Source organism: Rhinatrema bivittatum, chromosome 1 (genome assembly GCF_901001135.1).
Source record: "Rhinatrema bivittatum chromosome 1, aRhiBiv1.1, whole genome shotgun sequence".
NCBI classification, from domain to species: domain Eukaryota; kingdom Metazoa; phylum Chordata; class Amphibia; order Gymnophiona; family Rhinatrematidae; genus Rhinatrema; species Rhinatrema bivittatum.
Window position 1 is genome coordinate 59,564,651 of NC_042615.1, and position 576,716 is coordinate 60,141,366.

Consider the following 576,716-nt stretch of genomic DNA (forward strand, 5'->3'; position numbering starts at 1 on the left):
CAGGCAGGTGTTGTGTCTTTCAACCCAATTTCTTGTAATCTAGTTATCAGGGCTTCATGATTAACAGTATCAAACGCCGCTGAGATGTCCAATAGGATTAGTAAGTACGATTTATGCTGATCAAATCCTCTTTGAATCGTATCCGTCAAGGAAATTAATAATGTCGCTGTATTGTGGGATTTCCGAAATCCAAACTGTGAAGGGAAAAGCAGTTGATTTTCCTCAAGGTACTCCATCAACTCTCGATTTACAACTTTCTCTAATAATTTGGCCACGAAAGGCAGTATTGAAATGGGACGATAATTTGCCATAACTATGGGGTCAAGTTGTTTTTTTTTTCAATATAGGTTTTACTATAGCACATTTTAGAAGATCTGGAAATATTCCCTCTTCTAATGATAAGTTAATAAGATCTGCTAATGGTTTAGCTATAATGTCTGGGACTGTTTTGAGGGACTTTGTCGGGATGGCATCCAGTGGATGGTTGGCTGGATTGGTCTTTTTTAACAAATTGCTTACTTCTAAGGAGGATACCGTTTCAAATGAGGACCAAACAACTGATGGGTTACATGGGAGTGATATGGTTTGGTTAGATGGATTTCTTAGCTCCTTCACTATATTCTTAACTTTGTGTATGAAAAAGGAGGCAAATTCATTAGCTTTTCCCTTTTAATTTTCAAAAGAATAGATGTTTCCTTTGGGTTTACTAAGATCCGAAACATACGCAAATAGAATCCTAGGATTGAATTGAAATTTATGTATCTTCTCAGAGTAGAAATTTCGTTTGGCCGTATTAATCTCCCTACTATACTCATGAAGAGCAGATCTATATTTTGATAATGAATTAATGTTTCGCTTTTTTCACCAAATTTTTTCTAATTTACGCAAACCTTGTTTCAAAGTTTTAAATGAGGTGAAAACCATGGAGCTTTGTGTTTGTTAGCGGGAGCTATCCACTTCTTTATAATAGGGCAGATTTTGTTAGCTTCCTCTGATGTAGCTTCCATCCATGAATTAATTGCATTGGATGTATTAGAACAATCTAATTTCCCCATTACCTCTGGTAAGTTATTTATAAGATCCTCTGAACTGCAAGGTTTTTTATATTCTATTTCTATTGGGGGCACGAACAGAATAGAAATTGTTGTTGCCAGAGGGATCTTAAATGTGATCGAGGCTGTAATCAGATAATGATCTGACTATGGCACCGGAACACTCAAAGGTTGAACTTTGCTCTGCAAGGCCTCATTTAAGAATAGCAAATCCAACGTATGACCTGCTTTGTGTGTTGGGGTTTTCATGACTTGCGTAAATCCTAGGGCTTCCAATGACTTTAAAAATAACTCACAACTAGGTGATAGTGGTAACTTATCAATGTGTAAATTAAAATCCCCTAATAAAATAGTGGGGATTGTTAAATCCACAGAAGTGGCTAGAAATTCAATAATCTGTGAACAATTGTGATCTAAAAGGCCGGGGGGTGGGGGGGGGGGGGGGGATAAATCAAAATTACCTGTAATACCCCAGACTTAAAAAAAGTCAATTTATAGCGGGCTGGAAATTTCACATTTTGTTGGATTCACTGATAATTCTTATTAGCTAACAACATTAATCCTCCTCCTTTTTTGTCCACTCTAGGTATGAAAAAAATGTCATAGTCCGAATGTGGCAGCTGATTAATCGCTACCAGATCTGATGTCTTTAGCCAGGTCTCAGTTATTGCACAAATATCCGGCTTGAAATCTCTCAAGTGATCAACTACCACTGGAATCTTTCTTCCTAAAGCCTGCACATTGAAAAGGGATAATGATAATACAGTAAATGCTAACACTTTAGCCTTATTCATTATCGGAATACGTGCTTCCGTGTTTTTTCTTGTTTAATCCGTTTTCTGTAGCTACTGATTATACTAGGAATCACAAATTCCTCCATGATAGTTGAAACTCAAGGTTGGTGCTAAGCCTCTGGGAATATACGATCATTTCGGCCCACGGGTGAGGCACAAAGGGGGAGCACTAAGGGGGATGATCCCCTTAGGTGCACCCTGTTGGCGCGCGACGCCGACCTGGTCAGCGTCTTATGTAGGTGCCGCGCTTAAGGATGATGTCAACCGGGTTGTTGTCTCAATCTAATTCCCCTTTTCCCCCTGTCGTAAAAGCACTGAGTAAGAATGGAGTTGCATCAACAGTATGAAAACATATTGCTTAGTAACTGCCTCACCAGCAAGTTACCCCCATGCACTCTTTTCTTCATTTCCATTTCAGGATCCACAGTATTTATCCCATGCCCCCCATTGAAATCTTTTACCATTTTTGTCTTCATCACGTCCTCCAGAAGGGCATTCCAAGAAGAAATATGAAGAAATATTTCCTGATGTTGGTTCTGAGTCATCCTCCCTAGACTTTCAATATGTGACCCCTAGTTCTACTGATTTCTTTCCAACAGAAAAGGTTTGTTGATTCTGCATCATTAAAACCTTTCAGGTATCTGAAAGTCTGTATCATATCTCCCCTGCACCTCCTCTCCTCCAGGGAATACATATTCAGATCCTTCAGCCTCTCCTCATCAGTTGATGGAAACATCCCTCCATTTTGGTCACCTTTCTCTGGACCGCCTCCATCCTGACTCTAGAACTGAACACAATACTCCAGGTGAGGCCTCACCAAGGACCTGTACAAGGGGATTATCACTTCCTTTTTCTTACAATGTCAGGAAATATTTCTTTATGGAAAGGGTAGTGGATGAATGGAATGCCCTTTCAGAAGAGGTAGGGAAGAAATGAAATGGAATTCAAAAAGGCATGGGATAAGCACAGAGGATCTCTAGTGGCTAGAGAATGGAAATGAAGAAATCAGGCAAACTGTTAATTTTAGGTGTAACATTGCTGCATGGGAGACACCTGCTTGATACAGCAATAACAACACTTAATAAAATGCATGAGGAGGGAGGGGAACCTGAACAGAGCGACAGTTACTACTCTAAGCATCCTGCTGGGCAGACTAGATGGATCATTTGAATCTTCATCTACAATCACTATGCTCCATCACGGCCCCATAGGCTACTCTTTCTTCAGCCCCACCAGCCTTTCTGGTGAGGGGGAGGGGGCTGGAACCGCAAAGCTGTGTGCACGCAGGCAGCTAAAAGGGGAAACAGCCACAGCCTTTCTTCAGTTTTGGCCACCGGCGAGTTGAGCTCCACCAGTGGCACACCTCTCTGCAAACTTTTCTTGTTTTCAGCTGCTGGTGAATTGAGCTTCGCCGCTTCTCCTGCTGCCGCCACCGGCAAGTTGAGCTCCACCAGCAGCCTCACGGCCTCTCCTGCAGCCATTGCCTGTGCCCAGCCAGTGCCGCTGGGCCTGGTGGCAATAGATCCTTGAAACAGATTATTTTGAAAAGTGGATCTGTGTTGGGAAATGAAGCAACAGGATTGAGAAGTAGTTGCAGAACACTATAACACGAAGGCTATAACTGGCTGATAAGTAGTATTTTAATTGCATATTAAAAAAAACCAAAAAAAAATCAAACCTGAACTGAAGGGCAGCTGGTGATTATATGGATGCACCAAAGCACAAGTCAGAGTGAGCTGTAGTCCTATACAATGCATTCAGAAAATATTCAGACCCTGTCACTTTTTTTGCATTTTGTTACTTTACAGCCTTATTCTAAAATGGATAATATGCATTTTCCCCTTCTTAATCTACACCCAATACCCCATCATGACAAAGCGAAATCAGGTTTGTAGAAATTTTTGCTCATTTATTTAAAAAAAACAAACCCCAAAACAAAACAAAACCAAAAAAAGCTGTGTTACAGCTTTGTGAAGCTCCAGGGCCTGAACGGACAGCCCAGAACAGCATGGCTGATTCAGCCCTATCGACAGGGGAAAAAAAAAAAAAAAGTCTTCACACCCTGTCCATTTTTCACATTTTGTCGTCTTAAACCGCACAAATCAAAATGCATTAAAGTAGGTGTTTGTTTCACTAATCTACACAATATGTTCTACACTTTCAGTGTGAAAGAACAATTATAGACATATTCCAAGAGTAATTAAGAATACAAAACCAAAAATCAATTGCATACATCTTCACAATTTTGTTTGCCAAATTAGCGCCAGTTCCGTATATTGTCTTAACAAGGCCCATACGTTAGAGCCCACCTGTGTCTAATCACAGTAGCTTGAGCTGATTTGAAAACTCTTGGAGGAGTATTCTATTGGGATCTATAGCTTTCCCTACTTGCAGTTTTACAGGTAGGGCAATTGCTTCTTCCTCTCAACAGGCTGGTGATTTCAAATCATTTATGCCTCTATTTCCTGCCTTAGCATTGAGCAAGAGCATTTGTTTACCCCCCTTTTGGTTTTTCTCTTTCCTTGTATATCCAAAGGTTTTACCACCTCCTTTTATTGATTATGCCTTTGCTCATCTAACTGCCTTTCCTATCTCCATTTGTTTTGTCTCACAATTCTACCTTCTTTTTTGTATTTTCTAAATGCTAACTTCTTTGCTCTTCCCATTTCTTCCGTCTCCTCAGAACCATCTCCAATTTTCTTTGTTACACATTAGTCTTCAAAAACATTCCCTTTTACAGTTCCTCTGTTCCCTTCAGATCCTAAATTCCTGATAGTGTTGAGGAAGCCTTAGTACTTCAGGCTTCCTGGAGTCCAGGAACCTGGTGCTACTATGGTTCAGTTCTAAGTCAAATGCTGAACCACACAATATGATGATCACTAGGCCCCTAAATTTTCCCTTCCAGTGAAGTCAATGACAGTGTCTCCATTTGTCAGTAGAAGATCTTGTCTTTTCTGGAGTACACTATTCAGTTACCTAAGGAATGGTCATTTGTAGAGCATCCAAGACTTCTTCACTCCTAATGCTGCAGGTCGTACGCTCCAGTCCACATCTGGAAGAGTGAAGCTTACAAGCAAAACCTCTTCTTATTCACCATCTTCATATAGCTCATCATGTCTGAATCCACTTCTTCCCCCCTGCTGGAGGTGTGAATATTACTCCTGCATACACAGATGTCTTCTTAGGTTTTTTCCAATGTAACCTATGGAAATTCAGCTGCTCCCTGTCTTGCAATGGCTACTATTGTTCTCACAGAGTTGCTCCTCCTTTTTACCTATTTTGTGTCTTCTGGAAAATGCCTTAAATTATTGTTCCCACCAACCTGCACAGGGAATTCCAATCCCCGTTCAACTGGTCCAGCCATCTCATGGTTTGAACCGCATTGGGCCCTGTAGTTTCATGGGATCTGCTGGATCCACATGACAAACTATGAGATGGCTGGACTGGTGCTAGCCAGTTGGGCAGTGGGCTCTGCATAGGTTAGTAATAATGTTGGCTGGGATGAGCATTTCACAATCCCGGAGCTCACTTTTGGAGGCCTGCGTTCAAGTGGTACTAAATGAAATGGAGCTGAAGTTGATTTTTTAATCTGCTCTAAATGAGTCTTAAGTCTGGCAACCAAGAGCAAAACCCAGGTGGGATACCATTGAAGCTGCCATCATTTCTTTGAATGCAGCAGCCCCAGAGACACAACACTGTTCCCTTCATCTTTTAGCTATGCCCAGAATTAGGCACAGGCAACTGACTCTGGCACTCATTTTTTTTTTTTTTTTTTTTAATAAGTGCCCGAGAGTTGCCACCTCTGCTGGGCTGGCACCAGCCCCACAGCAGCAACCAGAGAAATTTAGCATAGGGCCATCTGTAGCACCCTGCCCCCCACACAGACTTCCATCATAATAGGAAGCCCCTGCATGTAGTAGCGGCATGATGCCACAGGTCCTATAGCACGACTGCAAGAGGCCTGATGCTGAATTTGTCCAGTTGCTGCTGTGGGGACCGTGCCGGGGCTTAATTGGTGAGGAAGAGAAAAGGGGTGCCCACCCTGAAAGGGGAAGATAGGAGGCAGAGGGTAGGCGAGATAACAACCCCCATCCATTACCTATGGGCACACAACTTAAATCCAGCCCTGTCCTCAACTTACTGTAAGTTAAATGCCCAAAAATTACTATGACAGCAGGGACAGATTTTCTCAAATGAGCAACCAACCAGAAGCTTCTGCACCTACTCATCTCTTAAAATCAGAGATCAGGTTCTATAGAAGAACAAGAACACGTAAGGGTAGGAAAAAGGAAAGAGCTAACAGGAAAGCAGTTTACGTACAGAAGCAGACACAAAGATATACAATGAATTCTAAGCAAGTGATTTTTTTTAAAAGACTCAGAAAGCAGAGAAGTTCTAATTCTCATAGAAAACAGGAAACAAAGTGAGCTTTAAAACAGAATAATAATATTTCCTGCATAAAATATAGGCAGCATCCATCATCAATCTTCCCTTCCATAAATTTCTTTAATGAAAAAATATAAGAGGGTTTAGGGAGCAATGGCAGCGTTGAGCAAGTTACCAACTCCAGCTTCTCAGGCTGCCAAGGGCCAGAAACACCAGGGAGATAGCATTCACAGCCCACAGGAGAAAGGGAGTCCTATCCATTGTTTAACCCTCACTGGCTGGCTCCTGAGTATTCCTGTGCTGGGCTCGAGAGGGGACAGTGGTCTGCATTTCTCAACAAAAAGTCTGTCGCTGCAATGTTTGGGCAATTCCAAAGCATGAGAAAACAAAAGTTACTACAGCTGCCAATGGTGCCATAGCCCCAGCCGAGGCAGGTTCTGACTGAGCTGAAAGAACAAAAAGAAGCTGCAGGAAGCTGACAGGCATCAACTAAAAATAGTTTTTAAAAAACTGCATAGGATTTCCATTTAAAAACAAAAAACAAAAAAAAAAGGTGAATTTTAAAAGCCCAGCCTGCACAAAACCGGGAGATATGCACACAAGTCGGGCCGGTCATGTGCCAAGCAGAATTTAAAAAGCCGCCCGCCACTGCATGCACAAATGAAAAGTTCCAAAAAGGGACAGGGCGTGGTCTGGGAGTTCCTGGATTTTAACTTGAAATTAGTGCGTACATATCTAAGCACACATGGCATGCACCGGAGTTCCCTGCCACATAACTTTACTTCTACTATGGATGACATGTAAGTTGTAAAACAAAACATTCAAGGCAGATCAACAGGGTTTTAAAGGTCGGGGTTAACAGGGGAGAAAGAAGGCTATTAAAATACAAGGGTTTGAAAATCTTATTCCTTACCTGGGCGAATTGAGAAGTCCTATTCCTTACCTGCACCATGGTCAGGCTATTTTATAACATGCACGCATATACACTTATAAAATGGCCACATGTTTACAAATGTGCGAGTGCGCCCATGCGCCAGTTTAAAAAAGTTACCGTCAAAGTGAAGGTAGCCTATTGTACACGTTCATGAGGAAGGTCCCCAGGAAATAAAGAGTAGGATTAAATGGTCTGTTTTCACAGTGGACAAAGGTAAACAAACAGTGGAGTGCATCAGGCATCTGTACTTGGACCGGTGCTTTTTAATATATTTATAAATGATCTGAAAAGGGGTACAATGAGTGAGGTGTTCAAATTTGCAGATGACAATTATTCACAGTAGTTAAGTCACAAGCGGATTGTGATAAATTGCAGAATGATCTTGCGAGACTGGAAGATTGGGCATCCAAATAGCAGATGGAATATAATGTGGACAAGTACAAGGTGATGCATGTAGGGAAAAATAACCCATGCTGCAGTTATGGGCGTCATAATGGATATTACATTGAAATAGTCAGCTCAGTGTGCTGTGGTGGTCCAAAAAGCAAACAATGTTAGGAATTATTATATGAAGGGAATGGCAAACAAAATGTAGGATGTCATAATGCCTCTGTATCGCTCCATGGTGAGACTGAACCTAGCATACTGTGTGCAATTTTGGTAGCTGCATTTTGAAAAAAAAGATATTATTGTACTGGAAAAAATGCAGAAAAGGGCAACCAAATTGCTAAAAGACATGGAACTGCTCCCCTATGAGGAAAGGCTGAAGAGGTTAAGGCTGTTCAGCTTGGAGAAGAAATGGATGAGGGGGCTATGATAGAGGTTTACAAAATCATGAAAGATATTGAATGGGTAAATGTGAATCGGTTATTTCCTCTTTCGAATAATACAAGGACTAGGGGGCACTCCATGAAGTTAGCAAGTAGCAAACTTAAAACATATCGGAGAAAATTATTTTTCATTCAACGCACAATTAAGCTCTGGAATTTGTTGCCAGATGATGTGGTTAAGGCAATTAGTGTAGCTGGGTTTAAAAAAAAGTTTGAATAAGTTCCTGGAGAAGTCCATAAACTGCTATTAATCAATAGGGAATAGCCACTGCTTGCTGCAGGTATTAGTCACATTGGATCTATTTAATATTTGGGAACTTGCCAGGTACTTGTGACTTGGATTGGCCACTGTTGGAAGCAGGATGCTAGGCTTGATGGACCCTTGGTCTGAGCCAATATGGCATTTCTTGTGTTATGATGTTCGAGTCCCACATTAGGTCTTTTGCAGCATTCACAGCCTCTGGAGAGCAGGCAACTGCAATCATCCACATGGTTGAAGTCTGTCTTGCTAGAGCTGATAATACATGCTCTGGAAGGTGTCCTAGTGCATGGCTCCTGGCTTTGGGACTGCTGCTGTAATGAGCAGACTAGGAAGCATGAAGAATATTAAAACAGGGGAAAAATCTCCAGCTGGTTGCGAATGCAGGCTCATGGTATTGGATCCCAGCAAAGGTTCCAAACGATTTGGAAGGCGGAGAAAGGAGGAACTACCAGGCTCCCTCAAAACAAGTGTTTTAAAAGGGTATATTGCCAAAAACAGTCCTTGTACTGTAATGAGAATCTTACATAAGGCTTAGAGGGGGGGGGGGGGGGGGGGCGGAAAGCCTTTCAGATTAATTACAGATTTCCAAAAATACATTTATCTTAAATGTATAAGTTCCTAATGTGCATTACTGATAAACACTTTGTTCTGTTTGCTGCGATTATACATTTATCCTTTTCTTTCTTCAATGTACACTTAAAAGTTGGTGCCCTATGCAATAATTGAAAAAGTGCGGACAATACAATAATAGAATGTAGATTTAAATAACTTGATCTAAATGGGTCCATACTGATTTGGATGTCAAATAACATAGTACATGATCTAATCACATAGTGTTCCATATCTTGACCAAACACCCCAGTTACAGATGACAGTCTAACACCCTGACTCTGTTCTAGGGCTTTTGCCAAAGTCAGGATTTAGCAGATAATGATCCCACTGGAAATATCTGATATATAAAAGGGGAAAATAGTTTTAGAAGATAAGTTATCATGATCAGATAAACTCAACCCAGAAAAATAAATAAATACAAAGAAAAGAGGGCTTTGGATTCAGAATTTCTGGCATGATCTAAATGCAGGTACTCCACAACAGGTGACCTTAAAAGCAAGCCTCTGGTGAAAAAAAGCCAGTTTGGCTGACAAGACCATTTCAGTTGCTTATATCAGACTCTTGTCCGACTTGTGGGCCATATCTGCTCAGCTCAATGGGTAAAATTAATTGTTCATGGTTTACACATTCAGTGACTGCGAGTCTTGAGCTGACAGCCAATTTATTCCTGAGAACCATCCAAAAATCACACTGCAATTAATTTCAAAGCTACGGGGCCACCTTAAGAATTTCACTTTCAAAATCATCAAAGCAAATATTACCATATACACTTTGCAAATGTGTACAGTGCATGGCGGGCATTTTTTTCTTTTACTGCATTCCAATTTGATTACAAGCAGCAAAAATAAAGTAATGCACCATTTAAAGTTTATTCAAGTCATTAAAATCAATATTTTCTTCTTTCATTATGAATTTTCTTTGGTTAGAGAAGTAGCAACATTAAAAAGATCAGTAGGCATGGAAAAACTAAGTTAGTTACTTAAATAAAACATCAAATGCAACATTAAAACTTAAAAGGCTCCCGTATCATAATTAACTTTGCAGATTCCCAGAATACACAATGTAATTGCAACATGCAAACATGTTAATTTTACAAGAATTGGAGAGAAGACATAAAGGAGAAGGGTTGTGGTTTCTTTGGGTAAACACCAAACTTTACTTTTCATTTAAGTAAAACTGGAGTACTTTTTGTCTGCCATAAATTCAGCTAATTAAAAGAAAAATCAGCAAGTCGCTAGCCAGAGATGTCTTGCTAAGGATACTTCAGGGTGCAAACTTCCAGGACTCCCAAAGACAATGTTTGAAGGGATCTTCTGTCATCCTGAAAGCTTGCATCTTGAAATATTTGTTGCCTTTTATAAGGTTAGCCTCCCTACCCACCTACCTTGTTGGATTGTTCTCTTTCCAATGCAACTTGGAATGTCAAACGTTTTGTAACCAAACTCCATAAGATAAATAAAATGGTACTTAAAGAAACAGTAGTACTGATGGTTTTTTATTCCCATTTTCTGTCTTATTCCAAAGTCACCTCTTTTTTTTTTTTTTGTCCCAATGTATTTATGTTTTTGTTCCTCCCCCTTGTAGTATGGGTGCACTTCTATTTTAAAAATCTCTCATGTCCACTCTTCAGGCACCTCTACTATATTCATACTTTACCTGCAACGTGATGTCTTCGAGTCATCAGCCCAGCACACCCTAAATTCTTAATAATGATGGTGGCTATATAGGAGGAGATGTCAAATTATTTTAAACATTTACCAGGAGTGAAATAAAATGAAAGGGTACCTTAATGAGATGAAGAGCCAAACTGAATAATTTACAAAAGTGTCAGTACTTTAAAAGATAGATCCTTTGTTATCTGCAGGAATGTAACAGAGCAAAACTATGGTTACAATTTAAAATCAACAGCTGTATCTCATCTGAAGGAGCATGGGGACTTGCACAGCAGTGAAATGATACGGTGTAATTCAAAACAAATTACAAGGACTTGCAGTGGATCCTTACTGTACAGCGATTCCCTCTACAACAGAGCTTGGATTTGAATTACTTCATTTTTATTTCCATACTAATCTATGCAATTAAAAAAACCCAACAACAACAAAAAAACAAAAAACACAAACATCAGAGGTTAGATACCAATCGGATACAAAGAATGCCAACATTACATGGAGCATGCTGAGACACCCTGTCTAGAACAAGATATCCCTCGCTCTGAATTAGAGCACATAAAACTAAAACATCAGTGCTAGTAAAATCAACACAAATCCATGTACAATGTGCTAAATGTGGGCAAGTTTCAGACAAGCAGAAAAGCATTACAAATATGTAAGATTACATCTACAAGCCCAAGTACTTTACCTGGTGAAAGTTATTATTAATTTAATATAGAAAATAATGCACAAAGTTTAACATCTCAAATGCAGATACTGCATATTCTACCATACTTTGTCTATACAAGTTTTTATCAACCACAAGGTTCAGATATCAAAAGGACTCAAGATATCCTCAATTTAAATCTTTATATACAAATGGTCATTTAAATAAATGAAGCCAACTATATTTTTTGTCTTTCAACACTTTGGTGCATGTCAGTAGTACTATTTTTATTTAGATACTTTTCTAAATTCCACACAACTTTTATTATTTTTATATATATATATATATATATATATATATTATTAGTGTTCTTAACCATACTAAGCATAAACACAAGAAGCCCAGGAAAACAGAAAGGAATTTGGGAATTTTCATTTGCTTACTGCAACATTCAAGTCTCTCTTGAAATAATACGATTCAAAGTAGTAATGGAAAGTGGATATTTTTTATATATTTTTCCTGGGCTTCTTGTGCTTATGCTTAGTAAGGCAACCCCTTACTAAATGAAGGCCTTTATTAGAAAATGCTGATAAAATGATGAAATGTAACACAAATGACCTGCAATTTGCTAAATGGAGATCCAGTTATACTCTGCGATCTCTATTTTGAAGAAAAATAAACACCTCATGAAGTGGCACATGACCTAGCCACGTAGGAATGATATGGACTACTCAAATGTAAGGCTACCCTTGAAAATCCCACAATAGATCCTCATTAAAAGAAGTTTAAGAATAAGAGTATTCTCCACTTTTTTTTTTTATTCCACTTTTCAGCACTTCAAAGCGGATTACATTCGGGTACTGTAAGTGTTTCCCTGTCCCAGAAGGCTCACAATCTGAATTTGTACCTGAAGCAATGGAGAGAGGAAGTGGCTTGTCCAAGGTCACAAGGAATGGCAGAGGGATTTGAACCCTGGTTTCCCTGGTTCGTAGCGAGCTACTTCTACTCCTCGCCTTCAATGACTATGTATGCTGCACCTCAACCCTTCAATTTCTTTGTAATATACCAGTTTCCTGCATTTGAAGACTATTTATGTAATACCTTAAACCTCAATCTTACTGTAATCTCGCTGTTATCCACCTTAGAGCAACTCTCTAAGCACACTGTAATCTCCTTTGAAGCAGCTGACCAGCCTTAAAAAGCGGAATAGAAAGCATTTAAGACTGTAGTTCAGTAATAAAAATAATTATGCAAACCAAAGTAAATGAATATATGTATTAATGTTTTTAATGGGTTCAATACAGCAACAAACAGGACACTTGGGAAAATGTGATTTTTTATTGGACCATTATACAGAGATAAACTTAGGGGATAATTGTCAAAAGGACTTACATGTGTAAGCATAACTACTATCACAGCAATTTTCAAAAGTCATTTACTTGAATAAAGTGCACTTACGTGAGTAAATCCTATGGACAATTCAATGGTATATATTGCAGCAATTTTCCAAAGCCCACTTACTCGAGTAAAATGCATTTACTTAAGTAAAACCCAGTTTTACTGGAGTAAATGCTTTTTAAAATCAAGTCCTTTGATTGTAAAACCTCTGGGAACAGGAAAATACCTACTGTACCCGAAGGTAACTCACCTTGAGCTACCAATGAAAGGGCATGAGCTAAACACATTATTTATGTTTTCAATGCTTGTAAAAAAAAAAAACAGATTAGGCTCTGGAAACCAGTATATAGTAATAACAAAATACTGTGAATAAAGCAAAAAAAAGACTACTATATCAACCAGGATTCATGTGGTAATATTTAATTCCAAATTACTCTTCGAAACTGTCAAAATCTTAATCAAGGACCTATCTTCCTCCAACTTGAGTACATACAACTTCTCAAAGAATGCCTGCAATGAATATGCCACCTCCTTGTTAGATAAAATAAATAGGTTAAAAACACAACTCCCCACTTGCGCATGAACAAATGAACCTGAAGAAAAACATGGAAGGCCTGCGTGGTACACATTCAACATAGTAACCAAATGCAAAATAAATGAAATCATTACCAAAATTAAGCCTGCTTTCCACCCACTAAACCCAATTCTAGCACGTTCCCTGAAAATAGTACACAACCATAATCAACAACTCGCTCTCAGAAGGACTGGTCCCACTTGGGGCAAAACAAGCTGTGATCAGACCAGTCTTAAAAAATAAAACTGGCAGAATTGACGATTGGGACAATTATAGACCAATATCCAACTTGCCATTTATCGCAAAAGTTCTAGAAAAAGCAGCATTATCACAATTGGAAAATCACTTGGAAGACAATGATATTCTATACCCAAACTAATTCGGATTCAGAAAAGATCGCTCAACAGAAAACTTTACTTATACTTTTAAGGGACCCTGTGCCACAGGGGTTTGACAATGATGAATCTTACATCTTGGTACTAATAATTTAACAGCGGCATTCGACACTGTGGACCACACCCCGCTATGCCATCAGATGAAAAAAAAATTGGAATAGACGAAGTGTACTCAAATGATTCTCCTCTTTCCTAGCCGACAGAACATTCCAAGTCAAACTGGGTAATCACTTCCCTGACATCTTTTCAATCTATACAGGGGTCTGCCAAGGTTCTGCACCCTCAGCCACACTTTTCAACATTCATATGCTTCCTCTAAGTAAATTACTAGCGGAACTAGGAATCAACTTCTTCTTATACGCTGTTGACATCCAGTTCTACATTCCTATTGCCAAATCAATTGAAAATACAGCATCTACACTCTCAACATACATGAAGGCAATACACTAAAAACTCTCTCAGCTTAAACTAACACTAAATACAAAAATAACTGAAATCGTGTGGCTAAGGAGAAACCATTCTATAGTTAAACTGCCACCCCCTAGACCTGGGTAATTTTCACATTACACCCTCTGAACAAGTACGAGACCTAGGAATACAGATCGATGAGAACACCACAATGAAAAAGCACATAAACAAATTAATTAAAACAGGATACTCCAAGCTGCAAATATTACATTGGTTGAAATCTTTACTAACATTCCAGGACTTCCGTACTGTTTTACAAACTCTAATATTCTCAATCATAGATTACTACAACTCCCTATTACTAAACCTACCTTCAGGACTAGTAAAACCATTACAACTACTACAAAATGCCTCAGCAAGATTTATTAGGACAAGGAAATTTGACCACATCACCCCCTCACTGGTAGACCTAGGCTGGCTGCCAGAACAATCTAAAATCCACTATAAAGTACTAACACTAATTTTCAACATCATCAATGACAAACTCCTGCTTATTAGGCGCGACTCGCCAACCATACACACCACAGCGAAGAGAAACAGGCCGATGCAGTATCGGTGCATAGAAAGCAGATGCTCAACGCTGAGCGCCTGCTTTCTTAACGCGTGCCCAATCACCTCTCCCAGGGACCCGATGTAATATTCAAATGACCGGCTGCGCTAGGGGAAAATGCGCGTCCCTAGCACCTCGGGTGCCTAGGAGACATGACTGGGAGCCCTGTCTGACCTGCCCTAAGCTCCTTCCCCCCCAAGGTCTGGCCTCCGATTGTTCCTTTCCACTGATATTTGACAGTGAAAAGGACCAATCCGCTTTCAGGACAGCCTTCTAATAGGTGATTGGTCCTTTCATTGACATGTGACAGTGAAGGGACCAATCATCAATAAATTAATTTCTGAGGGTACAAATGTGCAGATTGGGCACACATTTTTTTCTGCATTGAGGGGAATACATAATAGCACTCATCAACATGAATTTACATGTGATGAGCGCTATTATATACGCGGGTGGGTGGGTGTGCATTTTGGATGCGCTAACCCCTGTTTTGCATCGAAGGATATGGCCGTATGTCCAAAATGCACATCCAACCGCGTGTTGAGCCGTGCGCTGCGGCCAGTGCACCATACTACATCAACCTGAAAAATTGCAAAACAAAGGACTATTAACAGTACCTACAACGCAGAATACTCATCTAACGCAAACAAGAGATCAAATGTTTTCTACAGCGGGCCCCATGTTATGGAATTCTCTACCAGAGTCTTTACGTCTGATAACAGAAAGAAAGAGCTTCAAATGTGAGCTGAAAACATGGCTCTTCAAAAATGAGATGATGTAACATAAAATAACTTGCAGAAAATTACAATACTAAATACATAGATACCGTTAGATGAACGAGCGATAATTAATGAGAGACATGAAGAGTGTTAAGACAACTCACTGACTACTTTGTGAAGGCTATTGAAAAGGAACTTATTTATCACAAATTACTATTTTAACAATCTAGTTAACTTGTTATGATGTTGTGCTGATCTATAATGTGAATGTTGCTTTTGTAAACTATTGTGATCTTCTTTTGGAATGACAGTATATAAAATGCCTACATAAACAATGTATACTGTAATCAAAAGCTCTGATAATGACTAGGTTATTTTTATATTTCTCCATGGTAGAGCAACAAAGACGAACAAATGGAAGGAACAGGAGTAGCTTGTCTAGCACTACTAATACTAAAATTAAATAATAACAGAGTGGCAAACCAAGGAAAGCAAAAACACCTTAAGATTTATATCAGAAACCATGAACAAAAGTAATACGCTTCAAAAATAAAAAGAAACTCTTCTGCAAAGAATCAACACAAGCAGTACATTTTTAGAGAGGAAGAAAGCTGCAAATTCCATTGGGCAAATGTGCATTATGAGTTACCTCTTAGCTTACTTTTAAATCTCCCACTTGCTAAATCATATACCCTAAAAAGATTAACCTTGTCACTCACTTATAGCTGCTAAACCATCAACTGCAAAAACTTGAAAGAACCAAAAAAAAATCTTCCATCGATGGAATATTAGCTGAAACAAACATGGGAAACATTAACCAGGGAAAAAGGTTACTTGCCTGAGATCCGATCCAGCTACCAAATTTCACAAAGAAAGTTTCCATTTATATGCATTAATGAACGAGATGCCCACAGTACCTGCATGTAATCTGCTTTGAACTGGCTTAAAAGGCACAGTATAAATCAAATAAATACTAGGAAATACTAAATACTATAATAAATCTTGCTATCTGTACAACACTCCACATCTGAGAATTTTCTATTCATTTTAACCAGGAAAATGATCTTTAAAAACTACTTCAATAATCATGTATAAGTCAAGACTAATTTCTTATTTTAAGAAAATTTTGTAGCACCTTATGTTGGTGACTGATCATGCAATCAAACATAGTGCTTGTCACGACTGACATTATTACTCTTCTACATGAGACAAGTTTTAATACAGTAGATGTAAACAAGGCCCATTTGACACACAGTCTGCCCACTATCACAAAACAACATATTGCTCCAGTTTCCTTTGGGTTGACGTTGCATTCTCTTCTTGCAAGCCTGATGCAACCATACTGCCGTTTTGTCGACTTGTCTTCTCCTGTATTTGGACCTCCTGTGTTCTATTTAACTGAGCGAGCGCTCATATTCTGCCCTTCCCCCCCATTCCTTACTGGTGTGCTCTGTGTCTGCCCCAAGCCACCTCTGCTGGCCAGCTATTCAGGCATCTATTACCCACTCAGTATTTCCTCTGACCACTGTTTATGGAAAACCTCCTTCCACTCTGCTGAAAACTGCTAAATATTTGAATGTTTATCACATCGCACCTTTCCATTCTGTCTTCAAGTAAGTTCTTTAAACTTCTTTTAGTAGGGCTTACAGTGTCCCATTTTTATATTTATTTATTTATACACCACCCATCAGCATTACTAAGTGCTTTCTACTAAAACAATTATAAAATGTACAAAAAAAATTCAATAGTTCTAAAATATACTACAAATTGTAAAAATAGATAAACATAAGAACATAAGAAATTGCCATGCTGGGTCAGACCAAGGGTCCATCAAGCCCAGCATCCTGTTTCCAACAGAGGCCAAACCAGGCCACAAGAACCTGGCAATTACCCAAACACTAAGAAGATCCCTTGCTACTGATGCAATTAATAGCAGTGGCTATTTTCTAAGTCAATTAATAGCAGTTAATGGACTTCTCCTCCACGAACTTATTCAAACCTTTTTTGAACCCAGCTACACTAACTGCACTAACCACATCCTCTGGAGCACAAAACAGGTGGGCCAGAGTAGTGGCACCAGGAGCAGAAGAGGTGTCTGCAGGGCAAAGACAGCATTACTGTATCAACAGTGTGAGGGAGCTTCAGAAAAGGGAGACAGGAAGAAGCTGGTTTTACATAAGCAACCCTATTGGCAAGAGTCACAAATTACATCACACACACACTGCATAAAACTACATCTCATGCAGTGATATCTGAACTAGAACAACTCTTCTGGTCATGGCTTGATTTGATCCAATCTTCATCCATCACCAGTCCAAAAACAGAGAGACATGTCACAAATACATTTTGACTGGAAAAGAGTTGTAACAAAATTAATTTTGTAAAAAAAAAAAAAAAAAAAGTTCTTAAATGAAAACAAATCTGTGTGTTTAAAGAAACCAAAAAGACCTCATACCCAGATAATGTCTAATAGCTCAGTCTATGTTGGTTTAGGAGCCTTACTTTTGGTATAATCATAGGTCTTGGTTCCATGATAATTTGGGTGTGTATAAGTGTACTAAATAAATTGTGAACAAAAAAAAGAAGCATGTCATTTATCTTAATATGGGTTGAACATGTGCTGTCCTGCAATATTTTAGTCCAAAAAAAGTTCACGTTTCAAAAGTGCAATTTTCCTCAGGGGGGTTGCCTCTGTCATACAGTCAGTTACAAAGCCACTTCCATCCCTAAATCAACCAGGTTAGCAGAGTCCAAGACCTATGATTACACCAAAAGTAAAGCTCCTAAACCAACATGGACTGAGCTATTAGGAGTGATCTGGGTATGAGGTCTTTTTGGTTCCTTTAAACAAATAAATTAAAGATATAGATAAATAAAATGGGTATTTTTTTTACAAAATAATTTTGTTAATTGGGAAAAAGCTGATTCAACCTTCAACAGTGTTTATAATCTATGGATTATTTTTGCTAAGAATGTAAAGTTTTATCACTAGATTACAATAAATGTCTTCAGCAGACTCACAAATATTGCTACCCACCAAACAGACCTCATGTCTCTTTAGGAGCAAAAGGGAAAAGGGGCCCCAAGCAATGCTTTCAAAGTGTTCATTTTATTACAATAAAAAAAATAAATAAATAAAAGTATTAAGTGCACAGTTTTCTGTTAGAAGTTTGATTAGAAGGTACAGCCAGGAGAATAAACTGCAGGGCAAACAGCATGTCCTGATGCTTTATCTGGGGAGGGATATTCTGCATTCCTTGCCCTGTGTGTACCCCCTGTGCCTGCAAACTGTAAAGAAACCTATCAACTGAAAGCTACAGAACTTTGCCACGCCTCAGGATCATCTTTTTTTTTTTTTTTTAAATACATTTACATGTGCTGTATTGGAATTACAACACTAGAAAACTCTTGAAATATTCAGTTATTCAGGTAACACTGTGTATGAAATTCTCAAGGTCTGCTAGAGAATTGTGGTGCGTGCTGCTCATTTGTTGACTTCTGAGAAACCTTCTCAGGGTGTCTAAAGCACTCATTGCCTCAGCTTTTGATGGCAACGGCAACTCCGTCCCTGGCAACCCGTCACCATCATCTTCCTCTTCGTCATCAGTCACAGCTGCAGATCCATCCTTGGCCAAACAGGATCTGTTAGCTGCAGGCATTTCACATGTCAGCAAGTCATCATCCAAGGCTGTGTAGTCCTCCAGCGACAAACCATCCGGAAATTCAACCCCTGCAGCTAGGGCATAAGCAATCAGATCCAGACCACTTTCCATTTCTAAGCTGGTTTCATTGCTTTCTCCGTTTTTCAGCTGGAAGCCCGCCTCTCTATAGCTCTTCACTATGGTCTGTGAGGTTACGCTTCTCCAGCACCCGTGCAGCATATCTACTGCATCCAGCAGAGACAACGTGAACTCTCGGCTGCCTTCCATGCAGTCCACAAAGCGCTTCACTAGATGACGCCTGTACTTGATTTTGAGACTCTGGATGACCCCATGTTTCATGGCTCCAAACTTTGTAGACGAGCACGAAGGAAAGAACACCAGCTCGATGGACTTGAGATTCTTTACTACTGGGTGAACAGGGAAAGGGTCAACAAAAATGACCACCCGCCGGTGCTGTGCCTGAAATCTCTCATCGAGTGCGTGCATCCATTTTTCAAACACTTCACTGGTCATCCATGCCATGTTGTTTGCCTCATAATCAACTGGCAGCGATCTGACATCTCGAAAGCAGTGTGGCGTTTTGTTTTTACCAATAACAAGTAAAGGAAGTTTTTCTGACCCATCCAAGTTGGCACCAACTGTTACAGTTATTCTGTCTTTGCTCAGTTTGCCAATGGAACAGGTTTCCCCTTTAAATGCAAAAGTATTATTAGGCAGCATGCGATAAAACAGTCCAGTTTCCTTAAAGTTGAACACATTTTTAGGTTGGAAATCATTTAAATAATAAGGGAGCACATTTTCGTACCACAAGGTAGTAGTGTCCAGAGAACCAGCAGCAGTTTCTACAGGTTGAGATCGAAATACTAAGCCATATCTTGATTTAAAACGGTCAAGCCAGCCATTACTGCACTTAAAATCACTGTGCCCAAGCTCCTGTGCAAAATCGTTGGCTTTCAGGCGCAACATTGGACCATTAACTGGCACATTTAGGCACTGAGCAACTCTATACCACCTCATCAATGCTTCCTCCAGATCTGTATAAAATGCTGTCCTTAGTCTTTTTCTTTTAGGATCAAAACGTAAAGATTCATAGGCTTCCAGAATTTTATCTTTGTTCTTCATAATGGACGACAATGAGTTTTTCTTTATTCCATATTTTGCTGCAATATCTGCCTTTTTCTTACCACTTTCCACTGCACTTATGATATTAATTTTCTCCTCAATAGACAGACTTTTCTTTTTCCTTATTACAGGTATAGGTAAAGGTCTCATCGATAGTTCTGCCATCTTGCTAAACTGTTAAGGCAGAGTTCTCGTACATAATTTTCTATACCAAAAAAATCAAATTAAAAACCAAGCAGGGCTTCTACAACAGTTGACGGCAGACAACACGTTTTGTAAAGGTTGCCAACAATAATTATCACTCAGCTTTATCAAAGGAAGTAGAAACTCAGGCGGGCTGATAAAGCGCGCAATCCCTCTGCAAACCTTGAAGGTCGACTTTCTACTGTTATCTGTTCACACCGCGCTAGCGGAAGGACGGATTTCATCTTTTGCCGGTTCGCTTTGTTAACGTTGTGAATTCCCGGACGGGGGCGACGCAACCCCCGTTTGCACCACAGCAGATTCAGGGAGCAGCGGCCGAGACCATTCCTGCACCCCTCTCCGGCAGCTGAAATCCACAAAAGCCAAAAAAACAAACAAAAAAAAACAGAGAGACAGATCGTCAGCACCTCGGCCCCGCAATCCTTCAGCACCGGAGATGTCTAGGGGGAAAGTTTCCCAGAACTGAAGTAGAGGCTCCGAGCAGCCAAATAAAGCGAGAGATGGCAGGGAGGGAGGCGGTACCTCAAGTCACATATTCCGCAAGCTCGTGCACACGAAGCCCAAGGGATCCTCTCCCGAGCACCGGCCCAAGCCGCAGGGCCAGGAGGAAAGACCTCCCCCGCCTCTTCCCTTGCCGGCCGACGGACCACGACCGATACTCACCGTAACTCTCGGACAGGGGAAGGAAAGCGGATTAGAAATGAAATGAAATAATAACCCGGGGGGGGGGGAGCGATACAACCCACACTGACCCGGTGCCTCGCGCTTGCCGCGTGAGGAGGCGCGCGCACCTCAGCAGCCACCGGAAATCACAAGCCGGGGCGCGAGGCCGCCATCTGCTGGCGTTGGCCGTCGCTAAAGGAAATGACGGAGCGCTGCTGCCCACCAGGAGGCCAGCGCTTGGGTCCCTGTGCATTCCCTTTGCTCAGAGCCATACTAAGGGGGTCCATTGCCGCCGCTAGGAAAGTCCTGCGGCTGCGCGGAACAGTGACGCGGCGGGGGAAGGCCCGCCAGCAACAGCAAGGACCTGCAGCGGTGGCAGAGAGGCCAGCAGCGCTGCCGGCATTTTCTGGAGCCGGCGGCAACTTCTTTGCCGCTGACGCTCCCAGAGCCCGGCAGCCGATGAAGGGAGAGACTGGCCCTGTGAGAGTAAGTGCCGGTGTGTGCCTGTGTATGAGGCGCTGAGTGTATAGAAGTGTGCCTGTGGGTGCGTATGTGTATGAGGTTGCCTGTGTGCAGGGGTGCGAGAGAGGAAGCATGTTTGTATGTGCGTGAGTGAGACAGGAATCGTGTGTGAGAGATACAGAGGAAGCGTGTATGTGAGAGAGAGACGGGGAACTCGTGTGTGTGTCCCAGCAAGCCCAGCATCCTGTGGGAAACAGGATGCTGGGCTTGTTGGACCCTTGGTCTGACCCAGTATGGCATTTTCTTATGTTCTGTCTCTTTCACACACACACACACACACACACACACACTTTGATTATGTCTGTGTGTGTACCCCCAGCTCACGACAATCTCAGGGTGACAGGTATGGAGAGTGGGGGATTTTTTAAATCCTTATTAGATTTAATTACTGTGTGTTATTTGATGTCTGGTGTTTTGAAATCTTTTATCAGTTTAGGAAATTTAAAAAAAATTGTACAGGTGTTTCTAATTATTGAATATTCTATTCATCAGCTGTTTTGAAATGTATATGTTGCAAGGCAGTAGTTAACATCACTGAACGTTCCTGGGACATCTAAGTGTTGTTATCCCGAGTACCGAAAGTATTACCAGAGAAAACCTTATAAACAGTTTCTCTCTTATTGTCAGCAATCTTACCAACAACCACAGATGCAACCTCAGTCGACACAGCCTAGAGATCATCCTCATGATCACAGGTAGCAAAGCCTGCACAATCCTTTTGAGCATGGAACAGCTACAGCCTATCCCTCCAGTTGGGGGCCGACAACATCACTTTTACCCGGAATGAGAGAAGATAACATCCGACCAATGGGTTCTCAGTATTATCAGTCAAGGATATTGTCTGGATTTCAGAAACTACCCCAAGCTCCCTCACCCTACCAATCTCCACCAGCACCAGGCGCTATAGGAGGAGATTCATAATTTATTGGTCCAGAAAGCTATCTATCAGATACCTGAGTGGAACATCAGTGCAAGGTTTAACGCCCATTACTTTCTCATACCAAAGCTTTCTGGGGGTCTACGTCCCATACTGGACCTCAGGTCTCTCAACAAACATCTTCAAAGAGAGAAATTCAAAATGACCTCCCTAAAGTAAATTCTATCCTTCAACCAGCCGAGTGATTGGATGTGTTCACGGGATATGATGGATGCTTATACTCACATTGCGATCCACCCCTCTTGCTGGCAGTACTTCTACTTCCAGATGAGCACAGTACATTATCAATACATAGTACTCCCCTTTAGTGTCTCTCCTCTGCCCCCAGAGTTTTCAGAGAATGCCTAGCAGTGGCGTCACCAAGGAATTTGGCTATTTCCTTATCTGGATGAATGGCTCATAGTTTCCCTTGACCCGTCATCTCTACAGATCGACCTACAGGAAATTATACAGTACTTGGAAACCTTGGGGTTTCTGATCAACTACGAAAAGTCAACTCTCAAGCCTTCTCAGGCCCTCCAGTTCACTGGAGCAAGAATATACACCATCCAAATGAGAGTTTTCTTGCCAGGGGACAGGATTCAAAGGATTTGTCACCTGGGATTATCACTACTACAGATATCGTCAGTGTCGGCATGTCAGGTATTAACCCTGTTAGGCCACATGGCAGTAGCCATCCATGTTGTTTCCCACAGTCTGCTCCATATGAGAAGACTACAGCGGGGGCTTAAAGGTCAATGATCTCAGTATTTCCAACTGCTGTCGTTCAAACTCATGACAACATCCATGAAGAAAGACATAATGTGGTGGCTGCAACAGAACAGCTTAACAGAAGGAGAAAATCTTTGACCTCTTCTTCATCAGATGATTTTAACGACCGATACGTCCACCCAGGTTGGGGGGGCACATCTGCTACAATACAAGATGCAAGGTCTGTGCTCACAGGAGGAGACCACCCTCCAAATAAATTTGCTAGAACTCAAATCTATAAAGAACGCTCTCGTCGCATTCAGCCAGAGTACCACCCTCCAAAAAAGTAGCTCAGAACTTGGGGCTCTAATGGACCTTTCCAATATGAACTGTTCAAGATGCATAGAATCCAAAAAAGGTCCATTAGAGCCCCAAATTCTGAGCTACTTTTGGAGGGTGGTACTCTGTACAATTGTTCTTACCAGCACAGGGGGAACTGGAGGTGGGGTACACTGGTTTGGAATCAAAGAAACTCCTGAGCCAGGTTTAAAAAACGATAGTCGGGGCGCACTACTGTATGGGAGGGAATAGCTAATCTGATCGTTTACATCTCATATACATGCCGCGGGCAGAAAGGGTTACCCGTTGAGTTAAAGAGGCGGTAAGGATGGGTTAAAGGGGATAGTGAATCGCTGGTTGGGCTACCGCGGGTTAGAAGCAGGGTAACCGCGGCCGCACTTTACTGTATTGGCCTGTAGGAGAGAGAGCTCCGCATGGTGTGCTGTCAGATGACGTCACCCAAACACAACTCCATCCTCTCCTCCCCACACACATTATCACCCCCATAAAGCTTTCCTATTTAATGACTCTTTTCTGTCTATCCTTGATGCCTGCCTTATGTTTAAGGACCTTGGTTTTCAGCTTTTATTTTATTTTTCCTGCAAATTTAATGGCCTTGATTTAGAACAAGAACCACAATTTTACATATCTAGAAAAATGGAGAATCTTTTTTTCCCCACCGATTCTTTGTTTTTATGTGTGTTGTAATAAACATTGACAAATTAACAGACAAAATAAAAACTGAAAATGAAGATCCCTGCTTATGTTATGCATCTACATCCTGTACCTATCTCAGCCTCGCTCTCTAATCTATCAAGCAGACCGGTGATTTTATCACATGTTCGACTACGTCCCAGACAACTACGTTAATCTACCTCATATCTCTACTCATATACATGTATCAGCTTTTCCTCATGGTCAGTGCTCCTGTGCTAATTGCAAATTGTGACACAACTATATTTGTAGTTCCAGTTTTAATTTTGATTGTAATCTACCTTGAAACTATTTTAGGAAAAGGTCAAATATCAAATGTTTATAAATAAATCCTTCTATACATCTATACTGGAAAGCATTCCCAAAGTCGTGCGTCTGCATGCTTGCTTTTGTTTTAGGAAGAGGTTAAAAGCCTGGCATTCTGACTTAGCCTTTAAATAGCCATTCTGTTGTGAAATATTTGAAGCATGGTTTACAACTGCCTAATTCCTGTAGGAATGGTGGAGACAAGGACAGTAACAAAATTTGAGAAACAATGGGACAAGTACAGAGGATTTCTGCGAGAGAGTAAGGGGCTATAAAGCTGAGCAGAAGATGTGGAAGGACAGAAGTTTCCTCTGTTCATTTTGAGCCTGCCTCCCTTCCTCCAGCTTCATAAGAACATAAGATTTGCATTACTGGGTCACCTTCCCTTCATTTCACCTTGCTCTTGAGCTTTTCATTCTTTAGAAAATGCTAACTTTTGGTACCTTGTTGAAGCTTGGTAAATATTTTAATGTTTCTGTTATATTCTCATTTACTCTTGCTACCTCAACAACAGACCTTGACAGATTTTCTTTGAATATAGGAGCCAGCCCCAAAATGTAGGTGCCAGCAGCTTCTGAGTTGGAGTGTGTGTGTGTGTGTGTTCCCTCTCCAATACTGAGTTTCCCTTCTGAGGTCTGCCGCAGCTCTTTTCTTTAATGCACCATTGTGCAGCACCCTATAACCACAGCCTAGGACCCCCCTTACCCCCCCCCCCCCCAAGCACTTTCCCTCTCGCTTAACATCCCTCCCCAATTAAGTTCCCTCTCTCTCAGCTCCCCCATCCCTCTCAAAGGAATCTCTTACATTTATCGTGCTGTCCTCTGGCCCAGTCAGTAACATACAGCTTCTTTCAAGCCTACACGTGCCATGTCACTCACAACACCTTCTCTTTGGCCCCTGATGATATTGTTTCCTACTGGCCTGCTCCACTTTGGCCCTTGTGGGACTGCTGATGTTGCTGCCTCGCATTGGCCTGCTGGCCCGTCTCTCTTCAGCCCTGTATTTATTTATTGTATATTTGTTTTTTATTTAGCTTATGGCGAGTTACATTCAGGTATAATGGGCTTCATTTACTAAGCATTTTTCCCCATAGACACAGAATGGGAAGAAAAGCCTTGTAAATCAGGGCCTGAGTTTGTACCTGTGGCGAAGGAGAGTGAAGTGATTTGTCTAAGGTCACAAGGAGCGTGGCTGCCTCTGCCATTTCCAGCCTACATGGTTTCTGGTCTTCCTCAGGTCATCTATGCCATGGATAAATTTCAGGTCATCATGGCAACCTGTGTGCCCAGTGTTTGTGGAAGGCCTGTTGTAGAGTGTATAATCTTTCTTTAAAAATATTTGAATACTGCATATCCAACAAAATTGTTCTTAATGGATTACAAAGTAAAACATGCATAATCGTTACAGACATCACATAAACAACATCAAATAAAACATTAACAACAAAAATGTGTGCATATTGTATATTTTTTATGTAAAGGTTTGCTTGCATATTTAAGAATGTTTTAATTTGGAATCCACACTGATTAGATTTGTGGAATAGAAGATTGGAAATAAAAAATATTAAAACCCTCAAATCCTCTGGGGAGTAATTCTTGAAAAGTGTTATTAAAAAAAAATATTCAATTATCTGAGCCAGTGAGCCATTAACATTTTCCTAAATGCCAAGTAGTTGACTTCTGAGAGAGATCACATGGGACAGGAGGGAGTTTTACAACACAGGCCCTGCAATTGAAAAAGTCTGTTCCATGTCTCTTGCAGCCCAGTTTCCTTTACAACGGGAAAAGGAGAAGTGGTTTAATGGAACAAAGTCAGCATGGCTTTACCCAGGGCAAGTCTTGCCTCACAAATCGTTTCACTTTTTTGAAGGAGTTAATAAACATGTGGATAAAGGTGAACCGGTAGATATAGTGTACTTGGATTTTCAGAAGGCGTTTGACAAAGTTCCTCATGAGAGGCTTCTAGGAAAAGTAAAAAGTCATGGGATAGGTGGTGATGTCCTTTCATGGATTGCAAACTGGCTAAAAGACAGGAAACAGAGTAGGATTAAATGGACAATTTTCTCAGTTGGAAGGGAGTGGGCAGTGGAGTGCCTCAGGGATCTGTATTGGGACCCTTACTTTTCAATATATTTATAAATGATCTGGAAAGAAATACGATGCGTGAGATAATCAAATTTGCAGATGATACAAAATTGTTCAGAGTAGTTAAATCACAAGCAGATTGTGATAAATTGCAAGAAGACCTTGTGAGACTGGAAAATTGGGCATCAAGATGGCAGTTGAAATTTAATATGGATAAGTGCAAGGTGATGCATATAGGGAAAAATAACCCATGCTATAGTTACACAATGTTAGGTTCCATATTAGGTGCTACAACCCAAGAAAGAAATCTAGGTGTCATAGTGGATAACACATTGAAATCGTCGGTTCAGTGTGCTGCGGCAGTCAAAAAAGCAAACAATGTTGGGAATTATTAGAAAGGGAATGGTGAATAAAACAGAAAATGTCATAATGCCTCTGTATCACTCCATGATGAGACTGCACCTTGAATACTGTGTACAATTCTGGTCGCCGCATCTCAAAAAAGATATAATTGCGATGGAGAAGGTACAGAGAAGGGCTACCAAAATGATAAAGGGAATGGAACAACTCCCCTATGAGGGAAGACTAAAGAGGTTAGGACTTTTCAGCTTGGAGAAGAGACGGCTGAGGTGGGATATGATAGAGGTGTTTAAAATCATGAGAGGTCTAGAATGGGTAGATGTGAATCGGTTATTTATTCTTTCGGATAATAGAAAGACTAGGGGGCGCTCCATGAAGTTAGCATGTGGCACATTTAAAATTAATCGCACAATTAAACTCTGGAATTTGTTGCCAGAGGATGTGGTTAGTGCAGTTAGTATAGCTGTGTTTAAAAAAGGATTGGATAAGTTCTTGGAGGACAAGTCCATTACCTGCTATTAATTAAGTTGACTTAGAAAATAGCCACTGCCATTAGCAATGGTAACATGGAATACTTAGTTTTTGGGTACTTGCCAGGTTCTTATAGCCTGGATTGGCCATTTTGGAAACAGGATGCTGGGCTTGATGGACCCTTGGTCTGACCCAGTATGGCATGTTCTTATGAGAGAGCGATACCTGTGGTGGTGAGCTGGTGTGGTGGAGTTCCCGGGTTCCCCTTATTCACCTGACTCTGATGTCATCTCAGGGCGTCCATCCCCTAGTTCAACGAGGGTCCAGCAGCGTGCAGCCCCTGGCACACGCACCAAAAGGGCGTGCTGCTTTGTATTTTTTCCCCCTTTGGCTATATGGGGAGAAAAAGGAAAGGGGAAACCTGCATTTATTTCTTTGACTCCAAAGCCCTTATCCAACCCTATGGATGCTGATGTTCAACATCTATCCCTGGTAGTCTCGGGGAATGTGAGCGGATAGGGCTCAGGAGTTTCCTTGAGTCCAGACCAGTGTACCCCACCTCCAGTTCCCCCTGTGCTGGTAAGAACAATTCCAGCATTTGGGGGTTATAATCTTCAGCCTGCAGTTTCATCTAAGTAGCTCCCAAGACTGAAACTGTTCCGGTACCGGTGGTGGATTTTCCTCCTATGTCTTGGCAGGAAGGTGTACAGTGTGAAGCATTGGCAGATCCAGTGGACAACCCGACTATGGAAGATAGTTACACATACTGAGAGTACGTTAATGCAGACTTTGTCACAGCTCTGTGAGTTCTCTAAAGGATCACAAGCGGATTGTGATACATTACAGGAGGACATTGCAAGACTGGAAGATTGGGCATCCAAATGGCAGATGAATTTTAATGTGGACAAGTGCAAGGTGTTGCATATAGGGAAAAATAACCCTTGCTGTAGTTACACGAAGTTAGGTTCCATATTAGGAGCTACCAACCAGGAAAAAGATCTAGGCATCATAGTGGATAATACTTTAAAATCATCGGCTCAGTGTGCTGCAGCAGTCAAAAAAGCAAACAGAATGTTAGGAATTATTAGGGAGGGAATGGTTAATAAAACGGAAAATGTCATAATGCCTCTATATCGCTCCATGAATTCTGTGTTCAATTCTGGTCGCCGCATCTCAAAAAAGATATAGTTGTGATGCTGAAGGTTCAGAGAAGAGCAGCCAAAATGATAAATGGGATGGAACAGCTCCCCTATGAGGAAAGGCTGAAGAAGTGAGGGCTGTTCAGCTTGGAGAAGAGACGGCTGAGGGGGGATATGATAGAGGTCTTTAAGATCATGAGAGGTCTTGAATGAGAAGATGTGAATCGGTTATTTACACTTTCGAATAATAGGAGGACTAGGGGGCATTCCATGAAGTTAGCAAGTAGCACATTTAAGACTAATCGGAGAAAATTCTTTTTCACTCAAAACACAATAAAGCTCTGGAATTTGTTGCCAGAGGATGTGGTTAGTGCAGTTAGTATAGCTGGGTTCAAAAATGTTTGGATACGTTCTTGGAGGAGAAGTCCATTAACTGCTATTAATCAAGTTGACTCAGGGAATAGCCACTGCTATTAATTGCATCAGTAGCATGGGATCTTCTTAGTATTTGGGTAATTGCCAGGTTCTTGTAGCCTGGTTTGGCCTCTGTTGGAAACAGGATGCTGGGCTTGATGGACCCTTGATCTGACCCAGCATGGCAATTTCTTATGTTCTTATGATCAGTATCTAAATTGACTGAATAGGAGAAAGGGTGGGGAAAAACAAGTTTGCTTACCGTAAACGTTGTTTCCGTAGATAGCAGAATGAATTAGCCATGCTGTCCTGGGATCTGTCAATCAGGTCCGGGAGGCGGAGCTTGACAAAGCAGAGGTTAGCTTTTTTGTTCCTCTGCGGCTGCGCGTGGGTTCCCGCGCAGGAAGTACAGATTCTCCTCAGTCTGTGATTAAGCATTAATGGTTGAATAATATTGGTGATTGCCAGGGAGGAGGGTGGGTCAGCATGGCTAATTCATTCTGCTATCTACGGAAACAACGTTTACGGTAAGCAAACTTGTTTTTTCCCGTCGACAGCAGGAATGAATTAGCCATGCTGTCCTGGGAGTCACAAGCTCCCATCACGTTTAATTTATTTGTTCTGTTAACGTGTATTAGGTAGTGGCAATCACTTGGTGTCAGCTGATGTGGACTGTAGGATTGTTTGACCTAGCTGCGTGTCCGTTGAGACTTGCTGATCCAAGCAGTAATGTGCTGTAAACGTATGTAGGGAAGTCCATGTTGCCGCTTTGCATATGTCTATGGGCTGAACATGTTTGAGGTGTGCCCAGGAGGTGGAAAGGGCACGTGTCTGATGTGCCTTTGGCTTTTGAAGTAGAGGTATGTTCTGCTTGGTATAGCAGAACTGGATGCATTGTACTATCCAACTTGCTATAGTCCGTTTTGTGACCGGTATACCTGGTCTGTTGGAATCAAAGGACAGAAACAGTTGCGACGGTCGTGAAGAGTTCGACGTTCTATTCTGTAATACGCTAGCGCTCGTTTGCAATCCAGGGTATGCAGTAATGCCTCGCGGTTATTGGCGTGTGGCTTTGGAAAAAAAGTTGGCAGGTCTAGTTGATTAATATGAAACTGGGAGATGACCTTAGGTAGGAAGGATGGATGTGTTCTCAAGACTACCTTTTGATGGAAGAATTGTAGGTACGGTTCGTAGTGTACTAGTGCCTGAAGTTCACTAACACGTCTCGCTGACGTGATTGCGACCAGAAATACCACTTTCCAGGTTAGGTATTTAATATGTGCTAATTCCATGGGTTCGAATGGGGAATGCATCAATTGTTCCAAGACTATATTGATGTTCCATGGAACCGCTGGTTTCTTGGTAGGTGGTCTGATGTGTAACATCCCTTTCAAGAAGCGAGCGAGAAGAGGATGAGCTGCTATTGTGACATTATTATAAGGTGTATGGTAGGCCGCAATAGCGCTCAAATGGACGCGAATAGAAGCTGTCGCTAAACCCGCCTCATAGAGGGTATGTAGATAGTCCAGCAATTGGTGAGGTGTACAATCCACCGAGAGATGTGATTTAATGTACACCAGTGGTATATCTTTCCACTTATAACTGTAGTTCAATCTAGTGGAGGGTTTTCTGGATTCTAGAAGTATAAGTTGTGACTTATGGGATACTTTCTGTTGTGTTAGTAACCACCTGTCAGTCTCCAGGCTGTCAAGTGGAGGGAAGAGTGTAGCGGATGAAGTAGGGTCCCCTGATCCTGAAATAGAAGGTCCGAACGGGACGGGAGCCGGATCGGATCTTCTTTGGAGAGGCGAAGGAGGTAACTGTACCATGGTTGACGTGGCCAGGCCGGGGCGATAAGTATCATTTGTGCCCTGTCGGCTATGCATTTTTGAATAGTTCTGGTGATGAGGGGAATGGTGGAAGGCATAAAGAAGGCCATGTGACCACGGAATCAGAAAGGCATCTTGCGCTGTTCTGATTGAACTTGGATGATCGAACAAAACTGGGGAAGTTGTGTGTTGTGTTCTGTAGAACAGGTCGATTGTTGGCGTTCCCCATTTGTTGAATATTTGTACCGTACTTCTGCGTTCAGGGTCCACTCGTGGGGATGAAATTCGACTTAATCTGTCCGCTCTTGTATTTACTATGCCGGGTAGATATGTCTTGTAGGCATGCTCTGCTGATGGCTAGCTGGAAAATCTGCAATGTTTCCTTGCATAGTGACCAGGATCCCGAGCCCCCTGCTTGTTGATGTAGAACATCGCCACTTGATTGTCCGTATACACCATAACTCTGCGACCGCGCAAGAATGTCTGGAATGCTTGTAAGGCTAGGCGAATAGCTCGAAGTTCTAGCAGGTTGATCTGTAGAGTTTGTTCTGGTATCGTCCACAGGCCCTGCGTTTCGTAGACCTCCAGATGTGCCCCCCATCCTTTCCGGGAAGCATCTGTCGTTAGGACTGCGTTGTGAATGGGTGGTTGAAATAGAGCTCCTTTCACCAGTGTTGACGGCAGGAGCCACCAAGAGATGTCTCTTTTCATATCCTTGGTCAGGTTGATTGGTTGCGAGAAAGGTTGCGAGTGTTGTTTCCACTGTCGTTTGAGTCCCCACTGTAACCTTCTTATGTGTAATTTGGTATTGGGGACTAAGAAATTGGCGGCTGCCATGTGGCCGAGGATACTAGCACCTGGTGCCGTGTTACTTTTTCGTCCGTAAACTCTGTAAGAGCTGTCGTAACTGCATTGTCTGTCGTGCGGCAGATATGCCCTGGCTTGTATAGTGTCCAGGTTGCTCCTATAAATTGGAGTTGCTGCTGCGTCGGTTGGAGTTGAGATTTCTGAAAATTGACTACTAGTCCTAATGCTGCAGGCATTGAAGGATCTGTTGTAGATGGGATAGTAGTAGTTCCCTGGTCTGAGCCACTACTAACCAATCGTCCAGATATGGGAATATAGTCATCCCCTGTTTTCGGAGATGTGCCACCACCACTACCATACATTTGGTGAACACTCTGGGTGCCGCTGACAACCCAAAGGGGAGTACCCTGTATTGGTAATGTCTGTGTTTGTAACGAAAACATAGGTACCGCCAAGAAGTAGGGTGAATTGGAATGTGAGTATAAGCATCTTTCAGGTCGATGGAACACATCCAATCGTTGGGTTGTAATAGTGGAAGGATTGATTTCAGCGATACCATCTTGAATTTCTCCTTTACTAGAAATTTGTTGAGCTCTCTGAGATCTAAGATGGGTCGCAGGCCCCCCGACTTCTTGGGAATCAGGAAATAAGGTGAATAGAATCCCTGATTGTGGTGGATCCTGGAGAGGAGCGCAATGGCACTTGATTGGCAAAGATTGGTTATCTCCTGTTGGAGGTGTGGGTGAGCCCTCGTATTTCCTGTAGATGCGAATTGGGGTAGGGTTGGTTTTGTTTGGAAGTGTAAACGATACCCCTGGCTTACAATGTCCAGAACCCATTGATCCGATGTTATGTGGTTCCACATATGTAGACAAGACTGGATCCTCCCTGGCGGTGGTGACGGTTGTGGTAGTGGCATTAGGTTCAAAAAGATGTGCCGGCTTGGCGGCCGCAGGCTGTTGTTGGGTTTGCTGGCGTTGTGCCCGTGGTTTGCCTCTACGTGGCAGTTGAGGCTTTTGATGTTGTGTTTGTTGTCTTTGATAATTAGGATAGGTTTGAGGGCGATATCCCTGGTACGACCTATATGATCTTCGTCCATATGAGGATCTACGAGGGTACTGGTAGAAGCGCCTTGAGGTTTGGTACGTCGGATGGAACTGCAACGACTGTATTGCCAAAGCTTCTTCCTTCAGTTTCCCCACCGTTTCTTGTAGTTTAGTACCGAATCGATGCTCTCCCGTGCAAAGAAGATTGGCTAGTTTCTCATGGACGTCTTCTCTTATAGAGCTTGAACGAGGCCACGCCGTCCTACGTGCTGCTTTGCAGTTGCTGAAGCTCTTGATGATGTTTCCATGCCCTCGTATACTGAACGGAGGAGGTGCCTAGAGCATTCCTCCATATCATGTAGTTTCTGGGGCATTTGTTCACGCGTTGTGGCTAGTAAGCCCTTTGTGGCCTGGATACACTCGTACATGTATTGCACCATATAAAATTGGTGGTGCATAATACGTGTAGTCAGCATGGCGTTTTGATAAATTTTTCTACCCATCTCATCTAGGAATTTATGATCCTTATTGGGGGGGGTGGCATGAAGTTTTGATTTTTTAAATCTTTGCATTGCGGATTCCACTATTACTGATTCGTGCTGCAATTGTGGAAGCGCATAAGGGGTTTCCTTTTTGATGCGGAATTTGATGTCAGATTTCCGTGACACTGGTTGTATTGACTGTGGAGTCTCCCATGACTTAAGTAAAAGGCGATGTAGGAGATCATGGGGAGGAAGCATGGTGGGTTCCCCCGGAACATCGAATATTTTTTTAATAACCCAAGGGTTTCAGCCCTGGGGTCGGGTTCCTTTTGGAATTGTAATTGGAGTATATTACCCATTTTCTCTAAAAAGCGAGGGTAAGATAGGTCCTCAGGTGGCGAATAAGGCTCTTGTTGACCTTCTGGCACGTCGGAGGGAAATCCTGTTGAAGAGTTGGGTGAATCAGTAATGGAGTCATATGGTTCCGGCACGGTGGAACGTGCTGGGGAGGGTTGTGGAGTTATCCCCTCAGGCGAGGTTGGTGCGTCTTCTGTTCGGTCTTCGGAGGAGGAGACTTTGGCTGTGTTTCAGTATCAGAGGGTGCTTTCCTAACGCAAAGGATGATTCCAACGTGCTATAAAAACCAGCCAAGGATTGCGATAGTTGCCAAAAGGCATCTTTAGAAGCTTGTGGCAAATCTGGCTTTTGTTGTTTCTTAGCTGGTTTGGACCAATGTGTTCCCTCGTCCGAAGGTTTTGACGGGGAAGATGCTTGAGAAGATGTCACATAATTTGGAGATTGTGTCTCTCGTGATTGGGATCTCCAGGACGATCTGGAAGTGTCTGGGCTATCTTTTGTCCCATCATGGTGTCTATGATGAGATTTATGCCCATGTACCTGGTGTTTTGATCTTGACTGGTGTGACTTCCGTGACTTCTGATGAGAGCAAGATGATCGTCTATCTCTGGAGTCTCTAGATGAGGAGCTTCGTTTTCGCTTGCGAGAATGTTCACTGAGTTGTTCTTTGCCTGACAAAGAGTATAACTCTGGTCTTCTTCCCGTAGGTTCACAGATGAAAGCCCCTTTTGGGGGTGTTAAATTTGATTTTGAGGTATGTCTGTTAGACGTCTCAGATGACCTTGTGGTTGAACGCACCGTAGACAGTTCAATTGATTCCAATTGAGATGGTATTTTTGTTGGTTTTTGTTTTTCTTTGGAACTTTGGTGTTTTTGCGTCTGCTTTGGTGCCAAAGGTTTTGACTGCTTCTTTGACGATGGCTCCTGCGCCAAAGTCGGTCTCGTGTCATAGGAGGCGCCGTTGATTGAGGCGCTTTACTCGGCGGCGATGGGTCCGGCGCCGATGGCTGTCGCACCTTACTCTGCGCCGATGGCTGCCGCGCCGTACTCGGCTCCAATGGCTGCCGCGCCGTACTCGGCTCCGATGGCTGTCGCGCCTTGCTCGGCGCCGTAGGCTCCTGCGCCGTACTCGGCGTCACTGGCGTTTGGTCCGTACCCGGCGTCAGATGCTTCCGCGCCGTACTCGGCGCCGCTGGCTTTTGGATCCTTTCCCGTGCCGGTGATTGTTCCTTCGGCGCCGTATGGTCCTTTTCCCCCCTACGGTGGGAAGACTTTTGCGCCGTAGAAGACGTCTGCGGCGCATGGCGCAATGTTTCATGGCGCCGTGGTTTCCCTGGTCTATGTGACCTAGATATTTTTGTCTGCGCCTTGTCACGGCCTAAGACTTCCGGCGCCATTTTTTCCCTATTTGGCAGTTGGTCTCGGCTAGAAGGGGCTAGAAGTTCGGGACGTACAGCGCCCTGTTTCCCTTGTACCTGCTGAGCCGGATCCGACACTGCTGATCGTGGGGTCGAATATTTTAGTTTCTTCACCGGTCCCGGTGAAGAGTGGACATCTGAGGGTTCCGAGGTGCTCAAGAGCTCTTGGAGCCGATAGGCCCTTTGTCTTTTGGCTCTCGGAGACATTTTCGCACAAAATTGACAATTCGGGACGTCATGACTGCTGCCGAGGCAGCGGTAACATCGGTCATGGTTATCCGTGACCGACATCACCTTTCCACAGCAGCAGCGTTTGAAGCCCGATTTCGACATGAGGAGAGAATAGCTCCGCTTGCAATCCCGCGCGCGGAAAGAACAGACTGAGGAGAATCTGTACTTCCTGCGCGGGAACCCACGCGCAGCCGCAGAGGAACAAAAAAGCTAACCTCTGCTTTGTCAAGCTCCGCCTCCCGGACCTGATTGACAGATCCCAGGACAGCATGGCTAATTCATTCCTGCTATCGATGGGAAATGTAGAGGTTGAAATTGCACTTCTTAGGGAGCACTCTTCTACACTTCAGGGTTCTTTTGGTGCCAGTATTAAAGATAGTTTAGTTCTTCATAATAAAGTAGAGTCTTTGGAAAATTTGGTCAAAGCCAAAAATTTGTGTCTCTTGAATTTCCCCACAACAATTTTTTTTTTGGCCCCAATTGAACTTTTTAAGAAATATGTTTATGAAGTTCTTCAAATAGCATGAGACAAGAAACTCCCTTTGTCTCAGTGCTATTATGTTCCTGAGGCTAATCGTGTGATTTAATAAACAAGAAGGAGAGTTAGATTTTATTTCAACCAGAGCTACTTTACTTATTTATTTTGCCCTAGCTGCTGACATAGAATTGCTCTTTAAACAATATTTTAAGTATAAGCAGTTGCTGTTTTGTGGACAGAAGGGGCAATTTTTTCCTGATATTTTCCGCCCTACTCACCTTCAAAGGAAATTTTTTCTTCAGATTAAACAAAGAGTGATTGATTTAGGAGCATCTTTTATTTGAAGTGCCCCTGTAAATGTGAAAGGAACAAATGTATGTTTTTGGATTCTGTGCATCTTGAACAGTTCATATTGGAAAGGTCCATTAGAGCCCCAAGTTCTGAGCTACTTTTGGAGGGTGGTACTCTGTACAATGTTTTGTTTCCACGTTGCTTAAGAGATTTATATTCTATTATAAAACTCTCCCAACCTCCCATGATGTGGACTTGTAATGAGTGTTTTTCCTATATTTTTTATTCATGCAAACTTGATGTTTAAATTGCCTGTAGTAATCATTTGTTTTTTCTTTTTGCTTGGATTCATGTATTTGAATTAAAGTTCTATAAAAATATATGAAGAAAAAAGGGAACACAGATAAGGTCTTTCCCAGTGAAACTCATGGGTTGAGTAGTAACCTTAAAATGTCATGGCTTTGTTAAATAGTGGGGATCCTCACCATAAATGGCTTTGTGAATAAATACAAGAATCTTAAATTGGATCCACTGAAGCACAAGTAACCAGTGGAGGTCTTTTAATCGAGGAGTGAGCCTATCACAGTCAAGCATCTGGAATAAATCCAAGCTGCTGCATTTTCATGAGCTGTAACAATGATTTAGGGAGGCTCCAATACACAGAATTGCAATAAACCAACAATGCATAATACTGGCACTTGCACAACTGTTCAAAAATCTGTGACAGCAAGTGAAGTGTAAAGGAGTGTATGTTGACTCCTTTAAAAGACCAGGATCAGTTATTTAGTCTATCCACCTTAAGGACAGTCCACAAGGAAATCCTGGTTGCAGGGTGTTCCCCTGAGGAGCGGCATAAGAAGTCAGGTGCCAGAGGGAATAGGATTGCCCCCAGACTAGAGAAGAAGGAAGTAGGAGTTTGTGAAAACTGCTTACTCTGTGAATAACTGTATTTTTCTTTCTGGCATTGATGAAGGTAAGCAGGCTCTTGTTTGTTTGATTTATGCAAACAATAAAGTTTGCAGAACAGCTGGAGTCCAGTTTGCTTTGTCCTCAGGCAAGCCTAAGACTGTTCGTACTCTTATTACACAAAGTTTATAAAAGTAGATTTTGCAATAGCTTTAATCTGGCTTTTGAGAATCAGTCTGAAGTCAAGGTGAATCCCGAGTTACTATGCCTCAGCTAACAAGAGGCAAGATGAAATTACCAATGCTTATGTGAGGTTATCTGGGGGCAATGTCCTACCTAGCAGAGTTTTCTGGAGGATTGGTACTAGTTGGTTGGAGAACATCCAGGAGTTCCGTACATTTAGTGAGCAGGGCAAAGGAAGAGCCCGTGCTTGGGTCACAGTAGGCACTTATGCTGAATATCAGCTGCATACATTCTACAACATACGTCTTTAGCTTATTAAGTCCCCATGAGACTTTGATAATGAAAGTCATGCCCTATTTTGGGACCCTCTTTACATCATCTCCGTCTTTTTCAATGTCCTTTTGTAAACACAGTCTCCAGAACCAGACAATTCCTAAAGAAGGGGCCTTGTCAGGGATAATATTTCCGCTTTCTTCCTATTACTGATTAATTAGCTTTACCCTCTGCTTTGTGATCTTCAGGTCCCTTTTCTTTTTAGTGACCCCAAGTCTTCCCCACCAAAGTGGTATGGAGTTTCTGCATACCAACTGGCATGATTCTGCATTTATAGATCAAGACAACTACCAAACTCTTGCCTGTTCTTCCAGATTTTTAAATATTTCATCATTCCCCTTGGCATGTTTATTGTGCTATGGATTTTCATGTTCTCTGTTCTTGTCCTTTCACAATGTCACACGTAAAGAGAGAGAAGAAAAATGGGTTTAGCACCGCACTGGATTCCTTGATCGCTCTTCACTAAAGTACCGTGGCCTATGCATTTCTGCACGGCAGAAGGAGGAGGAAATCAGTCGGCCCATGGGCCAGAGGAGAAGGCTGCTAGCTCTGCAGGCAGCCGAAGGTGGCTGCTATAGTTGGTGGGTTTGGGGGAAGGGGTGGGAGTGAGTAAATGAGCATGGTAATTAGTGTTTTAATTTGTACATTGCTTAGGCCATATGTTGAGCGATTAATACATTTTGATAAATGTACATGCGGGAGGGAGAGGAGTGCATGTGCAAGTGTGTGTAGAAGAGGAAGAGAAGTGAGTGAGTGAGCATCTGTGAGTGTGTGGGAGAATGAGAGGAGTAAGAGTATAAGTGAGCATATGTGTGAGAGAAAATGTACGGGAATGAAAATGTGAGTGTATAAAGTCTAGCCTCCTCATCCCCCCTATTAATCTATGATGATTTCAGGATGACTGGAAATGAAAAGTTCCCAGGTATATTTATACCTAGTCTCACGTTAGTGTCGCATTTGGATGGAATGATTTGTTCTATCATCAATCTCATCACTGGCTACACAGGTCGGATTTGTTTTCTTTCGTCTGCATTGTACTTGCATCCCTGAATTCCCTCCAGTCACAACCTTTCCAGTTTCAGATAGCCTAGCATTCACATCTCCTCACGCTTATACCTGAGTAAGTTCCACAGACACACTATTGATTTAGAATTCATATCCAGTTTAGGACAGAAACCTCTTTTTTAAAAGGTTTTCAACGCCAAATACAATTCAACCCTGGATTGTGAGATTTCTGAAACTTCAGTCTATATTCCCTTGGGAATCCTACTAAGTTTAATTCTCTCTTTTAGTTAAACACCATCCAGATAAATGTAATATTTCCTGGAAGAGTGTTTTTTTTTCTACACCCGAATACGCTAATCAAGTTACCCTCAAAGTTTTGCAGCTTTCATAGCCCCTGTTTAAAACTGAACAGGAAATAACTGTCTTTTTTTTTCTGTTTCCATAAGGAAACATAGAATGTGCTCATAAACCATATGTAATAAGTATCACATTCAAATAAAGCATCAATAACTATTCCCTTAAGTGAAACTTACTTTAAAGCAAGTCTGCAACAGGATTTTGAAATCCCATTAAAAATCACAGGGAATTTCAAAACAGGAGCTTCTAAACGAGCCCTCATTCAGCTCTCTAACTCATTTCTGGGTTGAATCTGGGCTGTTTTCAGGTTTTAACTCCTGTTTTAGTGTGGATTTTTTGGTCCTAACCTAACCCTGGTATGTAACACGAGTTCTAGTGCTGGAAAAAAAAAAGCAAGTTTGCTTACCATAAACGGTGTTTTCCATAGATAGCAGATGAATTAGCCTTGCTGTCTGGGTACATCCTCCGTGCCACTAGGTGGCGGAGCTCTCTAAGATCACCAAAGTATTTCAGTGAGGTGCTCCCTCGTGTATCTTCCCGCGTTTGCCTGAGGCTCCTCAGTCTGTGTCAAAGCAAATTAGTAGGCCATGTCAGAACTGTCCGGGGAGGCAAGCGGGTCAGCATGGCTAATTCATCTGCTATCTATGGAAAACACCATTTACGGTAAGCAAACTTGCTTTTTTCACATAGATAAGCAGCTGAATTAGCCATGCTGCCTGGAAGTCCACAGTTGTCGTATTGAGCTTATTATTATGAGAATGTTTGTCTCTCTTTTTTTTTGCTCCATACGGTGATGTAGAGGCTGACAGTTCTTATGAAGGTGTTTTATTTATTGTGTATGTGACTTTCTGCAGAATAGTCCGCCCCATGCGTGCATCATCTGCAGCTGTTTGTCCAAACAGTAATGGATGTGAAAGTATGTAGTGATGACCACGTGGTTGCCTTACATATGAGAGGCACCTCATGGAGGTGGGCAACTGAAGCAAGCCATTGCACGGATTTGATGCGCTTTGGGCGTCGCAGATAGTTGTTCCAAATGCTTTTGATAGCAGAATTGTATGCAGTTGATATCCAGGAGGATAACGTTCTTTTTGATACTGGACGTCCTGGCGCGTTTGGATTGAAGGAGAGAAAAGAGTTGTGAGGCTCTGTTGGCAGAATGGGTGCGTTTTTTGTAATAGGCAAGTGCACGCTTACAATCCAGGGTATGAAGCTTTCGTTCATTGTCATTTGTGTGAGGTTTTGGATGGAAAATGGGTAAAGTGATGGTTTGGTTAATGTGAAAAACTGAAACCACCTTCGGCAGAAAATTGGGGTGTGTACGTAGTGTAACTTTGTCATGGTAAAATTGTAGATAAGGAAGGTAGTGAACCAAGGCTTGTAATTCACTGACATGTCTTGCTAATGTGAGGGCAGTCAAGAAGAGTACTTTCCAAGAGAGGTATCATAAATGACAAGTGTCCAATGGTTCGAAAGTTGGTAGCATGAGCTGTTCTAGGACTATGTTGATATCCCACGGCACTGGCGGTTTCCTTGTCGGGGACGTAAGCGCAAGACTCCTTTCATGAACCAGGAAACGAGAGAATGACATGATATGGGTTCCCTGTTCAGGGGATTATGGTAAGCTGCTATGGCACTTAAATGTATTCGGAGTGAGGCAGTGGCTAGCCTTTGCTGTAGAGCAGATGGAGGTAGGCCAGAAGGCGTTCTGGTGGGCAGATGAGTGGATCCATATCTATAGTTGAGCACCAGGAAGCGTAACATGACCACTTTCGTTGGTAGTTGACTCTAGTTGATGGTTTTCTGGAGGAGATTAGTATGTCCTGAAGAGGAGGAGCGATGTTCAAGTTTTGGAAAACGAGCCTTTCAATCTCCATGCCATGAGGTGCAGTGATGAATGAAGTGGATGAAGTAGTGATCCGTTCTCCTGGGTAAGCAACTGAGGGTTGTTGCTTAGGGGAATTGGATTGTGTATCAGGTAACTGTACCATGGTTGTCTTGGCCACGCTGGCACAATGAGAATCAAATCTGCCTCATCCTTGATGCATCTTTGGACTGTGCGAGAGATGAGTGGTATTGGAGGAAACGTGTACAGAAGACCCCGAGATCAGTTTATGAGGAACACGTCCTGAGCTATCTGGTGTGGGCTTGGATACATTGAGCAAAACTTCTTTACCTTCTTGTTGTGTTCTGTTGCGAAAAGGTCGATGCAGGGAAGACCCCAAGTGGAGAAATTGTGATGTGCTACCTCCTGATGTAGTTCCCATTCATGGGGATGAAATATTCTGCTCAGTTTGTCTGCTCTGGAATTGCTGATTCCGGATAAGTAAGTTGCTTGTAGGAAGATAGACCTGTTGTGAGCCCATTCCAGGATCTGGATTGATCCTTGCAGAGGCTCCAAGAACCTGACCTTCCTTCCTTGTTTATGTAAAACATTGTCACTTGGTTGTCTGTGTGAATCATCACCGTTTTTCCTTGCAGAGATTCTTCGAAGGCTCGAAGGGCGTTCCATACAGTCTGAAGTTCCAGAAGGTTTATGTGTTGATTGCGTTCCATTTTGGACCATAGTCCCTGAGTTTGAAGGTTGTTTAGGTGAGCCCCCCATCCTTTGGGTGAGGCATTCGTGGTGAAGTATTATTTGATATTGAGGGGTTCGTAGAGGTGACGGGATCACCTAAACAACCTTCAACAAGGATGGGGGGGCTCACCTAAACAACCTTCAAACTCAGGGACTATGGTCCAAAATGGAATGCATTCATGTTGATGTTGATGGGTTTAGCCACCATTGCAGGTCTTTTTTCATGCTGATTGTCAGAGTGATGGGAGTCGACAGTGGATGGAGGAACTGGGTCCACTGATTTTTCAGACCCCATTGTAAACGACGCATGTGTAGTTGCATATGTGGCACAAAATAAATAGATGCTGCCATGTGTCCTAGAATAGTCAGGATTTGGCGGGCTGGAACAGTTGTACTGTATAGTAGGACTGAAGACAATGTGGAGAGAGCAAGTGCTCGTGGGCTTGGTAGGAATGCCTTGTCTTGATTGGTGTCTATATAGGCCCCGATGAATTGTAAGGTTTGTGTTGGCTGTAGATTTGACTTCTCGTAGTTGATTAGTAGACATAGATTGTCTAGGCAAGAAATCCTGCAAAGTAGATTGTCCCGTAGGAGAGACCCCCTGTCGACGGAAATGTGCCACCGCTACTGCTAGACATTTGGTGAAGACTCTGGGGGCAGAGAAGAGGCCAAATGGAAGTACTTTGTATTGGAAGTGTTTGTTGTCCATCTGGAAACACAGGTAACACCAGGATTTGGGATGTATTGGTATGTGGGCATATGCATCTTTCAAATCCAGTGAACACATCCAATTGTTGGGTCGAAGGAAGGGGAGAATGGACTTGAGAGAAGTCATTTGAATTTCTCTCTCTGAAGGTACTTGTTGAGTGAGCGTAGGTCCAAGATTGGACGTAGCCCTCCTGACTTCTTGGGAATGAGGAAATATTGTGAATAAAATCCCTGATGAAGCTGTGGGGAAGTTAATTTCCGAATGCACTTTTGTTGTAGGAGTATTTTGATTTCCCGATGTGCAGTCTGGTGTTTACGGGAAACTAAGTGGGGTAGGGTTGGAAAGGATATGAAATTGAGGGAATAGCCCTTTATTATAGTTAGGACCCATTGGTCGGATGTAATGTTGTCCCAGGCTGGGAGAAACCGGGACAACCTGCCCCCTACCATAGATGTCTGAGCTGGTGGCGAGAGTAACCCTAAAAACATTGTTGGTTCTTTGGGGGTTGAGGATCAGTTTGTTGATGGGACTGGCGAGGGGCTCTGGGGCGCTTTTGCAGTCCTTGCTGCTGGTAAGGTTGCTGTCTGCTAGGTTGATAGAGTGGAGGCCTGTAAAAAGTGTAAGGCCTATACGTTTTTGGATAGCTGGTTTTCCTGTATGACGAATACTGTTGCCTAGATGATGCAGGCTGGTGAGGAGAGGTCAGTGATAGTACCGCTGTGTTTTGTTACCGTTTCTGTGAATTTATCTCCGAATAAATTGTCAGGACGGCATGGAAGATTGGCCAACTTGTTATGGACGTTGTCCCTAATGGCACTGGATCTAAGTCATGCGAGCCTCCTCACTGCTATTGCATTCACAGAAGTTTTTGAGGAAATCTCAAACCCCTCATAAACTGAACAAAGAAGGTGTCTGAGACCCTCCTCCATATTATAATATTCTGGAGGCAAGTTGGTCTCTGAGGATCCTTGTTGTAAATGGGGCTTTAAAGCCTGTAGATTTTCAAACAAATATTGTGCCATGAAAAATTGATGATTTTGAATCTTAGCGTTTAGCATGCTGGACTGAAATGCTTTCTTTGTGAAATCATCCAGAGATTTTGCATCTGGAGCTGGTGGTGTGTTCGAGTGTAGTCATGACTTTTTGCTTTCTGCATTGCAGATTCAACTAGTATAGAAGTATGTGGGAGTTGAACTGCTGAGTAAAAGGGGGGAGTCCCTCATCTGGTATTTGAGGTCTATTTTCCTCAATATTGGTGGAGTAGAGAGAGGGGTATCCCACGTCTTTTCCATTACTGTATTTAGCACCGAATGTTGTGGAAGTGCTATGGGCTCAATGGTACTGTCAAAGATTTTTAGGATCCCTAACCTTTTAACCAAGACGGGGGTCTGGTATTTTCCTTGTTTCTATATTGAGCATTAAACCTACTTTTTCCAAGAATTGGAAGTAGGTAAGGTCTTCTGGTGGAGAGACGGGTTCCGGCGGGACTTCAGCTAGGTCTGACGGATAGCCAGTTGATGAGTCTGTTGTGGAAGATGTGTCTAGGAAATCTTCTACTGGTGATGAAGGCCTTTGTGGTTGGTCCTTTGGGGCTGGTTCTGGCATAGAGGGGTCTTCTGGAACCACTGGTATTGTAGGTGAAATATGTGGTGGCGGCTGATGGCTTTGTTCAACCGATTGTAAGAATTGTGACAATATTGTGGTGATTTGGGAAATAGCTTGTGAAGCTATACCTGAAGTAGAAGAAGTTGGCATTGGGGGTCTTTCAGGCGGTAGGGTGGTCAGTAATATATCAGTGTCTGGGCCCCTGGGATGCGTTATGATTGCTGGAGGTTGGGTGACTTTCCGAGAAAGAGGGTCTTGGAGACCAGAATCGCTACTGCATAGAGAGACCGTGGAAAGCCCCGAAAGCACTTCTGATGAAGATGATGAGCTGCCGGAGATCCTTGGCGGAGAGATTTCATTGTCTGAATCTACTACTAGTAGAGGCGATGGTTCTCTAGGTCTTTTATGACCTGTTGTATGTTTCTTAGGAAGTATAGGCATCGGCTGCGTCGGTAGAGTCGGCAGCGTCGAGCTAATAGAGTCTGCACTGATGTGCGTCGGCAGGATGTGAGTACAATGCTATTATCTCCTTGAGTTGGTGCACCGATGCTTCTTATGGGAGCTGTGACAATGTTCTTCATGTGCGTCGGTGAGTCGGTGTTACCGATGTATCCCCTGCGCCCTGCGTCTATTTTTGACAGGGCTTCAGCGGTGTGTGTTTTAACCCCGGGGGGTCTGCAGACTAGGCCCGTCGACGAGATAGGGACTTCTTCTTTCTTTTTGGGCCTGGAGAGGATCTTGTTGAGTACTTTATTGGTGCAGAGACGTTCCAGGTAAATTTACCTGGAACGTCTCTGCACCAATAAAGTATTGAAAAAGATTAAGGCATCTATTCCTTTTGTGTTCACCTGACGGGTACCATAGATCGCCTACCTCTTTGTTTTCTTGGAGGATCTTGTTGAGGACATAAGAGCCCGATGGTCCTCCTTTTAAGTGTTGGATCCAGGCAGCTCGCTGGCGCTGTGCCCTTGGGGACATATGGCTGCAGCCCCCACAGTTTGCCTGGTCATGGTCAGGACCAAGGCAAATATAACAAGATTTGTGGCCATCAGTGACCGACATAATCTTACCACAGGCACAGAATTTACATCCTGGACAAGGCATCCTGAATGGAATAGCTTTTCCCTGTGGTTTTGTTTTTACCTCACAAACTAAGATTTCTCTCAAGAGAGGAGAGCTCCGTGTGCGATCAATTGCGCAGAAAAAAATGGACTGAGGAGCCTCAGGCAAATGCGGGAAGATACAAGAGGGAGCACCTCAATGAAAGACTTTGGTGATCTTAGAGAGCTCCGCCACCTAGTGGCACGGAGGAAGTACCCAGAAAGCATGGCTAATTCAGCTGCTTATCTACATGAAAAACAGTGCTACAAACCTGCAGCAAGATTAGCACATCTGGTGCAGATTACAGTATAATAAGCCTTATTAGCTATTACCTTGTAATGCAAGAAGGCACATTAGTGGGGAGTCTGTCTAGTGCGTCTCCTTTTACTGTGCCAGAGGAGATAAGCTCTTCCTCTGCTGGGGTTGTGGTGGGATTAGGAGAGTTCTGTAGGGCACAATTTTTACATTTTTAAGGTGAGAAGGAGGGGACTGGGAGGAGGACGACCTACCCGACCAACCGGATCCTACCCTACCCTGAGTGGCTGGCTTCTTTTTAAGTTGAAGAGGGTGGGGGAAGGGAGGACATGCCAGCTCACTTGGGAAGTTGGGGAAGCTGTTTTAGTTATTTATTTATTTATTTATTTATTTATTTATAGCATGGATTGGCATGCAAATGGACCGTGCGTCAAAACAAAAGTGCATTATTTCACTTCAGTATACTTGTTTTTAGTCCTGATTCATTTTGCATGTCAGCTTCCAGCATCCCTCAGGAATCACATATTTTAATGCATGTGTTGAAAATAAAACCCATGCTAAAATCTAACTCTGATTTTAAAGCGGGGTTTATTACATTGGCCTTTACATGAGCAAAGGACACATCATGCTCCTGCAGTCCTTGATTGCCCAGCATGGGCCTGATGTAATAAAATGAATACTCTCATGGTAAAAATTGAGTTAATTCCAATTGTAAGGGCTGATGTAATAATATGAGCATTCGAACTGTGCTAAAAAAAAAAAAAAAAGATTTAACTCCCAATGCAATAAGCTACTGTTATGCTAATGCATCAGGAGCTATTTTAGATTTAATTCTTAGTGGGATGCAGGATTTGCTGAGAGAGGTAACTGTGGTGGAGCTACTGGGCAATAGTGATCATAATATGATCAAATTTGAACTAATAACTGGAAGGGGGACTATGTAAATCTACAACTCTAACACTAAATTTTCAAAAGGGAACTTTGATAAAATGAGGAAAATAGAAAAAACCTGAAAGGTGTAGCTGCAAAAGGTTAAAAGTGTTAAACAGGCATGGACATTGTTTACAAATACAATCTTAGACGCTCAGTCCAGATGTATTCCATGCATTAAGAAAGATGGAAGGAAGGCAAAACATTTTCCGGCATGGTTAAAAGGTGAGGTGAAAGAGGCTATTTCAACCAAAAAAACATCCATCAAAAATTGGAAGAAGGATCCATCTGAAGAAAACAGGAAAAAGTATAAGCATTGCCAAATTAAGTGTAAAACATTGATAAGACAGGCAAAGAGAGAATTTGAAATGAAGTTGGCCGTAGAGGCAAAAACTCATAATAAAAAATTGTTTAAATTATATCCAAAGCAAGAACCCTGTGAGGGAGTTGGTTGGACCGTTAGATGACCGAGGAGTTAAAGGGGCTCTTAGAGAAGATAAGGCCATTGCAGAAAGACTAAATGAATTCTTTGCTTCTGTGTTTATTAAGGAGGGTGTTGAGGAGATATCAGTTCCGGAGATGGTTTTCAAGGGTGATGAGTCAGACGAATTGAACCAAATCACTGAACCTGGAAGATGTAGTAAGCCAGAATGACAAACTAAAGAGTAGCAAATCACCTGGACCAGATGGTAGGCATCCTAGGGTACTGAAGGAACTAAAAAATGAAATTTCAGATCTATAAGTTAAAATTTGTAACCTATCATTAAAGTCATCCATTGTACCTGAAGACTGGAGGGTGGCCAATGTAACGCCAATATTTAAAAAGGACTCCAGGGGTGATCCAGGAAACTATAGACCAGTGAGCCTGACTTCACTGTCGGAGAAAAATAGTGGAAACAATTCTAAAGATCAAAATCACAGAGCATATAGAAAAACATGGTTTAATGGAACACATTCAACATGGATTTTCCCTAGGGAAGTCTTGCTTCACAAATCTGCTTCATTTTTTTAAGGAGTTAATAAACATGTGGATAAAGGTGACCCGGTAGATGTGGAGTATTTGGATTTTCAGAAGGGGTTTGAAAAAGTCCCTCATGAGAGGCTTCTAAGAAAACTAAAAAGTCATGGGATAGGAGGTGATGTCCTTTTGTGGATTACAAATTGGTTAAAAATGGTCACTTTTCTCAGTGGAAAAGGGTAAACAGTGGAGTGCCTCAGGGATCTGTACTTGGACCGGTGCTTCTCAATATATTTATAAATGATTTGGAAAGGAATACGATGAGTGAGGTTATCAAATTTGCAGATGATACAAAATTATTCAGCGTAGTTAAATCACAAGCGGATTGTGATAAATTGTAGGAGGACCTTGTGAGACTGGAAGATTGGGCATCTAAATGGCAGATGAAATTTAATGTGGACAAGTGCAAGGTGGTGCATATAGGGAAAAATAACCCATGTAGTAGTTACATGATGTTAGGTTCCATATTAGGAGTTACCACCCAGGAAAAAGATCTAGGCATCATAGTGGATAATACATTGAAATTGTCGGCTCAGTGTGCTGCAGCAGTCAAAAAAGCAAACAGAATGTTAGGAATTATTAGGAAGAGTATGGTGAATAAAACGGAAAATGTCATAATGCTACTAGATCGCTCCATGGTGAGGCCGCAACTTGAGTACTGTGTACAGCTCTGGTCATCGCTTCTCAAAAAAAGATATAGTTGCACTGGAGAAGGTACAGAGAAGGGCAACCAAAATGATAAAGGGAATGGAACAGCTCCCTTATGAGGAAAGGCTAAAGAGGTTAGGGCTGTTCAGCTTGGAGAAGATATCACTGAGGGGGGGATATGATAGAGGTCTTTAAAATCATGAGAGGTCTTGAACGAGTAGATGTGAATCAGTTATTTACACTTTCGGATAATAGAAGGACTAGGAGGCACTCCATAAAGTTAGCAAGTAACATATTTAAGACTAATTGGAGAAAATTCTTTTTTCGCGCAATGCACAATTAAACTCTGGAATTTGTTGCCAGAGAATGTGGTTAGTGCTGTTAGTGTAGCTGCGTTTAAAAAATGTTTGGATAAGTTCTTGGAGAAGTCCATTTACTGCTATTAATCAAGTTGACTTAGGGAATAGCTACTGCTATTAATTGCATTGGTAGCATGGGCTCTTCTTAGTGTTTGGGTAATTGCCAGGTTCTTATGGCCTGGATTGGCCACTGTTGGAAACAGGATGCTGGGCTTGATGGACCCTTGGTCTGACCCAGCATGGCATCCGTAAAGATAGACTTTTATTGCTAGCAAGATGCAGCTAAGACAAAGGCTCAGAACAACTGCATACCACGCCCCCTCAGGAGCAAACTTTTATGCACTTTACAATTCTTATCTTTTGCACATGCGTTCTGGTTTTGCTGAACAATCATTTTACAAACTGCTGAACAAGCAATAGCTAGCGTGGTCTCTAGTAGGTGTAGCTTATGATCAGACTATTGTTTCGTCATTTAATTGACGGGTTAGACATTTGCGACGGCGTTCGTATTAATACAATACAAAATATGAATCCAAAATGGAGTCACGTTCACTAAACGTTAGTGCGTAAGTACGTCATTACGTGTTAGGGTTCGTTTGCGTTGCAAATGTTAGTAAATCAAGATGGCTGTGCGTTTCACTGCAGCATGATTAGACATAGTTCTTCCGATCTTCTCGTACAGCGATAGTCCATAAAATTGAACTCCTTCATTCCCCCCTTTGATACTTCAACTTCGATAAGAAGGCGTAAGTATCACCTTCATATGTGAAGTAACTGAAATGACAAGAAAATAATTAGTACCATAATACTGAGTAGGGCCCTAAATTGTTAGTCAGGTCGATGGTGTCTTCACCGGTTTGAGACGGATGGGCCCTATTGGCTCCACCCCCCTTTGTAGCCGGACTTCACCTGAGCAAACAAGGTGGCCGTATGTTTTTAAATTAAAAATTAGTGTCATAGTAAACTGAAGATTCATCTTCTGAGTCTGAAGAATCACTGAAGGGTAGCGAAGAAATTGAAGCGTACTGGTTCAGCATCATAATTTGGGCTGCTGCTCGTCGATCAGCGATCTTCTCCATCATAGACGAAAGGCTCCTGAGGAAAAGAGGGAAACACATAGGGAGGAGTGCACAGGATAGTAAGAAAAATAATAAAGGGAATAAAAGTTCTCTGAACCCAGGAATCGATGTAAGCCAGGAAGGTAATGAAGCTGTCCAATCCAAGGCTCCGGACCAGGATTGTACCGGAACATGAGCCAACCGCACCATACGGTCTGTGATTTCTTCGATGACTTTACTCTTATCATCGATCTGCAAACAACAATTGGAAAGGTTTAAATTTCCCACATACACCACCTTCCTGAGCAAGGAGGTAATCCAGGGCTAATCGATTCTGGTATACAGCAGTAATTAATTTGGTATTCTGTTTGGCAAGAATGTTAAGGGCTAGAGCGGAATCATTGGTGAGGAACTCGAGAACAGCTTGAAGTCTGATGATACGGTTGTTCATGTATACAGGCGTTCTGTATCCAAAAGAACCATCCTCTGCCCATGTTCCTGGACCATAATATTCGATAATCCGTTCGGGTGGCCATTCTTGATCGGACCAGTCTCCGATAGAGACCTTATGTCTTCGTCGCCTACTTGGCTTCATTGGACTATAGACAGGCACCCCTAGCGTTTCTCCTGCTGTGACTGGTAGCAAGAAGAAGCTAGGGCGGATAGTAGCTAGGAAGCAGGTACCGTACCATTGAGGAGGTAGTTGTTCATAAGCACGTCGTCCACATACGAAGTAATAGCCGTCTGGGGCTATGAACGACGTGGTTAATTGGCCAGCTTCTTTCCACGTAGCGTTTAAGGTAGGCTCAGTCCAGAATGGTGTGGGTATGGTCTGGTTTTCTGTTTGCCACCATGATTGAGTGTTGCTGGCAACTGTGAGAACTCCTGTGCATGGTGAGTTGCCGACGGGCACTTTGTACGACTTGGAGAAGTGCCGTGACAAACATTGTCTTCCGATGACATCCGTCTGTAGAGCCCATTCATAAGGATTGTGATTTCGATTATACGTGATGGATGTGTTCATAGTGTTCAAATCAGCTTGAAAAATCTCCCTGGCCTCCCATGGCCATTGTTCTCCAATATTGGTGCCACCACATACAAAGCAATTTTGTATTTTCAGAGATAAAGCTATGTTCTCAGCTAAATTGATGAACATATTTTTTGCTTGGTTGGAGATAGCATGCTTTTTCAACTCCTCATTGATTTGAGAAATTTCATCGAAGAAGGACTGATAGCCCACCACAGTGGTTTGATGAATGATAGGGAGCGGCTTTTCTCGTCGCTGAGTGATGGTAAGGTATGTCATGGGATCTCCTCCTGTGCCATCAATTCCAAAACCCCAAGTATCTTGCCATGGGGATCCCTCAGACCGGACTGGCCATTCTAGAGTAATTAGGTTTCCCGCTCCCTTACTTAGTCGACCCATTCCAGGGCATCCTGAATATCCTCCTCCAGTATAGTCACAGACCAGTTTCCATCCGGAAAGTTCTTTATCCCCGGCACACGGTAGCCACCGGGAGGGATTACTGGAACGGTCATAAGGGCAGAGATATTTGTGATTGAAAGTGTAGGCTCTCTTCCATGCTGGAGAACCACAATGTACTGCACTTGGATGTTTGTCGATGGCATCACAGGCATTAAAGTCAATGGAGACAATGGGTGGTCCTCCAATTAGGACCTTTGTTGAATTGATGTAGTATAGAATTCCTTTTCCAGCTGGTACGATGTCAGAAGTATAAGCTTTTGGCAATCCGGTGGTGAGCGTTATATTGTAGTACTTGGGTGTGGTAGGCGAATGACAGATGAGCTTGCCGTTAAGGATACATCGATGGAAAGACTGTTGTCCTTGAGTGGTGTTTAAGGCACAAGCAGGCTTTTTTATACATAATGGTGGTGGCTGAGATTGATGAATGATTGTGAATACCAACTGGTACCCGTCTTCAGTTGTAGTGCGGACTTGCTTGATGCATTCTGTACAGTTTTGGCTGAGCGAAGATTGAACTGATGTTGGTACTATAGCTATTAGGATCATTAGTAGCCATAGGATTCTCGGATTATGGCAAAGATGAGCCATAGTTGAGCAGAAATGATGATATAGATGATGCTGATGAACCATTTCCAATCGCTGCTAGAAGGGCATATGATAGTTAGAGCGGTTACCAGGATGGTACTGATAACCCACTTCCAGAGCATTGAGATCATATGCTTTTGATGCCTGCGAGAAAGAAAGAAACAAACAGATTATTAGTATTTCTGTGACTGCATTAGTTTCTATAGTAGGTTGACCTTTGCTGTATTTCTAGTAAAGCGCAGGGTGCTGTCACCGGTCTTGGAGATCTGCCAAGTTTCGGTGGCTGGTTTGACTCGTGTCCAGTGGATCCAGGTGGGACAACCGGATACTTTGAGAGCGGTGGGTGTGGTTAACAGCACAGTGAATGGTCCCTTCCATCGAGGTTTAAGGAAGTCTGATTCGTCCCATTCCTTGATCCACACAGAGTCGTCCACCTGGAATTTATGGATAGGATTGATTAAGATTAATGGCTCTGTCTCACAGGTATATTTGCGAATTGCTTCCACAGTATTGTAGAGTCCTTTCATTTGGTTGCTGAGTGACATTTCCCCTTGGACTTGTAAGGATTCGGGGAAAGAGGGCAACGGTGGCGGTCTTGCGTACATCATTTCATAAGGGGTTAGTCCTGATTGTCGTGGAGTGCATCTGATGTTAAGCAATGCCAATGGTAGCATTTTGGGCCATTTGGTTCTTGTTTCTTGACATAGCTTAGCTAATTGACTTTTCAAAGTTCTGTTAGCTCGTTCAACAGTCCCACTACTTTGAGGTCTCCATGTGCAATGGAGATGCCATTTGAGGCCCAAAATTTTGGTGAGGTGTTGAGTTGCTTCGCTGGTAAAAGCTGGGCCGTTGTCTGAGTTGATCTGCCTCGGTAAGCCATATCGTGGTAAGATTTGGTTCAATAAGAGGGAAACGACTTCCTTTGCAGTTTCTGTTCGCGTAGGCACAGCTTCAATCCATCCGGTTTGTAGGTGCATACTGCTACCAACATGGCTTTGTAACCTTGTGCAGGGGTCATGTGGGTGAAATCAATTTGACAGACTTGAAATGGTATAGTTCCCCTGAGAACGTTGTCCCGGTGCAGGACCAGGTCCATTACGAGGATTATTTCTTGCACACGTAACACATTGATTAATTGCATGTTTAGTCAATTGTGTGATTCGGTTTATATAGTATGTTTTTGCCAGTAGTTTTGCCAATGAATCACGTCCCAGGTGTGTATGACAGTGTGCTTCTCTTACTATTGTCCACGCAATAGTATCAGGTATCCATATCCGTCCGTCTGATATGATCCACCACCCATTCTGTTGATGGAAATTTTCAGCTTTTGCCCAGTCGTTTTCTTCGGCTGAGTAGGTGGGTACTTCAGTTGGAAACTGCAAGAGGGGACATATGGTCATTTTTGTTTGATAAGGGTCTTGGGCTCCTGCTTTGGCGGCAGAATCAGCTTTCTGGTTTCCTCCGAGCGATAGGATCAGATTTTCCAGTGTGTGCTTTGCAATGCATTACGGCCACTTTGTGTGGTAGCCATACGGACTTTAACAGTTCATGGATCTCTGGCGCATTTGCCAATTGTTTTCCTTCGGCATTGAGAAACCCTCGTTCCTTGTACAATGCTCCGTTGTACTTGGATGGTTAAGAAGGCATATTTAGAGTCTGTATAAATATTTACAGTTTTCCCTTCTGCCAACTGAAGAGCTCGAGTAAGGGCAATTAATTCAGCTTTTTGTGCAGACGTTCCTGAAGGCAAGGGTCCAGCTTCAATGATATCATCTTCAGTTACTACTGCATAGCCAGCCACTCGTACTCCATCTTTTACCTGACTACTTCCATCTGTAAATAAGGTCCATGCGCCTTGCCAAGGCTGATCTCTTAAGTCAGGTCGACTGGAGTGTACTGTAGCCATGACTTCTTCACAATCATGGCTTACTGGTTCAGGTGCTGGCATTAGAGTGGCTGGGTTTAAGTTTTTTACTGTCTTGTATTTGAATTTCAGGAGTTTCACATAGTAAGGCTTGGTACTTTACAAGACGTGAGTTGGTCATCCACTTTGGTCCATGTGTTTCGAGCAGTCCCTGAATAGTATGAGGAGTTGTTACTTGCAAAGTTTGTCCAAATGTCAACTTGACTGCTTCTGGAATTAGTATGCATGCAGCCGCGATGCTTCGAAGACAACCCGGCCATCCTTTGGCAACATTGTCCATTCCTTTTGACAGATAGGCAACAGGTCTCTCCCATGATCCGAAGGTTTGAGTTAGGACCCCAATGGCCATTCCTTTTTTCTCATCTACAAACAGATGAAACGGTTTAGTTACGTCAGGTAGCCCCAGGGCAGGGGGTGAGATCAGGGCTTCTTTTAGTTGTTGTAAGTGTACCAGTTCATGTCCTTCCCACTGGAAGGGTTGAGATTCTGCTTCTTTACCCCGCAGCTTGTCGTATAGGGGTTGGGCAATAACTGCATAGTTAGCAATCCAAAGCCGGCAGTATCCAGTAGCTCCCAGAAATGCTCGCAGTTCTTTTTTGCAGGTTGGTGTAGGCTGATGTCTTATCGAATTTGTACGAGAGATTCCAAGGCATCGAGTGCCTTCACGGATTCGGAAACCCAAGTACTCTACTTCTAATTCACAGATTTGGGCTTTCTTTTTGCTTGCCCGGTACCCTTTTGAATACAATGTCTGTAACAGGTGAAGGGTAGCTTTCGCACAGTCAAGATATGTGTCTCTGAACAACAGTAAGTCATCAACGTATTGTATTACTGGCCCATATTTTTTCTGGTAAGTTTTCAAATCTTTTGCCAGCTGTTCCCCGAAAAGCGTGGGAGAATGTTTGAATCCTTGAGGCAACCGAGTCCAGGTGTACTGTTGTTTTATTCCAGTGTGTGCATTTTCCCATGTGAAGGCAAAGATCTTCTGACATTCTTCTGCTACCGGAACGGAGAGAAGAAAGCATCCTTGAGATCAATTACACTGTACCACTTTGATGTGGGGTTGACTTGAGCTAGAATGGAGTAAGGGTTGGGGTACCAGGGCCACCAAGTCCGCCACTTGGCTATTTACCTTTCGTAGATCTTGTACAGGTCGATAGTCATTAGTACCAGGTTTCTTTACTGGTAGCAAGGGAGTGTTCCAGGCAGACCGGACTTGTCGCAGGATACCCAAGTCAAATAGTCTTTGTAGATGTACTTGTATTCCCTGCCTGGCCACGTAGGGAATAGGATATTGGGCTTGGTTAATGACTTGTGCATTCTCTTTCAGTTCTATCCAGACTGGGTCAGCCTCGGTTGCCAGTCCTCCTGGATTGTTTTTCAGACCATACTGAAGGTACGCTATCCATCAGGTACCTTCGTTTTACATTGAGAGGGGTATCTTCCTCATATCGGTGCTCGATGGTTCGTTCGACTATGGGAAGATGTAGTCTCCATTCCTCCTGGAGAGGGCAAATAAGGGAAACAGGGTTGTCTGCAAAGGAAGCTTGATTTCACCATTTGATTCAAACTGTAGAGTGGCCCTTAATTTGCAAAGGAGATCTCTACCAATTAGTGGGACTGGACATCCAGGGACATAGAGGAATCGGTGGGATACTAATTGTCCTCCCACTCGAACCTGTCGATTCTGAAGAATAGGGGCTGCCAGTGGTTTCCCGGAGGCCCCCTACAATGGAGATGCTTTGTGCTGTGGGAATAGCGATTTGCAGTAGTCATGACAGATCGTTGTGCTCCAGAATCTAGTAATCCTTTGAAGGTTTTAGACCCAACCTTTATTTCCACCAACGGATCGGAGGGCAGGGCTTCCTTGTTTAGTCATGAGTTTCGTCCGATATCGTCACTAGACTCATCTGACAATTCGTCCAACGCCATTTGCCATTCAGTTTCTTGAGATTTTGAGGGTTTTGAACCGTTCCCTCCTTCGTCCTCCCGTGGTTTCTCAGGGCACTCAGCCTTCCAATGTCCTTCTGTTTACAATATGCACATTGATTGACCCCTATAGGCGCTCTTCCTCCTCTGAACGATCCGCCCCTTCCTGATCTTCCTCTCTGCCATGCCTTATGTGGCGGGTTGCCTCTTCCTCTCTGCCCAGGGTATCCTCGATACTTCCTGGCTTGCTCTCCGAAATTAGTTTCCTTCCATTGCTGCCGCTAACAAGTTAACACTTTCTCTCATCCTTCTGCTACTTTCTTTTTCTCCTTTTTCTCATCTTCCAGCTCTCTATTTCCATAGACTTTGTCTGCCATGATTTGAGCTGGCTGATGTTCATTCCTTCAAATCCCTCTGTTTTCTGGATTTTTCGGCGTATATCGGGGCATGACTGTCCTACGAAAACTCATGACTATTATGGGGTGGTTCTTTTGATCTTCTGGATCAAAAGGGCTGTATCTGCGATACGCATCCATTAATCGTTCAAGGAAGTCTCCCGGAGTTTCGTCCTTTTTTTGTACTATATCCGGATTTAGTCATGTTCATAATTTTCCTTTTTCCCTTCCTTAAGGCTTCTAGGAAGGCTCTCTGATAAGCCGCGATGCGGTCTCGTCCACTGGAAGTTTGGTAGTCCCAGTGAGGGTCTGTTGGAGCAAGTTCCCTTGCGGCCAGCATCAGGATCACCGTCTGACCCGGCTCCACTTCTGGCTGCTTCTTCCATGTTTTGTTGTATTTGTCTCCGCTGCTCAGTGGTGAACAGGAAAGAAGCCAGATGGCGGATGTCAGCCCAGTTGGGATTATGTGAGGAGAAAATTCCGTTTTAAAAAATCAATCATTTGATCTGGTTTTTCAGCGTAGGAAGGGCCGAGCTGTTTCCAGTTAAAAGATCGCTTGATGAAAAAGGGACATAGGTATATAGTCTAATAGTCTGTGCAGTTTGGAAAGCATTTTCCTCACTTGGGACCGCAGGTACGACAGTTGCAGTTTCTCTGATTGGGAGTTGGAGACTGGCAGCCGCTTGTGTTTCTCCGACGAGTGTGGGCTGAGACAGGAGGTTCCGGTTCGTCCTCTGCCCTTACCGATTCTAACTCTCTTTTCGTTTCCTGTGAAGTACTAGGCAAGGGCTCAGCTTGTTCATAAGAAGGAATCGGTGGCAGATTAAGTAGCGGTGGGGTAAAGTGGGATGTAAGGCGGCGGTGTGCTAGAACTTCTGGTTCATCAATTAATATGGTCTCCGCTGCCGGCAGTGGTTTAATTTTTTTTTCTGTAGTTTCTTCGTCCTTTTGGACTACCAATATGGCCGCCTCCGGTGACGTCATGCCGTCTGCGTCCAATATGGCCGACTTCTCCTTTCTTTTCCGGTTTGGTGACTTCCGGTGGCCCGCCTTCTGCATATGCGCCACCATGATGAGGGCAGCTCCCTCTACTAACTTTTGTGCCCAGGAAGGGGGGTTTGAGAATAACTTCGATCCAGGCATTAATATATGGGACATCTTCAGGAAAACCTGGCTGATCTTCTTTTGTGACTACTATTCGGACTCTAGAGGCCGTAACAAATCGAAAGTTCCTTTCGGGGGCCAGTTGACGCACAAGCTCGGCCACCGATAGGCACAGCGTTGGATCATACCAGGTTTAGTACAGGTATGTTTGTCCAAACACTTCGCTAAAGTGCTCAGTCATAACTTTTAACGGGGTAGACCCTCCCCCACCCATTTAGGATAGAGGCACAGACAAGAGGGGAAGGGATAGCAGATAGGTAAGGGGTCCGTATCTGCCAGACACAAAAGGGTCACACTTGCCCCGACTAGAACGCGGTCGCCCGGTCTAGAACTGCGAGGCCATTCACTCTCTTTCACACAACAAGAAACCTATTCCCAAGATTTCTTTCTGATTTCCCAAAATTCAAAAATTTCCGAAATTCCAATTCAGGTTTTCAGTAACGAGGGTCTTCGGAGGGGGAGCCCCTACTAACCACGCTGTGGGGTTGATCAACGCCCCCTCGATCCATTTTTCAGGATCGGCTGGTAATTTAGCTGTATCTGGTTTCTAATTCAGGTTCCCACTGGTTCTTATTCCCGTGCAGATAAAAGTATACTTGCCTGAAACGTTCTCTCGATCGCGAAGAAAGCCTTCTTTTCGAATCACCAGCCCAGAGGTCTCAAGAAGTTCCTTGTGGAACGGTCCCCTCAGAAACCTGATCGCTGAACTCAGCGGTGGCCACTCACCAAGTAAGTCTGGGGGATCGCTCCGCCACCAAACCACCGGACCAGCTGGGGGGCTAAAATAGCGTCCCCGGCACCTCCTGGCTGGCTCGCCAATGTAACCGTCTGTTTTTAATCAGTAAGGAGGTCCAGACAACTGATCCGTAAAGATAGACTTTTATTGCTAGCAAGATGCAGCTAAGACAAAGGCTCAGTACAACTGCATACACGCCCCCTCAGGAGCAAACTTTTATGCACTTTACAATTCTTATCTTTTGCACATGCGTTCTGGTTTTGCTGAACAATCATTTTACAAACTGCTGAACAAGCAATAGCTAGCGTGGTCTCTAGTAGGTGTAGCTTATGATCAGACTATTGTTTCGTCATTTAATTGACGGGTTAGACATTTGCGACGGCGTTCGTATTAATACAATACAAAATATGAATCCAAAATGGAGTCACGTTCACTAAACGTTAGTGCGTAAGTACGTCATTACGTGTTAGGGTTCGTTTGCGTTGCAAATGTTAGTAAATCAAGATGGCTGTGCGTTTCACTGCAGCATGATTAGACATAGTTCTTCCGATCTTCTCGTACAGCGATAGTCCATAAAATTGAACTCCTTCAGAAACAGGATGCTGGGCTTGATGGACCCTTGGTCTGACCCAGCATGGCATCCGTAAAGATAGACTTTTATTGCTAGCAAGATGCAGCTAAGACAAAGGCTCAGAACAACTGCATACCACGCCCCCTCAGGAGCAAACTTTTTATGCACTTTACAATTCTTATCTTTTGCACATGCGTTCTGGTTTTGCTGAACAATCATTTTACAAACTGCTGAACAAGCAATAGCTAGCGTGGTCTCTAGTAGGTGTAGCTTATGATCAGACTATTGTTTCGTCATTTAATTGACGGGTTAGACATTTGCGACGGCGTTCGTATTAATACAATACAAATATGAATCCAAAATGGAGTCACGTTCACTAAACGTTAGTGCGTAAGTACGTCATTACGTGTTAGGGTTCGTTTGCGTTGCAAATGTTAGTAAATCAAGATGGCTGTGCGTTTCACTGCAGCATGATTAGACATAGTTCTTCCGATCTTCTCGTACAGCGATAGTCCATAAAATTGAACTCCTTCATTCCCCCCTTTGATACTTCAACTTCGATAAGAAGGCGTAAGTATCACCTTCATATGTGAAGTAACTGAAATGACAAGAAAATAATTAGTACCATAATACTGAGTAGGGCCCTAAATTGTTAGTCAGGTCGATGGTGTCTTCACCGGTTTGAGACGGATGGGCCCTATTGGCTCCACCCCCCTTTGTAGCCGGACTTCACCTGAGCAAACAAGGTGGCCGTATGTTTTAAATTAAAAATTAGTGTCATAGTAAACTGAAGATTCATCTTCTGAGTCTGAAGAATCACTGAAGGGTAGCGAAGAAATTGAAGCGTACTGGTTCAGCATCATAATTTGGGCTGCTGCTCGTCGATCAGCGATCTTCTCCATCATAGACGAAAGGCTCCTGAGGAAAAGAGGGAAACACATAGGGAGGAGTGCACAGGATAGTAAGAAAAATAATAAAGGGAATAAAAGTTCTCTGAACCCAGGAATCGATGTAAGCCAGGAAGGTAATGAAGCTGTCCAATCCAAGGCTCCGGACCAGGATTGTACCGGAACATGAGCCAACCGCACCATACGGTCTGTGATTTCTTCGATGACTTTACTCTTATCATCGATCTGCAAACAACAATTGGAAAGGTTAAATTTCCCACATACACCACCTTCCTGAGCAAGGAGGTAATCCAGGGCTAATCGATTCTGGTATACAGCAGTAATTAATTTGGTATTCTGTTTGGCAAGAATGTTAAGGGCTAGAGCGGAATCATTGGTGAGGAACTCGAGAACAGCTTGAAGTCTGATGATACGGTTGTTCATGTATACAGGCGTTCTGTATCCAAAAGAACCATCCTCTGCCCATGTTCCTGGACCATAATATTCGATAATTCCGTTCGGGTGGCCATTCTTGATCGGACCAGTCTCCGATAGAGACCTTATGTCTTCGTCGCCTACTTGGCTTCATTGGACTATAGACAGGCACCCCTAGCGTTTCTCCTGCTGTGACTGGTAGCAAGAAGAAGCTAGGGCGGATAGTAGCTAGGAAGCAGGTACCGTACCATTGAGGAGGTAGTTGTTCATAAGCACGTCGTCCACATACGAAGTAATAGCCGTCTGGGGCTATGAACGACGTGGTTAATTGGCCAGCTTCTTTCCACGTAGCGTTTAAGGTAGGCTCAGTCCAGAATGGTGTGGGTATGGTCTGGTTTTCTGTTTGCCACCATGATTGAGTGTTGCTGGCAACTGTGAGAACTCCTGTGCATGGTGAGTTGCCGACGGGCACTTTGTACGACTTGGAGAAGTGCCGTGACAAACATTGGTCTTCCGATGACATCCGTCTGTAGAGCCCATTCATAAGGATTGTGATTTCGATTATACGTGATGGATGTGTTCATAGTGTTCAAATCAGCTTGAAAAATCTCCCTGGCCTCCCATGGCCATTGTTCTCCAATATTGGTGCCACCACATACAAAGCAATTTGTATTTTCAGAGATAAAGCTATGTTCTCAGCTAAATTGATGAACATATTTTTGCTTGGTTGGAGATAGCATGCTTTTTCAACTCCTCATTGATTTGAGAAATTTCATCGAAGAAGGACTGATAGCCCACCACAGTGGTTTGATGAATGATAGGGAGCGGCTTTTCTCGTCGCTGAGTGGATGGTAAGGTATGTCATGGGATCTCCTCCTGTGCCATCAATTCCAAAACCCCAAGTATCTTGCCATGGGGATCCCTCAGACCGGACTGGCCATTCTAGAGTAATTAGGTTTCCCGCTCCCTTACTTAGTCGACCCATTCCAGGGCATCCTGAATATCCTCCTCCAGTATAGTCACAGACCAGTTTCCATCCGGAAAGTTCTTTATCCCCGGCACACGGTAGCCACCGGGAGGGATTACTGGAACGGTCATAAGGGCAGAGATATTTGTGATTGAAAGTGTAGGCTCTCTTCCATGCTGGAGAACCACAATGTACTGCACTTGGATGTTTGTCGATGGCATCACAGGCATTAAAGTCAATGGAGACAATGGGTGGTCCTCCAATTAGGACCTTTGTTGAATTGATGTAGTATAGAATTCCTTTTCCAGCTGGTACGATGTCAGAAGTATAAGCTTTTGGCAATCCGGTGGTGAGCGTTATATTGTAGTACTTGGGTGTGGTAGGCGAATGACAGATGAGCTTGCCGTTAAGGATACATCGATGGAAAGACTGTTGTCCTTGAGTGGTGTTTAAGGCACAAGCAGGCTTTTTTATACATAATGGTGGTGGCTGAGATTGATGAATGATTGTGAATACCAACTGGTACCCGTCTTCAGTTGTAGTGCGGACTTGCTTGATGCATTCTGTACAGTTTTGGCTGAGCGAAGATTGAACTGATGTTGGTACTATAGCTATTAGGATCATTAGTAGCCATAGGATTCTCGGATTATGGCAAAGATGAGCCATAGTTGAGCAGAAATGATGATATAGATGATGCTGATGAACCATTTCCAATCGCTGCTAGAAGGGCATATGATAGTTAGAGCGGTTACCAGGATGGTACTGATAACCCACTTCCAGAGCATTGAGATCATATGCTTTTGATGCCTGCGAGAAAAGAAAGAAACAAACAGATTATTAGTATTTCTGTGACTGCATTAGTTTCTATAGTAGGTTGACCTTTGCTGTATTTCTAGTAAAGCGCAGGGGTGCTGTCACCGGTCTTGGAGATCTGCCAAGTTTCGGTGGCTGGTTTGACTCGTGTCCAGTGGATCCAGGTGGGACAACCGGATACTTTGAGAGCGGTGGGTGTGGTTAACAGCACAGTGAATGGTCCCTTCCATCGAGGTTTAGGAAGTCTGATTCGTCCCATTCCTTGATCCACACAGAGTCGTCCACCTGGAATTTATGGATAGGATTGATTAAGATTAATGGCTCTGTCTCACAAGGTATATTTGCGAATTGCTTCCACAGTATTGTAGAGTCCTTTCATTTGGTTGCTGAGTGACCATTTCCCCTTGGACTTGTAAGGATTCGGGGAAAGAGGGCAACGGTGGCGGTCTTGCGTACATCATTTCATAAGGGGTTAGTCCTGATTGTCGTGGAGTGCATCTGATGTTAAGCAATGCCAATGGTAGCATTTTGGGCCATTTGGTTCTTGTTTCTTGACATAGCTTAGCTAATTGACTTTTCAAAGTTCTGTTAGCTCGTTCAACAGTCCCACTACTTTGAGGTCTCCATGTGCAATGGAGATGCCATTTGAGGCCCAAAATTTTGGTGAGGTGTTGAGTTGCTTCGCTGGTAAAAGCTGGGCCGTTGTCTGAGTTGATCTGCCTCGGTAAGCCATATCGTGGTAAGATTTGGTTCAATAAGAGGGAAACGACTTCCTTTGCAGTTTCTGTTCGCGTAGGCACAGCTTCAATCCATCCGGTGTAGGTGCATACTGCTACCAACATGGCTTTGTAACCTTGTGCAGGGGTCATGTGGGTGAAATCAATTTGACAGACTTGAAATGGTATAGTTCCCCTGAGAACGTGTCCCGGTGCAGGACCAGGTCCATTACGAGGATTATTTCTTGCACACGTAACACATTGATTAATTGCATGTTTAGTCAATTGTGTGATTCGGTTTATATAGTATGTTTTTGCCAGTAGTTTTGCCAATGAATCACGTCCCAGGTGTGTATGACAGTGTGCTTCTCTTACTATTGTCCACGCAATAGTATCAGGTATCCATATCCGTCCGTCTGATATGATCCACCACCCATTCTGTTGATGGAAATTTTCAGCTTTTGCCCAGTCGTTTTCTTCGGCTGAGTAGGTGGGTACTTCAGTTGGAAACTGCAAGAGGGGACATATGGTCATTTTTGTTTGATAAGGGTCTTGGGCTCCTGCTTTGGCGGCAGAATCAGCTTTCTGGTTTCCCCGAGCGATAGGATCAGATTTTCCAGTGTGTGCTTTGCAATGCATTACGGCCACTTTGTGTGGTAGCCATACGGACTTTAACAGTTCATGGATCTCTGGCGCATTTGCCAATTGTTTTCCTTCGGCATTGAGAAACCCTCGTTCCTTGTACAATGCTCCGTGTACTTGGATGGTTAAGAAGGCATATTTAGAGTCTGTATAAATATTTACAGTTTTCCCTTCTGCCAACTGAAGAGCTCGAGTAAGGGCAATTAATTCAGCTTTTTGTGCAGACGTTCCTGAAGGCAAGGGTCCAGCTTCAATGATATCATCTTCAGTTACTACTGCATAGCCAGCCACTCGTACTCCATCTTTTACCTGACTACTTCCATCTGTAAATAAGGTCCATGCGCCTTGCCAAGGCTGATCTCTTAAGTCAGGTCGACTGGAGTGTACTGTAGCCATGACTTCTTCACAATCATGGCTTACTGGTTCAGGTGCTGGCATTAGAGTGGCTGGGTTTAAGTTTTTACTGTCTTGTATTTGAATTTCAGGAGTTTCACATAGTAAGGCTTGGTACTTTACAAGACGTGAGTTGGTCATCCACTTTGGTCCATGTGTTTCGAGCAGTCCCTGAATAGTATGAGGAGTTGTTACTTGCAAAGTTTGTCCAAATGTCAACTTGACTGCTTCTGGAATTAGTATGCATGCAGCCGCGATGCTTCGAAGACAACCCGGCCATCCTTTGGCAACATTGTCCATTCCTTTTGACAGATAGGCAACAGGTCTCTCCCATGATCCGAAGGTTTGAGTTAGGACCCCAATGGCCATTCCTTTTTTTCTCATCTACAAACAGATGAAACGGTTTAGTTACGTCAGGTAGCCCCAGGGCAGGGGGTGAGATCAGGGCTTCTTTTAGTTGTTGTAAGTGTACCAGTTCATGTCCTTCCCACTGGAAGGGTTGAGATTCTGCTTCTTTACCCCGCAGCTTGTCGTATAGGGGTTGGGCAATAACTGCATAGTTAGCAATCCAAAGCCGGCAGTATCCAGTAGCTCCCAGAAATGCTCGCAGTTCTTTTTTGCAGGTTGGTGTAGGCTGATGTCTTATCGAATTTGTACGAGAGATTCCAAGGCATCGAGTGCCTTCACGGATTCGGAAACCCAAGTACTCTACTTCTAATTCACAGATTTGGGCTTTCTTTTTGCTTGCCCGGTACCCTTTTGAATACAATGTCTGTAACAGGTGAAGGGTAGCTTTCGCACAGTCAAGATATGTGTCTCTGAACAACAGTAAGTCATCAACGTATTGTATTACTGGCCCATATTTTTTCTGGTAAGTTTTCAAATCTTTTGCCAGCTGTTCCCCCGAAAAGCGTGGGAGAATGTTTGAAATCCTTGAGGCAACCGAGTCCAGGTGTACTGTTGTTTTATTCCAGTGTGTGCATTTTCCCATGTGAAGGCAAAGATCTTCTGACATTCTTCTGCTACCGGAACGGAGAAGAAAGCATCCTTGAGATCAATTACACTGTACCACTTTGATGTGGGGTTGACTTGAGCTAGAATGGAGTAAGGGTTGGGTACCAGGGCCACCAAGTCCGCCACTTGGCTATTTACCTTTCGTAGATCTTGTACAGGTCGATAGTCATTAGTACCAGGTTTTCTTTACTGGTAGCAAGGGAGTGTTCCAGGCAGACCGGACTTGTCGCAGGATACCCAAGTCAAATAGTCTTTGTAGATGTACTTGTATTCCCTGCCTGGCCACGTAGGGAATAGGATATTGGGCTTGGTTAATGACTTGTGCATTCTCTTTCAGTTCTATCCAGACTGGGTCAGCCTCGGTTGCCAGTCCTCCTGGATTGTTTTCAGACCATACTGAAGGTACGCTATCCATCAGGTACCTTCGTTTTACATTGAGAGGGGTATCTTCCTCATATCGGTGCTCGATGGTTCGTTCGACTATGGGAAGATGTAGTCTCCATTCCTCCTGGAGAGGGCAAATAAGGGAAACAGGGTTGTCTGCAAAGGAAGCTTTGATTTCACCATTTGATTCAAACTGTAGAGTGGCCCTTAATTTGCAAAGGAGATCTCTACCAATTAGTGGGACTGGACATCCAGGGACATAGAGGAATCGGTGGGATACTAATTGTCCTCCCACTCGAACCTGTCGATTCTGAAGAATAGGGGCTGCCAGTGGTTTCCCGGAGGCCCCTACAATGGAGATGCTTTGTGCTGTGGGAATAGCGATTGCAGTAGTCATGACAGATCGTTGTGCTCCAGAATCTAGTAATCCTTTGAAGGTTTTAGACCCAACCTTTATTTCCACCAACGGATCGGAGGGCAGGGCTTCCTTGTTTAGTCATGAGTTTCGTCCGATATCGTCACTAGACTCATCTGACAATTCGTCCAACGCCATTTGCCATTCAGTTTCTTGAGATTTTGAGGGTTTTGAACCGTTCCCTCCTTCGTCCTCCCGTGGTTTCTCAGGGCACTCAGCCTTCCAATGTCCTTCTTGTTTACAATATGCACATTGATTGACCCCTATAGGCGCTCTTCCTCCTCTGAACGATCCGCCCCTTCCTGATCTTCCTCTCTGCCATGCCTTATGTGGCGGGTTGCCTCTTCCTCTCTGCCCAGGGTATCCTCGATACTTCCTGGCTTGCTCTCCGAAATTAGTTTCTTCCATTGCTGCCGCTAACAAGTTAACACTTTCTCTCATCCTTCTGCTACTTTCTTTTTTCTCCTTTTTCTCATCTTCCAGCTCTCTATTTCCATAGACTTTGTCTGCCATGATTTTGAGCTGGCTGATGTTCATTCCTTCAAATCCCTCTGTTTTCTGGATTTTTCGGCGTATATCGGGGCATGACTGTCCTACGAAACTCATGACTATTATGGGGTGGTTCTTTTGATCTTCTGGATCAAAAGGGCTGTATCTGCGATACGCATCCATTAATCGTTCAAGGAAGTCTCCCGGAGTTTCGTCCTTTTTTTGTACTATATCCTGGATTTTAGTCATGTTCATAATTTTCCTTTTTCCCTTCCTTAAGGCTTCTAGGAAGGCTCTCTGATAAGCCGCGATGCGGTCTCGTCCACTGGAAGTTTGGTAGTCCCAGTGAGGGTCTGTTGGAGCAAGTTCCCTTGCGGCAGCATCAGGATCACCGTCTGACCCGGCTCCACTTCTGGCTGCTTCTTCCATGTTTTGTTGTATTTGTCTCCGCTGCTCAGTGGTGAACAGGAAAGAAGCCAGATGGCGGATGTCAGCCCAGTTGGGATTATGTGAGGAGAAAATTCCGTTTAAAAAATCAATCATTTGATCTGGTTTTTCAGCGTAGGAAGGGCCGAGCTGTTTCCAGTTAAAAAGATCGCTTGATGAAAAAGGGACATAGGTATATAGTCTAATAGTCTGTGCAGTTTGGAAAGCATTTTCCTCACTTGGGACCGCAGGTACGACAGTTGCAGTTTCTCTGATTGGGAGTTGGAGACTGGCAGCCGCTTGTGTTCTCCGACGAGTGTGGGCTGAGACAGGAGGTTCCGGTTCGTCCTCTGCCCTTACCGATTCTAACTCTCTTTTCGTTTCCTGTGAAGTACTAGGCAAGGGCTCAGCTTGTTCATAAGAAGGAATCGGTGGCAGATTAAGTAGCGGTGGGTAAAGTGGGATGTAAGGCGGCGGTGCTAGAACTTCTGGTTCATCAATTAATATGGTCTCCGCTGCCGGCAGTGGTTTAATTTTTTTTTCTGTAGTTTCTTCGTCCTTTTGGACTACCAATATGGCCGCCTCCGGTGACGTCATGCCGTCTGCGTCCAATATGGCCGACTTCTCCTTTCTTTTCCGGTTTGGTGACTTCCGGTGGCCCGCCTTCTGCATATGCGCCACCATGATGAGGGCAGCTCCCTCTACTAACTTTTGTGCCCAGGACGGGGGATTGAGAATAACTTCGATCCAGGCATTAATATATGGGACATCTTCAGGAAAACCTGGCTGATCTTCTTTTGTGACTACTATTCGGACTCTAGAGGCCGTAACAAAATCGAAAGTTCCTTTCGGGGGCCAGTTGACGCACAAGCTCGGCCACCGATAGGCACAGCGTTGGATCATACCAGGTTTAGTACAGGTATGTTTGTCAAACACTTCGCTAAAGTGCTCAGTCATAACTTTTAACGGGGTAGACCCTCCCCCACCCATTTAGGATAGAGGCACAGACAAAGAGGGGAAGGGATAGCAGATAGGTAAGGGGTCCGTATCTGCCAGACACAAAAGGGTCACACTTGCCCCGACTAGAACGCGGTCGCCCGGTCTAGAACTGCGAGGCCATTCACTCTCTTTCACACAACAAGAAACCTATTCCCAAGATTTCTTTCTGATTCCCAAAATTCAAAAATTTCCGAAATTCCAATTCAGGTTTTCAGTAACGAGGTCTTCGGAGGGGGAGCCCCTACTAACCACGCTGTGGGGTTTGATCAACGCCCCCTCGATCCATTTTTCAGGATCGGCTGGTAATTTAGCTGTATCTGGTTTCTAATTCAGGTTCCCACTGGTTCTTATTCCCGTGCAGATAAAAGTATACTTGCCTGAAACGTTCTCTCGATCGCGAAGAAAGCCTTCTTTTCGAATCACCAGCCCAGAGGTCTCAAGAAGTTCCTTGTGGAACGGTCCCCTCAGAAACCTGATCGCTGAACTCAGCGGTGGCCACTCACCAAGTAAGTCTGGGGGATCGCTCCGCCACCAAACCACCGGACCAGCTGGGGGGCTAAAATAGCGTCCCCGGCACCTCCTGGCTGGCTCGCCAAATGTAACCGTCTGTTTTTAATCAGTAAGGAGGTCCAGACAACTGATCCGTAAAGATAGACTTTTATTGCTAGCAAGATGCAGCTAAGACAAAGGCTCAGTACAACTGCATACCACGCCCCCTCAGGAGCAAACTTTTATGCACTTTACAATTCTTATCTTTTGCACATGCGTTCTGGTTTTGCTGAACAATCATTTTACAAACTGCTGAACAAGCAATAGCTAGCGTGGTCTCTAGTAGGTGTAGCTTATGATCAGACTATTGTTTCGTCATTTAATTGACGGGTTAGACATTTGCGACGGCGTTCGTATTAATACAATACAAAATATGAATCCAAAATGGAGTCACGTTCACTAAACGTTAGTGCGTAAGTACGTCATTACGTGTTAGGGTTCGTTTGCGTTGCAAATGTTAGTAAATCAAGATGGCTGTGCGTTTCACTGCAGCATGATTAGACATAGTTCTTCCGATCTTCTCGTACAGCGATAGTCCATAAAATTGAACTCCTTCAGAAACAGGATGCTGGGCTTGATGGACCCTTGGTCTGACCCAGCATGGCAATTTCTTATATTCTTATGTTCTTAAACTACTGATACTGGTGCATCAGGTGATGAGAGGAAATAACCCAATCATTTTATAGAGTAAACTACATTGTTAAAGGCTGAGGGAAGAACACTGGTTAAGCCAAGCTGTATTAGTGGGGGGTCCATCACAATCAGTCCGATGCAATATAGTGCGCTTAGCCGCAGTGCTTTACACATGCTTGGATGCACATCCAAACCAGCGCATAGCTAATAGTGCTCATAAATGTGTGCATGACATGCACATTTGTACTCAACAAAAGTTAACACCCACCCCGGAGCAGACATTAATTCTTGAGGAGCCCCTAAAATTAACAGAAAAGCAGAAAATACTGCTTTTCTGTTGTTTCTCCGACTTAATATCGTGGCTATATTAAGTCGGAGGAATCGAATAAAGGAGTAAGTGAAAAGAAATGTCGCTGTCAGGTTAGGAAAAAGGACACTCAATTAATGACCTCCATTTTTCTAACCCACTCTGAGCCACTTTTCCTGAGCACCCGATGCTGAGGTGCTAGGGCCGCACCGTTTCCCTTAGTGCCTCCTTTTTACTGTGGCAGCTCATTTAAATATTAAATCAGGCGCCCTGGAGAGGTAGATCAATGTGTGGTAGAAGAGTGGTGCTCAATCATGAGCGCCCATTTTACGCCTGCAGATATTGCATGGGCCTGAGTGAGAGGTGAAGAAGCCCGCTAAAGCAAGGGCTTTTTTTAACATTTGGTCTAGCCACCCCTGCCTGCATTGTGGAACAGTTTAATTGGGTTATGTAACTTTAGGGAAAATGCATGCTTATTATTTCCTAAGCTTTGATATGGTAGTGGAGTGGTAGTTTCTCAGTATTGTTGTGCAGAGAAACGTATTAAATAGTATCAAAGTGGGGGGTGGCGGGGGTGCAAATGAATATTAAGACATGGAAGTGGTCATAAAAGGAAATTGTAAAAGAGTGGATCCTCGTAAATGCCTGGTAAAATTCAGTGCACAATTTTTACTCACGTTTTATTATATCGGACTCCCATATATTATATTTCCAGTTTTAAATCAATATGAATTATGCCTTCAGCCCATTAATGCTCCCCCCCCGTGCATTGGGGAGTAATAGGTATTAACTAGCTAATGCCTACACAGATAAGAGCATTGACATGCAGGAGCCTTAATTTGTGTGCATATTTTTACTACTGTTAGCTAAAATCCTTAAATGTGTGTTAACATAGGTCACCTTAATATGAGCCTCCGTTCGCACAAACAGAAAAAAACAGCCCTGTACTGTAAATAGGGTCCTTCTCCCCTTGAGCCACTGTCTACCTCTAAGCCCCGCAGTCCTTTTCATCCACTGCTATGCACTCGTATAGGGAAATAGCAACACCCATTTTCCTTGAGGACACTTTCCCGCAGCATCGCCCAGACACCATTGCCCCCCCCCCCGGAGGATAAATAGTGCTACACCATGCACTGCCGCAGCTCCGTCCTGAAACAGCCTTTTAATTTTTACTGTGCCGTGGAGGTTTCTAAAACGGCCCGAGATAAAATAAAAACATGAATTGTCTCCTGAAAGAGACACACATTTTTGTAAACTATGTAAAAGAAAAAACAAATTAACTTTTTTTTCGATTTACATAAAAAGTTTAACGTCAGGCTCAGGGGTACAATCCGACCCGCTCTCACCGGGCAGGGTACAGGTAGAAAACAGGGTACCCGGAAGTTGTCCCTCCGGCTGTAGCTGGGAGGCGGGGCCACGCTGGCGGGAGCCAGAGAGAGGAGAGCCGGCTGGGGGGCGGGACTGTAGATTCCGTCTGTGTACGCCAGCCAGGTCCTCTACTTCCGGGTGTGCTGGAGTCGGTGTAGGGATCCTTCAGCTGCCACCGGGCCCAGCTTATTTCTCACCGGCCGAAGGGGCTCCTCGCTGGCGAGCAGTAGCGCCCCCTTCCCTCCCTGGGACAGCGCGACCCCGAGCAGGTACAGTGCGACCCCTCCCCCCCCCCCCCCGCCTCTTGTCCGGGTTTCCTCTTTGGTTTTGAAGGCGGTGGGGGAAGAAGGAGATGGAATGAATAAGACACGCACAGACGAAAAAAAGGGAGCCGATATCAGGGTGACAACTTTGCTGCCGCTCCGTGAGCCAGTCCCCCCTCCCAGCGGGCTTCTATCGGACTGAGAGTGATGGAGAAGGCGATGCGTGTACACACGGCCGCGGAACTTTCCTCTCCCTCCCTCCCGCCTTCCTTCCCAGCACGATCCGCTCGCTTCTCCAGGGCCGAATGTCAGCAGCCCATCACCCTTTTCTCTGTTTTTTACAAAAGCAGCAGCCAGCCTGCCTGAAGGGCGGGGGCAGTTTAACTTGTGTGTGCCCCCGGGGGCTCAGCGGCTCGCTGCAGTCTGTGCCGAGCTTTTTTTTTTTTTTTTTTTAAGTTTTGGAGGGGCAGAGAGTTTGCAGGCTCGGTCTCCGGGTGAAGGGCAGCATTGTGCCGCCGCCTCTGACCGGTTTGCGAGAGCACGGAAGAGGTGTGGGGATGGAGAATCCCGGCTCCGGGGCCCTGCGTCCTTCCCCCCCCCCCCCCTTCTTCCTCACTACCGTTTACGTGGCCCGCAGCCGCGTGGCGGCAGAGGGAGAGCCCGGCCACGCCCCTTCCCTTCCTGCTTTCGCCGCTGCTCCGTCGTGGGATTTGGGTATTTTCCTGCAGCGGTCGTGCGCTCCCAGTATGAGGGAAGTGAGGTCCATCAGCTCTGTGTTTTTTTTTTTTACATGTGTACTCCAAACGAATTACAACCTTGCTAGGTTTTAATTCACTTTTTCTATTAAGTTGCCTCAGAATATGCTTTATCTACACTCTGATGCTTGTGAACACCTTTTTTTTTTTTTTCGCGTTATCGGTTTCTTTCATCTTCAGCAGTGTGCAGTAGTGGTTGGCACAGAGATGTACACCTGAAGTCGCCTATTGGTTTCTGTTGTTGATGATGATCTGAAGGCATTTGCTTGCTCTCTGTTTAACCTTAGATTGTAATCTCTTTGGAATAGTAACTAGAACATCATTGGTTATGCAGGGTATCATTAGGGATTCTTTTTTGTTTTTATTTTTACTGGGAATTTCAGTGTTTTAACAGAAAAAAAGACAGGAAAAATAAGGAAGACAGAATTTGAAAAGAAGCTTGCAGTGGAAGCAAAAACTCATAACTTTTTCAGGTACATTTGAAGTAAAAGCCTGTGAGTTGGACCATTAGATGGTCAGGGGATCATAGGGGCACTTAGGCATGACAAAAGCCATAGTAGAGAGATTAAATGAATTCTTTGGTTCTGTCTTCACTGAAGAAGATGTAAGATAAACCCATGCCAGAAATTATATTCAAAGGTGATGATTATGCAGAACTGAAACAAATCTCAGTGAGCTGGAAGATGTAATAGGGCAAATCAACAAACTAAAGAGTAGCAAATCACCTGGACCAGATGATATACATCTTATACACCTGGACCAGATGATATACATCTTAGTGTGAAAGAACTGAAAAATGAAAGTGTGGACTTGCTATCAGATGATTTTAATGATAGTTTACAAATTACTATGGTACCTGGTGACTGGAGAGGTGCCAGTGTAACACCAATTTTTTAAAAAGTGCTTAAGGAGTGATCCAGGAAACTACAGACCAGTGAATCTGACATCCTGTGCCAGGCAAAATGGTGGAAACTATCATAAAGAATAAAATTGGTGAACATATAGATAGGTATAGTTTAATGAGACAAAGCCAACAATCTCCTGTAAATACTCCCACACAGAGTTTATTTATTTATATCTTGATGATCAAGTTACTATTGTTCTACCTATTCTCTGCCTAGCCTTCCTCCACTATCCTATCTACCTTCTAGTATTATAACTTTCTACTCATTGCCATTATTGTTCAACCAGTTATTTTGTTTAATGTAACTTCTATTCCATTTCCTCCTCCTCTATCCGTTCATTGTAAACCAATGTGATGTACATACAAACTTCGGTATACAAAAATGTTAAATAAGTTTAGCCTCTCCAGTCTGCTACATTATTTTGAGGGTGTAAATAAACACATAGATAAAAGGGAGCCATTTGATATCGCATATCTGGATTTCCATAAAGCATTTGACAAAGTCCCTTATTAGAGACTTTTTAGGAAATTAAAAAGTTATGGTATGGGGCAGTATCCTATTGTGTATTGGGAACTAGTTAAAAGCTAGAAAACAGCATAGGGCTAAGTGGCACATTTTTCCCAATGGAGAAAGGGCAATAGTGGAGTGCCCCAGAGATCTATTTTGGGACCACTGTTTTTTAATATATTTATATACGTTCTGGAAATGGGAGCAACGAGTGAGGTGATCAAGCTTGCCGATGACACAGAATTATTCAAAGTAGTTAAATGACAAGAGGATTGTGAGAATTTGCAAGAGGACATTGCAAAACTGGGAGACTGGGCATGCAAATGGGAAATTTTAAATGTAATGTAGAAAAGTGCAAAGTGATGCACTTAGGAAAAGTAACCCAGATTACAGATACACAATACAAAGTTCCACATTAAGAGTCACCATTCAGGAAAAGGATCAAGGCATCCTTGATAATATGTTGAAATCTTCTGCTCAGTGTGCAGCAGCAGCCAGGAATTATTAGGAAAGGAATGGAGAATGAAACAAAGAATATCATAATGCTCGTACCACTCCCTGGTGCAAGCTTATCTTGAGTACCGTGTGCAGTTCTGGTCGCTACATCTCAAGAAAGATATAGCAGAATTAGAAAAGATTCAGAGAAGGGCAATGAAAATGATAACGGGATGGAATGATTCCCCTTTGAGGAAAGACTAAAGAGATTAGGACTCTTCAGCTAGGAGAAAAGATGGCTGAGGGGAGATATGATGAAGGTCTATAAAATGAGTGGAATGGAAGATTGGGCGTCCATATGGCAGATGAAATATAATGTGGACAAGAGCAAGGTGCTACATATAGGGGAAAAATAACCCATGCTATAGCTACTCAATGTTAGGTTCCATTTTAGGAGTTAACAGCTAGAAAAAAGATCTGGGTGACCTAGTTGATATTACATTGAAATTGTCTCAGTGTGCTGTGGTGGTCAAAAAAGCAAACAGAACGTTTGAAATTATTAGGGATGGCAAATAAAACAGAGGACGTCATAATGCCTCTGTATTGCCAAGTGGTTAGACCGCACCTTGAATGCTGTGACCAGTTCTGGTCGCTGCATCTCAAAAACGATATTTGTACAGAGAAGGGCAACCAAATTGATAAAGGGCATGGAACAGTTCCCCTATGAGGAAAGGCTAAAGAGGTTAGGGCTGTTCAGCTTAGAGAAGAGACGGCTGAAGGGGGATGTGCTAGGGGTCTGCAAAATCATGAGAGTTCTAGAACAGGTAAATGTGAATCGGTTATTTACTCTTTCAGATAATAGAAGGACTAGGGGGCACTCCATGAAGTTAGCATGAGGCACATTTAAAACAAATCAGAGAAAATTCTTTTTCAGTCAACACACAATTTAAGCTTTGGAATTCATTGCCAGAGGATGTGGTTAAGGCAGTTAAGTGTAACTGGACTTAAAAAAGATTTGGATAAGTTCCTGTAGGAGTAGTCCATAAACTGCTATTAATCAATAGGGAATAGCCACTGCTTGTTGCTGACATTAGTAGCTTGTGATCTGTCTAATGTTTGGGTACTTGAGACATGGATTGGCTGCAGTTGGAGACTGGATACTAAGCTTGATGGACCCTTGGCCTGACCCAGTATGGCAAGCCTTATGTTCTTATAATGAGTTATAATTGGTTGTCTACTCTTTCAAAGAGTACAATGACTGGGGGCACACAATGAAATTACTAGGTGATACATTTAAAACAAAAAAGAAGACTTTTTTTCCTCAGTGCATAATTAAGCTCTGGATTTTGTTGCCAGAGGATGTGGTGAAAGCTATTAGTGTAGTTGCATTTAAAAAAGGTTTGGACAGGTTTCTAGAGGAAAAGTCCATAAACAATTATCAAGGTGTGCATGGGGAAATCCACTGCTTGTTCATGATAAGCAGCTTGGGATCCTGCCCTGGCTTGGCCACTGTTGGAAACAGGATACTGGGCCTGCTGGACCTTTTGCTTTGACTCAGTATGGCAAGGCTTGTGTTTTCAATTTTTATTTTCTTATGACTTTGTTATAACAAATAGAAAAGTGAGAGAGGTAATTTTTTCTTTTTTTTTTCTTTTTTTTACATTGAAATTCTTAAGGCAAGTAAAAACTGAAAACGAAGGTAATTTGTTTCATATATATTAGTACTGTGTAAACATCACTAGTATTTCATTTCCTACAGAGTTAATCTACTTCTGCTGCTTTCTAAGTTTTGTCTGCTAGTCTTTCCCTCTCACCATCCTAAACTTGCAACAGAAAAACAGGAATATAGATCAGTAATTCTTAAATGATTTTTCTTCTAAACACATTTACATTTTGCTGTTCCACCCTCTTCTTTACAAACTTCATCTAAACTTCCAGTGATGATCCTGTCCATAATTGCTCCTTCAGAAAGGTATCTTGTTAACCTCTCTGACCACGTCAGTTTCTAAACATCTTAGAATTGATTTGACCATTGAAATATTTATGATCTTATGCTCACTTATCCCTCTGCATGGCACTTACCCAGTATCAGCCTTGTGGATTACTGCTGTAATCATTTTGCTGAAGCAAGTAACCAAAAGTCACTTGCCTTGACCTTTTTCTGATTGCTCGCGTTTAACTCCTTGATCTTCCAGTTAAAAACATGCAGAGGCTTTTTAGAAATTATAGCTCACATTTCCTTTGGCAGTTCAAGAGTGGGTACTACGGTACGTTTGGAAATTCTGTGGCAATTAGATGGCATATTTGCATGCTTTACAAATTAATATTATTTGATATGCACTTTATAAAAAAAAATACAGTACTGTTATTTTTTGTGTCTGGTTAATTTAGTTCTTTTCAAGGAAGAGGAGAGGTTGATAAAGAATGGGGGCAGGGCATCTGGGAGATGAAGGGGGGTATACTGTGGCTGTATTGGGGAGGAGAAAAGGGGTTTTAAGTGCAGAGGGAGGGGAAGAAGGATCATTGGTAGAGAATGAAAGGGAATTGAGGGGGATCCATTTAAATGTCCGATTGTCTTGTCTCCACATGCAGTTTTTCTCTTTGTTCACCGATGTCCTGCTTCCACAGTAGCCTTTCTGTTGCTCTTCCTGATGCTGCTGTTCATGCCTTATTCTGCACACAAAGTTGCTTACTGTTATATTGGCAACTGGTGGTCAGCCTTCATGTTCACAGCGGTGTTTAGTGCAGCTGGCTCTAAAGGGTTAACATCGGATTTGGAAGCAGGGGTTCCTAGGTAATTTGCTTCTGTGTTTCAGTCAAATCTGGCCAGCCTTGCAGAATTATCCTCGTTTTACCTGTCTCTGTTTCTGTGACCCAGATTATGCTAGTTGTCTCCAGTTTAATGTACAGTAAGTCTGTTATCTGTTTTTGCCTGTTAGCAGAATTTGGCATTGACGATGTGGCCTCCTCTGTTTGCAAATAAAGACCAAATTAAGCTGTTTTAAGTTGCACATAGAGTCCGTGATGGAGACAAACTAATGTCGCTCGCTCACATTCCTCCCTGCACGTCCTCCCATCCTGGCTTGGAATTAGCAGGATGACAGGAACATCTCAGACCTCCTCCTCTGCTCCTTAGGCTTGCTTGCTTGTATTTTGAACCATGCAGCATTATGGGGGGCCTGTGTAGTTAAAAGTGCAATGCTAGTCCTGGTCAATAAAGGTAGATGAAGCAGCCCAAGATGCTCCTGGCTTCCTCCTAGCCCCAAGCTAGGCTAGGAGGGGAGAGATGCGCTGCCACCGGTGCCGTCGTCTTTCTCCTAGTGCCCAGTTTCCTGTGGTAACTTTACGCTAAGGGCCAGATTTTTGTGGAGCCTACCATGTCCCTGGAATCATGGGAAATCAGGGATTCTGCTAGAGATTTAATACTTCTGTGCTACATTTTAACTGAGCCAGTGGGCAAGCATTCAACTGATTATTACATCCCCAGTTTCAAAATTGACTAGCTCTGATCTGTCGCCTGATATTTCATACTCTCTTTTTCAGCTTTCTCAGAATTTTCAAGATCGTGCAGTATCTACCTAGTACCTGAACTTTAATCTGCTTTGAAGTGCCAAAAAGTGGAATATAAATCAAAATAAGTAACTTTAAAATCTCTTGTGTTCGGATAGTTAATACTCCTGTTTCTGTAGGCTGGCTGTTCTTGTCCATATTCCTTATCACCTAAGAGCTACAGTGCTGCAGTGGATTATAAATGTTCACATTATAGGACATTTCTTTTCACTAGTTCCTTTATGAATGCCCTCTGCTTTTGTAGTTTTTCTTTCTCGTATAGACACCACTTTATTTTAACCCAGCAATGTACTGTTGTAGTTAAGATTTTAATCTCTCTAATGTTTGCTTGTTTAGTCTGGGCATTGTATAGTTTGTAACTTAACTGTGGGTTGGTTTTTTTTTTTATTATGTATGTAATTCTTGTTACCTGCTAAGATCTGTGGATTAGCGGGCTACAAATTTGTAAACTGAATAAATGCGCCTGCTCTTTTGGGCTTCCAGCTTAGTCGGAACGAGGGCTGGGAGTCTGGCGCCATGATTACCCCTCACATCTCGCTTTAGCCCATTCATTGACGTGACGGCCCTCTGCCGGGGTGCCACGCACCAGGGCTGCTTCCAAAATCCTGCGCTTACGGGCCCCAGATCCAGCCACTAGGTGTCTCCATCGTGCAAGGGCATGATTTCTCCCCCTTCCGCAGCATTCCCAGCACTGGCTGCCCTGGGGAATCAAACTTGGGTCCCTATGGACACCGCCTTTTGTAGTCTTATCAGCTGTCTTTTCCGCAATGTACCTCGCTTTGATGGTGCTTAGTAGTTGCTCTTTCTTTAGTGTCTGTTTGTCTCCAGATTCTTCCTCAGAGAAAGTAATTCATGGTTTCTTGTAGGTTTTCTTTAGCACAGTGTCCTAGAAAAGGAAGGCCTCCAATGGGTAGCTCCGAGCCTGAGCTCGCCTCTGACTTACTTATCCGTACCTTTTTCTTTTGTTGAGTTCAGGGTGAGTAGGATTAGTCGATCCAGGCTTTTCCTTTGAATAGAAACTTGATTGTCCAATAGCACAGTTACTGTGTAAATAGCTGAATTGATTTATCATTCTCCAATGAAGTGTCTGTAAATCTGGGAATATTTTACTCTGATGTTCTTGCATAGCAGTGCCAGATTCATGGCGGGTGGTGTGTTTTTACTTATGTTCAATTAGTTTAATCGTGCTGCAGAAACATTTTGCCACACTTTCTACTTTTCTGATTTTTTTTTTTTTGTTCTTTCCTCTTGACCTTGGCGCTCTCTCTTCTTTTCTTGGTCTGTTATGTTTTTTTGTCTTCAGATTCTTTTATTTCCCCCCTTATTGCCTTTTATTCCTGTTGTGTCTGTTATCTGCCCTCCTTTTCGCATTGTCCCTTCCTTCCAGGGCAGGTGCAGAGCTGTAATGATCTTGTTAGGGCTGAGGGAGCCCCAGGGTGGGAACTTGCAGTAAGCTCTGGACAGCCAGGCTGCTCTTGCCTGTGATGCATCCTAAAGTTGTTTCCTAGCATGTAGACAGATGGACTCAGGACCCAGTGGGTTATGCATCTCTGCCAGAAGATGGAGACGGCGCGCACTGACATACTCCTGCAGTGACATCAGCCTGCCAGTATTCTCCGTCTTCAGCAGATGGTGGATGTGCATTTCCCTACTGGGGATTGCTGCAAATTTAGAGGACAATTAATTGTAAATTTGATTTGCCTCACTCTCCTGCGGTAATATTTAATGGTCCCGCCCGCAGTTGAGAATTCCTGAGGTGATTTCCGTGGTCCCTCAGATGAGAAACTTGGTCCGGTAGCTGTTTAAGGCCGGCGTGGACTTAGCTGTTTTAAGCAGCTGAAAGGCAGCAGGTGCAGGAAGCAGAGTGCGGCAGTGATGTATATGCTCTCTCCCCCCCCCCGCAGTCAGAGACCGTCTGTGTACTCGGCTGGGAAGGCTGAGCTCAAGTAAGTTTAAAAAAAAAAAAAAAAAGAGAGAGAGAGAGACAGAGTGGAGGGTTTATGTAGGAATTCCTCTGGTCTCCATGCTCAGCACGCCGTCCCGACGTTTGTTCCCGCTCCCGTGGGGTTTAGGGGAACTTGGCAGCCTGGCGGGTTGAGCAGCCCCGGTGGGCTAGGCCCCACTGTTAAGTTTCTTTTTGTGCCCCTTTTCATAGGGTTTAGTGTTTGAGTATTAGCATTTTTCTGAGGGCCACCCCACACATAACATGTTACAATAGTGATATTTTTACTTCAGAAGACTGTATTTTGAATATGCTTTTTAACCTAAAATCTGTTATAAATGCATATTTTTAAATTCTGTGTGGGAAGGATGGGACTGGTCAAGGCGGTAAGGTTTGCATATGGTGCCTAATAACCTTGCACCAGGCCTGGGCTCCACATGGGAAAGCAGGCTTCCCTCCGGGGCTGTGCTGCTCTGGGGGTCAGTGGCCGTCCCCTGGCTCAGCCGGGGCTTTGCAGTTCTTAAACCGAGGAAACAGCATGGAGCATACCTGGTCCCCCTCCTCCGCAGAGTAGGTAAGGAAAGCAAAGCCTGGGGAGCCATAAAAGCAGCAGACCGTGCGCTGGAATAGCAGGGGGAGGTGGCGGCAGCAGGCACAGGGAGGGGAGGGGGTGAGTCCCCGGAGTAAGTGCCTGTGCAGTGTTTGGGGAGGCTTCTGTCTGAGGTGGCTGGGGCGAGGGGGGGTCTCTCGCTCACAGTCACTCGTGCTCGAGAAGTGGGTACTGCAGCTCTACGTAACTGAGATGTAGAGCTCACCCCCTGGTCTTGAGGGTGCTCTTTTTTTTTTAGTCATTTAGGGACATTGTGAAATTTTAGTTTGGAGATTTTTGTGGCCCAGTTCTGACACTCCAGGTCACGTGATGGACTTCTAAAGTGTCAGCTTAGTGTGTCTTTGGGAGCTGTTGAAGCACATGTTGCAGGGGAAAACCCATGATGGAATCGGACATATACCCTGTGTGCCAGTTATGAAAAATCCCCTGGGCTGATATTTTCCTGCAGTCCGCCCCTGTCTGGCACAGCTGCTTTTCTAAGAGAGCTGCTCCACTGGGCACTTAAATCAAGATTTTTTATTTTTTTTTTATAGTTGATGGCGGTATGTCTTTTTATTTCATTTTCAAGTTATACGTAAACAAGTTAAACTTGTAAAAAGCAACATAGGTGCAGTATTAATACCAAAAATGAAAACCACTACTCACTTCTAGAGTTTGCATCACCATTACACCACAAACCAAATACGTGGTAGAGGCGAAAAAAGACAGGGAGATATCAAGGAAAGGTAAGAAGAAAAAGCGTTGAGGAATAAGCCAAGCATAAATTACCTTATTTCCTGCAACTTAGAAGCCAGTAGGACCATTCATGAATCTTTTTTGCATCAAGGAAATATCTAAGCTGATCCGAGGCAAAATATACCTAATCAACATCACAGTATTTGGAAGGAAATCGTAAAGGAAATCTTAAAAGGAAAGTAGCCCAAGAGCTGTAGACTCCCTGGCGCGTAGTAAGAAAAAACTTTCTGCATTCTTGCGTTGTCCTAGCCAAATCCAGATAACCCCGTATCCTCTGCCCTATCAACAAGGCCTGAGCATTTTTTTTTTTTCTGGAGAAAATATGCTTCTGCCTGGCCTGCGGAAGAGTAAAACATACCCTTGCACAAGTGGGAAGTAGGCCCAGTCTGGAACGGAGAGCTCCCTAGTCATCTTCACAGAACGGAGCTGGAAAGCAGACCACAAACAGGTCTGGTCTTCATGGTAACTAAAATATGAAAATAAACCCACTGTGTGCAAATACGTGCTGAATATTCAGGGCTTACATCTGAAAACTGGGCAGTATGTGGCCTTTAGAGGGCTCAGATTTAGAAACTCCATGCCAAGGCATAGATTTATTTATTTATTTATTTATTTATTTTGTTTTATATACCGACAACCGTTTGCACATCGTGCTGGTTTACAGATAACTTACAACCAAAGGATATATAGGCAAAGCCTTTACAAGGAACAGTGTGTAACATAAACGCAGTAACAGGGCAATTAACTAGATAAATAAGGGAGGGAGGGGTAGGGGTAGATGAGACAGAGGAGGGGGCGGGGGGAGGGTGAAAATGGATACATAAGGAGAAGCTATGTACAGGGGCAAACTCTGGGCTTATCCGTGTAACCAAGCGTGCAGATGTACCCGGCTCTTAGACCAAGTATGCGTTGCGATATCTTAATAACTTTTTTTCATTGTGGATAGCTGAAAGCTGGACCCATTTACAGCCCTGGAGGGACCAGAGTTGGTCATTCTGCTCTAAGGAAAAGAAATGTGCTTTCACCTAAGATCTTCTATATGTAGATAGGTTCTAGTAACCTTTCTTCTGAGTTGGGGAGGCTTATTGGTGAGCTTGTTTTGGGCTCCTCTCTGCTGAGTTCTCACAGGCAAACTGTGCAATTAAAACCTTTGCTAGCTGTTAACTTGTTTATACTCTTAACGGCAGTTTACAGGGTTTCAAACGAGAACTGCCCACTCTCCTGAGGCGAGCGCATGTTCTCGGCCGCTGGGCCCAGGAGTTGGGGAAGGTGACTGAAGGCCCTGGTGGGGGGGAGGGGGGGGGCAGGCACAGGAGATGGGTGTGAAAGGAGGACACAGAAGCATCTTCCAGGCATGGGTGTCGCGGAAGGATCTGGGAAAGAGGAGAGAGGGCGATCTAGTGGGTGAGGCAGGAGGAGGGAGAGGGACTGGGGAATATGGAGTGGAGGAAGAGAACGGCAAGGCTATATTGGGGTGGGGGTGCACTTGGATAACAGGAGTATATGGCAAGTGCATTTTGTTCTCATCAAGTAAGTCCTGGAGGAATTGTACAATCCCAGGCACTTTAAAATAAGCTAAATTACCTGCCACTATAGCTATTTCCTGTTGGTCTGGATTGTGTATGTGTGTGCCTTTGCAATTAAGAACATAAGAAATTGCCATGCTAGGTCAGACCAAGGGTCCATCGAGCCCTAGTATCTTGTTTCCAACAGAGGCCAAACCAGGCCACAAGTACCTGGCAAGTACCCAAATATTAAATAGATCCCATGCTACTGAAACCGGTAATAAGCGGCTGTTTCCTCAGACAACATGATTGATAGCAGTTTATGGACTTCTCCCCAAGGAGCTTATCCTAACTTTTTTTTTTAACTCAGCTACTTGGACTCCCTTAACCACATCCTCTGGAAATGAATTCCAGAGCTTAATTGTGTGTTGAGTGAAAGAATTTTCTCTGATTTTGTTTTAAATGTGCTGCTTGCTAACTTCATGGAGTGCCACTTAGTCTTTGTATAATCTGAAAGAGTAAAATAACTGATTCATATTTACCTGTTCTAGACCTCTATCATATGCCCCCTCAGCCGTCTCTACTCCAAGCTGAACAGCCCTAACCTCTTTAGCCTTTCCTCATAGGGGAGCTGTTCCATCCCCTTTATCATTTTGGTAGCCCTTCTCTGTACTTTCTCCAGTGCAACTATATCTTTTTTGAGATGCGGTGACCAGAATAGTACACAGTATTCAAGGTGCGGTCTCACCATGGAGCGATACGGAGGCATTATAGCATCCACCATTTTATTCACTATTCCCTTCCTAATAATTCCTAAAATTGTTTGCTTTTTTTCACTGCTAAATCACACCGAGCCAACAATTTCAACGTATTAGTCACTATGATGCCTAGATCTTTTAGCTGGGTATTAATTCCCAATATGGAACCTAACATTGTGTAACTACAGCAAGGGTTATTTTTCCCTATATGCATCACCTTGCACTTGTCCACATTAAATTTCATCTGCCATTTGGATGCCCAATTTTCCAGTCTTGCAAGGTCCTCCTACAATTTATCACAATCTGCTTGTGATTTAACTACTCTGAATAATTTTGTATCATCTGCAGATTTGATCACCTTGCTCATTGTACTCCTTTCCAGATCATTTATAAATAGACCATTTAATCTTGCTCTCTGTTTCTTGTCTTAACCAGTTTGTAATCCACGAAAGGGCATCGCCTCCTATCCCATGACCTTTTAGTTTTCTTAGAAGCCTTCTTTGAACGCCTTCTGAAAATCCAAATACACCACATCTACCGGTTCACCTTATCCACAGGTTTATTAACCCCTTCAAAAAAATGTAGCAGACTTGAGAGCTAAGACTTCCCTTGGGTAAATCCATGCTGTTGTGTCCCATTAAACCTTGTCTATATATTCTGTGATTTTTATCTTTAGAATAGTTTCCATGATTTTTCCCAGCACTGAAGTCACTTACCAGTCTGACCACTATAAACACAATTATGATATCCTGCGTGTGCCAGTACTTTGAGGAGGTGTGTTGCTTTCTTGCATTCAAATTCCAGAGTTTTTCCTAAATTTCTGAACCCCCCCCCCCCGCCAAACAAATCCCAAATATGCATAGTGCATCCTGAAAACATTTTGTGATTTATTCAAAAGTTCTTGTGCCATGGGGCTTGAGTCTGAATACATGGTCTAACTGTTTTTCTATGTTCGGTATGGCATTTTCATGCTCATCCCCCGCCGAGCACCCATGGCACAGAGAAGAGAATATGGAAGAAATGTATGTTAGGGTTTCTAGACATTTTTAGCCTGATTTTTTTTTTTTTTTTTTTTAAATATACTTTACAGCAAAAAAATAAATGTCTGAAGTATATTTCTTGTTTTGTCCTTCCTCTGTGGCCTAGTTTCCATGCATCGAAGATGGATGGAAAATTCTCCCTAACTCTAGAAAAGCTATACCATTTCTGCCTCTTATGTTCTTACAGTAATAGTTTCGGAACTCCCTGTGCCCAAAATCTAATACTGCGAGTCATGGTTTTCCTCAGGTTTTTTTGCAGTGTAGGATTTAAGGTAGACGACCTAACTCGGTGATCATCAGCTGATAACCCTTGAAAGTGGCTCTGATACATTGCAGCAAACCCTGTGCTTCAGTGCTTTTCTTAAATGGACTTCTAAGAGGTCTCACTCAGAGTTGTCTTTCCTCATTTAATTGCATCTGCTTTAATTCTTCCTAACCATGGCCTCAGGTTTTTGTTTTCTTTTAACTGTAAGCCTCTAATTTTTTTTTCTTCCTTACTCTTGACTAGATTGTAAGCTCCAAGTAGTTTGACTGTCCATTATGTCTGTTTGGCACGCACTATACAAATGATGATGATGAGTGGCAAAAAGGGGGAATAGGTGACGTTTAGGTTTTAAAACCATGAGGACTACAAGTCACAAGGGTGTTTGTGGCTGTGGCTCGAAATCTGTGGCTTACAATAAACCGACTAAGTGGGATGAGCCTGTTCCATCTGCTTTATCATTTTGGTTACCCTAATGTAGAGAAATGTCTTCAGACGAGGTTGTGGGTGCACAGAACAACCTCCTAGTGGAGGGTAGTGAAGGCCAAAATAGTAACAGAACTGAGGAAAATGAGAGGAGCGCTGAGGATCATTGGACGTGAGGCTGAAGCCCGGGATCAGGCAGGTTGTGCAGTAGTTCATGAGGAATGGGCAGATTAGATGGGCCAATTTTTCTCTGCTTCTGTTCCAAGCAGATACAGGCTTTTGTTGTAGGGCTCAGCAGGAGTAAGTTTAGGCAGCTGGGTATAATAATAATAATAAAGCTGTCTGTGTTAAAGGCATCTGGTGGGAGGGGGTTCTTGCATCATCTGACTATAAAAAATGGACTGCGCTTACGTGTTCCCGAAAGGCCCAAGATGTCCCCTGTTCGTTGCTGCCAAAATGTAATCTGATACACATGGAAACATTCTTCCAGATACAATGTTTTTTTTGTTTTAATAAGGGTAGACCGCAATGTCCATGTTTGTTGTAGCCATGCGCCATATTTTTTAGAAAACATAATGTTTTGTTGAATAATTTACTGACTCCCTTGAGGGAATAGCCGACTGGGTGGAAGGCAGATTTACCTTTGGTTGGTTTGAGAGAGAAGCTGTATTGGTTACAATTTTGTGCTAATATGTTCCTGTTTTGAAAGTCGGGTGTGCGAGGGGGTGGTGTCTGAGCACCCACAAACTAGAGCAGGGGTGTCAAAATACAATCCCAGAGGGCTGCAAACTGGGCAGGCTTTCCTGCTCTCCCTAGTGAGTGTGCATGAGCTCTAATTGCATGCCCTGCCTCTATTGAATGCAGATTGATCCCATGCATATTAGGGATATCCTGAAAAGCAGACTGATTTCCTGCCCTCCAGGATTGCAGTTTGACACCTCCTGCTCTATACGATCCTCATCCCTTCCCCGGCACGTGCACACATTCTGCCGGCCTCGTCATTTGCTCTGTATCTGCAAAAGTGAGAAGGTTCCCCATTCGTAACTTCTGTTTTTTTCTGATGCACTATTTTAGTTATTAGACCCCTTGGGATCTCCACTAGAAGGCCCTAGCCTAAGCCCAGGGTTAGGAGTGGGGCCTGCCTTTTTCTAAGTAGCACTCCTGTGAGTGCTGAGATGAGGAGCCCCTGGCGCAAAAGTGCAGATGGGTGTAGAGCATGGTAAGGCAGTTTTGAGTTGGTTTTTGGAGAAGAAGGAGGAGTTTTTTGGGTTCTCCTGTCTGTCTCTAGGTCTCATGGTCAGAGGCATAGTAAAGGGAAAAAGCATATACGGTATCTGTCCAGCCGATATGAAAAACAAGAACTGGAGTGGTCCCAGTCATCACAATACAAAACCCAAAAGAGGGACTTGCAGCTCAGCAAGATTTAGAAGAAGCAACTCTTATCAATTAAACCGAGGTTTTAATGAGATGTCGGCAAGCCTGTCTGTGTTCCTATAAATAACAGGTCTCCCGGTCTTCTCTTTCTTTCACCTTGTATACCTAAAGATTATTTTATGGAAATGTTTTTGTTGCATATAAAACTTTATAAAAAGTATCTTAGTCTTTGTAACACTTCTAATAGTAAAGCTCAAGTCCTCTGAAACTCATGTAATATTAAGCCCAAGCGCAAATTAATGCAAAACATTAGCCAATTGCTTCATCAGGGGCAGAAAACATCAATGTAGCAACTTTTACTTATTTGAAAATTGAAGAACTCATTGTGAGAAAATATGGGACCTCTGGTATTTTTTTTTTGGGAAGGGAGACCCATTGCTAGCTAAGGGACCTCCATTTCGTACTAGAAGTCATACTTACAAAACCTAGGAGGAGTGGCCATCTTAGTGCCAGCCACCCTGAGGGACGCTACCCAGGGCAAGCAGGATCGAGACTGGACAAATTATGAATGGATCAGTGAGAGAATGTGTTTGGTGCCAGATGATAACCACTGAAGACTTGCTAAAGTAAACATTTATTTTTGGAACACATCATTCAAGTGTCCAGCATGATTATTGGCATAGGGATAGAGAATTCCCCCAAAAGACTGGAATCTTCTCTATGGAGGTACTCACACCCAGTCAAGTGGAGAATCTACGCCCTGCGTTGTTTTGGACTTGTGTGCAGGGACTTAGCTGTGGGCTTTAGTACGTTTCTGCCTTCTTGGAAACTAACAGAGCAAGGGCTACGTGTTGTTAGTGGAATTCTGCATTGCTGTCTGTGCCAGATGCTTACAGCTGGATGCAATTTTCTGGTACTGTAGTAGCTGTTCTGGTCCTGGGGAAACCTGTAATCTTTGCAGGCTGTGATGAAACCTTCATGCTGAAGAGGAGAGCTGTATGGCCTCACAAGCTCCTGTATAGCCATCTTTCTGTGTAATTCTTTTAGTGGTCCAATAAAAAGCATAATAATAATCTGCAGTCTTTGACCGGTTAGAGCTCAGTACTGTGACATTACCAGGCTGTCATCTCTTGCATTTTAGATAGACTGTAGCTGTTCAAATGTCAAGGTTTGTTGATTGATTGACATAAATATCACACTCTGGGAAAATGTGCCAAAACCCCCCAAACTCTGGCTACATAAAAAGGAATACATTTAGCTCAAGCTACTTAGAATTGCTCTCCAGAGTGGCGAGTGTATTCCTATTAGGGAAATACCTTGCTTGCATAATTCTCGGAAGTGTGAAATATCTACTGAGGGTGAGGTCAGTCTGAGAGAATAAATCATTTGGACTGTTTTATATAGTATTTAATTTTCTAGTTGGGCCCGTGCTAAAAGAGAAACTATACTTGTAGAGTGCGTTTTCTCTTTGGGGCCGATGCAATATTGTGTGCTCAGCCTAGTGCACAGCTTGATGTGCGTTTTGGACGCGCTAGGATTACTCCCAATACAATAATGGGATTAGCACATCCAAAACGCACATCTAAACGGGTGTGTAGCTAATAGTGCTCGCCACGTAGATGAGGCTATTAGCTGTTACTCCTGATTAAAAAAAATTCACCATGTGCCCGATGCTCACTTCTTAACACGGAAAATTTTATGCCTGCCCCAGAGCACAGGCGTAAAGTCTTGCAACGTGTCAGGTGCTCAACTTAAAAATGAAAATATTGCTTTTCTGCGGTTCCTCCTACTTAGCCTCGTCGCAATACTAAGTAGGAGGAATAGTAGAAAGCAGCACCATGCAAAATTTGAAAAGGCTTGCCTGAAGAAAAAAACATTTCTGGGCGCACAGTTTATAACGCACACATTTCTTTCACAGAAATCCAGCTGAATCTAAGGACCTAACGGGTGCCAAAAACCTAAAACCTTGTTAACTTTTTAATAGGATTGAATCATTTAACCCATTGGCTTGCTAATCCGAAAAGGTCTGACATGTGGTGCCAGAGGGCTACAGGGTTTATGGCTTCAGAGATGTTGAAACTAGAATTTAAACTCTTAATATCCAATGTAATGTCCTAACTTGTAAAATATATCTGCCCTTGAACATTAACTGCTAATCACAGGACTTCTTAGCCAATCGGAGACCAGGAAATGGTCAGCTCAGCTCAAAACTATTCCATTTATTTGCTTCAGTCAGGCATCAGCTACTGGTCTTTTTCCTCTTCCTTTTGCCGTTTTGTGTGGGTTGCTGTCATTCTGCCATTTTAATCTTTTATCGGCTCCTTTGCAGTCAGGTCAGTGATGCTCAACCTTTACCGTATTGAGCCTCCCCCAATAGCTTCATATGGGTTCCCTCTTCTGTCCCTGCCCTTGCTGCCCTTTGTTTAGCAAATTGTAATAACTTATTTCATGGACCCTAATTAATTACCTTACCCACTGAAGGAGGCACAGGGCACTGATGTAGAACATTCGTTACCCCCTCTTCTCTCCTTCAGCGACCTGTGAGGCAAGTGGTTTACCTCTACCTGCGCTTTGCTTCAGAGGTGGGAGGCTGGGGGGTGGAGGCTCCCGATTCCTCGCTGCTTGGGCAGGCAGGGAGAATGCAGACGGCTCTGTTTGTCCTTGGCTTTTCATTGGGCGGGGAGGAACAGAATAAAGACTGAGAGCTGCCGTCCATGGGGATGATGCCAAGACCCTGCTGGTTACCTCATGCGAACCAATAACTTAGACTGAAACATCCGACAGCATCCAAAACCAGCAGCACACCATTAATTTAGGTCCTGTTACGGAGCTGATTTAAAATGATGCCCTATGGGAAGGGTTCTCGGCAGAACAGTACATTAGATGGCCCTATTTGCTCAAGTTCCAGTTTAGTGGCGTACACTGTTCTTCTTTGTGTGCTTTCTTGCTGGGTCTATACTATTGTCAGTGAGCCTCATGAGGAATTCAAGGTGTAGGATTTAAAAACTACTGCTGAGCAGAGCCACATTATAAGACCCAGCATACATCTCTTTCCCCTTTTCATGTCCTCCCTTAGAAATCCACATAGGTTGCAGAAATCCATTTTGTGAAACCATATTTCACTTGCTTGGGAGCTTGATTGATACTGCCCCTAGGGTGTCATGGAGCTGACTGGGTATTGTGGTGATGAGGTCCCATTGTTGGGGTTGTAGCAGGAGTTAATTGTAAAATGGTATCAAGACATGGGAAATCAGACTGCAGTCACTTTTTAAAAAAATGAATCCTAGTTAGCTGATTGTGTCCTGCACTCGCTTCAGTGTCTGCTCTTTGCTTGGGAGCAGAAGTGGTTATAGCACAGAGCAGGAGTGTAATAAAGTGCTTTCAAAGTTCATTTGGGATGATAAGATTTTGGGTGGAGTTTGAGAAGGAAAGTGTTAACCTCAGCTGTATGAAATAGAGAAGCATGATTACAGAAGAAGACCGTATGGCCCATCCAGTTTTCCCATCCATCCAATTAATTTAGTATTATAATTCCCATCACTTCCTTAGAAATCCCCTATATTTATCCCATGCTACCTTGAATTCAGATACTATTTTTGTCAAAACCAACTCTACTGGGAGGCTGTTCCACGTATCCACCACCCTCTCGGTAAAAAATATTTCCTAAGATTACTCCTGAGTCTACTCCCCTTTCAATCTCATCTCATGACCCTCTTGTTCTAAAGTCTCCTTTCCTTCGAAAGAGGCCCCATCTCCTGTATATGAAAACCTCTATCTTGCCTTTCCTCCAAGTTGTACGCTTAGATCCTTTTTTTTTTTAACTTTATTTTTATCCAGCATTATTTATAACAAAGCACACACTCTTTGCACAGAAACATGAATGGAAAAAAGAGAAGCACATAAGTATAGAAATTAACAAACAAAGCATCTAGATGGGAACTGGCAAAGATGTTAAAGTTCTTCTGCCATCTAAAAAGGAATTAAGTTGTTAAGGAATCATAGAAACAACGGCAGAAAAGAACAAAGGGTCCATCCAGTCTGCCCAGCAAGCTTATGATAGTTTCTGCTCTTATCAGTTTCCCAGATGGTCAAGTTCAGGGCCCTTGTTGGTTTCTGTTTGAATCCAGTTCCTTGTTACCTCCTTCTGTTGGAGCAGAGATTAATGCTGAAGTTGCATCAAGAGTTTCATGCTTATTGGTTAAGGGTAGTAACAGCTGTATCAGCAAGTTACTCCTATGCTTATTTGCTTTCCCTGACCGCAAACTTCAATGTCCTTGTTGTTTGCCGTCTAAATCTACTTCCCCTTTTCCTCTTTTCCCCCTGCTGTTGTAGCATCAACAATATTTATTTATTTATTTATTTAACAGTTTTTTATACCGACCTTCATAGTAAATTACCATATCGGATCGGTTTACAGATTAACAAAAGGGAAAAACAACAAGAGTAACAAATCCACGTAAACGAAAGATAACAATAAGTAGGAATAAGTCAAAAATTACAATCAACAAGGGGAGAGAACTTGGAAGCTTGCAACAAGCTGGAAGGAAGATAGGCCGGTAAAAGAAATTTTACCATAGAAAGTACAAGTTAAAAACTTAGACGGTGTTTTAACCTTAATGACTCAGAGTCCATTTATTCCTTCATTGAAAAATGGAGTGCCAGACCGAGTAGCAATGAAGGCCAACTATTGAAGGTTTATTGGTTAAGGGTAGTAACCGCCACACCAGCAAGGTATCCCCATGCACTCATTTCTACATTTCCATCCTCCTAGCCTTTAGGGTTCCACAGTGTTTGAATTCTTTCACTATTTTTGCCTTCACCACTTACCTCCGGAAGGGCATTCCAGGCATCCACTACTCTCTCTCCATGAATAAATATTTCCTGATGTTGGTTCTGAGTCGTCCTTCCTGGAGTTTCTTTTCATGATCCCTAGTTCTATTGAGTTCTTTCCAATGGAAAAGTTTTGTTGTTTGTGCATCATTAAAACTTTTCAGGTATCTGAAGATCTGTATCATATCTTCTCTGCCCTTATCTGAACAAAATTAAACAAAACGTTTACAGGGATATCACAAGATGAAAGAGACTACAAGAGCCAAAATATCCTGCCTAAGTGCAAGAAACCCTCTCCTGGGTGATCCTTGATAAATCTGGATATAATTTTACAGCCTGGCCATTAAAATTGACAGAAGCGGCGGCTGTCAGCGGGTTTGACAGCCGACGCTCAATTTTACCGCTGACAGCCACGGGTTCGGGAAAATGGACGCCGGCAAAATTGAGCGTCCGTCTTCCAACCTGCGGCCAGATTTTAAATTTTTTTTTTTTACTTTTGGGGCCTCCGACTTAATATCGCCATGATATTAAGTCAGAGGGTGTACAGAAAAGCAGTTTTTACTGCTTTTCTGTACACTTCCCCAGCGCCAGCAGAAATTAATGCCAGCCTTTGGCAGGCGTTAATTTCTGAAAGTAAAATGTGCGGCTTGGCTGATACATATTTTGGTATTGTTGGCAAAAAGATAAACTTTTCCTGACAATTCTTCCATTATGCCACTCACAAAAATGTTGAAAAGGACCAGTCTTTGAGGAACCCCCACTATTAACGCCCCCAACCTCAGAGAAATCTCCATTGATCATTACCTTTTGTCGCCACCCTGTCAGTCACTCTAGGATCCATACCAAGTGTGCTCAATTTATTTATAAGTCTTCTGTGCAGAACCGTGCCAAACACCTTACTGAATCCAAGTGCACTACATTTAGCACTCTCCCTTGATCCAGCTCCCTGGTCACCCCATCAAAGAAATTGATCATATTCGTCTGACAAGATTTACCTGTGGTAAAACTATGCTGCCTCGGATCTTGTAATCCATTGGATTAAAAACATTGCATTATACTCTGTTTTAACAGCAATTCTATTAGTTTGCTCATCACAGAGATCAGACTAACTGGCCTGTAGTTCTTAGTCTCCTCCTTACGTCCACTAATATGAATAGGAACTACATCTGCTCTTTTCCTGTCCTCTGGGACTACTCCAGACTCTAAAGAAGCATTGAAAGCATCAGCCATCAGAGCTGCCAGATTATCTCTAAGTTCCCTTAGTTCTCTCTGATGTATCCCATCTGGCCCCATCACCTTATCAACTTTCAGGCCAATGCAGTATTGGTGCGGGGAAAACGCGCACTCATGATTGAATGCCTGCTTTCCTAACAGCAGGCGCCAGTTGACACCTCCGGAGGGCCTAATGCAATATGCAAATGGCTGCCGCGGTAAAAAGGTGGTTCTAGGAGAAATTGTGCGTCCCCAGCACCTCGAGAGGTGGCTGTCAGTGGGTTAGGAAAACAGATGCTCAGTTTTACGAGCGCCCCTTTTCCTAATCTGACTGTTGGCACACTTTTTAAAACAAAAAAAAATTTAATATCGTGGCGATATTAAGTCAGAGGAAGTACAGAATCACAGTATTTTCCGCTTTTCTGTACACTTTTTGGGCCCCGCAAAAATTATCACCTGCTCTAGGGCAGGAGTTAAGTTTTGAGGCTAAAAATTGGTGCGTCGGGCGCACATCTATTTTTTTTTTTTTTTTTGCATCAGGGGAAATAGCTAATAGGCTCATCGACATGAATTTACATGTGATGAGTGCTATTAGCTGTGCAATCTAATAGATGCACCTTTTAGACTTGCTAACCCCCATTTTGCATCGGGGGTTAAAAATGCACGACAAATTGCGTGTTAAGCCATGCACTGTGGGCAGCGCCCTGTATTGCATCGTCCTGAATAAGTTTAGTTAGCTCCTCACGAGCTACTTCACTTCCAGTCTTATTTGTGTTTATTTTATGTGGTCCTGCTCCTGGCCCTTCCACAGCGAACACTGATCAGAAATATTTAAGCAATTTTGTTTTTTCCTCATCAGCCTCTGCATATTCCTCCCGTTCACATCTGAGTCTCACGATGCCTCTTTCTCATTTCCTTGTGTCACTAACACATCTAAAAAAAGAAAAGTGTTGTCCCCTTGTTTTACTGTATTTGCTATTTTTTCTTCTGTTTGAATTTTTGCATGCCTGACTACTTTTCCAGCTTCTCTTTCTTTTTCCAGATGTTCCTCTTTTTGTGATCTCGTATAGTTCATGAATGCTAACCTTTTCTCCCTTATCTTTTCAGCAGCTATTTTAGAAAACCATAACTGCCTATGTTTTTTCTTCCCTTTATTTACATTCCTGACAAAAAGATTAGTTGCTCTTATATAGTGTTTCCTTTTAGTTTTGCCTTCTCTGTCCTCCATATTTTCCCATTTAGTCAATGACTCCTTGAGGTACTTCCCCATTTTTTTTCCTGAAGTCTAGGACCCTCACCTTAGAATGAACCTTTCATCTCTTGTGCCCTGATATTGAACCATTCCCATCCAGTGGTCACTGGATCCCAGATGATCATCCACTACAACCTCAGAAATCCTGTTCCTGTTGATGAGCACCAGGTCCAGTATCTCTCCCCTCCCGTGTGAGTTCTGTTACCAGTTTACAGAACAGAGCATCCAGGATCTCCCTGCTTTTAGAAGATGCTGCAGCTGCGATGTCCCAATCGACATCTGGCAGACTGAAATCCCCTAGCAGTAGTACCTCCCCTTTCGCAGCAGTCCTGTGAATATCCTCTATTAAATCTCTATCCGTCTCCTCTGTCTGTGATGGAGGTCTGTATATTACACCAATATAAACAGATGTTCCATTCCCTCTTTCCAGAATAACCCACAGTGCCGCCTCCTTCCTCGTAATCCCAGCAGTGTTGTTGCTTTAGTATTGCCACTCCTCCTACCTTCCTTCCAACCTTGCCCTTCCTGAACAGATTGTAGCCGAGTATAACTATATCCCAGTCATTGTTTTCCAAGTATCAGGTCTCCGTGTCAGCTCCTATATCTAAATCAGCTTCTTCCATGACTGCCTCCAGATCTGGGACTTTATTCCCCATCCTATGAGCATTTCATAGCTTTCCAAATAAAGCCCTTTATTTCCCATGTCTATGAGTGTTTCTTTTACCCATCCTAGATGACTCTAGTTTAAAGCCCTCCTCAGTAGTTTGCCATTCTGTGTTTAAAGATGCTGAGCTCCTTCTTGGACAAGTGGATCCCATCTCTGCTCACCAATCGTTGAGATGGTGTCTCTGACATACCAGCAGGTGGCTGAAGAAATAGTTGAGATGGAATTTTATTTTTGTGGCTGATCCAAAGCCTTGTGAAGAGGCCATTAGTAATGGACAGTAGTAGTTATATAATACAATGCCATCCATATTTAGAATACAGTTTGTACAGTTACAATAAGCATTCCTCCCAGAGTAGTCTAAAGTCTTATTGTCGGCATAGGAAGGTAAAATGATTTGCTTAAAGCCCCAGAGCAAATGGTGGACAGGGCAGTCAGTGTGGGTGTAGGGCTTCTCACCATTTCACATGAAAACCTACAGTGTAGCAGTTGGTTTACATTGCAGATTAGCATGTTTGCTTACCTGAGGGAAATCCTGTTTTCAGTGCATCAAGATTTCTGTTTCAAAATTGCTCTTTGTAGTGCTTGTTTATCTAATCTCTCACTTTTGCTTAAGCTTACACACTCTGTGGCTGTGCTCTGATGTCCTCCTGGACATTTTTACTAACTTATTTGCTTGCTAGAGCTCTTACAACATTTCTCATATTCATGGGTGTCCTCTTCTTCCCCAAGAGTTCAGTTTTGGAGAGGAGAAGTAGAGGATTATGAGCAGCACTAGTATGGAGCCCACATTACAAAAATGAACTTCTCATTTTGACAGCAGAGTTTTAGGCCATGGAGCCCATCCCTCTTGTGAGCCTCATTAGTGCCAGCAAATTATGAACACAGTGGCTGGTAGGAGGAGCAGGGAGTGTGCAGGCCTACCCTTGTGCTTCCCTTCATGAGACGCTGGAGATTGGAGATCCTCTAAGACTAGAGGATTGCTGTGAAAAATTCCTCACAACTTAACTGTCTAATGTAGTGATTTTAAATTTTTATGAGTTTTAAAGCAAATGATTTTTAACTTTTGTTGTTTTTTCCTCCCCTTGTAGATTTCATCCTTCAGACCATATTGGGAGCTGTCTCCATTTTGTGAACTCAAAAGAGCGTGAGAGCTAGTGCTGAAGTCACCATAGTACGATCAATCGTGTTGTGCAAGCTTCTTTCTATTAGGCCTTCTGTAATCCCCACCCTGCCTTGTGTGGCGACCCAACCCAACACCTGTCCTCTGCCGTCAGAGGCACAAACCAGGTTTGTACTTTTAGTTTGGTTTATGTTAAATGCATTTCTGCTGCTGCTCATCAAATTCTTCCATTCCAGCTCTTTTCTTGACTAAACTGGTTTTCTGTTTGAGGGTCCTAAAAACAGAATATGAAGGCAGGTAATGATCACAAGGCCCTTCTAATCTGCCCAATATCATTCCTGATGCAATGCCACAAATTCCAGTTGATCTCTGGCTTTCCTTGCACATCTTCCCAGCTAGGGATCTTCTGTGCTTATCCAATAATTTCTTGAATTTTGTGGTCAGTGACCTGCTTTTGAATTCTGTTAGAGGGTCTTACTGGAGCATTGTAAGAGAAGGAATAGCACCTTATTGGTTAGAACAGCGGTTTGAGAACAGCAAAGCCAGGGTTCAAATGCTGCTTCTCCCACTGATGCTCTTCGTAACCTTGGACAAGTCACCTTGCCCTCCATGGCCTTTGATAGCAACTTAGATTGTGAGCTCTCTTGCACAAGAGACATTCATACAGTAGTGACCGTACCTCGCTTTGAACTCTGATTTGTAAAGTCAAGTAACTAAATAAAAAAAAATCCCAAGATGGAGTGTATGAGTTGCCATCTGTAAGGAATTTGAAAGTGTGTACTCTGTTAATAGAATGAGTTGGTTATAGGTTTAGTGTTGCCGTTCAGCATACTGATAAAACTCGTAACTGTGATTTATTATTGCCATTTTTATTTTATATTTAGACTTATATTCCACTTTTTGCACTTTTTTTCAGCACTTCAAAGTGGATTATATTCAGATACTGTAGGTATTTCTCTATCCCCAGAGGGCTTACAATCTAAGGTTGTACCTGAGGCAATGGAGGGTAAAGTGACTTGCCCAATGCACAAGGAGCGACAGCGGGTCACGGACGCTGGTCTCCTGGTTCATAGCCCACTAACCACTAGGCTACTCCTCCATTGAAAGAGAGAATGCACAACATATTAACCATTTACAAATGGTGGTAATTTTATTTGCCTAAAATGAACGAAAGATTGCGTCAACTGTACCAAGTTTTGATCTGTAAACCTCCAGGATTTCACAGCTGTTCCAGACAGACAATGAAACCAATCTTCTGATGCTCAGTCCCTCTGTATTTGCAAATATTAGATGAAAAATGTGGACTTTCCCAAGGGAAGGGGATGTGACCACTTGTGTACATACATATTTACATCTCTTAATTGTGTTCACTGTGTCACATGACTTTTGAAAAGCATATTACAATACTCATTCTTTCCGAACACCCCACACCCTTTGTGACTGACTGTTTCTAGTCCAGCCACATTTCTGGGAGGAAAATGATTTTTTTTTTCCTCTTCTTTGTACAAGAGATCTTGAGTTTACTTTTTGCCTCATCAATAAAGCATGTAAATACTAGCTACAGAAATGCTGTTGGCTTTAGTGAGGAAATATTGTTTCCCTGTTCCCCTGCTAGACCAGCCCATGCAAGTGGGATTTATCTGCCTACTAGCTGATGGACAAAAAATCTATTGTCCATTTTCTTTTTTTCAAATTCAATGATATGAAATATAATCACTTTTATTTAAATTTTTTTAAAAAATTCAACACAAAAGAAAAATTTTTTAGATGTGCGGTGGTTGTTTCGTAAGTGAGCACAGACCCATCTAGGTTAACACGACTTAGTTTTAATCATGAACGCCACCATCCATCCATTTTTTATCTCTTTATTCAAAAATATTCAAAAAATCTTTTTTAAAAAGTTTCAAAACATCATCCTTTGAAAATATTTGAACTGGACAGCTCACCGCCAATTAACTTCAAACATACTGTTCTATGGCCAGTGGCACAAAATTATTTTTTTATATTAAACACAACTTGAAAGGCAATGCTTGGTGATGTAAAATCTAGAAAAATGACAACGTGAAAGAGCCCTTGGCTTTAGTAACCAGGAGCGCTTGAACCCGACATGGCCAAGTTTCGAAAATTCTTTCTTACTGAGGGGTCCCCGCTCACCCACATGCCGTCTTCATTAAACTGCCATCTTCGTTAAGCAAACTATCAAGTCTTAGTCCATAAATCTCAGTCCATACAGGGAACAACATTGGATATATAAATTAAAAACGGAGCATCCTGTTGGATTGAACGACTCAATTGATCGGCCATCTCTTTTGTAATTTGGTCTTGTTTGAATGATTTTCAGCTTGCTTATTGACTAAGTATTTTAGCGCCAGGTATGATCACATGATCTGACCCCTTTAAAAAGAAGATGCCTAGAATGGCAGCTCAGGTTTACCATTTTGGATTTTACCTTCGGAGGCAGCACTTTTCGAGTGAGCCATATAAGTATATGGATTGAGATTTATGGACTAAGATTTGGCAGTTTGCTTAACGAAGATGGTAGTTTAATGAAGACGGCATGTGGGTGAGCGGGGACCCCTGAGGAAGAAAGAATTTTCGAAACTTGGCCATGTCGGGTTCAAGCGCTCCTGGTTACTAAAGCTTAAGTGCTCTTGAGGACAGAGCAATATTTAAAGTAGATGATGGCGGAAAGCTGAGTGTCATTCAGGAGCGCATGGGTTGGAATGATTTATCTTTGAAGGAAGATGCCACAGGGATGTGAGGGCTTCCCAATAGAGAGGTTGCAATAAATGCGAAAGTGGCCCAGGTGCTGTTAAGTAATGAGCAGATAGAGTTGAAAGATTCCAAATTACCCCTCTCAACAGATAAGCAGATACTAGAAGTCTAAAAAGTAAGATGGGAGAGAGAGAATGTATAGCACTGAATGAAGAGGTAGATATAATTGGCTTCTCAGAGACGTGATAGGAGAATAACCAATGGTCTGTGATACCAGGGTGCAAGTTATATCACAATATAATATATATAGCGCCACCCCTCAAACTGGTGGAGGGGTGGCGCTATATATAAAAGAAGGCATAAATGTTCTGCAGGAAGGGGGACGTTATCCAGTGGCTAGCCAAGATGGACATGTGATCTCGACTCCTCGCCCCGAGCACTCAATCCTATAGTTAAATCTGCCTCGCCCTGACTTTCTGCTAATTTTGGTCATTACATTGCTGACTAAGATTACTGGGATGGAGCCAGATGCAAAGCCGTTGCTTTAAAACAATTTGTCTTCAGCAAACAAACATCTGATTCCTCTCACGAGGATAGCACACTCTCGGTTTGACAGTAAAAGCACGGAGACGCGTCTGAAATGCATTTTTAATTGTAATGATCCGGTTTTAAACAACCCTGGTTACAGGCAGAATTTGGCGCGCAAACACAGGTTTGTTTGTTTTTTGTTTTTTAAAAAGGCTTTGAAAAGGAGGCACGCCTACAGCACACATTGGCCTGACAGTGAAGGTTGAACAATAGTAACAGCCCCTGAAGCAGCTCAGAATTGAGCAAAACTCGGCCTGAGGCGGGCATTGATCTCAATAAAGTTCACTTGGTGTTTACCGTTCCTCTTTGTTTGGTCGCTACTTGCAATATTGGATCGTTTCCGGTTTGTTTATTTGGACCTTCTCTCTCACAGAAGACTCTGGCAATTCCTTGCTGAAAAATGCCTTGCTGGGTTTCTCTACTGACCTATGTTCTGCTGATCTTCCAACCAGGAATGAGATTAGGAGCTGGTTTTTAGAGCTCAGGGTGGATTTAAAATGACATAAAGAGGATCTCCTAGCCTCCATCTTATAGGTGAGGGAGGACCTGATAGGTTTGAGCTACCCTGTCGAAGAGCTGGATACTAAGGTTGAAGGTCATGCGGTCTCGCTTAATGATTTAACGGCCCAACAGCAACTCATGCAGAAAGAGTCCACATCTCTGGAGGAAAAACTTGAAGATCTCGAGAACCACTCACGGCGCTGCAACTTGAGGATCCGAGGGGTGCAAATTTCCTTTTTTTTGTTTGTTTCTCACTGCAAATTCTGCTGATGGAGCCACTAACAACGACACCGCCTCCACTGTGAAAGTTGAGCGAGCCCATAGAGTGCTAAGTCCGAGACACGATAATCGGGCTAGGGATATTGTTTTGTGTTTGCACAGCTTCCAGCAGGAAACCTGCATTTACGAAGCTGTGAGGAAACAAGCTGAGTGGCAATGGGAAGGCCTATCGCTATTTATAAAGATTTTGCCTCTGCCATGCTCCATAAGTGCTTCGAGATGTGCGAAGTCATCCGGGCGCTCTGCACTATATATATACGAGGAGTGAGGTTATCAAATTTGCGGATGATACAAAATTATTCAGAGTAGTTAAATCACAAGTGGATTGTGATACATTACAGGAGGACCTTGTAAGACTGGAAGATTGGGCATCCAAATGGCAGATGAAATTTAATGTGGACAAGTGCAAGGTGATGCATATAGGGAAAAATAACCCTGGCTGTAGTTAAACTATGTTAGGTTCCATATTAGGAGCTACCACCCAGGAAAAAGATCTAGGCATCATAGTGGATAATACTTTAAAATCGTAGGCTCAGTGTGCTGCAGCAGTCAAAAAATAAAGCAAACAAAATGTTAAGAATTATTAGGAAGGGAATGGTTAATAAAACGGAAAATGTCATAATGCTTCTATATCGCTCCATGGTGAGACCGCACCTTGAATACTGTGTACAATTCTGTAACTGGATGGATCTCATTGGCTTGTGTCTGGTCTAGGATTACTTGTATTAAACCTTTGTGGGTTTTGCTTTTTGTGAAATATTGCTAGATACTTCAAGTATTTCATTTTCTGTAGCAAGAACCGCTCCATATTTACACAAATTTTTCATCAATGTTTTGGAACCAGTCAGGATTTCATGATTCTTTTTTTTGTGAAATATTCAGCGAGGTATGGAATAGACCCCAGCAGAGTGGATACTTGATGAAATTCCAGGAAGCTCATCTGTCTTTGAAAGCCAAAGATTGTCATGCATGGGTTTTCCATGTGCTAGTGTTGCTGTCACTTTCCGCTAGCAAAGGGGCGTGAACCAGATTAAACATGATAGACAGCAGCACTCAGCTAGTGAAACCAAGTGCTAAATCTTTGCTTCCTGCACTTAATATGTTGGGAAAGGTGAGATCTGTATCCTCACCTGTGAAGGCAGCATTGCCAGAGAAGTAACACTGTGGCCTAAATTACTGACACAAGCTTTGCTCGGTGTGGTGATTTTATTTTTTTTTATAGTGTTGGCTCCCCCAAGGGCATGTTGTACCGAGTCTTCCAACAAAAATAAGTCTAAAAGCAGGACTCTGGGGTTTAGATATTTGAGTGAGGGAGAATCTTAAACAAGGAAAATAACTTGATATTTGCAGTCTCTTCTGATCTTTCCAGTTTGTTTTTTTCTTGATGCAAAGCAAAATTGAATGAGCAATTAAGTTGCTGGATTGGATCCTGCTGAGTTTGTGAAGCAAACCAGGGTGGACTGAATTAATAAGACGCTGAGTGCTCTTTCAACTCTTAATTGTCCCCACACAGAAAAAAGAGAATTGTACATATGTATATAGTTATAATATAACCAGAAAGCAAATTTGGCAGTATGTTGATCTCAGGTTTTACCAGTACTGTACTATCTCTTTTCTCCTTAGCTGAAGTCGGGATGAATGTTAAGAAGACAACTTAAAAAAAAAATATTCAGTAGCTTTGCTCGCTAGCCCTTTCCTGGGTTATTCAAGTCTACGGTTAGCTCCTGTTTTCTGTACAGAATTCAGTGTTGGGGAAAATTAGGCTGGCATGGTGTGGCGACTGTGTTTCAGACCAGGGTTTGAATCTCACATTGGTGGAGAGAGGCAACCTTCATCCTGGCCATCATGCAAGAATGACACCCTCTGGCTTGAAGAGAGCGCTCACGCCGAATCCCAGAGGGGGCGCTATGGTCCCGGCTCTAAACCAGGGCACCGTCTCTGCACTGGTTAGCATAGATGGAATCAAAGTGGAGCAGAGGTCCAGTTTACATGTAAGCGAAGGCTGGTCCTGTATTATCAGTTTGGCCAGGGGCCCCCCAAAAAAGCGGGAAGAAGTTGCTAGGTACAGAAGAAAGCACCCAGACCTTGCTGTAGTGCTGCATACTACAGTGTGGGATCCCTGATAAAATAGATTTTTCTTGCCTGCCTGCTTTGGTCAGGCATTTCTTCTCCCCCCATACAGTGAGTTTGTGATGTTGTAATTGGGGGGGGGGGGGGGAAGCAAAGGTCTCTTATTGAAATAATAAAATATTAAAAAAAATTACTGTGAAAATTCAGGATATATTAAAGCAGTTTCCTCCTGTTAATATAAGCATTTCATTAAAGAATTTGGATTCTCTTAAACAGACTTTCTAAAAAAAAAGAAGGGAAAATATTAGTAATGCAACAGGCAAAAAAACATTCGCCTGAGATTTTTCTGTCATTGGTTTAAAAAAAAAGCCTTTAAATATTTGTAATTTTTTCACTGTAAGCAGTGCCCTCTGTTTCCTGCACTAAATCTTTCAAGAGTTAACAACATTTGTGGCAGAGTTTTCAAAGGTCAGTAGCATTTGTGGCTGATTGTTATATATTTACATTTTAATGTACATTTTTGTCTTTATGAAGTATCTTTTTCTGACCATTCTGTATGCAGTTATTTATTTTTTGGGGGGAAAAGGGATCTTATTGATGGTACTGGGGAGGGAGGAGTGGGATCTGGGGGATGGCCAGGAGAGAGAGCATCTCGGAGAAGGACAATGGAGAAGGAATCTTGGACAGGAGGGATAGAAGGGTACAGGGGGAACGGAACCACAGGATGAGGGGAGGATAGGGGAATCAGGGATCAGAGGAAAAGGGAATGAGTAGAGGGAGAGGTAAAGGGGAAGATCAAGGGGAGGGAGGAGAAACAGGGGATCCTGAATTGGATAAAGGGATCTAGGAGAGGGTGAGAGGTATGATTTTTTTCACGTGGATGTTACCCCCCTTCACAGCCCCTCCAATCACTTTGCACTTCCTTTTTCTATCCCTTCCCCTGATCGCCCTCTCATTCTTGCTACATCCCCTCTTTTAATGTCTTGCTCCTTATGCTTTTTCACTGTACCTCCCTCCCACTTCTTGTAATTCACTCTTGTCCCCCTACCCCATCCATTCACCTCTTTTCAGCCCCCCCCCCCCAAGAGGAGGAGGAGAGCAATGTAAGTACATCAGGCTGCTTCCTTCTCTCTTGCTGGCCAGGCTTGAGCTGAACACAGTCACGCAGTTGCAACCTGCAGTTGGGCCCAGGCGGCAAGAGACAAGGAAGCAGCCTGACGTGCTGCTGGATCAGGGTGGGGGAAGGAGGGACTTAGAATTCATTGTCAGCAGGGTCTCGATCTCCCACGGCAATTCTGCAGGGATGGGCTGCGGAATAGTTGGGAGACTGATAGCCCCGACTATAAGTGAACATGTTTAGTGGAAAAACAAAATTCTTTTAAACTTCAATTATTCATAATAACCTCAAATGTGAACACTTATCTTTTTAAAAGAAGATTCTCATGAATTTGAAAGGCAGATGATAAATGGGTGTATCTAACTTCCCGCTGACAGTGAAGATGTAGCTTTTCATGTTCTGGAGCCAACATCCTTCTTCCAAAGTCAGTTGTTAAAAATGAGAAGTCTGTTGCATTTTGCTAATGTAACTATATACAGATATTCCATAGCGGGGGAACTTCGGTGCCCACGTCTTAAAAAAAAAAAAAAAAAAGCATGGGGGCAATATACCATTTATGTTGTTGTGCCCAAGAAGAAGGGCTCCTTTCATCTCATCTTGGATCTTAGCTAGAATTACCGAAAGATCCACTGCCAAAATAAGGCAGAATCATAATATTTGTAAAAGAAAGAACTTTGCAGTAGATGCACTAAAAGATCTGAATGCCCTAGAACAAATTGCCCCTTTAAAAAAAATGTGTTCCTGAATGGTCTTATAGAGCCCCTTAGTTCGGTAAAGAAATGATTGGGAAAAAAAAAAACCAGTTTAGAGCCATAGAATGCCGTAGGAGAAAATCTAAATCCAGTATCAATTGATTAGCCTACTTGGCCTAAACTTGATTATCAAAATGAATCTAATCAGTTGAAATGCCAAATGTTTTCCAAACAAATCCAATCTGTTCCAAACCAACCACGTGAACTTTGTTGCATTGTAAAAACTTTGACATCCAGATCCTCTCTTTATGATACTCAGACCGATTTAAGTGCACAAGAATTTGGTCATTTTTTTAAATAAAAGGATTGAGAATATCACTTCTTCATTTCCCAAAACCTCTACCTTAGACATGTGTGAATCAGATATTCTCTGGGATACTTTTTCAAGTACAGGATCACTTGAGGTTTCAATGATAAGTAAATTAAAACCAAACTTTTGCAGCTTATCCAAATGCTCTAAGTCATTGTTTAAGTGCCTCAGTAGGGAGTTGCCTTATTTTTGAGAGACTTAATTGTTCGTTACAAGAAGAATCCTTGCCTAAAATATTAAAATTAGCAGTGGTTAAATTGGTATTGAAGAAGCCTACATCGGACCCAAATAACTTAAACTACTATCGTCCAATTAGTAATCTATCTTTTCTTGCTAAATTATTAGAAAAAAAGTAGTGTTGAATCAATTTCAAGATTTGTTTAGATGCTCACCATGTTCTTGATGACCAGCAATATGGCTTTTGTCCTAATTATAATACTGAAACACTCTTTTCTCTTTTTAATTGTGGATTTGAATGTGGTACTGGGTTTTTCCTTGTCTTTTTAGATTTGACTGCGGCTTTTGATACCGTTGATCACTCTGTTGTTCTTAATCGTCTAATATAGGAATAGGAAACATTGTCTTAAAAATGGTTTTCTTCCTTTTTGAGCAATTGTTCCCAATCAGTATATGTTTCCGGTCATTGGTCTGACAAATTTGCCTTAGACACTGGAGTTCCTCAGGGGTCAGCTGTTTTGGCAGTATTGTTTTATGTATAGATTGCCCCAATTTGCAAAGTATTATCTTAACTTGATGTTGGCTATCATCTGTTTGCTGATGATATTCTCCCTGTTGATATGTACTTTCCAAGCCTTTCAGTTGATATGTGAACCGGTATGATGTCCCCACTAATACCGGTATATAAAAGTTTCTAAATAAAATAAATAAATTCAGTTTTTTGTGCCCATCTCTTAATCATTTGAACGTTCGTTAAAGAAGACTTTTCATTGTTTAAAATTCCTTAAAGATTGGTTGACAAACTATTTTTAAATATGTCTGACAAAAATGTTATATTTAGCAAAATACCCTGACAAGAGGGTACCGAAATCTTTTACTTTAGATGGGGTCGAAATTGCAATGGTGGCGGAGGCAAGGAACCTTGGCTTTATTATGGATTCCACCTTATCTTAAAGCCTCAAATTTCAAGAGTTGTGAAAGGGGTGTTTTTCAAACTTCACATGCTCTGTAGACTAAAGCTGTTCTTAAGCATGTCCATCTTAAGAACTGTCACCCAATCCCTTGCTCTTTCCTCTCTGGACTACTGTAATGCCTTGTATTTGGGACTCCCCCCAAAATCTTTGAAGGCATTGCAGTATGTACAAAATTCTGCTGCTAGAATAATTACTGGAACACCGATGTGTGACCACATTTCACCCATTCTAAAGAGTTTACATTGGCACCTTGTTAAATGAAGGATCTCATTTGATATTAATGCTAGTTTTTAAAGATTTGAATGGCCTTGTTCCTGCAAGTTTTAATGCAGCATTGAAACTATACTGTTCGCCACGAACCTTAAGATCTGCGAGCCAAATGCTTTTGAAAGTTCCTTCTCCTAGGATCGTCTGCCTCGATGAATCTCGTGAGAGATTATTCTATGTATAGGGCCCTGTAATGTGGAATTTCCTCCCTCTATATCTGAAGGAAGAGGCCTCCCTATTAAAATTTAGAAAACTTCTAACCACCTTTCTTTTTTATCCAGGCCCATCCTTAAATTGAACTTAAATAGGCAGCAAATTTGATATGCACTGATGTTTATGAACAGAAGGCCAGAACAGACTATGAATTAAAATCTGTTAATGTATTCAGCTTATGTCATGCTATTTTATGTCTTAAATGTGTTTATCTGTGTGTTAATTACATTTTATGAATGTTTATTTTATTGTAAACCAACTAGAAATTGATTCGTGGTATATGTTTTAAATAAATAAACCATCACTTGAAGGTGACTCGTTTTCGAATGGAAACATTATGCCCTAATAATGGTGGTGCAGTTGGAATTTCTGACCTCCTTGGATCTGTCAGAGGCTTATCTTCATATTCCCATCCAATTGGAACACCAATGCTTTCTAAGTTTTGCGGTGTTGCGGCGCCATTATCAGTTTTGGGCGCTGCCTTTTGGTCTAGCCACTGCTCCCAGTACATTTTCCAAGATTATGGTGGCAATAGTGGCAGCTTTGCAAAAAGAAGGAATCCTGGCGCATCCGTATTTGGACGACTGGCTGATTCGAGCCAAGTCTCAGGAAGAGAGCTGCCTGCGACATACAAGGTGATCTCCTTATTGCAGGAGCTCGGTTGGGTGGTGAACCTGACCAAGAGCAATCTTCAAAAATCCCAGTTGTAGGAGTATCTGGGTGTCTGGTTTGACATGGGACATGAAGGTTTTCCTACTAGAAGTTCGGATCCAGAGATTGATGTCTCAAGTGCGTCAGTTGATGAACACCATATGCCCGACAGTGTGGTCCTACCCACAGGTACTTAGTTTGGCAGTTACCCTGGAAGTAGTGCCATGGGCAAGGGCACATATGCATTCTCCAGTGCTTTCTGCTATCTCGTTGGAACCCACAGTCTCAGGATTATGCGGTTTGGCTCCACTTGCCAGTGGAAATCTGCTCCCACCTCCAATGGTGGTTGCAGAAGGATCATCGGAGAAAGGGAGTTCCCTTATTCTCTCTGGCCTGGTTGGTACTCACAACAGATGCGAGTCTCCATGGTTGGGGGGGGCTCACTATCTGGAGTTAGCGGCTCAGGGGCGCTAGGATGCTGAAAAGTCCCGCCGGAACATCAGTCGCCTGGAGGCCCGGGTTGGCATGCTTGTAGTTCAGCCACAGGCTGCGGAATCAGTCGGTTCAAGTGATGTCAGACAACTTGACAGTAGTCTATATCAATCGCCAGGGAGGAACAAAGAACCAGCAAGTGTCACAGGAAATAGACAAGCTGACAGAATGGGCAGAAGGTCATCGGCAGATGATCTCGGCCTCTCACATTGCAGAAAAAGATAACGTAAGAGCGGGCTTTCTCAGAAGGGAGCGTCTTTACCCAGAAGAGTGGGTGTTGTCGGCTGAGGCATTTCATCTGATTGTGGATCACTGGGTCCTTCCTTTCCTAGACCTGCTTGCGACTTTTCGAAATGCGAAGGTTCCTCGCTTCTACAGTCGCTGGAGACATCCATTGTCCCTGGGAATAGACGCTGTCATACAGGTCTGGCCAGAAGAGATTGCTTTATGCCTTTCCTCCATGGTCCTTGCTGTGCAGGATAATTTGCAAGTATGAAGGCCACAGAGGGCTAATACTCCTCGTGGTGCCGGATTGGCTCAGGCATCCGTGGTATGCAGGTTTGCAATGACTCCTGGTGGAGGCCTCCTTTGTCTTCCGCCACGCATGGATCTGCTTCAGAAGGGACCAGTTCTTCATGAGCATCCGATTCGATTCTGTCTTATGGTTTGGCCCTTGAGAGGGCTTGCCTGTTAAAGCGTGGCTATTCCTCTGCGGTGATTGCCACTTTATTCTGCTCTTGCAAGTTCTCCACTTCCTTGGTTTATGTGTGGGTTTGGAGAGTTTTTGAGGCTTTGTGTGAGGAGCAGGGTGTTCTTCCTCCTTCAGTTAAGATCCCTCTTATTCTGGATTTTTTGCAGGATGGATTGAATAAAGGCTTGTCCCTTGATTCCTTGAAGATGCAGGTTGCAGCTCTTGCCTGTTTCAGAGGCCTGGTGAATGGTTTTGCCTGGTCTCATCCTGCTGTGGCCCGTTATTTTTTGAAGGGAGTGAAGCACCTTAGGCCTTCCTTGAGGTTCCATTGTGGAGTCTTAATTTGGTGCTGGACTTTCTGGCGGGTCTTTCCTTACAGTTTTTGACTTTGAAGACTGTGTGTTTCTGGTGGCGTCTGATTTCTGAGCTGTAGGCCTGGTCTTGCCGGAAGCCGTTTCTTCGGGTGACTCCGGGGGCATTACAACTGCGTACTGTTCCATCCCTCTTGCCTAAGGTTGTCTCGGACTTTCATTTGAATCAGTCTATCTCCTTACTATCCCTGGATAAGGTCAGGGATGAGGAGAAGTTTTGCCTTTTGCACTCTTTGGATGTTAAGTGTCTTGTCATGCGGTATCTGGAGGTCTCTGAGTCTTTTTGAAAGAGGGATCGCCTGTTCTCCATGGCGGGAGTAAGCAGGGGGCTCCAGCTTCGAGGGCTACCATAGCTTGTTGGATTAAGGTGGTGGTCACGGCCGTATATGTGGATACTGGAAAGCCGTTGCCTACTCCAGGTTAGGTCTCATTCCACTAGGGCCCTGGCAGTGTCATGGGCGGGGGTTAGTCTGTTGCCTCCCATCAATATCTGCCGAGCTGCGAAGTGGTTCTCCTTACACACTTTTTCCAGGTTTTATCATCTGGATGTGCAGGCCTTTGCACGTGTGGTGTTGATTGGACCGCGGGCAGCCTCCCACCCTGTTGGGGAGTAGCTTTGGCACATCCCACTGGTCCTGAGTCCATCTGTCTACACTCTAGGAAATGGAGAAATTACCTGATAAATTTGTTTTCCTTAGTGTAGACAGACAGACTTAGCTTCCTGCCCTCAGCTGCCACATGAGTGTGTCAAGAGTCCTGTGGCACTCTGGGTCCCAAGGGATTACTGGTAAGTGTTCATCCAGTCCCCCTAGCTTGGGGTGCCTAGAATCCTATGTGAGTTCAGTGTTTTATAGTGTTGAGTACAGTTATGGTTTTGTTTTTAATCATTTTTTAATGAAGTTTTTTGCTAGTCTGTCCATAGTTGCTTTTCAAGAGAATACTGGCAGGCTGGAGTCACTATAGGGCTATATATACTGTGACATCAGCTTGCTCCGTCTCCATCTGCTGGCATTGGAGCATAAACCCATTGGTCCTGAGTCCATCTCTCTACACTAAGGAAAACGAAATTATCAGGTAAGTAATTTCTCCAATATTGTGCCATTCAATAGAACAGTTCATTCCTGAAAGTGTTGGTTTTAAATAGCTGGGGGGGGGGGAGGGGGCTGTAGGCAACTCCGGTCCTTGAGTGCTGTAAACAATTTGATCTTCAGGATATTCACAATGAATAGGAATGAGGTGTAATTGCATACAATGGAGGTCGCGTGTGCAAATCTCTCTTACACCATGTTCATTGTGAATATCTGAAGACCAGGCCTGTTTGCTGCACTTGAGAACTGGAGTTGCCTACCCTGTGTTAGAAGATTGGTCTTGACCACCTCCTCCTCCTCATAGGTCTTTGAGTAACTGTTCAATCACAAAACAGCTACAGTCTTGAAAGAATGATGAAACTGTAAGCAATATTTAGCAATGGAAGCTTCAAGTATCCTGTTTTGTTTTTCCAGTATGTTTTATGTTCAAACAATCTTGTTTCAAGCATTCTCGTTTTTCCAATGTAAAGAAGTTTATAAGGACTTTGAATAATAGATAGCAAAAGTGGATTGACAGAAAAAATTGTGCAGTTTGATCTGTTCAAATGCTTTCTTTTGTAATGTGGTTGAACCAAAACTACACTGCCCACGTTTACAAGGTCCAGCGGCTTTAGATCCATCAATAGGACCCGCAGAGCCTTTCCAAGAAGGGAAAGCAGAAGAAACCAGAAAATCTGTACATTGCTGCAAAACATTTTGTGTGAAGACAAAATGTTCAGCTTGACTGCCTGTGGACAAAATATTGGAATGATGAAGCACACAAATAAGATCTTGATTGATCAACGTTTTTTTTTTTTTCCAAGGCAATAGGTGAATTTATTATCTGAGTGTAATACTTTTTTTGAAGGACTAACATACTGGAGCATTGGGTTAGCCACGCTGTAAAACTCTGACTGCCAGATCTTTTGATCTCATTTTTAAGTCCTGTACCTTCTGAACAAATTGTTCTGTAATGTAAGAGTTGGGGGAAAAAAGAGAGTATTTTTAAGTTAAAATAAATAAATAAAAAGCTAAACTCAAATATGAATTGCAGTCATTTGATTTATGAACTAAAGATGTCAAAAATCAGGAACTTGATGTGTCCTTAGGACTTGTTTCTAAAGTTTTCTCTTAATCCTGTTTTATATTATGTAATGGATTTAAACATAATGACAAAAATTCAATAAATTAAACTAAACTCTGGGAACACCCGAATGTTCTCAGCAATTTCAGAACTCAGAGACCAACCAGAGTCCTTGTACCTTGTTCTTGGACTCATTTCCTGCATTGAAATGAAAATTTACTGGGTACTCAGGTCCTGGCCCAGCTTTATGCAATGGTTTGTTTATTTTTATAATTAGATATTCTGCCTTATTCTAATTGTTTGCAAATATGTTCTTGTTTGCAGCATAACTGCAGAGGCCTCTGGCCTGACCTAGCGGCACAGTGCCATTCTAGTTCTGCTGTGGGGTATTCAGTCTGAAGCTGGGAAGCGGGAGGGATGAGAAATCTGATGCCTGCCGATTGTTTGGCTGTTTTGTATTGCTGTAGGAAGGTTGTAATGGCTATCCTCCTCAGAGTAGAATATTGCATTATTAAACGCTTGTGGCAAAAGAGGTTTTGACATAATTAAGCACGTAACTATTTAATAGCTGCCTTACCATCTGTTTATATTTGCAGGACAGAAATTTTCAAGCATTTTGCAGCTTTGGTCTTGAATTTAGAATAGAATAAAATAGACTGATTGATGTGTTAAGCTCCAGGGATATATAGAAATGAAGATTTTGACAATACCTTTTTTTTTTTTATTGGACTAAATAAATTTGTGATTAGGTTTTAAGAATTGTGCTGTGTTTGGATTAGAACAAAATAAGCCAATGATGATGATACCTGAATTCTCTCTGTGTAATTACCTAGTATTTGTGTGTCCATCACTCTGTCAGTCGCACTGAAACTTGCTTATTTTGTGGAGATTTGGGGGGGCAGAGAACAGCTGTTGCTGGATTCCAGATCCTTAGGCTGCCCTTATGATTTTATGACCGACACCAGATCATGGTTTGAGAGATTGATGATGACTTTTGTGGGATTATCATGTTTCGAACAGCACTAGCCAGCAAACGGTGCTCTTTGAAGTCCTGCAGTGTGTGGGGATCTGTCATAGCGTACACTGTGTCCCGGTAACCCGTGCTGACTGCCTAGAATTGTGCGCTTCCAGAGCCTACTGTGTGCCAAGTGCCGGTTGCGGTGCTCTCACAGATTGACAAATGACAAGCCCATATTGCACACAGCATGCAGGAAAGGATGATGGAGAGGGGACATGCCACCAAGTGCCAGCTGATGCGAATTGCCATTAAATTGGGTCTTTTGGCCCGAACTACAGAGGCTCGTGTATTAGAAATCATCGGTGTGCGATCCAGAGTGGGTGTTTATGGGCAGTAATGAGGGGGTGTTGTGTTAGAGCTCGTGTTTGACAGCGAGCAGGAGTGTGTGCATGAAAGGGAGACAGGCTTGTACTATCTCTTTTTTTTTTTTTTTTTTGAGTCCATTTTAGATGTTTCATTTCAGCTAGTATAAAAATAAATCGTAGACTGGATTACAATCGAGGTGTGTGTTTGAATTTAGAATTGGAAAGTGAATCATTGCCGTGTTCTTCGTTGGATACATCTCTCACATCCTTACAGGCCAATGCCGTACCGGCGCAGGTTAAACAGGAGTTCATGATTGAGCGCCTGCTATCCTAATGTGCGCCGAACCACCTCTCCCGGGTGCCCAGTTTTACTCTTAAAATTAACTGCTGTGGTAAAAAGGAGGTGCTGGGGAAATTGTGCCTCCTCGGCAGCAGGCGTGCAGGAAAGAAGGATGTCAGTGAGGGTTAGGAAACGAGCATCTGTGTTCTCCCACTACCAGCACATTATACACCCACAATAATCACGGCCTGGACTGTGTATATGTTTTGCCAATATATAAAACTTAAACCCCTCCTCTACTTCTCGGACTTCAGGCTCGTACTGCAATCCATCATACTATCAAAGCTCGACTATTGCAACTCCCTTCTGCTAGGTCTACCCTTCAACACCATCAAACCATTACAGATGGTACAGAATTCCGCTGCTAGAATCCTCACAAGTTCTAACAAAAAAGACCATATCACCCCAATCCTTCGTAACTTACATTGGCTTCCCATCAAATATAGGATACTCTATAAGATACTCACAATAGTACACAAAGCAATATACAATCTGGCTCCTATCATGCTAAGCACTCAACTTCAACCGCATACATCTTCCAGACCAATTAGAAGCGCATACAAAGGAACACTGCATGTCCCACAAGTAAAATCAGCATTGAGCAAACGAGCATTATCTTCAGCTGGACCCCACCAGTGGAACGCTCTCCCCCCAGATCTAAGACTAGAACCCAGTCATCAAGAGTTCAAAAAAAGACTGAAGACCTGGCTTTTCCAGCAAGCCTTCCCAGATTCTCAATGATACTTAGACAAGAGGACTTCCTAAATAATAGTATCCCTAAATTATCGACATCTCACCAATTCCTACTATCAGGACTCCACAACTGCTCAATCAATTTTTGAATCCATAAGTTCACTATATTACTCTTATTGTATCTATATGGTAGATTTGACAGGTCATCTCTACTACATTAAATAGTTAAATTGTATGTACATATTATATTATATTATATTTATTATTACTATGTTAAATTGACATCCGGTTTTATTGTTCCTTATGTTCTACAGTTCTATGTAAAGCCCCCATCCGCTGTTGGGCAGTTCATCGTTTTTTGTAAACCGGAGTGATTTGTAATTCCCACAAGAACTTCGGTATATAAAAATTAAAAATAAATAAATAAATATATATATATATATATATTTTTTTTTTAACTGATTCCTCTTTCTGTGGTCCCTCCTACCGAGACGATACTAGTAGGAGGGACCACAGAAAGCAGGAATTTTGTTTTTTTGACAATGAGCCCTTGAGCTCAGCAGACCTTTATGCCAGCCCTGGGCTTGGATAAAATTTGCCATGGTGCATTGGCCACGCAGGAAATGTTTTGCATTGTGGGGATTAGCTAATAGCCTCATCTCCCTGTACTTTACATGTGATGAGCGTTATTAGCTATGCGCTCAATTGGACGTACGTTTTGGATGCACTAATCCCCGTTTTGCATCGGAGTGGGGGGAGGGGGTTATGGATGAGCGTCCAAAACGCGCATCCAATCACGAATTGAGCCGTATGCCTTCCACAGCGCACGGTATTGCATTGGCCTGTTAGTGTTAATCTTTATAGTAACACGTCTGTTGAAACATGATGAGCACTGCAAATATGATGATTTTGGGAGCTTTCTTTGCATTTTACTAGTTGATAAATGTATTTTATTTAATTTTATTTAAAACGTTTCTATACCGTCGTTAAGTTAATTCACCATCACAACGGTTTACAGAAAGGCACAATAAGGAAAAACTATAATTGGTATAGATTACAAATTATACATGTGCCAACATAAAACGGTAACATATTTTAATAAGAGAAACTATGTGTTTGTTTAAGGCTTATATGCCGGTTGAGAAACTGTCAAGCGGTTCAAATCTAGCGTTAATATGCAATTGGAGATATTAAAGGGAAAAAAAAACTGATTACTTGATGCGTCCTGATCTTTCAACTGTTTTCCTCCTTCTCTTTGTCGTTATAAAAAGCTTGTTTAAAAAGCCAGGTTTTCAGACTAGTTTTGAAAGTGTTTGTGCAGCACCACAAGCACTGATTTATTTATTTGTGAGTTTTTCTATACCGAAGTTTGGTACAAGCCTTCACTCCGGTTTCCAATTGCACTGATGAACTTGAATTTGTCTTTTTGAGCTGTATTATTCAATAATTTTAGCATCTCTGTATTCTAAGGACCATTCTGCAGACCTAACCTGCTTGGGCTGCGCAGGAGTCCATATTGATGATAGATTGTTCAGTGCAGGCCTCGATCCCTTTTTTGCTCATGACATCCGATGATGCTAAGAGCCTAGAGCTCCTGGCTTGGGTTTCACGGCCCATTGTTGCTGAGCAGTAACTGAGAGGGCAGGCGAGCCAGTCTAACTAGAAAACTGAGCAGAGGTGGCTTCCTTGTGTCTCTCTCTCTCTCGCGTGGAGACGGCACTAAAGGCTTGTAAATTATTTGTGAATGGAAAATACCCGTTCTTTAATCTGTGTATTTATCTATTATGTTTGTGGTTTGCACAGTAAACAAACTTGCTGTAAATTTACTGTAGAAGTCATCACCAATTTCTGTCCTGTATGGGCTTTTTAACGTAGTTGAATTCGTAACTATGTAAACTTCTCGATGGGAGTCTGCAGATGGGACTCCATTGTTCTGATTGTGCAAAAATCAGTCTTGTAGTGAGAATTGGTCAGTGGGGAGGACATGGGCCAAGGTGGAAAATGTGTGTAGCAGTTCATAATAAAGCCTAAAATTGCAGTACGGAAGTGGTGACAGGCCTCGTGCTTTGTGCCACGCATTGCCTTCTACTTCTGGAAAGCTTTCATGCGTGGGAATGGCTTCTTTGCAAGCGATTGCCGAACGCCTGGGTAGCCTGTTGGCGTAAAAGGAAGCAAGTGTTGTATGAAAGGGACGCACAGAGTTGAAAAGGGAACGTCCATTGATTTGTTTGCTCTTTATATTTTGTGTATCTTATTGTAAGGCATGTTGAGCAGGGGACCATTATAAAATGATTTCTTAACAAACAGATGAACTCTGATGTTGCAAAGAGGAAAAAAAAATTGCTCTTGGAGCAAAAGGAAAGGGAGGCTGCGAGTTAATCTGTTTTATCAAAAATTGAATGATTTATATAAACTGGCAACCTTGCTTTAAAAGCAAGTTGGATTTGGCCCTGGCTAATAATAGCAATTAAAAGAGAGCAGGCATTGGGGAATTGCTACAGCTGTTTGCTCAGAATAATTAGTAGCTGTGCAATTATTGATCGAGGCTAGATTGCAGCCCAAGTTTTAAGTTCAGCGCTGAGAAGCTATGAAGTGCTCCCTGGAGTCGCATATAGCCTGCATCAACAACTTACTGCTTCTGTGGAGCAGAGATCAGTATATTCCACTAGGATCCTAATCCAGCAGTGAATCATTTTGGGATAGCACTGAAGCAGTTCTTAACAACCAGTTCTGTGGCGTTTGGAGTTGCTATGGGGTGTGAGAAGTTCAAATGCAGTGGTATTTCGAGAAAGCAATGGATGGATGTTTTGTTTGATGTGCGGACTTTTGAGGTCTTTACCCTTAGCAACAGTGTTTGATGCTTATAGGGTTTGACTTTGATCGCAGGACTCCATCCGGGGCCACTCTCCAATATCCAATATACACGGTACAGAATTGAGGCACTTCAAGCTTTTACTGTGGGAACTTCACCACCACTCGCACACAAATCGGCACAGGAAAGTGTGTGTTATTTTTTTTTCTTTTGGTTGCTGCATTCATTTTGTATTCTGGTAAAATGACAGCCATTTCAAACTGTCTCCTGTTTGGAAAGTCTGCACTGATCAAGAGACATTGGATAGTGTACATACGGATCACCACTATCAGGTGGTTTTTCTTTCTTTCTCTTTTTCACTGCACCGTGCATTGTTATGAACGTAAAGCTGGTAGGAATGAACATGTGATTATAGCATGGAGAATACCAATAGCTATTTAACTTTCATAAAGAAGCAGTCTCTGAGCTGAGAGAGCTTTCCATGCAGTGATGTCGCCCGTGTAAGTTAGAAAGACGGGAAGTGAGAGAGTATTCTGGAGAAAGATCAATGAAATGAAGTACTTCAAATGTATTAAGCTGCTGTGTTAACTGCTTGAAAATCTGCATAGAAGGGCAGCAAACGGCAGCATCTTTGTATCTCCTGGCCAAGGAAATGGAGCCCAAGATGACCATTGCGCTCTGATGCTGGGAGGACACTTTTTTTTTTTTTTCTGGGTGCAAGACTGTCTTTAATTTCCCAAATGATGAAACAAAAACTAAACCAAGGGGTTTTCCCTCTGAAGATATTTATTACATTTCAGCAGTATCTGTCAAATCCTGTGCTGGGATTGGTCTTCAGGAGCTGCAGACTGCATCATCTCGGTGTCAGAAGCTGACTGGACTCTCATCCCTGATTTATGCTGCGGCTCCTGAAAGTTGCGTGAGAATCTTTTGCAATCGGAGAACGAGTCCTAATGGGAGGAGCATTGCCCCCTTCCTAGATAGAGGTTGCTTGTGATCTTTCCTTCTACTGTAATCTGCCTGGGACTTGGAAAGCCTGGGTAAAAGCAGAATATAAATGTCCATTCAGATTAGATTAGGCAGTGTCAGAGGAAAGTGGAGCAGTCCATGTTGACAGCGTATGGAGGTGGTAAGGCTGGTGGCGTTGGACTAGTTGGAACACCAGCTGCTGAGGGGAATTCGGTAGTCAGTGGAGAGCCCATGCTTATACTCGGGTAGCATTCCTTTCTTTCCAGTGATGACTTTTCTACTACGTGGGAAGGAGTATGGCCTGGAGATCTGTTTGATCTAGGATATGTCCTGTGCTCTGTCTGGTTCCTCTATCAGATCTGGAAAGGGATTTGACCTTTTCTGGAGAAGGACAGTTAGGAGAGGAGATTTTTAAAATAATTCCTGCAGAGTGTTGCGATTCCATCTGCTGCACAGCCTCATTTTACCTCCACTACGATGCCTCACCACCTGCAGAGGCCTCTGGTGAGCTCTGCTTTTAGCCATCAAAGCCATCTTCTCACAGGCCGATCAGCTCAGCCTGTAGTGCTGCCTCCTAGTACCACCAGCAGTCTTTGGCGAACCAGGTCTCCAGGCTTGCTAAGTTCTTCCTTCTTGCCTGCGCCACACCCAAGCCTCAGACCTACATAACCCTGCCTTGCCAAACCCCAGATGCCTTTGCATGGAGTCACCCTGGCTCCTTGTCCTGGCCACCCTTTGTCTTGCCTTGTGGCTTAAGGGCTTTCATGCCCCTTTTGCTTGTTTTGAAGAAGTCTATCCATGCTTTCCTTTGCTCTGTGGCCTATCTACCTTTCTTGGCCTTGCCCTCTGGGGCCTCTTGCTTAGTGGCCTTTTGGCCTTTAGCCTTGCTGTGTTTGGGCTTTCATGTTCCTTATTCTGTGTTGTCTGTTCCAGTCTGTCAAGCGTAGTTCTTTCCCTGTCTTGTCTGTATCTGCCCGAGTCCTTGTCCTGTCTCTGTCCTTGGATAGAGTCCTTAACTGCACTCAGTTCCAGGTCCAGCTTCAGCCTTTACCTGCACTCTGTTCCTGTTTAAGCTCCAGCCTATCTAAGCCTTGCTCCAGCATAGCCTGCCTGTCCAAAGCCTTGCTCCAGACTCTCCATGTTATACAGCTGCAGCAGAGACCTACTGACCCCCAGAACCCAAGGGCTCAACCTGCGGGGGAGAGGACTGGTTAGACGGAAGACCGACCCAAGCCTTGCCCTGCAGTCTTGCGCCACTCCAATGGTAGAATTCCCTACATCCAGCCAGGACCCGAGTCATGTCAGTCGCCCAGAGCATAGTACCGGTAACCTATTAGAGGTTGATAGTTGGTCATTTTTAGCTCATACTGACTCTCAGTAAATTCAGCTTTAGAGTCCTAAGATATTTCTTGCAAGGTTGATGATGATAGAAATGAGAGGTATGAAAGAGATTTTTACATCAGCAGGCCCTCCCTGATATTCTTACTAAGGAAAATGCACTTGTAGGAAGTTAGAGAGTGTGGAAAATCTTATTAAATCTTGGATTATCTAATAATTTAGAATTGGTCTTTTCTTAAGAGAGATTTGATTTGATTGTGATTGTAAGGTACTACAAGAGGCATTGCCACCTATTTGAAAAACTTATGATCTTCAACAATGTTTGTAACATTACTCCTTGATGTGAGAGAGAACATTTCTCAGTAGCATTTAATAAACATACGATGTTGAACATTGATAGCTCTTGGGATTGTGAACAGCTTGTTTTCTCCAAGGCTGCTTCTTACTTTTTGCTTTTGAATCTGACAGATATTAGACTTTAAAGATGTCTCCAATGAACAGAGACAAGACAGTTTTAGTTTCTAGGTACAAGATTTACCCAGATGACTCGCTAAATATACAGGCCTGGAGGAGGGAATTTTTGACTTTTTGGCAAGACTTAGATCGGATTGATACTATGTTTTCAATGAAGTATCAATGTAAATTTAGAATTGCCTATAACAGTTGTATTTTCAACCTGATCAATTTGCTCCTATTTCTGGGAAATTTTATGTTTGAGTTAGAATCGGAGCTGGCGTAAGGGTATTAGGTATCCTAGGCAACCTTCACTCATGCACCCCACATCCCTGACACTTACCTACTGGCTGCAGCTCCTGCACGCTTCAGCTGCCAATGGGATGGGTTCTGCTAGCGGCCCCCAACTGCCTCCTGTACTCTTTGGCTGCTGACAGAAGGAGCTCCACTGGTTGCCAGGGACCTGGCACTGGTGGAATTTTGTCATTCCCTAAGGTGTGGCGTTCTAGTGACTGCCTAGGTTGCTTTTCGGAAGAACCATCCTTGGTTAGCACCAATTTCTGGTTCCTTGTCTGTGATTTCTCTCTGCCTGAGGTTTAGAGTCTGTTCCTATTTGTTTTTTGTTTAAAAAAAAAAACAAAAAAAAACACTTTTAGTAAAGCAATCCTTCCTGTACCTCTTCAGCAGGATATATTTTTTCTGATCTGTGAGAATGCTGTATTGTGCGCTCAACGTGTTTGTTTCATTTTCAGGTATGTCTGAACACAACTTCGATTCCAGAACTATTGATGCATCTACCTCAGCTGCAGAAGAGATTGAGTCTGACCATGAGGTGATTGGATGATAATTTTAATAATCAGAAAAAAATCAGCCAATCCCAACAATCAGGCCATCACAAAATTTGCATGAATTGTGCTAATTCCAATTGATTTTATATTCATTTAAAATTTAAGGTGGTGGTGTTCGGTTTTGGTGATGGGGGAGTTAATTTTTTTTTTTTCCTTCTCCTCCTTTATCTTTCAACATTCTCTGGCTAGCTCTCATTCCATCCCATCCATCCTCCATGCAAGCTGCCTTGGTGACTCTTTCCGAACTGCACTAGGTGCACTGAGGAGGCACCATGCAGATGGTTGTCCTTCAACTCTGGTAACAGCAAGGGTAACCAGTGTTCTCCTAGGACAAGCAGGATGGTGTTCCTCGCACATGGGTGACATCATCCGATGGAGCCTGGCACGGAAAAAATATCAGTTTCTAGAGTTTTGACTAGGCACATTGAGCATGCCCAGCATGCCCTAATTCACGCAGCCATGTGGGGTCCCTCTACAGTCTTTTTTTTTTTTTTTTTTTTTTTTTCACGAAGTGTTCACATTGTGTGTTTTGAGCTTGTGCTTTTAAGCTAAAAATGTGTTTGTGGAAAATTTGCATGATTCATCGGTGTTTTTTCACGTGTTTTCTCGATCCAGGTCCTTCTTCAGTTTCCCTCGTTTCCCAGTCAGGTTTTTTAAAGAAACAAACTGGAAACCGATCCAGTTTTGCAAATAGCGACCAAATGTAGAAGATCGGTAAAACACCAAGGATTCTTTATTAGCACAAACCATCATTAAAAAGCCTGACTCAGGCCTGGTGTTTTACCGATCTTCTACTTTTGGTCAGTCAGGTTTTTTGCCAGTTTGGTAAGTTTTTCTTCGCTTTGTTCCTCCTTGACGGCAGTGCCTTGGTGCCCATTGGCGTTAGTAGCCTGCCGCCACCATGTCATTTTTCACCCCTCTTAGTTCATGTCATCATGGTCTCAGGTTTTCGCCAGTGCCGCCTCCAGTGCCCATAATGGACCCGCACAAAGTATGCATCTTCTGCCAAGGTGCATCTCACGACATTCGGGGGTGCCACATGTGTGACCAAATGACCCCGAAGGGACATTGAGCTTGCCTCAATAAAATGGAGAAGCTCTTTGGAGCAAGCAAATCCAAGACATCGACATCTGTATCAGTGGCATTGATACCAAAGGACCAAGCAGTTGCACTGAGCTCTCGACACTGTTGGGGCCCTCCGTTCCATCAGTGACGTCATTGGATAGGGCACCGGGGACAGACTGCTGTCTGTCTCCTCCAGGTCAAGGACGTCAGGTTCATCATCAACCTCTGCATCAGGGAAAGAATGAGCCGAGCACAGAGGGAAGCCAAGAAAGCATCGGCAATGGTTGCCTTTGATGCATGGAGCCAGGCTCCGGTTGGCACCGGTGCTTGCCGTGATGCACCCGAAGCGACTCTGTGGGGAGGAGTGCCAATCCTCCATCGATGCTGACAGTCTCCATCAGGCCAGGTGTTAGTCACCGATCCACCTCGAGGCTCCCAGGAAGATCTGGCCAACCATCCTACCTCCCAATCCATTTTGGTATCTGTAACCTTCGAGGAGGAATTAGAGTTTAGAGTTCAGCTGGCAGTAGATCAGGCGCTATGGAGCATCGAGCCGGTGGCACCAATGGTATTTGTGCTCAGGCTCTTCCTGCTGGAACCGCTGCTGGGGTGCCTCAATGTGCTTATCAATGTCTTACCGACCCAGCTGGTGTCTGTCCTTGGGCAGCCATCTGTGCCCAGGAGGGTACCGATGCTTCCACCAACCAATGCGGTGAATGTCGCTTGTTCCTCTGAGGAGGAGGCCCAGTCAGTGCCAGTGACACTACATGGGCCTGCAGCCCCCTGTCCAGCTTTGCCAGGGTCGGCACATGTACCATCCCACCTGCAGGGTGGACGCATCTGTGGTAAGGACAATTTGGGTAGGGGGACCCTGAAATGAAATGCCCTGCACCAAATTTGAAAGAACCCGCTACCAGGATAAAGAGTTCCGGAGGGACAGAGTGATGCGGATCTGATCCCGAAGGTCCTGCATGACCTTAGGGTCCATTGGGTTCTGAGCATGTGTAAATGTGCCAAGGGAGTGACATGGATGGTTGCGGCAAGCTTGGAACCTGTTGGCTCTGAGTCACCGTCGCCATGGATGCTAGAGTGACCACCCTGGAACATGGCAAGAAGGCCTTGGCCTGAGCCGTGTCTAGCAGGGCTCCTATAAAGTCCAACTGAGGTGACTGGCTGAGGTGAGACTTCGGATAGTTGATGACTAACCCCAGTGACTCCATCATCCAGATGGTCAAGTGCAAGGACCAGTCCACACCTGCTGAGAGGTGTTCTTGACCAGTCAGTCGTCCAAATAAGGGAAAACATGCACTCCCAGTCTGCGGAGGTGTGCCCCCACCGTGGCCATACACTTTGTAAAGATTTATTTATTTATTTATTTATTTATTTAAATTCTTTTAATATACCGATGCTCAAGACGCGGTCTTATCGTACCGGTTTACAGTGAAACTAGGGGAAAACCAATTAATAAGTTGAAGGTAAAAAGTTACATCGAACAGGGGGCAAAAACATGGGCTTTTGAAGAAAGGAAAGATTTCAAATTAATACAACTGGAGATTACCAAAATGGTAACGAAATAGATGAAAATTAACATAAGGTTGCTGAATTCGGCTGGAGAGTTGTCTCAGGTACATGGGGCCCGATGCTAGCCCGAATAGCAACACTCTGTACTGGAAGTGCTGTTCTCCCACCACAAATCTGAGATATTCCCTGTGACCTGGAAAGATCTCGATGCAAGCATACGAGTCCTTCAAATCGAGGGAGCATAGCCAGTCCCCTTTTTGCAGGAGGGGAATCAGAGTGCCCAGGGAAACCATCTTGAACTTTTCTCTTTTGAGAAATCTGTTCAAACCCCTTAGGTCTAGAATGGGACATAGTCCCCCCTGTTCTCTTTGGAATTAGGAAGTACCAGGAGTAGAATCCCTGCCCTCTTTGTTTTGGTAGGAAAGGCTCGACCACTCTGGCCGTTAAGGCAGAGAGCTCCCAAAGTAGTACTTCCTCATGCACTATCAGCCCCCAAGACGGGCCTGGAGAAGAATTTGGAGGGATACCCAATAGGTTTAGTTGGTACCCCTGGCAGACGATGGACAAAACCCACTGGTCTGAAGTTACACTGGGCTACTGGTTCATGAAGAACCGTAACCTGACCCGACTGGGGGGGGTCCAGTGTCTCGGGTATGGGTGTTAAGCAAGGACAGAGAGGACCGAAAAGGGGGAGGAGCAGCTCTTTATGTCAAAAAAAAAAATATCCAAGCAACTGAACTGCAAGGAAGATGGGGTAGAGAAGCATTATGGGCTGTCCTAAAAAAAAAAAAAAAAAAAAAAGATGCATCCATTGTTACTGGAGTGGTTTACGGGCCTCTGATTCAAACGGAAGACCTAGACAGAGATCTGATTGAAGACATCCAAAAGGTGGGAAAGAAGGGAGAAGTATTGATATCTGGAGATTTTAATCTGACACACAGACTGGAGTATCCCTTCTGCAACTCTATCAGAAGTAGAGGGATAGTGGATGCTCTGCAAGGGGCTTTTTTCAAACAAATGATAATGGAACAGTGGGTGCCGACCTCAGCACCAGTGATCATCAGATGGTATGGTTTGATATTGCAAATAGGATCCAGAGAAGTCACACAAAGACCAGAGTTTTGAACTTCAGAAATACAGACTTTGTGGAAATGGGGAAGCATCTGGAGGCAGAACTTGAAGACTGGGAGGAAATGAGAGAGGTGGAACAACAGTGTTCCAAACTAAAAGGAGCATTTACTAAGGTAACTAATCTATATGTTAAAAAAAGTAAACAAAAGCAAGAGAAATAAGAAACCGATCTGGTTCTCAAAGGAGGTGGCTGATTATAATAAAAGAAAAAGAATAGAGTTCAAGAAATATAAAGGATCCCAAAAAGATGAACACAAGAGAGAATATCTGGTGAAACTAAGAGAGACGGAGAGACGAAGAAAGCAATCAAGAAAGCAAAAAGTCAGGCGGAAGAAAGGATAGCCAAAGAGGTAACGAGTGGGGACAAATAATTTTTTAGATACAACAGAGAAATTAGAATGCTCCAAAGCGGTATAGTGAAACTGAAAGATCACCAGGATCAATGTGTGGAGAGAGACAAAGAAAAGGAAGAAATATTAAACAATTACTTCAGTTATGTGTTTACTAAAGAAAACCCTGGAGAGGGACCGTTGCTAATTAACAAGACATCAGAGCAGGGTGGAGTAGATGAAACTCAGTTTACAGAAGAGATTGTATAGGAAGAGCTAGGTAATCTGAATGTGGACAAAGCCATGGGGCCTAATGAGATTCATCCCAAGATACTGAGCTGTGCTAGCTGGTCCGCTGCAAGACCTGTTCAGTAGATCCCTGGAAACGGGAGTGGGTGCCGCAAGATTGGAGAAGAGCAGTGGGGGTCCCGCTTCACAGGAGTGGGAGCAGAGAAGAGTCTGGAAACTACAGACTGGTTAGCCTCACCTCAGTGGTGGGAACATTTAATGGAGACTCTGCTGAAGGAAATGATAGTGAAGTATCTACAATCCAGTGGGTTGCTCAACCTGAGGCAGCATGGATTCACCTGGGGAAGATCCTATCAGATCTGATTGATTTTTTTTTTTGATTGGGCGACTAAAGAATTGGATCGAGAGAGTGCGTGATGTGATCTACTTGATTTCAGCAAAGCTTTTGATACGGTCCCGCACAGGAGGCTTATAAATAAAATGAGAAGCTTTGGAGTAAGCGCAACAGTGTTGGAATGGATTACAAACTGGTTGACAGATAGAAGGCAGTGTGTGATGGTAAATGGAACTTACTTTGAAGAAAGAATGGTGTTAAGTGGAGAGCCATATCTTTGTGAGCAACATTGCAGAAGGGACAGAAGGTAAAGTTTGTCTATTTGTGGATGATGCTATGTGTAACAGAGTGGACAACGCCGGAAGGAGTAGAAAGAATGAGACGTGATTTAAGGAAGCTTGAACGGTGGTCGAAGACATGGCAACTGGGATTCAATGCCAAGAAGTTCAGAGTCATTACCACACCCCAGAAGTGCACCCATCTGGGGTGTGGTAATCCAAAAGAGATGTATGTGATGGGGCGTGAAAGGCTGTTGTGCACGGAGCAAGAGAATGGACCTTGGGGTGATAGTGTCTAGCGATCTGAAGATGGCGAAGCAATGTGACAAAGTGATAGCTAAAGCCAGAAGAATGCTGGACTGTATAGAGAAAGGAATAACTAGTAAGAAAAAGGAGGTGATAATGCCCTTGTACAAGTCCTTGGTGAGACCTCACCTGGAGTATTGTGTTCAGTTCTGGAGACCGTATCTCAAAAGGAACAGAGACAGGATGGAGGCTGTCCAGAGAAGGGTGAAAAAAATGGTGGAGGGATCTCCATCAAATCACTTATGAGGAGAGGTTGAAAGACCTAAATATGTATACCTTGGAGGAGAGGAAGTGCAGGGGAGATATGATACAGATCTTTAGGTACCTGAAAGGTCTTAATGATGCACAATCAACAAACTTTCTCTGTTGGAAAGATATTAGTAGAACTAGGGGTCACAAAATGAAGCTCCAGGGAGGAAGACTCAAAACCAGCATCAGGAAATATTTCTTCATGAAGAGAGTGTTGGATGCCTGGAATGCCCTTCCACAAAGAGGTGGTAAAGATAAAAACAGTGAAAGATTTCAAAGGGGCATGGGATAAATACTGTGGATCCCTAGGGACTAAAGGATGGAAATGAAAAGGGAAGTGCATAGGGGTAACTTGCTGTGTGGCGGTTGCTACCCTTGGCTGGTGGGACTTCACGCTATTGGTGCAACTCCAATATTGCTCTTTGCTTTAATGGTAGGGGGGGGGAAGAGGGGTAATCGGACTGACAGTAGCCAACGAGGACACTGGATTTTGAGGTCTGGGATAACAAATAGGAGTGGGGGTAACTTGCTGATGTGGCTGTTGATGCCCTTGACCAATAAGCCTGATACTTTTGATGCTACCATGAGCTTGCTGGGCAGACTGGATGGACCATTTGGTCCTTTTCTGCCATCATTTCTATGTTTCATTTCTATGATAGGGATTTGGATCTGGATGAGGCTGTTTTTTGGAGGATTCTCCAGAGACCTCAGTATCCAGAAGGAGTGAATTGGAGGTAGGTAAATTCCCTCTGGAAAGGGATTCCATTTCTTCCATGGTCCATCTTATTCATAGAGAAGAGTTGTCTTCACTAATTTCTCAGGCGTTGGACTCTGAATATTGCTGAGGAAGATAAGGAGGAACCCTCTACTTCAGAGGATCCCATTATGATCAGTTTATGAAAGCCATCCAAATCTTTTCTACTGCACAAGGTAGTGGAAGACTTGATTAATCTGTTGTGGGTTTCCCTAGAGGCAAATTTTAAAGGAGGATGTTCCTTAAGTGGGTTATATTCTTTAGAGATAGTGGAAAAAGAGAGGGTTAAATTTTCAAGAGTGGGTGCTCTTTGTTCTGTCACAAAGCAGAAAACTATCCTAGTCAAGGGAGGGACAGCCTTAAAGATTGCAGAGGAGAGGAAGATTGAGTCCATCCTAAAGCAGACCTTTTGAAGCTACTGTTATGGTGCTGCAAATAGCAGCTTGTGGCTTTGTAGCAAGACCGGAGTTGTGTTTGTGTCAGTATGCTCAGGAAGATAAGTTGTGCATGTGTGGGGAGGTCCTTGAAGACATCTTGCACTTGGAGCGGTTTATCTAGCTGGTGCCTCTCTTGACCTGGTGCGTACTTCGGCCAGGAGTATAACTTCTATAGTAGCAGCGTGAAGGCCATTAGGGTTGCGGAATTGGTCAGCTGACATAATTTCTAATACCAGTTTGATAAGCTTCCCTTTATGGTAGTTTGCTGTTTGGCAAAGATCTAGAGAAGATGGCCAACATTTGGGTTGATTCCAATGATCCGAGACTCTTCAAAGGTAGGCCTAAGGGTGGTGCACAATCAGCTCCAGTCTTGAGTTGCTTTCACATTGCTAGGAGGCCTAAACAGGGACATTCTCCTAGTTGCCAAAGATCTTGATCCTTTGGGAGATTTCGGCTCTTTCTTACAGCAAAGTGAGGCAATAAGGATGCTTCTTCAGGGTCCATGGGATTCTCCAGGACTTCACAATGAAGACTTGAAAATCCAATCTCTGGTTCTGGAAGTAGGTGAACGCCTGTTTCGTTTCTATCAGAGTGGGTTTTAGAGATACTTTAAAACGGTTATGCATTAGAATTCTCCTGGCCCATTGCAGGTTCTTTTATAGTTTCCCCTTGTCATTCTGGCAGAAAGCAAAAAGCTGTGAGGGCTACACTCTGTCATCTCTTCAACCCAAGAGCAGTGGTTCCTGTTCCCAGGGCAGGGGTATTATTATATTTACTTAGTAATTCTCAAGAAGGAGGGTTCTTTTTGGCCCATTCTGGATCTGAAGCATGTGAATTGCTTTCCTAGTCTCACGTTTCAGAATGGGAACATTAAAATCAATAATGGCAGTAAGGCAAAGGGAGTTTTTAATCTCCCTGGATCTTATGGAAGCTTATCTGCACATTTTAATTCAAGAGTGTTGTCAGCAATTTCTTCATTTTGTGATTCTGTGAAACAGAGCAAAGTTGGAGTGAGAGAGTACTCTGGCCACCAGCAGAGTGGTGTAGTTGTTGCAATAGTTGGAATGGGTTGTGAACTTCTTCAAGAGCAAGTTGGAACTTTCTCAAATTCTGGAATATCTGAGAGCTGTATTCAACCTGAAGTTTGGGATTTGTGCATTTGACAGCAGCGTGCTCAGAAATTGCACCAACAAGTTCAGGTGTTAGCTGTCCCACATTTCAACAATGTGCAATTATCTTCAGCTCTTCGGTCCATGGCAGCAGCACTGGATCTTATCCCCTGGGCATGGGCACACATGCGTTCTCTTCAGAGAGCCACGTCTTTTCTGGGATATTCAGTTATAAGATTACTTCTGAAAACTTCCAGTTTAGGTCAAGAAGTCTGAAATGGTGGCTGAGTTCCATCAGTCTGAGGACTGGATGACAGTGACAATGGATGCCAACTTGTTAGGTTGAAGGTTGCATAGTTAAGGTCATATGGCTCAGGATTTGTGGACAGTAAAGGAGTTTCACTGGTCCATCAGTCATTTGGAAACCAGAGTGATTCTTTAGCTCTCCTGAAATTTGTGTCTCTGGTCAAGGCGCAAGCAGTATGTATAATGTCCAACAATGTGATAATCCAAAATGCCAATAGTATGTCACAATCTAAAAAGACGCTTAGAAGTATTAATGACCTGTCATAATAGGCTTCACCCTATGCATAAATATGCTGGATGAGTGGCCTTATATTTAATCATAGGTCAAAGTCCAATTTTTTTATATATTTTTTCTTATGCAATGTGCAAAGCATGCAATTTGTATAGATTCGACAACTTGGCTTCAGCGAAGTTCTTAAGTTAAGGACAGTAAACATGCCTGACATGGAACCATGTTTCGAACTCCCGTTGTTCTTTCTCAAGGGCTTAGTTCAGCGTTGTATTTGTAGTTCGTCTTGATTTGAGATTTAAACCATGGCGAACCATGATTCCCTATGAGGAAAAGCTAAAGAGATTAGGACTCTTCAGCCTGGGGAAGAGATAGTTGAGGGGAGATATGATAGAGGTCTATAAAATGAGTGGCGTGGAATGAGTTAACATGAATCTGTTTATTCTTTCAAAACGTACAAAGGGTAGGGAACACACAATGAAGTTACTAAGTTGTACATTTAAAACTAATAAGAGAAAATATTTTTTTACTTAACATATAATTAAGCTCTGGAATTCGTTGCCTGAGGATGTGGTGAAAGCTGTTAGTATAGCTGTGTTTAAAAAAAAAAAAAAAAGGGGGGGGAGGAAAAGTCCATAAACCATTATTAAGGTAGAGTTGCAGAAATCCACTACTTATCCCTGGGATAAGTAGCATGGAATCTCTCTGCCCCTTGGGATCCTGCCAGTGACCTGGATTAGCCACTGTTGAAAACAGGATATTGGGATTGATGGACCTTTGGTCTCACCCAGTATGGCAGGTTTTATATTAAGCTAAAGTGAAAGTTGCTTACCTGTAACAGGTGTTCTCCAAGGCAGCAAGATGCAAGTTCTCACAGAACCCACTCATTGAAGTTGGATCCTATATTATTTTTTGTAGCGATTTTAAGAACTGAAGGAGCCTCAAGCCACATCCATTACGTGGGATGGTATACACAAGCTCAGTAGAGCACTCCAAAGCTCTTAGCTTTGACATAATCTTCACCAGCTGGACTCCACCTGCTACATGTGAAGTTTTTGCGTTATCTGCTGTTGTGTTCTATGTTTATTTAAAAACTGATTACTATCAAGGCAAATTTAGATTTCAAAGTAAAGATATGATGTGTATATAAGAAAATCCAGCAGGTTTATTTTTTGGAAATAGAAACGATAGGTTGTCTTGGAGCTGATCAGAAGTTTTGACTTGCAGAAGGAATAAAAATGCTATTTGAGCAATAGTATAAAAGTCAGGAGGAGAGTTCCTTTTTAGTTTTTAAAGTAGTCACTTTGTATAAGAGAAATGGAATTTAACAATAATCCAGATGCCCCAATGTCTGGGTTAAAAATATCAGGTCCTACCTGCTTTGCTGATCCCGAGTCTAATCAGAGTGTAGCTAATAGAGCAAAGACTTGTTTATTAATTGCCCCTGAAGGGGACGACTACGGAAGAAGAAATAATTGAGCAAGAATAATATGGCAAAGTATTTATTTATTCATAGCTTTCAGGAGTGTGTTGGGCCATGTGGACATGCTAACATTTCATCACAACCAAACTTTCCAACTACGGTACTGGTCTATTAATGTGCAAAACATTTTGACTGCCAGTGTTCATGAAAGGATTTGAGGGCCAGTTGACCTCAATGTGCCTTCTAAATCATTTAGCTTTGAACTTTTCTCTTGGAAGTGACATTTTAGTGTCTGCAACCTCAGAAGTTAGCTAACGTGAAAATATATTTTTTAAAAATATATATTTTGAAACTTCCTGAAAAATGGTTGCAGAATGTTATTTCTAACCACTCATTTGTTGAGTGGCGTGTTCTTATCATAAATTTAATAACGATATTTACAAAAAAAAAAAAATATATATATATATATATATATTTTACTTTGTATTTTCAGGGCTTGTTCCAGGTGCTGCACTGCTACCTTCTTTTTACTGTATCCCACCCAGATATTTTTCCATGGCACGGGTTATTAGTTTATTAAATACATAATCCCTTGCTGGCTCCTATTGAGCAAATCTTAGAGTTAGGGCAGTGTTTCCCAACCAGTGTGTCCTCCGACCTGATCAGGTGGGACATAGAAAAGTCACCGCCTTGACTCTGCTCTTAGCACCTGGCAGCGCCAAGAGGCACCAGTGATGGCTTAAATGTGCAGGAGAATCCTTTCCCAGTGCATGTGTGGTCGCACATGCTTCTCCTTCCTAGCTTATAGCATGAACCCCAAAATGTGGGAATCAACAGGCAGCATGCAGAGGGCATGATGGCCTGGCCCTGCTTTGTGCAGCGCATACATTACACACAGCACCTCTTCTGTTTTCCCTCCTGAGCATCCTTCTCTGAGTCTTTCCAGCCTTTGTCTGATCCCCAGGTTGAGTGAGATGAGGAGAGCGTGTACAGAGTAGCAGACATGACTCACTCTGAGGGGTTGGTAGCAGCAGAGGTGGATGAGCTCCGGCAGCCACCGTGCTGCCGAGATTTCTGCTTTTTCCTGCTTATGGAGGGAACTAGCGTCTGTTCATGGCAAGGAATTAAAGAGATGGGATAGTGAGAGGAGTCCGTGTGTAGGGAGCAGGGGGGGGGGGGGGGGTCCAACCCAAAACCGGAATTCAATTTTATTTTTTCCTGCATTGGAGCTGAACCTTAAACCAGTATTTGAACATCTCTGTGGAACCCAAACCAGAACCAAGCCAGGAAAAAAAAAATATTGGTTTCCAGTTCAGAAGAAAGTCAGATGCTGAGGTCCACTGTAGAAATCGGACTTTACCTTGGGAAGAAAGGGAACACGGCCCTACTGGCGATGTGGGTCCTCAGTCAGAAGGGGGCACTCCTGCTATTGCTGTGCACAGCGGCAGATTCCCGAGGATGACCGGCCCGGGTATTCGCCGCCCAGGACACATCACGTGGTCTGCCGAGCGCAGCTCTGTCACGGCCGCGCACGGCAGACCACGTGACTGGAGCGACCGGCCCACCGGGGGATGCCCGATCCCTCGATAGGCCAATCTGCCTCTGGCTGTCCAGCAGCAGAGGGAAAGGAATCCTTCCCAAGGCCGGATTCTCTACCGCTTGCTGCATCTGTCTCCTTTTCTCATGTTATCCTCTGGGTGCTGAAAGAGGAAGGTGCCAGAATTAAAGTTCAAGTGAGTAGGGGACATCTCCAGGGAGCCGAGAACACTGGGAAGGGGATAGCGTTAGGGAGTTTAGCTCAATGAATTTGAGGAGCAAGCAAGCAAGCAAGCAAGGGAGATTTAGGAGGGAGGCAGTGAACAGAAGAGGCTCCGTGACAGGGACTTCCTGGAGGGGTGGAAGAAGCAGCCGGGGAATTGGGGAGAGCTATTTTGTTAAACATTTCAAGAGAAATTTGAAGAAAATGATGTTTGAGGGAACACAGAATGAATTACATTGGGTGAATTACTCAAAATTACCATAGGTCAGGAAAGAAAATGAAAGGTCAGGTCAATTGATGGAACCATCTGAGCAGGGAGTCCTTCAAGCTGTAAAGTGTGTGGCAAGGGAAGAGGTGCTTGAATGAATTTAGAAACGGCAGAGGCTGTATGGTCTTTGTCTGCCATCTAGTCTGCCCTTCCACACCAATTATTCATCATTACAATCCCTGTCACTCCCTCAGAGATTCCCTATGCTTTCTTCAGTTCAGATATTATTTATTTTATTTATTTATTTTAGATTTATATTCTGCTTTTTGCACTGTTTTCAGCAGAGTGGATTACATTCAGGTACTGTAGGTATTTCCTTATCCCCAGAGGGCTTACAGTCTAACAGGCCGATACAGTAAAAATCGCGGGAGAGCAGGTAAGCGCCCGCTTTCCTGGCGCGCGCACAGGACACTCTCCTGTGTGCGCGATACAGTAAATTAATGTATTTAAATTAGGGTCCGCGGCAAAAAGAGGCGCTAGGGAGACTAGCGCATCCCTAGTGCCTCTTTTTTGACAGGAGCGGCAGCTGTCAGCGGGTTTGAAAGCCGACGCTCAATTTTGCCGGCGTTGGTTCTCAAACCTGCTCACAGCCACAGGTTCGGAAACTGGACGCCGGCAAAATTGAGCGTCCGGTTTTCGAGCCGCGGGCCCATTAAAAATGTTTTTACTTTTTTTTTTAACTTTTGGGGCCTCTGACTTAATATCGCCATGATATTAAGTCGGAGGGTGCACAGAAAAGCAGTTTTTACTGCTTTTCTGTGCACTTCCCTGGCGCCGGCAGAAATTAACGTCTATCTTTGGGTAGGCGCTAATTTCTTAAAGTAAAATGTGCGGCTTGGCTGCACATTTTACTTTCTGTATTGCGCGGGAATACCTAATAGGGCCATCAACATGTATTTGCATGTTGCAGGCGCTATTAGGTTCAGTGGGGTTGGATGCACATTTTCGATGCACTATTACCCCTTACTGAATAAGGAGTAAAGCTAGTGCGTTGAAAACGCACGTCCAATAGCGGGTTAACAGTACTGTATCGGCCTGCAAGTTTGTACCTGTTTTTTGCCTCCAGTAGTAGGCTGTTCCATTCATCCTCTACCCTCACTGTAAAGAAATATTTGCTTAGATTACTCCTGAGACTGCCTCCTTTCCCCCTCCTCCCATGACCCTTCATTCCAGAGCCTCCTTTCTGTTGAAAGAGGCCTGCCTCTCATGCATGGAAACCTTGGAGGTATTGAAATGTCTCCCTAATCTGCCTTTCCTCTGGTGTATACATGTTCAGACTTTTAATCTTTCCCCATATGCTTTAGAACAAGGACCACTGACCAGTTTAGAAGCCACGTTCTGGACAGACTCCAACCAGTTTGTATCCTTTTGAAGGTGCAGTCTCCAGAGCCGTACGCATTTACTCCAAACGAGGTCTCGCCAGGGACCTGTACAGAGGCAATATCGCCTCCTTTGTAAAAACATAGAAACGTGACTGCAGAAAGAGCATATGGGCTGCTCTAGGCAAAACGCAAATGTTTTCCAGGACAGGAGGGCTAGTACCCAGGGGTGTTTAGTTCTCCCTCTGCATCTACTTATGCTCTTTCCTTCTGCTTACAGTTTGAAGTTGTATTTTTCCTTTTTGGTATGGAGAGAGATTCAAGTCACTCTTGAAAGAAGACTTTTTAAGTTTGATTCAACTATAAAGTACATAGTTTTTTGTTTTGTTTTTTTTTTTAATACCTGGATGAAGCCTATGGAATGGAGCTTAAAATTATAAACAATACAGCAGAATCGTACATTACCACTGATCCTGCCACGATCCTCTTCCTTGTAATATCTACATTTCAAAACTTGCTTTAATTCTTTTTAGGCTTTTAGACTGTCCAATTTAATTAAAAGTACTCCTGGTACACTCCTAGCTGAGTGATGATCTCAGCCTCACAGGGGATCAGTGTCCTTGGTAGATATGCACATTCTGCCTAACTACACAGAAAAGTGTCCATGCATATATTGGACACGTGGTAACAGAGACACAAAGGGGTTGAAGTAGCACACATCTGAAACTTGTGAGCAGTAGTGCCAGTAGTCAAAACCTTTTCTTTTTTTTTATTGGCTGTCATGGGAACTGAACTGGGAACTACTTTGGTGAAGCTGAAGCAGAATATTTAAAGGTTTGATGCCCTGATGGTGAGGACTGGAGGGTAGGGAAGGAGCTGGAGTGCCTAAGCAGTGAGGAGCAGATGAAACGGAAGCATCTGTAGGAGCAGGTGGGCCATGTGACTGTTAAGCCAGCAGAGAAGGGAGAAAGTGTAGGAGACTTCTCTGTGCACAGCAACGGGGCCAAATTGTGACTGAAACCCAAGAAAATGTTACTGAAAAATGTGCTGAAGCTGTGGATAATGCACAAATGCAACTGGGTCTTTGTCCTCCAATGCTAGAGAAGCAATGGAAATGTTTGTGTGTGTGTTAGTGTGTTAGTTATGGGAGTTAATGAGTAATGACTGCAGGAATAAATTCTGCAACAAATAAGTCTTCTCCATGTCCACCCTACCTCCTCTGCAGAGGCTGCTGTGCCACACAACATTTGTGTTAATGTAGGTGCACCTTGGATTTGAAAAGGTTGGGGACCAAGGCACCCTGGTGAGGCCCAGTAGAGGGTATAAAATTTCTAGTCAGTCTTATCTTTCCAAACGCACCCATGTACATATATTACATATAAAAATGGAGCTGCATATATATATTTTACAGGAAAGTTGTTCCTGGTTAGGCAGTACACTATCCATATGCTAAGATTTTCTGGAGATGTACATCAGTCTAAAAGCCTAAATGAAATTAGCTAAATTTAGAAATAAATGTAGGAAAGGAATGGGGTTGGTGGCTGGATCTGGTGCAATGTGTGATTCTTCTGTAGTTTTGCAATATTAGCGAGTCCACTTCCCAGTTATCAAAAGACTTTTCTTGAACCCCTTTTTGTCCCTCCCCCAGGTAATAGCATCATGCAGCAAATCTTTTCCCTGTTGGTAGCTGAATTTCCTAGCCCTTAAAAACTCAGAGCCAGCATGCTCAGTCCAGCAAGAAATGGGTGAACGCTGGTTCTCTGAGGGGCAAGCAGGATGGCAGCCCCTTTTAAGTGGGTGACGACAGGTGGAGCGGGGCATGACACGTTTCTCTTTAAAGTTTCTAGAACATTAGGCGTGTGCAGCATGCCACGCTGTCATGTATCCACTTGGGGGCGTTAGTCTCATCTTTTCTATGGAGCTCACCTGTCATGGATCGGTGTCCTATGGAGGCTGGAATGGTTCATTGAGGGGTGCCACACTCTTTATTCTCCCTTCTTTGTATCCTTAGGTAGATTTCTTTTTTAATCATTTTGTATTTGTCTGTTCTTTTTTCGGACATTTGCATGGTATACTGGCATTGACTTTTTATCGATCATAGAGTTATTTGATTAAAAGTAAGTTTAAACTTATTTTTTATGTAATCGCAGTTGAAAAAAAAAAACAGATATTTTTTTCTGTGTGACTGAGTCCTGGTTATTGAACTCTTGTCTGTCATTTTAAATCAAATCTGTCCACCTAACTATTCTTGGTTTTCTCAACTGAGAAAAAAGGGCAAGGAGAGGGGGTTAACTCATCATTTTTAAAGAAATTTGGAAACCCAATTTTGAAGATCTGGGTAGGGAGTCATTTTGTGCATCTCCCCTGCTCTTTACTTCTTGTTTTTCAATCTGTTTAACCTATTGTCCACTTAAAGTTTTATCTACTAACATCTCTATTTTTATGAGCAACTAATGATGTCTAAAATCAACATTAATAATTTGGTTATTTTAAGGGATTTTAACTTAACCATTAATAGTTCCTCTCCTGTTCCTTATGCTAGTCTTTTTTTTTTTTTTTTTTTTGTGGGGGTTGGGTGTTTTTTGTTTGTTGTTTTTGTTTTTAGAAATTTTAGAATCTCTAGATTGGCATCAACTAATCCAGAAAGGTACTCATTGATGGAGTCATATTTTTGAATCTATCAAAGCCCATAGTTGAGACAATTACTGTACAAAATGTTGCGTGGTCTGACCATTCTTTACTTAAATTTTCAGTTCTTCCTCATTTCATCTTGAAGTCTGAATTCTTAATCGGTCTTTCTCTGGTACGTTGTGGCTTTATTGATAGTGCACAATTTGCTGATTCCTTCTCATCTCATACCACCTCTACGCTTCCTGATACCTTAGACAATTTAGGCTGTTTCTGGAACAATACTGTCACTACTATACTTGATGATATAGCTCCATTTAAACCTATGAAACCCTTACAAAGGAAAACACAACCTTGGCTCTCTTCTCATCTGCTTTTATTTCGATGTGCCTTGAGGAAATGCGAACGGCTGTGGCATAAATCACCCCGTCTGAATCTGCGAACAAGTATAGGTTGTTGCTCACTCAATATCAATCTAAAACCTTAGAAGCTAAAAAGAATTTGTTCTAACAAAATCAGGAAAATTGACTACGATCCAAAAATTCTTTTTCAGGTTGCTAAAAATCTTACTTATAATAACACACCAGACTGTCTGATTAACAACTCTTTTCCTGAGATTCTTTAAATTAAAAGTCAAAAAGCTTTGCTTTAATTTTGCAAATGTACCTATAAGGTACTCCTTACCCAGTTCCCAAACTGTGACCACTTGTCATCTTTTTCTTAGATTTCTCAGATTGAGGTAGGAAGCATCTCTACTATGAACACTGTTTTTTGTCCATTAAGCAACTGTTCTGTTGCCTTATTTAAAGCCACGAAAGAGTCTCTAATTCCAACTCTAACCTGTATTGTCAAGCTTATTTTAAAAAAACATAACTTGATAGATTGGACCTAAGTTTCTTTACTGTTTGTCTCTCTAAAGTAATCGAGAATGCTATCCTGGTTCCGCTAACTGAACATCTTGAAGAATGAGATTTTAGTTCCCCATCAATTTGTTTTTAGGAAATCTATGAGCATAGAGTTGCTGTTACTTTCTCTTAAGGATTCTTTTGGAAGGGGTCTTGATAGTGGCTGTGAATATCTTCTTGTGTCCCTCTATCTCCTCTGCCTTTGATACAGTTGACCATGATATACTTTTATTTCACCTTCAAGAATGTGGCATTTCTGAAAAAGTATTGGATTGGTTTACTTCGTTCATAAGAAATCGATCATTACAAGTAAAATGCAATAATGAATATCCACAAATGACTACTATGAACACTGGGGTACCACAGGGTTCTGCTTTATCAGCAGTTCTGTTTAATGTCTATTTGACTCTGATCTCCAAACTGCTTATAAGCATCTGTGATGGCTACAAAATGTATGCTGATGATTTACAATTTTTCATTCATCTACGTGCTACTTAAAATGAGTCTAGGGAACATCTACACATCTGGATATCTTTTATTAGACAATGGTTACACCATAACAGATTATCTCTGAACATGTCCAAAACAGAATTTTTGGTGATTAAAAGATCACATTCTTCTAAACGCTATTCTCCCATATCCTTTGGAAATTCTTCATTCAGTATTTCGGACTCCATTAAAAGTCTAGGAATATTGATGGATTCCCATCTTTCTTTCAAACCTCAGATTAAATTTGGTTAAATCTGGTTTCTTTAAGCTTCAGGATGTTGCTGGTTTAAAACACTTATTTGCTTCTGATTTTCGAACGGTTGTACAAGCAGTTATCTTGCATGTTGCCACTCATTTAATCTCAAATACTAAGTGTCATCAACATATAACGCTTGCTCTTGTAAGTTTAAAATGGCTTCCAATTGAGCAATGAATTGCCTGTAAAGTGGGCATGATTGTATCTAAGCTGCTAAATCCAAACATATTACTCCTGGGGGAATTCTGCGCTACTGCAGAATGCAGAATTTGCGCAAAATTCCTCTTCCTGCAGATTTCCTCCCTCGTCGCCCTTCCTGCAGATTTCCTCCCTCGCCAGAAGAGGATTCAAAACTGGAAGCGCATGGACAGCGGCCATCGCGAGAGTGGGGGCATTGCAGCACGGCAGAAAATAGCAAAGGAGACCCTGACATGCCGCGAACGGAGCGCGTCCTGCAGCACACGGGACGCGTTCCGTTCGCAGCGAAGAAGAAGGTCCGGCGCGCCGTTTGTGGCGAAAAGGGAAGGGCCCCGTATGCCGCAAACGGCGCCCCCGGCCCTTCATCTTCGCTGCGAACGGAGCACGTCCCACGACATGCCGATGAGAGAGAATGTGTGTGTGAGAGAAGAGGGGGTGTGGGGGACAGCTTGGTTGGTAAGAGGGGGAGTGAGGGGGATGCTTGAGGGTTTCAGAAAGGGAGCCTATGTGAGGCTCCCTTTCTGAAACCCTATGTGGGAGAAGGGAGGGTGACAGCAGGAGGGTGAAAGAGAGTATGGGAGGTAAAAGAGGGGGGCTGGAGGTTTCAGAGAGAGAGGGAGCCTATATGAGGAGATTGTGAAGGAGTGTGTATGTGTGTGAGAGATTGGGAGCTCGTGTGTATGAAAAAGGGGTCGTGTGTATGTGAGGGTGCTAGTCTGTGTGAAGGGATTGTGTATGTGAGGGAGCCTGTATGAGGATGTGTGTATGTGTATTGGAGGGAGGGACAGAGGGAGCCTGTGTGAGGGCCAGTACTGAGAACAGGGTCAAACTCTGGGACTGGCGATAGAGTGGAAGGGGTTGAGTCTAGAGGTGGGGGGGAGAGATACTGGCAGGTGGAGGAGTTGGGGCCTGAGAGGGCAAAGTGGCCAGGGGAGTAGGGAGAGAGAGTGGAAGGGACACTCTTACAGTGAATTTCTAGGGAAATTCTGCTCAAAATATGTAAAATTCTGCAACTTTAACAACTTTTTTCTGTAATAATTTAAAATGTAATTACTTAGACTGTCATGTAAATTATGTTATTTTGACCAATATAAAGTTTGCCGAATTTTCAGTTTTTGTGCGCAGAATTCCCCCGGGAGTAACATATGCCCCTGGGCCAATGCTTTGTTGAAAGTTTATCAACCATCTCGTCAACTGTGTTCATCCCAGCAAGGGTTGCTTGACGATCTGCTCACTTATCTACAAGCGAGGCTGCCTTTTCTGTGGCAGCACCTTCCCTGTGGAACTCTCTTCCGGTTGACTTAAGGCTAAATCTCTGTAGTAAATCATTTAGAACTGCACTTAAGGCTTTTCTTTTTACTCCTGGGAGAATTCTGCAAAAAAATTTAAAATTCTGCAAACTTTATATTGGTCAAAATAACACAATTTTCATGACAGTCTCTAATTACATTTTAAATTAATACAGAAAATAGTATTAGTTAACTCCTTCTAGCTGCAGCACCTTTGTTGCAAATTGTTACTCTTGTTGCTCCCCTTTCCCCCTCCCTGTTTTTTGTATTTTCCACCTTTTGTTCAGATGTAAACCGATATGATGTGCCCTCTAATGTCGGTATAAAAAAGCTGTTAAATATTTTAAATATTTTGAGCAGAATTTCCCTAGAAATTCACTGTAAGATTGTCCCTTCCACTCTCTCTCCCTACTCCCCTGGCTACTTTGCCCTCTCAGGCCCCAACTCTTCCACCTGCCAGTATCTCTCCCCTCCACCTCTAGGCTCAACCCCTTCCACTCTACTGTCAGTCCCAGAGTTTGACCCCATTCTCAGTACTGGCCCTCACACAGGCTCCCTCTGTCCCTCCCTCTCTCTAATACACATACACACACCCTCATACAGACTCTCTCACACACACATCCCCTCATACAGGGCCCTCTCTTTTGCATGCACACCCAAACAAGCTCCCTTTCTCTCTCTCATACATCCTCACACAGGCTACCTATGACTCTCTCTTACACACCCCTTCACATAGGCTGTGTCACACACACACACACACACACAATCCCTTCACACAAGCTAGCATCCTCACATACACACGACCCCTTTTTCATACACATGAGCTCCCAATCTCTCTCACACATACACACTCCTTCACAATCTCCTCATATAGGCTTTCTCTCTCTGAAACCCACACTCAAGCATCCTCCCCTTCTCTTACCTCCCATGCTATCTCTCACACCCTCCTGCTCCCTTTCTGAAACCCACACTCAAGCATCCCCCTGCTCTCTTACTTCCCATGGTCTCTCTCACTCTCCCCTCTCCTCTCTCACACACACATTCTCTCTCACCGGGCCTTCCATCTTCGCCGTGAATGGAGTGCGTCCTGCAGCACACGCAGGACGAGCTCCGTTTACAGCATGCCGGGGTCTCCTCTGCTATTTTCTGTGCAGGGGGGGAATTCTGCGCAAATTCTGTGCTCCGCAGAAGGGCAGAATTCCCCCAGGACCCACCACAAGTCTCCTCCATCATCCTGTGTCTCACTAGTCCTTCTGTTATCTCTTTGTTTATGACTCTTCCTGCAGAGCTTGGCATTCAAGGTTTTCTGGTATTCAAGCAGAAATAACATCAGTATATTAACGGTAGACAAACCGGGAATTGAACCCGGGGCATAATCATCACCTTGCAGTATCATCGACCAGCTGATTAGATTTCCATCTTAATCTATGATGTTAATGCCGGAAGTTGTCGCGTGTCTCTTGATTAGAGTGTATTTATGTATATGTTTTATTTATTTTAGTTATTTATGTGTTTGTATTATTGTATTTTATGCATGTTTTATTGTTTATCACTTCGGCCCTTATTGTGAAGCGATTTAATAAATTTTATTAAATGAAATTATTTTGCATTGCTGGCTTTTGTTCAGTTCCTCAAATGGAGAAGTCTGCCAGCGGCTTGTGCGACGTAGCATGATTGATGCCCTGTGCCTGGGGGCCAGCCATTATGGGGTTGTCAGCTTTGTGCAGTCATGATTCCTGGGGTGTAGCTTCTGGCTTGACCTGTTGGAAAAGCACTTTGAGAACTCCCAAGTCCAGTTCATTGCCATTGAAGGCATCAACGTTGATGGAAACAGGAGCTGCATTGAACACTGGCAGTAAATTGACATTGAGAGGACATCGAATTCCTTTGATATACTTTCCGACAATTCATTTGTGAATGGTCAGTAGCAATGGTTGGAGCCTTGATGATTGGCACTTGGTTTATAAGTTTGAAACCCGTAATTCTATCCCTTTGAATATATTACGGTATGAAACATTTAAGTTGTTTAACATTGCTGGTTTTCTAGTCTCCTTGGTCGAAATGCTAATTTGTAACTAGTTCGTATTTAGTGTTTGTTTGGGATAGCGTTAGTGGGAAGTGCAGAGAAGGAGGGAGAGAGAGGACCTCAGCTGGATGGGGGAGGAGGCCGCTCAGAAGTGGAAGAAATGCCATCCTCCTGTACAATTTATTGGGGAGAGAGGGTGAGTGCATTTTGTCCCTAGTGAGAAAGTCCTGGAAGAGTTTTCTTTTCTAATCCTTGATCATGACTTCTGAGCCTTCTCTGAGCTATGGAAGTTTGAGTACCACTTGAGGAGTTGTGGATGGAGTTGTATCAGTTCCTGTGCTTTTGGAAGAAGAAGGGAAGAAGTGGGAACCTGAAGCTTATAAGCTGTTTATTTTGTGGGGGTTTTTTTTTTTTTTTTGTTTTGTGCATATGACCACTGTTGAAAAGTGGGATTGAGCAGTGTAAGTGTGAGCATGGTTATTGTATGTGGAGCTGGTAGTTACTCTCATTAGCCCTGGACGGAATAAATGGTGGCAGCCTTTGCTGTGGGGAGGGTGAAGAAGAAGATCTTACATGGCATGTCATGCTTTCAGCGTGCATATAGATGAGTCCGTTAGATTCCCTGAAGGTGATGGGTGCCAGGCAGCGAGTTGAAAACATTGCTTGTGGCGTTGTGAGCATTAGAAATGCCTGCAGTAGCAGTAAGCCTTTGAGTTGAGATGAAGATTTACTTAATGCTTGTCCAAATTCTGTTTGGTAGATGCCAGACAAAATCATTTTCTTGCAGACTGTAATTGACTTTTGAAAACCTGCTTTGTTTTTCATGAGCATGATGTTCTGTGGTGTTGCAAGCAGTTTGGAAACTCATTCACATCCTGTCAAGGCTGCAACAGCTGTTGGATGCCTCTGTGTGTATCTTGGCCTAAGGTCTTGGAACCACGTATACTAAAGGGTTTTCCTATTGTGTATCTATGGGGAAAAATGCATAGAACATCTGGCCCTTCATTTTCAAATGTGTGCAGTATTAATTTAGACAGCAAAGCCTCGTTTTGGAAACTATGTGCTGTATGAACAAATCTTTCATATTTGTTCTGTTTACCAAACTGACATTGATATTGATTTGCTTTTCCCAAAAGATCCATTGACTTCTTATGTATTGGAATGTGGGTTTTATCCATGGCACTTGCTGTATCACATTTTATACCTTTTTTCTATCAATGAATCACCACAGCTTGAGTTTAATTACTTGCCTTTTGTAAATCTGAGCTTAAAGTGGGTTTACAAATTCAGGTACATATTCATCTATGGAACCATTCATAACTCTATGGACTAAAAGGTAAGAAAAAAAGTAGTGTACCTGATTACCTTCTGACAACATAGACAAATAAATTGCTTGTATTACTTCCTTTGCATGCTCTAGAGTGTAAAGTCCCAGATACTAACGCACAGCACGCTACCAGTCTCTTTACACCTCATAACACCCCTTAATACAGTTTTAAAGGCTCTTTATTTAATGGTTTTGTTTCTCTTATATTGTTGGCATTCTTTCGTTTCTTCCGCCCCCTGTCGACTCGTTCTTTAATTTTATCCTGGTTAATATCTCCCTGTTTGTTTGTATTTCCAACTTTCGGTTATATGTAAACCGATGCGATATGATTTTTCATGAACGTCGGTATATAAAAGATTATAAATAAATAAATAAATGTAGGTCTCTTGCAAAAATCTTGAATCACCTTCAGGGAGTGGAAAATCTTGCAGCCCATTTTTATTATTTGAACGTGACTGCAGAGACCACATTAGATGGTCCTATGTGATTTGCACTGGCTCCTGGTCTCTCCCCTTAGGCTTACTTTAAGGCCATGTGTATCACCTTTTAAATCATTGAATTATTATTAGGGCCATGATACCTAAAAGCCCATCTCTGCCACTATAATCCCACCTGTTCCTTAAGGTCAGAAAATGAAAGGCTTCTCTGAGTTCCAGCCCTTAAGGCAGGGCTTCCCACACTTGTAGCCAGTGTGACCCCATTTAAGCACTTGAAAATGCACACGACCCCAGAGGACAAACAAAGCTAATTAGGGAGGTCCTCCAACAATCACTTCTCTCTCACCTACACTTCCCCTGAACCTCTTTTCAGCCTCCACCACCTTCAGTGGGACCCTTCTTGCATACCCAGCCCCTCTCACTTCCCCAGCCAACCCTTTCTTTCACCCTTTGGTACATTTTTGTATCTCTCCCCCCCCCCCCCTCCCCCACTCCCCAGCTGATCCTGTCTCATCACCAAGCTCTTTTCATAACCCCCAACTGATCCTTTATCATCCCCTCACTCCATTCATAAGAACATAAGAAACACCATGCTGGGTCTAATCAAAGTCCAGCATCCTGTCTCAGACAGTGACTAGTCCGGGATTCCCGCCTCATTTTATCCCCTAGCCCCTCTCTATCACATCACAACCTTGTCACCTCCTCTCCAGTCCTTTTCTCACATCTCCCCCCCCACCCCCCTTCCAGTCAGTCCTTTAGTTCCCTCACTCACCCTTTACAGCCAATCCAACCCCCAAGCTCCTGCATCTTCTCTAAATATTGCCTTGGGCCAAAGCCAGAGGCAACAATTTCCTTTTGGGTCTTAGACCAAAGATAGATGACATCTGGTGAAAAGAGAGGGCAGGCTGCTGACAGGGCAGCATTTGTCTCAGTGTTTAGTGGTGGATGAGGAGAGAGGATCCATGGCCATCTTTACCAGCCCACGTACATTCAGCCCTCCCCTCCCTCCATGGCTGGCCCAAAGCCAGACTGTGATCTGCAAGTGGAAACAGCATTAGTAATGAAAGATAGCAGGGGGCTTGTGAGCCAGTGCAAACTCACAGGCCCAGCAGTGGGCCCCAAGCCTTCCTCCTACAGGGCTTTCTTCTACCCCAGAAACTCTTGTAAGGGCGGGGCCTGTGAGCGCATGCAGACTCGCAGGCCCCGCACTGCCTTACGTTACTGATACGGCTGCCTCAAGAACACTATCATTTGAGGCACTTCTGACCCCATGTGAGCTCCCAGCCCACAGTTTGGGAAGTCTTGTCTTAAGGAATCCAGACTAGTCAGAACCTGCAACCAAGCCTTTATTTATTTATTTATTTATTTATTTCTTTGATTCCTAGGCTCTGAAAATTCTCTCTTGAAGGAGGTGTGAGGTTCTCTAACCTTAAGGCCTCCCGCTGCCTGGCGTTTGTCTGCTAATTGCTAGGCTGCTGTTTTGCTATTAGGCCTATTTGATTTCTGGCCACTCTACTGGAAGGCTGTTCAAGCAATTTTAGGCATTCAGCTCTATCATTTGGGAATTTGTTGGGCCTTTTCTCCATCAACTTTTTTTTCTTGTTTAAAATTAGCTCTGCTAAAAAGGGCTGTATATAAACCACCTGGGTGCTGTGGCCTAGTTGTTTAGACTGTGGCCATTCACTTATATTAGGTTTGATCTCTTCATCTGTTTTGGAACAGTTCATCTTCTGACTTGCTTGTCTGGTTCTATGGTACTGTCTGCCTCATTTTACAATTGATGTGATGTATTTTAGCTGACATAATTGGTCATTTGTCACACTTGTTTGGTACCATGATGTGCATATAATACAGGGTGGCCCATGGAAAAGTAGCCTGCCTCCAATACCAGTAACACGCAGGCAGGCTACTTTTCCATGGGCCACCCTGTATTTTATGTATTGATTATTGTAACTATGTTTTGTTTGATTTGTTTTCATTTGTTTTTTGGTACCTTGCTTTGAGCACTCTGTAGTGGGGCAAGTCACAAATTGGGTTAATAAATTTGTGTGATTTAGTAAGCTCCTTGCCATGCGTATTAAGTGAAGTTCCACGGAGCTCTGTTTTGGGACCATTTATGTTCAATATCTTTGTGAGCAACATTGCGGACGGGATAGAAGGTAAAGTTTGTCTATTTGCAGATGATACTAAGATCTGCAACAGAGTGGACATACTTGAAGGAGTAGAGAATGAAAAGTGATGTAAGAAAGCTTGAAGAGGGGTCAAAGATTTTTCAGCTGGGATTTAATGCCAAGAAGTGCTGAGTCATCCATTTGGGGTGCGGTAATCAAAAGAACTGTATGTGATGGGGGGTGGGGGGATCAGAGTGAAAAACCAAGAGAGGGATCTTGGGGTAATAGTGTCGGGAGATTTAAAGATAATGAAGCAATGTGACAAGGTGATAGCTAAAGCCAGAAGAATGCTGGGCTGCATAGCGAGAGGAATAACCAGTAAGAAAAAGGAGGTGATAATGCTTGGTGAGGCCTCACTTGGAGTACTGTGTCCAGTTCTGGAGACCATATCTCAAAAGGGATAGAGACAGAATGGAGGTGGTCCAGAGAAGGGCGACCAAAATGGTGTGGAGTCTGCATCAGAAGACCTAGGAGGAGAGGCTGAAGGATCTGAATATGTATACTGTGGAATCAAGAGGTGCAGGAGTGATATGATACAGACCTTCAGCTACCTTTCCGTTGCAAAGAAAATGTTAGAACTAGGGGTCACGAATTGAAACTCCAGGGGGGGATGACTTAGAACAAATGTCAGGAAATATTTCTTCACGGAGAGGGTGGTGGATGCCCTTCCAGAGGAGGTGGTGAAGACAAAAACAGACCAAGAATTCAAAAGGGGCATGGGATAAACACAGTGGATCTTTAAAGGCTAGAGGATGGTAATGTGAAAAAAGTACAGAGGGGTATCTTGCTGGTGTGGCGATTTCTATCCTTAACAAACGGCATGGAGATTGCTACCCTTAACCAATATGTCTCAATGATTCTAATGCAACTGCAGCGTTGCTCCCCACTTCAGCGGCAGGGGAAAGGGGGAATAGGATACAAAAACCAACCAAGAAGGCCCGACTTCTACGGTCTGCTTACTGATATGCAGACATAAGGGAAAAAGCACAGGAATGCTTCTAGGGCCAAGTCTATAAGCAAAGCACGTCAAGCAACACTGAATTTTTAAGAAGGCTCATCACCCAGTAAAAAAATGTTGCTTGCTTCAATTTGTATTGGTACCATAAGGCTTGGGGATAATTGCACAGAGCGACAGTTACTACCCTTAAGAGAAACATGGGAGTAACCTGCACGGAGTGGCAGTTACTACCTTAAAAAGATTGCTGGACAGACTGGATGGACTATTTAGTCCTTTTCTGCAGTTATATGTTTCAAAAGTTCTATCAAAATGCTGACAAGTAGGTAGGTTAAATGTTTGGTAAAACAAAATTACACAGAAGGTGGGAGGAGATTTTAACAGCAAAAAGAGAGCAATTATTTAACTGCACTATTCTGTTGACCCACAGAACTGAAATGTTTTGTAGAAAAGGTACATTCATAAACTCCCCAGTATATCTGATCTATTTATTGAATAATATTGTCATCTCTACCCCTATTTTGTGAGAGTCAATTTTTTGATGTTCATACCAAACAAAATAATTTTTTTTGGAAAAAGGTGGTAGTTTCATATATTTTAAAGCGGGCACCATCCAGGTCACCTCACCATGTCTTTTTATATAATCATGAACAAACCACCTCCATCCTATTTTTTATTCGTGGTGCAAACTCAAACAAAATTTGTTTTTAACATATTATTATATATTGATGTTCTCATTACGTGCAATATTGCATCATAAAGACCGCCAAAAAATACTTGGCTTGTGATTTGAGGTTTTTTTTTAATGTCCAATATTCCTTTGTACAAGTAAAAGTCCCCGACCTGTACAAGTTTCGGTCTGACACCTTCCTCAGGGGTTGTTCTTCCCGGAAAAATATGCCATAGAATATTTTACCATTATCGCAAGTATTCTCTGTAATTTCATGTCCATACGGTGCTTAGAGCCTCCTTGTACGCGTCCAAATGATGGTTAAAGGGCTTGCCCTTTCTAATTCGCTATTTATGGTCATCAGGGAATCATGAAAGAACCTATCAGCATTTCTTACGTTAAAGACATCCAGTCTAATTGGTCATTTAGACCTGCTGGTTGTTCAGTCCCTGTCTGAAAATCCATAATTGTTCACGATAATTAAGGGTGGCTAAAATGTTACTTCTTTGACCCACACTATCGATGACAGTCCATTTTAATTGGTCAAAAGTATGTTTAAGATGGACCAAGGGGGCACGATGGGAGCTGACATGGTGACTGTTGAAACGGGAACGATATTCTATAATCCTTTGCCTAATGACCCTGGTTGTCCTGCCCACATATACATTAGAGCATGGGCACATTATAATATAAATCACCGCTTTAGAAGAACAATCCGATTCGTTTTCTCCACCATTTGTCACCTGTCAAAGGATGCACCCAAAATGTGCCCTCAATCGTGTTGTCACATACTGAACATTGACCACACTTCCTATGTGCGCCGACTTTTACTTGTATGAAGAAATATTGGACATTGGGAAAAAAAGACTCATATCACTTTTTGGCGGTCTTTATGATGTGATATTGCACGTAATGAGAACATCAATATATAATATGTTAAAAACAAATTTTATTGTTTGAGTTTGCACCACGTATAAAAAATAGGATGGAGGTGGTTTGTTCATGATTATATAAAAAGACATGGTGAGGCGACCTGGATGGTGCCCACTTGAAAATACATGAAACTACCACCTTTTTCAAAAAAAAAAAAATTGATTTTGTTCAGAAAATGAAAGAGAAAAATAAAGGAACATTCATTGACTTTGTGTAAGACAAGAATAAGGTCAGTGCTGGTAAACTGTAAACAAACCTATACAATTTTTGCATGCAAAAATATTGTTTTGTTACTTTTCGTAATAACTGCTATGACCTGGGGGACAGGGGTCATGCTGTATTCATACAAGCACCTGAATTTACTTTCTGACACTACATGAGTTCGGCCACAAGAGGGTGCTGTGGGGTTGCCTATCTTTAATCTGATTGCAGACAGTACACAAAGATTTGGATTGTGTGGTTTGCTTTCATTCTGAGACCTGCTTCTTCCTTATGGTTTCTTGCAGCATACTAATGTCAAATCCAGCGTTGCATAGTGCTGAACTGAGTAGCTTTCTTGTTTTACCTCCAAAGATTAGAAGTTTACTTTTAAATTAGCATTTATAACCTGCCATTCTTCAGCACTTGCTGATGCAAAGTGGCTTAGCACAGTAAGTAAAAACTGCATGCAGTTAAAATATAAAATACATACTTACTATGACAAGGTTTGAGACCAACTTGTATGGCCATGTTGTCCTGAGTGCACCAGATCTTGGAAGCTAGACAGGGTCAGGCCTGGTTAGTATTTGGATGGGAGACTGCCTGGAAATAACTGATGCTTGCAATATTTTCTGGATGATGAGTTTCCTTTTCTCTTAAAGTTTGAAAACCAGTGAACACGTTTTTAACAGATATGATTGTTGATTTTATAATCGGTGTAATTATTGACCTTATTTTATTTCACATATTTTGAACCAGATGCAGGCCTATGGGTTTGCCCATAGGTAGACTAGGCCTGTGCCGGGGGCAGGAAAAATTTGGGGGCAGGCTGGCTGAAGACTTGCTGCCTTCAGCTGGACTGAATGTTGCTTGCTTCCTGATCCAGCTGCAGGCAGGAAATGTGGGGGAAGGGGTGAGCCTGGAGCAGACAGCAAAGTGGGATCATTTTGGAGAGGTTAGAGGGGGCTGGGAGATGAGAGAGGATGAGTGGGTATGTGTATGAGAGGGGTGTGTGTGTGTGTGTGTATGTATATATATATATATATATACATACACACACACACACCAGACTGAGTGGGAGGTTAGAGAGCATGCAAAGGGGGCAGCACTGAAACACATAAGGCACTCCTCCCTCCATCCCATGATCTCAGATTCTGGATCCCCCTTTCTTCTTACCTCTCCCTTCTCCCAGATCCCTCTAAACCCCAATCCCCGTTGCCTGGCCTGGGGGGGGGGGTAGATATAGCACCAGTAGTGCCAAGGGATAGCAAAAACCTAAATCCGTCACAGACTCGTTGGCCTAATATGATCTAGCTGCAGCTGTGCCAACACTGCCTCTTTGATGGGCCCTCAGAGAACAGAGCTGGCCTCTCTTCCTTTCTAGGCGCAATGCAGTGAGGGCAGTGAGAAAGCTTTTCCTCGCTGCCACTCTTCCCTCGGGTGGCAGCTATCCTTCCTTCGCTCTCTCCCCAGGATCAAGCTCGTGATCGCTATATTGCCCCTATCCTTTGCTGCTCCCATTGGAGGGGAGAGTTCACACTCAAGTCTCCTGTGTTCACAGCCACAGAACCAACCCAGCCCAACAGCTTGCCTCTCTTATCCCCTGCCTTCTCACTCTTTCTTCAGCTTTTGCTGGAAAAGTCAGGATTAAGATGTTACAACCTTACCAGCATCTATGCCACCTGTATGATAATTCGTAAGCTGGTTCTTTTATCGGAGCAGCAAGAAGCTCTAGAAGAAAGCCCCAAATCTCACTCAGTCTTCTGCTGTTTTTAATTCCTGGCCTGCATCCTAGGCTTACTTTTCTCCCTTGTGGCTAGGCCTGCACTGTGCATTTTATGTAAGGCAGGGCTTCCCAAACCTGTCCCAGGGATATCCACAATGAATATGCATGAGAAAAATGTGCATATCATGGAGACTCAGTACATGCAAATTTATCTCATGCATATTTATTGTGGATATGCTGAAAACTCAACTGACTGTGGGGTCCCTGGGACAGGTTTGGGAAACCCTGATGTCAGGCAGTGTACGACTTGGTGAGGAGTTATTAAAATTTGTGGGCTCCAGGTACAAGAGAAAATTTGGGTTGCTGAGGTGTTCTAAAACTTCCTTCTTACTCTCGGGCCAATGTAATATGGTGCGCCAAGCCGAGCGCAGTGTTAACGAGCAGTTGGACGCGGGTAAAATAGGTGCTAATCAATCCTCTAATGCAATAAGGGGATTAGCGCCTATTTAACGCGCGTCTAACGCGGAGTGAATGCAATAGCGCGCTTCACATGCAAATGTATGTTAATGAGGCTATTAGGCATTCACGCCCGATGCAAAAAGAAAAATGTGTGTCTCTGACACACATTTAACTGTCATCTATTAACGCCTGCCAGGAGCAGGCGTTAATAGATGTGTGCATCGAAAAAAGAAGAAAAAGAAATGAAAGAAAAAAGTTTGACGATCGGGCCCATCACAAAAACAGACGCCAAGTTTAATGGCGTCGGTTTTTGTTACCGGCGGACAGCCACGAAAACAGACGCCGATAAACCCGACATTTGGTTTTCATGACTGGGTCGCTGAAAACCAATGCTGAGTTTATCAGCGTCTGTTTTCGTGGCTGTCCACCGCTAAGGAAAACAGATGCTGATTAAAAACCAATGCCGAACCAAATCCCCCTACCAACCCCAACAAAAAAAAAAAAATCTCTCTCAGGTCGAATGCAGCACCATGGAGCAGCCGAATCCAGGGCGAGGAGCGGAACCTTCCCTGCCGAACTGCCCACAGCCCCGCCCACACGTCACCTCAGCAGCGGCCCGCACCTATCAGCAAGCACCCACCACGAGAGGTCCCTGATACCGCGCCGCTGCCGCTCTTCCCTTCCGCTTTCCGTTTTATTTTAAAGGCGATTTGCGGTGGGTTTTGCTTGGGTGAGGGGGGGGGAGGCGGGAGATCAGAATTCACATGTCGGCTCTTCCCGGGCAGCGTCTGCTGCGGCCTCCCCCCCCCCCCCCCCCCCCCCCCCCCCAGACACCGCCCTCCGGCATCTGTTTCCCTTACTGCCGTAGGCTGGTCACGAAAACCAACGCCGATAAACCCAGTGACCCTAGCGCATCCTTGCTAACGCGACCCCCCCTAATTTAAATATTGCATGGCACACCCCCCCCTTTGGGTCGCCATGCGCGCGTTAAGAGAGCAGGCGCTGACTGTTCGGCGCCCGCTTTCTTACACGCCTTTATTGCATTGGGCCCCTAAGAGAGCAAAACGCTTGCCTCTTGTACATTTAAGGCTTAGCGAGATTGTCAGGTCTCCAATACTTGCCCTCGCCCCCTCCTCTAGGATATTCGTCTTAGGGCCTTCGTTCCCTAGGGCTGTTGGTGCAGACTCTGCGCCACTACTGCAGCAGCCTTTTCTGGATCTGTGTGTTCTGTCCCTCTCGTTTTGGAGCTATGGCCTCCAGAGCAGTGTGCAGCGCTCCACAGAAGATCTGAGCAGCGACTTGTACCTTATTCTCGTTGGCATCCCTTCTTTGCTTTCCCCTCTCCTCCCTTTTCCTGTTTTTCCTTCCCCTTCCTTTGTTTCTCTCGTGCTCTGTTCCTCCCCCATGTCCATCGTTTGTTTTCTATCCCTTCTCCAGAGCCATTGCTCTGGTATGCTGCTGGCATTTTCTGGCAGTCGGGATTTGGCAGTACAAACAGCTAGCACGCCAGCCAGGCTAGCATCCCCAAACTAAACTCATGAGCCACCTAAGGAGAAATCTAACACCCGAGAAAATCAAATACAGAATAAAAAATATCCAAAGCTGTGAAAAGTTTGTTTTCCATTGCAGTTAATGGCATTTATTAACCTGCTTCATGGTTATATCATTCTTTTAATGTGACCGAAATTTTACGGTATTGAGCCCCATATTTTGCTCCTAACCAGGCACTCAATGTATTTCAATTCTGGAAATTTCTCATTTTAAACTTTGAACATGACATGGACCGGCTCGAGGTGCAGAGTCTGAACTTGATCACCTGTCTCTGACTTCTGCTTCGTGAGGTGGCTGGAGACTCTGCAGAGGAAGCGGTCACGGCCATTGGGAGAATTTCCGAAAGTCTCTGCCGTCGCTCAGTGGCGACATCTGGTGGATATATTCAGGGCTGCAGAGGAAGCCAAGGTCTGTGGCTCCTGGGCAGGGAACCTCACTTTAGCTGAGCCTAGGTGAGTTATGAAAATAGGGGAAAAAACCCTGGTTGGGTTCGAATGAAGTTTCCTGGTGCCAGTTCTGATTGAACTTGAATGTCCATAGGAGGAGGAAAATGCTAGGCCAAAAAGTAAATTAAAGAAGAAAAAAAGGCCTGCTTAAGATTACTGGTTTCCAAATATAGCTGGCAAATGAAAAATGCATTTTGCCTTTTTTTTTTTTTTTTTTTTAAACACTGCAGCTGGATTTTCTTCTGTCCTATGCCCATGGCACATAACAGAAACAGCAAGTCTCTCCTTGTCTGTAGCAAACAAAAGCATGGCTTTTACGCAATTATATTCCTAGCGAGTTAAATTTTTTTTTTTTAACTAGCATAATCTACCTTCAAATTTATTATATTTATCCTTTTGGCTTAGCCCTGGGCTCAGATTTATTCGGCTTGTGTTTCTGTACTTTTTTTTTTTAATGATTTTTTTTTTAAGTGTTCTTTGGCAGCCCAGAAGGCTGAGCTGGAGCAAGGAAGGCGAGCTCGGTAAGGCACGATACCTCCGCATCACCCCCCCTCCCGGGAGCAGTCTTCACAGACACACGTAGCCCATCAGCGAGTGAACTTAACTAACACGGAATTCTCAGGATGACCGGATTACGGGCTTCAAAGAGGTCATTCCTTGGACCGTTTCCGCTGTGAGCTGATTCTTCAGGAAGCAGCCCAAGTAGTTATAACTCCAGCGTTGCAAAGCATTCAGGGATGTTGTTCCTGGGCTTAATGTGCGCTCAGCCCATGACGGGTGGAAACTGGAAGGGTATAACAGTGGGTAGACAACGCCACATGGGCCGTCTTTAATCTGCTTTCTGCAAGTATCCTCCACTTAGCTTCATCTAACACTGGATGCTGGGCTACCCCTCAGCCTTTGTCCTGACTCAGTTTCATAATTCTGATGTTCTTTAACCACCTACTGAAAACAAGATTCTCAGGTTGTAAAGCGGTTCATGACTGAAGCAGCACTTTAAAAGCAAAGTGACAATTAGTGATGATCCTGTGCCGTAGAAGCAGGATCTCAGCCACAAAGGATTTTGTTTGATGCTTTACACGCATGTAAATTCTGAATCTGTCAGACTGGCCCATTAGTTGTTTGCAGCTCAAAGCCCTGTTTTGTGTGAGGATTTCTGTCTGGAGCAGATTCCAAGGATCCGCTTCCATTTTAGATTTTTTATTGCTATAGATAAGAATGAAATGATTCATCCATCTCTGCATCACCCTGTGGCTTCTGGAGGGCTACAAACACCAGATCTCGCTCTGCATTCCAGTCAGACCTGTCTCGTAATGTTAGAGAGAGCCATTGACAGAAAATAAGAGGAAGCATCAGGAAAGAAACGAAACGGTCACGACTTACTACCATTTTTCCTAATGAAACAAATTCACTCAAATTGCTCAAGAAAACGAAAAGCACCGACCAGAAATCTCTCCATGGAAGTATGGTTGTAGTGCAAGCTGCGGATTTCCAGTGGTGTGCATGCGTGATAAGGTGCGAGCGGTCTGTGGCTTTGTAAGGGTGCTGGAGGACTCTGGCCTTTTCTCCATAGAATCAGCTTTATTATCTATATCATAACGGGAAGGAAAGGTCTGGTTACCCTAAGTAGTTCTAGAAATGACGGCAGAAGAAGACCAAACGGCCCATCCAGTCTGCCCAGCAAGCCTCACACATTTTTTCTCTCATACTTATCTGTTTCTCTTAGCTCTTGGTTCTATTTCCCTTCCACCCCCACCATTAATGTAGAGAGCAGTGATGGAGCTGCATCCAAGTGAAATGTCTAGCTTGATTAGTTAGGGGTAGTAGGGGTAGTAACCGCCGCAATAAGCAAGCTACACCCATGCTTATTTGTTTTACCCAGACTATGATGTACAGCCCTTATTGGTTTTTTTTCTTTTCCCCTGCTGTTGAAGCAGAGAGCTATGCTGGAAATGCGTGATGTATCAGTCTTTCTCCCATGCCGTTGAAGCAGAGAGCCATGCTGGATATGCATCAAAAGTGAAGTATCAGGCACATTTGGTTTGGGGTAGTAACCGCCGTAACAAGCCAGCTACTCCCCGCTTTGTGAGTGCGAACCCTTTTTTCTTCTCCCCTGCCGTTGAAGCAGAGAGCTCTGCTGGATGTGTGAAGTATCAGTTTTTCTTCAGCCCTGCCGTTGAAGCAGAGAACTATGCTGGATATGCATCAAAAGTGAAGTATCAGGCTTATTTGGTTTGGGGTAGTAACCGCCGTAACAAGCCAGCTACTCCCCTCTTTGTGAGTGCAAATCCTTTTTTTCCATATTTCCTCTTGCTGTTGAAGCTTAGAGTGATGTTGGAGTCACAGTAACCATGTATATGTTTATTGAATAAGGGTATTGTTTCCAGGCAGTAGCCATCATTCTGGCGAGTCCCCCACTCTTCATTGGTGGCCTCTTGAATTTATGGATCCACAGTGTTTATCCCACGCCCCTTTGAAGTCCTTCACAGTTCTGGTCTTCACCACTTCCTCCGGAAGGGCATTCCAGGCATCCACCACCCTCTCCGTGAAGAAATACTTCCTGACGTTGGTTCTGAATCTTCCTCCCTGGAGCTTCAAATCGTGACCCCTGGTTCTGCTGATTTTTTTCCTACGGAAAAGGTTTGTCGTTGTCTTTGGATCATTAAAACCTTTCAAGTATCTGAAAGTCTGTATCATATCACCTCTGCTCCTCCTTTCCTCCAGGGAGTACATATTTAGATTCTTCAATCTCTCCTCGTACGTCATCCGATGAAGATCCTCCACCTTCCTGGTCGCCCTTCTCTGTACCGCTTCCATCTTGTCTTTGTCTTTTTGTAGATACGGTCTCCAGAACTGAACACAGTACTCCAGGTGAGGCCTCACCAAGGACCTGTACAAGGGAATAATCACTTCCCTTTTCTTACTCTAAAACAATAATTACAGCAATTAGACAGTTTTGCCATAGGAGCTGCCCACTCCTCATCCCCAGGGTCTCCTTTTCCCTTCCTAGGCCTGCTCTCGTATTCCCCTGCTTAGGGAAATGCCCTGGGACTAGAGTTCCTTTCTGGGCTGTGCCTTAAGGTGGACCAGGCTAAATATGGTCCTAGTCTTTTAAGGGGGTCCTGATGTTACACTCCTTTACAGCATGTTTTGGTTTTTTCCTGTATCATTTTTACGTTTTAGTATTCTCTAAAATTACTTAGTGCTTGCTAATGTGCAGAAACGATGAAACATTTTTTTTGTGCCGTCTTAGATGGGAAACAATACAAAATAAAACAAATGATCTTGTGATTTCCCTGTCACTTAAAAATGACTGCACATCCTTATTTCAAGGGCCCTTATTGCAATTGTCCATCTGGTGGGCATGAAATGTAACAGAAGTTGACCTGGGGATATCAGAACTGTGCTTAGCCCGGTTGAACCTCTCCTGGGCTGTAACCCGCAAGCTGAGCATGCGTGAGCTGTACGTCCAGGAACAGCTTCACGTGTTTATGTAGAATATTGAACTGATTCACATTAACCTTAGCTCAGCAGAAGAGCACTTTCCCGCCACCTCCTGAAGGCAGCTGGGGATTCAGAGCGCGACCGAGATCCTGCTCGGAGCCTCCAGTGTTGGTATCAAGTGGCACGCTGCTGCCGAGCCTCAGTGGCCAGGAGTACTAATGCCTTCCAAGATCGTGATTTCTGCAGGGGACTCGGGGCTTTGGAACAGCTCACAATTCTACTCTTTCCACTATTTTCTGCTGTATGACAGTGAACAAGTTTTCCTAGGCACAAACCGAGATTTTCACAGGGAAGGCCTTGTAGTTAGATTAACTGATCTGTGTAGCCCTGATCTCTGTTTATTTGTCTTCCTCTTTGCTTGTGTCCTCCCGTCTCTTCTTTGTCTTTCTGTCCCAATTCCTTGTGGTGTTTTTCTCTGAACTCCCATATCCCATTTCTGCCCGGTTTATACTTGCTCTGCCAGTTCTCTGTTGTTCTGTCCAGACTTAAGCACATACAGTGTGTCTCGAGTTGTCGCTTGTCCCTTTCTCCTCCGACCTCGTTTCATTTTTTTCTCGTCTCCCTGGCTGTTGTGGTAGCCCCAGCAGTGGGGCTTGTAGCCGGTGAAGCCAGGGCCCACAAAAGTGCGTAATACTTTGAACCGGGTCATGAAGGAATCTCATGGCCTCCCAACCTGAAACAGACGTGGGCTGTGCTTTTTCTAGCAGGAAATGGATAAAACAGAGGACGAACGTATGTAATAGCGCATCTTCAGTCAGAGCAATATATGTTCTCTCAGAGCTGCTTTCATCCTGTAATTAGCTTTACTTTCACGATGCTGTGCTTGTTAATGTGTTCAGTCATAGATGAGGGCATTGTATCTCCCTTTCCTCTATCTTGTCAGCATACTCATCTGTTCAACAAAATCCAAGCATGGCATTTTAATAATGAGATGCAATTAATCATCTTGCTTTTTGATCTTTGCTTCAAACAACTGGAGCAGTGCTTGTTGCGGTAGGAAAAAAGTCTCGGGTCGTGTGCTTGCGTAATATTTTGCTATATTTAAGGATATATAATGGCTCTGTCCGCAGACTGTGACTTGTAGGCTTTATTTCCCTAAAAGGAATAGAACGAAAAAACCCGTAACTTGGATCGGAGCAGTGTCAGACACAAAGGACTTCCCCCAACGAAGCCCTTCGGTCCTGTGTTGACGTGCACCTCACTGGCATGAAAGCGTGCTGCACCGGAATGAGGTGGTTTTGTTTGTGTGATTTTTTTTTTTTTTTTAAGTGTACATCAGAGTTATAAGTGTCGGGAGCTTGTGTTTCTCTGCCAGATGGTATTGCAGTACCCTGCTGGTCTCTTGAGTTGTCCATTGTGCTGGAACAGGACTAATCTCTCGTCTGGTCCCTAGAGGAGGGCTGGAAGATGATTGACAGCATAGACTGGCTTGGGACCCCCATAGCCAGTTGGGTTCTCAGGATATCCACAAGGAATATGCAAGAGATAAATTTGCATATCAAAGGAGACTATTTGTATGCAAATCAATCTCACATATTCATTGTGGATATCCTGAAAACCCAATTGGCTGTGGGGTCCTCAGGACAAATTTGGGAAGCCCTGGATTAGGGGCAAGCCCCCAAACTACATTCTTGCAAAGTAAAAGTAGTAAAGTATTTCCCGACTCCATATGTGTGTGGGGACTCTTTCTGTCTAGCTGACATTTGGTAGATATAATTAAAGTACTGTTTAATGAACACTAGTTTTATAATTATCCCTTGTAACCAAACTGAAGAGAGCATGAAATAAAACAATCGTTTTACTCATAGAAACACGAGGCAGAAAAAGACCATATGACACATCTAGTCTGCCTACCCGTCCAGTTTATAAGAACATAAGAACGTGCCATACTGGGCTTGCTGGACCATACTGGTCCAGCAAGCCCAGCATCCTGTGGCCAACCAAGTCACAAGTAGCTGGCAAGTAACCAAACATTAAATGAATAGATCCCAAACTAATAATCCTCAATGATTAGTAGCAGTTAATGGGCCTCTGCTCTAGGAACCTATCCAAACCTTTTTTAAACCCAGCTACACTAACTGCACTAACCACATCCTCTGGCAATGAATTCCAAAGCTTAATTATGCATGGAGTGAAAAAGAATTTTCTCTAATTTGTTTTAAATGAGCTCCTTGCTAACTTCATGGCATGCTCCCTAGTCCTTGTATTATCCGAAAGAGAACCAATTCACATTTACCTGTTCAAGCCCTTTCATGATTTTGTAGACTTCTCATATCCCCCCTCAGCTGTCTCTTCTCCAAGCTGAACAGCCCTAACCTCTTTAGACTTTCCTCATAGGGGAGCTGTTCCATCCCCCTTATCATTTAGGTCGCCCTTCTCTGTACTTTCTCCAGTGCAACTATATCTTTTTTGAGATACAATGACCAGAACTGCACTCAGTATTCAAGTTATGGTCTCACCATGGAGCATACCAGAGGCATTATGACATCCATCATTTTATTAGCCATTCCCTTCCTAATAATTCGTAACATTCTGTTTGCTTTTTTGACTGCCGCAGCACACTGAACCAATGATTTCAATATATTTTTCACTATGACGCCTAGATCTCTTTCTTGAGTGGTAACTCCTAATGTGGAACCTAACATCGTGTAACTACAGCAAGGGTTATTTTTCCTTATATGCATCACCTTGCACTTGTCCATGTTAAATTTCATCTGCCATTGGGATGCCCAATATTCCAGTCTCACATGGTTTTCCTGCAATTTATCACAATCCACTTGAGATTTATCTTACTCAGCATAATTTTGTGTCATCACCAGATTTAAGCACCTCGTCGTGCCCCTTTCCAGATCAATTATAAATATATTAAAAAGCACCAGTCTTAGTACAGATCTCTGAGGCACTCCACTGTTTACCTTTTTCCACTGAGAAAATTTTTCCACTGAGAAAATTGACCATTTAATCCTACACTGTTTCCTGTCTTTTAACCAGTTTGCAATCCACAAAAGGACATCGCCTCCTATCCCATGACTTTTAGTTTTCTTAGAAGCCTCTCATGCGGGACTTTGTCGAACACCTTCTGAAAATCCAAATACTCCACATCTACTGGTTCGCCTTTGTCCACATATTTATTCACCCCTTCATAAAAATGTATGAGATTTGTGAGGCAAGACTTCCCTTGGGTAAATCCATGCTGGCTGTGTCCCATTAAACCATGTCTATCTAAATGTTTTGTGATTTTATTCATTATAGTAGTTTCCATGATATTTCCCGGTACTGAAGTCAGGCTCACCAGTGTATAGTTTCCCGGATCTTCCCTGGAGCCCTTTTTAAATATTGGGATTACATTGGCCACCCTCCAGTCTTCAGGAGATTGGATGATTTTAATGATAGATTACAAATGTTTACTAATAGGTCTGAAATTTCATTTTTTGAGTTATTTCAGAACCCTGGGGTATATACTATCTCCAGTCCAGACAATTTAATACTCTTAAGTTTGTCAATCTGGCCTACTACATCTTCCAGGTTCACCATAATTTAGTTCAGTTCATCTGAATCATCACCCTTGAAAACCACCTCCAGAACTGGTGTCTCCCCAACATCCTTTTCAGTAAACACCAAGGCAAAACATTTGTTTAGTCTTTCCTCAATGGCCTTATCTTCCCTAAGTGCCCCTCTAATCCCTGGATCATCTAATAGTCCAACAGACTCCCTCATAGGCTTTCTGCTTTGGATATATTTTAAAAAGTGTTTATTATGAATTTTTGCCTCTACGGCCAACTTCTTTTCAAATTCTCTCTAAGCCTGTCTAATCAATGTCTTCCATTTAACTTGCCAGTGCTTTTAGTTTATCCTATTTTCCTCTGATGGATCCTTCTACCAGTTTTTGAATGAAGATCTTTTGGCTAAAATAGCCTCTTTCACCTTACTTTTTAACCATGTTGGCAATTGTTTGGCCTTCCTTCCACCTTTCTTATCTAGCATTACAATTCCTGTCACTGCCTCAGAGATCCTCCCATGCTTTCTTGAATTCATATACCATGTTCATCTCTACCACTTTCCATTGTGAGGCTGTTCATGCATCCACTACTCTGTCCATAAAGAAATATTTCTTAAAATTAGTCCTGAGTCTACCCCTTTTCACTTTCACTCCACCCCTTATTCTAGATCCTCCTTTCTGTTGAGAGGCTCACCACCTGTGCATGGAAACCTTTGAGATATATTTAAATGTCTCTATCATATCTCCCTCATCTTGCCTTTCCTCTAGGGTACATATATTTAGATCTTTGTCTAAACCCATACACTTTAGAATGAATACCACTGACCATCTTAGTAGTCACCCTCAGGCCAACGCCATCCTATTTTATATCCTTTTGAAGTTGCATCTCCAGAATTGTGCACAGTCTCACCAGGGACCTATACAGGGGCAATATCGCCTCCCTTTTTCTGCTGATCATTCCTCTCCCTATGCAGTCAAGCATCTTTCTGGCTTTTGCCGTCGCTTTATCCATGTGTTTCATCACCTTAAAATCATCAGATACCATCATCCCCAGATCACACTCTTCTTTTGTGCTTAGAAGAATTTCACCTCCGGTAGTACACCTCTCCTGCAGCTGAAATGTGAAATACTATATAATTTTTTTTTTTTTTTTTTTTTTGAATCAGCAGATGGACATGGTGCTCAGTTGTGCAAATTACATTTGGTGCAATAGAAACTGGATTAACACCTACCCTGATTAATATTTTTTCCTTTTTGTAAGAATATTTAATTACTAAAATAGGGAATTGGGCCTATCCTACCAGCTCAGGCCATAACATTATGTGCAATGGCATGTGGAGCTGGGTTTGCATGCCTCATCTGTCATCTTGGGCCTGGGCATACTGCAGAGGTGTGGCACACTCGGGCTTGTGGAGAGAGAGGGTACATGGTTGCCACTATTATGGTGGCTCCTGACAGCCAGTGAGTGGCACAGAACATGCACATCAGAGGAGGAGACAACCATTATCCCAGTGAAGGCTGGATCTCCGGAGCATTCTGTCTGGCGGGGAAAGCATCAGAGGTTTCTGGGAAGAAAAAGGGGTAAAATGGGAGAAAAAAAAAAAACAGGATACCTGCATGGTTTGATCATGTATGGGGGAAAAAAATCCTTAATTTTGTATAGAAAAGACCCAATTTTTGTATACTTACTGACTTAAAATAATGCAGAACTCTACAGTAATGCTAAATGCTTTAGTAAAGTATATAGAAGAATCTGTTTTCAAATGAAGCTTGGAGAGAGTTTGACATGAGAACAATTGATGAATAATGAGTAAAGATAGAGTGAGTTCAGAGGAGGAAAGAAACAAGAGTTCTTCCATTATATTTTATATGTTGGTAGATAAAGCCCCCAGGACCCAATCTAGTGTGGACATTTCCCGTTCTACTGCAATAACCCGTGGGCAATTTTTTTTCCCTCCAGTTTTACTGCTCATTTGATCTTATTCCATGCTTTAAGTTCTGGTATCATTTTTGCTCCATCACATCCGCTATGCGTTCAGCACCCTTTGCGCTGTGAAGAAATGCCATCCTTGCAGCCACCATGTCGTGCTCCTTGTTCTAGAACTTTCTTTCCAGTGAAACATGCCTGCTGCTTGTGTGTCGTCGCTGTTCCCTTTTCCTCCGAGTCTCACCTTATAGGGATGCAGATGCCTTTGAAGTTGGGCAGAGAAGGAGCTCGCTGCTGTAAATGGGGGAAGGGAGCCCAGCCTGTTCTCCGACGCTGTGCTTGAAAATGGGATGCGCTTGAAGTGAGATTTGGGCAGAGAATGAGGTGGGGGGGGTGGGGAGGGTGGGCCTTGGCATATCAAAAAGTTAGTTTGCCTGATGGCTAATCGGCAACTAGGTGTAGAGGGGTGCATAAGTACAACAGAACCTGAAGGAATGGTATTCATTCTTCCAAGGCAAAGTGTCTTATTGTCCATCTAGATGCACATATCCATCCATCTTCTTGTTTGGAAATTAAGTGTAGCTCATAATCTACTCTCAAAATTTAACAGGGAGTGAGTTCCCTTCTGCAAATTTGTATTCCTCCCTGCCCTGAAGTGTAGGAAGGGTGTGCAGACTGCGAATTCGGTTTAAATAAACTGAACTTGGATTCATCTGTTTCATGCTACAGCAAAGCAGTGCTATTTGCGTGTCCTGTATCGTATGAAATTTCCAGCAGCAGTAGGAATTTTTTTTTTTTTTAAAGTAAGATTGACCCGCAACCTTGTTGGATTGGTAGCTTTGACCAGCCAGGCAAGGCAGTATCACATTTGTGAACAATAAATCACCTTTATCTAGTGCAAAAGTGGAAGTCAATGGGATGTCAGAAGTACAGGGAGAGAGGAAATAGCCAGCGGTTGACTGCATGACCGATCTGCCTGGAGGAGGCATCCGTTAGGCGGCAGAAAGGTGAGGAAGCAATCCAGTCTTACATTGCAGATGGTTATTTATGGTGCACAGGTGAGTGTGCCAAGTTTAGGGATGACGCTACCTCAAATGCCTAAATGAGCGGCTTAGAAAATAAGTTTCATGTCTTTAAAGATAGTAATCATCCCTTCAGGTTCATATTTCAAAACATTTTAGTGCACAGATAAGTTATATAAGGCCAGCTTCTTCTTACGCACACAAAAAGAAATGCCAGGGTTCTTTTCTTAACGGGGAAGGGAGAGGATAACACTGCAAAGGCCCTCCGGTGAATTTTAGTTTCCTTAGACTTCAGTTCACTTTCCAAAATAACACACCGTACGAAGGAGGGGTGCATCCCAAAGTAGCAAGGAAAAGCTTTTTACAACCCAACAGTCTGGGGGGGGGTTTCTGTTCCTTTTAACTTAAAGGACCTTTCCAAGCCAAGAATGCCTGAATAATCTGTTGCAGGCAATCTCTATCCCAGGCCTAAGATACTTATTGATCCTGCATTGGATACATCTAAAATTTGATGCAGTTTGCTCCAAGGACAGCCCTCATGGCAGGGGGGGGGACGGACCTCTGCAGGGGTTACTGATAAAATAAAACTGCTCATCTCCTCTCTCTCCCTCTCTTCTTCAGGCTTGAGGTAAATATTATTATACGAACTGGATCTATCCCAGAACTAGGGGGTTGGAGCTCGTCCTCAGCTAGCTTAACGTAAACTGGAAGGGCTAAACTTTCTGGGACGAAGACCTCCACCAACTCCTTCATCTGCTTCTGGAAGATGAACTCTCTCTTTGCTAGGACTGTACTTAAGGTCTACGGGTCTCCTTTTAAAGCCGGGGAAGAATCGGGCCAAGGCGCTCTCTCTCCTTGAGGGCTTAAAACCCGCGCGCCCCTCTCCATTGCTTCAGAGGAGCTTCCAGTTTTGCCATCTCTGTATCTTTTTGTATTCCCCTCTCTTACCTAACCGTTCCCTTTCAGGATGGGCTGTACCATGATGAGTCACCCTTTCTCCTAAGCCTGTCTCCGCTCCCTTTACCCGCAGAAACCACATCCCTGCCCTCCCGAAGGGGAAAGGCGCAGAACTAGAATGTTCTCTACAGCAAGGAATGTATTTACCCTTTACCACATTAACGTGCTCTGTAGTAAGGCCAAAGGTACGTCCTGCTGCACTGTAATCGGCAAACAGGTTATCACAAGGGAAAATGTATAATTGTGTAAAAATAGAATTGCGTTCCAGAATTTGAAAAGGGTCTCCCTTCCTTGTGGGAAACATAAAGGGTTTTCCTGAGTGCTACAAGAATGGGAACGGATGATCAAATAGGCTATCGGACATCCTTGAGGATTTAGGAGAAGTCGATAACAGAAAGCACTTACATCAGTTTTTGCCGAGTTGCTCGTTACTCTGGAGAGCATTCGGACGCGTTCCCAGTCAAATTCGTGCAAGTGGCCAGCTGGCTAACAGTTCTGGGGCCAGCCTGTATAGATCAGAGCCCGGCTTGTTCTCCTCTGCCGTTGTAAAGTACTGAAATGCTCCCCCTGTTTGAGACAAAAAGATGATTAATGTGCATTTGTACTGTGGCTTTTCTCTCATACCTGATCAGAGCACGTTATCTTTCTTTCTTCATAAACTTTCAAGCTTACTACCGTCTGGCTAATTTCTGGAGGCTGTTTTCTTTAGAATGGGTTTAGTTTACAACAGCCTTCAGTTTTTCCCAGTTTATTTTCACACATGGAAATGCAATTAGTCTTACAGCAAAGATGTAAGGATTAATTGCTGGGAAGCGACAGTAAGTGACTTTACAAATCTAGTTTTCTAAGCAACTTTTATCCTACTCTATGCAAAGAGCTTTACTCCTTAAATACTGTACTATGCCTGTATATATATATATGTGTGTGTGTGAAATAAATAAATATATGTGATAGAGAGAGAGGCCTCTGCTTGTATGTGAAGTTGCAGTCTGATTATGAACCTTTATCTCCAAATGTGCAGCTCCTTCGGGTAGCTCAGTGTGGTATATGCAGAATCAGTAATTCACAGATTAATTGGAGTATGAGGTAACTTTGATTTCCTTTTTCTGGCCTGTTTTAGGAGCTCATGATGGATCAAGACTCACCAAAAAATGCAGCAGCTGAAATTTCTGTGACCAGCAATGGAGAGCTTGATGATTCGCTTGAGCACAGTTTTAACAGGGTATGAGAATTTATTTATTTATTTATAGAGTCTTCTATACCGATATTAGTGGAGACGACATATCGGTTTACAGCGAACTTGTAGAATGGAAATTACAATAAACAGGGGAAGGGGAAGAGGATACATAGAACCAGAGAAAAGCGAGGAAATGTTTACTCAAAGGAACCAACATAACATGTTTGGAAATCTTCTCCCATGAAGGGAAAACCTAGTGAAAGAGGACATCCTGAAACAAACCCAACTGCCAGTAAAGGTTCATTTCCCTCCCCCCGATTAATTGCAATATATATTTCTTTGGAGAATTGAATGTCATTCATGGCATCAAAGTAGACGGCCCTCAAGAATATTACCTGCAAAACGTGTGAGGTATGCTTGCATTGTAAATGCATCTGCCCCTAGCCCGCTGCCAGCTGATCCACGCTCTCCCAGAGCTGCGTGGGCACAACTGAAGGATAGAACTGGCTGCAGCGTTTCACTGTGCACGGGACTGTGTGAGAGCTGGCCCATGCTCAGTCCCTGCAGCAGCCCTGCCCCCTTCTCTTAGGTTTCCTGTTTAAGGAGGACGTGAGCGTCCAAGGGGGCAGAGCCAACGAGAGGGGACTGTCGGCACGGACCAGCGCGCGCACAGTCCTGTGCTATTCCTCCCAGCAGTACCCTGCTCACCTATGATGGGGCAAGGATCCGCGGGTCAAAATGATGGAGGAGAGTAGGCAGGTGAGTAAACGTTATCGTCAGCCAATAGGTTTCGTGTGTCATTCGCAAGGTTAACAGTAGACAGAATTGTAAGTACAGGAAAAGATGCATTGACTCTTGGTTTTGTGGTGGGAGGGGTGTTACAGACGACGAAAACCTTTCCCGGAAGCTGTTCTGCATTTTTCTCTTTTTACAGTCCAAACTGACACTACACGGGGTAAGCACTAAAGCGTGATAAGAGGCCGATGACCCCTCACTAACTTTACCTTATAAATCTGTTAGGGTGTAGTCACAGAAAAAAAAATTGACTTTGAAAGGCAATAGCTAGAGATTTTTTGTGTATTACCAGTTCTACTACTAAACATGTCTATAGCAGTACAACACCTATGGCAGTCCCTTCTCAGTAGAGCTTACAGTCTAATCAAGGCATTTAGAAAATACCATTCTCAAAGTCTCTCTTGCTCTATATGTTTGTCTTGATTAGATAGTGCTGCTTGTACAACACTGCATTTGGCGAGCACTGCTGTAGATCAGTGCCGCTCAACCCAGTCCTCTGGACAGGCCTAGCCAGTTAGGGTTTCAGGATATCCACAATGAATATGCATGAGAGAGATTTCCATGCCCTGCTTCCATTGTATGAAAATCTCTTTCATGCATATTCATTGTGGATATCCTAAAAGCTGACTGGCAAGGTGTGCCCGGAGGACTGGGCTGACAAGCACTGCTCTAAAAGTGATAAGTGCTGGTAAACAAAAGAAGAAAACCTCAGGTTATTGCCTTTTAATACAATTTAGATCTAGCAGAAGTTCTCAGGTTTGCAGCAGTGTATTAAACCTCTCCTCTGTGGCTTGATGGCTGAGCACGTAGCACAGTGCTCCTGAGGAATGGGTTAGTTAACGCTTTTGCGTTTTGGAGTGTGTGTTCCTTTATTTTAGCGAAAATTGATTGTAATTCAGTAGATTTCCTTCAATCCCATGACTTGTGTCACTTAATATAGCATTTGAAAATTTTCCAATGCCTTGGAGATTAGACTGGGGATAGAATTTTGGAAGAAACCTCCCCGTAGAAACCTGTGAGATTTTTCTATTAATATTCTACTTCTCTGTTCTCAGCGCCTGTAGAATAGTAGGCCTCGGCTTACAGTGTTCTCGTGGTGTAGCACATGCTGAAATGTCTGATTTAAAATACAGTAAAAGCCCCATTATCCGGCTTGTGTGGGGAGTAGTCTGTAACGGTTAATTGAATATAGAGGTTATATGAGAGTTTCTTATCAAGTGCTTTTCATGAAGGAAAAACGAAGTCCATTTTTATTTATTTATTTTTAGAGTTTTATGCAATATTTATTTAAATTCAACAAATAATGGAATAAGAACACCAAGATCACTCGGTGGTCATCCCCACATACCTTTTATAGAAACATGATTGCAGAAAAAGACCACATGGCCTATCCAGTCTGCCCATCTGTCCAGTTAATTTAGCATTATAATTCTCATCACTTCCTTAGAGATTCCCTGTATTTATCCCATGCTTTCTTGAATTCAGATACTGTTTTTGTCTCCACCACCTCCACTGGGAGGCTGTTCCATGCATCCACCACCCTCCCTGTAAAGAAATATTTCCTAAGATTACTCCTGAGTCTACCCCCTTTCAACCTCAGCGCATGACCCTTCATTTTAGAGTCTCCTTTCCGTTGAAAGAGGCTCACCCCTCCTGTGCATGGAAACCTTATCCCCACTCCCCCACAACACTGCTCACCCGCTTGTATTGTTGTAGCATCATATAAATATCTTTACATGTTGATGGTTTTGAAATCCTTGACACGAGCTTGAGAAGCTTTTTGAAGCAGCTTGTGAATGGATATCTGCCTGCCTGCAGATCGGTTGCCTTTTCTCAGGAACTGGTTGTGAACAGTGACATTTCATCACCTCCTCAACTGAAAGCGACTGCTCAGCTTATTTCAAGTACGGGTCGAGGCTTTGTGCGGCAGTAGTTCGAGTCACTTTAGTTTCTTTGCTGTGACCTCCTTCAGAGTCTTCATTAGATACACTGGAACTCTCCAGATGCACAATCTTTTGTACAATGTCAACATCAGTAAGGTTTGGTGTAACATCAAAGTTTTGATCTTGTTAACCCACTCTTCAATTTTAGTGACAGGGTTTGTGAGGTCAGCATTTAGAAGAACATCAAGAATCTTTTAGTGAAATTTTTTTCTCTCGCACATTGAAACCTTCAAATCATTTTTACATTGGAAGATCCTGCCGCAAAGTTCATGCTATCCACAATTTTGGGCAAGGCTGAAGACCAGACAAACGCCACATTGCAAGCTGCATCTTTAATGGTGTACTGTGACTGAAATTGTTAATATGGGCCTTCTTAATTGAGTTTCTTCCTCATAAAATCCTTGCTGTAGATGGCTTTATGTTTGCTATAATTCCTTGATCCGTTGGCTGTATGAGTGAAGTTACCAGTACATTTATCGTCCTGATGTCATCTGAGAAGCTGTCTACTTCTTGGAGTTGATCTGCTAAATGATCATCACAGGAGCTATAAAGTTTCAAGTAGGTGAGATGTTACCAGTGGATCATTAGTATCTCTAAAATTAAGGCTAAATCCATAACCCAAGGAGTTAATGAGCACACTCGGTAGATTTAGTGCCAGACAAAAAAGGAGGGGTTACAGGGAATCTCCCTGAAATGTTCCTTGCTGGATCTTGATATTAGGAATGACAAATTGTCTGACTTCATAATTCAGATGGCATGTAGTCTACCACGTTTTCATAGTGAATCCAGGGTTTACACTGGACATTTCAAGTCAATTTGTTATCCAAGAGCGTGGAATTCTATCAAAAGCTTTCTTATAGACAAACCATGCCATATTGAGGTTTTGACTTTATTTACAGCTGGCCATGATGGCTTTTCCAGTATCAATTGGTCTTTTGTCCCATCGGCTCCTCTTTTGTTGCCCTTTTGTTCCTTCTGCAGGATGTTGTTAAAGTCTATATGATCACATAGACTTTATCTGCATCCATTACATAGAAAAACTTTGTATATTGTAGGTAAGCAAGCTATTGGTCAGTAGTTTTGGGGATGTTACTTAGGTCTCCCTATGGAAGCAAAAGTGTTCTTCCTGATGTTGTGGTTTTTAGTTCTGTCTATCCGAGTGAATTTTGTAGTTTGCCAGGTCTTGATGAAGAAAAATAGTTGTTTGAGTCTGGAGTTGGACATTCCATCAGTTTGGGGCTCTCTTTAATCTGGTTTCTAGCACTTTCATTGTTACTTCGTTAGTCCATAGATCTCCTATGTTTGTCCTGGGTTACAGAGTTTTGTGGCTACATTTTTTTTTTTTTTTGCCTCTCACTCATTCTGCACAGAAACATTTTTTTTTTGTTTCTCCTGAGTCCGCCCCCTTGGAATCTCACATCAGGATCTCTAGTTCTAGAACATCCTTTCCCCTGAAAAAATGTTTTTGCTTGTACATTTTTTATACCGTTTGAGGTATTTGTATGCCTCTGTCTTACCCCCTCTCCTCTCCTCTTGTGTATTAGTATTTGTGCTAGGCCGCTGTTGAGCGTTTTACATTGCTACTAGTGAGGGAGGAATTGTATTTATGACTGTAATCCTAATGTATAAGGTCCATCATGGTAAGGAATCAAGCAGGTAAAAAAAAGGGTCCAGGAAGAAGATGATCTCAGAGGTAGGGCCCGAACGCTGGAGCTCTGTGCTATTAGACTGGAGGCCAACTATTTGGGTTCCAGTGTTTTAATTAGGGTAATCTTGTGACTGTATTGTGTTTGTTATTCTGTGGTGTTGTAAACCGCCGTGGTCAGCTTGCTATTAGTGTGGTATAAAAGTGTAAAAAAAAAATAAAATCAATCTATACATTTAGTTCCTAGGGTCCTATGTCATACAGACTTGCTGAACCATTTTAGTAGGCTTTCTCTGAACTGCCGTTTACTTTATATCCTTTTAAAGATATGGTGCTCTGGATAAAGTCCCAGTAATGATTCATAGAGAGGCATCATCACTGCTTTTATTTACTGGTGATTATTATTCTTCTGTAACCTCTCATTTGGTTCCTACCATTCTCTTGTCTCGCTGTTTTGCAACCTTGATATCATAAGGTACGAGCACTCTGTGATCTCTCTCGTGTTTGGAGCACATTGGTGTCTTCCCCTCCTTATACTGAAGACAACCTGATCTACCATCGCTAATTCCTGCAAGATTTGCCAATCACTACAGAAGACCTGAGGCTCCCCTGGCCAATTCCCCCCCCCCCCCCCCCCCCACCTTCCCATGCTGTTCGGTAGCAGTAAGAGGAGAGCAGCGGCAAAACCTTGGGCTCCGTCATTCTCTTCCTACCACCTGGGATCTGATTGCTGCCTTGAGCATCCGGTAGTAAAGTGACCTGCGAGGTCCTGAGCGGTAATCGGACCCCCAGGCAGCAGGGGAAGAGGATGTGGCCTAGGGAGCCACTGCTGCTCTCTTCCTTTCCAGCACAGGAAGAGGAAGGGATGATTGGTGGTGAGGCAGTCTGAAAGAGGGGTTCAGGGGTGTGTGAGAGAGATAAGCTGGGAGATGGATGAGTTGTTTAAGAGGCACTAGGAGGTTGTATGAATTAGAGGGGCTGGTGGAATGAGTCTGTGTGAAAGAGAGGCTGCACGATCTGGGGATGTGTGAAAGGAGGAGCTAGGGAGAAGGTGAATGCCTCCATCTTTATACATTGGCACATGGGGCAAGAGAAAGCACTTCGAAAGGGGGGAAAAAGAAGACGAAGATAGAGATGTGAGGGGGGAGAGAGAGAGAGGGCTGGGCAGGCTTGGATTGCCAATAGGCACACTAGGCCTATTGCCTAGGGAGGCAAAAAATTTGGGGGCCAGCAGAACAGCTAAAGATTTTCTGCCTCCCGACGGTGCTGAATCTCCCGCAGCAGAGATCTGCTTCCTGCTCTGCCCTCTCCCCACCCAGTGCCAAGAATATGGGGGGGAGAAACTGCTCTGCTCCCTATTCCAGTCCCTCCCCTCCTGTTCTGTGCAGGGAACGGAAGGAGAGGGGCGAGTCCAAAGCACCCGGCAGGGAGCAAAGACCAAGTCACGCTGCTCTCTAATTCAACCCCCTTCCTCCAGACGTTCAGGGACACAGAGTAATTTTCAAAGGAAATTGTAACATTGCTATCATAGCAATTTTCAAAAGCCTGTATTAAGTACACTTAACGTGGGTAAAACCTGTTGACAATTCGGTTGCATATATTGTAGCAAATTTTTTTTTTTGTCTGAGCTTCCACATAGCCTTGTGTTCTTTCTCATTTTTACTTATTTTTTTCAACTTTTCTGAAGCTTTTGCTTCAGCCAACTCATTCTCAAGTTGCCTTGCTGCCTTGGCAGACCTTCAGCAGTGCTTTTCAGTGCTACTCTAAAAATAAATAAGAATTTAAAAAGTCTTAATTCAGGATGGCCACCTCCAATGGCTTCAAGGGCTGTGTTCGTGGCCCTCGGGATATCCATCTCAGGCAGTCCATGATATCTGTTACAGATGACTTGATCCTGACAACAATGCAGCTTAACTGCTCTGATTGTGGTCAGCTGTCACCGAGAAGAGAAGATGGAGGGACGGAGGAGGTCGGTGAAAGGTCAAAATTGTTCCTTCTCCCAGAGCGGGGCCTCGTTCAGCTCGATCCTCGCGAAGTCAAGCAAGAGGTCCTTGGGGTAAATCTCCCTCAGCTGTGGTGCTGGGGTTCAGCAAGATGTGAAAAGCCGAGCACAGGAACCAGCAGCCTCCTTAGGGCACTTAAGGCTGGATTTTCCCCTCTTTGCAAGGCTCAGTGCGGAAGAAAAATAAGCACCATTCATCGGAGCCAGCAGTGCAGTCAGCACCACGTAAACAGAAATCAACACTGAAGAATGCATTATCGACGCACCAACGGGCTTCAGTGATGTCGACATGCCATTCCTCAGCGCCATCCATGCACTTGACACACTTGATGCAAGAACGGGCATTGGAGGAGACGACTTGCCATTACCTTCCTCCATATTGGTGCCTTTATCTCTGTCTCACCTCCTCAGTCCGGATCCCAGATCTTCTGGAGGAAATCCTCTTCCATCCGATCTTGGGCTTCTTTTGGAGACTCTGGATCCAATGTGCTCCATTGTGCCTCTGGTCTCTCTGCGACCATGAGTGCAGTTAACCCAGGAGAGAGCCTCTTCCTGGATTCCAGTACGTGCTGCTCAGGAGGATGAGTTTCAGAAGAGGATGTCTGTTCCTTCACCGTGGGTCAAAGGACACAACAGTCCATAGACCAGGTGGCTGAATGGGTGACAACAAGGAGGGTGCCCTTCAATCTTTCCTGGCCAGAATGTTGGGTTTGTTCCTGCAAGTGCGAGTCCTTCCCATCTTCACCCCTCGGGAGAATTGGGATAATTCGGCCTCTTGCCCCCCACTTGTAGCCGGGAAACAGGATCTTAAGTAGAGTCCAACAATCTCCGGGGTTTGGGGCGATTCATCTACTGCACCAGTCGGTTGTGGTTGAGTTGCGATTAAAATGCCTTTCTGAGATCTGTGTACTTTGTTGTGGGGTTTTTTTGTGCAGTAGTTCCTCTTCTTTTTTCTTCCAGCTCAACTCAAAACAAGTGCTGGGATTCTGGCACATGAGCCTTCATTTGTAACCACCCAAGAATTTTCTCTTATTTTTTAATAGATCCTCCCACCGTTCAGTCTGGTCATTACAGCGACCATCCTGAGGCTGGAGAACCATGCACCAGGGCTCCTTCTGAAACCCTGTACCTTGGCCTCTCAATCCGGATGCCACTGTCGCTCTTAACAATGACTTGACTTCCCCCCCCCCCCCCCTCCTCCGCGGCATCGAGGCTTAATCTGGGAATTGAAGCGAGGACTCTCCTCTGCACGGCAGCGCTGTCACTGAGCCAGCAGGCCAGACCCCTTGTACCTTTTTTTCTGTTGGAGTCTGTTTGGCCTAACTCCTTTTTAACTGCCTCGTCAGATAACCATACTGGTTTCTTTTTCCTCTGTCTTTTTTTTTATTTTGCCTAAAGTTTATTGCCTTTACAATAGCCCACTGTTTTCCCTCACAAAGGCTTTGGTACCCTGTCAGCATCTTCTCAAGTTAGTTTCCATGTTTAATGAATGAAATACAGGGCTGTGACTTTTGCAGGACCCCTCGTTGCCTTTGCTCTTACCGTACATTAAATCGCTATTCTCTGTTCATATAGCCATAGAAGATGAAGATAATAATATGTACTATACATGAGCAAGTATGTGCTCTCACATTTATGGTGACAGCAAAGAATATGTTCAAATTTTCAGTTTACTTTTTATTTTATTATTTAGTTTATCTATTTGTTTATTTAGCATATTTTTTTTCTCATGTTGATTTTAAATTATTTCCTTCATTCAGTTTGTCCCCATAACATTTTCAGTAAATGGTGATTTTAAGACATAGGCCTTTGGATAAAACCAATGACTGCAAGAGCCTTTGTCTCCCAGTCCTTCTGCAGGAAATTTCCTGCCTTCTTTCTGCCTCTGCCTGGCTACCTCTTTCCTTCCCTTTATTACTCTACTCAAGTCAGAGGTGTATAATTAATTTATTTGGATATTCTCTCTGTAGGGATTGCAGATAATTTATTTCCTATACCTGTTTTTAATTTAAATTTTCACCAGTTATCCACCAAATAATTGACAGGATGCAAAATAAAATGCCTGACAAGTTAAATGTACCTCTCCCTAATTGTAGAAAAGTAATGCAACATGGCAATGGATAATATATGATCTCTCTTCTGAATAGGAAAATGCATTCATGCATACTTTGTAACAAACTTTGTGCCTGACTCGTGACTTAACTGTCATTTTGCAACTTTCAAGAGCAAAGGAATTCCTGGGGCAATAAAGACATCATTGATAAGGAGATAGATTTTTAAGCCAAAATGAAGAAAATTTGCCTTTAATTATTGGGATGTCTTTTTTGGGTTTGACACCTACATGCTTCTTAATGCTGAAAAAATATCTAGGTTTTCTGGCCTTGTAGCTTTGCTCTGAGCCGCTGTTTTGTTGTACCATCCATTAGAGGGCACTGTGGCTCAAGGGAAAGTTATCCTTTTGGACACTTCTGCTTGGTCAGTGTACAGGAGTCGTAGGCATCTTTCTGAAGCATTAAGTTAGACTTCACCCTTTAGAATAAAGTAGTGACCCACAGGGCACTTCAGTCTCGTTTTCCTAAAATACTATATTCGTATAGATTGATTCTGCATCTCTTAATGCAGAACTATAAGCATGAGAAGCATTAAAATTTGAGTGCATTTAGTAGTCACAGTATTAGAGAGAAACACAGTAAGGGAAACCTCTGAAGATGCTGTTAGCAAGAACTCAGGAGCATTCCCATATCAGTACTGGAGAGAGTTTCTGAGTTTCTGGTTGCCCTATTCCTGGGTCTAACCTTTTTTATGGGTGCTAAGAAACATCACAGAAATGTTAAGCTAGAAAATATAAAAATAAGGGATAAAAATAGAATTGGCATACCTTGCTTTTAGCAGTCTTCAGCCAAATGGTCACCCTAAAGGGAGTTCTTAGAGAGGAATCTGAAATTTAGAATGTGAATGACAGATTAGGGAACGATTGAAAAATAAGTAAGAGATGCACATTGAACCCAGTACCTGCATTTTGCAGACTTGCTTGGCATGCGAACTTTGGGAATAAGATAAATTATGGGCGTGTAACATTTAAAAAGTTTATTTGCATTACGGTATCTTGAGGTGGGCTAGAGCTCATATAGCATCATCACGGGTCATTGGGTAATGCAGAGGTTAAGATTGTCCATTACATCTGTTTGTTTATCAGTTCATAAAGTCTGTACTGAATTCTGTGACTTGTTGCTTTTGTTAACCAAAGCAGTCTGAGCACTAAGTCATGATTTCTAGATCCCTGCTTCTCAGCTAGCGTGTAGCCCCAGTGTGATCCGTGCTCTCCAGTTCCTCCAGCCAGCAGGAATGTGACGCTCAATATGCATCGTAACTTAGCCGACTAAGTTGTTTGCACAGCCAGGTTTGAATATCTACTCCTTTAAATTTTAGGAATGATAAGAAAATAAAATGGAAAAAAATGTGGCCTCTGTATCGTGCCATGGTAAGACCGCGCCTTGAGCGTTGTGTGCAGTTCTGGTCGCCCCCATCTCAAGAATTACACAGCAGAAATAGAAAAGGTGCAGAGGAGGGAGACAAAATTGATAAACGGGATGGGCCATCTCTATGATGAAAGGTTCCGCAGTTTACAGCCCCTCAGCCTGGAGAAGAGACGGCTGAGAGGGGACATGATAGAAGCTTATAAAATCATGAGCGGGATGGAACAGGTAAATAAAGGATGGTTATTTATCCTTTCAAATAATACTAAAACAAGGGGACACTGCTTGAAACAAACAATCAGCAGATTAAAAACAAATCATTGAAAGTACTTTTTCACTCTGTGCATTATCTGTTGCCAGAAGACTGATCAAGGTGATTAGCATAATGAAGTTTAAGAGAGGTTTGGACAAGTTCCTGGAGGAAAAGTCCATAATGAGTTTAGTCAGGTAGACTAAAGAAAGCTCTTGCTATCCTTGAAGCAACTAACAGGAATTAGATCTGTATGAGGGAGGCTAAAAACTCCCTCGGGGACTGGGCACAGCTGTCTCGCCCGGTTTTCCTTCAGATCCAGACCCCGAGGAGCACCTTCACCCGAGTACAAGAACTGAGGGCCTAGAAGGGTTAGACAGGCCCCGAGGAGCAGGCAGAAAGGCCTATGCTAAAACCTGCTACATTTCACGAGTATACGACATGAACTTAAGTTGAGCTACATTTTGTGTGTTGATTTACTTTGCACTGTAAATGAATTGCACATAAAGGAAACAGCCCGAGTCTGCCTCAATATTCCTCCGGACTGTTTCCCAGGCCGCTCTTGTCCAAGTTACCGCAGTCTGCTTTATGGGATCTGCCAGGTACCTGTGACCTGGATTGGCCACTGTCAGAGATAGTATGCTGGGCTCGATGGACCTTGGTCTGACCCATCATGGCAATTTTCATGTTCTTATGACAGAGGATCATACAGGGGCAGATAGGAATGAGAGAATTGTATGAAATGTTGGTTCTGTGTGCTGTGAAGATTGACCAAAATATGCTGTAAAATAAAAAGTTGAGAAGCACTGCCTTAGACCACTGCTTCTCAACCTTTCATGACTATTGTACCCCTTTCATTTATTTTGATATATAAGTTGTTTATTCCCAAAATTGCAAAACATTTTACCACAAAAACTCCTCTCCTGCTCCTTTCACGCTGCTCCTTGGGGGAGATGCCACAGGTGAACCGAGAGGAAGTGCAGATTAGTGCTGGCAAAATGTTCTCTTTTTGTGGCAGTGGTAGGTGATTTGTCTCCTGCATTTCATTTCCCAATTTCCTGAGCAGCAGTGGTGGTCTGACTTTGTACTCCTTAACAGGGGTACATGTATCTCTGGTTGAGAACCACTGGTCTAGAGCAGTCTCTCTCGTCATCTCATCCCTTTACCTCAATAGAGCAGAGTTGCTTACTTTTAACAGGAAGTCAGTCCTCACACATGGGTGACATCATCAGATGGAGCCCAGCATGGAAATTTGATTTCAAAGTTTCTAGAAAGTTTGAGCATGCCCTATTGCAGTATTTCCCAATCTTTTCAATCCAAGGCACATTTACGTTTACAAAAATGTGTGGTACACCAACCTTCACAGGGTAGGGAATGTGAACACAGGGAGAACTCCCATGGTCAAAAGAAAAGTTCCTCTTCTAAATTTTAAAACAGAAGGGAGAGAGAAGACAGAGACAATTATCAGCTCCTCACAATGGGTCAGTTCCCCTTATATACAAGTGCAGGAAAACTAGATAAGTGAGTGTGGTGCAGGCAGCCGGCTCAGGGACCTTGGCTGCCGAATGTGGTTTCCAGAGCTCCTCCATTGCTGCTGCTGCTGCTCCTCACACAGAATGAGTCACATCTGTTGCTCAGTAGATGCTCTTTCTGTCTCATTCAACCTGGGGATAAGACAAAAGCTGGAAGAGAACTCAAAGGAGTTAGGTCATGAGATGCTGTGTGCGCCACACTCCATGTCTCATGGCTAAATACAAAAATGACCAGGTGAATTACACATCACTCTCAACAATAACTATATATGTAACACAATGAGAGACGTTAGAGTAATCTATCACAAAAATATAAATAAATCATGTTTTGTTTGAATAATTTCATCAAAATACTGTAGAAATGCATGTATATACAGTGACTTAATTTATATAACTAATGTTTAAATGTACAATATACACTACATAGTGGTTTTTATTGAGGCAATGACATTTTGTATTTGAGGGCATTTGGAAACTAAGAACTAACCTCAATCACACCAAACATACTATCACATAGCTCAATCATTCTCCTTTTATTCTACCTAAAAATATTTTTTCCAACAACATGAAATATCATCAAGCTTATGTTTCCAATATTGCCAATCTTATACTTATTATAGTTACAGTCTTCATTACCAATGGTTTTATACTCTGTTAATACATTTCTCAATGACTATTAGTTATTCCCTCGTTACCAATACTTTTATACACTGTTGTCAACAAGTTTTTCAATGCTGATTGATTGTTCCCCGACAAGGGACCCTCGTTTCACCTAACTGGGCTTCCTCAAGGGGCAATTATTATTATTTATTTTTAAATCAAAAACACTCTTATGGCATATAAATATTCTTCAAAATTCACATGCTTCTTTGTGTACCACGGCAACTCCACTAGAACAGCCTTTAATCATGCCTCATATTGTCTCCCTTCTTTTCCATGCATCTCGTCTTATATGTATCTTCACACCACTCTAAGATTAAAGCTGCTCCATACATTATTTCACCCGGCAAACCACCACTAAACGCTAATGTAGCGGAGGAAACAAAGTCTGTCTCGGCCAAAAGGGCACCCAGATGGAGGTAAAGGGATAGATGTCCAGTTCTATATCTATGCTGATCCCTCATGGAACACCACCTCTAAGCTCCGTCTCTACCATTAGACAATGGCTTATGCATAATAAGCTGGCTCTAATTCTGTCTAAAACAGAAGTGTTAGTTCTGCAGCATGGAAGACCAAGAGATATCCTTTCAGTTTTTCAATTGAAAACACCAGTTTAGAAATTGCACATTCAGTACATAGTTTAGGTGTAGTACTAGATCTCGGCTTTTTCCTTTCAAGCTCAAATTAAGTCTGTTGTCAGATTGGGTTTCTACAAACTGCGCCTAGTGCATAACTTGAAGCCACTGCTTTCTCCTAGTAATTTTCATTCTGATGCTCAGGCCCTTATTTTACCGTTACTAGACTACTGTAATTGCTTGTACATTGGGTTACCAAAATCAGCACTTCACTCTCTTCAGATAATTCAAAATGCCGCAGCACGATTAATAAGAGAACGTATCACTCCGGTCTTAAGACTTCCACTGGTTACCTGTTGTGTCCAAAATTCGGTATAAAGTTTTGATACTTGTACAGAAACTATTGGCACTGAATTCCTTTCCTTAGACAGATGCCCTCTTGTACCTCTGCGCTTCGTCCCATGTTTTGAGATCCTTGCAGCGGGACCTGCTGGATGCACTGTCTATTCGTAAGGCCAGGTTTGCAGATATGCGAGAGCGTGCTTTTTCTGTGGCCGCGACTGATGCACTGCACAAAGACATTTAAGGTGATGTTAAAGACTTATCTTTTCAGGCTAGCAAACTAATAGTTCTGAGTTGCTCTTTGATTTGGTTTTTGCTTCTCTTTATTTTTGTTGTTTTATTTGTGTTCTATTTTTTACTGTGGATGTTTTATTGTTCACCACCTAGGTATTGTCAGTATACAAATCAATGATATGATAAGCAATTCTAATTTTTTTGAGTATGAAACACAACTGAAATGAATGTCATCTTTGACTTTTGATCTAGTAGAAAAGTCTATATCAACAATTTAAAGCACTAGGTGACATAGGTCACATCAATGCAGCCTCCATTACTACCTGTGAAAATGTGCTGGGTTAGAATGCTGTTAATCTTTGTTTTTTTGGTTTTTTTTTAAATCAACATTGTTTACTATATGGTTAGCTTTTCATTTCCAGTCATTCATTCTTAACTGGAAATAAGATGAAATGAGGAATTTTTGGTATATTTGCCCAAATATATTTTGAGTGTGCCATTAAGATCCTTAAATCTGATGGAAAACGTATTTGATAGTATTTGTGCTCAGTTTTACCTTTTGGAGTTTTATAATATAAAGGTAGCTTGATGAAGGTTTATTTTAAACTCCAATTTCTTCAGAGTATTTATTTTTGTTTTTCAGTTTAACTCTCCTTTCTCAATATGGCTCAAGGTGGGGTACAATAAAAATAAACACAATACATCATAGCTGACAATTTAAAACGAAGACTAAAGGCACATCATAACTAACAACCATAATTAAAAACCGCAGGACAGAAGCACAGAATAACACAAGTTTAAAAACGCTATCTGCTGCCAGTTCACACACACCAATTAAACCTAATCCCTTGACTATCCAAAAGCATGCACAAATGGCCATGCATTCAGATTTTTACAAATCCATAGACAGCATGATTCTAAACGAATATTAGATGGTAAAATCTTCCAGGAACCAAGTGCTCATTGACTAATGCATGTCAGCCTTGCAAAAGTCAGAGGGAACCAATTACAAACCCTGCTTGGGAGGACCTGAGCATAGCATGATGATAAATCTGCTTGATATGCTGGCTTAACCATATGAAGACAAAAATAATTGATAATATCTTCACACGTCACCTGGACCTTCACTGGCAACCCTTGGAGATCTTTCAAAATGGGAGCAAAATGCAACGAAAGTGGGCGACCTTTTAAAAGCCAAACTGCAAGTTTGGTGTCCGGGTGTTGTATGTGTGATTGTAGCATAGTAAAAGAGGAAAAGTTTGGTTTACTTTGATTCTTACCCTTGCTATACCCCATTGACATTTAGCAATGGGGTTAAGAAAATCATGGGCTCTGAGTATATAGTTGTCCACCTTCAAAAACAGATATATTATGAACGTCGCCATAAATATCCATCCTCTTAATCACAGAGAACCATTGCTAAGAGTTGTATATCAAATGAAACAAGAAATAACAGATTATGCTAGACATCCTTGGTGTGTATTCCTGTAGAGAGGAAATAAATTGTTGATTTGGGGAAGCACTTACTTTGAGATCCAGATCTCAGTTGACATCCAGTCTAAAAACCTTTTAATAAAGAGACCAATATCTACCTTAAACTTCCCATCACCTAAGAATCCAATGATAAATTAGTTTAGAAAATAGAATGAAGTAGAAAATGTTCACTAGTCACCTTAGATAAGCCATCGTGTGTCTCCCCTATGGTTAGTTAGGGTGGACTAGGGATGTAATCATTTGCTGAAGCCAAATGCTCTTGTATTTTTTCAGAAAGGATTTTTAGATGTTTCTTTTAATAATAAGCTGATCTAATTTAACAAAACTTAATTTTTCTCTTCTTTAAATATGACATTTTGATTCAGCCTTATAAAACAATTTGAAGGTTTTTGTTCGGCAATATGCTATTCAAATCTTCAAGAAAAAGATGGGAAACCCAGGTGTCAAGGACATCGTAATATTTAACTGGAAGTATACCTGGACTCATTCTCTCACATTTTTATGAAGCTTTGTGCTTTGCTTTCTAGCTCTGATGGCCTAGGAAGCTTCACTTTTCAGTGTGTTCATCAGAAAACATCTACGTATATTCTCGTGTATAAGTCGAGGGTATGTTTTGGGCCCCATAATTAAGATTTATCCATCACCTGTGGATAAGTCGAGGGTAAAACCTAGGGGAGCTTATGAAATGGTGAAATCATACTAAGAAACAAACCAATAACTTAAGAAAATCGCTTTTATTTATTTTTTTAAAAGTAGAATAGTGTCTGATAAACATCATTTAACAAGTTAAGAAAATGTCCCTGCTGTTTGAATCTTTGCCTCCCTCCTCCAAGGCTGTCCATGCTGTTTTGAATAAAAGAGGATTCAATCCTTCCAAGTCCGATTCTTCATTTTCAGAATGTTCAAATAAATCGTGGAATTGTTCTTTGGTACCATCAGCATAAATGTTGTCTTCGCTATCTCCATCTGTTGAATCATTATCCGATGCTGATTCATCTTTGTCTTCCTAGATGGTGTCAACTTCCGATCCATCAATAGCATTGCTAATGCCGTGCTTCAGGAATGACTTCTTGACCATTTCTGGTGGAATTGACTTCCAGGCATCCTTTACCCATTTCGCTTCCAAATCAATGTCTGCTTTCATCAGATTCCCTCCTTTTGTTAACTTTACTTGACCAGAAGACATCCATTGTTGTCGCATATGCCACAATTGGTCCTTGAAAGGCTTGTTGAGACAAACATCTAACAGCTGGAACATTGATGTTAGACCTCCTGGAATCACTGCTAATGTGATCGCCATTTTCTTTGCATCATCCTTCACATCCTCTGTTATATGTGTGCGGAACATATCCCACACCAATGGTGACTGTCGTTTTCTTAGCCCCACACTTGGTTGCCTACCCCACACATCGCACAGCCACCATTTCGTTCCCTCCTCATCCATCCAGCCTTTAGGGTGAACCCGAACAGTTATGCCTGCTGGAATTTTTAGGTTCTTCGGCATCGTTTTCCTCTTGAATATTACCACTGGATGCAGTTTTGTGCCATCTGCCAGGCAAGACAGGACCACCGTGAAATGGGTCTATTCATGACCAGTTGTTTTTTCAAGCATGGTCTTCTCACCAATACGATTGCCAGGCATATCAAATGTCATCAGCATTTCAGCCATATTACCAATGTTGTTCATATCGAAATGATTCTTTATTCTCTGCAGAATAATGAATTTGTGGAACGAACAGATCTTTTCATCAAGCTCTTTAGGCAGTTTCTGTGAAATCTTTGTGCACGGATGAAGGCACAATCTATATCTGATCATGAACCGCGAACACCAACCAGACGATGCTTTGAATTCTTTGAGAATATCGGTCGCTGAATATTTTTCTTTTGCCATTTGAAGGGTACAAATCCTAATGCTTGACCAAGTCACAATGTGGCCATTCTGACTGCACTCTATTACCCAGTCATTCAAATCATTTTCTATTCCTTCAAAAGGCCTAATTTTGAAATGTAAGGCTTTCTTTGACTTTGGCATTTCTAGCAGCTTTTCTTCATTTTTTCACCAATCTGACGAGTTTTTCACTAATGTCAAATTCTCTTGCAACTATACAATTATTGTCCTCCTTTGCACAATCTATAACCCTCAGTTTCAGTGATGTGGTGTAAGATGCTCTCTTTCTTCCCAGCACTCATTTTCCTGAGGGTAAGGTGTCATTATTCTAATGACTGTCCCTGCTGTTTGAATCCTTCCTTCCTGCTGTTTGAATCCTTCCTTCCCTCCCTCATGTCTGTCCCTCCTGCCTGAATCCTTCCCTTCCTCCCTCCCCCATGGCTGCTCCTCCTGTTTGAATCCTTCTCCACTCCCGTTCCTTAACTCACCCACTGCTATCTGGACAATGGTGGCACTTGCATTTGCTCAGGAATGTCCCTCCTGCCCTGCAATCTCCCAGTAAAGCGGTAGGACAACTTCTCCCCACATCTCCTCCGGATCCCTCGCTGCTGCTATGAGGACAATGATGAACTTGTGGTCATTCACGTACATCCTCCCTCCTCCCCCATGGATCCCAGTGGTGCTTTGAACCATGTGGTTCTAAGTGTGCCAATCAGGCCCTGGTTTGGGAGGGGGGAGAACACACCTGCGCAACCACAAGTGCTGTCGTACCGGCACTATGTAGATTGACCTGTGGATAAGACTGATTTTTAAGGACCGTTTTTGAGGGTAACATTTTTTTACTTATACACAAGGGTATACGGTATTATTAGAGGCATAGCTTGAATTTTTTTTATTGTAGATTTATTTTGATCCTAGGTTTTAATTCAAGAAAGTTATTTCATACATGTTCTATATTTTTTGTCTCCTTAATTGCCATAACTATAAATTTTCGTAATTTGTATTTTAGTATAAATTACTTTTTGAAGGACAAATAAGGTATGGTCATAAGAATATGTGACTTGCCAAACTATGTCAGACCAAAGAACCATCAAGGTCAATATTTTGAATCAGCAGTGATTTCTTAGATGAAATGTTTAAGAAACAAGGTAAGTACGCTATGGTTCAAAGAAACAGAGAATATGATGGCAGATAAGGACTGTGCAGTGCATCAGGATGGTGGCCAAAGCCAAAAGAATGCTCAGGGAGAACAGGGAAAGATAACTAGAAGAAAAAAGGAAGTGAGTATGGTTACCATACAAGTCATTAGCAAGATCTGTAGGCCATACTGCTGAAAGGATATGGACAGAGAAGGGCTATCAAAATGATGAGGGTTCTGCACCTGAAGATGATTGAGGGATCTAAATATGTATACCCTAGAGCAGTGGTTCTCAACCTTTTTTTGGCCGGGACACACCTGACAAATGGTTCTCATATGCGTGACACACTGAACATGTGACCATCACGGGGCTAAGTGTAAAAATGCACTCTGCATCCACAGGAATTTCCTCAACCCTCAGCAATGAGTGCAGAGCAGATCTAGGGCATAACCCGTACAACTCACCATACAAAAAAAAAGATATTCTGGTTCTGATGACATCTCAGTAAAAGCAAAACAAACTCCCTTTACTACCAGGCACAATAGCCTTCCTTATGAAAAGACAGTAATTTACCACTAATGCATATCCTATTGAGAAAACACATCAAATAAGATTGATACAAATGCCTACATGCTAGTAAAATACCTCACCTCGGTCACACACCCAGAACTGACCTTCACCAAGTACAGAAAAAACACAAATTATAAATATGGAGACAGAAACTGGAACGGAAAACCAAAAAAGCCACTCTGCATACAGTGCGAACCTGGAGAAATGGAAAGAGAAATATAGCACCTAACAGACTCAGGATTTGCAATAATGCACACAAACTAACCTGCACAAAGTTACACCTGTATTACGGAACACACGCAAACAGTAACAACCCTATCTAAGAAATACAACTATTAAACCAGGCCCTAAACACTAAAACATTTCCTATTGGGAAAACAGAATAAGCCAAGCTGCTACAGAGCCCCACACTGAAATCATTGTAAAGTTATACCAAAAATGTTACAAAGCAGCTGCTGAACAAAATAATATTCAATTAAATACTCATAAAAATTATTAAAACATGTCCAAATATCAATAAAATATTTCAAAACAGCAGACATCGCATAATACCCAATAATTAAAATGGCAGTCAATCAAGAAAAATAAATTTAAAAAGCCACCTTTACTTACCTTCTCCAGCCAGGCCAATAGCACTAACCAGAAGCAGCAAGGGCTGCTGAAGCTCTGTCCTCAATCTTCTTCCTTAGCACCCACAACCAGTCACTCACAACACACACACCCCCAATTAGACCCCACGACCAGTCTCGGTCTCTTTCACACCAGTCATCTTCCTGACCAGTTTCTCTCTCTCACACAGAAACACATCACCTCCCTGACCAGTCTCGCTCTCTCAATCACACTCATGTTCTCTTATATACAAGCTCTCAATCACACACAAAAGCTCTTACACCCATTCACACCAGCTCTCACCCAGGCTTCCATTCACACCCCTACACACAAGCTCTCACCCAAGCACCCATTCACACCCAATGACACAAGCTCTCACCCAAGCACCCATTCACACCCACAGACACAAGCTCTCCCCCAGGCACCCATTCACACCCACAGACACAAGCTCTCACCCAGGCATCCATTCACACCCTCAGACACAAGCTCTCACCCAGACATCCATTCACACCCACAGACACAAGCTCTCACCCAGACATCCATTCACACCCACAGACACAAGCTCTCACCCAGACATCCATTCACACCCACAGACACAAGCTCTCACCCAGACATCCATTCACACCCACAGACACAAGCTCTCACCCAGACATCCATTCACACCCACAGACACAAGCTCTCACCCAGACATCCATTCACACCCACAGACACAAGCTCTCACCCAGACATCCATTCACACCCACAGACACAAGCTCTCACCCAGACATCCATTCACACCCACAGACACAAGCTCTCACCCAGACATCCATTCACACCCACAGACACAAGCTCTCACCCAGACATCCATTCACACCCACAGACACAAGCTCTCACCCAGACATCCATTCACACCCACAGACACAAGCTCTCACCCAGACATCCATTCACACCCACAGACACAAGCTCTCACCCAGACATCCATTCACACCCACAGACACAAGCTCTCACCAAAAATAACTTTTTCCTTCATTGCAGGGATGGGCTCCGGTTCCGCCGTTGCTTTAATCCGGCGGGCCTTCTTTTTTCGGCGCCACAGGGATGGGCGCCTCAGTCAGAGGTCGGGTTTTCCTCTTCACCGCTACGGGGCTGGGCTCCCGTAGCGGCCTTGCACCGTCGGGGTCGGGTTTTCCTCTTCACCGCTACGGGGCTGGGCTCCCGTAGCGGCCTTGCGCCGTCGGGGTCGGGTTTCTCTTCACCGCTACGGGGCTGGGCTCCCGTAGCAGCCTTGCACCGTCGGGGTCGGGTTTTCCTCTTCACCGCTACGGGGATGGGCTCCCGTAGCGGCCTTGCACCGTCGGGGTCAGGTTTTCCTCTTCACCGCTACGGGGATGGGCTCCCGTAGCGGCCTTGCACCGTCGGGGTCGGGTTTTCTCTTCACCGCTACGGGGCTGGGCTCCCGTAGCGGCCTTGCACCGTCGGGGTCGGGTTTTTTCTTCACCGCTACGGGGTTGGGCTCCCGTAGCGGCCTTGCACCGTCGGGGTCGGGTTTTCTCTTCACCGCTACGGGGTTGGGCTCCCGTAGCGGCCTTGCACGGTCGGGTTTTCCTCTTCACCGCTACGGGGATGGGCTCCCGTAGCGGCCTTGCTTCGTCGGGGTCCTACACTGCTATTCCTCCCACCCCACTCCCGGGCAGTGCCATGCCTGCCTCACCGGCCAATCAAAGGCTTCCTCCCTTCTTCCTACTCCCACTGGCAGGTGGCAGGGAGGAGGCTTCCGATTGGCCTGCGCGGGGGAAGGCAATATGAAGGAGGCTTCCCATTGGGCAGTGGGGGTAGGAAGAAAGGAGGCTTTCAATTGGACCGCGGGGGCTGGAAAAAGGGAGAAGGAAAGTACAATGGGGCAGTGGGACACCAGGAGACGCGACACACCTGCCGGTGTTTGGCGACACACTAGTGTGTCGCGACACACCGGTTGAGAAGCCCTGCCCTAGAGAGGTGAGACACGGGAGATGTAATAGAGACATTCAGATACCTGAAAAGTCTTACATATGCACAAGTACCAAACCTTTTTCTGTGGAAAGGAAGCTTTAGAACTAGAGGTCATGATATGATTTGAAGAGGTAGATTTAGGAGCATATCAAGAAATATATTTTCATGGAGAAGGTGGATGCATGGAATTCTCTTCTGGAGTGGGTTTTAGAGGCTAAAACAGCAATGGACTTCCAAGAAGGTTTTAGATAAGATCAAACAATCATAAGTTGCAAAAACAAGTGAAGTGATAGCAGAAGAATGAATTAGTGGCTGGGTCTTTCTATTTGTAAAAAGCATATGTCCCTGTGCACAAGTAACTGAGTCAGTTTGCTAGGCATAGGAGGAGGGTGGAGTGTTCAACAGGCATGGACATTGTTTAAAAATACAATCCTAGATGTGCAGTCCAGATGTATTCCATGCATTAAGAAATGTGGAAGGAAGGCAAAACGATTAACATCATGGTTAAAAGGTGAGGTGAAAGAGGCTACTTTAGCCAAAAAAAAATCCTTCAAAAATTGGAAGAAGGATCCATCTGAAGAAAATAGGATAAAACATAAGCATTGTCAAGTTAAGTGTAAAACATTGATAAGACAGGCGAAGAGAGAATTTGAAATGAAGTTGGCCATAGAGGCAAAAACTCATAATAACTTTTTAAAATATATCCAAAGCAAGAAACCTGAGAGAGAGTCAGTTTGACCATTAGGTGTCTGAGGGGTTAAAAGGGCTCTTAACGAAGATAAGGCCATTGCAGAAAGATTAAGGGGTAAATTTTAAAAGGTTGCACAAGTGTCCATGTGTGCATGCTACTCGGCGTACACACATGAATGCCCAATTTTATAACATGCACACGCTGGCGTGTGCAAGGGGGTGCAGCCTTCCCCTGTTCCCTACCCCCTAATCTATCCTTCCTATCCCCCAAACATTTTTTTTTTACCTGTTGCGCACTGGCACCCTGCCAGCACGCAATCACCTGACACAGCGGCCTCTAGCCCCGCCCCTTTCTCAAACCCCCGGGACTTCCTCGGGACGCGTTTCTTTTTAAAATAGGCCCGACGCATAAGGCTTTTAAAATCCGGCCCTAAATGAATTCTTTGCTTCCGTGTTTTCTACTGAGGATGTTGGGGAGATACCAATTCCAGAGATGGTTTTCAGGGGTGATGAGTCAGATGAACTGAACGAAATCACTGTGAACCTGGAAGATGTAGTAGGCCAGATTGACAAACTAAAGAGTAGCAAGTTACCTGGACCGGATGGAATGTATCCCAGGGTTCTAAAGGAACTAAAAAATGAAATTTATGATCTATTAGTTAAAATTTGTAACCTATCATTAACATCATCCATTGTACCTGAAGATTGGAGGATGGCCAATGTAACCCCAATATTTAAAAAGGGCTCCAGGGGTGATCTGGGAAACTATAGACCAGTGAGTCTGACTTTTGTGCTGGGAAAAAATAGTGGAAACTATTCTAAAGATCAAAATCATAGAGCATATAGAAAGACATGGTTTAATGGAACACAGTCAACATGGATTTACCCAAGGGAAGTCTTGCCTAACAAATCTTGATTTTTTTTTGAAGGGGTTAATAAACATGTGGATAAAGGTGAACCGGTAGATTTAGTGTATATGGATTTTCAGAAGGAGTTTGACAAAGTCCCTCACGAGAGGCTTCCATGAAAACTAAAAAGTCATGGGATAGGAGGCGATGTTCTTTCGTGGATTATAAACTGGTTAAAAGACAGGAAACAGAGTAGGATTAAATGGTCAATTTTCTCAGTGGAAAAGGGTAAACAGTGGAGTGCCTCAGGGATTTGTATTTGGACCATTGCTTTTCAATATATTTATAAATGATCTGGAAAGGAATATGACGAGTGAGGCTATCAAATTTGCAGATGATACAAAATTCAATGCATATCCAGCGAAGCTCTCTTCTTCAACGGCAGGGGGGAATGAAGAAAAAGGGGATCTATACAGCCAACGACCAAGGACTGAATTACATAGTCTGGGTAAACAAATAAGCATGGGTGTAGCTTGCTTATTGCGGCAGTTAATATCCCTAACTAATTAAGCTATTTCACTTAGCTGCAGTTCCAACACTGCTCTCTACATTAATGGCGGGGGTGGAAGGGAAATAGAACCAAAAAGTTACTAAGGGCCAAGAGTAACAGAAGTATGAGAGAAAAAAAAAGTGCGAAAGCTTGCTGGGCAGACTGAATGGGCCGTTTGGTCGTCTTCTGCTGTCATTTCTATGTTTCTATGTTATGTTTCTAGTTAAATCGCAAGCAGATTGTGATACATTACAGGAGAACCTTGCAAGACTGGAAGATTGGGCATCCAAATGGCAGATGAAATTTAATGTGGATAAGCGCACGGTGTTGCATATAGAGAAAAGTTACACAATGTTAGGTTCCATATTAGGGGATACCACCCAGGAAAAAGATCTAGCCATCATAGTGGATAATACTTTAAAATTGTCTGCTCAGTGTGCTGCAGCAGTCAAAAAAGCAAACAGAATGTTATGAATTATTAGGAAGGGAATGGTTAATAAAACAGAAAATGTCATAATGCCTCTATCGCTCTATGGTGAGACCGCACCTTGAATACTGTGTACAATTCTGGTCGCCGCATCTCAAAAAAGATATAGTTGCGATGGAGAATGTACAGAGAAGGGCAACCAAAATGATAAAGGGAATGGAACAGCTCTCCTATGAGGAAAGGCTGAAGAGGTTAGCGCTGTTCAGCTTGGAGAAGAGACGGCTGAGGGGGATATGATAGAGATCTTTAAAATCATGAGAGGTCTTGAACGAGTAGATGTGAATCAATTATTTATACTTTCGGATAATAGAAGGACTAGAGGGCATTCCATGAAGTTAGCAAGTAGCACATTTTAAGACTAATCTGAGAAAATTCTTTTTCACTTAACGCATAATTAAGCTCTGGAATTTGTTGCCAGAGGATGTGGTTAGTGTAGTTAGTGTAACTGGGTTAAAAAAAAAGGTTTGGATAAGTTCTTGGAGGAGAAGTCCATTAACTGCTATTAATCAAGTTTACTTAGGGAATAGCCACAGCTATTAATTGCATCAGTAGCATGGGATCTTCTTAGTGTTTGGGTAATTGCCAGGTTCTTGTGACCTGGTTTGGCCTCTGTTGGAAACAGGATGCTGGGCTTGATGGACCCTTGGTCTGACCCAGCCTGGCAATTTCTTATGATCTTATGTGGATGCGGGTTGTGAACTTGAAAGGGAATTTTGTATGGTTACCTACCCAATTTTGGAAAAGGAATTATATCCTATATACTGGCAGAGTAGATACAAAATACTAACTGGATTGAATGTGATAATTGGGCTTTTTCTATTGTCATCTACATATTACTGTGAGCTGTTGCTCATGCTGTGGTAACAGAGCCTGGTTTGGTTTGGCTTAGAGGAAGATACTGTCTTGCATTAGGTTGGCTTGTTTAGACTAGATGTTTGACTAGATGTTTTGTATCATATGACATCTTATGTTTTTTTCGCAGTTGGTTGATTTTTGAGATTGTACAGATTGTGAAAATGGCAGCAGTGGTGATTGCAGTGGTGGCAACTGCTCTGTTTTATGTACAGAACTTGAAGATACCAGTATATATCCCCTAAGTCAAAATGCCAATCACATTGGGTTACAAGAAAATTTTAAATGATATTAAGTACCATTCATACTTTATCTTGGCTCCCTTGAATGGCCTGTCTAAGGATTTTGATGTACCGGAAAAGGTATATGAGATAAATTTAAATACCTAAGAGTCTCTTATAAATATTCTGACCCTCATAAAATAGTCTGAAAAGGGAGGAAATAACATCCCAGACCGATACAGTGCTTAATCAGACCTGAAATAAGTTTTAAAACACAGGATTTTCTTGTGCATACCTTCTTGTGCTGGATGGCTGGCAAGTATGTCCACGGGCCCGAAAATAAAATTTAAAACTTTTTCAGTGCTATTGAGGCAGCAGTGAAGCAGGCAGGCAAAGGCCATTTGGAGCAGATGCAGGCCTCCTCCGACTCTACCAGCAAGAGCATGGGAGATGAGAGAGCAGACATGGCGTTGAAGGAGGTTACTGTGATTCTGGTTTAAGAAGCTGAGGAAAGCTGGCAGTAAAAGCTGAAATCCTGGAAATGACTGGGGGATTGCAGGGTGAGCTGGCTGAATTAGGCATCCAGATTAATGAAACAGAATAGAGGGTGGGTGATTGCTCTGAGCAGTTAACAGACCTAAGAAAAGGGTCCAAAACCCTGCAATTGGCTAATTCAGAAGTATGGGATAAGCTGGAGGAATAATATCTATGTAAGGGGGACTCCCTGAGCAGAGTAAATATGAGTAAATATGCTTTCTGACTGTACAAAATATATTTCATGCTATCCTGGGCAGTGGAGAATCTGATGTGGATAATCTGCCTACAATTGCTATTGAAAGGGGCCCCAGAGAAACAACCTTTCTCATGATATCATAGTCTGCCTTGCCAACTTCTCTATCAAGGACAAAATTATGTCCAAAGCTCAATGTACGGGCGCCATTAAGTGGGAAGACGATAAATTAGAGGCTTACAATGACCTTGTGCTACCTACCTACATTAAATAGACGCAGAGAGATGAGGGAGATAACATGACCCTGAAGGATAGTAATGTTTGGTATTGCTGACTATTCCCCTTTGGACTTTTATTTACATTAAGTGGAACCTCATTCCGGGCGCACGTGGTAGAGGAAGAGACGCACGCACCCCCTCATAGCCGGCCTGAGTTCTGAGGAATTCCCACGGTCTGGCTCATCTCCAGAGACTTTCTGAAATGTCAGTGCCTCCAAGCAGCAGATGCGGCAGTAAGCGTTGACGTTTCTCCTTGAGCCATGTGACTGTATTTTGGCTCTGTTGTGTTTCTTGTTGGGCCATCATGCACAGTCTTTTACAAGAGGATTGCATCTGCAGCTGATTACTGCTTGTCGGTTGGTGTTGACTGACTGAGCCTTGTTCTTACTGGTTCTGACACTAGTTGAAGAGATTTCTTTCAGTGCTGTTAGACCATTGTATCAATCCTGCCAGGATATGAAAAGGGTGGATAGGCCTGTGACATCACCTCTCCTGTTTGAAACTGCTATTGGGAAGGTGGCAGATGATACATTGGAGGAAAATGGAGTAGGGGTAGGGTGACTGGAGTTAGTTAATGGGGGGTATAAAGAGGGTGTGGGTGTTGTGATGTTCGGTAAGGGGCCCTGGTTGGGTTAGGATATGGGATTTTGATAGAGTGGGCGTATGTCGTCTTCTATGAGTTCCTCGTACAAAGTACATGGGCTTAACACTCCAATGACATGACATTTGCTGTTTAACGATATTGTAAGAATGAGGGCAGATGTAGTATTTATTCAAGGGGCACAGCTTCGAAAAAGAAATGAAAGGCTTTTAAAGCATAAATAGAACAATTCTAGTGTCTTGGTCTCTAATGTGAGTAAGAACTTGTAGAACAGGTATATTTCCCAAAAATCTGAATGTGCAAGTGATAAATGAAAAAGATGATGGGGTAGATTTTTATTTTTGAATGTTTTACTAATATTTCTGCTCTAAATTCGGATCTGAGGATTTTCTTTGCTATAGCTGTACATCTCACGCAGTTGGCCAGCAGGCCCCGATTTTAGGGGGGAACTTTCACATTATATCCCAGTTTGGATAACATCTTATCTTTTGGCAGTGCCCAGGAGAAGCAGAGTGTTAAACTACAATCGTTAATTTCCACTTCAAGCTTGATGTTTAGAGAGAATGGCACCCTCTTGGTTCAGGATTATACTTTTTACTCCAATCCACGTATTTCTTATTCTCGTACTGGTTTGGTGCTCTTGGATTCAAAGTGATGGGGGAGGTGATGGCTGTGGGTATAGAAAATGATTGGTCGGACCATGCTCCCATTTGAGGGAAATGACATCCCTTCCAGAAAAAAAAGTAGTGGAAGTTGAATGATGTATTGGAGATGATTAAAAACAAGATAGAAAGGGATAGAAAGGAATATTTCTCTGTGAGTAAATCTTCTGGGCTGAGCCGGAAAACCACATGGACTCCAGCCTTTTCTAATGCAATCTCAACTTTTATTAACATAAACAGAAAACCACACTGACAATAACTAACTGACCACCTTTGCAATATACTTCTAACACAACTTCGAAGAGGGTCAGGAGCTCCTTGCTCATGAAGACACGGGGTGCCGCCTGATCCCAGCTGAGCTCAGCAACTTATTCCTCTCCCTGTAGGGTTCCAAACGTTTTAATTCTCCCTGGTTCCTATCCAGGGAAGTGCCCTCACATCCTCACTCCCCTTCATCTGGTCTCCCACCAGCTAGGCTTGAGGTTCTAGGGTCATCCTCGTACCCACCTATTAGGGTTACCCCAGACAACACTATGACCACCACCCACTGTGCCCTTTACCCAGTATGCACCCCTAGTCCTTTAATTGAGTCCCTTGCTGGCTCCGGGTTCCAATTCCACCGCAGCAGGAGGCTTTGGTCTGACTGTGGAACATCAAGCTGGGTTTTGTTTTTTCTTCTTCAAACTAACTTCACTGACTACAAGCCCCATCTCCAGACGGAGCTTGCCTCCTTTGTCTGAGGTAAACCTAAACATGCTTCCCTCCAGTTTGCTCAGGCCATTCTCTCTTTTAAATGTGATTCCAGTTTATTTTTCTTCTTATTTATTTATTTATTTTGCATTTTTATATACTGACATTCTTGTATCAGATGCAAATCATACCGGTTTACATTAAAAACAGAGTATGCAGGAAAATAGGTTTCCTAAGTCAAATACATTGAACATATTTATGTGCTCTTCTTTAAGCCAGCAAGGTTTACATTTTTAGCGTTCTGCTGCCCTAGCAGCACTTTTCTTCTGTCACAGCTCCCTTCCTTGGACAAGGTTACACAAACCTTTTTTCTCTTTCTGTTCTCTCTGTGGAGATGTGGGGGTGGGGGGTGTTCTGTGCCAAGCTTAGAAAAAATCCCCAACCTGACACCATATGTGAGGATGACCAAGCAGATCTTCTAGACTGGTGCAGAAAACCACACTGACTCCAGCCTTTTCTAATGCAAGCTCAGCTTTTATTAACATAAACAGAAAATCACACTAACAATAACTGCCTACCATTGCAGTATACTCCTCACAATACCAGAAACCATCTCCAAAACATTGGCTGACATAATCAACTGTTCGCTCTCACAAGGTTCCTTCCCAGAAGACCTCAAACAAGCCTCACTCAAACCACTTTTAAAAAAACCCAACCTGGACCTAAAAGACCCCAACAATTACCGCCCAATAGCTAATCTACCTATCATAGCCAAGATTATGGAAAAGCTTGTTAACTCCCAACTATCGGACTTCATTGAAGATAACAAACTGCTTTCCGCCTCACAACATGGATTCCGCAAAAATCGCGGCACAGAATCCCTTCTTACATCCCTAACAGACCTCCTCATCCTAGGTACAGACAAAGGACAATCATTTCTGCTGGTCCTTCTAGACCTTTCAGCAGCTTTCGATACCGTAAACCACGCGATCCTCATTAAACAGTTAGCTGCTATAGGAATCTCTGGCTTAGCGCTCTCCTGGTTCAAATCATTTCTAACCAACAGAGGCTACAAGGTAAAAATACAGAACAAAGAATCAGCACGCCACGATTCGACCGTCGGAGTCCCACAAGGTTCCTCCTTATCCCCTACACTATTTAATATTTACCTCCTCCCACTATGCCAACTCCTCACCAACCTCAACTTAATACACTTTCTCTATGCGGACGACATCCAGATCCTGATCCCTATCAAAGAATCATACTCAAAAACCCTCGAATTCTGGGAATCCTGCCACCTAGAAATTAAAAGCCTCCTCAACAGCCTTAATCTGGTACTAAACTCATCTAAAACTGAAGTCCTACTCATAACACCCGATAACAAACCCACAGCCTGTCTTCCAACCAACCTTCAAACCACTCATGTAAGGGATCTAGGTGTCCTAATCGACAATAAATTGAACTTCAAAGCCCACATCAACAAAACAACCAAAGACTGCTTCTATAAACTGCAAGTCTTAAAAAGGATAAGACCACTCTTCCACGCCAAAGATTTCAGAACCATTCTCCAAGCCCTCATCTTCTCCAAATTAGACTACTGCAACGCGACTCTTCTTGGCCTCCCCTCCTCAAATACAAAACCACTCCAAATGGTCCAAAACGCAGCAGCACGTTTACTAACAAACACCAGAAAAAGAGACCACATCTCTCCAGTCCTTCAAGCCCTCCACTGGTTACCAATCCACTTCAGAGTAATTTACAAATCCATCACATTATTATACAAAATCATTCACCAACACACCACAATCGACCTACAAATTCCTCCCCGTGTTCACGAATCAACAAGACCGACTAGGGAAGCCTACACAGGATGCCTCCTTGTTCCACCCGTAAAAACTACTAATCACAGAACCTTGAGAGACCGAGCCCTTTCAACAGCAGGCCCTCCGCTATGGAACTCTATCCCACCAGATCTAAGAAACGAACCGTGCCTCTTAACGTTTAGGAAAAGACTTAAGACATGGCTTTTCAGGCAAGCCTTCCCGAACTCCACCTAACAAGATCCATCAATGACTCCTATGCTAAGTAGCTGTATATAATGGACTCCATATTTATTTTGTTCTCTTGTATTTATAGAGAACTCCTTATTTACATTGTACACTTGTATATAATTATCCTCCTCTATCTCTTTTATTTCTTATAATCCCAGTTCATGATCCCTTGTTAATTGTAACTGCTTCTCTTCTCCACGTTTAGTTATGTTTTTGGTTATATTTCTGCACCCCTGTTTTCTGTAAACCGACATGATGAGAACGAGTTCTTGAATGCCGGTATAAAAAAACCTTAAATAAATAAATAAATAACACAACTTCAAGAGGGTCAGGAGCTCCTGAGGGGGGAGGGGGAGGCTTCCTGATTCCAATCTGTTCCCTTCCTAGTTAGTGGTTCTGCCCACAGAACTCTTTTCCTCTGTAGTATTTAAAGTGCACCAGGCTAAATGCCTGGTCCCGCATAGGTTTAAAGGTGGAAAATGGGGTCACTGCATTACATTCTCTTTAGAACATAAGAATATGCCATACTGGGTCAGACTAAGGGTCCATCAAGCCCAGCATCCTGTTTCCAACAGTGGCCAATCCAGGCCATAAGAACCTGGCAAGTACCCAAAAACTAAGTCTATTCCATGTTACCGTTGCTAATGGCAGTGGCTATTCTCTAGGTGAACTTAATAGCAGGTAATGGACTTCTCCTCCAAGAACTTATCCAATCCTTTTTTAAACACAGCTATACTAACTGCACTAACCACATCCTCTGGCAACAAATTCCAGAGTTTAATTGTGCGTTGAGTAAAAAAGAACTTTCTCCGATTAGTTTTAAATGAGCTACTTGCTAACTTCATGGAGTGCCCCCAGTCTTTCTATTATCCGAGAGAGTAAATAACAGAGTCACATCCTTGAATGATACTTGTGACTTTAGTCTCCAAATTTTATAGGACGGATTAAAAGTGGTGATCACATGTAAATTTAATATGTAGGCCTCCAGGCAGAAGAGGGAAAGGGAGATGACAGCTTCTGATCTAAGACATGATTAAAGATTTAGAGTAAGAACATAAACAACTTGGTTCTAACAGAACCTTGAGAAAATTAGAGAAAACTCATGGGGAATTAGTTATTATTCATGTTTTTCTGCGGCCCAGTAGATAGCTTTCCTTTTAATCAGATTATTCATTTTTTTACTTCCATGAAGATTGGGCAAGAGCTCAAGAAGAGTAGATCTCTTTTTGAAAATGTCTGTGTTCAAGCTGATAAACTCACTAAGCCTGCTCCAAGTTCTGTACCTTGCTAAATCGAGAACCCCAAAGTAAAATGGCATTTCACATTGCTTGGGAGCGGGATCTGGGGGTGGGGGTGGGGTATGCTCGAGGACAGAGAGTGGGATTTGTGCTTTTCAGCAGTCAGCAGGAGTTCGGTATCCTCAGCAGCCAAAGAAAATGGATATAAGGTGGTATTTGACTCCTGTCAGGGTTGAGCAATATGTATAATGGTTCTGATGATAGGTGTTGGAAGGCTTGTGGAGCCCAGGGTACATTTATACATCTGTCCAGAAATTTGGAAACTATGGGATGCAGTGGAGTGGGCTACAAACTGGTTGACTGACAGAAGACAGCGTGTACTGGTAAATGGAACCTACTCTGAAGAGAGAACAGTGTTAGGTGGAGTGCCCCAGGGATCGGTTTTGGGACCATTTCTATTCAATATCTTTGTGAGCAACATTGTGAAAGGAATAAAAAGTAAAGTTTTACCGTTCACAGATGATACCAAGATCTGCAATAGAGTAGACGCGCTTGAAGGAGCAGAGAGAATGAAAAGTGATTTAAGAAAGCTTGAAGAGTGGTCTAAGGTTTGGCAGCTGGGATTCAATGCCAAGAAGTGCAGTCATGCATCTAGGGTGTGGTAATATAAAAAAGCTGTATGTGATGAGTGGTGAAAGACTTATGTGCATGGACTGGGAGAGGGACCTTTGGGGTGATGGTGTCTGATAATCTGACGGCGGTGAAGCAATGTGACAAGGCGATAGCTAAAGCCAGAAGAATGCTGGGCTGCATAGAGAGAGGAATAACCAATAAGAAAAAGGAGGTGATAATGCCCTTGTCCAGGTCCTTGGTGAGGCCTCACCTGGAGTACTATGTTCAGTTTTGGAGACCGTATCTCAAAGGATATAGACAGGTTGGAGGTGGTCCAGAGAAGGGTGACCAAAATGGTGTGGTGTCTGTATCAGAAAACTTATAAGGAGAGGCTGAAGGATCTGAATTTGTACATCCTGGAAGAGACAAAGGTGTAGGGGAGATATGATTCAGACCTTCAGATACCTGAAAGGATTTAACGATGCATGATCCTCAAACCCTTTTCTGTTGAATAGCAAACAGCAGAACTAGGGGGCATGATATGAAACTCCAGGAGGGATGACTCAGAATCAACATCAGGAAATATTTCTTCACAGAGAAGGCTGGTGGATGCCTAGAATTCCCTGCCAGAAGAGGTGCTGAAGATGAAGATAGTAAACAAATTCCAAAAGGTACGGAATAAATACTGTGGATCCCTAACGGCTGGAGGCAGAATGAAGGAAAGGGAGCATGGGGATTGGCAGCTACTACCCCCAACAGAGGGCATGGGCATTACTACCCTTTATCAATGATCTTACATGATTTTGATGCCACTGTAACATCGCTTTCTGCTTTGATGGCGGAGAGGGGGAAGGGAATTGGATTCAGATGACAGACAATGCTGGGCCCTGACTTTTTTATGGTCTTGGGGTACTGATACACAGACATTAAGTAAAAAGCTCAGGACTGCTTCTATGGTCAAGTCTAAAAGTAAAGCATGTTCAAGCAGCATTGTCTGAATTAGCAAGAAAGCTGCTCACCCTGTAAAAATGTTGCTAGCAATAATTATGGATTTGACAGTTGCTTGATTTGATTAATATTGCTACCTTTAATGTAAGGCTTGGGGATAACTTGCATGGAGCGGCATTTACTACCATAAGAAATTTTGCTGGGCAGACTGGATGGACCCGTTGATCTTTTTCTGCCATCATTACTACATTACTTTGTAGCACAGCATCTGCATCCTGGGGCAACCCAGGGAATGGAAGACCTGACCTAAGCTGCATTTGATACAGTAAATCTTCAAATTTTATTGACAGAAATTGGTCTAGAAGAAACAATTCAATGGTTTAAATCATACTTGAAAAATTGAACTTTTCAAGTACGAATAAACTCAATGATTTCAGAAAAAATTTGTCTTGAATCAGGAGTGTACTCCAAGGATCCCCTCTGTCGGCAATACTTTTCAACATCTGTATGTTGCCGATATGGCAATTACTAGCTGGACTTGGAATCACGCATTACCTGTATGCAGACAACATCCAGTTTCTGGTTCCAATAAAAGACTCAATACAAGATACATTAAAATTTGTGAACATTTCCATTACAACAATCAAACTTTTAAACTTGAAGAAAAGCAGAAATTATACTATAAACAGAAAATTGCAAATAAATAATCCTCCAACACTGATAATAGAAAAAATGGAAATTGAATTGGTTACTCATGCGCGTGATCTTGGGATCATAATTGATAATGACGTAGACATGCGAAAATATTATTTATTTATTTATTTATTTTTAGGCTTTTTTTATACCAATATTAGTGGGAACATCATATCGGTTTACATCAAACTGAAGGTGGAAAATACATGGAACAGGGAAGTGAAATAGGGCTGCAGTGAGAGAAAATTAGAACTAGAGAAGAGATGAGAGGAGGAAACGAGAAGAATAACTATATAAGTAAAAATATAACTGACGAGAAATAACATGTTAACATAATGGTGTAATAAATTAGTAACTTGGAGGTATAATTCTGTGGCAGGGGGATTATGGTGCAAGGGCCCTAATCTGGGTATGCCTGTTTGAAGAGGCAGGTCTTTAATTTTTTCTTGAATTTGATGATGCAAGGTTCGAGGCGGAGATTGGTGGGTAGTAGGTTCCGACGGGTGGGACCTGCAATGGATAGGGCTTGATCCCTTATGGAGGAGAGGTGTGCATACTTGAGGGATGGGATGTGGAGAGTGCCTTTACGGGTTGCTCTGGTGGGGCAGGTGGAGTGTGTGAAATAGAGGGACTCGTCGAGCCAGGTAGAGTTGTGTGTGTAGATGGATTTGTGTATAATGGTGAGGGTTTTGTAGAGGATGCGTGAAGGGATCGGGAGCCAATGGAGGTCTTTAAGAATGGGGGTTGTGTGGTCGGATTTGCGGGTATTTGTGATGGTTCTAGCAACAGCATTCTGCAGCATTTGGAGCGGTTTTATAGTGGAGTAGGGGAGGCCTAGAAAGAGAGAGTTGCAGTAGTCCAACTTGGATGAGAGGGTCGTATGTATGACGGTGTGGAGTAAGGGTTTGAGTTTTTTCATAACATTGAGCTTATAGAAGCCTTCCTTTAGGACATTATTGATGTGGGGTTTTTTAAAGTTTAATTGCTGGTCATTCAGGACTCCAAGTTCTCGTACGAAGGGTTGGGAGGAAATAGAGGTGAATGCTGGGTCACTTGAAAGGGAGGGCTTGGGACTTTGGTGGTTGGATATGAAGAGCAGTTCAGTCTTGGTGGAATTGAGGGTGAGGTGGAGATTTGTGAGTAGGGAGTTTATGGAAGCAAGACATTTCTCCCAGAATTTTAGCGATTCGGAGATAGATTCTTGTATCGGTGTGATGATTTGTACATCATCGGCATAGATGTAAAATTTTAAGGCCGCGATCAGATAAGGAGCTGGCAGAGGGGCAAGAGGTAAATATTAAATAGGGTGGAGGAGAGTGAGGAGCCTTGGGGAACTCCTTGTGTGAGGCAGAAATGTTTAGATTCGGAGTTGCCTATTTTGACAGAGAATTGTCTGTTAGCCAGGTAGGATTTAAACCAAAGGAGGGCTGCACCGGAAATGCCAATGTCAGAGGCGGGAGAGGAGGAGGTTGTGGCTTATAGTGTTAGATAATAAGAAATGGTTACAACAAACGGTTGACACTCAGACATCTAAAACCACGCCTTTATGCAGATGACTTTCGCACAGTTCTCCAAATATTGATATTTTCCAATTTAGATTATTGTAATTCATTATTTCTCGGACTACCAGCCAACACATTACGACCATTACAGCTGCTGCAGAACACAACTGCAAGGGTATTGACAGGTGGTAAAAAATTTGATCACATTACACAGACACTGGTCTCTTTACATTGGTTACCAATAAAATATAGAATAGAATTTAAAGTTCTTTGTCTTTTACACAAATTCATTAATAATGAGAACACTGAATGGCTGAATGCATCTTTACACGCCACAAAGAAATCTGTGCTCCTCAAACAAAGGTTTTAGTTGTGCCATCTATTCGCCAGCCTGCCTTAGTGAAGTGAGATCAAGAGCAATCTCAGTAGCAGGCCCAGTATTATGGAATAGCTTGCCAGACGGCCTAAGACAACAAACTGAAATCAAGACCTTTAAAAGAGAACTAAAGACTTGGCTTTCTAAAAGAGCTTGTGATAGCAATAGTTAATCTTGCTTACTGTAGCTGAGAGCATATATATATTTATAGTAACCTGAGGCTCAATTATTTTATTAAAATTTTAATACTTTTACCTTTAGTTATTTAGATGTATTCATTTCACACTTATTTTATTAATTTTCTTATGTTTCTTTTTAATTTTTATCTATATTGTATTTTATGATATGCTTATATGATTTATTCTTTTAATTGATTGTAAACCATTCATGATATACTAATTGAATGACGGTATATAAAAATAAATAAGGGAGTAGTACACAGGGGAGGATGAGATATTGATGGGCACCAAGAAATAGTGAGAGATCGGAACCGATCATATCTGATCTCAAAGTTGCAAAATGATGTGACAAAGCAGTGGGCATAGTCAGTGAGTTGCTGGGGTGCATAGAGATCTCTGATCTGATACCTTGAACATTAAGTTATTGGCTTAACTATAGACGAGTAATCCTGTTTCTAGTTGTTGTATGTCCAATATAATGTCTGTTGCAGCAAGATAGGATCCTAGCTCCCACCTTGTGCCTTTGACATAGGATGTATCGCACAGGGTTTAAAATGTTCTACTGCACGTTCTTGTGAGATGCTTAACATTTTTAAATTCTGCATTTCTAAAGCATGCAAAGCGGATGATTAAAAAAAAAAACAAAAACCCAGATAGCATCTTAATTTATAAGGACATAATGGTGAGTAATCCACCTCTGTTCTGTCCTTGCTTCTCCACCGGACTTGAATTGTGAGTTTTAAAAGTGTCCATGAGGTTATGTTTGGATTTACTTTATGGCGGACTGTGAAGCAGTTAGGCCAGGTACATCAGTCTGGTTTCAGGATTTATTTTCCCCTATTTGTTTCTGAATTGACCGTGGGCTCCTGATTGAAATGCTGACCTCACGGTCATCGGCTGTACAAAGATCTGCTGATCTTAAACCTAACATACAGGCGCTCATGATTGAGTGCCTGCTCTCCCGGCATGTACCAATCGACATTTCCGGGGGCGCCCGATTTTTTTTATTTTTTTTTTTTTTTTTGCAAAATCATTTTTTATTGTGAAGACATACAAAATCCTGTCAAATCCTGTAAATTTCCTTTGCCTACCCAGCTCTCTAATCAATTTATCGACTATATGCCATTGAACCTTGTATATTGTTACTCCGTTTCTTTATTAGTTTTTTCAGTTCCTTTTTTACATAGTTATTGTTCCCTGTAAAGGCATGGCTGAAAAGTTCCAAGTTACTTGTAAACCGATACGATGTGCAAACGGTTGTCAGTATATAAAAGATTCTAAATAAATAAATACAATATCTGTTACAGAAAACAGCGCTAAACAACACTATCAATACGGTAACCAGTGTAAGAGGTTATGTAACCAGTGTAACAGAAAGGTTATGCAAGTCTTCATTTCATTATTGATTTATTCAACATCCCCCACCCCTATATGTTACTAAGAATCCCACCAAATCAGACTCACAAACCCCCAAACGCTCCAGCCACATAACTCAATACCCATTCAAACACCATTCGCACCACCCCCAATCATAACTGCGCCCCAAAGCCCCAAGGCTCATAACCAAAAAGCGGGCATGGATGAAGATAAACAATATAATCAACTTAAATTGTAGATCTAGAAGAAGCAATAGAGTACCAAAATGTACGATAGCCTGCTGTGAGCAAATGACCTTGAAAAACGGACGAAAGAAGAGAATAATATTGCGCCCAACAGTCAGCATATTTCTTATCGGTATTCTTAGGCGAAGTAGTAAAGTCCATCCTCTCCAGGAGCATCATGTCCATCATACGTGGATGCCAGGCCGTAATGGATGGCTTTAGCAAGGGATCAGTCCAGTCAGTCAGTATCACTTGACAGGCTAACAAAAGCACAATCCTGCTGAAACGGTCCTGGGCCCCAGTGCATTTTAAATCGGCTGCCAAGGTAGGAAGGAAGCATAAGGGGAAGCTGTGCGCTCCCTAGTGCCGCCTCGGCAGCGGACGCCCAGGAGAGGTTGGACATTCAGTTTTACTAGCATCTGTTTCCCTAACGTGTACACAGCCACAAGTTAGAAAAATGGACACTCATTAACTGAGCGTCTCTTTTCCTAACCTGACCACCGGCACTTTAAAAAAAAATTTATTTTTTTTTTTAAAGGTTGTCCTCACTTTTGTTCCTCCCACTTGACATCGCCACAATATCAAGTTGGAGGAAGTACAGAAAAGCAGTATTTTCTGTTTTCTGTACACTTTTTTTTTTGGGCTGCTCAGTTCTGAGGGTAAAAACTTGTGCATGGGGCTCATATATATATATATATATATATATATATATATATATATATATATATATATATATATATATATATATATATATATATATAATTTATTTTTTTTTAATTGGGGGAGAATAGCTGACAGCCTCATCAACATACATTTGGATGTGATGAGCGCTATTAGCTTCGCGGGGGGTTGGACGCACGTTTTGGATGCTCTGATCCCCTTATAGCAAAAGAGGTTGTGGACGCGCATCCAAAACGTGCGTCCAACCATGGGTTAACCAGTGCGCTCAGCTGAGCTCACTGTATTGCATTGGACTTAGCAAAAGGACCAAATGGTCCATCCAGTCTGCCCAGGAAGCTTCTTTCGGTAGTATCTTCCACATCATGCAGGTTACCCCCAAGTTTCTCGTCAGGGTATCTACTGTCCCATTTATACTGGCTCTTTAATGAAGAGCACATAATCGACTGCATCAGAGCTGAGTGACACTTAGCTCATCTTATTTATGCTGGTTTAGTTTTCCCAGTCTTATTTTTTGATGCTTCCTTTTTCTTTTTTTTCTTTTGCACTAGCGATTATCCTTTTTTTTTTCTTCATTCTTCTGCAGTCACGGTCTATTCCCCTCCAGACTTTCTCCTGTAAAGTTTTCCTGCAGTCCCTTTTCCTAGTGCGTTTCTGCTGGCTCCCTGCCCCCACGCCCTATTCTTAGTCATTTTCTTTGGTTGTAGTACAAAGAAAGTTTTGTGGGGGGTTTTCTTTTCTATTGGTAGCGTTTCTGAATTGCTGTTACTTGGATCTTTTCTTTCCTTCTAAAGTTAGTGAATGATCTGCAGAGTGGTGACATCAGAGATTCTTGAAAACTAGCACAGTAAGGTGTTTTTGCAGAGAGGCTGCAGACAGATCTTCATTAAAAGTACTTGGAAATCTGTGCGGATTTTGTTTACTGTTCTGCCCTGAGAAATCGGGGCAAGGCGAAGCTGAAAGCACTGGCTAGCAGGTTGCAAACCTTGGAAGCCTTCTGCATTGCAAGCAAATAATTTAGCAGGGCACAGTATGCCAAATACATTCGATTGGTGTCGCGGTCTCCCTCTCCTAACCAAGCCAAAAAAAAAAAAAAATATATAGACCACAATAAATTTGCTATAACTAAATCTTGAACCCCTTCCCTCTCCCCTAAAAAAAAACAAACCAAAAAACTGATTAAAGTAGTAGTTATATGTTCTGATCATTTGACTTGGCTTTCTTATATCAGTACACAGCAGTATATTACAAAGTCATCTCCCGCTGCATTATGATTATTACTTGCTTGTTTCTTAGGCACCCATCCTGTGCCTCTGAGGTGCTCCATTCACAGGTCTGACAATGACAGCTGCCATCATCGTGTTGGCTGAAAAGTCAAATTTGTTTGTCCACCCCTTAAAAAACAAAAAAAAACCTGGTGGTAGCTTGGTGCCTTTGCAATCTTTGGCTTTTCCTGGAAGCTGGGAAGAGTGTTACTGGGATGACTAATTGGCAGGGCTTTGTATGGATGTTTACTGAAGGAAACCCACCAGACTGATTTTTTTTTTTTCCCCTTTTTATTGCTGCCCCTGAAGTCCTCATTCCAAAGCAGCATGAATAGTGTGGGAAAAACCGCATTTTGACATTGCTTTCAGTGGTCTTTCTGTAATGGAGGGTCCTTAACATCCAATCAGCTTAGAGGCAAAAGAATTTGCTTGTGTATTTTCTTTTTGTTGTAGTGGGTGTATTGCCTGCATTTTTGGATGCAAATAACCTTCATTTCAGGGTCTATAAATGAAGTCACTTTTTGCACTGTGAAAACCTAGATGACTTTTTATTTGGTTTTTTTTGGGGGGGAGGGGGTTATGTTTTGGAGCCGGAAGGGGGGGATTATGTTTCAGACACTTCGTTCTTATTCCCCCCCCTTACCCCAGGCAAGGCTTGTTAATTCTTTTCTGTCTCCCTCTTAATAATTCTGTTAAGCCTCTCTTCCCTGTCCTGTGAAACCGCATGATGATCTCACCGGTGTCTCCTGCCATCAAGTCATTAAGCTGTGAAACGTGGCTCCTTACTGTGCTTAAGGCCTAGTGAGGACTGGCACCGGGACCTGATTCACGAAGGCTTTTTCCCCGTTCCGTGTCTATAGGGAGGAAGGCTTCGTGAATCAGGCCCCTGCCGTCTGCATCAGTGCCGTCATTCCATGCGCCAAAAGTGAGAAGGTGGGCCTGGCTTCTTTGAGGAGTTAGGGTGGAGTGGTGGAAGAGTTTGGCGCTGTGGAGTTTTTGTTTTTGTTTTGTTTTGTTTTTTTTTATTGTGTGGAGGTTTATTTTTTTACTTTGCAGTTTCGCAGTAGATTCTGAAAGCGGAGGTGGTGTTGCGGTGAAACGTTTGAATTTTATTTCTGTCCATTTCCACAGCGAAAGTAGCTGTCAGTTTCTTGTGGATATCCGCAGTGTGATTTCCATTTGAGCTTTGCCAAATTATTGGGAACCTAAGATGATGGAATGCCTTATCAAAGCCCTGTTCCTCGTGCCAAGGATGGTATGAAAATGAGGGAACCTATTGATTTATAATGTGTGGAGCTGGGGGAAGAAAAATGAAACCTCTAAATTGTTAAAAAAAAACCTTTTTGCAGTATCACTTATTTTCCATTTAATAGAGAGCAGTACTAGCAGTTTTGAGAATTCAGTAACTAGTTAAAACAGAATCATTAGGATCTCCCTTTACATATATTACATTTCCAAGAGAAATTACTATTTTAAATCTAAGGATATGTGGGAGGAATGCTCTTGTCCTGCTCCTTAATAGAAACACGGAAGATATCAGCCATAATTTAAAAAAAAATGTGTATACCTTATTCTCATAAATTTCATGTAAGAAATAAAAGAAAAACAATACAAAGCTAGAAATATTAGCAAATGGAACGGAGCTAAAACTCAGCCAGGTTGCTCTGTTGATGAATCTAATTAGTATTGCTCCTTTAAAAAGTTATATTAAAAAAGATCAGAAGCGCTTTTCGTGGTGTTTTCCAGTCTTTCAGCAAGCGTCCACGTGCAAGGTCTCAGGCAGCTGCGTGGCTACAAATACAGGGCAATTTTCAAATCCCTCTGCATGGGACCCGTCTGAAAATTGCCTAGCGCCCCCCCCCCCCCCCCCCCCCCCGGCAGATGGATCCACGCGTGCCTGAGGGGTCCACGGCGCTCCCGGCTGCATGCTTTGGCAGGATCCAAAAATAATGTGCAGAGAATTGAATTTTCAGGTCTGCTTGCTCGGTTTTCCATAAAAAGTTCTACATGAATTAAAAAGCTAGAGGTAGAAGTCGTCGGGCGCTTTCCCAGGGAAAGTACGCGTTCTCTGTGAAAGGTGGTGCCAAGTCTGTAGGGGAAAAGCACCCGCGACCTTATGAGTCAAAGAAGCCTCTGTGGTATGCTTCTTTGTGACCTTTATCTGTGGGGGATCTTTCTCTCCCTCACCTGTCAATGACTGAAGTCCCGTTTTTATCACACAGCAGACAATAGCGGGCATTGTTCTGCTGTTTGGTTTGTTAGAATGGGAGTCTGAGCCGGCAAGCTCCAGGTATCGCTGCCCTAATCTGAACATCCCAGAACATGAAAGCCTAGGAAGCAGTCATGTGAAAACCTGCAGTCTGCAACCTTGTGCAAGAAAATAAAAAAAAAAACAAGACCTGCCACTGCCGAGTCTCCTCCAGAAGCATTTTGGCCGCGAGTCAAAACCTGTTGCAGCCTAAAGGTTCTTTACTCCAGGGTTGTACAGATTAATAGACATTAAAGCTAATTGATTTAAGATTAGGGGAAAACAGTTATCTCTCATTTCTGTAGAGCTTGTTAAGGTTGAGGTAGTGACTACATGTTTATATGGATTAGGCGGACTGCTAGAAGTTGAGCAGAAAACACAGCTAAATACATAGTGTTCTCTCTTGTAATGTGTTCTGTATCTTCATTTGCTTATGTTGACAGTTTTTGAAGCCCTGGAATGCATTCAAGCCTCCGGGGAGACATGGTTGATGTAATCTAATCGCCCTAAAATAAATAATATTGTGCATGTAGAGCCAGAAGTTATGCAGTAATCAATTTAAAACCTGTGCAATAGAATTTTTTGTGATGTCATGCAGTGTTCTCAAGGGAAATAAATTACCATTTTTACCATAAGAGCATAAAGATATGTACCATGCTGGATCAGAACAGAGGCCTGTCGAGCCCAGCATCCTGTCTCAGACAGTGGACAATGGCAATCGTTAGGGAGTACCCTAGATCCAAGGGATCGCTCACTTCAAATGTGACGCGGCGGGCAGACGCCCTACATGTTATGGGCAGGGGTGGGCCAAACTCCTGCATTTTTCTGGAGTTGCTGGCTTCAGGAGCTGCCCAGCATTCATGGATTGCCCCAGGTGAGGTGCTTTTTGTCTTTGTGTGCCATCTAGGAGACTGAGCCCCAGAGGGAAGGCTTCCAGCAAGGCTAGGAGAAGGCAAGTTTAGGCCGTCTCTGGTTGTTGGGTTATATCCACAGGATAAAGTGTCCCTGCAGGAAGAGAGTATTTCCGAGTTGGTTTATGTAGGTTGCAAGTGCAAGGTAGTGCTATCAAAATGGTGCACCAAAAAGTCATCTGATAAGGATAATACTTAAGGGTATAAATTTGTGTATCCTACAAAAGATGAGGAGGGAGGTAGTACAAGATATTAATAATGGACAATAAGCAATTTTCAGTAGAAAGGTTCTAAAATGAGGCTGTTTGAGACTCAAAGGGGGCTGACTCAATGTAGCTTAAGGAAATATTTCTTCACAGGAGGTGCGGGGGATACATGGCATAGCCTCCCAGTAGATGTGGTAGAAGCAAAACAGAATTCCTTAGATACAATACAAGGATGTGAGGATTAACGCCTGAGATTAGGTAGGATCTGTGCTATGGCATCAATAATGGGCAGAAGAGATAGGCCTTTTCATCTTTATAGTGGATTTTGGGGGTTTTTTTGTTACATGAAATTTATCAGCAAGTCAAGAACTCAAGGCATTCAAGAATAATCTCTTGATTGACCACACTCAGCAAGGTAAATAGCAGAGTAACCCAGGCCAGTGTTGTCCATTTGTATTCATTAATGATCTGGAAAAGAGAGCAGTGAGTGACACAGATTTGCAGATGAGGCATAGTTAGTCAAAGCAGTTAAAACATAAGCCAAACTGTAAGGATTTGTAGGGAGGACCTTGCAATACCCAGGAACTTATATAGCAGATGAAATTTAATGTAAAGAACTGCAAAGTGATGCATATGGGAAAAAATAATCCCAAATATACGACCACAATGCTGGGATCCACTTTATAATTGCCACTGAGGGAAAAAGACCTTGGAGTCGTCATAAACAATACAGTGAAATCCTCAGATCAATGTGCATCAGTAGTAAAAAAAAAACAAAAAAAAAACCCCAAAACAGAATATTAGGGACCTTCATTTTTAGTTTTTATTTCATTTTCCCTGGAATTTATCAAAGGAAAACCAGAGAAAAATCATTGGAAAAAGAATGACACTTTTTTTTTTTCCATTGATGTTCTCCCATTTTTGTTCATTATAATAAACACTGGGGGAAAACAAAACAAAAACAAAGGTCCCTAAATATTAGGCATTATTTGGAAAGGAATAGGAACCAAATCTCCGAATGTCATAAATACATAAATCCATGCTGTGACCACACCTTGAGAATTGTGAGCCTTTCTGATCGCCCCATCTCAAAACAGTATAGCAAAATGATAAAGCTAAGGGCAGGGGTGGGCAAACTGAGGCCCTCAGGCCAGGAGGGAGCTGACATTTGGTTTTTGGCTCCCGAACTTTTTAAAACTGCCATTTTGTTCAATCCACTGACGCTGAATGCAAAGTCATAATCACGTGTCCATGGTCGAGCACACAACGTCCACGTTTTCAGCTTCAGCAGGCCTCCTTTGATGATGTGGCAGCAGACCTCCTTTTAGTAACGTGTGCTTTTTCTCTAAGCACATAAGCTGTGGAATTTGTTGCTGGGGACTGTATGGTCAAGGAAGGTAGTGTAGCTGGATTTAAAACGTTTTGGACAAAGGGGCAGTAACCGTTAATAACCGGATAGACTTTGGGTTCATCACTTAATTCTGGAAGTGAGCAACAGACGATGGGTCCTCCACATTGGGATCTGCTGGGTACTTTCTAACGGCCCAGATTGGCCTCTGTTGGAGACGGGATGCTGGGCTGGATGGACCATTGGTCTGCCTTAGCCTAATCACTGACCTTTGGTGCTTTTCAACATTTGGTTTTATAGTGTTGGTACCATTGACCATCTACAGTGGCATAAAATCGCAGGACCACTGTTGACCTTCACTCAAGGTTTAAAGTCCATCTATTGTCCCTTTTGGACATTATCATGCCCCCAAACAGACAGAATGAATCACTACTATGATGCTTATTGCAGTGGTGATAGGTTAAAAATGTAAATGTTACCTCAGTAAAACAGGAGGATCTGAATTCCGCCTATGGCGGGTTTTTTTTTCTTGCTGAAAAATAAAATTCTATTCAGCTTGGAGGGTATTTGACTCTGTTTCACCAAGATTTATTCCTGTGATTAATTTTTAGCATGGCTCTAAATTATTTTTAGAGTAAAGCAAATATGTGTGGGTCTGTTGTCTCAGAACATTAGCAAATATTGCATATCAGTAAACCATCTGTTTAAATTCGTAATTGCTAGGATAAAAGGTTAAATTCAGAATTAGAGTTCACCAGGAAATATAAGTTCAAATTAAACTGGTATTTTACTGTATTGTATGGATTTGTACATTGTTGAGTCAGATGGTGCACAGTATTCCTTGGTATTTAGATTTATATCATATAAACAGAATACCTACAGGTTGCCTATTCAAGGGTGTTTATATCTGTTCACTCTTGAGCATTACTTGTCAGTTACAGAAACATTGCCGTGTTTATATAAGAGAAGAAATGGACAATGCATGATGGGCATTCTGTTTATAAAGATGCTAATTTTAACTCATCGTTTGGTTGTTTCAAGCAGTTTTGGATTGACTATCGAGCATCTTTGTAATATCAACTGCTGTGAAAGCAACTGATTCTGACATCTGTCATAGCTTGCCCTATTGCGTCATTCTACCAGGGAAGTGCTTAGCTTTTTAAAAATACAGTACAGCGCAGAAAAAAAAAAAAAAAATCCTGCATAAGGGGAAAACGAAGGCTGGCAGCCGCAATCCGGAGTAATCACTCTTCACCCCGCAAAAGCACCAGGAAGCCAAGCAATAGAGCTCCCGCCATCTGTAAAGAGACAGAGGAGACTGCAGCAGCATCCCGGATTAGCTTCACATTATTTCGCCCCTGATGGAGCATTTCTTGTGAAACGGTGGCTGTGTTGGGCTCTTTCTAAGACACTGAATGAGACTGTTGTCTTTTTTTTGTTTTAGACTGTTGTCTTCTGCTATGTATTTTAGGTGCAAATTATAAAAAAAACCCAACAAAACAATTTAAAAAAAAATGTTGGTTGCATAAGATGAATGCTGGAGAAGTCCAGGTGACGTGCATTCAGCTAGCAGATAGGTAGACAGGCTGGCTGACACCTTGTAATTTTGAGACTTTCTAAGTTATCCATTTTCTTGGCTATCTTGGTTTCATTATTTTTTGCTGCTTGCTCCCCTTTGTTTACATCTTATTGCAGGCAAGGTAAAAGGTATTCTATAGCCTGTGGGGATAGCCTGCTTTACCCCCCCCCCCCTTACCCGTCTCTCCTGGTCTGTTGGGGGGGGGGGGGCAGTGTTACTGAACTTTACCTGTGATCTCCCTTATATGTGATACAAAAGACCCAGGAAAGGACACCTGTTTGTCTCAGAATCAGATGGCTTTATTTTCAGACATTTCAAATTTATCACTTAGAACAAAATAACATCTTATGCTAGGCAAGAAACTTATAATAAATCCTTAACATAGAATACACTTATGATGATTAACTTAGTAACTATGACTACATATGAACTGTAACACCTCACCTTGTCTACAACTTGCTCATCCTTTAAAGCACCCCTAACTTGCTAGCCCATAGACTATAAGCCAGGAATTAACCTCTTCTCATCGCTTTGAAGATCCCTGGTCTCTGCGCTGTGAGGGAAGTGACAGTACTGAATGCAGCCCCTGAAGGAGGGCAGAGGACTTGCCTAGTTCCTTGGGGAAGACCCTGGCAAGCGTGACTCTGGATACAATAGCAGGGCTGAGAGCTCTTGCATTCAGCTCTTCAGGACACTGGATCTAGTCGGTCAGCGCAGTTGTAGGGCGGGGCAGGGGGTAGTGTCTCCGAAGTCGTCTTGCTGGTAAGTGGAATCTGGTGAGCTGCCGCCCCAAGCTCTTTTTTTCCCATGGATTTTAAAAGCCAGTATATGCATATTCAGAGGCTTAATGCATACTAACGTAGTGACATGAGCCCCCGTCAACTTGACCATCAGGCAGGTGCGTGACAGGGCTGACCTGTATGATTGGAGGGACCCGTCTCTAGGCAGAACTGAGCCATGCTAACAGATTTGGATCTGTTTTTACACATACACACTTGACCTGTATTGTCTTTCTGAGCCTCCTTTTGGAAGGAGGGGAGTATGTAAGCACAGGCTTGCTTGTGCTTGCTGTGTTTGCCCAGACAGGAACATAAGACTTGCCATACTGAGTTAGACCAAAGATCCATCAAGCCCAGTATCCTGTTTCCAGTAGTGGCCAATCCTGGTCACAAGCATCTGGCAAAAACTGCAAAATATACAATGCTTATTGTAGCTTAGTAAACCTAGGCCTAAGCTTGTACCTGAAGTAATGGAGGATAAAGTGATTTGCCCAAGATCACCAGGAGTATCTGTGAGATTTGAACCATGGCTTCTCTGGTTCACAGCCTGCTACCCCTCCACTCTTACTGTTATCAGCGGCCCATGTAAATAATGCCTGCTTGGCAATCAGATAATTCAGTCACAACTACATCTAGTTGGAAATTCAGCATTTCTATGTCTCTCTGTAATACGTTCCACCTCTCCATTGACGTCAGAGAATCCATTTTACTGCCTGTACAGTAATAACTAGGAGCTTTTATTCCTACATTTATGTTCTTATGTCTTTTAAAAGATATTAAGACAAACAGTTAAACCATTAAATCACCACGGATTTAAGGATAGTGTCTCTCCATCAACTTGAGTTGGGAGGCAGGATCTAGACTGGAAACATTTACCAGGCCAAGAAAGAATGTTTGAGCCCGTGCACGGCAGAGACACCTAGTGGCTGGATTTAGGGATTGCAATTCAAGTTCCAGGGTAGGAGCTGTGGTATGGGACCCCTAGCTAAAAACGAGTAGGAGGGGAATATAAAAATAGGGAGAAAATCCTCAGCTAATTGCGAATGAAGGTTCATGGCCTTGGATTCCAGCCCCGATTCCATTGGAGGAGGAAGCTGCTGGTCATATCAAGTAAAAAACCATTACATTTTCAATGTACTCACATTGTGAAAGAAAAAAGGGTGTTCTATTTCCTCTTATTTATGGTTGTAGTGCGCACTCTACAAATACATTCATTTTATAGGATAGTTACTTCTGTATGTAAAGGCTGAAATTTCAGTTCTCTGTCTCAGTCGAAGAAGAGACGTGTAAAATGGGATTGGCCCTTCATAGATTGTATTTTCTAGCATGAGTCCTCTATTCCACCAAACCATCGTGTTGAACCATGTGGAAATGGGCAATGCCATACAGATCCAGAAACTTCTTAAACTCTGGGAGTAACCTGTTAACTTGTGTTGGAGTTGTGCACTGCCCATGTGCAAGGTTGGCATATTGGTACCGGGAAAGCCGCAGAAGCAGTTTGCAGTCCGTGGGACAATAATGGGTATGGGTCATTTTGTAACAAGAGTATGCGGCCTACTAATGATGCAGTTTAAACCTAAATTCTATTACCTGTAAATAGGACAGGGAAGGGAAGGGAAGAAAGGCCCCAGGTAACAAGGTCGTCATATGTTGCCCTTGACTTCGTCCTCCCTCTCTCCTAATGAATTGGAATGGATAAGTCCAGGAGGAAAGAAAAGGAGGTCACTTTAGATAAGACATGAAATGAGGGGAGTGCAACCTGGAGAGAGCCTCACTCCATGAGGGACCTTGACCAGAAGGACTGCCGGAGAGCCAGAATACCATCCGTGCCACGAACGCTGGACATGCCCCCCTGTGACGTCATCCTGCTGGGACGTTTCCCAGCATAAAAACCAGGGGCTTGCGGGATTAACCCGGGAGTGCAACCTGGAGAGAGCCTCGCTCCATGAGGGACCTTGACCAGAAGCACTGCCGGAGAGCCAGAATACCATCTGTGCAGCGAGCGCTGGATATGCCCCCCTGTGACGTCATCCTGCTGGGACGTTTCCCAGCATAAAAATCACTCCTTGTCAAGAAAAGTCCATAAGTATCATCATACATGGGCAGGAAAAGAAAAATAAAGGTTTTTCCTTCGATACCATCTACTTCAATGGTAAGGGGTCCTATGGACATACATATTACCCATACAGTACAATTTACTCAGAATCTTTAAACCCCAATCCGGACGCTTCTTTTGCATCTGGCTCCATAAGGAGTCCTGGTCAGCATTCATCACCTCAAGACGTAGATTTTGGGACAAATATTGAAATAGAAAATCCAAATGTATTGTCGGATATAGAATCTCCTTTAGATAAAGTTGTTGATATTGAAGGAGTAGTTGCAGGTGAGAGGGTGGATACCTCGACACAGGTAATTGCGGAAGGGAGGGTTAATAACAGTATGGAGACACCTGATTTAAGAAACGTAACTTTAGTTGATGTATGGAGAAATTATTAGCCCAGGCAATGGCTCAATTTACTTCATCTAATAAAGAGAATAAGCTACAGGAACATACGGATAGATTGAATAAACTGGAAAATCAAAATGTAGTAAATGAACAGCATATGTCTAATGTACAGTTGGCAAGTTCATCTTTTATTAAGAACAGCCTTGTGACACAGAGACAAATCGAAAGTCTTGAAAATGGGATGAGAGTGAAAAATCTGTCTCTTAAACTTTCCCTTCACAAGGCTGCTAACAGCAAACAAATTATTTCAGAAAAACTTAGATGAGATATTGCAAATACCCACCAGTAAAGATATATTAATTTCTAAGATATTCTATATTTCCCGAACCCGAGTAAGTATGGTAGGTTTGGAAGAGGGTTTCGATGTAGTACAACAAGTTGGCCCCAATTTAACATCTTTTTTGGAAGCATCAGTAGATGATATTCCAACAAGGGCTACGTTATTTTGTGTGTGAAACAGATACAAATCTTATCTTACAAAAATTCTTTCAGAATAAAGATTTTATGTTTTGTGGAGGGAAAATTCAGATTTTCCCTGATGTTGCAAAAAGTACTCAGGCAAGAAGGAAACAATGTATGCTGTTAAAGGAAAGAGTCTTAGCCTTGGGTGCAACGTATGTACTAAAATTCCCATGCAGGTGTTGTGTAACACTTGCTAGGAATAAATTTATATTTTGTGAACTGTCGCATTTGGAAACTTTTTTTTTTGGATAAAGAATCTAGTAAATAAAACCTTTTACATTTATTATTTTTAAGAATTAAGAGTTATAAGATGATGAATAATAATAGAAAGATTCTCTCATAAGTAATGTATGATATTGAACGTGAATTTTCCTGTTATAGCTCTCCCCAAATATGAGGACTAATAGAATTGTAACAGGTTATGTTTATTAAGATGTATACTTTTTTTTTCTTTTTGAAGTATTTAGAATGTTACCATTCATATTTCCTAGGTTTTAATTGGTGTAATCATTGATAAACTCAAACTATAAATAAAACAAAAAAAAAAAGACATGAAATGAACGTAAAAATATTCACTTCATTAATTGCTCCAAAGGTCAACTCTGCAAGGGGACTCACTATTAAGATAAAATGGCCCTAACACATTTCCTTGACTTTTTATTTATTTATTTATCTTTAAAGCTTTTCATATATTACTTTTATTTAGATTTGGAGCTGAAAAGGCAGAATATTTGAAAGGGTTTACTAACTCGCCTTATTTATCCCCTCTGGTCTGGCATCACAACGAATTGGCCCTTCAGTATCAGATTCTTAAACGGGCCGAAAACTGGGTGCCCATCTACATTTTTATTTTTTGCTTGTTTCAGTTCGGTGATCCAAAGATTGTAGTAACTAGGTGGCCATTTAAAACTTTAATCTGGATTTAATATAGTGCTAAAATACTTTTTGTAAATGAAGGTAATCTAGATTCATTTGAAGCCGTGAGGTTAAGTAAGTACACGTATCTCTTATGATCTGATTTTAAAGTTTTCCACCCTATCCACACCCTTTGGTTTGTATTTCTTGGATAGTTTACAAATAAATGGTTATCTGATGTTGCACTCATGAGAAATAAAAGCATCTTGAAGCTGGTGTAGAAGACTATAATAATACCATTTGATTTGGTCTCCAAGTTCTGTGTGATGTGCCAAGGAAGTCTTATTAATGTTGGATAAAGACTGGGAGATATGGGAGAATGTATTTTAATTTTTTTGGGGGGGGGGGGGGATTAATTTAGTGACAGCAGCTCAGACTGTATTGTGCTGGCCCATCAAGTTTATCACATGCAATGTATTGAAATCTGGGAGAAAGCCAAATTGAATAATTTGGCTTTTGCTGTCAGCAAAGTTTCTCTGCAGAGGGATATGTACCAATCACAGAGTTTTGAATTGAGCTGGGGCCATACTGATGACTGGGTGGCAGTGCTGTAGACCGCCATGCGGAAGGTCCCCCAAGTCAGGTTTTCCAGTGCCTGGGTTGACTGAGACTAAGGATGCTGCGGGGGCAGTATTCCCAGCCCCTTGGAGGGAGGGTGACACCTAGTAGCCAAATTCAGGGTCCACACCTGCAGAGTTCCAGAAAGAACCGTGGTACATGGTCTTCCTCCTCTCCCTTCCAAACCCAAGATGGTCTCTGCAATGACTGAATTAAAATGAGCTGAAAGTGCTAACATAAAATAAGGGAACAAACCTCAATAGTTGAGATTGAAGGCTCAATGCACCAGATCCCAGCCTGTTGCTAATTGAGCTGAAGGCCCAAAAGAGGAGGAAACTGCCAGGTCAAAAAGAGACAATAGTTTGTTTTATTGTGAAATGTCGAGGTAAAGAAAGGACAAGTTTGCAAACGAAAAACAAGGATTGGAGACTTATTTGCTGTATGAGAAATTAATGGAAGCCCAAACTTCAAATGTTTTGTTTTAGTGTTCATATCAGTGGCTAAATAAAATCTGATTTATTCATGCACAGATTTATTAAGGTGTTTTAACGATGAAAAAAAACAACATTTTTTTTGAAGTGGTTGGAGAGAGAGTCCTCCATTCTGGAACACACACATTCAAAGGCCTTGTGCCATTTTTGGTGCTGCTGCATCATGATAGAATGTAATGACAGCATAAACCAAGTTCCAAGTAGCACAAAAAGAACTCGAGAGCAGTAAAATGTCTAAATGTGCCATCATCTGGGATCTTTACATGGATGTGCCCTTTTTTTCCCATGTTTCACAGGACCTGAAACGTTCACTGCCAGCCGGACTCGGCCTTTCTGAAACCCAAATTACATCCCATGGCTTTGATGGCACCAAAGAAGGCATTATTGAGGCAGGACCATTTCCAGGTAAAGGCTACGGCCCTGAACTGAAAGGGAATGCAGGAGAACACTGCATAAAGTAATCGGCAGTTCAGAGTTGAGAAATAAATTGCAGACTGATTTCTAACGTAAGCACTGGACTATATTAGATCAGGAGAAAAATACATTTTCAGATAACTTAGCCATTTAAAGCTTTGCATAGTGATGCTCAATATGGGCCTCAAGAGGCATGAATTTTGTTTTCTCCAGAAATCTCATGGCTTGTAACACTGCAAATTAGTGTATAAGGTTTCCTTCCTAACGCACTGACTGTACCCATTTAAATCTATAGTGAAAATCATTTGTCAAAGAATTTCAGAACTACTTTAAGATACAAGCACAACAAAACAGAACTAGACATTGATTTGATAGGTTGGCCTCTGACTGTATCTGTACCTCATATGAAAGGGGGTTGGGATGTACTGTACCTTGATCTTATCCAGTCATGACCCCTGAATTTTCACCCTGCAATTTTCTTACTACTATTACTACTTATCTCTTCTATAGTGCTACAGGATGTACACAGCACTGTTTAAAAATATATATGATGCAAATCTTTCTCAGTAGAGCTTATTATCTATTCAGACATACAGGACAAAAGAAATGTGGGAATTACTTTTAGTAAAAAAATGGCTACAAATTAATAAGACTGTAAGTAGGATAATCAGGGTTTAAGATTTAAAAGCAGCCTCAAAAGGTGTGTTTTTAGACTGGTTTTAAATAAGGCAAGTGAGGGATTATTCCAAGTATATACTGCAACCAGGTGGAAAGCACAGAGTCTGGAATTGGTGGTAGAGGAGAAGGGCATAGATAGGAGTGACTTGCCTGGTGAGTGGCGTGCACAAGGAGTGGTGTAAGCAAAGAGGAGAGGTAGTGAGGCACTGCAGAGTGAAAACTCTCTTGTAGGTGAGTAAGAGGAGCTTGAACTGTATACAGAGGTGGATAGGGAGCCAATGTAGTGACTTCAGAAGATGGGATATATGGGTGTAGCCACTTTGGCAAAAGATAAATTATGCAGTTGAATTTTGGATAGATTGAAGTGGAGAGAGATGGTTCACCGGGAGATCTGTGAGAAGCAGGTTGTAGTAGTCTAAATGAGAGGTGATGAGAGAGTGGATAAGGGCTCTTGTAGTAAGTTCAGAAAGGAAGAGATTGATTTTGGTGATCTTTGAGAGAAAGGAACGACACATTTTAGCAGTTTCTTGGATGTGTGTAGAGAAGGCGAGAGGAATCAGAGATGACCCCAGTTTTACAGACTGAGGGAAGTATTATAATGTTGTCCGCAGGCAAAAAGAAAGGAGGGAGAGTCAACATGGGGGGGGGGGGGGGGGGCGCAAAGATCAGGAGCTCTGTCTTGGCCATGTTGAGTTTAAAGTGGCAATAGAACAAGCAGGCTGAGATCTGCGACTGAATTCTTGATTACATTTCTGGTGCAGAGAGCTAAATTTGGGAATCAGCATAAAGATGTGAAAGCCATGAGAGGAGATCACAGCACTAAGGGTCGGATTTTCAGAGCCCTGCTCGCCCAAATCCAGGCGGATTTAGGCGAGCAGGGCCCTGCGCGCCGGTGAGCCTATTTTACATAGGCCTACCGGCGCGCACAGAGCCCCGGGACTCGCGTAAGTCCCGGGGTTCTCCGAGGGGGGCGTGTCGGGGGGCGGGCCCGGTCGTCGCGGCGTTTAGGGGGCGTGTTGGCAGCGTTTTGGGGGTGGGTACGGGGGCGTGGCTACGGCCCGGGGCGGTCCGGGGGGGTGGCCGCGCCCTCCGTACCCGCCCCCAGGTCGTGTCCCGGCGCGCGGGGATTTACGCCTCCCAGAGGGAGGCGTAAATCCCCCGACAAAGGTAAGGGGGGGGGCTTAGACAGGGCCGGGTGGGTGGGTTAGGTAGGGGAAGGGAGGGGAAGGTGAGGGGAGGGCAAAAGGAAGTTCCCTCCGAGGCCGCTCCGATTTCGGAGCGGCCTCGGAGCCTTGTGCGCGCCGATCCAGGTTTTTAGCAGATACGCGCAGCTCCGCGCGTATCTACTAAAATCCAGCTTACTTTTGCTTGCGCCTGATGCGCCAGCAAAAGTAGGCCAATTTGCGCTATTTGAAAATCTACCCCTAAGGGAATTAGTATAGAGAAGAGAAACAGAGCCTAGGAAAGAACCCTGAGACACCTCAATTGATAGTGAGATGGCAGTAGAGGAGAATCTACCAGAGGACACTCAAAGTGTGATAAAAGAGGTAAGAAGAGAATCAAGACAGGACAGCGTCCCAAAATCCAAGTAAGAACAGAGTATCGAGGAGTAGATGGTGATCCTCAGTGCTGAAAGCAGCAGATAGGTCAAGGAAGATGAGGATTGAGTAAAGGCCTTTGGTTTTAGCCATAAACAGGTCATTGGAGACTTTGGCATGGGCTGTTTCTGTGGAATGTAGAAGGCGAAAACCATACTGGAGTGGATCAAAAATGGCTTGAGATGAAAGAATGTCAAGACAGCGGTGTTAAAATAGTTTGGAAGCAAAAGGTAGAAGGGAGTTGGGATGATAGTTAGCAGGACAGGTAGGGTCTAGTCTGGGATTTTTGAGGCATGATTTGATCGCAGCATGTATGAAGGCAGCAGGAGTAGTAGCAGTGGAAGGTGATTGAGGATGCGACAGATGGAAGGGATAACGGCAGTGGAGATAAAGCTGAGGAACTGGTCAGAGGAACAAGCAATGAATTTGAAGGAGGAGATGGGCAGTTTCCTCTACTGTGACTTCAGAAAAGGAGGAGAGGGTAGTGGGGGGCTGAGGGGAAGGGGGATGGAGGTGACCTGGTTTTGAAATAGAGACTAACTTTGTAAGCCTTATCATAGAAGTAGTCAGCCATAGTTTGGCCAGAGAATGAAGGGGAGAGGTTGAGAGATGAAGGAAGTTTTGAGGAGAGAACTGAATGTGGCAAAGAGATGGCAAGAGTTGGAAACAAGGGAGTTTGTCAGATGAACTTGATATTCTTGCTGGGCAAGTGCAATAGCAGATTGGAAGGAAGCCTGCATGGATTTGAAGTGTATGAAGTCAGCATGGGCACAGGACTTTAGCCAGAGCCGTTCTGCAGAGTGGGCGTAGGAGAACGTAGGAAGCAAATTCTAGGGGTGCGCCTTACAGGAATGGGTAAAGGAGGCGCAGGAGTGTCTAAAGCAGAGGAGAATATAAATTTAAATCAGAACTTCCCAAATCTGTACTGGGTACCCCACAGCCAGTTTGGTTTCCAGGATATCCCTAATGAATATGTTTGAGATTCATTTGCATATATTGGAGACCAGGTATATAGAGAGATCTCATGCACATTCACTATAGATCTCCTAAATATCAGACTGGCTATGGGATCACAAAAAAAACAGATTGTCTGAACTGAAAAAAACGTTTGAGATCAGTCACTCCTCTTGTGTTTTTCCTTTTCCCAAGCCAAATTAAATGCTGGGAATGAGAGAGAGGTTATAGTGGCCACTTCATCCTAACTGAGTAGGCAATAGCGTTTAGGTTTTAGTAGCTAGTGTTCGTAGTTTTTAAAGCGTCTGGAATGGCAGCAGAGCGGTGCCTGCATCCTGAGACGACAGCTGTTCCTTACCTGTCTGCTGTTGCATGTGAAGCAAGAGCGTAGCCGTCATCAGACTGAGAGGCAGGGCAGTGCCTTTGTGCTGCATCGGAGTGAGCTAAAATTGTCCCCTTCAGAATGTCTCTTGTTAGTCATCAAGAAGCCCTATAATTAGGCCATTGATCTCGACGGGGTTTTAATGCTTCCGCTGGTGAAATGAAAGGCGAAGCATCGACATTAATATGAATTTATTAATGAGCCGTCCTACAGTCTGTATTTTTCTGTAGCATAAAAGACCTGGATGTGAGAAGACCGAATTGTAAATGAACAGCTGTAGGACCGGTTTCTTTGCAAAATTAAAATCAGTTCAAGGAGAACCAACAAAGTTAGGATGAGCAAATGATTGGAGTTGCCTGCTTTCAGGTGTGCACAGGGGTCTCTTCCTGCTTTCTGCTGTCCTCTGGCGGGTCCAAAAGCTTGCACCTTAGAACACGTGCTAGCCCGGCAGAGGTGTCATCTCAGCCCAACTACTTGTGGGGTTTTTGTTGTTTTTTTGGGTTTTTTTAACAAATATTGGTGGGTGAACATGCTACTCCTTTTTCATTTTTGTATAAAATGGGCTCTCTTTATATTATTATTATTTTTTTTCTGTAGCACTTGGACATTTGCAACCATATAAGCGCAAAGAACTGTAGGGTTGAATAAAACTGAAATAGATGCAAGGGTTAAGAGACGGCTTGATTACAGCCACACCAGTAAAGGTTTCCATGATTGGCCAGCAGCATTCCCTTCCTTATTCCTGTTCTGAACTAACAGGATTGGACATGCTAAGATGGACGTGTGTATATATGTTAGTCAGCTTCATCAACCCCTCCCCCTGAGCAGAATGCATGGCATCATCAGCTCATTTTACTTACAAAATACATCTCAAAACTCTCTTCCCATCTTTGCACAGTAATTGCCCAATCTGTTCAGGTGATGTTGAAAGATTTCTCTTAGCATTTAATCTACCCTTGTGTCCGCCCCTCTGCCTTCCTGATCATGTCGTGGAGTTGAAAGCTTAACAGCACTTGGGTTTGGCAGGCAGTGTCATGTGGACAGCGCCACAGGCACCGCGGCCAGAAATGCCCCATACGATTTGTAGAAATATTATGTAAAAACTTGCAGAACAAAAAAAAAAAAAGAAGAAACTGGTAATTTGTTTTCATTTTTTCATTTTAATTGCATGATTCATATAGGTATGTTCCTGCTTTTTTATTGTGCATATATTTATGGGCATTGTTTGTAATCTGCTATCCATGTACACAAGGCTTTGTATATGGAGGGAGTGTAGCAGGACAGCTGAACCAAATAAACAATACTTACAGAATGTCAGACAGTGAAGGGACAGTCACAGAAAGATGTAGCACCCCACCCTGAAACACGCAAGACGAAAAGAAGACAAAGTACACCGAGAAGGGAACCCAAAACCAAAAGGGAAGCCAGAGAGACTGTGGCCCGGGGTAAACAGCATGCTTTGCAAAAGTCAGTTTTTCGGGGAGGATTTGGAGGTGGAAGGTGTGCGCTCTGGAGGACAGAGGCCTGAATTCCAGAATGAAGGTACAGCAAGGGAGAAGGGGCGGAGAGGCCTGAGAGGAGTCGCCAGTGCCTGGGAGAAGGGGGAGTGTAAAATAAGATGGCTGAGATAAACTGCGAGGTACTGGTTGCAGAGCCTGGAGAAAACTGGGAAGAGCTGGAATTTGACTTGACAAAAGGGACAAATAATGGGAAGCAGAGTCGGTCTGGCCTAGAAGGGTAAGTCTGTCAGCTGCATTCTGGGCTCATTAACGGAGCGAGGCTTCAGAAAGCTACGACGCTTGTCGGAAGACAAAGTAGTTTTGTGGGCATTTTGAGGATGAGCATATCTGTTCACTGCACCTAAAAAAAACAAAAACAACTTGAAAAGGTGCAGAGAAGGCCAACCAAAAATGGTTAAGCAGTTGGAATGGATCCCTTATGAAGAAAAGCTTGGAGAAGAGATGATAGATGTTCATAAAATCATGAGTGGTGTGAGACAGATTGATAGGGAACAGTTACTTACCTTTTCCCATAGTGCTAGAACTAGAGGGCACCTCAAGAAACTAGCTATAACAGATTTAAAACGAATTCTAGAAAGTACTTTTTCAATCACCTCACAAACTGGAATTTGCTGCCAGATACTGGGGCCAAGGCAGCAATTTACTGAATTAAAAAGGTTTGGCTAAGTTTCTAGAAGACAAGACCATGGGTGTCACTCAGTCCCACTTGTGGGACTGAGTGACACCTTTCCTCACTCAGTCCCACTTGTGGGACTGAGTGGCCACTTTTGAAGAGAGGATGTTGGCACTTCATATGTTTTGGCCGTAGGGATAAGCGAGGAAAGAGAAGGCTTTATCAAAATCGTTGATTAAGAAGATTGAGGTGGCGGTGGAACGTCGGTCATACAGGTTTGGATACAAGGGGGTCATGCATGAATGGAAAGATTAAAGTTGTGTTATCCACATAGAGATGGTAATTTAGGGGGTAGTTTTATTACAGCCTGCCTAAATTAAATGGAAAATATGCACATAATATCTACCAATTTTGAAAGTGGACTTAAGTGCGTAAGTCTGTTTTAAAGTTATCCCAACAGATTTACCTGCAAACAAATGAACCTGCTAATATGTGCATAGAACATTTCTGGAAAAGTGAATGTGCATACTTCTGAAAATCCAAAAGTATATGTATAAATCCAGGTCCTTCCCCAGCTTCGCCCCCAGGAAAACCTCTGCTCGTTCCGGGTAAACTTAAAACATAGAAACATGATGAGAGAAAAAGACCATACTGCCTCTCTAGTTTATCCATCCACTCCAGCTGGGTGGTTCTGGCACCTCTGCCCCTCCCTCATAGATCCCCTGCGATTTGTCCCATGTTTTCTTGACTTCAGGTACTGGCCTTGTCTCCACCACTTCCACTGGGAAGGCTGTTCCATGCATCCATCACCCTCCCTGTGAAGAAATATTTCCTTAGATTACTCCTGAGTCTACCCTCTTTTACCCTCATCCCATGACTAGAGCCTCCTTTCCACTGAAGGTTGCTCATCTCCTGTGCCTTGATACCTTAGAAGTATTTAAATGCCTCTATCATATCTCGCCATCTCACCTTTCCTCTAAGCGGTACATATTTAGATTTTCAAGTCTGTCTCCATATGCTTTGCAGTGAAGATCGCTGACCATTTTACTGGCCACCTTCTGGATTGATTCCATCAATATTATATCTTTTTGACGATGCACACAGTATTTCAAATTGAGGGCTCACCAGGAATATAGGGGCAATATCTCTTCTTTTTGTCTGCTGACCATTTCTCTCCTTACGCACCCAATCATCGTTTTGGCCCTTGCCATAGCCTTATCTACCTGTCTAGCCACCTTAAGATCATCAGATATGATGACCCCCAGAATCCCCTCTTGATTCATTCATAGGGGAATTTCATCCCCTATACTGTACTGTTCCCTTGGGTTTTTTTCAGCCTAAATGCATGACCCTGCATTTGTTTAGAATTAAATCCTAGCTGCCAGACTGTAGACCATTCCTCGAGCTTTGCAAAATCCCTCCTCATGTTTTCCACACGTTCCTGGATGTCTACCCTGTTTCAGATTTTGGTTTCATTTGCAAAGTGGCAAACTTTTCCTGATGGTCCTTCTGCAGTATTGCTTATGAAAATGTTGGGAAAGAACCAGTCCAAGGTCCAAGCCCTGCAGCACGTCGCTAGGAAGGCCTCTCTTCTCTGCATAAACTCCAGTTACCATGTCCAAGCCCCGCAGCACGCCGCTAGGAAGGCCTCTCTTCTCTGCATAAACTCCAGTTACCATGTCCAAGCCCTGCAGCACGTCGCTAGGAAGGCCTCTCTTCTCTGCATAAACTCCAGTTACCATGTCCAAGCCCTGCAGCACGCCGCTAGGAACGCCTCTCTTCTCTGCATAAACTCCAGTTACCATGTCGGTCACTTTAGAGCCCATACCACGGGCGTTCAGCTTCTTGATAAGATGCCTCTGCAGAACTGTGTCAGGCCGTATGTGAATAAGTTTACCTGCATATTGGGCAGGTAGTTATGTAAAAGGCCATTTCTGTGGGTAAAACACTGCTGCCTGCAGAAATGTCTTTGAAAACTTTCTTCCCTATGACTAGGAATGAATAAAGTTTCATCAGGGAAAAACATGTAGCCAGAGAAAACGAGATGACCAAGGATAAAGGACATGACACTGACAGAGGGAGAGGACTGCCGAAAACCTTCAAAGCTTCCCAGGAGAGCTGGTGCATTGTTGAGTTTTTTCCATCTTGTTGAGTCACCTTTCGATAAATGCTATCAAAGCAGTGTAGAGTAAAATACAATATAAAATCATAATAACAAATAAGATATGAATCAAGTATTACATTTCAAAGGATCATATTAGGATAGCCTTGTAAAAGAACTACTGTAGGGCTTGTTGCTGCTTGAAACCCGGCAATCTTAGAGGGAGGAGAGAGAGATAGAAGGGGGGGTGTCATGGAAGGGTGAGGAGGGAGAACAGAAGACTGAAGGGAAGGAGGAGAGGGCAAGAAGAACCATTGGAGGAGTAGGGTTGGGAGGGGAGAAGGGGAGGGCATGAAGAGAGAAGAAGCCATGTGAGAGGGAGGTGAGTGGGGCAGAGGAAGGAAAGACGGGAGAGAGACAGAAGGGAACCACAGGGGAGTGTGGGGAGCTATAAATAAAAAAAAAAAAAAAAAAAAAAAGGATGACTGTGAGAAGCCATGAAAAAGGATGGGGGATGGGCAGAAGGGGTATGAAGAAGGGGAGGGAAGGGAAAAGGATAAAAATGGTGTGAGGAGAAAGGGATGGGGGGGGAGATAGAGACGGGGGGGGGGGGGGGGCCAATGCCACGGAGCACGAGGAGGGAAGGGAGAGGATCAAAGAGGAGCTACAGGGGAGAGCTGGGAGTCAGAAGCAAGGAAGGGGAAGGGCAGAGGGAGACAGGAGGAGGAAGAAAGAAGGACAAAGGGCAGAAAAGGAGAGGGAGAGGTCAGAGTGTGGATGAGGGGAAACGGAGCTGAAAGACTGCAGGTTTTCTGCCTTGCTGCTCTATATGCCGGAGTCAGTGCATCAGGCTCCCTCTCTAGCCTTATTCAGATTCAGCCTAAAAACCCACATTTTGAGGCTGTTTTTCAGTTCTAACCCCTGGTTCTTGTGATCACACGCTTGGTAGTTTTAACCATTTTACATCATAAGCGAAGCTCTAATTCTCTTATTTGTCCTGTCTTTAGCAGATAATCCCTGCTTTGTCGATTTTTCAATCTATGTGGATTTGTACAGCACTGCGTTTGTTTAGTAGTGCTATAGAAATAAGCAGTGTAGAGGAGGCACTGAAAGAGCAGTTAGAAATGGGAGAAAAACAACTGAAAACTAAATCTGCAATGTTGGAGGGTTTACAGCCAGGGTGGGCAATTCTGGTCCTCCAGGGCCACAAACTGGTCTGATTGTTAGGGCAGTGCATGCAAATCTCTCTCTCTCTCATCCATATTCAACAGGGTTAACCTGAAACCCGACTGGTCTGTGGCCCTCGAGGGCCGCAGTTGCCCACCCCCTGGTTAGGTAGCACATTTTGGTGGTAGGGTAGGAAACGGGAAATAGTGAGCCAATGGGTTGGGGGGTGGCAGGAAAGAGAAGGGAAGCGGAAGGCATAATAGTTTCAAATCGGTCTGTGAAAATAGTCATCAAAGCCTTGAATGGGGATAGGAAGAAGTCAAAGATGGAAAAAGGGCAGTTTGGGATTGAAAGAATGGATGGATGAGTACTAAGGAGAAATGGCACTGCTCCTCAAGGCACGAGAAGACGTTAGTAGCGAAGGTAACCGGCGTAAGGGAAATGACTTCCTCCGAGTGCAGCTGGTGATGGGGGCCTTAGGCTGTAGGGTTGGGTGCCGCACTGCAGGAGATCCTGGTGGGTCCCTCTGGGCTGTTGGATCCAGTTGGACACAGAGGTGGCACACGCAGGCTCAGGAGGGCAGGAAGAATGCAGCGGGGGCACCTGCTGGTCAAGGAGTGCTGCACGTTGGAGGAAGCAGCTTTCCAGCCAAGGCCTGAGCCTCCTAGGCTAGCTGTCTGGAGCAGAGGGAAAAAAAGACAGAGGTGGCACACGAGATGAGAAGCAAAGTGAATTTGGATTGCTTATCCCTGTGCGGCTACAAAAGAGGTTTTAAATACTTACTGAATTTTGGAAATAACAGAATGCCGCCGCCACCACTGAATCTCCCATTAAGGAGTATATTTTCAATTATGGTTATATCAGGGGGTGAATTATGACAACCCAAGCAGAAAAACAAGGTCTTCTGTGCTGTTCACTCTGTTAATACAGATCAGTGATGGGGGTGGGTGGGGGGAAGCTTATAAGAACATAAGGCTTGCCATACTGGGTCAGACCAAGGGTCCATCAAACCCAGCATCCTGTTTCCAACAGTGGCCAATCCAGGCCATAAGAACCTGGCAAGTACCCAAACATTAAATACATCTCAAGCTACTGTTCCTTTTAATAGCAATTTATGAATTTTTCCTCTAAGAATTTATCTAAACCTTTTTTAAACCCAGTTACACTAACCACTGTAACCACATCCTCTGGCAATGAATTCCAGAGCTTAACTATGCACTAAGTGAAAGAATTTTCTTGATTTGTTTTAAATGAACTACTTGCTAACTTCAAGAAGTGCCCCTAGTCCTATTATCTGGGAGAGTAAATAACTGATTACATTAACCTGTTCAAGTCCTTTCATGATTTTGTAAACCTCTATCGTATCCCCCCTCGGTCAACTCTTCTCCAAACTGAACAGCCCTAACCTCTTCAGCCTTTCCTCATCGGGCAGCCTTTTGGATGTAGGATTCCATGATGTGTCAGACAGAGAATAATTTAGTTAGTGCCAATATTAGCTGGGATTTGATTCATTTTCAGATGGTAATTCTGCCAGTGCAATGGACCATTAATTTTTTCTTGACTGTTATGCTATAGGGCTGCCAAGACTGATATAAGGTAGTAGTTATTAAAAAAACCAAACAAAAACAAAACCCTTCACCATTAGACCCTTTATTCTGTCAGAATGAAATTCTAATGGCTGTGTAGCTTTTCAGTATCCTCTGTGTTGCTTCTTTATACCACAAATATTTTCAAAAGGCACAAAGCTACAAATTCTATTTTGGGGTTAAAAAAAACATTAGCATTTTACCCATTACTATAAAAATCAAACTCAGTACTTAAATGACTCGCTAAGTGCCTCGGTTGTGTACTTTCAATCTATTGTAAGCTGCATGCTGGTTACAGGAATTGTTTACACACCCATTCCAGCTTGGCATGTAAAGAACATCAGCCCTGCTTTCTGACCGGTTACCTTTACCTATCCGTGGCTGGCTGCTAGGCTTTATGCATTTATTTTTACAGCTGTTTCAAACAGACTATGGTGCCACTATTATTTCTCTCTTCTTTCAATATATTTTACTACTGAGTTCCCACCGCTTTTCTGTCTTATTTTCATAAATCTTGCTTTAATCTTGAACATGTAATAAGTGCATCCCAATACCCTGGATACCAAGCAAATGACTGCGGAACTGATTGTCATTTGAGTGTCTAAAGAGCTGTGCAAAACTGCTTGTTTCATCCTTATGAATTAATAGTCAGATTAGCCAGCCTGTGAGCTCTACGGTTTTACCTAAAGTTCATTTATATTAATTTGACAATAAACCCAGAACCCCAGTTGTTATAACCAGACTTCACCATTGTCTAGTAAAAATAAAATAAAACACAAATCTTTCAAATCTTTTTTTTTTTTCTCTTATGGACTTGCCCACCTTTGCTGAGCTGTCTGCTGGCCTTGTGTCCCTTCGTCTGATCTGGCAAGCACATTATCTACCTGACTACATCCCCCAGCAACCTTTTCTGTACCTGACAGTAGGATGTGTATGGTATACCATTGGCGATCTTTGAAAAGGATCCAGCTCTGTAGCTATCAGTGTTGAGCTGCACCTTAAGGAAAGCATTTTTTCATTCAACGCACTGTTAAGCTCTGGAATTCATTGCCAGAGGATGTGGTAAAGGCAGTTAGCAAAGCTGGGTTTAAAAAGGGTTTGGATAAGTTCCTGGGGGAGAAGGCCATAAACTATTAGTCAAGTTGACTTAGGGAATAGCCACTGCTAATTGCCGACATCAGTAGCATGGGATCTATTTAATTTTGGGGAATTTGCCAGGTACTTGTAGCCTGGATTGGCCACAAGATGCTGGTGGTCTTGATGGTCCCTCGGTCTGAGTCAGTATGGCAACGCCTTTTGTTCTTATGTCACTTGCACCCTTTGAGCTGCTGTTTGTCTCTGTGGGTCATTTCTCCTCCTCATCTCCTGCCCTTCTGCTTTTGAACTTCTTATGTTACTGTCTCCTTTAACTGTGAATCTGTGTGTTGAGATGATATTCTGCTTTATTTTTTCTGGGTTGTGCTGTGGTCATCCTCAGATTTGTTGCTTGTGTGTATGCTGCATCCTTTGATTGTCTTGACCCCTTTTAATTTTGAGGTTACCTGCTTTCTGTTTGTTTTCTTCCTTTTTTTTGTCTTGGTCTGGAATGGGGGGGGGGGTTATAGTTTTGGGGGGTTTTTCCATGTATCTTGGTACTCTAGAAATTTCTGCATATTCATAGATTTTGATTTGTTAGTTGCCTTAGGCTGGGTACTATATAAAAACAAATTCTTAGTTTTCTTTACTTTCAATTATCTGTTACTTAGTATTAAATGCATTTGGTATCTGATAGTGCAGTTTCCTGAAGATCCTAGACCATAAAATGGCTCGCCCTAACTTCCCTAGCTCCTACGTTCCACAATCTTGCGTTCCCTCTGACAAAAAGGTAGGGTCCTGCTGTCCCCATAAAACTCATATGATAGTACAGTAGTTGAGCTTCAAAGATAAAAGCTGGGACATGTGTAATAACTTCCTGCTATGGGGAGAGCATTATTGCAATTAGTCATATAAGGCCCCAGGAAAGTAAACATTCTGTCCTTTTTCTGACTTTCACCGCCCTTTTCTCACTGGTAACAACTGTACATGAGAGGCTTTTACACAACAGATGCATTTAAGCTTCTCTGTCTTAAACAGGTTGGTGTCATAAATCCACGGTTCTCCCTCCTAGTAAATCATAGCTTGCAGAGCACATCAGACCACTAAAAAAAAAAAAAAAATCTGTCGTAATAAAGGAAGATGAGAAACGTTTGGGAAAACAGCAAGGTTAGACTAGGCTCTGTCTTCCAGGAATGATAGGAAAACAATCGGGCCAATGCAATAAGGGGCACTAAACCTCTCACGGGGTCCCTGGTGTGTAAAAAGGGCTTTAGCACCAAAAAAACCCCACACTAAAAAACCTGCGGCAGGCTTAGCACGCGGTGCACGGAAATTGCAGGGTAATGGCCTAAGGCTGTCCTGAACGGGGGTTGGTGCTTTCATTGACAAGTGTCTCCAGCAGGGGTTCCTGGCCTGGAAGGGGAATTTGAGGTCTGGCAAGCACTGTTTTAAGACACGGACCTCAGAATTCATCATTTGAGGTAGAGAACCCCCCCCCCCCCCCCCCGGCTCCGACCCAGACCTCTTGGCCTATCGGGCCAGACCTTGGGAGTGGGGAGAAAGCTTTGTTCAGGTCAGCCGCTGGTGCCGGTCTGGGCGCCCAATGCTGTTGTGGGCACACACAGCCACGTCTCCTGAGCGCACGATGCTTTTGAGCACTAGGCACATCCTTGTTAACACGGGAGCTCATTTAAATTTAGCATTGGTCACCCAGGAGAGGTAGCTGTGCGCACGTTAGGCACCCAGGTGATCAGTATAAGCACCCGTTTTACCGCAAATCTTTTTTGCATCAGCCTATCAATGAGGCCAAAGAAAGCTTCTACTGAAGCACGATAACTACAGCGGAAAAAAACCCATCAAAACTTGTTTCACATAATAAATTGCTTCCTAGATGCTTGTGTGACCACAAAGCAAGATGCAGGAAGACCCCCCAGACTGCACCCAGCTAGCCATCTTCTTCCACAGCAAAATAACAGATATTGAAAAAAGGCCCAGACCAGATGATGAGAACCTGAACTCTAAGACAATAGCCAGCTTTGTCGCATGAGTACAATAGCAATAACTGAACCGCCGAACCTCTGCCCAAACCCCGTAATCACCAGCCACCTGCCAATCCAAAATGAATCCAAACAGGTCAGAAACCCACTCCCCATGGAGTAAATGGGTTTTCCCGTCTGCTACAACTCCTCCAGCTTTCACCCCAAGATAGGGAACACAGACCCAGCCACTGTCCCCAAGCTGAGAACGGCAGAAACTCATTCGAATAGTTCAACAATATAAGGCACTTACAAAACAAAGGATGCTCTGCTGATCCTTGCCTCTCCTGTTTCCTCTCTCCTGATCCTTGCCTCTCCTGTCTCCTTAAAGACCTATCAGTGTCAGTCTTGCCACCTTGTCAAAAATATGAACGCCTTGCTTCAGTAAGGTCACTGCCCAAATTATTTACTTTAAAAAAAAAAAAAAAAAAAAAAAAAAAAACCTCACTTGATTCCCTCAGCCTGCTCCAACATCAAACCACCCCACGCTGGCCAAATTCAACAAATCTGTGGTAATTAGACAACTGAGGGACTTAAGCGTCGCAGAGCCGCGGGGGGAGGTGAGGCGCCACGACGAGGAGGAGGGGAGAGGCTGGCCCCACCAGCATCCACCTTAGAATCTTAAACCTGCGCTGAAAAACAAAGGAACACAAAGTAATAAAAAGACTACCCCCAAGCTTACCCCTGAATCACAGAGAGAGGTAAAGAAACGAGGTAGGAGGCAGTCCTGATGGCAGTATGATCAGAGGAGCCAAGAATCCCCGGCTCCCTTCTGACAGGAACAAAGATTTCTTTTTTTTTTTTTTTTTTTTAAATAACTTGATCCATCAGTAAAGAGATAAGAATAGTAAGAATATACAGAGTAATAAACCCTAATCTGGGAACACAACGAGATCCCCTCCTCACATCTGCTGGAGTCAGAGAGATACAGAGGATCTAGGAGGGTGCACCAGTTTATATACCAGCACCCTCGAAGTTTTACTCTGACTCCATCTGCTGGACGGGGGACATAACCCACCGTCTGGACTGATCCTAGTACTACAGGAACGAAAATTAGCAGGTAAGAAGTAATTTTCTTATCAGTGTCAGTCTTGCCACCTTGTCAAAAATATGAACGCCTTGCTTCAGTAAGGTCACTGCCCAAATTATTTACTTTAAAAAAAAAAAAAAAAACCCTCACTTGATTCCCTCAGCCTGCTCCAACATCAAACCACCCTACGCTGGCCAAATTCAACAAATCTGTGGTAATTAGACAACTGAGGGACTTTCTTGAAGAAACCAGCAGACCAGATCAATCGGATTTCTGTTCAGGGCACAAATACAGAGACAGTTCTCACTCATTCAGGGCCAGTGGTGTCGTCAGTGGTGTTGTCAGTGACAGGAGAATCCTGCAGCATCAGGCTGCAGAGATGGAAAGAGCAGGAGGCAAGGATCAGCAGTGAATGGAAGAGAGAAGAGCAGGGTCAGCAGGTGCACGTGTAAGTTAGGTTGTGCCAGTGAGTATGCGCATGTATGTGTGAGAGGCAGGAGTAAGGATCAGCAGTGAATGGAAGAGAGAAGAGCAGGGTCAGCAGGTGCACGTGTAAGTTAGGTTGTGCCAGTGAGTATGCGCATGTATGTGTGAGAGGCTGGAGTTAGGATCAGCATTGAATGGAAGAGAGAAGAGCAGGGTCAGCAGGTGCACGTGTAAGTTAGGTTGTGCCAGTGAGTATGCGCATGTATGTGTGAGAGGCTGGAGTTAGGATCAGCATTGAATGGAAGAGAGAAGAGCAGGGTCAGCAGGTGCACGTGTAAGTTAGGTTGTGCCAGTGAGTATGCGCATGTATGTGTGAGAGGCAGGAGTAAGGATCAGCACTGAATGGAAGAGAGAAGAGCAGGGTCAGCAGGTGCACGTGTAAGTTAGGTTGTGCCAGTGAGTATGCGCATGTATGTGTGAGAGGTAGGAGTAAGAGTGTAGTGTATAAGAGAGAGAGAAGAAAGATTTTGTGTAAACCCCCCCCCCCCCCCCCGGCTTATTTGTAGGGGAAACAGGATGGGAATGCAGTTCCCCCTTTCTTTTCAGGCTAAAGAGGCAGAGCAGTAGGGTTATTCTGCTCCAGTCCTTCCCTTCCAAGCATGCTGCAGGGAAGAGACGAGGAGGGGATAAGCCTGGCGCACACAAAAAAGGGAACAGACCCTTTGCTCTCTAATCCAGCCCCCTTCTCTCTTATCCCCCCCCCCCCCCCACACACACACACACTTCTGTATTTCAGGGATCAGAAGGGGAAGGGGGCGATACTGAAGCAGACATTGCAGAGCAAAGAACAGACACATAAAAGGGTTGAATTAGCACAAGTTTAAAAGTTGTGAGCAGTAATATCAATTGTCAAGGCTTCAACCCTGGTCTTGATGAATGGCACTACTGCTCATAGTTTTGAAGCTTATGATAATTCAGCCCCTTTTTTGTGTACATTATTAAGGGCTTACTTTCTGGCAGAACAACGAATGCCATCTTTTTTTCTGGGACCCGAGAATGTACAACCGAACCAGCAGTGTATATCTGTTTTCACTCCCCTGAGGAAACAGAACAGAGCCGATAGTTGCATGGATCATGTGTGACACCCCCGGAGGAAGCAGAGGAGAACAGAGCATGTTGGAGCTGCTTACCCTGAGACAAGAGTAGCCAGTTTTCACACGTGGCCCCAGCCCCTCTCACTCCCTACACAGTTCCACTTCCCTTTTGTCTACAAATTAAGCCCTGGTAACCCCTCTCCCCCATGACAATCTTGGGGGAACTGGAAATTGAAAGTTCCCAGGAATGGAGAGCAGGGTAAAATAGTTTAGCTTATTCTTCCCTATAGTCTCCACTTTATACTTGTCCACATTCAATTTATTCTGCTATTTAGATGCCCAGTCTCCCAGTCTTGCCAGATCCTCTTGCAATTTCTCACAGTCAGCTTGTGATTTAACTACTTTGAGCAATTTTGTCATCTGCAAATTTGATCACCTCATTCATTTCTCCCTTTTCCAGATTATTTGTATCTGTGTGTATGTGTGTCTATATATGTATATATATGTGTATATGTATGTATGTTAAAAAGCACCAGCCCCAGTACAGATCCCTGAGGCACTCTACTATTTACCTCTCACCGTTGAGAGAAATGACCATTCAGTCCTGCTCTGTTTCCTATCTTTTAAATAGTTAACATTCCATAATAGGAAATTGGTTCCTGTCCCTTGACTCTTTAATTTCCTTATGAGCCTCTAATGAGGGACTTTGAGTTGATTGATAGAGCACATCTGGATTTTCATAAGGCATTTGACACTCTTATCCACATTTTTGTTAACTTCTTAAAAACAAAATCCAACAAATTTGAAAAACAAGTCTTCCCTTTGCTAAATCCATGTTGGCTCTGCCCCATTAATCTCCTTCTATCCAAATGGCCAGTAATTGTTTTTCTTCAGAATAGCTTCTACCATTTTGCCTAATACCAACATCTAGCTCACTGATCTGAAGTTTCCTGGATCACTTCTGGAACCATTTTTAAAAATGGCTGTTACTTTGGCCATCTCCAATCCTCAGGTTCCATAGCTGATTTGAATGAGAAGTTAGAGATTACTAGTATTAAGTCTAAAATTTCATTTTTTTTAGTAGTTTTTTTTTCAGAACTCTGAGGTGTACACCATCCGGATCTGATGACTTGTTACTCTTTTTAGTTTGTCAGTTTGCTCTATTATATCTTCCCAGTTCACTGTGATATGCTTCAATTCCTCTGAATCATCACCCTCAAAGAATGGGTATCTCCCAATACTTTCCTCAGTAAAGACTGAAGCAAATAATTCATTTAGTTTTTCTACTATGGCCTTTTTTCCTAAGCTCTCCTTTTACACCAATCATTTAGTGGTCCAAACAACTCCCTCACAAGCTTCTTGCTTCGAATAGCTTGAAAGTTTTTATTTTAGGTTTTTGCTTCTCTGGGAATCTTATTTTCAAATTCACTTTTGACCTGCCTTTTTAATGCTTTACATCTGATTTGCCAGTGCTTATGTGCTTTCTTATTTTCTTCATTTGGCTCCACCTTCCAGTTTTTGAAAGATGTTCTTTTGGCTTTATTAACAGGGCAGGCCTCTTTCACCTCACCATTTAATCATACTGGCAGTTGCTTGTGGTTTCCTAACTTTTATAATGCATGGAACATATCTTGTCTGAGCTTCCAAAGTGGTGTGTTTAAGCAGCGTTCATGCCTCGTGCAACTTTTAACTTCTAACTGCTCATTTCAAGTTTTTTTTTCTCATTAATTTCATTTTTTTTATTCTGCTTGTTTTAAAGTTAAATGCTACTACAGAAGTTTTTCTTAATGTTCTCCTTTCAGTGATTTGTTAGATTTGTTGTGACCCTATCACTGTTTTCCCTTATACCAGATCCTACATCGTACTGAGGATTAGGTCTGGGGTGTTGTCCCCTCTCGTCAATTCCAGGACCAGCCTGCTCCATGAAGGGTGCCATTTATAACATCTGGAAAATGTACCTCCCTAGCATGTCCTGATGAGACATTTACCCAAAACAATATTGGGATAATTGAATCTCTCATTATTATAGTTTTTCTAATTTGTTAGTTTTCCTAATTTCTGTTAGCGTTTCACTGTCTCTTCATCCTGGCCAGGATAATTTCTATCCATAGAGATTCCACATTGTATTTTGTTTCCTTTGGGGCTTTACCCTGTTTGACACTATGCTATCCTTAACATATAGTGCTACCCTTCCACTGATTTGACTTGGCCTATCATTTCAATATAATTTGTACTTGGGTATCACAGTGTCCCACCAAGTCTCTGAACTGTTTTATTATATTCACATCTTCGTTCAGTGCCATACATTCTAATTCTGCAATCTTATTTTTTAAATGTCTGGCATTTGCATGCAGACAATTCAAAGTATGATTTGTAATTGGGTAGTTTGGAATAATTTTTCTCTTCCTGCTCTTTACTAATGCACCTGGGCTACTTCTGCCTTTATCACTCTGTTGGGATATTCTGACTTTGTAAGAACAGAAGGATAATTTCAGACAAATCCTAATGTATATGTTTCAACAAAACATTTTTATTATAAACAATTTATAAAGTAATCTTATTACAGCATTCAATCAGAATACATATACATTTCCTTACAGAAATCGTATTCTTATACCAAAGATATAGAACACAACATATATATGTAATCAAACAAAATAAAACATAAGAAATACCCTATCCAATCACACATCCACATTCACACATCAAAAAATAAAAACAAAGTGATATAATGTTGATACTTAAATTTCTCAAAAAATCCCCTTTCAGGACGTAGCTAAATTCCCATCCAATGCCTTAATACATTCCAAGAGAGGACCGGGCTCAGATGGTGGACTTTCCCGAGCTTGCCAATGAAGGTTTGCCGACCCACCTCCCAGAACAAGAGATAGGGAGACTTCTCTCTCTCTTTTATTGGAGGTGGGTCGAGATCACTTCGGACCAGTGGGTCCTGGAGGTGATACGAGAAGGAAATGTGCTGGAATTTCACAGTATTCTTCGGGACGTGTTCATGGTGTTTCCTTGCCACTCCCCGCAGAAGAAGCAGGCATTGGAGTTCACACTTCAAAGGCTCCTCAGGGCTGAGGGCTGTGGTTCCAGTGCCCATGTCTCAAGAAAGTATGGGGCGATATTCCATTTATTTTGTTGTGCCCAAGAAGGACGACTCCTTTAGTCCCATCCTGGATCTCAAGAGGGTCATCAGTCATTTGAAGGTGAATCATTTTCACATGGAAACATTACACTCTGTGATAATGGCAGTACAGTCGGGGAAATTGCTGATCTCCCTGGATCTATCCAATTGGAACACCAACACTTTCAACACTTTCCAGTGTTGGGGAACCATCAGTTTTGGGTGCTGCCCTTTGGTCTAGCCACCATTCCCTGAACATTTTCCAAGGTTATGGTGGTCATAGTGGCAACCTTGCAAAAAGAAGGGATCCTGGTACACCTGTATTTGGACAACTGGCTGATTCAAGCCATGTTTCAAGAAGAGAGCCGCCTGGTGACACACAAGGTGATCTCCTTATTGCAGGAGCATAAGCCAAACTCTTATCATTCTCGTAGAGAGTGGGGAAGTGTTATGTCAGGGCTGCCAAACTCCAGTCATTCTTGCGGAAAACTGGGGTGCGTTGTTACATAACACTCGCCCCCAAAATCTACAAGCACAGCAACGGGCTTGCTTATCTCAAAATAACATCTCCTACCACCACTCCTGTGATTCCTCCCCTCCATCCCTTGCCCAGCACCAGTGTCCCCCAACTTCTCTCTTCCCCCATGCTCTGCAGCTTACCCCCTCCTCTTTCTCTTCTCCCATCCACCCCACCAGAGGACTGGGGATGGGAAGAGAAAAAGGGGAGAGCACAAGAGATGGGAAGATGAGAGAAGAGGGAGAGAGCCAGGGATTAGTGGGGAAGAGAAGAGTATAGGGAGGGCAGATGAGAGAGGGGAAGAATCTAAGATGGGGGAAAAGAGAGGGAAAGAAGTTTTCCAGTTCAAACAGACATCCGTATTTATTTATTTAGAATTTTTATATACCGACATTCTCGATACACATATCGAATCAGGTCGGTTTCCATTGAACAAAACGATGAGAGAAGGGAGGAAGAGGTCGCTTACTCTGATTTCTGATCACAGTCCATTCCCACGCCCTCTCACCTCTTTCTCTTTCACTCTCAATCCTACAAACCTTCTCTTTCTCTTATATATGGTGTACATATAATATCTATATCTGTCTGTCTGTCTATCCACTTACAGATGTACACATATATACACACACACATGCCTCTCCTTTGTGCCGAAGCCTGCACTCTGTTATTCCTCTCAACTAACTAGCCTTGCCAGACTGTCCACAACAATTTCCTCTCCATCATCAAGCAAGCTAGTTCCCTACATAAGAACATAAGAAAATGCCATACTGGGTCAGACCAAGGGTCCATCAAGCCCAGCATCCTGTTTCCAACAGTGGCCAATCGAGGCCATAAGAACCTGGCAAGTACCCAAAAACTAAGTCTATTCCATGTTACCATTGCTAATGGCAGTGGCTATTCTCTAAGTGAACTTAATAGCAGGTAATGGAATTCTCCTCCAAGAACTTATCCAATTCTTTTTTAAACACAGCTATACTAACTGCACTAACCACATCCTCTGGCAACAAATTCCAGAGTTTAATTGTGCGTTGAGTAAAAAAGAACTTTCTCCGATTAGTTTTAAATGTGCCCCATGCTAACTTCATGGAGTGCCCCCTAGTCTTTCTATTATCCGAAAGAGTAAATAACCGATTCACATCTACCCGTTCTAGACCTCTCATGATTTTAAACATCTCTATCATATCCCCCCTCAGCCGTCTCCTCTCCAAGCTGAAAAGTCCTAACCTCTTTAGTCTTTCCTCATAGGGGAGCTGTTCCATTCCCCTTATCATTTTGGTAGCCCTTCTCTGTACCTTCTCCATCGCAATTATATCTTTTTTGAGATGCGGCGACCAGAATTGTATACAGTATTCAAGGTGCAGTCTCACCATGCAGCAGTACAGAGGCATTATGACATTTTCCGTTTTATTCACCATTCCCTTTCTAATAATTCCCAACATTCTGTTTGCTTTTTTGACTGCCGCAGCACACTGAACCGACGATTTCAATGTGTTATCCACTATGACGCCTAGATCTCTTTCTTGGGTTGTAGCACCTAATATGGAACCCAACATTGTGTAATTATAGCATGGTTTATTTTTCCCTATATGCATCACCTTGCACTTATCCACATTTAAATTTCATCTGCCATTTGGATGCCCAACTTTTCAGTCTGACAAGGGCTTCCTGCAATTTATCACAATCTGCTTGTGATTTAACTACTCTGAACAATTTTGTGTCATCTGCAAATTTGATTATCTCACTCGTCGTATTTCTTTCCAGATCATTTATAAATATATTGAAAAGTAAGGGTCCCAATACAGATCCCTGAGGCACTCCACTGTCCACTCCCTTCCACTGAGAAAATTGTCCATTTAATCCTACTCTCTGTTTCCTGTCTTTTAGCCAGTTTGCAATCCACGAAAGGACATCGCCACCTATCCCATGACTTTTTACTTTTCCTAGAAGCCTCTCATGGGGAACTTTGTCAAACGCCTTCTGAAAATCCAAATACACTACATCTACCGGTTCACCTTTATCCATGTGTTTATTAACTCCTTCAAAAAAGTGAAGCAGATTTGTGAGGCAAGACTTGCCCTGGGTAAACCCATGCTGACTTTGTTCCATTAAACCATGTCTTTCTATATGTTCTGCGATTTTGATGGTTAGAACACTTTCCACTATTTTTCCTGGCACTGAAGTCAGGCTAACCGGTCTGTAGTTTCCTGGATCGCCCCTGGAGCCCTTTTTAAATATTGGGGTTACATTTGCTATCCTCCAGTCTTCAGGTACAATGGATGATTTTAATGATAGGTTACAAATTTTTACTAATAGGTCTGAAATTTCATTTTTTAGTTCTTTCAGAACTCTGGGGTGTATACCATCCGGTCCAGGTGATTTACTACTCTTCAGTTTGTCAATCAGGCCTACCACAATCTTCTAAGTTCACCGTGATTTGATTCAGTCCATCTGAATCATTACCCATGGAAACCTTCTCCATTACGGGTACCTCCCCAACATCCTCTTCAATAAACACCGAAGCAAAGAAATAATTTAATCTTTCTGCGATGGCCTTATCTTCTCTAAGTGCCCCTTTAACCCCTCGATCATCTAATGGTCCAACTGACTCCCTCACAGGCTTTCTGCTTCGGATATATTTTTAAAAGTTTTTACTGTGAGTTTTTGCCTCTACGGCCAACTTCTTTTCAAATTCTCTCTTAGCCTGTCTTATCAATGTCTTACATTTAACTTGCCAACGTTTATGCTTTATCATATTTTCTTCTGTTGGATCCTTCTTCCAATTTTTGAACGAAGATCTTTTGGCTAAAATAGCTTCTTTCTCCTCTCCTTTTAACCATGCCAGTAATCGTTTTGCCTTTTTTCCACCTTTCTTAATGTGTGGAATACATCTAGACTGTGCTTCTAGAATGGTATTTTTTAACAATGACCGCGCCTCTTGGACATTTTTTACTTTTGTAGCTGCTCCTTTCAGTTTTTTTCTAACAATTTTTCTCATTTTATCAAAGTTTCCCTTTTGAAAGTTTAGCACGAGAGCCTTGGATTTGCACACTTTTCCTCTTCCAGTCATTAAATCAAATTTGATCATATTATGATCACTATTGCCAAGCGGCCCCACCACCGTTACCTCTCACCAAGTCCTGTGCTCCACTGAGAATTAGATCTAAAATTGCTCCCTCTCTCATCGGTTCCTGAATTAATTGCTCCATAAAACTATCATTTATTCCATCCAGGAACGTTATCTCTCTAGCGTGTTCCAATGATACATTTACCCAGTCAATATTGGGGTAATTAAGTCTCCCTTTATTACTGCACTACCAATTTGGTTAGCTTCCCTAATTTCTCTTAGCATTTCACTGTCAGTCTCACCATCTTGACCAGGTGGACGGTAGTATACCCCTATCACTATAGTCTTCCCTGACACACAAGGGATTTCTACCCATAAAGATTCAATTTTATATTTAGTCTCATGCAGGATGTTTATCCTATTGGACTGTATGCCATCCCAGACATAAAGCGCCACACCTCCTCCTGGGTGCTCCTCTCTGTCATTGTGATATAATTTGTACCCCGGTATAGCACTGTCCCATTGTTTATCCTCTTTCCACATGTCTCTGAGATGCCAATTAAGTCTGTCATCATTCACTGCTATACATTCTGATTCTCCTATCTTACTTCTTAGACTTCTGGCATTAGCATACAAACATTTCAAAGTTTGTTTTTTGTTTGTATTTTCATTCTGCTTTTTAATTGATAGGGATAAGTTAGAATTTTTTAGCTCAGGTGAGTTTTTAGTTACAGGCACTTGGACTATTTTTCTAATTATTGGAACCTCAATGTCGGGATGCCCTAATTCTAATGCATCATTAGTATCCTTTGAAGATACCTCTCTCCGAACCATGCGCTGCTGAGCAACTGTCGGCTTTCCCCTTTGTTCTAGTTTAAAAGCTGCTTTATCTCCTTTTTAAAGGTTAGCGCCAGCAGTCTGGTTCCACCCTGGTTAAGGTGGAGCCCATCCCTTCGGAAGAGACTCCCCCTTCCCCAAAAGGTTCCCCAGTTCCTAACAAAACTGAATCCCTCTTCCTTGCACCATCGTCTCATCCACGCATTGAGACTCCGGAGCTCTGCCTGCCTCTGGTGACTTGCGCGTGGAACAGGGAGCATTTCAGAGAATGCTACCCTGGAGGTTCTGGATTTAATCTTTCTACCTAAGAGCCTAAATTTGGCTTCCAGAACCTCCCTCCCACATTTTCCTATGTCGTTGGTGCCCACATGTACCACGACAGCCGGCTCCTCCCCAGCACTGTCTAAAATCCTATCTAGGTGACGCGTGAGGTCCGGCACCTTCGCACCAGGTAGGCATGTTACCAGGCGATCCTCACGCCCACCAGCCACCCAGCTATCTACATTCCTAATAATCGAATCACCAACTATGACGGCCGACCTAACCCTTCCCTCCTGGGCAGTAGGCCTTGGGGAGATATCCTCAGTGCGAAAGGACAATGCATCACCTGGAGAGCAGGTCCTTGCTACAGGATCATTTCCTGCTGCACCACATTGATGCTTTCTGATCATGAGACCTTCCTCCTCCAAGGCAGCACCAGGGCTGCCAGTCTGGAGTTGGGATTTGGTTACTATGTCTCTGAAGGTCTCATCTATATACCTCTCTATCTGCCTCAGCTCCTCCAGGTCTGCCACTCTAGCCTCCAGAGATCGGACTCGTTCTCTGAGAGCCAGGAGCTCTTTGCATCGCATGCACATGTACAACTTCTCACCGGTGGGTAAAAAATCATACATGTGACGCAAAAGATTGGGAAGCCCCCCTCTTGCTGCTGGACTGCTGCCTTCATCTCAATTTTGATCAGATCCTAGTTAAGTTTTAGGTTGCTATGGGAGTAGGAATGTGTCTAACGTCCTTTAAATGTATTAGTGAATTCACTATGTGTCTGGTAGTGGCCTACCGAGGTCTGATCGAATTCTCAATAAAGTTTTTGTTGATTTTTTTATTTTTTTATTTTTTTTGTGAAAGTGGCACTTGCCTATAAATTAAGGGATGAGCTGGGGTGGGTGGGTGAGGGTTGGGAAATCCAAACAGAGCAGTTAGTCACTCTGGCTGACTAACTTCAGTTAGTCAGCCAGAGTGACTCACTGCTCTCTTGATTAACAAATGTTGGTCCCTATTCAAACCCAATCACACTACCTCAACACCTTTCCAAGGTGAGTAACTGAGCTGAACTATTCAACTTTTTTACTAAGGTATACACTGCTCCTAGCTTATTTCTAGCTTCTGGCTACTTTTTGGGGAGGTTTTTTGTGGGGGGGGGGGGGGGGTTTAGTGCAAGCACTCAGTTTGTATTAAATACAAACACTCAGTTCTTTAAAAGTCTGCTGAACACTCAGTTCTGCAGACTTTTAAAAATAAACACACTACCTACTGCTTACTAGCTACCTTATTGACTGACTAGAAATACAAACAGTCTAACTTGTTTATTCACTGCCTACCTACTGCTACCTTATTGACTGACTATTTAAAAATACAAACAGTCTAACTTGTTTATTCACTGCCTTTCTCACTATTAAAGGCACAAACACACTAAATAATATTCCCAGATAGTTAACTTTGCCCCAATACTTTTAAAAAAGACAATGTCCCAAGCAAAAACTTACTGATTCCTTTCAGCCACCAGCAAAGTGATCCTCTCCTCTCATCCCCAGCTCATCCCAGTAAGCCAGCCAGAGAGTTTCAACCCCATCTCACAGACAGTCAGCCAGGGTCAGAGCCCCCAGACAGCCTCAACCTCCTCTCACCCCATCTAGCCTCGGACCTCCCCCACCAGTTAGCCTCAGACCCCCAGCTCACCTTCAGCCTTGGATCCCCCACCCCTCTTCCAGACTCAGACTGCTTGCCGCCTCCATCCCAGCAAACCTCCCAGAAATTCTTCTGCAGACACCATACAGTTCTCTGCAAGTTTGAGCCATGCAAATGCCCTGTAGTCTCATGAGAACAGCACAAGGCTTCAGAAATCAGAATGGCTCAAACTTGCAGACAGCTATGCGTTGCCTGCAAGTTCACTTCCAGCATGGAAGAGCTCAAACATTTGATGGGCCAGAGCCTGGTTGGTCCTCCACCAAACTTTGTTGACCAGATTGTCAAACCTAGGCATCAGGGGCAGCCTTCAAAACTGACTCATATCTTTTCTGATTGGCGTATCCTATAATAACCTGGTACCTGAACCTTGGCTTCTGCGTTGGGGCAGTCTTAAGTGCTTCCCATTATCCCTATCAGTGATCTTTGGATCCTCCTTCCAGTGCTGACACATGGGATAACACAATGGCGCTCCTGAACCAGTCTCTCAAGGCAGTAACAAACTGGACTTCAGTTAAACAAGGAAATACAGAGATCCTATGGGTGAGCAGCTTCCCACAGCCAGAAAATGCCTCTCTGCTCACTTTGGATGATGACATACTCTACCCTCAACATGAGGTCAAAAGTTATGAATAATCCTTAATTCTCTCCTCAGCATAGAGAGCCAAATAGCAACTGTTATATAGCTTTTTAGTGTCTCCATATGGGAAAACAGCTGTGCCCCTCCCTTCATTTAATTTCAAAACAGTCATGTAATCCGCAATACTCTGTCTCCCACCTAGGCTACCGCATAAGTCTGACTATCTTTATTTATCTGCCTGAGTTAGCCAGATAAGAAGCCATATCCCTGTCCTGCCCACTCCTTAGATGGATAATTATTTAGCTGCATAACTAGGAATAGTTATCCAGCAAAATAGTGGCCACTGAACATAGCTGAATATTCAAATGTTGCTGCTTAGCCAGATAGATCCAAACTTATCAGGCTAAGTGGTGCTGAATATTGGGGCCATAAAATTTGAAATCTTATCCCTAACATTCAAAGCAATGAAAAGGCATTAATCCTATTTCTCTGTTGAAGAAACTGAAAGGAGTATCATCCCAGCAGAAATTTACGCTCAGCTTTCAAACAACCGTCCTTCAAGACTATCCAGCTGATGACAAAAAAAAAAAAATCCAAAATTTTCAAGGATGTAGCACCAGAGCTGTGGAACTTCCTGTCACTTCCCCTTGCAAACCACTAACAGCTACTTGGCTTTTTCATTCGGGCCAATTCAGTAAAGTCCGCGGAGAGCAGGTGAACACCCACTCGCGTGTGCATGCGATTCTGTATTTAAATGAGGCCCGGCGGTAGAAACAGGCAGAAGGAGGCGCTAGGGACACTAGTGCATCCCTAGCGCCTCCTTTTGGCCCGGAGCAGCGGCTGTCAGCGGGTTTGACAGCAGACGCTCAATTTTGCCAGCAAATTGAGCGTCCGGTTTTCGACCTGACAGCCGCGGGCCGATTTCAATTTTTATTTTTTTTACTTTTTTTACCCTTCAGGACCTCCGACTTAATATCGCCATGATATTAAGTCAGAGGGTGCACAGAAAAGCAGTTTTTACTGCTTTTCTGTGCACTTTCCCGGTGCCCGAAGAAATTTCTGAAAGCAAAATGTGCGGCTTGGCTGCACATTTTGCTTTGTGAATCGCGCGGGAATACCTAATAGGGCCCTCAACATGCATTTGCATGTTGAGGGCCCTATTAGGTTCGGCGGGTTGGACGCGCGTTTTCGGCCCCTTACTGAATAAGGGGTAAGGGAAAACGCGCGTCCATGGCAGGTTAACAGTGCGCTCCGTCGGAGCGCACTGTTAACCTGCCTCAGAAGACAATTGCCAAACTACAATCGGGCCGATACAGTACAGTGTGCTCCGTCGGAGCGCACTGTACTGTATCGGCCCGATTGTCAGCTAAAGAACTCTTCTTTTGGCCAGCAGAGCCAATGGGCCACAGGCCGACAGACAGCTTCTTATATACTGACCATGACAGACCATCAGCTTCTACACAATTCTAAGAGCACTCTACATAAATCCCTAGCATTTATTCGGATTAGGAGCCATTGTTAGACACTGTATGCCAAGCCTTCAATTTTTACTATGTACTTTCTTGTTGCTATTCAGAATGTAACACTTTTCTCACAAATTTTTAATAGTGATCCACTAATTTAAATTGTGATTTGCTTTGAAGTGGCTGATCAGCCACAAAAGGTGAAAAAAAAATCCAAAATAAAATGAAACTGGTGTTATATTGAATCGGTGACAGGATAAACAGTAGCAGAAGTACTGATAGATGGCAGCACCTATTAATTATCTGTTATACTACCGGGGTGTTTACTTCAGTGATTGACTGGCACCATTTAATTCATTTTAAATAGAAACACCCAGCTGAAGTCATTACAGTTTAATTACATCAGAAGAGTTAATTGGTTTTGGTTTAGATCCAGGTAAAATATACAAAAGCAGCCTTGAATCAATTTTCTTAAACGTGAACTGCCCTACGTTATTTTTAAAATGTTTCTTTTGGGGGCTGTACTGATGACTTGGTGTCAATATTGTGCACTGTTTGAGAGACCTGAATTCAAATTCTGAGTTCTGCCTTTGCCTCTCAAATTGGGGGGGTGCTGAGAAGGCAACATTCATACCCCCACAAGAGAGGTATCCCAGCCATTGCACATCAGCAACGTGTGTTGGTTGGCTCAAGGATGCACTTGAGCCAAATTCCTGGGAACCATGGTTCCCATCACTGAGCCAAAGGACTATCAGTTACCATGGCTGGGTTAGGCCAACATAAGGGAGGTATTAAAATGAAGGGGGAAATTACTCCTTTTTTTTTTTTAGGTAGATTAGATGCTTGTAAACATTCCTATTAATATCAACAGGAGGCAGCAGTTTTATTGCCCCTAATTTTAGAGTACTGTTTTCCATATTTTGCTTATCAATGTTTGGGGGGGGGGGGGGGGGTGTTGTGTATTTCTGCACCTGTCTTTCGTGTATATGATTCTTAAGTGAGCCAGAAAAGAAATTTAAGACTTTGAGATATCCATTGACTTGTCAACTTGATTAAATGTTAGCCTTGTCCAACTGTAGTTTGTGGTCATGGATTTACATATCGGGAATGGTTTTATTCATGATGGCCCTATAACAGTGTTTTATCCCTAAGCTGCCTTTAGTGGAAAGCATCTTCAGTTCTTTTCAATTACAAGAATGTTCCCAGTCCACTGACTGATATACTTGATTCATGCACTAAATTTCTTACAGGCAGGACAAGAAAGGTTACTGTGTGTCTACTTGTTTCGATGTAAATTTGAAAAGCAGAATGTACAGTTGTATGCAAAAGTTTAGGCACCCCAGGTTAGATTGTATATTTCAATGAGTCTCTAAGAGATCAGAAGCCAACACAACCTCTATCTACATGGTACAAAGTTAAACGGTTGTTAATGCCAAATTAATATTTATTTGCTGATTTTAAAAGATTGAACTAATAAAAAAAGTGAATATGGTGCATGCAAAATTATGGACACTCTTCCAGTTGTTTCATTACTTCTTTAAAAAAAACAAAACCTGCTGTTAAGGCCCAAAAGTGTTGATTGAATAGATAGCCTTCAGTTAATCAGGTGAAGACAATTCTACAGCTGAACAAATACTCTGACCCTTTTAACATCTAAGGTTGTGATTGTTGTTCTGGACTTCTCCAAGCCACTGTCTGAGCATTTGGAAATTAAGATAATTCACTCTTACAAAGCAGGGAAAGGCTATATAAAAAAAAAAATCTTCAAATGCTTCTACTAGCAATTTCAACTGTCAGAAAAATTAAGAAATGGAAGTTATATGGAACTGTTGAAATCAAGGCAAAATCTTGGACACCAAAAACATCTCTGATAGAACTGCCCAAAAACTGGTCAGATCTGTAAAATAGAATCCACAGATTACTGCAAATGATCTGTTAAAAGGTTTAGCTGCCATTTGATTAGTTAAAGGTTCACAGTACAGCATTGCTTACACAACAGTGTTCTGCGTGAGAGAGTTGTCAGAAGGATATCTTTTCTATGACAGTCATCTAAAGTATGCAAAACAAAACATTGATCAGCCTGAAACTTTTTGGAACATATTCTAGAAGCTAATGTCTCCTAGTCTGTGAATAAATTGAAGCTGAAAAAAGGTTAGATATTTCAGCAAGACAACGATCAGAAACACATTTATTTCTTTATTTTTGAAAATGTATTTGCTGCGTTATCCAAAGTCCTAAATGACATAGTTACAACATTTATAAAATATGTATAATTATAAACAAAAATAAAAATACAATATGAGTATTAGAAGTCCATTAACGGCTATTAATCAAGTTTACTTAGGGAATAGCCACTGCTATTAATTGCATCAGTATCATGGGATCTTCTTAGTGTTTGGGTAATTGCCAGGTTCTTGTCGCCTGGTTTGGCCTCTGTTGGAAAAAGGAAGCTGGGCTTGATGGACCCTTGGTCTGACCCAGCATGGCAAGTTCTTGTGTTCTTATGTTCTAAAACAGCAATAGTTTCAGTAATTTGCATCAGTAGAACCTATGTTACACGGTGAGCTAGTAAAAAGACCTACTAGAATGAAATGCCTATTTGAATAAGTGAGTCTTTAACTGTTTTTTGAACATTTTTATACAGGTCTGCCTGTGTAAAGTGATGGGCAGCTGATTCCATAGAACCGGTCCAGTGACCGCAAATAATTTTTCCTGCAGTTCAGAAAGCCTAACCAGGCAGTGGCTGAGGACATCAAGTAGACTTGTCCTTCTGATCTCATGGGATGATAGATATTTAATAGGGAGTTGATACAAACTGGAGCATCCTTACTTAATGCGATATGGACCATGATAAGGATTTTATATTAATTTTGGTATTCACCCAGCAGTCAATGTACAGAGTTCAACACTGGGGTGATATGGTCTCAGTCAAAATACTGATGGCTGAGTTTTGTATTTTTTTAAAAGGGTCTCGGGTTGTATTGAGGGGAGACCCAAGAAAAGGGAATTGCAGAAATCTATACGTCTCATCCCCAGTGCCTATAAAACAGATCAAAAATCATCTGAATCGAGATATGGCTACAGTCTATGTAATATGCACAAATTCCAGAATTTTAACATTTGCTTTGAAGGATAAATCAGATTCAATAATACCTAAATTCCTTGTTTCTTGCACAAAAGGGGCTAGTATGTCACGTAAAGAAAGAGGATGGAAAAGCTATCTCTGTATTTCTATTCAAGTAGATAATCTCCATTTTAGCAATATTTAATGAGTTTATCATGTGATAAGCCAGCATCTTATTGTAGTCAGATAAATGGAAAGTAAGCCAAGAATGGTATTGGAAGCTGTAGTATAGGGAGTAAAAGAACTGAATATTGTCTGCAAAAAGACCACAGTGCAGACCCAAACCAGAAAGCAGTTTACACAGGGGGTCTTAAGTAAATGTTAAATAACATAGCCGGGAGAGACGATCCCCTGTGGGAACTCCCGCGTTCAGTGGAAATCAAGATGAGAGTTTTGTTCCGTTTTTTACCAGAGATCCAAACCAGCTCAAGACAGTACCAACAATCCTGGTTTGTGTTAGATAAGAACTTCATGATCAATCAATGAAGTACTTAAAGGAAAGTATGATGAATGTTTTTGGAATGGACTTGACTGGTCCCAGTCGTGAATATTATTGGAAATCTGTAGGGAGTGCATGCAAGGAGACCGAAGAGCGTTTCTGAATTAGAGTTCGATAAGTAAGAGTGGGGGGGAGGGAGGAGGGGTGAAAAATTTCCCAAAGCAAGAGTAGAAGGACATTTAACCGGCTACAGGGAATATTTGGTATCTGGTTTTCTGCTAAAGGAGGTGTTACAAAGTACTGACTGAAAGGGTATCCAAACTGGCACCTGCTATATTCACTTTGATTATTTTCAATCTATTGTAATCAAAGATGGCGGAAAGCAGTCATGTTTAGCTTGTGTGCCGTGCAGAGGTTGGTCAGCTTCTGTTCTCTTACAGGCGCGCCGAAGCTTACAGTTTGACCAGAGGCGCCTAAGCGTTTGCTAAACGCTGGTGCGTGACCCTGGCTGCCCAGCGTAATTGCTCTACTGCATCCCCGCACAAAGTGAACCAACCTTTCTGTAAGTCTTGTGTTGTTTTTTTTTTCCCTCCCGCTCTGTTTCTATAGAACAACCGTATTACAATGAAAGATACCGCAGTTTCAGCGAGAACACGAGTGAGTATTCTAGTGCCGGAGAACTGAAGGGGCCAGCAGGGAATCTTCCTGACGTTTTCAGGCTAAAATTGTAATCTCTTACGTAGTGGAACTAACTCCTAGGGATCCCTTCTGATCTTTGTTTTAGTACTAGGAAATAATAAAATAAAATTGACCAGTCAACTTTAGGTTAAATTGCCAACGAGTTGCAGCAAACTGTTTTGGATCAAGACAAGAAGTAGAATACGTTACTTTTGCGTATTATTCTTTTGGGTGAGAGAGATTAAGCAATATTTTTATTTCATAAATTGCGGATGGTGTGGGCTGATTATTGCAGCATAAGCTGTGGGTCAGGAGGACACTTGGGATGTGACTTAAGTTCCCGTCCTCTCATGCACTGCCTGTGAATTTGGGCAAGTTACGTTAACCTCTCATGCCTTGGTCCTGCCAGGTACCCGGGCCCCTCTTAGGTCTGTAATTCTGTATATTTGTGTAGCGTTTGGAAAACAGATGGAAGGTGCTACATGCCTTCCTTTTTGTGTGGGTGTGTTTAAAGGGGGTTTTGTAATTTTTATGGATTGCATTTAAAATTCCTCACTAAGCTGAGTGCATTGTTCTCTCTCCTCTCAAGACCTGAGACAGGTTGTGCAAGTCAGAATTTATTTTAGTTGATATGACTGTAGCAGTTGGGTGTTAAATTGATACTGTATATTTCATAGTGAACAAACCCTTTTTATGCAATTTATATGAAAGGCAGTCTCCAGTTTTGGCCTGGGTGTGACCTGCCACAGGCTCCCCAGGGACTGATCCTCCACATTAGATTATGCAGTAGATCATTGATCGCCCAGGCGTCTGTTAAAAGAAAAAAGCAATGTTTTTGGTCCATTAAAGCTGTGTAGTTTAACTTATCGGGGAGCTTAAACTACTGAATATGCCAATAAAAAAAATCCATATAAAATAATCTCAGGTCATGCTATTTTTAATAAAGTCTGGTAGTGAGTTTTTGTTGTAAAGGCCACTTTTCTCTTTAAAAAAAAAAACAAAATACCTTACATAATGAAAGTGGTGGGAACCTTTTAGATTCTGTCAAAGAGCAGTGCGAATGATTCAGTGTAATCCAACTACTTCTTGGTCTCTGTGACACTTGACGAGGGAGACTTTTCATCGAGCAAAACTAGTCTTACGTGGATCAATGTGTGCCCTTTCCAGGTTCCTCGTTGCCTCCCATCTCACCTGTTATATCTCCTAGCAGTGCAGCAGCTAGCAGACTGGCTGGACAAGGAAATGATTTAATTGTTCCCCCAGGTATTTTGCCAGCGCTGACTGGATAACGCCCTGTTGCTGCTGACAAGGCACTAACTCCTTGATGGCTGTCTTCCTCATTTGATTTCTGTCGCTATTGGAGGGGGAGGCTGGGGAATGTAATTCATCACATCGCACAGTGACTCAATCACGCTCTGGCTTTTCATAATCTGCGGTATATAACCTATGCTTTTCTTTTTACTTCTCCCCCCACCTCTCCTAATTTTTTCTAAGCAATAGTCATGGGCCTTCTCAGCCCTCAGTTTTATGATGTACAAGCAAGTGCACGCGTGACATTTTTCACTTGAAATGGAGAGGCTGTGAGGTGGCTCCAGTTGCAGGCAGCATTGATGCAGACCCCAGGGGTTGTCAGCCCAATCCTAGGTGTAACACCTGCCCGGTCTGTTTGTAGGGTTTGCGTATTAAATATGCATGGAGCTGTGCATATGCCGGCCGTCCACTTTATGCAGAAGTAACTCGTACATATTCAGAGTTTGGAAATCCACCTGGGGCAGATTCTCAGGCTTTGGAGGTAATAGCAATGGCAGACCTGGGAGAAGGAGGCCACTCTTCGGCCCTGATAAAGGAGGAGGCCGCACAGGTCCTCATTGATCCCTGGGAGGCAGCGGCAGGGTGAGCAGGAAGGGAGAGAGAGGGGTGGGGGATGAGGAGAAGTGACTGCACTGTGGTGGGGTTGGTGAGTGGAAAAGGGAGTTTGTTTTGGGGGGGATGGAGGAAAGAAAGGGGAAGGAACTGCATCTGGGTTGGGAGAGGAGGAGGAAAGTGAGAGCTGCAGTGCAGTGAGAGGGGGTGTGGGGTTGGGCTTTATAATACGAAAGAGATGCACTCCTGCCACCCCTCACCCCCTGGCAATAAAAACAGCAAGTTAGTATTGGGAGACGGTGGTCGGTGGGGCAAAAATGCACGACAAGCAAGTCTAGGGAAAGTCTACCTGCAAAGCACGCAGGTCTGGACCTTAGACGATGTCCCTTGCCGTGACTGACCAGGACTCTCTTGCTGAAACTCATGAGGTCTGCGTTGAGCTCCTCTCTCAGCCAGTAGTATTCCTGGCAGAGTGCACCCCAGAGCTATCGGGTAAGGGTACGGCCTTTGACTTTGCTTTGTGCACCTTGATTTTTGCTTCCTATCACTGGTCAGGGAACTCCTGCTTATTTTCTTCGGATGTAATGAGTAACTTTTTAAAATTTGGTGAATTTAGCTTTTGGCACATGGCTCTCTAAGCTTCTGAAGATGCAGAGATCAACAGTTGTTTTTAAAAAAAAATTGTTCTTATTGATGGCTGGATGGCGGTTTCGGACTCTCGTTTGCTGCATCTGTAGCCTCCACCGTGATACTTGGCTTAGTCTTGCGAGCCAGGAGGCCCCAGCAAGCGTGTCTTCCTTTGAACTGTTGGTCTCTGAGCACTGTTTGCACTCTTTCGAGCGCACTCTCTGGTAGCTGTGGTACATTCTCCATGCATCTACCTTCACAGCCAGGTTATTTCCTGTCTACTTTTCTTGAGATACTTGTCCTTATGGTGGCATAGTACTGTAATCCTATTCAGAGGATTCTGTATGACGTCACTGGTTGTGAATCCTGATACGCTGTATAACTCCACAGTTGTAACTACGAGGAGAAGGGAGGCTGGCAGATGTCCATAGCTACCATGCAGGCTCTTAATCACACTAATATGAGGGGATCTGGTGTCCCTGGGTGCTACAGTAAATCGCATTAATTATTTTAACATACAGGAGAGATGTCTGCTTTCCCTGCGCTAGTGCCAACAAACTCTGCTAACGCTGCTTTTCACGTTCCCAATGGCTGTCTTTTTAAGGTGGTGCCAATGGATGTTCCTCTAGTGCGCTTTAAATTGCTGCCACAAGCACATCGTATCACTTTCTTTCTTCGCACTTTTATAATTGTTTTTGCGGTCGCAAGAAAGTGCTACGATGTTATGAAAATAGCCACAGCCAGCAGGTTGCTGGATTATAACTCCTCTTCATTTCTCTCTTGGAATCAGTCCCTTGATGTTCATCAAATGTTGTTCTTTGGTTTTAATTACACTATACAGTAATTCATAATCGCTAAAGAGCAGTTTTAATTAAAGAAAACATCCGAACGCCCTCATTAAATTTATTTTTTAATGACAAATTTTAATAATTTTTTTTTTTCCCCCAGACATGGTTGAGCCTTGCAGTTCTTCTTCCTGGTCTATTCTCAAGTTTAAAATCATCAGTGCTTCTGTTTTATTCAAATCAGGAGGCCTGAGAACGCAGCAGAAGAGTGGGCCCATCGTCCTAGCAGAGGAGCCGAAGAATCCAGCCATGGAGAAACTGGAGCTCGTAAGAAGATGGAGCTTAAACACATACAAGGTCTGCAAGCTCAAACGTGTCGGACTCAAAGTACATTTTCCTTTGTCTTTCACTGGTACAGGTTGTGGTGTTGTGTAACATTCTTGGCTTAAAATATTGTAATGCAGTAATTATTGCAGTATTTAAGACTTTTTAAAACAGCAATTACACAGTCAAAATGTTTTTTTTTTCCCTCTTTGGAGAAGTTTTGCCCCGGGAGCCCTCTAGAAGCACTGTAATGAATGTTTGTTTTTCTTGGATAAGTGAACTTCTCCCTTCAGTAGTGTTCAATTGACTCACTCACAGAGGGAAGGCTGCCCCTAGGAGGAGAGCTAGCAAAAAGAGAGATGCGGATCTGTTGTGCCCGAAGGACTTCTTGTGATACGATAAAAAAAAACCCCAAAACTTAATATATTGAAAAGTGTGCAGTGTTTTAGTTTCAGATACATTCATGGCAGAGAAGTTTTCTATGACTCACCAGGAGTTTCTAGTTTTGTACCATACTAGAATGGACATTTTCAGCCTCTAGCCACCTCTTTGGCCCAGTGATCTAAGCTTGGATCTTTCTAACTACAGCGAGGCACGTGGTAGTAACATTTCATTTAATCAAAAACAATAATTCTGTAATCATTTTGCCTAAAAATACATAAGTGGTTCATTGGCTGCCTACACCAGTAGTGTTCAGTAAACCCAAGGAGTGACTGTAGGTTTTGTGTGATCTCACTAAACATGGTCTTTCCTGGATGTCATCCTGACAACTGGTATCTGTCTCGCATGAAGATGCTGCATCTGGTGAAGGGAGATGTGAGACACTGCATGAGAACGTCCCATGTGCAGCAATAAGATCAGGTTTTAATCTTGAAATTAATAAAGTGAAGACTGATCTGTGCACTACCACGTAGATCTGTTCTAGTCTTCAATTTATAACCCATTTTTCTTGCAATGACTCAAAGCAGATATCAAAGTGCAGCAAATAAAAAAAAAAATACACATTATACAAAACATAAATTCAAATACATCATAAAATACAGTAAACAATTCTTAATTGTAAAACATCACCAGCCCTAACTCCTATTTTCCTGACCAATCTTCTTATTCACCAAGGGGCTGCACAGGTAATAACATCAAGTCCCATCAGGCAGGTTCCTCTCACAGCATCTTCAGGGGGAAAAAAAGATCTGTCTACATCAGGACTCCAATACGATATTAAATCTCTAGGTACAAGGCTATCCTTTCAGAGCCTAGGCACAAAACAAGTTTGATGAATATGGCACCATATGTGATGTTTTTCCTTTCCTTTAAATCCCTAGTCATTTTAATTGTAAGCAGAAAATGGAAAGGCATATATGTATCAGTTGCCAAGGACTCTGAATATATTTTGTATGGAATAAAAGATTTGCTGCTGGTAAATGTTAGAAGCACTAAGGCAGAGATGGGCAACTCCAGTCCTCAAGCGCTGTGATCTGCTCCGGTTTTCAGGGTATCGAGAATGCACCTCATGGATATTCAGGGTAGATATCTTCAAAACCTGACCAGTGTTGCCCACCCCTACACTAGGGGTATTTGATAATTCCTTTCTTATCACCTTGCGCAGAGATGTAATCTCTTACTTGTTCAGATTCAACCCTAGCTGGATGTGACTGAATGTTGTTCCTATGTGACAGCTATTTGGTGTCCTGAGTGAAATAAGTTGGAGGTTTCAGTCTACATCACAGTAGAAAAATAGAAACCTGATGGCAAACAAAAAAGTATGGCCACCCCAACTGCTCAACTCTACCCCTCCCTCACAGATCCTCTGTGTTTATCCCGTGCTTTCTTGGATTCAGGTACTGTCCTGGTCTCCCCCACCTCCACTGGAAGGCGGGGCCAGATTTTATTGGCATGTGCCCTTAGGCAGTAGGGAAGAAGGGGGGGACGACAATGCCCCCTCTCTCTTTTTCAGTCTTCCCCCCTCTTAGGCTGACCCTCTTCCCCTCATCGTTTCATCTCATGCCAGCTTTGTGACAGCAGCAGTAACTGGAAAATTAAAAAAAAAAAAAGTCAGCACGGGGCCTGCAGCCATGACTCGTCGGCAGGCCCTGTGGTATCCCGCACCTCGTCCAGGTTTCCAAGGTAACAGGAAGCCTATGCAGGAGGAGGGCCAGGGTGCTACAGGAAGCCCTTACTGAATCTTTAACATTTCCGGTTGTTACTGCCCTGGAGAGGTTGAGTGGCACCGCGGTGGCAGGCCCAGATAAAGGCAGGGCTGCGGTGGTGATGCGCCAGCGCCTATGAAAATGTGGCATTGCAGGCAGTTGCCTTCACCTAAATCGGGTCTCTTGGGCCATGTGTCCATTACTTTCTCTAAATATTTCCTTAAATACTCGAGTCTACTCCCTTTCACCCTTGTTCCATGACCCCTCATTCCAGAGCCTCCTTTCTGTTGTACATTTATTCCTTGGAAGTATTTAAATGCCTTTAACCTACCTGTCCTTCCTTTCCAGTAGTGTACACACGTTTAAATCTTTGTTTGTCCCCATCTGCTTTAGAACGAAGACCAATGATCGTTTTAGAACTCCATTCAGTTTATACAGAAACATAGAAATGGTGGCATAAAAGGGCCAAATGATCTGCCCAGTAAGCTTATGCTTATGTTAGTATCTGCTGCACTGTGCAGGTTACCCAGATCATAAAAGTCAGAGCCCTTGGATGCTGTTTGAATCCAATTTCTCTTAACCATTGCTGTGGAAGCAGTTACATCAAAAGTATCAGGCTTGGTGATTTAAGGATAGTAAGCGCCGCATCAGCAAGTTACCTCCATGTTTATTTATTCCCCAAACTGTAAAAGTCGGGTCCCTCATTGGTTGCTGTACGAATCCAATTCCCCTTTTCCCATTGCCGTTGAGACAGAGAGCAATGATGGAGTTGCATTAACAGTATCCAGGCTTAATTTGTTAAGGGTAGCAACTGCCACACCAGCAAGTTATCCCCATGCACTCTTTTCTTCATTTCCATCCTTTAGTCTTTAGGGATCCACAGTGTTTATCCCATGTCCCTTTGAATTCCTTCACTGTTTTCATCTTCACCACCTCTTCTGATAGGGCATTCCAGGTATTCACCATCCTCTCCGTAAAGAAATATTTCCTGACATTGGTTCTAAGTCGTCCTCCCTGGAGTTTCATTTCATGACCCCTAGTTCTATTGATTTCTTTCCAACAGAAAAGTTTGATTATTGTGCATCATTAAAACCTTTCAGGTATCTGAAGGTCTGTATCATATCTTCCCTGCACCTCCTTTCTTCCAGGGTATATGTATTCAGATTCTTCATTCTCTCTTCATAAGTCTTCCAGTGCTGACCCCTCACCATTTTGGTCACTCTTCTTTGGACCGCCTCTATCCTCTCTTTATCTTTTTTGAGATACGGGCATCAGTACTGAACGCAGTATTCCAGGTGAGGCCTCACCAAGGACCTGTGCAGGGGCATCACCACCTCCATTTTCTTACTGGTTATTCCTCTCTCTAGGCAACCCAGCATTCTTCTGGCTTTAGCTATCACCTTGTCCCATTGCTTCACCACCTTCAGATCGTCGGACACTTAGCACACCAAGGTCCCTTTCTCAGTCGTGTGCATTAGTCTTTCACCCCGATCATATACAGCTCTTTTGGATTACCTCACCCCAGACGTGTGACTCTGTACTTCTTGGCACTGAATCCCAGCTACCAAATCTTCAACCACTCTTCAAGCTTTCTTAAATCATTTTTCATTCTCTTTACTTCAGGCATGTCCACTCTGTTGCAGATCTTAGTATCGTCCGCAAATAGACAAACTCATCCTCAAATATCCTTTTGAAGGTGCAGTCTTCAGAATTGTACACAGTATTCCAAATGAGGTCTCACAGGGACCTATACAGAGGCAAGGTCATCTCCTTTTTTCTGTTGGGCCATTCCTTTTCCTGTGCACCCAAGCATCTTTTTGGCTTTTGCCATCGTCTTATCTATGTTTGGCCACCTTAAGATCATTAAATGTGATCACCTCCAGATCATACTCTTGTTTCATGCTTAGAAGAATTTCACCCTCTATACTGCTCTTTTTGATTTTTGCAGCCCAAATTCATGACTGCATTTTTTAGCATTAAATCTTAGCTGCCAGACTAGACAATTTGTCAAGCTTTGCTAGAACCTCCTCATTTTCCACAACTTCCAGGGTGTCTATCCCATTGCAGAATTTGATGATATCCATAAAATTGCCTATGAAAATGTTGAAAAAAGCAATCCAAGGACTGATATCTGTGGCACACCATTAGTAACTCCCCTTTTCTTGGAGTGAACTCTATTTACCACTGTTATGTTGCCTTCCACTCAACCAGTTTCTAGCCCAATCAGACACTTTAGGGCCCAAATCAAGGTCATAAGAACATGCCATACTGGGTCAGACCCCAAGGGTCCATCAAGCCCAGCATCCTGTTTCCAACAGTGGCCAATCCAGGCCATAAGAACCTGGCAAGTACCCAAAAACTAATTCTATTCCATGCTACCGTTGCTAGTAATAGCAGTGGCTATTTTCTAAGTCAACTTAATTAATAGCAGGTAATGGACTTCTCCTCCAAGAACTTATCCAATCCTTTTTTAAACACAGCTATACTAACTGCACTAACCACATTCACTCGGTTTATTTATAAGTTGCGTTTGCAGAAAGAACCATGTCAAAGACCTTACTGAAATCCAAGTACACTACATCTAGTGCTTCCCTTGATCCAACTCCCTGGTCACCACTCAAAGAAATTGATCAGATTTGTCTGATAAAATCTGCTTCTGGTAAAACCATGCTGCCTTGGATCTTGTAATGTATTGAATTACTGAAACTGCAGTATCCTCTGTTTTATAGTCCTGGGAGAATTCTGCGCTACTGTGGAGCGCAGAATTCCCACCCTCTGCAAAGAATTGCCAAATTCTGTGCAGAAAATGGCAGAGGAGACCCTGGCAAGCCGCAACAGACGCACGGAGATGAAGGCTGCGGCAAAAATGGAAGGCTTCCGTGTGCTGCGAACGGAGTGTGCTCCACTTGCGGTGAAGATGAAGGCCCCGGTGAGAGTGAATGTGTGTGTGTGAGGGGGGGGTGAGAGAGCGGGGGGGGGGGGATGCTTGAGTGTGGGTGGCAGAGAGAGGGAGCCTATATGAGGAGATTGTGAAGGAGTGTGTATGAGAGATTGGGGGATCATGTGTATGTGAGGGTGCTAGCCTATGTGAAGGGATTGTGTATTTGTGAGACAGAGCCTGTGTGAAGGGGTGCATGAGAGCGACACATAGGTAGCCTGTGTGAGGATCTACGCATGAGAGAGAAAGGGAGTTTGTGTGGGTGTGTATGCTAGAGAGAAGGGGATGTGTGTGTGTGCGTGAGGGAGCTTGTATGAGGGTGTGTGCATGTGCACTAGAGAGAGGGAGGGACAGAGGGAGCCTGTGTGAGAGGCAGTACTGAGAACAGGGTCAAACTCTGGGACTGGCAATAGAGTGGAAGGAGTTGAGCCTAGAGATGGAAGGGAGAGATACTGGCAGGTGGAGGAGTTGAGGCCTGAGAGGGAAAAGTGGCCAGGGGAGTAGGAAGAGCGAGTGGAAGGGACACTCTTACAGTGAATTTCTAGGGAAATTCTGCTCAAAATATTTAAAATTCTGCATCTCTAAGTAATAACGTTTTTTGTATTCATTTAAAATGTAATTACTCAGACTGTTATGTAAATTGTGTTATTTTGACCAATATAAAGTTTGCAGAATTTTACGTTTTTGTGCGCAGAATTTTACATTTTTTTGTGCAGAATTCCCCCAGGAGTAGTTTTAGCAGCGAGTCCCTCAATTTACTTACCACAGAGATCAGACTCTTTTATTTATTTATCGAGTTTTATATACCGTCGTTCAGTTTTTGCCATCACAACGGTTTACAGACTAACTGGTCTGTATTTCCCAGCCTCTTCCCTACTTACAGTTTTGTGAAGAGGAACCACATCTGCCTATCTCCAGTCCTCTGGATCTACTCCCAACTCTTGTCTGTACATCTATGAAGAGATCGTCCAGCCAAGCTGCCAGAACTTCTTAGTTCCCTTATTAACTTCTGATGTATCCTATCCGGCCCCATTGTTTTACCGACTTTCAGTTCAATTAGTTGCTCATAAATCCAGTCTTCTGAAAATCGTTTGAGGCTTACATAACTTCCATTCTTATTTGCTTCCATTTTCTATCGTCCTTTTCCTGGCCTTTCCTCAATGATCACCGAACAGAAATATTTGTTAAGCAATTTTGCTTTTTTTTTTCTCATCAGCCTCTACATATTCCTCCCCTTCACCTCTGAGTGCTATTTTTGTACTTTATCACAAACATATCTCACAAAAAAAAAAGCCTCTGGTTTTACTATATTAGCTATTTTTTCTTCCATGTGACCTTCACTCTCCTGACTACTTTCTGAGCTTTTACAATTGTCACCTGTCTTCCTCTTTCTGCGATCTATTGTTTATGAACGCTAACCTTTTCTTCCTTACCTTTTCAGCTACTACTTTAGAAAACCATCTCAGCCTCTTTTTTTCTCTTTCCTTTATTTACTTTCCAAACAGTAACTCCTTTTGGTTTTGTCCACTGCTCTTCTACTTCCCCTAGATTTTCCCATCCAGCTAACGACTCCTTGAGGTGCTCCCCCGTTTTAACAAAGTTGGTTTTCCTGATGTCCGACAGGCTTTCACCATCCAGTGATCACTGGATCCCGGATGATCATCTAAGACATCAGAAACACTGGCTGCATTGGTAAGAATCAGGCCCAGTATCGCCCCCCCTTCCCCTGTGGGTTCTGTTACCAGTGGATGCAATAGTTCTCCCTCGAGAGAATCCAGGATTTCACTGCTTCTAGATGATACTGCCCACGATGCCCAAATCAACAGACTGAAATCGCCTAACAATAGCACCTCACCTTTCATAACAATTTTCATAAATATCCTCTATTAAATCTCTCTCTATTTCTTCTGCCTGCAATGGAGGTCTGAATATTGCACCAATATAAATAGAGGTTCCATTCCTTCTTTAACAATTAACCCCCAGCGCGACCTCTTTACCCAGAAACCCTGCTGTTCTCTTGCTTTAATAATATTTTTCTATATATAGGGCCACTCTTCCTCCCTTGTCCTTTCGGAATAGATTGTAGCCTGGTATAACTATGTCCCACTCATGGTTTCCATGTACCATGTCTGTGATAGCCACTGTATCCAAGTCAGCCTCTTCCATGACTGCATCTAGATCCGGGACTTTATTTCCCATTTTATGAGCACCAGTGTACATAGCTTTCCAAGGTTTCCCTTTTCTCCAGTTTTTCTGTAAGTGTTTAATGGTTAACTTGAGACTTTGATTTACCTTAGGGCTCTTTTCACCCATTCCCAGTGATCCTAGTTGAAAGCCCCCCCCCCCCCCACTGAGTAGGTTTGCCAGTCTGTTCTTAGACACTGCACCCCCTCAGTGACAAGTGGCCCTATCTCTGCTCACCAGCCCTTCAAAGGTCGTCCTGTGGTCCAGGAAGCTGAATCACTGTCAACACCATCATCTCCCGAATGCGAGCTTCCCTGCCTGGGAGATGTGGGGAGAATATCACCTGTGCACCTGTCGCCCAGGGGCATGAAGTCACTTGTGGGTTCCCAATGATCATCTCAGAAATGACTGTGGAAGCTGAGATCCTTCCCACAGGACCGAATTCATGGCTTTCGCTTTAACTGCAAGCTGAATCTCGGAGTCTCATGCCGATCCCTTCCTCTCAGATTGTGTATTGGTCCCTGTTCTTCTTTGTGGTACAAAGTACAGGGGGTCATGAAGAGATGCAGGTGGTTCCAAAGCCAAGGATGGACTGGGACGGGTGCATGGAATTTGGCGCACACTTTGTGCTCTTCCTCTTTTACGGTTAATAATCAGAGTTCCCGGTTTTCTAATATTCATTATACGTTTCCATCTGTGTTCTTCCGAACCTATTTGTAAATGCAGGTTTCTGTACATTTCCACACTTCAGTTGATTGACTTCAGTCCTGCTTTTATTTTTTAATTTATTTATTTATTTTTACATTTGTTGTTTTTTTGATTCTTTGATGTGAATATCTAAGACTAAGAAATAATGCATATGATTTCTAAAATCTGAGAGCTTGTATTTGTCTATACAGCTATGAAAATAGTTTCGGATGCCCTCCCCCTCAGTAAGTTTGTGCAGGTGTAATACGTCACTGAAACGTCAGATCTGTGTCTATTTATCTGTTCAAATGAATACCTGGAAGCATCATTAGATATTGAAGTGCTCAAATTTCCTCACTCTGGCTCAATTTACGAACTCTGAATTTACCTTCTAAAAAGACTAAAAGTAGGAAAACCTTCACTTTTCTAAGTCCTATTACCTTGGCTCTTAACCATTATGTTTTTCAATTTGTGTTTTAATACTCCCATAGAATTGTTTTGCTGACATGTTACTCTACTGACAGTCTAGAGGCCATGATCTCCACTGCAAAGGAAATGGTTCATTCTCTTGGGAATGCGCCTTAGAGCAATTAAACGCTACATTAATCTGAAATGAGTGCCAAGCAGGGTTTGTTGCTGATTTTAGACAGCTCTGAAGATTAAAGCAAGTAGCACTTGGAGAGGCTTGGCGATCTTGCTTTATTGCTGCTGTCCATCGCTTACTAGTTTTTGTTTGTTTTTTTTAATCTGGTAGATGGCAGAAACCACCAGTTTGCAAATACGGCAAGTAATAGAATTTCTAAAGCCATGCCAGCAATATTGCAGAGTGTTCGGACAACTTTGTGTGTTTGCAAGTACAACTGCGGTATTAAATTGGAAAGAGAGACCCCGAGTGCCCAATGATTGGAAACGGATTCCTGTTCTGAGTGTTTTTTGGGGGGGGGGGGGGGGGGTTTAGCAGTTGGGCAGTTATTCTTTGGAAAAGAAGAACTGGGAGGGGGATGTCTTTGTATTTTATTTGAGCGAATACATGCAATCCCCAGGGTTAAACAATACAGGAGGGGACAGAACCCATGCGAGGAAGATGGCTGTGAAGTGCTGTTCTGCAGAAAGTTACTTGCTGCGTTAATTCTCCCAGTGTCCTGGAGCATGGGAGAAGACCCATGGAAATCTGTCATCAAGCGTTTTTGCAGATGAGGTTAAATTGAGCCGTGTTAGTTAAGTGTTCCTTTCATTCTGAATAAAACTGCTGCTGAGACGAAATGCTCTGAAATGTACTATAATAGCAAGTAAAGCTGTCGGCTCTGCTCTTCCTGTTTTAAGAAAAGCTGGAACATGCCTGTGAACGCCAGTAATTTACATCTGCATCTGTTGTTGTCAGCTTAAAACACCACTGTTGCTCATTTCCGACCTAGCACAAGCGAAAACAATAGTTAAACATGTTTTGCCGGGGTCTTGGAAAGCTTGCTTTTCTGTTAGTTCAGAAACTGTTCAGGCTCAATGTTTCAGAACTATTCTTCAAATAAAGATATGGTAGGTACACAGGGGCTGGTCTGGTGGTCCTGATTTTAATTCCCAGACGAGGTCATCTGCTCCCCAAGTCGGTTAGAGCTGGGGATATTTTGCAGGCAGCGTTCACAGCCTCTCGTTGGGAGGGAGTCATAGTCGCTGTGCAACAGTGACACCTACGCCAAATGTCCGGATTTAGGGCCTGTGATTGCTGGGTTCCAGAGCGAACGTTCATGCATGGCCCCCGGTTCAAGTACCATCATTGCAACGAGCTGGGAGAAGACAAAAGATAGTGGAAAAATCACCAGGGAGAATGAAGTTTGATACTTCCATAGCTGGAAGCCCAAAAGAGCAGGAGGAAACTCAGGTACAAAAAAAAAGGATAAGGACAATTTCCAGCGGCATCTGGCAGCTTGCAAATTATCAGCAGAGCTGCGAGCAGAATTTTTAAGGGAAACTCTCCCGCAGAGTGTCTGTGTGTTAATTTTGCCAGCCTGCTAGTGCTGCACGGAGGCTTTCTCCCCCATATGATTTTTGATGACCACTGACCATTTGAGTAGCTGTCTTCTAGACTGACAACTGTCTGGTTTATATCCTTTCAAAGGTGCAGCCTCCAGAATTGTACACAATACAATGAGGTTTCACCAGAGATGTATACAGAGGCAATATCACCTTTCCTTTCCTGCTGGCTATGCCATTCACTATGCGCTCAAGCGTCCATCTGGCTTCTGCTGTCTCCTTATCTATCTGTTTGGCCACCTTAAGATCATCAGATTTGATCACTCTCAGATCCAACTCTTGCTTTTTGCACAGAATTTCACCCCTATACTGTACTTCTCACTTGGATTTTTGCAAGCCAAATGCATGACTCTGCATTTTTTAGTATTAAATCTTAATTGCCAGAGTCTAGACCATTCCTCAAGCTTCACTAGATCACTCCTCATGTTTTCTACCCTTTCAGAGTGTCTACCTTGTTGCAAATTTTTGGGATAGATTTTAAAAGGCCCATGCGTCCATATGCTATTTTTTTTTTCTGCAATTACATAACACAAGACTCTCTTGTAACAGAAAAAGAGAGGTGTGTAAGGAGTATAAAACATTTAGAATAAACAAAACAAAAAAAAAAGAAATGAGTACATCCATGCATTCCCCTGAATATAAAAGGAAAAAGGGGAAACCAAGAAAGAAGAAAGGAGCAGAGTAAAACCACGAAAAAGACAAAAAGTATGAGAAAATAATCACCGCAACATATTTATGCAAAGAGTGTCCTCTAGGTATGAGAATCCAAGAAAACCCGAAGCTGTGAGGGTTCAAAGAAAACATAATTAATATTAAGATGTTTAACTAAACACTTGCAGGGATATCTTAAGTTTGAAGTGATAATCTTGTTAATTGAACCTCGGTATATAAAAGTTATAAATAAATAAATAAATAGGGTTCCCTTGGACCAAACCTCTGATCTCGTAGACGAAAATCTCTTACCTGCGATCTTGAGTCAACCTAGTAATATCAGGATATATCCACAATTTCTGGCCATAAAATATATGTAACCTACTATGAAGAAAAATACGTAAACCCAGTATTCCTATCTACTACGAAAGCAAAAGACACCAACAATGTGGCTCTTCTAGTAATCTCAGTCTCTTGCGACGATTCAAGAATATCGGTCAGGTCAAGGGTTGAATCCTGAGATAGACATCCACCGGCAACTTCCTGAATTTGGGGCAAATAGTAGGCCTCTGTCATAACGGGCATTGCAGCTGCAGGTATCTTGAAAACATGAGAAATATCTCTTGAAGAGTTCTGTTAGTAAAATCAATTTAGTATGAGGAAAATGTAAAACTCTCAAGTTCAGACTTCTCAAGGAGTTCTCAATATTTTCAAATTTCCTTGAATAAATCACATCAGACTGCACCAAACCATTTTGAATTTTTTCAACAGAGGCAATACGAGATTCCAAAATTTCCAATTTGCTACCGTGAGAGTGAACTTGTTTTTCCATTGCAAGTATCCAGTGATTAGTGTCCAAGGAAATCTTAGTTAAAGAAGAAATAGAGGTTTTCAGGGAGACCACGGCATTCCGAAGCACATCTAATGTTATAATTGAAGGTTTTTAGTAAAGGTTTCACAGCCAGGGTTTCCTGCGCCCCCATCCCCTAGGCTCAATGCAATGTCCTGCGCCAGACTCTCAGGAAAGGCCAGTGTAGGGGACCTGCCGCTCGAGGAGCCCCCACAAAGGGGGCAAACTTTTCACCAGCAGAAATCAAATCCATTGCTGCGGAAAATGGTAAAGGTCCTCCAACCACCTTCACCGTTGTCTCTTCTAAAACCAGCATTCACAGACTCACCCCCTACCCACCGGTTGAGCCGGCAGAGGCTCCTGATGATCCGTCGAGCCCCGAAGGGGAGGGGAAGGTGTAATCGGCGCGCCAGGGCTCAAAGAGATCTCCTCGGCCAGCGAGTTCGGCATCCGCTCCTCAGCACTACCCACAGCGGCTCCCGGAACAGAGGTCGGCGTTAACGCGAAGAACTCCTCAATCCGTGGCTGGGTGTAAATCCGGCAAGGGAGGACTGGATGCAATCTTCCTTACCTTAGCCTTGCACTTTGGTAGGAGGCGTCTTGATTAAGGCAATTTTAGAAGAAAAAATGTCTGATATAGAGGGGGCTCTCACTCTGCTTTCTCATGCGGCAGCCATCTTGATCTCTCCCCTCCCCATGGACGCAGCTATTTTATAACGTGCGAGCGTCTGTGCGCATGTTATAAAATGCGATTTCCCACGCGCACATGTACGCCAGATTTTAATGTCCACACGCAAGTGTGGGTGGGTGGCCTCCTCCACACACGGGGGCAGGGATTTTAAAAGAATCGCACGGAGACTCAATCGGGCCTTTGCCCATTTCCCTCCCAGTCTGCTCCAATAAAGGAGTGGACTGGGAGGGAACATCCCTAACCCTATCCTTCCTCCCTCTTCCCCTCTCCTCCCCGACCCCTAAACCTACCCTAGCTATCCCCAATTTTTTTGTTTTTATACTTAACTGCTCCTCCAGAGCAGAAGTAAACTCTGCAAGCCGGCTGACTGCTGGCGCGCACTTCCCTGGGACAGCGTCTAATGGCGCTGTCCCGACCCACCCCTTTCTTCAGGCATATAGAGAGTTACACTTATGGTTAGTTCCTTTCTAAATTGCGCTTGGCGCGCAACTATGCACATAACCTCCCAGATTTTACATGCGCCAGTGATTTAAAATTTGGGCTTTTGGTATCAGCCACAAAAAGGCAAACCTTTCCCGATATTCCTTCCGCAATATCACTTAGAAATACATTCATCGTAACTGGATTGAGATCTAATCCCTGCAGCATGCCACTGGTAATCCCCTTTCCTCAAAGTGAACCTCATTTACCCACTACCCTTTGTTGCTTCCCATGCCACCAGTTTCTAACCCAATCGGGTCAGGCCTAAACTTAGGGCACACGGTCTGTAAGTCATTTATTGCAGAACCATGACAAAGGCCTTGCTGAAATCCAAGTGCACTGCAACCAGCGCTATCCTCTGACCTGGTTACCCAGTCACAAACATTGATTAGATTCGTCTGCCAAGACCTACCTCGGATCCTGTAATCCAGAAATTGCACTATCCTCTGTTTTAACAGCAATTCCATTAATTTAATTTACTCAACTCTGAGGTCAGGCTGACTGACCTATAGATTTCCGACTCCTACTTTTGTGCAGAGTAACCACCTCTGCCTTTTCCCATGCCTCTGGAAGCACTCCTGACTCTAAAGAGGTGTTGAAAAGATCAGACAGCAAAGCTACCAGAAGGTCTCCAAATTCTCTTAATGCCCTCGAATATCCTGCCCCGTTGCTTTATTTACTTTGAGATGCAATCCTCCTGCCAGCTCAGTCCAAGGCTGGGGGAGTTGGGGTGTGTGGCAGGGGTCCTGCAAGGTTGCCCTAAGGGGAGAGGAGGGTAATAGCTATGATGTGCTGGTTCGGCCTGCTAAAAGTTAACTACAGCCCCACACCAGGCCAGAAAGTGATCATTGAAGAGGCAAACGGAACGTAGCTCTTGCAAGGTAATGACAAATGAACTTGTTACCATGCTATATACATGTTTTGCGTATGTGGATTCATTCGCCCGCTCTCCCGCAGACTTTACTGTATCGACCCGATTGTGTGTTACAAAATGCTGGGTTTGTCCTGCAGTTGGATCTTTGTAAATTGGGAGCTATCACATGCATTAAAAGCCCCTTAGCGCACAGTTAGTGGATAAGGCTCCTCTATAAACTAAATTCCCATATGGCCTCCTGAGTGGCTTTAGGTACACAAGGAGAGCACCTTTTTAGCAGCACCTAAGATTCGTGCGGTTGCATTTATAAAATGTCTTGGAATGGTACGCTGTGCTTAGTTGTACAGATATTTCAATAGAAGATGAGACTTGCCAACCTGGGGTCAGATCCAACGGTTCCTCTATCTAGTGCCTAGCGGCTGTCACCACCAGTAGCACGTTCAGAGGAAGTGCATTAAAAGACTGCATGTCTGGGTTGCAGTGCTCCTGACTCGTAACTAGCCTGTGATTGAGCTGTCTTCCATTCATGTCTCTTATCCTGTTCATACCATTTTTCTCCACAATATTCTATGTTGCTGAGTTCCACAGGATAATGACATGTTGTGTGAAGCAGTAACATCTCTTTGTCTGTTTTGAACCTGCTAATTGATAAATTAATCATGCACCCCCTGTGTTTTGCGGGGTAAGACAGAGTGAATAATAGAAGTCGCTATTTACTTTTACCACTTTCATGACATATTTTTTATATCTTCACACTTATCTTCCAAGCTGAAGAATCCTGGTTATGCCATAGTCCTGATCACATTTTGGTATAAGAGCTGTGAAACGGATGCTTGACCAAGTGATCCAGTCAGATTCCCTTCCTCCCCTAGGCATGTGGTGTTTTATCTACTAATCTACTGCTGCTAACAGACATCTACAAATGTATTTATTGAAATTCATAGCCCGCCTGTCACGTCAAGCACGATCAGAGCGGATTCACAAAACACAAATATGCAATCAGATAAAACAAGTCAATGACTCAACACGATAACACAATAACAACATAAAAGCAAAATGTGTAGGCTCCAGTGATTAAATGCAAGATAAATTTTACAAAATGCCAGTTGTATTCAGTGCCATTAATAAGTGTGCCACTGATGTATGTGTTATCTAAAGTGATCTGTTTCATGTGTTAGTGTTCTATAGTAACATGTTTGTTTTTTTTCAGCTCCAATACATTTCGTTAACATAAAAGAAACAATAATAAAGCAATCTGAACTTTTTCCCTGTTGTTTAGCGGGAATAGAGTCTAAAGATATGAACTGCACAAAAATAGGAAATGGTGTTTACACGATCAGGTTTTTGGCTTGGATTACTGTAACTCTTTCTGTACTGCGCTGCCTCGGTTGACGCTACGAGCTCTTCAGCTGGTGCAGAACGCCGCCGCACGGGCTGTTTCCGGGGCAAATTTATGTGCCCGTACCACTCCCATCCTCTTTAAATGACATTGGTTGCCTGTTTTATGGAGGGTGAAATTTAAAATTCTTAACCCTGTTTTTTTGTTTTTTTTAAAGCATTCCCTGGGCTGGCTCCAGTGTATTTTGATTCGCTTTTAAACATTTACCAGCCCAGAAGCCTTCCGATATCTACGAATCGAAATCTTTTAACGGTTCCCCTCTTTTTAAGCAGGTCAGGCTTGATGAGTTCTGGGAGCATCTGTTTAGCTGGTCCTTCTCTCTGCAACTCTTTACCTGAGGATTTAAAGAGTGAAACCTTTTTCTCCGTTTTTCGTAAGGCCCTGAAGATTTGTGTGTAATTTAGCCTCCAGTGATACAGTGTGACATCTGGGCTGACTCAGGTTTAAGACTGGTGGTGGTCCCAGAATAATATAGGATTGATAGTGATAGGGCTACTGAATTAACAGACTAGCATGTAATAGTCTGAGGATGGTTTGTAGCAGTTTGTGTGTGTGTGTGTGTGTCTCTTGTATAAGTCCATTTCATGTTTCTATTTCATTGAGTGTGAGTTTTATGTGGTGTCTTATTGATTTTAAGTTTTATTTTGTATATATTTATGAATATTTACTGTAATCCGCTCAGATGTTTATAGTTGGACCTCAGTTTCTAAGTTAAAGAATTAAATACAAATAGAAATGGTATTAAAACAAGGTGATTCTTTTATTACAGATTAGTGTGTCTTTCAGGCATTTGCTTTAAATGAAATGCAGATTTCATCATTTTGTTAAACAAAATGGGACTTGCACGATGCAGTAATTGGACTCCGTTCAGAGACAGCTCAGCAATGCCCAGCCTTACACACCCGAGGCTGTTAGCCTGCAAAGAAATGGCTCTAGGGTTATAAGTAGCTGCTTCTGGTCTGCAAATGTCTTCCTTGTTGGATTTGGGTTTTCTGTTTTTTTTTGTGGGGGAAAAATTGTCAGCCGTTAACTTTTATTAACTTTTCTGTGTTACAAAAATCATTTAAAAAATATCTTTTTTAGAGAACAGTACAGATAAATGTATTTGATCTAGCTGTACAATCTTATATTTCCAATTCTCTGTGTAATCTAAAGCCATATGAGCTTGTCTTTTAATAGATTTGGATTTTTTTTTTTTAAATGAAGAGGCTTGATTGAACGACGTGTGTATCTGTATCCCAGTACCTGACATATTCTCCCTCTATCACATCCATTTACCATGAGCCAGAGCCCAGGTCAGAGAGCATGTGGTTTGCCCTTCATGGTTTTCCAAGGCGAGTCATAGGCAAACTTCACAGTAAACTGTGGTGGGCTGGGACTTGTGCGGCCAGATTATTAACAGAGTCCTGGTAACGTGAAGATTTCTTGGGAAAGAGTTACTAGAAGTGGCAGTACCAGCCAGCTTATGAAGAGTTATCAGCCTTCTCTTCTTGGCTTTATTACTTCTACTTTTTTATCCTAATATGTTTTCTTAAACAAATTTTGAACTGAAGGGATGCATTTTAATCGGTGCTCCCTAAGAATTCACTCTACAAAGAAAGGTCCATGTTGTAGGTGCTATATCAGTGTAATAGTGGCTGAAAGGGTTTATGACCAGGACTAGCACAGCTAATGTCCTAATTTACTTGGATTCAGAATGATGGGGGGGGGTGGAGCTTTCAGAAACTTTAAACACGAACATCTCAGGAACAGGATTGCTAGCCTATTGCGTAAAAAAAATAGTCAGGGCTGCGTGCTCTGCCCATCCCGCCATCTCCCCTTCACCTCCACCGAGCAAGGTGTCGTCAGGCTCAAAAGCCCTCTCCGAGCAGGGGGCCGCGAGCCAGCTTGCTCTCCTCACAGTGCCCAGCCTCCTGTCTCCTTTGAGGTGAGCATCCCTCACAAACAGGAAAGAAGCAAGGCCCGTGAGCACCCTCGCTGAGCAAGTGCTGCTGGGAGAGGAGGCAGACCCGGGGAGGCCGGCAGCTGCCATTTTAAAGATCCTGCCAGCCTCTCGTACTTCAAACCGGCCAGGCCAGCGGAAGACTGGCTGCTTAGCAGACCCCCACGCTGAACACAGGAAGGAGGATTCTTGGGCTTTTGGTTTCTTTGTCAACTGAATTGTCCTTGCACAGTTTTGTTTTGGTTTTTTTTAACTGTAGCTACCTTTTTGTAGAACGGGAACCCTGTGGTATGTGAAGTGTCCTTTAACTCATCACACATCCAGTAAAAACACTCTTCAAAACTGATTTTATTACGCTAAACATTTATATCACTTCAAAGAAACACCCCCCAATACCTCAATAATTCTCTCACAACAAGGGGTATATTCTTAATTCTTGAATACAGGGTCTCAGAGGGTGTTCCTTGAAGTAATAAAATGCGAGTTTTGTTTTGTTTTTGTTTTTTTATAATTTTTTCTACTTTTTGTTTAAGGGGAGTTTTGTCATGAGAGACCTATTGAGGTATTGAGGGCATTTTTTGAAGTGATATAATAGTGTACTTAATATAAACCTTTAGAATAATAAAATCGGTTTGTTTTCTAGAGTGTTTGTAATTGATGATGAACTGAAGGACACTTTACTTATCACATGTTCCCTTTCTGCCTTCTGCAATGTTTAGTTTGAACATAATCCATTTTTTCACACTTCTTTAATTATTGTTAATTGATGTTATAGTATTATATCATTTTTGTGTGTGTGTGGGGGGGGGGGGTTAATGTACTGATTTGTAGCCAAAAACACTGTTCAGTCGCACTGGGGTGCTTTTAGGATGTAGAGGCCGTAGTTCTTACAAGCCTTTCGGTGTAAAACCTTTCTCTTCACTTGCAGTGCACTCGCCAGCTTATCTCTGAGAAGCTGGGGCGCGGCTCGAGGACGGTGGACCTGGAACTGGAGGCACAGATCGAGATCCTGAGGGATAACAAGAAGAAGTACGAGAATATCCTGAAACTGGCACAGACCCTTTCCTCGCAGCTCTATCAGATGGTGCAGACCCAGAGGCTGCTTGGCGATGCTTTTGCAGACCTGAGCTTGAAATCACTGGAGCTTCATGTAAGATGATCAGAATCCACGTTGACAGTTGATTGTCTAAGAGAACAAATCCCCCTTAGGAGAGGGGAATTTGGAATTAGGTCCTGGTGAAGTTTGAAGTGCACATCCACTAGAGTTCGTTACATTTTCCTCCTGGCTCCTTTGATTCCAGCTCAGTCAGAACGACTTCCCCCCCCCCTTAAGTTTCATATCTCCCTCCCAACCCAGCCCAGCCGTCACGGTGACAGTCCTGGACCAGGGGCTACAAAGTGCAGCTTCTTCCGGAACCCCGACTCTTGCCTGGTCGGGAAATGTCGTGGTCGAGCAATGCCCGAGACTCCCTCCTCTCCAGTCCTGTGAAACCACTGCCTCCACTGCCTCCACGGCATTCCCAGCTCGGGAAGCAGGAACCAAATGCTCAGCATTTGCCACCAGGCCAGCCCACAAATGTTCTTTAACATCTTATTAAATTTAACATGTATTTCAGACATAGTCATGGCTAACTATTTTTTTTTTTTTTATCTGCCCATTTTCCTGGGCATTTGCAATGAGAAAACTTATAGGGAAGGCAATGCGGGATGCCGTTGCATTGTCTGGCCCCTTTTTGATCGGGTGACTTTTAGTGGTTCTTCCAGTTCTTTGCACATTCATGGTTTCCCCAGGTTGCCCTTTGCTTGCTCTGCTACTCTGGAGGTTATTCATCAACATCTGACGATTCTGACTTTTTCACCTGACTGACATATGTTGTTGTTAGTGGTCCCTCTCGTTAACAAACGAGCTGGAGTCTGAGCCAACAGTTTTGTCAGAGAGTGGCTTGTTTTACCAAAATGACTGGTTGAACAAGTTCTTTGAACAATTTACTTTGAGGAACTTCAGTTTGTTAAAACCAAAGTTTATAACTGCTTTAAATAAGGATCATTATCTTTAAGTTTTGACGTTCTTTGTGAAAGTGATTATAAAGCCACCTAGCTTTTAGACTCATGTTTTTCCGTCATATCATTTTACAAAAAAGAAAATTATATTTTATTTTCATTTGTGTGATGTGCAGTGTGCCATAAAGAGAGACTGGAATCCATATGTTACAAAATTCATGTTCCTCAACGTAGGCAAATGCATCCCACCAGCTTACCTAGTTTCCTATAGCATTCAAGCGGAACCAACTCAAGAACCAACTTAGTTTTATGAAAATTAGAATTTATATTTTATACCTTTTAAAGAAATCAATTAGTTGCAGATTGCAGTTCTTAACCCATCGCTGAAATGAGACCATTTGGTCTGGAAGTTTCATCCTTTACAAAATGTTCAAGTGTTGTTCATTCCCTTCCCAGTTGTAAGAGAGATGCAAGGTCTATTTACTGTAAAGCAAACCAGCTTGCAAGATGTACTGGGTGCACAAGGAGTACTGCCTGACATCTTGAATTATACCGAGGGCCAGATGGACTAAATTGTGGGGTTTGTTTGTTTGGTTTTTTTTATACAAACAATGCATTAAAATCATTAATTAATGTTAATCAGGTTTTGTGAGATGAGAGAGAGGCAATGAGATGCAAAATGATGCAAATCAGTTAATTACCTATGATCGCACAGTGAAACTTAACTACACCTCACAATTTTTTGTGTTAACCTGCTAGCTTTAGTGCAAGAAAATTGACGCTAAAATGATTTGCTGGTCATTAACAAGGATCATTATCACGAGCTAATTAGTATGCATTAATGGTCCATGTTAATGCACTTTAGTATATTGGCCTCCTTGTGAGCTGCAGCTTGCTGCTGATCAAGAGATCCATTCAAATAGAATTATTTTTTTCTAGCAGCTGAACATTAATCCCAGAAAGGAACATTCTCACCCTAGTTCTGATCTATTCATAAACCTCATCATGAGGGAATTGTGAACGGATACCACTGGGTGAAGTCCTTTCCTCAACTTCCTCCCACCCCAAATTGCTGAGTTGGTAGTGACTTTGTGAAGTAATTACATGTTGATTGAGGTTAGATAAAGCTTTAGCACCAGTTTATTGGTCTAGTCTTAGCCTGTAAGAATTAGACTGACTCAACGCATGTAAATTGGAAAATCACATTTTCATTGGTTCTCAAGTTATTTTGATAATATTTCATCCATCCATCTTAGAATACTGGTTACTTGGTGAGATTTACATAAACTCAAACACTTAGCAAAACCAATTCCAAAATGATCTGTGACTGTATAGTATTTTCCAGAATTAGATTTAAATATTAGTCTGCAGGCCTGGCCTAACTGGGAGACTGAACCTCAATTGTATCAGAACAGCAGCACCTATGGATGGTATTCAGGATGTACACTTTAGGTTCCAAAGAGAGACTTGGACAGTGACTGCCATTGCAGTGGTGGGGTTTTATTTATCAGATTTCTGGACTGCTTTTTTGGAAAACCCTCAATGGTAATATGGTATTATTTAACAAAAATAAATACAGCAGCATAATAAATACAGCAGCATAAATATATTTTAAAAAAAAGTTACAAATATAAGTACTCATAAAACCAATCTCAACCAACTAATAACATAAAAGAACCTAAATGCTATAAAATTTAAACAGGTATAACCCCCAAGAATAATCAATAATACAAAAATCTCTTTTCTATGGATTCCTCGTAGATTGAGGAGGAAGGTGGAGGGTTAATGGAAGGATCAAAGGGAGGAAAATCCCAGGTGGCCATGAAGAAAGATCAGAATACTCTTGTTTTGTTTTGTTTTTTTTCCGCTTTTTGGCACTTCAAAGCAAAATTACATCCAGGCGCTGTTGGTATTTCCCTGTCTCCATCCCCCAGTCTCATCTTCCCTGCTGTAAGTAGTCCTGAGCAGGGCTGGGGAACGTTCTGATTGAGTAGGAAGATCACATAGGAGGGAAGGGAAGCTGAGCCAGAAAGGATGATCGTGTAGGCTACACTGGTGATCAAATGTTTCTTGATCTGGAATTTTTCACAGCACACCAGTTTGGTCTGTTTGGTTTTTGAAGGGATCCTTTTGCACCAGAGATTGTTCACTGTTGCTTCTGTACCTGCCAGATATTTTTGATGTGCAAAAGCAGTGGCCAGAAGAAGAGTCCCTTTTTGTGCAAAAGTTTGGAAAATGCTTTCAGCCGATGTTTTATTCACCCAGGCTTCCTCCGCCCAAATGTTCCCTCCCATGCCCTCACATAGATCTGGGGAGTTGTTTTAAAATGCTTTGACATTTTCTAACTCCTCCCATGGATGTTGGCAGGCTGTGTGCTTGAAGTGTTTGTTTTTGTAGTGCTGTTAATTCTGTTTCTGACACTCTCTATATGATATATTTAGACATTGGTCTGTGTTGTAACCTTGCCTCGCTTTCCTGAGGGGTTGGTCAGCGTTTCCATTGCAGAACGCAGACCCCGTTTTCCTATGGGCTTATAAACTGGCTTATGATTCACACCGTGTGGAGGGGTTTTTTTTGTCTGCATGCTTTTCTCTTTTGGGTGGTGGTTTTGATTTGCTTCTGTAACAAAGGTTGGCTTTGACTTTCCAGATGCAGGATGAAAAAGCAGGTTCCCCTGGCTTTAGAAGTTGATTCCACTCTGTGCTTTAATATAACTGATCATCTTAAAATGAAATGTGGTGCAGCAGAAGAATGACTGAGAAACAGCCATTGTACAGACCAAGATAAAACCCTGATGTGGTCTTTGTACTTCCTAATGTCACATTCCTACCACGAGGACCGTTCGGAAAGGAAGAGGGGACATTTTTAATTCCATAGGAATTCATTTAAAAGTACCTTTTCTCTGATTATGCCCATACAAAGGTTGTATTCTTTAGTCTTTCCCATTTAGCACTAACAGTAACATTGTCATGTATATTCTCACTTAGCTTCAGGCTTTCTCCCCCGTGATCCAGGAGCAAGTGCCACGAGGCTAAGGACAGGATTTCCATTGCTGCTCTTTGGTTCAGTTCAAAGAGTTGGCACTTCCCAACTCCTTGGAGAATAATTGTATGTATTAGCTGGAGGATCAGGTGTTCAAGCTTCAGCAAAGACATTTACATTGCATTTGCAACTCAAGAGCAGTGACTAGGCCATTAGGCTAGCCCCACCATTTAGGTATATTCATGCAGAGCAGGGATGGCCAGGTTTTCAGGATATCCACAATGAATATGCAAGAGAGATTTGTATGCAGATCTATCTCAAAGTCAAAGACCAGAGTTGGCCACTCCTGAAGTAGAGCATCATCATCTGTATAAATAGAAGAGGGAACAGAACAGACCTTGAGTCAGGGGGAAACATTTGACAAAAGGAATAAGTTTCAGCCAAAGCAAGCCTTTTCTGGAGAATGTCCTCTTTCGAATGTGCTACGTCGAGCCAGAGGCATCTTTTGCTCTTTGCCCTACTAGTGTGTAATGTCTGTCACTACGGTGGGTAATTTATGCTTGGTAAAGCCAAAGCAAGCAGCGAGTTTGTTGCCCCAGCGAGTGCTGTTATCTGCCAAGTTGACTTTTTGAAATCTCCCAAAGGGCTTCTGAAAATCACCTAAAAACCTTTCAGAGCCTCCCAAAAGTATGGCCAGTCCATCATTCTGGTTAGGATTTATTGATTTACTTTATTTATAATCTGCATTTTGACACTTCAAAGCGGATTACGTTGTTACTTAATTCTAGCCTCTGTGTGTGTGTGTTTATATGTGTAAATATATAATATACTACTTTACTATCTTGCATTGGAATAACTTGTTACTTGCCTGTTTGAATATCCAACAAATTAGAATAGCATTTGACTGCTGGTTATAAATCTCAGCTTTACAATAAGAAATAGTGTATCACAGATTAGAACAGTAGCAACAGATCTATTTACATCATTGGCAAATAAAATGGTGTACCTGAGGGCTAACTTCATCTAAAATCGTGGAAACTATTATAAAGAATAAAATCACAAAACTTATAGTCAGACATGGTTTAATGGGACACAGCCAGCATGGATTTACCCAAGGGAAGTCTTGCCTCACAAATTTGCTTCACTTTTTTGAAGGGGTTAAACATGTGGACAAAGGTGAACCAGTAGATGAGGTATATTTGGATTTTCAGAAGGCGTTTGACAAAGTCCCTCATGAGAGGCTTCTAAGAAAACTAAAAGTCATGGGATAGGAGGCGATGTCCTGTCATGGATTGTAAACTGGTTAAAAGGAAACAGAGAGTAGGATTAATTAAATGGTCTGTTTTCACAGTGGAAAAAGGTAAACAGTGAAGTTGCCTCAGGGATCTGTACTTGGACTGGTGCTTTTAATATATTTATAAATGATCTGGAAAGGAATACGACGAGTGAGGTAATCAAATTTGCAGATGAAAATTATTCAGAGTAGTTAAATCACAAGCGGATTGTGATGAATTGTAGGAGGACTTTGTGAGACTGGAAGATTGGGCATCCAAATGGCAGATGAAATTTAATGTGGACAAGTGCAAGGTGTTGCATATAGGGGAAAATAACCCTTGCTGTAGTTACACGATGTTAGGTTCCATATTTGGAGCTACCACCCAGGAAAAAGATCTAGGTGTCATAGTGGATAATACTTTAAAATGCTCGGCTCAGTGTGCGGCAGCAGTCAAAAAAGCAAACAGAATATTATGAATTAGTAGGAAGGGAATAGCAAATAAAACAGAGGATGTCATAATTCCCCTGTATCGCTCAATGGTGAGACCGCACCTTGAATACTGTGTACAGTTCTGGTCGCCGCATCTCAAAAAAGATATAGTTGCGATGGAGAAAGGTACAGAGAAGGGCAACCAAAATGATAAAGGGGAATGGAACAGCTCCCCTATGAGGAAAGACTAAAGAGGTTAGGGCTGTTCTGCTTGGAGAAGAGACTGCTGAGAAGGAGATTTGGTAATGGTCTACAAAATCATGAAAGGACTTGAACAGATAAATATTGAAATGGTTATTTACTCTTTTGGATATATAAGGACTAGGAGGCACTCCATGAAGTTAGCAAGAAACACATTTAAAACAAATTGAAGAAAATTCTTTTTCACTCGGCTCACAATTAAGCTCTGGAATTCATTGCCAGAGGATGTGAGTAGTTAGTGAAGTCCATAAACTGCCATTGATCAATAGGGGACAGCCACTACTTGTTACTGGCATTAGAAGCACGTGATCTGTTTAATGTTTGGGTACTTGCAACTTGGATTGACCACTGTTGGAAACAGGATGCTGGGCTTGTTTGGCTCTTGGTCTGACCCAGTATGGCAAGTTCTTATGTTCGTATGTTCTAAATCAGCAAATACTGTACTAGGGATGCAGCTTGCCCCAAGCTACCATGAAAAGTTGTAAGCCAATTCAGAAACAACAAACAAAATAAAACAAAATTATTGACTAAACTCGACTACTGGTTGTAACTCGCCTAGCATAACTGTGTTAATATAGGCAAGCTATAAATATTGTAATAAATACTAGTAGCACAGCAGCAATACTGATGATTAGTGCTAAAAAGTAAATAACCCCGTATCAGAAACGCTAGTTTGTAGCAGCAATATTGGCTGTAGTGCTAGACTGTTTCCGGTAGCTTTGTATCTGTGCTCCATGTTGGGTATCAAAAGCCTGACAGAAGAGTCAGCTTTTATTTGATTTCTAAGTGGAATTAGGCATCGGTCAAAAGGGAGTTCCAGGGGGTTGGTGCTGTTCCTTAAAAGAACTGTTCCAGCTGTCATTTCTTTTGACAACAAAATTGGCATTTGGGATCTGAGTGAGGGTCTTGGTGGTCTGGACAGCATGTATAAAGATAATCTTTCACTCAAGGAGGTAGGCCCATCTCGGAGGGTTTGAACCTCATCATCCTAAGAATTTTGAATTTTCTTCTGTACAGTATTGGCAACCACTGTAATTTGTGTAGAATGGGTCTGATATGGTTATGCGGTTTGTACCCTTCTGTCAGTTGTGCAGTGGCGTTCTGAATTATCTGGAGTTTGCGGAAGGCCGTGTCCATTGCGCCCTTGCTGTGACGTTACTGTGGCCTGAACTGCAGTGAGTAGAATTTTCTTCTGGGTGAATGGGCGCAGTCTTCACAATTGAAAGTGGTGCCTCTCTACTGTAGCCTGGCTGTGCGGCAGCATGGTGAGTCCAAGTCCAGTAAGTCTCTCTGAGACTTTTGATCTGTTATGGATGTTAATGTATTAAATCATAATAGATCGCTTCTAAACTAGCGTTGGCCCTTTGTAAGAAAAGTAATAATACAAAAGTAGACATAAGATGTCTTTAAGTGATTTGAGTCTTTGTGGAGCTGGACTGTCGTGTGTTAGTGTAACTGCTGGTACTCTAACCTTTGGCATGCAGTGCTGATTTGGAGCATGCTCTTCTGTACTTTTGTCTGCAGTGTTGCCTGACTTGGTATTATTTCGAGCTGCCTTTCATTTGTGTTTCTAGTTGCTGGAATGTATGGCTTGATTTGGTTTGGCCACGCTATCCTTCTGGATTGGGGGGACGGCGGGTGCATTGCTGTTGTAGTTGTGTTTGTTTACCGATTTGTGTCTTGAAGCAGATAGTCACAAAGTGTGCACAGGGAAAATGGTTATTGTGTTTGGCCCTGTTCAGAGGTTTAGAGTGTGACTTCCAAAAGCAGCCTTGGCTCGGGAGCTTCCATGCAGAAACCCTAACTAGCCATTGGCCTTGGGCTGCTGCTCTGCTTGGTGGTACGTTGTACTTTCCATGCTTGCTTTACCATCTTCTGTTTGTTTCCCTAACGACACCGGCCTGATACTCCCATGCACCACAGCTCTTCCTTCTTGTTTGTTGTTGTTTTTTTGCTGCTAAGGGATCTAGCTTGTTAGCATGGATTCAGCTTCTCTTCGCATGCTGATGACACAGAGGGCTCTCATGTTACTTTAACACCTGAGACTCAACTTCATGATGAGGAATTGCTAATTAAACACTATTAATTGGAAGGGCTACCACTTGGGTTGTTTTTCTGTTAATACTGAAAATCCTCTATCGGGCTTTCAAAAGGACACCGTTGCTGTTTTTCGTATGTGTAGGTTCTTTGATAGGGAGAATAGGAGTCGCGTTCCTCTAAAGGCAGTCCTGAGGTTTCTCTTGGTTAGCCCCCGTACACAGCTGTAAGAGCAGACTGTGGCTCAGTCTGCTGAGACCTGCAAGTGCTGCTTAGTCAGCAGTTGTCACAACACTGGGAAGCCCGTGTGGGAATCGGATCTGTTCTGGAGCTTAATGAAGCTGGCCTTTTAAACTTTACAACACAAGTTCCTGCTCATCTGAGCTGACACGTCCAAAGAACTCTCGTGCTTGTGTGTCCCTAAAGGTGAACATTAATGTATGTAGAATTGTTGGGTGTTTTTGGGGAAAGACACTAAAGCCAGCTAGCTTGACTATACTGATTTTGCTTGGACTTGTATATTTTTTTTCTTTGGGCTCTGGATCCCCATGCCAACATCTCAAGATAACCTTTGAGTGGCTAATCTGCTGCTTTGAAAGGGTTTCCATGTGGACATTGTGAAGGATCGCACTGTGTAGTCAAGCACTCTAAAATCAGAGGTGTTCATTGAGGGGACGGTCTTCCGTGATGGAATCTTTTGATTATAGGAAAGGTGGCCGTGAACACGCAGGAGAGAGATTTGCACGCACTGCCTCCACTGCATGCAGCTTTATCTCCTGCATGTTCATTGGGGATATCCTGAAATCTTGGCCTGTTTGTGGCTCTGGAGGGCCGGAGTTGGCCCACCCCTGTGTTACAGCTTCTTGGAAAGCAATCCCTTCATGCCGGCTTAAGCCAGACCCTATCGTCCTGGTGAAATTTTAGAAATGCAGTAAGTGGAAAGTATCAGTCATGGAGAAGAGGACAAAGATGGAATTAGTTTGATTTCTAGAGAGAAACCTGAGTGGAGGATGTTTTCAAGTGTGCAGAATTTACTGACTTCAGAAAATTGCAAAAGACTAAACTTAGATCAGAGAAACAGCTGAACAGTCCAACCAACATGGGGATGATGGTGCAGATAGCCTGTTTGTTGTGTAGTTTGTCAAGTGTGTTAAGAATTAGTTATCAAACTAAATATACAAATTTAAATGTAATATTTATATCTACACCACTTGCCACAAGTGTCCTATATCTGTAAACATTCAGCTTTAGTAATAGTATCCATAGGGACCTTCTTTTGTGGCTTTTATTCTATTTTTCCCAGGAGTTTATCCACAAGAATGGGGGGAAAAAATATCAGTTTAGTTTGGACAGAAACAGGTACAATAAAAAAAAAAAAAAAAAATTAAGCAGATGAGGATCCTAGAGCAGGATTCCCAAACTTTTTATTAAGAGGGCCACGTAACTTTAAAAATCCTGGATGGGGCTAGATGAAAATGTTAACGGCCCCTTCTGCCAGCATCTCCCCTTCTCTCGTCCCCTGCCTTCCAATATCCCTTTTGCATCCTTCTCCTCTTTCATCGTTTCTCCTTCCCAGCCTCTCCCTTTCTTCATCACCCCTTCTGTTTCTCCTTTTTCTCGTCTCCCGAAAGGGCATAGTTTCCCTGTGGCAGCTTTGGCCTTCCATTCCCAACTCTGGGACTCCCTTCAGCACAGTTCCAGGGATTACTGCAGCTGACCTCCCAGCTCCAGTGGTGGATCCAGCCACCCTCCTCCGGCGGCAGCTTCTTCCTCCTGTGGGAGCAGGCCATGCAGTCGTGGCTGCAGCATGCACCGCGTGGATGGTCTACGTGCAGGCCCGGCTATCTGCTGTGTAGGGGAAGAGATACTGGAAAGCACTGCAGCCACACAGCTGTGTGTGTCGGAAATTAGAGCGGAAATCAGTTTAAAACCCTGGGACTTTATCGGTGAAAATTGGTTTAAGCTGAAAGTGAAGGGGCTGATGAAGTGGGCCCTCCCGTGTGAAGACTTAATGCCAGGATTCTGCTCCTTATATAAAGGAGCCGAATGCTCTGGGAGGAATAGGGTGTGTACTGCTTATCCTGCAGTTATTTTCTTCTCTTAAGTGGAAGTGTGATCCTATAATAAGAGCACTTACACGTGAGCAGGCCATTAAGTGCTGCCTCATCCTTCAGTGGAAATTCCTGTTCCTTGATGCTTAACACTTTTTTGACATTTTGAACTCTCTCCCCATCGTTGAAGAGCCTGGGTGTCCTCCCGGATCCAGGTTTCAGTCGCAGGTGGAATGAATTTCCAGAGCCAGTATCTTTGGAAAGGGCGCACTTCTCCGGTGCCAAAATTGCGTGCCTCCTAGTTAACAGTGGGCTGGTGCAAACCTTATTTTCAGATTTCTGTAACAATTTCATTTGTTGAGCGGGGAAAGCCAGATTAAGGCAGCGGCCTTGTTTATGCCTGAGGCACGGGGAAGTAAAGTGATCTGCCTAGAGTCACATGGTCAGTGGCAGAGGGGAGTTTTGAACTCGTAGCTCAGTACTCTGACCAGTAAACCACTCCTCTGCCTTTTTGGTCTCAGCATTTCTACCAAAAATTAAAAAAAAAAAAGAGCTTAGCTGCTTGCCAGATCCCTGTGGTGGTTCAGTATGCGCTTTATATTCAGATTGGACTTTGAGTGCTGTGGAAATCTTTGTAATAAACTGTTGTTGTGAACTTTGTTCTGAAGTGCATGGGGGTGACCTGCATGGAGTGGCAGTTACTACCCTTAGCAGCGGGACTGGGGATTACCGTCCTTCACCAATTAGCCCCGATTCTTTTGACGCAACTACAGCATCTCTTTCTACCTGTGGTGGGGGGAGTGGGAGGAAACAGGGAGACAGGGGAATTGGATTTAGACGACAGTCAAGGCTGAGCCCTGACTTTTATGGCCCAGGAGTACTGATGCGCAGACGTTAGGGGAAAAGGCACAGGGCTGCTTCGGGCCAAGTCCAAATGCAAAGCATGTTAAAACAGCATTGTCTGCATTAGCAAGAAGGATGCTCACCTCGTAAAAAAAAAAAAAAAAAAAAATTGCAGTAATTTTGTTCTGGGTTTGACAGTTGCTTGGTTTTTGACTGTAAATATTACAACCCTTAATTTAAGGCTTGGGAGTAACTTGCACAGAACAGTTGTTACTTCCCTTAACACAAACATGGGGGTAACTTGTATGGAATGGCAGTTAGTACCATAAGAAACTTGCTGGGCAGACTGGAACGGACCATTTGATCTTTTTCTTCCTTTATTATCAGGCCGATACAGTAAAATTCGCGGGAGAGCGGGCGAGCACACAGGCCACTCTCCTGTGCGCATGATTCAGAAAAATAATTTATTCAAATTAGGGCCCGCGGTAAAAAGAGGTGCTAGGGACACTAGCGCGTCCCTAGCGCCCCTTTTTGGAGAGGAGCGGCGGCTGTCAGGTTTGACAGCCGACGCTCAATTTTGCTGGCGTCTGTTCTCAAACCCGCTGACAGCCATGGGTTCGGAAACCAGACACCAGCAAAATTGAGCATCCGGTTTTCAACCCGCGGGCCGATTTTTAAATTTTTTTATTTTTGATTATTTTAAACTTTGGGATCTCCGACTTAATATCGCCATGATATTAAGTCAGAGGGTGTACAGAAAAGCAGTTTTTACTGCTTTTCTGTGCACTTTCCTGGTGCCGAGAGAAATTAACGCAGCCTTTGGGCAGGCACTAATTTCTGAAAGTAAAATGTGCAGCTTGGCTGCACATTTTGCTTTCTGTATCGCGCAGGAATAACTAATAGGGCCATCAACATGCATTTGCATGTTGCGGGCGCTGTTAGTTTTGGGAGGGTTGGACGCGCGTTTTCAATGCGCTATTACCCCTTACTGAATAAGGGGTAAAGCTAGTGCATCGAAAACGCGCATCCAAACGCGGGTTAACAGTGCGCTCCACCAGAGCACACTGAACTGTATCAGCCTGTATGTAAGTTCCATGTCCTCCCAATGAAGCAGAATTCACGATGGTAAAAAATGGCTGGACAGCGCAACTCAAGGAGCCTCTACCCCTCTTATTATAATAAACTTTTGTTTATTTAGATGGTATAATTTTGTGGTTGGGGGGGGGGAGGAGGTTTTACATAGCAACGAATGCTTTTTCCCCATAGGCAGCCTGGTTCCTCAGCTTTGACTTATGTAGCCAGGTTGAGAAGCTTTGCTAGGATCTGGTTTCTGCAGCTTAACTCCTCCCTGAGGTGAGCAAACCCCTCCCCCCAAAAAATGAAAACACCTAGAACTATCAGCAGATGAAACAAAAGCAGGTCTCAGGATTTAGGAGCGCGTCTTAGCCCTGGCACCCGAGTGTACCACAGTCACTGTGCAGTCTGAGGTGAGCTTCCCCATTGCCACTTTTGGGCAGAGGGAATAGGCTAACATTTATCATTTACAAAGAATAAAAAGTAATTCAAAGCCATGAAAAATAAAGCTTTTGCAGAGGCTGCAGCATTGTACAAAAAAACATTTTCCTAAGAAATTTTAAATTGAAAGGGCGAAGTGTGCTTCACTGTCCTGTTTTATAAAATTATTAAATGGGTAGAAAATGATTCACAATTAATAACACAAGTAAAAACTGCATAAATGTATCATCTGTATTCTAGACCACTTGTAGCCATATGCCTGCTAAGGTTTCCAGGTGTTTCTGACACAGATGAGTATGAAACGTTCTCTCTCCTGATTGTGAATCTGTCATAAAGTGTTAGAGTATGCAGTAAAAGTGCTCCCTTGTATAAGACATTGCTCATCTCCATCTATTGATTGTTTGGTCTTCTGTCTTGCTGAATTTGATGTACTCTTGCATTGGCATTGCAGAATGTACTAGACTGAATACTACAGAGAGATAATTTGTTGGCTAATATTTCCCATTCCTGAATTTCGGAATCATGGGCCTACATGATCGTGGAGAAGCCTGTCTGAGAACATTACAACCAAAATGCTCCTTGACCATAGGCAAAAAGAGGGATCATGCTGGGCTGTAATAAGCATTCCTGGTTTGGTCTCATAAGGTGCTTGCTTGTCTCGAGTGTGGGGCTCTGTGCACTTTTCAGCTGAGTCCTACATGTAGAAAGAAAGAGGGAGGTTTCAGATTAGAAATGTATTTATTTATTTATTTAGAGATTTTTATATACCAAAGTATAGCGCTCTGCCTTCACTCCGGTTTACAGTTGAACAACTCATTACATATAGCGAACGATATAAACGGAAATGGCGTCTTTGGTTGGAACAAGTGGGTAAAATCCCTCGATGCCATCCCATAAGCCAGAGTCTGGCTCAGTAACGTGGGAGCCTGTACGTGCAGCACAGTCAGTTTAAAACCGTGAACATAGGTGAGCTTAAAATACTGTAACTTTTGAAATAAGAAAGCAAGCTTTAATTGACATTTCCTTCTCTAGAAGTTTTCAACTCGTTGGAAAATTAACCACCAAGGTTCAGAAATTTCTTCCATCCTTGCTGGATGATTTTCCTAGAATTGGTTCATTTCCCTAGCCCTCTCCCCCAAAATCTGTTTTATTGCTGATTAATAGGTGTATAAGCTTCAGGCTTGAGCTTCCATTTGTTTGTTCTTGCTTATAGGAGGAATTTGGATATAATGCAGATACCCAGAAACTCCTAGCCAAAAACGGAGAAACTCTTCTTGGAGCCATAAATTTTTTCATTTCCAGTGTAAATACATTGGTGAACAAAACAATTGAGGATACATTGATGACTGTGAAGCAATATGAGATTGCCAGGTAACAACAATATATGTTTATATATATATATATATATATTGTAATCAAGTCTGTGAGAAATTCTGTAAGAAAAATATATCCTAGTATAAATTATTGAAGTCCCTTTATTTCTGGAAGACATGGTTAGGTTTTCCAAACCAAATGTATATGATGATCATTCCTATATAACAGTGCACAGAAAGGTGCATAAAGTTAACACATGTTAACAGTCACAGAGGAGTTGAATTAGCACTAGTCCGAAACATGTGCGTAGTAGCACCAATCATCAAGGCTTCAACCCTAGCTACTGTCCATTCATGCATCTTTCTCATACATTCACAATTCAATTCAATCATCTTTAAAAAAAAAAAATCTATCTAAAGTGGAGAGTACAACAAAGCACATTTGCTTACCTCGTGCCTGGATCAGAAATGGCTGGCCAGCATGCAGGGTGAAACTCTTTAAGGAGTTGCCTTGGGAAATTTAAATATCAATAGGTGGACAGTTTGTCAATTAATACAGTGCTGGGAAAGTTTGTGAATTCCCTAGGATGGCCTGTATTTATTTTAGCATAAGTGATACTCCAGAACATGATTAGATGCTAATCTAAACCCAGATAAGAGAGAAAGATAAGTCCATTGAATAAATACCTCGATTTATTTTGATTATTTATTCAACAGATGCAACAATAAGTATCTTTGTTTGAAAAAGTATGTGAACCCTTCATTCAGTAACTGGTGCAACCTCCTTGAGCAGCAATTTATTTATTTATTGAAAAGCTTTTATATACCGAAGTTTAGCTATCTGCCTTCACTCTGGTTTACAGATAAAAACAACTTAATACATTTTGGAATCAACTGATAACAAACAGTTTAAGGAACAGCAATAGTTAAATCAACTTTATATAATTTAAATCAACAATTTAAGTAACGTGGGAAGCATTATGGTTTATACACCGAATTATGTAAAATCTGGAAAGAAGTGATTATCGTCTCAAGATGAGCCTACGAATAATGATTTTAAATAAGCCTGTGAATAAATATGGAGTATTATCCTTATCAGTAAATAAGAGAGTTAAAAGTTCTCAATAATAGTCTTGAAATTGTAATTATATAGTTGAAGGTGTGTGTTATGTTATGTGTGGTTACCCAATTCCATCTTTGAAGACTTGTCGGAAGAGCCACGTTTTGAGTTCTTTTTTAAATGTTTTGGTGTTGGATTGTGAGCTTAGGTACTCTGGTAGTGAGTTCCAGAGTTTAGGTCCTGCTATGGATATGGCTCTGTTTCGTACGTTGGTTAGCTTGGCTAAAGGTAGTGATGGGATGTCTAGTTGTAATTTACTTGAAGCTCGTGTAGTGCGTTGTGATCTGTGTTCCTGTATGATGTTGTTTAGGAAGGAGTTTTCAGCTTTGTATATTGTGTTGTGTAGGATGGTTAGGATTTTGAATTCAATTCTTTTATCTACAGGAAGCCAGTGCAGCTTGCTTAGTACAGGGGTGATGTGGTCAAATTTTCTTTTGCCAGTGAGGACTCTGGCTGACGCGTTCTGTAGTAATTGTAGTGGTTTTAATATCGTTTTTGAAAGACCTAGTAGGAGTGAATTGCAGTAGTCGAAGCTAGTGAATATCAGTGATTGTAAGACTGTTCTGAAATCTTGGTGGTGTAGTAGTGGTTTTAGATGTTTGAGGGTTTGCAGTTTGTGGAAGCCTTCTTTTGTTTTCGTTGAGATGTGCTTTTTGTAGTTGAGTTCAGTGTCTATGAATATTCCGAGGTCTTTTACGCTGTCCTTTAGATGGATGCATATGTTGTCTATTTGCATGGAGTGGTTGGTTTTTAGTCCTGAGTTTTTTCTTTCTATCAGTATGCATTCAGTTTTGTTCATGTTTAGGCATAGTCAAGTGGTTTAGCATGTTTCTTATCGATTCAAGGTAAGAGGCTGCTAGAATAATTGCGTCTTCGATGGTGGAGGTTATTGGTATGAGGAGTTGTTTCCTGTAACTGTTGACCAGTTTTCGCATCACCCATGAGGAATTTTTGTCCATTTTTCAACAGAGAATTTTTCAACTCTGACATTTGAAGGCTTCATTGCATGAACAGCTTACCTCAGGTCTTGCTACATTTCAATAAGGACTTTGACTTAGCCAGCCCAAAACATGAAATCTTTTCTTCTTCAGCCATTCTGTAATAGATTTACTTGAATTTTGTGTGTCATTGTCTTGCTGCATGTTTCGCTTTTTAGCTAAAAAAAAAAATGGATGGCCAGATGCTCTCTAGAATTTTCTGATGTAAAGCAGAATTCATGGCTCCATCAACGACTGCAAGCTATCCGTGTCCTGATGCAGCAAAGCAGCCCCACCCCATGATATTTCCATCACCATGCTTGGCAGTCGAGATGAGGTCCTTACTTTTAGAAGGCAGCGTTTTTTTATTCTTTGACCAGATGAGTCAGTTTGGCCAGAGAATATTCCAGAAATCTTGTGGGACATTCAGATGCTCTTTGGCAAACCTGAGGTGGACAGAGCAGTGGTTTCTTTCTAGCGATCCTGCTACGACACCATTCCCATTCATTTTTTTCTGGATGGTTGATACAGGAACCTTCACATCAGCCACGAGAGAGGCCTGCAGATCTGTAGATTTTAGTCTTTGGTTCTTTGTGGCTTGTGGATGATTTTGCAGTTTGCTTTTGAGGTGATCTTGGCAGGAAGATTGCTCCTGGGTAGAGTTGTAGTTTTCATCAACATGGCTCTTCAAAAAAGCTTTTCACAGTGAGGTCGGTGAGTAAGTAACACAAATGAACAAGCAAAGAACACCTAAACACACACAGCTGGAAGTCACCTAATAACATAATTGCTTACTTTATTATCTTTTTCTCATAATTAAGTATTAATTTAAGGGAAGGACAGTATAAAACATATATGATTATCCAATTAATCACATAAATGGAAATACCAATTCACTTTCCATATAGATTATATTATTGAGAATGTAACCAAAACATTTATTGGCACCTTCTAGATAATTTATAAACCAAACCAAACTTATTTACGTGCCTATTTGTGATGATGCATTACTAAACGACGGTATAGAAAAGTTTTTAAATAAATATCTGATGAATGGATGGATCCCTAGATGTTTAAAAATGATTTTGTAACCCTGTCCTGACAGATGAGCATCAACAACTCTCTTTCATAAATCGTCTGAAATTTCTTTTGATTGTGGCATGATGAGTTCTCTTTAAACTTTTATGGTGAAGACTAAACTTGAGACCATTTTTGCATACACAAGATAAAAATATAAATAGTGATACATTGCTAATAAATACAAAGTATATAAAGGGGAATCTTAAAACATAAAACGTAGGCAACAAGTGAATTGCAATATAAACAGTAAAGAATAAAACAAAAATTGATTAAAAATGTTTGACAATTCATAAGCAAATTATTTCAGTACAAAATACATCCAAATACCCAACATGACCATGTGTCGACAGGTCTGCATCAGGGGTAATAGCAAGAATCTTCTCTTGTACATCAAACATATATATGTGTACAGTATACTCTACTGGCAGATAGAAAACTTTAAACTATCACTGATCAAATATTAACATAGTAAATGATGGCTGATAAAGACCCATCCAGTCTGCCCAGCAGCAATCTACCCAAGGTAGATCAAATTCCAACATGGACCCAACCCCCAGTCCCATCGTGTTCCCTTTAGAGTTGCATCTGCTGCTCCATGCAGGTTTCCCAATGCCTTTTAGGAAGGACGGGATGCAACAGTTGCTCAGCAAAGGCTGCACAGTTCCCTTGTTACCATTCTCTTGCTACCAAGGATCCTCTGTAGGCTAGGGTAGCATAATTGCGGATAAGAGATGAGCAGCAAGTTAGGAAAATGTTAAATGATTTATTAGATATACAGCACTAAATTGTATTATAAACATAATAAAAATGTATATGTCGTATTGTACACAAGTTATATCAAATTACATAAAAGCTACATGTTTCTTACCAGCTGCTACACAGATATGATCTGGTGTAATAGCTATGGCTAGTCAAAAATTTGGGGCTAAAACATTTCCCGTGCAAGACGCAGGCAGGCATTGTTTAGTGGCAAGGAAATTCTAGAACATGGCTTCATGTGAGGCTCAAGGAGACTGAGGAGTAACATCGAGAAATATTTCTTCACAGAAAGGGTGGTGGATTCATGGAACTGCCTACCCATAGAGGCGGTGCAGACCTAAACAATAACAGAATTCAGACAAACCTGGATCCTTAGTGTCGAGGATCAAATAGGGATCTACAGTACTGCAACAGGAAGGAGAAATGGGCAGGCCAGGTGGGCTTTGCAGGTTATATCTGCCAACGTACACTAATAATCTGTGTGTCTATAACAGAAACACAGAGGGAGGAGGATGGGGGTTTAACATATGAGGAATAGTTGCAACAGACAAACAATATTGTAACTGGTTCTAAGTCACTGGGTTCATTGAATCCTGCATCAGTCCAATAATGGACACCTTTGCTAAAAGGAGAAAAGCACTTTTATGAGTTAGATGTTTATACACTTAGAGCTGCAGGAACTCCACCTACAGCGTGATTCCTTAGTGCATCAGGTTGCCAGGGGTTAATGAACGATGGGGACTTTGTAAGGCTCCTGGAAATGTTTGGTGGCTGCACAGGACCTAAAGTAAATTGGGGGCATTTTTCAAAAGTATACATTTAACCACAAATTTTGTATCTGTTCTCAAAGGGGAAGTATGCACAGTACTGAAAACTGCCCTAGCAAAATTATACCCAGAGAGATTTGTACCTGCTCATTCTGTATTTTTTCTGATCAAAACAATGCAACATAATGTTGAAAATACAGAGCTAGACATGTTGCCTTACCCTGCCCTAGAAGTGCCGCCACAAAAATGTGTGTAAAGTAGGAGCATTATTTATAAAATGTTGTTGGAGCACTTGTCAGGGTCTAATTGTATAATGAAATATATATTAATATTACCTAAAAAAAATCTACATATGAATTTTTGTAAGATTTGTAATACAGTTTGCTAAATATATTCTTATTCCCTTTTGTAATTACTAGATGTTTCAGATGTTACATTTTTTAATATAAGTATTGGAGGGATATATATCAATTTTTGATATTTGTATTAAATTTTTATTAAAATGTATTTGTAAAAGATACTTTATCTATGAGCATATCTCCTCTCTCAACTTATAAACATTATAATAATTAATGCTAGTAGAGTTCCCAAATTACATTAAAATTTGTTTTCTTCAAATAAGGCTTGACCCTTCCTTTACAATTTTGAATTGTAGGAGGAGTTAGAAAATTAATTTTCTATAATCTATTAATGACAAGAGGCGGGTGGCATTATTTGCTTTATAATAAAGGCAGTAGTTACCTCTAGCAGTGTAAACATATGGTTGCATGCATTTGTTGTTGTTTGAATATAATGATCCTGTCTGTTTTTGTATTGAAGTCTATTCCTATATGCAGTTGTCTTTGCCAGTATCCAAGCTCCCCTCCCCCACCCCCCAATACACACACTTTATACCATTCCATGGTGAGAAATGAAACTGGCTGAGGGTGACTGACTTTGTGAAATTAAAATTGGTGAAGGGATGGAACTATATGTTAAGAATGGCATAAAGTTGGGCTGGATAAAAGTTTTCCAGGAAACAGATTGCATTCTGGAATCCTTATGGATGATAATTCCAAGTATGATGGGCAAAGTACAGTAATGGGCGTATACTACTGCCCACCTGGCCAGAAGGAAGAAAAGGAGAATCTGTGTAAAATGGTAACAGAGATTAAACAGGTTAATAAACTTGGCAGCACAATAATAATTGCGGATTTCAATTACTCCCATATTGATTGAGTAAATGTCACCTCAGGGCATGTTAGGGTTTTAAAGTTCCTAGATGCTATAAATGACTGATTTATGCAGCAGCTGATTATAGAACTAATTGGGAGGGTGGGGAGAGCCATAGGAAGGAAACTACTTTTCATCTAGTTCTCGGTGGAACATAGAACCTAGTAAAGAAGTAAACGTCTACAATACAATGTGGAAGTTAGAACTAAAAGGAGAGGTTGCCAAGGTTAAAAGCTTGCACAAGGTGTAGACATTGTTTAAAAATATCTTGGAAGTCCAGTTAAAATGTATTCCATATATTAAAAAATGTTGAAGAAAGACTAAATGACTGCCAACATGGTAAAATGGTGAGGTGAAAGACAATTAAAACCAGATGGGCACCCACTCCTAGCATGTTTTGATATATGAAGCGGGATATAAACTTTGAAAATATATCTTTCAAAAAATGGAAAGCACGCCCACATGAGGAAATTAAGAAAGAGCATAAGCACTGACAAGTTAGATGCAAAACAATAAGGCAGACGAAAAAGCTTTTATTATTTTCAAATTCTTTCTTGAAGTACATTCAAGGCAAGAAGCCTGTGAGGGAGTCCGTTGAACTGCTAGATGACTGAGAGGCAAAAGGGGTTCTCACTGAGGGTGAGGAAATATGGAGAAAACTAAATGAATTCTTTGCTTTGGTCTTTACTGAGGAAGATATTTAGGACCTCAATACCACAAATATTCTTTGATAGTGATGATTTTGAGAGCAACTAAAGCCAAATCACTGTCAAACTACAGGCTATAATAGATCAACCTGGCAAATTAGAGTGACAAATCATCAGGACTGTATGATACTCCAGAGTTTTGAAAGAACTCACACATGAACTTGTAAACCTGTTACTGGTAGCTGTAATAGTGGCCAGTGTAACACCGTTTCTTAAGGGCACCAGGGATGATCTGGGAAGCTATAGACTGGTGAACCTGATGTTGATCTCTGGCAAAATGACAGAAGCTTTTCTTAAAAGCAAAATTATTGGCCCTATAGTTAGACATGATTTAATGGGGAAGAGTTAACATGGTAACATAAAACATAGTAACATAGTAATGATGGCAGAAAAGCACCAAATGGTCCAGCCAGTTTGCCTAGCAAGCTTCTTATGGTAGTATCTGCCACACCACACAAGTTACCCCATGTTTCTTTTAAGGGTAGCAATTGCAGATTGTTTCTTTTAAGGGTATCCGTGCAGATATTCGATGAGCCGCCTTGAAAATTCAGACAGTGCCGCCGTGTTTTGCTTATGGACTTGGCCTTAGAAGCAGTCCTGTACTTTTTCACTTATGGTTTTAGCAAATGAAAGTGTTGCTTTATCAATGTATTAGATTTTTTTTTGAAGTGTCATTAAACATGTGGATAAAGGTGAGCCAGTTCATATAGTATATTTGGATTTTCAGAAGACATTTGACAAAATACCTCATGAGAGACTCCTTGGGAAATTAAAAAGTCTTTGGATAGGAGGCAAGTGTCCTGTTATGGACTGGGAACTGATTAAAAGACAGGGAGCAAAGGGGAGGACTAAATAGTTTTCCAAATGGTGAAAGGTCATTAGTGAAATACCACAGGGATCTGTACTGGGACCTGTGTTTAATGTATTCATAAATGATCTGGGAAAGGGAAAAACCAATGAGATGATCAGATTTGTAGATTACACTAAATTATTTGAAGTTCTCACAACAGCAGCAGATTGTGCGGAGCTTGCAAGACTGGGAGGCTGGGCATATAAATGGCAGATGACATTTTAATGTGGAAAAGTACAAATGATGCACATCGGGGAAAAATATTCCCAACTACAGGTACCCAGTATTGGGTTCTGTATTAGAAATCACGGAGACTTTGGGGACAATAGGTGGATATCCTCAGTTAAGTGTCTGGCAGCAGACCAAAAAGCAAATATAATGTTGGGAATTTATTTGGAGAGGGATGGTGATATCGTGCCACATTGATCAAACGATTTGGATTTGCAGGAGATAAATAAATATGCATATTAAATGTATCTATCCAGGCTGCAACTGCACGTTTGAGTATTGCATGCAGTTCTAGAGCTAGAAAAAGTACAGAGAAGGGCCACAAAAATGATAAAGGCGGTCAAGAGGCTCCCTTATGAAGAGCGGCTGAAGAGGTTACAACTCTTTAGCTTGGAAAAGAGATGAGAGGAAATGTTTATAAAGTCATAAATGGGCTGGAACAGGTACATTAGGAGATTAGTTCCTCTTTCAAATACTGAAAATGGGGACACTCCATGAAACTAACAGCCAGCAGATTTAAAAGAAATTGTAGAAAGTCTTTTTTTTTTTTCACTCTGTGCACAGTCAAGCAGTATAATCTATTCCCAGAGAACATGATCAAGGCGACCAGCACAGTGGGGTTTAAAAGAGGAAAGCTCTATAAATAATTGTTAACCAGACAGACTAGGGAACGCCAACGCTTATCCTTGGGAATGAGCATCAAGAAAATAGATCTACTTTTTGGGATCTGCAAATATTTTTGTGTTCCAAAGTGACCTTAGCCACTGTCAAAGATAGGATGCTGAGTTTAATGGGCCTAGGTCTGACCCAGAATGGCATATCTTATGTGGTTAAAAAAAAGTATTTAGCATTGCACTTTTAATGTAATACCTTAAAAATAATTCGCCTTTAATCAGAGATAGAAAAATTAGCTGTAAACACAAGTAACAGAAGTCTTTGCATAACAAGTGAGCCTGCTGTAATAAAACTATTATGCTGAATCATGTTCTACCAGATTGAGAGCTGCTTTCATAATGACTTGTTCATTGAAAGTCTTGAAGATCATTTCTGTAAGTGGATTTGTCAGGCAATTTCTCTCATTTGAATGGCTTGCAATCTGGTCACTTGAGGGAAAATTGATATATTGTTTGAAAGTGGCTATTTTAAATTAAGTTGTAAGTTTGTTTCATGGCTTATTTCAAGCAGTCCCATAAAATGATTTGTAGCAATGATTGTAATTACTCTTGTAGTCAGAGCTAACTTGAAATATTGAGATGCATGTATAATTGTGCTAGTGAAAGCTGAACCAACAGGATTGCATCATTGACGGTGGAGAAATATAGGTGGCATTGTGATCACTTTAGTGGAGTGATTATAAAGCACAACAGCGCACAGAAATATTTACTCAGCTAATTATCAGGTTGACTGTCTGCTCAGCGGTCAAGCATATGAGCTAGCTATGACTAATAATTTTGCATATAACCTGCTATTTATAACATGGTTGATATTAAACCTTTTTTTGGGGGGGGGGGGGTTTGCAGAATTGAATATGATGCATATCGGACCGACTTAGAAGAACTTAATCTTGGACCACGTGATGCAACTACTCTGCCAAAGATTGAGCAATCCCAGCAACTATTCCAGGTGCACAAGGAGAAATATGACAAAATGCGCAATGATGTCTCTATCAAATTGAAATTTCTGGAAGAGAACAAGGTAAATAACTCTTTTATCTTCTCAGAGGTGCAATGGGTGGGCATGTCAGAGGTGATAGTCTGGCCCAGGGGAGAGAGCAAACTTGCACCACCAGAGTATGCACGAATCAAGCTTAGTCTCAGAGAGAAAACCAATAGGAGTAGAGACTTGTTTTCTCCATGGGTCACATTGAGTTCTGGAATCAGTGGAAAATGAAGTGGGTCAGCTGACCCAGACCATGACGGGAATATGGCAGTTTCATCACCCTGATGGACCAGTGTTAAACACTTGGGAGCTTTACATTTCACTTAGCACCAACAAAGTTTTAGAAAGTAATCTTAAGTGCGGGGCGTAGAAGGACAAAGACCTAATTAAGGCAATATTGTCATATCAGTTCTGCAACCTTCTACATATCCAAAATAGTTTAATTTATTGAGTGCAATGCTTTTAAAGTTTTTCATCAACAGAGCTTGAAAGTGAAGGCCTCTGTTTGTTTGTTTATTTAAAATTCTTATAGAGCGTTTGATCTAAAAATATTCCAATTTTAACTTTGCTGTACTGCTCCGCCAGAAAGCCTTAACCCTTAGCTGGAGGGATTATGCCACCTTGGGAGTGAGAGGACCATTTAGTTTCTATGCCCAGCTTCAACCCCCTAATGACACCCCTGCACATTGGAATACCTGAAACCCACGTTCATAAGCCATCTAAAAGTCCTACCCTGTGAGTCACTTAGAATAAGAAAAGCCTATTAGTTGGTACAAGGAGGTCACAGGCTGAAATGCAGGTAGAATCAGGCCACAAAAAAATAAAAATACCTGAAAAATTCAGTGATTGTGATAGAAGTATATCATGTGAGATAAGGGGACACTTAATTGTAGAAGAAGCTACACTATACCTGTTCCCCAAAATTGTGAGAATTGGAGCATCAAAATAGGAATTGTTGTGCTGTCCGTTTCCTTTCTATTAACTCCTACAGCATTCAGTATTGCTGGGTACTGCCTCTCAGGGACTGTAATAGATCAGCAGCTAGAGAAACTCTTTTGATGTCCCTTCCTCTCTAGGGTTCTCCTGCTTCCTACAGTCTCTTCCAGTCTGAGCAATTTTTAGATCATAAAAAGAGCTAAAGACCATTATAACCCTTTACTAGAGCTCAGTCACTATGAGAGAACTACAACCAGTTCTATTTATCCCCCAAACAATCAGCAGCTGGATCTCTATCCATTTTAGGCAGGACTGCCCTGACTGTTGTAGAAATTAATAGGGAAACTTCACGAGGGGAAGGAGTAGCCTAGCGAACTGTGAATCTGAAACCAGGATTCAAATCCCACTTCTTCCAGTGAGACTCCTTGTGCCTTGAGCAAGTCACTGACTCTGATACCCACTCAGATTGTAAGCTCTTTGGGGACGGGACTTATTGCACCTGAAAGATGTGTGGTAAACCGCTTTGAGCTAACATTGGAAAGGCCATCTAGAAATGCAAATACTTCCCAACAGTTGGAGTAAATGGGATTTAGTGTAACAGTTCTTACCTTGGAGAACATACATCCCAAATGCTGCATCTTTTGAGGCCCAGTTGTAATGTTTTGTGACTGTATGACTAGATCGCTCTGTAGCTACCTAACAGATTTCCTTTACAGACGCGGATTCTTCTCTTGGGAGGAGTCTCTTGTGGTTTTTTATACGCCTGTCTGTTAGGGCCTTCCTCTCAGTCATAAATAGTTCTCTTCTGTACTCGAATGCAAGGGTTTTATTTGCAAGACTCCAGTTTTGCTACAAGTGGCTCTGAACCCAGTCTAGCATGCCGTTTCATGCTGCGAGTGTTAGTCCAGGCCAGGTCATACCAGATTTCTTCACCGGTGTCTCAGTTCAGAATCCAGGCATGCCCTGAAGCAAGGGAGCTTTGCACTGTAGCTCCGACATGCAGCCCTTGGCTATTAAGTTGCTGGGACACTGGGCCTTTCCCAGCAAGCCCTTTTTAACCCTAGAGGACCGGTCCGCATCCTCAGGGTGGAGAACCACGTACCAGGCTGGCAGTGATCTGAAGCTGACTCTGGCCTCGCGAGCTGGGCACGGGCTTCAGAATGGGCGGCCTTGATGTGAAACCCGCCAGACACCCTTTTGTTGTGACAATGGCTCAGTAATGATGCATGAAATTCATATAGAGGTAGAAGTGGTAGAAGCTGGCAATCCTTTTTTACAAACCCCCCAAATAGCACAAAAAATTGCTCTAACTTCTGAAAAATCTTAATTTCTGTAGATAAAGTTCAGAAACCTTTAAAGTTCTAAAGATGATACATTTTCTTTTGAAGTTTTTCAGGTTTCAGTACAAAACTGGGTTTGGTTAATATGGAAAATAGATTTAGGTTTAATTTAATTTGGTTTATTGCCTTATCCCATAAAATCAAAGCAGTAGAATTAGCTTTAACAAAAAAAAAAAAAACAGAAAAGTTCTCAATTCAACTTGATCTGAAAAAATGCTGCCAGAAAGGGAGCTGTTGAGGACAAAGCTTTCATTTCGCTCATTCCTGATGAACAAATTATATCAAAAAATGCTATGTTGATGATAAAAAAACAGAGAAATTGAGACTCCAACAATTCAAATAGTGACTCCAGAAGAGCATTCAATATGGCTTTTAGACTCCTTGACAACAATGACCTTTTTATCTTAAAGTGATAAAGTTTTGCTGTATTAAATAAAAAAATTTAAAAAAAAGCACATCAGGATGTGATGACCAGAAGTATTGCCTTAACCCTCCTGGGCTAGTGTGTCCAAAATAATAGGTAATTATTAACTTTGGAAGCTTTGTGTTATGGATGTTGTCACCAGATGTGTAGCAGGGATGCCCCATCAAGACCATCTTAAATATCTAGATTTGACCACCATTCTCTCAATCTCAGGAATACCCTGTAATATTTCTATATATTCCGCCATCGCGAATTGTGAATCATGGCCAGGGTGGACTTCTGCCTATCTTAGTACCTTGAATAGTTCTGAAGTCAGACACCACCTTGGGCCCTTCTGTCTTTTGTACTTAGCAGAAACTCCAAAGGAGCATCTGCTCTGGCTTCAACACTTAAAAAATAAGAACCTTGGCCACCTTAATTAAGGCCCTCATAGAGGTAAGCATCTGACCGCATGACCAGTGGAACAAGCTGTGCAGGTCCAGGTTTTACCCCATTGCACAGAGGGAGATGGGATTTTTATTTCCCCATTGCATTGCCTAGAAAAACAGGACTACATCTTCTTGCACGCGGTGAGGTAACGCCAGAATAGGCTCAGCTTCTTCCCAGGACATGGAGCTATAGGGTCATACTGCTCATCGAGGACTTGCAGGAAAGTCTCGTCTTTTCTCTGCCTATTCCCACTCCACTGCTGAGAATTCTGTGGAATCCAGAGGAAAAATAAATGTCTGGAGGGGATTCCCAGTACTTGCTTTTGCAGACACCTGGGAGGAGCCAGCAAACACCCATATCCTCTTGAGACTCTTAACTGGTTGCCCTCCTAATGGCTCTTTAAAGCTAAAATAAAATATGGCAGTATGATGAAATTTAACCATTCTGCATTTTGATTTAGAGGCAGTGCCATAGGGGACCCCTGAAGTGAAGGTCCTGCCATGTCCTCACCCATGCCTGCAGGCTGGAGCTGTGGTGTTGGCGTGCTGTGTTACATCCAGCAGCCCATCCTCGCATAGTAAGCACGAAGGACGAGCCACCTGAAGAAATCTACAGATCTTTATTCTTGCTGGAGCTTGCCTTTCCTTCACCACTCCACTCTGATCTCTCTGTGGGAGAATTACCCTGAATGGTCCAGCTGTTAGAGCTGTAATCTGGGCAGATCTGTGGCACGGAGCGAACCCCACCCCCACTCTTGGCTTCAACCAGGAAGTAAATGCTGGGAAATTCCTGTGCTGCACGCACATCTTTGTTGCTCCCAGTGTTTCCCTTTTTAAATCAAATCAGTCCAATAACTGCATTTAAGGACTCTAGGGCTCATTCTAGGGTCTGTCCCTGGCAAGAGTGCAACCCAGACCCCCTATGCCCAGTGATGCGAAACATCAAAGCAGATAAAGAGCACCAACTTACCCCCAAGATTTGCTCTGAAATGGGCACAATCTTGGCCACAATAATAGCAGTAGGCAGAGCAAATTTAGGGGAGAAACAGCCCTTATTCACAATTTCCAGATGGTTGCAGGTCCTTCCATAAAATATATTTGGTCAAATGATGCAAACGTCAGTTTTCCTGCCAAAAATGGCGAGGAAGGCTCCATGTGGTCTCCTAATCGTAGGTCTGCACTAACAGTGAAAGTTTCTAATGTTCCTAATGGCTCCATACAGTCATGTGCACCTCCACAGGACTGCCCTGGAAAAAGCAGTAATCGCTGCTCCAGGTAACTGCATGCTATTTCCACTTTAGCCATAGTGGGAGACTTAAATGGATTTTCTTTTCTTTGAAATAACCGTATTACTTTGTTCAGCAACTAATGCCAATGCGACTGCTTGCTACAGGTCATTCCCCTTCACAAACCAGCAGATGACAGAAAGCAGGATGAGGTAAAACCTAGACAGGAAATGACATCAAAAGACTTCCTGTGATTACTGGTTTATTACATTTCCTAAGAGGCAGTACCTATCATTTCTGACTGTTAGGGTGTGTAATAGAATGAGGTATAAGATTTGTGAAATAGGGGGACAGCCTGTATTCCTCTTCAGAACATTTCCCAGCTGACTTCAAGAATTGAATTCTTCCAAATCCAAAAAGCATCAATTGGTTCCAAAGGACTCATAGGGAATCAGGAAGCCATGTTTTTCCATGTATGTATTTAGTCATCTGACTTGTGGAAAAATCTCGGCTGTAATAGATGATAGTGGGTGCAAAGATGGAGAGCTGGAAAGATGAAGAATAGACAGGAAAAACTGTTCTGAAGGCCTTGGGGGGAAAGAGTTCTATAGAGTGCAGTGTATTCAGAATACAGCAGCATGCCTCTTAGAGAAATATGGTCTTGTAACTTCATTAACCCTTTAAGGAACTTCATTGGCTCCTTGCTATTTTCTAAATTAATTTTATGACGTACTTTAGTTTTTAAATTTGTTAATGGAGTGGCCTCTAAAAACATGATTTACATCATCATAAGCCAGCAGTCACAAGGAGCATTATTGACAACTCCTGCCCTTCCATGGTTAGTCTAGTTGAGGAAATTCAAAAAGGCTTTTTAGTATATTGGATCTGACATCGAATTCTATGCCTGATGACCTTACAAGGGTCAATGACTATCATTTTGGAAAGTTTGTAATCTCTAGTTCTGTGGTTATAGCTTTTGCAGACATTCAGTAAGATCTGTGAAGCTGGTTAATATAATTCTGATTTGTTAATATGACTTTATTCTGAATGTAACTGCTTATGTTTGGGGTTGGTTTTTTTTATCATCTGTTTATAATTTTATGTACATAAACCAAGAATACCTCTTGTTGAGGGTAGTTTTGAAATGAGGAAAAAATAATTCAACAATAATACAAGCACCGAATCTAGTCCCACTTCAAACTAAAGAGCAACGAATAAATGAAAGATATGGGGCTATTGTCTCACAACAGAAAAAAAAGGAGGCCTTTGTACCTACCAATGCTATGCTATGCCCGTTCCTAAAGCAAGAGAAAAGATGACAAATTTACCTTTCTAACACGGAAGCGATCACTGGCTCAGGAATCTGAGCAGCTACTTGCACCGGCTTATGACTTATGAAAAGATTTAGTTGTGGTTGGGGAAAAAAACATTTTAAATTTTGAAATTTAACCATTCATTTATATGGATATTTAAAAGAAAAAAGAAAGCATGGCACCGATCTGTAATGCTCTAGGCCAGGGGTCGGGAACCCATGGCTCGCGAGCCAGATATGGCTCTTTTGAGGGCTGCATCTGGCTCGCAGACAAGTGTCGCCACACTTCGCGGTTCCCCGCTGACCCAGCTGCTCCCCGGTCCTCCGCCGCCCAGGCTTAAAATGCTGTCAGCCCGGGCGGAACGCGGCGGGACAGCTGGAGTCAGCGGCACCGGCGTGCTCTCTTCTCCTCCTCCCCCCCCCCCCGCGGCCCGGAAGAGGAAGTGGTGAGCATCGGGTGCCTGCGCGGAAGAAGAGACCACGCTAGTGTGGTCTCTTCTTCCCGCGCAGGCACCCGATGCTCTCCACTTCCTCTTCCGGGCCGCGGGGGGGGGGAGGAGGAGGAGAGAGCACGCCGGCAGCGGCACGACTGGAGTCAGCCGGGTGCCAGCGCTGGAGTCATCGGGTGCCTGCGCGGGAGTCTTCCCGCGCAGGCACCCGATGCTCACCACTTCCTCTTCCGGGCCGCGGGAAGAAGAGAGCACGCCGGTGCTGAACGGCACCGGCGTGCTCTCTTCTTCCCGCGGCCCGGAAGAGGAAGTGGTGAGCATCGGGTGCCTGCGCGAGAAGAAGAGGCCACGCTTGTGGGAAGAAGACTGCAGCGCGGCTCGGAGGAAAATGAAGAGTTTCAACCGCGGCCGATGGGACTCCGCCTCCGCGAGGGCTGAAAATGAAGGAGGTTAGTGTTGGGAGGAGGCTGCTGCTGCCGCGAGTTCCTGGGGTGGGGGCGGGGGAGAGAGAGAGTGAATGAGCGAGCAAGCGTGTGTGTTTGAGATCCTGTGTGTGTGAGTGAGATTGCATGTATGTGAATGATTGAGAGCCTGTGTATGTGAAAGAGAGTATGTCTGTGATTGAGAGCCTGCCTGTGAGAGAGAGAGCATGAATGTAAGTTTACCATTGGGAACCTGTATGTGTAAGTTTGTGATTGAAAACCTGTTTGTGTGAAAGAGTATGTGTGTATGATTGAGATCCTTTGTGTGTGAGAGAAATCATGTGTATGTATGATTAAGAGCCTGTGTGTATAAGTAAGAGAGATCATGTGTGTCTGTGTCTGATTGACAGCTGGTTTAGGTGATGGAGCATGTGAGTATGTGATTGAGAGCCTGTGTTTAAATGAGAGAGAGAGACCATGTGTGTCTGTATGTGATTGAGAGCTGATTTAGGTGAGGGAGCATGTGAGTATGTGATTGAGAGCCTGTGTGTAAATGAGAGAAAGAGAGGACATGTTTGTAAGCATGTGAATGAGAGTCTGTGTGTGAGAGAAAAAGACAGCATGTATTTATGTGATTGAAAGCCTGTGTGTGTGTGTGTAAGCGTGAAAAGATAGACAGCATGTGTGTAAATGTGTAATTAAGAGCCTATATAAGTGAGTGAGAAAAAACATGTGTATATGTGAGTACTGAGAGCATGTGTGTATAGGTGTGTCATTGAGAGCCAGTGTGAGAGAGAGCGCTGGTATGTGACTGAGAGAGGAGAAAGTTCCAAGCAAACCACCCCACCTCCTGCTAATTCAGAACAATCTCAGGACACCTGGATATCAAACGTTCCCAGGTATGCAGAGCAAAAAAAATTTTGTATCCTTATTATTTTTCATTACTGGATCTTTGTGTCTGCTATTTTGAAATATTTTGTTGGTATCTGGAAATGTTTTATATGAGTTTTAATTATTGGATATTCCTCTCATCAGCTGTTTCGAAATATGTTCTTTTTGTTAGTACAGTTTTACTGCTGATGATTTTATATTTCTTGATTTGTTTTATAAGGATGGGTGATGTTTCTTTTTTCCTTTGTTACACTGCATACAGAGACTCTGGCTTGTTGCAGTTTCCAATTCAGTTTTTTCTGCATGCTTCTTGTTATGCGTTTTGGTCTCTTTATTCTATGTTAGGTGAGGGACAGCACGTGATTCAGGTGAGGTTTTCTGCTGGCGTGTTGTTTCTGTGTAGGACTCTATAGCAGCCTGACTTGGTCCGTTTTCCTAATAGGAGATGTATTGGTGTCTTAAGGCCTGGTGTAATATTTTCAGAGACTTATTGTACATTAAAAGTGGGATCTTACATAAAATGCACACATTTACTTGTATTTAGTTTTAAACATATTGTATGGCTCTCATGGAATTACATTTTAAAATATGTGGCGTTTATGGCTCTCTCAGCCAAAAAGGTTCCTGACCCCTGCTCTAGGCCAAAAGGATTAAAAATTGCCACCACCTGGGTGACCTTGGCTACATCTGGAAAAATACTTACTGTCTGGTTAACAAATACCTATTCCCCACGCTTAAAGAATTATTATAATATCCAATTTTCTGTCTGCCTGCAACTCAAATGTTCACAATCATAGTCTTGGGGGGGTGGCTCGAACCTCTCCAACAAGGCAGTTAAGTCCAAGCTGTCTGATGAAAGTTTAGACAGTTCAAGCTGCTCCACAGGTTTAATATCTCTCTTTGGTGGAGGCAGATTGAATGCTTTAGCAATTGAAGGAATTGTTTCTGATGGAATCTTTAATGTATCTAAAAGGTAGTTTTTATTTATTTATTTATTTACTTTTATATACCGGTGTTCGATTTTACATATCACATCGGTTTACATTTAAACAAAATTTGCAGGAACTTATGCGTTACCTTTGTCAAATACATTAAACATTTAAATATGGGGATTGTTAACAAGGGATATAAAAGAACATGGGGAATGGCTAACACTACGGGATGCACAATAGTTTTTAAATATTTCCATTGCGGACAGCTTCCAAAATATAGGGAAGTTTATCAAGCACAGGTTCTTCCACTTGGTTATATTCTCTAAATTTTCCAGTCTCTTATGTAAATACAGATGTTAGCGTTGACCAGAAAAGGCTCGTTTTGTTGGACCTTTTCAGTTTTATTTTCCATAATGTCCATCCTTTTGTTTACAACTCCGTAAGTGCAGCTTCTTGAGGCAGAGCGTTCTGGTTTAACAATATTGCAGTTGTGTGGCCCAATGGAGCATCATCTGGCCAGCAAGGACTCACCCAGTCCTTCCATAGCTAACCAGAGAGCATCCAAAGAAGAGATCGGAGGCCTCTCTGAATAGAATACCTGGGGAGTGGGGACGCTCCTTCCTGTTTGTGGGGAGGGGGGAAACGTGAAGCTCCTTCCAGCAATTCGGAGAGAAACACAACTGGGGCTTTGATCCGCTGCCTGACAGGGCGGGCGCCTGATCCACTCGAAAACCCCTTCCAAGGCTGATGGATGAGTGAAAAGTGTTTATAACGTCAGGGCCCCTTTTCTGGGAGCGCGACAGACAGGTGGAAACTGGCTTTTGCTGCGGAGAATGGGCCAGGAGGGTTCAACGTTGAATATAGTGTGAATGCCCTTACATTTTGCAAACTGTTAAAAGGGTTCTAGGAGTTGTTGCCTGTTTTGAGACTGCAGGATTTGACATGTTGGTTTTTTTTTTAAGCCTTAACAAGTAATGATTAGCATTAGCCTTTCAAATGGCTTTTTACTTAGGTAGCAGCAGTCGGGCGGCACAAAGCGTGACCTTCATCACTGTCAAATGTTGTTCCCATCAGCACGACAGGTGTTTACCTCTGAGAATACCTGCACAAACTCAGCAAGAAAGGAGGAAGCTGGCGGAGTTTTGTTGTTTTTCTTGTGCATCGAGTTGAGAGGAAAGAAAAGCTTCACATTGATGTATGTGGCGAAAAAAAAAAAAAAGGAAAATGCTTAGATTTTTGGAACATTGATTTTTTTTAACTTAAAAAAATAACATTGCTTTCATCAATAAAGCTTTGTAATAACTGCAATTAAAAAACTTATTAAAAAAAAAAAAAAACCATCCCCAGGTAGTGTCATGGACGAACCAATGCCATCAATCCTGTTTTGAGATGTACAAGTATCAGGAGACATCTCTAATCTGGCATATCCAAATTTGTGGATGTGTGTTGACAGGAAACTTTTGGAGAGGATGGTTTCCATTAGGAAGATACAGTCTCTCATTTTAAAACCCTAGGTGAAGAGTGACATAATAAATATATATATATATATATATATATATATATATATATATATATATATAGTGGAAAACTGAAGTACAGACCAATTGATCTTAGAAGACTGGCTTGATTGAATAGTGCAATGAAAAAAAGTTTGATTTACTGGGAGAGAGGACAGAAATTAGAATGTATTTGTTTACATTCCACTTTCTATTCCACCTTGTTACTAAGTGCCACAAAGCCGGGTCACGATCAAATGGCTTACTGCACGATGATATAAACATTAAATTAAAATATAATCAATGCTCACCCACTCTTTTCTCCCTGCGGTCCACCCCATGACACTTTCCCATTAACAATTAAAAGCCAGTCCTCTATTACCACCCTTCCACCCTGCCATGCCACCCCCACACTGCCGATCACTCTGATAGACATACCACGAATCCATCCACAGCCAGCTAAATAACCAAAAGGCTGACAACAAGTCAACCCACAACTCCCTGTCGACTCCCCGCAAAATAAGACAGGTATGATGAAAATTGTGCATTCAGCAGCTAGACCCAGAACAAGTTGGGGGAAATGCTTGAATGAAAAATCCCATGCTTTTCAGGCGATGATGATTTCATTTAACATCTGCAGCCCTCCCATGTGCATTTTCGTGGAGACGATCCAGAACTGATGTACCATGCATGCGTTAACAGGATTAATTTGCTCCACGTTTTTTCAGCATGTGCCAGTGAGTTTAGCTGAAAATACAAAGCAACGTGCCATTCAAATTGTTGCCAAAAGTAACTAATCAGCACTGAAAATCTTACTATGACTGAGCCCAGATATCTTCAGATCTCCCAAAAAAAAAAAAAAAAAAAAGCATGTTGTTGGTGCTGCTCTTGGCACTTTGCTCTCTCTGTATCACAGAATGACAGAGAAATAAGCATATATAATTCTCCCTCACAGCTGTGAGAACTAAGTACTTTTTATTACAGTAAAGATGCTTTTAATCTTAGTGTTGATATGTCATGTGTAGCAGCTTTCGCCTCCGTAATTGTTGAATCATTAGATTACTGAATTCTTGTGGTCTAGCTGGCTGGGTATTGCTCAAGTTATTTGTCCTTCATAAGAAACAGTGCCAACACAAAACAAATGAGAGTCAATGCTTTCTGAGACTGCTCCCTTTAAAAAATAAAATAAAACGTGCAATAACCAGTGAAGTAGCTTGCTTACCAAATTGTGAAGCAGTGATAGGACTCCCGACAGCCCTTAGCACAGCTCTTCCACATTAATGCATTTTTTTTAAACTGCTGAGAATCAAATGGACCCAGTATTTCAATCCTGAGCTTAGAAAGACAACACTTTGAATATGAAGCTTGATGTTTAGCCTGCTGGAGGTTATTGATTGCATTGTGGAATTAAAGGAACACATGACCCTTTCGTGATTCACTGTGGAAGAAAGGAAATGGAACCATTACAATTAATTCAGGCTCTGTTAATATTGTTGGGTTTTTTTCTATCTGTGACATCCTGAGGAACTGGAAGGCACAGGGCCTCACTGCAGGCACTCCCATCACGAGCAAGCAATAACTTGATTAGATGAGGAAAATGGTATGACATTGACCGTTGCTGTAGTACAGTACAGACGGAAATCTCCATCTGTTCTAATAAGAGAGAGTTTCTTCCAGTGCTAGACATTTTAACTTGCAGCAGATTGAAAAGTGCCACTTAGATTGCTGGAAAAAAATATTAGTCTGTACTGAATATCTGATTTGATTGGAGCCCAGCCATGTGTCAAATGCAGGGAACCATATTTCTGGTGCTGCCCTTGACACACACTGTGAGAAAAGATCATGAAACATGGTAGCTGCAAGATTGTGCATGCAAATTATATCAGAAAGAGGAGTTAAGACTGAAAAACCATAACATACAACTTCTGTATTATCTGCATTAATATAATCCAAAGTTTTATATTCTGTATGTAGACTTAGTAATCATCATGCAAATAAGGTTGTAGCTCTTAGAGAACTGCATCACTTCCGTCTCTTTTTTTCAGTAATCTAAGCTGAGCTTTGGAATTAAATTCTAGAGGAACATTATAATAATCCACGCATTGGCCTTAAGCATGGCTAGATCTTACAATGTGTCCTTGCGTCACTGTGGGCAGTATACAAGGTGCCCTGTATTTTTTGGTAATTACTGGCTGTAATACAGTGAGGCTTAGGATTATAACAGTTTTCCCTTTATGGTTCTGTTTCTTCCTGCTGGATTCTTGCAGTGATGTCCTAGTCCAGGGTTTGTAGCACAACAGAACTTGCCACCATGAAAGGACTGAGGCGCCACCAAAAGCATCCAGCTGGTGGAAAAGTCCAGTTATACACGGACTGAAAATCATACCGATCTCATAGAAACGTTCAGTGCTTGAAGGTGCTGAAGAAGAACTCGAGAGTCAAAGAGAATGATGGTAAAATGCCACACTCTGCCCAGGGTAACAAAGACTTTCTAGCTTCAAGAAGAAATATGCAGAATGTAAATCAGGCTAGAGAAAATTGAATTATAGCAACTGAGTTTCTCATTGATTCTGGGTGTGTGCCAAGAGGCAAATATCTCATCTACTGTTCTTCTTTCTGGACACATCTCTGTGAAAAGCATATGACATCAGTCCAATGGTAAAGCTGACTTTTTTCAGTACAGATCATGATGTAGGCAGTCAAGCACCCAGGTGCATGAGTTACAGGAGCACCTCTGACTCAGCAATATTTAAATTATACATATAGGCTCAATAACCATTATATAAAAAGTCTGTCTAAACACCACTCTAGAGTTGGAATGCCTAGATGAAAAGAATTGCCCCATAGCCAATCAGCTGTGATTAGAAACATGACAGCAGAAAAAGACAATATGGCCCATCCAGTCGGCCCATCCGCCCAAATTAATTTAGCTTTATAATTCCCATCTCTGGCTTAGAGATCCCCTGTATTTATCCTGTGCTTGAATTCAGATATTGTTTGTTTCTCTACCACCTCCACTGGGAGCCTGTTTAATGCATCCACCACCCTCTCCATAAAGAAACATTTCCAAAGATTACTCCTGAGTCTACCTCCTTTCACCCTCATCCCATGACCCCGTGTTTTAGAGCCTCCTTTCTGTTCAAAGAGGTTCACCTGTGCATGGAAAGCTTTGAGATATTTAAATGTCTCTATCGTATTTCTCCTATTTCATCTTTCCTTTAGCGCAGGGGTCAGGAACCTATGGCTCGGGAGCCAGATATGGCTCTTTTGATGGCTGCATCTGGCTTGCAGACAAATCTTTAATAAAAAAGTAAAAATCTAACAAAATCCCCCACCCTCCTGATGCCCCCCAAGACCTCCAAAATTAATTTACTACAACCCCCACCCTCCTGACCCCCCCCCCCTCAAGACCTGCCAAAAGTCCCTGGTGGTCCAGCGGGGGTCCAGGAGCAGTCCGGGAGCGATCTCCTGGACTTGGGCTGTTTGGCTGCCAGTAGTCAAAATGGCGCCGACGGCCCTTTGCCCTCACTATGTCACTGGGGTCGACCAATGGCGGCAGTAGCCCCTGTGACATAGTAAGGGCAAAGGGCAGCCGACATTTAGTCTTTCTGCGATGGCCTTATCTTCCCTAAGTGCTCCTTTAACCCCTCGATAATGTGATGGTCCAGCTGACTCCCTCTCGGTCTTTCTGTTTTTAAAATGTTATTATGAGTTTCTGCCTTTATGGCCAGCTTCTTTTCAAATTCTCTCTTAGCCCATCTTATGAGTAATTTTACATCTGACTTGCCAATACTTATGCATTCTCCTATTTTCTTCAGATGGATCCTTTTTCCAGTTTTTGAAAAAAGTTCTTTTGGATAAAATAGCCTCTTTCACCTCACCTTTTAATCATGCTGGCAGGCATCTGACCTTCATTCCTCTTTTTTGATGGCTGGACTGGGCTTCCAAGATGGTATTTTTAATCAATGATGTAAACTCTTAACTGAAAGGTACAGCTAAAAAGGTTGTTTTTTCTAACTATTTTCCTCATTTTATCAAAGTCTCCCATTTGAAATTTTAATGCTAGATCTTCACTTTTTAGCACTTCAAATCTAAGTTTGTACCTGAGGCAATGGAGGTTAAGGTGACTTGCCCAAGGTCACAAGGAGCAGTAGTAGGATTTGAACCCTGGTTTCCCCTGGTTTGTAGCCCACTGCTCTAACCACTAAGCTGCTCCTCCACTCCATTTCCTTAATACCCTCCCTCCAGTCATTAAGACAAATCTCATCACACTATGATGAGTCTTGCTGAGTGACCCCCTCCCTCCCCCACCACACCACCACCATTGTTACCTTTCCCACCAAATCGTGCATTTCACTAAGAATTAGGTCTAAAATAGCTCTCCCTCTCATCAGTTCCTGAATCAGCTGCTTCATGAAGAATTAATTAATTTAATTTAGAAACTTTAGCTCCCTAGCATGTCCTGATGTTATATTTACCCTGTCAATACTGGAGTAATTGAAGTCTCCCATTATTACTGTGCTACCAAATTTGTTAGCATCCCTAATCTGTTAGCATTTCATAGTCCTTCTGTTCATTTTGACCAGGTATACAGTAATATACCCCCCACCGCTCTACTCTTCCCCATCACACACAGAATTTCCACCCGTACAGATTCTACTGTGCATTTAGTTTCCTACGGATCTTTATTCTGTTTGACTCTATGCCACACCACCACCACCACAACCACTAAATTGATCCACCTTATTATGATATAATTTATACCCTGGTACAGCATTGTCCCATTGGGTATTCTCCTTCCATCAGGTCTCTGAGATACTAATTATCTACCTCTTTGTTTCAGTGCTATACATTCTAATTCTGTCTTATTTTTTAGACTTCTAGCATTAGCATACAGACATTTCAAAGTATTTTTGTTTGTATTAACCATCTGCTTATCAGATGATATGGGGTAGCTTGAAATCTTTTAACATAAGTGGTTCTTTACTCACAGGCATATTGGCTACTTTTGCTTTTATTGGAACCTTTCTGTCAGGATGCCCTGGCTACTCTGTTTTAGTATCCTTCGAAGATATGTCCCTCCAAGCCATGCACTGCTGAGCAAATGTCAGCTTTCCCCATTGTTCTAGATTAAAAGCTCCTTTAAAGGTCTGTGCCAGCAGCCTGGTTCCACCCTGGTTAAGGTGGAGCCCATCCCATTAGAATAGGCTCCCCCTTCCCAAAATGTTGCCCAGTTCCTAACAAAACTAAAGCCCTCTTCCCTGCACCATCATCTCAACCACGCATTGAGATCCTGAGCTCTACCTGCCTCTGGTGTCCTACATGTGAAATATGGAGCTTTCCAGCGAATGCTACCCTGGAGTTCTGGTTTTCAACTTTGTACCTAAGAGCCTAATTGTGGCTTCCAGAACCTCCCCCCCACACCTTTTTATGTCATCTGTGCCCACATGTACCATGACAGCAGCTTCTCCTCAGCACTGTCTATTCTCTTTTTCCACTTAGGACTCTGTCCCGTCCATGTATCTCTTTCTTACCTATTGGAAATGTCTGACTCATATCATTCATTGTATCACTGTGTTGACATATCTATTTATATCTCATGTAGCATATTATTTGCTGCTATTGCTATAAACAATAAATAGCGTGTGAGAAGATATTCCTGGTGATTATCCCAGTGCCTTGCATTTCTATCTGAATTGTTTTCAGCTGTACCTGATCTTCAAATGTCAGGCAGTATCCCCACAAGCTTGCAAAACCCCAAGAGCCAGTCCTAAGCCTCGGCTAGTTGTTGATAGTACAGTAAATGCTGACCGGAGGCGGTGACAGGTGAACTGGCAGAATAAAAAGGTGCAGAACGGGGAGAAATGGAACAGGAAGAGCAGCAACAGAGAGGGTATGAAGGGAAGGGAGGCAGAGGATGAGAAATAAAAGGAAATGGATGGAGGGGGAGAGAGCACCAAAGAGATTCAAAATGTCAGACTCCAGCAAGCTGCTTGACACTTATCAGATCTCTAGTAGAGAAGAAAGAAGCAAGAAGATTTAAAAAGAAAAAGAGGGTAGAGCTGAAATGAGAAAAAGGTGGGAAAGGCAGAACAAATTAACCAGTTGCATACATCAGAAGCTTGAAGTTTGACACAATATTAAATACATATTTGAAAGAGAAAAGCTGAGGGATACGTTGCTAACAAAATAATTAAAGAAAAACTATATGTATAAAAAAGCACAATAGCAATCTCCTCATTAAAAAAAACTGAAATAAGTGGGGGGGGGGAGAGGAAAAATGGTCACAGACAAATTGACCAAATAATTTGAAGAAATAATACTAAGAAATATCAGCATCCTAGACAATCACTGCCCCCTTTAAAAAGACGTCTTAAGTAGGCTGAGAGGATACAGAACATCTGGCATCGATGAAGTCCCACCGTTGTCCAGGGTCAAAGAAAACATACTTAATAAAATTTAGAACTACAACACAAATGCATGGAAATCTGACAGCACATGTAGCTCCCAAAGCTAACACCTTGGCTCTCATTACAAGACATTTTTTCTTACGGTCTTGGGTTGCCCCGGCTAAATCTGGAAAAATCAAAATTCCCCCCCCCCCCCTTTAAACAGGGTGTCATGATGGCGAAAAAATAAATGAAGAATATTCTCACGATCTTGTAAAAACACAAAGGAAATTAACAAGGTAGCTCGATTATAAGATTGTAAAGTCCAGTTCTCCAAAAGTACAGTTAGGTTCAAGGAAGCATCTTACTGTGCCCTATCCAAACTCTTCTTTTCGATGGTAAAAAGAACATTTTTTGAACAGGAGAATAAGCAGTCTCCTGAATAAGCAAAACGTCCTTCATATATAATTTAAACATCTCTAAAGGAGAGATTAACGGTGTCTGTGGGAAATTCAAAATACGCAAGTTCAAGTTCCTTGGAACGTTCTCCAAAGCTTCAATTTTGCATGAAACTGAAATAGTCTACCACTTGTTTAGCTTGAATATCTTTAACCAGAGAGACAGAAATATCTAGGTTGGAAACAGCTATTTTACATACAGACACCCGTGGTTCTTGTTGCAAACATTTAAAATGGATATCCAATGTGAGCATTAACAGGGAAGAAACTGACTTTTCAACAGAAGCAAGAGCAGCCCATAAGCTTTCTAGAGATACCTGGTTAGTTTTAGCAAAAGCAGGTCTAACCTGGAGAACACTGATGGCGTCTTGAGTCTCCCTTAGACCAGTGTCAGTTGCCGGGACCTCACATGAAGCCAAGACGCCAAAATCTGCACCTTCCACCATACTTCCCATCCCCAACCGCACTGCTGTTCCACGCCGCTGTCCATCAGCGGGAGCAACCAACAAGATGCCACTTGATAACTCAGGTTTGGTGTTGGGAGATCAAACCTGTCTCGGCAGCTCATCTCCTGCTTGGGTGGCCGCTCCAGGGGCACAAGGCGATGATCGACCAATCGGGCTGAGCAAAACCTCAGCTATCGAGGGGCCGGCTTCCCTATCGGCCAAGTCAGAAACCACGATCTGCAAAGGCAGTGACACTAAACACTCCGGCACTGTAGTCTGCCGGGTGACTCCTGCAGAGGGGTAAGTTCGAAAAAGCCCCTTCCTCTTTCCCCATGACACCAAAGGAGAAGGAAGTGAAGCATATATATTCGGAGAAAGAGAATTTTTGCAGGAGCTCTGAATTTCAGGGTCTAGTCAGGAGGCCATCTTGAGCACGCCCCCATTTTCAGTTTGAAAGGGAATGCTTAATACTGCTAACCAAAAATATAGCTAAAGCTATTGCATCAAGATGCAATTTTTAAATATTCAAAATGAATTGTGTATTGCACTTCATGGGCCTGAAAAGATGTGTATACGCACCCAGTACGCTCCTATAGAAAGAGAAAGTAAGACTGAGCAACATTGGTTTTGTGTGTATGTTCAGGACCTGCACTGTTGGTGGAGAGCAGTGGTCATTGTGTGAACTTGGAGGAACGTCTCAGGGCCAAAAAAAATGGGGGTCAAAATCAAGGAATTTTTTCCTCTCTTCTCACTACTAGTGTTGTGGAGTAGACCTATTCATTTATATGTTGTGATCTTTACTATGGCTATAAGACTGTGATGGATTTAGGATTTTGCCATTCCTGGGCACTATTGGTACAGTCATTCTCCCCCCCCCCCCCCCCCAACCCCCACTGTAAAGTCAAATAACGGAGCAGAAGATCCAAGTCGCAGCTCCAGGGCAGACTGTGTGGAAAACATTTCCATCTTTTACGCTGCATTATAAATCTGAAGTAGTTCTTCAGCTTTGCTTGTGACTATTTTCTCGTTGCTGGGTAAGGAAAAAGTACTTAAGGATCAATACAGGAAGGAGATCTCAGGGACGAGGAGGAAAGATGAAAGGACTGGGGATGGAGAAGAAGGGAGCAGGGCAAAAAGAAGACTGGGGTAGGGGGAAGAGACAGGACCAGGTATAGGGAGGATGGAAAGCATAGAGGAAGGGGGTAGCTCAGGGATCAGGGAGGGGGGGAGCCAGTGGGGTTGGGGGTGATTTCCTGGGTCTGGAGAGAAGTGAGAGGTAGAAAAGAAAGGAGGAACCAGGATCTGGGAGATAGACTCCGAGATCAAAGAAGAGAAAATCCGGATCGGGGAGGATGAGGAAGAGGAGTCGGGTATCCCTGCTGTGCTGTAGTCCTGTTCCCCCCCCCCCCCCCCTTGCATCCTCTGTCTAATCTCCCGCCCAATATAACACACAAACTACTCCTGCCCCCTTCTCCTCTTTCTCACATGCAGACACGTTCCTCCCAGCTGATCCTCCACTCATTGCCTCCTAAACTCCCCAAAATGACTCCCGTGTGCTGTGTCTGCTCTAGTCATATCCCCTGAATGAAAGAAGGCTTGGGCTGGCTCTTCTATATTAGCTCAAGGCTCAACCCAGCCCCTCGTTTTCTGTTCAGACTGCTTGGGACGAGAAGGGCTGCTGACTGAGACTCAGCACAGCTGGAGGGCAGCAAATCTTCAGCCAGCCTGCTGCTGCCTCCCGGCCTTTGCCACCCTAGGCACAGTCCTCGGGTGTCTACTGATAAATCCAGGCTTCAGCTCAGAGGGTGGGAAGGCAAGAGAAGTAAACTGAAAATGTAATTTTAGGCTGCATGTGCCGTGTAGGTGTTTGCTGTGACTAGGCTGGGCCTCTCTTTGTCTTCAAGAAGGTGGTTCAGTTGTAATAAATCTGGATGGTGATATCATACTTAACAATTCACAAAAAAAAAAAAAGGCTTGAGGGGATTAGCACAAAGCTGTCTGTGTAGCAGCCAGACCCATACGCTTATTAGAGACCAGCACAGAGGGAGAGCCAAGGTGACCTGCCTATAGCAGATCAGTTTTTAACAGTGTTTGCTAAAGGTTTAATATGGGAGGTTGATGCCTTAGTTTCTTGTGAAAGCAGAGAAAAGAGAAATCACACCCCTTCAGGAAACCCAACGATTAGCCGAACTGTTTGTTAAAGAGATTAACGCTTCTGAGGCTTGATACAGGAAGGTCTTCCTAAGCCTGGGTTTAGGAGTAAACTTTCTAAAATTAAAACTTATCTTTCGAAGCAGGTCTGCCAATGTTTCCAGGCTCTCCTTATCCTTTGGGTCAGCGCAATATACCTAGCGAGGAGCATCCTGGCATTTAACCAAGAGCATTACGATACTGTTTCCTTCGATAATTCAGAGAATTTCAAGCTACTGTACAAAAGAGGGAGGATGGGGATTTTTTTTTTTAATTTTATTTTTGTCATATTTTCAGTTTAAAGTTCTGCGCAGTCAGCTTCTGCTTTCCCACAGTACTCTGAGAAGCATTTTCATGTGCGCATCTTCTGGAACTAGAAAGGAATCTTTAGATTGTTTTTAGCACAGGTAACCCTCTAACTCGGCCCATGGAAATTGTTGTGACTTTTCAGTGTATGCCAACAAATTTACATGTAAAGACATTCACAAAATTGAGGTGTGCACGTAATAGTGCACGGCTGTATCCCTCAAGTCGACCTGGATATCTTTAGCAGTATGAGAGCGTGCAGTGGGATTAACGTCTCCAGATGTTTTGCCATGCACAGCAGAAGTGACGCCAAAGAGAACCGAAAGCGCGACACAGCACTTGAATACTCCCCTGTACGTGCATAAGTTAATGTAGTTAGCTGCACAAGGAATGTTATGGCTGATACAGCAGCAAGGAAGGAGAGAGACTAAAATAAATGCAGCATCTAAACATATTTAGTTATTTATTTATTTATTTAAAGACTTTTTTATACCGAAGATCATGTACAAGTACATATCGCTTCGGTTTACAGAGAACCAACAGTTGGAAATTACAGCAAACAATATGAACAAAATTGAACAAAAAATGAACAAGAATAGGAATTGAACATGGATTACAAGAGGGGATTAAGGTTGCGCGAACAAATCTACGCCCTGTGCGTGGGCGTAGATTTGTTCGCGCAACCCGGCATGTTATAAAATTCAGGGTCGGTGTGCGCAAGGGGGTGCACAATTGTGCAACTTGCGCACCGAGCCCGCAGCCTTCCTCCGAGGCCGATCCGAAATCGGAGCGGCCTCGGAGGGAACTTTCCTTCCGCCTCCCCCCACCTTCCCCTATCTAACCCTCCCCCCAGCCCTACCTAAATCCCCCCCCTAACTTTTGTTGTCAAAGTTACGCCTGCCGGCCGGCTGCCAGCACACAACCCTCCAGCATGGCCGCTGTGCCAGAGGACTCTGGAACGCCGCCGCCCCGTCCCCGGGACATACGCGCGTCCCAGGGCTTGTGCGCGCCACCGAGCCTATGCAAAATGGGCCCAGCGCGCACAGGCGTAGGTTTCTGGGGGTTACGCGCGTAACCCATTGAAAATCTACCCCATTATTTTTGATAAAGGTGTGACGAGTAGGAAAGTGATAACTGATTAAAAAAAAAAAAAAAGAGCACTAAAGAAATCTGGATGAGCTTATTAGGTGCTTAATTACTGAATGCTGAAGATATTGAATGTTGGACTGGCATGGCAGCAAGCGCTGTGTGCTGCCATGCAGAGGGACCTGGGTTTAGTTTTCAGGCCTGGGCTTTGGCCACTGGGAATGCGGCAAGAGAAAATACCAACAGTACCTGAACGTAATCTGCTTTTTTTTTTTTTTCTGGCACTTCAAAGCGGAGTATAACTAAATAGAAAGGAATGGGTTAGAAAGGCATTGGTGGCAATGAATATGCAGGAGATAAATTTGCGTACACCGAGTCTACTTTAATGTGCAAATGAATCTCCTGCATATTCATGGTGGATATCCTGAAAATCCGACTGGCTGAGTGGTCCTCAGGACAGGTTTGTGGAAACCCTACCCTAGAGGGGGAGTCCCAGTCACCTTTCAGTGATAAACACCAAAGTGGAGCGAAAGCCAGCACTGGTGGGTGCCCCCTGGCAGAGAGGGTTTTTGTGCCAGCGACTGGGCTATGTGAGTTGGGAAGTGGGATATATAAAAAAAAAAGAAATCTCAGGTAGCTGCAGATAAAAGCTGATGAGGCCGTGGCCTGGTGGAGACTGCGTTCCATAGAGCTAGGAGCTCAAAGAAGCCAAGAAGAAGCACTCGGGCCAAAAAAAAAATAGAGATAGAGCTACAGAGAGATCCGTTTCAAATGTCCCGATTTTATCCTTCCTGCAGTGTTCAATGCCTTTTTCCCTTTGGAGCATGAGGATCTGTTAACCTGACCACTGTTTCTTTGTTGTTGTTATTGTTTGTAGGTTAAAGTTTTGCACAATCAGCTCGTTCTCTTCCACAATGCCATTGCAGCTTACTTCGCTGGAAACCAGAAGCAGCTCGAACAGACGCTCAAACAGTTCCACATCAAATTGAAAACCCCCGGAGTGGACGCTCCCTCCTGGCTTGAAGAGCAGTAACCAAACCCAGAAAATGGGAGTGGGAGGGGGGGGGCGGGGAGGGACCTTACTGTCTAACCGGAATCCAGAAACCGAATCAGAAACCGGGGAAACGGGGATGGCGGACTGTCCTAGTGATTCTAACACAAACAGCTTTAATTTTCCCTTTTGTAATACCTTTAACAATTGAACTGCTAGAATCGACGGGGAAGTGGGAGTAGGCTTTTTATGTATCTGAACTTCATTTGTGTAATTTAAACGTAAAACACTTATTTTGTACCTTGGGGTGGATGGCTCTTTCTGTAGCGTGAAAGCATCTTGATATCGTGTTTTGCACTGAGGAGGAGATTTGACTACGTGGTCTCTGGCCGCCGTGGTGGCCAGGTCTCATAATTCCAAATGGTGGTTGGCGTGATTTGTTACCAACACCTGACATTTTATATTTCAATATGTATTAAACAACTTTAAAAGGCTGACTTTCATGTAATTTGTTTTTGGACAAGGGAGAGTGAAGACAGTTTTGCAAGTCCCCATCCAAAGCCTCATGCAAGCCGCCTGCATGAAGAGAGTCTGGCTGCCGTAGACTGGTGGCTTGGCTCGTGGACTTGCCACAGATATAACGTTAACGAGACGTGGGGGACGGCTTCCATTTTCAGGGCACGTTTGCAGAAAGGGTTGCCCATGATGTGAGAACGGTGCTGGTCACGTTCGTTTGCCCGTGCTGACCAGGCTTGCCTGCAAGATGGGGAGCCATTTACACTCCAAGCTCTGTAGTATTTTGTTTTCTAAATACTACTTTCCGTGTACACGTAATACCGCGTTGGCCTTAAATCACAGCTATGTGCCTTTTTGCTAAGACATCCTGCCTTAGCCGTTGTACATATGAATCCGAGCAGCCCTTCTGCAAAGTTAATCCTCCCCCCCCCCCCCCCCATCACCATTCCTGGAGGTTGGTTGTGGAGTGAACACTGTGTGGAAATGTTGTATTTCTTTATACGTTTGTAGATCAGCCGTAAGCATAAAAACAGACATATGGATGAGGAGGCTGAGGGGAGACAGAAATGGGGCCAGTACTGTTTTAACAACAGAACACAGTTCAGCAACCTGAAGTAAAAATGTTCCACATCTTATGATTGCATTTAGCCGTCGGCACTGCAATCTGCATTAAAACGTAAAGCTCTGTATTTTAATTTCTATTTTAAATGCTTATTTGGGGGGGGGGTTTCTTTGTTTTGCACATGTTCCTATTCTCCGATATGTATTTGTTTGTCCTCTGTTAATAAAATGAAGTATAACAACTTGCAGTATTTACAACTATACAGATTGTATAATTTATGTACTGTATGTTTAAAGGACTCTCAGCTGATTTTGCTTGACATATTTCTTTTCTGTGCTTCACGTAAACACTGTAAATGTAAATCCCAAGCCTCTTTTAATTAATCATTCCTGGTTGTATCTTTGCTCTGATTCTGGCAGACTTGTTTCACTCTTCTGCCAGGGTTAGTCTTGTAATAAGTGTTCACTTAACTCTCTGCATCCAGTGTAAGCATTGTATGCCCATTAAAGGTCTTTTGCTGCGATCATTTCATCTGCTAGCATGTTGCCGTGTGTTCAGAGTGTGATATTGATGGCCTGTACTGAATGGACCAGGTAAGTGCAAGGCTGCTTTGCAAAGGGGCTGCTCTTTGTTGGGTTTGTAGTTGTAGCATTTCAGATGTTCATGTTAAAATAAAATAATAATAACAATAATAATAATAATGGTCCTCCTGAGGAGCACAGGAGCAGAAGAAACTCTGCTTAAAGTTGAAAATAAAAGAAGTGTTTACTGCACAAAAGAAGCAAACGAGAAATAGCAAAGATAGGTTTCTCGCCTGCTTTTTGGTACCCTAACTTAAAATAGCACTATTTGGACTTTTTACCATTTTTCAAAAGAGATTACCAAGGGAGTTTAGTGGTTTTACGTAGAAAGACCCTAACCTGAGCAGTGTTTAAATTTAATGACAAAGGACAGAGTCACCCTGTTGCCATACTAGCAAAGTACTTTGTTGCATAACTTGGCGTTCTGTAGATAAATGGTTTGAGCCCACGAGACGGTTCTAGGTGTGGGAACAAACCGCTTGCTTGAGTACATAACTTGGAATCTGCATCCGGTGGTGCTGTTTGTGCTTCTGTGGACTTTCCAGCTCTTGGCCAGGGAAATTCTATAAAGGTTTGCCTGCTCACAGTTGCAAGCGGGACAACCCACCACCGTGCTACTGGATTTTTATTTAATGTGTTTACCAGAACTCCATGGGGTTGTAACCTATTCTACCCGTCAGTAGTGATTAATGAAGGGCAGCCCAGTATTTGCGTCTCCTCCTACCTCCAAGTGGCCTGACTTGAGTCTGTAGGGTCCGCCCCTTCAACACCCGATGAACTCCGTTCTCCTTGTCAAGAACTGTGACCCAAGCAGAGGAGGCGACCAGAAGAAAGCGGACTACCGTGTTTCACGCACAGGTATCCATTAAAAGAGCACAGTGTCACTGCCGCTGCCTTACAAAATCAGGAGAAAAATAAAGCTGCCACCTGAACTTCCAGTCCCATTGACATGACCGGTGGTTTGGATCTTATGAGAAAATTCATAAAAATAGTTGGAAGAGCGGACGATGGTAGTGTTACTGCTTGTCAGAATTCACGTGCTTTGTCCCACATGAGCCGTGTACTTTCCTGTTCTCTGAACATGCTATGAAAAGGTTCAGCTTGAATCGCCAGCGATTAGTTCTGTTTTGATTGTTTTGATTTTCGTTTCTATTGAATTTGTTGTAGAGGGGAAACCTGTTATGCCACTTTAGCTCTGGGTTATTCATCTGGTTGACACATCTGCATGGCGGTGCCGTGGTGTGGCTTTGCCTGCTTACAGTGGGGCCATTCATTATTGGCTGACTTGGAGGTGTAAGGCATTATTTCAAACAGTCCTGTGTTTCAGCCTCAAATTGATTTGAGATTTGATTGCAGAAACCCAAGCCAATTACAGTCAGCTCTAGTCTGTGTGCAAATATAAATAGAGGGAGCAAAAGAAGAAGCCTGGTATATGCTTAGTTTTGCTCCTGCTTCTGTATTGCCGCCTTGCCTCAAATATAACATAGTAATGACGGCAGGTAAAGATCAAATAGTCCATCCAGTCTGTCCAGCAAGTCGCTCATGATTGTAGCTGCTGCTCTGTGCGGGCTATCCCCATGCATCTTACAAACATCCATTCTTCATCACCAAGCAGCAGTATTACTGATAAATAGGAACAGTACTAATGGCTTAATGTTCAGGGGCAGTCTGACTCATACTGTGCAGTGTCAAGGAAAACGAAGACCTTTCTGTTTTCACTTCTCCAGGATTGGATTCAAAAAGCTTTGGCTAACTTTGGTTGCGTGAGGTAGAGACAATATATTTGTAATGACAGTTTTGGTTTAACTTTGGCTGGCGCTCTGTTGCATGAAGTGTACTGATTCTATTTGTAGGTCTGGCAAAGGATTAATTGGTAGTCTAGAGACTTAGAACTTTCCTTAATTTACATATCTTCCAAAGCACAGCAAATGCACAAAACCTTATTTGTGGAGCCAGGACTGATTCTGGCAGTGCATTCACCGGGGAAAGCTTTCCTGGGACCTCAAAGGCCGAGAGAAAGATAAGAAAAGGAGGTGGGATGAGGACAATGGAGATGAGAAAAATGAATTAAGAATGGAGAAGAGATGAAGCCTACAGGGCAAGGGTGGGCAATCTTTTGCTCCCAAGGGCCACATTGGTGGCCTTGCCTGGATAGTGGACCAATGAGAGGGGAGCAGGCGGGTCTCCTGGATTATCAGCCAGAGGAGCATGTTAAAGGCTTTCGTCCAGCCGGAAAGTGTTTGCAGGCTGAGACCCATCTTCCCCTCCTCCCCCCCCATGGGCTGGATGGAAGCCTTTGCTGTAGGGAGAGGGCTTGGTAAGAGATAAACAAGGGGAAAAGAAGAGGGCAGACGGAGAGACTGGGAAAAGAAAGGAGAAAAAAGATGGTAGACAAATGAAAAGTGAGAATTGCAATGGGAAGAAACAATATAAAGAGAGCAAATGACTAAATCCAGATGCACAACAAAGTCTGAGGGGAAACTTTTTTTTTTTTGTAAGAAAAATGTATTAATTATTGAAAGCTTTTCAGCAAACATGCCAGAAAATTGCCACTGAAATTCAAATCCTTGCTGCAAAATCTCCCCCTGAATTGCCACAGGAGACTGGGGAAGGCGAGGGATGGTGGGCGGGTACCTCGGTGCGTCTCCTCCCGGTATCCGGAAAGTATCTTCTTCAAACACCATCTGCTTAGCTTGCGATGAAGCTGCAGTAACCGAGTGCAGTTTCTTAAGGTCCAATTGATCTATAGTGGTTTTTCACCCCTGCACTTAAATGCGTAGCTACTCATCAGCTTTGGGTCAGTCAGGTAAGAGAGCTTTCATTATGACAGAGGTTTATGAACGTAAGGCATCTGCATGAGATGCTTTTCTGATGGCGTGGCCTTCAGAAACCATGAAACTGGTGTTAATGTCTCCCCTGATTCCTCTGCTAGCTAAAGCTGTTCCGTTTTGGGAGTTTGGATTGTTTTTGTTTTTCTGCTTGACAGACATTGAGGCCGATGCAATATCGGTGCGCGTAAAATGGGCGCTCGTGATTGAGCGTCCGCTCTCCTAGCTCCCGCTGATCCACCTCTCCCGGGTCGCCCGATTTAATATTTAAATGGGATGCCACAGTAAAAAAAAAAAAAAAAAAAAGACCTGAGGGGAAATTGTGCATCCCTAGCACCTCCTCTGCATTGGGTGCCCAGGAGAGAGGTGCGGGTTAGGAAAACGGAGGCTCATAAAATTGTGGCCGTTTTTCCTTACCTGACTGCCGGCAACTTTAAAAAAAAAATAAAAAATTTCCCTTACTCCTTTTTTCAGTTCCTCTGACTTAATATCGTGACAATATTAAGTCGGAGGAACTACAGAAAAGCAGTATTTTCAGATTTTCTGTTAACTGTAGGGGCTCCTCAAGAATTAACGCCTGCTCTGGGGCGGGTGTTAAATTTTTTTTAGAGTAAAAATTCTCAGGTCGGGCACGTTTTTGGGGGGTTTTTTGTGGGTAATAGCTAATCGCCTCATCACCATGAATTTTACGAGTGATGAGTGCTATTGGCTACATGCTGGTTTGGATGCGCATTTTGGATACACTAATCCCTTTATTGTATAAGGGGTTTTGGACACGTGTCCAAAGCATGAGTCCCAGCGCGTGTAAAGCCGTGCGCTCAGCTGAGGGCACTATATTGCATCGGCCTGATTCTGTTTGTTGCTGAGGAAAAAACTAAACTCCAGAAAACTAGTCAAGAAATGTTAATCCTATAAAAGTTATCACCTTATATTAGTTTTTGTTTGTTAACCTTTATTTGCTTGCATTCATGTGAATTAACACAGCAATATAGAAACACATAAATGACAGCAGATAAAGACCATAAGCCCATACACAGCTCCTGCTCAGCTTTATAGTCCCTTCCTGGCCCTGAGAGATCCTCTGTGCTTGTCCCATGTTTTCTGTTACTGCCCTGGTCTCCACCACTTTCTCTAAATAAATACTTCCTTAGATTACTCCTGAGTCTACTCCCTTTCACCCTTATCCCATGAGCCCCCTTGTTCCAGATCCTTCTTTCTGTTGAAAGAGGCCCAACTCCTGTGCTTTGATATCTTGGAGGTGTTTAAATGTCTGTGTCATAGTTTCCTCTCTTCCTCCACCGTATCCATGCTTAGATCTTTGTCTATTCCCGTATGCTTCATGATGAAGATGGCTGACCATTTTAGTGAACTTTTCTGCACGAGATTGATTGTATGCACTGGTCATCTTGATTCGCTTGGCTGCCTGTGCTGATCGAACATGAGGCATTGATGCCCTGTGCTAGGCGAGGTGCTAACTTGTAGCCAGTAATAAGCTTCTTTACACTATAGTGTTAAGAGACTTTGCTTTGATGTCTTTATGGCTTAGCTGTATTCCTACAGTTTGATTTATTTTTGTTGTTTTATCCAGACTCTGAAGAGCATTAGTGTTCTGTTACTGTATTTTATCTGCTCATAATCTAAGACCACCTCAGGCCTTTGGATCGCGTTGTATTATAGTGGACATTTTACTGCAAGCACACCTGTATTTTGACACATTTTCATGAACAATGTCCCAATAAAGTAAGATTGTTTGTTTTCTTACAATAAAGCACTACATCTTTCTGGAGCAACAGAAAGAACCAGTGTGATATTAGTACAATTGCTTCTGGTTTGGTTTTGTTCTTGCCCTGTGACTTATTCATGTCCTCTTTGAGGTGAGCAGTAGTTCAGTCTGTAAATATTGTTGTTTCTTCTTGGTTCTGGGAAGGCTGATGCCATTTTGAAACGCATGTCCTAGAGAAGGGCCGTAAAGTAGGCTTTCTCAGAGTTCAGCTGCAGGGTTACTTTGATTAGAGAGGCTGATAAGGGAAAGGACCTTTCTGTTTACAAGGGCAATGCTTATTGTTTTGTCTCAGGCTGGAAACCGCACCTTCAAAAGGATAGATACAGAGTGTGGCATGAGGGTGGCTACTAAAATGGGCAGTGGTCTTCATCATCAAGCATATGGGGAGAGACTTAAAGATCTAAGCAGCTGGACCGGGGAGGGAAGGAGGAGATACGGAGCCATTTAAAATACCACCCTACATTATATATAGATAGTGACTGAGCTAATACCTGGTGAAAATAGCTATTTTTCTGGCAAGGTAATCTCTTTAAAAAAATAAATAAATAGAAGTCCCCTGTAAGGGACACAATATATCATGGATATAATTCCAAAGATGCTACTGGAGATTTCTGGAGCAGCACAGGCTGGACCCAGTTTCAAGAGCAGTCACCTTAGCTCTGACACACGCGGGCCGATACAGTAAATCCCGCAGGAGAGCCAGTGCTCCGAGGCGAGCGCCCGCTCTCCCAACGCACGCCCAGGCCACTCTCCTGGGCGCGCGATCAAGTATTTAAATAAGGGCCTGCGATAAAAAGAGGCGCTAGGGACACTAGCGCTTCCCTAGCGCCTCCTTTTTTTGACAGGAGCGGCGGCTGTCAGAGGGTTTGACAGCTGACGCTCAATTTTTCCGTTGTCTGTTCTCAAACCCGCTGCTAGCCACGGGTTCAGAAACCGGACGCCGGCAAAATTGAGCATCCGTCTTCCGACCCGCAGGCCGTGGGCACATTTAAAATGTTTTTTTTTTTTTTTTTTTTGGGGCCTCTGACAATATCGCTATGATATTAAGTCAGGGTGTACAGAAAAGCAGTGTTTTCTGATTTTCTCCACACTTTCCTGGCACCGGCAGAAATTAACGCCTGTCTTTGGGCAGCCGTTAATTTCTGAAAGTAAAATGTGCAGCTTGGCTGCACATTTTACTTTCTGTATCACGAGGGAATGACTAATAGTGCCCATCAATATGCATTTGCATGTTGATGGGCACTATTAGTTTCAGGGGGGGGGGGGGGGGTTGGCCACGCATTTTTGACACGCTATTACCCCTTACTGTATAAGGGGTAAAAATAGCGCGTTGAAAATGCGCAGCCAAACGCGGGCTAACTGTGCTCCACTGGAGCGCACTGTACTGTATCAGCCTGACAGTGATGAGAAGTAAAACACCCTCACCTCTTGATCAATGCCAATCTGCCTTTAAGAGTACAAAGACGTTTACTTGGCATCAATAAGCTGTCATTTTGTGTTCACACAGAGGAGATGGGGGTGGCTTGAAAGTCGCTAATGGTTTTTGTAGTTCGCTGTCTTTTTCAATGAAATTTACCAATGTGATAGTTTCTGTTCTTGCTATGAAAACTGAATACTCGGAAAGAAATTGCTTAGCAGAGGGAAGCTACTGCATTGGGTACCTCCCTATAAAAAATATAGTGACCCTTACATAAAAGTTAGATTTTTTACTGCTGAACGCAAAGGAATTCTAAAACTTAATGTGCCAAACCTGGAAGAGTTGTTGAAATAAAGGTTTTTGTATTATAGCTATATGTCCCAAACCTATAGTGTATTAAGTAGTAACTAGATGGACTGACTGATACTGAAACGAGATGGGGAAGATGCACTCTGCTTAAAATAAATTTCCAAAGGCATTCTTTACAGACTTGTCCTTCACAGCTTCTCTTCTGTCCCCATCACCCCTTCTCTCCCTCACACACATGACAGCCTGTTTCCCTGACATGTGCTCCCAGCTCCCAGCCAATCTTCCTCTCATCCCCCAAATCCTCCCCATCCACCCAGTATCTCAGGCCTCCCTGCCACTGATGGAGCCAGCAGGAGGAGAGCAGCAGTGCATTGAACTGCTCCTGCCTCCTTTGCAGTCCCATATCCACTTTGCCCTTTGAACTGGGCAGGCTCCCATACTGCTGTGCGTTTCAAAGGACCCAGGTGGTATGCAACCTGATGCACCCCAGTTCTTCACCTGTTAGACCGAACAGCATGGGAGAAAAGGGTTTCCAGCAACAGGCTTCAATGTTCATTGCAGTGGGATGGGCTCTGTCGGGCTGCTTCCTATCAGGGCCCAGACTGGGGTGAAGGCTTCACCTCCTGCTGGTTCTACTTTATGTATGCGTGAAATGTTCTTTGCTTGAGCCACGCACAGTTGAAGAACAACATGGATGGATATGGGCCCATAAGGCATTTCACCTTGTACACCATGGGTAGGCAACTTCTGTCCTGCAGAGCCCCAACCTGGTCTGCTTTTCAGCACATTCACAATGAATATACAAGAGATATACAGTTGTGCTCATAAGCTTACATACCCCTGGCAGAATTTGTAAGATATGTAGCATTTTAAGAAAACATGACTGATCAGACAAAACACATCGGTTTAATTTGAAACATATTAAAAATACCAACTGTATGCATCACAGCATAATCATTAAACCATTGCAATAAAGAAAATAATAAAATGGTAGTGTTCAAAAGTTTGCATACCCTTGAATGTTTGGGTTGATAATATACCCTCAAGTTTACACACAGGTTGAGATGGCAATGAAGGGTAGGTATCCACACCTATGCTTTGTTTGATTGTAATTAGTGTCTGTATATAATAGTCAATGAGTTTCTTAGCTCTTGGGAAATCCTTGTGCATTTCATCCAGAGCTGCACTGACTTTGGTGATTACTCAAGCTTGAGGAAGGCAAAAGCACTATAAAAGGATCTCAGAGCAAAAGTAGTTCAAATATATTCTTGTTTTACTTGATTTGTCGGCAGTGTTTGACACTATAGACCATGATATCCTGATTACGAGATTGGAAGAGATTGGTCTTATAAATAAGACTCTTGGATGGATCACTTCATTTCTAAAGCAAAGATCCTTTCAAGTTAAAATAGGTAATACCTTCTCTGACAAAATTGAACTCCAAACTGGGGTTCCACAGGGTTCTGCCTTATCGGCAAAGCTGTTTAATATTTATCTACTGCCAGTTTGTCATCTCTTGGCAGGCTTAGGCCTGAATTTTTATATTTATGCTTATGACATTCAGCTTCTGATCCCCCGTATCAGATACAATTGAACAAACTTTTAAATTAGTAACCATTTATCTCGCTGCTATTAATCAACTACTATGTAACATGAAATTAGCTTTAAACATGGAAAGAAATGAAATCATTCTCCTTGATAGAAAACCGAAAAAATAATACGCTTAATACCAATAATACTCTTACTTTACCAAATAATATTAAACTAATGCTCTCTGAGTCAGTTAAGGATTTAGGGATAACCATTGATTGTCAATTGAATTTCAAAAACATATCTCTATAAAACTAAGGGAAGGTTATTATAAATTGTTGGTCCTGAAAAAACTGAAGCCGCTATTGGATGTCAATGATTTTCGATTAGTGTTGCAAGCCTTAATTTTCTCATCACTGGACTATTGTAACTCTCTTCTTCTGGGTCTGCCACAAACCACCTTGCGCCCTTTACAGGTGCCCCAGAACTCTGCTGCGAGAGTGCTAACAAATTGTAAAAAACGGGATCATATTACCCCTGTTCTGATTAATTTACATTGGTTACAGATTTCACAAAGAATACATTATAAGGCGTGCTGCATTTTACATAAAGGTCAAAAAACAGATTGGCTAAATTTTTTAATTCGGCTTCATACCCCACAAAGATCATTAAGATCAGCTAATAAAGGACTATTGCAAATCCCGTCAGTAAATTCAGCCCACCTCATAGTAGTACGAGATAAGTCCATCTCTATTGCTGGTCCCTGTATTTGGAACTCAATGCCCGCTGAATTATGTCTGGAATCAGAGTTAAAGCTTTTAAGAAAGCATTGAAGACATGGCTCTTTGAACAGGCCTACTCAGACCATTTAGAGGAAAGAAGTAGCTAGAATGAAAAAGCGATTATTATTATGTTTTTCTTTTACCCGTCCTTTTATTAATAATTTTATTTTATGGCATATGTTACTGTATTTTAACCACTCTTGCTTTTTTCTAAATCGATGAAGATCGCTAAAGAATTGTAAATTGTACGCCAACTTCTCTTGATTATTTCAAAAAAATCAAAAAGTCTGTACTGAAACCCACTATGCAATATTTATACAAGTGATTTATTGACCTTCATAACATCCTGCGGTCTCTTTGGGCATCTCTGCTCTTTGTTAAGCCGCTACTGGGATCATCTTTAATCATAGGTCATGAATTTACTTGTATTCAAGTCTGTTTTTGTTTTTACCAACTTTTTTCACATTTTTCATTTGAATAAAATATGCCTTTTAAATTCCATTTTTAGAATGAATAATTCAAAAGTACTTCCCTTCCAGGGATAGCAGAGCACAGTTCATGGCGGGTACTACTCTTCCGATAGTGACAAAGTACAGTATTTTTTGAATTATTCATGAACATGCCAGGCAGTAGTGGGGGGGGGGGGGGGCTATTTTTGGAGGTGAGGGGGTTCATGTCTTCCCTTACCTCTATGATTGGCTTATCAAGAGCAACTCCAGGCAGGGGGGCACTTGTTCCCAGCAAGTCACAATACGTCTTGGAAAATTTGGATTTTCTTATCGACTATCCAAAACCCCATCTCCAGCCAATGTTACAAGTGGACTTCAGTGAGGCCAGGCTGGATGTGGTCCAGAAGGCCTTTCTGCCTCGAGGCAGGGAGGAAACTCTTGCTGCCCTTGCTCGGGTGGTCTCCACTTGCTCCCATGTTTTGGCACACCAGTTCCTACGACTTCTGGGATATTTGGTGGTGACTGTGCATGTTATGCCATTTGCTCGGCTTCCCATACACAGGATTGAGTGGACATTACACTCCCTGGTGTCATTCCACCCTAAATATTCAGGCCCATGTCCTGATTACCTCTCCCCTTCGGCAGTCTCTCATGTGGTGGGCAAACCCATCCAATCTCAAACAGGGGATGTGCTACTGGAACGCGCAGCCCTAAATTGTCCTCTCCACTGACGTGTCACATGGGTTGAGGAGCCCATGTTGCAGACCTCCACACTCAGGGTCTTTGGTCTTTGCAGGAGACGCAGTCCCAGATAAACTTCCTTGAATTACGAGCAATCTAGTATACCCTGAAGCCATTCAGGGAGCACCTACACAACAAAGTGGTCCTAGTTCAGACCAACAATCAGGTGCTGATGTGGTATCTGAACAAGCAGAGAGGAATAGGGTCGTATGTCCTCTGTCAGGAAGCAGTACAGATTTGGTCAGGGGCCTTCAAGAATGGCATTCTCCTCCGGGCAGTTTATCTCCCCAGGATTGACAACATCTTAGCGGACTCCTTGAGTCGGGCCTTCCGACATCAGAAGTGGTCCCTCAGTCAAGAGGTAGCGACCTGCATCTTTTGTTTGTGGGGGACTCCAGACATGGACCTGTTTGCTTCTCCAGAAAAAAACCGTGAATCGATTCTGCTCCCTGGGCCGGGCGAGCAGAGGATCAGTGTCTGATGCCTTTTCACTTCACTGGGGCACTGGTCAGCTGTACGCTTACCCTCCCCTTCCACTGATCTCAAAAACACTCCAAAAGCTCCAACAGGACTGAGGTACCATGATCCTGGTCGCACCTTTTTGGCCTCGCCAGGCCTGGTTCCCACTTCTATGGGAGCTGGCCTCACGCCCCTTGATCCGGTTCGGGACTGCTCCAGACCTGATCTCTCAGGATGCTGCCCCTTGTAATTTCATGGTTTGCACACCTAGTGGTGCCGGGCTTGCTGCTGTAATGCCAGTCCAAAATCCCTTCAAAAAAGACACATAGAACCCATATGGTATAAGGCCTATTGTAATGTGTATTGTGTATAGACTTGATCCTCTGAAAGCCCAAATACACTAATGCACTTCCTATTAGGAAAATGTCTCACTTCAGTCACACGTATAAAACATAAACAGATTCTCATCAAATACAGAATAGAGCAACCATAAAGTAGAAATACAAATGCACAGACAAAAACTGAACTGGAAACCGCAAGAAGCCAGACACTCTATGCCGTACAACAATGAAAAAACAGAACCATCACCATTCCTCAAACATCAAACAATAAAATCAAGAAACAAAATATATAATCATAATACTAAAAACATAGTAATAATATTATTTTTTAAAAGCTGATGAATAAAAGATCAAATAATTAAAAACTCATACACAAGTTTTTTAAATGTCCCAAACACCAATAAAATATTTCAAAACAGCAGACACAGCAAATGATACCTGAAAAATAAAACTAAAAAGGATTTTAACAATTCATGCTCTCCATACCTGGGAACTTTGATTTCCAGTCACCCTGGGATTGTCGTGGAGGAGTGGGATGCACAAACTTTCTCTTTTCTTTCTTAGAAATACACACACGCACACATACAAACTCATACTCTCTGTCTCAGACAAACCCACAGGCTTCTCTAGCTGTTCTTTGGTTGGGATCTACCAGCAGTGTCAGGTCCTCATTTTCATTTCAGCTGTTGGCAGGTTGGAATCTCTCTCTCTCACACACAATCCAGGCTGGCACACTTTCTCTCACTCTCTCTTTCTCTCACAAACACACACACACAATCCAGGCAAGCTCCCATTTACACCCACACCCCCCTAGGCAGGCTCACATTCTCACACACACTCTCTACCTGTCCCAGGAAGGCTTCCATGCTTTCATGCACACCCCCACCCATCCAAGGCAGGCTCCCATTCAGACACCCCCATCCGAGGCAGGCTCCCATTAACCCACACACACACATATACATATACATATGCAACCCAGGCAGGCTCCCATTCACACACCCTCTCATCCGAGACAGCCTCCCATTCATATACACACACGCACACACGCAGACCAGGCACTCAGGGTCCATGGGTTATTCCTCCTCCCCTGCTGCTGCCAGCCTGTACCACCTTCTTTGGGGAAAGCAGCCATTCTACAGCTTCTCTTCATGTGCTGGTCTTGAGGTAATTCAACACTTGAGATGAGAATACAGGAAGTGCTAGCACCAAGAGTGTTGAATACCGCGGGGCCAGCACATGAGGAGTTGTTGGACAGGCTTCCTCTTCTGCTGTGGTCTCCTGCTTCTTCCATTGCTAGTGGGACTGGGTCCACCGGCGGCAACATAGGCCTCTCCCTGCTCCTGATGCCGCCCCACTGGGTGTTCTGCCCTATGCAATTGCACAACTTGCACACCCAGTGGCACCAGGCCTGAGCCTACAGTTGAATTATTTTTTTCCTATGCGCATCACTTTGCAACTGTCCACATAACCATATATTTAAAATCTAAATACATAAAATAAATATCCAATTATTTTAGTAAAACTCAAAATCAATCAAAATAAAGAAAAAACAACAACAAAGCAGTTAGGACCTATAAAGAGATTTTATCAAAGTATTTTCAGCAGGTCTGCATACATAAAGATGGTCATTTTTAATTTAAGCTTGGGTGCGCCCATACACACACACACACACACACACACATCAGTGCACAAGTGAAGATACACTGGACTTTTTAATCGTACGTGCACTTGCACATGTATGTTTTAAAATACACCAACTACGCACAAGTATGCTCCGAATTGTAAGACGTTTCTTGAGCACAGCTAGCACGTGTGTGTCTTCCATAGGACTTTGTCGGCTTTAACCTGTATTATGTCAGCGTTATAAAACCTTGCTCGCACCATCCACTTTCCCAGTTTTCCAATTAGTCCACCAGTTTGTCCAGTTAATATCGAGGTCTTTCAGACCCTTCTGTTTCTTCATGCTGCCCAGTTGGCTTGGACCCCTCACCCTATAAACCCCTCATCCTCTCTTATAAGCCCTATAGCCCTCCTATAAGCCCTATAAGATCTACAGCCTTCCTCGTCAGGAGCAGAGTAAGGTTATGTGGATATCTCTTGTATGCACCCTGTAGTTTTTGGTTTAAAGTGTTGGCCCCGCCCTGGAAAACCCATGCCCTGCCCCTTTTTCACCCTTATATTCCTCAAGCACGCATACGTGCATAATTAGTGGCTTTTTAAAATCCACGTTGCTCGCGCATAGGCTACATATTCATGTGAGCGACGCCTTTAAAATCGTCCTCTGTGTAAGTTTTGTGTCTTTATTCTGAGAGTTTGCACTGCCGATTTGCTTGCTATTTTTTTTCATGGTTTCTAACTTGAGATTACCAGGCTAAGTTTCAGAAGCCCGCGGGCGTAAAAACGGGGGGGTTGTTATGCGTTTGGTGGGGCCTTGCATGCACAGAGAGCATTTTCGGAAGGGCCCAGCCACGCACGTAAACCCCATCATGTGCCAACGTGCTGGGCCTCTCCAAAGGGGCCGGGCGGGGCTGGGCCGGGACAGCGCCATTCGACACTGTCCCAGGAAAATGTGCCAAGGCAGCCGGCTGACGCGCAGCTCCCAGGGAGCAGTAAGTAATCGAACGAAAAATTTTTAAAAAGTAAGTAGCTAGGAAGGGGTTAGGAGTCGCTGAGGAGAGGGGAAAGGGTAGGAAGGTTAGGTAGGAGTATAGGGACGTTCCCTCCCAGTCCGCTCCTTAAATGGAGTGGATGTTAAAATGGATGTTAAAATCCGCCGCGCATATGCGCATGGATATTTGTATTTTATAACGCACGCATTATAAAATAACCGCGTCCATGTGTGCACGCCGGGAACTTAAATTCAGCCCCCTTTGCTTTTAATGTTTATATTCTGTTGCCTTCCTCTTTTATGTGATGCTTTCATTTGATGTTTGTTTTATTTATTTCTGTAACTCGCATGTGCTAAATAAACTGTTAGGTTATCCTTTCAGAGGTACTGCCTCCAGCATTGGATACAATCTTCCAGATATCAGCTTACTAATGCAAAGGCATAATCTCTTTTTTTGGTTTTTTTTTCTTACTTGTTCTACCGCTCCCTATGCGCCCTAGCATTCTGGTTCTAGCAGTTGCCGTGTCACATCATTTCATTACCTTGAGATCATGAAATATGATCACCCCAAGCTCTCGCTCCTGCTTGACTCATACCAGTATCTCGCCCTCGTTGTGCACGGCTCCCTTGGACTTCTGCACCCCAAATGCATGGTTATTTTCACAGAAGTCTCTTCAACCTTTGTCCTTTTGTGCACCAGAGGATAAGTATCTCTGGAGATAGAAGTTTTACTGACTAGCAACTTAAAGGGACCAGTGAGTGAAATTTCAGGGGTGAGAGAAACAATTTGGTATGGTTCAAATAAGGTCTAACTAACTTGGCATTTTCTCCAGGGACAGTTAACGTTGCCATGTTAGTCCACTTGGAGATGTGGAATCAAACAAGTTGTAGGTGCATCTGCTGCTAAGCAGACTGGATGGGCCACGTTGGTCTTTATCTGCCACCATATACTATGGTACTGTTACAGTACCTTTTTATCGGACTAACTTAACATATCTGTGATGAACTTTCAGGTGTTATTCTTTCTCCATCAGGGCAGTGAAGACATAGCAAAATTAAACCTGGCTTAAATATCTTGGTCTTAGGCTGCCTGCATATGCCGTTAAAGCTCAGTAAAGGGAAGATGAGGGGGATGATGCCAGAGAGACAAGACAGTAAAACTTAACAGTTGAAAGAGACCATGTCGGATAATGGGTGAGGAAGCCAATGCCCTTATTAGGCCTTTTATGTGTTTGTTTCAAAGTGTTTGATCATCCTAATTTCACATTTCCATTCTTGTATGCTTCTAAAGTTACTTTAATGACCTCACAAGAAGGGTACTTAAAGGGACTGATCTTCCTTTGAGAAATGTTCATGTACTGAGCTGTCATTCCATTCTTCTCTCTAATATGTTTTTTTAATGTCTATAAAGATTGATCCTTATCCTTTCATTTTTTACTTACTTCACCAATGTAGCTTCCTTCTTCACATTGTTTGCACTGGACTATATGCACAACATTTATAGAGAAGTGTGAATGTGTGACCCTTTTATTTTAAATGGCTTTCCCATGTGGGTAGCTGTAGGGTCCTGCGATATGTCCTGGCACAAAGTTGTATTGTGGTGTCTTGTAGGTGTTGAGCCTTTTTCTTCTATTTGGGTTTCTGTTTGGAGCTTACTCCTTATAAGTCTTTGTTTCAGGTTAGGTGGTTGTCAGAAGGCTAGAAGAGGGGAGCAGGGAATATTTATTTCAGTAATTCATCCTCCAGTAGTAATGGTTGTAGGTCTTTTATGATTTTCCTTAGGTTTTCTGTATACTGTATAAACAAAACAAGAGAAGGAGAGAAAAAGACAGCGTAAAGTAGAAACTATCCTACCCATGACCTCAGACTGAAAGTGGAACGTGAGACTCCACAAAAAAACAAACACAAAGACAATGTAACATAGTTCAGAACAGGAAAGAGAGAATCCATTTCTAGCCACATCCGAACTGGCACTTACTGGTTTTGATCAGTTTGTGCTTTCCGCTTGTATGCAATATCAAACTGCACTGCTACCAAAGTGAAGATGGGATAACATCCACCCATTTACGTACATAGAGAAATTAGCAGCAGCTATGCAGCGTATGAAAACACAACCTGCGGAACATGCAAATAAACAAGAACTGCACACCACTTGCTTAGTAGACAGAGACACAAACACACACACACACACACACACACAAGCAAATTTGCAATTGTAGATATAAACCCCCAGGCTGGACACTGATACACATGTAAAGGAAAGTCCACAGGGTGGTCACTGAAAATACACCAGAAACAGACTCCTTGCGATTCTCAAAAGTCTAGAATGTTACCTTAGACTGCTCCCTCTAGTCTGACACCTTTCTTTTGGTTAATGTGTATGGCCCTGATTATGCACAAGAGGCATTTTATCAAACACTCCTGGATACTCTCATTTCAATGGGAGGGGATAAAATTTGTATAGGCAGTGACTGGAACATGTGCATGGACCCCCTGTTAAATAGATCGCGGGACACCCCTCGTTCTCCTAAAACTGGGGTAGCGCAGCATAGCTTAATTCTCTCCGTCTACTCGATCTCTGGAGATCCTTTCATGGCAGCGAACGGGATTGCACGTACTACTCCCCTAGACCCGGATCTTATAGTCAAATTTATTATTTCCTCTGCTCCCCTGACCTTCCTGGTCAATACTAAAGACTGTGTCATCCTTCCTTGTACTATATCTGACCAGAATGCAGTGCAATTGACACTCCAACCGGTCGATACCCAGAGGCGTACTCCGAAGTGGAAATTGAACACATCCCTCCTGGGGAATTTAGATTTTCTTCGCATGATTACAACAGTGGCTCGTGATTTCAATGAGCACAACCCCACCTCTGACTACGCTCCAGTCCTTCGATGGGAAGCTTTCAAAGCCCTTCTGAGGGGTCATATTATTAGTTTTGCCAGTCACGCCCAGCGGGAACTCAGAATAAAATAGATAACGTGCGCTCCAGGATTGGGCTGCTGGGAGCTCGGCATAAACGGGAACTGCCTACCTAAAACTTACAAAAAAATTGAGGAGGCTAGGCATGAACTCAGTTCATTGGAAGTTAGTCAGATAAAAGACTCTCTTAAGTTTACAAAATTGCGTTATTATGAGCATGTGGGGCAGGGCTGGCTGGCTAAGATGGTCAAGAAAAGGAGAAATGCTTCCTACATCTCCCAGCTACGCGACCCCCTTGGTTCTTTAACAGTTGATCCCAGTGGTATAGAACAGGAGACGGTGAAGTATTTTTCAAATGTATATTCTCCTCCTAATCCCTGTGATCCTTTGATTTTGCAGGGGTTTCTGTACGGTTAGACCTGCCAATGCTTGGAGAGCCACAATGGGATATGCTAGCTGCCCCTAATACAATGGCTGCTGAAATATGGACGGCCGTTCAAGCCCTCCCCAGCGGGAAATGCCCAGGACCTGATGGCTACTCTATATACCTTTTTAAGAATTGCTTCTCAGACCTTGGACCCTTTCTCCTGCCCCTGTACAATGACGCTGGCTTAAACGCCTCCTCCCTGGGATTCTTAGGTGATGCCAACATTTCTCTTATTTATAAGGAAGGGAAGGACCCATCTGACTGTCAAACCGCCCCATTTCCTTGTTTGAATACGGATTTAAAAATTTATGGCTAAAATCCTGCAACTTCGCTTGGAAACTGTTCTCCTGCACCTAGTTCACCCAGATCTGGTTTTGTCAGGGGACGAGTATCTACATCAAATACTCTGCACGTATTTAACATCATGCACCTGGCTAAAAAACTGGGTAGAACTGGGCTAATCATTTTGTTGGATGTGGAAAAGGCATTTGACCATATTTTCTGGCCCTTTCTTTTTGTGGTCATGAGGCACATGCAATTACCGGAGCGACTTTTGCAATGAATAAAAGCCATATATGAGGCTCCCCAGGCTCGACTTCTTATTAATGGAATCCTGTCATCTTATTTCCCTATCGCGTGTGGTACAAGGCAAGGCTGCCCTCTAACCCCTCTACTTTTTGACCTCGCCATCGAACCCTTGGCTGCTCTTGTTAGGCAAGATCTGGATATTCAAGGCTTTCAATTTGGTTCTATCCTGCACTCCATCTCCCTCTATGAAGACGATGTGCTCCTTTTCCTCTCTAACCCACGCACCTCTGGCTACAAAATTAATTTTACCAAGTCGTAAATCTTCCCCATCAGCCCCCGTACGGTGATTCCTCCAAGTATGGCAGAGTTCTGCGAGGGATTTTCTTACCTGGGGATCTTTATTCCAAAATATTTGATGGATCTCTTCTCAAAAAATGATGATAGTCTCCTAACTCAAACTAAATTAAAGTTGCAAAAGTGGGCAGATTTACCTCTTTCTTGGACTGGGCGTATCAACTTAGTCAAAATGGTGATATTGCCTACATCTTTGTACCTATTTCAGCAAATTCCCTGTAACATTCCAGCTAAGATTTTTTATTCACTTCATAGCATGAAATCCCAGTTTATTTGGAATTATTGTCGGCCCCGCATCCGGCTTCGCAGCTATGACTTCCTAAGTGCCGGGGGGGGGGGCCTCTTCCTAACTTCAGACTTTATTACTGGGCCGCTAGGCTTTTAGCCCTTAAGGTCTGGTTTAGACATATTGGAGCGGCCTGGCGTTCTCTTGAACAACAACAGTCTGATGTTGCAGACTTAACCTTGCTACCTTTTCTACTGCCCACCTCCCCGATACACCGTAGGGTTTCCCCAACCAGTCCCATTACCCATACTCTAAAAGTTTGGCAACATACCACTCAATACCTGCGTTTAGATGTTGAACCTCTTTCCCGTCTTGCCCCCATTTATGGGAACGCCCCTTGTCTCTGGCCATACGTTTGCATTTAAAGAATGGAAGGATAATGGCCTTTACCATTTGATTCAATTGTGGGAAGATGGAAAATGTCAACCCTTTGAGGCTCTTAGCTCTGATTATGATCTTCCAGCCTCTATACATGTTAATTACCTCCAGCTTCAGGCTCTCTTTCTTCCTTTTTTGATTTGCAAGTGCTGCTCCCAGAGCCCACTGGACTACATAACTACTTATCTGACCCAGATGCTTATGTAAAAGGTATTACACTTCTCTATATGGGTATTCTCCAGGGAAAGGCTGGTACTATGACCCCTCAGGATCTGATAGATCATTGGAAGCAGGATCTGGGTTCTTCATATATGGCCCAAACTTGGAAGTTGATCTGGACTATAGTCCATCTTAGTTCTATCTGTCAGCGCCGAGTGGAGCTCATGATAGTTTATTACACAGAACATATTCGTTGAGAATTTGTATCCTTGTTATAGTTCACAGTGCTGGCGGGGCTGTGGTGAATATGGTACTTATCTGTACATGTGGTGGTACCGTACGGGGGACCAATTCTTCTGGCACAGAGTTCCGGGAGAAATTGCTGACATAATACAAGTTCCTGTTTACATTTCCCCTGTGTTGGGCCTGCTGGGGCAGTGGGATGGTTTGTTGGTGCCTCGGAAATTTCAATGCCTAGTGAGTCACCTTCTACTAGCTGCCCGGTTCACTATTGCCACTTTTTGCAAACAGACACCCTGTTTTGATTATTGGAAAAGGCAAGCCTGAAATATTGCTGATCTTGAAAAACTTAGATATAGTCTCCAGCATGAGCTGTTTAAGTACAATGTAATTTGGGGGACTTATTACACGTTTATAGATGCGCTCACCTCTGTGACCTAGGCATGCTGGTTATCTATGCTAAGATATGTGACAGTAATTTAAGGATTTAACTTCCACTGATACCTTGGGTTGTACTGTTGTAAACCTTTATTATACCTCTCAATTTGATATTTTCTTGCTGGATTCTCCTTTCTGTTTTGATGAGATATTTGTTCAATTTGCCATGTATATTTAAAATCATTAAAAAAAAAAAAAGTCTACAATGTCTCCCCATCTGTTAACCAAGAGGGAGGGTGCTCACTCCCAGTCCTCGACTAGCACTAAACTGTTGGCAGGGTTCAGGTCAGTCTAAAAAACATTTAGCACACACTAGACAAGGTCATTGCAAACTAAGGCCTGGATTTTCCATTCTCACAGAGAATGGAGAATCCCAGCGGTAGCGGGGGGGGGGGGGGGTGAAGGGGGTGCAGGCCTGCGAAAGCCGGCAGCAATCGCACCACCATGGTGTTATAGCGTCACCGTGAAAGGTGGTGCTATTGTGCACACTACTGGCGACGAAAACGTAACTTTCCTTATCGCCACCAGCGAAGCTACCGCCGCATCTGCCTCCTCACCGCCCTGCCTCCTCCCCTCCCCACCCTGACTCCGCCTCATCTCCACGTGCGATAGGCTTAGAAAATGACCCCAAAAAGAACATTCTTGCTGCTCACTCCGCACACAGTGGACCTGTTGACAGTGTGTGAGAATGCTAAACTTAACAACAAAAAACTAGGGTGTTAAACTAAAGTCCACACCTCAACATCTATTTTTATATTTTAAGTAGTAGGTTTAAATATCATGTTGTTGTTGTTACAATGGACTTAGTTAACTTTTTTGTCGTATTATTTCGTAGATGTTGAAACCGTCTTGATATAAACTCAAACTTACTCTTTGACTGCAACGCTGTGGTAAAATGACCTTTATTGAATAATAGTCGCTGAAAGATGTAGTAAGTAGGTATATAGGGACTTTTATTGATTCATTAATTTAGCATAATAAAGCATGGTTTTTAGAAAAAATTATTTTATTATTCAAGAGCATTTATACATTGTGACGTCTGCTGACATTCTTCCCCTGACAAAGCCGTTATCGGCGAAACGGGCTAGAAGAGCTGTCTCACGTCCATTAAAACTGAAAGAACTTCGTTACTGCATCCTGTGCACGGATTCAGCACAGTTGATTACAAACTGCCCTTGAAAGAAGATTACTAGTCTATGAACTGTAATTCCTGTGCAAGATTGCCAATTTACTGTTTATGCTGATTAGGAACAGTCATTGTTAGTAATCTGCAGCGGTGGCTGTATTTTTTTTATTCATGAGGTTTTTTTTCTAATTGTTATAAAAATAAAATAAAGTGTGATAATTTTTTCCACAAGACAATACTGTTATAGATACTTAGGTAGATACAGTATAGCAGTTTTTAGGGGTGACGGCAAGCCGGTAACCTACTTCAGATCTTCTGTGGTCAGTGCCAATCTTCTTTATCATTCACCCCAACAATATTTTAAAATTTTTCTATGCAGGTAAAACTCTTCTTGGAGACATAGTGAATAAATCAACGTACCCACTCTGTAACCCGACATCAGCAGATGTTTAGTTTACCATTGCATCAGGGTTAAAATTGTAACAAATAACTTTTCTTTCCATGGCGTTCAAGCTCAGTCGTTTCACATTCTTAACAAACAGCGTCCTCGTTGTACTCAACAAATGGAAAGCTTAAATGTCTCCAGTGTGATGCCACCCAATGCTGGAAAATGAAAGTCTTAATGTGATGATCTGATCACCATTTAATGTCTTATTAAAAAAAAAAAAGGATAAATCTAGTTTCAAATTCAATGCTGCTGGTGTGATAGTATTTAAATAATGAATCCAAAATTATTCCTTCCGAAGTAATTTGACTGATAAATCACCTCCATGCTATCCCAACTCAATAACATCTGCAACACAAAATCACAATTCATTGAAAGAGTGGGTTAATTCAATATAGTGGGTAATAAGGAAGGGCTGTCATCCATTGGTTCTTAATGCATTTTCAATGATCAATGATTTGTGTGCCTACCTTAGGTGTGGTCTTCCCAACATTCACTTTTTTTCATGGGCAGAAAATGATATAAACTACACTGGATGCTTTACAGTTGGTCTTGTGATGTGAAATAATGGTGTAACTGACTGATGGTACGAGTAGTGTACCTGTATCCAAGGAGACGGAACACACCATACATGTGCCACATGACTAGGTTGACCTGTCTCCTTTTGTGCCAATGGCTGTTTGCTGAAATCAGATTTCACCAATCTGTCCCGCAGATTCAATCCACAGATATAAGTAATGCTTGGGGGTTCAGTAAATTCTGGGTGCAATTGTAAAATGTGCCAGTGACACAAGCATAGCATTGTGCCCATGCTTTGTTGAGTTATAGAGTGGGTACATTGATTTATTCAGTACTGCTACAAGAAGAGTTTTTACCTGCATAGAAAAAATTAAAATATTATTGGGGTGAATGAGAATACCGGCACTGACCATAGAAAGTCTGAAGTAGATTACGGGCTGCTATACCTGGACAGGATGGTATACACTCCAAGGTTGTGAAAGAACTAAAAAATTAAATTTCAGAACTATTAGTAAACATTTTGTAACCTATCATTAAAAACATCTGATGTATCTGAAGATTGGAAGATGGCCAATGTAACCCCGATATTTAAAAGGGGATCCAGGAGTGATCCGAGAATCTATAGACCAGTGAGCCTGACTTCAGTGCAGGAAAAATCGTGGAAACTGTTATAAAGAATAAAATCACAAAACATTTAAATAGACATGGTTTGATGTGACACAGCCAACATGGTTTTACCCAAGGGACATCTTGCCTCACAAATCTTCTACATTTTTATGAAGGGGTGACTAAACATGTGGACAAAGGTGAACTGGTAGATGTATTTGGATTTTCAGAAGGATTTCAACAAAGTCCCACATGAGAGACTTCTAAGAAAACTAAAAAGTCATAGTATAGGAGACGATGTCCTTTTGTGGATTGCAAGTTGGTTAAAAGACAGAAAACAGAGAGTAGGATTAAATGGTCAGTTTTCACAGTGGAAAAGGTAAACAGTGGCGTACCTCAGGGATCTGTACTTGGACCGGTGCTTTTTAATATATTTATAAATGATCTGGAAAGGGGTATGACAAGGGAGGTGATCAAATTTGCAGATGATACAAAATTATTCAGAGTAGTTAAATCACAAGTGGATTGTGATACATTACAGGAGGACCTTGCAAGACTGGAAGATTGGGCATCCAAATGGCAGAAGAAATTTAATGTGGACAAGTGCAAAGTAATGCATATAGGGAAAATTAACCCTTGTTGTAGTTACACAATGTTAGGCTCTATTTTAGGCGTTACAACCCAGGAAAGAGATCTAGGCTTCAGAGTGGCTAATACATGGTCATCGTTGGCCCAGTGTGCTATGGCAATCAAAAAGCAAACAATGTTAGGAATTATTAGGAAGGGAATGGAAAATAAAATGGAGGAACATAAGAAATTGCCAAGCTGGGTCAGACCAAGGGTCCATCAAGCCCATCATCCTGTTTCCAACAGAGGCCAAACCAGGCCACAAGAACCTGGCAATTACCCAAACACTAAGAAGATCCCATGCTACTGATGCAATTAATAGCAGTGGCTATTCCCTAAGTAAAATTGATTAATAGCCATTAATGGACTTCTCCTCCAAGAACTCATCCAAACCTTTTTTGAACCCAGCTACACTAACTGCACTAACCACATCCTCTGGAAACAAATTCCAGAGCTTTATTGTGCGTTGAGTGAAAAAGAATGTTCTCCGATTAGTTTTAAATGTGCTACTTGCTAACTTCATGGAATGCCCCCTCGTCCTTCTATTATTCGAAAGTGTAAATAATCGATTCGCATCTACTCTTTCAAGACCTTTCATGATCTTAAAGACCTCTATCATATCCCCCCTCAGCCGTCTCTTTGCCAAGCTGAACAGCCCTAACCTCTTCAGCCTTTCCTCATAGGGGAGCTGTTCCATCCCCTTTATCATTTTGGTTGCCCTTCTCTGTACCTTCATCATCACAACTATATATTTTTTGAGATGTGGCGACCAAAATTGTACACAGTATTCAAGGTGTGGTCTCACCATGGAGCGATATAGAGGCATTATGACCTTTTCTGTTTTATTAACCATTCCCTTCCTAATGATTCCTGACATTCTGTTTGCTTTTTTGAATGCTGCAGCACACTGAGCTAATGATTTTAAAGTATTATCCACTAAGATGCCTAGATCTTTTTCCTGGGTAGTAGCTCCTAATATGGAACCTAATATCGTGTAACTACAGCAAGGATTATTTTTCCCTATATGCAACACCTTGCACTTGTCCACATTAAATTTCATCTGCCATTTGGATGCCAAATCTTCCAGTCTTGCAAGGTCCTCCTGTAATGTATAACAATCTGCTTGTAATTTAACTACTCTGAATAATTTTGTATCATCCGCAAATTTGATTACCTCACTCATCATATTCCTTTCCAGATCATTTATAAATATATAGAAAAGCACCGGTCCAAGTACAGATCCCTGAGGCACTCCACTGTTTACCCTTTTCCACTGAGAAAATTGAACATTTAATCCTACTCTCTGTTTCCTGTCTTTTAACCAGTTTGTAATCCACGAAAGGACATCGCCTCCTATCCCATGACTTTTTAGTTTTCTCAGAAGCCTCTTATGAGGGACTTTGTCAAATGCCTTCTGAAAATCCAAATACACTACATCTACCGGTTCACCTTTATCCACTTGTTTATTAACCCCTTCAAAAAAATGAAGCAGATTTGTTAGGCAAGACTTCCCTTGGGTAAATCCATGTTGACTGTGTTCCATTAAATCATGTCTTTCTATATGCTCTACGATTTTGATCTTGAGAATAGTTTCCACTATTTTTCCAGGCACTGAAGTCAGGCTCACTGGTCTATAGTTACCCGGATCACACCTGGGCCTTTTTTAAATATTGGGGTTACATTGGCCACCCTCCAGTCTTCAGGTACAAAGGATGATTTTAATGATAGGTTACAAATTTTAACTAATAGATCAGAAATTTCATTTTTTAGTTCCTTCAGTACCCTAGGATGCATACCATCCGGTCCTGGTGATTTGCTATTGTCAATCTGGCCTACTATATCTTCCAGGTTCACAGTGATTTTGTTCAGTTCATTTGACTCATCAACCCTGAAAACCATCTCCGGAACTGGTATCTCCCCAACATCCTCATTAGTAAACACGGAAGCAAAGAATTCATTTAGTCTTTCTGCAATGGCCTTATCTTCCCTAAGAGCCCCTTTAACCCCTCGGTCATCTAATGGTCCAACTGACTCCCTCACAGCTTTCTTGCTTCGGATATATTTTAATTATGTTTTTATTATGAGTTTTTGCCTCTGGCCAACTTCATTTCAAATTCTCTCTTAGCCTGTCTTATCAATGTTTTACACTTAACTTGACAATGCTTATGTTTTATCCTATTTTCTTCAGATGGATCCTTCTTCCAATTTTTGAAGGATGTCTTTTTAGCTAAAATAGCCTCTTTCACCTCACCTTTTAACCATGACGGTAATCGTTTTGCCTTCTTTCCACCTTTCTTAATGTGTGGAATACATATGGACTGCGCCTCTATGATTGTATTTTTAAACAATGTCCATGCTTGTTGAACTCTTTTAACCTTTGTAGCTGCACCTTTCAGTTTTTTTCTATTTTCCTCATTTTACCAAAGTTTCCCTTTTGAAAGTTTAGTGTTAGAGCTGCAGATTTACTTATTGGCCCCCTTCCAGTTATTAGTTTAAATTTGATCATGTTATGATCATTGTTGCCAAGTGGACCCACCACCGTTACCTCTCTCACCAAATCTTGCGTTCCACTAAGAATTAAATCTAAACTAGCTCCCTCTCTTGTCGGTTCCTGAACCAATTGCTCTATGAAGCAGTCATTTATTACATCCAGGAACTTTGTCTCTAGCAAGTCCTGATGTTACATCTACCCAGTCAATATTGGGGTAATTGAAATTTCCAATTATTAATGCACTGCCAAATTGGTTAGCTACCCTGATTTCTCTTAGCATTTCATCATCTGTCTGACCATTTTGTCCAGGAGGACGGTAGTATACTCCTGTCACTATACTCTTATCCAACAACAATGGGATTTCTACCCATATAGATTCTACTGAGCATTTAGTCTCTTGTATGATCTTTATCCTGTTGGACTCTATACCCTCCCGGACATAAAGTGCCACACCCTCACCAAGTTGATCCTCCCTATCATTGCGATATAATTTGTACCCTGATATAGCACTGTCCCATTGGTTATCCTCCTTCCACCAAGTCTCTGTGATGCCAGTTATGTCAATCTCATCATTTGCTGCTGTACACTATAAGTCTCCCATCTTACTTCTTAGATTTCTGGCATTGGCATACAGACATTTCAAAGTGTGTTTTTTGTTTGTATTAACAACCTGCTTTTCAGTTGTTAGGGATAATTCGGAAATCATTAGCTTCGGTGATTTTATACATATAGGCACATGGACTATGTTTGCTTTTAATGGAACCTCTCTGTTGGGATGCCCTAACTCTCCTGTTTCATTAGTATCCTTCAAGGATACATTTCTCCAAACCATGCACTGCTGAGTGACTATCGGCTTTCCCCCTTGTTCTAGTTTAAAAGCTGCTCTATCTCCTTTTTGAAAGTTAGTGCCAGCAGCTTGGTTCCACTCTGGTTAAGGTGGAGCCCATCCTTTCGAAAAAGTCTCCCCTTTCCCCAAAAGTTTTCCTAGTTCCTTACAAAACTGAATCCCTCTTTCCTGCACCATTGTCTCATCCACGCATTGAAACTCTGGAGCTCTGCCTACCTCTGGGGACCTGCACGTGGAACAGGAAGCATTTCAGAGAATGCCACCCTGGAGGTTCTGGATTTCAGCTTCCTACCTAAAATCCTAAATTTGGCTTCAGAACCTCTCTCCCACATTTTCCTATGTTGTTGGTGCCCACATGTACCATGATAGCCGGCTCCTCCCCAGCACCGTCTATAATCCTATCTAGGTGACGCGTGAGGTCTTCCACCTTCGCACCAGGCAGGCAAGTTACCAGGCGGTCCTCACGTCCACCAGCCACTCTGCTATCTACATTTCTAATAATTGAATCACCAACTATGATGGCCAGCCTAACCCTTCCCTCCTGGACAGTAGCCCTGGGAGACTTGGCCTCAGTCCGAGAGGACAATACATCACCTGGAGTGCAGGTCCTTGCTACAGGATCACTTCCTGCTACACCAGGGTGATGTTCATAATGCCTCTATATCGCTCCATGGTGAGACTGCACCTTGAATACTGTGTGCGGTTCTGGTCATTGCATCTCAAAAAGGATACAGCTGTACTGAAGAAAGTGCAGAGAAGGGTGACCAAAATGATAAGGGGCATGGAATGACTGCCCTATGAGGAAAGGCTAAAGATGTTAGGGCTGTTCAGTTTGGAGAAGAGAAGACTGAGAGGGGGATATGATAGAAATCTACAAAATCATGAAAGGACTTGAACAAGTTAATGTAAATCATTTATTTACTCTCTCAGATAATAGAAGGACCAGGGGGCACTCCCTGAAGTTAGCAAATAGCTCATTTAAAGCAAATCAAAGAAAATTATTTTTCACTCAGCGCATAGTTAAGCTCTGGAATTCATTGCCAGAGGATGTGTTTACAGCACTTAGTGTAACTGGGTTTAAAAATGGTTTGGATAAATTCTTCAAGGATAAATCCATAAACTGCAATTATGGTAATCAATAAGCAATAATAGCTTGTGATCAATCTAATGTTTGGGTACTTGCCAGGTACTTGAGACTTGGATTGGCCACTGTTGGAAACAGGATACTGGGCTTGATGGACCCTTGGTCTAACCTAGTATGGCATTTCTTATGTTCTAATGTTATTGCTGACACCCCTAAAAAAAGCTACACTGTTGATATACAGATGTTGGTGTGTGGACTTTAGTTTATAGCCCTGTATTTTTTGTTGTTGATTTAGTTCCTACATGAACAGGAATTGGCACTTGTTAGTTAAGAGTTTTTTAGAACGCTACACTTCACACATGCAACGATATGGAAAAAACACAAGACTGCTTACTGGAACTAAGAGGAGGACCCTGAAGGGGTAGTCCTTGAGGTCCTAGTACTGGTTTAGATAGACCAACTGCAGAGTAGTGGCCTCTACCTTTTTTCTGTTATTATCATGACCTATCAGGCTTTGAGCCACAGTACATAATTCCTGCAGTTTTTAGTATGGGGTGGCACATCAGCACTATTTGTCTGTGCTCACTTGCCATTCTGAGCTTATGTCTTCTGACTCCCAATGTGTCCATTCTGTTGTACATCCCATGCTTGTCCCCATGGTTTAATACAGAACTTAACAGAACTTAAAAAGTGAACCATGAGCAGAACTTTCTGTTCCACAGTTCATTTTCCTAACGTGGGTCCAGGGACAGTGCTAGCATTTTTTACTGCCCTGTGCGAACAATTACTGTGCTGTCGTTTTCCTCTTTTTTTTTTTTTTTTTAACACAGAATATCCCAGCTCAATTAAGCATGGAGAACACAGACTCACTTTCACCAAATTCAGAATAAAGAGACTATAAACAGAATGTTACAGAAGGGAGGCCTTAGGAGGCCTTGCCTTCTGTTATGCGCACGCAGGCTTTGCTAGATGTAGCAAGAGATGCCATGAGCAGCTGCTGCACGTGAATAGGAGATGTGTGCCCTTGGACCTCTGAGAACCCAGAGAGGAGCTCCGGGGAAACACCGAGGCTGGTGAGACAAATCCGTGTCTGGGTCGAGACCAAGCCCAGGCTCCTGCCGACCTGCATACCTCAGTGAGACCAACCACCCTTGGTTGGTCTCTGAGTGGTCCTCCGACTACTCCAAGCCCTTTCGGACTGCTGCTGGGAATGGCAATGGCAGCAGGCCGGACAGGAGATGAGGGCAGACGAAGGCTGTGGAACATGAAGACTCAGACAGGAGACTTGGGACGTGAAGACTCAGACGAGAAGCTTGAGCACGAAGACTCAGGATCAAGGTTTTAGAAACAAGTGCTGGTTTGAAGCTGTGAATCAGCGTGCCTTACACAGCCCATGGACTGGTCGCGGACCACGCTTGAGAGCGAAGTGGACTCCACACAAATACGTGGTAGTCGAAGCCAGAACATGGCGAAGATTCAGTTGAAGCCTGTACTTAGGCGCACCCTACACAGCCGCCCATGGCTGGTCACGGACCACACTGGAAAGGCACAGGATCAGTCAGAATCTTAAGCATGGACAGTGCAGCCACCAAGACATCCGAGGGCCGAGACGAATTCCAGGGTATGCGACCAAGACGAGACTTGGTATCGAGCAAATGGAAGGGGGCCAAGGCGAGACTTGGCTTAAGGCATGAAACATGGGACCAAGACGAGACTTGGCTTCAAGTGAAGATGACCCTCCGGAGACTAGTGTTGTGAGACAAGGAGGCAGGCCCATGCCACGAGGTGACGAGACACAACTTGACACGCCAGAGAAGGTAGCGATGAGGAACCAAGGGTCCAGGAAGCAGAAGTGGAGACGAGGCATCAGGAAGGAACATCAGGAAGACAACGAGAAATCAGGAAGACAAGGGATAATCCAGAAGAGACCAGGAACATGAAGAACAATGAGGGATCCCACGAAGAACAGGAAATACCAGCAGGAACGAAAATGAGCAGTCCTGGAAAGGAACTAACTCCTTGCGAAGGCAACTAAGGACTAGAAGGTGGGCCCTTATATAGGGCTGAAGATCAGGAGATGCCCTGGGAGGAGGTGGGGCCAGGAGACTGGCCCTTTAAATCAGTGAAGGAGGCGCAGCCCGCGCCCTAGGAGACAGGAAGCAGGAAGTATCAGCACCATGGAGAGTGGCCATGCTGCAGGAGCAGTGCAGGGAAAAGCCAGGCCTCTGCACAGGCCCCAATGTCTGCAGCGGCTCCTGCTGCTGCTGGAGGCACCGAGGACGGCTCCAGCCGCCAGGAAAGCCCAGGGACTGCGACCTCCAGGCCGCAAGGCTGAAGAGGGCATTGGCGGCACTCCCTGCCTCAAGAAGGTCCCGATAGGCGCAGCTCCATGCCGCGCTGAAGATTAAAGTCCACGGCTCCTGCCGCGAAGGTTGGCGGCTCCTGCGCTGCGGAGGTAAGTCAGAATCATAACACAGAAACTGAACCAGAAACCGCAGACTGCAACAAGCCAGACTCTGTATCAATGCAGCAATGGAGAAACAGAAACATCACCAGTCTTCATAAATCATTCATCAAACAATAAAATCAAGGAATATAAATCAATCATATTATTAAAACTATACTTGGAAATATTATTTTCATAATAATCTAAGGAATAGAATAACATCCAATAATTAAGAGCTCATACAAAATTGTAAAAATTTCCCAAACAACAATAAATTATTTCAAAATGGCAAACACAGACATCCAATAAGTAAACTAATAAGAATGGAAAATTCACCTCTCTCCAAACCTGAAAACATTTTATTTCCAGTCATACTGAGTAAGGCATGGATTAGTGAGGCAGCACAAATTTTCTTCACATACACACACACCCCTCCCAGACAGGTTCCCATACACACACATACACCTCCTAGACAGATTCCCATACACACGCACACACACCCACACACCTTCCAGACAGGTTCCCATACACACACATACACCTCCTAGACAGATTCCCATACACACACACATCTCCCAGACAGGTTCCCATACACACACACACACCTCCTAGACAGATTCCCATACACACACACATCTCCCAGACAGGTTCCCATACACACACATACACCTCCTAGACAGATTCCCATACACACACACATCTCCCAGACAGGTTCCCATACACACACATACACCTCCTAGACAGATTCCCATACACACACACACACACCTCCCAGAGAGGTTCCTATCCCCCCCCCCCCACACACACACACATCCCAGACAGGTTCCCATACACACCCACACACCTCCCAGACAGGTTCCCATACACACACATACACCTCCTAGACAGATTCCCATACACACACACACACACACACACACACACACACACACCTCCCAGAGAGGTTCCTATCCCCCCCCCCCCCCACACACACACACATCCCAGTCATGTTCTCATGCACACAGAAATGCACACACACACACACCCCAGACAGGCTCCCATTCACATCCCCCCCCTCCCCGCCTCCAGTCAGGCTCCCATTCACAAACACCACACCCCCAGGTCAGGCTCTCATTCACACACACACTCATTCACACATCCCCACACCCCAATAAGACTCTTATTCATTCATTCACACACCCCTGGGAGCCTTTCTGCTGCTGCTCCTTGTGTGCCGGCCCGTGCACTAATCAAACCACACGAGCCTAGCACTTCCTCTATGCTAATCTCGTTCATCGCGAGATCAGAATAGAAAACGTGCTAGCTGCACGTGTTTCGGAAAGCGAATGCCGGCACCAAGAAGGAATAGGAGAACGGGTTCCTTCTTCTTTCTTTGGCCACTTGTGAGATGGGGTCCACCAGCGGCCTCACGGGCTGATTCCTCTTCCTACTCATGACGCCGCCCCACTGTGTGCTGCCCTGTGTGTTTGCATGGTTTGCACACCTGGTGGCACCGGGCCTGCGTGGGTCATGAATCTGATGGTCGTGTTTCCCATGGCATGTATGAAGGCAGAGCATAGGTGTGCTGGTCATTCCCTGTGCACAGTCCCTGCAGTGCAGAGATTGAGCCCTTATTGAGTAAGGAGGGGAAGCAGCAGGTGACGCTCTATTTCCTGCAGGCCTCACCCTTGCTGAATACTGTTGAGAACTCTCAGTCTAGGACAGCATGGTGGAGGTTGACTAGTGGCAGTTTTGAGTTAAGTGAAAGTTGGGCTTTGCCACATGAGGCAGTATTACAGCTTTATGCACAGGAGCATTCGCCAATTGAGGAAACAGTAGAAAATGGAGATGACGGGCTTTTTAAATTATTATTTTGGGCTGGAGCAGGAGCTCTGGATAAGTTTGCCTTTCAGGACTGCACGGCATGCTTTCCTTGGGGACTGATGTGTGAGAAATGACTCCAGGTGTTGCTATTTCAGGAGGTTAATGTGGCAGGAGGTTATATGCATGATGTAATAAGAAAGGAGTAAATAATGCGTGCTGAATTTCCCTGCACATTTTCCTAACTTTTTTTTTCCCAGCGTATGAGTAAACTCCTGCTGCAGCAAGCTTATGGTATGCAAATGCAACTGGAGTTTAAAAAAACAAAGCATGCTAACACAAAAATGTGTGTACTTGAGAGAGGCTGAACTAAGATGGCTGCCGAGTAGGGATGCTGTGAGAGTCTCTTCGCTGCATCTTACCTTTTGAACCGTTTTTCCTTTTCTTTCCTTCTCTAAATGCAGCACACGAAAAGGAAGGCAAAATTTAGAGGGTTTACATCAAGCTCACCCTCTTTTGATCCCTCTCAGACAAGTATAGAGGGATTCTTTACAGATAATGTGGCTTTGACGCCGAGAGATGCGATTGCGGGAGGGAGGGTGGAAGAGCAAATACCCTCCCCCTTGATCCTAGACACCACGCTTGGCCCCGGTGCGCCGAACAGGCCTGCTCCTCCTGGTTATGAGGAAATGGAGAACCCGGCGACGGTAGAGACTGCTCTCGAGACTGTGCAGGGAGGCTCTGAGCAAGTGCAATGGAGGGGGACCCCCAGGAGAGAATGGGGGATCCTGAGTCTTGGATGGGACGAGCTCCATAAGGAAAGAGGGAGGAAACAATCATATCCCATCCGAAGTACTGAGAACTACTGAGTCGAAAGCAACAGACCAAGGTACAGTGTTGGGAGCAAGAGGTAGTGTGGTATGGGAAATGCTCAACCTAATGCTCTGGGAATTGAATTAAGTCGATGCTGCCCAGAAACAATAACTATGGAAGGCATATGGACAGTATTAAAATCTATAGAAATATCTTTATCTGCATCATCTCAAGCGGCAATAGAAACAAAGAATCAAGTTTTGGTCAATACTACGGTAATTTGATATCATCATGTAATTTAAAAGTAGAAGATATGGATCAACGAATTTCAGCTTTGGGGAAAGTTCAACAGAATTTGGTTAAGACAGAGTTAATTTACAATAAAATATTGGAAAATGTGTAAAATGCCCTGAGAGCACACAATTTAAGAATCTTAAATTTCCCAGTAATTAATCTTGTCTCCCTACTGGAACTTTTCAAGATGTATATCCAACAAGTATTGAAAATTCCTGAATCTGTAATGCCTGTTGTTACAAAAATATATTATCTTCCACAGCCTATACAGGCAGATCAAGAAGGCTTAATACAACCATCTACATCATTGGATATATCAGGAATATTGGCATAATCGCAGGATGCTGAGATTTAACAAAGGAGATCCTTATTGGTTTCATTCGCCTTCCTGATGGATCGTAATAATGTATTGAAATTGTTTTTCCATATTAGGCAATCATTATTCTTTGGACAGAAGCTCTGGATGTATTTGGACTTGATAAAATCTACACATATCAGGAGGAAAAATGTCTTATCTATGAGAGCTGAGACGCTCCACTTGGGAGCTAAATTTGTTTTGCGCTACCCATGCAAGAGTTGCATTAAAATATCAGAATATAAATAATGTTTTTTTTTAAACTAGTCAACTTAGAGCATTTTTGGATGGGCACCCCCGAGTGATACCCGCTACTAGTTCAACATAGTGAATAGCCACATACCCTTTCAGTGTCATTAGTAAATGTTGAATGTGTTTTCTGCAACTGTTTTTCGCTTGTTTTTCAATGCCTCTCCCCCTTTTCTTATATTGAGGTACATGTTTATTATTCTGCTTTAATATGCAATGTAATTTTGCAATTTCAAGCATGATATTACCTTATTTATGTACTGATATTACTTAAACAAGTTATTCTTGTGAGAAATGTAAAAGTTATAAAAATACAAAAAATAAAAAAATGTGTGTATTTGACTGTGCATCTCATGGTTTATGTGTATAACTTACCAATTTTGCACACAAAACATGAGTTGTGTCCCTAAAACATGTTATGCACTGAAACCACGAGTTATAAGCATAAGTTCTGTGTGCACTTGAGTCCAGGCCCCCTGCACTAGAAATTTCTGGCCCACATCCACACTAGTGCATAGCACTACAGACGTAACACTAGCACTATTATCTTTACTCCAGGAGTTAAGCTGAACCTATCTCTCTGCATTGAAAAATAATAGCTGTTGTCCTCATTACCGTGGGATTTACATGGAGGAGTGCAAATTTTGTGTGCTTAAACCCTTGTGAAATATACTCTCTCTAAAGCACCTTTAGTACAGTGGCCTCTTAGCTGTGGCAGATTTATGTTCTCAATTACCCTTTTCAGGATGTGTATTGCTCCTCCTTCCAGCCCTCCCACCCCCACCCTGCAATTTGTTTGCCATACAATTGGCCTGCTACCTCCAGCAGTGTTTCCCAACCAATGTGCTTTCAGGCCCCGATCAGGTGTGCCATGAAAAGGTCTCCACTGCCTCAAGCTCAGGCGCAGGTCAGCACCTGGACTAGGCTCTGAGTAGCTCACAGCAACAAGAGCCACCAGCAGTGGCTCTTAAACACGTAGAAGCTCCTTTCTGAGAACGTGTATAAGCACGCATGCTTCTTCATCCTAACTACAGCAGGAGCCCTGGAGTGTGATCACTGGTCTCCAGCAAGTTTGCTGACTACAAGATAACATGTGATCTTTATGTATCTTAGTGTGCTGAATCCAAAAATCACATCCGTTTCCTCCAGTCACGTCCGGTTTTTCCGCAAAACGCTGTCTACTCATAAACTCTTATAGCAATAACGTAACATTATTATTTAGATATGCTGAATACGCAAAAAGATAATTAATGCGCAGAAAGACATGCTGAATACACAAGAAGAAATTCTGAATATGCAATCGGTATAACCAATAGGAAGACTGCTTATTAAACAGTTTAAAACTGCTGACGTCGGCATTTTATGGCTATATAAGCAGCATGAAAATCGACGCCAGCATTCAGTCATTCAAGAGGCTTAGAAGTCGCAGCAAAGTTAACTCTGCTAAATCTGTTTTTGTTGAATATGTCATCCAACACTCGAATAGTTCGTGGACGGTGCCGGAATGATCCTGATATATTCTGTTACATTTGTGGTTGTTTTACAACACCCAAACAAAAGGACAAATATATCTGACTTTGTACAAAAAGCTTATCATGCATATTTCAGGGTTAAACTGGGTGACCAGGACAAACCTTGGACACCACATAAAGTGTGCAGGACATGTGCTGAAAACCTGAGAGAGTGGACTAAAGGTCAGAGAAAAAATCTCAGCTTCGGAGTTCCAATGGTGTGGCGAGAGCCCCAAAAACCATGTTGACGACTGCTACTTCTGCATGGTAATTATTAAAGGCATGAACACAAAGGCAAAATCTTCCATCCGGTACCCAAATCTCCCCTCAGCTATAAGACCGGTTGCTCACTGCAACGAAGTCCCTGTACCTATCTTCAGTACTTTGCAAAGTTCCGACGACGATGAATTCTGTCATTCCAATTTTTCCAAAGACTCCGACGATGAAGATTTTGTAGGCCCCAGAAGTTGATGCCAGAATGTGCCAGGCATTCACTCAAGCTGAGCTGAATGACCTGGTACGAGATCTTGATCTGCTGAAGTCGACAGCAGAGTTACTGGGTTCAAGGCTAAAGGAAAAGAACCTGTTGGCTCCTGGTACTACATTTATGCATCTTAACAGAGAGAAAGATCTTCTGAAATATTTCCATATGGATGAGAAGCTTGTATATACTGCATTGACGTCAAAGGACTTACGGAGTCAATGGGATGTGATGGTCATGTAGCTGACAAATGGAGGCTTTTTTTATTGACAGTTCAAAGAGAAGTCTAAAGTGTGTGTGTTGTGCCCGTCGCTGCCCGACGTCTCCACTCCGCCCACCTTACCGCATTGGCGACTCCCTCCGGGGTTATTGGAAGGCTGGCTGCCTCGGCGTCTTTCGGCCGTCCTCGTCTGGCGTCCCCGGACCGGCCCGACGCTGCAATCCGCCATGTTGACCTGATACCTAGGGGCGCGCGTGGAGCGCGGCCCCGCCTCAAGTACCAGAAGTGGCGCGAACCTCAGGGGCGTCCCCCTGAGATGACGTCATCTGCTTCAGATATTTAAAGGTCTCTAAATTGCTAACAACTCGAGTTAGCAAGGATAAGGATACGGATAAGGATTCGTTCCAACTACGCTACTCTGCCTCCTCGGACTAACCAGGGGTACCCGCTCCTCGGGGGCCTCATTCTCTCTTACTTTGTAGATTTCAGTCTGGAACCGGTACTCGCTCCTCGAGGGCCCTCGTTCCCGGACTTCTTCGGAATTCACTTCTGCCTGGAAGTCATCGCTGCCTTCTACATCTATGAGTTACCATCGCACTCTCAGAGCTTTCCCTGGAACCAGGTACTCGCTCGAGGGCCTACTTCATTTCAGCTCCTGGGCTTCTATGAGACATTGTGTGAGTCTTACCATCAGGTTCTGTCCATGAACTCTGCATACCCTGCCTACTCACTATATTTCAGTTTCTCTGCAGCTCAGCCTCCAGGGATCGCTGTTCCAGTATCTGAGGGACTACAGCCCAGCCGGGCAATCCAGCTCACTACTGCCACCTCTGGTGGTTCAGTATACTGTCTAATAAAAGAACTAGTGTGTGTCTGTCTCCATACTCTGAGCCTGACCGGTGATCCCTCTCGGGATCTTCTCCTGGGGGCGTGGTCATCTGCCACCGGTCCAAGGATCCACCCACAACTCTCCTAAATAACAACAGTGTGTTGCTTCACAATGGCAATAAATTAGCTTCCATTCCTATTGCTCGCTCAGTAAATATGAAGGAAACTTGTGAATCCATGAGAACCATTCTCCAAAAAAATCAAATATAATGATCATTGCTGGATTTTATGTGGCGATCTGAAGGTTATATTGATGCTTCTAGGACAGTGATGGCCAACCTTTTGAGCTCAGTGTGTCAAAATTCATTAAAAAAACGAGCATAACTCGGGTGGTGTGTCACTTCTAGAAAAATCCATAATTTTGTGATATTTGTAGCTCTAATTAATAACAAAGTTATAATTGTAATATATGTACTGTATTTATTAATAAAGCAAAAACAAATAATTCTTTACCTTACCTGCTTAGTGACTTTTTTGTTGCTGAATTTCATTGGCTAAATCTTCAGTTAAAACACTCTCTCCCCCTCCACACACAAACTCTTACTCTCCTGGATTTTCTCATACACACTCATGCTCTCACACCCAGAGAGGCTCCCAGTCTCTCCATCCTCCAGGCAGGCACCCATTCATTCACACACACACACACACCCCCAGGCAGGCACCTATGCATTCACACACACACACCCCCAGGCAGAGTCCCATTCATACACATGCACACACTAAAGGCAGACCCCCCTCTCTTTCTTTTGCCAGCAACCTCGGAGCCTCCCTCATTCCTCTGCTGCCACTGTCACTGATGCCGCATGGCTATTGGGGAGGTGCCGATTGCTGCTACTGACACTGAAGCCCATTCTGCTGCCTCCTCTGTGCAGGCCCTGTGGGCTTCCACTTTCTCCATGCTGATCTTGTACATTGTGAGATCCGCATAGAGAAAGTGCTATTCTTGCACATTCCCAAAGATTACTTGTGCCAATCACTAAAAAGTAGAGATGTGAATCGGAATCGGTTCCGAATCCGGTTCCGATTCACATAGTGGGTTTTTTTTCGTCCGGCCCGATCGCGGTTTTGTTTATCGGCTGCGCCCAAGCTGATAAACAAAAAACCCACCCCGACCCTTTAAAACTAATCCCTTAGCTTCCCCCACCCTCCCGACCCCCCAAAAAAACTTTTTACAGGTACCTGGTGGTCCAGTGGGGGTCCCGGGTGCGATCTCCCGCTCTCGGGCCGTCGGCTGCCACTAATAAAAATGGCGCCGATGGCCTTTGCCCTTACCATGTGACAGGGTATCCGTGTCATTGGCCGGCCCCTGTCACATGGAGGGAGCACTGGATGGCCGGCGCCATCTTCTTGGGCCGCGGTGGCCCTGCTACCGGGCCTCTTCGTCTTCTCGGGCCGCTGCGACTTGGGATTCGCGGCGGCCTGTACGCGCAAGCGCTGCTTCTCTTCTGCACGCGCTGATGCTTCTCCTCCTTCCTGCCCACGCGGCTCCGGCGATGTTTACTTCCGGGGCCGCACAGGCAGGAAGGAGGAGGAGGATCAGCACGTTTAAATGCGATCTTTTTCTTTTCACCATGGCCCTGCCTCTCTGCCTGTTGCTGCTCTGCGCTGCATGAGCCTCCCTGCGCCCGGGGGCATTGGGGTGGAGGGGTCCGGAGGGTGGGGGGATACTAAAAACTAATTTTAAAGGGTCGGCGCAACTGATTAAAAAAAAAAAAAAAGGCTCGGCGCAGCCGATTAAAAAAAAAAATAAAAATTCCCGATAGTCCACGAAACGCTGCGCGTGTCAGCAAAAACGTCTCGGCGTGTCACCTCTGCCACGCTTGTCATAGGTTAGCCATCACTGTTCTAGGACAACAAAGTGGTTACACAAAATGTCTTTGCTTCTTGTGCCTTTGGGATAGCCGAGCAAAGGCAGAACATTATACAAGGAAAGAATGGCCCACTAGAGAGAAATGTAAGATCAGTGGAAAGAATATTAAGAATGAACCACTTGTTAATCCTCAGAAAGTGTTGCTCCCCCCATTGCATATAAAACCAGGACTCATGAAAGTTCGTTATGGCTTTGGATCAAGATGGTGAGTGCTTCAAGTACCTGTGTACCAAATTTCCTGCTCTTTCACATGAGAAGTTGAAAGCTGGCATATTTGATGGCCCGCAAATTAGGCTTCTAATCAAAGACAGAGAATTCCTCAATACCATGAAAACCGTAGAAAAGGATGCTTGGTCTGCGTTTTCTGATGTGATTACAGACTTCCTAGGCAACTTCAGGGCCGAAAATTAGAACCTTTTAGTTCAAAATTTGTTGATTGCTTTTCAAAGGCTGGGAGCAAACATGAGTGTCAAATTGCATTTCCTTGATAGCCACCTGAACTACTTCCCCTCAAATCTTGGAGCTATGAGTGAAGAACAAGGAGAACGCTTCCACCAAGACATCAAGAACATAGATATCAAGGCAGATGGAACACAAACATGATGGCAGACGACTGCTGGTGTTTACAGCGTGACAACCCTGATCATAACTATTCCAGAGCATCCAAAAAGAGAAAACTTCTAACAATTAAAATTTACACAACTATTGCTCTCTTGGTTAGGTGATAGACTCGTTTTTTGCATGAAACAAATATTACGTGCTATCGCTTCTTCAGATCTTATTTCCCTTCATATTCGACTTTATAATCTTTAATCAAACATTTCTCATTTGTGAAAAAATTTGACCTATTGCGTATTTTTTGACTTCATATTTGGGATCAGCACCTTTCATTTGGGTAAAATCAGCAAAAATAATTAGGTCAGCAGAAAACTTTTTTCCAAATAGAGACCAGGGTTATAATTAATGGACAACATGGATAGGCCCCTGCTTTCTGCAGCACACCCAGTACCTCCTCATCTTTTCTCTCCTGTTCTTCCTCCTTTGCACTCTTCTAGCCTCTGTCTTAGCCCCAGGTTGCATGAGTTGGGGAGAACGTGCACTGAGCACTGGCTCGGGTTCATTTTGAGTATTCGGAGCAGCAGCAGCAGTTGAGGAGCTCTGGCAGCTACATGTAGCAGCTAAGGTGACTAATTAAAACAAGCTGCCTGCACCATAGCGACTTCTTCCTGCACTTGCATATAAAGGAATCTGGCCCATTCCAAGTTCACGTGCATCTTTGCCTCTTCTCCTCCTTTGTTTTAAAATTTGGCAGAGACTGGTGCTGCTTTCACTGCTTCCCTGGCTCTTCTTTTGACTATATGCATCCCTGCCACGCCTGCATTTCTTGCCCCACGGAGGTTGGTGTCACATTTTTGTTGATGTAGGCATTCCTTGGGCTTGAAAAGCACTGTAAAGTATATTTAAATGAGGAGGCTATGAAAGGACAGAAGCGTGAGCAAACAATTGTGGCTTCATGTCCTTAGACCACACTGGCTTCAGCAGAGAGTGAGCATTCCCTGTACACATCCTCCAGTCACTTCTACAGGCTGCTGCGATTAGAGAACATAAGAAAATGCCATACTGGGTCAGACCAAGGGTCCATCAGAAGGGCTTTGCATGATGTGGAGGAAGGAACCTCATATGCACTGCATTAAGGCCACTAATGTAGAATAGGCTGAAGGAGGATTGGGTACAGGGACAAAAGCACTGCACTAAGTGAGTTTTTGATGGTTGTTGAGATGCATGCAACTGTCTCAGCACCATTTTTCTAACTCAGAAAATGACTATTTTTATTTGGCTGTGGCAGGAAATAAGTTTTTACCAGAAACTTTTCTCAATCCCTTAATGTTCTAGGGCAGTGGTTCCCAAACCTGTCCTGGAGGAACCCTATCCAGTTAGGTTTTCAGGATATCTGCAATGAATAGGCATGAGGAAGATTTGCATGCACTGCCTCCATTGTATGCAAATTTATCTCATACATATTAATTGCAGATATTCTGAAAACCTGACTGGCTGAGAGTCCTCCAGGACTGGTTTGGGATCCTTTACTCTAGAGCAGTGGTTCCCAATCCTGTCCTGGAGGACCCCCAGTCAGTTGGGTTTTCAAGATATCCACACTGAATATGTATGAGAAATATTTGCATGTGCTGCCTCCATCGCATGCAAATTTTATATCATGCCTATTCATTGTGGATATCCTGAACCCAACTAGCTGGGGGTCCCCCAGCACAGGTTTGGGAGCCTCTGCTCGAAGGCTTTCCTCTGGTTGCTGTGCATGCACCCAATTTGTGCCAGTCTCCTGGTTTAGCTGCTCAGGGTGTTGGCACTCCGCTCAGTTTTTCGGGTGGCTTGGCATGCTGCCAGGGAAGGAATGAGCCTTCTCTGCTTGTGTGCCAAGCCCTGAATGTCAGAGACAATAACATTTAATTTGAAAGGTGTGTAAAGCCTAAGCCCTCTATTTTATTTATATCCCTTATCAATCCCTTAAGCAACGTTTCAACTTTGCTAAGACTTTGAGTCAGAGTAGTTGATCGATAAAAAGCATCCGTCCCCTTGTCCCCTGCTTCATTCTGGCCCTGCTATGAGGAGGCGGGAGGTGGCACAGTGCTCTTGCAAATCTCTTTAGCCCTTATGGGGTCCAAAAGCCCACCCTTCCTGCAGAGGCCGGGAGCCAGCGCTCGGGCTCCGGTCACTGCTTATTTCCATAAAGCTGTGGTCCTGCTTTGCTTAAACAAATCGAGTCCTTCCCTGTTGTTGATAGAAACATCTGTACTTGACATGGCGTCAAGCTCCCAGGTAACCAAACGCACAGCTTTTTTTTTTTTCCCCACTGGCATTTGAGGGTAGGGGAGATAGGATGAGAGATCTCATCCAGTATGTGCGTTAATTATAAAGCGTAGAGTGCTTTCAGCTATTCCTCCACCTTAGATGCAAGTATAGTCGTACGCATGCCACCAGCGGAAAATGAGCAGGGTGGTCTGCGCACGGAGTTACGCGCTGAGCCGGGGGTCAAATTATTGAAAACACACAGGATGTAGGCGCTTTGCCCGCAAGAACTTTGGGAAAAGTCTCGCTCTCCTCCTCTCCAGTGACCTGCCTGCCACTTTATGCACGGTGCCTATAGGAAAAGACTGACATTCTTCCCGGTCCCCGCGCCAATTGTACCCCCTTCCCATCTCTCTCTCTCTCTCGTTAATCTCCGCATCCTTGCCCCCCTTTGGCTTGGCACCGACGAGGTAAGACCCGCAGGAGGAGAAGGAGCGCAGAGAGGAGCGACCGCGTCACCTGAGCCCTGCCCCGCCCGAGCGCCGGCCGCGCCTGCGCACTGCCGACTTAGGGCGCGAGGCGCGCGCGCGCGCGGAGTCCCCCGGGGAAGCGGCTGCAGCTGCAGGTCGGGCACCAGCGGGGTGGGAACTGCTGCTGCTGCTCCTCTTACTGCATAACCCCGCCTCTGAGTCTCCCCCCTCCCTCCCCTCACCAGCAACCCCCCCCCTTCTTCAGCCCGGCAGAACAGTTACCTGTACCCCGAGAGGAGGTGAGTGTTAGAGACTGGGGGGGCTGCGGGCGGTCTCGGCCCGGCTTTTTTTTTTTTTTTCTCTTCTTCTTCTCTGTCTGAGGCGGTGGTGCGGAGTGGGGGAGGGGGACCCGGGACCCTTCTTGTGCTGCGCTTTCCCCGGGGGAGGGGGCGAGTCCGGGGACAAAGGCGAGAGCCGGCGCGCGGACGGCCAAAGCTGGCAAAGTTTGAGGGATTTCCTCTCTCGCTCGCCGCTCCTGAGACACAGGTGGAAGGCGGCTTGGCCGAGATGCTGCTCTGGCGAGTCTGCGGCTGAGCTCGTTAGCGGATCGGTAATGACAGGGCTCCCTGCTTGCAGCTTGCCATCCACTTTACTGAATAAGCAGCAGAACCACACCTCAGTCTACCTACACGAGAAATTAAAAAAAAAAAAACAACAAAAACCCCCCAAATACGATTAATCTTTTTCGTGGAATGCACGCAGAATCTTTTAAGTGTTAAGTCTCTTAAAAGTTAATTCCCATCAAAATAAGATCTTTGTTTGAATGTACACCCGACCTCAGACTTTCCTTCAAAATGTGTGATTTTTTTTTACGCCTGATTTTTTTATTCTTTACATCATTTTTAAAAGCGATAACGCTTCAGATATGGTTGAAAAATACCTTGATGTAATCTTTTTGTTCTTCCATTCTTTGCTTACTACATATTTAGTATTTTTTTTTTGTTCTTCTATTCTTTGCTTACTATATATATATATATGTGTGTATATCTGCAATGTGTATGTAAAAGGGGCAGCGCTACGAAGCAATGCACACAGCATTTCGGGGCTGGAATCTGTTTCACGGCTCAGGATTGATTGCAAGTTGTAAATTCATCAAGAAGTTGCCTGAGAGAAAGGGGGGGTGGATCCTTCTCTCCCATTCGGGCAGAGCATGAACTGATAGCCCCTGATTAAATGTTGATCTCCCCTCCCCCCTATCTCGCCTTTTCACTCTCTCCCTCTCTCTCCTCTGCTTGATTGATTTTACAAATGCTATCGCTTTGCTGACCCGGAGCCATGGTTGCCAGCCTTTCTGTAACCCCTCACAGGGCCAATAAAACGTCTCGGGATTTTTTTTCTCTTTCTCTCTCTCTCTCTCCTTCTCCCCCTCCCCTCCATCGATGCCAAAGAAACCAGAAAGAGATAAGCAGAATCTCATTGGGTGCCCTGTGCAATAACGTGGGAGAGGGAGAGATGCCAAAGAAGCGGTCTTCTCCTTTTTTGTTGGGGCAGGGTGGAGGGCTTTATCCGAATTCTTAAAGCGACTTTAAAGTGGTTTATTTATTTATTTTTATTTTCCGGGGAGTGGGGCTGGCGGGGGCCAGAAACCGACGGCTGATTGGATATGGTGAGGGGGGGGGGGGGGGCGCGGCGAGTGCGAAGCCTGGAGTTTCGCTCTCTCGGGGGAGGGAATGGCGCGGCTCCGCTATAACGCGCTGGCGGGAGGGCTGTGATGTATGTGCCGCGCTGCTCGCCGGCTTCCCTTGCGCGCACCCCCCCCCCCCCTCGGGGGCACCTGTTGCACGAGGCAGCGGGGGCCGCGGTTTCTCTTGAATCCTGCTCTCGTTGTTCGTCCGTTGTGCAATCGCAGGCTAGTTTCTCATTATTTGTACTTATAATAATGGTCGTGTTTACAGGATACGCCCAGGGAAGTAGGGTGTGCGGGGCTCTCCTGATGGAAATGGAGTGGCTTTAGCCTTTCAGGTGATCCTCTCCTTCCCCCCTCCAGGACTGGCAGAGACCACCGGGTCTCGAGTTAATGTTTACAGGATGAGGTTGTTCGTGCGAATCCATTGGGGTTGACTTAAGCTGTAAAGATTTCCTCCTTTCCTTTGTATTTCCTGTAGGATATCTGCTAGGGTCATAAATGCATTTGTCAGTTTAGACAGTCTGTACCTTTTGCGATTGAGGTTTAAGATACCGGGAGAGAACTCTTCCTCCTCCAACCCCCACCCCCATTACACTTTCTGTCCTAGAAAGCCTGTTATCTAGGGATTGGCAAATTTTATTTTATAAGAGGTATTCCTCTGCCCTGTTTCAAAGTGAAAACTGCAAACATTAACATCTGAGTGCTTTGATTTATAGTTGATCTGTTGTCCGGGGAAGTTCAGATTTTTTTTTTTCATTTTCATTCAAACTTTTAGATGGTTATTTCTTTGCCTTTTGGACAAGATTGCTTCTGAAGTAGTTATTTCATATGAGGAATTTTGTTACGTTGCATAAATCCAGTGAATATGCAAAGCGATTTTTGATAGCTATATTCATCCCGATTTTTGTATTTTGCGAGGCACACGTTTCATTTATTCTAAGGCAGGTTTTACCCAACTTTGGGGTTTCGGCAGTAACCCATGGGAAATTGATATCCACAACCTAATTGTGAACTACTGGCAGTAAGCCATAATGAAAAGTACTTCACCTTTATTTTTGAATATATATTTATTTATTTATTTATTTATTTATTGTTATACCGAATTTCATGATAGGCATCACATCAACCCGGTTTACAAATAACAAGGAGTGTAAAGCATAACGAAACGTAAAAAACAATATTTTCAATAAGAACCTTGAACTTTAAATACAGTGAATCAGAAAAAGGGAGAGGGAAAGTTACAAAAAACAAGGAAAATAAACTTGGGATGGAAGGGGAGAAATTGAACAGCACAATATTTACATTTCAGCCTATTGATACATTAGAATAGCAAGTGAAAAAATAAGACTATGAAACGGTACATAGGTAATCAAATGAATAAATATGACAGTTGTGAATGGTAATAGTATGATAAATATTCAGCAGAAATTAGTGAGAGAGGGTTTGAGGTTGGTTGATTCGTGTTTACATTCCATTATTGCATACGAGTTAGTGCTAGTGAGAGGAGGTTTTATTCAAGGCTTTTAATGTTTTCATGAGTGACCAGTGTATAGTATTTATCCAGTCACTAGTGAGAGGAGGTTTTATTCAAGGCTTTTAATGTTTTCATGAGTGACCAGTGTATAGTATTTATCCAGTCACAGGGCAACAGCAGATACATACATAACAGCTACTTCTCATTTTAAATGGTTTGTAGTGAAAATTCTTTTCTCTGTTGTTTCTGTGAGAAAGAGAGACCCTAGTGGAACAGTAGATTGACTGCTTTTAGTCCATTTAAGTGCACAGAAATAGAGCCAACAAATACAAACAAAATATATAAGGTGATACATTTTTATCGGACTAACACTACATTTCTTGACTAGCTTTTGAGAGCCAGTGGTCTCTACTTCAGGTCAGGACAGTGCTGCTTGCAACCTGGGTGCTCCTTGAGTTTTGCAGCCCTGCATCTTCTGACTCCAGATACAGGACATTCTTTCCTGCTGTATTATTGACAATTTGCAACTCTCAACTTGTACTGTAGCTTACACATCATCAGATGTTTCTTCTAGTCTCAGGACAAGAGACATGTATATGTGAAAGAGACCCTAGTTGGGTGCATTTTCTTTTTGTTATTGACTAAAAAAAATTGAGGTGTTTCACTTTCTGATTTCAAAACCTGAACTAGAGAAAATAAATTTCAATGAGCCAAGCTACTCTGTATGTACTGTATGTGTGTATGTATATCCATGTATATAAAAATATGTATAAAAATAAGTTTAAGTATTGCCCAGAGTTTAAAGTCTGCCAGAAGAGCATCAGGAAGCAAGGTTTGTTGTATTTTACAAAAAACTATAATTTAACAGAGGTGGAAAAAACAGGAAAAATTTAAAGTTGCCAAAAAATGTTATATATGGTAGATAGCATTCTTCATGATACTGATTATTATTTATCAGAGGCAGAACTAACTAAAATGTTTTCCCTTCAAAAAGAAAGATACATAATCAGGATCATAAAGAATAATCCCCCATCTCCCTAGGAAAAAAAAATTACCCTTGCATAGTGAAATGAAAAAAAGCAGCACCAATATCAGTAGCATGTTCCTTAACTGCTGAAACAATCACCTCCTGCCCTGGGCGACTGGACTTGATGTGAAACAATTTTACAACTGCAAAAAAGGAACGTCTTAAGGAATCTGAAACGGCATTACAATCTGGATCTAATACGAGGGAGAATAACAGAGCAGCCAGATCTCAGGAGCTGGGACCAGGTGGCAAACTCTGCCGGCAGCACCACTACCTGCAGTGAAAAGAGAATGCACCTGCTCTTATCTCCCACCAACACCTTTAGCAGGCTGGATACCTGAATGCCAGTGGGAGAGTCGCCGAGCTGCACCTGCTTCATGGCGTGTGAAGAGCTGGCAGCAATGGTCCAAATACATCCTTGCAGGATGACTAAGTCTTAGTTCTGCCCTTCGGTTTCGGCACAGCAAGCTTCAAGCTGAAGAATTAAATTGGCAACACACAGCAAGATCTGTTAGATGAAATGCCACGTTGCCTCATGACAAGTTCTAATGAATGTGGTGTATTTTAGGTTTTTTTGGTTGTTTTTTTTTAAGTGCTTGGGAGCTATGAGCTGGAACTTTGGAAACCTTTACGAGCTGAGAAATATTTCTTGGTTTCAGTGAATTAAACAATTTGTACCCTATGTTAGAATAATGGTCCATAAACAGACTGTAGGTGGTGTTGGTTTTTTTTTTTTTTATTGGACTAATGTAATATAAGTCCAGTAAAGATGTCACCTACAACTTTTTTTTTTAATGCATGTCTTAAAGTGCATCAATATGACAGCCGGTTTACTTTAACCTGGGTTAAATTGCTGGCCCAAGGGGGGGCATATGTGGAAGGTGCACCGCGAATAATCTCAGTGGGGTTTCAGGATGACCCTTGCTGTGATCTACTCTCGATATACTTCCCTTGGATGCGTGTCTTTGTTGGGTGATATGGTGCATAGCTGCAGTAGGGGCAGGCAAAACACAGTGAGCATGTTCAGACTCTGATGTGAATGCAGAGAAGGGGCATGAAGCTGAGGATGGATGCCCACGTTAATCTTAGAACTGTGTGCACCATGTGGCTGCATAGGGATCCATGGGAACTGAGGGATTTTGGATTAAAAAAAAAATTAAACATTTTCTAACAGACATGTAAAATGGGCTAATGTATATGCCCTTAGTCTGCCTTAAAGTAAAGCAATTGACAGAAATGTAGTGAAATCTAATTTAAAGAATTCCATCCTGCTCTGCTAGTTAGCATAAATTCCAGGGCTTCCCAAACCTGTCCTGGGGGAACCCCACAGACAGTGGCGCTTTCAGGATACCCACAATGAGTATGCATATGAAATTTGTGTACACTGGAGATGGGGTACGTGCAGTTTTCTTTTGTATATTCATTGCAGATATCTAGGGACCTTCATTTTCCATTTTAAGTTTTTCTTGGAAATTTATCAGTGTTTATTATAACGAACAAAATGGCTCATTTTTAATTTTTTTTAATTTGATGATTTTCTCCCACTTTTATTCGTCGTGATAATCGCTCTTGAATTCCTGGGAAAAATAAAATAACTGAAACGTACGCTCTCTGTGGATATCCTAGAAACCCGGCTGGCTGTGGGATCCCCAGAACAGGTTTTGGGAAGCTCACACACACACACGCGCTACACAACTATGTAAAACAAAAACCACAAGTAGGATGATATACTGTAGATTTGTGATGCAAACATTGTCTCTACAAGTGCTAGGGTTCTTTTACACAAATGACTGAAAAAAAGCTTCTGAGCCCATAGGGAATCTGGTCCTGACAAACTTGTAGTTGTGTGTTTTTTTTTAATATCTCAGTGCCTTGAAGATAAGTCTCTTCTCTCGTTGGTTGGTTTGATAGTTATGCTTCTAGGACCAGGATCCTTGCATTGGCCAACCCTAGAGGTGAGCTCAGTCCTGGCCTCTGTAATTAGGATGATGCATTTGTGGTGCTTCTAACGAAATTCCCTGCGAGACTGTCCTGTCAGCACCCGAGGAGAGGTGGTAGCTTGCATGGGAAGAATGGTTTCCTGATCTTTAAGTTCCTTATTTTCCTGTCACAGAAAGAGAGGATATTTTCACCAGATCTATGGATGTTGACATGCAGACATGGTTTTCCAAAGTTCTCTGGAGATTTTTCAATCTTTTGTTTTTTGGTTGCTGTTTGTATATTTTTAAATTAACCTTTTGTTAGCTAGCCGTGGCTTATATTATATGGAAAGCAGCCCCAGCAGGTGTGTTTCCTGAAAAGCAGAAATATTATTTTTCAGCTAGCTTAATATCCAACCATACACTTGTAAAAGGTGTTGTTAATACTATGTGTACAGCCTCTGACAGCTACCTGGCTTTTGCTTTTATTAACCGGGCATCTAAATACAGCATTGCAGCTGTGCATTTCTTTAATGTAGCTATGAGCACAACTAGAAGTTTTATAAATATCCTGGCTGCCGTTGCGAGCACAGTCGGTGGGGGGGGGGGGGGGGCGGCTTACTGAAAAACGTGGCGTTCTAAAGCCAAAATCTGTGGAGCCCTCTGTGCATATTACCTGATCGCACAACACACAGACGGGCATCTTTCAAAACCATGGAAAAAAATTCTCATCTTTCCACTCGGGCAATAACTATTCTCAGAGATTCCATCTCACAGTAACTTAATATCGACAAGCTGGTTCCCGTTTTTAGGTTCAGTACCTCCGGAAATCACCTGATGGGAACCCGAGATAGGATTCCAGCGCAGATAAGGGATGAAAATGTGTTCTTGCATTGCTCTTCTCCTTTCTTTTGTTGCTTGAGGACAAATTCTTTAAGCTGGTCTCATGCTGGCAGACAAGAACATTCTCGCACACCTGGATCTCATTGTTTTATGACCCATTTGGCGTAGGGCCCTTCATCCACTCAACAGGGAAGCCTCTCTGCCTGCCCTGTGTTGTGGAGGGTGGTCCCACTGACCTGTATAAGGGAGAAGTTTCTGCAGCTTACTGTCTATCTACCTCCACTGGCAGCTCCAGAAAACCCTTGCGCTAGTGACCCAACTTGTCATTCATAGTTCTTTTGGGAAGCCATGATGTGATGCCATGGTATGCCCTGCATAGGATTTTGATAGACAAGATGATCTAATTCTTCCGTCTCGAGAGAGGAAGCAATTCCTATTCTGAATAAAATAATTTTTTTTTTTTTTAATAATTCTCATTTCTAAATCCTGCCCAAGCAGTAAATTTTCCTGGAGCTGGGGTGTGGATTAAATCTGACTTTGTTTGACATCCTGTGTTCCATTCCTTTAACGACCGCGCTCCTCCGGCCAAAATAGATGTTGTAACTTAAGGTTAAATCTTAATTAGAATCTCTGCTATTCATTAGCTGCTAAAATTATTGTGAAAGCTTTTTAGTAGCTATGCTTTAGACTCAGGCTTCCCAAATCTGTCCTGGTGGCTTCACAGCTAGTGGAGGTTTCAGGATTTCCCCCCAGTGAAACGTGCATGGAAGATGATGGGTCTCCAACATGTGCAGATATCTCTTGCACACTCGCTGGGGATATTCTGAACCCCCCCACTGGCTCTGAGGAGGGGGGGGGGGGTCAGCAGGGACAGGTTTCTGCGATCAGACTATAAATTATTCAGTCATTTCACTGGGGTGCTCCAGTAACGCAGGCTGAGGAAACTGAAGCATTCAGCACCATCAATCTTTCTGCCCATTGCATCCTTGGGGTTAGAAGAAAAGCCTGCAGTAGAGATGGCTGTTCTCTTATTAACTCCTTACAGTGCAGCACCTGCCTTTTTGAAAGCCTCATCCGATCTTCTTGATGCACTGAAGGAAGTCTTGGGGGGGGGGGTGGAGTCCTGTTTTGGAGATGTTCATTCATTAGAAACAAATTCCTTATTTACCGAGGTAGAAGCCGCTGCTCCCATACGGAAGGAGTTTAATATCCTCTCTTCCTCCCAGGGATTAAGAAAAACCTTACTCGTGAAGTGCTAGCCTCTTCCTCAGGGTGGTCTTCTCAATAAACACTAGTTAGGTTCCTCTATTCAGGCCGATCTAATAATGTATGCTTTCTGCATCGGACTTGAGGTCATCAAAATGGGTTTTTTGTTTTTTTTAGTTCTCTGCTTTTGTTGGTCAAAAATTAACTCCGCATGAAGCTCCTAATAATCTTCAAACTTCTTTGTGATCCGTTTTACGATCTCCGGGTCGGGGGGAGGGGGGGGGAGGAGAAGGATGACAAAAGGATTCAGCCTTCCTACCCCCCCTTCCCAGGTTACTGATGCACCATAGAGCAGTGGTTCCCAAGCCCCCTGCCTCCGTTGCACGCAGATCTGTTCTGTGCATAATTAATTCTGCATAGCCTGAAAACCAGAGTGGCTAGGGCTCCACTGTGGGTTCCAGAGCTTTCGGTTTTACTTCTTGTACACTAAACAGGCTTCCCCACCCCCTCCAACATTTTAGAGCAGGAATGCTTCCTTTAAAAGGATTTTCAGAGCTGGAAAGAAACTTTTTTTGATCCTGCAGGTCTCACTTTTTAAAGCTTTCCTCCTTAGAGATTCTTCGCTCCCTCCTATCAGACAGGGAGAAGAAACAGGCGTACGGCTAGGCCACAGCCACCAAAATTTAAAGACTGGAACCAGCGCTCTTCTCCCCCCCCCTTCTTTAAACAATATCAAGGATTTAATCTGCTACCCCCAGGTTCTCGGCAATGAAAAAGCGAGCCTGTGAATGGCAGGGACTGGCACCTGTGTCTCTTCCTTCATGATTTTTAACTTTGGAAAGTGTCCGTCTTCTGACTGAATAGCTGCTGCTCACCATTGCATGAAGTTAACTGCCTGCAGACCCCCCCCCCCCCCCCCCCCCCCCCCCCCCCCCCCCCCCCCCCCCGGCTGATTTTAAAAGGAGAACAAACAGTAAAAGCTGTGAATGGGGTCAGCTGTAAAACGCTGCAGACCCCCCACAGTGCAAGCTGTGCTCCGCCTCTGCCTAATCTGCTTCAGAAGCGCCGTGCATGGCATCCGTGGCAAAGCCACCCGACGACTGACTGACAAAACTGTTTCAGGCAAACTCCCAGGGCAAGCTGCTTAAGGCAGAGAGGCCAGCATGAGTCTCACGAGGAACCCCAGAACAAGGCCGCCTTTGAACCTCTGCAGCTCCCCCTGCGTAAGGTGGCCCAGAGCTGCTGACCTGCTTTCCACCTCATCCTGTGCTAGGAAAATGAATGAAAATCGGGGGGGGGGACGACGACGACTCTGTAGAGGACAGAGAGCAGCAGCTGGTTCCTGTGCCTCAGCTTTTGTTCCTGCCATCTGTTGGATGGGAACAGCCTAGGATTTGGTTAGCCTAGGCAGCCCATCCGAGTACAGGATTTTCAGGTGCTGGCAAATTCCCTGGTGGTGGGGTTTTTTTTTTTCTTTTTCCCCCACAAGTCAAATATCTAATTTTATGACCTTTTAATGTCTGGCAAAATCTGAATCACTTTGACTATTTTCTTTCTTCCGGTCTAAAATGTTTTGGGTGAATGAGGCCCCCTGTTTAGTTTTTGTGATTATGTAAGGAGTAATTTTGGTGTGAGATTTAAAGTTTTTCAGCACCTTTTTGAATTCTGTGCGGCTCACTTACTAGGGCACATGCTCCGCTCTCTTATGACCATAAGAGTGATCTTGCGTGAAGTTTTCATTTAGGTGTGGCCTTAACATTATGGAAGAGGGGTTATCCTCCTTGCTGGCCCTAAGATTTAGGCAGTGTATACTATTGTTCCACTTGTGGTGGTGGTGATAATAACTTGCAGAAGTCTCTCCTTTTTACATGGACACCGTTGCCCCTGTCGGATATATACTCTGGCAACAGAGACCCTCTTTTATATTAAAGCCAGAGTGTAATAAACTTTTGCCTGCTCCTGGTGTCTGACCCCTGCGATCTTGACCGTTTGTGCTTTCCCAGAATGGACTGTTCTGTATCTTTGTGCAGCAGTTTCGGCCATTCCCGATTTTGCTGTCGGCTTAATAAAACCACACCTGAACAGCTCTAGCTGCTGCTGCTTTGCTAACAAAAAGAAAGCTTCGGTGCCTTATTGAGCTTTTTGAAATCCAATTTTTTTTTTCTTAGGTTCGGGACGCGAAGGGAGAACAGAAGGTTTGTTTTTTTTCTGGAGACAATTACTTTTTTTTTTTCCCCATGAGGAAGTGTAGCCGTAGGATGAAGCATGTTTATTTATGGAGGTGGTTTGTTACTGTTCCAGCAGTCATGAAATGAATGATGTCAGGTGAGGAAGCTGAAGTAGTAGCTTCTGTGTGTGCAGTAGCAGAGTAGGCAGGCTGTGAGTGTGGCACACCTAGCAGATAGGGCTTGGAAGAGATTCATTATCGCCCCTTTTTCTGGCTTTTTGCGTGTTCACTTTTAAGTGAACACAGCTGACCTTTGGCTCAGGTCTTTCTTGTACAAGGCTGTGTGTTTTGTGTTAAACTTGCCAAAGTAGGAATTGTCTTCTGCCACCAAATGTTTGTTCTTGGGATGTTTCAAAATATTTTTACCATAAACAGAGGTGTAATTTTAGTGCATTGCTTCACTGTTGGCCTGATGGTACAGGTTTATGGCTGATACAATATAAATGTATAAAAATGAAAACTATTTTAGAAATTCACCTAGTTTGCTCATTTTCCCTAATTATTGCAGAGTCAAAGGTTCTACTTCGTCCTAAGTGTATCTGAACTTTCCCATCACTGAGGATCCTTTGAGCTTGTCCCAAGCTTTCTTGAGTTTCTCCACCACGTCTAGCAAGCAGCCCCTTCCATGCATCACTACCCTTTCTGTGGAAAACCACTTCTTTAGGTTATTGCTAAGTTTCACCCCCACTCAACATTTAGGCTCGTATGATGTCCCTTTGTTCTAGAACTTGCGACTTCTGCATTATCGACATAAATGAGGTATTTGGTTGTCCCTGTGATACCCTCTTCTCTAGCGTATACGTATTTAGGCCTTTATGTCTCGCCTCATTAGGCATGCTATGTCTACTCTGCTCCAGTTGAGTAACTTTCTCTAGATTACTTCCACTCTTCCCGTATCCTTCTGAAGATGTGGCCTCCAGAGCTGTAAACAATATTGCTAGTGAGAACTCTCATGAGTTTGAGAGGCATTACCACCGGGTTCAATTCTCCCTGTACACACCAGCATCCAGTTACCTCTTCCATTAGTCTTGTTACACTGCTAAACAGCCTGGAGGTAATCAGATATGGTCACCCCCTCCTGTTGGGTCTACTGTACCCTACACCCATCCTGTGCTGCTGCTGCTGCTGTAGCTTTCTCTCTCTCTCTCTCAGATGCATGGTGGTGGGAGTTTTATTTTTTTGCATTATATCACTTCTGATGCACTTTGTTTTTTCTCCTGGTGGTTTCCTTCCCCTTTGGGCTTCCAGCACAAACAGAATCTGCTTCTGTTTGGTTGTGGCTATGGCCATTACAAGTTATGCGTTCCCAACTCTCCAGAATTTTTACTCGTAACTCCTCCCATTCCTGTATCGCACAGCAGTTGGGGTGGCAGTCCTTGATCATTGTCACAGATCATGGCTCTCCCTGGAACCAGAGATGCATGCAACCTGAGTCCGGCCACTAGATGTCACTGTTGTGCGATGGCCCTAATTCCCTGCTGCCTGGGGGAGTGAACGCTGCCTCCACAGCCGTCCCGGCCAGGCTCAGAAATTAAGAACATAAGAACATAAGAAAATGCCATACTGGGTCCGACCAAGGGTCCATCAAGCCCAGCATCCTGTTTCCAACAGTGGCCAATCCAGGCCATAAGAACCTGGCAAGTACCCAAAAACTAAGTCTATTCCATGTAACCATTGCTAATGGCAGTGGCTATTCTCTAAGTGAACTTAATAGCAGGTAATGGACTTCTCCTCCAAGAACTTATCCAATCCTTTTTTAAACACAGCTATACTAACTGCACGAACCACATTCTCTGGCAACAAATTCCAGAGTTTAATTGTGCGTTGAGTAAAAAAGAACTTTCTCCGATTAGTTTTAAATGTGCCCCATGCTAACTTCATGGAGTGTCCCCTAGTCTTTCTACTATCCGAAAGAGTAAATAACCGATTCACATCTACCCGTTCTAGACCTCTCATGATTTTAAACACCTCTATCATATCCCCCCTCAGTCGTCTCTTCTCCAAGCTGAAAAGTCCTAACCTCTTTAGTCTTTCCTCATAGGGGAGTTGTTCCATTCCCCTTATCATTTTGGTAGCCCTTCTCTGTACCTTCTCCATCGCAATTATATCTTTTTTGAGATGCGGCGACCAGAATTGTACACAGTATTCAAGGTGCGGTCTCATCATGGAGCGATACAGAGGCATTATGACATTTTCCGTTTTATTCATCATTCCTTTTCTAATAATTCCCAACATTCTGTTTGCTTTTTTGACTGCTGCAGCACACTGAACCGACGATTTCAATGTGTTATCCACTATGACACCTAGATCTCTTTCTTGGGTTGTAGCACCTAATATGGAACCCAACATCGTGTAATTATAGCATGGGTTATTTTTCCCTATATGCATCACCTTGCACTTATCCACATTAAACTTCATCTGCCATTTGGATGCCCAATTTTCCAGTCTCACAAGGTCTTCCTGCAATTTATCACAATCTGCTTGTGATTTAACTACTCTGAACAATTTTGTGTCATCTGCAAATTTGATTATCTCACTCGTATTTCTTTCCAGATCATTTATAAATATATTGAACAGTAAAGGGTCCCAATACAGATCCCTGAGGCACTCCACTGTCCACTCCCTTCCACTGAGAAAATTGCCCATTTAATCCTACTCTCTGTTTCCTGTCTTTTAGCCAGTTTGCAATCCACGAAAGGACATCGCCACCTATCCCATGACTTTTTACTTTTCCTAGAAGCCTCTCATGAGGATCTTTGTCAAACGCCTTCTGAAAATCCAAGTATACTATATCTACCGGTTCACCTTTATCCACATGTTTATTAACTCCTTCAAAAAAGTGAAGCAGATTTGTGAGGCAAGACTTGCCCTGGGTAAAGCCATGCTGACTTTGTTCCATTAAACCATGTCTTTCTATATGTTCTGTGATTTTGATGTTTAGAACACTTTCCACTATTTTTCCTGGCACTGAAGTCAGGCTAACCGGTCTGTAGTTTCCCGGATCGCCCCTGGAGCCCTTTTTAAATATTGGGGTTACATTTGCTATTCTCCAGTCTTCAGGTACAATGGATGATTTTAATGATAAGTTACAAATTTTTACTAATAGGTCTGAAATTTCATTTTTTAGTTCCTTCAGAACTCTGGGGTGTATACCATCCGGTCCAGGTGATTTACTACTCTTCAGTTTGTCAATCAGGCCTACCACATCTTCTAGGTTCACCGTGATTTGATTCAGTCCATCTGAAACCCAGATCTCCTGTTTGACAGTACGCAGGCGTGCCAGTCCTTCTGTCACACTTAGGATTTCACAAATCTTGATGGCTTTCTCATTTTTCCATTCCCTTTCTAATGTCAGTCTTGTTTGAATATTCTAGCGTTGGCTACAGAAATGCACAGCTTCCCTTGAAGCACCTTTACAATGCGGTTGCTTTGCCGATCACGCGCCTCTCCTTGGAATCCTTTGTATTGCCATCCTTTAACGCCTATCGCACACACCCGTTTCTAACCTAGCGTATCACCTTGGGACTGATCAAAGCCTGCTTAGCTTTTCCTTAGGGTTAGGCACACCAGGTTTTCCACATGCGAAATTATAGCAACGTTTTCATAAAACTTAGCACCTTGCCTTTGATATTTATTTTTCTCTTACTTTCCCATTGTTCCTGCCAGAGCCCTTGAAGCACATCCCTCACCTTGATAAAGCTGGTGCTTCTTGAAACCCTGGATCCCTCGCCTCTGGCTCGCTTCTGCCACGGTTCTTGTACTGAGCCGCGCTGTCCGGTGATCACGGCACCACAGGTGACCATCCGCCACGGCATCAGCTTCGCTTTGCTCGGTTGTGAGTGCCAGGGCCGGTCTCGCCCTCTTGTGTGAGAGTTCTGTTACTTGTTGCCGAGGAACGCTTCCTGATTGGATATTTTTTTTTTGTCTCCTAGCCATAACTAGGGTGCCTTAGTTTAATCTGCTCCCAGCTATAACTATCACCTTGGCCAGTACCTTCCCTATAAATGTCCCGTTAGATAATTTTCCACTAAATCTCTCTCTCTCAACTTCTCCTGGTGCCGGAAAGCTATAAATAACACCAGTGCCAGTCCATGGGCCCCGTTCCCCCCCGTGCCACTGTATTTGTGTTGTCCTCTCCTCCCCCTTTGTGTAACTGTATCCCAACCATGGTGCTTGGAGGCAGCGGAGGGTTTAGTAGCACAATATGCGGTTAGGCTGGATTTGGGTTTAAAGTGAAGGTTTTGAAAAACAAAAGTGCTTCATTGTTCTACAGTTAGTGATGGCTTATGCTGTTTATCGTGTTTATATGGGAAGAACAAGTATTCCCAAAGTTAACTAATGCAGTATGGGCATGTATTGTTGGCCTGCTGTAGTGGCTGTAAAGGAATTCCAGTCTTCTGTAAGGTCAGCCCGTATGAGTGTGTGTTCAGTGAAGAGAAGCTATGGGATGCAGGTAATCCAAGAATAAGAGGAGATTAGGTACATATTAATCTTTTAAGAAGAGGTTCTCAGTTTAAACACGCCATAGGAAGTGTTTATAGACGGCAGGCAAGAACCCCAGACTCCATCTAGTCTCCCCCTTGTAATTCCTGATAAACTGGTGTCTGTGGTAGTGCATCTCTAGCTTTCCCCTCACTTACTCACAACTAAGGATTCTCTGTGCTTATCTCATGATTTCTTCAGTTCTGTTGTTTTTACCTCCCCTGCCTCCTTTAGAAAGGCCAATCCATGCATTCACCCTTCTTTTTGTGAAGAAATATTTTCAGATCCTGATTTTTAAGCACTTGGCATCTCACACATCATGTTTCTCTGGTTCTTTCTGCTGAAAAAGGTTTGCCGCTGGTGTATTTATTTATATCTTTTGAGGTGCCTGAACATCTCTCCTCAATCATAATCCTCCCCCCCCCTTCTCTTTTCTGAGTCAAACGTATTTAAGTCCTTAGGTTTTATGTCCTAGGGCTTTTGGTGAAGACACTGCACAATTTTGGTAGCCCGTTTCTGTATCCTCTCTGTGGTCTGATGTACAGCCTCCACGGCCGGACGTTTTACTCCGGGTGGGATCTCGCTGATCTGTACGGCGGAAACATCTCTTATTCTGCCATAGGATCTCAGAAACGTTGCCTGAGGACATCCCCCAAGTTAGAGACTGGCACATTTTCATAAATTTGCATGTTAAATATAAAATTTATTGTACTTTGTAAAAGAGTTTGACACTTTCTTGTGACTGGATGATAATATATATATATATATTTTTTTTTTTACTAATTAAGCCCTTTTAGCTGGAGGAAAGGGATCATAGGGAAGAGGCAAATCAGAAGCAATAGAAGGCCCAAAGTACATTTCACAAGATGAGGTTTGCACGGAGTTGGTAAAGCTGTGGAATCAAATGGGATATATCCTAGGGTATTAAGCGAGCTCGGGGAAACTTCTCTGGAGTCAGGTGCGGTCCCTAAAGACAAAAAGTGAAAGTAAAGAGGAGGCTTTGAATGCACTGGTTAAGATCATTGGCTATTCCATCATTATCTGTGGCACACAAACGTTTAGCCTTTAAGTTTTTTGGGTCTACTATTTGGAATTAGATCCCTAAGGAACTCTGGAATGAGCTTAATTATGTTTAGTTCAGAAAAATAGCAAAAACTGTTATAGGGGGAGGTATCCTGAAGAATTGTGCTTGCAGATCTTTGTTCCAGTTAAGAGGTTGTTTAGAGACGGTGTTGTCATGGGTTTGTTTTGTATTCCCTATTTTAACTTTTGTGTTATTTTAAATACAGTTTGTATTATTGACTGTCATTTGCCTAAATATTGTGATTGGTGTGTAATTAAAGTTTAATAAATTAAATTAAGAAGTTAAGGAATTTTTCTAAAAACATTATCTTGAATCCAGGGGATTATAGGATCTGAGACAATGTGGTTTCAGCAGAAGGTGGTTTTGTCAAACAAATCTAATCCATTTCTTTGACTGCACGACCAAGGAATCAGGTTAGGGATATGAGCGACTGATGTAGTTTAATTGGATTTCAACAAGGCCTTTAACCTAGAGTAATTAGAGAACCAGGGAAGCCAGGGCTCGAATCCTGCTTCTCCCATAGATGCCCCTTGTGACCTTGGGGAAGTCGCTTCACCTTCCATTGATTGCCTCAGTACAATTTTTTACATATATTAAAATCTACAGCAAAGTGGATAACCCTCGAAAGCATAGGAAAGATGAGCGATCTAAGGGCCCTTGGGCAGCAATCCAAAGTTAGGCACCTCACAACTAATGTTAAAAATAAAATAAAATGCAAGGTTGTACATTTGGATGGTAAAAGCTCAAAGGAGCAGTACAAAATCGGAGACGTTCCAATGTGCACTAAGCAGGAAAGGGATCTGGGAGTTATTTTGTGTGATCTGGAGATAGCCAACGGTGACAAGGCAGCAGCAATAGCCAGGAAGGGTGCTAGGATGCGTAAGGAGAGGAATAACCAGCAGAATAAGAGATGAAAATGCCTCTTTAAAAATCTCTCTGGTGAGACCTTATTTAGACTATTGTACCAGATGATGTGACCACACCTGCAAAAGAATAGAGACAGGATAGAGTTGATCCAAAGGTGGTTACCAAAACGATCAGCAGTATAAAGCATAGCTTAAGGTCCTAATCATTTATGGATTGAGTATTGTAAATTTTTCAAAGTATGTCCAACCAAAAGGCAGCTTTCAAAAGCAGTTTGTAAGTTGAAAATAGTCTTTTATTCAATTGTGCAACGGGAGTATTTAAGCGGATCTGTCCCCTGATATGGGCCGTGTTTTGCCTTGCAGCTTCATCAGGAGGAACAATTCTACAAATAAACATAAATAAAAGCAATGGGTACATAAAGGACAGATCAAAAACAAGGGCCACAAAAGTATAAAAGTTAAATTTGAAAAAATGAGGAAAGAAATACATCCTAGACACTGGATCAGTCCATGCTAGAAGAGCTGCATAATAACATTGCTACACCGCATATAGTACGCACTGGAAAACATGCATAGAGGAGTATATACAGGGCTCACAAAGCTCAAAACATGCCTGGCGTGTGGTATGTTTCAAAATGGGAACCAAAATGCAGAGTTCAAACAAAATGAATGCATTCCAAGAAGCTTTCAAAACAGCACGCCTGCATGACAATCTTGATGTACTTGAAAACAGGCAAAACAGAAACGGTGAGTTAAACGGCTCCAAAACTGTGCCAAAAAAGTCACCTGCGACGGGGTAACCAGTCACAGGGAAAAATCAAAGGGAGAACAGAATCCAGTCAGAAAATATGTAGCAGTGGGCGGAACCATGCATATGAAGATAGTACATAGAAGTTAAAAGGCTCACAAGTCACATGACACAGTGACCAATCGAAACAGACCAATCAGGAAATCAGATTAGAAATCAGAGCTAAGGCTAGAGGTAAGGAAAAAAGATCAGAAAAAGGCTGACAACTCAGTTTCTCGATTTGAGGCCCAAGGTATATATCCACCACTGTGGATGAGATGCTCAGGGAAATTACCTCCTTGGTTCTGGCGTAGAAGACCTCAATTGTAAATAAAACAAACAAAAAAACTTAAATCAGAAATAGAATGATGGAAATCCAGCTAATAGGAAACCAGCAGCACCTCAATCCTAGATTTATTTATTTTCAAGCATTTATCACCCACCACTCCAAGGATCGAGGAGAGTTAGAATATTAAAACATACATAGTAGTAAGAGATCTACAAAAACATCTTTTAAAATTGCCACAGTAACCCAACAGACAGTTTAAAGTCACTTGCTTGATATTTCTAAATGTGCTGCTTGAGATGCAGGCACTCGCATGGACTTCTCGGTGGGTCCTACAGTCCATTCGGAAATGCCTGTTTTTAAGTTCCGTTTAAATTCCTTGATGTCTGTTGTGAGCCGGAGTTGTTCAGGTAAAGCCTTCCAAATATGGGACAGCTGCTGATACTTCACGCAGGTAAGCCTGGTGCAATGTGGGAATGACAGACACTCCCATTCTCTCTGCACTTCACTGGTTACCTCTCCGTTTTAGAATTCAGTATAAAGCACTGACAGTTATTTACAAAATCATCTTTAGTAAGGATATTCTGTGGCTAAGAGCAGCTCTCCGTGTTTATGCTCCTCAGAGACCACTCAGATCAGCTAATAAATACTTAATATGATCATATCTCGAGCTACCAGTTAGCATTAGAGCCGCAGATTTTTGTAATAGAGCGTTCCTGTGAGGTAAATTTCAAAGGAGTTACGCGTGTAAATGTAACACATACTATCATAGCAATTTTCAAAAGCCATTTCCTCAAGTAAAGTACACTTATGCGGGTAAATCCTATGGACAATTCAATGGCATATATTGTAGCAATTTTCAAAAGCTCACTTAAAGTGCGTTTACATGTGTAAAACCCAATTTTAAGCGTGTAAATGCTTTTTAAAATCAGGACGTTAATGCGTATTAAGGGATGCCTAACAATGTAATCAATACCAGAGAAAAGCAATTGTTGTAATACTGTTCTGAAGTCAGCGGGCTTGAGGAGGGGCTTCAGCCTGCATAGTTTGTAGTAATCTGTTTTTAGTAATTTGCGAATGTGCATTTTCATATTGAGGAGAGTATCTAATAGAACACCTAGATTGTGTACGTATGATGAGATTGTAATAGTATGATTACCAAAGGCATTTGCAAAATAGCCATTTGTCAATGGAAGCAAGATAAATCTGCAGATGTCTTAGAGAATTAGTGATTGTTGATAACCAGCCTAATAGAACTGAAATGTTCATATATCTTAATCTTTAACATATGTAATGATTTCCCCATATATAGCAGTGGATGAGGGCAGAAAATAATATAAACCGTCCCCATAGATCGGCAGTTAGAGGCAGCTCTTAGTGTATGGACCTTGACGTTGGCAGAATGTATAAAACGAGAAAAGGAGCGTGAAAAAGTACGCGCATGACAGATTCCACATGGGTGGGGGCCATACTCTGGAGGAATGGATGGAGAGGGGAGGATGCAGTAAAAACATTCAATGTATCTTGCAAGGGAATAAATACAAAGGGCGGTGCGTTTGAGAACTTGTCATGGGATGAGGGTGGAAGGGGAAAGACTTGGGAGGAATCTGAGGAAATGTTTCTTCATGGAAAGAGTGGCAGGTTTCAAGAAAGCATGGGGCAGGCACAAGGTATTTGGGGGGGGGGGAGGAGGATGGAAGTGCCAGTGATTGATTAGGGTCTGCAGTAAGTGGGACAGGAGATGGAAATGGGCAGAATGGATGGTATTATGGTCACTTTCTCAAAATGGGAAGAAAGAGGGATCGCATGGGGATGGGATCTCGAGATGGGAAAAGACAAGGAGGACTGGAGAAGTGGAGGGAAGAGAGAAGAATGGGAGAAAAAAGGATTTGGTACCAGGGGAGGCAGAATTTCTTCCTAGACACTTGCAGACTTCTCTTGCAGAATGTAAACCACATGGTTCAAATGGAATTAGATTTATCAGAGGATATGGTTAAGGCGACTAGCATAGCAGGGTTTAAAAGAGATTTGGACAAATCATTATTAGGTAGGCCAAAGTAAGTTACTGCTATCTCAGGGAGTAAGCACCAAGAAATAGATTTACTTTTTGGGATTTGCTGGGTATTCAGATAATTTAGAATTAAAGTTAATGTATGGAATGAAATAATGTGTATTTCTATTTACATAATAAGAAAGTAATGATGGCAGAAAGTAATGATGCCCAGCAGTTTTCTTAGGGTAGTAAAAGAATTCTATGCTTCTGTGTTTACTAATGAGGATGTTGGGGGAGATACTGGTTCCAGAGGTGGATTTCAAGGGTGATGAGTCAGATGAACTGAACCAAATCACTGTGAACCTGTAAGATGTAGTAGGCGAGATTGTCAAATTAAAGAGTAGCAAATCACTTGGACCGGATGGTATGCACCCCAGGGTTCTGAAGGAACTCAACAATGAAATTTCAGATCTATTAGTTAAAATGTGTAACCTATTATTAAAATCATCTATTGAGCCTGAAGACTGGAGGGTAGCCGGTGTAACTCCAATATTTAAAAAGGGCTCCAGGGGTGATGCAGGAAACTATAGACCAGTGAGCCTGACTTCAGTGCCAGTAAAAATACTGGAAACTATTCAAAGATCAAAATCACAGAGCATATAGAAAGACATGGTTTAATGGAACACAGTCAACATATATTTACCCTGGGGAATTCTTGCCTCACAAATTTTGAAGGGGTTAATAAACATGTGGATAAAGATGAACCGGTAGATGTAGTGTACTTGGATTTTCAGAAGGCATTTGACAAAGTCCCTCATGAGAGGCGTCTAAGAAAATTAAAAAGTCATGGGATAGGAGACTATGTCCTTTTGTGGATTACAAACTGGTTAAAAGACAGGAAACAGTAGGATCAAATGGTCAATTTTCTTAGTGGAAAAGGGTAAACAGTGGAGTGCCTCAGGGATCTGTACTTAGACCGGTGCTTTTCAATATATTTATACTTGATCTAGAAAGGAATACGAGTGAGTTAATCAAATTTGCAAATGATACAAAATTATTCAGAGTAGTTAATCACAAGCAGCTTATAATAAATTGTGGGAGGACCTTCTGAGACTGGAAGATTGGGCATCCAAATGGCAGATGAAATTTAATGTGGACAAGTACAAGGTGATGCATATAGGGGAAAATAACCCATGCTATAGTTACACGATGTTAGGTTCCATATTAGGAGCTACCACCCAGGAAAAAGATCTAGCTGTCATAGTGGATAATATGTTGAAATCGTTGTCTCAGTGTGCTACAGCAGTCAAAAAAACAAACAATGTTAGGAATTATTAGGAAGGGAATGGTGAATGAAATGGAAAATGTCATAATGCCTCTGTATCGCTCCATAGTGAGACCACACCTTGAATACTGTGTACAGTTCTGATCACTGCATCTCAAAAAAGATATAGTTGCAGTGGAGAAGGTACAGAGAAAGTCGACCAAAATGATAAAGGGGATGGAACAGCTCCCCTAGGAGGAAAGACTAAAGAGGTTAGGACTTTTCAGCTTGGAGAAGACGGCTGAGAAGGGGATATGTTAGAGATCTTTAAAATCATGAGAGGTCTTGAATGGGTAAATGTGAATCTGTTATTTACTCTTTCGGATAATAGAAGGACTTAGGGGGCACTCCACGAAGTTAGCAAGTAGCACATTTAAACCTAATCAGAGAGAATTCTTTTTCACTCAATGCACAATAAAGCTCTGGAATTTGTTGCCAGAGGATGTGGTTAGTGCAGTTAGTGTAGCTGGGTTTGAAAACGTTTTGGAGAAGTTCTTGGAGAAGTCCATTAATTGCTATTAATCAAGTTGACTTGGGGAATAGCCTCTGCTATTAATTGCATCAGTAGCATGGGCTCTTCTTAGTGTTTGGGTAATTACCAGGTTCTTGTGGCCTGCTTTGGCCTCTGTTGGAAACAGGATGCTGGGCTTGATGGACCCTTGGTCTGACCCCAGTATGGCTGTTCTTAACTGCCGCTTCTTGCTGGTTACTCCCAAGCCTTATGTTAAGGGTAGTAATGTTTACAATCAAAACCAAAAGACTGTCAAACCCATTACAAAATTACTGCTAGCAACATTTGTACAGGGTGAGCAGCCTTCTTGATAATTCTGCTTGAACACGCTTTGCTTTTGGACTTAGCCGTAGGAGCAGTTCAGTGCTTATTTCCCCCCCCCCCCCCCCCCAAAAAAAATGTCTGCGTATCAGTACCTGGAACTTGGCTGTCTTCTGAATTCAATTTCCCTTTTCTCCCTGCCATCAAAGTATGTTCCCTGAATTTTATTGTGTGTTTGCTTTGTAACACACATTGAATATTAATGGAAAGTGTGGAATATAAGAATGAATAAATAAATTAAGAGACTTGTGACCTGGACTGGCCACTGTCAGAGATGGGATGCTGGGCTTGATGCACCTTGATTTGTCCCAGCACAGCATTTCTGTTCAGGTCTTGGAAGAAAGGAAAGGGCATTGCCTAAGGAGCTGCTGTCAGTATCATCCTCCTCCTCCTGGCTGGGGGAGGCTTGCTTGGATCTGGAGAGGCTGGAAAGATGCCCCCCCTGCCCCTTCCATCCATCTATGCTGGCCGGCATTATTTCTCTTCCACTACACACTCTCATTCCTCTGGTTCTGGCCAGCACCATCTCATCCCAGGATCTTTCCTGTGAGACGAACAATAGGATTCCGCCTTCCTCCCCACCACTACCCAACTCCAAGTCATGTGCTGCTCTTGCTTTTCTGCATCCCATTTGCATGGCTCTACGCTTTTTTTGCATTGAAAACTTAGTTGCCAAGCATGAACACTCTCTCCTCGTCCTTCTAAAATCACTTCTTATTCAGTCTACTGTCTCGGGGGTGTCCTCTCTGTTGCAGGTCTTTTTGTTTCGGGTTTTTTTGGGGTTTTTTTGCAGATGACGCTACTTCCTACTAACTCCTCCTCCAGAATATTTTTCACAAAGGTATGGAACAGAGCCAAAGCCAGGACAGATCACAGCGTCTTTCTATTTGCCAGAATACCCTCTGTCTGTAACTCAACTAGTTCCTAATCTCGTCCTGCAGCTTAGTAGTCTGTCCTGTTGCTCAGTTTACTTATAATCAGTGTTGGTCAATTTTAAATGCTTTCCTGAAATCCAAGTAAACCACATTCATTGCATGCCCTTCATCTAATTATCTGATCCCCCAATCATGGATATTGATCAGATGTTCGACACAATGTCCTTATGGTAAAACCGTACTGTCTGTAATCCTGCAACATTCAAGGTACTTTTCGGTCCTGTCCTTCAGTTAGTCTCCATTTAACTTTCCCACCACCACGATCAGATTGACCAGCCTATAAATTTCAACTCCCTCCTTTACCAATTTCATGAAACAGGACTGTCTGTCTCCAAAGATCTCCTCCGCATAATCCTCCAGTGGACGCCTCAGAACCTTTTTAAGCTCCTTTTAATAATCAGAGCATGTTACCACCCGATTCCATAGCTTGGTCTGTTTTCAGACGTGCTGGTTCTGCTCAAATCCATTTATCAGTAAATTGTGCAGTAATTGCTGCATGTATCCCCCGCCAACAATTAGTGGTGATTCTTCAATTCCTTCCTCAGTGACTGCTGAATACAACTATCTTAGTATTTCTGCTTTTTATTTTTCTCATCATGCACCAGGCAGTCCTTTTCTTCACTTTTACAGTCCCACCTCTGCCCTTCCTCCTTTTACGTTCATATCCGAAAATTGTCATCTCACTTTGCTGCCTTAGCGATCTTTGCATCTGCTCTTGCCTGCACCATTCGTTTACCAGGTTATTCTTCCTTTTGTCTTTCTGGGATCCCTTGTGCTTTTTTGAATGCTAATCTTTTTAACCACCTCTCTAGAAAACCATACCAGGCCCCTTTGCCTTTTATATATTTACCTAGCCCACTGTTCCACCTCATGAAGCATTTCCTACCCTACCAGTGCCTTTTTAAGATACTACCCCATTTCATCACAGTTGGTATGCCCGAAATCCAAGATTTTGACTTTTGTATGATCCCCTTCTCTGTTTTGGCTCTTACATTAAACCATCACATCTGATCACTGGAGCTTGGGTTACTACCGACTTGGACTTTAGAAACATGTTCTCCATTTGTAAGTGGCCACCTACTAGAAAGGAACAATAGAAAAAGACTGTAAGGTGATCTATGAGACCTAATCGTAAGTGTATGCTTTATGATATATTTTGGGTGTCAGCAAGCCGGGAAACGGTGCTAGACTTCTTCAGAAAGAAGTTACTTGGACTACTCAATCATTCACCCATATGGCCCATAGCAGGTGCCTCAAATGTCTATTTTTCAAATGTTTTTCAATTGCAAATAAAAGTCAATATAAATAATAGTAAAATATTTCCCCTGTAAAATGCTGACACTTAAAGGCACATAAATGCAAAAGTCAACCCAACACAGACATCAACTGGCGTTTTGGATACCCTGTATCAGGATAAACTTGTCTTAATGATTGTTCGCTCCGTAGTGTATCAGAAAACATCCCAACTGGTATTAACAGAACAAAGCATTTTACCATGTTTCCCCAGCTAATATCCCCCTTCCCCACTCTCCCCCCCCCATCCTCAAATATTCATTCTTTCTCCAACTTAAACTCTATTAAACCCGAACCATTGCCCCTGCCTCCCCATCCTAGCACAGGCAACGATTGTGTGGCAGTACAGGGACATAAACAAGACATTTTCCACTTCAACCAGTATGCACTTCCAACCATAGCCGGAAAGGTCTCCAGACAGCATCAGTAAACTTTGTGAGTATCATTTTTAATTGAGGTCAGTTTCCTCAGATAATGAACATTCCCAAATCATTGACATACAGAGGCCAAAGGAGAGGTAACCAGTTTCCTCCAGGATCTCTGTACTTCTGATAACACAGACAGGATGGGCCAGTCAACATCTGGCAGATTAAAATCTTTCCAGTTTATTGCACTGTTATGGATGATTATTGCTCCATTTTGTTGCCTACCCTGGCCATCCAGAAAATGTTATGGCCCAGTGAGGTCATACTCCACTAATGGGACTCGTTGAAGCATGCCTTCTGCGACGGCCACAATATCTCGTTCAGCCTCCCGTCATTAGGGCTTGCAATTCCAGCTAGTGCTGCCAACCTTCCAGCTATCCTTCCTTCCCTTGTCTGCCCTCAGCACTCCTTGTCCATCTCCTTTACAGGCAGCCTTGTGAGATACACACATTGCTTTGTTTCACCACTGACTTTGTTGAGTGACAGCTCAATTTAATCGTATTCCCTCCTCCATTCTCTCCCTTACTCCCACCCCATCTGACTCTTTGTTAATGTATGATCTTGTGAGGGCCAATTAATCTTACCTGACTTTTCTCACATTTATATCAGATAACATAAGGTCCAAGTTCATGTACAGAGAGGGCAGAATGCCTGCACCTTCCTTGAGGTGGATAATTAACAGCACAAGCTAAACACTGGTTCTATATATGGTAGATGGTTTTGTTTCACAGAGTAGATCACTCTCTTGCTCCAAGGTCAAAGTTAACTTGCACATCAGAAAATGCATTGCCAATAAACTGCCCCGTTTTAAAGCAGTAATTTAGCCAGTTTATCTTAATGTTGATCAGGAGTGCATGAAGGCGAGCTCAGGCCGTCTCACTCTCCACTGTGGTGGGGACCTTGGCCTGGGGAATCGGGGTCCTGTGCTAGCATGGAGGACAGTCAGCTGGATCTCTGGCAGTATATGAGAGGTTACCACCACCATCTCGGGGCGGCAGCCCAGAGGGTTTACAGAAGCTCTGTAAGCTTTGCAGGCAGGGGTGTGGTAGCGAAGATTGAGTGGAATTCAGTTTCGAAGCCTAGTATGAGGCTTTATTTTAATTACTATGCAAAGTCTCCGGAGTGCATGGTTTGCATGAAGTGTTTGTGCCCCCAAAAATCTGTACGACCAGAGTCTTTTAATCAAGACTTCATGCATACAGATAGGATCCAAAAGTTGGATTTCACTGGGATAGGATTGGTGGGCTTCCAATATGACGACTTCTTACCCTGGTATATATGTAATGTAAATTCTCACATATGGATAACATGGGCTGTAAGCATCAGGTGAATGAAATTGTGCCTTATGACTAGATGCAAAGTTTGTCAAGGCCACAAGCTAACAAATTTGACCTCTGCTGTACCAGCTTAGATTGTAAGGTGAAGACAGATTGCTCGATTTGTAGAACTATAAAAGTTTTTTCTCGGTTCTGTTCAAACCGGCGTTCACATTAAAACTGCAGGAGCCATCGCGTGGCTTGACCCTCATCATGCATTGCTTAGGCCTGCACACAGCTTGGTTCAGGTGCACAGTCCTTTTTAGTGTGACTGGCTTACCCTATACTTCCTTCCCTTTTAAAGGGACACACTACCTCTTAAACCTGATTATAAAATATAACTCTGCAAGTTGAATTAAGAGTAACACAAGGTAAAATGTTTTTTTTTTCATATTATTGCTTATTAATGCAAAAGTGAATAAAATAGCACAATCAGTGGACATTTCTATTGGGAGTAACGGGTGCTCTAATATAGCATAAGTCAAAATCTATTAGCTATTGAATATTCTCAAAATATGTGAAAAATCATCAGAAAATACAAATGTGAGTAAATATTTCACTTTTTATTTTGATTTTTATATTCTGCCTTTCGGCACTTCAAAGTGTTCATCAAAGCGGATTACATTCAGGTACTGTGGGTATTTCCCTATCCCCACAGGGCTTACAATTTAATTTTGTACCTGAGGTAACGGAGGGTAAAGTGACTTGCCCGAGGTCACAAGGAGGAACAGCGGGATTTGAACCCTGGTTTCCCTGGGTCGTAGCCTGAGCTCTGGGCTGCTCCTCCACTCAATTACTTAACGTGTAACTGAAAAATCAAAATAGCATGAGTTAAGCGTGTTATATGAGCAAGCTCGCATCCTTCAGGTAACTCGAGGTTAAGAGTACTTAAGGCATCATGTGAAATTACAACTCTGTAAACCAGGCTTCCACTAGATCCTGCAAATGCGGTGGGGCAAGAAGCAGACGTTCAGCTAGGATCCAGTTTCTGTCTTAGACGTATGCCAGCACTGGCAAGCTATTCAGGTATTGCACCCCCCCCAAGACTGTGAAGGTCCGAGGACCCCAAAATAAGTAATGCTTCACAGCTTGCAGGCAAAAAGCTAGAAATACAGTCTGGTACAATATACCGACCTTACATGAAGCTGCGTTCAGAAAGGTTAGTGAGTTTGACTTGGCGAGGGATGGTTCTCTGCCGCGCCTTGGGGCAACGTGCTCGTGCTAGGGATGGAAAGATGACGGCCGCTCCCGCGTCAACCCCGTCTGGCCAGAGAGTGGTGGTGGTGAGCGCCGGTCTCAGCAGCAGACGCGTCCTCCCGGCTCCTTGGCAAGAGTTCCTCCTGTCTTGCCCAGTGGAAGGAGATTCGTATTTTTGGTGGGGGCGGGGGGCATCTGAAAATAGGAGGGACAATGAAAATTGCTTAAAAGAAATGGATTACCGTGGCTTTTCGAGTCTGAATTTGGCAGCAGGAAGCCTGCTGAGGTGGCAAGTGCCACTCTGATATTAAGTGTTTTAAAAGTTTCTGTCTAGTCCAGGTGAATAGTCCCTGTGGGGAGAAAACAAATATTCATTAGTCTTACCTGTAAGTAAAAATAAAAACTCCTTTATTGCTCGCATTTCTAGTGAATTTCATGGTAAAGGAGAGAGTAAATTATGAAGTGTATGGGTCACTCTCGGGTAGGGCAGATACCCTTCATTGTGATGGAGGGCGTTTTTACTTTTTAAGGAAAACTTCTTTTTTTTAGGGTCTGAATAAATAAAATATTCTTACTTGTTTAGCCCTTGTGTACTGTACACGCTGTCATTTTGTCATTTCTCTTTAAATGCGCAGGAAACAAGTTGATTTCTCTTGTGCAACCTCGGGTCACTTTTTTATTTATTTATTTGTGCTGACCCTGATGGCACCAGTGGGCCCCCCCCCCCCCCCCAGTTCACCATTTTGGATTTAATAGGTATTTCCTATGAGTAGCCCTTGTAAGATAAGGCTGCATCCTCCTCCCCTTTTACCAAATGAAAACCAGGTGATGGCACTGAATTACTCCGTCCGACCCTTAAAATGAAACCGCAGACTGGGTCACAGGGAATGTGATGGACGCTAGGTTGGTGCCTTTTTTTTTAACTTTAAGTTGTTCCTTCCCTTTCTTTTCTCCCACACTGGCTCTCTGGTGCAAGCAGAGGTTTTATTTGTGAAGGTCAGGAGGGTGATGTGGGGGAACTGGGCTGAGCCTGTAGGGCTGTGGCTGCGAGTTCCCACCACGAGACTGCACTCCTGGGTGGCAGGAGCGGTCTGGTTCTCCTCTGCTCCTCTCTCATGCCTGAAAGTAGGGCAGGTGGCTTGGAAACCAGCTTTGTTTTCAAGGTCTTGGTAACAGTAATTGGTTTAGCTGATCTTAATCTTACATTATCTCTTTCCATTTTTGTCCTAACACTCCAGGACTTATAGTTTGTCCTTTTTTTTTTGAATGAAAGGACACGGTGCCATATGAGTACACACACCGGCTTTTTGTGCTTTGCACGTGACCCTGATGTCTGCAGGAGGATACAGATGAAGATTAGCTCACAGGCCCTTTGATTTATTCAGATTTATAATGGTTGGGGAGGGGGACTAAATAGGAAAGGTTTTCATATCCTTTTAAATACAGGATTCAAGTGTTGGGTATGATTTTATTAAATGCCGGCTGAATTCCTGTAAATGCACGTTTCACGACTTTATTTTAAGGACTTGGATTGGGGGGGGGGAGGTTGGAGAGAGGGTTAAACCTTTCCCCCTGAGAAAACCATTATTGGTGAAAGCAAGGGTCTTTTGTTGGGAAACGAGAAGCTCTCCTCTTGTAAACTATGCTCCAAGCGATTATAGATGCATTTGGCACTTTGCTAATTCAGTTTAGCATTTGGACTTGATACATATTGTATTTTGAGGCATTTACCTTTGATCTATGGACTTTGTTCAGGGGTTTTCATTTAAAACTTTGATATTTTGTAGATTCTCCCACTTATGTATTTAGATTTATATAAATATCTTTTGTATAGCAAACAAAAAAACTTTTTGGCACTATCGTCTCCTCAAGTGCTATCTGCTCATATATTTGTCAAAAAGAACCCCCAACGTAATAACGTGGGAGACAACTAGCACTCCTTACATATAATAATCCAATTTAAATACCCCACAATATTTAAAAATATCAACTTTTTATTAGTGTTTTGACACTCACCTTACAAATATATTAGTACAAAATTATATCAAATACATTATTTTAACATACATTAAAATTTCTAATCAGTCCAATGAATGTTAGCCCTCAATTCTCACCTAAGTACTAAACTCAATCTTACCCTCATTGGACTATTATTCTCTCTTTAGTGTTGTACTTGGTCTTCTGTAATGAATCCACCACTTAGTTATTAAACATTTTTATCTGCATAGCTTAATTACTACTGCTATGCCCATCAATCTTAACAAAAATTAGTGGTGTATTCTGTTTTGATGGTTCCATCTTCCATCCCGACAAGGACCTTGTTTCGCCAATGTTGGCTTCTTCAGGGGAATACTTGCATAGAGACCAAACATCAACAAAAACCAATGTCTTCTATTTCATATATCTGGACTTTAAAGGAGTGGATTCAGACCAACACATTCAATTCACTCCGGCTAAGTAGCTCCAAATTTTAATTGTTAGAAAACTCCCGAATATGAATGTGAACCTTTGCCTCATCACAAATTCGTCTCTACCGGCGTCAACCATGGATATATACTTTCAAAGAATGTTCACTGGTTCTCATCACCTTTTCTTCCACAGTAAAACTACTATATTTTCACAATAATGTTACAGGTTCAAGCTCTTCTCTCAAACTTCCAAATGACTCTCAAAGCAACTGCACGCTACCACTGTTCAATTTCTTCTCACTTAACTTCAAAGTCGTTCCTGGTAATTCTCAACCACCTTCATTCTCTTCCTCAGTGTAAAACCGTGCATCGTCCTCAAAGGTTTTTCCATAATTATTCACTCCGGGGGGCATTCCATGAAGTTAGCAAGTAGCACATTTAAGACTAATCGGAGAAAATTCTTTCACTCAACGCACAATAAAGCTCTGGAATTTGTTGCCAGAGGATGTGGTTAGTGCAGTTAGTGTAGCTGGGTTCAATAAAGGTTTGGATAAGTTCTTGGAGGAGAATAATTATTATTATGTACACAGTATTCAAGGTGCGGTCTCACCATGCAGCGATACAGAGGCATTATGACATTTTCCGTTTTATTCCCCATTCCCTTCCTAATAATTCCTAACATTCTGTTTGCTTTTTTGACTGCTGCAGCACACTGAACCGACGATTTTAAAGTATTATCCACAATGATGCCTAGATATTTTTCCTGGGTGGTAGCTCCTAATATGGAACCTAACATCGTGTAACTACAGCAAGGGTTATTTTTCCCTATATGCAACACCTTGCACTTGTCCACATTAAATTTCATCTGCCATTTGGATGCCCAGTTTTCCAGACTAAGAGACTTTGAAAAAAGCTTGCTAGCGAGGCAAAAACTAAATGTTTTTCAAGCACATTCACAGCAAAAACCCTTTGAGGGAGTTAGTTGGGCCACTACAAAGGTGCACAAGGGGTGCTCAGGAAGGACATGAAAATAGAAGAACTGAATGAATTCTTCCCCCTCTGTCTTTCTGGAGGAGGTGGTTGGGAGCACCCCACACCTGAACCATTCTCTAATGGAGGAGATTCCGAGCAAGTAAAACAAATATCTGACCGTGGAGGGTATAATAGATCAGACTGGCGAATCACTGGGGCTGGTTGGCATCCACCCCAGAGTTTTATGAAATTGCTAACGAGTTACTAATAATCTGTAACCTTTCATGTAAGACGGCCACTGTTCCTGAAGACTGGAAGATGCCGATTTTTTTTTTAGAAAGGGCTTAGGGGGTGACCCAGGTAACTATAGACTGGTGAGCCCAAAGTCTGTGCCGAGCAAAATGGTAGAAACCATTCTTAAATAGACATGATTTTAGCAAGGGGAAGTCTTTCAGAATTATTTTATTTTTAAGTGTAAGGAAAGATCTAGATAAAAGTGATCTGGTTGATATTGTGTATTTGGGCTTTACAAAGTGCCTCCATGAGAGACTGCTCCAGGAAGTTGCCACTTCACATGAGGCAGTGTTGTGGACTGGTAACTGGTTAAAAGGCCAGAAACTAAGGTTAGGACTAAATGGTCAGTTTTCCAAATGGAGAAAGGTAGTTAGTGGAGTGCCACAGGGATCCGTATTGAGACCTGTGCTATTTAACATATTCATAACTGATCTGGAAAAGAAAATGAGTGAGGTGATCAGATTTGTGAAGGACACAAAATTATTCAAAGTTGTTAAAATGGCAGTGGTTTGCAAGAAACTGAGAAGGACCTTGTGAGACCAGAGGACTGGGCAACTGAACGACAAATGAAATTTAATGTGGAAGAGTGCAAAGTGACGCACGTAGGAAAATAAAATCCCAACTCTAGGTACACTATGCTGGGTTCTGTATTCGGAGTCATCACCCAGGAAAAAAGGACTTTGGAGTCATTGTGGAGCATACATGGAAATCCTCAGCTCAGTGTGCAGCAGTGGTCAAACAAGCAAACGGAATGATCCGAAAAGGAATGCAGACTAAAACGAAAAATATATTCTCTGTACAAAACCGTGGCACAACTGTACCTCGAGTATTGTGTGAAGTTCTGGTCGCCCCTTCTCAAGAAAGACCTAGTGGAACTAGAAAAGGAGCAGAGGAAGGTGACAAAACTGATAAAGGGGTTGGAATGGCTCCCCTGTAATGAGAGACTACACAGTCTAGGGTTCTTCAGCTTGGAAAAGAGACGGCTGAGAGGAGGGGGGACATGATAGAAGTTTATAAAATCACGAGTGGGGTAGAACAGGTACCCTTTCAAATAATACTAAAACAAGGGGACACTCCATGAAACCAACAACCAGCAGAATCAAAAGAAATCATAGAAAGTACTTTATCACTCGGCGCACTCTCAGGTTGTGAAATCTATTGCCAGACGACATGTTCAAAGTAACTAGCAAGGCAGGGTTTAAAAGACATTTAGACAAATTCCTGGAGGAAAGGTCCATGACACATCATCAGCCTGGAAGGCTAAAGAAAAGCTATTGCTATCACTGAGAGTGAGTAAGGTGAATCGGATCTGCCAGCTACCTGCAGCAGTTGGAGACAGGTTGCTGGGTTCGATGGACCTTAATCTGACACAGCATGGCGATTCTTATCTTATGCATAGGCATGGGAGCGGGTGGGGGGAGGCACAGGAGACACGGCCACCCGCTCTCCAAAATGTTTCTGCCACCAACGAAAGAAAAGCCTCATTGGTGGCAGATGGGATGGTACATCATTTCCTTTCCGTGCCTCCTGCTGCTGCCTTGATCCCCTTGCTCATGCTCCAGGATCCTAAAGAGTTGAAGGGTTGCGGCTTGAGAACCTCGGCCCGTTTCATGCTGAATGATGGGGAAGTTGGGGGGGGGGGGGGGGGTGACGTGTTATGTAACACAACAATGTCTGGGGCTTGGCTTAGACCAGGAAGAAATGCATATCTGTTTCTAGTGCAGAGTCTGGCTTCTTGAGGTTACCAATATAGTTTTTTTTTGTTTGCACATTTCAGTTTTTAATTTGTGATTACTTATTTTGTATTCGTTGAGGGTCATTTTGCACGTTGACTAAGGTGAGGTGTTCTGCTAACATGTAGTTTCTGTGTGGGGTTTGTAGCAGTCTTCGTTGTGTTTTCCCAACAGGAAGTGTATTGGTGTTCTAGGGCCTGGGGTAAAATTTGCAGGGCTGCCTAATCATGCACAGAGTTTGCAGGGCTGCCTAATCATGCACATGAAGTCTCGTTAGTGCTGCTGTGTGTCTGGCGAGTTTGCTACATATGTACTAAGTCTGTCTTTTTTATTCCCAACAGTTTGTATTTCACAATATGCCTGGTAGTGGAAGAAATTTGTGTTTGTGTTACTTAGATGACACCAGAACGTTTTTGTGTTGAAATGCAGGAGAAAATAACCTGCTCTGCCCACATGCTCTTCCACCAAATACAGAATGACGGACTATCTCCCACTAAACTGATACTGACATACCAAACACTGCACGTTCTTATTCTTATTCTTGTTAAATTTCTATCATCTTCTTCTTCTTCTCCCAGTTAGAACCATCCTTGTTTTATTGTAACTGATTTTTCTGCGCACTTTTATAACTTGTTATAATTTGTAAATGTATAAAATGTATACTCATGTTATATTTAAGCACGTTTATAATGTATTGATCACCCCTGTTTTATGTAAACCGACATGATACGAATCTCCGTGAATGCCGGTATAGAAAAACTCAAATAAATAAAATAAATTGTTAGAGGGCTGTGTGTGTGTTGGGGAGGCGTCTGAGATCACAAAGTATATATTTACAGAACTGGAGATACAGGATTTATTTTGGGTTTGCCTTGCACATATAGGGGTAGATTTTACAAAGTTGCGCGCACACATGGACGCCCGATTTTATAACACGTGTGCGCCGGTGCACGTGTGCTATAAAATCGGGGGTCGGCGTGCACAAAGGTGTGCACAATTGTGTAACTTGTGCGCACGCCGACACCCGCAGCCTTCGCCCGTTCCCTCCCCAGGCCGCTCCAATTTAGGATCGGCCTGTGAGGGAACTTCCCTTCCCCCTACTCTATCCTTCCTACTCCTTACCCTAACCTTCCCGCCCCCCCCCCTCCCCCCCCTCCCCATATTCCTTTAACTTACCGTTTGCACCTGCCTTGGGACAGGCGCAGGTTGCGCATGCTGGCACAGCAACAAATGGCCACTGTGCTGGGGACCTCTTGCTCCGCCCTGGGACATACGCATGTTCTGGAGCTTTACACGCATCGCCGGGCCTTTTTAAAATCTACCCCATAGTGACCAGACTGAACCTCTCTTAACCCAGAATGCAGTATGTTGGGCATGATCCTAGTCTCTGAAATTTACTGCTAGTGCTCTTCTTAATACTTGAATTGTGCCGAACTGCTTCTTTCTGAGGTGAGCTTGGAGGTTTTTTAATCAGGTGAGTGGTGCCTAAACACCACTCATTTCTGTTAGTAAAGCTGTTTTTGTCATTTTCTCCTTTTAACACTGTGTCTTGTTTTCTAACATCAAGCATTTAATTGGTCTGGAGTGTTTAATTATATTCTATGATTTATGCAGAGAATGTATGTGTGGCTGACATTAAATGTAAAATCAAAAATTGGCGGTGAGAATGTGGGTGGAGTTGGGGGGTGGAGCTTGGTTGTGCATTCCGCTGCCCTGGTTTGTATGTGAATGGATCCCTTTGCAGGGAAACATGATGTTAATGCAGCGCAGAGCTAAGCAGACTGTGCAGATTTTGCATTTAATATTCACTTCCTTGTGTAGGGTGGCTTAACCGTGGGGAATCCAGGTTGAGTCATCATTCAGAACAGAGAGAGAGAGTGAAGCTGGCACTACCCACCAGCACCTTTCATTCATTTCTCCTCCTCGTCACAAGTCGGTGACCAGGTATGCGGCGGAGTTCATAGGATTTTACCGGAGCTGCTGTATGAACGCTTCTGCCACAGGCCCTGGAACTGGACTGAGACCAGGAACTTTATTTCATGTAGGCCCAGTCCCTTAAATCCCAAATGACCTGAGCTGGATTTGAACGGGTGACCTAGAGGTGAAAGGCTGTGCTGATTCCTTTTTTCCTAGGGCCATTCAGTTCCCATTCATCTTTTTTTTTTGAGAGTGAAATCAGTTAGGGTACAAGTCTCTTCCAAAGTCAACAGAAGAGGTTGGGCCAGGCCATAATTCTAAGAAAATGTTGGACACTTCTAGCTGTGCTGATTCAGTTGGCAAAGTTGAAATAGTCCCAAAGGAGAGTATGTTTTAAAAGTTGTTCCCTCCCAGATTTCAGGGTATTGTCTGGGTGCTACACAAGTGAAGGTGATGCCAAATAGCACAACTTAAGTAACATTTGCAAGGGCTTTTTTGTGACTTTCGTCCCTCCTGCAGCTTCTGTCTCATGCTCTGGCTTCCTGTTCTAGCCTGTGCTGGATGAGACTGGTGGCAACAGAGAACCCTAGTGCTGGTCCACGTATGGGAACTTGCATGCTTATCTACCGAGACAGGTAGAGGAGCCAAGAGGGGGAAACTAGGCCTCAGCCTTCAATCCGGAATGAGATCCTGCAGATGGGGCAAACTTGCATGGATCACAGCTGGGAGATATCCTTAGCTTGAGCAGTGTAGACCAAAGGAAACAGGCAGACTGGTCTGTACCTGCTGTCATTTACTGTGCTCCTGTAAGACAGCTCAAAAGGAAAAGAAGCAGTTTGTTTATGGACATCTGATATTTGGCTTTTTACCAAAGTTGGCCTCAAGGTGGATTACAATCAATTTAAATGAACAGAGGCATTTGAACAGCTTACAATCAAATCAGAATCTGCAATTAGAGTAGCCTTGGAATCCAGCCTAGGAAACTCATCTGTGAATAGTTTAAAACCCAATTGTGACCCTGTTGTGCACAACACAATCTCTTTTGGGGAGTTCAGGCAGTGCATGTGATGTGCTGTGAGTACCAAAGGCCTGAGCTCCCTGGTGCATTTAAGGTTATAGCCTCTCTGTAAAACACTTGTTATGGCTTCCAGGGGAAGCTGTGGTCTGGTGCACGGAGCTGCCTTTGAGGCCTTCTGTGTTAGGATGCTTAGTGCCGGCGTGACAGTAACGCAGCCATGGAAACAAATCATAGCCGTGCGTATTAGATCTTTTGCAGTAGTGTTAAACCTTTGCAACAGCGCACCTTAGGCAGCTGTAGTGGGAGGGTGAGGAGCCACCTGTTGTGGGGGGGAAAAGCGGTCTTTGTTTTACTGTAAAGGGCCCAGTTATCCTTGTAAAAACGTCCGTTTTTGTGTAACCTTCTGTTTTGTGGCGTGCAAGGAGCGGTATGGAGATGTGCCAGTTTGGATTTTACCTTTTTATTACTGTTTTTGTTTCTCTTTTATTGTAGATGACGATGCCGGCGCTTGCGCACTTTACCCTTTAATACGGATCAGGAGCGGAGAAAATGAGTGAAGCGGCTGCCGGGCCGCCCCCGTGATTTGCAAGGCAAGACGCGCCGCCAGCCGGAACGGGAGTGGAAAAATGCACGTGACGAGCTGCCTGTCCTTAGCCGGCGACAAAGAGAATGCGGATATTTCCGTCGTGGCTGGATTAATGCAGGGGCCACCGGCACCCCCGCCGCCTCCACCTCCTCCCCCTCCACCCCCTCCTCCCCCACCCCCACCCCCGCCTCCCCCACCGCTGCTGTTCGGAAACCTCGGGCACCTCCCCCTCAAGAAAAAACGCATGCGGAGTTTCTTTTGGAAGACCATTCCCGAGGAGCAGGTGCGGGGCAAGACCAACATCTGGACCATCGCTGCCAGGCAGCACCAGTACCAGATCGATACCAAGACCATCGAGGAGCTCTTCGGGCAGCAAGAGGAAGTGAAGCTGGCAGCTTCCCGAAAAAGCAGAAGCCCGAGGTCCTCGTTTCGTGATGCAAAAGAGGAGGTAAGCTTCCTGGACAGGAACAAAATCGCAGCGGAGGCCAGAAGCTTTTATTTGTTTTTTTTCTGGGTTCGGCTTTTCCCTTGGTTAAAGCTTACGCCACCTTTTGTAGTTCGTGCCGTTTCGTGTTTTCCCTGTGCAGGGATAATTTAGAAATAAAGAACTTTAGTCGCTAAGAGCAGAAGGCGCCATGGCCTTCCCTTCACCTTTAATCAGGGGGAGCAGATGTATTGGGGGGGGGGGGGGGGAGGGGGCGTAGCTGCCACTCCTAGGGCCCTTGCCTATTTTGGTACCGAACACGAGGTACCGCGGGTGGAGGAGTTATCGCCTCCTGTTGGGTCTGCCGGCGCCAGGGCTGCCACCTTTCTCCAGCCGCCCTCCCGATTTTACTCAGCCTGATGGAGGGAGGGGGGAGAGGGGCTGCAAGATCCAGGCTAGGCAGGGACAGTCAGGCTGCCACCCTGCTCCTAATGTCACACACCACAGGAAGAGAAGAAACAGACTGCAGCCTGGCCCCCCCTCACTGCTGTGCCATCAGTGCCCCTGCTGTAAGAGGAGGGGGAGGAGAGGCCGCAGACTGGGACAGATAAGGAAGAGGAGGGCGGGAAACATGGAGAGGAGGGCCCATAGGTGCACCAGACAGAGTGAGACTGGGTCTAAGATGGGATGGAAAAATACGTGGCTGCCAGACAAAATGTTTAGCAGCCAAGGTAAAATTAATTTGTTTAGGGGTTGGTTTTTTTGTTTGTTTTTTTTAATGTTTTTCTTATTTTATTTATTTTTTTCATCTCTAGCCTCTCTTCCCTCTAGGCTGTCTTCTGTGCTGTGGGGGGATGTGGGAGTTTGGGGGTTGGGAGAGGGTGAAAAGCAGAGTGATGGAAGGCTAGGTGGGGGGGGGGACAGTGGGAAAGAGAATTGGATGAGTGGAAAGGAATGGATGGGTAAATGGGAAGAGGAGGAGAGGGAGGTAGGGGAAGGAATGAGAGATGCAGGAGACAGAAATGTGAAGAAGCAGAGGAGAGATGGATGAAGAGGGAGAAAGGGAGAGAGATAGCAGAAGAAAAGGTAAAATTAGAAGGACTCCGTTAAATCCAGGAGGCCAAGAAAGCTGAGACGAGACCAAACTACAGCCTGAAGAGGGATGGGAAACTTCAGAAGAGTACAGACATGTCGGGTCTGTTAGGAGTAGATAGATACTCAAATGTGACTTGAAAGTTTATTATATATTGTGTAGCAGTTTACTATTAACAGTGCGGTACCACGGGGACCTGGATCGGAGTTACTCCTGTGAATGGAGGTGGGGGGGGGAGCTGTAGTCTAAAAATCTGGCATGGGCAGAGGGAGGAACCAAGATGGCGGCAGTCAACTGAGCCTCCTACAGCCCCTTCTACTTAACTCAGAATGAGGAAAGGAAAGGTTCTCACTTAACCTTTTTCAAATATACTAGAGGGGCACTTGTCTTGTTTTAGGGCCCATGGGCAGCTTTAGGAGTTCTGCGGCGTGCCAGCTGGGGAATGTGGCGGTGGTGTCCCATGTGGCAGGCGATGTCTCCCTCAGCCCGGGCGGGACTCAGGTTCACCCCTCCCCCTGCAAGGAATCCCCTAGCATAGCTCCCTTCTAAACTCTCCCAGGGGTCTTCCTGTTGGCCGCCCTGGAGCATCAGAGCGTCCCTGACCCCGCGTGCAGGGCGGTCAGCCGCTTACAGGGGTAGGCAGTATCTCTCTACAAGCTTGGGCCCCCACGTGCAAGACCCCACCGTGTGTGAAATCCTAGTAACTTCGATGTCCTGCCCACACCAGGTTTTTAAGATGTATCGGGGGGTGCATGAGGATTCTAACAAGACATTTTTTTGGGGGGGGATTCCACGTATACCTCTGGGATCCTGAAAAGTAGGTTTCATTAGTTCTGCACGGGGCATCTTTTTTTGGCCAACTGGCATTCATATCTTTAAGTTTTTATTTTTCTTAAATTCTCTATTTTATTGACAAGACTTTTTCTTGAAAACCATACTGAAAGAAATTAACATCGGGATGGCGACGGGAACAAGTAGTTCCCCTCAAATGTCCATGGAAGGGAGTGAACAGAGTGTGTTGGGTAAATTAGAAACTAATTTTCTGAGGTTGCCATCAAATATACCACAAGTTACACTACTAAATAAACCAGATATAGTGACCCTGGATGTTCTGTGGAATGCTGTATCAGTTATTGAGAAAGCTATTGTTTCTTTGACACAAGCTTTTCAAAGCTTCCAGGACCAATCCAGTGTTGTTAATCCGGTGGTTTTAGCAAATTCAAATAAGATACAGGAATTGGATAATAAGGTATTACAAATAAATGGAGTGCAAGCTGGCCTAATTCAGGGGGAACTAAGGACAGATAAAAGAATTGAATATCTGGAAAACAATCTAAGATATAACAATCTTAGATTGATGAATTTCCCTAAATGTAAAATAATTTCACCCAAGGAGCAATTTAATAAATATTTAAAAGAGGTCTTATCTTTTTCCTCAAGTGACTTACCTTCAATTTCTAAAATATTTTTCCTCCCTGAACCAAACAAGAGAGGTGATAGGAAAACAGATGGAGAAACGGTTAGACAAAACTTAGAAACGTTTTCTCCATTAGAAGATCTATCTGCTTTCCTAGAAACCCCTCAAGAAGAACAGATTGAGCGGAGGGGGATATTATTAGTTACATTTAATAAATCAGTTGAAAGAGATAATGTATTAAAAACTTTCTATAAAAATAGAAATAAAATGTACTTGGGTGAAAAGATATGGATGTATCCAGATATTATTAGATCAACTCAGATACGCAGGAAGAAATTTTTGAATTTATGTCCTAAAGCCCGCTCTATGGGCGCACAAATTTTAATAAAATTTCCTTGTAAGTGTTTGTTAACATTAAATAATACTAAGTATATTTTTATGGAACCAGACCAGTTGGAAAAATTCCTCAATTCAAAAAGTGAAATTACTCCCACATCTGAGAACACTGGTGATTAAATTGAAATAACCCAACCACCCTTATGTTTTCAATATTATTAGGGTAAAATTTATTATTAAAATTGCTCCCATGGTTTTCTTTTGAATTAGGCTCTTTCAGTTTCATAGTACATGGAAGGTGAGACATTATATTGCAGATAAGCTGTGTATTAGGTTTCTTTTTTTTACTTTTTTTATTTTTCTGGGAAACAAGTTGTAATACTACAGTTGTTGCAATATGATGAACCTGATTTGTAAGGTATGTGATCCTTATTTGTAATTTAAAAATTTAATAAAGAGATAAATTAAAAAAAAAAAAAAAAAAGTAAATGAAAAAAATAGCTGTGAGGTGCATAAGCAGATCTGCTCTTTCATGTATCCTGTACAGGAGCATCGGTATAGAAAAGTTAAAAAAAAATAAATAAATAAATTGTGAATATTGTTAGGGTAGAACCAGAAGTTCAGTTCTCGACGAGCCCTCTCTTCCCTCTCCTATCCTCTTCCTGAATTTGATCACCCTGTCTCTTGCAAGCGGGATGAAGTTTTGGCTCATATTGGTGACCTATGACTGATTTTTTTTTTTTCAAGTGAGGATCTGTCTGATCTTTTTAATAAATTATTTCAGGCTAGAAGTCTGAAACTGGAGTTTGTTTTTCTCCTGTAATGGTTTGGATTAAGATTCCCATGCATGTTAACCTTGCAGCTTTCCTGTTTCTTCACTTGCATCTTTTTTTTTTTTTCCAGCAGTGTCTAGACAAATAACACTCTTAAGATATAAATGTTTATAACAGAAATGGGGAAAAGAGAGATTTTTTTGTGTTCAGGCTAATTTATTAAAATTCCATATGAAATACATTACTTGAAGGACTTAAATACATGAATACATATTGTTCAATGAATTCTAAATGCTGGATGTTGACAAGGGTGTGACATTATGATGTGACCCATTTTGAAGTATGGCTTTATTTGTTAAAACTTGTATGAAGATAGATATAGAAATACAGAATATGATGACATACAGGAACCCTAAGGCTCATCTCATCTTCCCAGGTGTCACAGACATAGTTGTACTAGTGAGTTTTACAATATTTGACATCAGTAACTAACAGGATGTTGTGCAGTTTGGTTTGCCTATTCGTGTATGCAGAGCCATAGCTAGCCTATGGCTTATATGGCTTTGACCATAGGCGCCATCCATCAGGAGCGCCATCACTCAAAATATGGTAGGCCTCACTTTCAAAAGAGTTTTGGCACCTCATTAGCTCAGCTGAAGGAGGGGAAAAGAGGTGCCGCTCCAGCTTCTGGAGTCTGGAGGTGGAGGAGCAGCAGCAACCCCTTTAAATTGGAACAAAAATCATTCCCGCCACCCTCCGTACGCTGTCGGGAGCAGAGCAGCCCGCAGAGCTTCTAGAAGCAGCATCGGCCTCATATCCCGGAAGTCAGGAGGAGTGCACTCGCGAAGCAACAGCAGGGCCTCCTCCACGGGAAAAAAAAAAATCTGCCTCCCATCCCACCCCGGAAGAAGACAGAAGTACAGCCCGCGGAGCTCCAAGAGGCCTCCCACCCCACCTCAGCAATCAGAATCAGCGTGGCTCAGAGCCACAAGAAGCAGCATGCACCTCCCGCCCCCAGAGGTCAGGAGGGGGGCGCAGCCTGAGAAGTAGCATCAGCCTCCTCCGCATTTAAGAAGCATGTGTCCCGCAGACCAAAAAAAGGGCCCCACCCTGCCCCAGCAGTCATAAAAAAGCACTGCCTGCAAAGAGAGAGAGAAGGAGCGCGTGTGATTGATCGTGTGTGTGACAGCACAAGAGCATGAGTGAACGAGCCTGTGTCTGCATGATTGAACATGTGAGTGAATGGGCATGTATGTATATGATGTGTATGATAGAGCATGTGTGGTTAAGATTAAGCATGTGAGTGTATGATCATGTGAGAGCAAATGAGCATGGGTATGTTTGAACATGTGTATGTGAGCACAATAGCATGTGTATGGTTGAGCGTGTGATTGAGCACGCGAGGGAATGTGTATGTATATATGACTGAGCATGTGTCTTTATGATTGAGCATGTGAGACAGAGCGTGAGTATGTGAGAGAGCGAATGACAGTGTTTGTGTTAAAGAGAGGGAAGAAAGCTTGTGTGCAACAAATCTGCCCACTTCCCTCCACCCCACTAATCCAAAACAATCTCAGGGCATCTGGAAATCAAACATTCCCAGGTATGGAAAACAGGGGATTTATTAATCCTTATTAGTTTTAATTCTTGGATGTTTGATGTATCTACTGTTTTGAAATATTTTATTACCATTTGTAAAGGTTTTATGAGTTTTTAATTATTGGATGCTGTTGTTTTAGCTGTTTTTTTAAATATTTCTGTTTATTAGTATAATTTTACTATTTTATTGTTTTGAGGACTGGTGATGTTTGTTTTTCCCTTGTTGCACTGCATTCAGATTCTGGCTTTTTGCGGTTTCCAGTTCAGTTTTGTTTGCATGTTAGATTCTGTATTTAGTGAGGATCTGTCTGTTCTTTACATGTGATAGTGAGGTATTCTGCTAGCATGTATTTTCTGTGTAAGGATCTGTAGCAACTGGCTTGTTTTGCTTTCCTAATAGGAAGTATATTGGTGTTCTAGGGCCTGGTGTAATATTTGCAGTGTTGCTTTTTCATAGGTAGGTTTGTTACTGTGCTGATAGTTAGAGCTGTTCTGGTATGGGAGGTTTACGATACTGTATTTCCAATGAAGAGTGGGTAACTCGCCAGAATGATGGCTACTGCCTGGAGACAATACCCTTATTAAATAAACATACACATGCTTACTGTGTATGTTTATTTAAGCTCTAAGCTTCAACAGCAAGAGGAAATGTGGAAAAAAGGATTCGCACTCACAAAGAGGGGAGTAGCTGGCTTGTTACGGCGGTTACTACCCCAAATCAAATAAGCCTGATACTTCACTTTCAATGCATATACAGCATAGTTCTCTGCTTCAACGGCAGGGGAGAAGAAAAACTGATACTTCACACATCCAGCAGAGCTCTCTGCTTCAACAGCAGGGGAGAAGAAAAGAGGGTTCGCACTCGCAAAGCAGGGAGTAGCTGGCTTGTTACGGCGGTTACTACCCCAAACCAAATGTGCCTGATACTTCACTTTCGATGCATATCCAGCATGGCTCTCTGCTTCAACAGCATGGGAGAAGACTGATACTTCACGCATATCCAGCATAGCTCTCTGCTTCAACGGCAGGGGAGAAAAAAAAGGAAACTGATACTTCACGCATATCCAGCATAGCTCCCTGCTTCAAACGGCAGGGGAGAAGAAAAACAACCAATAAGGGCTGTATAACATAGTCTGGGTAAAACAAATAAGCATGGGTGTAGCTTGCTTATTGCGGCGGCTACTACCCCTAACTAATCAAGCTAGATATTTCACTTGGATGCAGCTCCATCACTGCTCTCTACATTAAAGGTGGGGGTGGAAGGGAAATAGAACCAAGAGCTAAGAGAAACAGATAAGTGTAAGAGAAAAAATGTGTGAAGCTTGCTGGGCAGACTGGATGGGCCATTTGGTCGTCTTCTGCCGTCATTTCTATGTTTCCCAGGGCCAAACCCACACCCAACAGCTATTACCATAGGTCTAACACCATATGGGTTCCAAGTATCTGATTTTTACTGTTTGCAGGGTTTTCTGATTGTTATTTACATGCTGTAAATGATATTTTTATGTCAGTCCTCTCTCATGTGAAATCTATTATAAATGCACAATTTTTAATTGCGTGTGGGGAGGAAGAGGGTGCAAGGCTATAAGGCTCACCTAGGGTGCTTAATAACCGTACACTGGCCTTATGGAAGGTCTGGTTGGTTGTTTGGGAGATGACTATGGAAGATGAGAGAAGGAGGATTTGGGGATAAGGGGTTTTCAAGAGGAGAGGATGCAGCTGTTGAGGGGAGAAGGACTAAGGGGACTGTTTAAAGGGAGCAAATGCAGGAGGGTTTTCATGGTTGGATCAGGTAGAGATGGGGCTGGCGCATCCCATTAGGCGAACTAGATGGTCACCTATGGCTCCAACTGTTAGCAGGGTGCCGAAGAGCAGCCATATGGGGCCATGAGCAGAGCCTATCCCGCTCGTGCAAAGAGTAGAGATTCGGGAGGCTGCGAGCGGTGCCCAACCTGCTTGTAGCCTAGAGAAGCACACGCTCTGTGGGCATGAATGAGGTAGGAGTGGGGAGCCGAGACCGGAAGGGGGGGGGGGGGGGGGGCTGGCGCACAGCAGATGGTTTGCCTAGGGTCTCTAATACCCTTGCACCGGCCCTGGGTAGAGAGAGAGAGTGGCTGTGGGGAGTGAGAGAGGGGAATGATAGAAGACCTGGGATGTAAGAGAGGCACTAGGGGTGAAAGCTTAGTTGGGGAGTGTGAGAGAGAGGTTGGAGGGGAGAAGGGAATGGGGTTGGGTGAGAGGGGAGTTAAGGGAATGAGAGAGGATCAGTTATTTTCTCATATTGTGATTATCCCCCTGTATTGTTAAAGCTGCCCTAGCATTGGTCAGTGCTGACTGTATTGAGGAATTCTGATGCATTACCATGTGCTACTTTCTGCTGTGTTATTTTCTCTAAAGTTTTATTTACCTTGCTGTTGAAGTGCAGCTGCTTCAGTTTAGCACAGGGAGGTTTCTTCATGTGGTTGTAAGCTTGGTATTGTCCTTTGCACTTGTGCGCCTGGTACATGGTTAATGATTATCTCGAGCCTGCCATAAGGAATGAGGTCATGCCATTCTAGTGTAAGTCATGTGATGGTTTGGGATCATTACCTCATTGAATTCCCAGTACTTTCCATTTCATAGCATGCATGACATAATCCGTGGAGCCACTTCCATGTTAATCATGGCGTATGAGGTGCTTGTTCGTGCCTTTAACTTCCGATCATCAGACTGTAACAAGCTAGAACTTGTCATTTAATGCGCTAGTTTCCTTCTCGGCTTATCTTGTTTAGTACCATATTTTATGTAGGTAATTTTGGTTGTAACAATCCTTTGCTTAACCATTCGACTTCCACCATTAATTCTCCCAACCTTGCTACAGACTGCTGGGGTGCAGTCTCGCAGGTATATCCAGTTCCTTGTCTTTTGGGCAGGTTTGCTAAATTTTTCTCTACTAATTTTCAATTAAAATTTACTTCATTTCCAAGTAAACTTGAATGTTAGCTTCTAAATTTAAAGAAACAAAAGAGAAAAAAAAATGTACCTATGGGTGGCTGTAGTAGGAGCGGCGGCATCCATCGCATTGCTTTTCTTGCCCTTCCTCTTATAGCCTCTTTCTTTCACCTCCGCTGCAGTGCTCAATTGGCCCGGGGCATCTGCCATCATTGGGCGGCACCAGACTGAGTTACTTAAACTCGTGGCCTGCAGTGCACAGCCGAAGTCGTACCACCTAAGGGGCGTGCCCCTTGATGAATTTTTATTCTTGGTGAGAGGAAATTGTTAGAGGGATGCAATTCCATCTTCAGTTTTTCCTTGGAGGATAGGGTCGGTTCCTTTTGGTTATATGGGCGGGGGGGGGGGGGGGAAGAGGAAAGGATCTGTTTGAACCTTCTCATCCGTGTCCACTGTACCCCCTCCAAAGACCCGACTGACTGTTCAAGCTTATATGATACTCTCGTACGGCGTATTATTATTATCAGGATAGGCTAAGCTAGGTGTTTCTAATGGAACTTTTCATCTCCCTCCGTGCTGACTGTTGCACTCCTAAAATTGGGTTAGCCTGGAGCTCGATGAGAGACCAGCACCTGATGGTGTATTTGATCTCTGTTCCAGCAACAGGAAGACCGTGGCACAAGTGATAACAGTAGGGAACATTTAACCACAGTATGGAGGCAACCTTCAAGGTGCTCAGAATTCTGCTAAGTTATCTTCCCTCTTAAAGCCCCCTCTGATAACTGCCCATAATGTTTCTAAAGTTATCATGGGACTCTGGCTTTAACAAATAAGATTGATACTGTGTTGGCTGATTTTGGTGAATTGTAAACCCAAGCTGCTGCTTATGAGCAGTTACTTAAGAAACATAAGACAAAGAGAGGAGAGTTTGAGATTCAGTGTAAAGAGTTACATAATTGTGATGTGCTCTTGATTAAAGATAAGGAACAGATAGTGTAAATTTGAAAATCTAGAAATTCTTCTAGATAGTTAAATCTTCAGTTCCTGAATTTTCCAAAAGCCGTGTTTACATTTCATTTGAATATGTTAGGTTTATATGGAAATTTTAAAGACACCATCTGAATCTCTCTCTGGTCTCCAAGGCTGCTTGTATCTTGAATAGGGATGTTGCAAAAGTACATCTATGAAGTTAGATATTTCGTCCAATAGTTTAGATCTCGCAGCCTTTTTGCAAGATTCACAGTAGAAGTTACTACAAGGGCTACACTATTAGTGCAAAAAATACTAGAACCAGACAAAGAATGGACTGTGAAGTTGTTTTTCTGCATTAAGAATGTTTCTGGGTCATACAGTTGTGCTCATAAGTTTACATATCCCTGGCAGAATTTGTAAGATGTGTAGCATTAAAACAAAAAAAAAAAAACCCCCCCACGAGTGATCAGACAAAACATGTCTGTTATTTTTAATGTTTCAAATTAAACTAGTATTTTATGCCTCAAGAAATAGCCCGATCATTAACCAAACCATAGCAATAAAGGAAATTAATAAAATGGTCCTGTTCAAAAGTTTGCATACCCTTGAATGTTTTGGTTGATAATATACATTCAAGTTGAAGCACAAGGTTGAGATGGTAATGAAGGGTAGGTATCCACACCTGTGCCTTGTTTGATTGTAATTAGTATCTGTGTATAATAGTCAATGAGTTGCTTAGCTCTTGAGAAATCCTTGTGCATTTTATCCAGAGCTGCACTGACTTTGGTAGTTACTGAAGCTTGGGGAAAGCAAAAGAACTGTCAAAGGATCTGCAAGCAAAAGTAGTTCAATTTTATGAATCAGGAAAAGGATATAAAAAGATATCCAAAGATTTGAAAATGCCAATCAGTATTGTTGAAGCTCTGATCAGGAAGTGGAAAATTATGGGTTCGGTTAATACCAAGCTGGACCAAGAAAGATTTCAGATACAATTGCCATGAAAATTTGTTGGGATGCAAAGAAAAACCCATAAGCAACTTCTACTGAAATACAGGCTTCTTTGTACTAAAGTGGTGTGGGGGTTTCAGCAAACAAAAATGGGCTGCATGGTAGAGTTACCAGAAAGAAGCCATTGCTGCACCAACACCACAAAATAGCCCACTTACAATATGCTAAACAGCACCTAGAACTTCTGGAACAAAATAATTTGGAGTGATGAGACCAAAATTGAACTTTATGGTCACAATAAACACTATGTCTGGAGAGGAGTCAACACCATCCCTACCGTGAAGCAGGGAGGTGGATCTCTGCTATTTTGGGAATGGGTGAGCTACATTGGCTCAGGGAATTTTGATAGTAAGATGAATGCATGTTAGAAAATATTAGAGGAGATTTTGCATTCATCAGCCAGGAAGCTGCGCATGGGGCGCACTTGGACTTTCCAACATGACAATGATCTGAAATATAAGGCCAAGTTGATCCTTCAGTGGCTGCAACAGAAGAAAGTGAAGGTTCTAGAGTGGCCACCACAGTCTCCTGACCTCAACATCATTGAACGACTTTGGGGAGAATTCAAGCATGCAGTTCATGCTAGACTAGTGGTTCCCAACCCTGTCCTGGGGACCCCCCAGCCAGTCGGGTTTTCAGGATATGCACATTGAATATGCATGAGAGAAAATTAGTGATCTGGATGGAAACTTTTCTTTGATTTTATTTTGTTCTAATTATCCAATTTTGCTCTGATGTCAAGTGTTTTCTTGATCTGTATTATTTATAAATTGTAATATAAAAGTACATATTTACAAATTCAGACATCCATGTGTATATTAATAGTAAGAGGTAAGGTCAAAATATCGAGGGCAGAGCGAGCGGGCAGAGTGAATACTATGGCATAATCCACCGAGCTGATTTTTGTGAAAAACAAAAAGGCGTTCATCGATTCAGCTAAGTACTCACGTGATATGTTTTGCTAAATAAAGCACAATAGAGGTGATATGTTCATATAAAGAAAAGAAGAGAAAAGAAAAATACAGTGACCAATGATTAAACAGAAGGTGGAGTATTAAAGCGTTTTTCAAGCTATACGATGACACCTATTATGATGGTCAATACATTTAGACTACAGGTTCTAGGGAAAACCAATAATTTATTGGACACTATTGGTATTATTGTCCAATATATTATAATGGTATATTATAACATTCCCTGTTATAATGTAACTTTTGCTTTCTCTGTTAACTGGTTCCCCCTAGTTTATTGTAAACCGGTACGATAAGACCTGGTCTTGAGCATCGGTATATTAAAAGAATTTAAATAAATAAAATAAATAAATATGTGTTTGTGAGTAATATATATTACAGACGTCGCCAACAAAACTAAAATAAATAAATAAATAAAAGGGTTAAATACAGAATGAGACCTGTGAGACAAAAACAACCTCGTATTAGTTACACATCAGAGACTAGAGGTGCATGGCAGATGAGACACAGAAGGATCAGCTTTAGTTTCATTTTTTTCTGCCTCAAAAAATACCGACAGCTGAGGATAAAAAAAAAATATATATATACATAGTTTCTTGTATATTTAAAAGGATCCGTGAGAATTCTGGTTGCTGATTAAGAACAAATTTTAAGAGTAATTTTTCAGACTATACCTCATCGACCCGTGGAATTATTTTTGCTGTAGGATGGGATCAAGAATAATATGATAGCTGGGTTTGAAAAAGATTTGGACAAGCTTCCGGAGGATAGATCCTTTTTTAGAATTAATTATTCAGCAGACTTGAGAATTGCCGTCTTTTTTTTTTGCTTTTGGGAATGAGGAACAAGAAATGGAATTTCCCCATCAGCATCTGTAGGGCCACTGTCAGAGACCTTTTGCTGGGCTCAGTGGACATTTGGTCTAACTTTTATCATGGCACCTCCTATGTTAAGCTTTCATATAATTCATATAATTTTATGCCTTGATTGGGTTGTGCCAAACGTCAGGCTAGAGCCCGGTCCTCCCTAGGAGCACTTTATCTCTGGTTTTGTGAAAAAGCTGTAAGGGCCTGTTCTCTGGTTCCTTTCTGCAGCTGCTTTCATAGATGTTGACAATGCCTGTATTAGATTTAGAGCCTGATTTGTTAGGAAGACACACAAATCATTGCTTGAAGGGGGATAAACTTTCTTCAGGAATAAGCAAGCTTTCCATCACTTATCTTTTTAAATACCCGAGGCACTGGAAAGTTCACAGCCCTTAAATTCTCGTTTATCGTATCTGTGTATTTATTTCTGCTTCCTGGGAGGAATTTGCCCCTAATGATGGCATCACTAACTGCTGAAGGGCACTGATTGGTCTTGATGAATTTTTTTTTTTCCAGAAATTCTGTGTTTAGGAAGGGAGGAGGAGGAGGAAGGTGACTTTCATGGCCTGAGCTGCCACTTTACTTTCAGTTTTAGTAAACTGATCTTTAACAGCTTTAAGATTGAAAGACAGTTTGCTCAAGTTTAACATCAGCAGACCAGACCAGACAGGATCCAAGGGCGTTTTGTAGCTGGCTTCAGCATTCCAGTGATGACCAGAGGCAAGTCGTGCCTCGGGGGAAGAAATCTCATCAGATATTCCAGTCGCAGAGCTTCCAGCCGTTCCCAGGAGAGATTAAAGATTTTAGCCAATGCCATATTTTCGTCTTTACGCTGGAACATTTCTTTTACTGCTCCTCTTCTCCATTTGGGGGGGGGGGGTGGATAGTAGTCCAAGCCTCATTCCAAACTTTGGGTGAGTAACGGAATCCCTCAGAGGGGGGGGGGGAGAGGTAGAGAAGTCCAATAGTATGAGACCAAATTCAAAAACAGGAGGAAGGGGGTGGGTTGAGAACTTCCTTCACTAATTCCGAGAATGGAAAATGAGTTCCTTAAAACAAAATCGTAAGAAAAATAAACTTAAAAAAAAGAAATTCCTGCTTCCACCAAAACCAGACTGAGAATTGGATATCTTACCTTTCCAGAGATACTGAGAGGATGGAAGCAGTTTAAAATAAACAGGGGGCTACTAATGATAAAAGGCCTGCAACACAAACACTACAAAGCGGCTTAAGACCTTCGGGGGATATACTTACTTGGTGGGGAAGAAGGGATGGGGGAAATGTTAGAAATTATTCAGATATTTGGCAGGCTTCAGTAAAGTATATAAAGGTGACATTTTTCACAGAAAAGGAAATTCAGGAACAAAGGGGGTCATGATATGGAAGGCACAAAGAAAATATGACAAATTCTTTTTTATCGAGAGCTTTACTAGATGCCTGGAGTAGCCTGCTTTCAGCGCTAGTGGCAATCATATCTGTAACCAAACTTCGGCTTGCTAGGGATGAAAGATTGTAGTGCTGAGGGCAGGGAGGAGAAATAGAGGAGGGGGGGCTAGTGTTCAGTCATCCTAAATTTTAGAGGACTAAATGGGGAGAATACAAAGCATGGGCAGAGTGGTGGTACTGCTGCACCAGGCTTCCAGGAACGCTTGGGTAACCAGCATGGAGCAGCCATCATTATAGTCCTAACCGCAGCGAGCATGAGGTGGCTGTTTTTATTACAAAGCTTGGGAGTAAGATGGGGATGGGGGGGGGGGGGGGGGTGTCTTGAAGTTGGCTTAATTGTAGGACTTGTAAGCACCAAAAAGGAAAACAAGGCTGAAAATAGTCTACAATCAGAGGGTAGAGGTGATGGTGGAGGTGGCCAGCACAGTAATATAATTTTTTGGGTAATGAAGAGAGGGTTGTGCACACATGAAGGCTTCCTGGAAGCACCTTCTCCCAAGCTGGCACACCTCCACGAAATCTAGGATTGAGCCTTCTCTGTGGCAGGTCCTCTGTTTTGGAAACTTCTAGCAGTTACGTAACTATCAGCCGCACGGTGTCGCCGTCCCGATACGTATAATATACCATAAACGTTATTATGTCATAAACATCCGCAACCCACACAATTAAGACATGAGAATTAGATGGGATGTAAAGGCCACGGTTTTATTAAACAATAGATAACGTCAAAACAATCCGTACCCAAGCTGACCCGTAATGGCCAACCGGCCTGTCCTCTGCCTCTGCTGCCCACCATGTACCAAGCAAGGCAGCCTCCTATTGGAGGCCCCCCCGCCCACCTTATCCTCAAGCAAGGGGGCCGCACCCCCAAAGTCAGAAACCCCCCGAAACCGGCTCGGGTATCTGTCCCCTCTCCCCACAGCTGCAACAACAAATTCTGTGCATGCACATGCATTCACCTACTGCATAACATTTGCTGCTGTCTGAGCTATATGTACATAACATAAAGAATATCACCAGTACAGAATACCAGTGGCAACTAGCTGAACATGTCAAACTATCTGATGCTGTCCAACGTGCAAAACGTATATACCCCAAGGAGCATACGGAGATGCTGTCCTGAGCGTTTGGATATGTATACCCTGAACCCATAACAGTAACATTAACCTGCCCAAACAGATGTTTACTGGGGGTGGGGGGTGGGGTAAGCACCGGTTCATTCAGAGGTCAGCTGATCCTTAGCTTGACCCCTATGATGGCACCATGACATCATCGTCCCACGGTCTCGTTTGTCCTCCTGCCCCCTCCCTCCCCGTACCACTTCATCGCCATGCCCCCCCAGCCTGCAGGGCATCATGGGTAGTGTGACCAGGGGGTAGGGGACGGGTGGGAGAGACAGGAGGTCTCTCCCACCCGTCCCCTAATAAGGGGAATGGAACAACTTCCCTACGAGGAAAGACTAAAGAGGTTAGGACTTTTCAGCTTGGAGAAGAGACGACTGAGGGGGGATATGATAGAGGTGTTTAAAATCATGAGAGGTCTAGAACGGGTAGATGTGAATCGGTTATTTACTCTTTCGGATAATAGAAAGACTAGGGGGCACTCCATGAAGTTAGCATGGGGCACATTTAAAACTAATCGGAGAAAGTTCTTTTTCACTCAACGCACAATTAAACTCTGGAATTTGTTGCCAGAGAATGTGGTTCGTGCAGTTAGTATAGCTGTGTTTAAAAAAGGATTGGATAAGTTCTTGGAGGAGAAGTCCATTACCTGCTATTAAGTTCACTTAGAGAATAGCCACTGCCATTAGCAACGGTTACATGGAATAGACTTAGTTTTTGGGTACTTGCCAGGTTCTTATGGCCTGGATTGGCCACTGTTGGAAGCAGGATGCTGGGCTTGATGGACCCTTGGTCTGACCCAGTATGGCATTTTTTTATGTTCTTATGAGGTCAGCAGTGAAGCTCGCCGACGCACCTGCACTCCGGAGTGCCAGACCACACTAGGCTGCGACGCACGGTTACTGGTGGGCTCTGGCACGGGCCCACATAGGACCACTGTTTGCACTAAACTCTTTCCTGTTTAAATAGGTAACAGTTAATAAGCAGGGTGAAAAATTATCAAAACAGATTATGCAGTTATTGAATCAGTAAAAAAAAATGATACTGGTATTTGCTGAACATAGCTTTGTATGTCCTTTGTTTGTTTTATCTCTGTGTATGTTACTATGTTTCACACTACAAACGTTTTTGAATGTCTGTGGGTTATAAATCCTTTTAAATGTATAAATAAGATACTCTTACATGCTGCAAAGTCCAGATGAGCCCAAGAGATCCCAATAAGCATAAGAGGTGTCTCCCACAAGTTTTGAAGCACTTCTCCAGAGCGGGACATTGAAACATCTGGGTATTGCAGATATTTTAACTTCTTAGACCCAGAATTCTAATTATGTAATCACTCTTTATGTGATCGATTTTTGGTTGCAGTGGTTGCTTTATTCTTGTTAATGGCACTGCCTCCCCTTTCACCCTCCCATCCCCCCCACCAAGTCTCTTTGTTTACTTCTAGTACAGTGATCAGTGTTTTCAGGAAGAGAAGTTGTTAACCTGGAATTTTTTGCACACCTTTATTTATTTTTTTTAATAACTTTTACTTTGTCAGGTTTGCCGAGAGTGAATTGCAGCCTGTTCTGTTCTTTCCAGCTCAGTATAGCCTCCAGCAGAGCCCTAAGGTTTAGAAACCTATACCTGTCTGTCATTTGCTGGATACCGTGACATGAGAGGGATCGGTTTCCTCCTTGTTTGTTGAGGCTGAGGAATGGCACCCAGTTTTATCTATAATTCATAAAATCACTGGATGAGTTATACTCTGCAGGGCCATCGGTGGTTTGTGGGGTTTTGTTCTTCACGAAATCTAAATGTGGTTGATCTGTTTGTGTTGGACTTTTTTTTTTTTAAAGGGGGTTTTAATTAAGGATGTGCAATTGTTTTTCCTGAATTAGGCAATCTCAATGAAATTGCCTAATTCGGAATGGTTCGGTAGAACCGAAACATGATAGAATTTTTTCTGAAATTTTGGAAAATATTCATTTTTGAGCTAGCGCGCACTAACCCGAAAATCGGGGTTTGCGGGAAAACCGAATTCCCGCGGGGGGGGCCCCAAAACGAAGCCCGACTCGAAATTTTAACATCTCTAGTTTTAATAGCCATAGAGATTATTTTATCATGTTCAGGAGTCTGCTTGGGATTTACAAGTTTGTTTTTTTTTTTGCTTTTCTGTTTTTAGATCAGCATTCTGGATGCAAAAAGAAGTATGAATATTGGGATATTTCTGAAGCAGTTCAAAAAGTAAGATCTGTTTGCTGTGTGCGCCCTGTCTTGCCCCTAACTTGTGGAGTAATGTGCGGACTGCGGAAATCTTTGCCTGCAGTCCACGTGTGATGTGTGCCCATGTCTGTTTTTATTATTATTTAAAATATGGCTATATTAATGTTGCTTAAATCCCCCTCAAACTGAGTTTCTGCTTTGTAAGCCAGTGAGGAAAAGCCACTGAGAATTTCTCTGCACTTCACTGGTGTTGCCTTCCCCCAAACTCCTCCAGTTTTAAAGAGGAAGTACTATCAATTAAAAAGATGATTAAAAAATAAAATTATACCACAGATACTTTTTTAAAATACATTTTCTGACAACATTTTAGTGAGTTATAAGAACATAAGAAAATGCCATACTGGGTCAGACCAAGGGTCCATCAAGCCCAGCATCCTGTTTCCAACAGTGGCCAATCCAGGCCACAAGAACCTGGCAAGTACCCAAAAACTAAGTCTATTCCATGTAACCATTGCTAATGGCAGTGGCTATTCTCTAAGTGAACTTAATAGCAGGTAATGGACTTCTCCTCCAAGAACTTATCCAATCCTTTTTTAAACACAGCTATACTAACTGCACGAACCACATTCTCTGGCAACAAATTCCAGAGTTTAATTGTGCGTTGAGTAAAAAGAACTTTCTCCGATTAGTTTTAAATGTGCCCCATGCTAACTTCATGGAGTGCCCCCTAGTCTTTCTACTATCCGAAAGAGTAAATAACCGATTCACATCTACCCGTTCTAGACCTCTCATGATTTTAAACACCTCTATCATATCCCCCCTCAGTCGTCTCTTCTCCAAGCTGAAAAGTCCTAACCTCTTTAGTCTTTCCTCATAGGGGAGTTGTTCCATTCCCTTTATCATTTTGGTAGCCCTTCTCTGTACCTTCTCCATCGCGATTATATCTTTTTTGAGATGCGGCGACCAGAATTGTACACAGTATTCAAGGTGTGGTCTCACCATGGAGCGATACAGAGGCATTATGACATTTTCCGTTTTATTCATCATTCCTTTTCTAATAATTCCCAACATTCTGTTTGCTTTTTTGACTGCCGCAGCACACTGCATCGACGATTTCAATGTGTTGTCCACTATGACACCTAGATCTTTCTTGGGTTGTAGCACCTAATATGGAACCCAACATCGTGTAATTATAGCATGGGTTATTTTTCCCTATATGCTTCACCTTGCACTTATCCACATTAAATTTCATCTGCCATTTGGATGCCCAATTTTCCAGTCTCACAAGGTCTTCCTGCAATTTGATGATTGAAAGCATGGAAAAGAAGGATGGCTACCTCCATGATTCTGCAAACTCGTGCTCCCATAATGCACTACACAGCACAGTCCACGACGGCAGTAAAAAGTCCAACTCTGTCTATCCTGTATTCTGAAGTATGATTCTTCCGCTTTAGGTAGATGAGTACATAAATTCCCAACTGAACTCGACATCAGCTTATCGCCTCCCCAAACCTTCTACCTGAACTTCTATCACTGCTCTCGATATCCCAGCCCAAGTGTGCCCGTAATCTGTTACAATGCTGGCTTCAACCAACTCTACTCTTACTTTCTCTATAGTTCTTACAAGGTCAACAGTGACTCCAGTACCCAGGTCCCCTTCTATCTCATTATCAAGTCTTCTAATAAATCACAGAGCAAGACAAACTAGTGAAGCCATTGACCAAAACATCCAGCTTTCCCATGCTCATTGAAGTTTGGGTTTTAACCACGGTCACTCCATTTAGATTATACTGGAATCTTCTTGGCAGTCCAATGCAGTCTTACTACTTATATTTGGGTCATAACTGCTACTGTTTGCAAGTTATCCTTTTTGGTTATCTCCGTGGCCCCTAGTGCCACTTCTTCATGCCTCCTCTGTCCCTTCACTTATTTTATTCTTTTAAACCACTTTCCTTGTTTTTAAAAAGACTGCTCAAAGTGTGTCCAAAAGCTAAAATATATAATATCGTGGCTATAGAAAGTCTATAGTCCCTTCCAAAATGTTCATCTTTGTTGTCATAATCTGGAAGTAAAATGCATTAAACCATTGTTTGTTCCAAGTGTCCAATCCATACATACCCACAACTGCCATGAAAACTATGTTCCAGAATTATATAGACAATAAAGCAAAATAACATGGAACACCTTGGTTGGAAGTGTCCACTCCTCTGAAGCAATCGTAAATACTTAGAGCTCTGTAACCAATCATCGTCAAAAGCACACATCAAGTGAATTGGCCCAATTTGTGATAAATTGTACTGCTTCACATAACAGGATAATTTCAGCAGGTTCTGTTGGTTCTTTCTGCTGGATAGTTCATGTCAAAGCAAAGACCCCACCATGAGCACACCAAGCAACTTTCAAAAGATGTCTGGGACAAAATTATGGAACTGGGGATAAGTATAAAGGAAATACAAAGTCCTTGAATATCTCTTGGAGCACGGTCTAGATGATTATGAAGTGGAAGGTGTATGGCGCCACCAATACCCTGCATAGATCAGGCCATTCCTCTAAACTGGATGACCAGGCTAAAAGGAGACTGATCAGGGAGGTGACAAAGGGACCAGTGGCAACTCTGAAAGAGCCTCAGCAAAGATAGCAGACGCCAGTCCTCAGGAGCCACAAGTCTGCTTTTCAGGATATCCACGGTGAGTATGCATGAGAGATTTTCATACACTGTTTTCGTCGTATGCAGATATATCTCATGTTCATGATGGAGATCCTGAAAACCAGGTGAGTTTTTGGCTCTTGAAGACTGGAATTGGCCATGATTAGTTGTTTTGCACATGACAATATCCCAAGCATTCCACAAATCCAGCATGTGTGGTAGGGTAGCAAGAAAGAAGTCATTACTCAAGAAAGCCCACTTTGAAGTATGCAAATGAACACCCAGGGGGATACTATAGCCATGTGGCAAAGTTTTGTGGTATGATGAAACTAAAATAGAACTTTTTGGCCTGAATGCAAAGTGTTCCATTTGACACAAACCCAACACAACCCAGCACATCAGCTAGAGAATACCATCTGTACTGTGACACGTGGGGATGCTTTTATCGGCAGAGACTAGAGCCTTTGTCAGGATAGAAGGCACAATGAAAAGTACAGAAAAGTCCCTGAAGAAAACCACCTGCTCTCAGCAAGAAAGTTTAAATTGGGACAGAAGTTCACCTTTCAGCTTGACAGCGACGCGAAGCACTGTCAGAACTAAACTGGACTGGCTATGGAACAAAAAAGGTAAATGTTCTGTTGTGGCCCAGTGCAATCAAAAATCTGTGGCATGACCCGAACATAAGAAATTGCCATGCTGGGTCAGACCAAGGGTCCATCAAGCCCAGCATCCTGTTTCCAACAGAGGTCAAACCAGACCCTAAGAACCTGGCAATTACCCAAACACTAAGAAGATCCCATGCTACTGATGCAATTAATAGCAGTGGCTATTCCCTAAGTATAATTGATTAATAGCCATTAATGGACTTCTCCTCCAAGAACTTATCCAAAGTTCTTGGAGGAGAACCCAGCTACACTAACTGCACTAACCACATCCTCTGGCAACAAATTCCAGAGCTTTATTGTGCATTGAGTGGAAGAATTTTCTCCGATTAGTCTTAAATGTGCCACTTGCTAACTTCATGGAATGCCCCCTAGTCCTTCTATTGTTCGAAAGTGTAAATAACGGATGCACATTTACCCATTCTAGACCTCTCATGATCGTAAAGACCTCTATCATATCTCCCCTCAGCAGTCTCTTCTCCAAGCTGAACAGCCCTAACCTCTTCAAGCCTTTCCTCATAGGGGAGCTGTTCCATCCCCTTGGTCGCCCTTCTCTGTACCTTCTCCATCGCACTATATCTTTTATTAACCATTCTCTTTCTAATAATTCCTAACATTCTGTTTGCTTTTTTGACTGCTGCAGCACACTGAGCTGACAATTTTAAATATTATCCACTATGATGCCTAGACAGAACCTGAAAAAATTTGTAAAGCAGAATGGTCTAATTTTGATTAATTTAGGTGTGCAAAGTTGGAGACCTATCCTAACAAACCCCTCAATTGTAAGTGCTGCCAAAGGTGCTTCCCCCAAGTATTAACTCAGGTGTAGAGACATTTATTTATTTACAAGTTATTTATAAACCGCCTTTCTGATTTAAATAAATCATCCAAGGTGATGTACAACAAAAAACATCCAACATCTGTAATAAACATAAAATAACAATAAAATACAGAATAGCTCAGCCTTTCTCCAAAAACCCCCCTTTAGTTTCCATCTTTAGTCATTAACCAAGTTTTGAATTTCTTACAAAATTTTAACAGATCCTCTTCTCTCCTAAGTGTTAAAGGTGGCTTATTCCACATCTTGGGGATGACCATAGAGAATGCCCCATTACAAAGTTTGGCATGATGAAAAGCCTTAACTGATGGTAATTGCACCTGAAATATTGATTTTGTGATCTTTATAGCCTACTTGTTGTTCGCCAAGTCAATTGTTCACATAATTGTGGTGGACCTTTACCCTTTGACATCTTGAAAGCTAAGATGCAACACCTTAAATTTACACCTAGATCTTATTGGAAGCCAATGAAGGTTTTCAAATAAAGGGACTGCAGATTCACATCTTGAACTGCCTGTTATCACCCTAGCCGCCATTAGTGATCCACTGAGTCCCCAGCAGACACCATTGCAGTAATCTACTGTTCTCATTACCAGTGCATGTACTACTGATTTCAGTGCCTGTCCTCTTAAAGACTTCAGTTGACTTAGTTGGATTTGTTTTGATTTTTTTTTTTGGAAAAGTGCATACATAAGGATGTATCCCATGATAAACCTTTTTTGTCCCTGAAAGGTGTGGAGTATGGTGTGTGAATGAGTGGAAGAATATTTTCATTTAAATATATGCAAATCTGACACACTGACACAACAAAATGTGAAATGTGGTGAAGCGGGTGTAGACTTTCTATAGCCATTGTACATATACCATTTAAGCAAAAACAAAAATTGAAATAAATGAACAATAAATCAAGTAAGGTCCTCTGTTTCCATTACTTCTTGAAGTCTAGTACTGGTGTAGCGTCCACTACTCCAGGAGTGTATTCAACACATCCACGACCTTTTCCATGAAAAAAATATTTCCCGATGTTCCTGAGTCTATTCCGTTGGAGTTTACTTCTTGTGCACTATTATCTTTGGAAATGTTTTAAGTCTGTAATTCATGGGAAACTGGTTTCTAGGACTTCCTATAAGAAAAAGATTAGAGAGTCCTTATTAAATAATATATCTTCACTAGAGAAATTACATAAACACAATCCTTCTGCTAAACTCTGGGCAATTAAGGCTAGGGAAGAACTTAGAGCTCTAGATTCAGATGTTATAGCACACCAGCTAGAGCTGGTTCAACAGTCTCATTTTGAGAAGGGTAACAAGGCAGGAAAGCTTTTGGCAAGAATGTTGAAAACAATGAATATACAAAACCAGATTGTAAAACTTAAAGATAAGGAAGGAAACATCTTGACTTCCAGTTTGGACATCAGGCAGAGGTTCCTCCAGTTCTATGGGGATTTGTACAGTGTAGACACTTCGATTATCAATGAGGAGATTGATGAGTAATTAGAGGAGACTACACTTCCAACTTTCTCCTAGGACAAGCAAGATGGTAGCCTCACATGTGGGTGACATCATTCGATGGAGCCTGCCACGAAAAATTTCTGTCAAAGTTTCTAGAAGCTTTGACCAGCACACTGAGCATGCCCAACATGCTACTATCCGTGCATCCACGCAAGGTCCCCCTTCAGTCTCTTCTTTTCCGTGGTGCAGTTGCCTCGCGGTTTGTGGAGCTCCTTTATCTGTTTTTCTCCCTCTTCCTCGTCGGATTCCCCTTTGTGGTTGTTGCCTTCTCTGCGTGGTAGGTAATTTTCCCGTTTTCCAACTTTGCGGTCGATTCCAGACTACTCGCCTCACGGTGACCACCTGTCAGATCACAAACCGGGTAGGATTTTGTATGGTATCGACCGGTTTTCGTTGGTGCCCCCAGTGCCCGTGGACCACGTCCATCACGGATCCGTACGAGGTTTGCATCCTCTCCCTGGGGGCCTCGCACAAAGTCTGTGGGTGTCATCTGTGTGACCAGATGACCCTCAAAGGGCGTTGGGTGTGCCTTGATAAAATGGAGAAACTTTTCGGTTCCTCCAAGTCCGCTCCTTCCACTCCTGCGTCGGAACCCTAGATGCAGAGAGGTCGCGGGGAGCCTCTGGATACTCTTCCCCTCGCCATTCCCCTCGCTAGTATTTTAAAAGATCGGGGAGCAGAGACAGAGCCTCTGTGATTTCATCGCCTTCTCGGACCTCGGGATCCTCCACCTCCTCGGCACCGGGGAGAGACCGGGCCGAGCACTGTGGGAGATCCCGCAAGCATCACCACTGGTCGCCGTCGTTGCACGGCACCTGCCCAAGTGCAACACCAGCTGCTGGGCCACTGTTGAAGTGACACTGGCCATCGGAGGCCCCCATCCTCCGATGCCCCCCCCCAGGAGTCCATCGGTGTTGAAATAACAGAAGAAGAATGGGACTTGTCCGTTTTTATATACCAGCAAGTGCTCCATTTTTACATCATGAATAAATAATAGCTCTAAGGTCCTTTTCGATGGTATCTCACCCCTGAGAAATTACATGTTGTTTTCGCAAATGTTAATAAGTGCTAGAGAGGTTGAGGGAACCTTGGTACATTCTATCACATGTGGTGGTCATGTCCTGTCCTTATTGCATTTTGGGATAAGATGTACTCTTTCATGAACCTCTTTGTGGATGTGAATCTGGTACGGTCTCCCAAACATGCTCTCTTAAATGTGCCATTAGCGCAAGGTGACCAGTCTACATAGGTTTTGGTACAACAATTGATAGGGGCTGCTAGATGTGAAATAACTTATCAATGGAAAAATCCAGCAGTTTTATAGATGATTGGTACCCAGATCGAATGAGATTGCATATTCTAGGAAACAGTTGATTATCAACTTTGAGAGAGTCTGTTCTCCTTATATACAATGGAAAGAAACGCAGACTTCTGCTCCTGATTGAATATCGCTATTTGATTATTTACCAAAGTATTTGTTTATCATGGAGAAAACTATAGAGAAGTGAATATCTCCTTTTAGTATCTGAATGTTTAGAGTTATCCTGATATCAATTGAATAGCCACAATGTTTTCTCCTGAAGTCCAATGTTACTAGAAGGGGTTATGGGGAAGATGGGGGAAATAAAATGTGGATGTTAAACAGTTTATGCATATCTACATGCTTTATGATGTACTTTTGTGTTTGACTTAATATAACTTGAAAAAGAAAAATCCATATGATGGTCTACTCCTGGTTCAACACTTCTCATGCCTAGTGCAGTATTTCTTTTTCTCTAGCAGTTTGCACTGGGTGGGACATTAAATAAAGCTAGAATTGAATCATCCTCATTGAACATGGGAAATACGGTTGTCAGTTTAAGTAAACCCACAAACAGGTCTGGTTTCCAGGATATCAATGAATGTGCATGAAATAGATTTGCATGCACCGTCTCCATATGCAAATCTATCTCATGCATATTCATTATGGATATCCTGAAAACCGGGCCTACTTATGGATCTTGAGGACTGGAGTTGGCCACCTCTCACCTAGCATTTCTTTGTATATATTTTTATTTGCCCTTAAGTGCAGAACTGTATCAGTATTCATTTAGACTCAGCAGCTGTGTGTTCAACTGAAAGCATTTGTTACGTTATTTGTAAACTTCTTGGAATAGCTTTCCTGCATTCCCTACAAAGCAGCCATTCTTGGAAGCTTTACAGAGTGCATTGCCCGTTCTCATCTGACGGGTTCACTTGGCAGTAGAGCCACGGGTGGCCTTGTGCACAATTCAAACCACAGAGATAACTGCGCGATGTGCATGCCGCCTAGCCACCAGGGAAGCCATTGAGGGCGCTGACCAAGCGACGCTTGTAGCTGCTGCTGCTGCTGCTGCTTGTCCTGCCCATGTCAGGATGATTAATGTCCCAGTCCTCCTCTTGAAAGAGGGCCTGGGTCAGTGGGCAGCAGCAGAGAAGAGCCTGCTGAAGCTCCAAGCCCCAGGATGAGACGTTTCAACGGTGGTGGGTGGCAGATTCTTCTCAACTCTTTCTGAAGAGCAAATTATAAAAGGGGCCTTCTGAACCTCTCATTACCCAAGGAAAGTGACCTGCCATGGAGAGAGAGCGTTTCAAGACAGCACTGCAGTACTTGGTTGTTTTGTCCTTTGAACCTGTTTTGAGTTTGGTTGAAAAAGAAAACACCTTGGAAAGGGCGACTGTTGAGGACTGTGGCTCGGGGTATTTCTTCCGTTGTTGTTGTACGGTGCCGTGTACCGTCCATGGCACAGCGGCACCATTTAAACCTTAACATGAGCTTTTGCGTTTTCCAGACCTGCTCAGAATATTGTCGATGACATCCGCCGGGGGAACAGTGAGCTGTATGGATCAGAGGCCCTGCGGGAGTTTCTCAAATTGCTGCCGGAGGCAGAGGAGGTGAGAGACCCCCTTTACACTTAAAGCCCGTCCTTGCCACAGAATCCGAAGCTGCGGGGTCGGGGGGGGGGAGGGGTGGTTCCCAGACGCTGCCCTCCAGGCCCACGAGCAAGTCGGGTTTTCAGCACTTCCACGGTGAATATTGCAGGAGATGCGTTTGCAGGCGCCTCCTCCTTGGGATGTCGCTGGAGCTCCTGCCCTAATCTCGCCGTGGGGGAATCCTGGAAACCCGACTGGCTTGCAGCCCTGGGGGATCGAGTTACACAAGCAGCTCTTATAGGTGCTGATGGGGTTTCTAGTCCTAGCAAGTGCGGTCTTTGTAAAATGGCTGTTAGTCTGTAGACACCCCAGTAATCAGGACCTGCACAATGAATGGTAACTGACTCTCACCCCTTCCCCATAAGGTGCTCTGTGTGCCCAGCCTGAGCACTACAAGATGCTGACCCATGCCCCAGGCTTGACCATTACTTCTTGGGAAGTGGGATGGGACTAGATCGCTGAAGCAAGGCAGCCCTTACTGTGTAAAGCTGGGGAAGCTGCCGCAGTGGGTTAAGGCCCCACGCCCGCTGAGTCACACTGTGCTGTCGAGAGTATGTGGAAGCACTGGTGCTTCTCTTCTGACATTCACCTTCACCTTGGGCTTGTTTTACGTAGTTATGGCTGGTTTATGCTCTAGGATTACCTGAAAAGGTTTCTTGCAACTTTTTAAAATTACTCTTATGTAGAAACGTGTTCTGGGAGCAGGTACTGGCGCTTTGCGTGGGTCTGGTCGGCACGCTTGATTGCTGGGATCCTGTAGCTTACCCCCCCTCCCTCTGCCACGTCATCACCTGGAAACTGTCAGTGGGCTTCTCCCCCTCCCCCGCCCCCAGCTTTTTTTTTTCCTATTCCTCGACAAGCATGCACCACATTGGACTAATCTCGCCAGCATGGCTCCTTGACGTGTAATACTGACAGCTTGGAAGTGAACTGTTTTCAGGTCCAGCCAGATGCCTCGGGGGACGGTGTTGCGCCACGTGGAAAGGAACCCACCCCCCTGTTCGATTGCCGAGTCGGGTCTTCTGTCCACTGGGTTGGCTGGGGCTCGATACGCAGCAGAGGTGGTGTTCACAGCCCCCCTGGGGGGGTTGGGGAATTATGGGTCATCGCTCAAGCATGAACCCCTAGTGGCTGGAGTCAGGGCTCAGGATTGCGAGGTTCTGGAAGGAGGGTCACGGCCCAGACTGTCCCTGCGGTGACCAGATTACATATATTTGTTGGTTGGGGGTGGGGAAGATGGCAAACTTCCTGGGTAGTTGTAAATGACGGCTCATGGCACTTGTTTTCAGTTGAGGAGCAGGAGGAAATTTCTGAATAATTAAAAAAAAAAAACAAAAAAAAAAACCCAGTTCAAAAAACTTTCACAACCTAGAGAAGGAAACTGGCGTGGGGCCTTGTGTGCTATACTACTACTGTGGATTGTTATTTTATACAATTAGCTTGCATGACTTGGTTATAATTTCCAGTTTTTAAGTCCTGTGTAACATTAGTGTGAATAAGCACCGTCTGACGTGTTATCTTATCTCTGCCCGGGATTGTAGAGGAGATGTGTTCCTCGCAGGTTGGGGTAAAGTTACCCTTGATGTTTTCTGAGTCGCCGACGGGTCTCATGCTGCACATTTTCACAACAGAGCCTTCCTTTGTAGCATTTAAAGAAGCCACCGCTCCCTCCCACCAAGCCAAACAATCCTCACCTTTTTAGAAAAGCGTGTAGGGCCATGTTATGGTTACGCCGGCAGAAAAGACCTCTTAGTCATTCTGGCCTCAGCCCCTTCAGGCTTCTGTTTGCTCTGGTTCCTGCCTCATCACCGTGCCTACTGTATACCCCCCCTCCCCCCACACACACACACACATATACAGATTTCAGTTTATATTTGTGTCTTTAATACTTCAGATTCTGGATTTAAAAGAATGAGTCTGTGTTGATTTTGTGGGTTTTTAAAATTTATTAATTAAACCATTTGTATCATCTGACCCTTGGGTGTTCCACATTGACCCAGAATGGCCTTATGGGTGCACACAAGTGGATTGCAGCCCTTGGGTTACAGTTGTTCCTTGGATCCTGCCCTGGTTGTGTGTAATCTCATACTAGGATTTACCTAACTGACAGATTTACTGTGAGTGCAGGATTATGTTGTAGCTCTAGTAAATATATCTGGAGGGGGAGATCAAACTGAAGCCCAAAGGCCGTATGCTGTTCCAGAAGTGGGCTGCTCCTTATTGGAACCTGGAAAGTTGGCTTTCACCCATTGCAGTAGATTTTAACTAACAGCAGAATCCTGATGAATCTTGCCGCAGGCAGAGCATTTAAAAAAAAAAAAAAAAATTTGTACACTTTTTTTTGTCTTATTTTGTGTTGAAATACTGATTCATGGCCTCTGATATGGGTATTTATCATATACAGTGAATAACATGCAGGACTGAGGTAGTCATGTCTATATCGAAAAGTGGAGACAAGGCAAGCAGATGTTAACAAGTTTGTGTGCATGCATCCTGTGCAGAGATGCGGATCTTCAGCAGCCCAATACATTTTTCCATTTGTATCCATTTCTAAAAGTATTCCCTAAGGGGGTACATTTTAAGAGCTGTTTGTGTTAAAAAGGCCTACATACACGGGTATCTGGGCTGAGAGCGAGCAATTCGTATTTTAAAATGGCTCGATTTCATGCGTATATGCATGAGCAGCCTGGGTGGGGGGAAAAAGGAGCGGAGCTAGGGCCTGTCAGGGGCGTTTCAGGGCAGGGCCAAACCTGTAATGTGAATCCAGCGGCCGCGGCGTGCAGTGGACTGTTACCTGCATATACTTACTTCTGCTCTTGAGGAAGTTTAAGTCTGCATAAATCTCCATTTAGGCCTCAAACAACTGGGTAAACTGCGGGGAGTGCAGGCTGAAGAACCAGAGGGGCCTGGATGACCTCAAGACAGACCGGGCAAACTGGTGGACTGATCGGTAAAACTGGGAATCTGCGCGTGCGTTAAAGCCAGCAAAGTCCTAAGGAAGGTACACGGAAGACGTTTGCTCGCGTAACGACTTAAAATGAGGGGCACGCCTACGCGCGATGAGTGTACTCTAACGGTTTAAAATTTCTGCGTGTGCGCGAACACATTTATACGGGCTCCCACGTGCTCTTTTTTAAAGTCACCGTCCGGGTGTTTTGCCCCAGGTTGAAGGATGTACTTTCAGTTCATCCACACGAGTGCTGTTCAGTCGACATAGAGATAGTTATGTCTGCCGTTTTATTGCTTGGGATGGAACCGTGAGAGATTCCGTGGTGAAAGCAAACTGTGTCCATTGCGTATCGAGGCAGTTCCAAAGTACGCTCAGCGAGTAACGAAGGGTTCTCTTTGCAAATTAAAGTATTACTTCTTTCCAGTTTCATTTTTGCTTGTCAAAGGGTTTGTTTGAAACAAAGCGACGGTGACCGCCTCCTGCGGAATATATGCAGGGCGACTTCCCTGTTTTTGAGTGCTCCAAACCTGTTCGTCCTCTCAGCTAAACAAACATTGGCCGCGTTGACATCTGCTGCTGCTGGTTTCCAGCTGCAAAGGCTTCCCGAGGAGTTTAGACGGGCTCTCTTAGCCGAGGGCGGTGGTTGTGTGCGCTGCAGAGCTCCGTGTTCTCGTGCAGATCCTCTGCCTGGCTGAGTTATGGAGGCCCTGTACCTTTTCTTGCTCAGGGAAAGGCTGGCTTTGCATGTTTACAGTGTCCTGGAAGGGAACAGCAGGGCCAGCGTTTGTAACCGGAGGAATGCACTGACCTGGTGGTGTGATTGTTCAGGTCGTAGTAGATCATCGTGTGTTCCCTGTTGCTGACTGCTTTATTGTTTGGGGCCTGAATTAATAATCCCTGATGAATTCCCGTGGCTCTGTGCTATTGCAGTACCATTGCAGGTGTAATATGTTTTATTAAGCTGTCTGCATGTTGATTTCGCAAAAAGCGTCAGACTAGCTTCTTTCCTGAGTGAAGGTCCCTTTTCCACCTGTGAGCTCTTTAACCAATCAGACTTTGGTTTTTAAATAATTTGTTTTAAATCCCCCATAATTGAAATACATTATAATCATCAGTTTCTTCTTCCCTCCTCTTCCTCCTTTGGGCTTCCAGAGATTGCATCTTCAGGAAGGTTCACTCACGAGGACCCCGTTTTCAACTCTTCTATCCGTGAAGCCCAAAGCAGTCCTTTGACATGGAGGCACAGTTACCCCAGCGGGTGCTTTAGCTGGCACGTTCGCTTTGATTGAAACATTTAAGATTTTTTATGGCGGGTGCATGACCCAATACTTTTTTTTTTTTTTACTCGGGATGGAGGCATGAGGTGCCTGGGTAAGGCCTTGTTCTGTGCTTCCTGTTTAGGTCGGCCCTCCCCTTTTTAGTCTGCTGCATGTTGAAATGTTACCTGTTGCTGAGTCTTCCGCATTGTTGACAAAGGCTTCAAACATAACCATCCATATAAAGTGTAACTATTCCCGCCAGATTCTCTGGTGTTAAATTTCAGACCTCGCCTACTGTATATATTCTTTAACTTCGCAAGAGGGGCCTGCAGAGATGGTTAAAGTGATTGTTCTGTTCCTTCCTGGAGCCTCTTATTCAGTGAGCTCTTAGCATGGTAAATGTCACGGAGCTCCTGAGTGCTGCCATTCTTTTTGGGGTTTTTGTCGAGAACCAAAAGACAGGTTTCCAGTGGAGGGAGGAGTCAACATGGCGTCTGTGCGGAACACTGGCAGCTGAATTCTTTTGGATTAATTTGAGACGAGATACAGGGGGAGAGGAAAGGCAAGTCTCATGCCTGCCTGTCCCCAACTCTTCGAGCCAGTCGATTTGCTTTTATAGTATTGGCCTGCCAGCGTCCCAGAGAGGTAACAGTTGGGACACTGGCCGGGAGCTTGATGTCATGCTAAGCTTTGTCGGTAGGATTCCACCATTACCTGTGGGGGGGGGGGGGGTAGTGGCATCTTCCCCTTCCTCCTCGACAACTCGACTGCCTGGGAGGAGGCTTGGGCTTCATGTTGGTTAGAGGACCAGCATCGCACTCTGGTTTAGAGCTGAGAAATGGGGCCCTGAATGGCTGCAGAATGGTTCCCCCATCATCAGGCTGTGCTCAACATTGGCAGTGAGGAGGAGCAGGAGCATCTCTCCCCAGCCTCACCTGTGCCTGAGACGGGGGGAGTAGAGAGTCTCCTAACTTGAGGAGGAAGATCATTAGGATAGCTAATAAAAGGATGGCAAGTATATCTTCCTGTGACATTTCTGACATGTATGTTTTCATCCGGGATTATAGTCACGGTCACGACTCAGGGCAAGAGGATGGACTTCATGGAAGGGAAAGTTTTTACTTCGTAGAAACAGGTTTCCGGGTTACAATCTACTTAACTTGTCCTTTTATAGAAGACAGTTTGCTCCTATATAATGAAATAGAAGCATTGACGGCCTCTGGCCCCAGAGGAGCTCTTTAAGTACTAAGGAGAGGTACCACGTGTTTGCAAAAGGGAAACGGGAGGACACTTCTGAGAGAGGGGTTTGGATTCCGTGTCGTCTACGGGCAGCCTTAATTTGTCAACATTTTTGGAAAGCTCAGTAGTTAACTATGAGAGCTACCCTCCTAGTCACCTTCAGGCCGATACAGAAAAACCCGCGGGAGAGCCGGCGAGCGCACGCTCTCCCGATGCGCACCCAGGCTGCTCTCCTGGGCGCGCGATTCAGTAAAAAAAAAAAAAAAATATGTAAATGAGGGCCCGCGGTCCTTTATGACAGAAGCGGCGGCTGTCAGCGGGTTTGACAGCCGACGCTCAATTTTACTGGCGTTGGTTCTGGAACCCGCTGACAGCCACGGGTTCAGAAAACGGACGCCGGCTAAATTGAGCATCCGTCTTCCAACCCGCGGGCCGCTGGCCGATTTAAAATTTATTTTTTACTTTTGGGGCCTTTGGCAGGCGTTAATTTCTGAAAGCAAAATGTGCGGCTTGGCTGCACATTTTACTTTCTGTATCTCTCGGGAATAACTAATAGGGCCATCAACATGCATTTGCATGTTGTGAGCACTATTAGTTTCGGGGGGGCTGCATGTTTTCGACGCGCTATTACTGTATAAGGGGTAAAGCTAGCGCGTCAAACGCAGGCTAACCTTGCGCTCCACCGGAGCGCGCTTTACTGTATCGGCCCGAATGTGTCTTGAGTCTGACAAGAACAGGCTGTTCAGACTTTACCCTAAATGTAGAACTGCTTTATTCTGCGGGTCTGCAATGAGACTGTTTCCTGATGTGGCTTTTCTTACCCTGCCTCAGTGGGTGATGGCTCGGGTTGGGGGGGGGGGGGGGGGGCTACCTTTTTTTTTTTTTTTTCCTTACGTTTCCCTGTAAATGTGTGATTAACTAAGAAGGGAATAAGTTTCCGTTTTTAGACCCAACACATTTTAGAAGGGTTTCTTCAAGATAAAACAAATATATAGGTGTATGGGCTTGTGCAGGTTTAGTCCAATGAAGTCATATATTATTTTCCAGGTTCTGACGGTCAATTCTGTCACGTTTTCTGTTTGAAATTGAATCAGATGACTGAAGAATACCCCTTGGGTTTGCATAAGACTCCCGCCGCATGCTGTTAACGGGACCTATGAAAGGCGGCTGCTGCTGCGTGTACTCCTAGTCCGTGTCCAACGCGTGCGGCTCAGGGCCCCGCCAGACCCAGGCACCCAAGACTGCTATTTGCGCCTTCGCTTGGCAGGCAGGGGTACAAGAGAAGATCCTGTTTGGAGATCCAGAAGATGTGCAAAAAGGGGGAGGGAGCGGTCCTCGAGAAGGAAAGCTTAGGCTTAAAGTGCAGATTGACTCCTGGAGATGTAAAAACTCATTTCAGGCTCATCTGGTTTCTTTACCTAACATGCAGCAGTGTAGGCTTGACCCAAACATTGGTTGATTTTCTACCTTGTGCGTTGTTAAATCTTTTTAAATATCATCTTTCTGGTTTTTTTTCTCTCTCTTTGCCTAGGCTAAGAAATTGAAAGCGTTCTCTGGAGACACATCCAGGTTGTCCCTGGCAGATTCCTTTATGTGCCTGCTGATCCAAGTGCCAAAGTAAGGCAGCACTGCTTGTGCGCGCGTGTGTGTGTGTGTGTGTGTGTGTGGAGGGGGGAGGGAGGTTCCCTGTCCCTGACGGATTCCGAGGGGGGAGGGAGGTTCCCTGTCCCTGACGGATTCTTCCGAGGGGGGAGGGAGGTTCCCTGTCCCTGACGGATTCCGAGGGGGGAGGGAGGTTCCCTGTCCCTGACGGATTCCGAGGGGGGAGGGAGGTTCCCTGTCCCTGACGGATTCCGAGGGGGGAGAGGGAGGTTCCCTCTCCCTGACGGATTCCGAGGGGGGAGAGGGAGGTTCCCTGTCCCTGACGGATTCCGAGGGGGGAGAGGGAGGTTCCCTGTCCCTGACGGATTCCGAGGGGGGAGAGGGAGGTTCCCTGTCCCTGATGGATTCCGAGGGGGGAGGGAGGTTCCCTGTCCCTGACGGATTCCGAACCTCTCCCTGACGGATTCAGAGGGGGGAGGGAGGTTCCCTGTCCCTGACGGATTCCGAGGGGGGAGAGGGAGGTTCCCTGTCCCTGACGGATTCAGAGGGGGGAGGGAGGTTCCCTGTCCCTGACGGATTCCGAACCTCTCCCTGACGGATTCAGAGGGGGGAGGGAGGTTCCCTGTCCCTGACGGATTCCGAGGGGGGAGAGGGAGGTTCCCTGTCCCTGACGGATTCCGAGGGGGGAGAGGGAGGTTCCCTGTCCCTGACGGATTCAGAGGGGGGAGGGAGGTTCCCTGTCCCTGACGGATTCCGAACCTCTTCCTGACGGATTCCGAGGGGGGAGAGGGAGGTTCCCTGTCCCTGACGGATTCCGAGGGGGGAGGGAGGTTCCCTGTCCCTGACGGATTCAGAGGGGGGAGGGAGGTTCCCTGTCCCTGACGGATTCTGGCACTTATTTCTGACGTCTGCTGTCATTCACTTTTCAGCTACTCTTTGCGGATCGAGGCCATGGTGCTAAAGGAAGACTTCTTGCCATCCTCCTCCTCCCTGAGGAAGGACATGATGGTTATCCAAGTCGCCACAAAGGGTAATTAAACTGGGTCATGAAAACACTTTTTTGGTTCAGTCAGTAGCAAATTCAATCCTTTGGCATATAAAGTTCTCCTTTGTTTTGAGGGGGGGAAGGGGTTCAGTTTCCCCTCCCTCTTCTCTTGCTCTCATGGCTGTCGGCCACAGGCACCGCTACCAGGTACCAGGATTTCACTGCCTGAGTAGGGGCCACAGAGGGCACAGTGCGGCCCATGCCTGCTTTTATTCTGACTTTTGCTGGAGCTCACGAGCGCAGTGAGTGGTGATAGCTGCATGCCGTGAGGTCCTAGCCTGCTTTGGGATTTAACATAGACAAACCTTCCTCATCCCCCTCCCTCCCTCCACCATTTCAATAGTGCACAGAAGGGGGTTTACAGTCTCTTCTGCACCTTGCCTACACATGAAGTCTTCAGGTCCTCACTTGTCCTGTTTTCCTGCCTTTTCTGTGCATTCTCTTGCATTGATTTCTGGGTCTTGCTTTATTTTTTCGCTTTTTTTTTTTTTATTTTTATTATTGACTTAAGAAAAGATAACCAGCGGAACAATCAAACCAAACAGTTACAGTTTTCCATTTTCTCCATCTTACTACACATTTCCACGTAGATGGTTTTTCGCTTTTAATAGGTTTTATTCTCTAAGGAAATAATCCTGACCCTTATCATTCAGCTATCCCATGCACTTTTATTGTTGCCTGGCCCTCGAGTTTTATGGCGAGCAGCACTCTGGGGTGCGCATGCCTGTAAAAATGGGAGTATCTGATGTACATGGAGCTTTAAAAAGAATTGGAAACTGAAACTTTGAAATTTGGGAAATAAACAAATAGCGTGCATTGTACCCTTCCATCTGAATTCTTTGAAAGAGTCCAGGGAATTGGGCCAGGCTTCCAGGCCAGCAGGCCCTCCCTTCGGTTAGGGCTTTTAAAGCGCACGGGAGAAGCTCGTGCTGAGCCGGTTCTGTGGAGAATGGGAGCGTGCTGGCTTCCAGTGCCTTCAGTGTTTTTGGTAATTCTGATCTAACAGGCTTTCCCCTTGTGGGGTTTTTTTTTGTTTTGTTTTGGTTTTTTATTGAAGCGCTATAATGTGTGTACCCTATAACATATGAAGAACATAAGATCCCCTTACAAGTTACAGGATGGAATGCTGTCTCTGTGATAGTTTTCAGTAATTTTTCAACTTTTCTAGGTATAATTCTTGTTTGGTGACTCTGCTACAAATGAAAGAGAACTTAGGAAATGTGTGTGTGGGCCTCATACTTGTGGTGGGATTTTTTTTTCAGACCTTTTATCATTTTGTGCACCTGAATTTTTCTTAATTGGTTTGACAGCTATGGATGAGTGTTTTGAACTCTTTAGTTTCTGGGATTTTAACTGGTGTAACATCTTTCTATAATCTCCTTCATCCTGGAGTTCCATTTACTTCTTATGAAGGTATAGAGAATATCATAATGCCTCTATTGCTCCATGGTGTTACCTCATGTTGAGTATTGTGTGCAGTTCTGGTCACCGCATCTCAAGAAAGAGAGAGCAGAATTAGAAAAGGTACAGAGAAAGGGCAGACTAAAATGATAAAGGGAATGGAATGAGTCCCCTATGAGGAAAGGCTAAAAGAGGTTAGGACTCTTCAGCCTGGGGAAAAGACAGCTGAGGGGGACATAGGATAGAGGTCTGTAAAATGAGTGGCGTGGAATGAGTTAACATCTGTTTACATTTTCAAAACGTACAAAGACTAGGGGACACACAGTTACCAAGTTGTACATTTAAAACTAATAAGAGAAAATATTTTTTTTACTTAACACATAATTAAGCTCTGGAATTTGTTGCCAGAGGATGTGGTGAAAGTTATTAATGCAGCTGCGTTTAAAAAAAAAAAAAAAAAAAAAAAAAAGGTTTGGACAAGTTCCTAGAGGAAAAGACCATAAACCATTATTAAGGCAGAGTTGCAGAAATCCTCTGCTTATCCCTGGGATAAACAGCATGGAATCTCTCTACCCTTTGGGATCCTACCATGAGCTTGTGACCTGCTTTGGCCACTGTTGGAATCAGGATGCTGGGCTTGATAGACCTTTGGTAGGACCCAGATTGGCAAAACATATGTTCTTATGACTGCTCGCTTCTGCTCCTATAACGTCTCCTCTGTGTTTGTTTTTGATGTGGTTTCTCCTGACAGAGCTGATGTCGTGTGAGGAGCTGCATTCCGTATTGTACTTGGTCCTGCAGGCTGGGAACATCATGAACGCGGTAAGCCAGCTCCCGTTCCAAGACCCGACGCTCCCTGTCTCTCTCCCCCCCCCCCCCCCCTTCACTGTTTCAACTCACTAACAGGTGGTGCCTTCTCCCTCTCCCTTCTCCTTAGGGGGGCTTCGCCGGCAACGCCGTGGGTTTCAAGCTCTCGTCGCTGCTGAAGTTGGCAGACACGAAGGCGAACAAGCCTGGCATGAACCTGCTGCACTTTGTGGCCCTGGTGAGAAGAGATGGCTCTTGGTGTGGTGGGGGGGGGGGGGCGGTGTAGGTTAAGTAAACGCTCTTGCGGCATGCCAGGGATGTAGGGAGCAAGCCGCGCCTCTGGCTCTGAGGCCGGAGTGTAACAGCTCTGACAGGAGGGGCCTGGCTTGTTCTGCAAAGCGCGCAATGCAAACAAAACCCCAGCCTGCTTTAACAGCTACTGCTTAAGAAACACGCACGCAGTCATCTCTGGGGTGGAAGACCTGCAGTACGTTTCTGGCACCTGGAATGCGTAAAAGCTTCCAGGGAAGTGTGTGTGCAGTATTTATTACGCAGTCCCAAAATATAAAAATGTGCCCAGGGCTGACAAGGCTATGAGTACCCTTTTAGGAAATAACCACCTCCCAATAAGGCAAAGCAGGATAAAGAGAGAACCCAGATAGAAGGCAGGTTTGGCTCTTTTTTTTTTTTTTTTTTTCTACTTTATGGAATTATTTTTAAATGTTCAGTTTTGTCATGTTCCTGGAGGAGAGAAGTCCATAAACCATTATTAAGGTAGAAGTGAAGCAGCTCTGTTGACCTTGGTCTTGCCATGACATGGGAGACAGTTGGCGTTTATAATGTTTTGGGCCGTCTCTGATCTCTGTGCAGGATTTGTCTCCTGAACACAATTTTTCCGGATGGTATCACCTGGGCTGCCGGCAGGGCCAGCTCTAGTGTGGTGATTAAAACCTGCCCTTTCTGGAAAATTTCTGCATCCCCTTTATGCTTTAAGTAAAAAGAGAAGAAGAGCATCCTTCATTATAAGAGAGGTTGCTGTTAAGGCTTGTGGTGACACACACAGATCTAGCTGTGTCTATATATCTAAAAAGATATAGAGATAGATGATGTGCTTTTTTTTTTGTGAAGTCTTAACAAAAACATGCAACTATTTCCAAATCTGGATGCTTGAAATTTTATAGGCTTGCCAAGGTAAAATATTAAGTGTTGTCTGTGTATCCTGAATAATTTGCATGTACTAAAAATATGAGAACTAGTTTATAGCTAAAGATGGCCTACCGATTTGCCTTTCAATGCTGTTAGAGAAAGTGACTTTTAGCCAGTAATGAGGTACATTTATACTGTCAAAACCCATGAATTGTGGTTAGTAGCACTAAGTGCTATAGGGAGTATGCCTCAGAGGGACTGAAAGGTTCAGGGTACTAGCACAGGTATCCCAGCAGGACTTAAATTATAGGGAAACTCCCTTGGAACCGGGTCATTTTGAGGAAGAACATGGTAGCCAGGAGCTATGGGAATTTAGATGCCATTAGTGGATAACTTTAGTTCCCTTGGTGTTTTTACTGTGATATTTTTTAGGTGCAATTCCATTTAGAAATTCAGGTAGTCGGTGCCTCAGCCTTTCCTGTGGTTTACGGTTGAGATGTGGCAGCAGGTCAGGCAATGAATAACTGAAGCATTGCCGCTGGCTGGCCATTTTGTCATGGGAAATGAATGGCACGAGCCCAGCTCCCGGTGGAGAGGCGCCCACAGTGGCGTGAAAGAGAGCAAAGTCGCCCCTGTAGCAGTAGGAGGTGCCAAGAGGCCAACTGGCACGGAAGCTGACTCTGCCCCTTCACCCCCTGCCATGGCAACATGGCGACACTTGTAACGCCTTTGCTCTCCGGTGGTGAATCCTTGGAGCACTTCGCTTCCAGCCCTGTCGATCGGCACCTTCCCTGATGGCTAAGGTTATGATACAATCTCTGGGTTTTAAATTAATAAAATGGTAAAATAGAAACCATTGTCTTACTTCTCCCCTCCCCCAAAGAATTATTTGCCCAGAACCTGGTGTTAATCGGTCTTTACAAAGAGCAAAACAAAGACCCTGCATTTGTTTTAAAGTGGATGGCTGTTGTAGAAAGGCCTCCCTTTGGTGATTGGCGCCTGACTTGTCGTTTTTTATTAGGTTGCTGAGAGACATGTAATATATACAGATAGCATTCAGGTAAATTGGCGTGTGTTTATTCCAGGAAGCCCAGAAGAAAGATGCCGCCCTGTTAACCGTTTCTGAAAAACTGCAGCACGTCAACGAGGCTGCCAGGCAAGTGAACTGCTCGTTTGCGTGCGATTCATAAAAGATGGCTGCTGACTGCAGATGAGGCTCGCCCAGTTTGCCTGATTTACTTCCTGGTTTGGTGCCATAAACACCCGTCGATCCCCGGCTTTCCCTGCCTTTACTCGAGACTTTGTGTTCTTATTTCACGCCATCTTGAATTCTGTTGGCCTTTTTTTTTTGGCTGGGTGGGTGGTTCGCCGCCTCCGTTTCAATTGCGTTGTTTTAGGGAAGAGGGGTTATTTAATGCCCCCCCCTCTAATATTTGCTGAGAAATTCCTTAAAAGTGGCGTGCAAGCCATTGGCCATAAAATGTAATTACCTCAGTGGGGATAGGGAGAGGGAGCCAGCCTTGCAGGCCTCGGGCCTGCTGCTGCTGTTACCAAGGACGCACAGGAGATGTGAGCAGGGGTGGATTGGCCTATCGGGGGGGGATCGGGCATCCCCCCCGGTGGGCCGGTCGCTCTAGTCACGTGGTCTGCCGAGCGCGGCCGTGACAGAGCCGTGCTCGGCAGACCACGTGGTATCTCCTGGGACGGTGGGGGCGGCGAATCCCCGGGCCGGTCTTCATCGGGAATCCGCCCCTGGATGTGAGGATCGCTAAGAGGAGCAGGGAAGTAGGACTGGGTGCCGGGGAGGGGGGGGGGTGTTTCACTTCGGAAACCGAGCTTCACAAAACTCCTCGTTTTTAAAGAGCTGAGCTTATGCTTCCTATCCTGCTGGACAGCTGCTGACTCTGCTGACCCGAGAGGCCTTTACCTTGAGAGGAGCCAGCTCAGCGTCCAGCACCCCACAGCGGTGTCTGAAGGACATCCCATGAGGTCCAAGGTGAACGATACGAACCAGGCCGTGGGTGGGGGAAAATGCAAGGTTTTCTTGCTGAGGGATGAATTCTGCTTTTTCAGGTAGTTCTCCTGTTCCGAGCACTTCCTCTTCCCTTACCAGTCAGTAGATCTCATCGTCAAGGAACTAAACTGAGGCACAGGGGTGGAAGGGGGGATGAGAAACTTGTAAAGTTTGGGGAATTAAAACCAAAGGGCGGCACAGGAGCCGCCGGCGTTCCCCATCCACCTAGGGCCCCCGCGGTTTTTCCTGTCCTCCGCCTCCCCTCCCCCCCCCCCCCCCCCCAGGCCTTTTCCCCACTAAGCTTTCCCGTCCACCTCTGCCGATGCACCTGCCACATCTTGATTAGCTTTCCGGATGAATACCAGCTCGGGACTAAGTTCAAATCGCTGAGATTACTTTTTTGTATGGGCAGGCTCATTCCTTCTGTCCCCGCTCTCTGCTGCTGGCCCGCAGGCGACCGAGCGCCGTAGCAAGAGAAAACGGGGGGGGGGGGGGGGGTGTCAGCGATTCGGGCTTGTCCATGTCCCTAGACCAGTGGCAAGTACTGGGAAAAGTTACTCTACTGAGGGTAATGATGTAAGCTGTACAGTAAGACTTACTTCACTTTTAACCTGCGTGAAAGTAAGATAAACATTTGTGTGGTGAAAGGAAGGTTAATCTTGAGTGGCAGTTTTATAAATGGAGATTTCCCTGAATTAAATTACCTCATCTTTGGTGCTTTAGACAAACATGACAAAAAAAAGATTTAAATCAACAAAAAGCATGTAAGCTAACGTGTGGGGTTTTTTTTTTTTTGGTCTTTACTCTTCGTAACCATCTCTACTGCTGCTCAGACGGCATTGACCCAGATGGCTCAGGGTGACCCTCGCCAGCCTGAGAGCTGGACAGCGTCTCATCCAAGATTCAGGCCCCCCCCCCCCCTTCCCACAAACACACCCGTGATGGCAGCCACCTTCCCTCCCTGTGCCTGAGTGGCCTCGATGGGCAGGGGATCCAAACCCGGACATCGCTCCTCGCTGAGCTGCAGGGCCGCCCAGAGCGATAGCGTTCTAAGAATCAATAGCTCTATCCTTTCACAAACAGGAATAAGTCATTTAGTGGAAAAACATTCCTGGTGCACAATTTTGTATCTGCATAGAAAGATATTGTGTATGGGGCATAGTTTGTGTGTGTGTGTGTGTATGTAGGGGAATAACCAATTCAAATAAGTTATCGTACAGCAGGTTTTTGGCACCAGGGTCTGCTTTTGTGTTTTTTTTGCGATGAGTGCACTGTTACCGCAGGGCCAGGTTCCCCCACCGACCTAACCAGTGACCCTCTGTCTCTGTAGTGACAACAGAGGTGGCTCGCTGTGCTCGGCCTCTCTGCCCTGGCAAGGTTTACCAAGAGGGCACGGTCATGTTTGACATGCAGGCGGTGGTGCGGTGGCTGCCGAGCAGTTTCTTGATTACAGAACGGCGCTGAGTTTTTAGGATGCTGTGTATGCTCCTTGCCCCAAGGTAACTGCCTCCCCATATCCGTGCCCTTTCAGATTGTCCAGTGATAACCTGGAGGCAGAGCTCCACTCGCTGGCCACCAAGACCAGAGCTGTCCGGGACAGCCTCGACCAGGACTCCGAGCTGTTGCAGCAGATGCAAGACTTTCTCCAGGTTGGTACGAGGGAAGTGTCCAGGTGTCGAAAGACATTCTTCCAAGGGGGAACCATTAACACAGAGAGGTTAGGTGTCTCACTAAAAAGTTCAAGGAGTAATTAGTAGATGTGTGTGTGGGGGGGGGGGGGTGGGGGAACCTGTGTGTGTTGGAAGAGAGAGGTGAAATTTAGGAAGAGTATCCCACGAGGCCTTACAGTGACCGAATTCCTTGCAGGTTACAACACCGTGGAGCTGCAGTATGTGAAGACACAGATCCATGTGGTCTCTTAAGTCTCCGATACATTACTGTCTTCAGATAATTCTTATGGCAGTCCAATAAAAAGTGCCAGAACCTGTACTGAATCCAGTTTCCTCCAGGTCAGGTTATGGGCAGGCTAGATGGGTCCATAACCTGTCTTTTTCTGCCGTCAGTGTTTCTACGTAGGCCTTTTCATGCTGTGCACCCCAGAACTTTTCATGCTGTGCACCCCCGGGAGAATTGCATTAAAGTATTGTCAGAGAGCAGGTGAAGAGATAGGGAGACTGAGGCGCATTTAGATTGGTTGTCATGTGGTGGAATGACTGCAACGGGGAGAAGAGGGAGAAAGCGGAGAGCCTGGGTGGTGGTAAAAGGTGCTACTGATTTATTTTGGAGAAGCAACTTGTTATGAATGTGGTATTGTATTGCTTGTAGAAAGCTGTCCGCCTGTATCCGGAGAGAGAGCCTTCCCTATGGCCTGTGTTTCTCTGAAGCGGGTATCAAGTGTGCCTTTCTGCAGGCTGAAATGGTCAAGGCACAGGCCTCAGAACCGGGCCCTTTTGGTTACATGGCTCTTGGCGATCTCTGCCAGGAATATCCAGTAACCGATTTGCATGGTGCCGTTGCTCTGGCTTTGGCGTGCAGACGGCTGTGAATCCTTGCTGTCGCATGGTGAGCAGTGCCATGGTTATCGAGTGCCGCCCTTATTTTATTTTCCAAGGCTGACGGTTTGGGGATTGCACCATAGGCCTGTTAGCAGTCCTATGTGTAACAGTATATGGGGAGAGCAATGCAGTATGTACAAAGAGCCAAAACAAGAGTGAGAATTACAGCGAAACACATGAGGCATGGGTGCATGCTTCCCCTGCAGAGTATCAGGTGGTGTTTTTGAGCGTTAAAACAGTTTTCTGGAGCTCGGGTGAAGATGGAGTAGAAATTCCCCAGGACGTGTGACAGCCTTGCAGGAGCCTTGCCTTGCCTTCCCCTCTCCCCTTGGTGGTAAAGGTATTGAGGAGCATTGTGCGTAGCCAGCACAAATATTTGCACACTCCAGGGCATTTTCCTGTCCACCCTCCTGACGTGGCATTCGCATGTGGATTCAGGAGTTCAGGTTTCACTTACGCTCCTGTTGTCTGTATCGCTTTTCTTTTCTATAGTAGCTTTTTTTTGTGTGTGTTTTTCTTTAAAGCCCTTTGTGAGCCTGGTGACATTAACAGCTGTCTGAGTGCTGGGCTTTTTTTTTTTTTGTGCGCTCCAGTCCAAATTTTTTTTTTTTTTTCATTTTGAAGACTGACAAGTAAGGCTTTCATTCCCTTCTTTTAATAATAATCTCTCACAAGTGCACACACCCTTAATAATGCCTTGGGCTGTGGGCTCAGAGCATTGTTTTTCTGCTTCCCTTTCCTTGGCATTTTCCCATTTCTGGTGTATAAGTCTGCTGCCACTTGCCTGATGACTCTCTAGTAGGAAGCCAGGTGCAAAAAAAAAAAAAAAGATACGCTTTGTAGGAACCAGGTGAGCATGGGGTAATCTCCCTGCAGCCCCTTTAAACATCCCAGAGCTCTCAAACCGCGCTCTAGAGGGAACTCTGATTCCATTAGGTGTTAGAGACTGCTTTTCAAAGGTTTGGAGCAAATTAGATTTTAAATCGAATGTTTATCTTCCACACATAATAAACATAGAACATGGCGGGCCAATAAAGTGTTTAGATTTATAGTCCCTTCTGTTCCTTCGGAGGTCCTCTGTGCTTGTCCCATGCGCTCTTCAATTCTGATACTGTCCTGGTCTCCTCCACTGGGAGGCTGTTTCTTGCGTTATCCATCCTTTCTGGAAAGAAATGATTTCCTTAGGTTGCATCCTGAGTCTACCCCCTTTCACCCTAGTCTTCTGACCCCTTGTTCCAGACCCTCCTCTTGTGCGTTAGTAGCCACCCTCTGGGCTGACTCGTCGATTTATATCCCTTTTGGAAGGTGCGGTCTCATACAGAAGCTGGTTTATTATTCTGCTCCTTATGCGCCCAAGCATCCTTCTGGCTTCTACTGTGACCTTATCTACCTGTCTAACTGCCTTTAAGATGATCGGTTAGCGTCACCCCCAGATCCCATTCTTGTTTTCTGCATAGAACTACTACACCTGCACTGTTCTGCTCTCTTGGGTCCTCTTTTTAAGATTTCACGTGACAGGGAGAGAATCTAAGGTGAACCTCAGAGCTCCCGAGATGCTGTGCTGAGTGCAGCGTTGTGGAGTTTAATTCAGTTCAGGGTTTAGGGTACCAGTTGCAGGTGTTCTGAAGAGGACAAGCTAGCCGGCTACATGTAGCCATCTAACTTTAACCCTAACCAGCTATTGATTTGAATATGGCCAGTTAGGCTTAAAGTCATCTGGCTGTGTTAGCCGGATAATTCATCCCTTCCCCACAAAGCTCTTTTTTTTTTTTTTTTTTTTTTTATCCATCTGAATTATAGCCGGATGACTACTTATCCAGCTATAATTTGATGGATAAGTGGCCGAACATGCCACATTTCCCATTTAGACGGATAACATTTGAGTTATCCATCTAAAAATGGCTTTTGAATATGGACCTCCAAATATATGAATGTAATGTATGTGCTGCTTCTGGTCCAGATATCCCAGACATCCCCAAGATGTAATTTGTCACCCCACGTGAGTTACTGTTCAAGCTTGTTGTCCCACTTTTCAGCATACGTGTCAGACAGTGCGCACACACCGTGTTTACCAAAATCCTTCCAAACCGCCTTGCTGTGTAATGCCTGATACTTTGATACCCTACACTATATTTGAAAGTTAAAGTTGCCCCTATATATCAATCTTCTGTCTTTTTTTTTTTTTTTGCTTAAGGCGTGCTGGAATAGTGAGCAAGCAGGGCCTTAGAGGTCTAAAACTGGGCAGCAGTAAAGTGCCCTAGCCCCTAATGCAGGCACAGCAGTCGGGAGAGACGCACTCGTGCATCCTCTTTAGCACTGTTGTGTTTCTCAGTTTACTCTCTGGCGCTCCTCACGGATGCCAGATGCAAGGACCACTGTGCAGTCTTAACAAGATTCCAACTGCACCAGGCGGAGAATGTAAAAAGTTGGAAAAGGGAAGGAACAGGATTATTGCGGATGGCGTGAAGATCCCCCCTTTACTGTGCACAGCTGGGTCAATACCAAGACTAGGGCAGCACCTTTTGGGTTGGGGGGTATAGGTCTTCCAAAAGTGGGTTATGATTGAGTGCGATTCTCCAGCTCATCCCGGAGCGCGCAGCGAGCCCGTTCCCCGACAGCGCGGTGCACAGGGGGTTCTGGTACTGAGGCCCACAGCCTGTATTATGTTTGCTTAAGGTGTATTTGTTGTTTTACAGTTTGCTGTGAAGGAACTGAAAGAACTGGAAGGGCAGAGAGCAGAGTTAAAGAAGGAGAGCCACGCACTTATTGATTTTTTCTGCGAAGACAAAGAAACCATGAAGCTTGATGAATGCTTCCAGATATTTAGAGATTTCTGTGACAAATTCAATAAGGCTGTTAAGGTGAGGGAAATCTGCTGCTGATCAAGCAGGATCTGTGGGTATCAATGTTCACAGCTAGACAAGGCAATATTGACTTCATTCCAGGCACGTCTAGCAATGTTTTTTATATTTAGAATGCTAACACTTAAGGTTTTTTTTAATTCACTGGATATAAGACCAAAGTATTGTTAATGATTTAAAAAAAAATTGTAATATTTTAAGGTTCTGAGTCTTTGCTTTCTTAGCAAGCAAGCGTTTCAAAAAAAAATTCTGCTTTTAATACTACAAGACGTTAAAATGACTCTAATTTTAGCTGCTTGCAGTATCAGAAGGTAGCATATCCTTATTTTTTATTTTTTTTTATTTATGCAATTTTACATAATTAACAAGAAAGACTTTGCTCAGAAATACAGAAACATAACATTCAGAATTATTTCCAACAAATTCCAGAAACAAATCAATTAGACCACAATCTGTGCTTTTGGGGGGGGGGGGGGGGGAGAATATCCTTATTTTATAAAGTCATTACTAATTAAAATGTGCTTAGCTCAATCATGATCCAAAATATTGGGGTCAAAGATTACAACAAAAACAGTAAAAATCAAATGGGTTTTTTATTGATGCGCTATCCCCAGCTTCATCTCGTAGGGAGACTGCCTTTAAGTTCTGGCATTGAGCTTACACTGATCATTTTGTGGCTTCTAAAGCTTGTAGTACTAAGTCACAGATGAGCCCCACATGTGGAGCAGAGCTTGGTTTTGGCCGTGTACATTAATCGCGCTCCACTTTGGTGGGGCAGTATTGGCTTGTCATAAAATAAATGGCATGGTAATTATATGGTCTAACGTAATGATGTCTCTTCCTGAGGGAGAAAACGTGTAGGTTGTTCAAGTGACTTGAAAACCTTCCCTCCCAATTTATCTTCTGGGAAGTAATATTCCAGATCATGGAATTGGATAAGAATAACAGAGGAAGATTTGAATCCTCTGGCAGATATATATATATATATATATATATTTATTTATTTTTTAGGCCCCATCGTTCTTTGTCAGTTGCGGCCCATTGGAAGCTAAACTCATCAGAAAATACTGTTTGTAGCCACTTTGTTTTCTTGAGCTCTTAGATGTCTCTAGAAAAATAGTTTTATATTTTGGTGCTCATGGCTAGTCTGTCATTTCTGTCTGAATTTTAATTTATTTATATGGGAATGGACTTTAGAGTTGTACTGTTATGTACCAGATAAAGGTTTTTAAAAAGCAGGGTCTGTGATGTTGCCTTCAATGGGAAATGCAGGCAGAATAGATGAGCCTGAAGGTTTTTATCTGCCTTCGTGGGTTGGTTTGATTTTTGTTTTGTTTTAAATTTGTTCCTACCTTTCTTTTTTTTTATGTGATTGTGTGTGATGTTTGATATGTTACTTAAATGTCCCTGATGCATGCATATGGTATGCAGCTGTTCAGCCTCCTCTTTCTCTTATCTGTTGTCTTTAGCTGTGTATAAATTGAATGTTATGCGTCTGCTTTAAATACGCATGGTATATTTCCCTTATCATTCATCAAGGCAGCTTTTTTTAAATCATTTTCTTTGAATTACATTGTACTGATTTTCTTTTGGACTACATGAGGAGGGATACTGCGGGAACAAAGGAGGGGGAAGACTTGTACAAATGGGAGCAAATCAGAAGAGGCAAGATAAAAAGGAATGACGTGACACTGAAAAAAGCGACAGGCAGTAAAGTGAGAGGAGGGGCTAACTTATCACGTCAGAGGCAAACTAGAACCCCAAGGAAGCAATTAAGATGAGAACTGAAACAGGAGGCAATGCAGAAAAGTGAGAGTGAATGGAATTGAAGAAAATGTAAAAAAGCATGGATAAAATAAGGTGTCGGGGGTGGGAATCACAAGGAGAAAGTGATTTGAGCGACCAGTAGAAAGTAAAAATAAAATGTTGATAGTCAGAGGGACAGGGTTGTGTTAAAATATTGCAAGAGACAGACCTTCTAGGAAAGTCTGGTAGTTGATAGCAAGATGTTGGTGGCATAGCTGATTACTTTTTAGTAATATGTTTTCTTTTCTTGATAGGATAATAGGGACAGAGAGATCCAAGATCTCCGTCAGCAAGAGAGACTGAAGGGGTTGGAGGAGAAACGGAGATCCTGGGCAACAGGAGAACCTGGAGGCTTTGGAAGGAGCAGCAGTGAGAATGATGTGGAATTGCTGGCCAAGAATGGCCTTGAAGACTTTATACCCTTCCTGCAGCAGAGGCCCCAGAGTCCTGCCTGTAGGATCCCCAACACTAGGCGTTCACGGCACTCCTTAGGACTAACAGCAGAGAGGGAGCTCAGGACCTTTTTGCAAGCTTCTGAGGCTGAGGAAGCAAATAAATTCAACAGCCTCCCTCGTGCAAACACAAGGCAGACAAGACCACAGCTAGCCTGGGTGGAACCCAAAGAACATAGAGATCTTGATGCAAATCGCTTGCCCTTGAATCAGAAGGCAGACATCACAACCACTAGCAGCACCCTAAACCCAGTGCCCATATCTCAGGCCAATCACTCAACACATGCACCGGCAACAGCCACCAGCAATATTGATGTTTTTATTAACACACGAGAAGGACCTGACCAAAACAACAACAAACAGAAGCAAAGAACCAGCAGACGAGGCCCAGCTTCAACCCCACTGGATGTTGCTGTTGAAGAATATGAACTAGTTAAGGGACTGCAGACATTCGATCTCCATGGCACCAGAACCACTCAGGATGTGCCTTTAGCAAATGTGGAAGATGTCAGTATAACAGACCTAGAGACATTGGATGATTTGAGTTTACAGTCTTCTAGCATGGGGGATGACAATATGGTGCCATCCAGTAAAGGCTCTAAAGGGACCCACTCTTCCAAAGCAGAGCCCTCAAAGAAGGCAGGTGACATTAATGGAGCTTCACTACTCAGTATAACCACTCCTGCATCACTGGACACCTGTGTTTCTGACAGCAGAGAGCAAGGACCATTGTTCTACATAACAGATGCCACTGACTGCTCTTTAACTCTGGATTTTTCTGAAGGAAATGATTTCAGAATGGTGGACAATGAAACAAAAATGGGAAACCATTTGATTGTCGGCGATCAAACGAGCACAGACTCATCAAATACAAATGTGTCCAGAAAGGATGCTTCTGTTCCTATCCGTTCAAGTGCTAAAATAAACTCTGGCAGTAAGCCAGCTCCCTCAAAGGAAAAAACATTGAAAAGTAGAGACCTCTTGGCATCCAAGAAGACCAGCTCTGTAAAAGAGAGATCTCCAAATCTGTCGACATCAAGCGGAGCTCGCCGTAATACACTTACTTCAAAGCCAGTTCGAATGCTAAATGATTCTGAGCATGAAAACATGAGGAAGGTGGTGCCCATATCCAAGTCAAGTAGGACATCTGGAAGTGGAAAGAAGGTAGATACCAGGGGTGCAACTAGAGAGTCCAACAGTGCTGATTGGAGGCATCGCAACTCATTTGGAAGCAAAAATGACACATTGTCACGTGGCCTCCATAAACCTGGTGTACCTGGGGAAGAGCAAAAACTGCAGCGTGGAGGTAGTTTGACATCGAGTGGCTCCCGTTTTAGTAGGGACCAGGTTCAGCATAAGGGTTCCTTCAAAAAACCAAGTGCCAAACCTGTCAGGAATCTCCCACGCCCCAAACCAGAAGAAACAAAGATCTGCCGCACCACCATGAAAGCTCCTGCCGACCCCGAGGCTATGAAGATCCCTTCAGCTGGCAGCTATAGACCCCTGGCTTCCACGCCTAGCTTCGCCAAGAACACTGTGGCCTCCTCATCCAAACGCACCAAGACCAATCCTCTGTCCCCATCCAAGGCGCCAACCATTGTAAGATCATCTTCACAGAGGCAGTCAAAAGAGAAGGCTGAAGCAGCTATCAGGGCCCATAACCTAAAGGAGAGTAGTAATTTAAATGCCTCAACAAGGTCAAATAGCACAAGAGTGAGCGGGAGGAAAATTGAGCCAAGCAAGAGTCTGGCAGCTAAAGCTGAAACTGCACCAAAGGAAAAAAATATAATGGAGAAGTCTTCTCTTAAGCTCAAGGACACAGGCAGGGCCACACTGGGGAAAATACTGAAACCATTACTGAAATAACTTTTGTTTAGACATTATTTAATGAAAATGGATTTCTTAATGTTTACTTCAGCTGAGCACTCCAAAAATAGCGATGTTACTGGTTAACAAAGTACAATCTGCACCGTAAGTGAGAAATTGAATTGCCACCTCTGTCTCATGCCCGTCTCGAGTTAAATGAACTTGATGCCTTTTATAATGGAGTATAAGCTACGGAAGATAGTGTCTGTCTAAAATTAATTCACCAGAAAAAGAAAAAAAAAAAAAGAAAAAAAACTTAGAAACACTGTGTAGGGCAAAACGATTTCCTAACCACCCTAAAGAGAATATTTGGGGTTAGTAGGCATGGCCAGTCATTTTTTCTGTGTGTGTCTGTGCGACTCGTTGCTAGATTCTGGATGAAGATTTGAAAAGCTTCACGTCGGCTGAAAACAGAGACTGCACTTGCTTCTTTGGACCTGCAAGGAGGTTGAACTGCAGTGGGGAATACGGACTGTGATCCCGGAAAGTGGGCCCAGATTGCTCAGGGGTCTCATCTGGCTGGCTTGACCAATTCAGTGTGTGACTGGGAAGGGGAGGAGGAGTGGCCAGCGGCGGGGAGCGCTCTGCTGGGCGGAAGGACTTCATCCTGCTGGCCCATGGAATGATCCCAAGTAGATAAGCCAGGAAAACGATGGGTGTGGGCATGCTCTTTGCTTTGCCCCACTTGAAACATTACCAGTAGCTATTAGGAGGGACTCATGTACTGACTCGTCGAGGTCACATGCACTGTTGCTAACTCTTTGGAGTGCAAAAAAAAAAAAAGTGCCATAGATTTATATATATTTATAACTGCATATGAAAGGTGTTACAGCTCTGCGCGGGTGTCTAGATCCTCCCGTGGGGCACTTCAGCCATTCCATACTTAATTTTTCATGTGTCTCTCTGTTGTCTTGTTACTTGAATGCTGCTGTCTATTTATGTGAGGTCATGTTAGAAAGAGCACTCTGTCTGCCCCAGTCCTTTTCCACTTTACCGACAAATCATGAATTGCGATCGATTCCTGTCTGAATGAAATTTCCACTGTGAATGGCCTCTGGGAGTCCTGAATTCGTATTTTGAATCCTGTTATTTCTAAAGAGACAATTTTTTTTTTTGGGGGGGGGGAGGGGGGTTCGTGTATTTTGTCTGGAGTTGTGTTTTGTTTTTGTTTTTTATGTTAAATAAAACTGGCATTTGTGACATCTTTATGGCATAAAAATGTATCATAATATATTAGAAGAAAATGTTTGACCAAGCAATACTCTTGCCCTTGGAAAGCATTAGCGTGATTTGCATCAGTCTGATAAATTGGTACCGTTTTTTTGTTATTGAACTTAAAAGGAAAACACTTACCTCCTTGTTTGCATATTGCAGACATTGGCAATCTGAGTCATGTGTATTATGTGTACGGCGGGTGTGGGCTTCCTCGTCTGCAGGATAGATATTACTCGCACCCCCCCTTACCCTGTTGGTTAGCGATCCTTTTGCCAACCAGAACTGCATTGTTGCCCAGTCACCTCTGCTAAGCTGCTGTAGCTAATTGGACAAAGATGGCTTTGTGACTAAATTGGATTGATGTTAACCCAAAAAGAAAATGAAATTTAAAAAAGGGGGGGAAGGGGGGTGAGCACAAAAGGTCTGGAACTCTCACTTCAGAGGGATCCTGTTGTAGGGATCTTGTATGTGGCGAGATCCTGTTTGAGCTCCTCTACCTTAGTTGGGTTTCCTCTCTGTTGATGAGTTTTATATGGTACGCTGTCTTACTGCAACACCTCTTCTGTCCTGTTCAAGACATCTGCAAGAGCAGCTGCTTCATTTTATTACCTTTTTATTGGTAGGCTGATTAAGAAAAAAAAGTAATTTAAATGTTGAAAAATGTAAATAAATTTTGTATACAAGAGGTGCCTTGTACATACTACCTGAATGTATTTAATGGACCATGTGCACATTCATGAATAACCTGTAGTTTGTTAATAAAGTTCCCAGTGCCGGGGAAGTTCTTTTTTTGTTGTTGATATTTTTCCTTTTGTTGTGGTTTGTGTTCAGCAGGTGGTGTTCTTTGCCGTTTAGACACTTCTTTTTTTTTTTTGTGTGTGTGTTGGAGAAGACTATAGTAATTGGAGTATGCTACCGTCCACCTAGTCAAGATGATGAGACGGACAATGAAATGCTAAGAGAAATTAGGGAAGCTAACCAAATTGGTAGTGCAGGTTGTTAATACAAACAAAAAACACACTTTGAAATGTCTGTATGCCAATGCCAGAAGTCTAAGAAGTAAGATGAGATTGACACAATTGGCATCACAGAGATTTGGTGGAAGGAGGATAACCAATGGGACCGTGCTATATCAGGGTACAAATTATATCACAATGATAGGGAGGATGAACTTGGTGTGGGAGGGTATAGAGTCCAACAGGATAAAGATCATACAAGAGACTAAATGCTCAGTAGAATCTATATGAGTAGAAATCCCTTGTGTGTTGGGTAAGAGTATAGTGATAGGAGTATACTACCGTCGTCCTGGACAAAATGGTCAGACAAATGATGAAATGCTAAGAGAAATCAGGGAAGCTAACCAATTTGGCAGTGCAATAATAATGGGAGATTTCAATTACCCCGATATTGACTGGGTAAATGTATCATTGGGACATGCTAGAGAGATAAAGTTCCTGGATGGAATAAAATGATAGCTTTATGGAGCAATTGGTTCAGGAACCGACAAGAGAGGGAGCAATTTTAGATCTAATTCTCAGTGGAGCACAGGATTTGGCGAGAGAGGTAACAGTGGTGGGGCTGCTTGGCAATAGTGATCATAATATGATGAAATTTGATTTAATGACTGGAAGGGGGACAGTAAGCAAATCCACGGCTCTCGTGCTAAACTTTCAAAAGGGAAACTTTGATAAAATGAGAAAAATAGTTAGAAAAAAAACTGAAAGGAGCAGCTACTAAAGAAAACGTGTGCAAGAGGCATGGTCACTGTTAAAAGATACCATCCTAGAAGCACAGTCCAGATGTATTCCACACATTAAGAAAGGTGGAAAGAAGGCAAAACTATCATGGGCATGGTTAAAAGGGGAGGTGAAAGAAGCTATTTTAGCCAAAAGATCTTCATTCAAAAATTGGAAGGATCCAATAGAAGAAAATAGGATAATGCATAAACATTGGCAAGTTAAATGTAAGACATTGATAAGACAGGCTAAGAGAGAATTTGAAAAGAAGTTGGCTGTAGAGGCAAAAACTCACAATAAAAACTTTTTAAAATATATCCGAAGTAGAAAGCCTGTGAGGGAGTCATTTGGACCGTTAGATGATCGAGGGGTTAAAGAGGCAATTAGAGAAGATAAGGCCAACGCGGAAAGATTAAATTATTTTTTTGCTTCAGTGTTTACTGAAGAGGATGCTGGTGAGATACCCATATTGGAAAAGGTTTTCATGGGTAATGATTCAGATGGACTGAACCAAATCACGATGAACCTAGAAGATGTGGTAGGCCTGATTAACAAACTGAAGAGTAGTAAATCACCTGGTCCAGATGGTATACACCCCAGAGTTCTGAAGGAACTAAAAATTTGTAACCTATCATTAAAATCATCCATTGTACCTGAAGACTGAAGGGTGGCTAATGTAACCCCAATATTTAAAAAGGGCTCCAGGGGTGATCCGGGAAACTACAGACCAGTTAGCCTGACTTCAGTGTCAGGAAAAATAGTGGAAAGTGTTCTAAACATCAAAATCACAGAACATAGAGAAAGACATTGTTTAATGGAACAAAGTCAGCATGGCTTTACCCAGGGCAAGTCTTGCCTCACAAATCTGCTTCACTTTTTTTGAAGGAGTTAAACATGTAGAAAAAGGTGAACCGGTAGATGTAGTATATTTGGATTTTCAGAAGGCGTTTGACAAAGTTCCTCATGAGAGGCTTCTAGGAAAAGTAAAATGTCATGGGATTGGTGGAGATGTCCTTTCGTGGATTACAAACTGGTTAAAAGACAGGAAACAAAGAGTAGGATTAAATGGACGATTTTCTCAGTGGAAGGGAGTGGGCAGTGGAGTGCCTCAGGGATCTGTATTGGGACCCGTACTTTTCAATATATTTATAAATGATCTGGAAAGAAATATGACGAGTGAGGTAATCAAATTTGCAGATGATACAAAATTGTTCAGAGTAGTTAAATCACAAGCAGGCCAATACAGAAAGAAGTGCTGGAGAGCCGGCGAGCGCCCGCTCTCTCGACGAGCTCACAGGCCAGTGTCCTGGGCGCGTAATTCAGTATTGGCCCGTATGCAAATGGACCGCAGTAAAAGGAGGTGCTAGGGATACTAGTGCGTCCCTAGCTCCTTTTTGACAGAAGTGGCGGCTGTCAGTGGGTTTGACAGCTGATGCTCAATTTTACCGGCGTTGGTTCTTGAACCCGCTGACAGCCACGGGTTCGGAAAACAGACGCCAGCAAAATTGAGTGTCCGTCTTCCAACCCGCGGGCCGTGGACAGATTTTTAATTTTGTAATTTTTTATTTTTTTTTTATTTTTGAGGCTTCTGACTTTATATCGCTATGATATTAAGTCGGAGGGTGTACAGAAATGCAGTTTTTTCTGCTTTTCTGTACACTTTCCTGGTGCTGACCAAAATTAAAGTAAAATGTGTCTTCGCTGCACATTTTGCTTTCTGTATTGCGCGGGAATGTATAATAGGCCCATCAACAAGCATTTGCATGTTGCGGGCGCTATTAATATCCGGGGGATGGTTGGCCGCATTTTCGACGCGCTATTACCCCTTACCCCTTAACGCGCTATTACCCCTTAAGGGGTAAAAATAGCACGTTGAAAATGCGCAACCAAACGTGGGCTAACAGTGCGCTCCGGTGGAGCGCACTTTACTGTATCAGCCCGAAGCAGATTGTGATAAATTGCAGGAAGACCTTCTGAGACTTGGAAAATTGAGCATCCAAATGGCTGATGAAATTTAATGTGGATAAGTGCAAGGTGATGCATATAGGGAAAAATAACCCATGTTATAGTTACAGAATGTTAGGTTCCATATTAGGAGCTACCACCCAAGAAAGAGATCTAGGCATCATAGTGGATAACGCACTGAAATCATCGGTTCAGTGTGCTGCGGCAGTCAAAAAAGCAAACAGAATGTTGGGAATTATTAGGAAGGGAATAGTGAATAAAACAGAAAATGTCATAATGCCTCTGTATCGCTCTATGGTGAGACCGCACCTTGAATACTGTGTACAATTCTGGTCGCCGCATCTCAAAAAAGATATAGTTGCGATGGAGAAGGTACAGAGAGGCGACCAAAATGATAAAGGGAATGGAATAGCTCCCCTATGAGGAAAGACTAAAGAGGTTAGGACTTTTCGGCTTGGAGAAGAGACGGCTGAGGGGGGATATGATAGAGATGTTTAAAATCATGAGAGGTCTAGAATGGGTTAATGTGAATCAGTTATTTACTCTTTCAGATAATAGACTAGGGGGCACTCCTTGAAGTTAGCATGTGGAACATTTAAAACTAATCGTAGAAAGTTCTTTTTCACTCATCGCACAATTAAACTCTGGAATATGTTGCCAGAGGATGTGGTTAGTGTAGCTGTGTTTAAAAAAGGATTGGATAAGTTCTTGGAGGAGAAGTCCATTACCTGCTATTAAGTTGACTTAGAAAATAGCCACTGCTATTACTAGCAACAGTAGCATGGAATAGACTTAATTTTTGGGTACTTGCCAGGTTCTTATGGCCTGGATTGGCCACTTGGAAACAGGATGCTGGGCTTGATGGGACCCTTGGACTGACCCAGTATGGCATGTTCTTAGTAATGAACTAAAGAATTAGCCAAAGATACCGGAGTTTTCAAGGCTACATAGGACTCTCCTGTAAAGGGCAAGGATCAGACAAGGTGTTGTGTACCCCAGGGTCGGTATTGCCAAAACGAGCACACTGGGGCTTTAAGCAGGCTCAAGCCATGGGTGGATTAGTGTTGGGTATCAAAAGCTTTATAGGTGGAACTGTCCAAAATAATATGAATCAGGAAAACAGTAAAGCAAGGATTCTAGTGAGACGTTTAATTCCTGAGCAAAAGTTACTGTGACTCATAAATCCAGTATCTTGGTTTACGCTAGGGATTGGTGGTAATTTTGAGCGGAGTGCCAAAAAAGAAACGCCTACATGTAAGATGTTGGGCGTGCTAGACCAAGAAAATGGAAGGGGAAGGCAGTGGATTAGGGTGTCTCTCGTTGCTTTTACTCATCCTGTCTGCCTCCCAGCCTTTGTTCTCTGCCTGCAGCTCTCTCACAGCCTGCGTCTCATAGTTCACACTTTCTCATTGCCTGCATCTTTCTCTTGACGGCTTTGCTTTCCTGCTCTTTGTAGAACTAAATGCTGTTTTTAAGAAGGGCACCGAGACAGGCTGGCATACAGGCTCTGAAAATGCGCATCCTGCCCGGTGTGCTCTGGGCAGTGGGTGCAGCCTTGGTTGAGGGCAGGTGCCAAGAGTGTGCTGCTGACACACAGGGTTGAACCAGGACCAAGCCAGTGCTTCCATAAGGTAGTGTGTGCTACTTCTGAGCAGCAGAGGCTAGAGTTGCCCACCTATGGGATAATCACTGTGGATCCCTAAAGGCTAGATGATGGGAATAAATTTAAAAAAACGTAACCAGCACAGAGCAGCAGTTACTCCCCTTAACAGAAACGTGGGGGTAACCTGCACAGAGCAGCAGTTAACTACCTTGGGAAGCTTGCTGGGTAGACTAGATGGACCATTTTGGTCTTTTTCTACAGTCATTACTATACTAATATTTTATTCTCATAGGACTAGCAGGATGGTAGTCCTCACATATGGGTGACATCAGGATGGAGCCCAATCACAGAACACTTCTGTCAAAGTTTCTAGAACTTTGACTGGCACCTACTGGGCATGCCCAGCATATCACAAACCCTGCATCCAGCAGGGGTCCCCCTTCAGTCTTTTTTTCCACGCAGCAGTAGCCACGCGGGTTAAGGAGCTCTTCAGAGATTCCTGACAGGAATTTTTCCTCACGGAACTTTTTCAAAACATTTCAAATAAGTATACCCCCAGGGGTCCCCTTATTGATATCTTTGCTCCGCGGTCGAACGGTAAGTTTTTTATCGGCTTACGGTTGATTCCCATCAAGTTTTTCCCTCGCAGCCTACCGGCCATCGACCACACTGCGACTAAATTTTTGTCGAGGCCATGGCATCGGGTTTCCGTCGATACCCCGACTGCTCTCGAACAATATCCATCACTGACCCTCACACGGTTTGTGTGATGTGTTTGGGGTCTGACCATGATGTCCTTACTTGCACCAAATATGCCCAAATGTCACCAAAGGGGTCGCAAGGCTAGGCTGGAGAAGATGGAACTTCTTTCGGTCAAAAACCCGACTCCACCGATAGTTTCAACGTTGTCCGAACCAGTACCATCGACTTCGCGCCAGCACCAGGAAACCGCTGCTTCCTGACCGGCTTTGATGACTGCATGGGTGTCGACCTCCTCTGTTCCTCCTCAGGAAAAAGACCAAGGAGAACATCGAGAACAACATTGACACCGCCATCAGAAAGCTCAGGCCACCTAAACAGGCAAGCCCTTGGCATCGATGTCGTCTGAGCCACAGACAAAGAAGTTCTGTACAGAAAAGGCCCCATCTTCTGTTTCTGGATCACAGAGTCGTTCCCCACCTGGACAGGTGCCGGGAGCTGTGACTCCACTTTCACCGGTGGACCATCTGGCTATGCCAGTGCTGCCTCCTACTCCAGAACCGGTTATCCATGCCCCAGGTGTCTGTGAGAAATTGGATCGGATGATCCAAGAGGCCATCGGTAAAGCACTCCAGGGATTCAAACTTCCATTGGTGCCGGTTCCCGAGCCAGCCACCGATCAGATACCCAAGGCGCTTGCACCGCTATTGGCAAGAATGGATGCGTTAATCGGTGCCCTTCCGGTGGATCCGAGGGACCTGATGGCCCCGATTCCTTCCTCACCGATACCCTTGTCATCAGAAGAAGAAACACCGATCTCCATTCTGCCTTCGGGAGTGCTGCCTTCGATGTTGTCAATGCCATCGGTGCCTCCCTCGATGCCTTCGATTCCGCTTCGGAGGCCATCGATGCCTAGGCCCGGGCCTTCTGGTATAAGTTACTCCCTTCTGATGAACATATGGGAGCTGGTGATGAACCTTACGATCCTTGGTCCGATGATTCGTCCCAGGATACTGATGATCTCCTGATGAAAGGAATCGTTCTCCTCCAGAGGACTTGTCCTTTATCAATTTTGTAAAGGAAATGTCTGAAACTGTTCCATTCCAGCTTCAGACTGAAGAGGACTGGAGCTTCTCCAGTTTCTTGATGCTCCATAGGAAATCATGTCTAACCCTATTCATGAAATCCTTCTGGACCTTTTAAAGAGAAATTGGGAGCACCCTGGCTCTGTGACACCTGTCAACCGTAAGGCAGATGCTACCTACTTAGTTCAGTCAGCCCCTGGCTTCCAGAGAACTTAATTAGATCATCACTCAGTGGTTGTGGAGTCAGCCCAGAAGAGGGCACGACGCTCCAAACCTCATTCTTCCATTCAGGAAGGGAACAAAAATTCCTGGATGCATTTGGAAGACGTGTATTCCATGGCTCAATGCTGATCTCTCGCATTGCTTCCTATCAATTGTACATGTTCTAGTACAACAGGGCCTGTTCACGAAGATTCAGGAATTTGCTGAAGCCTTACCTCTGCAATTCCAGGACCAGCTTCATGCCCTAGCACAAAAAGGCCTAGATGCTGGCAGATATGAAGTACTGTCTGCATATGATCTTCGACACCGCCTCCAGAGTTTCGGCGGCAGGAATTAGTGGGAGGAGATGGGCCTGGCTAAAGTCTTCATACCTCAGACCCAGAAGTACAGGCCAGGTTAGCTGACTTGCCCAGTGCTGGGGATAATCTTTTTGGAGAAAAGATTCAAGAAGCAGTGGTGCAGCTCAAGGACTACCAAGAGACTGCGCCGGCTCTCCTTACTGCCTTCTGATCTCTCTTGCTCTTCCAAAAGATCCTTTAGGAGAGACTCCAAGAGACAAGTCTACCAGCAAAGGAGATACTATCCCCTGGCGTCCAGGGGTCGGCCTTCTAAGCCTTACCAAAAAGGCCAACACAGGCAACTTCGAGTACAGAAGTCACAGCCAGCCCCCCCAGCCAGGTCCAGCATCTGGCTTTGAGTCCTTCCTAGAGAGCAGTACCCAGCCTCCTCTTCCGGCTGTTCCCGTCAGAGGCTGGTTGTGCCACTTCTCCAAACCTTGGCACACAGTCACCACAGATCAGTGGGTACTCGCTATAGTAACTCAAGGTTACCACTTCAACTTTCTCTCTTCCACTGGATTCCCCACCTTGGCTGACGTGGTCTCCCTCCTCCTCCAGTCCCGAGCAATAGAGCCAGTCCCCTCTCTCAAAAGGGGCAGGGGTTCTATTCCCGGTATTTCCTGATACCAAAAAAGTCAGGTGGTGTTCACCCAATACTGGATCTTTGCATCTTAAACAAATACCTTCAAAGAGAAAAGTTCAAGATGGTGACTTTGGGTTCTCTTCTTCCCCCTTCTCCAAAGGGAAGACTGGCTCTGCTCTCTAGACCTCCATGACGCCTACACACACATTTCAATTACTCCATCACATGGCAGATTCCTGCGGTTCCTAGTAGGCCCAAAACACTTCCAATATCGAGTGTTACCATTCGGCCTAGCATCTGCCCCACGAGTCTTCACCAAGTGCCTCGTAGTGGTAGCTGCCTTTCTTAGTGGTAGACGTGGACACTGACTCCTATCTCGACGATTGGTTGATCAGGGTTCCCACTCAGCAAATTGCACTGATGTCCCTATGTCTCACTTTGCATACCCTGATCTCCCTAGGGTTCCTCATAAACTATCCAAAATCCAGGCTAGTTCCTTCTCAAACCCTGTCGTTCATAGGGGCCGACTTGGGGACACCAAAAGCGAAAGCTTTCCTACCTCCGCATCGAGCTTTCCTCTCGCTTCTCTGGCCCATCGATTGCAGTCTCGACCACATTCAACTGCATGTCGTTTTCTGGTCTTACTGGGTCATATGGCATCCTCTGTGCATGTCACTCCCATGGCTCGCCTTGCCATGAGAGTAATGCAGTGGACTCTAAAATCGCAGTGGATTCAGTCTTCTCAGCCAATGTCCACCATTGTCCACATCATCAAACAGCTCCACTTATCGTTGGCCTGGTGGGCAGACCAATTCAATCTGCTGCAAGATCTTCCATTTCAGGTTCCAGAACTTCAATTAACCTTGACAACAGATGCATGTAGCCTCGGCTGGGGTGCACATGTTGGAAACCTGCAAACTCAGGGCATTTGGTCTCCAGAGGAAGCCAAACACCAAATAAATTTCCTGGAGCTTCGTGCAATCAGATATGCTCTTAGGGCTTTTCAGAATCACCTTTCCAACCAGGTCATCCTGATTCAAACAGACAACCAGGTGGCCATATGGTACATCAACAAGCAAGGGGGAACAGGCTCCTACCTTTGTGTCAGGAAGCTGCACAGATATGGGCGGAGGCCCTTTCCCACTTGTTGTACCTCAGGGCCACCTACTTGCCATGAGTGGACAATGTGTTGGCAGACAAGCTGAGTCGCACTTTTCAACAGTACGAGTGGTCCCTCAACCCCACTGTAGTGGACTCAATATTCCAACGTTAGGGTTACCATCACATAGACCGCTTTGTGTCAATTCACAACCGCAAAGTAGGGAACTTCTGCTCTCTCACTCGCAGCCAACACCCGCAGCCAAGAGATGCTTTCTCCCTCTTGTGGTCCAACGGTCTCCTTTATGCGTACCCTCCACTTTCATTCATTTCAAAGACTCTTGTGAAGTTGCGAAGGGACAAGGGGCTAATGATTCTGATAGCCCCTCATTGGCCACGCCAGGTCTGGTTTCCAATTCTCCACGACCTATCAGTACACAGGCACATTCCTCTAGGGAAGGACCCGCTTCTGATCACTCAGAACGGCTGCCTTCGTCACCCCAACCTCCAGGCCGTCTCCCTGGCTGCCTGGATGTTGAAAGGTTAATACTTCAACCTCTTAACATTTCAGAGCTGGTTTCCTATGACCTAGTAGCTTCACGAAAGCCTTCCACAAGGCAGTCTTATCGTTACAAGTGGAACAGGTTTATGGTATGGTGTACTTCCATGTCCATCGATCCCTTCACTTGTTCCACATTGAAGTTTCTGGACTATCTCTGGCACCTGTCAGAGTCAGGCCTCAAAACTTCGTCTATCAGGGTACATGTCAGTATGGTAGCCGCCTTCCATAAAGGTGTCGGGGCTGTACCTAACAACCCCTTGTAACACGCTTTTTGAAGGCCTTGCCCCACCTTAAACCTCCACTGTGCCCTCTGGCCCCTTCCTGGGACCTCAATATGATTTTGGGGCGGCTCATGAAACCGCCGTTTGAGCCTCTCCAATCCTGTGATCTCCGCTATCTCACTTGGAAAGTGATTTTTCTTTTGGCAATCACATCTGCTCGCAGAATTAGTGAGTTACAGTCCTTAGTCATCTATCCGCCTTACACTAAACTTCTGCTTGATAGGATAGTACTCTGCACTAACCCTAAGTTTTTGCCTAAGGTAGTGTTGGAGTTTTATATCAATCAATCCATTATACTACCCACCTTCTTTCCCAAGCCCCATTCAACTCCAGGAGAACAGGCTCTGCATACCCTTGACTGTAAACGTGCTCTAGCATTCTATCTAGACCGTACAGCTGGCCACAGGAAATCCACTCAATTGTTTGTTTCCTTCGATTCCATCAACTTGTGTAAACCTGTTTGTAAGCAGACTCTCTCCTCCTGGTTAGCGGACTGTATCTCCTTCTGCTACCAGCAGGCAGGCATTCCGCTTCAAGACCGTATCAAGGCACACTCTATCAGGGCCATGGCAACATCAATGGCACACCTACGTTCTGTGCCACTTGCTGACATCTGTAAGGCTGCTACCTGGAGCTCTCTCCACACCTTTGCAGCCCATTGTTTCGACAAGGCTGGCAGACAAGATTCCATCTTTGGCCAGTCCGTCCTACGCAACTCATTTGCGAACTGAAGTACCAACATCCTTCCACCAACCCATTCAGGGTTCAGGATGCCCCCTACTAAATTCCATCCCAGTTGTTGTGCCTGTTGCACGTCTTTGGGTACATTTGGTGCATTGCTCGGACATCGTCAGCTCGGTACTCACTCATATGTGAGGACTACCATCCTGCTTGTCCTGTGAGAAAGCAGAGTTGCTTACCTGTAACAGGTGTTCTCACAGGACAGCAGGATGTTGGGTTTGTTTACATTTTCTTATTTTTGCATGTATTTTTTTCTATAAGACAAGACTGAAGGGGGACCCCTGCTGGATGCAGGGTTGATGCTATGCTAGGCATGCCCAGTAGGTGCCAGTCAAAGTTCTAGAAACTTTGACAAAAGTGTTCCATGATTGGGCTCCATCCTGATGTTACCTATATGTGAGTGCTAACATCCTGCTGTCCTGTGAGAACACCTGTTACAGGTAAGCAACTCTGCTCTGTTTTCAAGTGCCATGGTTTGATCTGCTTGGATGGATGGCTTTTTTTTTTTCAATTTACTCTCTAAGTTTTTCAGAATTTTACAAAGTATCCACTTTGTCATGAAATATGGTACTACAATCTTCGGAAATACAATACAACATTAATAAAATCAACATCCATTTATCAATTTTAAACAAGGAAATAATTCTTTCCAATTGTTTACCCATTAGACCTCTAGGGGGGTGTAAGTTACTGCACATTATAGGAGATATCTAAGGAAATAAAATACAATCGAAAGAAAAAAACCTCGTAAAGCCAGTTTTCTCAATTATGGATTAGACATACTACTGCTCATTTGTTGTAGGGCTTTCTTCCCTTCTGCAAAACTCTTTAATTGCTCTGGCTGGTAAAAAAATATAACTTTCATTATTATACTTTACAACACACTTGCAAGGGAAGTGCAAAAAAAAAAAGACTCCCCCCCCCCCCCCCCCCCCCCCCCCCAATGCCAATATCTCTTGCCTCAAAGCCAAGAATACCTTTCTTTTCAACTATGTCGCCTTTGTTATATCTGGGTAAATTCTTATGCGAGAACCCATAAAATTTGAGTTAGTTTTTTTTAAAGTAAGCCCGCATAATGTCCCCAAGATCTTTTTCATTGAAAAAAGAAATGAGTTGTTCTCTCTGCTATTTTGTAAGATGATGATTCCAAAAAGTCAGTTAGATTTTCCAGAAGATTAGGGGTTATTTGCTTTTGTTGATCTTTCCGTATCGGGAGAAAATAAACCTTGTCCAGGGGTGGAGGTTTTTTTTGTAGTAATATCTAATATTTTGTGAAGTAATGCTTAATACTTAAGTGAGTTAACTCTCCAACCACTCTGGGAAAGTTTAAAATTCTCAAATTAAGATGTCTCATCGTGTTCTCAGTATACCCTATTTTCCTATTTATAGCCCCACAGTTCTGGACTAAAGTTGACTGAACATCCTTGACTTGTATAAGATCATCTTCAATTCCTTGAAATTTTCCTGCTGCTTCTTGTTTGAATTTCTCAGTTCTCATTCATTAAACCTATCTGAGACCGCAAAGAATTTATACTTGTAGAGCAATCCATTAGAGATTTTGCTAAAGTAGATATTAAAATCCACAAAGAGTCTAGTGTAACTAGCTCCAGATTTTGAGGTATCACAATCCTGCCAGGAATGGTAGAGGGTGTGGAATCAGATCTCTCACCTCCTCTGATGGTCTGTCCTTCTTCACTAGCAAGCTCAAGGCCTCTGGCAAGATTCTCTCCAGCTCCCCTGGAGGCCTGAATGGAATTCTCCACCAACATGACCCCCTCTGCCCGCTTTACATGGTTGTCCTCTTCGGGGCTCCCGGTCGGATGAGGTGTCAAGGGTCCTCATTCAGCAGGAGGTAGTCTCTGATCCAAAGGGCTGAGGGAAAACCCTTCCGAGGTCGGGTCACATTCTCCTTCCTGTGACCCGACAGCCGGACCTCTCATACCCGTTTCAGCCGGCCTCACAGCGCATTGCGTGATGGTCTTCTGCCCCAGGGGTAGTGAAGACGTTGAGGGGTAAGTCCTCAGCTTCCCTTTTCGTTTCAGGGGCATTCTAAAAGCAGGAAAAGGTAACTCGTAGAAAAAAACGCCGGAGCAGTTTCACAGTGCTGCTGCTCAAGGTGCCATCTTGACTCCACCCCCTTTCCCTTTTCTGGGTGGATGGTTTAAGCTATTCTGTGCACTAAATGTCAGGGCTACTTTGGACTTTGTTCATACCCAGAGTTCTTTTAAGGACCATTTTGTAAGACTCTTCTGTTCATAACTCCTTTGAAAATTCACCTGTAAGATTATGTGCATAAATGTATCATACTATTGTAGAAACTTTCAAAAGCATTTACCTGCATTATGTGCACTTAACACAGGTAAAACCTATTGATGATTCAATGGCATATATTGTAGTAATTTTCAAAGGTCCATTTCCATAGATAAACTGCATTTGCACATGTAAAACCCAGTTTTAAGCATGTAAATGCTTTTGAAAATCAGTCTTTTGGTCTGCTTAAGAGGGTTTTGCTTACTGTTCAAGTTCTGACTAGTGTTCTCACAAAATCACTATAGAAACAAATGAAGAAAGCATGCAGAGGGTATGGCATTAGTGTGGCGTGCAGAATGTGTATCCTTAAGCATATTTGTTTTCAGTTTTATTTTGTGTGGGAATTTCAATTGGGTAATAAAAAAAAATCAGTAGCAAAAATGACTGTTATAACACCCAGGAAACAAAAATCAGTGGAATTCTCCAGGAAAAATTAATAAAAACTGCAAAGGTCCAGGGATATTTTTCCCTGTCAATCACGCTCTATCTGCCTTTCTTGCTCTGGGTAAAGATGTCAGATGGGTGCCTTTTTTTTTTTAGGAATGGAGCAGCCTCAAGCTGCTTCCCGTGGAAAAGCAATGAAGATTTTGAGATTTGTTCTCTAAAAATACTGAACCAGTATTCTGTGTTCACTCATCTGAGAAATTCTCATTTTCTTCTAGCAAGCTAAATGGGGTGACTTTCCATCCCTTCTAGAAGATTTATTTTACCTCTCCTCCCCTTCCTGGGCAGACACATACCCTTTTTGAAAGCTTCTTCTAACATTTAATATGCTGGAAACCAATAAAAGTTCTGATTTCTTTGTTCCTTTTGCCTGGTATCCCATGGGTGCCTGGACTCCCTCATCTTTACAAGGGTCTTCACTCTTGGAGATATTCCGATGAGAAGAGAAGCCAGTGGTGTGAGATTCAAGTAACTTTATTGGCATGACAGTTTTACAGCTGTTGTCAAAGTAAGCGGAGAGTTGATGAAATGAAAGATGATTGCTAAGGGAATCACAAGATATCGGAATGGGAGCAAGCTGAGATTAAATAATGAAATTAGTAGCCACAGGGCAGAGTTGTATGTTGCAGCAAAAGAAAGTGCTGAACAATAAACAGCAGCGTTGAGAAAGGCTGGCAGAATGTTAAGGTGACTATTGGAATGATCTATAGCATGGCTTCTCACCCCTGTCCTCGGGACACACCTAGTCAGTCAGGTTTTCAAGTTAATGTAGAAATGAGACAACAGAAAGAGACAGTGTGGCCTATCTAGTCTGCCCATTCACCCAACTAAAATAGCTTTACAATTCTCATCACTCCCTTGGGAGAGCCCCTGTGTTTCTCCCATGCTTTTTTGAATTCAGATAACTGCTTTTGTCTCCAGGGGGAGGATAGCCACAGAGAATAGGTGTGGAGATTTGTATCACTGCCTCCACTGTATGCAAATCTATCTCATGCATATTCATTGTGGACTACACAATAACCTTAACTGTCTAGGTGTGTCCCAAAGTCTGGATTGAGAGTCACCGGTTGTCGCTGCCAAAGCCTGAGGTCAGGGGAAGTACCTCTTCCGGTTCAGCAGCACTGGACTCTCTACAAGCTGCTTGGGAGGGCAATATTCAGTAGCCATTTATTCCTGTGAAAGGGCTTTTTGAAAATGGCTCAGCCTGCACGTGGATAAAAATAAGCGAGTTGTGCCAGGGTGCCTGCACTCTTGCCTGCAGTGAGCGGCAATGCTTCTGGGGGCGGGGAGTGAAACGGCTCATCTCATTTGGCATTTTTAAGACAGTGTGGTCCTTTCAAGAGAAAAAGTATCCACAGTAGTTTTCAAAGGGGAAAACATGTGTGTGTGCGTGTGCGCGCTTTACCTTTGAGATCTGGTGGAGGGGAGCAACTGTGGCCTCTGCCACAATCTGTGTAATTTTGAAGTTGCCCCTGACTTTCCTGGATTGGAGGCTACTAAGTTCCGTGCTGGAGTTGGGGGGGGAAAAAGCAAGAGCAGGAGGCTTGCCTTGTTTGCTTTTATTTTGTCTCCCTCCCCATCTCCTTTTTTTTCCATCTCCACAGATGGCATCCCGCGGTGGCTCTGGGCCATCTTTATCCCCTCCAAGGTTCTACCTTAGCTCCATGTGTTGCCCAGCTGGGACCACGAGGGTTTGCCTTTGCTCCTGCCTGGCCTGACCAGACCCCATAGGACATGTCTAGGCCTGATTATGCCAGATGGATGGGGGATCTGAACCTGGACCTCCCATGCCATAGCGCATGAGTGCTACAGCCTGCCCCAAGGGGCCAACCTAGAAAAGGGGGAAGGAGGAGGGGGTTATAGGTGTTTGGGGTTGTTTGTTTTTTTTTTTAAACGAATCCCTGGAAACTCTGAAGTTTGGAGTGGCCAGTACAGTGTGACTACTGAAGTCTCTGGCTATAAGATACTCTGGCTAGAATAAAATCATGGGAAGGAAGACATTCAGCAGTGGATTTTTTTTTTTTTTTTTTTTAGAAGGAAGCTGACCTTGTAAAATTGTCTCTGTCCTATCCCCTCCTCCCACCACTAACTTGAACCATTCCCCCAATTTCATTCAGATTTGTGCTGCAAGCAGTAGAGCACCCCCTGGCCTTTGCCCTTCATGTGCCCTTGATTCTTGTGCCACTTAGAATTCTGTAGGGGAAGGGAAGGCAGGCAGGCAGGCAGTCTTTATAGTAAAATACTGTAGGAATATTTTATGCACCTGATGATGTGTGTGTCATTTTTCATCTGCACACATGTGGACACTTTGCATAAATTACATGCCTGCAGCTAATTATGCATGTAATTTTCCACATCAAAGACATTTATGTGTATATAGAGATGAGAAATTACACAGGAAAACTGCAGGAGCTGGCAGCTGGAACAGACATATCCCACAAACGTGCGTATATATATCAGTGACACCATCAATATAATCATAAATATAGACATTTTAACCTTTAATATTCTATATTAAAAAAAAAGTTAAATTTTTATTATACAATCTCCAAATAACCTTGGTTATCTATTATATGCAAAATATAAAAACATCACAATATTGAACAAATATACTTCATACAAAGCCATTCATAACATCCACCTTTATATTGCCATTCACTGTCTGCTGACCATTTCATAAAACACAAGAATCAACTGGACCGTAATCATATTAACCTTAAATGACATTCCACTTGTTTCAAAAAAGTATGTCCCTATACTCTAAGTACAATGCTTTGTATTCTTTGTGCCACTTATTTATTAAACGCGTTTGCAGCTTAGACTCAACGTGCTCTTTGTTCAATCCTAGCTTAGTCTGTTAACGTATTCTTGGTTCAATCCCTACAAAGGCCTCTGATTCACCGGATATCAGCTTCATTGGGGGAATATGTTTACTACCAAAATAACAGATTTTTGTGTTTCTTCTCAAAAAGATGCTCAATCTGATAGCTTTCTGACAAACTGCTGAATTTCAACACAGTTTACCATGAAATATCAACGTATTTAGGGCTGTTAATCACGGGGAATACTGTGAAATATTTGTTCATTAGCTTTACTAATCCTTTCGTGGACTTATCAAACCTTGAATCCCATTGACTAAAATTTGAGGTATGTATAACTGCTCACTCGTACTCTCGTGAGATCTTTAAATGTCTGGCAATTGGGAGCATCCTTTCCAATGTAGTCAGTACTTTAAAGATCTCACGAGAGTACGAGTGAGCAGTCATCCATACCTCAAAAATTTCTCAATGTGATTCAAGGTTTAATAAGTTCATGAAAGAATTAGTAAAGCTAATGAACTACTACTTTTTGGTATTCCCTCTGATCTAAACATGTTCATGATATTTCATAGTAAAACAGCCTTGAGATTCAAAACTTTGTTGGGCAGCTATCAGCTTGAGTATCAGTTTGAGAAGAAGCACAAAAATCTGTTATTTTGGTGATAAACATATTCCCCTGATGAAGCTGATATCTGGTGCAACAGCGGCCTTTGTAGGGTCTGAGCTAAGACTATGTTAAGACTAAGCTTGAAACAAGCCTGTTATGTTTGTCTGTTTATTAATATCAACATTGAGAAGAACAGTAAGAAAGCTCCAGTACTATAAATTGTAGAGAATCAAAATGGCACCTTGTTAGAGTGAGCTCTGAACCTAACAGGAGCATAATACACAGAAGGAGAGCATACACCTCAGTATTATCAACAACATAAAATTAAATGCCCAAAACCACCCTCCCCCAATAACTACTACTGCGAGTCCCTTATTCAACTAGGTCCATCAGTAAGTATTCAAAAGTAAGCTTCTGGTCGGTGTAGCTAATGAATCCAACTAAGGAAGCCAAAGTGCTAGAATTTTCTGCTGCTTCGATGGGTGACTACGCCTCCCAGCATTAATTCCATAATTAACAGATGACGGATAGCATTCTTCCAAAAATCAAAAGGATCCACCTCTTGCCTCCAGTATTGTAGTATAGTATTGCGGGCAACCTGCAAGGCTTAAGCAGCCCAGAGTTTTTGCTCTGCAATATGTGCTCCAGGCCCAGGAACAATCCCACATGCAGCAAGTTGTAAAGATAAAGGCAAAGGTAGAGACATAATGGTTTCCATATAATCAAATGCTTGCTTCCAAAAGACTTGAAGTTTAGTGCAGTACCAGAAAGTGACCCAAGGGTCCCTCAGCAATCATACATTTATCACATAAATTAGTCAGGCCCATTAAATAAGCTTGCCGTTGAGCAACATGCTCTGGACGACAGTTTAAATTGCATAACTCGTAAAGGTGCACGTCAGACTGAGGGAGAAAGGTGTGCAAGTCCTGCCTTCACCTGAACCAAATGTGCCCTAGAGCTATGTCACAAAGTATGAACTTTAAAGCTTTATAAATAAATAAATAAATAAAGCCTGGACGGCTCTTCCAAATCCAACCAGTCCAGGAACACCTCCCATCCCGTGGCAGTAAGGGCCTTGCCAGCCAGAGATTTTGCATAATGTAAATGATTAAACATGGGGATAGTAAAATTAGGAAATGTTTGTTGCAAGGAATCCAGGGTAAGTATTTGCCCCTGCTCATCAAGAATATGGTGTAATAGAAAGACACCCCGCCCCCCCCCCCCCATCCCCCCGAGCCCAGTTACAAAAAACCTTGCAGTCCAACCCTGGTAAAAAAAAAAAAAATCCATATTGCCCAGCATAGGCAAAAAAGGAGAGACTAGGCCTAAGACCCAACTGAGAGGTAAGCCGCCACTCCCACACCTGCCGAACAAGTGAGATAAGCACATGTTGCTTCAAATAAGGAGAGAGTTGTGAGCCGGTAGCATGTAGTAGAAACCGAAGCTGAAAGGGAATAGCTGCCTCATAAGCGTAGTCACAATAATAAGACTTAGCTAAAAGCCAGTCTCCAATATGCTAAAGGTGAAATCCATAATTTATATAATTGAATATCTGAAAAACCCATCCCTCCCTGCTTACTGGTAGCCATCAGCTGTGTCGGGAATCCTAGGTTATTTCCCCCTCCATAAGTAGTACCAAAGCTCCCCATTCAATCTATGAGCATCTTGCTTAGAAAGAAGTAATGGGAGAGTGCTGAGAGTGTAAAGCCAATTAGGGAAAATGGTCATTTTGTATAACCGAACACGGCCTCCCAAGGAACGATTCAATGGCGTCCATTTCCTCAAAGTGGCAGCTTGCAAAGGAGCAATATTAATAGCATACAAGGAGGAAAGATCTGCCGGAATCCAACTACCTAAGTATTTTAGCTTGTGGTCTGCCCATTTCACAGGACAGGGACCTGCCCAATCACACCTATTCCAATGGTCTATGGTGAAAGCTTTGGATTTATCCAAATTCAGTTTCAAACTTGTTATGGTACCATATTGCGAGATAGTGTGTAAAAATTGAATGACACTACCCTTAAATGACTATTACAAATTATACATAATTATACCCGAATAACACTTAGAATATTTACTAGCATAAAATTGTCAAATTACTCTGCTGCATGTCTTTATGTTTTGTGGAAAGCGATCTTTTGTAAACCGTTGTGATGGCGATACCGAACGACGGTATATAAAACTCGATAAATAAATAAATGTAGTTCAGGCTCTGTAAGATGAACCACTGAATCATCAGCAAAAGCTGTGATCTTAAAAATATGGAGCCAGATGGTAACCCCTGGGATTCTGTCACTGAGAAGTATAGTACGAATCAAAGGAACTAAGGATAACACAAAAAGAAGCAATGGGAAAGCATGGGAAAGGGTGCCACTGACCAAAACAAGCCCACTAGGATTCTGGTATAAGACATGCATATAGTCTAAAAAATTACCCTGAAGTCCATACTTCTCCAGCACAGCAAACGTAACTCCAATTCACTCGGTCAAATGCTTTTTTTGGCGTCAAGGCTGATAAGCAAAGATTTCAAATTAAACTGCATAGAGTGGACTATGGAAGCCAATACTTCACGCAGATTAGCCATAGTATATCTGCCTTTTATAAAACCCACCTGTTGTGGTGAAATTAAAAGGGGGAGAAATTTAGACAATCTGTCTGCTAACAGTTTGGCCACTAGCTTAACCTCAAAGTGTAATATTGAAATTGGTTTATAAGAACTAGCCAGCTGTGCATCCCTCCCTGGCTTCAGTAAAACAAATATTGTTGCTGTGTTAGTCTCTTTGGGCAGGGCCCCCTGTTGCAATAATGTTTCATACACTTCCCTCAAGGGCTGGTGGGATATTGTCAATTAAAATCTTAAAGAATTCCCCTGATTACCCACTGGGGGCTTGGTGTTTTGCCCAGAGGTGCCTGTTGCACCTGGGAGTAAAAGGGGCATTTAAAGATTGCAGCTGGTCCTCAGTAAGCTTAGGTGTCGCTTTCTGATTAAAAAATGACAAAATGACATTTATTCCACCCCTTCCTCTGCGTATAGGTGGCGGTAATAGGTAGTAAATAAATATTTTATACCTTTAGAGGAGCACACTGACTGACCCCTAGGCCCCTTAATTTCTACTATGTACGTCTTCCCCCTCCAGTTCCGCACTAAATTCATCAACATGCATCCAGTTTTGTTGCCATGCAGAAAAAAATCAGAATTTGTAGCATAGAAGACTTTTTTTGCATGTTGATGAAGCAAAGCATTCAGTGTAACTTGGGTTGACAGGAATTGAGTTTTGTGTAAGGGAGAAAGGTCAAGGAGTAGTTTCAGTTTATCTAAATGAAGCTGCTGTTCCAACACCAGAATCTCCTTGGCCCTCATCTGTTTCTGTCTGGCTACATAAGAAAAAACAGCCCCCCCTCAAAACAGCTTTAGCAGTGTCCCAATATAATAAAGGAGTATCAGAATGAGCAACTATTAAACTTCTCATATTCTTTCCAATGATCAGTGAGGTAAGAGTGAAAAACCGTATCAGTATATAGATACGGAGGGAGCTTCCAAGATTTTGAAGGCCCTGCTTCTGTTAATCCATACTGGTGCCTGGTCTGATATTGCCAAAGGCCCAATTCCCGCATCCTGCACTTGTGCATAGAAAGTCTCAGACAGTAATATATAATCAAGCTGGGACTTCAACTCATGGGCCCTGGAATAGTGGGTAAAGTCCACCTCTGTCAGATGAAGACACCTCCAAATGTCTACCAAACAGCAATGTTTACATATATATGGAATACCCCTGCTAGGGGATCTAGCCAGGCACCGATCCAGAGGGAGGTCAGCAACTACATTGAAATCCCACCCCACCCCACCCCCTCCCAAAAGAAGAATAGGTATAGGAGAATAAGGAGTCAATAAGTTAACAATCTGGGCAAAAATAGTGTGAGAATAGATATTAGGTGCATAAATACTTATCCTTCCATAATTCTATAAGGGCCCTCAGGATCCTGCATCACTTTTAACTGTTGAAATGTAAGGATTTATGTATCAGTATTGCCACGCCTGTTTTATGAGCAGTAGTTAGAGGCTTTATGCACTCACCCATCCCATTGTTTCTGCAATTTAGCATGTTGAAGAGTAGTTAAATGTGTTTCTTGAAGTAGGCCTATATCAGCAAGGTAGCGCCGCATAGTCTGAAAGAGCTTGAAGCGTTTCACCACATTGCAAATACCACAAACACTCCAAGAAATACATTTTAAGAGTTTTGTCATCTTTCCCCTCCCATGATAGAGAATAAGAAAAAGGAATAAGTATCTGTGCCAAATAGAGGAGAAAGATACCCCCCCCCCCCCAGCAATATGGGAGCCAATGCTGTCAATGTGTTCAGAGAGTTTATTTAGATGGCCTTCCAAAGCAGCCACAATTGTGGCCACTAAGTCAGAAGAGGCAGGCTCCGCCATCGGCGCCACCATCTCCGGACCTCTACCTGCTATATTGGCATCTGTGAGGTCAGTCATCTTGAGCTCTCCCAGCCTTGTCTTCTCGCCACTTGTCGACACTCGGGGAGCATTCCTAAAAAAGAAAAGATGCAGACTCACAAGAGCCGTGGGTAAGAGTAGTAATTGCCTGCGATTCGCAAAAGTTACGTTGCCGTAAAAGCTTGCTTATGAGCAAAAAGGGGAAAGGAGTCCCCGGAGAGAAGGTAGCATGCGACCAGACTCTCACAGCATCACATGACCCCCCCACAAGAGCATGTTAAGAGTCTAAGCTGCAAATGCATCTAACAAATGGAACTGAGCTGAGAGCATCTTAAGACTAAGCTGGGACTGAACTGAGAGCATGTGGAGTCTAAGCTGCAAATGTGTTTAATAAATAAGCAGCACAAAGAATACAAGGCACTGTACTTAGACTATAGGGACATACATTTTTTAAACAAGTGTAATGCCATTTAAGATGAATATGATTATTGTCCAGTTGATTCTTATGAATGTTTTATGAAATGGTAAGCGAGCAGTGAATGGAAGTATAGAGGTGGATGCTATGAATGGTTTTGTATGAAGTATGTTCACATATACAAAATATACATATACATGTGTATATGTGAACATACTTCATACAATACCATTCATAGCATCCACCTCTATACTTCCATTCACTGCTCGCTTACCATTTCATAAAACATTCATTTGTATATGTGAACATACTTCATACAAAACCATTCATAGCATCCACCTCTATACTTCCATTCACTGCTCACTTACCATTTCATAAAACATTCATAAGAATCAACTGGACCATAATCATATTCATCTTAAATGGCATTACACTTGTTTAAAAAATGTATGTCCCTATAGTCTAAGTACAGTGCCTTATATTCTTTGTGCTGCTTATTTATTAAACACACATCTATATATATATATCCCAAAAAACCTCCAATTGGAGAAAGAAAAAAGCACTTCATCAATTCTTTATTTTCAGCAAGACAGATATAAATATTTAAAACAATTTTTTATTCAAAAGATGTCTTGCTTAGAACAAATTACATATACTCATCCTTCAAGATTTCCTAAAAATACTTGTGCATATATCTTAAAACACATTAAGCACATATATGCTATTCAATATTCATTATTCTATTAAGTACAAAGTTAGGCAATACTAACCCTCAAATCTAAACTACTGCTATTCTATAACTAACCTAAGTTAGGACAATTCTTATAAATGCAGTATAAACCCGTATATTCATTAGTGAACATTGTAACAGAGCAACTCTTGTTTTACTATGTTGTAACCAAAGATATTAATTCAATATCATATGGGTGTGGAATTCTAATTTATTTATTTATTTATGTATTTATTTATTTATTTATTTATTTTTACCAAAAATGCAGAGAAATAATGAATTGTGACTTTGAAAATTGACTTTAAGAGCATACTGGGTTGCAATAAACACTGTCTGGAACAATCTGTGTGTCATTTGCATTCCACACATCTGACTTTTTAGGGGGTCGAATACTTTTGCAAGCCACTGTATCTTTTGTCATTCACTTTAGCTGACAGCTCTTCCTTTTCCTTCTACATCGATAATTGAAGGTCTTTTTTTTTTTTTTTAGTTCAAAAAAGCTGCAATTCTCAATTATTTGCTCATTTATTCTCCTCCTATTACTAATTTAGCCTTAACAGAATTAATTCTATTAATTAATTATTACAGACAACCAACAAGGACTGAATTACATAGTCTGGGTAAACAAATAAGCATGGGTGTAGCTTGCTTATTGCGGCAGTTACTACCCCTAACTAATTAAGGGGTGGATTTATCAAAATGCGGTAAGTACCGCATGCGATAGCAAAAGGGGCGTGTTTTATGCTAATATAGCATTTATCGCAATTTGCGCTAATTACCTGTGCGAAGAGCTAAGTTAGTGCAAATTGCGATATCATTTCAGATTCTGCGATAAGTGCCAGACCTGTTGTATTTCCGTCATTCAACCACCAGGGGACCATTGTTAAATGGTCCTAGACATGAGAGAGAGAGAGAGAGACTGGCCATAATATCATGGCCCATAGGTAGGTATTTGTATCCCTATGGTAGGCCCACCTAGTAACTCGAGGTGGGGTTTAGGGGCCACTTTGACATTCCACGTGACACCTATGAATAGAACAGTGGTCTCTTGTGAAGATTTGCTGGCCTTCGGAATGAGGAAACTCACTCCAAGATGAGATTTGGGCAATGTTCTCTCAACCTAGCTTGATGGACTAAGCTAGGTTGAGAGAACATTGCCCAAATCTCATCTTGGAGTGAGTTTCCTCACTCCGAAGGCCAGCAAATCTTCACAAGAGACTTCTGTTCATAGGTGTCATGTAGAATGTCAAAGTGGCCCCTAACCCCCTACACTCTTACCTAAACCCCACCTCGAGTTCCTAGGTGGGCCTACCATAGGGATACAAATACCTACCTATGAGCCATGATATTATGGCCAGTCTCTCTCTCTCTCTCTCTCCCCCCCCCCTCCCCCTCCCCTCCCTCCCTCCTCTGGACCCGTCAATTCACCTGAAATAGGACTTATGGGAGACATCGCAAATGGCGATGAAACCTTACCGTATGGTCACGGCAGCTATTGCACAGCCTAACGCAATCCAAAGAGGTGTAGTTAAAATCGGCGTTATGGCTGTGCGATAGCTCTTCACAAACAGGCTAACCCAGCCCACTTTCTGCCCCTAACTCCTCCTATTTTCTGAATTTCCATCGCACCATACGATATGGTGCGATCGCATGCAGTAAACACGTTTTTGCATGCGTTAACGGGGCTTTTCGCATGCGATAAGCCCTTAACGCATGAGAAAACGCCTTATCGAATTTTGATAAATGACCCCCTAAGCTAGATATTTCACTTAGATGCAGCTCCAACACTGCTCTCTACATTAATGGTGGGGGTGGAAGGGAAATAGAACCAAAAGGTTACTAAGAGCCAAGAGTAACAGATAAGTATGAGAAAAAAAAAAGGTGCGAAACTTGCTGGGCAGACTGGATGGGCCATTTGGTCGTCTTCTGCCGTCATTTCTATGTTTCTGTGTTTCATTTCTATTAATGCCTGGCTTTTTAAATAGCTCATATCTCTTAGACTTTACATGCTGACAAACTGACTAGACCTCTGGAATCTAATTTTTTTGCGGCAATGGCATACCTATCACTTACTCAATGGGTAGATCAACTCATAGAGCTCATCATATCATTGATATAATTTTTTCCTCTGATTCTATCAATATCTTTTTAAAAATGTGTTCCATGAATTCCTTTAATTTGGACTGTTCATTTTCTGATTTAATTTTCTATGGAGAAAAATCTTCAGAGAGATAGCCATGTTAGTTTGGTCGTGCATCTGACAAAGTGGCCTCTGTCCTCGAAAGCTCATGCTTTAATAAACTGGTTAGTCTATAAGGTGCCACTGGACTACTGTCAATTTTCTATGGAGTGCACATTGCTCGATCTTCTCTCTAGCTTGTAAAAAAAAATCTTTTAGTTAGGCCACCCCCTCCGTCTGATTTATCTAATTTGAGGATCTCTGTTCCTTCCCTCCTAACTTTCATGCTTCATCTCTCGAAAATAAAATATCTTCTTGGAATAACTCTTTGCAACAAGCCTATTACCAGATTTCTTCCCCTTTTTACCGCTCTCACATCAATAGTGGTGACCCAGGTTGGGTGGTTTATTTAAAAATTATATATCTGTCATCAAAATTTGTGTGGTTTCATGGTTTCATTCTGGTGTTTAAACTACCAGTTGGAGAGGAATTGGCACAAATGTAAAACACAACCTGTGGAATATAAATTGAAGTCCCTCATCTCATTTTACTTAGCAGAAATTAGGAAAGCCAAGAGACTATTTTAGTAAACTTTTGAATAAGACTGAAAATAGACCTCATCTTGTATTCAAATTAGTCAATCATATTTCTGGCACTGCCTCTCAGAAATTAAATTCCTCTTCCAGTTTAACAACAGATGGCTTTACATCTGTTTTTCAGACAAAAATCAATTCTATCCAAGCAAGTTTAGGTCCAGATCCAAATAAATCCATTTCCACCATTCTTTTAGAGCATTCTGGTTCTTCTGAAAGTTATTTTATTAATACCAGCAAAGTGTCAGCGTTCAACAAGATTTCAGGGCCAGCCTTATCTATCATCTTGAAGCAAATGAAGGCATGATCTGATTCTTTAGACCTTCTCCTTCAATCCCTTCTTTAAAATGCAACCCTCAACATATTTAGTAGAGATTATCAGTGTAGAACAAGGAGTCTTACCAACTAGCATGAAAACTGCTAAAGTGTGTCCAGTTTCTTAAAAACATACTCTCCAATCTAGAGTGTTTTGAAAGTTACAGACCTGTTTTTAACTTCCTTTTCTATCAAAAATCATTGAAAAGTCAGTTTTTCTTCCGTTGTCTACCTTCCTAGAAAGACATTTGTTCTTCATTCCAGACAGTCTGGCTTCTGGAAGGATTATAGCACGGAAACAGTTCTGATCTGCGTACGAAATGACTTTAATCTAGATTGGATAAAGGCAAAGCTGTTCTCATGGTCCTCCCAGACATGATAGCAGTGCTTGACACCATTCCCCATTCTTCATTGATCTTCCTCTTGATGAAAATAGGATTGAGTGACATACATTAAAATGGTTCCACTCATATTTGATAGACAGGACTTTTTCAGTGAAGTGGAACACAACTCTGTCTGCCTCACATTTAATTTCTTGTGGGGTACTCCAAGGATTTCATTTTGTCCCCAACTCTTTTCAATCTTTTTATTTGGCTCTACTGGCTTCACTTATCCACAGTTTGGGTTTTTCTTGTTACTTTTATGCCGATGGCTGTTTTGATATCAAGAATCAGGATTACCTGTCCCAGTTTAATAGCTGCCTCTCTAAAATAGGAGAATGACTGTCCGCAGTCAGATTAAAAGTCAGTCCTGACAAGTCAGAAGCCATTTGGTTCTCTAGGAATACAAGCACTTCGCCTCTTCCAGCTCCTACCATGACAGGAATTCGAATCCAAATTTTAAAAAATGTAATCTCCTCTTTTGGAATCTTATTTGATTACAATTTCAATTTTGAATCTCAAAAATCCAAGCTGATTCAGAAACCTTATTCCTTTTTACAGCTAACTCATCCAATTGGATCTCTCCTAAACAACCTCAGACTTGAGATCCTTAGTTCATTCTCTAGTTCTCAATCAGTTAGAGTACTGCATTTCTTTGCATCACTCCTTATCACATTCCAGCCAAAGATCACAACTTGTCCAAAACACAACTGCTAAACTTGTTTTTGAAAAAAAAGCAAATTTGATCATGTGACCCCTCTGCTGCATAAGCTCCATTGGCTCCCAGTCTCTCTTCATGTCCAATTCAAAACTGTGTGTCTTTCCTTTAAGATCCTCCTTACTGGTACCTCTTCTTATCTCTCCAGTTTAGTTCCTTACATCCCAGGCTGCTCACTCTGTGCTCCTTCCTTCAGAGAGAATTATGAATGTACACGGAAAAAATCATTTGCCTTTCCTGCCCTTACACTGTGGAATTCATTGCCTTTTTCTGTTCAGCTTGAAAAGGAATATTTTAAATTTAGGAAATTAATCCATTTTATTTGTACAGGCTTCCTGGAATAATGTAGTTTATCTTTTGCACTTTTTTTTTCTTTTTATGGTATGCTATAGTAACGTTATCAGCTCTTTATTTATTTTAAACTCTTTATTTAAACAGTTTCCAATTCAAGAGTGACAATTACACATTCACACCCCCCCCCCCCCAGAATGTAGAACAGTTAAATAGGTAGACATTGCTATTTATATTGACAGCAGTACAGATTGCTATAATCCATGTCATTATGCTTTGTGCCAGAGCCAACCAGCCATAATTATTTTGAGTGAGTGTTCCAATATTTCCAGTAGAGGGGGGTCCATATTTTCTCATAAAGCAACACATTTTGGTTGAGCACATGCGTAAGTCTCTCCACTAGAGCAATCTCATGCACCTGAGTCAGCCACCTACTCAATGTAGGAACAGTCTTCCACATTAAAGCTATAGTGAACCGACCAGCGAGTAGCAATAGATCCGCCAGGCTTCTGTGTGAGGTTGTGAGCCCCCCCAGGACTCCCAGCAAGCATAATTCGGGCGTAACATTGACCTTTCAACCCAATATCAAATAGCATTCCTTTTGACCCATTTGTCAGAAATAGTCGATATGTTTACAAGTCCACCAGACGTGTATATAAGAGCCTGGTTAACCACATCCCCGCCAAACAAAGCCCGGTTGAGGTCAAGGAGATCCTGGTGTAGAACAGGGGATATCTATAAGCTCTGTGGAGAAGCCTAGCCATTATCTCAACATAACGACTATGCAAGAATATCTTATGTACCCGTTTTCAAATACTCTTCCACTGCTGACAAGTTAGCTCTATCTGAAGGTCGTTGTTCCATTGTTGGATGAGACCCAGAGGGGGGGGGGGGCTCACATTGAAATTTGGTCTTTTATGAGGGCCTTGTAAAAAAAAAAAAAAAAAAAAAAAAGGGAAATGCTTTAAGAAGGTATAGTTTCCTGAATAAATATTCTCTCTACCAGGCTAGGAAACTAGAAGGCCACCAACCCCTGTCTGTTAGACAGACCAGCTCAGCAACAAGACTCTCCCTCCACCTCAAATTCTTCCCCGAGATCCTGAAAAGAAATTTGGCTGAATACTATCATCCTCCCATAGTTGTCTAAGAACTTTAGACCCACTTTACTCCAATTGGAGGCATCCCTATATAACATGGAAGATTGCCTCGCAAGGGAGTAAGCGCCGAAAAAAACCTGTTCAGGCCACTCCAATTTTTTACTGATGGCCTTCCAAATTTTAAGGTGTATAGAATATGGGGGCTAGCCCCTTGGGCCCTTCTAGCACCAGCTAGCAAGTCTGGCTGCAATAATAACATTGGTAAATCTACACCTCTCTGCCAATTTAGCTTCAAGCGAGTAGCAAGGCACCGTCCTTTCCCTATGAAGCTACACCCATGATTCCCACCAAGCCACAAGCGAGTGATAGGTCCTGGAAGAGCCATACTACCAACCCTCCTTAGGCGCCATAAAGTCTGTAACTTAATGCGGGCAGGTTTTTGATGCCAAATAAATGTATGCAATAGGCCATGGAGAAAAACCCCTCCGGCAAGTAACAAGGAAGATGCTGAAATAGACAAGGTTCCTCTGACAAGATTTAACGCTGATAAACGCTGATAAAACCATGCTGCCTCGGATCTTGCAATCCATCGGATTCCAGAAACTGCACCATTCTCTGTTTTTAGCAGCAGATCCTTTAATTAGCTCACCACAGAGGTTAGACTACCAGTCTCTGGTTCCCAGCTTCCCCTTACTTCCCACTTTTGTGAATAGGAACCATGTCCGTCTGTCTCCAGTCCTTCGGAACTACACCCCCGACTCTAAAGAAGCATTGTAAAGGTCAGCCAGCGGAGCTGCCAGGACATCTCTAGCTTCCCTTAATGCTCGTGGATAGTATTCCATCTGGCCCCATTGCTCTGTCTTCTTTGTTTGGTTAGCTCCTCACAAACATACTTTTATAAAAATTGATTTGAGGTTTACCTCACTTCCAATCTTATTTGTGTTCATTTTATGTGCTCCTGCTTCTGGCCTTTCCACAGTCAACACTGAACAGAAATATTTGTTAAGCAATTGTGCTTTTTTCCTCAACAGTCCCTACCTATTCCTCCCCTTCACCTCATCTTACAATGCCGCTTTTGTGATTCCTTCTGTTACTAACATATCAAATTAAAAAATTAAAAAAACTAAAAAGTTTTGTCCCCTCATTTCACTGGGGAGACAAAGCTTTATTTATTTATTTTTTTTAAGATATGTTAGTGATAGAAGGAAGTGCAAAAGTGGCATTGTGAGCCTCTTGCGGCTAATATTTTGTGATCTGCTTTCAAATCCATACCCTTTAGGTCGTGGACTGTTGCATTGGCAGAGATGACGGTGCCCTGAGGGCGGCTTCCTGTAGAATTTTTAAGATAAGCAGTGTGCATAGAGAGAAGGATCATGTACTGCAGGTCAGGCTCACTGAAAAATAGCAAGAAACATTGAATGCGCCCCCTCTGGTTTCCCTGTTCCTTAATAAGCATTCGCCCTTCTCAGAGGGAAGTCAGGAAGCACTTCGAGTACAATATATAAAAGACACAAAATGGAATAAACCCCTTAATACGGGGCTTTTCTGTTGTACAAATATTAGTGAGTTGAATGATAAAGAGGAAAATCTTTTGGTTCGAAGCATAGTACAGGCGATTACGTGCAGTGACTGAAGCGCGTGTGGTAAGGGACTACTGAGCCATCATACAAAATCAGTTTGTGGAAGATAGGTTGACTGCTTGCCTCTGAGTAAGGACTATAATAATGCAGGTAATGGGACGGTTTCTTACACAGGATCTTGCTTGAGTTCAAAAATTTGCAGGTTCATATAGTTGCCCGAAGCTGAACTGAATGTGTTTTCTTCAGGCCAGGCCTCCTACCACAGCAGCAGTGCTGATATATGTCAGACCCCCCCTCAAGCACACCTCCCTGCCCCCCCCTTAAATCCAGCCCCCAGGCCGTGTAGGAGGTTGGGTGCATTGAGAAGGTAGCGTTCCGTTTCCAGAGTGAACCCGTGCTGGCAGATCTGCTTACAGGCAGGGCCGGCTTTCGGGCAAAGGCAGCTTAACCACGTGCCAAATTCTGAAGGAGAAAATTATCTTCCTCTGCCGATGCATGCTATAATTTAAAATCTGGCAAATGCTTATTGGTGGCTTGGTCTGTGTGTTAGGGGCTGAGAGCTTGTCTTTTCCGGGGGCAAATTAGGAGTCTGGCTCCGTCTTACCCTCCCCTGGGGTTGCTTTTCTTGCATACCTGTAGACTCCTAAGAAGCCCCACGCCTCGCAGATACACTCAGCTGAAGTTGCCTCTTCCTCAGCTATAGCAACGACTTCTGATTTTAGGTGCTTATAAATTGTAAATGTAGGTGTTTGTTTTCCAGGTAATTAGGGGTTCTTTGCGGGTACCAAACATCAGTGTTTATCACTGCTTTCATGGGGCAGGTATCCTGCTTGGGTACCTTTCCAGTTGAATCAAATACAGACATTTGTGCAGCTGAGGATTCGTTAGCATGGAAAAGCCACACAAACAACGTACAGGATCCAGGGCAGATAAAGAAGAGGTGAGACAGTACTAGGCAAAGTGGTGATTTTGTTTATCTATTTTATTTTTTTCGCACCGGGGGGTGTTTTATTGGAGTTTATCGGTTAAAGCCTAAAATCAGAAGCCCTAAGTTTATAACCCACCTGATTCAGTTCTTCCTAATCATGGCCTTGCTGTTTTAACTCAAAGACTCTTATTTTTTTATGCGGCTTGAGTGTCTTGACTAGTACCTGGGCTGTCTCTCTTGTCTCTGTATAATGCTGCGAATGCCTGCTCATGCTATACAAATCACAGTCATATTCACTAGTTTCAAACTTGGGCTAATTCAACCCCTTTTCTATCTGTTACCAGGCGTCCAACAGGTGCGCACACACTTCCTCAACTCCTTTGAAACCCAATGATTTGACAAAGTGTTTACTGTGGGGAAGTAGTGGAATGGAAAATTTAAGGAAACGACCAATCTATTTTGTCTGTCTTTCTGTATTATATTAGGAACTTGCAGGTGTGCTTGGCATAGCCTCCTAGGTTTTGCACATGGCTGCCCCAACACATGGGATCCCAACAGGCAAGGCAGAGCAAAGACGGAGGCCGCAGTTCGGTGACTGGGCCAACCCCATGCCTACCTCTCTCTTTGCAAAGCCAGCTCGAGCTGGCCTTGCTTCCCCTCCCTTCCTCCATGTGCCGTTCAGCTACCTCCTGCAGCAGTGCAGGGCCCATGCCTACAGCACCTCCTCACTTTCTGCGCCAGAGGAGGCTTCAGCCAGGGCGGGCAGAGGGTGACGGGGGCAGTAGGAGAAGCGGCAATGACTGTCGAGGTGGGCGGGTAATAGCGAATGCCTTCCTTAGCACGGAGAGGCCGCTCAGCACGAGGCCCAGTTTTGCACGCACCCTTATTTTTGTGCATAAAACTCCTTGCGGCAGGGAGTGCAGTCCGTGCAGAAAAAAAAACAAACCGGGGTGCAGCCCGACCGCGGGTAAGACCGCGCGCACCTCATTACGTGTGACCGAGTCCCTTGCGTGTCCCCTGAAAGCTTCTCCCACGTGCCGGCGGATTCCCGGGCGGCTACTTGCCTCCCTCTTCAGCGAGGGGGTGAAGCTTTTACTGACAGGCAGGACAGGAGAGATGGAAGCCAGAATTAAAGGCGCGAGACGCGAGAAGGTGAAAGCAGCGCGGGAACCTTCACCTCTTCCCGCGCCCCCCCCCCCCCAACTCTCAAGCTGAAAAATATTCAAAAGGGCCACCACACAAACACATGAAAACATTAACCCTGCCTGACCTGTGCAGGCTGTAAACAATGTGAGAAAATGTCACTTCTGCACGCCCTCCCCTTTCCTATTGAAACTTCCGGCTGAACATTGCTGGCATGATCCGGGCTGCAGTGCCTCTTTCAAAGCTCCTGTTGGCACGGAGCTTCAAAGGAGGCCGGCCCCCGTCTGCCTTCGGTTCTGGCTCCTTAGATAATTCCTGTTCCTCCTCTGGGCAACTTGCTACATTGCTTTACTTCACTTTATTTGGAGAGAGAGAGCAAGAAAAAAAATGATCAAGTTCACCAGCAAATAACATCAAAAGGCATTGTTAATAGCTACAGAGATTGTGTGTTACAGCGTGAATAAGATGAAATTCCTGTGGTATCTGGTGTTGGCGTGGGGGTGTTTTTAACATTTCTCTTGATCTGCATTTTGCTGCACCGGCCAGAGCAAGAGTTTTAGGGACCCTGGGTCAACACCCCTCCCCTCCCAATTAACTGAAAGTCCCACGTTCCCAATTTGAGATTTTCATAAACTCAGCAATCATGCTCGCCCAGAATTATCCTGCAAAACATCTAATTGGACATAATACTTTTAAATATTAAACTTTGTTTCAAATATGCATAGTTCTATTCTTTTTATACTTTGTTCTTATGTACTGCCTTTTTCTCCTAACACCAGACCCACACCGGTTTACTTCTGGGTAGCAATGACATCACAGTAATACAGCATGACCTGCCCCTACCTCAACGAGGAAAGCGGCAGGCTCAGTTACACACACGGATACAGTTTGTGTGCAAATGTTTAGACAGTCCTCGTCAAATTGTAGGCTTCAATGAATCTCTAAATGAACAGAAACTGACACAACCTCTACATGGTACAAAGTAAAAAAAAAAAAAAGTGAGCAAAAAAGAGGAATGCCTCACAAAAATAAAACAAAAATCTATGTCATGTAAGAAAGGAATCCTTATAAATACTGCATATATCAATGGCATGAGAGTATCAATATAATAATCACTTCTCATAAGAAATTAAGAACATAAGAACATGCCATGCTGGGTCAGACCAAGGGTCCATCAAGCCCAGCATCCTGTTTCCAACAGAGGCCAAACCAGGCCACAAGAACCTGGCAAGTACCCAAACACCAAGAAGATCCCATGCTACTGATGCAATTAATAGCAGTGGCTATTCCCTAACTAAACTTGATTAATAGCCGTTAATGGACATCTCCTCCAAGAATTTATCCAAACCTTTTTTGAACCCAGCTACACTAACTGCACTAACCACATCCTCTGGCAACAAATTCCAGAGCTTTATTGTGCGTTGAGTGAAAAATTATTTTCTCCGATAAGTCTTAAATGTGCTACTTGTTAACTTCATGGAATGCCCCCTAGTCTTTCTATTATCCAAAAGTGTAAATAACTGATTCACATCTACTCGTTCAAGACCTCTCATGATCATATCCCCCCTCAGCCGTCACTTCTCCAAGCTGAACAGCCCTAACCTCTTCAGCCTTTCCTCATAGGGGAGCTGTTCCATCCCCTTTATCATTTTGGTTTCCCTTCTCTGTATCTTCTCCATTGCAACTATATCTTTTTTGAGATGCGGTGACCAGAATTGTACACAGTATTCAAGGTGCGGTCTCACCATGGAGCGATACAGAGGCATTATGACATTTTCCGTTTTATTAATCATTCCCTTCCTAATAATTCTTAACATTCTGTTTGCTTTTTTGACTGCTGTAGCACACTGAGCCGACTATTTTAAAGTATTATCCACTATGATGCCTAGATCTTTTTCCTGGGTGGTAGCTCCTAATATGGAACCTAACATCGTGTAACTACAGCAAGGGTTATTTTTCCCTATGTGCAACACCTTGCACTTATCTACATTAAATTTCATCTGCCATTTGGATGCCCAATCTTCCAGTCTTGCAAGGTCCTCCTGTAATGTATCACAATCCACTTGTGATTTAACTACTCTGAATAATTATGTATCATCCACAAATTTGATAATCTCACTCTTCATATTTCTTTCCAGATCTTTCCAGATCATTTATATATATATTGAAAAGCTCCAGTCCAAGTACAGATCCCTGAGGCACTCCAATTTTTACCCTTTTCCACTGAGAAAATTGACCATTTAATCCTACTCTCTGTTTCCTGTCTTTTAACCGGTTTGTAATCCACGAAAGGACATCGCCTCCTATCCCATTACTTTTTAGTTTTCTTAGAAGCCTCTCATGAGGGACTTTGTCAAACGCCTTCTGAAAATCCAAATACATTACATCTACCGGTTCACCTTTATCCACAAGTTTATTAACCCCTTCAAAAAAATGAAGCAGATTTGTTAGGCAAGACTTCCCTTGGGTAAATCCATGTTGACTATGTTCCATTAAACCATGTCTTTCTATATGCTCTATGATTTTTATCTTGAGAATATTTCCAATATTTTTCCCGGCACTGAAGTCAGCCTCACTGGTCTATAGTTACCCGGATCACCCCTGGAGCCTTTTTTAAATATTGGAGTTACATCGGCCACCCTCCAGTCTTCAGGTATAATGGATGATTTTAATGATAGGTTACACATTTTAACCAATAGATCAGAAATTTCATTTTTTAATTCCCTCAGTACCCTAGGATGCATATCATCCAGTCCAGGTGATTTACTACTCTTTAGTTTGTCAATCTGGCCTACTACATCTTCCAGGTTCACAGTGATTTCGTTCAGTTCATCTGACTCATCACCCCTGAAAACCATCTCCTGAACTGGTATCTCCCCAACATCCTCATTAGTAAACACAGAAGCAAAGAATTCATTTAGACTTTCTGCAATGGCCTTATCTTCCCTAAGAGCCCCTTTAACCCCTCGGTCATCTAATGGTCCAACCGACTCCCTCACAGGTTTCTTGCCTCTATGGCCAACTTCATTTCAAATTCTCTGTTCGCCTGTCTTAATAATGTTTTACACTTAACTTGACAATGCTTACGCTTTATCCTATTTTCTTCAGATGGATCCTTCTTCCAATTTTTGAAGGATGTTTTTTAGCTAAAATAGCCTCTTTCACCTCACCTTTTGACCATGACTGTAATCGTTTTGCCTTCCTTCCACCTTTCTTAATGTGTGGAATACATATGGACTGTGCATCTAGGATTGTATTTTTATTTATTTATTACAAGATTTTATATACTGGTATTCGTTTTCACATCATATCGGTTTACACAGAACAGATTAACGAGGAAGAGAAATACATTTAACCGGTGAACTTCCAAAAGAGGAAAGGTCGAAAGTTAAGGAATGTAACAGCCAATATATACAACATGGTGCAACTTATGTACAAATTAGGTAGTCGTATTATTTACACTTTCATGGGAGTTAAGGGAAGGTCTGTTTAAAAAGCCAGGTTATTAGCTTTTTTTTAAATTTGTGAATGCAGTGTTCCTGGCGCAGATCAGGGGGCATGGAATTCCATATCGAGGGCCCTGCAATGGAAAAGGCACATTCTTTTGTGAATAAGAGATGAGTGAGGTTGGGAGCAGGAGCGCGAAGTGTTCCTTTATAGTTGGATCGGGTGGGTCTGTTGGAGGTGTGAAACTGTAGGGAATCATTGAGCCAGTGTATGTCTGGGTTGTGCAGAGATTTATGGATGACTGTGAGGGTTTTGTGGAGGATTCTAAAGGAGACTGGGAGCCAGTGGAGATTTTTGAGGATGGGGGTTATGTGATCTTTTTTGCGAGCATTAGTGAGGATTCTCGCAGCAGAGTTTTGGAGCATATGGAGGGGTTTGGTGGAAGTTTTGGGGAGGCCTAGTAGGAGGGCGTTGCAGTAGCCGAGTTTGGAAAATATAGTGGCTTGTAGGACTGTGTGAAAATCATTGAAGTGTAGTAGGGGTCTAAGTTTCTTGAGAGTGTTTAATTTGAAATAGCAATTTTTCATGATTGAGCTGATTAAGTTTTTTAGGTTTAGGTGATTGTCTATAGTGATTGCTAGATCACGTGCATGTTGCGATATTGGTGTTGTGGAAGGGCAAATTTTAAGGTCAGAGCTGGTTATGGTGTTGTGTTGGAATGAGATGATGAGGAGTTCTATTTTGGATGTGTTAAGTGCGAGGTTGAGTTTGGAGAGAAGATCATTGATTGCGGAGATGAGAGCATTCTCCCAGGACCTGAGTGGCATTTGGTAGAGGAGTCAGTGATGGGAATGGGTATTTGGACATCATCCGCGTAGATGAAGTGGGTGAGGTCAAGGTCTGAGAGGAGTTGGTAGAGGGGGAGCATGTAGATGTTAAAGAGTTTAGAGGACAGTGAGGAGCCTTGGGGAACTCCTCTGGAGAGGTTGATAGCTTTGGATTCGCTATTACCAATTTTAACTTTGTAGTTTCTGTTGTTAAGATATGATTTGAAACAACTGAGGGGTGTTCTTGAGATACCAATTTCTGAGAGACGGTTTAGAAGGATGTTGCGGTTGATGGTGTCAAAAGCAGAAGAAATATCAAAGTAGAGCGAGCAGAATGTATGCGTGGCCTTTATCTAATCCTTTTAGGAGTGTGTCTGTGAGGGAAATTAACAGTGTTTCTGTACTGTGGAATTTGCAGAACCCAAATTGTGATGGGGAGAGTGTGTTATGTTTTTCCAGAAAGTTTGACAGTTGTAGGTTAACAACGTTTTCAAGAATTTTGGCAAGGAAGGGCAGGTTTGAGATTGGCCGAAAATTGGCTAGGTCTGTTGGGTCCAGGTTGTTTGAGGAGGTCTGGTACATTTCCCGTGGAGAGGGAGCAATTGATTATATTGGCTAAGGTTTGTGCTATGGTATTGGAGATGGATAGTAACAGTTTTGTGGTGATAGTGTCCAATGGGTGTGTAGCAGGCTTCATTTTCTTTAATAGGAAATCTATCTTGGAAGTGGAGGTCGGTTCGAATGTGAGCAGGGAGTCGTGTAGGTTCTTGGGGGGGGGATTGGTTGGTGAGGTATCAGAGGGAAAATGTTGCATGAGTTTAGAGATCTTATCATCGAAGAATTGTGCAAGGTCTTCACATTTTGCTTTGGAGCCATTCTCAGGGGTGGTGAGTGTGGGGGATTTTGTAAGGTCAGCGACTTATGAGAAGAGGGCTTTGACATTGTATTGTAGGTTGTGGATCCTAAGGGCATAGAAATCACGTTTTGTTTTGAGGATGGTAGTACGGTAGGTGTGTAGTGAGGGCTTATATATGGCTCAGTGGGTGGGGGAGGGGCTTTACACCATTTCTTTTCATGGCTTCTTAGGTCGTGTTTGAGTTTTTTGAGCTCAAGTGAGTACCATGGTTTTTTTGTAGTTGTAGGGTTGAGGACTTTGGTTAATGGGCATATGGTGTCAGCGATATTACTGGTGAGCCTATTCCAGGAATTGAGAGAGGATTCGGTAGTGTGAGATCAAGTTGGTCTAAGGAATTTGTAAGGGAGAAGATTAGTTCATTTGATTGCATGATTTTCTGTATTGGAATGTGTTTTTGCTTAAGAGGGGAGGTGTGGGCACTTTATTTATTGATAGGATGGTTTCAGTAATTGAGTGGTCGGACCAGGGGACAGGGGTGTAGTGGGGGGTGTCGGTGGAGCAGATATGGGAGATTATGAAAATAAGATCTAAGGAGTGTCCTGCTCTGTGCGTGGGTGCAGTGATGATTTGCTCGAATCCCATTGCATTGAGGGATGATAGGACGGCGTGGCATGAGGGTGAGAGGGGAATGGAATCTACATGTAGGTTAAAATCACCGAGAATGATCACAGGACTGTCAAGCTCTAAGATCTCGGTGATAAATTCAATGAGGGGGGAAGGGTTATTTTCAAGGTAGGAGGGGGGACATAGACAAGACATATTTGCAGATGAGGGGATTTGAAGAGTCCGATTTCAAGTTTGGGTGCGGAGTTGATGAGGTGAGAGGTTAATTTTAGTTGTTTCTTGGTTGCGAGAAGGAGGCCACCTCCTCATTTTTTAGGCCTGGGGATGGAGAAGATGTCATAAGTATGTGTGGGGAGCTGGTTTAGGAGTACAGTATCTGATTCCTTGAGCCATGTTTCCGTTATGGCGCAGATGTCAGGATTGGTGTTGCATAGGATATTGTTAAGTATGGGCATCTTTTTGCCAAGGGATTGGGAATTGAAGAGAAGGAGGGGAGAGGGCAGTGAGGCCCAGGAATTGTGTCAGGGGGGATAGCATGATGGACAGCAGGGATCTTGGATAGTGGGGAGGGGGAAGTGTGATGGGTTTCGGGGGTATCGGGGTTTGTCGTGTCAGGATGGGAAATAGTTCGGGTTAGCATATTGCCTGCAAGAGGTGTTAGGTGGGAGTACGGGGTGAGGTGGTGTGAGGTGGCAGTGATGTATGGGGAGATAGGTGTGGAGGGGGGGGGTGCCAGGGGACAGCAGAGTGTGATGTAGGGAGGAGAGGGGTGAGGAGGTAAGGCTAGGGGTAAGGTATGGTAGAGTACTATTGATTAAGTGGGTGAGGAAAAATAAGGAGGGAAAGGGAGGGGGACTAGAGAGGTTGAGCGGAGTTGGTACGGCGACAGGGTTGGCGATAAGGGGTGTGACAAGGGGCAGGCTCCTTTGGCGTGCGACACTTGCAGCTTAGATTTAAAAGCCTGCAGGCAAGTTGCTTACGTCGTCGGCTGGGATGCGGTCCTTCCGAGGGGAAGGAGGTGGGTCTCAGTGGTGGGCTGCGGCCAGGGTCAGTTGGTCCGAGGTCCGGGAGGCCCTTTACCCCGACGGGTGTGCGATGGATGCGCAGGACTTGAGGTGCAGCTGAGGGAAGAGAGACAGGATGGTGCCTCTTGAACACTTTTAACCTTTGCAGCTGCACCTTTCAGTTTTTTTCTAACTATTTTCCTCATTTTATCAAAGTTTCCCTTTTGAAAGTTTAGTGTTAGAGCTGCAGATTTACTTATTGTCCTCCTTCCAGTTATTAATTTAAATTTGATCATGTTATGATCACTGTTCCCAAGTGGCCCCACCCCCGCTACCTCCTGCATTCCACTAAGAATTAAATCTAAAATAGCTCCCTCTCTTGTTGGTTCCTGAACCAATTGCTCCATGAAGCAGTCATTTATTACATCCAGGAACTTTATGTCTCTAGCAAGTCCTGATGTTACATTTACCCAGTCATTATTGGGGTAATTGAAATCTCGTAATGTACATATAGTGCAGGAGGAAGTGTAATCCTGACAAAGCTGATTCAAACAGTCTTATAAAACAGGATGTCTTTTTATTTTTTCAATATGGCAACTCCACAAGGTTATACGAGCACCGGCTTAATGGCGTCCCCCGACACGGTCCCGTGTTTCGCTGCGGGCTGCATCGGGGGGGATCGCCACCGCTGGAATTCACACAAAGGCTAGAACATAAACAAATTAATAGAAAGTCAGAATAATAAAAGGGACTTACAACCGACCATAATAAGTTCCACACAAGCATAACATACCTGACAGCAGCATTTTGACAGTGACAGGGAGCGCAACGCCCTTCAAATTTGACAGGTATTTAAAGGAGACAGAGGCGCCAAAAACTACAGGGGGAACCACGTGAGTAAAAAAATTGAATCCATTGGTTCCCCGTTCCTGTAGTGCACCAAAACAGTAAATCAGCCTAACCTGCTAGGTAAATAGAAACCATTCGATTTCCCGATTTAAACCTTTAGGGGACACTGTGTCTAACGTGAAGATCCAACGTTGTTCAATCCTGCCCAAAATCTCAGCATAATTGCCTCCCCGCAAAGGACGTGAAACAACTTCAATGACACAAAAAAAGAGATCAGAGAGGGAATGTGACTGTGATATCCAATGGTCAACCAGGGGTTCCTTCTCTCGCTGCAGACGGATATTGGAGCAATGCTCTATAATCCGAGTCTTTACCATCCGAGATGTTTTCCCGACATACATTAAAGAGCAAGGACAAGTGATAGTGTAAATTACTCCAGACGTAGTACAATCAGAATGAGACCGTAACTGAAACATTTTACCCGTGGTGGGATGCGTAAAACAGGTCATAGCATTTGTATGAGCACAAACCGTACATCTGCCACAGGGCTGATGGCCAACATCACTGACAGGGTCGCGCAGCACTGGAAGATCAGAATGAATCAATTTGTCTCGCAGATTTCTACCCTGACGAAAGGTGAACCGAAGGGGATCAGAGAACAGTGTATTTAAAGACAAGGCCTCCCAGTGTCGCCGGATCATGCCAGCGATGGGCCGGCTCAGGGTGGAGAATGGTAATATAAAGTTTGTCACAGGAGGTTCAGAAGAACCGGAAGACATAAATAATAGCTCCCGATTAGTATATAGGGCGCGTTTCATTGCTTTTTTAACTACTGACTTTGGATACCCTCTTGACAGGAAGCGAGATGACATCTCATGAGCTTTAACCAAAAATTCACCAGTAGTGGTGCACAATCTGCGAAGCCTAAAAAACTGGCCAGTGGGGATGTTCTTACGCAGTGCACTCGGATGACAACTTTGAAAGGATAACAAGGTGTTACGGTCTGTCTCTTTTCGATAGATGGTGGTAGAAAACTGACCATCATCTACAGAAACGAGTACATCTAAAAAAGGTATTTGAAAATGATGAAAAATAAAGTTAAACTGAAGACTCGGGTCACTAGCATTGAGGTGGTCAATAAACATAAACAGTTGCACCTCAGTGCCTAGCCACAATAAGAAGATATCGTCAATATAACGAAGCCATAGGTTTAAATCGGGAAATCGAATGGTTTCTATTTACCTAGCAGGTTAGGCTGATTTACTGTTTTGGTGCACTACAGGAACGGGGAACCAATGGATTCAATTTTTTTACTCACGTGGTTCCCCCTGTAGTTTTTGGCGCCTCTGTCTCCTTTAAATACCTGTCAAATTTGAAGGGCGTTGCGCTCCCTGTCACTGTCAAAACGCTGCTGTCAGGTATGTTATGCTTGTGTGGAACTTATTATGGTCGGTTGTAAGTCCCTTTTATTATTCTGACTTTCTATTAATTTGTTTATGTTCTAGCCTTTGTGTGAATTCCAGCGGTGGCGATCCCCCCCGATGCAGCCCGCGGCGAAACACGGGACCGTGTCGGGGGACGCCATTAAGCCGGTGCTCGTATAACCTTGTGGAGTTGCCATATTGAATAAATAAAAAGACATCCTGTTTTATAAGACCGTTTGAATCAGCTTTGTCAGGATTACACTTCCTCCTGCACTATATGTACATTACGATATTGCTTGAAGTGCAGTATTTGCTCATTATTTGTTTTGTGGTAATTGAAATCTCCCATTATTATTGCACTGCCAAATTGGTTTGCTTCCCTGATTTCTCTTAGCATTTCATCATCTGTCTGACCATTTTGTCCAGGTGGACGGTAGTATACTCCTATCACTATACTCTTACCCAACACACATGGGATTTCTACCCATATAGATTCTACTGAGCATTTAGTCTCTTGTATGATCTTCATCCTGTTGGACTCTATACCCTCCCAGACATAAAGATCAAGTGTGGTAATAATACCTGGATTAGAATCTTCAGCCTCTTGCCTTGCAATGGACTTCAAGCTGACTCATAAAAAGTACAAGGATATAATCATTTACCACCTTAACAGTTTCTATTTGAAAGCAAGTCACCAATATAAAGACCAAAACTCGCTACTTATCTTAAAGATCGCCTTTCCACTGTCTCAACATATTAAATGTAAGGCATCTGACTCAGTGTTTCACCACACAAGAAATGACGGCCCCCCCAACACCCCGAGGTTTAGACAGGCTGTCGGTCTGCGTCAGGGGTTAACGGTGAAAATAAGCATGAAAATATCACTACCAAAGCTTAATGATCACAAACATACTACAATGCCACTGCCATTTACTCAGGTCTTAAAAGAATGCCTTCCTGAGAACGTGTTTTAAAATAGGAGACATCTCGTCTGCCTTTAAAACCCTGGAAAAACTCCTGCTTCCCATTAACGCACCCAATCACAACTTGGGTAGTGACGTTTTCCTGTTTGTTTTCACAATTATCTGCTGAGGCAGACCGAGCGCCTGTTGAAACATCGCGGTGTTGGGGGCCCGTCATGTGGTGAAACACTGAGGCAGATGTTTTACACTTAATATGCTGAGACAGTGGAGAGTCCATCTTTAAGATATGCAGCAATTTTTGTTGATTTATATAAGTGATTTGCATGCAAATAAAAACTATTAAGGTGGTAAATGATTATACTCTTGTGCCTTTTATGAGTCAGCTTGAAGCCCATAGCAAGGCAAGAGGCTCTAGATTCTAATTTAGCCATGATTATTATATTGATACCACTCTTGATATTGATATCTTCAGTATTTATTTTAATTTAAGGGTTCCTTTCATGTATGACAAGGTAAAACACAACATCTTTCTGCAAATTTTATTGTAAAATTACTATTTATTTGCTGATTTTAAAAGATTTAAAATAAAATGATGACTATGTTATGTGCAAAGGTTTGGACACCCTTTCAGTCAGTAGTTTGCAACACCTTATTTGGCAGAAATAACACCTTCCAGACATTTCCTGTAGCTAGTGTTATTGTTTGTAAGGTTTTGGGTGGACCCTTGGACACTGTGGCAGGTGACCACGCCCACGGGGGGAAGTCCCGTGAGGGGCTACAGGTCAGGCTCAGCTTTAGGACTCACAACACAGAGTTATATCTTTTATTAAACAGAGTTGAGAAGCCACCAGAGGTGGCAGTAGTGAGTAGAGATGAAGCCCGGCTGGGCTTGAAGTCCCTCAGGACACTGGAACAGCGATCCCTCAATAGCTGTGTTGTAGTGGAGAGAAACTGAGATAGTGAGTACTGTGGAACATACACAGGGTTCTGGTATAGAGCCTCGTTGGTTGATTACTCACACAGCGGTTTCTCCCGGAAGGTAACACAGAAGCTGGAATAGAGGCAGGCCCTCGAGGAGCGAGTACCTGGTTCCAGGGAACAGCTCTGAGAGAATATCAGGGGCGATTTGAGGGAAAATAGTGGCCCAGGGGAGTTTTCTCCATACTGGCCCATGGGTACCCAATTACATATACAATATAATTTATATCTATATCTACACACCCCTATATTTCGGCATGGTCCTCCCGTATCAACACAGTACTATTTGCCAAAACTCAAAGAATAACAACCCCACCTCTGAAAAAGAATACCACAAATGTTACACCAGAATCTAAAATATCAATACACCTCCTATCAGGAAAACAGAACAAGCCAAGCTACTACAGATCCCTACAGAGAAACCACATGCTAAAAGAATGCTTCATCTCAGTCTTTGCATGCAGAACACAAACTCTCACCAAATACAAAATAAAGCCACATAAAGTATAAATAGAAATGTGCAGACAAAAACTAAACTGTAAAACGTATCATGCCAGACTCTATACAGTGCAACAATGGAAAAACAAAAATGTCACCATTCCTCATGAAACAATCAATAAAATCAAGATATAAATCATGAATCATAATTTTTTTTTTATATTTTGTTTAATCATTACAAACAATGCTGACAGCAATATCCGCTTGTCTAAACAAAAGGTACAGGAATTTACAAAATATGAAAACAATTTTTATATGTTAGGAAATACCCTGTTATAAAGAAAAAAGAGACTGGTTGGTTACTTTCTGAGCAATATCATAGAAATAACAAAAACAGTAATAATGGTGCATTACACTAACATACCTTAAACTAGGATTTAGTGACAGGTAATCTTGCATCAAGAAAACTTCTCAACTCACTTGGTTCTAAAAACACAAACCTTTCCTGTTGGTATTTCACCACACATTTACATGGGTAGTATATAGTACACAGGGCTCCTAATGCCTTTACTTCCTGAACCATTTGAAGAAATTTTTTTCTACGAACTTGGGTTGTCCTAGTGATATCAGGGAAGGTCCAGATCTTTTGACCAAGAAATAACATTTCTCTATTTTTTAAACACAACTTAAGTATCTTGTCTCTATCTGTGCTCTTCAAAAACTTGACACACAAGGTGCCTCTAAATTCAACTTGCTCGGACATAGACTGTTCCAAAAAAGTTGTTAAATTATTTAATGGTATCTGTTGTATATTCTGTGGACTATTCTCATTTCTTTTTCTTCCCATTGCTATAAAATATATTTTCTCAAGCTTTGGTATCTCTCCCTCTGTTAATTTCAAATTTTACTTCATAAAATTCTTAAATTGCTCAAAGGGAGATATTAATTTTACGTTAGGGAAGTTTAATAGTCTTATGTTATTATATCTTATTTGGTTTTCAATCATTTCTATTTTTCTGTTATTTAACATATCACCTTGGATCAGGCCTGTCTGAATTTTTTCAACTTGAATAAGCCTGTTTTCTAAGTTAACCAATTTCTCTTCATGTTTAACAACTGCTGATTCAATTTTTGAAATCTGATTTTGCGTACCTATAATAGTTGCATTTAAATTTAGAATAATGGTCTTCAGATCTGTTAGGGTAGTCCAAATAGTTTCTAAAGTAACAGGCTGTGTCTGAGACACACTGGAGTTGTCCAAAATATTCACCAATCCTTGAGGACAGATTTTACTTCTCACATCGGAGGCCTCTGCCCCCCCTCCACTCCCCTCAGGTGTTGATGTCGAGGGTGCACCATTTATTTTAGTGTTCCCCAGACTTAAATGTCTACTCACTCCTTCCTTCATAATTCCTCCAATAGGGCTGACTTCCTTTGACCCAGTGGGTTGGTTGTCCTCAACCAAATTTGGTGGTGGTGAGAGACTGGGGGGTAGAGGAGTCTTAGGTTCCCCGGGGCTTAACGAGATGTTAAATTCCAGTAGTGTTTGTGTTTGCTCTCCACCTACACCAACGCCTGGATACGCACCCGGAGTCTCTGCACCAAACTGCGTAAAAAAATCTCCAATAGTAGACTGAGTAGGAACACTGGCTATTGGGGTTGGAGGTTCCCCTCTAACTCTTCCTTTTCTCTTAGTGTGCGGCATCGTATGTAAAGGAAAAAAATGAAACAAAATATTGGAGTCTTCACGCAGGTAAAGCACTCACCAATCCAGACTCAATAGCAGCTGCTTGGAAAAGAGTTTCCTTCCACCTGTCCGCCGAATCCGGACGAAGCTGGACAAAGCCGCGCGCGCCAGCGGCGGTGGAGCACCGGAGTGATGCTGATTTTATGTGCGTCTGTTCCTCCCCTCAGCGTCGCAAGAGGCCAGGAGCGGGGCGAATCAGGTGGAGTCTCTGGTTCCTGTCCAGGCAAGTCTCTAGTCCCCAGCAACTGCGGCTGAACACCGCAGTGACGCCGATTTTATGTGCGTCTGTTCCTCCCCTCAGCGTCGCAAGAGGCCAGGAGCGGGGCGAATCAGGTGGAGTCTCTGGTTCCTGTCCAGGCAAGTCTCTAGTCCCCAGCAACTGCGGCTGAACACCGCAGTGACGCCGATTTTATGTGCGTCTATTCCTCCCTTCAGCGTCGCAAGAGGCCAGGAGCGGGGCGAATCAGGTGGAGTCTCTGGTTCCTGTCCAGGCAAGTCTCTAGTCCCCAGCAACTGCCATGAATCATAATTATAAAGTTATACTAATAAAATAATTTCAAAACAGCTGATGAATAGAATATCCAATAATTAAAGAGTCAAGCAAATTTTGAAACCTTTACCAAACACCAATAAAATATTTCAAACAGCAGACACGTCACATACTATCCAATAATTAAAATGGTAGTCAATCAAGAAAAATGAACTTAAAAAGCCACCTTTACTTACCCTCTCCAGCAGTTCTCCTACTCATTTCCCTTGCAGGCCACACCAGAAGCAGCAGTAGCTGCTGAAGCTGTCCTCACGGTCCTCTTCCTTAGGGACCACAACCAATCTCTTCTCTCTTTCTCTCTCTCTCTCACACACACACACACACACCAGTCATACCCTCAAGAGCAGTTTCTGTCTCTCACACACAAATCATCTCCCCAACCAGTCTCTCTCTCTCTCTCTCGTAGCTGCGCGTATCTTATAAAATCCGGGGTCGGTGCGCGCAAGGCTGCGCAAAATCGCTCTGAAATTGGCTTGAAGCAGGCATAACTTGCGCGCGCCGCCCCGGCATCCCCCGGCACAGGCCGCAGTGCTGGGGGACTCAGGACCGCCCTCCCGGCCCGCCCCCGAACCGTTGCCATGCCCTTGAACCCGCCCCGGACCGCCCCCTGCCCCCAGACACACCCCCTCCCGCCCCTTTTAGGAAGCCCCGGGACTTACACGCGTCCCGGGGCTTTGTGCGCGCTGGCGGCCTATGCAAAATAGGTGCACCGGCGCGCGAGTGACCTGCGCGCGTAAATCTGGAGGATTTACGCGCGCAGGGGTTTTAAAATCTACCCCATACACATGTTACCTCTCTGGCCAGTCTCTCTTAATCACACAATGCTCTCGCTCTCTCTTACTTACACAAAGGCTTTCAATCACACACATGCTCTCTCTATTTCACTTACACACAACCTCTCAATCACACACATGTTCTATCTCACTTACAAACAGGCTCAATCACACACATGCCCTCTCTCACAGCCACAAGCCAGCCAAAAACATGCTCTATCTCTCTTGCACACATACATTGACACACAGAAGCACCCTCCCTGTCTCACCTACACATCACACTCTCACAGAAGCACCTTGCTTTCAGACTTGCAGCATTTTTCACTTTTACTAAAAGTGAAAGTGATGATCCCAACCATTAAATAAGAAAACCACATTCCTATCAGAAGGCGAAATGACACCCTTCCTTCAGGTTCTGTCCTCCCAAGGGACAGCCACCCACACCATACAGCTTCTCTTGTTTTACGCTTCCAGGCAATAAAGCAAGTGTCTTTCTTCAAACTATCAGTCGTATGATTATTCATGTGGGAGATATGGAACCGAAAGACATCCTTAGTCAACTTCCCTTTTAAATGGGAAGCTTCCAGTCTTAGTCATTTAAAAATATACATTTTCTAAAGGCTTAAAAAAAAATAGCAAAACCGTTTCAGATTGGAACTATTCTAGTCTTCATGCTTAAATTATGCTTAAAAAAAAACCCAAACAAGCCCCACCTGGCATCAGTATCTTAAATTTGTGATTTTGCTGAGATGAACATTTTAAATAGTTTAATTTTTTTTTTGCTTTAGTATTTGTCTCTACCCACTTTGGTAATTTTATTTTCCAGAAGAGGGATGCTTAACATTCAGTAATATAATCTTTCATCCAACTTTTCAAAAGATGTGCTACCAGCACAAAAGTTGAGGTATATGTATTATCACATTTCATTTTTTTTTAAACTGGCAGATTCCTTTCTCACATACATAAAACACACACAGAAGCACCATTCCTTTCTCACATTTATACACACACACATACACACACACAGAAGCACCATTCCTTTCTCACATTCACACATACACACACATATACACACACACACACAGAAGCACCATTCCTTTCTCACATACACACAGAAACACCATGCCGATCTAAAGCCCCCGCTGAACAGCTGGTCTCCGGAGGCGGTTAGCAGCACCGGGGTTCACTTCTTCAGCCCCCGCCGGCCTCGATTTTAATTTCTTTGGCCTTCTTGGTCTCCGGCGGTGACCGAAGAAATTAAAATCGAGGCGAGCGAGGGCCGAAGAAGTGAACACCGGTGCTGCTAACCGCTGCCAGAGACCAGCTGTTCAGCGGGGGCCTCGATTTTAATTTCTTCGGTCCCTGCCAGCCTCGATTTTAATTTCTTCGGCCCCCCGGCTTGGTCTCCAGCGGGGGCCGAAGAAATTAAAATCGAGGCCGGCGGAGGCCGAAGAAAAGAAGATAGGTGCTGCCCAGCCATCCCCCGCTTGAGGCTGACTGGGAGGCACCCATCTTCTTTTCTTCGGCCTCCGCCGCCGGCCTCGATTTTAATTTATTCGGCCCCCTGTTGGCTTGATCTCCCGCGGGGGCTGGCTAATCTTCTTTTCTTCGGCCTCCGCCGGCCTTGATTTTAATTTCTTCGGCCCCCGCCGGAGACCAAGCCGGGGGGCCGAAGAAATTAAAATCTAGGCTGGCAGGGACCGAAGAAATTAAAATCGAGGCCCCCGCTGAATAGCTGGTCTCCGGCGGCGGTTAGCCAGCTAAACCTTTCAGCAAATCATTTGCAGTGATCTGTGGATTTTGTACTGCAGATGTGACCAATTTTCAGGCAGGTCTATCAGAGATATTTTTTTTTTTGGTCTTCCAGAACTTGCCTTAACGTCAACAGGTTCAGGTAACTTCCATTTCTTAACAATGTTTCTGACAGTTAAAATTGCTAGCCAGAAGTGTTTAGAGATATTTTCCTACCTTTCTCTTGCTTTGTTAGTATGAATTATCTTCATTTTCAAATGCTCAGACAGCTGCTGCTTAGAGAAGCCCATGTTTATTGAAAGTAGTCCAAAACAATGATCACAATCTGAGACATTAGAAAAATCCAGAAAATTTGTTCAACTGTGGAATTGTCTTCAACCGACTAATTGAAGGCCTAACAAGTCAATCAACTTTTTAGGTCTTTAATCCTTTGCCAGAGAGTTTGCTGTTTCCCCTAGGTCCATAAAAGTATTTTTTAGTCAGGGCTGGTCTCCATCCTAGCCCTTCTCTCTGCAGATCCCAGGGAAGGAGTTTGTGCTGTGGAGGTAAAGGAAATCCTTCTTGGCCTAGGTGATGGAGTGGGTATCAAGTGTGTGTATTTCTCTGGTATTGTATCTTCCTCAGGGACAGACAGGCTGGGCATTTACTGGGTGTTTAAATAAAATTTACTGATTATTTCCAAAACGTCAATTAATGTCCCACATATTTCCCACAAATGAACCTACATTTGAACTATTTACTTTGTGCCCTTGGGATAGCTAATCAGTCAGCTCAATGGAGACACTAAAAAGGAATGGAAAAACTCACTAAGCTGTTACTAGTTCTGATGGTTAGGCACCTAGAGCCATCTAGTTGCTAACGAAAGGGTCAGCCACAGGTCTTAACAACTTAAAAAGAAAGTAGTAATGACTCAACTGGAAGGGTGTCCAAACGTTTGTAGATGCCAGATTCACTGTGTCTTTATTTTCAGTCCGTTAAAGTCAGTAAATAAATAGTAATTTTGCATTAAACATTTAGGGGTAGATTTTATAAATTTGTGCACACGCATACTTTTGTTCGTGCACCAGGCGCAAACAAGAGTACGCGGGATTTCTATAGATAAGCGCGTAGCCATTAAAATCCGGGGTCGGCGCACGCAAGGCTGCCCAAAATCGGCAGCCCGCATGCGCCGAGCCGCACAGCCTGCCTCCGTTCCCTCTGAGGCCGCACCGAAATCGGAGCGGCCTCGGAGGGAACTTTCCTTCAGCCTCCCCGCACCTTCCCCTCCCTTCCCCTACCTAACCCACCCCCTGCCCTATCTAAACCCCCACCCTACCTTTGTTGCGTGCGTTGGACCGGCCGCCGGCGCGTCATGGTCCGGTCCAGGGGCTGGTCCGGAGGCCTTGACCACGCCCCGGAATGCCCCCGATGACGAGCTGGCCGTGACACGCCCCTCCCAATATGCCCCCAACATGCCCCCCAGGAAAGCCCCGGGACTTACGCGTGTCCTGGGGCTTGCGCATGCCACCGAGCCTACTCAACATAGGCTCGGCTCGCGCAGGGGGAGTTTGGGCCAGGTTTTCGGGGGGTACACGCGTACCCCTTTGAAAATCTGGCCCTTAACTTTGTACCAGGTAGAGATTGTCAGCGTCTGTTCATTTAGAGATTCTTTGAAACATATAGTATGATTGGAGATGCCTAAATTTTTGCATTGTATATTATGTGTTATATTATATTTGTATACAGCTTTCCTTAGATATAGGCCAGTCCACGTGCCATCTGTAATTTTTGGAAGTAGACTGCAAAAAAATAAATAAATCTACCAATACATACCTATATAAATTAAAAGAAATTTATATTGTATTGGCTAGCGGGCTGGTTGAGTAGATGGAGTGAGCTAGGACATTTCCCCTTACTATTCGCCGTACAAAATAAATTTAAAATTATTTTGTCCTATCAGTGTGGAACCTGTGAGCCCCAGAGTGTGTCAGTTTTAACATTCTAATGGTATGTAATGTGAAAGTGGAGCTTTTCCTCCTAATGGAAGTCTGTAAAGGTTGCAGTGAAGTAATGCAAGAAGGTTCTAGAACAAAGTGTTCATTTGTTGGTCAGAGGGTGCTACAGCTCTTTGATAGACAGCTTTGTTAAGGAGAAGGTTATAAAAACCTAATCTGGGGTTTCTCCAGAGTCACAGGGCTAGAAGGAAAGGTTACAATGTGAGAAGCAGAAGTTCAAGCAGAGATACTCTCACAGGGTCTCACAGTGTTCAGGTACCTTAACTGTGGTAGGAACTTGTTTGGACCAAGAGATTAAACTATACCAATAGGAACCTGCTGTGGGGCTCAGTTAATTTCAGTCTGCAGAATAAGAGGGGATTTTTTCCGTGACCTGAGTAGGAAACCGTGAGTAACTAAATCAGAGTGAAGTATTGTAAGAAGGCTAAGGTAGGCTGAAGAAAGGTCTTTTAAGTTCAACATGAAATATGAGAAATTGATGCAACAAGTATTAGAGAATTCCTGGAATGTTTTTTTCTACTCAATTGTTTTTTCCAATTTTGTTGTTTGAAGAACTTTCTATAAACAAACTATTTTTTCTAGTTTGGAGCACCACCTTTTAGAGTGGATAATGGACTTATTTGGAGGTGAAAGCTTGTGTATGTAGCCTTAGCCCGGTTTGGCCCTGCAGGTTATCCTGCCTCCAGCTCATGACCTAAGAGAGACTGTGTTTTTCTCGGGGTGCGTTTCCCCCATGCTCCCTAGAGCTGAAAAGATGGCTTTAATAGACCAGGGGTAACATCAATAACAGTGACACAAACTCCCTTCATAACCATGCCCTTTAGGAAGGAATGCAAAACCCTTCAAAAGAGACACTCAGAAGCCACATAGCAAACCTGCCATACTAAAACAGCACGAATTCCCAGAACTCAAACAGCAATAACCCTACCTATGAAAAGGCAACAATGCAAATATTACACCAGTCCCTGGAACGCCTACTGGGAAAACAGAAACAAACTGGAATGCTACAGACTTCTACACAGAAACTACACGCTAGCAGAATACATCACCGTAGCCACAAACACAGAACACAGGCTCTCGCCAAATACAGAGTAAATGACTACATATAAATTGAAATATGCAGACATAAACTAAATGGGAAAGCCTAAGAATCTTGACTGCATGAAGTGCAACACTGGAGAAACAGAAATGCATTCCCTCCTGTGCTGAGCAATATACAAAGATAGAGATGTCAATTCTCAAAGCTGATAGATGTTAATCTTTACACTGAAAATAAAATGTCGGGGGGGGGGGGGGTTCCTAACATTTTTGTCTTTGCATTCTATTTTTCTAATTGCGTTGGTTCCATTCTCTTTTTTCCCCCAACTCCTTTTTGTTCTATCCTATCTTTCATCCCCACAGCTATCTCTGACATTGATCTTTTCATCTATTTTTCTCCATTTATCTCTTCTTCTGCCTCTAACCACTCTTTGCTAGATTGAGCCCCTCCTTTCCTTCTCTCTCTCCCTCCAGTTCTCCTTCTCCTACTGCTTTACCTCCCCGCCTCTCCTCTCGCTTTCTGGTTCCTTCCTCTCCCCATCAACCACCCCCCCTCTCAAACTTCTCACCAATCCCTAGCATTCCCACACTGAATCTTTCTTCCCCAAGCATCCCCTCTAACTCTCACATCTCACCCCTCCCAGTCACTTGATTTCACTCACCCCTCTCTCATGTTCTCCCATTCCCTTCATTCTGAGTTCCTCATCACCAATTATCTCATCCACCACCATGTTCTCTGATTTACTGTCACCCCAGTCGTCCCCTTGCAGGCTCTCTCCTTCCACTCCTTCCACTCCTGTCACCCCTCTCCTCCTTGTGCATGCTGTCTTCTACCCCCCCTTCCCCCTGTACCCCTCGCTGGTGCTATCTCAAACACCCTCTCCCATAACCCCTTTTAGCTATCACACACCCCTATGTATGGGTCTCTATAGCTCTCTGTCAGACAGCCCACAATTGCACTGCTGACTTCAGGAAGATGGGGGAAGGGACAGCATTCACCTCCTTATGCTATCCACTACTTACAAACCCTCCCCCACCCTCCTCTCCTTCTGTTCTCTACAGAGCCGTAGTGGCCAGGCCATTTGCCACCTATGGCCAAGTAAAACAGTGCGCCCTCAGCCTGAACACCACGAGAGGGAGCCTCTGCTAAATGTAGAGGGCTTTGAGTTTTACGTTGACCCAGCCGTTTCGTCCTGCTCCGTTGGGCTTTCAGCTCAGTCATTACCACTACAGAGATCCTAGCGCCAGGAACCTTCATGCACAAATACTGAGGGTATTTTTTCCCCTTATTTTATATCCCCTCCCAACTTATTTTCTCCAATCATTGCAGTGTCAGTCCTGGACTGGGGTCCATGCACCAGGGCTCCCTTCAGAACCCCCGGTCCAACCACCAGGTGTCAGCCCCCTCCCAGGCATGCCTTCCCCACACACAATTAAAATTATTATGCATTCATAATACCAGATTTTACATGAAAAAGGACATTCTGAGGTAAAAATATCACTTACAACATCTATATTATATTTGCATGCAGAAAACCCTGCAAAAATGTAAAAGAAAAAAGGCATTAGGATGGTATTAGGCCTATGGTAACGCATGTTAGGTGTAGGCTTGGCCCTCAGAAAGCCATGAGTAAACTGAATTACAATATAGCAAACCTCCCATACCAAAACAGTACTACATGCCAGCATTTAAAGAGTAACAATAAAAAGGCAACACTGTAAATATTACACCAGCCCCTAAAACACCAATACTCCTGCTATCAGTAAAACAGAACAAGCCAAACTACTATAGACTCTATCCAAAATTACATGCTAGCAGAACATCTCATCTTGCTCACACATGCAGAACACCGACAGGTCCTCACCAAATAATGAACAAAGAGATCATAAAGTGTAAGTATAAGCAGTCAGATAACTGGAAAGCAGAACAATCCAGACTACGTAGGCAGTGCAACAATAGAAAAACAGAAACATCATGCCTCATAAAACAAACAAAATCAAGAAATATAAATTATAATATTAAGACCATTCTAATAAACATGATAAATATTTAAAAAATCGTGACAACTAGAACATCGAATAATTAAAAATTCATATAAAATTTACAAAATGCCAATAAAATATTTCAAAATAGCTGAAACATAAAATAGCACCCAATAATTAAAACTATAAGGATAAAATCAATCCCTTGCTTTCCATACCTGGGAATGTTTGATTTCCAGATGCCCTGAGATTATCATGGATTAATAGGTGTGGGGGATTGTTGCACACAAACTTTTTTTCTCCATGCTCTCTCTCTCATGACCAACCATACACACACACACACACTCTCTCATATATGCTCAATCATATAAACACACACACTCTCACTTGCTCAATTATATACATACAAACATGCTTATTTGCTTTTTCTCTCATGCTCAACCATATACATACATGCATTCTCGATTCCTCTCTGCTTCACATGCTAAACTACACACACACATATACTTTCTCTTTCACATACTCAACCATACACACACATACTAATGCTCTCTCACATGCTCAATCACACACACACACACACACGCTCCTATGCTCGTTCACTCATACACACAGGCTCATAGGCTCTCTCTGTCTCACGTGCTTAATGACAAGCACATTCATATGCTCTCTTACGTCCTCGTGATCTTCCTTTTCGCCCTCTGGAAGCACAAGGGGCAGCAGCAGCCTCTTCCTTCAGCTCCCAGGGGCCATCAGACTCTTCAGCTTTCTTCCAGCCTTCATTGGTGCAGTGTGGCTCCTGCTTCTGACCTGGGGGGAGGGCTGGGTTGGGGGGGGGGGGGGGAAGGAGTATGCAGAGGGAACCAATGCTTCTTGCACCCCATAGCCCATGCTGCTTTTCACTGCTGGGAGGGAGGTTGAGTTTGGAGGAGGCCAATGTTTTGGGGGTTTTTTTCCCTTCCTGTCAGCCGCACTGCTTCTCACTGCAGAAGCGGGGTGAAGGAGGAGGAGGTTGATGTTTCCTGCAGCCCCCGTGGGCCCCCATGGGCCGCACTGCTTCTCATTACCAGAGTGGCGGGGAGGAGGAGGAGGCCCAATGTGTCTCACAGCCCCCATGGGCCGCTCTGCCCCTCACAGCCGGGGTGATGAGAGAAAAGAGGAGGCTGATACTTTTCGCAGCCCCTGCGGACTGCGCCGTTACTCACCGCCGGGGCGGGACATGGAAAAGAAACCCTGATGTTTCCCTCTGCTCCTCGCTGCCAGGGCCGAGGAGGAGTCCGATTACATGTAACGGCCCTCTGGACCGCGCCACTTCTCACTGCATGTGGGGGAGATACTTCAGCACGATGGCGCCCCTGGGGAACGGCGCCTACGGCCATAGGCTTTCTATAGCTCTGGTTCTCTACACAAGACAGAAGAGGCGAAGAAAGGAAATAACAGAAGAGAAGGGAGTGGATTAGGGAGCAGAGTTGGGGTTTTTAAAAAAATTTTTTAATCCCCTTCTCTCCTGTTTCCTGCATGTGAAAATGAGCTGCAGCCGTAAGCAGAAAAGCTGTTATCTGCTGCCCGGGATTCAGGCACTGGCCAACAGGACCTGCCGGCCTGATCATCTGTGCTCAGATCCAGGCCAGCACCTCAGTGTTTCACAGCAGTAAGAGACACCAGCGGTAGCTCTTAAACTTGTAGGAGCTTCTCTCGGAGAACATGTGAAATCACGCCTGCCTCTTCCAGCTAGCTGCAGCATGAGCCCTGGAGCGTGGCAATTAATGGGCAGCAGGCAGGGCATGGGTAGCTGTGCTCTGCTTGGTGCCTCCTCATCCTTCCCTGTCTTTGAATCCTTCCAGCATCTGTCTTATCCCCAGGCTGAGTAAGATGGAGAGAATGTGCACTGAGAAGTGGATGTGACTCACAGATTTGAAAGCAGCAGCAGCAATGAAGGTAATTAACTGAGCCAGCTGCCTTCACCACCCCAGCTTCTCCCTTCTCCTGCACTTATTTATACAGAAGGAGCAGGTCCATTGGTTTGGGTTCATGTGTGTGTCTTTGCCCACCTTCTCTCTCCTTTTGTTTTAAAACTTGGAGGACAGACTGGTGGCGCTTTTGATGGTTTCCTAGCCCATACGAGTCCTCTCTATGTCTGCACCGCCTGCTCCGTGGATGCTGGTGTACCATCCGGCATTTTTGTTAATGTAGGTGTGCCTTGGGCATGAAAAGATTGGGAAACATTACAACACATGAGTCACTCCTCATGCAGCCCCCCAAAAATGTGATCCTGTTGGCCATTGCCTGGGTTGCCTAATGGTTGCACTGCCTCTGCCGACGTATTGCAAGTCTTTCTGAAAAACCCGCACCATTCCTGAGAAGCAGGCTGCTGAGAGCCCTCAGACTTACGTGCTCCACCACCAGGCACCCGTGCTGTGATACGTTTAAAGGCAGAATCAATTTTCGTTCCAACCCAACCTGCAAGACTGGCCCGTGGTGCCGGCCGTGCATCACATAATACTGGCACAGGGTTGGAATTCATGCTCATTCCTATTGGCAAGAAAGGGGCATCCCCTACAGGAAGACGGAGTAGTACCTCATGTGCTGGGCAGCCTCAGGATACAAGCGTCATATTTCCAACGTGCAAATGGCTGTAATAATAATTGACAGAGCTGAAAGTTAATGCTGCGGGGTCATCTATAACCAATTAAAATTAATCCTTTTCAAACTGTCCCATCCCATTTGAAGGTGGGTGGGGACTTATTTTTTCGCAAGGGTTTTGACTTCCACAGATCGAAGTTAATGGCAAAGAAAGGTGCTTTATGCATGTCAGAGTCCCTGATTAGGAGTGTCCTAATCAGCTAAATAAATGGCTGTGTGCCAGTCTGGTGCTTTCTCATGTGATGTGGCATACGCAGCTATGCACCATTTCGCAACTTGTCCAGACAGTTTTATTCCTTCCTTTCTATTGTAATGACATTAAAGGAAAGTACTTTCTCTCTCTCTCTCTCTCTCTCCCTCTCTCTCTCTCGCTGAAGCACAGTGACCTTGGATGCTGAATAGGGCACTGCAGATCTGCACACCTGTACCATGGAAAGCAGATGCAAAACAGTTGCATCTGATGAAAGTTTTTTCAGTTTTCCTCATCCAGCCCTCCCTGCTCCCTTTCCACCTCCCTCTGTCCCCCACCCAATCACACAGATAGACAGAGTGCAGAAAGTGGTTTAAGGGTTGTGGCGGGGAGGGAGCTGAAGCGATATCTTTAGTAAAGCTCTGGCTCTGGTCGGAACAGAAGGGCCACTGGGCACCGTCCCTGGGTTGGACCCAAAACAGATTACAGGAAGAAGAGCTATACAGGTGTATAAGGTGGAAAGAGCGGGTAAAGAAGGAAAGGGATTGAGATGGGTTGCAGTAGTGCAAACGGTAGTGGTCAAGGCTGAGTGAGAAGAGTTAAAAGCAAAAGCAGGGAATGGTATAATCTTTTCCCTAGCACACCTGCGAATGTGCCCCTGTAGAGAAGGGGCTGTCATGCCTTAGGAGTTGAGTCTCCAGTACTTCCTTTGCTAGCAGCTGCAGCAGTAGTCTGTCCCTTACAGGGTGTACAGCAGAGAAGCAGGAGGCTCGGTCACTGTAGCTTTAACATAGGCTAGAGCTTACCTGGGCTGTCTAAATACCTGGCTTGTAGCAACATAACACTGCGAGAAGTGACAGGAAGCAGTTAAAAAGTAAAAGTAACTGGATGCCCAACAAGTACATATGTACAAGGTTTGTAAAGTTGCATAGCAAGGTTTCTTGGCTGTAGCAATGTTGTCTTAGGAAAGCAGTGAAATCATGATGTTTACCATAGCATTTAGTAATGGAACTAAATTTTGTGTGCTTTACAGTGACTTTTAGAGGATTTTTATTTTAATGTTTCTTACTAATTTGCACTAAAAGATTTGAATTTTGGGTTTTGTGCATAATTTGCTTTTTAGTGGATTATCCCTCATTTTTTATATGTTTTTACATTCTGCATTTTATGTTGAATGCTGAGGACTTTTATTGTACTTTTATTCCTTTTTGTCATAAAATACCTTGAAGGAAAACCGGAAGTGCTGTCCAGAGTGTCGTATTGGCTTACGCGATCCTGACTTGGCAGCTTTTTGCTTGGGTCGAGATGAGAGGAGCTGGTGTGGGAGGGGCAACATTGTCCTCCAATCGCGAGGTGAAGAATCTGGCGCGGTCGCCCAGCGGCCTACGTACGGTGTCCAACAGAAGAGCGGTTCAGCAGCCCCTTCTGCTTGGATGAGCCTCGGTGGGTGCGAGACCCGGCGCTGTCGGTGCGGCTTGCCTGTTTCTAAGGCGTCCGTGCAGAGAAGTCTTGGGCACGGGAGTCGGAGAAGCTCGCTCACTCTCCCGCCTTTCTGGGCCTGGCCCATGCGTGTGAGCCAAGCTGCTGCAGAAGCACTCTCCCCCCAGTAAACCCGTTAGCGTTTTCAGAGCCTCCTTTAAGTTCACTTCGGCCCTTGGCCATGTCGTTGCTGATTTTTCCCTCCCTGGCTTGGTAACTTGACATTTGAGGGCCGATGCAATACGAGCGCGTAGAAAACGGGCGCTCGTATTGAGCGTCTGTTCCCCCAATGGGCGCCCATCCACCTTTCCTGGGTGCGCGATTCAAATATGTAAATGAGGTGCTGTGCTAGAAAGGGCACGCTAGGGATCGACTGTGCATCGCCAGTGCGTCTTCGTCATTGGGCTCCCGGGGGAGAGGTGGCTGTGCGTGGGTTCGGAAAACAGACGCTCAATTTACGAGCATCCGTTTTCCGAACCCACGCACAGCCATGGCTCAGGAAAACAGATGCCTGTAAACTGAGCGTCTGTTTTTCTAACCTGACTGCCATCAAGACTTTTATTTTCCGGATGCTGCTGTCTGTGGTTCCACCTACCTAATATTGTGATGATATTAAGTAGGAGGAACCACAGAAAAGCAGTATTTTCTTCTTTTTTTGTGGAGGCATGGGGTGCCTTAAGACTTAACGCCAGCTCCAGGGCTGGCGTTAATGTTTGGGAGCAAAAATGCGCACCTGAGGTGCACGGTAATTTTTTGCTAATAGCCTCCTCTGCCTGGCATTTACATGTGATAAGAGCTATTAGCTACGCACTAGTTTGGATGTGCGTTTTGGACGCGCGTTAATCCTATTATTGCATCGGGAGTTATTCTAGGGTGTCCAAACTGCACGTTAAGCTGTGCGCCTCGCTGAGTGCACTATATTGCATCAGCCCCTTGGGGCATAAGCAGATTGCATCTCTGCGGAGGGGTGTTAATGCGTGGTGCAGATCTGCCTATTTGCCCCCGTCTCCCCCTTCGATAACTGAAGCTCTCTGCCCACTCTGACACAAGCGCTGGAGCTTATTCTCTACATCTGAGCAGGAGTAAAATTTCCAATGCTAGGAAAATGAGAGTAAGCCAGCGCACCTTTCTTCATTGGGAGGGGTTAGCTGAGAGCATGGAAATAGCTAATAGCACAGAATTCCCATGCAAGGGTGCTAACTTAAACCGAAGTACTGTGCACACATTTTTTTTTAATTTCTTTATTTATCTATTTCAAAATTTAGAGAGAAGGAATATTATACCATTTATTACATATTCAATCAACAAATGTTTTCTTGTAAATAATATACATGCCAACATTTCTGTCAATCTAAAAAAACAAAAACAAAAAAAAGTGGAAAAAGCATATTCCTTTCAATAAATTTAGCATAAAGAAATCAGGAGATCCAATACTACAAATAGGACATCATCATAATTCTGATACTAAGGAAAAAGGAAGGAAAATAGTATTTCACCTATTCTAATTTAGCACTAGTAATTAAGGTCAGTCAGTTATCCATTGTACGGCTATCCAACAGTTGTCTCAATTGGTTGGGGTCAAAGAAAATGTATCTGTTTTCACCTAACTTCAAATTACACTTACATGGATATCGAATAATCATTTGACCCCCCCAAATTTCTAACCTCTTGACTCATATTCAAGAAGTTTTTTTCTACGCTTTTGTGTTTCTTTTGTCAAGTCCGGATAAATCCAGATCTTTTGACCCATGTGCACACATTTGTTTGAGCGGAAAACCTCCTTGCAGCATCAGCCGTAAAGTTTATGCTCAAAAAAACGGGTGCACCACAATGTTGACCTTTCAGAGCTGCCAATGGACCAATTCCTGGAGACAAGAGTTGAGGCCAGTGCTGGCTTTTTGACACTCTACTCTTTGTGGTAGCCGTAGAGCTGATTTACACATGGGAGAAGCATGACTACAGATTCCACAATGCACTGGGAATTATGTTCAAACACCACGAATGGCCAAAAAGTCCACCTCCAGCAACCGGGTCGCTCGGTTAGCTTTGTACTCCTGCAGCCCCTGGGTAAAGGTCCTACTCCTAGGAACCATGCTTCAAACCCATCTCTTACAGTTCTGTCTTCCCAAGTTCTTAATTAATCTGACTGTCCATGATTCCCTGAGCAAGAAGAAGTATGCTCTTCAAGGCCCTGTGCGTTGCTTTAAGTAAAATCCCAATTTTACAGTCCATTACAAACGGCACTAACGATCACAGTAGCTGGAAGCACTGAATGGTTTCCTACAAAACGTTTCCTGATGAATGGTGCAACTGATGAAAGTTCTTTCCGGCTTTGCAGGCCAATGCTATATTGTGCGCTGAGCCTAGAGCACAGGCTAACGAGCTCTTGGACGTGCGTTTTGGACGCGCTAGGCTAACACCCGATGAATGAAGGGGATTAGCGCATCCAAAATGTGCCTCCAAACCAGCGCATTGCTAATGGCGCTCATCACATGTCAATGCGTGTAGATGAGGCTATTAGCTTTTACCCCAAATACAAAAAAATCACCGTGCGCCCGATGCGCACATTTTAACATGGAAAGCTTAACGCCAGCCCCGGGGATGACGTTAAGTCTTTATGCGCTACAAAGCATCTAAAAAAAACCCCCACAAAGCCACAAAAAAGCCCAAAATACTGCTTTTCCATGGTTCCTCCTGCTTATTGTCCCGATGCTAAGTAGGAGGAACTACAGGAAGCAGCATAAAAAATATTTTTAATGGCTGACAGATTAGGGAAACAGATGCCCATTAATTGAGCATCCGTTTTCCTAACCGGCGCTCAGCCACTTTCCTAGGCGCCCAATGCCTTGGATGCCCTAGGGATGCACAACTTATCCCGAGCTCATCCTTTTTAGCATGACCCCTCATTTAAATAATGCATCGCTCGCCCAGGAGAGGTGGTTGGGCATGGATTAGGAGAGCGGGCGCTTAATCATGAGCGCCCGTTTTACGTGAGCTGATATTGCGTCAGCTTGTTAGTTGTTTTGACAGTTGATATCACAAATTCAAGTCTTTATGTTGACCTCTCATCTCTCCAATAAATTTATATAGATGATTTAAATCATTTCCAGTCTAGTTTTCTCTAGTCAATTATGGTTTGTAAGCTCCCTCCCAATTAACAATTCCTTTTATTCAATTTAGTCAAAGTCCCTACAGAAAATTCCCAATCACTCCAAGCTCCTGGTTGCTCATGGGACTTGATGAGCATCTTTGTTACTCCTTTAGAGGATAATGAACCCTTTGATAGGATCAGGCAGACTCCTCCTCTCACCTTACTTATTTTATATTCCACTTTCAAGGACTTCAAAGCAGATTACATTCAGGTACTGGTGGTACTTCCCTGATCCCAGACAGCTCACAATCTTTGTGCCTGAGTCCATGAAGGATGAAGTGACTTGCCCAAAATCAATAGAACCCTGGCTTCCCTGGATTGCAGCCCACTGCTCTAACCACTAGGGTAGTCCTCCATTCCTCTTCGGCCCACTGCTCTAACCACTAGGGTAGTCCTCCACTCCTCTTCAGCCCACTGCTCTAGCCACTAGGGTAGGCCTCCACTTCTCTTTTCCCACTGCTCTAACCACTAGGGTAGTCCTCCACTTCTCTTTTCCCACTGCTCTAACCACTAGGGTAGTCCTCCATTCCTCTTTGCCCACTGCTCTAACCACTAAGGTAGTCCTCCACTCTTCTTCGGCCCACTGCTCTACACAAGGTAGTCCTCCACTCCTCTTCGGCCCACTGCTCTAACCACTAGGGTAGTCCTCCACTTCTCTTCGCCCACTGCTCTAACCACTAGGGTAGTCCTCCACTCTTCTTTGGCCCACTGCTCTAACCACTAGGGTAGTCCTCCACTCTTCTTTGGCCCACTGCTCTAACCACTAGGGTAGTCCTCCACTCTTCTTTGGCCCACTGCTCTAACCACTAGGGTAGTCCTTCACTCCTCTTCAGCACACCTTACAGTTCACCTGTATTCCCTGACTGAGACACACCACACCTTCAGCTGGCATACATTGAGCCCCTGGTTCAGTACTCAGGCGTGTTAAAACACAAAAACTTCAAAAAAGGAAAACCAAAACGTGAGATGAGGAGGGTGGTAAGACCCCCTATCTCAGGACACACAAAAGTTAACAGGTTTCCAGGCGTGGTCTGCACTGTTTAGGACACGGTCCTTCAAAAGGTTGAAAGCTCTCAATCTCCTTTTCTGAATCTGGGTCTCAGTCCAGAGACCCCAGAGGCCTTCCTCCTGAAAAATAAACCAAACCAGGGAACAGCCATGGAGATGTCCCTGCAGGACAACCTAAAGTTCCATGGGGTGTATATACTTTATGATCAAACCATTCTAGGCTCCCAGATGGCAGGACACCCCCCCACATTAGCTACATGTCTGTTTCCCCTTGTAATAACAGAATATCCCTCATGGTTACTGGTAGAGATCTAGCAGGATCTCTTATACTCTGCTTTCATTCCACTTTGAAACCCTATCCCTCCCCCCTGCAACACACACACACACATGCTTCGCCCTCACTCACATGCAAAACTTTTGTCAGAACCATTAAAGAACATTACAATAATTTTTCCAATACTCCACTGGTTTAGACAAATAAGTTATCTGATAAAGCAAGCTTTGCATTAACTGGATGTGACTGTCTCTCTTTCATCATTAGTCCTGTGCTGCACAATTCAAATGAGTAATGACAGAATTATGGACGCCGGTCACGTGTCTCCTTGAAGGACAGCCATGCGGGAGCCTTTGTTTGCTGTAATCTTGAGTTCTGGTGTCTGAGAACAGCTTCCTCTCCCAGTCCTCTCCCACCTGTTTACTCTGATAAGCTCTCAGCTGCCTCCTTATTTTCTGCCTTCATTTTTTGCAGTTGAAAGCCTTGCAGGGCACAAAGAGAAAGCGGTCAGCACCTGCTGGCTCCCCCTTTAAACTTGGGGGGCCTGCATATGTTATAGCTCTGTGCTTTCCTCTCTCATCTTATTCCTTGGTCAGCTGTTATTTTAACCTAATGTGGTTTTTTTTTCTTATTGTCCATATTTTTCCCAAATAAAGGTGGCAATTTTTGGGCCAGTGGGGGAATGCAGGCACTTTTACACCTGTTCTGAAGAAGGTGCAAAATACCCATTGTGAAAGTGCGGGTAGGAATTTGAAGTGACTTCAAAGGGTAAGCCCTCTGAACAATATCTACTTTGGTGCTGTGCATCCTGACTTGGACACGAAAGAGTGCAAACTGTTGGGCTGTAGGTCCCCATCCCAGAAAGTTTACCCTTTGACTTCATTTGCCTTGCCTTGCCCATATGGCCTTGCTTGCAAGATTGCGCCCAAGTCTGCATGCACAGTGCCAAACAAGCATGCAAGGCCATTGTGCTACAGTGCCAGTGTGTACTGATCAGCTGATAGTGCCCACCCCTGAGAGCTTAGGCTTCGATTTTCCTTGCCATGCTTTCTCACAATGCTTTCTTGCATGCGAGATTGGTGCTGTGCATCCTGACTGTGGACATAAACCTCACATGCCTGGCCATTGCAGCAAGGCATGGCAAATAGAACGGAAGTGTAAGCTCTCTGGTTTAGGCAGCTACAGCTGAATAGTACACACTGGCACTGTGGCACAATGACCTTGCCTGTGAGATGATGCCCACATCAAAATGCACAGTGCCAATCTCACATGCAAGGCCATTTTGGTAAAGAAAGGGTAAAGAGGGGGAGGGGAGGGATGGGGAAAGAAAGAGTAGTGGGAGGGGAGGGAAGAGAAAGGAAGGGAAGAGAAAGAGTTGTGGGGGAAGGAGAGGAGAGGGAGGGCAAAGAGAGGTCCTTGGATGCAAGAATGTGCCCCAATGCCAGGATGCACGCACTAATCTTTCATGCAATGCAAGTAAAATAAAAATGTAAGCAATCTAGGGTGGGCACCTACAGCTGAACAAAGAGTAAGCTCTCGGGGGTGAGCACCCATAGCTAAACAATACTCCAAAGTTGGGATGCACAGCGCTGGCATTTTGTTCAGCTGTAGGTGCCTGCCGCAGAGAGCTTATGCTGCAAATCTAACTTCTGGTTTTGAGGTGGAGTAAACAGATTTCTGGTGGCCATGGTTTTGCATTGCAGCCACCAGTATGGTAGAAGCAGCCAGACACCTTTATATGGGCAGAGCAATAGAACAACACGGCCGTCAGAAATGCGAGTTAGCTTTTACTTCACCTCAGACCCCAGAGTTAAATTTCATTAAGCTGTCTGCCCTTTACCCTACCTCCCTGCACTGCTTGAGAATAGATAATACCTTCATTAACTTGGGATTTGCATGCACCAGCGCTAATTTTAGTGCTGATTTTTACTTTTGCTTTAGCGCACATTTTTTTCAGCTCCAGAAACCTTGTCAAATACCCAGGAGCTAACTTACCGCATAAAAATGTGCGCGATAACAGCAGTAAAAATCATCGTCAGCATCAGCGCACCTTATTGTATCAGCCTCTTAGTAGGGACCAGCATAACGACCCAGGGCTCCACACACTGCTCCTTGGCCTGGCTTGGGTAGGGCTTGCGGCGGAGGCAGAATTTTCAGCCCCCCCCCCGACGGACAGGAGTCCCAGCCATCGTATAACAGCGACACCTAGTGGTCAGACTCAGGATCTCCTCGTCCCTAAAGGTGCTGTGATCTGTGGTTCCCCACCCCACGTCGTCCTCACCAAGGACTGATGCTGCAGCGAGAAAGGAGGGAGAAGTCTAAAATGGTGAAAATTGACAGATAGCTGTGAATAAAAGCTCAGAGTGCTGCGCTGTAGAGATCAGCTGCAACTGAACCGGAATCTGTAAAGAACAGAAGGAAACTGCTGGACCTAAAAAAAAAAACCAAAAAACCCAGCGAGAAGTGGATCAAACTGAATATTTTATGAGATTACCTAAAACCAAGGAAGTAAAGTACCAACCTGCCAATTGAAAAGGAAAATCGCTAGGAGAAATGTATCTGAAATTAAAGGCTGCTGGGGTATAATTAAAAGAAGTGTGGCAGACGTAAACAAACGCTTTCAAGGGTTTATATTCCAAGCTTTACGCTCAAGAGAATCTGTGGATGGCATTCAACGCTCAACTTTTTCTGAAGCTACTTTTATATTGCTTGTTTAAATGAAGTTTACGAGCTTGAAACAAGGCATATTAAAAACTCAGTTATGTATTTTGCATAACTTGAAGAGAATATATGTGACACACACATTCCCTTCGTGGAGAGAAGCGGAGTATGTTCCAGATTTCCTTTGGATATGGCATGGAGGTGTATTCGATGTTAAACAAGTCCAGGGGAGTGTTTTTTGTTTTTAAGTCATCGTGAGTGCCATGCATGACGCTTTCCTTACTTCTCTATAAGCTGCTCTGGAGGGCTGTATATGTCCCTTTCTAACTATCAGGCCGCATGTAGACGCGCGTTTCCGACACGCTAGCTTTACCCCTTATTCAGTAAGGGGTAATAGCGCGTCCAAAACGCGCGTCCAACCCCCCCCCCCCCCCCCCCCGAGACTAATAGCACCCGCAACATGCAAATGCATGTTGATGGCCCTATTAGTCATTCCCGCGCGATACAGTAAGTAAAATGTGCAGCCAAGCCACACATTTACTTTAAGAAATTAGTGCCTACCCAAAGGTAGGCGTTAATTTCTGCCAGCGCCGGGGAAGTGCACAGAAAAGCAGTAAAAACTGCTTTTGCACCCTCCGACTTAATATCATGGCGATATTAAGTCGGTGGTCCCAAAAGTTAAAAAAAAATAAAATAAATTTAAAATCAGCCCACGGCTCATGGGTTGAAAACCGGACGTCCAATTTTGCCGGCGTCCGGTTTCTAAACCCGTGGCTGTCAGCGGGCTCGAGAACCGACACCAGCAAAATTGAGCGTCGGCTGTCAAACCCGCTGACAGCTGCCGCTCCTGTCCCTAGCGCCTCTTTTTACTGCGGGCCCTAATTTAAATATTTTGTTTTACTGTATCGCGCTCGCCCGCTCTCCCGCGAACTTTACTGTATCGGCCTGTATGTTACTATCTGTCACAAAAGCAGGCCCGGCACCACTGGGTGTGCAAAGCATGCAATTGCACAGGGCAGCACACCTGGTGGGGCGGCGTTGGGAGCAGGGAGAGACCCGCAAGGCCACCAGTGGACCCCATCCCACCTGTGGCCCGGAAGAGGAAGAGGCCCGTGAGGACGCGCCGGTGGATCCTATCTCACTGGTGGCCTGGAAGAGGAATTGGCCGAAGAAAGAAGGAGGAGCCAGTTCTCGTATTCATTCTCAGTGCCAGCGTTCACTTTCCAAAACACGTGCAGCTAGCACAATTTCTATGCTGATTTCACAATGCACAAGATCAGCATAGAGGAAGTGCTAGGCTTGTATGGTTTGATTAGTGCACGGGCCGGCACATGAGAAGCAGCAGAAAGGCCCCCAGTGGTGTGTGTGTGTGAATGAATGAACGAATGAGTCTTATTGGGGAGTGAGGATGTGATGTGGTGAATGAGAGCCTGACCTGGGGGTGTGGTGTGTGTGAATGAGAGCCTGACTGGAAGCGGGGGGGGGGGGGTATGTGAATGGGATCCTGTCTGGGGTGTGGGGGGGTGTTTTTCTGTGTGCATGAGAACCTGACTAGGATGTGTGTGGGGGGGGGGGAGGGGTAGGAATCTGCCTGGGGTGTGTGTGTGTATATGGGAACCTGTGTGGGATGTGTATGATTTTTGTGTGTGTATGGGAACCTGTCTGGAATGTATGTGTATGTGTGTGTGTGTGTATGGGAATCTGTCTGGGGGGGTGTGTGTGGGTGTGTGAATGGGAGCCTGCCTGAGTGTGTTTGTGTGTATGTGAAGACAATTTGTGCTGCCTCACTAATCCATGCCTTACTCAGGATGATTGGAAGTAAAATGTTTTCAGGTTTGCAGAGCAGTGAATTTTCCATCCTTATTAGTTTTACTTATTGGATGTCTGTGTTTGCCATTTTGTAATAATTTATTGTTGTTTGGGAAATTTTTACAATTTTGTATGAGCTCTTAATTATTGGAAGTTATTCTATTCTTTAGATCATTATAAAAGGAATATTGCCAAGTATGGTTTTTAATAATATGATTGATTTATATTCCTTGATTTTATTGTTTGATGAATGATTTATGAAGACTGGTGATGTTTCTGTTTCTCTTTTGTTGCATTGCATACAGAGTCCGGCTCGTTGTGGTTTGCGGTTTCTGGTTTAGTTTCTGTTTATAATTTATAGTCTCTTTATTCTGAATTTGGTGAGAGTGAGTCTGTGTTCTACATGGTTAATTGAGGTGGGATATTCTGTGTAAAAAAAACCCCCAAAAAACAAGGAGGGGGCAGCACAGTAATTGTTCTCACAGGGCAGCAAAAATGCTGGCACCGGCCCTGCACAAAAGGTATGAAAGTTTACCTGTAAAACCAAAATTATTTCAAGAAAAATATAGTTTCTGAAATGCTTTGGGAGGGCTCATGTCTCAGAGTTCACACTGCAGAAATTACAGAGATTCACTCTATAATTCACTGTCCAGGCCAGTCACGTGCTTCCAATTTCTCAGCAAAGGGCTCTCCCTGGATCTGCTCTACTCACTGAGTCACTCTTTGTTTTCATTCAGTAGTTAGCAAGGGGTCCCCGAGAGCCCTCTCCAGCACAGCACTAACACCGTTCCTTGACGTACGTCAGAAAAAAACAGGGAAAGCAGGAGCTAATATCAAACCTCACTGAAAAAAATCTCCTGTAGTTACTATAATGTTACACCTTGTTAGCTATTATAAGAGGAAAGAACCTCAGTGCTGGAGATCGCTCCAGTCCCCCCCCCCCCCCCCCCCAAGACTTGCCAAAAGTCCCTGGTTGTCCAGTGGGGGTCCTGGAGCGATCTCCTGCACTCGGGCCGTCGGCTGCCAGTATTCACAGTGGCGCCGATAGCATTTGCCCTTACTATGTCACAGGGGCTACCGGTATCAATCCCAACACAGGCCAAGGGTCCACATTTCCAGAGAGATCATAACAGCAGGTTGTGAATAAAATTAAATAAAATATTTTGAGTTGTCTGTGCTGGAAGTCTAAAATAAGATTGGAGAGTTAGAATGTATGATACTGAACGAAGATGAAGGCATAATAGGCATCTCAGAGCCCTGGTGCAAAGAGGATAATGGAATATTGTGATACCAGGGTACAAATTATATTGAAAAGATGGGCCAGCTCAAATTGGTGGGGGGATGACTCTATGTTAAGGATGGCATAGAGTCAAACAGGATAAAAGTTCTGCAGGAGTCAAAATACAACATGGAATCTCTATAGATAGAAATTCCCTGTGTGATGGGAAGGAGTATAGCAGTGGGGGTATACAACTACCAGGATGAAGAGACTGTAGGTAGGGCCTGATTTTCAAAAGCATTTACACACTTAAAACTGGATTTTACATGTGCAAATGCACTTTGCCCGCATTAAGTGGCTTTTGAAAATTGCTACAAAAATGCCATTAAATTGTCAATAGGTTTTATCTGCGTTAAGTGCACTTAATGTGAGTAAATGTCTTTTGAAAATTTTTACCACAGTACGTTACATTTACATGCGTAACTCCTTTGAAAATTCACTTAGTGGTGAATTGCTGACAGAAATGAGGAAAGCTAACAAATTAGGCAGCGCAATAACAATTGGAAATTTCAGTTACTCAAATGTTAACTGGCTAAATATCTCATCAGGACATGCAAGGGAAGTGCTTCAGAGAACAGCTGGTCCTGGAAACAAGGAGATGGAGGGACTGCTCTAGATCCAGTCCTCACTGCAGTGCAGGATCTGGTGTGAGAGAGAGGTGAACGTGGTGGTGCCGGGCCCATCCTGCACGGGTGGGGCCATAAAATAATTTGATCTCTTTGGGGCTGGAAACTCTCTTCTTCCCAAGGCTGGGGGGAGATTTACTTCCAGAGCCCCATGTGACAGGGGTGTGACTCTTATTTGTATTCTCATGGGAGGGATGCTGTCAGTACTAGAAAGAAGAGACAGGAGACTTAGGCTGAGTGTCCAAAATCAATATCCTTACTGATGGGTAATCACATGTATAATGGTAAAATTCAACGTAATCCTTTTAGTCTCCATGGGTGACTGTTACAATTCTTTCTTATTCTATCTGGGCGAGGATCTCTTTACTTGGGAAACCCCTACCTTCCAGAGCTTTGTTAATGAGGTTCCCAGTGGTCTGGGATCTTCTTATTGGGATAGGAAAAACCCCTTCCAACTAGCCAAAAATATTTTACCAAGTCTCTGCTCAGGATTCTTAATTATCTCTCTTCCCCGGGCAAAGACTCCGAAGGGGGGGGGGTCTCAGATGTAACTCAAATTTACTACTACTTACCAGTTTTCTTCAGCCCTTCTTGATCTCACTCGCTTCACAGATCCCAAGTAGGGAAGGGAATCCTGGAAACCGCAGCTTTCAAGAAGGGGGCAGCAAAACTCTCCCTCCCAGATCTTCCAACAAAATGCCGCTTAGTCCCGAAAACGGATAATAACACCGGAGTTGTTCCTTGCAGCGGGTCACCACCACTTCAGGGGCAGCACTCCCCTATCCCTGGCCATCTCAAACACAAGGCTCCTCGCTTTCTGAGTCCAAGAAGGCCCAGATGCCTCGCAAGGCCTCCTACCACAGAGATTGCAAAAACCTGAAAACTACCCGGGGGGAGGAAATCCCAACCGGCCAGCGAGTGGACTGGAAGAGAAACTCCCTGCTGACCCCGGTCAGGACCAGCAAGCAGGGCTTGCTTGGCTCCTCTGACCGTGCCTGGAAAAAAATGAACAGCGGCAAAGACTCTGCACACCCTCCTAACTTCAACTCGACTCTGCGGCCACCCCCAAAGCTGCTTTTGTTAATTCTCAGGAGGCGGAGCTTCCCAGCACCCTCAACGGGAAGGGCTGCATTTGAATGGAAGCCTCCCTTTACACCAGACTACTTCCTGAATATAGGGCATGGCCAGGGCTCGGGGGGGCCGGATAACCTGCAGGGCCAGAAGTGGGCCGTGGACATTCCCAAGAGATAAACAAGCGTCCCCTCAAAATGGGTGCTCCAACCTAAAAATAGTTTCCTGCTGTTGATTCCGAGTAAAACGGGGTGAAACAGTGCGAGAAGGAAGCAACAAAAAAAGTCACAGTGCCTAATCAGCTCCTCGCTTCTCACAACACAGAAATACTTCATTCCCTTTATATGGTCTTTTCTTCGGCCTACCCTGGCCCTGCTTTTCTTTCCTTGTCCAGATTAAGTTAATCGCAATGTGCTGGTCAGCTCAGGGAAGAAAGCCCTCTGGATCTGCAAACAGGGATCCACCGAGCCCCGTAGCTCGTGCAGGCACCAGTCCCACCAGGATCCCACCACACTTTCTTTTTCACTACTCAAAACAGCATCAGACAATTCTTATATTCCTTCAGGCCTCCTGAGACTCTGGCAGAGAATCTGTGCCCGAACTCCTGCTTCTCCGCCCCTGTAACCCTGGAAGAGGGTGAAAGCGACCTCCTTTCACCTCTGTGACTCTGGAGAAGCCCCAGACCAAGGATAGTCAGGGATTTTTTTTTTTTTTATAACCTTCTCCTGACCTAAACCAAGCCCCGGGGGGGCTGTAACAGGCAGTGTGTGCGACGCCCTCTGACCAAAAGATGCCTTTAGTCCCTGGGACCCTCTCCCACCCAGTAACTCGCACCTATGGGATGTTCCTTAGAAAGGAAAACCACCACCTTTATACCACACAATTTCATCTTACTTCACTGCCCCTTCATAGACTTCCCGTTAGGGGGGAAAATCTCCACTTTAACACGGCACATCCTTAGACCAGCAACATTTACACGCCTGTGGCACACTGGGGCCACACCGAAATGGCCCATCCAGCCTGCCCAGCTGAGTTTTCCTCTTCTTTTGTTAGATGCGCGGCGTACAAGATTCCCAAATGCAACCCAACACCGGCTACCCCCTTGGGGGTCTCCCATGTGACCTGTCTGGCCCCCTCTCACACCTGACCCTGGCGTGGCCCAAACCCCTCCCCCGTGTTGGCCTCCCCAGGCTTTCTTGGAGCTGTGAGGCACTCGGACCGCTGGGGCTGCTGCTGCTGCTCTCTCCCACTCGGATCCTTTCTAGAAGGTCTAGGGTCCCCCTCCATGTTCATGTGCTCAAGGAAGGACGAAGGCAGTGCAAATAAAAAATAAAACAAGGTGGAAAGAAAATAAAAAAACAAAAACCCAGTATTCTGGGAAAGAGAAGTCGGCCATGACATTGAGGCTTTCTTTGCAGGAGCCCGGATTAGCCTGGCACACGTGGGACAGGGCGATGCCCTTCCTTGCACTGTTTGTTGTTGCTGGGCGCTGGGATGTTTGCCTGGGGTTTTGCCCTCTGACTAAACAGTGATGCAGAGGAAAGTGGAACCGGTGGGGGGAGGGAGAGCGCACGTGAGAGGGGAGAACACTTTCTCCAGATCCTAAACCAATCTTCGCTGACCTTTTCCTCAGCCATGAGTCATTTTGTTTAAATAACAAAGAGCACGTTTTCTACAGCGGTGAGGAAGCAGCCCTTGCACAAGCGTCCCACTACAACACGCAGGACGACCTAATATCAAACGTCAGTTAAAAAAAAAAAAAGAATCCTGTCCCGATTGATCCCTTGTGGCCCATGGAAAAGTAGCCCGCCTGCGTGGCACCGGTATCGGAGGCGGGCTACTTTTCCGTGGGCCACCCCGTTACAAGAGATCAATCGGGACAGGAATCATTTTGTTTGTTTCCATACGGGAAACGTATGGTCCTTTTTGTTATGACATAATTATGAATTTGGTGACTGGAAAAAGGCCTAAAAAGAGATAGCAGTGTGGTAAAATAAAGCAATCGGTTTTTGCAAAGCAGAAATGGCTGAAGTTTGAGAGACTTCAGCTCTTTGCCCAGCCATTCGCCTCTCATAAACCTTCAGTCTCGCTGTCCAGCTCACAAGCTCAGAGGCCGATGTACTAATTAATGTGTGGCCAAATCTGCCTACTAAAATCGCTGATAACATTTATTTTATTTATTTTATTTATTTAAGTTTTTTATATACCAACATTCAAGACAGTGGTCCCATCATGCTGGTTCACAAGAAACAGGGGTGAAATTATAATAAACTTTACCATTTAAACAATAGTGCAGAAAAGCAGTTACATATAACAAGGAAAACAATAACTTGGAATGAGAATGAGTCATCGCATTGCATTTGCGAACTTGGCTGTGCCCTCGATGCGAAATAGGTAATGAGCTGCATTACTATGCAAAGCAGCGGATTACTTATGTTTGCACAGGCAATTATCCTGTGCCAAAATGCACAATTTGGCATTTTCACAGGAAGCTTAACTACAGCTTGGGGCAGGGGCGGTTCCATAATGAGGCAGGGTGAGGCGGCCACTTCAGGCGGCAAGATTTCAAGGCAGCAACATTGCCCTCTGAAACCTTCCTGCCGCAGCCGCCTCACCCTTCATTCAGGCAGGAAAACCTGCAGTGCTGGCAGCGGGGAGACCACCCCTCCCGCCGCCAGCGTCGAAGAGAAGAGAGAGAGCGCAGGCCGCCTCCAGCGCTCAGGTCGCCGGCGGCCAAGAAATTAAAAGAAGAGTGCGGGCGCAGGCAGCCAATGAAAAAAAAAAAGACTAACAAGAAAGAGGCTGTGTGTGCGTGCTGCTGCCGCCGCTGGGGCCCAGGCTGGCAGTGGCAGAGAAAGGAAAAAAAAAGCTGCAGCGGATCATCAAAAAAGGAAAAAAAAAAGAGACAGTGGGCTGCTGCCAGAGCCCAAGCTGATGGCAGCCAAAGAAAGAGGAAGGAGGCGGCGAAGAAATAATAATAAAAAAAAGAGCTGTGGGCCGCCCGCCGCATCCCAAGCCGGCGGTGGCTGAAGAACAAGAAAAGGTTACAATTTGTGCATGTGTGCATGGCAGCTAGAATGGTGGGCGGGGATGCAGCTTGTGAGTGTGTACGAGAGGGTGTGTGTATGCAGATGAGAGGGCGGGGGTGTGTATGTGTGTGTGTATATGAAAGGGTAGGTATGTGTATGAGAGAGAGGAAGGTTGTCTTTATGAGAGGGGGTGTGTCCGTATGAGAGGGAGGGTGGGAATGTCTGTACCAGAGGGTGAGTATCTGTACGAGAGGGTGTGTGTCTGTATGAGAGGGAGGGTGGGAGAATCTGTACGAGAGGGTGAGTATCTGTACGAGAGGGAGGGTGGGAGTATCTGTACGAGAGGGTGAGTATCTGTACGAGAGGGAGGGTGGGAGTATCTGTACGAGAGGGTGAGTATCTGTACGAGAGGGTGTGTGTCTGTATGAGAGGGAGAACATAAGAACATAAGAAAATGCCATACTGGGTCAGACCAAGGGTCCATCAAGCCCAGCATCCTGCTTCCAACAGTGGCCAATCCAGGCCACAAGAACCTGGCAAGTACCCAAAAACTAAGTCTATTCCATGCTACCAATGCTAATGGCAGTGGCTATTCTCTAAGTGAACTTAATAGCAGGTAATGGACTTCTCCTCCAAGAACTTATCCAATCCTTTTTTAAACACAGCTATACTAACTGCACTAACCACATCCTCTGGCAACAAATTCCAGAGTTTAATTGTGCGTTGAGAGTGGGAGTATCTGTACGAGAGGGTGAGTATCTGTACAAGAGGGGGTGTGTCTGTATGAGAGGGAGGATGGGAATATCTGTATGAGAGGGTGTGTGGGGGTGAGTGTGTATGAGTAGGTTTGTGTATGTATGAAAAGGATGTGTGTATGAAAGAGAGGATGGATGTGAATAGGTCTCTGTTTGAGAGGATTTGTGTAATGAGAGGGTGTGCGTGTGTGCATATATATGAAAGAGTGGGTGAGGGTGTATGTGTGTGGGGGTGTATATGTGTATTTATTTATTTATTTAAGGCTTTTATATACCAACTTTCTTGATACAAATCAAATCAACTCGGTTTACATCGAACTAAGCAGTAACTATAACCAACCAATTAACAAGAAACAATTTAAAGGAGCATAAAGTTACATTATAACAAGGATGCCTTAACTGGGAGTAGGAAATAAAGAAAGGGAGAACAAGGATAAAGTACTATATGCATGGGAGGGAGGCAAGGAGCCGACCTCATGATAGCTTGTAAGCGTGATTTAGCATTTGTTTATTTACATAAGTGATGGAACAATTCTAAGTCAGGCTGTGGGGCTTGTAGTGGAGAAGGCTCGGCAGAACAGCCATGTCTTTAGTTTCTTTTTAAAAGTTAGTAGACAAGTTTCCTGCCTGAGGTCCGGAGGCATGGCGTTCCAGATGGAGGGGCCTGCGATAGAGAATGTCCGGTCTCTGATGTTTGAGTGGTGTACAACTTTGATTGGAGGAACATGTAAGGATCCCTTGTAGGCATCCCTTAAGGGTCTGGCCGTCGAGTGCAATTTGAGAGGGTGTAGCAGATCAAGAGGGGTCTGATGGTGAATATTTTTATGGATAATTGTGAGTGATTTATGGAGAATCCTGAAGTTTACTGGGAGCCAGTGAAGATCTTTTAGAATGGGAGAGATATGCTCTCTCCGATTGGTATTCTTCAAAATTCTCGCCGCTGCATTTTGGAGCAACTGGAGAGGTTTTATAGTAGAAGCCGGGAGACCTTGCAAGATGGAATTGCAGTAGTCTATCTTGGAGAACAGAATGGCTTGGAGGACGGATCTGAAATCGTAATGGAAAAGGAGCGGTTTGAGTTTTTTGAGTACTTGTAACTTGTAGAAGCACTCCTTTGTAGTGTGTTTTATAAAATGATTTAGGTTCAAGTGACTGTCAATTATGGCTCCAAGATCTCTGGCGTGGGATATTTGTAAGTTAGCTTGCGATTGGTGATGGAAGGGACTGCCTTCTGGAGTGATTAGCAAAAGTTCTGTCTTGGAAGTGTTGAGCACCAGGTTGAGGCTTGAAAGGTGATGGTTGATCGTTTGCAGGTGAGAATTCCATAACCTGAGTGTTGAGTCCAGTGAGTTGGATGTGTATAGGAGAGGGTGGGTGGGTAAGAGTATGTGTATGTATGCATGGGTGAGGGTGTATGTGTGTGGGGGTGTATGTGTGTATAGGAGAGAGTGGGTGGGTAAGAATGTGCGTATATGCATGGGTGAGGGTGTATGTGCGTGGGGGTGTATGTGTGTATATGAGAGGGTGGGTGGAAATTAGTGGAACAGTTTTGCACAAGAGAAGGAATGTGTATTTGTGTGTGTATGTATGCATGGTTGAGGGTGTATGTGTATATGAGAGGGTGGGTGGGTAAGAGTGTGTGTATATGCATGGGTGAGGGTGTATGTGTGTGGGGGTGTATATGTGTATAGGAGAGGGTGGGTGGGTAGTATGTGTATGTATGTGTGGTTGAGGGTGTATGTGTGTATATGAGAGGGTGGGTGGGTAAGAGTGTGTGTATGTATGCATGGATGGGGATGTATGTGTGTATATGAGAGGGTGGGTGGGTAAGAGTGTGTGTATGTATGCGTGGTTGAAGGTGTATGTGTGTATATGAGAGGTTGGGTGGGTAGGAGTGTGTGTATGTGTGTATATGTGTATATGAGAGGGTGGGTGGGTAAGAGTGTGTGCATGTATGCCTGGATGAGGGTGTATGTGGGTGTGGGTGTATGTGATTATGAGAGGGTGGGTGGGTAGGAGTGTGTGTGTATGTATGCATGGGTGAGGGTGTATGTGTGTGGGGGTGTATGTGTGTATATGAGAGGGTGGGTGGGTAAGAGTGTGTGTATGTATGCGTGGTTGAGGGTGTATGTGTGTATATGAGAGGGTGGGTGGGTAGGAGTGTGTGTGTATGTATGCGTGGGGGAGGGTGTGTGTGTGTATATGAGAGGGTGTGTGGGTAAGAGTGTGTGTATGTTTGCGTGGGTGAGGGTGTATTCGAGGGTGAGGGTGTATGTGTGTATATGAGAGGGTAGGTGGTGAAGATAACTGGATTAAATAACTAATTAATGAAATTAGTGGAACAGTTTTGCACAAGAGAAAGGAATGTGTATTTGTTTTAAACAGGCTTTGCATGAGAGACGCAAGCAGTTTGTGTGGAGCCAGCTCAAGGCCTAGCGTACCAAGATAACGGTACTTTTACATCATTAGTTTAGGTAAAAGGTTTAGTCCAAATAAGGAAGTCATCCCAAAACAAAAAACAGACACTGTTAGCAAAATCTGTATATAAGAATGTAATGTGTAACTTGAAAACTGAGAAGGCTTTAATGCGCCACTGTTAAGACGCTACAAGTCACTCCCAGGAAACGCTGTATCTTTCCTGTATTCTTCTTCTGGCTTTCCTTTGCTTACTATAATAAAGAGTATTATTGAGAAATATAAAAACTGTGAGTGTTTTCTATAACAAACCAGTCAACACAACGAAGCCTCTGAGTGCCATAAGCCTCAGTTAGTAAATTGGGAACTTCTTGTGAGGTAAGAAAGATAACAACTAGTAAAGTCCCTGCCCTGCTGGTAAGGCAGGTAATAACTAGATAGCCGCCGAGACAGCCGCCCTCAGGACTATAATCAGTGGGTAAGAGTGTGTGTATGTATGCAAGGGTGAGGGTGTATGTGTGTGTGGGTGTATGTGTGTATATGAGAGGGTGGGTGGGTAAGTGTGTGTATGTATACGTGGGGGAGGGTGTATGTGTGTGTGTGTGTATGTGTGTATATGAGAGGGTAGGTGGATAAGAGTGTGTGTATGTATGTGTGGGTGAGGGTGTATGTGTATATATGAGAGCTTGGGTGGGTAAGAGTGTATGCATGCATGGGTGAGGGTGTATGTGTGTGTGTGTGTGTGTATGTGTGTATATGAGAGGGTGGGTGGGTAAGAGTGTGTGTATGTATGCGTGGGGGAGGGTGTATGCGTGTATATGAGAGGGTGGGTGGGTAAGAGTGTATGTATGCATGGGTGAGGGTGTATGTGGGTGTGGGTGTGGGTGTATGTGTGCATATGAGAGGGTGGGTGGGTAAGAGTGTGTGTATGTATGCGTGGGGGAGGGTGTATGTGTGTATATGAGAGGGTGGGTGGGTAAGAGTGTGTGTATGTATGCGTGGGGGAGGGTGTATGCGTGTATATGAGAGGGTGGGTGGGTAAGAGTGTATGTATGCATGGGTGAGGGTGTATGTGGGTGTGGGTGTATGTGTGTATATGAGAGGGTGGGTGGGTAAGAGTGTGTGTATGTATGCGAGGGTGAGGGTGTGTGTGTGATTGAGAGGGTGCAGTGGGGGGGTGTGTATATGAGAGGGTGTGTATCGTGTGTATGGAAGAGGGAGAAAAGTGAATGAGTGTGTATGTGTGTGGGAAAAGGGAGAGGGGGCAGGATGGGGGCGCCATCTCATCTCTCGCCTCAAGTAGCAGATTGCCTGGCTTAGGGGAGATATAATTCAGCTTTTTTTTTCCTCTAAAGATAGTGATTTCAAGCAACCTGTAATACAAAACATTAACCACTCAACTAATTTGCATAATATTTAAATGGACCATAATGCAATCAAATGTTACTGGTCCATTCTCCTTGAGCCATGTGTGTCATTGTATATCGGTCTCACAGTGAGGACTCTTTTAAAGTAAATCTCTTTATTTTATATTAAAGAATCAGAATTTTGGTAGGATGCTGACACATGGTGATGGAGGAAGAGGACAAGCTAAAGGGGGAAGGATCAGGGTAAAAACTGTTGCAGGATAGGCAAGAGAGAAAGAATACTGAGGGACAAGGTCTGACTGAAAACAAAGGCAGGACACCCAACGTACAGCGAAAATAAAGCATTTCCACAAAGGGCGCATCCTCATCCTGTAAAACTTGACCAGCTCTGCCACGGCAGTTATATTCATACTCCTCTCTCAGCAGCATGACAGACTGCACCTAAAGGGGCCCATTTCCTTTGATCTGCCGGAAGAATATGCTTAGCAATTAGGCAAGATACACCTGTCTGTGATTATCCAGAAACATAAACAACACACACTGGACACCGGAAGTCACGGAAACAGGACTGAATAGAATTCGGAAGCTTGTGAGACCAGACGGGTGTCCATGTGTGTTTATAAACCCAGCATGTGAGGCAGGCTATCTGAGTGCATGAAAGCATGCCGGGTGTTTTGTGACATCTTGCTTATGGTAGAGTCAAAGTCAATGACAACTCCAGATGTAAAAAGCAGATTGTGAGATGGGTTAGTGACTCTTCTGATTAAACTGCTTTCACTTTCCCTGCTCTCTCCACTGGACAATATACATTAGCATGCACCAGTCCTAAAGAAGGCTAAGAAATAATGCAGCACTTTAATATAAATTTGCATTTTGCTTTTTCAGTTATCTTAGAACTTTGCTAAATATGTACTCGGCCATTCAAGTCGCAGTATGCGAGTTAAGCTCTCGCTGCTCAAGTCCCTCTTGCTAAGGCGCATATTTTAGGAGTTTTATTGTAGGGCAAAGCTTCCTGAATTGGACTATGAAAATGTCATTAAAAAGGGCAAGTTTTGGAGACTTACGGTGATGGCCGCCTGCTGAGAAGTTGCAAGAAGGTGGTGACTCATAATGTTGTTGGTGCCCACTCTCCTCTCAAAAGAAAAAATATTTTGTCTTTTTTCAGAAAACGGGTGCACAGATTGTTTATCTTCAGAAACCTCATCTTACAAATTTTGAGCACCAGTAGTTTAAGACAGATTTGATTGGTGACGTGGCATTTTCCATTTATTTTTAAAGAGGTAAAAGGGAGTTATAATTTTGTTTCTTAAAGATCTCCCATTTATTATAGAAAACACAATCACAAAATCCCGAAGGGCAACATGTTTTAATTTATGGCACACAATACCAGAAAAAAGATATGTATTTTGTAATGTGTATGTCCCATTTGTATACACCCATTCCTTTTGTTCCCAGTTTGTGGCTCTGCTAAGCTAATACCATGACTGCTTGATTTTTCTGGGTGGCGATTTCAATATTGCAGTAGATCCTACAATAGTTGGCTAATCCTCCTAAACGGATTAAAAAATCCAGCGCGGGGGTCTCGTGATGTGGTGAAGGGCCGCAGACGGACGTCCGTGCAGCTCCGGGTACCGCTCCTTTATTTAACTTTTATTTCACTGTTTTGGGGCCCTACACTGCTTTATTTCTTGCACCACAACAGTGTAAGGTGTGCGCGTGTACCAGATACTATTTTTGGTGGACATGTCCACAAAACCGGTGAGAAAGGTCACGGAGAAATTAAATCAGCATGGAGCAAAAATGGTGGAACCGCGTGCTGACGAGGAACTGAGCGACCTAAGAGCACATCTGGTCTCCCCAATCACGGAGGCCTGCTCAGGCCTGGCTGGCTTCTCTTCCCGGTGCTCCCTCCGCGAGGGAGACGCTGCCGACGTCCTCTGGCTCCGCCCCTCTAGGCGCGCACGCGCTGGGGCACAGCTTTTAAAGGGACCAGCGCGGGAACCTTCTGCTCCACCCCCAAAGGACGTCAGAGCTGGCAGGGATTTAAGCCCTGCAGCCAGTCCTGTTCCTCGCCTTGCAACAAGGTTCTCTCTGTTCCAGAGGTTGCCAGTTGCTGTTCCTGGTTCCTGACTTTGGCTTCTGACTTCGGCTCGTCCTCTGGCTTCTGACTTCAGCTTCTTTTCCTGGTCCGTGACTTCAACTTGCTCTCAGTATCCTGTTCCGCTACGTCCAGGAGGCCTCGCCTAAGTCCAAGCAGCTTGGGTCCTCACGGGCTTCTCCTGGGGGGACCTCGAGGTTCCAGTGGTGAAGTTCCAATTGGCCTCCTGGCTTCAGCTTCGGTACTCCTCAGGATCCCTGGATTCCTCTTCAAGACTCACCCACAGGAGACCGCACGTAAGTCCAAGCGGCCTGGGTCCTCAAGGGCTCCTCCCTGGGGGACCTTGGCTTCCAGTGGTGAAGATTCAATCGGTCTCCTGCCTCGTACCGCCTCCAGGCTTCGACCTCCACTGTGGGTCCTCACACAGAGCGCCATCACCTGTCCGAGCCGGCTCAAGGGTCCACGAAATCTAAATCCGACAGTCAAAGAGGCAAAAAGCTTATTCATACAGTCGAATTCTGACGTAGATAGGCAAGCCTTTTGGTCTCTCCAGAATATTCTTAATGATAAATAGCATCAGAGAGCAATGTCCTCCCTAATAACCAGGTCAGAGTCATAGCTGTTTTATGTACTCAAGCAGAAAGGTATTGATACGTTAATTGTTTTTCATTAATATTCAAAGCGGTAAAATGTATAATTTTGAGATATGTCAACAATCACTGGGTTTCTGATAGCAAGACTTCTTGGCATTCAAGCAACTATGGAGCTATGGCACTTCGATTTTGCAACTGGGAGGGGTACCTTTTACCTCAAGCGCTTTTCAAAAATCGTTGTGTGTGTGTACATGTCGTACCAAGCGGCGTAAACACTCACACATGTATAGGTATCTGCAAAAACAAGCCACATATACCATCATGGATACTCTAGCAGATAAATGGGAAGCTGACTTAGGATAGAGGTTGGTGGCTTCAGAGTTGGTTTTTTTTCTGTTCTAAATGTGCCAATAAAGGGGGTTATTTTCTAATCCTATCGCACGCAATAGCTAGATCGGGGCGGAGTCGGGGCGGCGGCGGCACCGGAAGAGGAGAAGTCGGGGCGGCATCGGGGCGGACGCTGCGGAAACTTCGCTGAGACCCCTTTTCGCTGCCAGTAGCACTCCCAATAGCGCCACCTTTCACGATGGCGCTACTGGGTGCGAAAGCCGGCAGCGATAACACCGCGGTGGTGCGATCGCCGCCGGCTTTCGCAGGCCCGCCCCCTCCCCCCCCCCCCCGCTTCGCCCCTCCGTTACTGCGAGATTCACAAACGTTTGCGATCATAGAAAATCCAGCCCAAAGATAGTTACACACACACACAAGAAAAAAATCCAGCGCTGTTTCAGGATTGCAATTTTTGGTGAAAAAGCTTTAGATTTTTGAATATTTGGAGGGTGCTACATCCTGGGGAAGTAGATTTCGCTTTTTTTTTTTCCAGAGCCTCATAACAGTTATTCTTGCATTGATTCTCTATTGGTGTCACAATATTTATTTTCTCAAGTACTTCAGGGAATATAATATTGTCAGATCATGCCCCCGTCTCTCTAAAGTAACGCAGAGGTATGACTCAGTCCAAGGCATTTAAATGGCGACTTAGCTCATTCTTATACTATGATAAGGCCTTTAACACCTATTTACAGCAAAAGTGGCAAAACTATGTTGAGTTTAATGATACTCCGAAAATAACTCCTGATATGTTTTGAGCCACTGATAAAGCAGTTATGACAGGAGAAATTATTTCATATGTTGCCCAAAAGAATAAGCTGAGGGATATAGAAATCTTGCAACTAATGCAGTTTAAGTCTACATATATGGCTAATATGCCAGTAGAAGCGAAGGTAAAAGTAGCAGATACTAAGAAAACCTTAAATCAATTTTTGCATCAATGAGTTATTAGATCATTACAGAGGCTCCACAGTAAGTTATTTAGATTTGGTAATTAAATCAGCAAGTTGTTTGCTAGATTAGTGCGTATTTCCAAGCACCAAAAGTATATTTATGCTTTGCACAATAAACAACGGTTGGTACAGTCGGGGTTGTTGCAGATGATGGAAACATTGATGAATTAGTATTCTAACTTATATTTTAACCAATCTGCACCGGTAGAGGTGTGACTACATTTGCTGCAAATTACTGTGGCTTAGAAGAAAGCTTTGAATGCCCCAGTTTGAAGTGCAGGATGTTATTAAGGATCTAAAATTAGGAAAAGCACCTGGGTTAGATGGATTGGACTCAGAGTTTTATAACTTTTTTTTTTTTTACAGGATTCTCTTATTTCTCCTTTAGTGCGGATGTTTAGCTATTGTTTTGTTCAGTACAAATTTCTTCCTGGTGACAATCATTCTTTGATTACTATATTCCCTCAAAAAAGTGGCAGTCCATTGGATCCTGGTTCATACAGATCTATATCTTTGATTAATGTAGACATTAAGATATTACTAAGTCCTGTTGGCTGCCAAAACCCAAGGGCTTACTGGGATTCGCCTCCACTATTGCCCGCTTAGCACACCAGCTTCAATAGCAGCAGGATCAACTTAACACCATGGCCAGACATCTTCAGGGCATTGCGGCCTGGCCTACTCCGGCTCCCACTCTGGCACCTGTCTTGTGGCCTGCTAGTCCCACGCTCCACCTGCCTCCACTTCAGAGGTATGATGGAGATCCACTAAAATGCAGAGGCTTTCTTAACCAATGTCGGATGCAATTCAAATTGCTGACACCTTTGTTTCTGACAGACCGAGTCAAAGTAACTTATATTCTTTCCTTGTTGAGCAGCACTGCACTGGCGTGTACCTCACCCCTTTTGGAAAGGGAGGATCCACTCTTGGGGGATTTGATAACACTTCCTGCAAGAATTCAGATGAATATTCGATGAGCCTGGTTACAAGGTTTCCAAGGTATATCAACTACTACAGATTAGGCAAGGCTCCCCATCTGTGGGACAGTATGCAGTCTACTTCTGCAATCTGGCCTCTGAACTTCAGTGGGACAGTGACAGTCTGAGATTTTCCAACAAGGACTCTCGAAGCACATTAAAGATGAGCTGGCTACCTGGGAACTGCCGGATACCTTGGAAGGCCTGATTAGCTTAGCTGTACGACTAGACCTGAGGGTCGGGAACGGGCCAAAGCGAAAGGCTTGGCTTGCCACCCTATCCACCTTGCCCAGAATTTCCAGCATCCTATAGCCTCCCACTACCCTCTGGAGCCAGGACTTGCACCAGTAGAAGCCATGGAGGTGGATCGCTTTAAACTGTCAGCAGAGGAGAAGCAGAAGTGCCATAACCTTAACCTCTGCGCATATTGCACTGCATCTGAGTATTTAATAAGTCGCTATCTGAACAAGCTGGGAAACTCAGAGACCTAGGCCTGGTGTTAGAGGCCACCCTAGATCATCCCTGCACCGCTACACAACTCTTATTCCCAGTACGCCTAAGTCTTAAGAACATTCTTCTCAATGCTTTTGCCTTCCTGAATACCGGTACTGGAAGCAGCTTTATCCATGAGGATCTGGATCAACATTACCACATACCAACGGTTCCCATAGACACCCCACTCTCGGTCTCCTCCATTTATGCAGAACCCTTGCCTGGACATGTTACAAGAGCCACTGACCATGCAAACAGGTATCCTGCATGTAGAGCAAATCAGCCTCTATGTGTTGTGCAAAGCAATCAATGCCTAGTATGGTTCATGCTTAATCAGCCCCACATCAATTGGACCAAGTTGCAGATTGCCAGATGAAGCTCTAGCTGTCAATGCCTCTCCAAAGTCTCACCTGTTATGTCTATGGCTTGAACAGTTACTTCGGGGCTCCCAGGTCTGTCCCCACAATAAACCAAATTCATTGATGTTTTCAGTAAGCAGCAAATGGAGGTCCTGCCTCCTCTTCACTCCTTTGATTGTGTCATGGACTTGATCCCCTGCAAGGTTCCATCCAGAGGCAGAAAGTATACCCACTCTCTGCTCTGGAAACAGAGGCTATGACCATATACAGTATGTTAAAGAGAGCTTGGATAGAGGCTTTATTCACCCCTCTTCCTCTCCCACAGGGGCTGGATTCTTTTTCGTAGGGAAGAAGGATGGATCCTTGCTTTCCTGCATTGATTATCGTGGTCTTAACTCTTTTACAAAGAAAAATCGTTACTCTCTCCCCTTGATTTTCGAGCTGGTTGACTGCCTTTGGGTTCTGCAAGTGTTTACTAAGCTGGACCTTTGGGAGGCATAGAACCTGATCAGAATCCAAGAGGATGACGAGTGGAAGACTGCCTTTAATACCCGTGACAGTCACTATGAATACCTAGTAATGTCCTTAGGGTTGTGCAATTCCCCTGCAGTCTTCCAATTTATAGTAAATTAGATCTTCTGGGGCCTGCTTTTCTCCCATGTCATAGTTTTCTTGGAGGATATTCTAGTCTTCTTGAAGTCATTGTTGGAACACTGACATCATGTGAAACAGATCCTCCAAAGACTTCGTGAGCACCAGCTTTATGCTAAGTTAGAGAAGTGTACCTTTGAAGAGGAAGAACTTCCTTTCTTGGGATATATTATCTCTCGCCAAGGCCTCTGTATAGACCCAGAAAGATTAAAAGCCATACTTAATTGGCCTCAGCCCATGGGCCTCAAGGTGCTGCAATACTTCTTGAGGTTCGCAAATTACTACAGGCAATTTATCCATGATTACTCCTCCTTGACAGCCCCATTCACAGCTCTAACTAAAAAGAGTGCGGACACCAAGAACTGGACCATGGACGCTATTCAAGCCTTCGAGCTTCTCAAAGAGGAATTCACCCATGATCCGGGCCTACACCACCCAGATCTAAGACATTCATCCTGGAGGTAGATGTGTCTACTCTCAGGGTAGGTGCTGTCCTCTTATAGCATAACCATAATGGTACTCTTGTAACCTGCTCTTACTTTTCAAATGAATTCTCTCCGGCAGAGAAGAATTATACCATTGGTGATGGTGAGCTACTAGCGGTCAAGCTAGCCTTGGAAGATTGGCGACGTGCTGGAAGGAGCCAAGCACCTAGTAACTATCTAAAAGGATCACAAAAACCTAGAGCATCTAGCACATGCACAGAGACTGGACCCCCAGCAAGCCTGCTTGTCATTGTTTTTTAATTGGTTTGACTTTGAGTTGAGGTACCGTCCTGCACTGAAGATCCGACGCGCCTATGCCCTTTCATGTTCCTTTGATACTGAGGGCTCTTTGGAATCAACACAGCACATTATCAACCATGCAAAGATTGTAGTTGCTGCCACATTTACAGTTTCTCCAGTTCCAGCCTTGTCTCCAGTCCAGGCTTTGCTTCCTGTTTCTCCAGCCCCTGCCTGTCTCCAGCTCTTGCCTGCCTTCAGTACCAGCCAGTGCCTTCGGTTCCACCTGTGCCTCCAGCTCTAGTCTCTGCTTCTAGACCCAGCATGTCTCCAGCTATAGCCTACAGGGTGGATTTCCAAAGGCCCACGTGTGTAAAAAGCGGGGTTTATGTGCATGGCTGGGACTTGCGTGCATTGCATGCATTTTAAAACGGGCCCAGCCACGCATGTAAACCCCACTATGCGCACAAGTGCCGGGCCTAAAAAAGGGGAAGGCCAGGGGTGGGGCAGGAAGGAGGCCAGCCGGGACAGTGGCCATTAGCCACTGTCCCTGTGAAGTGCATGCCAGCAGCTGGCCTGCAAGCAGAAACTACGTCTGCTTGGATGGAGCAGTAAGTAGAAAAATAAAACTTTTTTGGGTAGTTAGGTAAGTGTTAGGGGTCGGGGTGGAGAGGGGAAAAGGAAGGAAGGTTAGGCAGGGGGGTAAGGAAGTTCCCTCCCAGTCCGTTCCTTAATTGGAGCAGACTGGGAGAGAACTGGGAGAGGCCCGGTTGTGTCACTACACGTAATCGAAAATTCGGCCCCCCTGCACATTCCGCCTGCACATGTGCACACGGATTTTAAAATCTGGCACACACATGCACACGGCCATGAGATTTTAAAACATGCACGCGCTGGCGTTCGCATGTTATAAAATCAGCGCATCTGTGTGCATGCGCCGGGAACTGCGCTCACATGGACACACGCGCGCTCCTTTTAAAATCAACCCCTAAGTGATCAGGCAGAAGATCCTGTCCAGCCTTGCCCTAGAGCCTGGCCTACTCCTGCAGGGGAACCCCATGTCCGGCTGGTTTCCCAAACCGTGACAGTTATCTTTAGCTGTGTCAAAATGGTTGAATGTTATTTTCCCTGGTTTGGAAACAGTGTCATTACTGATGCTCTTTATATTTCTTCCTTAGAAAATGAGAGAGATTTGGTCATTAGTTCAGATGCTGAAAAGGCATCTGACAAAGAACAATGCAGAACATGTTTTGGGTGTTGGAGAAATACGGTATTCAAGGTGCTTTCCTTCAATTGATTCGTTTGCTGTATACGTCCCCACAAGCTCATTTACAGCTCAACAGTAAAGTTTCTTCAGCCTTTCCATTATATTCTGACACCAGACAGGGCTGCCCATTTTCATCTTTGCTCTATATTTTGACTGCTGTGAACCATTAGCATTAAAAATTAAAACCTCTACTGAAATCCAGGGTTTTAGGCTAGGCTTTGCTGAATATAAGACATGCATGTTTGCAGATGATTTGTTGCTGTTTTTAGGTGAACCAATGAAGTCTGCTTCTGTGGTAATGGATATCTTTCATTGTTTTGGCTCTTTTGCTGGTTTGAACATTAATTATACCAAATCTAAGGCAGTGCCGGTTTGTGCTAGTACTGAGACTGATTGGGCTGGAGATTTTCTCTTTAGTTGGACAGATATCAAACAGAAGTATTTGGGCATTTATATTCTGTAGATAAGAATATGTTACACAAGTATAACATTGGCACTGTTTTAGAGAAAACGCAGGCACACATTCTAGCGTGGATTGATTTGCCATTATCCATTTGCGGTAAATGTGCACTTTTTTAAAATGGTTCTAATTGCCCAAACTTTTGTGCCTGATGCAAATGCTGCATTGATGGATTCCTGCTAAAGATATTGACAGGTTAAAATCGATGGTGATTCAATTTATTTAGAGAGGCCGAGGAGTTTGAATACGCTATCATAAATTAATGCGATCCAGAAAGGTTTTAGCTCTCCATATGCCAGATTTTAGGTTCTATAATGTTGCTTGTCAATTCAGATTTTAACGGAAGTGCATTTCTGGGGTTCACAGGTATCGCTCTTCAAGTCTAGCAGCATCTAAGGCGTCTCTCCTTTCCCTTATTGGTATAATTTATGGTTCAGATTCAGAGGTTTCCGGAGACCCTGAGACAGTGTCAGTGTCTTTTATTTCAACTGCTGCTTATGGCCTGGCATTATGTTTGTAAGTAGTGGGGAGTCCCTTCTGTTTCAGGATTTCTGCCTTTGCTGGGGATTTGGCTTTTCCTCTGGGACTTTATGGTGGCGGTTTTAATATTTACCATTAAAGGAATACTTAGATATTTCATCCTCTATTTGTGTAGATACTCATTCTCTTTATTCATTTGAACAAATGCGAACATGGTACACCTTACCACGTGCATGCGTTTACGCTTATTTGCAGGACAGACATTATATCAATTCACCTCAACAAACCTCTGTGCGGTTATTTCAGTCTGATTTGCTTGATTGGGTTTTTTATTCTGGTACAAACTATGAGGTGTATTTACTAAGCTGCGATATTTTACTGAGGGGGCAGCGAAATATCGTTTGGGGGGGGGGGCGTTTCCGTGATATTTCACCCCTCCATGGCAAAGTATCGCTGCAGTATCTCTGCGAGATTTTTTTCTCGTGGGAGAATTCCAGGAGAATGAATATCGTGGAGATAGGTGGACAAATGTGCAATGCTGGCCCACTTTACCCAGGGCCTCTATTTGGTTAAAGTGCCATGAGGCTTTTGATTGGTAGCTAACATTTCAGGATTTGATGCAGCTTGTAAGAAGACCCCTCTCTCCTTTGCCAAAAAAATTATCCTTTGGTTAACCCCCTGTTTCAACCCCTTCCCCCTTCTATAGATTAAATCCCTAGTGTCTAGTGGGGCTCCCTGGATCCCCATAACTTTATAAGACACCCTGGTGGTCCAGTTACAGCCTGGTGCACCCTCTAGCTCTAGGCCAATCAACGCCATCTTTCAAAACGGCATCAACTGGCCCGGAGCTAGAAGGCGCTCCAGACTGCCACTTGATTACTATGGAGACTTTTAAAGATATGGGGTGGGCGGGGGGCCCAGAGGGTCTGGGATGCCCAAGTAGCCACCAGGAATTTAATCTATGGAAAGGGGGGACAGGGGTATTAAATAAGGGTCATTTTTTGGCAAAGGGGAGGGGTTTTGAATGGGGCGGGGCATCGCTACATGATATGCGATGATTTTTGTTTACTTTTTTAAATTTCTAGATTGCCTCAACTGACGGTGGTGGGAGGCGTAGGGGTTTTCCATGACCCCTGGAGGAGGGTCTTCTTACACTTTGGGAGGGAGCTATTTCGGGCTGTGTGGCTCTTTAAATAGCAGTCCCAGAGCATTGGGAATGCGTTAACATCCAGATGCTCTGGGGAACAGTTAGTCTCAGTTTCTGATCGGTAGCTAACATTTCAGGATTTAATGCAGCTTGTATTTTTTTTTTTTTGGCAAGCCCCATTAATTCCTTTGCATTGAATTACCAAAGCACGAGCTGTTTTGCATGTAATTTGCAAAATGTATGCATGCAAATTACATGCAAAGCAGCTCATCTTGAGGTAAAATGTACAATATCGTGAATATCATGTGCAAATAAATGTTTTTTTAAAATGTGTTATACACATATGGCAGCTTAGTAAATGACCCCCCCCCCCCCATGTTTGGCTAAATTTCAACCAAAATTCCTAATCAATTTGCCTTTGTATTAGACTAACTGGAACTCTGATTACTTCCTTTGATATGATGCAGTTTTGAGAATATTAAATTACCTTTGGATGTTAAATATCAAGAAACGGTATTTAAAATTTTACATCCTAGTTATATTGATATTGTCAAAGCCCACAAAATGGGTATCGTCCCTTCATACCAATGTACTAAGTGCAGAATTTTAAGGGGTATCTTAATCCACAAGTTATTTATGTTCTAAATTGTATCCTTTTTGGGAAGACTTATTGTCCTCAGTTCTGAAAGTTACTGCTATTTGTCTCTCTTTTGATGGGAGCTCGATTCTGATTGGGTTGTCTAAATTTGTGTTCCGCTCTCTAAAGGGTAAAAGAAATGTGTTTATGTGGCTATCATGCTGGCCTTTTCCCATATCCGAAGATCCTAACGGAAGCACCGTCATTATAAATATGGCATCAATCTATGTCTGATTGGATGCAGTTAGAAAGACCTGATGTTCTCTATACATACATAGAGGTTGGTAGCCAAAGATTATGTACGTGCTTGGGAGATCTATTATGTTATTTTACCAATTTCATTTACAGATCACCTACGGACCTTGGGATTTTCTACTAGATGGGCAAGATTCTGTGATAGTTTATGTGGTTGTGTGTGGATGAATGGCTGTCTTGTGTTGTGTTAATGCGCAGATATTAGTTTATATTGTTTTATGTCTTTAAAACAGTGAGACTCATACAGTCAGAGTGGCTTCTCTATTTTTTTGTTGTTGATTCGTTTATGTTTCTGCCCATTGTATGCTAATGTTGGTAGTATGCTAATGGTGCTTTGCTTCACACTGTATTAATAAATATGGGAAAGTTTCAAAGGGATGTAGGAGTTATCTGAGTAGATCCCCCAGGGAGAAAATCCCACCCCTCAGAGTGTAAAACCAGGTGGGTGTGAAAAGGACTATCCCAGGATGGAGAAAGGGAAAATACACCCACAGATTTGAATTTTCAATTCTACGCCCTTACCTTTCTGTGTGTAAGTGCCCCCACGAAAATAGCAAATGCAAGGACCCCGGTGTAATGCTTGGATGACTGCGGGACGGTCCTGTGAGCATCCACACTCACCCCGAAAGCCACTGTTGCAGTTACCACGATGCCTCCCTCTCGGTTCTCCCCTAGGCGCGCTGATTTCTGAGGGCTCCAAGGCCGGAAACAGGCCACCGGTGCCCAGTGATGACCTCATGCAGCTGGTGGATTTAAACCCCAGCCACGCTCCATACCTTGCCTCAGCCAATAGGTCCTCCTGTCCAGTCTGCAATGAATGTTGCTAGTTCCTTGCGCCTTGCCTGGTTGTTTTGTTTGGTTGCCTTGCCTTGCCCCCATTCCTGCTTTGCCCTGCCTCTGTTGCTTTGTCCTGTCCGCCTGCCATGCCCTGTTCCTGGGAGTCTTGCCTTGCCTTGTCCTTCTCTCCCTGTCTTGTCCCTTAGTGTCTTGCCTCTGCCTGTTCTGTCTGTCTTAGCCTGATTCTCTGGTACTGACCTTTGCCACGGACCCTGACCATTCCCTTGCCTGCCACCTGGAACTGACCTCTGCTAAGGACCCTAGCCATTCTCTTGCCTGCTGCCTGCTACTGACCACTGCTATGGACACCGACATTTCCTTGCACGCTGCCTGCCCCAACCTCGGCACATACCTGGATCCTGTCTTATCGCAGTCAGCCCTGACCACTGCCTGTACCTGGACTCTCTCTGATCGCTCCTCATAGGACACTCACTTAAGCCCTGCCAGCCGCTGGAACCCAAGGGCCCAATCTGCAGGGAATGGAGCTGGTATAGGTGAAGCACCAGCTCCTGTCCCAGTAAGGGCGTGTCTGCCAGCTGTCGGCAAGGGCCTAGTAGGTTTGCCTATTAGGTTGCGTCAACCATGCCATAGCCCAAGGGCTCACATCTCTGATACCCAGGTACTTTTGTATCTGCGCTACCTTGTAGAAAATTTTCAAAGGGAAACTAATGAGTACAAAAAGTACCTGTGGACCTTGCACCTACTCAGGCAAGTGAAAATTCTCCCCCTAAGGTAACAGTGACATCACTTCTTTTGCAAAGATTTATAGAAAATGAGAAAGATTTCAGGAAGGATGTTTTAATTATTTCTTTATAGTCTACTTCCTCCCTCATGTTTAACCCAGAGTGGAATGTTTTTCTTGTTTGGAGGGTGGGGGGCGGGGAATACTAAGTTTTCAGTCTGTGGGAGCTAACAATTTGATCAGAATTGTTGTTGTATTAATCTCAATCTGGCACACAAAAAGATGTAAAACTAGCCAGACTTCCCATGGTTGGGATCATGAATATTTCATGCTAAGCAGTCAAACGGCAAAGCACAATTTAAAAAAACAAAACAAAACATGAATATCTGTATGGCTGGAGAGGGACGCATTTGTTTGTAACATTTTCACAGCTTAATTGTTGAAAAAAATGTCAACAAAATAGTTGCAGGTGATACCATTTTACTGGGCTAACAATTAGGGATATGCACAGAAACGATTTTCAATTCAGTTCATTGTTTCGGTTTAGTTGCCATTTTGTATTCATGTATTTCAGTTCCCAGGATCATTCGTTTCATTTAATATGTTGTTTCATTCGTTTCCATTAAAGTCAATGAGGGAAGCAATGCATTCTATTATGGACTCTAACATTCGGGATTTATTTCCAAGTCTAATTAAACTTTCAGGCAGACAACAGAAACAGAGATAACAGTACTCCAAGATATTAAGAGTGGGGAAAAGTGGTATTAATAGTGGAAAGAATACCCAAGGCATCATGAGAGGAGCAAACAGGCACCAACACTGGCATGAACACCCCAAGAAATAGAGAGGGACAAAACAGCACAAACAATGGCATTAACACCCAGAGGCACAAAAGGCACAGAGAATAGAGACAGGAAGCACAGCAGCTGAAGCTGAGAGAATGAAAAGTGATTTAAGGAAGTTTGATGAATAGTTGAAGGTTTGGTGGCTGGGATTCAATGCCAAGAAGTGCAGAGTCAAGCATTTGAGGTGCAGTAATTGAAAAGAACTGTATGAGATGGGGGGGTGGGGGTGAAAGACTAATGTGCCTAGTTTGGGAGAGGGACCTTGGGGTGATAGTGTCTGGTGATCTAAAGGCAACAAAACAATGTGACAAGGTGGTGAAAAAACCATAGGGATGCTGGGCTGCATAAAAGGAAGAATAACCAGCAGGAAAAAGGAGGTGATAATGCCCTTGTACAGGCCTCACCTGGAGTACTGAATACAGTTCTGGAGATCTTAACTCAAAAAGGACACAGATATGATGAAATTGGTCCGGAGATCAGTGACCAAAGTGATTTAGGGTCTATATCAAAAACCATATGAGATGAGACTGAAGGTCCTGAATTATGTATACCCTGGTGGAAAGGAAGTGCAGGGGAGATATGATACAGACCTTCAAATAACTGAAAGGTATTAATGATGCACAAACAAACCTTTTCCACTGGATAGGAAATTACAGAACTAGGGGTCATGATATGAAATGCCAGGAGGGTTGAGTCAGAACCAACATCGGTTAATATTTTTTCACAGAGAGAGTGGTGAATGCATGGAATGCCCTCCCAAAAGAGGTGGTGAAGATGAGAATGGTAATGGAATTAAACAAAAGGGCATGGGATAAACACTGTAGATCCTTACAGGCTAGAGCAGGGGTGGGCAGTTCCGGTCCTCGAGGGCCACAAACCAGTCTGGTTTTCAGGATATCCCTAATGAATATGCATGAGAGAGAATTGCATGCACTCTGCCTCAGTTGTATGCAAATCTATGTCATGCATATTCATTAGGTTATCCTAAAACCTCGACAGGTTTGTGGCCCTCAAGGACTGGAATTGCCCACCCCTGGGCTAGAGGATGCATATTACCCCCGTGCAGAAGTATGGGGGTAATATGCATGTGAGTAACCTGCATGGAAGAGTAGTTACCACCCTTAACTGAAGGCATGGAGCAGCATTACTATACTTAACAGAAGGTATGCGATAACCTTCATGGAATGGCAGTTATTACCAAAACAACTTGTTTGGTAGACTGGATGGACCATTTGGTCTTTATCTCCTGTCATTTACTATGTTACTATGAGGCAGAAAGGGAAATACAAAGTAATATGCATTAAAGTAGGAGTTTGTTTTATGATCCTCACAACATACTCTACACTTTCATCAGAAAGAATAACTGTAGAAATATTCCAAAAGTAATTACTATAGTAAAAAAAACAAAAAGACATAAGCCTTCACATCCTTTGTCACAGCAAACCTAAATTAGATATGGTTAAAAGCAAAGCCCATAATAAGTTAAATAGAGCCCCTCTGTGTTCAAGCACAGTAGCTGACCTGATGCGATGAAAAAAATCAAACTGTTTCTGTTGTATGAAGTAAAGATCAAATAAAAAGGGATACAATGATAAGATGAGGGAACTAGTTAGAAGGACACTAAAAGAAGCAGTTGCAAGGGTTAGAAGTTGACATGGAACCTGTTTAAAAATAATAGAAACAAAAAATAAAAGCGCTTACTCAGCTGATACTATGCTCTTAAGTCACACTACTAATTCATTTAGCTATGGGAAGTAAATGCTGTAAACAAATCATTCCATTTAAAAAATTTTGAGAATCCTCAAAAGAGCGGCAGAGCACGACGAGTATACAACTCTTTATGCTTAAAAAGAAGCAATAATAAGTCATTTTACATGCAAGAAAACTTTCTCTACAAAAATTCCATTAATTGTGGACCCATGATGAGAGTTTTTAGTGGCTGCAATGAAAATTGGAGCACATAAAGAGTTCTATACTCTTAGTGTTCTGCCACTCTTTTGAGGGTCCTAAATTTTTTTAAATGGAATTTATTTATTTATTTAACAACTTTTAATATACCGACATTCGTATGGCACATCACGCCGGTTTACAAGTAACTCAAATAAAGGAGAAAATTACAATAAACAGGGAGCAGGGGATGGGAGCAGGCCAGAAAGAGGGGAGGGGTAAAGGGAGACAGGAGAAGAGAGGGAAACATAGGTAGCGTGAAATAGAATAAAAAACAACCGTCAAAATAGAAGGAACTTATTTACAGATGGACAATATTTAATTCTCATAGCTAAATGAATTAGTAGTGTGACTTAAGAGCATAGTACCAGCTGAGTGAGCAGGTTTTGTTTTTTGTTTGTATTATATTTTGTTTCTCTGCTCAGGACTAGTTTGCAATATTCATTTTGATTGTTTGAAAATACCATGATGGAAGCCCTGATAAAATATATTGCACAAATTAAAAAAGGGAAAAAGAATAATAAGCACCTGCCAAAATAACCAAATGGAGACATGAAAGAAGCTATCAAAGCCAAAAAGGCATCTTTAAAAAAAATGGAAAGATGGACCTAATGAGAAAAATAGGACAACATATAAGCACTGCCAAATTAGATGTAAGACATTAATAAAGCAGGCCAAGAGAGAATTTGAGGATAGACTTGCCGAACAAGCAAAAGTTAATAATAAAACCTTTTTCAAATATGTTAAAACAAGAAACCTGTGAAAATCAGTTGGACCATTAGATGACCAGGGAGTTAAAGGAGCTCTCGGGGAGGATAGGGCCATAGCAGAAAAACTAAATTTGGTATTTACTGAGGAGGATGTTGGAGAGATACCATCACCTGAACCAAATCAGTGTGAATTTGGAAGAGGTGCTGAAGCAGATTGACAAACTAAAGAGTAGCAAATCCCTAGGACCTGATGGTATTCACCCCAGAGTTCTAAAGGAGCTCAAATATAAAAATTGTAGACCTCCTATTGATAATCTGCAACCTATCATTAAAATCTGTCTCTATTCCTGAGGACTGGGAGATAGCAAATGTAACACTAATTTTCAAAAAGGTTCCAGGGGTGACTCAAGTTACTATAGGCTGGTGAATCTGACATTGGTGCCAGGTAAAATGGTTGAAACTATTGTTAAGAACAACATTACTGATAGGAAACAGAGAGTAGGACTGAATAGTTAGTTTTACCAGTGGAGAAAGGTAAACAGTGGAGTGCCCCAAGGCTTGTTCTGGAACTGGTGTTGTTTAACTTATTCATTAACGATATGGATCAGGGAGCAACAAGTGAAGTGATCAAATTTACATCTGACACAAAATAATCAAAGAAGATAAAACACAGACTGTGAGGAATTTGCAGAAAGGCTATGCAAGACCGAAGAGGTGGGCATCCAAAATGCAGAATAAATTTGTTGTGGACAAGTGGAAAGTGATGCACATAGGGAAAAAGAATCCTTCACTATAGGTACAGAATGCCGGGTTCTTATTAGGAATCACTACCCAGGAAAAGAATCTTGGAGTATCTGTGGGCAATACATGGAAATCTTCAGCCCAGGATGCAGCAGCAGCAGGAGTCAGAAAAGGAAAGAGAATATCAGGAATTATTTGGAAAGAATAAATCTGTGAATATCATTATACCTCTGTATAGATCTGTGGCGAGACCGCACTTTGAGTGTTGCGTGCAGTTCTGGTTGCCCCATCTGAAGAAAGATGTAGCGTAATTAGAAAAGGTACAGAGGGCAACAGAAGTGCTAAAGGGGATGGAACAGCTGCCTTATGAAGAAAGGCTAAACAGGTTAGGGCTCCTCAGCTTGGAACAGAGGTGAATGAAAGGGCGTATAATGGAGATTTATAAAATCATTAGTGGAGAGGAAGAGATAAATAGGGAAGGGGATTAGGGGGCAATCCATGAAATTAGCAGGTAGCAGATTTAGAGCAAATTGGAGAAAGTATTTTTTCACCCAGTGCGTTACTAAGCTATGGAATTTGTTGCCATAGGCTGTAGTCAGGGCGTCTAAGAGCATAGCGGGGCCTAAAAGGGGTTTGGACAAGTTCCTGGATGAAAAGTCCATAAACAATTGTTAGCCCGGTGGACTCGGGGAAAGCCACCGCTTATCCTTGGGAGTGAGCAAGAAGGTACTGGATTTACCCTTTGTGATCTGCTGGATAATTCCTAATGACCCAGATTGGTCACTGTCTGAGACAAGAAGCTGAGTATGACGGACCTGTGGTCTGACTCAGCATGGCACATCTTACGTTGTCTTCCAGGACATTGACTGAGCTCACCATCCACATACCACTCATGAAGGGGTGTTTATTGCTCTCCTAGCTTCTGCATCATCAGATAAGTAGAATTATACCTGGTGCCTACACCCTGATTAAGTTGGTGCAGAGACACCCCCATTGCTTCCTGCTTCTCTCAGAGCTGCTGCCCACTGTTCAAGCTCTGGTTAAAATGCCCTGCTGTTTTCCTGTACCTCTCTAGCAGGACAACACTTCCTCCTTCCTTGGCTCCCAGTCCCAGAGCATCCCTTACTACCAGGCCCAATAAGTGTGCAAAGGATCAGATTCCTTGGTGTCCCCATTGTCGACTGCTCTGATCATGTTCCTGCCACCATCTATAACCAAAAAAAAAAAAAGGAATAGTCATGTATTTCTAGCCTAGCTACCAACTCTGCTAAGATATGGCTCTGGTCCATCACTTGGGTGTGCAGCACAGGCCACCTGTATCCTGCCGGTGCGTCCCCCTTAGAAAGGCCACCTGACCCAGTTTCATCCAGCTGCTGCCATCAGAGAAACGAGGGCATGTGTAGCGTTCTGGCTGGTCCAGATATCGCTAGTGAAATAGATGCTACTTCACTCCAGCTTGGCCAGCGACATCTGCGTCTGATATGACACTGGGTGAACAAGTTGGGGAGCCCCTGCCTACAAAACGTTGTCTTGGAGAGCACGTTGTAATTGGGAGCCAAGAGGTACAGCAGAGCCTCACATCCCATATTCTTAACCACCTATAGGGGCCAATCACCCAGAATAATAATTTCCTCAACATCCTGTGCCGCCACTCTCAATGTTGCCTGCTTCTTGCCCCGGGGCAATGGTGCAGAACATTACCCCATCTGCTCCAAGCTGGCTTGACGCCACTGATATGTGGGAGAGGGCTGCTAGCCTGCCACTTCACTGGGGAACAGGGTTGGAGGGTCATCTTGGGAGACGGGATTCCCCTTTGCTGTGGCTTTCCTGCTGCTGCTGCTGCTTTAAATGGAGGAAGGGGGGTCCCCAGCATAGTACCAGCCTCTCCTAAAACCAACAGTAAAGGGTGTTTTTTGCAAATTATACTGCATACCACTGTTTAAAGATAGTCCCGTACCTTTCCTCTACTGCGATGGAATTCCAACAGTGAATGCATTCTGTAAAACATTGATCCTTCATAACGCTAATGGCCTGCTTTACCTGTTATGTCTCAAAAGACTCCCAGGGGTATTTTAGCAAATTTGATGGGGTGAGTTCCGGGTCGCTTGGCCCTTTAAATTTTACCATGGGACCATTGGGAACCTGCACTAGGGTCTGGATGCTCTTGATGTAAAATAACTTCATCTTTTCAGCTGTGATAAAGTAACAGGGTTGCTTTTTTCTAAGTCAGCCGTGTTATTTTACTTGTACAGGATTAGGTATGCCTGAGCTACTTAGCATGGATTCGCAAAATTCATGCATGCAATGCTATGCAAAGCATATCAATGTAATAGGGGTGGGTTTCAGGCCAAAAAATTGCAAGATATACAGTGCTAATTGTAGCTTAGTAAATCTAGGCCTAAGCTTGTACCTGAGGTAATGGAGGGTGAAGTGACTTGGCCAAGAGCAACAGGAGTATCAGTGGGATTGGAATGCTGGTTTCTCTGGGTCACAGCCTGCTGTCCTAACCATTAAGCTACCCCTCTACTCCTTCCTTGTTTACGGATTATGTGTACTAAGAAAAAGAGTAAAACTTAGTACAAGCATCACACACACTTTAATCAGCATACTGTCACACTGACTCTTTCACACAGAGTAAGTGGGAGGCTGCCTCTAAGTTACTGTAGTTCAAAAACACTCCACACACTGCAAGAAATAGTCTTTCTGTCTGGATCTTTTCTGTAGCCACTAGCACAGTGTCAGTAGTAGTGGTAGTCTTACACCTGTAACCCTCTCAAAGAGATTACTGATTTTCTTCTGCTTCTAGGTAGCACTCCAAACCACTGTTAGGCACAGTGTCAGTGACTGACTTAACAGTATGCTTTGCTTTCTCCTGTAAATTAATGTTTTTCTAATCATTTCTCTCTTTAAGTTTTGAAGCAAGGAGCTTTAGAACCTCTGTCTTACCTCTCTGAGATCCAATGGAAAAATGACTGAGAATAGAATGGTTACTACTCAAAGTGCTCTTAGTTTAACTATCACCAAAAATAAAATTATAAAGGCATGACATGCAGCTGGTTGAAAAAGTGCTAAAACATAATTGGTCCTGCTTTTTCTCTGTCCATACCCAGCCAGCTCCACTCTGTCTGGCTTGGAGTAAAAAATGCATTGCTTTGCTTGTCGCATAGGCTTTAAATATGGACCAAACTGAATGAGCCAAAAAAGATTTGGATTTTTCAGAGGACCACGGTCATTCAGTTTCATTATTTTGAACTGAAACAAAAATCAACTCATTCATCATGTTTTTCCATTCAGATGGAAGCGATTGCACATCTCTACTAACAAAATTGTAATTGTAATTTATTACTTGATAAATTGCAACTTATTATGTGAGTAAATCAGAGCAATGTACAATAAAATTAACAATAACAAGGTATTTAAAATATAAAAAACAATAACAGAACAATAAAAAGAAGTTATATCCATGACAAAAATAAAACACAGATAAAAACAGACAAGAATTTAAAATAATAAAAGAACATATACAGAACCAAGTGTCTTCTTATGGAAACCCAGCAATATGAGGTAAGCTAACTACTGGAAAAAGCTTTCATAAGAAGGAACTTTTTTAAGGCCTTCCTATATATTAAAAATCTTTTTCAAGGTACAAGGAAAGAGACAGTGATTTCCAAAAACAAGGAGCAGATTAATATAAAAGATGATACTACACATAGCTTAACTGTTAAAATTATCACTGCACTGCTTTAAATTGCCAATATAAAGTTAAATGTTAAAGAGTGCAATGATACAGTACAAGAAATTGAAAAGAGAAGGCTTGCTCTGCAATGTTCAAACACCCAGTGCTTCCTTGTTTCGTGCCAAATTATATAATGATAAGACCAGGGATTGGACATGGAAAGGTTTTAGATCATGAGTTTCAATAAATGCATGACAGGAAACAGATGAGCATTTAAAAATAAGTGACACCTCTTCTGCATACACAATAGGAGGCAATGTTTTTAAAATGACATTTTTCTTGCAGATGTGCTGAGCATGACGCACTTGTTCCACTGGAAAAAATGAATGTTTGAGAATAATCAAACCAGGTACCAGGAGACATATGTCAGCATGACAAGATATAATGCAAAATGTAGTATAAGTGGCTATGAAGGAGTTTTCAGCTCTATTCCCAGGAAGCAAGGAGCAGCACAGAAGAATAATGTCCTCTTAACAACGGATATTGGAAACAGAAGACAAATAAACAGCAGCTGTGAGAATTACGCTTGCAGTATTTCCAGCGGCAAAAGCAAAGCTAGAGATTTAAAAACCAAGGGTGAGATCTGGATAAATAGTGTAAGACAAGCTAGCTTGTGTGTGCATTACTCCAGAAATGTGTGTTGGGGGCAGGAGGGGTGATTCAGTAAGGTAGGGCACCTTGAAGCTGACAAAGACCAAAGACCAAATGACTTGCATGTCCAGGAGCATCCTGAATAAGGTTAAGGTGGGAAATAAAGAAGCTATACAATCGCTTTGTGTGTTGCTGCCCCCTTGTGGGCATTTACATATTTTTATACACAGTACAGAGTCCCCCATGTAATAAGATCCCCTCGACAAAAATTTGCATGCACAACTTTATTCCCAATTTAACAAGGAGTTTAGCACACAAAAAAATGTGCACCCAAATGTAATTAAGAATGTGCACACAAGTTAGCATTCCTCCATGTAAATCCCCTTTTTAATCAAGGCATTAGCTGTAACACCCTAAAGCAGAGAGGTGCACAGGCTAAAGTTAGCTTTGTTACATCTGGAAATTTAACACCTGGCCAGACCTCCATATCTCTCTATCCCAGCCCTGGTGTGATATCTTGCACTTCCCTGCAGCCTTAAAGCACGGCTCCCAGTGTCCTGGCTCTGTCCTGCATCTTGCAGTTGACTAGGAACATGCTCAGGAAGTATCAAGCTTTATAGGGCCTGAAGACAGGAAGTGCTGTGGTGCAGTTTGATGACATAAGCACTAGGGATGTGAATCGTTTTTTGACGATTTAAAATATCGTCCGATATATTTTAAATCGTCAAAAATCGTTAGGGCCACGATACAATACCAATTCCCCCGATTTATCGTTAAAAAATCGTAAATCGGGGGAAGGGGGAGGGCAGGAAAACCGGCACACTAAAACCCCCTAAAACCCACCCCCGACCCTTTAAATTAAATCCCCCACCCTCCCGAACCCCCCCCAAATGCTTTAAATTACCTGGGGTTCCAGCAGTGGTCCAGAACGGCGGCGGTCCGGAACGGCCCCCTCAATTGAATCCTTTTGTCTTCAGCCGGCGCCATTTTGCAAAATGGCCGCCGCAAAATGGCAGCGGCCATAGACAAAAATGATTCGACGCAGGAGGTCGTTCCGGACCCCCGCTGGACTTTTGGCAAGTCTTGTGGGGGTCAGGAGGCCCCCCCAAGCTGGCCAAAAGTTTCTGGGAGTCCAGCGGGGTTCAGGAAGCGATTTCTTGCCGCGAATCGTTTTCCGTACGGAAAATGGCACCGGCAGGAGATCGACTGCAGGAGGTCGTTCAGCGGCGGTCCGGAACCCCCGCTGAACGACCTGCAGTCGATCTCCTGCCGGCGCCATTTTCCGTACGGAAAACGATTCGCGGCAAGAAATCGCTTCCTGAACCCCGCTGGACTCCCAGAAACTTTTGGCCAGCTTGGGGGGCCTCCTGACCCCCACAAGACTTGCCAAAAGTCCAGCGGGGGTCCGGAATGACCTCCTGCGTCGAATCGTTTTTGTCTATGGCCGCCGCCATTTTGCGGCGGCCATTTTGCAAAATGGCGCCGGCTGAAGACAAAAGGATTCAATTGAGGGGGCTGTTCCGGACCGCCGCCGTTCTGGACCACCGCTGGATCCCCAGGTAATTTAAAGCATTTGGGGGGGGGGGGGGTTCGGGAGGGTGGGGGATTTAATTTAAAGGGTCGGGGGTGGGTTTTAGGGGGTTGGCTCACGATTTTAACGATTTTTCACGATATTTTTAAAACCCAAACGGCAACAATACGATTCCCTCCCCCTCCCAGCCGAAATCGATCGTTAAGACGATCGAGGACACGATTCACATCTCTAATAAGCACTGTTTTAGTATTTAAGGAAGCCAAGTTCACTTTACACTTGCCTGAGCAACAGGTCCTGTTACCCCGAATTGGAGTAATTACCTCTTCCCGTTCCTGTTTCTCCTTTGACCGGGACTGTTCTAACCTCGCTTTGCTTACCATCTGCCCAGACTTTGGCTTGGTACTTCTCTCTGTGAACGGGCTCTGCCTGCCCCAATTCTTGCCTGCCTGACTTCACCGGTTTTTTTTTTGGTTCTATGCACCAACGTCTTCCGTCAGCTTCTACCTGTTGGAGCCGGATCTGCTTACAGATCAGGCAAAGTCAATCCAACAGTTGCCAAAAGGGTTCACACCTCAGCCTGTGATTGGCCCAAAAGGACCGGAGAAGTTGCTGGAGGGCTACCCCATTTCAGGAGTAAGTGAAGTAAGATGAGCTGTAAGGTTGAGATGCAAGGTATCTATGGTCAGCAAAGGTGTCAGATATGAGTAACTATCACAAGAAGGAATGTGGACAGGCTATGGAAATGCACAAAACAGCAAACAAGAAGCAAATAACACAGACCTCTTGAAACAGGTGTAATAAACCCACAACAATAACTTGGCTAATTGAGCAGGGAATGCCCCTGATTAGCCACATTTAATCAGAAGTGTCCAAGCAATAAGTGATATCAACCACAATGCTAAGTGGGACTGTCCTATGAGGGGCAGATTGCAAGAAACACCAGGTGCTAAGGTCAGAGGATTTCGGAAAGAGGGACTGTGATATCACAAAGAGAAGCCCTACTGAGGACGTGGTAAGCTACCAAGTCACTTTGCATATTCCACTTTGGGTAAGTTCAACTTTGGGGTAACTAGTCTTTCTGTTTTTCAATACAGAACCAGCCACACTAGAGTTAAGTAAGGAAGGTTGAAATTGTGTTAATAAACCTTGATGAATCTTTACTGCTTCATCATTATTTCAAACCCAGTAGAACGGTTCAGGATTGGTAGGTGCCAGCCTGGGAGCTTACTTCACAATGTGAAGCAGGAAAGCAGCAATGGAGTTCAAGGCATGGAGATGTCTTTGCCACAATTGCAGCTTGCAGCCCTAGGCGGCTACCTATACTGCCCTTATGAATTTTGTTATGTTTTGTAAGAGTGTGAACCCTGGGCCGAGGTGAGAAGTATCTCCACCCACAGGGAGGAGCCCTGTGAGCCTCACCTTCAGTAGGCGTGGTCTCAGTGGTCTCGGACACAGCTGTATGGTGGAGACTTTACTATGAAGGAAGGAAAAGCAAAGCCTGTGGAGCGGGAGGTATAGTTAAAATACAGTTCTGAGCTGAGGGATATACCCCCAATGTGAAGATCCGGTACTGGCTCGCAGAGCGGGGTACACCAGACAGTCTCTTCAGAAGTGTAGCAAATACCTCAGACGTGCAGATCCGGTAGTGGCTCGAGCCGGGTTCGCCGAAGATGTCTGTTCTGTGGTGATGATGAGAAGGTAATCTGAGGTGCAGGAACCCGGAAGAGGATCCTGTAGATCAGTGGTTCTCAACCTTTTTTCGGCCGGGACACACCTGACAGATGGTTCTCAAGTGCGTGACACACTGAACATGTGACTGTCACGGGACAAAATGTAAATATACATTCTGCATCCTCAGGAACCACGTCGACCCCCAAAAATGGGTGCAGAGCAGAACTAGGGCATTATCCGTACAGCTCACCATACAAAAAAAGATATTCTGGATCTGATGACATCTCAGTATAAGCAAAACAAACTCTTTATACTGGCAGGCACAATACCCCTCCTTATGAAAAGACAGTAATTTACCACTACAAATATTTACCACCTCCTATTGGGAAAACAGAGCAAGCCAAGCTTTTATAGATACCCACTTAGAAATAATTGTAAAACTATACTAATAAATGTTACAAAACAGCTGATGAACAGAATAACATCCAACAATTAAAAACTTATAAAAATGAATAAAAATTGTCTAAATATCAAAATATTTCAAAACAGCAGACACATCACATAATACCCAATAATTAAAATGGCAGTCAATCAAGAAAAATAAACTTAAAAAGCTGCCTTTACTTACCCTCTCCAGCAACTCTCCTACTCCTTTCCCTTGCAGACCAATAGCACTCACCAGAAGCAGCAGTGGCTGCTAAAGCTATGTCCTCACAGTCCTCTTCCTTAAGGCCCACAACCAGTCACAACCAGCCTCTGTCTCATACAGACTAGAAACTTCCCTAACTAGTATCTCTTCCTCACACACACACATACACACATACACACACCAGTCACCTCCCTGACCAGTCTCTGTCTCTCACACACACACCATTCACCTCCCTGACCAGTCTTTGTCTCTCACACACACACACACACATACACACCAGTCACCTCCCTGACCAGTCTCTGTCTCTCACACACACACCAGTCACCTCCCTGACTAGTCTCTCTCAATCACACACATGCTCTCTCACTTACATACAATCTCACACATACTCTGTCACTTACAACCACACACACTGCCACTCATGCACCCATTGTACCACACACACTCACTCAAGCTCTCACTCATGCACCCAGGCACCCATTCTACCACACACACACACACTGCCACTCATGCACCCATTGTATCACACACACAAGCTCTCACTCATGCACCCAGGCACCCATTCTACCACACACACACAAAGCTGCCACTCACCACCCAGGCACCCATTCTACCACAGGCACACACACAAAGCTGCCACTCACCACCCAGGCACCCATTCTATCACAGGCACACAAGCTCTCACTCATGCAACCAGGCACCCATTCTACCACACACACACAAAGCTACCACTCACCACCCAGGCACCCATTCTACCACAGGCACACACACAAAGCTGCCACTCACCACCCAGGCACCCATTCTATCACAGGCACACAAGCTCTCACTCATGCAACCAGGCATGCATTCCAACACACACACAAAGCTGCCACTCACGCACCCAGGCACTCATTCTACCACAGGCACACAAGCTCTCACTCACGCACCCATTCCACCACACACACACAAGCTCTCACATGCACCCATTCTACCACAGGCACACAAGCTCACATGGAGCCCCTTCTCATTGTTTGGCCCAATAAGCCTGGCCTCCCCTTCTCAGCTGCCTCTGGCTTGACCTCCCACGTGCACAATGTCTCTCCAGCCGCCTCCTGTGGTGCGCAGGGTCTCTCAGCTCTTCAGCTGCCGCCGCCGGCGCAGGTCTCTTCGTTCTTCGGCCCCGCTGGCGTCAGTGCGCAGGTCTCTTCATTCTTTAGCCCTGCTGGCGTCGGCGCGCAGGTCTCTCTGCTCTTCAGCCGCCGCCAGCGGCGCGCAGGTCTCTTCGTTCTTCGGCCCCGCTGGCATCGGCGCGCAGGTCTCTCCGCTCTTCAGCCGCCGCCGGTGGCGCGCAGGTCTCTTCGTTTTTCGGCCCTGTTGGCATCGGCGCGCAGGTCTCTCCGCTCTTCAGCCGCCGCCGGCGGCGCGCAGGTCTCTTCATTCTTCGGCCCCACTGGTGTCGACGCGCAGGTCTCTCCGCTCTTCAGCCACTGCCGGTGGCGCGCAGGTCTCTTCATTTTTCGGCCCCGCTGGCGCCGGGGCACACATCTCTCCGCTCTTCAGCCGCCAGCAGCGGCGCGCAGCGTCTCTTCTTTCTTCAGCCCCGCCGGCCTGGCCTCCAGCGGTGGCGCGCAGCGTCTCTCCATTCTTCAGCCCCGCGCCTGGGGAGAAGGGAAGCACAAGCGGGGCAGTGGAACACCAGGAGCCGCGACACACCTGCCGGTGCTTGGCGACACACTGGTGTGTCGCGACACACCGGTTGAGAACCACTGCTGTAGATAGTGCAGTAATAACTTGCAGCGCAGGGTATATTTTAAGCAAAATGGATAATATCTAATTAGTTTTTAAATGTTTAATTTTAAATGCAATTTCAATTACCAATGCTTAATCTGAGATGTAAACTGACGTGATATGTTTTTACATGAATGCCGTTATTTAAAAATAAATAAATAAATAAATATACCGGAACTCCTACTGGGGAGGATATGTTAGTGGCCCGAGGCATGGGGTACACCGCAGAGAATCCCACAATAGGTTAAGTAACATTGAAGTCCGTAGTCGTGTACTCACAAGAGGTAGTTCCAGATAGCAGTCCAAGGCAGGAAGGCCCTCCGAGGAGCAGATAGCCAGGAATGCGGAAGGGCCCCTAAGAGCGGGTACCCAGAGCATCTCACGCCAAGTAAGGAATCTGGAACCAGACGTCCAAGGATGGACCAGATTCAGCAACGAGGGAACTCCTAGCTAACTCATCGAAGCATAGGGCCAGTCGGTTTAAGTACAGCAGAGAGATGACGTCATTCGGAGGGAACGCTCCCGAGGTTCCCGCCATGACGTGTACAAAGGTGGCACTTGGGCGTGACTAGGTGATTCCTGAAACAAGATGGCGGTCGGCAGCACCCACGCCGTCCCGGGCAAGCCAGGCAGGTTGGTGGTGACTGGTGGAGGCCGCCATTCTTCCTAGGATTGACAGTGCAGCAAAGAAAGAGGTGAGCATGAGTGGTCGCAGCCGTCTGCAACTGACAGGCGTAACAAATTTCACTGACCCCAGTTTGGCCTACCAAATCTTTTGGCGCTTTTCCATATCAAAGACTAGCTAGCATGAGACTAGGATGAAAACTTATTGGCTGAGTGAAGGACTCATTAAGAAACAGAACACAGTGGCTGTCCATGGAGTCCATTCTGGTGAAGATAAAGTGATCAGCCGGGCACCTCTTTTCAATATCTTTGTTAGCACCACTGCCGAAGGTCTTCAGAGAAAGTCTTTAGAGTAAGATATACCTATATGCAGATGATGCCCAAAACTGTATCAGGGTAGACACCCTGGGTGGGGGTGCAAAAACAAGCAAAGAGAAATTTGAAAATACTGGAAGAATGGTCAAGGTTTGGAAGCTGGGCTTCAATTCAAAAAAGTGTAAAATCACAAATCTGGGGCAAGATAATCCATGAGCTACTTTATTAATTAAGAGGGCAAGAGCTGTGAACTGTTAAACAAAAAAAGGGACCTAGGGATAATTTGAAGGTTGCCAGTCAGTGGCAGGAAAAGCTAACACTATGTTCAGGTGCATAAGGGGTGGTACCTCCAGCAGGCAAATTAATGTGACATTGCCCTTGTCTAGATGACTAGTGAGACCTCCACCACGGAGGCCTTTGAGAGGTTGGAAGCAGTTCAGAGAAGGGCTACTAAAATGTCACAGGCCCCACCACAAACCCTACACAGAGAGGCGTAAAGCACTCAAAATGTACTCACCAGAAAAGGGGATCTGATAGAAACCCTCAAAATGAAATTCAAGGACAAGGCATCATGGATATGAAGTTGGAGGGAGGGAGTAGTTCTTTACTGAAAGGGTGGTAGGTGCATGGAATCGCCTGCTAGCAGAGATGGCAGTGACCAAACCCATGTCAGAACTGAAAGATGCTTGAGACAGATACAGAGGGTAAAGGTAAGGGTAGACATATGGGGAGAGGTAGTGTAAAAAAAAAAAAAGGCGGGGGAGGCAGTATCTTAGTCTACATTTAGAAATAAATAAATATGCTCATCTATCCTGAACAGTACAGGGCCAAAAAGAGGAGGTGACAAAACCAACTTGCACAGAGCAGCTGTACAGCTTCGTTAAGCTCCCAAGAAGAGGAGGCAGGGTCAGCCATGAAGCCGCGGCAGCAGCAGGGCTTTTTATTTTTTGTATATTCTCTGATGTAATTGGGAGGAAGATGTCAGAATTCCTAATATGGGCGGCAGGACAAGAAAGGGTGATGAGCACAGTTAGAGCAGTGCATACGCAGTCGAGCTTGTTCAGCTGCCAGCTGGGAGATATCCTTAGAGGCAGGCCTGGATCTGTCACTCGGCACTCTAGCCCTGTGCCTAGGGCGGCGGTTATCTGGGGGGGAGGGGGCGGTAGGCAGAGAAAAAAAAAATCCTGCCTCCAGTAGCAAAAATACCTCTGCCGTCCCTCTGATATCATGCCAGACCCTGCATCTTGCTTGCAGCTTATTGCCCACGGTGGCTTCTCTTCGGGCAAAATTTTGAGGTGGCAAAAAGTGGCCCCAAAATACTTCTGCCGCAGCCGCCTCACCCTGCCTTCAGGCCAACACCAGCAGCACGTCAAGAAACTGCCCGCAGGGATTCCCCTCCACCCACAACCAGGGTGGGCAAAAGAATCCTCAGGCTGGCGGCACATCTTCTCCGAGGCGTCCGTGGGGTTCCCAGCCGCACGGGCAGAAGAAAGTATCCACAACGGCACAGCTTAAGTGACGCCACCCCCGCGGCGCATCTTCAGTGACGTACTCCACCCCCTCCCACAGAGCATCTGAGAGTGACCCGGCCCTTTCCCCTCATGGCGCGTCTATGGCCCCGTGACAAAAGAAGAAACTCGGCACAGCTTCAATGATGCGTTCCCAATCAGCTTCCTGCGGCACATCTTAAGAGTGATGCGGACCCCTCCCCGTGCAACTGAAGAGTGACAGAGCCCCCTCACCTCTCGGCCATCTTCAGTGACTCGGCCCCACTCCCTTTGCGGCATCAGCAGTGACGCGGCCCAGCAGCAAATCATGAACCTTGTCGGCCCAGCTTGAATGACACCGCTTCCGAGTGCAGCTTCAATGATGCGCTCACCCCTCCTGCAACCTTGAATGTGTGTATGAGGGAGAAGGAGAGTGCTTGTGTTTGTCAGGAAAAGAGAAGAGGAGTGCCTGTTGCATATGTGTGTGTATGTGTGTGAGAGAGAGAGAGGGAGTGCCTGTGTGTGTGTGTGTGTAGAGAGAAACTGAGCATGAGAGAGTGCCTGTGTATATGTGTGTATGGAGGAGAGCAAGCCACTGAGTGTAAGAAAGTGGTTGTGTATGTGAGGGAGAAAGAGCCATTGAGCATGAAATAATGCTTGTGTGTGTGAAGGAGTGAGCATGACAGAGTGTAAGAGAGAGCCTGTATTTGTGTGTGAGGGAAAGTGAGAGAGAGCCACTGAGTATGAGAGAGTGCTTGTGTGTGTGTGTCTGTGTGAGAGCGAGAGAACCAGTGAGTGTGTGAGAGCTTGTGCATGTGTATGAGGGGGAGAGAATCAGTGAATAAGAACGTGTGTGAGACTGAACATGTATATTAGAATGAGTGAGAAAGAGAGAATTAACATTTGTTACAGTGAGTGAGAAAGAGAGAGAATAAAGTTTGTGCACCCTCTTTGTCTCCGTCCATCTCCCCCACTAATCCAGGAGAATCTCAAGGTGGCTGGAAATGAAAAGTTCCCAGGTATGGAAAATGGAAGATTTTTTTTTTATCCCTATTAGTTTTACATAATTGGATGTTATAGGATGTGTCTGCTTTTATTGGTGTTTGGTAAATATTTAACATTTTTTGTATGCATTTTTTATTATTGGATATTTTACTATTCATCAGCTGATATGACATATTTATTCTTTTTATTGGTATGATTGATGTTTTATATTTCTTGATTGTATCTGATGTTTAACAAGGAACAATGATGTTTTATTTTTTCCATTGTTGCATTGCATACATATTCTGGCTTATTGTGGTTTCCAGGTCTATTTTTTTGTCTGCCTTTTTCTATTTATACTTTACAGTCAGTTTATTCTATTTGGTGAGGGTCTATCTGTGTTCTGCACTTGTGACCACGATGAGGTATTTCTCTAGTGTGTAGTTTCTGTGTAGATCTATAGCAGCCTGCTTGTTCTGCTTTCCTAATAGGCGGTGTATTGGTGTTGTAGGACCTGTTTTGCTATGGGGAGGTTTATAATATTGTAATCATATTTAAGTTTTCTCATGGCTATCTGAGGATCTAGCCTACATCCAACACGCTTTCCAGTAGGACTAATACCATTTTTTTTTTTTTGCAGGATTTTCTGCAGTGCACATAAATGTAAATACTGCTCAATGTAAATAATTTACTTCTGTAAAAATTCTTTAATTATTGTCTCCTTCCTCCACCAGTTCCAGCAACCCTGTTATATTGTAACTTTTTTTTTTTGTTTGTTTCTTATGCACTTGTTAAATGTACAAAGTTACTGCACCCCCTGTTATCTGTAAACCGGCATGATATGATTGTATCATGAATGCCGGTATAGAAAAGCGCTAAATAAATAAATAAATAAAAATGTAATACACATATTGTAAGTGATATTTTTATTTCAGAAAAGTGTGGTTTGTGTGCTCTTTTTCATGTAAAATCTCCCTTTTTGGGTTGGGAAAGTGGTTCATATGACATTTTTAAAATGAATGCATAATTTTAAATGGGGGGGGGGGGGGGGGGAGGAGTGTGCTGGCGCATGGTTATAAGGTTCACCTAGGGATCCTAATACCTTTGCATCTGCCCTGAGAGAGCGGCGGCTGGTCGGGCTCCTGGGAGTGTGGTAGGTTTACCAGTTCCCTGGAAATATTATCACTGGTATTTTACCTGGCACTCCTCTGGGAACCCTGACCCCTGCTTTCTTGCCTTCTCCATCATTTCAAATCACTGAAAGGGCATACTCCAGGGGGGGGGGGACCCCCTTCCCCTGGCCTGCTCAGTAATTTGATCTCATTTTGCACCTTGAAGGGGGGAAGGTGCCATCTTATCCCTCGACTCAGGCAGCAGATTGTCTTGAGCCTCCCCTGCTTCTCTTGGCCTGTTTGAGCGGCAGCTGCTCCTCCGTACCATCAGCGACTCCTCTCGCAGCGATGGCCCTCTCGCAGCAGTTCTCATGTGGTCACGCTCATGCCCCGCCCCCACACTCAGCGGCAGCAGAAAACTCATTCCCCATCTCCAGTCACCGGCTCTGTTGCTTTTCTCTCTGCTTCTGCTGCAACAAAAACCTAGTTATTTAAAAAAAAAACAACCCACATCGGGGGCCTTGCAGCCCACCCCCTTCCCCCAGGCCAAGGAACACCTCCTCTAACTCTCCCAAAGCATCGAAAGGGCCTCCCACCTAGACCTGTTCTTCTGGGGCCATGGCCACTGCGTGGATCCCTCCCTAACCATCAAAGTTAAGTTGAAACTTTTTTTTCACTTATGTGAGTGTGTGTGCATGTGTGTCCCCATGCATGAGAGTGTGTGAGAGTATATGACTCAGTGAGTATGAGTAGGACTATGTGTATGAAGATGAGCATGTTTGAGAATCAGAGTGAGTGTGCCTGAATGTCAGCATGTGTGTGTGTGAGTCAGTAAGCATGAGCTTGTGTGTAACCATAGTAAATATTGGTAGAAAAAGACCCAGGTGGTCTTATCCAGTTTCTTAGCAAGTTTTTTTTAAGGGTAGCAGTGAAGGAGTGTGAATCTCAGCTTGAGCATGTGTATACGTGTATCAGTAAGCCAGTGTGAATCTCAGCATGAGCATGCATGTAAGCGTGATTGAGTCATGTGTTTGTGTGAGACTGAGCAAGTGTGCGAGTCGGTGAACAATCCTCTTCTTGTGGGAACTCGCATTCAGCTCGCGTGCACACTGGTTGCAGACATGGGGATGAAGGGAGGTGACCCATGCAGACTGCAGGAAATGGTGAGGTTTGAGTGTCCCTACAGGTAGGCAGGCACCCTGAGCGATTGCCTGGCATGCCCTGAATATGCATGTATATGAGAGCATCGGTGAGCATATGAGTGAGAATGAACGTGTGTGAGTATTTGAGAGAGACAGAGGATAACGTCTGTGCACACCCTCCATACCTGACTAATCCACAATAATCTCAGCATGACTGGAATCTAAAGTTCCAGGTATGGAGAGTGGAGGATTTTTTAAAATCCTCATTCATTTAGTTATTGGGCATTACTTGATATGTTTGCTCTTTTGAAATATGATTTTGGTGTTTGTGAAATTTTAAAACATTTTTATGAGTTTTTGATTATTGGTTCAATTTATCAGCTGTTTTGAAATGTATTAGTATAGTTTTACTATTATGTTTCACATTTTATATTTTTTTATTTTTGTTGTATGAGGAATGGCAATGTTTCTGTTTTTCCATTGTATGTGCACTGCATACAGAGTCAGGCTTCTTGCATTTTCCAGTTCAGTTTTTGTCTGCACACTTCTGTTTATAGTTTATGGTATCTTTATTCAGTATTTGATGAGGGTCTGTCTGTGTTCTGCATATGTGACCACAGTGAAGTATTCCGTTAACGAGTAATTTTTGTATAGGGGTTTATAGGAGCTTGGCTTATTTTGTTTTCTTAATAAGTGTTTTAGGGCCAGAAATCAGGCCAGAGACAACATAGGCTGGAAACTGTACTGCTATATAGAGAATATTAATAATGCATCAGTATGAAATATCCTGGGACATAGTTCAAAGTCCCTGACTTGGACATGTCTTCCACATGAGAATAATTGGATTTTGTTGGCTAATTTTGACTTTTTTCTGGCATGTAATTAATTTTCCTGTATGTAGGTCATACCCTCCAATATGGAGGCTTTTGTATTGTGCTCAGAAATATTTTATGGTAACAGGACTTGAAGAATGTCCTTGAAAGTAGATTAGTATAATTTTCCATGGGGACAGTCCCATCAAAATGAACTGTTAATTCACTACAAGCACTACAGGGAACAAGTGTCCCAGATTCATCTACCAGAACTCTAATAACCTTACCCTCCCTCCTTCCCACTGGGAGGTGAACAACACTTCTCACCTGTGTGGGCAGCCTCTGCCAGATTCAGTCTGATGTTTGAATGTGTGGGGCTATGTAATCAGCTGGGTCCGCATGGTCGGATTGAAGCTGCCGGAATGAGGCACACACGGGTGAAAGGTTCTGCTCCCCTCCTGCCGACAGAAGACGAAGGAGGGTGAGAATCGTGCAAAATCTGGTTTATCACAAGGACCATGAAATAAAAAAGGTTGAGAAGCACCATTACTTTATTTTTGTTTTAAGTTGGCCAGTTTTAATGTTATTGGTAATGTCCTACCTGGGGGAGGCAACACCTCCAACAGTGCCTAGGGGGTGACAAAAACCTAAATCCGTTCCTGCTTAGAGGAGGGTAGGTGGTGCAAGATTGGGTGGGCCAGATGGTCCTATTTGTCTGTATCTATTTCTGTGGCATGGCTGCTTGAATTTTAGTGCTTTGCCCATTCCCCTCTCTGTCTTTCTTTCTGATGTCAGCAGAAAGAACAGCAGAAATTAAAAAAAAAAAAAAAGGTTGACTTGCCAAAACTGATTTTCTATCAAAATCTCAACAATCTTTTAGAAGAAAGACATCCGTTAACAAGAAGTTCCACCTGACGCTAAAGGAATCTGCTTTTTGGGGTGTGAACTTGAATGCGTCTGCAGTCTATGCATATGATGACCTGTCAAGAGTCTTCATGCCCCCTCCCCCCGACGTGTCCTGAAAATCTGGTGTGGATAGCACAGCAAACACAAAAGTTATTAGGAAGGGAGACACATAAACACACTGCCCCCTTCTCCCCCATAAGCTTTCTTTTCCTTCAGAAAGGCTAATAGGTCATTAGATTATATATGAGTTTTGGGTACTGCTTAAGCAGATGGTCTCCTGTTTTAGCCAAAGAGAATATTCTCAGGGAATCTAGGAACTAAGGGGGTGATGCAATATGCCGAGCACATTCTTAATGAGCAATTAGACATGGGTAAAATAGGCGCTAATCAATCCCCTAATGCAATAAGGGGATTAGCGCCTATTTAACGCGCGTCTAACGCGAAGTGAATGAGATAGCGCTCATCACATGCAAATGCATGTGAATGAGCCTATTACTCATTTACTCCCAATGCAAAAAGATAAATGTGCGTCTCAGACGCACATTTATCACTCAGATATAATAGCTGAGCGCATTGAAAAAAAGTACAGAAAAGCAGAAAAAACTGCTTTTCTGTACTTTTTTTTTTAAAGTAAAAAAAACAAAACGCTGCAGACCGATAAATAATTAAAAACAAAACAAAAAAAGAACTGGAGAATACAAGATGGAGCCTTGAAGGGAGGACACGAAGGGGGCGCTCTGCTGCTTACCATTTTCCTTTCTTTTCAATATGATGAAGAAGAATGGAAGACCCCAGGCACTTCCTCCAGCCATGCCCGGTGGGACCCTTATGGGGCAGCAAACTATTGTCGTGTCCCTAACTCAAGTGGGCTCAGTTGCTCCCGGTAACTTGTCCTTGAACGGAGGGACTTAAATTGGCCCCCATTCCAGCACTGAAGCATCTTTGATTCTTTCATAACAGGCAGGTTATGAAAGCCGATGCCGAGTTTACCGGCGTCGGTCTTCATAATTCGGCGGTCTGCCAGTAATGAAAATGGCCGCCGATAAACTCGGGGGCCGTTTTCATTACTGGCAGACAGGCAGCCGCGGCGGGTCGCGCTAGGAAGGATGCGCTAAGGTCGCGCAAGCGACCCTAGCACCTCCTTCCTAGCGCTACCCCCTAATTTAAATATTGCATGGCGCCACGCTCGTTAATTAGGGGGTAGCGCTAGGAAGGAGGTGCTAGGGTCGCTTGCGCGACCTTAGCGCATCCTTCCTAGCGCGACCCGCCGCGGCTGCCACCTTTGGGGCACCAGACACGCATTAAGAGAGTGGGCACTGACTGTTCAGCGCCCACTTTCTATGCACCTTTATTGCATTGGCCCCTAAGAAGGGGAGAAATCTGGTGGTAGAACAAAATGACCAATGCTAAAACATTTTCAAATTATTTTTAGTCCCCTACAGGAAGCAGGTAGAGCACCAGATCACCTTATATGTATTGTATACCTTCAGGAGTGCATTTTAATAGGGACAGTTCTTGCTTTAAGATCAGGAAAGCTAGGAAATACTGCAACAACAAATAAAAATGACAATAATTGGTGGGCAAAATAAATAAAAATACAGGGAAGAAAGTGGAGGGGAAAGCAATGTTATGTACAACCAAGCTAATTTCTCTACCAGGGCAGTGATGTCACTGTGTTCTGCAGCCTGGGAAGACAGGATAGTTACACAGATTCTTCATCCGGCACAACGTCAGCGGGCACGGATGTATTCTCAGCAGGGCAGGGCAGAGGGGGTTGCTCTTCCCAAAAACTATTGCACACTTCTAAAACTTGATAAAGCCTATTTAATTGGCAGTGTAAACTCAGTACATGAAATAATACCAGTGATGAGATACTGCCAGCTTTCTTTAAGGTAAAGATGCATAGACGTATATATATAATTAACTTCCTGTTTAAAGTATTTGAATGTTAATGAACTCATTTGCATGCATCTGCATGCAAAAGCTCATTAATATTTTTCCCCACACTAAGGGGGTTTATTTGACGTTAACGGTAAAGCAAATGTATGTCTTACCATTAGTGTACATTAACATTGATTTAACACATTAGATGCTAAAATAGCCATTCGATGCACATTAACAGGTCGATTTTAAAAGCGATGCTCATGCAAAAATGCCCACATACACATGTACGTGGGCTGCGCACGAGCAGCATGGATTTAAAAAAAATGCAAAATGCGTGCATATGTACCTCTGCGCGCGAAAGGAATAGGGGGGCAGAAAAGGGGCGGGGCATGGGCATTCCAGGGCGGGGCCAAGACTTATGCACGTAACTCCGAATTCTAAAACCGAAAACCACAGCGTGTGTATACTAGATATCCGCATCACTTTACTGCTGCTTCTGATGAGGTGGAATTCTGTAGATCTAACATTTTAGGGCTTATAGAACAAGGTGATGGGGGCCGTATCAACTGAGGATTGTGTAGGATGAAGAATTAGAGAGGTATGAAAGACCTTGCTGTTAACAGGACAAACCTGGTGGACTGATTGCAAAACTGGGAATGCGTCTCGCACAAGCATGTTATAAAATTCGCTGACCTACGTGCGGAAATGCCGATAATGTCCTATGGAAGACGATGCGCGCTAGACGTGCTCGAGCAACCTCTTAAAATTAGGAGCATGCTTATGCATGGTGCATTTTAAAACATACGCGTGCAAGTGCGCGCACAATTAAAAATTACAGCACATCCTCACTTGCTCACCAGTACATACGTGTATGGGCACACACGCATTTGTTTTAATATCAACCTGTAACGCAATTGACCCACAAAAGAGAAAACGATGTGTTAAACCCCTGCTCTTTTCGTTTTCCATGTGTGAGGATTTTTGTGGGATTTTTCTTCACCTTATATTTCACTGTTGTCTCTGGCACATGGTTTGGAGTAACGGTGCCTAACCGACCCAAATGTGTATTATAGAGAACTCAAATGCAATTTCCACAACGCAGACATATTTGATATAAATACCGTGTTGTGGACATATTTAAAGACAGAAGAAGAGCGTTTAGCAAAGGTTTTAATTGTATGCTTAAAAAGCAAATGAATATGGACCTATGATTGCACAAGGGCATAAAACTTTTGGTGCGTTCAACCAAGGGTTGCGTGAGCACAGTATATATCACTAACCATTGTGTTTTAGTGCTTTAAATATATAGTTTACCCCAAGTTTTGATCTGTAGAGTGCATTGGAGCAATGCTAAACACCTCAGGAATAAGTGTGTTGGCCAGGGCCAGATTTCAAATGTGGGCGCCCATAGGCAATAGGGAAGGGGGGACCCCACCACCCAGAAATAGCCAGAGGGAAATGGACGGTGTTCCCCTCACCCAGAGATTATTAGAAATGTGGGGGTGGGGGGTGAAGAGGCAAGGTGATGGGGTCCCCTCCATAGATCCACTGCTGGCGTTCCCCTCATTTCCGAGACTCTTCTGCATCACTTGTCCTGTACAGTAGGAACCTAACCCTGCAGCAGCAGCAGCTCTCATCTCTGGAAGGAAATTCAGCACATGGCCTGCGAGTTGTCACACTTTCACAGGCCCTGGGATGGCTCCCCCCCCAGCCTCCCCTCCTTCTGCCCGGGCTTCCTGCTACCATGGAGACCTGTGCGAGTGGCAGGACTACTGCAGGGCCTGTGAGCATGGGGAGCTCCATATTCAAAAGCATTCAGCCCACTAGCTCAGACGTTAGCCGACTAAATGAATATTTGGGCACATAGCCAGCTAAATTCCAGCCGCCTAAGAAGTTACGAGGCTAGAATTTAGCCGGCTAAGTTAGGGGTGTTCCGGGGGTGTAACTGGGAGGAGTTGAGATAGCCGGCTAAGGTAACGGGCTAACTCCAAAATTCAGAGTCAGCCGGATGACTTAGCTGGCTAAGTCTGGTCAGGTCAAACAGCTGTCCTAAAGTTAGCCGGCTATAGTTAGCCGCCTAGATTCAATACTCCGGCTGCACTATTGAATATACCTCCAAAGTTAGTCATGCAAGTTTATCCGGCTGACTTTGCTGTCCGGACTGTTTCTGAATATGGACCTCAGGATGAGTCGCAGGCCCTAAGATGACTTTTTCTTTCATTACAGAGTTGCCATTGCTGCAGGGCAGGCCCGGAGGGTTGCCTACCTTGCCTATATCGATTTTGATGCTGGGAAACATACTATGGGCCTGATTCACACATTGCACACAGCTGTGTGCCAGTCTTGTCTGGGAATTGTCTTTATTCTCTGGCAATGGACAAATGTGTAGCTAACTGGTGTGGCCTTTTCGGATCAGTTGACATCACCAGCCTCGCACAGCAGGCACAACCTCAATATGTGAATCGGGGTTCAGATGCCCAAGTTCACAACGGACTCTTGTGCGTGGAGGTTAGACAAAGAGATTCGGATTCAGCAGGAGGGTGGGCACCTTCAGCACGTGGCAAGGAGGTTGTTTCTCGAGGGACCTCCTTAATTCTCTGCTCCTTTCCTGTCCTCTTTGGAAGAGTTGATATCAGACTGTGAATCTGCTCTTCCGACTTTCAAACTGCAATTTACTTGTTATTTGAAAGAATGCTGTAAGGCTATGTGTAGTTTAGAAACTGAAAATAAAATGTGAGTTTAATTTTCATTTTTATTATATCATATTTCATCACTCCGTATACTAGGAAAGAAAATACTTCTGTGTAGGAAAAACAGGCACTTCACCACCAGGCCTTCAGTGCTTTAACACTTTCCTTTCCTTGGATCAACTTGCATGCCTGAAGTATCTAGGAAAATAGGTTCAAGCTATTTCTCTCAAGTCATTTTCACTGAGCAGAACCTTTAATGTAAGGACAATCATCTCCTACTCTATACTATTTATCTCCATAAACTTTACTAACCTCATCCTTAAGAATATCAGAAACTTTCCATCAAACATTATCTATATAAATAATGCACTTGGGGGGTCACCGGAAGTTGTCTGCCTGTTGCCGGAGAGTGGATGGATGTACGTATATGCACATGAGTATCCCTCCAGTCCCCACTATGGCAGAAGTAAGCTGACAGAAGAAGGAAGTGGGTGGTTGATAGCACTCACGCAACAGAGTTGTCTATGGGGGAAGCTGAAGGCCACATTAGGGTGTGTGTGGCTGGTGGAGTAAGCATGAGCGCTCCTCCTCTTCCTCAGAGCCTCAGGGACAGCTGTAGAGGACAGTATAGCTGGGGGGTGGGGGGGGGGGGCCTGTTCATGCGCACCCACCAGCTAATGGATCCATCTACAACAAGTGTGTGCAATAAATGGAATGATGGCTGCTGGACAACTTAGGGCAGTGGGACCATGAAGAGTGGAGAGGCAGGATGCATAGAACACGGAGACATGGGGTGGCGATGGCTTCCATATGCTGTTGAGCCACTGGACCAAAAGAAGTGCAGGAGATGGGCAGCCTGGAATGGAGAACCATGGGGTCCCAGGACAGACAGGGAAAAGGGGAAGAGTGGTTCGATCAGGTCTGGCAGGGCGAGGAGGAAGCAGGGAGGAATGAGAGTGCTGGGTTTAGACAAGGTGAGGGAAGAAGAGAGAGAGATGGGACTGTTGAGTTCAGTGTGGAAGGAAGGGAGGGATAATTTTGCTGGGTTTGGGTCAGACCGGGGCTGGAAGGGACCAAGGGATCAGAGCACTGGATTGCGTGTTGGGTGCGAAAAGGGGAAGGACAAGATGAGAGTACCTGGGTTCAGATCGGGTGGGGGAAGGGGTAGGAGGAAGGATGACCACCCTGCCAGCTATTGCACATACACTTGCAGTGAGCTCATCTAAAATAAATTAGATTTATAATTACTTGTGCAAATAATCCAGTTTTTAAATTACTTGCAAGTTTAAAAGTCTTCTGTCCATAGGTGGCAGCAAAAGCATTTCATAGGTTGTTAATGCAGGTAGACAAGAGAAAGAGTGATACAAAGACAGGTCAATGCAATAAAATGCACCTAGCCTAGCAAACAGCTTAACAAGCGGTTGAACACGCGTTTTGGACTTGCGTCCATAATCCCTGATACAATAAGGGGATCCGTGCATCCAAACAAAGGGGTAGCTAATAATGCTCATCACATGTAAATGCCATGTAGATGTGGCTATTAGCTATTACCCCGTAATGCAAAAAGTCCCATAAAACTTTACTGCTAGCAACACTTTTACTGGGTGATGAACCTTCCTGAACATTCAGACAGTGCTGTGTCACGTGCTTTGCTTATGGACTTGGCCATAGAAGCAGTCCCTATGGTTTTTTCCCCCATGTCTAAACATCAGTTCCCCAGATTGCAAAAGTCGGGGCCCTCGTGGTTGCTGTCTTTATCCAGTTCCCCTTTAACCCCTGCCTTAGAAGCAGAGAGCAATGATGGAGTTACATCAACAGAATCAAGGCTTATTGGTTAAGGGGAGTAACCACCGCACCAGCAAGTTACCCCCATGCTTATCAGTTCCCCAGACCATAAAATTTGGGGGCCCTCATTGGTTGTAGGTCTGAATTCAATTCCCCTTTTCCCCCTGCTGTTGAAGCAGAGAGCAATGATGGATTTGCATCAAACATATCAACGCTTATTGCATATCACTTATCAAGGCTTATTGCATATCACTTATCAACGCTTATTGCATATCACTTATCAACGCTTATTGCATATCACTGCACCAGCAAGTTACCCCCATGCACTCTTTTCTTCATTAGGGATCCACAGTATTTATCCCATGACCCTTTGAATTCTTTCACTGTTTTGGACTTCACCACCTCCTCTGGAAGGGCACTCCAGGCATCCATTACCCTCTGTGAAGAAGTATTTTCTGAAGCTGGTTCTGAGACATCCCCCCAGAGTTTCATTTCGTGACCCCTAGTTCTACTGATTTCTTTCCAGATTATACATATTCAGATCCTTCAGCCTCACCTCATAGGTTTTCTGATACTGATCGCACACTATTTTGGTAGCCCCTCTCTGGACTGCCTCCATCCTGTCTCTATCTCTTTTGAGATAAGGGCTCCAGAACTGAACATAGTCCTCGAGGTGAGGCCTCAACAAGGACCTGTACAAGGGCATCGTTTTCGGGTTTGTGCGGGGGGAGGGGCAAATTTATTTTTTTTAAAAACCCCAACCCTTCTAATTTATTTAATTACAACCCCCCACCCTCCCTACTCCCCCAAAACTTACCAAACGTCCCTGGTGGTCCAGCGGGGGTCCCAGGAGAGATCTCCCCCTCCCGGGCCGTCGGCTGCCACTAATCAAAATGGCGCCAGTGGCCCTTTGCCCTTATCATGTGACAGGGGCTACTGGTGCCATTGGTCGGCCCCTGTCACATGATAGGAGCAATGGATGACCCACGCCATTTTTTTAAGATTGCGCCGGTAGCCCCTGACACATGGTAAGGGCAAAGGGCCACCAGTGCCATTTTGATTAGTGGCAGCCGACGGCCCAGGAGGGGGAGATCTCTCCCGGGACCCCCGCTGGACCACCAGGGATGTTTGGTAAGTTTTTGGGGGGTCGGGAGGATGGGGGGGTTGTAATTAAGTAAATTAGAAAGGTTGGGGTGGGGTTTTTTTTTCGGTCCGTTTCTGAAAACGAACCCGAAAACGAACCGATAAAAAAATTTGTGCCCATCCCTGCTGGTTATTCCTTTCTCTATGCAGCCCAACATTCTTCTGGCTTTAGCTATCGCCTTGTCACATTGCTTCGCTATCTTCAGATCGCCAGACATTATCACCCCAAGAACCTGCTCTTGGTCCGTGCACACCAGTCTTTCACTCCTCATCACATACAGTTCTTTTGGATTACCACATCCCAGATGTATGATGTTACGCGTACCGTCCGCGGCAGACCCGCAGCACAGCCCCCTCACCTTTCTACAGTGACTCCAGCCTCTGGTTCCTCCTCACTGGCAGCGGTGGGCCGTCAGCTCCGTCCTCGGGCCTCCCCAGGTGCCTCTGGCTCTGCCACAGTCACCGGCATTCCCGGTCCTGCTTCCACTTCTCACCGGGCCTCTCCGCTTGGCCCGCGGAGAGACGCTGCTCCTCACTCTGCGCATCATTGATTCTTAAGTAGGGACCGCGGCGGGAACCTAGCCACGGCCCCTGATGATATCATCAACCTAACTATAGTATTTAAGCTCAGGCTCCGCTCCCTAGCGTTGCATTTGTAATAGGTCTCCTTGCTGGTCGAATACTCGTTGCCTCCTTGAGATTCGTCTCATCTCTGCGTTCCTGTTCCTCGTTGTTCCTGGTTCCTGTCTCTTTGTTGCTACCCTGCTTTATGCTTTGGATTGACTACACGGACTTTGACTTTGCTTTGCCTGACTTTGCCATTGATTGTCTCCAGACCCAGACCTCTGCTTCGCCTGACTACGCTACTGCCTATCTCCAGACCCAGACCTCTGCTGGAAATAGGCAGCCTACGTTGCTGCCTATTTCCAGACCCAGACCTCTGCTTTGCCTGACTACGTTGCTGCCTATCTCCAGACCCAGACCTCTGCTTCATCCGACTACGCATTTTCTGTCTTCAGACCCAGACCTCTGCTTTGCCTGACTACGTTACTGCCTATCTCCAGACCCAGACCTCTGCTTCACCTGACTACGCTACTGCCTATCTCCAGACCCAGACCTCTGCTTCACCTGACTATGTTGCTGCCTATTTCCAGACCCAGACCTCTGCTTTGCCTGACTACGTTACTGCCTATCTCCAGACCCAGACCTCTGCTTCATCCGACTACACATTGCCTATCTTCAGACCCAGACCTCTGCTTTGCCTGACTACATTACTGCCTAACTCCAGACCCAGAACTCTGCTTTGCCAGACTACGCTCTTGACTATCTCCGTGATCAGACCTCAGCCTTGCTTGCCACTGTCTTCGGATTGCCTCCAGCCCTGACTCAAGCCTACCATTGGACGCCTCTTCTGCTTACTCCCTGGACGTGGTTTCTTCAGGCTTCGATCTGCTTTTGCTCATGCGCCCCCTGTCTGCCTTTGTTCCATTGGCGCCCGAGTTTCCAGGACATTACCCAGTCCGAAGTAAGACTGTACCATCTCTCGCCTGCTGTCTCTGGGCTGAACCAACTCCTACTGCAACTACATACAGAGGCCCACCTAAATCCTGCCGGCCCCGGCACCCAAAGGCTCAACCCGCAGGGAACGAGGGTTGATTATAGGTGAAGCTCCAGTGGCCTCTGTCTATCAGCCCACTCTGCCTGCTGATGGTGGAGACCTGTAGGTCCTTACCTATGGGTTGCGTCAACCCCACTTCGGCCCAAGGGTCCACCTCCAACGCAACATGACTCTGCACTTCTTGGCATTGACTCCCATTTGCCAAATCTTCAACCACTCTTCAACCTTTCGTAAATCACTTTTCATTCTCTCCACTCCTTCAGGCACGTCCACTCTGCTGCAGATCTTGGTGTCATCCCCAAATAGACAAACTTTACATTCTATGCCTTCCGCAATGTCGCTTACAAAGATAGTGAATAGAACCTGTCCTAATACCGATCCCTATGCCAGTCCACTTAACATGTCTTTCTTCAGAGTAGGTTCCATTTACCATTACACGCTGTCTCCTATCAATTAACCAGTTTGTAATCCATGCCACCACCTTGGTGCTCACTCCCAAGCTTCTCATTTTGTTCACAAGCCTCCTGTGTGGGACCGAATCAAAAGCTTTGCTGAAATCCAAGTAGATGACATTGAGCGCTCTTCCTCGATTCAATTCTGCTTTTGAATTTGGCTGTAGAAGCAGTCCTGTGCTTTTTTCCTTATGTCTGCATATCAGTAACCCCAGACTGTAAAAGTCGGGGGCCCTTGTTGGTTGCTGTCTGAATCCAATTCCCCTTTTTTCCCCTGCCACCATCAAAGCAGAGAGAGATGTTGCAGTTGCGTCAAAAGTATCAAGACTTATAGGTTGAGGGTAGTAATCCCCGTGCTTCTGATAAGGGTAGTAACTGTGTTGCACCCATGCACTCTTTTCTTCATTTCCGTCCTCTAGCGTTTAGGGATCCACAGTTTTTATCCCATGCCTCTTTGAATTCTTTGACTGTTTTGTGTTCACCACCTCCTCTGGAAGGGCATTCAAGGCATCCATCACCCTCTCTGTGAAGAAATATTTCCTGATGTTTGTTCTGAGTCGTCCCCCCTAAAGTTTCATTTTGTGACTCCTAGTTCTATTGCTTCCTTTCCCACGGAAAAGGCTCGAAGTTTGTGCATCAATAAAATCTTACACACTATAGGTGTCTTCGGACTGTCACTCTTCATTTATTTATTTATTTATTTATTTATTTAAAAACTTTTATATACCGGTATTAGTATGCATACATCATACCAGTTTACAATGTAACTTTAAAGGTAGAAATTACAATGAACAGGGAGGGCGAACAAGGAGGAGTATACAAAGAGCAGGAGGTGGAGGAATTAAAGCAATAAATAAAAACTGCAACGGACTATTTACAGGAATATACAAGGCGTAGGCAAGATACTTGCAGAAGTCGGTGTACTTAATCAGGGTAGGCTTGTCGGAAGAGCCATGTTTTAAGTTTTTTTCTGAACTTGGCGTAACATGGCTCTAGCCTGAGAGTGGTAGGGAGGGCGTTCCATTGTTTAGGGCCTGCAATGGATAGTGCACGGTCCCTAGTAGAGGAGAGGTGGGCTTTTTTCAAAGGGGGAATGGAGAGGGTGCCTTTGTTGACAGTGCGAGTGGGTCGTTCAGTGCGTATAGGACGAAAGGGTTCATCCAACCAATTGGAATTGTGCGAGTGGATGGACTTGTGCACTATGGTTAGAATTTTGAAGAGAATTCGGGATGCGATGGGGAGCCAGTGGAGTTCTTTGAGTATTGGGGTAATGTGATCAGCTTTCCTTGAGTTGGTGATGACCCTGGCGATGGCATTCTGGAGCATTTGTAAGGGCTTGGTGGTGGAGGAGGGTAGGCCAAGGAAGAGGGCATTACAGTAGTCCAGCTTTGAGGAAAGGGTGGCTTGGACGACGGTGCGGAAGTCATGATAGTGGAGGAGGGGTCTGAGCTTCTTCAGGATGTGAAGCTTGAAGAAACCTTCTTTGAGGATGGAGTTGATCTGTTTTTTGAGATTGAGTTGTTGATCTATGATAACCCCAAGGTCTCTTACTGTGGGTTGGGGTGTTATGACGTTGAAAGCTGGATCATTGGAGATCGGTGGTTTGGGAGGGAGGTGAGGAGAGATAAGGAGCAGCTCTGTTTTGGAGGAGTTTAGAGCGAGGTGGATGTTGGTGAGGAAGTCATTGATGTTGGCAAGACATGTGTTCCAGAAGGCAAGGGCATCTGAGAGAGAGTTGTGAATGGGAATGACGATTTGAACGTCATCTGCATAGAGGTAGAATTTGAGGCCGAGGTCTGTGAGGAGCTGACATAGAGGTGTGAGATAAATGTTGAAAAGGGTGGAGGAGAGGGAGGAGCCTTGTGGGACACCTTGAGACAAGGGATAGAGTGTGGAGTTGGCGTTTCCTATCTTGACGGAGAACTTTCTGTTAGATAAGTAGGATTTAAACCATAGTAGGGCTAGGCCTGAGATGCCTATTTCGGATAGCCGGTTGATGAGGAGGTTATGGTTGATGGTATCAAAGGCAGCTGAGATGTCGAGTAGGGCGAGGAGGGTAACAGTTGCCTCGGTCCATGCCTATGAGTAAGTGGTCCGTGAGGGAGAGCAGGAGGGTTTCTGTATTGAGGTATTTACGGAAGCCGTATTGGGCTGGATGCAGAATGTTGTTGCTTTCTAGATATTCTGTAAGTTGGATGTTTACAATCTTTTCCATAATTTTGGATAGGAAGGGCAGGTTAGAGATAGGGCGGAAGTTAGCGGGGGTCTTTAGGGTCTAGTGTTGGTTTTTTTAGGAGGGGCTTGACAATAGCTTGTTTAAGAGCATCTGGGACAGAGCCTGAAGAGAGGGAGGAGTTTATGATGTCTGCGATGGGTTTGGATATAGTGTTCGGGATGGAGAGGAGGGATTTTGTGGGAATGGTGTCTGAAGGGTGGGAAGCTGGTTTAAGTTTTCTGAGAATAGATTCCACTTCTTTAGCGGAAGTCAGGTCAAGGGTTTGGAGGGTGGGTGAAGTGGGGGAAGGTTGGAGGGAGGGGGAAGGGGAGGTGGATGGAGAAGGGTGTTGAAATCTGCGGAGGATGTTGGTGATTTTTGTGAGGAAATACTGGGCGATTTCTTCGCTCTTAGTGGAGGCATCATTCTCAGGGATAGTGGGCTGAGAGGATTTGGTGAGGTTGGCAACATAATTGAAAAAGGCTTTCGGGTTGTACATGTATTGGTGGATCTTAGCTGAAAAGTAGTCTCTTTTTGTTTTGAGGGTGGTTATTCTATATTGGTGAAGGGTAGTTTTGAAACTTGAGGCGAGTTGGGGTGAGGGGGCTTTACGCCAGTTTCTCTCACGCTGCCTGAGGGTATTTTTTAGGGATCTTAGTTCAGTCGTGTACCAGGGTTGATGATTTTTTGTGGGTTGGGTAATGTTACGTCTGGAGATGGGGCATAGTTTGTCAGCAATTTCAAGAGTCATGCTGAGCCAGGATTTGATGGCAGTCTCTGGACTGGAGCAGTCAAGGCTAGTGGATGTGTTGGAAATGGCAAGAGCCAGTTCATCTCCAGAGCAGGGTTTCCTGAAGGTGAAGGTGGTGTTGTTTGAGGGAGTGGGGGTAGTAGGGAAGTTAAGGGGGAGGAGGGCTTTTATGAGGAAGTGGTCTGACCAAGGTACAGGGGAGCAGGTGGGGGGGTGGGATGGTAGGAAGCAGTGGTTGATGAATATAAGGTCAAGGGAGTGACCAGCTTGGTGCGTGGGGGAGGCAACAATTTGTCTAAGGCCTAGAGCTTGGAGTGCAGTAAGGAATGCCTCACAAGAAGGGGTAAGGGGGGTGGCATCGACATGGAGGTTGAAGTCTCCTAGTATGATGGAAGGGATTTCAATGTTTATGTTGGCAGATAAGAATTCAATTAAGGGGGAGGGGTCCCGTTCGATGGATCCAGGAGGGGCATAAATGAGACAGATTTGCAGTGAGGGGGCTTTGAAGAGGCCAATTTCTAGCTTGGAGGGTGATGTGGTGTGGGAGAGTTTGAGATTAAGGTGTTTCTTGAAGGCTAGGAGGATGCCACCTCCTCTTTTCTTGGGTCTTGGAATGGATAGGAATTCGTAGGATTGTGTAGGTAGCTGGTTCAGGAGGACAATGTCTGTTTCTTTGAGCCAGGTTTCCGTGATGGCACAGATGTCTGGCTTGGTGTCAGTGAGGAGGTCATTTAGGATGGGGGTTTTTTTGGAGAGTGATTGGGCGTTGAACAGAATGATGGAGAGGGTAGTGAGTCCAAGGAATTGGTTGAGGGGGGTAGTGAGGATAGGGAGGAGGGATTTGTAGGGGGGGGTGGGACGGGGGGATGGGAATGGGGGAGTCTGTTGTGGGGGAGGTGGATGCGGTTGATGTGTTGTGTGGTCATAGTGGGTGAGTAGGCAAAGGAGGAGGGAGGGAGAGGGAGTAGGTAAAAAGGAAACTGAGAGGATATAGGGTAGTACAAGGCAGGGATATAAGGTATCAAGGTAGTTAAACTGAGAGAAGGGCACTGAGGGAAGGGCACAAAGCTGATTAGGTAGGGTAAGAGGTGTAAATAGTGTACCATGCAGGTTATACAGCTTAGATAACATGCACAAATAACAGAATAGAGCAATTTAAGGTGTTAGGGGGAGTAGTCCAGTGGCTGGGAGGCAGGCTCATGAGCACCTGTGAGAGGTGAGATAGGCACTTTGAGGAGGTGCCCACTCACTCGGAGGTCCTGGAGCTGGATGGGTCTTGGCTGAGAGGCTGGCAAGTGAGCAGCGATACCTCAGGGTCAAAAGGGACTGCTGGGTGAGAAGGAGGTCCGTGTAGTACTTTAGGGTCTTCCAGGGTCCTTCAGGGCTGCCCGAAGGGGCGCTCAAAGGGGCAGGCCCCTTTGTCACGCTCCTTCGGCGCGTGACGCTTGACCAGGTTAGATTTTTATAGATGACTCTTTTCTGTGTCGCTCAAAAGTGATGTCATCAATATGGGTCTTAGCATCCAGCACAGAGATTTAAAAGCGGAGTCGTTAGAAGCAGGGCAGTCTTCCAGCTGGGGGAGGGGTCAACAGCCACGAGGTGGAGGAGGAGGAGAGGGTCCAATGGAGGGCTGGGTGCAGGAAACAGCTCAATCCAAGCCCTGGATCCTGGCTTGCAGAGCAGAGAAAAGAAAGGCAAGTACCTGTACGGAGATTTAAAAGCACATTCGTTAGAAGCAGGGCAGTCTTCCAGCTGGGGGAGGGGTCAACAGCCACGAGGTGGAGGAGGAGGAGAGGGTCCAATGGAGGGCTGGGTGCAGGAAACAGCTCAATCCAAGCCCTGGATCCTGGCTTGCAGAGCAGAGAAAAGAAAGGCAAGTACCTGTACGGAGATTTAAAAGCACATTCGTTAGAAGCAGGGCAGTCTTCCAGCTGGGGGAGGGGTCAACAGCCACGAGGTGGAGGAGGAGGAGAGGGTCCAATGGAGGGCTGGGTGCAGGAAACAGCTCAATCCAAGCCCTGGATCCTGGCTTGCAGAGCAGAGAAAAGAAAGGCAAGTACCTGTACGGAGATTTAAAAGCACATTCGTTAGAAGCAGGGCAGTCTTCCAGCTGGGGGAGGGGTCAACAGCCACGAGGTGGAGGAGGAGAGGGTCCAATGGAGGGCTGGGTGCAGGAAACAGCTCAATCCAAGCCCTGGATCCTGGCTTGCAGAGCAGAGAAAAGAAAGACAGAGAAAGACAGAGAAAGGCAGAGAAAGACAGAGAAAGACAGAGAAAAAAAGAAAAAAAAAAGAAAAAAAAAAGACAGAGAAAAGAAAGGCAAAGAAAGGCAGAGAAAAGGGTCGTTTACATTATCTTTGTCCCTGTAACCTACTTTATGTTGGTAAAACTACATGCCATCTGAGAACTTGTATCTATGAATATTTCAGCAGTATTTGTAGAGGTATTGAGAATGCCCCTTTAGTCCCACACTGGCTGTCTTCCAACCATGCAATTGAGGATTTGAGATTCTTTGCCATTGATACTGTTAATGCCCGCCCCGGTTGGGGTGACCAGGATAGACTGCTTTTGCATTGTGAACAACGCTGAATTTTCACCTTACAGTTTCTGTATCCATCTGGACTTATTCGGGATATTGAGTGGTCTATTTTCAGTTAATATCCTCAGTTCTCCTGTAACCTGATCGTCTATTCTTTTATGTGGGTCACATGATCTTTTGTGTTTTTTCCAACCTGTTGAACATCATGGTGAAGTGCTGTTTCTGCCTAGCAGCGCTTCATTGTTTTCTATTTCTGACTAACAGTGCTTCTGTTTTCTATTCCTGCAAATCATGTTCAGAAACCTACATATTTTCCAAAGATTAAAGTAGATGATTTGGAGATTACTCCTGGGTTTTACTGTGGATGTTTTATCTAATTTTATGCCTCAACTAAAGGTGGTGGTTGTTCATGTTTTGGGATGACTTCCTTATTTGGACTAAATCTTTTACCTAAACGAATGATTTAAAAGTACCGTTATCTTGGTACGCTAGGCCTTGAGCTGGCTCCACACAAACTGCTTGCGTCTCTCATGCAAAGCCTGTTAATAACAAATACACATTCCTTTCTCTTGTGCAAAACTGTTCCACTAATTTTCATTATTTAATTATTTAATCCAGGTTATCTTCATGGTACAGAGGGGCTTTTTTAAGTTATGGGTTTTACGGTATTTAAGATTTGTGTTGGAAATTGATGATTTTACAACTGATGCACTCATTTGTATTATCTTTACTAGATTATTGTAATCAGTTGTATATATAGGTCTACCAAAAATACATTTGTGTTCTTTACAATTACTGTTAAATACAGCTGCCTGAATGGAGACCCCCTATCCAATGAGAATTCATATAACTCCAGTACTAAGGAATCTACGTTGGCTTCCTATTGAGTATCAGGTAAACTTTAAATTACATCGCATATTTTCTGGGGTTTGTCCACAGTATTTAAAACAATTAGTGACACAGTACACACTGAAGAGAACCTTGCATTCAGGTGGTGATGTGGCGTTAGCCATACCCACCAAAATGTCAGTGAGATTAGTTTGTACTATGAATTGTGTTTTCTCTGAGGTAAGAACATAAGAACATGTGATATGCCATACTGGGTCAGACCAAAGGTCCATCAAGCCCAGCATTATGATTCCAACAGTGGCCAATAAAAGTCACAAGTATTTGGCAAGTACCCAAACATTAAATAGATCTCAAGCTACTATTACTTATTAATTAATAGCAGCTTATGGATCTTTCCTCGAGGAACTTAGCCAAACCTTTTTTAAATCCAGTTCCAACCCAGTTACACTAACTGCCATAACCAGTTAACCACATCCTCTGGCAACGGAATCCAGAGCTTAATTATGCGCTGAGATAAAAAGATTTTACTTCTATTTGTTTTAAATGAGCTACTTGCTAACTTCATGGAGTGCCTCCTAGACCTTTTATTATCTGAGAAAGTAAATAACTGATTTACATTAACCTGTTCAAGCCCTTTCATGATTTTGTAGAACTCTAACATATCCCGCCTCAGTCGTCTCTTCTCCAAACTGAACAACCCTAACTTCTTTAGCCTTTCCTCATAGGGGAGTAGGTCCATGCTCTTATCATTTTGGTCGCCCTTCTCTGCACTTTCTCCAGTGCAACTATATCTTTTTTCAGATGCGGCGACCAGAATTGCACACAGTATTCAAGGTGCGGTCTCACCATGGAGCAATACAGAGGCATTATAATATCCACCATTTTATTTTCCATTCCCTTCTTAATAATTCCTAACATTCTGTTTCCTTTGTTGATCGCCACAGCACACTGGACCTACGATTTCAATGTATTATCCACTATGACACCTAGATCTTTTTCCTGGGTGGTAGCTCCTAATATGGAACCTAACATTGTGTAACTATAGCATGGGTTATTTTTCCCTATATGCATCACCTTGCCCTTATCCACATTAAATTTCATCTGCCATTTGGAAGCCTAATCTTTCAGTGTCACAAGGTCCTCCTGCAATATATCACAATCTGCTTGAGATTTAACTACTCTATATAAGTTTGTGTCATCCGCAAATTTGAAGACCTCACTCATTGTATCCTTTTCTAGATCATTTATATATTAAAAAGCACTGGTCCAAGAATAGATCTCTGAGGAACTCCACTGTTTACATTTTCCCACTGCGAAAACAGACCATTTAATCCTTCTCTTTGTTTCCTATCTTTTAACCAGTTTGCAATCCATAAAAAGACATCGCCCTCTATCCCATGACTTTTTAGTTTTCTTAGAAGCCTCTCATGAGGGACTTTGTCGAATGCCTTCTGAAAGTCCAAATACACATCAACCGGTTCACCTTTATCCACAAGTTTATTCACCCCTTTCAAAAAAATGTAGGAGATTTGTGAGGCAAGAATTCCCTTGGGTAAATCCATGCTGGCTGTGACCCACTAAACCATGTCTATCTAAATGTTTTGTGATTTTATTCTTAATAACAATTTCCATGATTTTTGCTGGCACTGAAGTCAGGCTCACCAGTCTATAGTTTCCCGGATCACTCCTGGAGCCCTTTTTAAATATTGGGGTTACATTGGCCACCTTCCAGTCTTCAGGTACAATGGATGATTTATGATAGGTTACAAATTTATTGAATAGGTCTGAAATTTCATTTTTTAGTTCATTCAGAACCCTGGGGTGTATACCATCTGGTCCAGGTGATTTACTCCTTGTTATAGAATGCCATTCTGACTGGCCTATGCATAACCACAGATTGTGGGGTAGATTTTCAAAGGGGTACGCGCATAAGATACGCGCGTACCCCCCGAAAACCTACCCCAGACCCCCCCTGCATGCGCCAAGCCTTTTTTGCATTGGCTCAGTGGCGCGCGTAAGTCCCGGGGCTTGCAAAAAGGGGCGGTCGGGGGTGTGGCCATGGGGCGCGGTTTGGGATCGGGGGCGTGTCCGGGTGTGTGTGTGGGAGGTCCGGGGGCGTGGCCGAGTGCCCCATCACAGCGGCCTGTGTCGGGGCCTGCTGCGTCGGCACACGTAAGTTACTACTGCCCGGAGGCAGTAGTAACTTTTCCGATAAAGGTGGGGGGGGTCTAGATAGGGCTGGGGGGGTGGGTTAGGCAGGAGAAGGGAAGGGAAGGTCCGGGGGGTAGAAAGAAAGTTCCCTCTGAGGCCGCTCTGATTTCAGAGCGGCCTAGGAGGCAACAGGCAGCCCGCGCAGGGCTCGGCGCGCACAAGTTGCACAAATATGCACCCCCTTGTGTGCACCGACCCCAGATTTTATGAGATACGTGCGGCTACGCGCCGATCTTAAAAAATCCAGCGTACTTTTGTTCGCGCCTAGTGCACGAACAAAAGTACACGCGTGCGTAAATTTATAAAATCTACCCCTATGTGTGTTTTAGGAAATCTTTAAAGATGCATGTTTTAAATGAAGCTGTTAATTAATTGTTGATGATTTATTTTATTTATTTATGTATTTTTATATACCGGTGCACGTTCGGAACATCACCTCGATTTACATGTAACTATAATGCAGCAACAGGCTTTACAAGTAACACATAAGGGAAATAATATAGCAACAGGCATTACACAGTAAACACATCTGGTAACAGGAAGTGAACTAACCGATGGAATTATGTACAGAAAAGAAATGGGGGAATAGCAAAATGACGGTGAGAGGATATTGGCAAAGTAAAGAGGGGAGAATTAGGGGGGTAGTTCAGGGGGGAAAAGAACGGGAAGGAAGATTTCTAGGCTAAAATTAGGGGGGAGACATTGGCAGGGGTGGAACTTCGGAGGACGCAGGGGATGCTGTGTTTTATTGTTTGATGTTAATTGTTATCCGTCATGAACAAGAATTGGGAATATGGCAGGCTATAAGTTGATGTAAACAAACAAATATTGGTTTGTTCAGGTCACATGACCTTTTGCACCATTTTTGAGATATTTTTAACTTGTCAGCTAGCACAGATCTTGTCTGAATAATATGGTGAAGTGCTGCTCCTTTCAAACAGTTGTCCCTCATTTACCCTGGAGGTTAGCTTAGTTGCGCGTTTTCTGTTTTATTTATTTTTTCTTTAAATTGTTTTAGGTGCTGCTTGTTAGATTGTCTAACTGGTGTTTTATTTTCTATAATATTATACATTTCTCCTTTTGATTTCACAGGTTTTTCTCTCCTGAAGAAGCCGACAGGCGAAACATGGCGATGCCAGGGGACTCATTTGCTTTGAACCTCTTTGTATATTGAAAAATTTGTTTCTGTTTGATATACCTCAGAGCACCTTTTAAAACTTTAATTTAAAATTCTTACAACATAAGGTTGGATACTTCATTCTCACTCTCCTCTTGTAACCTAAAGAGTCAGCGACATGCTGCTTAATTTTTCATTTTATTCAGGACCCCTTCCGAGAACTATAGTGCGTGATTTTCCTAGTTTATACATGGACAACTTTGTGTTTAAAAAGGGTGCTGATATGTCAAGCAGACCCAAGAGAACTGGCTTTGCTAAAACTGTGAAGGCTGAAGATAAGATGGTGCCAGAATCTGGGCTTTCAGTGGAAGTAGCGGTTGCAGTTAATGATAAACTTCAAAAATTGCAGTCATTGGTGGATGAGTTGCATGAGAAGTTGGAGCAGCGTAATTCTATCATCAGAGTAATAGATTGGAAATTCTCACATCATGATGCTCATCTAGAGTCTTTAGATAATTCTTTGCTCCACCTTTGTGAAATCTGGCTCCCTGATGTGTTGGGAGGTGGGGGCTAGTGTGCAGGAGCATTCTTGTGGTGTGTGCACGTTTATTTATTTATTTATAGTTTATATTCCGCTTTTCGCACTTTTTCAGCACTTCAAAGTGGATTGCATTCAGGTACTGTAAGTAACGGGGTTATTTTCTAAAGGCTTATCGCACGCGGGGCGGAATCTTCGCTGGCAGCGATAATGTTACTAACATTGTCGTCACCAGTAGCGCGCCCAGTAGCACCACCTTTCACGGTGGCGCTATTTGGTGTGAAAGCCGTCAGCCAGCACACCGTGGCCGACAAAATCACACCGCTGTGGTGCGAAGGCTGCGGGCTTTCGCAGGCCCACCCCCCTTCACGCTGGATTCAGGCCCAAGTTTGTACCTGAGACCATGGAGGGTAAAGTGACTTGCCCAAGGTCACAAGGAGCGACAGTGGGACTTGTCTCCTGGTTCATCGCCCACTGCTCTAACCACTAGGCTACTCCTCCATTCCACTCCACATTGGCTGGGCCCAGCTATTTCCCGCTTCTGATAAAGCATGGCAAGTGATTGTGAAATTCTTAGATTTTATTGGCAAGATGAAGATTCTGATTGCCTATCGGAAAGCAAGTGGAATGGCAGTTGAGTTGTCAGAAACATTGTTAAGAAATTGAAGTCACATGGAACTGTTGAACTCGAGGCAAGTTCTGGAAGACCAAGAAAAAATCTCTGCTAGAACTGCTTCAAGACTGGTCAGATCTGTAAGACAGAATCCATAGGTCACTGCAAACGCCCTGCTGAAAGGTTCAGCTAACATTAGAGTCGCTGTTTATTGGACCACAGTACAGGATTGCTTATATAACAATATTCTGCACGGGAGCATTGTCAGAAGGAAACCGTTTCTATAACCCCAGCACAAAAGTTCTATCTAAAACGTGCAAAACATAACATTGATGAGCTTGAAACCTTTTGGAACATATCCTAAAAGGTGATGTCTCAAAATCACTGAAGAAAATGATATTTCAGCAAGAAAAAAATCCAAAACATTCTTCAAAACCAATCATGAATTACTTATAGGAAAGAAAGATGAAGGCTTTGGAATGGTCTTCACAATCCTCAGATATAAATATTATTGAAAATCTGTGGGGAGTGTGTGCAAGGCAGGGCCAGCTTTTTTGCTGCCCTGTGTGAAAAATTACTGTGCTGCCGCCCCCCCCCCCCCCCCCCCCCAATTCATTCAGTGCCTGTCCTGGGTCCATCAAATAAAGCCTAGCTCCGTCCTGCAATCTATATTTTTTAAAACTGACAAGTCCCCTCGCCCAGAAGCCATGGATAAGGAAGTGTATTAGGTACCCTAGGCAAACCTTACAGCCTTGCACGCACACACACAAACACACACTCCCACCCCCTTTACAGACACACACACAATTAAATGATGCATTTCTAAAAAATTTACATGAAAAAGAACATTCAAGAGACAGTCTTCTGAGGCAAAAATATCACTTACAACATGCATATTATATTTACATGCACTCCTGTGGTGCCAACCAGAAAACTCTGCAAAAAAGACACCTGGAGCTCCAATGGAGTTAAGACTTTTTGTAATACGTATTGGATGTGAGCTTGGCCCACAGAAAGCCATGAACAAATAATTACCATTACAATATAGTAAACCTCCCATACCAAAACAATCCCAATCCCAATCCCAAAACAATTATCAGGCCCTAGAACACCAATAAAAACTCTTATTAGGAAACAGGCAGCTACAGATTCCTACACAGAAATTACATGCTAGCAAAATACCTCACCTCGGTCACATATGCAGATCACAGAGAGACCCAGACCAAATACAGAATAAAGAGATCAGAAAGTATAAACAGAAACGTGCTGAGAAGAACTGAACTGGAACCCACAACAAGCCAACCTCTATATGCAGAGCAACGATGGAAAAATAGAAACATTACCATTCTTCATAAAACATTAAATAATTAAACCAAGAAATATAAATCATTAATCATAATAGTAAAGTCATATTCATAAAAAGAATATTTCAAACCAGTTAATGAACAGAATATCGAAAATTTCCCAAACACCCAAAAAAATTCAAAAACCTGATGAATAAAAAATCCAATTAAAAATGTTCTCTTCACCTCCCCCAAAAAATAAATATTTCAAAAGAGCAGAATCATGAAATTATAACCAATATGTGAGAGCCTATATGTGACACATAGGCTCTCACAGGCACAAACACACACACACACATATCAATCATGAGCATCTGCAGGTCAGGAAATGCAACAATCCGTGTGGTGAGATTTCATTGCCTGTCCAAGAATTATGGAGCCCCTCCTCACTCTCCAGGCTTTTCAATATCACTAAGAGGAAGATTTCCACCCTCCTTTCCTACTTCAATCATTAAGGGGAGGTTGGTCCGGCTGAATTTCCCAGGTAGATTTATCTGAATATTCAATGGCACTTTTAGCCAAATAAGTGTCACTGGATTTCTGGATAAAGCTAACTAGGTACGGCATCAGGAAAAGCCGCCCCCTGTTTAGGCTCTGCCGGCGGCCCGCAGCCTCTCCTGCTGCCGCTGGCCTGCCGCCTCCCCGGGTGTGCCGCTCCATGCAAATGCACGGAATGCACACCGGGTCGCGCTGGGCCTGGTGCAGGGAGGCCTGAGAATATGCCTGGGCTAGAAAATTTCAGCAAAGAAGAGTGGGGAAAAAAATTCCGAAAGCAAGAACAGAAAGACTCAGCTGGATACAGCAAATGTTTGGGTGCTGTTACTGTATTTCTGCAAAGGAGGTATAACAAAGCTCTGACTGAAAGGATGTCCAACCTTATGTACATGCCATATTCACTTTTTTATATCTGAAACTTTTATTAGCAAATTAAACAAAAGATTTTTAAAAAGTGGTTATGACTTTCTTGTTTACTATTTTTTAGTAAGTGACAGTTTTGGGACTCCCTTACAAACCAGATTTACCGCATAGAGAAGAGGAGCTGGACCACAGTCTACACTGACTTTCAGTGTCAGATATGGTTTACTTTCTATTTTTGGAAAACAAATGTTGTTTCAGTATGATCGTCCAACTGAGCTCCCCTTACAGGTCACTCACTGTGCAAAACTGTTAATAAAAGTGGTTTTAAGCCGGTGCTTCCTTAAGGCAAGTGTGGAAGTTGAGACTGCACCGGGCTCTGTGTCTGGTGATCGCGCCACACATGCCTAAAGACAGCCCTTGTCGCATGGGCCAGTTTCTGGAGAAGGAAGCTGGGTTAGGTGTTCAGGCCTCACTTCTTCCCTGTACAATGTATGAGGAAACCTCCTCCCCCAATTCCCCCGCAGAAAGAGTTTCTAAATTTAGTGCCTATAAGTGTCTGAGTTTTAAATTCAGCCAGCCCTGGAGTTAACAAGTTACCATTTTTATATAATAAGGGCATAGGACTTATGCGGCTAAATGGTGGTGGCTGAATATCTGGCCATGCTGAGCAGCCACCTCTTACCTGGATAACTATTATCCAGCAAAGTAGTTAGCTGGCTGACTGGTGGGCAGGACGGGGACATAACGGGGAGGAGCTATTTATCTAGCTAACTAACAGGCCAATTCAATTACGGTGCGCTCAGCTGAGTGCACCGTACAGCACCCGTTTGGCCATGCGTCTATTACCACTTATACTGTAAGGGGTAATAGCGCCTAGAAAACGTGCGTCCAAACTCGCGAAAACTAATAGCGCTCATCAACATGCAAATGCATGTCACATGAGGAGGCTGTCACATGAGGAGTCCCCCCAAAAGGCTGCGGCTTACGCATTCATGCAACTAAATATCCTCTGAATAACCTGCAGAAACAGGTTGTTGCCTGTGTCTGACAAGTGTACCCCATCTCGCACATACAGATCTGTAAAGTGAACATCAACCCATTCATGCTGTAGATAGAATCCACCCAACCACTGTAGTGACTTTGCAACTTGCTGGTTCAATTTGGTGTGATATCGACCCCACCATCAGCTACTCAACATTCGCTGACGAGGGATGATCTCTGACCAACAGAATTTAGTGTTCAGCCACATTGCCGCTATCTGGCTCAGGTCCTCTTTAATGGTGTTCAGCAAATTCATACCTGTCCCATTCTCCAAATCATTACCTTCCGGTGTATAATGAGAAAGTCTAGTGTGGGTATCCCGCTTGCATGGATCGTAAGAAAGGCCATAGCTGAGGCATCACATGCCCTCTTGATCCAGTCACTTGATGGACTACCCTTTTTTTTTCCCCAATATATTATTTATTGAGGCATACAGCAAAAAAAAAAAAAGGCAATCTGCACAACACAACAACTGTGTAGCATTCCTATAAACATTTTCAGCCAGTAAACCCTCTACCCATCTCTCACCCACCCTAAAGTAAATCTTAACAGAGTCTCACCAGTTTAACACAGTATAATCCCTGTTTAATGAAAGTAGACTGAGCTATGCAGAAAACAAGTGAAAAGATGGCGATTGATAAGACTATCAAATCAAATAATCAGTCTTCGAGGGTATTCAAGACTTGATAAGAGTCAGACATAGACTTTAGGGATGTGCATTCGTTTCATTCATTTAATTTGTTTCATATGTTTCCCATTACATGCCAATTAGATGTGCATTCGTTTCATCCGTTTCATGGGAAACGTATGAAACGAATTAAATGAATGAAACGAATGCACATCCCTAAAGTCTATGTCTGACTCTTATCAAGTCTTGAACATTTCATTGTACTTGAGCCGTGCCCAACCTTCGTAATCCTGAAAAGCACCTAAAATGCCGTCAGCATAGACCAAACAACGGCCCATACTGTACTGGCTCGAAGTGTCCAAGTACACTAGCCAAGCGTAAGAAACCTCTAACCCAGTTTAAAATATTCTTTGCCACCTTGGGCACCCCTGACCCGTCCTTCCCTTTTTTCTTCTTCTTATCCTTCCGTCCTCCCCGTCTACCTTCCAATAATTTGAAGATATTCACATACTTCCGCTTCCACAGCTTCCGTGGGACTTCTTCCCACAGCTCTGTCAAGGACGCTGATGCTGGATGGCCCATATCCTGCCGTGGACCCACCCCTGCCCCAGCGCGCCGCCCCGCCCCTGAGTCGCTGGAGGTGGAAGACGACGACGAAGTCGAGCTGGAGTCAGACGCAGAACTCGAATGCCCGGCTCTTTTCCTCTTTTTGTCCTTGCCCCTCTTCTCATACTTCCCCTGCGCTTTCATACTCACCTGGTTCCTGGGCCCAATAAACTCCCTCCGAATGCCTCCAACGCTCCGGACTTCACCGTTGCGCCTCTCTGTTCCCATCCTTCATCGGGATACATAACCGCCCGGTCCCTCCAAGCTTCCTGCTGGGATGTGCCCGGAAACGCTGCATCCGCCGCTCCTGTCGACAAAGAAACACAGGCCGCAAGACTGCCCTTGGATCCGCATCCCCCAACTCCCCACATCCTCTGGAACCTGAAAACCCTCCTTCTCCAACCCCCATCTCTTGGGTCCTCCCCGGTCCCCCATTCCTTACCCACTTCTACCGGCCTGTCCCTACCCCCTTTAGCCGATTCCCTGTACCCCATAGGCCAGCCTCCAAGACCTCCATAACCCCTGAGCCCCTCACCTGTTGATGAGAAATGGGGGGCGACCCCCCCTTGGCTGCCTGGAAGACCGCGAGGATAACTCTCAGGTGGCGCCCTCCGCTCATCCAACCCCTCCAATGCAGCGCTTCCAGAGGAGTCTCTATCCCTACCCCTTTCTTTATGGGATCCCCTACCCGGATCCAGAGCTGTACGGCTCCGTAAATGACCCTCTGTCACCCTTGTATTCGCTGTACTTTTCCCCGCTCCTCTGCGAGCCTTGCTTCCCACCTGCGGATCACGATTCCGCGCAACCAACTCCCCTGGCAAGGACTCATAATCCTGGCCCATCAATGCAGCCCCCCACCCGCCCTTTACCAGATGCCTTTAAAGCTGGAGACTTTCCTTTTCCCCGGCCTCGAAATGAGACTGGTTCGAAGGCACCTGCCTTATCCTTTAGAATAAACGACAGGGGGGGGGGGGGGAGGGGCCGGAGGAGGCTGTGAGGGAGCCTGCGGGGATACTTGGACTGTAACATCCAACACTGTATCCGAAGCATTGAGAGAAACATCTGGGGAAGAAACAACATCTGGGCTGGAGTGGCACCCAGGGGAAGGGGGGGGGGGGCCTCCACTTCAGGGCCACTCTCCCCGGAGGCAGACAGGGGGGAAGGAGGATGGGGGGGGGGGGGGGGGGGTAAGGCTGGTGGAGGAAAAGGAGGGGGCAGGGGAGTTGCTGGATGCCCGCAGGGAGCTGGCACCCTACACCTCCTCCTCTGAGAGGCTTGTCATCTGTTGGTCTCCTCCGGCTGGGTCTCACAGCAGCGCCAACGACGATGCATCTCCGCCTAACCCCTAGACGTCAGACAATACGAAGACAACAAGGAGACAATTAAGTAGTCTTATACTACTATGGATTGCAAATAACAGTAATTTTAGCCGAAGGATGGTACTCTGAATTATATAAAAAGACCGTTTTTGGGGGGGGGGGGGAGGGGAGAGGGCCAGAACCGAGTAACCGTCCCTGAGATGGAGAAAACCCTCACCGAAGGAAAGCCTAGACAAGAAAATTAAAATTAGGATCTCTTTTCTTTTTATAAAGGACTTGCCCGCGCACGGACAATCTGCCAGCTCTCCCTCCTCCGCAGCCGGCCGGGTTCGTCTGGCAGGGGATCTGCCGCGTCACCGAATGGCTGCCATGGCAACGCGCTTGCGCCCTAGTTAGCCTCAGCGATGCAGGACGAGCCTGCACCGCCTTACATTTATCTGGTAGACCCACATATAATGAACCATAAGACAGTACCACAGATTGTTAACACTGTACAAAATAAATCATATGGTAAAACCTTTTTCAGTGGTCTAATGAGCTTAAGCTTAC

General features: G+C 43.5%; 3 protein-coding genes and 1 long non-coding RNA gene across 9 annotated transcripts; 3 read left to right on the top strand and 1 right to left on the bottom strand.

Moving 5' to 3' along the window:
* Nucleotides 1-18,623: 18,623 nt before the first annotated feature.
* On the bottom strand, nt 18,624-21,216 carry TIGD4 (tigger transposable element derived 4). 2 transcript variants are annotated; one of them, XM_029608387.1, is made up of 2 exons: nt 21,031-21,216; nt 18,624-20,624 (listed from the first exon to the last, which is right to left on the bottom strand). In XM_029608387.1, the coding sequence occupies exon 2, from the start codon at nt 20,237-20,239 to the stop codon at nt 18,716-18,718; it is 1,524 nt and encodes a 507-aa protein (XP_029464247.1). In that variant the 5' UTR covers nt 20,240-20,624; nt 21,031-21,216; the 3' UTR covers nt 18,624-18,715. The 2 variants fall into 2 exon arrangements, with proteins under 2 accessions (XP_029464247.1, XP_029464162.1); XM_029608302.1 differs by having other exon boundaries at nt 20,942-21,216.
* A 50-nt stretch (nt 21,217-21,266) lies between these two features.
* Nucleotides 21,267-311,414, top strand: ARFIP1 (ADP ribosylation factor interacting protein 1). 5 transcript variants are annotated; one of them, XM_029608580.1, is made up of 12 exons: nt 21,267-21,427; nt 93,265-93,463; nt 116,296-116,375; nt 160,151-160,252; nt 211,381-211,489; nt 243,483-243,530; nt 244,719-244,814; nt 247,071-247,183; nt 264,950-265,171; nt 278,630-278,787; nt 287,950-288,124; nt 309,697-311,414. In XM_029608580.1, the coding sequence occupies exons 3-12, from the start codon at nt 116,298-116,300 to the stop codon at nt 309,850-309,852; spliced, it is 1,257 nt and encodes a 418-aa protein (XP_029464440.1). In that variant the 5' UTR covers nt 21,267-21,427; nt 93,265-93,463; nt 116,296-116,297; the 3' UTR covers nt 309,853-311,414. The 5 variants fall into 5 exon arrangements, with proteins under 5 accessions (XP_029464440.1, XP_029464364.1, XP_029464610.1 ...); XM_029608504.1 differs by lacking the exon at nt 21,267-21,427 and adding an exon at nt 69,173-69,397; XM_029608750.1 differs by lacking the exons at nt 21,267-21,427; nt 244,719-244,814 and adding an exon at nt 69,174-69,397.
* A 41,108-nt stretch (nt 311,415-352,522) lies between these two features.
* Nucleotides 352,523-438,135, top strand: FHDC1 (FH2 domain containing 1). The gene is made up of 12 exons (XM_029608962.1): nt 352,523-352,697; nt 388,436-388,977; nt 405,651-405,712; nt 414,160-414,262; nt 421,281-421,366; nt 422,281-422,381; nt 424,549-424,619; nt 424,735-424,842; nt 426,836-426,906; nt 429,296-429,413; nt 433,016-433,180; nt 435,241-438,135. Exons 2-12 carry the CDS (start codon nt 388,570-388,572, stop codon nt 437,302-437,304), a joined length of 3,357 nt encoding a protein of 1,118 aa, XP_029464822.1. The 5' UTR covers nt 352,523-352,697; nt 388,436-388,569; the 3' UTR covers nt 437,305-438,135.
* Nucleotides 438,136-501,039: 62,904 nt separating this feature from the next.
* On the top strand, nt 501,040-570,236 carry LOC115095427. The gene is made up of 3 exons (XR_003857772.1): nt 501,040-501,153; nt 565,853-565,938; nt 569,197-570,236. It is a non-coding gene; the product is annotated as an uncharacterized LOC115095427 (long non-coding RNA).
* Nucleotides 570,237-576,716: the final 6,480 nt, after the last annotated feature.

What these genes read in the sequence shown, in the direction of transcription:
- TIGD4 (XM_029608387.1), bottom strand. Translation starts at nt 20,239, where the DNA reads ATGGCAGAACTATCGATGAGACCTTTACCTATACCTGTAATAAGGAAA.
- ARFIP1 (XM_029608580.1), top strand. Translation starts at nt 116,298, where the DNA reads ATGTCTGAACACAACTTCGATTCCAGAACTATTGATGCATCTACCTCA. An exon ending in AGATTGAGTCTGACCATGAG is followed by an intron (nt 116,376 to 160,150) that starts GTGATTGGATGA and finishes GGCCTGTTTTAG; the next exon opens with GAGCTCATGATGGATCAAGA. An exon ending in TGAGGCAGGACCATTTCCAG is followed by an intron (nt 211,490 to 243,482) that starts GTAAAGGCTACG and finishes CTGTTTCTATAG; the next exon opens with AACAACCGTATTACAATGAA.
- FHDC1 (XM_029608962.1), top strand. Translation starts at nt 388,570, where the DNA reads ATGCACGTGACGAGCTGCCTGTCCTTAGCCGGCGACAAAGAGAATGCG. An exon ending in TGCTGCCGGAGGCAGAGGAG is followed by an intron (nt 414,263 to 421,280) that starts GTGAGAGACCCC and finishes CTCTTTGCCTAG; the next exon opens with GCTAAGAAATTGAAAGCGTT. An exon ending in AGATGCAAGACTTTCTCCAG is followed by an intron (nt 429,414 to 433,015) that starts GTTGGTACGAGG and finishes GTTGTTTTACAG; the next exon opens with TTTGCTGTGAAGGAACTGAA.